This window comes from Lissotriton vulgaris, chromosome 1_1 (genome assembly GCF_964263255.1).
Source record: "Lissotriton vulgaris chromosome 1_1, aLisVul1.2, whole genome shotgun sequence".
Lineage (NCBI taxonomy): Eukaryota > Metazoa > Chordata > Amphibia > Caudata > Salamandridae > Lissotriton > Lissotriton vulgaris.
The window spans coordinates 1,381,235,890-1,381,812,605 of record NC_141685.1 but is presented as its reverse complement, the minus strand read 5'-3'; the positions used below and the strand labels follow the sequence as shown (position 1 = coordinate 1,381,812,605).

At 44.7% G+C, this 576,716-nt stretch overlaps 2 protein-coding genes across 3 annotated transcripts; one reads left to right on the top strand and one right to left on the bottom strand.

Moving 5' to 3' along the window:
- The first annotated feature begins 51,903 nt into the window (after window positions 1-51,903).
- Window positions 51,904-127,164, top strand: LMOD2 (leiomodin 2). The gene is made up of 3 exons (XM_086966806.1): window positions 51,904-52,334; window positions 76,849-78,210; window positions 126,745-127,164. The coding sequence occupies exons 1-3, from the start codon at window positions 52,044-52,046 to the stop codon at window positions 126,769-126,771; spliced, it is 1,680 nt and encodes a 559-aa protein (XP_086822932.1). The 5' UTR covers window positions 51,904-52,043; the 3' UTR covers window positions 126,772-127,164.
- Window positions 127,165-237,055: 109,891 nt separating this feature from the next.
- WASL (WASP like actin nucleation promoting factor) lies at window positions 237,056-511,224 on the bottom strand. 2 transcript variants are annotated; one of them, XM_086966791.1, is made up of 12 exons: window positions 510,929-511,182; window positions 403,429-403,563; window positions 378,093-378,179; window positions 344,853-344,949; window positions 305,346-305,369; window positions 288,139-288,310; window positions 287,246-287,288; window positions 264,220-264,373; window positions 263,648-263,665; window positions 254,010-254,551; window positions 243,502-243,610; window positions 237,056-239,562 (listed from the first exon to the last, which is right to left on the bottom strand). In XM_086966791.1, exons 1-12 carry the CDS (start codon window positions 511,037-511,039, stop codon window positions 239,501-239,503), a joined length of 1,554 nt encoding a protein of 517 aa, XP_086822917.1. In that variant the 5' UTR covers window positions 511,040-511,182; the 3' UTR covers window positions 237,056-239,500. The 2 variants fall into 2 exon arrangements, with proteins under 2 accessions (XP_086822917.1, XP_086822925.1); XM_086966799.1 differs by lacking the exon at window positions 263,648-263,665 and having other exon boundaries at window positions 510,929-511,224.
- Between the last annotated feature and the right edge of the window lie 65,492 nt (window positions 511,225-576,716).

Genomic DNA, 576,716 nt, shown 5'->3' with positions numbered 1-576,716 from the left:
GAGCTAGACTTAATACTTTGGAGAAGAGACAAAGATTCTTCTAACCGAATCTCAGGGAAAGTTAGAAGGAGTGGATGATCAGAGGTGTGGGAGATAGTTTGCATTATTGTAAAAATTCAACTGGTCCTCAGTTATGTTAGACACTGCAAGTTGGATCAGGGAAACTTTCCCATGAAATAATTCGGCAGTCTTCTTTGCTGATTCCTCTGTGCAAGGCCCTGGCGTAGCGCAGGCTTTTGGGGAAATAAAGGATTTAGCTAACCTAAAAATTTCTTTGCTCCTGTTTTGAGCATTGGCAATCTTAGATTTATAAACATCGGTCTTGGCCTTTTTAACCAGAGTGTGATAACTTTATACGCCTTCTTATCTTCTGGAAGGTACAATTTTCGCCACTTACGTTCCTTTCTTCTGCCGTTCCTTTTGCTGTCTCTGAGGAGATTACAGTACCAGGGAGCCGGGGGGGGGGGGAGGGGGTTGACCTTTTCGGGGAATGAGTAATGGCCGGAGCAGTGGCCTCCATGATGATTTGAAGCCAACAATCCACTTGGAGAGCATCCTGGTCATCCGTACCCATCAGCCTAGGTAAGAAGCAGTTTAGGGCATCTACTAATGCAGGAATACTAATCCTGTGAAATGCCCTGTAAATAGAGGGTATGAGCACCGAAGTTGCCGGGGGGCAACAGCGGCAAGAGGGATGTCAAAATTAAGCACAGCATGATTGGACCAGGTGACAGGAAGGGGAGAACTAGCCATTAGATCAAAATTATGAAAAATTTGGTCCAAGGTATGACCTTTCACATGAGTAGCCGTAGAAATAACTGGAAGCAATGTAAAGGTATACAACGTTTCCGGATCACTGAAAAAATTTCAAATACAAAAATATAGACGAAAAAAATATCGAAGTAAAAATATAGAAAGACAAAATATTGAAATCCTATCTACAAACAGGTAAGTACAAAAATATTGAATCAGAAATATCGAATAAATATATATGCTTAGTAAAAATATCGAATTTATTAAAATAACTTTAAAATAATTTAAAATTAAAGAAATAATAAATTAATTAAAACATACTTAAAAATACTTAAATAACTTAAAAAGTATTAACTATTTAATGTAAGTTAAAAAATAAAAATACAACTTGATTGGTGGTGTGAGTGAAGCAAGATGGTGATTGCGGGACTGTGTTGCCATTGAGAAAGGGAACTCCGATTCCTGAAACGCGTTTGGCCAAGTCATTGACTCCTGTTTGAGCTTACCAGTTATTCTGTATGCCATAGATGCTGCCAATAAATGTGCTGTTTCTACGTTCCTGTGGCCTCTCTCAAAAAGGTGTTCTGAGTGTTTTTGGATATATATATATATATATATATATATATATATAAACAAAATATTAATTACAAATATACAATATTTTTACTGTAGCATAGCAAGAGGTTAAAATGTACTATTACCACACCAGCAACTGCAACAGTAGGGAAAACATTGATTAGCGTAGGGGTAAAAAATACTATTCCCACTCCGGAGAGTGCAACAGTAGGGAAAGCGTTGGATAGCATAGGGGTAAAAATTACTATTCCCACTATAGAGGGTGAAACAGTAGGAAAAGCAGCGTTGGGGTAAAAATTACTATTCTCACTCCAGAGGGTGCAACAGTAGGGAAAGCGTTGGATAGGGTAGGGGTACAAATTACTATTCCCACTCCAGAGGGTGCAACAGTAGGGAAAGCGTTGGATAGCATAGGGGTACAAATTACTATTCCTGCTCCAGAGGGTGCAACAGTAGGGAAAGCGTTGGATAGCGTAGGGGTAAAAATTACTATTCCCGCTCCAGAGGGTGCAACAGTAGGGAAAGCATTGGATAGCGTAGGAGTAAAAATTACTATTCCCAGTCCAGAGGGTGCAACAGTAGGGAAAGCGTTGGATAGCGTAGGGGTAAAAATTACTATTCCCACCCCAGAGGGTGCAACAGTAGGGAAAGCGTTGGATAGCGTAGGGGTAAAAATACAACTTATTTACCAATTAACAATTAATTAAAAATAAATTAAAAATCAATACCAATAAATAAATAAAAATGATTAATTTAATAACAATTAAATTACATCCCACCCTATTCCCCAATAAAACACACAACCCACTACAGAATTTTTTTAAATTAAAATTAACATAATTCTCAATCAACCAATTAATAAAAATGAATTACCAATTAAAAATTAATTAACAATTAATTCTATAAGAATACCAATAAATAAATAAAACATTTAATTAATTACAATTAAATTACTTCCCACCCTATTCCCCTATAAACCCGCAACCCGCTACGGAAAATAAATTAATAAAATTAACATAATTATCAATTAATCAATTAAGAAAAATGAATTAATAATAAAAAATGTATTACCAATTAATAATTAATCACAAATGCATAATTAACAATTCAAAATAAATACCAATAATTAAATTAACACATTTAATTAATTACAATTAAATTACTTCCCACGCTATTCCCCTATAAACCCACAACCCGCTACAGAATTAAATTACACAAAAATTAAATAACAAAGAAATACACTTACATTTTTTACGATATTATTAAAAATTCGCTATATCTTAATTACTATATTATATACTTCGATATTTTAACTTTCTATATTTAAAAAAACAATATTAAATTACTTACCTTCAAAACGATATTTTTCACCAGTATATTCTGTCCATTCGATATTTTGTCCATTCTATATTTTTACTTCGATGTTTGTGACATTCTATATTTTTGAGTCGATATTATGTCTGTATACCAACGTTTCCATTAGAAGGTTAGCATGGGGTCCTTATCATGATCCATATGTATGTTAAGGCCAACAAAGAAGTGGCTGAATTAAGTGAGGCAATAAACTTACTAATGGCACCTGGGGGGCGATAAGTCAGAAATCCAGCAATGCTCTGGTGAGGGAAAATGATGCAGCAAAAGCCTAGAAACTCTGTGGACTCTATAGTTTCAGTCAAAATTTGGGAGCATTCTAAGTCATGCCTAAAAATTATTGCTACACCCTCCTTTCCCCAACAATCTGTCTTTCCTAAGAATCTTATAGCACGTAGGGACAGCCATCGTGATAGTGGGGTTGGAGACATCGGAGAGCCAAGTTTCAGTAAGAAACAGCAAGTCCAGTTTCTGATCAACAAGTAAATCATATATATGTGTGGCATGTTTTTGCAGGGAATGACAGTTAACCAGAGCAGCCCTGATATCCCGAGATTTTTTTAAATTACTGCCTGCTTTGTCATCGTCGAAGAACTTGAGAGCTGGTGATTTGGCAAGAGGAAGGGACCACCTGCAGTTCTTGCAGCAGAAGAAGAGGCTGTTGGCCCCATTTTTCCATTCTCGGGGTGCAGACGTTTTTTGGTTTGCCCTGTCTTTGTTACATCTACCAACCAGTCCTTTCGGGTGGCCACTACCAATGACCGATCTTGGTTTCAGCAATAAGGATCCTCAGCTGCAACTCCCCCTAAGGCCTGACATTGCCGCTCCTTCTGTGTCGGGCTGTTTGCTTTTCTTTCATCAAGAGTGGAGTCATTCAGTGACAGGCGCATGTGCTCTTCAGACAGTATTGGAGAGATATCACAACGACTTTTCCATCCATCCTCCCTCCAAACAGCTTTCATCAGACTTTCTCTCAAGGGATCCAGTGCATCACCAAGCATTTCTTTCCGGAGTCATGCTCTGGCGAAGGCAGTAATAACTATGGTTACCTCCAACGAATAGGAACTCTGCTTTTATTTCAGTCTCTTCTTGGCCATAAACGTTTTGGGAGATTATCACCCATTTCTGGAGGAGTGATCATTTCATCCCTCACAAATTGTTTAAGATGGTCACTGGTCAGGCCATTCGTCAACTGGTCATTCAAAGGGACTTTTTGGCATTCCTGGACATGGTGGATGCTTACCTACACATCCTTATGTTTCCTCCTCACCAGAAGTTCCTTGCTTTGCTGTTGAGGAAAACCATTACCAGTTCTAGGCCCTGCCATTTGGCCTTTCCTTAACTCTTGCTCTTGCCACCACTGGTATTTTACATTCTCAAGGTATTCAGTTATACCCATATCAGGATTACTGGTTGATTGTGACTTCGTCTCTTCCTCAGGCAAAGGACCATGTTCAACAGACCTACGAATTTCTGATGAAGCATGGGTTCTTCAACTACAGGGAGTCACATCTCCAGCTTTCTCAGACGCTGCAATTTATTGGAACTTTGTTTCAGACAGACGTGGGAAAAGTCTTCTTATCCGAGAACCGGTAGGGCAACTTAATGTCTCATCGGTCTTTTCTAATGTCACAGTCTTATGCACCAGAGAAACTTTGGTTAAGGAGCGAAAAACTTTGACATTGGCCATTCGTCTCTGGAGCCATTACCATCTGTAGTCCTGCGTCCACCACCTTTTGCAGTATTGGAACACCAGTCTCAGGATTAGAGGCTGTTGTCCCAATCTCTGGATCTCCATTGTTGGCTCTCATCGGAGAACCTAGACAGAGGCTGCTTTTCTAATTCCCCCTCTTTCTACGATCCATCCTCACCACGGAAGCCAGTGGGGTGGGTTGGGAGCAATGTGAGAGGGCCAGCAGGCACAGGGCAGGTGTAACTCTCTACAGAAGCGTCAATCTTCCAACAGGTAGGAGCTGGAAGCTGTTTGAAAAGCTCCCCTTTGGTTCTATCCATCTCTTCCTCCCACTCTGTATATCTACAGACAGACAATCAGGTGGCAAGGGTGTACGTCTATCGCCAGGGAGTATTAATCTCCAGCTCTATCTCCTTTTCATGAAGATAGGCCTTTGGGCCGAGAGAAATCTGTTTGTTTTATCTATCAGCAGTTTATCTTCCAGGGAAGTAGAAGCACCTGCCCACTGTCTGAGCTGGAGATTTCCATACTCAGTTCCTCTCTGTCTGTGCCCTGTCTTGTTTAATCAGATTGTGCAGGGGTTTGGTCGTCTATGGTTAGATATTTTTGCTATAGAGGAGAACTAACCTCTTCCTCAATTTTGCAGCTTGACTCCTTCAAGGAACGCTTGATGCCTTAGCCGTAACCTGGCCTTGGGGTCTTCTCTATGAGTTTCTTCCCATTCCCCTGATTCCCAGGGCATTGAGAAAGATCCAACACAATCATGCGTAGGTTCTCATGGTGGTCCCAAAGTGGCCCAGTAGATCCTGGCTTCCCCTCTTGCTGTACCTCCAAGTGCAGTCTCATTGGTGATTCCCAATCCATCCGTCTCAATTGCAGATTCCTTCTGCAGCCGGAGTCCCTCAGGTGTCTCAGTCTGGGGGACTGGCACTTGAAAGGCTATCAGGTTACTGCTAGACTGCATGATGCTGATTGTGTATGAGAAATTCAGATAGCTCGATATCTATGAAACACATGATTCTAAACTTTATTTCACATAGAACCTGATCCCACTTCTGGAGAGATGGAAGGGAATGTTTGACAGTTGCACACCCTGCCACTCACCCTGCTAGGCAGTGCTGCTCTGTTGAAAATGATGCCCCTACCCAGACTTTTATACACTATTATACTGTAGAATTCCCCTATGAGGTGCCAAAGGATTTTCTAGCGGTGTTGAGCCGGGGTACACCTGTTACTCTGGGATGGAGACCCAGTGAGAGTAGCAATGACCAAATTGACCAGGGGTTGGTATGACGAAAGGATTGCCCTACCAGAGATTCAGAAGTACTGCTGGGCCTCCCAGTTGGTGATGATAAATGACTGGGCTTCTGTGGTTCACCTCGTACTGGAAGTACAAATGGACAGACACATGATTGTACATGGTAACTCTATATCACCATGGCAATACAGTATCAGTGCCCAGCCACGAATGTGTGCTATACAACACTTTTAACATTATCTCTAATACATTAAGTATATTTAGAGTATAAACAGTGATCTGAAAACAGAAAGGATTCCAAACACAATAAACAAACATAGGTTAATCACACAGTGAATCCGGTATTTTCCCAATGAGAAAGTCAATTTGAAACAGGTAAACATATAAAGCAGATAGTAGCAACATTCTACAGCAAAGAATCCAAGGTGGAAACTTACCTATAATCTCTCCATAATGTTTGTGAATGCTTGTGTTCGTGGGGCTCAGAACACGCCTTAAAATGAAAAGGCACAGAAGCAATACAATAAAGTATTGAATCAGTAGTACAATGATAGTGTGTTCACAAAAAGCTAACGTTTGTGATGTGTGAGCAGATACTATGTACCATACTGGAGGACAAAACCTTCCCCCCCTAACACTAGTTACTTTGTATTACTCCATATGGTTTAAGGGTCATGAGCTCTATGGTTTCTGAACACCCAAATGAATAAGGAATAATGCAGCACCAAGTCAAGGCAACAACAGTATCAAGAGTACCTGTAAATAAAGGAGACCTTGGGGCCATTTTAGCTGGTGGCGTACAGTTTCCTCCCTACCAACACTGGTCCGCCTACCCGATTTATAGGCAGGCGACCATAAGTTTGGCCACATCTGTAACTGATCTGTCACCGCCAAAGCCAAACTCCTCTAAAGGCTCAACAGAGTAAGGGCCATCGGAGAATTGGCTATATATCTATCCGAGGATGAGCATACATATAGCCGTCAAGAGCCAAACCTTTGCAGTAAGTGACAGTAAAAAAAAAAATGACCCTTGCCATGGGAGTTGACTCCTATGGTGGTGAGGGGGGGGGGGGCGTTGTCTTTTTTAGTTTCAAAAAGAAAATCCTGCTTCACGGTTTTCTTTTTGAAAAAAAATATAGAAACCAGTTTGGTGCAGGGCTTCGTCATACTGATGGAACCCTGCAGCACACTGCGAAAACCATTGACAGCAAACTGCCATGACAGCAGTTCCTGGCAATGCTTTAGAAATGATCACCACTTGGCAGTCATTTCTAAATTCAGTCTGTGGCATCTCTGTCAGGGCGACGGAGTAACTTACTCTGCTGCTCTAGCAGAGAAATGGGTCTCCAACTGAAAATTAAATCAGCCCCTTAGTCTTAGAAATTACAAGTGTGCATTTCTAAGCAAAGTGACGGGCACAGCCTGGCCCACAATGCAATGAGCAAGTCCACAAGAACACAGAACTAGCTTCATGCCTAAAGGGTTTCTGGATGTGGCTGTCTAGCAAACTGTGTGCAGGCTGCCAAACTCAGCTGTTCAGGGAGCAACAAAAAATAATAATGAAAGGCGGTATAATAAGAGGTGTGCTTGCCAAACATAATCATCACCCATCTTACCGGTATTTGGCAGCTGTCAATCTCTTAGCATCTTGCCCCGACATCTGTTGAAGAATATGAGGGGGCTAGTGGACGTTTGAGAACAAGATCAGCCATAGAGTTAATTCTTAGGCAGCTCCTAGTGAGGTTTGAGTGCACTTTTGGGCATCCTTTGGAGGGTTTGGAGCTTCTATATGAAGCGAGGACAGAAGCTGCAGCAAGGCAGACCTCTCATACCACCGACCACTACTAATTTTCCTACATGGGAAATTTAAGAACCCAGAAACTACCCTGCACCATCTGAAAACCCCTGGATTCATCAGCTCCTCCATCATCATTATTCTCTACATCAGTGTTTTCCAAACTATGGGTTGCTTGCCGACTTTTGATGAGTTGCGAAAGTTCAAGCAATAAATTAAGATGCCTTTAAATTCTGTATTTATCTTGTAACATTTGCTGCACCTCAAAGATAAAGTCAAATGTGAGGCTATTTATCTCTCACTTTGCAGTCAGACAAAGAAAAGTAAAATAATTATGTGACAATCTTCCTGGAGCACAGGGAGTGTGAAAGGAAATGCAATAGGGTTTTTCTTTTTTTATAACACACAACAAAATGTAAATTAACTGTACATATCATATCCAGCTTTAGGGAAAGAAAAAATTAAGCACATTTTCTTTTAATTCTAAAGTGTGATGAAACAAAGATTTTAAAAGGGTTCAAAAATAATAAAGGTAATCTTACTTAATGATGCATAAACTATAAATATTCACTAAAACTACATTACAACACATTATCATTTGTGTGCCATATGGTTTTATCAGTAAAACATACTGTATGTCTGTGAAAATGTGGTAGTCATCTCAAAGGAAAATGTGCTGTCTGCAAATGACAGTGCGTTACCATACAAGGTTTTAGTTTCATTAAAAAAAACACACACCTGATGTCCATTAAAACTAGGAGGGTCATGAAAGTTTGTCATTCTAAAAATTGGGCTGTGGTTTTAAAAAGCTTGGGAAGAACTGTCCTACATGGAACCTCTGGGTACATAATTCACTGAAGTTAACATAAGGATATACCAGTACATCAATGGCACTCAAATTTACCTCAGAAGTTCCTCAGTGGATGACCCTCGGCAACTTAATACCTGCCTCCAAGCTAATTCAGAACCGACTGGTCAGCAGCAATCCTTTCTCTGCCAAAAGTACCAAGCAACCAATCAGTCAAGTCTGGCTAGTAAAAACAGACAACAAATAAGACATTAGTTCGAGTTATCCTCATCAGAGACTCAGCTTCAAGAAGCATATAGCAGTGTCTCCATCTCAATACGAGCCCCGATGTGGTTTCACAAGACGTGTTTTTGCAGTCTATGGGCCTTAGTGCCCACACCGCCATGCTCTCCCCCCGCTTGACATATCCACACTTACACTTCCCACCAAGGAAACTCAGGAGACATATTTGTGGGAAAGAACTGTTGCAGGTTTATTTCACACATCAAAAAACAACAAGGGCACCCAACGAGTCAGCACAGGACCTCGGGGAACATATTTTTTTTTAACAACAATGGTCCCATGCAAAGAAAGGTACAGGGGAAATAAATATAGACACAATGGAGCTATATTGAGTAGCGTGATTTGTCCAGCCAGACAGGTATCACACAATTTTACTATAGATTAAATTCAACAAGGAAAATACCTTACATTCACAAAGAGTGAGACACAAGCCTGTGCCCTCACGCTTACAAATTGGCAAAGTAAGAAGATAGGAAAGGCAGAAGAGATGTTTAGGCAGAAAGTGAGCAATTTCTGAGAAATGAAAAGTAGCAGAAATTCAATTACACCACTATATGCATATCACATTCGGTATACATTCACATATATGGTGTTACAACAAGTCGACGGCGTTTCGATCCCTTAACCATAATACATGGGATCATCATCAGGACAAAAGTATAATGCCTAAGGAGTAAATTACACAATAGCCTAAGGAAGAAAGGAAAAATTGGAATATATCAGCAAGAGAATATCACAGCAAAAAGTATTGGGTGACATCAAGTGAATAAGGTGAGTGAGAATTCCTTAAGGGAACAATTAATCTAAGCATGCGTAATCTTGTCAGTGAAGGTCATATGGAAGTACGGCGAGTGTCTAAGAGAGTGGCCAACCGCTGGCGTGTATAGCTGCTGAAGGAAGGGTAAGTCAAACGCCAAGACCCTATCATAAGTATATCCTTGGTTGGGTGGTACTGAATGGCTCTTCCTTCCTTCAGCAGTGCGACGTACCTGGCATTGAACCCTTTCCGGCCACCGGCTACGCTAAGCAAGCCACGATCCTCGGCTAATTCGCTTAGCTGCTCTGAACAGGTAGCCATCCCGTCCCTCACTTTTGTTCGTTCAATTTCACGGGTCAGTTATGCACAGACCCTTGGCAATCACCCGATCTTCTGCACTCACAATGACCACTATTATGCTGACGGTCACCAACACTGGATAATCCCTGTATACAAAAAAGTGTGGCATGTGTTGTTTTTGAATATGTTTCTTACTATGTTCTTTTGAGCGTCTGCACTTGCGATGACCACCATATAGGTCTACTCTCATTGATACTGTAAACCTTTACGCATCCTCGGTATGAGCTATACACGCCAGCGGTTGGCCACTCTCTTAGACACTCGCCGTACTTCCATATGACCTTCACTGACAAGATTACGCATGCTTAGATTAATTGTTCCCTTAAGGAATTCTCACTCACCTTATTCACTTGATGTCACTCAATACTTTTTGCTGTGATATTCTCTTGCTGATATATTCCAATGTTTCCTTTCTTCCTTAGGCTATTGTGTAATTTACTCCTTAGGCATTATACTTTTGTCCTGATGATGATCCCATGTATTATGGTTAAGGGATCGAAACGCTGTCGACTTGTTGTAACACCATATATGTGAATGTATACCGAATGTGATATGCATATAGTGGTGTAATTGAATTTCTGCTACTATTCATTTCTCAGAAATCGCTCACTTTCTGCCTAAACATCTCTCTTCTGCCTTTCCTATCTTCTTACTTTGCCAATTTGTAAGCGTGAGGGCACAGGCTTGTGTCTCACTCTTTGTGAATGTAAGGTATTTTCCTTGTTGAATTTAATCTATAGTAAAATTCTGTGATCCCTGTCCGGCTGGACAAATCACGCTACTCAATATAGCTCCATGGTTTATTTCACACAACACAGGTATGACGTTATGGTGGGTCATCTTACAGGCGATCCAAAGCAGGCAGCCCCTCGCTGTCCCGCATGCCTAAGGAGCCATCTTGCACGGCGAGTCGATGCTCTGACAGTGCAGCAGTTTACCATTTCGTTATACTCCCGCCCCCCCTGTCAGGGCGGAGCGGTGTGGCACACCCCCGGTCGGTTCAGGCCCCCAGACCGCCCGAAGGACTAACGGGGCGCCGTCGCGGTTTCCAGGAACCTCCTTCGGCTCCAGGTCCTTGGCTCAGGCACCCTTACTGTGCCAGGCAGAGGTACCCTTACTGTACCCTTCTGCCGCAGAGGTACCCTTACTGTCCGTCTGCTTCCAGATCGCCCTGTGACTCCGCCTGCAACACAAAACTAGACCATTATAACATTCAAAACTTGCACCGCCGCTCTGCTGCTGGGTCAGGGATCAGGGTGAGAACAGCACAGAGCCGCGGGAGAATCCGGAGAACGAGAGAGGCCGAGCTATGGTGCTGTAGTGCTAAATACTGTAGGGGCGCCCCTTCTCCCTGGTGAGCCCTCCCCTCTGACTCGTGATAGGGAGGTGGACACAGGGAGGGGCGCAAATCGGATGCTCTGCTCGCTAGTCGTGTGGGACTAAGGCGCTGCCCCACCCATGCTCCCCTGGGGGTCGCTCGGTCAGCGGCACATTTAGGGTTGAGTGGAGGAGGAGCCCTGCTGTAATCAGCGGGGGCCTCACTCTACTGAACCTGCAGCCCCCCCACATTCCTTAGCACCAGGGGAACAACCAGATTTTCCTTTCCGAAGCATCATCTGGCCCCACCATCAGAGGCCTATGACTCAGCGGCCCATCTGCCACAGGAAGGACAGGCTGGTGCATTTGAAGACCTGCCCTATTTAGAGTGGGCTTCCGACACATATTGTAGTTCCTGGGCCTGCTATAGAAATAGCCTCTTGACATGTTAATCTGCCCTCATGAGCAATTGAAATATAGAGAAATTGGACCACTAATATAATCAGAAAATAGTTGTTCAGTGAGATTTCTGTGTCAAATTGTCTCATAAAAGTAAGCAGTGCCTCTAGTGTAGGGAAATACTTTGATGGTTGTAGGAAAGTTTTTTCCACATTGGATATAGTGGGACAGTGATTGCAAAACAGAGCTCATACCTGCACGAGCAGTGGTGTCTTGAGGGTCCTTGTGGAATTTTGGCACTGTATATAACGCAGCTATGGATGGGAATGTTTTTGAATGACACATTTTATGTTTTCTTAATGCATTGACTCTCCACTGGTACTACTGGACGTTTGAGGTGCTGCCTGAACCTGCACGTGACTTTCACCCCTGAGATAATAAGCTGATAAGAATTGTAAGACCGTGATTAATAACTCTTTATTTCATTTGACGAGTCTGTTCTACGATATTTTCACAATACCATAGCAGTTTGTACACAACACTAATACTGCTCGTTTCCATAGCTTGTGGAAAGAGTTCCACAACCTTACAACGGCTTTCCTGATGTCCAGTCCAGGTGTGTGTAGGCACTGCAGCGAGAGAAGAATCTTCTGTAAGTGCCTGATAAAGTCAGACTCAGGTCACAAGGAGATTTTATGGGATTTCAGCAAATGAGGACAGGGCGCTCCAACCCGCCAGGCCCAGAAATGAAATCTGAAATGGTTGCCTTGTTTACACGCACCATTACCAAGGAAGACAATCTGAACAATCCTCTGGCGCGGGGACAAACAAACAGCTGACAGCCTGCCTTTCACACGTCTTTGACAAAACAGGGTTTATCTGCTCCGAGGGCGATACTGGTGGTAAATGCGGACCATGAGTCACGGTCTCAAGGGCACAACAGGCGGCGCAACATCCAACGGGCTCGAGGAGCGGGCGGGGGCGGGGCACAGAAAGATGTCCCATCTGTCAAACTTGTTTTCGTTTAACACTGGCTGCTTAAACTTTGTCCATTGCTTCCTGGAAGAGGGAATTTTGAAGGCACAACTTCTGAAACAACAACAACAACAAAACTTTATGGAGGAACCCGTAGTTAAAGCATGCATCTGCTAGTATTTGACCTGTGTTTCGCGCTTGCTCCGTTAACAGGACAAAAGGTTCTAAACAAGCAGTGGCAATGCTAATAGGTCTGGCTTTCAGGGACAGATTTATGGTAATGTGAAGTTTTAGAACGGTATAGCATTGGCAAGGATACATATTTATGTAGGAGCAAAGAACTATGGAATAATATTGGCGTAGGTGAAAGGTCAGGTGACAGTTGCACTATCAAGCCAGACCTAAAATTCCATGTAGGTTGATGACTGCCCTTCTCCTATCTGTGCTGCTGTCAGAGAAATATATCATAAATTATATAATTATCTAAGTCTCTTTAGTAGCATTACAACGCTAGTATGTACCCCTGGAAATTCAAGCTCAGCCAGCTGGATACAAAAACAAAGTGATCACAGCTGTGTGAAGGGCAAGCACTTTTTTGTCGCAGCACAACAACTTCTGCCCAATCAAAGCATGTATTCCTGACTCCCAAAATGTGGGTGGAGCATAAGCCCTCTTTCCTAGTGATTCTTACATAATTGTCTGGCGACAACTGTGCTGTCAAGCCAGACCATAAAAACTGTGTTTAAACTGCATTAGTGGTCTTCTGTTGTCATAAGTCAGCTTCAGATATTGCTCGCCGGTGCCATGCCCTGTTGTTAACCTCTCCTGAAGTGCCGAAGTACTTGTAGGTTTTATACACTGCTGACAGCCTCAACTTGACTGGCCCTGCAGAATCTGGGGATAATGCAACTCTTGATTCTTTTTTAATACTACCCACTGGAATTTTATGGAGATGTTAATGACTAACTTAACTCGAGCAACATTACATTTACTGCTGCAGTGTAATGGTATTGATAGACCTGTGAGCCTTAGGGTGGTCTTTCCCCAAACATTTGGCCTTCCTACTCCATTTTGGTGGATCTCATTTGGCTGGCCTTGGAACTCTTGGCACTTGAACACTACTATCCAGTGCTAAAGTGCATGCACTCCAGCCTTAAAACATGGTAACATTGGCTTATCCCTAATTGACATATTGAATTTACTAGTAAGTACCTAGTAAAGAGGTATTACATGCTCTCAGGGCCTATCAATTAAATGGTACTAGTCGGCTTGCAGCATTGGTTGTGACAGCCACTTATGTAGCCCTTTCGCTCAGTTCTCAGGCCTGCCATTTCAGCACTGGTTAGCAGTGGTAAAGTGCGCAGAGTCCTACGGCCAGGAAGAACAAGCTCAGGAAAATGGAGAGGGAAGCCAAAAAGTTTGGGGAAGAACCACTCTTAGGATGACCGGTCTAACACCCCCTCAGCGAGCAACCCAATGTCTTGCACTGTCGTTCAGCGGTGATGATTTGGACTTGTTTGTGCAGTGCCATACAGCAATTTTGTGTTATATTACCATCCCATATAAATAATTTGAGACCATTTCAACTTTTTGAAATTCTTTCTGATTGGATTCTTTTGTTTTTCCAAATCTACTTTCATTGCTATCTGACTGTCTGTAACCATAACTGCGGCAATAGAATTCCAACTGGTCAACTTGGAAAATTACACTGTGGTTGAGCTCAAGCATTTCTGCAAGGAAAGAAAACTCCCCGCAAGAAGGGTACCAAGAAGATGGAGCAGCAGAAAGCTCTGATCGCCTGGTGAGGCGTTTACCAGTATTTAATAGCAGCTGAGGAGCTGGATGATGAGGAGGATATGGATGGGCAGGATCAGGACCTGGATATCAGCCCTGAAACAGTGTTCAGGTGAGGAGGATGACCCATCGCCTGAGTTGGAGCGCTGTGCCAGAGCAGGAAGCAGTGTGTCCTCACATAGCCTGACCCAAGGGAACTGCAGGACAGGAAAGCATAGAGGGCGTTCCGTCTACAGTTGGCCAAGCTCAAGATGGAGAAAAAACTTGCTTTGGAGAGACTGGTATCACAAAAAGAACCTTAAAGAGCTGAAATTTAAGGCAAAAAAACAGATTCCAGCAGCAATGGTGGCAGAAAACACCCAGTGTCTGCAGAGGCAAGAAGATCTGCATCCTTAAAGATCTGGTGGCCAATTAGGTGGTGGGAGATGATGTAGATCAGTGATTTTCTGCTTATGAGGAGAGGTGCACAAGATCCCAAAGGAGCACTGGATGGGGGGAGCATATACCTCCAGTCGGGACGGACACACTTCTTACACTCGATGTAGAGGACCAAACCAGGTACACCCCATTGAAAGTCATACTTCTTGCTAAGAACAATATCCTCTGAGCACACCCACAGTTCACACATATAGTTCCACCGTATATATGGCAAGCAACTCCAATCCTCAGGAGTCGGATCAATCAATATAGTCTCCAAGGTCAATGCACAAAAGAGTCCACTTAATGTATTTGGAGTCCTTTTAATGAGTTTCAAAAGTTGATTACACCAGCCAACACGTGTTTCGTCGTGCATAAATTATACCTCGACTTCTTCAGGGCTCTGTATCTTTCCGTAATCTCTCATCTTTATATGATCCTCATAGTGTAAACCAATCTGTCAGTCTTTTGAATCTCCTCCCAATTCATCCAGCAATTAGTCAACCACCTCTATTTCTTTGTTCATCTATAATGTCAACCAGTAATTATCGTCTGGTGTATTCTATACGTGATCGTTAAGGCTTCACTTGTTCACTATATTCAACGGTAAGTATAAAATATAATGTGCACAGGGTCGTCGTCTTCTTTCGGTCAGTATACGGCTATCAATCGTCGGTTTCTTATAATATCTCGACTCCCTGTGTTCAGCTTATTAGCTCGTCAAATCATCCGGCCTCATCCAAGCATTGACGCCAATGCTTGGATGAGGCCGGATGATTTGACGAGCTAATAAGCTGAACACAGGGAGTCGAGATATTATAAGAAACCGACGATTGATAGCCGTATACTGACCGAAAGAAGACGACGACCCTGTGCACATTATATTTTATACTTACCGTTGAATATAGTGAACAAGTGAAGCCTTAACGATCACGTATAGAATACACCAGACGATAATTACTGGTTGACATTATAGATGAACAAAGAAATAGAGGTGGTTGACTAATTGCTGGATGAATTGGGAGGAGATTCAAAAGACTGACAGATTGGTTTACACTATGAGGATCATATAAAGATGAGAGATTACGGAAAGATACAGAGCCCTGAAGAAGTCGAGGTATAATTTATGCACGACGAAACACGTGTTGGCTGGTGTAATCAACTTTTGAAACTCATTAAAAGGACTCCAAATACATTAAGTGGACTCTTTTGTGCATTGACCTTGGAGACTATATTGATTGATCCGACTCCTGAGGATTGGAGTTGCTTGCCATATATACGGTGGAACTATATGTGTGAAGTGTGGGTGTGCTCAGAGGATATTGTTCTTATTGTTGCTTCACATGAAGCTGTTTGATGTAGGATACGCATCATTCCTCTAGAAGCACCTTATGATTATTGTTATTAGTTACAACTTAGTACCCTAAAGTCAAGGTAGTGCGCCCATAATAGGTTGGTATCCCCCACAGAATAGAATACTTCTTGCTAAATTCGGACTGACACCTGAGAAGTACCGCAAAAGGTTCAGGACTAGCCACAAGCTCCCAAATCAGTCTTGGATGGATTTCTTGAACTACTCCAGTAAGACACTGAATGGCTGGTTGAGGGGCAGCAAGGTTAAGGATTACAATGTGTTGTACAAATTGATTCTGGGGACCCACATAGTCAATATTAGTTTTACAGAGCTGCACCAGCCCCTAGTAGACAGCAAGTTGACTGACCCCAGGAAGCTTGCTGAGGAATCCTACTTCTGGGCCAGCACCAGTGTCTAAAAGGGCATCTGGGGTACTCTCAAAAGTGTAGTCAGGGGTCCCACCAGAAGGAAGAGGGGGAGAAAATATAAACAAATAAGGAATTCTTAAAAAGCCACCAAAAGCCATAACCAGTCTCAATTTGAGCCAAAGAACACTTTTTTTTAGTAAACAGACCAGGATGATTGTCCCCTATTGTACTGAGTGCTATAATTATGTGCACTCCAAGGGAGATACTAAATGTTCCAAGAGGACACAGCCCCCCTACCAGTGGTCATATAGCGGGGTTGGTCAGTGTAGTGCCTGGGGAGGAGGTGGTCACAGTTAGCTTTGAGGAGCAGACAGAGGTTACATAATTTCCCTGAGGGATAAGGAAATGGTGGCAAAAGCCAATATGACTGCGAATACTTCCAGGTATAGGCAGTGAGTCACCATCAATGGACAATGGGTGGAGGCTCTGAGGAACACAGGGACTACTGTAAGTTGTCAGCTGGTGTCCTCGGAGCAGGTCCTCCCTAACATATTCCACCAAGTCATAATCATATTCAACAGATAGTCTTCTACCAGTGGCTCTAGTTCCATCTAAGTGTGGGGGGTCCTCAAAATGTAGCTGTTACCCCTGCCATGCCTGAAGATTGTCTGTTGGGTAATGACCTGGAGCACGCTATCTGGAAAGAGGTATAGCTCCGGTCATACTTGGAGATGATGGGATTACCTGAATGGGTATGTATGACCACAAGGTCCACAGGGTATATGGTGCCTTGAAATATTGCCCAGGCAGATGACAAGAAGTGTAAGGGCAAGGGGTATTGGAAACCAGCCCGTGAAGTTCAGGTGGTCCAGGTTGACAGGACACATGAGGAGGATGCTGCTGAGCCTACCAAGGATGACATTCCCCCTGCCTGGGCTGCTGGATGGCAAGTTGAGAGTGAGCCCACCGGGGTGGAGTTCTGCAAAGTGCAGAAAGAGAGCCCCACACTAGAGAGCTTGAGGCGGCAAGCTGAGGCCTAGGCAGCAGGTGATATCTCCTTTACAGTGAGCCTAGGTTTCCTGGACCCTGGGCAGCCTGTGTGCTGGTGGTCCCTCAGGGTAACAGGGTCTCCTAATGGGGTTGGCGCATGATATCCCCCTGGCAGGACATTTGAGGTAGGGGTGATGTGAGTTTGTCAAATAAGGTGTGGTGTTCTGTATGGTCCGTAGTTGTCAGAGGCGGTGAGCTGCATTCCCACCATAGAGTGTTCCCGTATTCCAGTCGGCTGGAGATGAGGGCCTGGGTGATGGTGCGTCTTGAAGTTTGGGGTATCCATTTGAATATCTTATGAAGCAAACATATGATGAAGAAGTAGGAGGATGCAGAGTGGACCTAAGTTGTTATTTTTAGCATGTTGTCCAGAATGATTCTTAGGTTCCTAGTGTGGTCAGTAGGGTAAGAGTAGGTCCGAGTTCTAAGGACCACCAGGATGTGTCCCAAGGGGAGCTTTTTGTTTCCATAAATCAGTACATCTGTTATGTCTGTGTTAAGCTTTAGGCAGATGTTCTTCATCCAGTTGGCAACGTCTGTCATGCAGTTGTGGAACTTAATGTTGGTGATGTCTTCGGAGAGGATGAGTTGTTGGGGTAGGATATGATGTTGAGTCCATAGGTTTTGGCAATGCTGGCCAGAGGTGTCATATAATTGTTGAAGAGGGTGGGCTGAGCGAGTATCCTTGGGGTGCGCCACAGATGGTTTCCTTGAGCTGGGAGGTGAAGAGGAGAAGGCAGACTTTTTGCGTTCTTCCTGTGGGGAAAGAGGTGGCTCCTTGGATGCCTTTCTTGTGCCCCCTTGTGAGAAGTGTGTGGTGGGACCCATATCAAAGGCTACCAAGAGCTCTACGAGGATCAAAGCCACAACCTCTCCCTGGTGGAGTAGGGCTTGGATGTCATTGGTAGCCGCAACGAGGACTGTCTTGTGCTGTGGTTGCTGTGGAATCCGGATTGGGAGGAGTCAAGTAGGATGTTCCGTTCCAGATGTGAGGAGAGTTGTTGGTTGATGTTTTTTCCAATGCTTTGGTCTGGAACAAGAGTAGGAGATTTGTTGGTAGTTGTTGAGTTGGCTGGGGTCTGGGGCTGGTTTCTTTAGTGGAGAGTTGACTTCTGTGTGTTTCCAGTCCTTGGGGAAGTTGGCCGTGGCAACTGAGCTGTTAAACAAGGTGGTGAGTATGTGGCTGATTCTGACTTTTCTTAGGTGGAAGAAGAACAGGCGAGGGCATGGTTCAGTTGGTGCCCCTGAGTGACCCGAGTTCATTATGGAGACAGTGTCCTGTGGTCTAAGCTTTCTCCATTCAATTAGTCAGATGTCTGTGGTGATAGCGGGGTTGATGGTTTGTTTGAAGAAATTGTGGCCTGGGCTAGGGTGTTAAGGTTTCTGTAGATGCGGACAATCTTTTCATGGAAGAAGTTTGCAAGGTTGTCGCAGAGTTCCTGTGCGGGGGTAATGTTGTTTGTTGCAGCTGAGGGGTTGGGGAATTCTTTACCGATGTTGAAGAGTTCTTTGCTGTTATTGGAACTTCAGTCAATGTGTGAGGCTAAGGCCTTTTTCTTTGATTTTTTTCAGCTGTCTGTGGTAGAGGTTGAGGGCTGTCTTGAAGGAGGTGTTGTCGATAGTGTCCTTGGTGGTGCACCATCTCCTTTCCAAATGTTTACAGTAGCGGTTCTGAGGTCTTCAGTCTAACAGATTGTAACGACCGGATTCTCAGACCAAATTATTAGCTCATCACTTATAGCACACCCAGCCATCACGTAACCACACCCTTCTCAGGTCCTATAGAACATGAATATCTACCTGAGAATGGGGAAAAGGGCTATTTACAAGCCTTAATAGCCAAAGATACAACTAAAATCTAAGGAATTCCATATCATATCCTATGACTCACTGACGCCCTCCAACCTGTCGACGCCCGACGCCCTGCTAGCGCTTCTTCTCTTTATAGACTGTCGACTGTCTATAGTCTCCGGACTGTCTATTTATAGTCTCCCGACTGTCACTTTATAGTCTTCCGACTGTCACTTTGTAGTCTCCCGACCATCTATTTATAGTCTTCCGACTGTCACTTTATAGTCTCCCGACTGTCACTTTATAGTCTCCCGACTGTCACTTTATAGTCTCCCGACTGTCTATTTATAGTCTTACGACTGTCACTTTATAGTCTCACGACTGTCTATTTATAGTCTTCCGACTGTCACTTTATAGTCTCCCGATTGTCTATGCTATGTTGGGTTAATCTATCAAACTAAGGGCAAATTATATGTTCTGTCTTGCAACCATCTCTGATCCTGAGTAGTGTACCTAGTTATCAACAGTTACCCGCAAGTGGGGGTGTCTCCCAGCCCTCTATACATCAGCATCTGGTTAAAAAGGAACCCTTTACTCTCTCTCAGAGACCATAAACAAACAGGATTTGCTAACTGGGGTCTCTTTATATAAAATGACAAGGAACTAATAGAATAACAACTAGCAAGCAATCACCAACACATACATTTATATAAAGAACTGAAGAGTAAAGATGGTTAAACATGAATGCTCGTCACGACACAATGATAGCACCAGCACATATGAGGACCTAAAAGGAAAGTGATTAATTGTGGCATACAAATAGGTAGCTGAAAGAAAAGTGATTGATTATGATTATGAACAGATATAATGAAAATATTCTTAGAACACCCCACCCTTAGAAAGGGGATCCAATTCTCTCTGTCCCTCTCTGATTGAATCAGGACTCTCTGCTCACTGAGCCACCATCACCAACGGGCCAACTTCTGTTGTTCCTCATGGCCTCTGCACTTCACTGGCTCCAACTGCACTCCAGATATAACTCCACCAACTGTCCTTATCAACTCCAAAGAATCATCTCCAGGTGTAACTCCAACTGTCAGCTGTACTCCAAACTCCAAACTGACTTTATCCACTCTAAAAGTCCACCTCATCACTCCAACTGCCAGCTCCTCCTGATTTCTCCAACAGACAAATCCTTCTGACTCAAACTGTAGCTGGCTCCTTCTGACCACACTGCATGTTTCCTTCTGACCACTCTGCTCTCTTGCTCTCTGATAATATAGAATGCTCTCTCCTCATGGAAATTTCCAGCCAGCAGCCTGCCTCCCACCGAATTCCTGTACCAGTCCCCAGGCTCCCCGCGCACCCACAGTGGCCATCTGTGTGTTGCGTCTAGGACCCAAGAGACAAACACAGTCCTTCGATAAGAACCAGTCTTCACCGGCTCCTCACTAGCGAATAACAGGCTGAATTCTAAATATTACCCTTAAACTACAAGCGCCTCAGACAGCCGAGGCAAGAACAAAGATGGCTTCTCTCTAGGTTTAGGCCTTTAGGCCCGAAAAAGGATAAAGGAGGCACAAAATCATCTCAAAGCCAATAGGTAAACCCTACAAATAGGCACAAATAAGGGTGAAATAAAGGATTCATAGCAGTATACTGAGAAGGCAGTGGATCATAGTCACCATCAGTCCAAATAGGACACATTATTCTGTCGCTACACAGATAGCCTGCTTGGCTGAACTTCTGTAGGTGTTGTTGCCAACCAGAGCCACACTGTCAGCGCAACTGGTGAGCCAACTGTGGAATTTTCTAATGTTCCACATTTGAGTGTGTGGATCCATGTGTCCTTTGAGACTTTTCTCCAGCTCTGGTAGGGGCTCATTAGGCAAACTGGGGGCAGAAGCCCGTGAGCTCATGATGCTGAAGTGGATGATGGAGTGGTCAGTCTTGGTGAGTAATGTGGTGTGGCTATACATGATGTGGTCACTGGAGGTGAAGATGGGGTTTAGCATGTGGCCTGAGGTATGTGTGGGGACGTGGACGAGTTGGGTGAGCCCGATGTTGGGAAAACTGTCAACGAGGTTGGCAGTGTTGATGTTACTGTGGTCATTGAGATGTAAGTTGAAGTCACAGAGGAAAATGAAGCTGTTGGAGCCTATGGCGAGGGGGGCGATGAAGTCGGCGATGAGGTTGCAGAAGGCTGGACTTTGTCCTGGAGGGCACTTCTGATGGTGGTTTTGCTGTCTGTTTCGAGTCTAAAGTTGAGGTGTTCGTGGTGGGTGATCTTTTATACTTTGGGTTTTGCGGTGGTGATGTCTGGCACGGAAGTGAAGTTGAGCCAGGTATTAGTGAGAGAAGAAGACATGGGTGTGAGGGTGGAGATGAGGGCCCAAATCTAGGTGATGTGTTTGCCTACTGATTGTGTGTTGAGACAAGAGCATGTGAGTTGGTGTTTTTGTTCAGATGGTTTCTCTGGTGTGTTCAGGGTGAGGCTGTTGGAGCCTATGGCGAGGGGGGTGATGAAGTCAGCGATGAGGTTGCAGAAGGCTGGACTTTGTCCTGGAGGGCACTTCTGATGGTGGTTTTGCTGTCTGTTTGGAGTCAAAAGTTGAGGTGTTCGTGCTGAGTGATCTTTTATACTTAGGGTTTTGCGGTGGTGATGTTGGGCACGGAAGTGAGGTTGAGCCAGGTATTAGTGAGAGAAGAGGACATGGGTGTTAGGGTGGAGATGAGGGCCCAAATCTAGGTGATGTGCTTGCCTACTGATTGTGTGTTGAGACGCGAGCATGCGAGTTGGTGTTTTTGTTCAGATGGTTTCTCTGGTGTGTTCAGGGTGAGGCTGGTTAGTGGACTGGTGTTTCGGTCCTGTGGCAGGTGAAGTGGCAGTGGATGCAGGTGAAAGTGCCATGGAAAGTAGGTCAGTGCTGTGGCAGTATTTGTTGCAATGTCCGGGGTCTAGGGTGGACTGGGTTTTGACTGGTGATGTTTGTGCCTGGCGTTTGCATAGTGGGGTGTGTTAACTGGCGTTTGATTTTAGTTTGGCTGGCAGCTGGGGTAAGGGAAACTCCACTCTGGGGTGCCAATGCCTTGCGTTTGATTTGTGCCCTCCCTTGGTGGCAGATTGGACTTTTGTGATGTTCCTTGAGACCCTAACGGGTGAGTAGTGTGCTTATAATTCCCTTGATTGATTTATTGATCTGCCCTCAGCAAAAGCAAGGTGTTGGATGGAATGCTTAAATTCATCTCAGCCACTGGCAATCGCTCAGGTTGCATCCCACTCCATAATTTTCTGCCCACCATGCCACCTCAGTTTGGACCCAGCCATATGCAAATCAGTCCTGCCCTGTTTCTCAATGGAACAGTCCAGCCTAAACTGCCAGGCTAGGTCATTCCTGAAGCAGAACACAAGCAACCCAGGACCAGCTTTGCCCTTGTTATGGGCTCGTTAGTTGGGTATAGCTTGGTTCCATATGTACTGTGAGCCCGGGACTCACACCTGGGCATACCTGGCACAATTAGGGCGTCAAATGCGAAAACAACAAGGCGCTGGTAGATCTACAGTTTGAGTGGTTGCATGCATTAGGTAAAGAAACATTTTTGTAATGTTTACTTCAAATGAGTAATATTGCCTTGCTTGAATTTCTTTTTAACTATTGTAATAATTGTAGCACATTGAGCAAATCTTTTTTTTCAAATTTACGCTTGAATTTGCCCAAGTTTGTATTATGTTATCCTGTGTCTATTTTTTTTTTGTTTTTCATAGTTTCATAAGTAGGCATTAGGACTGCCCAGCAGGTTGTAAGTTTGCTTTTTGAATCTGCCTCTGAACATGGCTCTGAGACTGACCCTGCATCTGAGGCAGAGGGCCAAGTTGATGATTCTGGCAGTGAATTTTCTGTTCAAGAGGACTCATCTGATGATGAATCCTCTATTAATGCTGATGAAGTACCTCTTTTAGAGGAGGACAGTGATATATCGGAAGTGCAGTAAGAGCAATCTGGGTTGCAGGGAGGGTCTGGAAGACTTCCCATTGGAAGCACTGAATCCTGGGTTGCCCCTAACAAGGTGCATACTGTTTTGCCTGCCTTTAGTCGTGTTACAGGGTGTACAGTCAATGCAGAGAATGTTTTGATGATGTGTTTTTGGATGACATTGAAGAGCAGACCGATTTGTATGCAGAACAGTTTTTAAGAGACAACAGTGCCACACTTAAGACTCCAGAGCTATCCAATGGACTCCCACAAATCTCCAAGTAGTTCTAGGGGTTGGCTTACCTGATGGGATTGACAAGAAAGTCATCACTGTCTTTATATTGCTCTACTAGTCCCTTGATGGCAACTGCAATATTTCCAGCAAATATGAGTCAAAATCGCTATTTGCTTCTACAATAAATGCTGCACTTTGTGGATAATGCTGCAGCATTGCCACAAGATCACCATGATTGGGATTGTCTCTTCAAGATTTGGACTGTTGTTGACCATTTAGTAGATCGTTTGTCAGATACCTATGTCCCAGACAAAGATATATCTGTGAATGTGTCTATGCTCTTGTTCAAGGCTGTACACTTGTAAGGATTCTTCACTTGACCCCCATGGTTGTCTTTCCACTTTGCAACAACTGGTTGAGTCCAGAGGTTTTTCTTGGACCTCTACTGGATTTCACTACTTGGCATCACTGCACTAAATGCATTGTCCGTTGTGGGGCTGATAAGCATCTTGTGTAATGCACATTCGAAATACGGTATCCACATGCATTTCATCGCTGCTGGAGTGGAATGTTACTTTACCTACAATTACCAGTTTTTTATATTACATTTTCCACTGTGGATATATATAATTTTTCAGTTATATTATTGAGCGGACCCACATGGATCTTATAAAATGTTGATCATATAATATATGCCACTTCTATGCCATGAAGAAGTCCACTGTTGTTGGACGAAAGGAGTTGGCTGTTTTTTTGTCGAAGCTTATTTATGAAGAATCAATAAAGGAAGAGCACTTATGGATTTTTAGATGATTGTCCTTTGAAAATATTTTTGCTTGTATAAATGTTTGTAGAGAAAGAATTCTCTTATAGTACTTAAATCCATCTTTGCGGTGCAACTCTGGTTATACTGTTTGAAATAATTGTTTCCCTATGGTAGGGTTGCACCCTCTGGGCAGATGATATAGGTTTTGGGGATGTAGCGGTGTGGGTGCGGCAGGCTAAGGTCCACTGCCCTTTTCCTTTTGCATTTTAAACAGTACTACTTAATTTGTAGGAATCGTATGACAACATCTGTTCAGGATGTTTGCAAGACAGAATGGCCACTAGTCCAGTGGTGTGCTAAGGTTTGATCACATGGTGTACAGCATGAAGAGTGAGGTCTTATTTGCCAGATTCAAACTCTGCACATCTCTCAAGTGACCCTACCTTTTTGCTGTGCTGGGGAGGCTGGGGTTTTGCCCCAGTTTCCTCAGCTGGATATGGCTCCTACACACCGACCCGCTGGCGCAGGTAGTCGTGAATAACAACAAGTCAGAAATCTTTGCCCTTGGAATGGGAACAAGACAGGGATGTCCTCTGTCCCCATTGCTTTTTGCACTGAAGCTAGAGCCCCTGGTGGCATAGATCCATAGAGATTCCATTGTTAGGGGTTTGAGGTGGTTGGAGGGCTGGTAGGATCGTATCTCCCTGTACGCCGATGACATCTTGCTTTATTTGGTGTCACCTCAGACTTCGATACACAGAGTCCTAAATATATTCACTAATTTTGGTAAATATTCAGGATACACTATCAACTGGACCAAATTGTTGATCTTCGTGCTCAGAGTAAGGTTTCCGCTCCTGCCTAATAATTGTAGGGTGGCGGAAGCCATAGATGGCTTTAAGTGCCTTGGAATCTACATTACCATGGACCCTAGGCTGTATTACGTCCACAATCTCCTGCCACTGCTACAGCAGCTCAAAAACTATGTGGAGCATTGGAAGGCTCACCCAATATCCCTATTGGGTAGAGCAGCGCTTTTTAAGATAATGTCCCTACCCCGCTATTTATACATCCTGCACAACTCAACCAGTCCCACCCCGGCAACCTACTTTGTCGCCATAGAAAATGAACAGAGGGTGTTACTTTGGGAAAAGGGATCTCCTTGAATGTCATCCTCAAAATTGGTGAGAGGATGGTATGACGGTGGAATAGGGCTCCCAGATATCAAGAAATGTTATTGGGCTGCCCAGCTGGCAGCCATCAACCAGTGCATGTACCGGCCCCACGACGATCCTGGGTACCGAATGGATTGATGGCTTTTGCTGAGAGGATCCTAAGCCAGGGGACTCAATTCTAGACCTGCTAAACTGCAACTAACGGGACCCAAACAAAAGTTTGGGTTGGGCCAAGAAAATCACGCAGGCCACACACCCCTGTGGGATTCAGGCTAATTGAGAACTCTTCAGAATACTAAAGGATTTGACAAATGGGATATAATAGGACTGTCTCAGGTGGGTGACATGTGGAGATAAGGCAAGGTGATATCATTTTCGCTACTGCAACAAGAGTATGAACTGGCAACCACAAAAAGATTCAGATACTTGCAGGTGTGACATGCCCTGCAAACAAATATCCCAGAAGGGGAGACACTCCCTGAGGCTTCGCCATTGGAGGATAGACTCCTAGACAAATACATGCCTAATAAATCAAAGTTACTGACCTGTCAGAAGTTAATTAATCACACTCCCGACCCTCAGGAAATGGGAGGCTGACCTAATAGAACTAGAAGACAAAGACTCGTTGGAGGCATTGGCTTCACCCAAGGAGGTCGCGATCTCGTCCAGGCTCAAACTTGTACAATTAAAAATACTTCATAGACTTTATTTCTCGGGACCAGCGTTGGTCAGGATGGGCTATGGGGAGGACTCTTGATTTAGGCGACAGTGCGGACATGAAGTCCCTTTCCTGCACATACTTTGGGAGTGCACATACATTAGGAAATATTGGACAGACGTCCTCCACTGTATGGAAGAAGTATTGGGACTGAGCCTGGCCCTAGAGGCAAAAAGGTGTCTGTTAAATATTTGGAAACCATCTGACTTGAGTAGCAAAGAGAAAATATGGGCAGCCCTGGGTCAGATGGTTGCCAAGCGTAACATCGCTAGAATGTGGGGGGCGCAGGAGGCTCCAGCCATAAATGCATGGAAGAAAGATATGGACTGGTGCATGTTTCGGGGAAAACCGTGGATGTCTCCAGGGGATGTCCCAGAAAATGGATACAAATATGGGGTAAATGGAATACATACAGAGGGAATATTTGTGCTCCCCCTCTTCTTCCCCACCTCCCTCCCTTGACGAACTTGAATCTATCGAAAACTGTAATAATTAACCTGCTTGTTGTATGTAATAAGGGTGATAACCCATACTTTTCAAGAGAAGATAATTATATACTCCTTCTGCCCAAAAATGGTGTATTGGATACTATTAAACTGTCATCAATAAAAAGATTTATATAAAAAAACAAATCTGTGCACATCTCCTACTGTTGGATTCCTAAAAGTAATATGTGAAAAATGTCCTTCATCACCAGCAGCAAATGTAACTCCCAAGAGAGTAAAAAATGTATCAGAACCAAGACAAAGCACAAGTCCCTGTCCGGAAAAGACTCAAAAGAGATATCATGGGGCAACTTACTCTGTAAATGTAGTCTGCTTCTGTTGTCTGCAAGATATCATGTGACAATTTGAGCACAAGAAGTCTTGAAACCTAAGTACAAGCAATGCTCCAATACGGGCCTACTGGAAAACAGGAAGCTTTTTACACACAGAGAGGATAGGCCTACAGACTTTGTGAAGTGATTCACAATGTAAAAGGAGAGGGCTACTGCTTTTTCAGCACTTTTATTTTTTCCATAAACCACTTTTATTTTTTTCAGAATTACTAGCAAATGTCTTTTGCTGTGCATTTAACTACTAGAATATTATTTTCAAGCTCTGTTGGATATTCTGTTAATAAATATTCATAGGGTGTACAGATCAGTTGTATATTATGCTCATTATAATTTATATTTGCTGCAGCCTATTCCATATACTGGGACAATTTGCTTTATATTAAACTATAACTCCCAATTCTCCCTCCCACCATACACACCCATTGTGCTAACTTATCCAAGTGCCAGCGATCAACTATGATGTCCTTTATACATTAAAAACAAGACATATGTGTAAGAGGGTCTAGGGGATAGTATTTATAGACCAACTAGACTCCACACCCCTAATCACAGACATATATAACTATGGGGTGAAAGTCAGTCTAAACAGTGACAAGAAAACCTCGAATGCTCAGTATAAACTTCTCACCAGGTTGACATAGCTTGCCCAAACACTGGCATGAGAGAAAGTGTTTCCATCATTCCACCCATTTGGCGGAGCATCGTCATTTAGAAGACTCCGAGAGGAGGGTCAGATGTAGCCAATGTTGCTCCAAGGCTAACATGAAAGGAAACTTGACCTCATACTTTCAGGAATTCTTAGCCACAGTTTGTTCAAAATATGAAGCCACTCATGTTTATTAAGTATTGTCCTGATGCCATGAGTAAAAACCGCCTGATAGTATTGAAAAAATTAACTATCTCCTGGCAAAGGGTGAGTTCGACATGTTTCAGCCGTGCGGCCAACTTGCCCGGCTTTCTTCAGGACCTTAATGATATTAATTGCTACTGCAGGAAAAATAATGATAAGTGAACTATACTATACATCTAATTTTTCATAAAGAAGTAAACAGATCAGTGGTGTATTACCACCCTACCAGGTACAATTCCAATGTACACGTAGATGAGATCTATCTCCTTATTCCCAGCTTTCTGTGGGAGTAAGCCTCCCCTCACCCGGCAACTGCTCGGTGGTTGAGGCCCCGCTCTGTCCGTCGGTACCTCGTAGCAATCCGGAAGCAGTGTGGGAGGTCTCCGGATTGCTACGAGGTAACAATGGACAGAGCGGGGCCTCAACCACTGAGCAGTTGCCGGGTGAGGGGAGGCTTACTCCCACAGAAAGCTGGGAATGAGGAGATAGAGCGAATCTCGTAAAGATGTCAATCCTACCAAAGGTTTCTTTTTTATTTAACACTATCCCACTTTTTTTTTTACCCTTCTTTGCTGGCTAAGTTACAGGGAGAAATCTCTTCCTTTCTCTGGAAAAACAAAAATCCTAGGATAGCCTGGAAAAAGATCAGGCGCCGCAGGGAGAAGGGTGGACTGGCGGGCCCCAACATACAGATATATGCGTGGGCGTTTCAGCTCTCGAACTCACACATGCTTCTCAAAACACCAACAGAAGCGGTAATAGGCAACATGTTCTCGGCTCTTCTACGCTGTGAAGGAGTCGGTCTATCAGGTTACCTCTTCAAGTTTGGAGATCCCAAATTAAAAAAAAAAAAAATTTGAAGGTGCTTTATGGCCTGGCAGGAAGTTGGACAAAGATTAGATCTACAATTAATTTGGGGTATTATTCTAGTAGATCTCCAATTTGGGATCTACCCCTGGCTCCAAGCTGGGCGAGTGATGCACTAGCACTCCCATTAAGAGAAGCTGGAATATCTACCTGGGGAGATTTGTTTGGTGAAGGGATCTTGCTTCCTTGGGAATATCTTGTAAACAAGGTGGGGCCCAACATGTCTAGATTTAAATACCTACAAATATCGAGTTGTGCTCAAGCAGCTACCACCCAATCTGCACGTCGAACAAACTTGCCACTAGGAGGAGGCTGTGAACTTGAAACTCTTCTGGTAGATAAACCACTAGCAAAGAAAGAGATCTCTGTGTGGTACAATTTAATATTAGAGGAGATCAATGGCAACTTCCTTCTCCCAGAGTTACTGTGGGGAGAATCAATGCCAGGCGTGAATGTGAAAGATCTCTGGCCAATCTCCTGTAGGGTGCTAGGGGATTTAGTTAAACCAGCTTGGCTGCGTAGAAACCATCTTTTTACCCTACATAGGGCATATTACTCCCCACAGAGGTTGTCAAAGTTTTCTCAGGGAGGCCCTGTGTCTTGTGCAAGGAGTGGTTTAAAAGAGGCTTCGGATACTCATATGTTTTTTGACTGCCCCCAGCTGACGATCTTTTGGGACTCAATTAGCAGTAAACTTTCATCTTCTTTGGGCTCAAATGTAGTGATTAATCTCTGTATGGTTATCTTTGGAGTTATGGATCAGACCCGCAGTCCAACAAAGAACTTATTATTTTACTCCATCCTGGCGGCTCGAAGAGAAATCTGTAAACATTGGAAGGATGCTTCCCCCCCTACGTTCCACGACTGGTGCAATTCAATTTTACAGATCTCGCAATTAGACCTCGCCAGGGCTGGGAAGAAAGATAGAATAGCTTTTTGGCATCTGTTGGACTGGGCACATTGAACCTGGGTTTTTTTTTTCCCCAAGTCCGATGATTACACTGCCATGGTTTAATCACTTTGCTATGCCCAACTATCTGCCGGCATCAGCTATGATAACAACTGGCTTATTGGTGTCATCTGCAATTTGTGCAACATAGTTGGTTTGTCGGGTATGAGTCAGGTGATGCTGATGGGAACTGTTACCACCATCCGCTTGTCTTCCCAGCCAGTTTCGACTGAGTCAGCACGACTGTACTCTATGTGCCCCACTACCTTCTTTTGGTGTTTGGCAGCTAGAAACCATGAACGTGGATGAAGATACAAACATTTTTTTTTGTAAATAAAATAAACAATAGAAAGACTCATAGATGTTCTCTCCACAGTGTACATCATTTAATTTTTTTTAAACTGCTAATTTTACTGCATGTGTGGGTCAAATGAGAAAATATAGGCACATGATGATTATTATGAGACAGCAGCAGCTGTCTTTTCCAAGATCGAATTAAGGCCTAAATGAGCATATTAATATGTACAATTATTTATAATCAGAAAACAACTTCAACAGGTACGCCCTTTGTTGTATATTAAATTGTATATATTTGAAGCTGACCTTGTGGGAAATCTTGTGTGGGGTATCATAGCACCTTTTGCCACTCTTTGAAATTTAAGCCACATCCCAGCTCTGCTTTCCATCTGTCCCTTAAGGGCTGGAGTGTCATCCCTGCGTTTATAGCTTTATATAACCATGTGATCAGTTACCAGCCATTATCCATGTTGTGTAATATCTGTAACAATGCACCTGCTTGTAGTTCTGTCTGATCTTCATGATATTGTTCCTCCACCGAATGCAGTATGCCACCGTATAATAGGAACTGATATTTATGTAACTCATATTCCTCCACAAATGTTTGGAAGCTATGAAATGTGTATCCTTAAATAAGGTCTCCAAATGCACATATGCCCGCTTCTACTCAATCTGTCAAGTCCCTGGTGATGAGTGCAACTCTCCACATGGTCAGACCATTAATGGCCAACGTCTGCACGTAAGGCAGCACTAGGCATGTGTAAACAACACTACTTTTCAAACAACCTATTGCAATCCGGGCAAGCAGTAAGAGACCCTCCCAGGCATCCGGGTGTCAGGAAAGAAAATCCTTAGTACTATAACCTCACAAATTTGCACCTCAGTGCATATCATCTCAGGTAGATTGTATCCAGCCAGCCAATTGGCCACCAATAGTATTTTTGCTGCTGGGAAATAAGCCTGAAAGGCAGGAACCAATAGTCCACCTCGCTCACCTTTGGTTGGACAGCACCACCCAATGAGGGGCAGGCCTCAAATGAGATCTCCTAAAAGGGTGTCTCATTCTTGGAATACTTTCCCCGGGATCACTAGTGGCAAGTTAACAAAGAAGTATAGGAGCCAAGGAAGCATCAGCATTTTGACTATGGCAATGTGTCCGATTATAGACAAATGCAGAGTGGTCAAGAAGGGGATCTGGGATCTGAGGGAGCCTATAGCACTTCCATGATTGCCCTCCAGGAGATCCGCCTTTGTATGAGTCATGTTGAGCCCTAGGTAACAAAACGTGTGTGATTACAAGTGCAACACTCTCCCTTCCCAACTAGCAGTGAACTCTGGAAGGGGAAGACCAGGATTTGTCTCAGTTAACCTTTAGGCCTGACACACATATGTATCCTTCCAAGGCCTCCAAGATTGACGCCAGGTCTGCATTGACATCACACATATATAGTAGTATGCCATTTGCATAGTAGGTGATTAAATGTAGCCTCAGTCAAGTCCTGGGGCTCAAATCGTATTACTAGGGGTTTGATCGCTAGAGCAGACAACAGGGAGAGCAGGTACCCTTGTCTAGTGCTCATGGCCACTTGATACCAATATGTGTAAATCCAATCCAGACCTTACATGTCGGCTCAGGATATCTGACCATTGCCCACTTAATCAACCAGCGTCCCATGCCTAATCTTTCCAACACCTTTGTCACATATTTTCCTTTAAGCATGCCAAAAGCTTGTTCATGATCAAAGTCAGGCCTGAGGAGCCTCCTCTAGTACTTAATAACATCTTAGCACATATAAAGAGATGTTTCATCATGGGATGCATCTATTCTAGTCTTCATGTAGCAGTCCAAGGCCAAGCATGCTATCAGTCTTTTCGCTAGTATTTTACTCAGGATTTTATACTCTGGATTTAGAATTAAAACATTATAGGGGGACATATTTAGTAGATCACTCCTAAAATTGAGATGACCAGTGTCAAGTAGTAGGGAGACAGCCCAGATTCCCAGCTGTTTAATAAACCTGGTGAGTCTAGGAACCAGCTGAGGCTGCGTAGAATTCTATAGGAAGGCAGTTAGAGTGAGGTATTTTAGTTCTCAATAATGTGCAAATAGCGCTTCTGACCTCCTGCTCAGTATTTGGATAGTCCACCATTTCGACATGTTCCAGAGGTATCTGGCATCAGCATGACGCCATCTACAAAGTTTGCCAGAGCTTCATCACCAGGGTCAGCCAGATTCTTCTATAAAGTCTCCATAATACTCCCTGGATGCTCGGTTTATCCCACCTTGCGAGTGTACAAGGTTATCTGACCTATTTTGGACAGCTAGGATTGGGGTGTCCAGACGATTTCGTATAATCAGCCATGCTAGTAGCTTTCAAGCCTTATCACTTTCACGACCACATCTTACTCAAATCTCTGAAGGGAATCTTCCACACTTTTCAGGTCAGAATCAATCACTCTGCAAGCTCCTATTTTCGTTTTTATGCATGCTCCTCTGACCACAACAGTAAAATCCTACCATTTCTTGAGGGGCAAGGTCGCTTTGTTTTCATTCTCTTTAAAATAGTTAACTATCTTAAAATTTTCCTGAATGCCACATTCTCCAGCCAGTATAGCTCTAAGTACCATGAAGGCATGGGGCTAGTGATTTTACCCCACATCAAGTCTAACTCCAGTGGGCTATGGCCTGAGCATCTTTAAACTCTTGGATCTGTTTTGCCTTGTCCGTGGTTGCGGGAGTAACCCCCAGATGCATCAAGCATCCATTTTGCGATTCCTTATTAGCGAAAAATAAGGAATTGCTAATAAGGAATAGCAAAATGCTATGCAAGAAGAACTCGCTAAAAAAATAGCGATTTCTTAAAATTCCTTAATTGCGACTCACAAATTGCGAGTCGCAATTAAGGAATACCTCCCCATTCATTCCTATGGGCCTAGAGGCCCATAGGAATGAATGGGAAGACATTCTCAGTTTGCAAATCGCAAATTGAGAATGCGATTTCAAGGGTGCAGGGGTGTCCAAAGGACACCCTATTGCACCCCTGAAATTGATCTGTGCACTTATGTTGAGCACACACATGCCCTTAGGGCATGTGTGTGCGCAACATGAAACTTTGAAAAATGCACTTTAGTGCATTTTTCAAAGTTTTTGCAAATTACCATGAAGTTCAACTTCATGGTAACTTGCGAGCCCTATTAGCGAAATCGCTATTTTTTAAACTTTAATGCATTGCATTTAAGGAATCTCAATTTGAGATTCCTTAAATGCAAGTAATCGCAATTTTGTGATTTCTTAATTTGCGATTTTTGCATTTGGGATGATGCATCCCAAATGCAAAAATACCGGTCGCAAAGGGGTAGATTCTGAGAATCTGCCCCTTTGCGAGCGGATTTTACCTTGATTAATCTATGCCTAGGTCTTTTACTGTTGTTTCATTAAGTTAGACCTTTTCTCTGAGTTCATTTTGGTCTTTTCATACCACGTTCAGGTTTATTGCCACTGAATTAATAACCTCAGCACTGTCCTTATGTTGCTGATTGCTGCTAATATCTTCTGTAGCTTGTCCACTGCTTTGCCGATTCCAATTTGGATGTAATTCTCCATTGTGTATCACTTGAAGTCCCCACTTTGAGCCATGTCTTGTTTCTTCCTTCTCTCTCAGAGCAGTGTACCTCTATTGGCCATATTTCTGCCAATCTGAGTTCCAGTAAACCTTTTAAGGTAAGCCTATGTTGAACACTAGGTTCCTGACCCTGTACTGTCCGTTGTCACTGAAAGATTACTAAACACTTACTGGAGTGCTTCGAATGACCACTCCTCCCAGGGGCAGGCACGAGCAGCTGTCTGAGTGGGGTTATCTTCCCACTACATTCAACCCCTCTGGGATGTAGAGGTTAAAAAGTTAGTGGAGTGATCTTGTTTTATTCACTTTAGCATACAAGTATAGGGAATTTTCTCATCGAGGCCTTCACGCTTCCAATTCAGGCATGATCCCTTTAATGTTTCTTAGTGGTATTTCGCAGAACAGGGGATATAAAAAACGGATGGGGGTTCATGCCAAACTGCCTCAAACTGCAACAGGTTAACAGTTAGGCCTTTGAGTACTCAATCCAAGTTTCAACATTCTCTTATTCGGTGATCTTTGTGATCAGGAGTTTGCTTGCACCAGGGGAGAGGGCACACTGACCTGTCACTCCTAGTGAGGTGACCACTGACGTATATGTAAACTGTTGGGGTTGGTGCCACCTGTGGCAGTTTCGTATTCATGTCTGGCGAGTGCATCTCTGCAACCACCTGCTTTGCTACTGAATTATTTCGTGTCCATGGAGGGGTTTTGAATAGCACAGAAATGTCATGCGGGGAGGGGTTGTGGGAAGATCGGGCATGGATCAATTATAAAAAACTTTTTAAAAAAATAAGCTAACCTTGCCGGCGACCGGGTCCCGCGTCTCTGCTCCTGCTCTTCTCGAGCACATCGAGGAACAGAAAGCAGGCTCCACATTGTGATTGGTGAGCACCCAGGCTCCTCTGACCCACTGCTATGCAGCGTTGTGATTGAATTTGAGCATCCTGGTGTGACCCTCAACCAGGGAACGGCCTGGGCTTGTTCCCATGCAGGCTGTAATGCAGCCTGCATGGAGAACTGGGAATGCGCGCATGACTGGTTTGGGGGCCCGAGAGGGCCGACCAAACAGTCATTGCGCCCTTAGAAGTGGGCAAACCACTCTTCCCCTGCCATGCTCCAAGACCAAAGCAGCCCCGCCCACTCACCCACCCACAAAGCAGCAGGAAGCAGCCTACAATGATAATAACACAAAGGTATTATAATTTTATGTTTCTGCTTCCCACTGCTTAAAAGCAGTGGGCCGACGCTTCTCCGCCATGGTGGAGGAACCGCCACTGACTGGGTGCAGCTATCTCTGCGAGGGACTAAGGGAGGGGCGTGGTGCTCCGCAATCACTGCCTCCCCACTCGACCACAGCCAAGTCTTCTCTGTGTGTTCACCAGGAAGTGAGTCGGCTGCACACATTTTTAACTTGGACGCTTGCCACATCCAGGGCTTTCTTCCATGTATGATGGAGACATGCTTTCCGGGCTTAGTACTAGTCTTCCTGTGATCAGTCCAGCTCCCATGGCTCTGCTGCCCGCTCTCTACAAGGGCTAGCTGCCCCCAGTCCAAATCACGATGGCACCTGCTATTGCTCCACACATGTGGGGATCCAGCAACTGACAAGTGCCCACCTTTTAAAGCAGCTGTTCCAAGAAGCCTTCTCCTCAGCAACCCGTCAGCTCATTTTGCTCCTGAATCGAGTTTTCAGATCTCTATCAGAGGCATCCTCTGCCTCATGAAGTACATTCTGGAAGCTATCCCCACAGCTTAGGAAGGATTGTGAGGCAGTGGACGCAAGCTTGTTTTATTCATGCGTGCCATTTTAGACACCCGTCCACGCCCCCTGTCATTGTTTCCAAATAAATAAAGGCAAGCCTGGTGGCTTTAATGTGAAAAACGAAATATTCCACATGTTCTCTGCCTAGAGAAACCCATCAAATATTTGAGAGACTCGAGGCATACATTGACATGAACATTTAAGACACCTCTTTAATTTCCGCTGCACACTAATATAATGGAAATATACATTATACCAGTGCTTATTGTATTTATCAGAGAGTTCTTAATGTAAATCTCATTCCTATTATATTTTTCTGTGAATAGAATAATGCCCCTTCCGCTGGTCTTCGCCTTATAGCTAATGTTGCAAAACCTCTTTTTACAGTATTTGCCATCGTTCACAAAGAATACATTCGCTCAAAGAATACATTCACATAAACATTAAGGGGGTCATTAGGATGTAGGGGTGATCGCCACCGCCCTCATGACAGATCGACCTGGCGGAAAAGGGTTTAATATGGTGCAGGTGTCTGCCAGACACCGCCAGCCATATTAGTATGGGGGCTAATGCCTTTCAGTGGCAGCGTTGCCGCCATGGAAGGGCATGCAGAGTTCTCTTACGGGGGCCTGTTGCTGGCCCCCAGGTAATCTTCGGTGGGTGGGGGTGCATATGGGGGGTACCAATGGTACCCCCCTGCATTGTCATGGAGGCAGGCACCACGCGGTGTTTGTCACCTTGTGCATGACGATGCACGCAGTGCATTCCCAGCATTGTGGTGGGCTGTGCTGTGAGCACCGCCCGCCACAATGCTGGGAATGGAGGATGCCACCGCCACGGTGGCGGTGGCATCATAATCGTCGGGCGAGACTGCCGCACCACAGGTGGTTAGTCCCAGCACTGCTAGGATGTCCGCCCGCCATCCTAATGACCCCCTTAGTCTTGGTATTTTAGCATAAACACCAAGATTTGCTGTTGCCAGACCTAATCTTTATACGCTGTCCATGGTAAAGCACATGGCCGCCTTTGGGAAGTTTATCTATCAAGCACGGACAATGTTGATGACTTCCACTGGTCGGGTCATAGTCTTCTGCCTGCCCATGAACCTTTTCCTTGGCATTTCTGTACTCTCGGAGCAACCAGTTAACTTGATCTGTTTGAAATTCTTTTGATTTTAACTTTTGTAATGTTGAGACTTTTATATCTTTGGTTTTATGTAATGGTTTTCAGTAACCAACAATAAATATCATTCATTCATTCATTTATTCACCTAAAAATGGATATATGTACTAAGTCACTTTGTACTGAATTCGTCCATGGATTGACTGACAATGTAAAACCCATTTTGATTTTATTTGTCAAACTGTTCAAAATGTAAAGGCACTCCCCTCTGTGCCTGTCATGGACTTCACAATGTAAACTATCTTCATATTGCATTTGACATGTTTATAAAGTAAAACACCTTCTTGTTGCATTTGTAAGAATGTTCACAATGTAAAGTCTCTGTCTCTAGTGTTTGGGTAGGCATATGAGATGAGCCAGACCTGCTCCAAGATGCCCCCTATATCCAGCCACAGGATAGGCACAACAGGAAGTAGGAACAATGATAATGATGTGAACAAGGGCACAAGGCAACTATTCCTGCTAAACTTAGGCCCTCATTGTAACGGGCCAGGAAAATTGCATTGGCATTCCCATACTCTGGATTACTGCAAATGAGGCTCTCTGTAACTGTGAGATGGAGGAATACTACTGTAATCAGAGCGGGACTATGGAAATAGGAAATTGCTAACGGTGTTTCCACACCTGATTCTCACAATAATTCCCCATTTTAGCTGGTTTCCAATCCTGGAACTCACCAACTTTTAGCTGATGTAATTTCTAGGTGGGAAGCGCGAGAAGTGCAGTATTCACACATTTTTTTTATTTCTGAATCAGCGCCTAACTTTATTGCTGTTCGAATGCCAAAATTGCGTGACATTCATAAAGGGGATTTGTCTTGTCAATGAATTTAGATACCTCATCCCTCTGGTCTGCCACCGGTTGCTGTTTGCCCCTCCTGCCGCCTGGAGGACTTTTGCCGCCGCGCCGTCTATTCCGTGGAAAGATGGAAATGGACTGATCTGACTGTGCGCCTGCGAGCACCCCAGCCCGTGGACTTTAAACCTGAGTTTCCTCTGATCTTTAGCTACTATTTGCTGGAGCCTGAGGAGCCCGCTTATTTATCACTCCTTCATTTCCATTCTGATGTTGTTTGTTGAGCTGGTCTCAACCCTATCCGTATTTGTTCTGTTTATTGGTTTGGATGACCCTCACTTAGGTTGTTCCTCTCTTGTGTCCCACTTCTGTATCTGTTCGTCCTGATGAAGGTGTGACCCCTATTGGGTTAGACACCGAAACGAGCGTCGGCACTGGATAAGATTGTGCCTCTGGATCTATCTACAACCTCTCACAAAGAGAAAGCATGAGAGTCCTTTGGTCTACATCAATCTCTGGTATAGAACCCTCTAGTGTTGTGGAAACTTTGTTGATTTGTTCATTGATAAATTGCTTCTGAGTGATTTGGATGTATGAGTATGTATGTAGTAGCGGATGTGTGCTTGTTATGAGTGTATGAATGTGGGACCTTATGTATATGTGTATGTCGTGTTTGTAATATTATATTATGTCTTATGTCATTGTTTTGCTAATTTTTACAAAACTATATAAATGCTAATAATAATAATAAAATGTATATACTTTGTAAAATAAATTCTATCAATTTTTGTGTGGGGAAATCTTTTGATGTGATAGCTTAGCGCTGTTCTAATTATTTAGTGACCTTTATAGGCGCTGTTTATATTACCTTTAGACAGGTTGGGGTTTTTAAATTGTGTGTGGCACTAACAAAATTCCTCCTATGGCCCTCATTTTGAGTGCTTGTACCCTATTTTAGATTCTGAATTCACTGCATATGTGTGCTTGGATGAGCTCTGCTAGCCCCCAAAAATTAATCCATGTGTAACCTGAAGGAATTTTTGCATAGTACTGTTCAGTCTCATTCTGACGTTCGCGTACGGGTAAAGGGGGAATCACAGTATCAGCATACAGTAAAACCATAAAATCATATTATTACCCATTCCAAGTTTTAATACTTGGAAAGGGGAGATCTCACTGTCAAAAAGGAAAAACTGCTTTGTACGGTATTGGGGGTCTCCTCCTTGGCTCAATATAAAGGATCAAGCTCCCCCGCTGTACATTACAAGGATATTGCAAGTCAACGTGGAATACCATTCCATGTAGAGGAACGAGGCTGAAAGTCAAGTTCCTTTTTGAGGTTATCGAACTCCGAGGTGACTTACAATATCCTTCTCATGTACACCAGGGATTAATTTATCGAATTCAATTCATGGTCACACTATCACCTTTCCCACAATGGCAACAGAACGACAAAAAAAATTCCCACTCAAATTGGCCTCAAGCAGGGATGCGTATTAACTAGGCAATGGCAACAGAACAACAACAAAAATTCCCACTCAAATTGGCCTCAAGCAGGGATGCGTATTAGCTCCCACCCTTTTCAACATCTTCACCGCCGACCTCGATAACAGTATCTCGGAGATACAAAGTGACCCTCCAAAGTTAGCACATCACAAAATAAGGAGTCTACAGTATGTTGATGACATAGTTGTATGCATCCTGACCCCCTTGGATCTACAACGCTCCATCACAAGATTGCACGAATACATCAGTGCAAATGGGTTGCAATTTAACTACAACAAAACGAAGATTGTCTGTTTCGCATCACGGAAAGGGCGGCAATCTTTTAAATAGCACATTGCGGGCAACACCATGAATCGAAGCCCCTCCTATAAGTACCTGGGAGTCGTGGTCGACTCAAGATGGACACTAAAAATCCACCAACAGTACAGAAAAGACCAGTCTAATAAACTACGGTTCGCTCTAAACTTACTGAAAACAAAATTGAAATGTCCATCCAACTTACACCTCTTGAAGGTAATTGAGGCAAAGTTTGTACCATCTCTAACGTACGGTTCGGAACTATTCAGAGGCAAAGACGCAAACTTCCTGAATTTACAACAGTCAGAACTGTTTAAATACATGTTTCATATACCAAGGTTTGCATCACAAGCGCAAGTACGCCTTGAATTTGGGCTATCAAATCAGCACCAAGTCAGACAAGCCGCCATACTAAAAATGTGCTGGAAACTAAGAGCAGCACAAGAGGACACGTTGATGGGCCGCTGTTGGTTTGAAATAAACAACCGAACAAACGCAAAAAAAAAACTGGAAAACATCATTTGAAGAAGCACTGATACAACTTAACATGCAAGAGGCATGGAACACAAATTACACCTTCGCGGCCTTCAAAAAAAATAGCCAACAGTGTGGCAAAATGACAATCTTGGATCATCGACAAAGCAGAACCAGCAAAGAAAAAACATGGCTGGACGGTGCTAGCCACGTACGAGAGAAGTGCCCCGCAACCATACTTAGTCAACCACATAACCGCTCCTACACAACAAATGCTTCTACGAATACGTCTGGGAACCTACACTTCTAAAGATCAGACTCCCGCATGGAAGCAAACATGGTCGTCATCACTTTGCAGACCATGCGGCCGAACCGATGAAACACTGTTTCATATACTGTGCATTTGCCCATCATTGACCAGTCTGAGGTGTTACTATCTATCAAATATTTTTAGTTTTTATCAAATCAGAACATGTCGGCCTGCCGTCATGTTAGCACTGAATAGTCGTCAGCTGCAGACAGCTTGTAGGGCCGCCAAATTCCTGCAGAAGGCGAGCATTCTAATCCTGAAAACTGAAAAAATGGGGACCACCAGCCCCAAATCGAAGGACTGATGAGCAAGGAACGGCTCAAAACACTGACTAAGTAATATGACTTTTTAAACGATCAATGCTTTTTAAAGATTGTTGATGTATTTTTACTCAAGGCCAGTTCGAACACTTTTTTTCTTTTCTTTTATGTATTTAATATTGTAAAGCTTTTAATTAACCATACACAATAAATTACTTACTTTACTTTACTTTTCCCACAGATCATTTAACACTTTGGTGCGTAGCTCTTTTCCATGAAAGAGAGAGCATGTTTGTAAACATGAAGAATACAAATACAACCGTTATTGCAAAATGAAACACTTCAAAACCTGTTAGAAATTTGTTGCAAGCAGATATTAGAAACAGTTCAATACAAGTCAGTTAAATAAAAAGGTGCAGAAGATTGGAACGTGTAGAAACATGCAGAAAGATTCTAGATTTTCTGCATCCAAGTGCAAAAAATAAACAGATTCTCTCTGCAGTGTCGTTCCATAGGTTGCTTTAAACAGCTGCTTTAATTATGCTCCATGACCTGACCGACCTTTCACCCTGGCTGTTGGCAGCAGACTTTGTGATGTTACAACTTGACTGCAATAGCCTTGTAATAGTCAAGTTCTGACGTCTTTTCTTTATAATAGGAGACTGGGTGCATCACAAATCGCTGATTATGAAGAAATTAGTGACTGACGGTTATGCAGGGATTGCAGAATTCCATGTATTATAATGAGATAGTCTTCTGGGATGAAAAATTAGGCACTTTTCTAGACTCAATGGAAGTATCCTTGCTGTAGATTATTATGGCTGTACTCTTGCAAAGGGCTATTCTTCTGCATACGATGTATTTTGTTTCCTGCCTTGCTTTGGCCTTTTCTTTATGTTCACTTTGTTTCCTGCCTTGCTTAAGTCTTTTCTTTATGTTCACTTTGTTTTTCAACTCCGTGTTCTACATTCTCACGCTCTATGTAACAAACCGTGGGCGTGCACACCTCTAAACATGGTTATGTTTGAGGGTGCATCGCTCGAGGTTCTGTTCTTCAGTGAAGCATTCCAAATGTTGAATTGTCATTCGGCAGTTGTGCTTCAACCAGAACAGCAGTACTCCCACGATATGCTGATTTATTGGAATAAACTTTTATTGCAACTCACCTGTATTGTCAGCTTTGTTACTGGATAAACTCGCATTTCTTCCACTTTACATTTGGCGACGAGCGGGTCAGCATTTCACCAGTTTGAATTGATTTCCTTTGTTAAACAATTTGAGAGGCTCCCTCATCACCTGGATTTCCATTTATTTTTGTTACCACTATCCCGGCCCCGTCGCTCTTTCCTCACAGTGCTGTTTCCCTGTTCTTCGAACTGAATTCGACCTTCACTTCATTTATCACTGAATTTTTAAGTATTTGGTCAGTTTCATCAACGCATGTCACTCGTTTTGACCTTCCTACAATATTGTGATGTTGTAATCATGCAACACAAGCCGAGATCTTTAGAGTATAAGCAACATAAGTGGCCATCTTATTATCATTTAAAATTGTTTTTGCTCTAGTCTCTTTCCGACGTCACTATATTGCTGCACATTGGCGGCCATCTTTAATTTTTTTTTTCAAGTTTCAATAACGCGATCGTTTTCCTCATGTGATCGGGAAATCAGCTGTACTTCACCCAATTGTCAATTCAGTGGTGTGTCGATTTACATCATTACTTGATTCAAAGTTATCAAGAACATTAAAGGTATTTTTTTTAAATAATAAAATAACTTTTTGTGCCATTTTATATGCTTTATCATTACTTCATGCAAACTTTGAAGATTTTGCCTAACTTCCTGTGAACATCAAGTGACTAACAAACAAACAGCCACCATTATGACTCATTTTAATATGGCATCAAATCAACAGATTGTACATTTAAACCATTTCCTTCCAATTAATGGTAAACCTAATGAATCTTGGAAGATATGGTTTTGCAGCTCTGAGAGCTATTTACTTGCCATTGACGCGGATGAATACTCACCTAAATGCGAATTAGCGATATTATATAGCCATTTGGGAAGTGCTGGTCGTCAAGTTTTTTATACCTTACCAAACTCTATTCCTCCTCCTGGAAATGGTGATGGTTGGAACGTTTACACAGACGCTATCCAGAGACTCAATAAGAAGTTTTTCAAACAACCTAATGTAATGCTAGAACGATTGAATGTCATGACACAGAAACAAGATCCCAATGAGACAGTTGAGAAATCTATTTATGTATTCAGGAATTTAGCAGCAGTTTGCAACTTTGTTGTTTCCCCTCGACAGGTTTATCAGGGACCAGTTTGTTTACAGTTATTTTCATAAAAAGATTCACAAGCACATTCTGTGTTGAACAAATCCCACATTATCAGAAGTTATCCACAGGGCTAAGAGTATTGAAAGAGCCATCATCTCTTCAAAATGTATTTCAAATGAAAATGTTTCACCTGTCAATTTAGTGCAAAATGATTTGTCGATTAATGCTATTGCTGTTAAAAACAAATTCACCAAACCTTTCCAAAGAAAAACAAACACTGTTTGGTATAGGTGTGGATCAAAGACACATCTTGCCAATAATCCCATTTGCTTTGCTTTGCTTTTGGTAAGAGGTGTACACATTGTAACAAAATGGGACATTTTAACTCTGTTTGCAGGAGCAAACAACATGAACATCAACATCCCGATGTTAATGTTTCCTCTCTTGGTGTTTCTTCTCTTGATTCTTCATTACAGAGTCTTGACATTAATACCGTGGAATTAATTTCTAAACATCTTCCAAAAAAGATTTTTATCCATTGATTCTAGTGAGGATTTGTCTAACTATGAACGTACCCAAGATCCTACTTGTGAAATTTTAATTGTTGACAAGTCGCTTAACAGGATGGCAGACTCAGGCGCACCTGTAACCATCATTTCCAGCACTATGTTTGAAAACTATTGGTCTTCTGTCTCCTTACTAAGCTTGGACATCATCCCCGAAGCATGTGGAGATAGACATAGATATGTTAGGTTTCTTTTTTGCTGATCTGACTTGTCTTGGTAAAGGCATTATTACCAAAATCTATGTTGCCATCAAAGGATAAAACATTATGGGTGGCAGGATCTTGCTAAGATGGGTTTAAAGTTAGTTCCTGGCTCTGAGAATCCAGTCCAAATGAATGATGTCTCAATCTCCTCAATTTCAGAAGATTTTGAGTTGCTTATTAATGAAATTATCTCAGAATTTCCTGAAGTTTTTAGTACAAACGTAGGAAAAATCAAACAATTTGAGCATTTGATCAAACTCAAGCCAGGTGCAATACCCGTCACACACAAACTTAGATCCATTCCATTAATCATGAGAGAAGATCTCAGAACTTTACATAACAAAATGGTTTCTGAAGGTATTATTGAACCAACTGATTCATCCCAATGGGTTAGTCCCATTGTTATTGTAAGAAAAAAAGCCTGTGTGCTGATCTTCGCTCCCTCAATCAGAACATAGTTGTTGATAGTAAGTCTTGTATCCCGGGGAGAGGATGACAAACAGGCATTAATGGTTCCACATATTTTACTTTACTTGAACTCCGGAGTGCATATAATCAAATTCCCCTATCTCCACAATCCACTGATCTAACCACTTTCATTACTCCTTTTGGAGCCTTCTAATATTTAAGGTACCATTTGGCCTAGCCTCTACGGCCAGTGTTTTTAAAAAATGAATGGATTGTTTGCTGAAAAACATCAAGATTGTTCAAGCTTACCAGGACGATGCATTGATTTTCTCAAGAAACAAGAACAAACAGATTTACACTTTAAAAGAGGTTATTTCTTGTTTCAAAGATGCAGGTCTTACCTTAGTAAAGGATAAATGTAAACTTTTCAAAACAGAAGTTGATTATCTAGGACACTCTATATCTTCAAGTGGTATCAAACCCAAATTGTCCCTAACTCAAGCCATTTCCAATGTTCCAATTCCAAAAGACAAAGACACTTTGAAATCATTTTTAGGAATGACCGAATACTATTCGAGATTCATTCAAGGTTACTCTCAGATTGTTCAACCTTTACGCATTCTCTTAAAAAAAATTGACATTTGTTTGGTCTTCAGAAATTGATACCTCTTTTAATTTCATCAAAAGAGTAATCACTTAAGCTCCTGCATTGTCTGTTTTAACTCCAGGTGTCCAATGATCTATTTCTGTTGATGCAAATCAATCTGGTTTAGGCGCAGTATTTTGCCAGTGGTTTGGTGCAAAAGAGCATACCATAGGATTTGCTTCCAGATCTCTTTCTACTACTGAAATGAATTACAACACTATAGAGAAGCCCTTGCCTGCTCCTGGGTGAGTTGAAAAATGTTAACGTTTTATTTGGGGGTCCCATTTTATTATTTTAAGTGATCACAAACCCTTGTTACACTTACTTAATGGCAACAGCACTGGCAAAGCTTCTACAAGACTAGTATGTATCCTTTCCAGATTGCAAGAATACAATTTTACTATTCAGCATATTTCTGGAGGACACAAGGTCAGAGCAGATTGTCTTTCTAGATTACCGTTGGAAGACAATCTCTCTGACTCTAAATGTGATGAGATGTAATGTAATGTAATGTAATGTAAATTGATACTTGTATAGCGCACTGCTCACCCGCAAGGGTCTGAAGGCGCTTGTACGAATACCGCTGTGGAACCCATCCTGGCTTTCCCTGTGAGGCGTCCACTCCTGGGCACCCCCAAGGTGGAGGCCAGGCATCCTTAGCCTTGTGGGGGCCGTTGTGGAGATTAAGCAAGCTATTGCCCAGAGTTACAGAGTGGGACTCCATGATTGGAATAGGCACCGAGGCGAGAATTATCAGGTCCGTGGAATTTTGAGCCCAAGATCCGCCGAGGGGGGGAATTGAACCCTGGTCCCGGGCTAGACCTCTGCATCAGGGTCTGCCACTCTAACCATTGAGCCACACTTCTCTAAAATGTGTTGTTGCAGCCATTGATGACTCTTCTCTTACATCTCTCACTCTTTCACAATCTGATTGGTTTCAGACATATAATGATGATCACATACTTCAAACTGTCAAAAACATGATCATTTCTGGTTGGCCCAAGGAGCGTTCTCTTCCTGCTCCCTTAAAGTCCTATGCTCAAGTTTCAGATGATCTCTCTATTGTTAACAATGTCATTATGCGACGTGATCAATGTGTTCCTCCCACATCTCTTCGCATCAGAATTTTTCAGAATGCACATGAAGGACATTTAGGGGTAGGTGCCACTTCAAGAAAATTAAAGGAACATTTTTGATGGCCCGCTTTAGATAGAGATCTGACACAATGGATTGACATATGTGATGCCAGTTTACTCTCTGACAAACACTAGAAAACCAGCAAACTACCACTGCATCCTGTACCTGAAGAAGCCTGGTTTAAGCTCGCAATTGACTTTGCTGGTCCATTTGAATTGTTGTCAAACTTTACATCATTGCTCTCATTGATTATAATTCTAAGTGGGTCGATTTTGAGTTCTGTTTCTCTCCCAATACCCTGGCGGTCATAAACGTCCTTAGCACATTTTTTCAATCAGAAGGGTGACCTAGAGAAATTGTCACTGACAATGCCTCACATTTTTGTTCCACACTTATGCAAGACTATTTAAATGCACATTATATCAAGCATCTCAGAGTTGCTTTATACTCTCCATCCTCAAATGGGCTTACCAAAAGAATGAACAGATTTATAAAAGAGGGTATACAGTCAGCCTTAGCTTGCAATCTCCCTATTGAACCTTTCTTAAAAAAGAAAATCTGGTCTTACCTTGTCACCCCACATTCCGCCACGTGCATTTCACCCTATAGATTTCTAAAAAAAAGAGATCCCAATGGAAAAATATGTCTAAATTGGATTAAGCTTCTCAAGAAAAATTATAGCTCCTGTTTAGCTTGCCAAGACAAAGTTCTTCTTATGAAAAATGTTTTGGCGCAACAGAATGTACAGAAGAGATATTTTGATTATAATTATTTTTCTGGTACAGATGATTTCCAAATTGGAGACTGGGTTTTAATCAAAAATCCCAACAAGCTCAAGAAAAGTGCCTCTAAATTTTCATTGCCCACTCAGATTGTTAAAATTTCCAAAGGTTCGCTCTTTTTGGGTAGAAAGGGGTGATGGAATAAAAGAGCTGTAGTTAAGCTATTGCCTGAACAAGCCAACAGGATTCTTGCTTGCAAGCGTTCTCCTGCAAACAATTATGACTGGTCACATTTTTCTGTTGGTACTTCATCTGACAATTCCTCTTACTCTGAACAACCCACTTCCATGCTTCAAGTCGCTATACCGCCTCCTTCAACTTCTGTTTCAGAGTCACATAGATCATTTCGTAATTGTTCAATTCCTGTAAAGTTTAAAGATTTTTATATGTCTTATTGTTACAATTTGTTTTTCAGAGAGTTCCCTTTCATTTTTTATGGAAAGGGAGATGATCTAAAGGGCTATTCTTCTGCATATGATGTATTTTGTTTCCTGCCTCATTTTAGTCCAGGGTTCTCAAACTGTAGTGAGAGCTACTTCTGCTCAAGGAAACTCTTCCTGAGCTATTAGAAAACTTTATAACTATTAAATAGTGACAATACTATGACCACCCTAAGCAGGATTATCAGTAGTTACCACCCAAGTATTCTTGGTGCGGTTACCCTCAGAAATGCCAGGAAAACATTCATCAATATAAAATGCCTCCACCTGACTTATGAAGTAACATTCAAATCTAGACATGTCCTATGGCACAAAGTATATATCGGTCCTAACTGAGATGAAGACAGATTCCAGAAAATTAGACTTTGGCGATCTATCAGTAAAGGACCTCTGGAAGGTGGTGGTACATTGAAAGTACCCTAGTGATTGTGGCCCATACTGCAGCTGGTCCCACTATGATTGATGCCATTATAATTAAGTATGGTATTTCCTATTTTTTTAATATTATTTTTACACTTGAATAGCAGAGTGACAAGAAGTGGGTCCTGATGAATGCCATGAACCGACAGGTCATCTAAGGCAGAAACATTTTGACCTTACTCTCATAGGGAACATCCATGCCCCTATTCACTAAGCTTTTTAGTCCTAACCATTGGAGACACCAATTAAAGTAGATGTTGTCTCCCTTGAGCTCGTTTTAATACACTTTTCACGTAATTTGCACTCTGCCCCTCACTCTGTACTTCCAATGGATGATTTACGATCAAAACACCTCACGCTCCTCTTCTTGTAGGAGAGTTGTAGCCCATGTTGTGAACCTTGCGGTCACAGTGTGCAAGCATGTCACCTTTGGGTGAGTGAGGGTTCTCGTCTTTAAAAAAATGAAATACCAAATGAAATACCAGCATTTGTAAAGCGCACAGCTACCTCCAAAGTGGTGTCCCGGCTCTGGGGGCCCTCGGGAAGATTAAGCAAGCTATTACCTAGAGTCACATGGTGGTGGGCTAACCTGCCGCCGGGGATCGAACCGTGAACCCTGTGGTCGGGAGTCAGGCACCCTGGCTGCTGCGCCACACCTCTTCCACAAAGACACATGCCCTATCACTTCCACGCACCGACACCAGAAGTCAGTAATAGATAACATCCCATTATATTTTTTGTGAGATTACAAAGAATACAAGCACAGCAGTAGGTCTCCCCAACTCAGCTTGAATTATTATTCATCACTTTCTGAAAGTGCACATTTTTCTATCAAATACCGCTTTCCACTGTGGGCAAACAAACTTAATTTTCCAGAAGAAACCCCATTTTTGAAAACAAAAACTTCTGTTAAAATATCAATTTTCAGGTTTTATGAAATGCACGGTCCCAAAACATCAGCTTGTCATTTTTATCAAGTACTCCCATGTACAAATTCCTCATATGGACAGACTACTTTGAATGCCCAGGTATTACAGTCTTGTGCCATGCCATAGATGCTCACCCCAGCACCATGGATGCCTGTATTATGCCAATAATGGCCACCATTATACTAGGGCCACAGTTGGGCCAAGGCTTGAAACCATAAGAGGCAAAGCAGAGACCATATATCAGTCATGACCATTATTGTGCCAGGAATAGGTAAATGTAGACCAGTCATCTCCAGGTATGTACATGATGGCTGCCAGTATACCACTACTAGACCAAAAATACACTGAATAGTCATGGATAACCATTATTATGCCATTGGCACTATTATGCCAGGAATGGGCACAATTATGTCAGAGATAACACCCTTATGATGGGGACTAGCATAGACATATGGTGGTCTTTGACACCAGGCGTAGCTTTCAAGAATCAATAGTGTTTATTAGGGCCGCGCATACATGCTGATGAGTCTCTTCATTTTCTCTGGTCTGAATCATGCCCTGTACTCCTCAGGTCTTGAGCTGGTTATACACCCAACTGACACATTTTTACTCTGACTCCTGTAGCCCCAGTTTGGTGGATCAGCACTGATTACGGCTCAGGCTACTACTGTTGTACTTATTTTATGGTCCACCGGTCACACACATGTTGTGACTGATAAAACAGGGATACAAGATGGTCAACCTCCTTGTGGCTTAGTTATATTGAGATTAGATACAGACTGTCAAGTTGCAGGCCCTATAGGCCAATACTTTGTGTGTTTGAGTGTTTAGTATGAGTTACTGCCTTAGGTTTGGCTGGCTGTCACTCTTAGGATCTTGAGATCAGCAGTGCTGCATTTTTTAATAGGTGCATACTCTCAGAATTTGATACTGGGCGTGGCATCATCACTAAGAGCTACTTTGAAGGTACTGGCGAGCTACCAGTAGCTCCCGAGCTACTCGTTGGAGACGCCTGCTTTAGTCTTTTCTTTATGTTCACTTTGTTTCTCAACTCCGTGTTCTACACATACACAGGTATGTAACAAACCTCTGGCGTGAGCACCTCCAAACATGTTTGTGTTTGAAGGTGCATCGATCGAGGTTCTGTTCTTCCGTGAAGCATTACAATTGTTGAATTGTCATTCGGCAGTTGTGCTTCAGCAAGAACAGCAGTACTCCCGTGATATGCTGATTTATTGGAATAAACCTTTTATGGTAACTCACCTGTATCGTCCGCTTCATTACTGGATAAACCCGCATTTCTTCCACTTTACAACTCTCTAGGGATCAAGACAGTGGAACTCATATGGGCAATAGCCAGGAATATGCTAGTGTGCCTAAGAAGATGGTACTCTAATGGGCTGAACAAGAAGATAAAATATTCCATTAGGTTTAAGAAGGGGGTACTCTTATGGGCCGAATTTGGAGTTAATCCTTTGGAATCCATGGGAGTACTCTTCACTCAGGCCTGAAGAAGGAAATTAATTGAAGTAGAGGATATTCATCTGGGATCTAGAAAGGTTTACTACCGTTCGGGCTGAGAAATTGGATAATTTTTTGGGTTCAAGGGGGGTGTACATGTTCATGGTTGAAGGAGAGGGCTATTCTTCTAGCCTGACAGCGGAACACACGTCTGAGCTTTATGACATTATTCATTTAACATTGGTATCTGACTCAAGGTTTATGGAGTGTGCTAGCTGTTTCCAGTGAAAGCGTGAAGCAATCTGTTGTGGCAGTGAGCACACAGCACTGCCTAATGACCCACCGGGAAGTGCGTCACAGAATGTCAATGGAGCTAGCACGCTGCCTGCCTCAAGAATGCTGACTCACCCTCAGCAATGCAGGAACTGTGATGAGGAGGTAGAGGGTGGCCGTGCACACTGTTTCACTTAAAGTGAGTATGACGAAATGGCATGCTTTATTTAGAGTGACTGTTTTAATTAGCACAGGGTTCTCCAAGGTCGGTCTTGGAGGGCCAGATCCATACCAGATTTTGAGTATATCCCAATTTAGATAAATGTTATCTTAAAAATCTGGCATGGATCCGGTCCTCCGGCCCAGCTTTGGAGAATCCTGAACTAGTATGTTTTACTGAGAATAACTATGTCGAACTGGCATGATCTAGTAAGAGTGGCTATGCCGAACTGGTATGAGACTATGTCAAACCAGCATGTCTTTCTTAGAGGGAGCATGCCGAACATGCTCAGTGACATTGGGAATAAAGTTAAACAAGAAACATCATCAGTAGAGCACAGAATAAAAGATGCATGCCTCATGATAATCTGCACACTGCCACCCCTCAACCATCTTTAGGGGGTTTCCACTGGTAATCCGGCCATTAGCGGAAGCTATGTGAAATCACGGGCACGGTTCTCCTAGTAAGCCACACCTGTTTAACTTTAATCCCATTATCCAAAAGCATAGAATGTTATAAAAGGTATAGTTGTTTCTATATAGCTTCGTCAGCTAAAGACAGATATCTGTCAAAGATGGTCATCAATCACTGACACATTTTGCCCTCCTTGGGGGTTGTCAGAGTGATTTTTTCTGTAAAGGGTGGGGCTCAGCAGTGGCAGAGATAGTAAAGTATGTCACAAAGAAATGTATAGCTGTTCTATACCTGTGCTGCTAGGTAGAGATGAGTGGAATTTATAACATCTCTCTGCCTGTCCACTAAACCTGTGATCCAAAGGGGGTTTGCACATCTCATTGTAACTTAGAAGCAAATAACTGCCAATTAGGCACAAGCAGGAAAATTGATTTCTGGAAGCGCTAAGTGCAAATATAATTGTAGAAAATGTGACAACATGGCGGATTTTCCATCATTGTAGGTGTAATATAAGGTGCACAATTGGGAGTGAGGAAGCATGCAAACTTGTAGGTTTACAGGTATTTACAAACATTTAGGGCCAAAATTACCAGCACTTTGTGCCAGTGCAAAATCACCAAAAGTTACTCAAACTAGTGCAAAACATTGATTTTGAAATTACTTTCCAATGCAAAGTGCACATCCAAAAAGTGCACCAGCGGTTAAGAAAAGAGCTGCAGTGTTATATCTTAGTAAATATGGCGCTGTCCTGCTTGTCACCCTTTTACGCAAAGCAGCCCAACAACTTTGGTTGCTGCGCTATGTTACATGCAAAAATGGCCATTTGCCCCTTAAGACTTAGCTTCCTACCCTGAATCACACTTAAAAAAGTACTACTAAAATCCGCCCAGTGTGATAAAGTGTAGGGACACTGCCACATGTCTTGGAGTTTTAGACATGGATATTTCTATCAAGAGAAAAATGTTTTCCCTATGGAGAAAATGTTTTTAAAAGTGCAAACTTTTTTGCCTGATTTACTCAAGAAGTGGGAAAGAAGCATTGATACATTTTGGCAAATAAGAGTATCGTAGTGACCTCTTATATGTCTAAGTGTGTAATTCTCCTTGAACCGATTTCCAATATCTGTCAGCAGTGATTTGTGTCTAGGGACTCAAGAGATTTCAATAGTGGCATAATGCAAGCTGATGAGGCTCGGGCCTCGGCTATGCAGAATGTAGTTGTGTGGGGGCTCAGAACTCCCAAATCTCACAGATTTGAAATATCTTGAACTGACTAGCGTCGCCCCCTAAACGAAGAGACCCACCCTCCGCCACATAAGTGTCCTTTAAAAATTCCCCTATCCGCCATTTACGCTGCCAGTGTAACTCTTTCAAATCGTCCTTGGTGTGTGGAAACAGTTGCATTTTTTGGCTCCCTCGTGATGAACAAATGTAGAATTCTGTAACATGGTAAAAGGTTGAGAATCCCCATGGAAATCATTAGCCCAAGAGCATTCCTGTAGTCCAGTTGTGCCCTTTCTCTTTCCTTCATGGCCCCAGATGTAGGACCCTGGCAGCCCTGGGCTGAGCTTTATATGGTGAGAGGGAGTGTAGATAATCCCCCCCTCTCCGGGGCCCGCACACCCTGGGATTTCACGTTCTGTCTGCCAGTGTCCAGCTGACGTCTGAGGTTTAAATAGCTCATGGCTTCACCCCGGGCATTGTTCTCCCCAGTGGCGGACTCTTAAAAGCACCCCCTTCCCTCGAGGCGGCAGTGGCTGACCAGATGAGGCGCGAACCGCAAGCGACGCGACGCAGGCTTCGTCGTACCCTTTGACAGCGAGGCCTGTTTTTACATTTAATACCATTTTCTACCGAAATGGGGGATAAAGGGAACATGTCGACGTTCGGCTACCGTCGAGAAATAAGCAAGTATGAGGACATTGATGAAGACGAGCTGCTCGCCTCCTTGTCCCCCGAGGAGCTGAAGGAGCTCGAGCGCGAGCTGGAGGACATCGAGCCGGACAGGAACCTTCCGGTCGGGCAGAGGCAAAAGAGTCTGACGGAAAAATCTCCCACGGGGAACTTCAGTAGGGAAGCGTTGATGGCGTACTGGGAGAAAGAAACCAGGAAACTTATGGAAAAGGAGAGGCTGGGCGAGTGCGACAAGGTATGGCGGCCATGTGCAGTGTCAACATGTGTTGTGCTGGCCTTAGTGATAGGAAGAGCTACGTACCTCTTAGGTCGAGTGTACCGTCTTTTTTCGCTCATTGTCCTTCCCTTATTACCAGCTATGTACCTCACAATTTCCTTACATGTGAGCCTCCAAATGTCGGCCTTCTTACTGCCATTAAACAGCCTTCTACAGAACTTCCTTCAGCTAACACACTAAAAGAACAGGACCATATCATATCAGGCAAACCTTTCACCATTAACGTGGGTTGGGAATTGTTGAAGGTGCAAAAAGTTCAGCAGTCACACTTAACTTAAGTAAGTGCTTCAAAAGTAGAGGTGTTAGCATCTTGTGAAATGTCAATATTTTCTTAGGACTTCCCTTAGTTTTCTGGCAGGTTGTAGTGGGCAGCCTGATCAAAGAAGACCTTCCACAGTCAGGACTCGAGTCACTTATAGGAGTGTATTCTATGACGCGGTTTATAGCTCCAGGGTCATTGCAGATAAATATTAGATGATGTTGGATGACCCCAAAGTAATCGGGACACTTGGTTTAAGGGACCATCCAATGAGGATGTTACAATAGTTTTAGAAACCTAACAAGCCATTATCACACAAAGCAACATTCTGAGACACTTTTCATTGACGATTGTTGAGGTTTTCCTTTCCACTGGCTGGCCACTTTGAGGAGCAGACGGCACGATTACTATAGGGCTACAAACAGATAGGTACGGTTGAAGACTGAGGGTCACAAGAGAAACTCCATCGTAGAAGCACCCTGCATTTTGGGATAGAGTAGCACCAGACTTGATATATGTCTTTTTACTTAAGGTTTCTTCAAAGCGTAGGTGCACCATATGGTGTTAGCACGCTTTATGTTAAATAAAAGGTCACAACAGAACATGTGAAGAGTTAAGTATCAGATCACAAGAAACAATGAGTAACAAATGAGCACAGAACGAAGAAAGAAACACAAGGATTACAGTTGGGATAGCATGCAGTTCTTAGCTTAGGGATAACCTGAAGAGGAAGGTTTTTAGTCGCTTTCTGAAGGAGATGAACAACATCTGAGTTATAAAACTCCAAACAGCACTAATGGCCTTTTGAGAAAAAGCTATAGTGGCGAGTGCTGCAGATATCATGATTGTGTTGTTCTACGGTTGCTTCTGATCCAAGACAGCTGTTTCGATTTTGTAAAGCCTGTTTGAATATGTGCATGAACGTTTTGTGGTGTGTACCTCGTCAGGTTTTCAGGAGGTGGTTCTTTAACTCAAAATTGCCTAAGTTTGAGGAACAACGAGGAGTGAATGTGTAAACACTGTTAAAAACATCCTCCTCTTATTCAGCAAAACGTTTGCTGGCCAGAGTAATGCTGGTGTAAATGTATCCCAGTTTGCAACAGTTATAGCAGAAGTATCTAAATCCATAAACTGGTGTTAAGAGAAGATGGAGGAGCAGCCACTCCAGTACTTTCCAAATAGGAACACAACGTCCCATAACTTGTAACAAAAGATGCAAGCTCTCCAAAACAATCAGTCAGAGTTTTTGAAGGTACACAAAAATTGGATCTTCTTTATTGATAACGTTCAAGATCTTCAATAAGGTTCTAGCCAACGCGTTTCATCACATAGATATATTCAAAGACTTCATCAGGGCAAGAGTCAAGTCGAACAAGTTATCCTTCAGATCAAGTCGCTATTGCAGTTAAAAACAGTAGCAGATAAACTCAAACAGTTTCTGAAAGGAAACATCATTTTGCCCGCATTCAGAAAAAATGGCCTGCCTTTACAACGCAGTCACTACCCCAGCTGCGATGTTACCATGTGTTCCTTTAACCCACAAGTTGTTACAACGCAACTAGAACGTTTGGATATCACTGGGCCCTCTTATTGAGACCACATCAGCTTGTCCTCAGCACAAAGCTCACCTCAGCAGTAGCATAGATGGGCAGCTCACAGAACGAAGGTTTGGCTGTCTTCTGAGGGCAGTTAGAAGATTTCACAGTTTTGTGTGCTCTATGACGGAGTGCCTACCTCGTCTGCTGGTCACAGAGACCACAGAGGGCCCCCCTTCAGCAACCTATGCATGCTGAGGTAACTCAGGGCATATAAGTAATGAACCCCCAGTCAGCGCGGAAGTAGCATAGGTAATTCTGTACATCCATGCATGAATAGCAAGCACAGGCAATTAATATAATCCCAGTCACTCTGTATGTGGAATTCTGAACACATCTGTAAGATAGGAGTGTACATCTACCACTTAGTGCTCACATGTAGTTCTCATGTTGTCGATGCACTATTCAATGAAAGCAAAGACTACACACTGCTGTCACATACGTACCTAGTGTAGCATGCTCTTCACCTGTAAAAGCACATCAGCACCCCACATGGATGTTGTAAACACAATACAAATGGTGCAGTACAATATACCTGGTTAACAGATGTAGGACTATGTAAGAAATGTATTGGAAATTCCTATGTTTGTATTTGACAAACATCTGGAACAACATATGTGCTATGCAGAGTTCAACGAGGTGGTGCACAGCAAAATGTGCATAGTGAAAATAGGAGGCGTGGTGAGTTGAGAGGGAGCATCAATTGTGCAGCCCTGCAGGCTGAAGAGTATCCTAGCTAGCCATGGCACGTCAGAATGCCTGCGTACAAATCTGATAATTTTTATTGGTTTATAAAAACGTTACAACAAGGGCATCGCTGAATCACATTGGAAACAGTTCGGACTAAGCAAATGGGAAGAAAACCAGTGCAGTCAATCAGAAGAAAACAAAACCGATCAATAAAATAAAACCTCGTGCTCAAAGTACGTTGATTAACATGCATTAAAAATAAACAGTGTTCACTTTGGCTCACCCTGAAGGAATTCAAAATAGGAGATTCAACAATATTATGCATCTCTTTTTTAATTAGGATGGTAGTAAGGTGGCTGTCTCTGTTAAGGGTCTTCCCACAGCTATCCCAGGCGCCTAGAGGCAGGTTTGCAGATGTCTAATACTCATCAAGCAAACACCTGTGAATATATACAGTAAGCAATATTTCTGTCATGAGTCCAGAGTGTCGGGGACAGGAATACAGCGTGCTATCTCAACAATTTACAAAATACTTGGCAGCAACCTGCTTTGCACAGTGCTGTGGACCGTTTCATCCTTTCAGCAGCAAGTGTTTTCTTAATAATTGAATATGCAAAGGGACTATGCGCAGTAAAGCGGATATCAACATCCTAATTAATATTAACAGGGCGTGGATCCGCACTGCACCCTGTTGCGCACAGTGGCAAGTGCATGGACGGAGGCCTGAGGGGGACAGCAGACCCACGTCTCGTCATTCACATTTGCAATGTGCTAGCACTGAGACCCCTGCTTCTTAAAGTGATGTGGTTTTTCAAGCTGTAAAACAAGGGGTACGTTGTGAATGAGACATCACGGAGAGCCTGCATCTATGCAGGCAATTGGACCTACCCTCGGTGTCCTCTTCCTGCTGTGTCCTCGTTGACATTTACTTTGGGACAGTGAAAGCAGTACAGTTGTTACGTACACATCTTCAAATGCAATTGTTGACAATCAAATGCCAATGTTTAATTTATTTTTAAAAACATATGAGGTTGGCTAAGATGGCAACAAAGTAGGACGTGCCTTCTCGTCGCTCCGTTTTTGCTGACAGGGCCCATCCACCCACGCCTAGATATGCCGGACCAAAGGCCTATCACAATGACGCACTAGTTGCTTTCCAAGGTGGCCCCCCTCGCTGAGATTGAGATATGCTGCTTGGATAGCTGTGGCCTCCAGGAGCCGTGAAACTTTGCAGAGCACTCCGGAGCCAAACTGCTGGGAAGTCTGGTGCATTCGATGCCCGGGCCTGCGCCCTTGCTACCGCGCTCCCCGTGGGCACGGCGCCCATCACCCAGCTTGCGGCCCTGGCCTACTGGACCTTCCAGGTGCCTCTGCTAGCTGGATGGGGTGGCCCTTGCTGCCCTCCTACGTCTGCACCCCAGCTGGGCCCTGAGGATTCGCTGGACCGGAGGAAGCCATGCTGACTGAGAGGTGGAGATCAGATTGGACCGAGCTGGGCTAGGAGCTGTTGGCCCTTTGCCCCAAACAGCATAATTGCAGCCTCGGCATACTTGAATCTGCACCTGCTCCAATCTGGGGTCCCGACCTGCTTTGCTGGGGATCTTGACTTTGCACCCCTTGGAGGCGTCACTGCCTGGTCCCTGCAGCTTGCCTCGGATCTTGGAGCAGCAGGCCTGGTTGCTGTAATTCATGGAGTCCTCCCCCACAGCTGGTTCTCCACGCCTAGTTAAGTGTTTCTATGGAGCCATAGTGGGAAAGGGGTCTCCACCTGTTGGTGACGGCAGGCCAACGTGAGGTGCGGGATTAGAGTCGATTGCCCTTGGCTCCAGCGAGGTCTGCGAGGTCTGCTGAGCCCACGGACCTTCCATATATCCGACCGCTGGGATGTCATCCTAGGGGAAAGCGTTTCAGCACTCCCAGCACTGCCTCATGGCGACAAGCAAGGGGAACAGAGACCCCTCGACCAAGGACTTGCTTCTCAAACCCCCCAGCTCTCACACAAAGAGCTCCACGCCGGTTCCCGATCCGACTACATCTATGGAGAGTAGCGAAGCTGAGGCCCGCTCACCCTCTCCTTCATAGAAATGCTCTTCGCTTCCCCCTGGGATTACCAACAAACCATGAAGAAGGAACTCACTCAGGGAGATGAGACATGACGGGCATGCAATGGATGCAGGGTGGACACACTGGAGGTGCATGACGCAGGTAGGGAAGAGGAGATCGGACAAATCCAGCAGGAGGTAATCCGCCTTCAAGACCAGCACCTAGACCTTCAGGCGCATACTGAAGATTTGGAGAACTGCTCCAGACACAATAACATTTGCATTATGGGGATCCCAAACAGAGCAGAGGGCCTGAACATTGCCTCCTTTGCGAGCAACCTCTTCTAAAAGATTCTGGAAGCCCCTTCTAATCTGGAGATTGTGCTGGATCGCACACACCGTGTCGGTCCAAAGAGGCCTGCCCCGGCACCCTCTGCTGACATCCTCACTTGTGTCCACGATTTCCAATTGAAGGAGCGCATCCTCAAAAAGGCCAGAGACAGTAGCCCAATACAATTTCAGGGACGCCAACCCACCTTGTATCAGGACCTCTCCGCGCTTCAAAAACTGAGGGCATTCCGGCTGCTCACCTCCGCTCCATGGGAGTTCCAAAATCCTGGGGGCACTCCTTTCACTTGACTTTCTGCCTAGATGGAGAGATCCACCATCACTGTTCAATAAAGGAGGCCCGCCAGCTGTTGGACATTACAGCCCAGTCCCAGGAGAGGTCCCCTCCGACCGAGGGGGTAGGCGAGGACCGGGAGCCCGCAAATGGAAGACTGTGGGCTGCTCCCCGGCTCGTCTTCGCCCAGATCCATAGAGAATGGCTAGAGAGCGCCGGGCGGGCAGGCCTTCCTCCATGAAGATACCTCTAGCTCAGCATAGCTTGCTTCTTGGTGTATTCTCTGATTACTGGTCTTGAACATATATTGCTTTCCTCTGGTCCTCCTTTCTGTAATCTCTATATGGGTGGTGGGTCCGAGTGGGCTGGTGGCTGGGGTGGGATGTCGCTGACCTCTTTCACCTCTCTCTCATGGGGCTTATTGCCCAGGACATTAATACTATCTATCTTACAATGCTAACTGTTTGTTGGGTTTGTATAGAGTTGTTAGGCTTGCCTCAACTCTTGGGTTTATCTAGGGCAGATCACCCGATCGACAGACAGCTAGACCACTGGCTCCATATGGTTCACCTTCTGATCCCTGGTCACCATGCTCCCCTCCCTCCCACACTGTGAGCTCCATTAGATCTTCCTAGTAACCCCCACGATGATTCAAAATCTTAAAATAATCACACTAAATGTGAAGGGACTCAGCAACCCTGTCAAAAAGCGTGTCATCCTCTCCTACCTCGAGGATTCATGGGCACATATTTGCCTTCTCCAAGAGACCCATCTACTTGCTGGTGACACCTATAGGCTTTGCTCTAGGGCGTTCCCCCATCAACTCTTTTCATCCCAGTCCATTAAATCTGCAGGGGTGGTCATACTTGTCTGCTCCGCCTTCCCTGGGAAGATTGGTCCCAAGAAGGTAGAAATCAAGGGCAGGTTATTGGCTCACTTGTTTTTGCTGGGTCCTCACACCCTTACAGTAGGCTCAGTATATGCCTCAAACGATGATCAGGAGAGCTTTCTGCGCAGGGCAGTGACCAAGCTTACCAGGCCAATGGACTGGCTGCTGGCTGCTGCTGATTGGGCAGGGGGTGACTTTAACCTAGCCTTTGAGAGCGCAATCAATCACTGGGCCCAATCTTAGGGGCAGAGTGGGGCTCTTTCAGGGGGATGGGTTACAACTGCTAGAAGATAGACATCTGGAGCACTCTGCACCCCATGGCCCGGGACTATACCTTTTATTCCCACTCTCACAAGAAGTTTAATAGGATAGATTACTTCCTGGGCACCTCAGGTATTGTATCCCAAACCCAAAATGTCAACATACTGCCTTGCTAGCAGTCGGAACACTCAGTGGTGACATTTGAAGTCTCCTTCCCTTCCTCTCGCCCTCCACCCAGGACCTGGTGCCTCAGAGACATGCTTCTGCACTGTCCTGAGGTAGTCCAACAGATCTCCATGGCATTACAGGACTTCCTGGTCACGAATGATAAGCCCAAGACCTCTGTCACCACTCTATGGGACACCCTGAAGGCGGTGATCAGGGGGTAGCTTATCGCAATCACCTCATCGGACAACAAGATGTCCAGAAATAGGCGGGCCCAACCCACGTGACATGCCCAAGAGCTGGAGACCATACATCAATGGACTGGCGCCTTTCGGATCTGAAACAGCTCGAGGCCGTGTATACCCGACTGTCCGGCATAGATTTGGACAGAGCAGTATACCCCACACTTAGATTTTGACTCGCCTTCTATATCGGGGGTAACAGATGTGGGAGGCCGCTTGCCGAAAGGCTGCTGGCCCAATGACAGTTGTCCAGGGTCTCATCAGTGGTTGATTCAACGGAGGTGGAGCAGACGGAAGACCTGCACATTAGGGAAACATTTCACCAATATTATTCAGGACTCTACGAGGTGCAGGATCTCTCCCCATTCGCCCCTGTCTGTTACCTCCGGGAAGCCTCCACCACCAGATGAACGCAAATGAATACATACTTTTTTATTTCTAAACCTATTTATTGTCAAGACGAGGTCTTTGCAGGCTCTGTAAACAACACATGGCTGGCATTTTTCTTTTGGCAACCCTACTTTATATTCCTTTTCATGAAATGCATTCTCACACTAGTAACTGTAAAATACAAATGTAAGGATTGGCAGAGTCGAGGCCCAGGTGGTACAGGAACTAGTAAAAAACGAAGTCTCAGTAACCAGTCCATTTTCATTTATATGTACTTGCAGAGGCATTTGTGCCCCCCCCCCCAGGAACCCATCCACGCCCCGCCGGTCTTAACTTTGCCTGCCACCACTGTTATTATCATTATTATTATTAGTAGTAGTAGCAGCACTATTATCAGTATTATTCTCATTATTATGAATATGTCTACTACTAATATGAAGAGAAATAATACTATTAATTATGATAATGTTCTTATTATTTGCATTAGTCTAAATCTATTATGATTATTATTACTATTTCTATTATTATTGTTATTAATAACAATAATAGCAAGCATTAGCATAGCCAGTAGGTCTCACCTTTGGGACCTAATAAGTGTTTAGCCATGAAACAGTTGGTGTTGTTGAACCAAGGATATTGTGCTGCATAACTAAATACTTATAAGGTCCCAAAAGTGAGACCTATTGGCTATGCCAATGCCTGTTTACATGTTTCAACATGGCTTACAGTAATAAAATACTATGACGCAGCCCGCATAGATCGCATCATAACACTTATTTTATTTATGTAAACCATATTGCACAGCACCTCAACTATGCAACATGTAAAAAAAAATTACAGAGCAATAGCTATTGGATAGGTGAAACAAATTGACTTTACCTATGCTTATTACACAAATCAATCACTCCTCTCAGCCCTTAGTATCCTACACACATTCCGTTACAGTGCCGATCGCTTTGGCTCTGTAGATTTAAAAAGTATTCACCAAGTTTCACTACTATAAAACACTGGCACAGATTTGGCAGCAGCAGAGCAATGGAAAATGTATGAGTCCTCCTAAAGAAATGTAAGCTTCCTTACACTTCGAGAACAAGGACACGTAGAGCAGCAGAACATGATTGCCCATGTGTGAAACAAGCATTGGCTACTGCATCTCAAGTTTGTGAAAACCTTCTAAACATATCTTTTCCAATTTGGATGAAATGCACTTTCTACAAACGCCCTTTCTACATAGACAAATAGTTTGATACAGATTCATGCAGAACAAAAAGTCTTAAATAGCTAAACAAAAGAAAGAGAGAGGAAGGAGGGCGGAACAAAAGGGAGCAGAGGAGAGAACAAAGAAAAAAAGAAACAGAAAGAAATGCGAATAAAGACATTTAAAAACAAACTGAGAGGAAAGGAAATATAAATGAGAAAGAATCCTTAAGACTACAAAGGAAAGAGAGAGTGGAAGCCAATAATCATTAAGTTAATTGTTTTGGAACTATTTAATTTTGCTATTTTTAACCCTTATTATCTTGCTTTGCTAACAAGCACTCTTCCTCAGAAGATAGAAAAGAAGTCACCCTCACTAACCTAACTTATTTTAGTGAAAAATAAGGGTAGACACTTACCTGCTTCTTTGCTTCTATCGAGGGTGCTGGCGGAGAGGAATTCCTAAGGACCTGGAAAAGAGATTGAGCTATTAAACACAAGACTGGGACTTCTTTTCTTTCCTGACACAAACTTTTCTTTTCTTTGAAATAAAAACATAAATACATTTATACCATCCAGAGTGGTCAATTAGGTGTCAATACCTATGGATGGTCACGGAGAGCAAGACTTAAAAAACACCCAGACCAGCGACTGTCTGGGGTTGGCTGACTACAGACCTGCATTCAATCTCCCCAATCCAGGCAATCCTATGGAATCGATATTTACCTGTTTACTTTTTTTTCGAAGAAATGAACATCCTATAGGAGCACAGACCTAGTTACTACCCAGTTACAGCAAAATAATAATTATTTGCTGATTTGGCAGTCAATGACAAATGCAAGAAATCTTTGTTAGATCTATATATCGCTTCGCAACGTTGTTGCCCATATAATTATAAAGAACTGTTTATATGAGAGCAATTTCAAATTACTGTCCTTACACAGATTATATACTTATTGTAGGAGAGAACTTTGACCTTTTCCTTACCAACTTTTGAGTCTCCCCACCAAAATTTGAAACTTGGAGTTCCTTAAGGTACATCGCTTCCCTCTTTTCCAACTGATCAGACTGATAAAAATTGTTGGTGCTGAGTCCCCTTGTCCTGAACTGGCAGCTGCAACATTTCTCTTCAAGTTGCAACCAGCCAATCAGAGCGCTCTCTCCTGCGGGACTCGTGGGAGCCTCTCACTCCCACGCAAGACAGTCGACAGGAAAAAAGCTCTGTTAAGCAATTTACCTGGCTCCATTTTAAAATTTGCTCGACCTTGGAACTCTCGTAAGACTCTTGCACACCCATCCATCCAGATATACAACTCTTTTTTTAACCTTAATTTGTCGAAAACTACTGAACTGATATACACCAAATCACACAAAGTATGCTTTCTGGGACAAGATCTAGCCTACCGCCAAATTTGGTGCAGTTAACTTCAGCCATTTGGGGCACTAGCCCTTTTCAAAAAAGTCTGCGGAAAATGCATGGGAATATTTGGCTTTGGGACCCCCTTTTATTCTCAGCCCCTGCTTGATGAATCACCCCCAAAATTAACATGAAGGAGCTGAGTTGGATGAGCATTTCTTTCGTGAAGATTCATCAACCAGCGCCAATGTTATAATTAAACAATAAAATGCTCCTTCTATGGAAATGCAGACCTAACTATAACTGCCTACTGGCAACCACCAGTGGTATATATACATATATATATATATATATAAATTATCCAACAAAAGGAAGCATGGAACTCTGGGCAGTTCCCAAGTTTAGTGGAGATCAGCTCCTTTTGATGGAGCACCCTACAACACCACCAACATGCTGAGTCTGTTCACCGCAAATGTCTGCCGAGCTAGAGAGTGACAAAACTTTTTGCTATTTTTCAGCAAAGTCTTCAAGCATAGGATCAGCAATTGCCATCCATGCCAAGCTGAAAAATTACGAAAGCCTTTTACCACCCCAAGCACATTATTACAGCTCTGGATCAGTAAAGTACCATTTATGCCAACCTGAAATGAATAAAGGCAACTGTTGACACATGTTTCACTCTAGTTAGAGCTTTTATTAGATAGGTATAGCTTTGCGCAGATGCAAGGGAGCACCCAGCTTTAGTGTAGCTAATACCCTTACAGGCTTAGAGTGTCTCATAAATTTTGCAAAGAAGGAAGTAGGGAACTCTAGATAGTTCCCAAGTTGAGGTGCAGAGCGGCTCCTTTCTATTGAGCATCCTACAACAGCACTGATACTCTGAATCTGCTCACCTCAAATGTCTGTTTCTCTAGCAGCGCTTTCAAGCATAGGATTAGCACAATGCCATTTATGGCAAGTTTAAGAGTGACAAAGTCTTTTGTTCTCTGAAGCGAAGTGGATGGTACTGTGCTAATCCTATTCTTAAAAACTCTGCTAGAGAAACATACATTTGAGTTGAGGCTTGCCTTTTATACATTGATGTGATGACCCATTGATAAAGCCGAAAGACGTGCCCTATATATATTGACGTAGTGATTCCTTGACAAAGCCAATAGGTTTGCAATGTGTATTGGTGTGGTCACCAATAGGTTTGCCTTTACATAATGATGTGATGATCTCTAGACAAAGCAAACAGGCTTGCCTTGTATATTGATCTGGTCACCTCTTGCCAAAACCAATAGGCCTGTTTTTTATGTATTGATGTGGTGACTCCTTTAGAAAGCCAGTAGACCTTCATTATTTAAAATGAGATCCCTTTATGTAGTAATGAGCGCTATCATTGGGTGGTTGTGGGGTGGAGCCGGGGGGGTGGGGGGGGTGGGGGGGGGGCAAGTTGGTTGCCCCTTGTTGGGTTTGTGTGCAAAGCATGTCAGTCACAGGCTACTGACGTTCTAGTTAGGTATGGCAGTAAGATCATAACTTGCGTTAAAAAATCCTAGAAATTAACCGAAAAAAACAAAAGTTAAAGCGACGTTATAGGTAAATAGGCTAATAAGACATTACTTTATGTGAAATAAACTTCTGAAATCCACTGAAAAATATAAAGGCTAAAGTAATGTTATAAGTAGGTCTTGTAATGAAACCTTACTTTAATTTAAAAAAAACTTTATAATTTCACTGAAAAAAAAGTTTAAAGTGACGTTATTTGTAGGTAAAATTGTCACTTAGAATATTTTAAGCTAAAAAAACTACTGAACTTCACTAGTTATAGTTACCTCAGCTAACTAGAACTTGCCCATCGTCATTCACTGCTTATGTCCTCACATATTACATTACCCATCACATGTTCAGTGACATCACTGAAGACATCATCCACCATACTGCTGTTCAATTTACTGTACCAACCAGTACAGCTTTTTAAATATGTACTTCATGGTACAGAATAGTGAAAGCATAAACTAAATAAGCATATGTGCTCATATACAATAATTAGACTGTAGACCAATGCCTCTGGACACACAAGCCCTTTATGTGGCCAAGCCCCTTCTGTGCACATACTTTGCAATGTGCACACATTTTCATGGACAGTCCATCACCTCTAAAAATCCAAGACAATTTAGGTTCCCAAGTCCTAATACACACAGCCTTCACCATCGGTAAAACTCTTCATGGAGAGCCCACTCCCTCTAAATACCCAAGCCACATAAAGGTGGTCAAACTTCTACTATGCACAGCCTTCGCCATGTGCACAGCTCTTCACTGAAAGATTGCTTCCTTTAACCCCTTCGATGCGTGGGACAAGGTCAGCTCGTCATGGGCGTTACCTGCGCTGTGCGTGTGACGAGTTGACCTTGTCACGTAACGCGGGATTTTAGAAATCGCAGCGCTCAGCGGGAAAACCGCTAGCGCGCATGCGGTTAAGCACCCTAGCCTCATTAGGTGGGTAAGCACCTACTATGAACAGCCTCTATCTTGTGCACAACTTCTCATGGAGAGAGCACTCTCGCCTAAAGCCCAAACAGGATTAGGTTGCCAAGTCCATACTATGCACAGTCCTGGCCCTGTGCACAGTGTTTCACAGAGAGCCCCCAACCTACAGACTCCCAAAGCCTGTTAGATGTACAGCATTTATTCCTATGGCAAACGTTTCAAGAGAGCGCCCTCCCTCCCTCCACAGATGCAAGTCCCATTAGGAGGCTACTTATATTGCAAAGCTTACACTCTTTAACAGTGCAGAAGCTACAGAAAATGTGCTCTAGGTGTAGCTCACTAAATATGGTTTAGTGTCAATTGTCACATTTTTTGGCTGATGTCATCAGTGATGTCATCAATGATGTCATTTAGGATCCTTTTCCACTTGAAATGATACCTCTCACACTGTTGAGACGTTTGGTTGTTCGTAGCAGGGCCCTGATAATAAAATGTGTACTGGCTCATGCTGCAAGCGACCATACATTCATCAGCTTTTTTAAATATTTAGAATTGGGTAAATTGAGTAATGAGGCCTATTTGTAATACCTGGAACTTGGAATTACCTCTACAATAGAGAAGAACAACATGTGCCCCTTTTTAAAAGGCCATCAATTCCACATCTGCAGATTTTTGGGGACTGACTCGCATCTCAAAAAAAGCAAAAATGCTCAAACAAACCATGCTGTTTGAGCGTGCTTTGCACTTCCAAAGAATTCTGTCTGCTTAGCCTTTAAGACCTACTTGTAAGAATGATGTAGGCTTTCATGGGGATTCTGGTATGGTTTTGAAGGTCTCATTCTTGGCCTATTGGATCAGTGCACCATTTGGCTAACCGCAGAATTCAGCGCGACTCAAAGTCGCAAGCAGCAGCTGTCCCTTCAAGCTTGCCTTCATTAGTCAGATCACAGTACGTCATTGACAGCTGCATGCTGCATTCAATGTAGTCAGTAGGCTGAACATAGCAAAGACGTCTAGAGGCTTGCAGGAAAAGGAAATGGCATTTTTAATATCACAATTTTCATGTAGAGGAGAATATGAAATCCACTCAGGTGTTATGACGGCAACTAATGCAGATCTCAACTTGAACTGAGGGATCTACTTGCAAACACCCAACACACAGACTTCTAACACTATGTGGTATATTTACAAGGGGATAGCGCCACCCGAGCAACATTTTTATCGACGTTCTGGTGATGCTATGTCCTTCTCCACATTTATAAATGGGAGTTCAGCCATTTTGTGTGGCTTAATGCCACCTTGTAAATGCACCCCCTTTACATGCATTTATTTGTATAGCGCAGCTAATACCCTAGGGCAACTAGGCGCTTGTCATCCAACAGTATGCCATCACAGAGATAATGTGAAGGCTAGAGTCTGAATATAACGAAATTATGCAGTAAATAACCATGTCTTCAAACCTTTCCTAAAGGAAAGCAAGTCGAGGGAATTTTTAATCTTGTGAGGCAGACGATTCCAAAGTCTGGTTGTGATATTTAGAAAGCTTGTACCTCTCCAGTTTGAGAGTCGGGATTTAGAGACTTCCGCCAACATGTGTGAAGAGGACCAAAGATTTCTGGTCAGGGTATACCAGCGGAAACGGTCAATCAAATAAGCGGGTCCTGGTTGTGCAGGGCCTTAAAGGCGATGCAGAGGGCCAATGTAGAGCATTGAGGGCCAGCTTGGCGGAGGAGTATTTTGGAGAACCTGCAATTTAACAAGGAGTGCTGTGTTTATGCCAGTCAGAAGGGCGTTACATAGTAGTCCAGCATAGACAAGACTAATGAGAACCATTCATTCATCTCAAACATACTAGCTCTTATACTGTGCAAATAAATTCAGAAGGAAACGCATCTGACACAGTGATCTGTTTGTCCTAATAGATATACATTGAAATTGGCATTAGTCCATCATTTTAGTTTTGAAAAATCCTTTCCTTGGCATGGATCTTTGGATGGAATTCTCAGATGTGTATAGCAGGCCAGCTATACACATCTGAGAATTCCATCCAAAGATCCATGCCAAGGAACGGATTTTTCAAAACTAAAATGATGGACTGATGCCAATTTGAATGTATATCTATTAAGACAAACTGATGCGTTTCCTTGTGAATATATTTGCACAGTATGAGAGCTAGTAGGTTTGAGATGAATGAATGGTGAGATAGTCTGAATGAGGGAATGAGTTTAATTTCACTTTTGTTCTTTTTCTGTGGGGTTTATTAATTGATACAAATATTTATGAATAGAGAAATAATAAAGTGAATTCGCATCCTTATCTTTGAATGGTATTGTAAATAAATTTCATGTTTTGTACCCTTTGAAATAATATTTGTATATACAAAATTTTTTTTTATGTTTTTTGATAAATAAAACACAATAAAAATGAAAGTCAATTCTGGTTCTTTTTTCATGTATCTGTGCTGTATACTATAATATTAATAATAATAATAATAATAATATGAAATTTATAATGCGCTCAGCTTACCCGGGGGCATCCCGGCGCAACAGACCAGAAGGAGAGACTAAGCTAATCACTACTATGGAAACAAGTGGGTCTTAAGAAGTTTCCTGAATGGTAGGATCTTGGGCTCTGAGCGAATCTTGAGGGGCAGAGAGTTCCAAAGAGAGGCCACTTGTACAGAGAAACGCCTGCCCCCAGAACGAGCTCTTCTTACTCTCGCTAACTGCAAAAGGTGTTTTTGGTCCGAGCGCAGCAGACATGGGGGTTTGTAAGGACGGGCCATGTTAGCAAGGATGGGGGGGCCTTTGCCATGTAAAATTTTGTGGGCTGTACATAGCGCTTTAAATTTCACCCGCTCCTTCACGGGGAGCCAGTGAAGCGCTTTGAGGGCCGGAGCAGCAGACTGCCTTCTGGGAACATCCATAAGGACTCTCGCAGCTGCGTTTTGCACCTGTTGGAGGGTTTTGAAGGTCGTTTCGGGAGCACCGAGAAACAGCGCGTTCCCATAATCGAGCCTCGATAGAATCAGGCCACCTATCAACAGCTTCCTTGCTGGATCAGGAAGCAAAGGTAGCACCTTTCGAGCTGATCTCAGTAAACCAAAGCAAACCCCTGCGGTCTTCCTGGCATGAGTCCTGAAGGACAGGTCTTCTTCCAACCATACTCCCAAGGACTTGATCTCCTTCTTGGGGGATGGTGGGTCCCCAAGAGACCGGGGCCAGCAGCTCGCAATAATGGAGGGGCTGGAATTGCCCAGGAGCATCAGCTCGGTTTTACCTCCATTAAGCTTTAAAGCGGAGATAGACATCCAACGATAAACATTGGCAAGGCAGTCGTGTAACACCTCAGGTTGTTCCGTCAGCTGAGTGAGGCCCACCACCAGCTGAGTATCATCAGCGTAACTGATGATCTTCACCCCCGAAGGGGCGACCACTCTTTCAAGTGGAGTCATATATATATTAAATAGGGTAGGGCTCAGTGATGAGCCCTGCGGGACTCCACATTGAAGGGGGATTAGGGCAGATTGCTCTGACCCTTCCCAGACTTGGTAGAAACGGTCAGAGAGAAAAGATCCCAACCATTTCAGGGCCGTCCCTGAGACACCTACCTCTGACAGACGTTGGAGGAGCACCTGATGACTCACGGTGTCAAAGGCAGCACTCAAGTCCAGGAGGATCACTGCCACTGACCCTCCTGTATCTAGAGTGCTCCTTGCCTCCTCCACTACTGCCAGCAAGGCAGTGTCTGTTCCATGGCCGGGGCGGAAACCAGTCTGGGAATCTCCTAGCAGGTGGTTAGACTCAAGATGGTGAGAGAGCTGACGGTTGACCAACTTCTCTGCAATTTTAGAAAATCCAGGCAGAAGTGAAATTGGCCTGAAGTTGGTCAAATTGGATGAGTCCAGTCCTGGTTTTTTCAATAGGGCTTTCACCACAGCCTTTTTCCATCTCTGGGGCACTGTGCCCTGAGCGAGTGAAAGATTCAAGAGATCAGTCAGAGGAGTTGACAAGGTGTTAGCCACGAGCTTAAGATGTTTTATGGGAACTGGGTCACTCGGGGAGCCACTCTTCATCTCCAACAGGACTTTTATCACCTCCTCTTCCGAGAAGGGGCCCAAAGATGCTAGCTCAATCGAGCGACTTGTGAGTCTAGTAGCCGGTTCATGGCTTTGAGGAATAGTGGGTAAGGAGGATAAGATGTTCTCTATTTTTGAATGGAAGAAGCTGGCCAGTTCCTCACATTTTTCTTTGGGATTATCATGCAACATTGGAGGGACCGGGGCATTCAGAAGTTCCTTGAAGATTTTAAACGATTCTCCAGAAGAATTGCTTGCTCTCTCAATCCTGTCGCTAAAGAAAATCTTTTTTGCGTCCTTCAGTGCGCTTTTATATTTCCTCAACTCCCTTTTGTAATTGGCCCGGCTTTCTTCCGTCTGCTCTCTCCTCCAAGCACGTTCAAGCCTTTTACAAGAGGTTCTGATGCACCTAAGTTCGGGGGTATACCAGGGGGCAGAGCCAATTCTTCTCTCCCTGACAAGCCTCCTTTTATTCGGGATCAGTAAGTCCAGAGAGTTAGTCAGCCATTCGCCCAAGAGCTGATCAGCGATGTTGGGGTCATCTACGGGGTGAGGACAGGTTCTAGCTAGTTCTTCCGCCCAACTGTCCACCGGGAGCTTCGACCAGAGTCGTTCCACAATATGTTGTCTTGGTGCGGGGTCTCTCCGGTTCCCCATCAACCAGCTAAACGGAATGAGATGGTGATCGGTCCAGGGGAGAGCCAACATCTGGAGAGCCTGTAGGTTCGCAGAATTAGCAAAAACCGCATCAAGCTGATGACCTCTAATATGAGTAGCTCCCATATTAACGAGATGTAGGTCCAGTGCCCCGAGCGAACTTAAAAAATCCCTTGCTACTACGTCATTGGGGTCGTCAAAATGAAAGTTGAAGTCCCCAAGAATGACAAAGTTGGACGAGGCAGCAGCCAGTGGGATAACAGCCTCCATGAAAGAATCCACAAAGTTCCCTAGCGTAGCGGGAGGCCGATACACAAGGAGGCCAGAGATAGAGACAGTAGAGGAGACGCGAAGGGTAAACTGACAACTTTCAGCGTTGTTGATGCCGCAGTCTACTGCTTTGCATAGGAATGTGTCTCTGTAGACAATGGCCACTCCACCCCCTCTCCCATCCGGCCTATCAAGATGGAACATGAGGTATCCCGGGGGGAGAGCGTTGACAATGTCGGGGTCGGAGCCTGTGGTCAGCCACGTTTCCGTCAGGAATAAGACATCCAGACTATGGTCCAAAAGGAGGGAGTGAACCTCCGTGGCATGACAAGGCAGTGATCTGCAATTAAGCAGAGCCATAGTCCGTGAGTCAAGGTCCTTGCGAGTGTTATGCGGGTGACAGGCAAGACAATGTTTAAATGCGGAACCCTCAGTCCAGTAGTAGCAACAGCTGGGGTGTCTGGCCGTGCATAGAGCAAGCAGTGTATCCCGCGAATACCTGTGGAAGGGGGTCCGAGGGCTAGAAGAGTTAAGCAGAGTGGTATGCCCTAAGCCCGTCTGGGCCCGGACGGGCACAGACGGGCTAGTCTTTGGCGTGCTGAAGGTGTGCCCGCTGCGCTCGACCGCTGCGCTGTCGAGTTGTGAGCATGGTAATGAGGTGGAGGAGGAGTGGGCGTGGCTAAGAGCGATGGGTGTGGCCCCAAGTCATGTGGGAGTTTGACGCTGAAAGGGATATTGATCTTCCCTTTCAGGCGCTCGCTCTCTAAGCAATGAGCAGTTTTAAAATACCCCAGAACACGAGTGTGCAGTCACAAGAAATAAAAGTAAGCAATGAGCAGTTTTAAAATAACACAGAACACGAGTGTGCAGTCACAAGAAATAAAAGCAGTTTACACAAGAGTAAACCCCGGCTTCCGCCTCAGGGTCCTAACAGGTCAGCACCGGCTGCTTGCTCAGCCCGGCGTATTACAAGTAGAGTTATGACCAATGGTTAAATTAGATAGGTCTGACAAGAGGTTGCTTCAGTTTGTCCTTCCTGCACATAAACACTCATTAAATACCGACAATTTGCTACTTCTATGTGTGCTATTCTGCAGCACACATAGAAGTAACAAATCGCCATCATGAATTGTTTATGTACAGGAAGGTGTCCCTTTCTGCACATAAACAATCATTCCCTGCAAAGCAGACACCCTTGCACTCTTGTGCAAGGGTGCCTGCGTTGGCATTAGGCAGCTAATTTTAGTGAAAGTGCTAGGGAAAACACAGGGGTGTGCTGTATTGTTGTAAATACAGTTCATCCCTGTGTTTTGGAAATGTCTGAGCATGGCGCTGCCTAATGTGGCGCAGTTCTGCACTCCGACATTTGATTGTACATATGCCCCTACGTACATCATACTTGGAGGTACACTGGAACATGTTGACACAGACAAAGTACTACACTTTTGAAGATGCAACATCTATTTTACATCAATGCATAAATTGAGGCCACAAGTTGAGGGAATTAAGGGGCAGAGTTACTTAGTCTTTGTGTTGCCCTTGCTTCACGCAAAGTGACACTAAGCAACACAAAGGCTTATCTTAACTTTTCAAAGCCACACAAGTTCTAATTTTCTTTGTGGTAGGCGTTCCAAGGGGGGAGTATGGGAGTTCCTGTGGACCCACTAATGGATTACACATAATTACAGATTTACTAAGGTTTATGAAGCTAGAATTGTGTGAAATTGGTATGCCTACCACAGAGAGGCATATTAACCCCTTCGCTGCGGCGGCTATTCTGCCGCAGCTTTAAGGGGGAGGCGGGGCCGCGCGGCGCTCCCGCGCTTGTGACGGAACCGCTCCGTCACGGCCCACGGGTGAGCTGTGCTTGTGACGGAACAGTTCCGTCACGGCCCCGCCTGCTCTTTAGAACGTCAGCGCAGGAGTGGAATTCGCGCCGCGCAGGCGCGCTCTGACGGAACCGTTCCGTCACCAGCACAGCCCACCCGAGGCTCGTGTTGGAACGGTTCTGTCACGAGCATGGGAGGGGTTAAAGAGAAATATCTTTTTTTCTTCTTGTTATTTTCTCTTTCTTTGCATGATGCATTCTGCATTCCTATCTTAGTAGATATGGCGCTGTTCAGCTCTCTACATTCATGCAACATAGCGTAGCAACTTGCCTTGCTGCACTGTTGCATGATCTCTTAATAAATCTGCCTCTACATTATATTTAACAGTTCATATTCAACCGACTCTTCAGACAAGACCTGTGATAAGAATATTGCCAGGTCCGTCACATGGGGAGGATAGTAAAGACTGTGTACTGTGTTTTCCATTTCACCAGCTACAATAGGGCCATATGTATCAAGCCTTTTTCCTGTTCGCAAACAGGCCGATTCTCAGAATGGGAAAAAGCCTTTTGGGATGTATCATCCCAGAAAGCCATTGCAAAATAGAGAATTGCAAAATTTGCGATTCTCTATTTTGCAAATACACTTAAGGAATTGCAAATTGCGAATCCTTAAATGCAGTTCTGGAAGCACCACAAATTTGCTATTTGGCCTTAAGGATTTGCAAATTACCACCAACTTCAAGTTGGTGGTAATTTGCAATTTTCTTTAAAAAAGCACTTTTTGATTGTTTTAATGTGTCATATGTCGCACATATATGCCCTTAGGGCATGCATGTACACAAAATGTGCACACATGCATATTTCAGGGGTGCAACAGGGTGACCTTTTGGCAACCTTGCAACCCTGAAATTGCATTCTCAATTTGGTAATCGCAAATTGAGAATTTTTTCCCATTCATTCCTAAGGGCCTCCTAGCCCATAGGAATGAATGGGAAGGTATTCCTTATTTGAGAATCTCAATTTGCGATTCACAAATAAGGAGTATGTAGGATTTGTAAATTTGTAGCAAATCCTACATACATTGCATTTTGAGATTCTCTAATTGCGATTCGCTAAAAATCGCAATTTGAGAATCGCAAAACTCTTTTTTGATACATATGGCCCATCGTTTCTTAGTTATGCGCCTTCCCCTTTGATCAGAAACTGAAAAGCTTCTGACATGACTGTAGGTGGTGCCACTGGTCTAGACTTGATGATTAGTGAACATAAACAGTCTGTACATCTGATCCCATAGTACAAAGGCAGATCATCCAAATAAAGTGATTACAGACAGGAAACATGTGGTGGTTTCTGCAAGGATCAGAATGAATTTAATGAAGACTAAAATTGTCTCGAGCTATGCACATGTATTTCGTTATTTTATTGAGGCTATTAAGCACTAACCTAGCCCAGAACGGCAGTTGATGCTGTATATAGAAACACATGAGGGCAGAGAGACATGCTGGTATGTTTACAATGGTAGTGATCACACAAATTACCAAAAGGAAGACCACTATGATCAAAATTATTTGAAACAAAAACAACAAAGTCCAACACGTGTCAGAATTATTTAATAAAAGATAGAAATGCAGTCATTGACTTATCATGTGAACCCCTAAATTCTTACACCCAAAAAGCCCTTCATCCATTAACACAGTGAATGGATTGTAGTGGTGTCAAACCACAATTTCATGAGGTAATATGTCCCAAGATAAAGCACAACACTACACATACTACAAAATACAGTCAATGAAGTAAGGACAGACTCAATAAGCGAGTTATGGGGCAGGTTTGGGAAATTTTGAATTTTTTTTACAACAACTCAATAGGTATAATGTAGAAATTCTAAAATGGAGATACATACACTCATTGCAGTGAAGGTTCTCAGCAATAGGGCAATACAGAATTATGGGCAATATCAGAAATAATCTAAGTCCCATTCTAACTCCCATTGAACCGCAAAATCAGTAAGAAATTGGACAGCATCCCTAGTAGCATCAGAAAGTCATTAGGCTTATACCCAAATCTGGGGGTTTATATAGGAAATCCTTTTTATAGACTAACATTTAAAGTGCAGACTCATCATGGTATGAGCAAAAAAATACAATGTCCAGCAAATCAGGACACAGTAAATAGAGTGTCATACTGCCTTCCCACCTAAGCGCTATCTGATTACATGAATATTGATTCAAACCACTCTATGCTCATGTCATCTGCAGATGGCAGAACAAACTAGTTACAAGATAAATGCAAACTATTGTGAATTAATGTAACACAGCAAGCAGGGGAAGAAACCTTGAATGTTGTAACATTACTGAACCCATGTTAGAAAGACTTCAAGAACTGCGTGATCTGGAAATAAACAAACATAACTGCTTGACTGCGTGCAGAAGAAAAAATAAAGTGAACGTTCAGGGTGAGGCATTTGAAAACAATATGGCATTGAAGCCTAACCAAGCTCTAGTTAGCATAAAACAGGAAAGTGGACTTGAACAGGTCCCAGCAAAATCTTCATATAAGTGTAAACATGTAAATTTTAATGTAGATACATATTCTGAACTTTGTTAATAACACACAATTTAATAAATGCCCAAAAGCTCCCACAATACTTTATATAGACACATAGCATTCTGTGAACAAAGACCAAAAGGCCGACACTGATCTGAACTATGTGGCTGTAGATAGGCACATATGTAAGCATTTTGTGACTATAGACTAGGATCTGAATTAACCCCTTCGCTGTGCGGCAAATTCAGCCGCGGTGTGAGGGGGGGGGGGCGGGGCTGGGCGTGGCGTTCGGGTACCCAGGACAGCTCCCGGACGTCATGAGTCATAGTAGGCGTGTGCTCATGACGGCCGGGAGCCGTCCGAACCCCGCCCACTGATAAATTCTCCCGCACAGGCGGGGAATTAATCGCGCTTGGGCGGAGCTGCAACGTTCAGACAAATAATAAAAAAATATGGGAAGTTACACACACAATAATCATAACTAAGCAAATACAGACACACTGAATGATAGCAATTATGTAAATACAGATTACCAAGCATCAAACACATCTAAATATGCAGTAATGCTATAATATGTTTGCAAATGTAGCAGAACAGCTTCAAGATAATTTGAATGAAGATTTATGCCACCCAATGTACAGAAACGTATAGAACAACTCTAAAGAGGTTGGTAAATTTCATACCATATAGGAAAACGTGAAACTGGCACTGTTCTGTCAACTTTTCCCTTTTTTAGGTCGAGCCTAGCAGCGTGCATACGCTGCTCTGCGAGACTTCTTGTGAATACTCTGTGGGTCTGACTCCTCCCACGCATTGGGTTGGCTTTTGCATGGGTCTTCTTGGCCCAAGCCTGCAAATGGCTAAAGGTGGGTGCATGTCCCACTACTTCTAAAAGGTTTACTCCCACAGCGTTTTGCCTGCGGGATCAAGCAGCGGCGTGCTGGGAGGCAGCTGTAGTGCCTCCTCCCCGGCACCACTCCTGAGTATTTTCCTCGAGCTGGCATGTGCATTCTGCATTATGGTGGTTCTTTTTTTCTCTCTAGAACGGACTGGTGCAACTTGTATTCACAAAATGTAAAAATATCCCAATTTAAACTGCATCAAAAATAAAATAAATAAAGCTTAGTTCCACATTATATTGCAAAATTAAGTTAAATTGTATGTTTCTGAGTTCGTAATAGGTCAATTTTTTTGCATTTTTATATTGTTGCGCTTTACGCGAGGGGCCTGTTACACTCCCCTCTGACACATTCATTTTTTAAGCAAAGCATTTTTTAAGAGTAAGTGATTTGCCCAGGATCACAGGATGTTGTGTCGCCGCCGACACTCGATCCTGGTTCCCAAGTTCCAAAGTCGGCAGCAGCTTCAGGTCCCAAGACCGTGGTCAGAAGCTCTATGTAAAATAATTAATACATTACTGTTCTTCGCCCTTTCTTTCCTCATCATCAGACTTTTCTTTAATTGATATTATTTTCAGTTGTATTATTATTATTAGTCGTAGCAGTAGTACTAGCAGCTGTAGCAGTATTCTTTTTATTTTTAGTTTTATTGTGATTAGTTGTAGTAGCAGGACTAGCAGTAGTAGTATCCTTGCATTGTTATTATTTTTATTGTGGTAATCTCTGTTGTTTATATTTCAGCCTTCGTCATTTGTGTACCCCTGTTGTATTTTGTACGTGCTAAATAGGTATTATTGTGCTATCAATAAGAATTGGCTCGTAGAAGATGTTCAAGGTGCTGGATTGCATAGATCACAGTTTGCTGCTAAGAGGGCGCGTTACCTCATAGAAAGTGCTCAAGGCACTGGATTGTAGGGTTTGCCCTTTGCTGCTAAGAGGCGCGTGGTAGGTAGTCCAATCAGTGTGACAGGGGCCAGCGGGCTGCAGCCGTAGGCAACAGAGGTACTGCTACTAACGGCAGAATATTGATGGCGTCAGCGCATCATAGCGCTATAAATATTTTTTTCTCCATTTTGAGTGATTTCATTAATTTCGCAGTAGAAAGGAGAAACATAGTATAAAATATTCCGTAATGCCGACAGATTAATACAAGGTATAAACATAGACCACAATGCCACGTGCGCCCTCTGCATCCCAAGAAGAACCCACATTGTTATGGGAGCAGCGTCATCACGGGTACCAGGAGGCTGCGTGAAAGGGGGAACGGGTGAAGGGGGGTCAGATTCAGCCCAATGTCAGGGACCACCATGTGATTGGGGAACCGAGGACCCGTCATAGACTCTGCCAGAGACGGCACGTGCTGCGTTTCGAACATATATTGTGTTTGTGCTTGTAATATCAGCCACGCAGCATTTTCATTTCATTATTCATGTGCAATTGCTCTAGCTAAACACATGAAAGGTCCGAAAGGTGAGACCTATTGGCTATGCCAAAGCTTGTTTATTTTCTTGAAGCGAAACAACTCATCAACAGGGAAAAATAAAACTATTCTACCCGTGTTTTTCACAAAGTCTAAATATGATTAACCAGTGGCAGCCAGCACAGGTAGGAGCGGTGGGGCAGGGCGGGGTGGGGGAAGTGTCAACAGTCAATGGGAGAGTTAAAATGAAATAAATAAAACCACTTACCTTGGACTCGCAGCATCACTGACTCGGCCATGTGGCGAGCACAAGGTTAGTGGTTTCATTCATTTTTTTATGTTACCTCCCACCCGCCTTACCGCTCTTACCTGTGCTGGCCGCCACTGTTATTAAATTCCCATCTCTAGGTCAGATGACTCACTTCCTAATTGTTTTGTTTAATTTTCCGCTAAGAGCACATTTTCCTGCTTTTTATAGCAAAGGGAATTTGTGGTGTCCCTTTAGTAAAACTTGAATGGTGTATGACTGTATGTGGTCTTTTACTTTCACATACATACATACGTAACTAAGGTTTTCTTTTCTTTTTAGGAGACAAAGGGAGGAGACAGTAAGGAAGAAAGTGAGGATGAGGATTTTGCTGGGTGTCAAAGCGATGCTTCTGAGGAAGCCTACACTGAAGAAGAGGAGAGCGAGGAAGAGGACGAGGAAGAAGAAGAAGAGGAAGAAAGTGACGATGAAGAAAAGCAGACACAGCCAACTAAGGGACACACTGCCTCCGAGTTAGTTGAGATAGCAGGCAAAAGGGACCCTCAAAATGAGACAATAAAGTGCAACGGTGGTCTTCCCAATGAAGTCCTAGTCAACGGGAATCATCGGACTCCTACCAAAAATTGCAGACAAACGGAAGAGGAGCTCAGCCTTAAGGCAGCAACCTGCAGCCGGTCTGGTGGAAACCCAACTGTTATTGACGACACTCTGGAAAACATCAAAAACAATGACCCAGAGACCACTGATGTCAACCTAAACAACATTGACAATATCACCATAGACACGCTGGTGCGTTTCGCCCAAGCCTTAAAAGAGAACACTGTAGTTAAGTCATTCAGCATGGCCAATACTCATGCTGACGACAATGCAGCAATTGCTGTTGCTAATATGCTGACCATGAACCGTACCATCACTAGTCTAAATATCGAGTCAAATTTCATCACAGGAAAGGGAATACTGGCTATTATGAGAGCCTTGCAGCATAATAATATTTTAACAGAATTAAGATTCCACAACCAGAGACATATCATGGGAAGTCAGGTTGAGATGGAAATCGCTAAACTGCTGAAGGACAATACAACAGTGGTAAAACTTGGGTATCACTTTGAGCTTCCTGGTCCAAGGATGTCTATGACTGGTATTCTGACAAGAAACATGGATAGGCAAAGACAGAAGCGGATGCAAGAACAGAGAGAATCAGGCAATGACGGAGCAGCCAATCCAAGGACAAAAGTCTTGCAAATGGGAACTCCTATGTCCTCACCTTATGCTTCCCCAAGAAGCTCACCCTGGTCATCGCCAAAAGTGGCAAGAAAAATTCAACTCACAAACACTCCTCCATCGGCTCCACCAGCTCCACCACCTCCTCCACCACCGCCCCCACCACCTCCTCTGCCTCCATCAGCTGAAGCCTCTGAGAAAAAAGCACCCACCAGGAACATAGCAGAAGTCATAAAGCAAGCGGAGAGAGCCAAAAAGAAGATGCAAAACGGTCAACAGAAAAGAAAAGGCAAGAAAACCAAAAAGCGACAAGATAATATTTTGGAAGAAATAAAAAATTCACTCAGATCCATCTCTGATAAGAGAGCAGAGGAAATATCTAGGCCTTCCACTCCACAAAGATCTCTACATGATGATCTGATGTCAGCCATTCGTGACAGCAGCAAGAAACAGCTAAAGCGGGTAAGCATGCTAGGAACGCCAACACTGAAAATGTATGTTGGAAAAGACCTTTGTGGGAAGATAAACACATGTAAAATATCCAATTAAAATATTATCATATGTGCATATATGTATATGTTTACATATTTTAGGATGTGTACATCTGGCTATATGGTCGTTAATTTTAATCTTTTTAACTTCTATATTGTTTCTTATACTAATTACTATTCTTGATATACCAATGTACTTGTATAGCATACTTTTATGATTTTAAAATAATCGAATAAAGTGATTTTGACTCTGAGTAGCGTTTTAGGAATATGATTGGTAATATCAGAGGGCAATTTCATTGTGGAATTTATCTTTTCTAATTAATGCATAGGGTCAGATTTGCTAAATTTTCATGCAATGCGAGTGTTGCACAAGGTGTAAAGCACAGTACAGAGCCATATCTACCAAGAGTGGCCAGCTTCTGCTGCCATCCTGCTGGTGCAAAACCAGCCTGCCTTGTCCGATGCACAGCCTCGCATCATGGTACAGAGGTGAGAGTGCACTGTTTAGCATGGGATTTGCACTGGAAGCATGCATTTTCCTTTCCAATTCCTACACGTAGACAAACTTTGAAGAATCCCATTGATTGGGTGTGTGTTGTACACTGCAGCTCACATACAATTCATGGGATGCGTGATTTTTGTTTTTTTTTAATAAGTACATTTCTCCTTGTTAAGGCCTTCTTCAAGGAGGTGTTATCTAGGCCATAATCTGTGACGTCCTTTTGGAATTTGCGTCCTCAAGTGATAAACGGAAACCTACCTCTCCTGTTCTTCTTCGATTGCTAGGTGTTAAAGATCCAGCACCATCTCCTCACTCTTCACACTGCAGAGAAAAGAGACCATGTTGTTGTCCTTGCCTTGGGCCACTTGGGGGATAGAGGGTATGCCCACTGACTAGTATCTGTTTACTGACAATGCCAGTCTACTCAATGAGCTACAAAAGACGGACAAGACAACTCTACTCTCTGCCCTCTGCGGCTGATGCTTTGCTATCAGCTGAATACCTAGCGGCAGGCAAAATGGGGAATAATGTGCAGAAACAGTCTTTGCGACCGGTTTTGCAGCACATCCTTCCCCTAAATTCATTGTTGTGACTGCACTGCTTCATCCAGGTATTAACCAGGACTGGTAGAAATTGAAATTGGTCATGGAAAAAACAGGACCAAGAGCAATTTGTGCACCCCCCATAATATAATTTCTGATACAAACAGGGTTTGCACCTGGTTGCAAGCTGAGCACCACGCTTGACATGAAGCCACCAGTGTACTGCAGAGGGCAGAGGAGAAACAGTGGCCTTGTTGTCTCTCTGGGTGGCCTTTTCCTCTGCTGCCAACAGGAGCAATGAGGACAACTTCTTTCTGCCTCTGAAGGTCCTCCTAAAAACTGCAGCAGTGAGATTTCACACAACTAACCTCATTCAGAAGCTCCTTCACTTGTGCACGTACGAAAGGGGGGGTCGATCAATGCTGCTTTACTTACTGCACAGCAGAGAGAAGGCCATGTTGTCGCCTCTCTCTTCTTCAGGGATTGGAGGCCACTGTTTTCCTTTTGTATATGGAAGTCCTTGCTCCTAGTAATAGAAATGAGAAGACATGCAGGGGCTTCCACCTGTGCCTTCCAAGTCTGCAAGGAGCACAAGGGGGAGTCAAATCATCTCTTATACTTATATTATCTAACAGCAGAGAGGCAATAGATGCCATTCACTGACAGTCCCTTCTGCTTCCTGTGGAGTCTACATTCATCTGGCAGGAGTGGTGAGATGGCACTCACTGGCTTCCCCTTCTGCTGCCTGTGGAGACTACATTAATCTGGCAGGAGTGGTGAGATGCCAGGCACTGACAGTCCCTTCTGCTACCTGCAGAGTCTACATTCCTTCAGAAGGAGTGGTGAAATGCCAGGCACTGACAGTCCCTTCTGCTGCCTGCAGATTCGACATTCATCTGGCAGGAGTGGTGAGATGCCAGGCACTGACAGTCCCTTCTGCTACCTGCAGAGTCTACATTCATTCAGCAGGAGTGGCGAGATGCCATGCACTGACAGTCCCTTCTGCTGCCTGCAGATTCGACATTCATCTGGCAGGAGTGGTGAGATGCCATGCACTGACGGTCCCTTCTGCTGCCTGCAGTCTACATTTATCTAGCAGAAGTGGTGAGATGCCATGCACTGACGGTCCCTTCTGCTGCCTGCAGTCTACATTTATCTAGCAGAAGTGGTGAGATGCCATGCACTGACGGTCCCTTCTGCTGCCTGCAGTCTACATTAATCTAGCAGAAGTGGTGAGATGCCATGCACTGACGGTCCCTTCTGCTGCCTGCAGTCTACATTAATCTAGCAGAAGTGATGAGATGCCATGCACTGACGGTCCCTTCTGCTGCCTGCAGTCTACATTTATCTAGCAGAAGTGGTGTGATGCCATGCACTGACGGTCCCTTCTGCTGCCTGCAGTCTACATTTATCTAGCAGAAGTGGTGTGATGCCATGCACTGACGGTACCTTCTGCTGCCTGCAGTCTACATTAATCTAGCAGAAGTGGTGTGATGCCATGCACTGACGGTCCCTTCTGCTGCCTGCAGTCTACATTAATCTAGCAGAAGTGGTGTGATGCCATGCACTGACGGTCCCTTCTGCTGCCTGCAGTCTACATTAATCTAGCAGAAGTGGTGAGATGGCACTCACTGGCTTCCCCTTCTGCTGCCTGTGGAGACTACATTAATCTAGCAGAAGTGGTGAGATGCCATGCACTGACGGTCCCTTCTGCTGCCTGCAGTCTACATTTATCTAGCAGAAGTCGTGTGATGCCATGCACTGACGGTCCCTTCTGCTGCCTGCAGTCTACATTTATCTAGCAGAAGTGGTGTGATGCCATGCACTGACGGTCCCTTCTGCTGCCTGCAGTCTACATTAATCTAGCAGAAGTGGTGAGATGCCATGCACTGACAGTCCCTTCTGCTGCCTGCAGAGCCTACATTCATCTAGCAGAAGTGGTGAGATGCCATGCACTGACATTCTCTTCTGCTGCCTGCAGAGTCTACATTCATCTAGCAGGAGTGGTGAGATGCCATGCACTGACGGTCCCTTCTGCTGCCTGTGGAGACTACATTAATCTGGCAGGAGTGGTGGGATGCCAGGCACTGACAGTCCCTTCTGCTGCCTGTAGAGCCTACGTTAATCTAGCAGGTGTGGCGAGATGCAGTGCACTTCTGCTGCACGTGGAGTCTACATTTATCTGGCAGGAGTGGTGAGATGCTATGCACTGACTGGTCCGGCTGCTCCCCATTGGCGCTACCTTCATCTTACAGTAGGGGTGATGAGATACCTTGCTGTGGGTTTCTCTTCTCAGTGTCTAATTCGTGCTGGTGCCAAAAATGGTATTTAAGATGGTGAAGCCAACTTTCCCCACTGGCACTGCCTGCTTTCTCCACCAGTGTCATCCACTACCTGCACAAACAGAGGAAATGCTAGGTGTTAGTGAGTGAGTGAAGTGAGCAAAGCAGTTTTAAACATGGGGGATTTGGTGGGGATTGTTCTCCCTGGAAAGTTACTAATTATCTTATTTTGTTTAACCATTTTTTTATTTAGCATTTGATATTAAGGACATTTAAGCACAGACATATACAGTATACATCTTGGGCGATTGCCCGAGGTGTATAGAAGATCTGTGGTACGCATCATCACTCCCTAAGTACTTTACATAGGTTTTACATGTATAACATGTCAGGTGAATATATCATGTATAATACATAATACAAATTACATGTTAACATGGATAATCTCACCCATAAACAACCAAGAGCTTGTCTGTATTCACTATCCGAATAAACATTACTGTGTTTCAGACGTATTGCATTGACTCATGGTTCCAGTATCTATTTCTAACTTAAACAGAATAAAACTAGATTTTCGGCAAAAGTTTCTAAAATTTCTAAAAAAGTAGTCAAACAGTGCATATTACAGCACAATTTTTACTTACATTTGCTAAAAGCAACAGGCTCTGAAAGTGCACTCATGACATATTCTAATACTTTCATGACCCTGTTTGGGGTGAGGGAGAAGCAGAAGACCTGAAAGTCCGGATTAGTTGACACTGCCCAAGCCTGACCCACACATATGTTCAGTGAGCCTCTGTGAGCTGGGCTGAGTAAATGTGTGCTAGAAATTCGGTTGTTTGATTGGAGGTGTGACCCTAAGTCAAACAGCAGAAACAATGCCAGTCACTGTAAGCGTCAGCAACCCTAAATTAACCTTTGCTCACCCTCTGGTGGCTTGGCTCAGAGCAGCCAGGCTTAACTTAGAGGCAGTGTGTAAAGTATTTGTGCAACACTTCAAACATTAAAACAGTGAAAACCCACACAAAATGATACTACACCTGGTTAGAACAATACTACTTAAATTAAATAAAGAAAACAACAAAAATTCAATAGGTAGAACTTGAGTATGAATTTTCAAAGACTAAACTCTAATAAGGCTTTGAAGCAATAAGCGCTTACTTGAGATATCTGGTTGCTTCGTACTGGGACAAAGTCAAGAGTCCATGCCAACCTTGATGGAGCGTGGGCCAGATACAGGGACCCAGTAAGGCCTGCAGAACAAAAGTACCTCAATCCTGGTTGCGATGACAAAGATGAGCGATGCGTTGGTGTTCTCCACTGATGCATCAATTTTCTCCAGGCATGGCAGTTCCGAAGGCAATGCACCAGTTCCGGGATGGGCCGTTTCTGAATGCGATGCGCCGATCTGCTCCTGGCAGGGGCGGCGATACGTTGGTTCCGAAGTGGTGCTTCTGAAGGCAGTGCACTGCTTCTGAGGGAGATGACCCGGTCCTGTTACCACAACAGCAGTGATGCATCGATTCTGCTCTTGCAGCAGAGGATACATCAGTTCTGCTGGAGGAAACATCTTATGCCCACTTCCCAGGGTCCAGGACTGGGGTGGCACCACATGGCAGGGCAGACTCACAGATTGCAAAGTCCAAGTGTAGAAGCGGGTTGGTTGGAAGTCTATATTGTCCCCGAGACTTCAGGTCAGGAGGCCAGTCAGCTAGCCCTTGGAGTCACTCTGGATTTATGGGATGCAGGTCCAGTCTTTCTCACCCAGGTTAGAGAGAGCAGCAGACAGCAGGGCAACATGGCAAGGTAAGAGTCCAGCAAAAAGTAGTCAAGCAGAGTGGCGGGCCTCTACCAGCACAGCAGTTCTTCTTCCTGGAGTGGTGACAGGCCTATAAGTGTACTGACGTCATGGTGTCAGAGGTCCAGCACTTATACCTGGTTGGACCTTTGATTTGGGTGAAAGTTCAAAAAAAGATTTTTGAAGTGCATGGAGGTCCTCCCTTCTTGCCCTGACTCGACTCACAAAAGGGAGATATCCAGCCCTTTGTGTGGAGGCATGACACAGCCTTTTCATGTGTAAGTGAGGCTGTGTCCAGCTCCTCCCTCTCATCCTCCAAGTATGGCCCATCAAGTCACACACACAAGCTCCCATTGTGTGTGGCAGTCTAGGGAGTATACACAAAGCCCAGCTGTCACCCACTGCAGAAAAGTGATCAGAGATAGACAGCAGGCACCAGTGGGCTAAAGTCAGAAAATGCCAGCTTTCTAAAAGTTAAATAATACATCATGAGACCCCCGCTAAACCATAAATTCTTCAATTCTTTCAAAGGCCACATAATTACTCTGAGCCTAAACCTTCAGCAGTGCATTCTTTTATTCCTCAAAGAGTTATTTTAGTATTATCCAACACCTGTACACAGAACTAAAATGTATTAAAGACATTTATAAACACAACAAATTAACAGAGTTAAGAAGGAAACATCATTAACAATTATAGGGAGAAGACATCACAGAGTTGTTTAGAGACGTATAGCACATGCATAAGATACAAAGTACTAGCATGTTATGTTATCACAAAAGACTTTTTAACATCGCAAAGGGTTTATAATACAATCACATGGGTACTTAAGGTGATCAAAAGGATAACAACATTTACCATCAAACCACAGTACTGACATTTATCTCACAAACAAATGTCCAAACAACAAAAAAAGTGTCCAACATGGGAGTTACAACCTTGTCCTCCTTATCCTTGTGGAAATTCAAGAATAGCCTTATAGGTTGGGTACACCCTGTTCCACCTCTTTCATGACTGAAAAGTAGCTCCAATTTCAGCAGTGGCCTGTGCAGGTAAGACTGGTGGGCCCCGGTGTGGGGGGGGGGGATTTCGACGGACGATAACTAGGGAAAGTTAATTATTTATTTAATTTTCCTTCGTCATCGTCAACGTCCATCCAAATACCCCAACCCAGCCCCACCACTCTTACCTGCAGGGGCAGCGGCTGTCCAATTTTCATAGATCCAGTCAACAATTTTCTGGCCTCCATTTGCCTTTATGTGGGTATGCTCTCAACCTCTGTAATTTACACTGACAATTATTACCTTCTATTGGCCTAACAAATATTTACGGAGGTCTTCTTTAGGGCTCACAAAGTTCCTTAATGGGCACTATATGCAAACAAAAAATAAAACTATATTTCACTTCTCTGAGAACAGTAATTACTCCGAGACATATTTGAGTAGGGAGGAGCCCTAAAACCTAGTTTAACATACCAATCTTGCCATACCACAAAAAGTTTTTTTTTTTTTACTGTTGTGTGGCAACTGTCCTGTCTCCAAGTTTAATGTGGTAGACCTGCACAATTTGTGTATTTTGAGGCGAGGAAGAATCTCTGTCTAAGTAGGCAGCCGCTACAGTGGGGTACAGAAATGCAATTGTAAACTAACTCTAATGAAGCGCTACACAGTGTTAGCGCTATTTGTGAGTTCTCAGGTTCTGTGGCATAATTATTGTTGTGGCGAGTCACTGCGTTTTGTATGGCAGTCGTGAATGCAGGATAGAGCTCAGCCTGCAGCTTCAGTTTCAAGTGGCCTTTAGGGAAAGAAAAAAGTGTGACGATCAGTGTTTTTACTATGTTATGCAGCACAAAAAGTGTGCTAGCGCTCTATCAATATTTGCGTGCTCATTAAAGTACCATTCAAAGGCTCTGCGGCATATCAATTGTATGTGGCTAAGTCACTTGGCGCTTTTGCCACTACTTCAGTTTCAGACAGCCTTAAGGGAAAGGGAAAAACTTAATACTTATGGCTTGATTGCATCTTTGGTGGTGCAGCGTTGGGTCCGCCCTGCCGCCGAACCTCCAAAGCTATGGTCAGGGTGCCCACCAGATTAGGAGTTTCCTCCTGTCTGGCAGGTGTTTTTTTGGGCATTCCCTGAAAATGGGCATTGCCATTGGACGCCAGACCCAGTTACTGTACAGCATGGACTGTTAAGTCCATGCTGTGCAGGAACTGGGGTGCATTCCACAGTGGGGCACAGGTTGTGCCCCCCACATGCATCCCCAAGTGGGGGAGGCATAGGAGTCCCTGCAGGTCCCCCTTTATTTCCTCTCCACTACAGTGTTCATGGAGTAGGAACCTCCATGACACCGCCAGCTGAGAGGAAACTCTTCATATGCTTGGCCGGACCATGGCGGTCCCGTCAAGCATGTTGTGGCCTCCTTACTGCAGCAACACCACCTGGGAATGGCGGTTCCCTGTCGGTCGTGCTAGGGCTGTGGCAGTCCAACTGCCCAAAGCGTAATAGGATGGGGTGGTCTTGAGGCCGCCACCTCCGGGCCAGACTCGTAATCAAGCCTTTTGTGTTTATAAGTGGATCAAGCGCTATATTAACATGTGTGGGCTCACTAACATATCTTTCAATGTTAACTGTGTCATTTGGTATGTCATAGGGTCCAGTCGCTGTCAGATCAGCATTCACACCTTAGTTCATGCAGGGGATTATTAGTTGTAGCTGTATAAGCTTTATTTCGACAGCTCGTGTCATAAAAGCTATAAAAACACCATATCAAATATATATATATTTTTTAATGAGTAATACATACAACAGCACATTACAGTTAAATATGTGTGGACGATCCGTCCAGTGTCCGACAACAGCAAAGATACAGTATGCAAGTCGACACATAGGCAATAAAGCTATAAATACAATTGAAGGATAAAAACATGCTAAAAAGCAGGTTAAAATGGGGCGGAAAAAGCATAACAATGCGTCCTTATCTGGTGCTGTTTCATATAGAACCATGTTACAATCCCCAGCAAGCCTTAATTGACATTTCCAACCCTCCTCACAGCAGCCCTGTGACAAAACTAAAAGCTATAAAATGCAAGTGCATAACCTATTTATAAAGGACTTAAAAAAACAGCCAATGAGCCCTACAACAGCTACATGTAGACTTCAATCTTTCAGTATTGTATTGCTTGGATACCATTTAGCTGTTGCCTCACAGACGGGGAGTGTGCCAAACCTAAAAAGGGGATTATTACAGTGTGCCTCATGAGAGGGTTTTTAGTAAATGCTGACAGGTAACATGCTCGCTGCTTTCAGGCAGGTCACTAGAGATTCTGGAAGTTGTAGTTGAACACTCCGATTGGTCCGTACCATTAAAGAAGAAAAAGTGGGGTGCTCATCTGTAAATTACCTTTTTTGGAGGGTGCTGCCAGTTTGACGTTTTGTTACTTTTGCATACTTCTTTCATCACATCAGTCTGACAATATAGGCAAATGTGCGAGCACGCGTAAAACATTTTAGACCATCTCAGACCTTATGTTAATAAGCTCCATTTTAACGGTGGAGATATAACCGCATTTACACACATGCTAACATCAATATTTTTTGACTATACAGTATTAAGACCCATCAAGCTAATTGTTTTTTTTAATGTTGTACCATAGGGGCAAGCATTGTTTTACAGTGAATACGTGATTTATGCTGAATAATGAGCTTCCTTATTCCTTGGTTGGCTTTGCCTAGATAGGCTTTCTCTCATGGGCATAGTACACAATAGTACACAGTGTTTTCTGTATTACAGTTAGTGAATTCTGAGTGTTTTATCTTGAAACCCATATAGCTTAACTCATTGCCCTCAATTGTGTTTTCATATGGTGAACAATTACCACACTTGTGGTGTCCCATGATTGGGGGGGCATGAGAAAGGTATATTAGGAGTCTGAGGTTTTGATGAGGTGTTAGATCTAACAAGATTGTCTAGGATATTTTGGTTGCATTTAAGGGAAAATATTGGTAGTTCTTTGAATTGTTGTAGTCCTGTTACAATCTTCCTGTTCTTTCTGATTGAATTCTTTATTAGATTTGTTGCACCTGAGAAGGTTTTAACAGAAACCATTTATTTGGTTTGCTGTTTATTCACAGGCTGTAGCACATTTTCGCTTGGCGTGAACCAGGCACATTTCATAGCCATTTTTAACAGTTTTCTCGGGTCTCTCTCTCTGTCGAAGTTTCGTGAGGAGGTTCTCAGCATTCCTGAAGTAGTCTTCCTTCTTTGTGAAATTTTCCTTATGCGGAGAAACTGACTGTAAGGTAAATTGTCCCTCAGATTCCTCTGGTGGAAGCTGGAGTAGTGTAAAAAATTATTCCATTCAGTCTCATTGGTATATAAAGAAGTAAACACTCGGTTACCTTCATGGTGTATTGTGATATTCAAGAATTGAATCTGGTTTTTTTAGAGGCCATTGAGAATTATATATCTGGACTTCTTGAATTGAGCCAGTTGACAAAATCTGTGATCTTGTCTTCTAGGTCCTTCCAAATCATTAAAACATCATCAATGTAACGTTTCCAGACGATGATGTGATGTCCTATTTCTCATCATATAAATTCATAAACATAATGCCCATTTCCAGCATGAAGGGGCAGCCCATGTCTGTCCCTTTCGCTGTTCGGTTAGATTGTTTGTTGAAACAAAAGAAATTGTAATTTAGATATATCATGGCAACTTTCAATATGTACTCCTTGGGGACCTCACATGGCCTGTGTCAAGAAAATATTCCATAGCTTCTGGTGCACAATCTTGTATAACTTAGTATATAAACTTACGATGTCCAAAGTGATAAACGTATCATGAATTTCTTCAAAATCCATCCCCTTCAGGTCTTCAGGTATCGTGTGAAGTCAATAATTAAGGGTTTCAGGAATACATTCACATACTTAGCAGAAGGTTCCCCCCTGAAATATTTGGTCAACCTGGGAGGCTCATGGGATCTTTATGGATTTTTGGAAGAATGTATATGAGATGTGTGCATCCTTCTTCTTTTTAAATAGCCACCCTTCGCTTTTGCCTTTGCTGATTAGGTCATGATCTTCCTTGTAATAATAGGGGAGGGTTCCTCAGATATTTCTTTGTATTGGTCCTCTTTGTTAAGTTGCCTCAATTGTTCTTGCTCATATGCTGTTCTGTCCATGATAACTATAGCACTGTCTTTATAGGTTGCCTTGATTATTATTTCCTGGCTCAATCTTAATCTATGCAAGGATTAATATTACTCTTTAGGTACATTGTTTTTGATATCTTTTCCGTTTTGTTCAAACAAGTCTATGGGCCGGATGGACAGAGACTAGGAATAGCGATTTCCAAATAGTTATTCCAATCAAATCGCTGAGGAGCTTGACACTCTCTCTGGGCCTTAGAGCGATGATGAGCTTTTTGACCTGGCCAAGATAGAGGCTGCAATAGGCAGAGAAGTACCTTTCAAAGGAGCAGGACCAGACGGTTTGCCAGGTGATTTATTTCTTGCTGACACCCCGAACTGGGCATGTTATATTCTTCTTCTGGCAAACACAATAGCCAGCGGGGCTCCTGTCCCCGGGTCCTGGAAGGGGACAGAGGTGATCCCGATTTATAAACAATTCACCAGAGATGACCCTTCAAACTACAGGCCCATTAGTCTGATTGATGCTCTGCAGAAGGTCTTTGGCAAAGCCCTCCTGCAGAGGATCCAGCTATGGGCAGAGGATGTTGCCATCCTTTCACAGTATCAGGCTGGCTTTAGGCCAAGGACAGGAACAATTGACCAGGTGTTTCGCCTGTTGATTATCTACTGGAAGGTAGTGGTGATCTGTAAGGGCAGTCTTTATCTGGCATTTATCGACCTAAAGACTTCCTGGACCCCAGGAGCAAATTGTGGCTGTCAATTAAAGATATGGGCATTCACCAATTTATTCTCAATCTGCTGGTCCGGCTACATGAAGGAAATTATGCTCAGGTTAGATGGGGTGCGCAGGGACAATTGACAGAGCTCATCCCAGTCAACAGAGGAGTGCGAGAGGGTTGTGTCTTGGCTCCCACCCTATTCTTTCTTTATATGAACGGGGTGGTCAGCTTTCTGTAAGAAGATCCAGCAGACGCACCAACCCTGGGGGGTGACAAAGTACTGACCCTCTTGTTCACCGACGACACCTTGCTGATGTCCAAGACCCCAGCTGGGTTGCAGCGTCTACTCATTAGGTTCCATCTCTTTTGCGACAATCGGGGGTTGGTTATTAACATCCTAAAAACCAAATTCATGACCTTTAACCCCCCCTAAGTCCTACAAAAGCAACCCTTCACTAGGTGGGATACCGCTGGAAAGGGTGGGCACCTTCGACTATCTTGGTGTTGGACTCTCCGACAAACTTTCATGGAAGCCCCACGCAGCAAAAATGTTGATGGGGCTTAAAAGAGTAGCTGGAGCACTAGGGAGGGAACATCACTTCTCACACAGTAGACCAGTAGCCCCAGCCCTCCAGGTTTATGATGCCAAAGCAGTTAGCACAGCATTGTACGCAGCACAGCTATTGGGATTTGACAAGTCTCATGATCTCTGTAGATCTGAGCACAAGTTTTTCAGGGACCAGGTGACGTTTCTCCAATATGCCCCCCTCACCCCCTTAATGCTTTACATGAGAAGAAGATCTATTGGCGATATAGCAAGGACCCATCCACTCCTCTTTTGGGCTCGCATTAGGCGAACCCCAGAGCTCCTTCCCTACGCTGAAGCCCTTTCTGAGATGATATGAATAGACACTGGCTGTGAAATAGGCTGGATCTCCAATGTTAGGAAAAATAAATCAGCTTTGGGGCTCCAAGCACTCTGAGATAGCCAGGAACCACCCACAAAAGAAGAGTTAAAATGCCTTTATTGGGAATGGGTGGATCACCAAGAAACCTGCAAACAGAATCTAGGTAGATTAGCAGCAGAATGTTATCTTCACAAGCAGAATAGACACTTAGAGCCCTTTTTAGATATTATTCAGGCCCCACAGGACAGGATGCTTTATATCCAATTCAGTTTCGGTACACTCCCAGTCTGTGAGAACAGTGAAATGGCCCTTACGCAATCAAACACCAAAGGCCTGCCCCTGTTGCAGGGCCCCGTTTGAAAATGTTGCCCATGTTCTGTTTGCTTGCACAGCTTATAACATCCTGAGGGACAAGTGGCTAAAACCACTGCCAGCAACTGGGCACACAGGACTATTGGGTTGCCCTGCGCAACCTTAGTTCCAATACCAGACTGCTTTTTGTGTGTTGTGTGGCAAAGTTTCTAAATCACGCATGGCTCACCAGACAGAGACTCCTGACTCCTAGCACAGCACGCTGCTGAAACACGCTGACACGCAATCACTGTAGGGATCTTTGGCTGATCTTATTAATAAAAAAAAACATATACTATGCACATGCACTTTTTCCTTCTATTTTTAATCCTATGCATTCCTATCCGAAGGAGGTTAGGGACATCATTATTAGTAGATCTGCGGGGATGGAAACTTGTTACCAGATCCTATCCAAGATGAATTGTCATGTTGTCCCTCCCGCTCTATTTTTACTGCATCAATTGAATGTTCTTATTGATATGATGTGTATTAATGTTTTAAATAAGCTGAACACAGTGACTGCATCTCACAATGAGGACGCACCGGTGTACCTGGACGGTCTGCTTATATATATCATTTTTAGCGAGTTGCTGTATGACAAGTTTATCGTGTATTTTTCTTGTAAAATGTCTTTTTATTGCTTTTATGACACTTGATGTCGAAATAAAGCTTTATGATGATGATATTTAGAAATCGCTATTCGTTATGTATGATATGTTTTGTTTCATACTTGCGATTCCTAGTGAGTCACAAATCAACCTACCTCATGAATATTAATTAGGTAGGTCTCAGTTTGTGACCCATTAGGAACCGCAGCCATCACAGGGATGATGGCCTACTAAGGTCAGCAGATCACCATGTCTGTGATTGTGTTTTAATAAAGTATATTTTTTTATTGAAGTGCAGCCTGCTTTCCTAAAAGGAAAACAGGAGGCATTTCAGCAATGGAAAATGTAATGTTTTGGTTTATTTTCATAAGAGCAGGCAGTAGCCAGTGGGACTACTAATGCGTAATCTTAAAAATCTTTTTTCCAACATACACAAAGGGAAAGAGGTCTCATGGGGACCCCTTCCAATATGCAAATGCATTAGCAATAACTTTGAGTTGGTGGTAAAGTACGACCGGATTTTCTTCACAAAACATTTGTACATGTTAATGTGATTCGGTATTTGGAAGGGAAGCCCTAAACATGCCACTTCCAATTACCAAATTCCAAAACCCAAAAATGTCAATACGGCAACAAGTTACAGAATCCCAATTTGGGCTTTGTACATTCCAAACGCATTTTTCCAGTCGCAAACGGGTCGATTCTGCGATTCGGCCTGTTAGCAACCAGAAAATTGCTTCACACACATTGCCCTATGTCCCTTAGTACAGTTCTTTTAAAGGTCTTCAATTCTGTAGTCATGATGGGGTGTCGGTGGATAAAAGTTAGATGGTCCCTTTAGCCCGGATCATTTCTCTCTTGTGGTGTCGAATGGTTTGTAAAGAAAACTTTCAATCGCATTTTGTGAAAGAATTGTAATACTTCCATCCTCAGTTTTATGAAGTCAAGTCTTGTAGTTGGAATGAAGGACAATCTTTTACTTAAAATCTTTGTTTCTTTAGGGTCTGATGATTTTTTGGATAAATTGTACATGGGGATTCATTTTGATTCCCCATCTCTAGGTTTGTAAGTAAGAGTATTTATAGAGAGCACGAATGCCGATGCGTCTTGGTACTGAGTGTAGGATTGTTGTGTGCTGTTTCCAGGGACAGTAGCAAATTACTTTGGGGGGAATAGCCATGGAAATGAGAAAGTTCAGGGTGGATGAGTAGCCAATGAAGGGGCTTGTAACAGTGATACTCCATCTTTTGAGTTGCAGCCTACCTGTGCCCCAGATTGCAGTGAGCAGAGTCCAGGAAGTGGTACGGAGACAGACTAGTGCTGTCTCTTCCCCAAAACAAAAGTTTTTAAAAAAATACGATTTTCCCTTTCTGTGATTACTGTCTTTGCCTGTGGTTGTTACAGTTTAAAATTGTAGTTTTAATATGCCTGTGATTGCATATTTCATCGCCTATTTTGTGTTTTAAACTTGTAGTTTTCCCTGCCCATGATTGCTTCCATTTAATGTGTTGAATTGTGGGATTTGCAGTCCAAACTCTGTAGTTTATCCCTCTCATTCTTGGTGACAGTTCAGTTTTCCCTCCAAATTTCTCCTTTGCTCTGTGCTAAGACCTGTATGTTAAAACAGTGCACCCCCAGCCACCATTTTGTGTTCACAAGCCAGTGAAACCAGCTTCCCTGCCTCCCCCTCCCCAGCAACAGGGATATTCTACATCAGAGGGTGCTTCTGTGAGCTGTTTAAACTATGTTTTCTAGGGACTGTGGACTTCGTTTTTTGGCCAGGAGAGGGAGTAAAGATGTATTCAACAGCATTGTTAGATTTCAAGTTAGTGAGGCCTTTACCTGCAGAAGTCTAAAGTGTGGATTGAGTCTGTCTGTCTCCTGGAAGATTCTGAACAGAAGACGCTGCTTCCAACTCCCTGGCCAGCCACCCTTGTCTGAGGTTGCCCTGACCTTATATGGTCTGCTAGTGGTTGGTACACGTGTACACTGATTGGTGGTTTTATCTGGTGTTTCTATTGGATTAGGGTTAGTGTCCTCATTGGTTGGGTATTTGAGGGTTTTGATTGGTTTCTGGGTCTGTGATTCAATCAATGTAGGGTTGGGACTAGGGCTAGGATTTCTATTGGAAGTAGGGACTAGGGCTTCCTATGTTATTGGTTCTTGGGAATAGGGTGGGACTAGGGCTAGGGTTAGAACTTTAATTGGATGTAGCGATTAGGGATTCTGGTGTGATTGGTTGCTGGACTAGTTGTGGGACTAAGAGTAGGGTTAGGCTTTCTATTGGAAGTAGGGATAGGGCTTCCTGTGCCATTGGTTGCTTGGACTTGAGTTGGCACTACTGGTAGGGCTAGGGCCTCTATTGGACGTAGAGATCAGGGTTTTTGAACTGATTGGGTGCTTGGACTAGGGCTACGATTGGCTGTAATGTCCTGGTCTCTTATTGGTTCTAGATTTTAGGGCTAGTGATGTGATAGGATAGGGTTAGGGCTAGGGTTCCCATTGGCTGAAGAAGTCACCTGATTACTAGGGCTATAAAAGGCCAGGGTTAGGGCGTCACAGCCCGGGTGTCAAGGCTAAGGGCAGAGAGGACAAGGGCACTTGCCTGTTTGAGCCTGTTTGAGACTGACCAGGGCCTGGGCCAGAAATGCTGCCCATTAACCCATTTAGCAATACCCAGCCCACACCATCCACATCCACAAACTTATGGTACTTATGGATCTATATATTTATCACTTTCTTCTAATTTAGCATTTCCAATGCACTACCCTATTCCTCAGCCTATACTTCGCTCAATATATCTTCTAGCCCAACCATCTGACTTATCTCAAACATCTTTCTACTACTCTTTCCAATGCACTGCCCTATCTCTCACCCTATACCTCTACCAATATATCCACTACATCCACTCTCCCATTCATCCCAAACCCCATACCACTACGATGATCCCCAAAATAACCCTTTCTAGACTCTCTCCTACTCTACCCCTCCTTGCATCATCTGACACGTCTTTTTACTATACCGATCCTCTAAAATAAACCTTTCTAAACTCTTCCAGCTGACTCCTCCCCTCCAAAACTCCTTTTTACACACCCAAAAGCCTCCTCCTACTTCTAAAAACAAGAAACAAAAACCATATTTCACTCTTTTATCCCTCCACTATCATTTTCAATCAAAATTAACAGACTAACATGTTCCCTTATCAATTTCCATATTCAACTACACTAATTCACCACTAATCCTTTATGGATTCCGGAGTGGCGTGCTACTCGCCAGAGAAGCGCTTCAACACCCATCAGGGGTAACAAGTGCTATATGAATGTAAACATTTCTTCCCCTTTTATCCCTCCGCTATCCCTCTCACTCCAAATAACTGACTAACAGCCACCACTGAAATTACTTCATATTTCACCATATTTATTCACCATTAATCCTTTATGGGCTTCCTGAATAGCGTGCGTCAACACCCCATCAGTGGTAACAAGAGCTATATAAATACAAACCTTTTTCCTCCTCTATCCTTCAACTCTCATTCCAAATCCAAATAACTGACTAACATATCCACCACTTAAAATGTACTTGCGTGTTTCACTATACTCCTCTATCCTTCTGCTATCATTCCAAATCCAAATAACTGACTTACATATCCACCACTTAAAATGTACTTGCATGTTCCACTATACTAATTAAACCCTAATCCTCTATGGGTCCTAGAGTAGCTCGCTACTCGCCGAAAAAGTGCTTTGACGCCTCGTCAGGGGTAGTAAACGCTATATAAATGCAATTACAATACAATGTCTCCTTGTTGTGATTTCTCTTGGGTTCTGAATTGGTTGAACCATCTCCTTCCCCAACTTCTTTGGCCTCGCCCTAAAAAATACACAGGTTAGTGTAAGGCAACACTGGTGGATGGTTTGCAATCACTCGAACTATCAGAGAAGGATGAAGTGTCTGAGAAGGTGATAAAATTCCTTTTACGTCATCCTTGGAACTCTTGTGTTTTCTGGTTGTTTAAAGTGGTCCTTATCAAGATATGGGTATACCTTGCCAAATGTGAAATTTGTGATGTCCTCTGTATTCTTCTTGAAGATAGCTAGTACTTTCTATCTTATTCAAGAGAGCTCTAGCGCCTTCGAGAGAAACATTTTTCAATAAGAATTAGGGCTTCTTCTAATTCTCTTATCATTTCAAGTTCCTTTTTGCTTAGTCTTTCTGCTGCTTGAATGGACCAGAACATTCAATCTCTTGAACACTTTGTCCCAATGTGACTAAAGTCCCCAATATTTTCTGGAGCCTTCTTTAGTCATGTAATTTTTTTAACCTCAGATTTTTTGGCAATGTTCTGTGTACTAGCCCCTACATTTAGGGTGGATTAGGATAGCCTTTTCAACAATTCTTTAATTTCTTTCTCTCTAAAGCTAAGGGTTTTAGGCTCCGACAGGCTCTTGCATGACATTTACTTAAAACATACAACATGTAGAGGTAGTGTGCAGATGTAAGGGAAAATAGGTTTTAGGGCTCCTCCCTACTCAAATCTGTCTCTGACTAATGATTACTGCTCTCAGAGAAGTGAGATCTAGTTTCTTTTGCACATAGTGTCAGTTGAGGAACTTTGTGAGCCCTGAAGAAGACCTTTGTAAATATTTATTAGTACCAAAGAAGGTTGAAACGCTTCAGCATGATTCACAGTTGTTGAGGGCATAACCAAACAAAGGCTAATGAAGGCCAAACAATGGTTGACTGGATCTGTGAAAACTGGGACTACATCTCAGTGACGATAGAGGGTGAAACAGGGTGTTCCAACCCTTTAGGGCCATTCTTGGATTTCCACAAGGATGCGAAGGACAAAGTTGTAACTCCCATGTTGATGAAATGTATGCTGGATACATTTTTCATTAAATGGACATTTGTTTGTGACATAAATGTCAGTACTTTGGATTGATGTTAAATGATGCTATTCTTTTGACTTTGTTAAGTGCCCATGTGATTGTATTTTAAACCCTTTTGTGATGTTAAAAAGTCTTTCATGATAATGTGATAGTACTTGGTATCTTAAGCAAATGCTATGACTCTAAACAACACTCAGTGTTGTCTTCTCCCTATAATTGTTGTTGATGTTTCCATCTCAAATCTGTTCATTCTTTGTGTTTTATAAATAAATGTCGTTAATACATTTTGGTTCTAGGTACAGGTGTTGGATAGTAGTAAAATTACTATTTGAGGGATATAAAACGCACTGTTGCAGGTTTAGGCTCGGACTACTTATGTGGCATAGGAAAGGATTTATGTTTTAGAGGGTCCCTTACTGTATTGTTTATCTTGTATGGATCGCTCCCCCAGATTCCTTAACTAGATCACTACATATATGTATTTAACTTTCTAAAAGTGGCATTTTCAGAATTGCAATTTAAGTTCCGACTGCACCATAAGTTGTGATTTTAAATTGTGAAACCAGACTTGGAGGTTTACCTCTTCCCAATTGGAAATTACACTTATAATTAAATGTAATAAGGTAATCCTCATGTTGTCCAATGGGAAATATAGGCCTTTCAGAAGTGAACGACTTTGGGAGTTTTACACCACTAGGACATGTAAAACCTAAAAGTACATGTCATATCTTTTAAATACCAACATCATGAGAGACTTTATTTCGATCATACATAGATCTTAACAGTACATAGTACCACATAAAATGATACAATAAAAACATAAGACTCCTAAAATACAATATATACAATAAAAGTATACAAATATTTCATACAATGCATTTAGTGCGCTTTATCCAGACAGCATACCAGAATTTAGCCAGGGTGAAAACAATTAACCTGCCTGTGTCGGTGGACAAAATTCTTAGCACCTCCAAGTAATGGCCGGAGCCAAAAAGTCTGCACAGAGGAATGATCCACCTGGCCGTCAAATTCTGGTATAGAGGACAAAATAAGAGCAGATGGGCTAATGATTCTGCACTTGATTTGCAGGCTGGGCAGAGCGGGTCCGAAGAAACGTTACTGCTCCATGTACTGCAAAACAGTTTGGTTGGCAGAGTCTTATATCAAAATTGTACAAATAGTTTGTGAGCCAAAGAAGGCACAATTTCATCTATTGTTTCTTCAAAACTTGCAGTTGGCTTAAAAACTATAAAAACCCTGGCCAAGGAACCTACCATATTAGACGATTTCTTCTCCATGACTGTTTACCAGTAAATCGAGTTAACCCTTGCCTTGGATATTAACAAATAGCTTACCGGATTTAACCAATAAGACTCCAGCCCTAAGCGCCGGAGTAGACCTCTCAAATAATGGAGCCAGGGAATCGATTTGATCTGGAAATGGTGCAAAAGATCCAGCAATGCTACTCTGTATGGGACTAACTCATCAACAAACCACAGGTGATGCCAAAACCTAAACAGTTTGTAATCAAGCTTATGAGTCAATTTTCTCTGGGCAAAATCCAGCTATAAAGGAGTCAATGGGTGCTAGGCGGCGAATTTAAAAGAGACCTTAAAATATTTTCCACTGCAATTAGGCAGTTTGTATTACCATTACCCCATAGTTCTGCCCAATATAGAGCCCCCAAAGCCCCCCCCCCCAGGGTTTTGTTGTTATAAATCTCCAGGTCGGGAACCACTTTTCCTGACACCGTTTGTTTCTGTATTTTAGAGATGTGGGCAGTCTGCTGAATTAACATTAACTTTGCCTTGTCAAGGTGTGGACCTCAGTTTAACCTAAGTTTGAGGTGAGTACCTAGGTAATCAAAAGGGGGTGCTTCCTTTAAACAGACTTTTAATATTAGGTTTTACATTTCGCTTGGTTTTTGCCTCATTTAAAACCAAACCCAGTTAGTGGCAACATCTTACAAAGTCGTTTAACAGTAATTGGAGTCCTTGGGGGGGGTTTAGAAATTAATAGAGTATCATCTGCAAAGAGGAGCAGTAGGACTCTTTTCTACACTATTTTGGGAGGATCACACCCGTCCCTATCTAGAAAATTGACCACCCAATTTACAAAGAGTGAGAAGACCGTGGGTGCGAGGTCGGATGTTAATTGGTTGTTCGAGCCCCATCTCACTTGGGCTGCATTTGGAAAATGCAGTCTAAATAAGATGTCTACGAGTTGTTGAGATAAACCCATTTTTTCAGCACTCTCCAGAGGGTGGCTCGGTGGACTAGATCAAATTCGGATTGCAGATCAACAAAGGCCACATATAACTTGCCACCTTTGATGGTCACTTCCTTCCAGTTTAAGCAGAGGAAGCGGAAAGCCTGGTTCACCATACTAATATTTGCCCGGAACCCAGCTTGATAGTGTCTTAAAATACTGGACTCTGGAGTCCTGCATTTTTGCTAGGAGTCTAGGACCTATTTGCAAAAGACCTTCTGGAGAGAGTCAATGAGGCTTATGGGCCTATAGCTAGCAGGGTCCGCTCGATCACCCTTCTTGTAAATTGGCAATATTTCAGCCAATTTCCACAATGCTGGAAACTCCATGCTCAGTGTGATGGCATTCAATAGCATATTAATGTACAAACCCTAGACAATGTTATCCTCCCTGTACAAATCATTGGGGATTTTGTTCGGGCCAGGAGCTCTAGCAGGGACACACGAGTGAATTGCAACTAATGTTTCTTCCAGAGAGAAGACTAGAGCATCATCCGCTCCTGATGAGCCCATCCCCCTTTCTGTAAGAACATCTGTCTCTAAATTGTCCACTGCATAAAGACGTTCAAAATGGGACACCCATTCGTCAGGCTGTACAGGGAACTCCAATGTAGTTCTATTCCCATTAAGCCACTGGGCTGGCTTTTTCCAAAAGTTCTTAGCATCTCTATCTGTTAATGCCTTGTGCATTGAGGACCATAGGAAGTCTTCCCAATTTCTCTTGACTAGCTTAATAGCTTGTCTATACCTAGCTCTACAGGCAACTACCTCATGGCGCATATTAGATTTAACGGCCCGTACCATGTCCCCCTTTGTCTTCCTACATTCCTGATTATACCACATTGCATGTGGATCACAATACAGTTGTTGTTTTTTTTGCTGAATTATGATCTGAACACTGTTTGCCCAGCAGATGTGTATTTTCGGTGTACAGAAGTTTATGGCGAATACCCAATTTCCTTGAGAAAGCGTATGTGGGTTTTTGGGCCGGATCTTCCACACCAAGCAAACCTTGGCTTTAGCTGTTTCCAAGGCCCTTGGGTTGGCCTCTACCCAGTTCCATCTAATTGGCCGTTGGTTACTCGAGATAGATAGGGCACCCAAATCAGGCCTGCTCTTGGCACCAAGTTCTTGATCGCCCTGAATTTTAAGAATAAGAATAACAGCATTATGGTCACTGTCTGTTCTATGGACTACCGACATGTCATGGATGGTAGGTCAAAGTTTAATAGCCACCAGGCAATAATTGATTCTACTGGTGGCCAGGTCTATTAAAGGTGGGTTCGCCCATTAGGTCCGATTTTGTCCTTCCATTAGTGGCTCTCAAATCATGCTGAAGGGTGAGGGCCAGCAACTGGCCACCTCTCTATGTCCATCTCACTGCGGGAAGATCGAGCTGAGGTATTTGACACTTACAATCCCACTCCTCAGTCACATCTGACGGTGCAAAAGAGAGTGGCTTGAAAGTGCAGCTGAAATCGACGGCTACTATAGCTGGTATGTTAACAGGGAGTTCAGTTAGTGCAAGATCTAGGGTACGAAAAGCACTGGTTTCCTCAGAGCCATGAGCAACCCTATTTTATACATTAAAGATCCTGGATTTTCAGCCACAGTGGAGAGCCGGATCTATTGCCAAAATGTCTTGGGAATCTATGTGAACCCGTTTGACTCTAAAACCCAGAGAGCTTTTAACCCAGATAGCCATACCTCCTGAGGGTCTCCCCGTTCCTTTCTTGTGGCACTTAGATGATATGAGGAAAACCCTTTCTTATGGGGGAATGTAAGCTCCAGGTTTCTTGGAATAGGATCGCATCATGAAGATCCACAAAGAGACACTAATCGGGATCTACTAACAATTTGGCGATACCAACCACATTCCATAACAGGCTCTTCAAGAATCTATGAGGAGTAATGTTGTTGCCTCCAGTAATACCCGTGATACTCCGGCCTACCCCTGCCTCCCTCCAGGATAGATTAACCCTCCGTTTCCTCCCTGCGCTGGTATTTGGGAGTCCGTATATTACCTCTGAAGGTGTGACCTGCCTTAAAGGCGGGCATACTTCTGACTGGTATAAGGACTCGTTTTGCCCAGCAACCCCTGTGGCGTCAGCTAATTGTAACAGTCCACCTAACTGGGGTAGTCATCTTTGCCCTGCAGCATGGTCTGTATTTGTTGAAGTCCCCATTTGTAATGTACCCATGGCGGGGGGAGTAACCATCCCTTCTGGTGGTCTATATCTGATGGCAATCAAGGTATTGACAGTGGGCAATACATTGCGCCCTGCCCTCTGCATTATCCAGGACATACCTTAGGCGTGACTTATATGTATAAAAAGGGAAGGCTTGGGTCTGGTAAGTGGTTTATTTTGCCCGGTCGACACGACAGGGTAAACTGCACACACAGGCTGTGGAAAAGCAGGCCTGAGACTACTTAAAGGTGTGGCACAAACAGTGCTGCAGGTCCACTATTAGCATTTAACTTACAGGCTCAGGCACATGCAGTGCCACTTTACTAGGAGCATACATAAATTAAATATGCCAATTAGGTATGAGCCAAGGTTTCCATGTTTAGAGGAGAGAGGACATGCACTTTAGCACTAGATAGCAGTGGTAAAGTGCTCACAGCCCTAAAGCCAACAAAAACGGGGTTAGAAAATTGGAGGAGGAAGGTGAAAGGTTTGGGGATGAGCCTGCAGAGAGGGCCATTTTCCAACAATGTTGTAGAAGTCTCTGCACTGCAATGAAAGACAGCTCGTTAGAGTTGTTCAAAGGAGGGCAGCTCTCAGTGCACCCTTTACACAGCACTGATAGACTGTCGTTGATGAATTCCTGCCACCTAAAATGAGTGCTGATTTAACCACTGATCTCCTCTTTGGTGCTACTCTTAACAAACAGAATTGGTCCCATGCAGTGGCAGTCCCTTGTGCTTCTCAATAGTGCTACAATTGTCTGACAGCAGGGGGCAGATGTTACATAGTGGCTGCCATTTCTGCTTCCTGCTGTTGGTATTTTTATCTAGCAGAAGTGGGTGTAGAGATTTCCTAGTCTGCTCTTCGCGGGTGCTACACTTATCCAATAACAGTGGTGAGATGACATTCATTGGCTGTACATTCTGCTGCTTGATGGTGCTATTCTTGTCTGGTAGCAAGGGCAGATACCGGGCAGTGCTCGTCATTTCTGCTCTGTGCTCTTGCTATGTTTATTCAGCAGCAGTGGCGAGATACCATGCAGTGGGTTTCTAGTCTTCTCCTTGGTGCTGCTATATTTATCTAATAGCAGTGTAGCAGGGATTCCGTTCTCCTACAGAACTGTGCATAGAGATTTGGTACCTCAGTAAATTAGGATGGCCCAAAACTCACCTTAGTACCCAAAATCCCCTTACCGAGCTAGCTACAGTGTCTCATTGGTCATAACAAACTCCCAATGACCTTAGAATACCTTAGGTCGCGTGGAACACATGAACATTCTTTCGCTATATAATCATTTCAAACCAGAACGTGGAGTAAATGAGGACACGTGCATATTTGAAATATTTATTTACTAATGCAGGGTTCTCAAACGCAGTATCTTATATAATACAAGCAAACATATTATAAGAAACAAAGTTATCAGCATAGTTACTAGTCCATAGAAAGCGAACGGTGACAGCATACTAAGATGCTGAAATGAATAGGAATTAACAACACCTATTTCTCACCCTCCCTAACTAGCATAGTATATTATATCTACGAAGGTCTCTTTTGGGTTTTAGCAGGGCGGGCCAATACCTCAAAATCTCAGTGGCAGAGGATCACATCATCTTCCACCAGCTCTCTGCATGCGAAGCAACATCAAGTGTGTGTTTGTGCTCTAAGCAAAGCAATATAAAACCTGCGTAAAGCCAGATTTTGGCAGCAGCTGCATTTGTGTTATGTCTAGGAAGGTGCGAAGATCAGACCTCACAACAACACTGTGTCGAGTTATCCTTGGAACCTTCAGCACTCACTGTGGAGACAGTGTACCAAGCAAAGCTGATATCAGAGTAATAACATATTATTCTCAATTAAATCACAACGCTCTTCTAGGTTGAAAGCTAAAATAACAATTATGTGTCGTGTGCAAAAAGCAGCAAAAGGAAAAATGGCGTTTAAACATTTAATAAGCTCATGCTAACTTAACACAGTATATAGGAAAGCAGTAACTATATGACAGCAGAGTCGAGATGCCCAGTATTTGTAGTTGTTTCTGCAGCCGACTGGTGCTATATTTGACAAAAGTCAGACTGGCCTTTAAGGCAATGAGGCAGTGTCCGATGGGCTGGTCTGACAGGTCAGTGCATGGACCATTCTTATGGGTAAACAGCATTTGCAACGCATCATTTACTACGCATGCCATTACAACGCAAGTCGTTACAACTCCGTGTTGTTACATCATATGCCGTTACAACGCAAGTCGTTACAACGACTTGCTGTAGGGGGCCGTAGGTTTTGGATTTGTTGGATTTTCAATCCAACACCTTCCCTACTGTAGCACACGCTGAAGTTGGAACAGTAAATTATACTATTCCAGACTTGAGCGCCCCCCCTACAGCAAGTCATTGTAATGACTTGCGTTGTAATGGCATACGATGTAACAACGCATCGTTGTAACAACTCGCATTGTAATGGCATGTGTAGTAAACGCATGGTTTGTAAGGAGTGCTATTCATTCTTATGGCTGTTTGAGGGCCTGTTTTATCATCTTCTGGGCTGATTAATAATATTGATTTCCCTGAAATTAAAATATACATTGCCTGTAGAAAGCATGAATCCATCCAGTCTTACATACTTTGCAAAACACTTATCCAGTGTGTCTGTACAAATTCAAAGTTTGTAAACATGGACCACTGTTTAAGTTTCGCCTGAGCTGTTGGTGAAATCTTTTTTAATTTTGTTTTTTAAAGAAGCTTAAAACAGGTTTACTAATACTTACTATTGGTTGACTTCCACGTCATTCTTGTTTCCTTGCTTCTTATTGATCATATCTCCTGCTTCCTACCAGCTGCTTGCCTCCTCCTGCGTTCTCCCCGAGCTTCTGTCCCTGGCATGGAGCATGGACCTAGCATTGTGTGGTAAAGGAAGATGCACAGTCCACTGTGTATGTCAAGATCCTTTATTGTAAGTTCCTTCCAAGATAATAAGTACAGAAGTAAAACCCCACCAGGAGCCAGCTGTTAGCAGCTCAGCCTGAGATGACCAACTGCCACAGTAGGTTAGAGAGAGGCACTGTGAGCCAGAGGTACACCCAGGAATTCTATGATGTCACAGATATTATAGTACAGTCTATCCAGAGAAGAACAGTGGAGAGGTCATTTACTACACATTGCTTGCTGTTTGCAGCGGGTATCTTCTGCTGTGCACGCGCTCCTCCAGAAATTTTGTTTTATTATCTTTTGGCCACTATACGTTCCCCCCACCACCCTGCTCCTGCTGTCTCTTGCTGTTTAAACCTTCACTGCCACAGCTCTCTCGTCTTGCTTCCCCCCACACTCTCCTCCCACTGTCCATTGCTGCTCGTTCCCTGCTCACACGGTCCTTCCTGGTGTTGGTCCACTGTCCGTTATGTCTGTTCTCTCCACTTTACTCCTGTTGCCTGCTCCCTCTCCAAATTTTTTTAGACATACTGTACAGCTGTGCAGGCTGCTATGCAGCATAGCTTAAAGAAAAAAGGGTGATGGCGTGGTCAACACTGGCTGCGTCATAGCGATTTATTTTCTGTATTTTAAGCCACGTGGCACAATTTCCAATGCTGCTGTGCATTAGGTTTAAAAAAGATTGACAAAGACCACAGATATTGCATAGGCAAAACCTTTTGGCTTAGCCAATGCTTATTTAGCTATGTAATCTACTAATGGGAGGGATCTTTTATTTTGTTGCCCTGGCCTATTCTTTGTCCCAGCCCAACCATAGATGTCATGCACAGGGTGCCCTTAGTGCACTGAGGGGCAGAAGGGAGAGAAGATGTATAGCTTGTCTATTACAGCTAATATCTTACTTTTGTAAGTTACTTTGCATTGACGTAATTTAAGCAGTCTCCTTCCAAAGGCTTTCTCTGTCTCCTTCCTTTTTCTGTCTCTATCTCTATTTTTCTTCTTCTTTCTCTCTCTTTTAAACTCACATACACAACCATTTTGGTACATATGACTACAACTAAAATGTAAAGGAAGTTAAGTCTGACTCATAAGTTAACAAGGACTTTACCATAAAAACTAAAATTACATGAAAATCACGAGTTAAGACGTTACCTACGCTTTGTGCCTCGTCCCCGCCATACAATGTTTAAATTGACTACCACCCTTGTTGTTTCTTGAGGAACTTTGAAACGAGATGTGTTTGAGAGAATCATTAATTTTGTTGATAAACGCTCAAAGGGATGTAGGATGGTGTGACAGAGTTCCTGTAGAGATCTTCTAGACCATGGGTAAATGGTTGCTGTGTTAGTGAATAATGGTGGTTGTGTGGGTATTTAATGGTGGGTGTATGGGTGCATGTTGGTGGTTGTGGGTGTATAAACGTGGCTATACAGTTGTCTAAGTGGGCATATACTGTTGGTTGTGTGGAAATATAATTGTAGGAGTGCAGTCAGATATGATACTTTTTGGTGTGCGGCCCTATGACGGATTGTCCCTTAGTTATCTTCCAGGCTTTCTCTAATTAAGTCTTGCCCCACACGATGTAGATAACTGCTTATACCTTTATAAGTGAACATGTAGACCTTGTAATTGTCCCAATGTGTTAAGTGATCTTATTTTGTTCTGGGTATTTATACTGATTTGTGGTAACCTTCTAACAAATAGTTATCTCAACAGTCTTAACAATTATTCTGAGCAGTTGTGGGTATGGAATTTGCTCTATGCTGTAAGGAAGCACATTTTTTTCTTCAACTCAGCAATCTGCGAGGCATAAAGTTTACATTTCAGAAGTGCAATATTATGCATATTACTTTCATTCAGCACTGCCTCCTTTGTAAGACATTGTATGGCCTGATCCAGTAGATTCACACCTATGTCATAGAGCATTAATGTTTAAAGCAGGTGGAGAATACCTTAAACATTGTTTTGGATCCTTTATTCTGGAAAGCAATTACCCATCTTTTATTTAATTTTAATACCAGTGATGGAGACTTTTTATATATTGTATTGAAAGGCCAAGTATGTAAAATGCAAAAGTAGTTAGGATGTAAGAACGCCCGGACAACAACCCTTGGGTAATAATGTTTTTAGTTGATATTCCGTATTAATTACATCAATATAGAAATTGTATGTCATACAACATTCTAAAAATCCCATTTTAAATATTGTATGCAACAAAAACATTCTTCAGGTGAAATCAAATACTTTTTAACACTAAAGGAATGCAATTTGTTTTTGAATAAAGGATACATACTTAACAACTGATATCTTAAAATGTGTGTTTCCAAAAATACTTCTTCTAGGAACTATACTCATTTGACTCTCATGACCTCTGTAGTTATTTTTATTATAGTTTCATATATCCTCTCCAAATGAACACATGTATAAAAGACACTCATTCAACTGGGTGTTTATTATCTTTCATTAAAATGGTAATCATAGCTTATATAAAAGAGTTTGGAAGCCTGAATGCTTTTAAAACATACATAATTCAGGCAGCTTTAAGATTAATCAAGATGAAAGTTGTTTCCTGTTAAATTCACCTCTGAAGCAATATGGGACGGGTTTTAAATGAAATGTTATGGTGTAAAATTCTTCATGACAGTAGCCTGCATCATTCAACTCTTATCCTGAGACACAAGCACATTTTTTTTTTTTTTAGTTTCAAAGACCTTTATTGGTGCCAGATGATTCCATGCACAGCATGATGCCTACATCCCATGCGGGCCGGCAATGCAAGGTGACATATGATAGGGAAGCAGGGGCGGGAGAGAGGGTACACAGCAAGCCGCCTACAACCACACCGGTTCGGCCGCGTCAGGTGGGCAGTTGTAATAAATGGCCACAGAAAAAGGTCACAAACATTTATGATTGTAAGATATAATAACATAATAACAGTACCACTGTCCACCAATTGTAACAGAATTAAATGTCCACATTCGTTGATTCCTACCTCTTAGGTATGTTCATACATGGCTTGCCCTAACCCCCAGAGCTTCCTTTTGGTAATCTTAGTTCTTCTTGTGTGATGTCCCCCATGCGTCAGTTCCCATCCCTGCCTTGTGTGTCTTCCCTTTCAGTGTGGAAGTCGGTGGTTGTGTCTACGGTTGTGGCGTGTTCCAGAAGATAAGTCTAGAGAGGACCCCAGATATCGCGTGGGCAAGAGGATGGTGGTAATAGTACAGCGTAGGTGTGTAACTGTTCTTGGCAGTATATGAGGTCATGGAGCTAATCCTTAAATTTAGGAGCTCTTGCTCTGCCCCATTTACAGGCAATTGGTCGCTTAGCAAGGAGGTGTGCCAAGGAAACATATTGCTGTATCTTCGCATGTACCGGTTCAGTGTATCCCAGGAGTGCAGTGAGGGGGTCTTCCTGGACATGTATCCCTGTCATGTGACCCAAAGCTAGAATAACTTCCCCCCAGTATCGGTGAACAGGTGTGCAGTCCCAAGCCAGGTATTGGAAATCAGCTCCCTCTTCCCCACATCAATCGCAGTGATCGTTGTCCCGCAAGTGGAGGCGATGTAGACGTGCAGGCGAATAGTACAACTGATGTAAGTATTTGTAGTGTATAATGCGCAGTCTACTACTGGCGGAGATTTCCCCAGTTTGGTGACAACAAAAGGACCATTGCTCTTTAGTGAGGGGGTTTCCTAGTTCACCTTCCCATTTAATCTTTGCTGGGGGGATCTTGTTTGCTATCGCTTTGGTTGGTGCGGTACGAGTGACACCACATCCGTAGGGGTGATTTGTTGCAAAAGGGCGTGCAGGGGAGGCGTGATAGAAGTTTCTTGCAGGAAGCATGGGGTGAGGGTCCGCATATCTTGCCCAAGCCTAATGTAATAAAACCGAGACAGGACAGCTTGCGTAACAGCCTCCTTCTTGTGTGAGCGGAAGATCATGCCTCCCCTGGAGTGGAAGTAGGGGTGAATATAGTAGGGGACAGTGAGTTTGGCAGGCTACGTCCTTCAAGGCGCTAGTCATGCATTGAACAGTGATGGATGCCTGATGTCACGGAACCGTTGGGGTGCTCAAGTATGCTGAACATTGTGTGGGGGTCATGTATTGGTCCTCTATCGCAAGGTGAGGCATGTATGGGGGGGATTTATCCAGTAAGCTGCAAAATGGGCCTGAGCGCAGATGAAATATAGTTCTAAATCAGGTATCTCAAATCCTCTGGGCGCAAAGGGTCGTGTAATGGTATCCCAATTCAATCTGGCTCGTTTTCCACCCCATACAAGAAGATTCAGTTGGGTTCTGATGTCTTTAAAAAAATGTCGACTAGGGGCATAAGGGATATTTGTAAAGAGGTAAAGCAATTTAGACAGTACCACCATTTTGATCAGGGAAGCTCTGCCAGCCATGGAGAGGGGCAATGCAATCCATCTGGTGATATTTTCTGTGAGGAGGTCAAGCGCTCGCCCATAGTTGGATACCATAAGTTCATCACGGCTCTGAGAGATGACTATCCTGAGGTATGTAAGTGTATCTCCACACCAAGTGAATGGATAGTCCGGTTCAAAAGGCGTGGTAGCATTTGAAAGAGGGAATATCTGGGATTTCCCCCAGTTGATATTAACTCTGGGGAGGGGGCCAAATAGGATGAGAAGGTTGAGAATGGGGTTCAGGCTTTTGTCTGGATTGTGCAGGTATAATGTAAGATCTTCAGCGTATACGGAAATTAAAATCTGCCTCTCTGGATATATCAGCGCATGGATCCTGGAAATGTTGTTGGACCTTGGATGTCAAGGGTTCAATCGCTATTGCGAAAAGTAGGGGCGAGAGGGGACACCCCTGGTGGGTGCCTCTAGTGATTTTGAAAGGGGAGGATTGGACACCGTTGACCATGACTCTAGCCTGCAGGCCAGTGTATAATAAGTCCATCCAAGCCAGGAAAGGAGTGGGGAACCCCATGCATTGTAGGATGAAGCAAGGTAATTCCGTTGTAATGAATCGAACGCCTTGGTAGCATCGAGAAATACTGCTCGGCGTTCATGACGGGTTCAATGTCCTGGAGGACTGCAAACAAAGAGTGCAAGTTGTGAGATGTGCCTCTTTTGGGTACAAAGCCCGACTGGTCTAAGAGTACCAGGGCAGTCATGAGAGGGCTGATGCGGTTGGCGATCAATTTTGCTAAAATTTTGGCATTGACATTGATTAATGAGAGAGGTCTATATGAGTCACAGTACGAGGACGGCTTGCCTGGTTTGGGCAGGGAGATTATGCATGCCTCACGCATCGTTGGGGGTAATATGCCTGTTTCACGGGCCTCTTCGAAGACATGTCGTAGCACAGGAATAAGTAAGTGGCGGAACGTCTTATAAAATTTGACCGGGAGGCCCTCAACCCCCGGGGCCTTGCCTGATTGCAGCTGCATGATGGCTGATATGATTTCTTCATCCTCGTGGTGTGCCAGGAGAAATTCCCTTTGTCCATTTCCCAGCCAGGCTATTGCAGGGTCCTCAAAAAAGGGGGTGAAATCTACCGGGCGAGTTCTGTGTGTCTTATACAGTGTTCTGTAGAAGCTGCGTAAAGCTCCCACGATCTCATGAGTGTTCCTGTGTATTGGCCGTCTGCGTCTTGGATCTCCAATCAATCAATCAATCAATCAAGAAATTTGTATAGCGCGCTACTCACCCGGAGGGTCTCAAGGCGCTTGGGGGAGAGGGGTCCGCTACTGCTCGAACAGCCAGGTCTTGAGTTGCTTCCTGAAGGAGAGGTGGTCTTGGGTAAGGCGGAGGTGGATGGGGAGGGAGTTCCAGGTTTTGGCTACCAGGTAGGAGAAGGATCTTACTCCCATGGTGGCTCTTCGAATGCGTGGAAGGGCGGCAAGGCCGTGGTTGGTCGATCGTAGCTGGCGGGTGGGGGTGTGGAAGGTCAGGCGGTTGTTGAGGTACCTGGGGCCCGGGTCGTGGAGGGCCTTATGGCCATGGGTGAGGAGACGGAACATGATTCTCTTGCTGACGGGGAGCCAGTGCAGGTCTCTCAGGTGTCCGGAGATGTGGCTGTGTCGGGGGAGGTCCAGGATGAGTCGTGCGGAGGCGTTCTGGATGTGTTGGAGTCTTTTCTGCAGTTTGGCTGTGGTTCCGGTGTAGAGGGCGTTTCCGTAGTCCAGTCGGCTGGTGACGAGTGCCTGGGTGACCGTCTTCCTGGTTTCGGTGGGGATCCATCGGAAGATCTTTCGGAGCATGCGTAGGATGTTGAAACACGATGATGAGATGGCGTTGACTTGCTGGTCATCGAGAGGGAGGAGTCCAGGATGAAGCCCAGGTTGCGTGCATGGTCCGTTGGTTTGGGTCCGCTGCCCAGGGCAGGGGGCCACCAGGAGTCGTCCCAGGCAGAGGGTGATGATCCAAGGATGAGGACTTCCGTCTTGTCTGAGTTCAGTTTCAGGCGGCTGTTCTTCATCCACTCGGCTACGTCTTTCATCCCTTCGTGTAGGTTGGTTCTGGCGGTGGCGGGGTCGTTGGTGAGGGAGAGGATCAGCTGGGTGTCGTCGGCGTGGGAGATGATGTTGAGGTTGTGTTGGCGTGCAATGGCTGCGAGGGGGCTCATGTAGACGTTGAAGAGGGTGGGGCTGAGTGAAGATACTTTTGGTACGCCGCAGATGACTTCGGTGGCCTCGGATCTGAACGGGGGGAGGTGGACTCTCTGGGTTCTTCCGGCGAGGAATGAGATGATCCACTCCAGTGCCTTCTCGTGGATTCCGACGTTGCTGAGACGTTGTACTAGGGTGCGGTGGCAGACAGTATCGAACGCTGCGGAGAGGTCCAGGAGGATGAGGGCCGCTGTTTCCCAGTTGTCGAGCAGGGTTCCGATGTTGTCAGTGGCTGCGATGAGGGCGGTCTCGGTGCTGTGGTTGGCTCGGAAGCCGGACTGTGAGTGGTCGAGGGATCCGTTCGTCTCGAGGAAGGTGGCAAGCTGTCAGTTGACGGTCTTCTCGATGACTTTGGCAGGAAACGGGAGGAGCGAGATGGGCCGGTAGTTCTTGAGGTCAGTGGAGTCTGCTGATGGTTTCTTCAGGAGGGCGCTGAGTTCGGCATGCTTCCAGCTCTCCGGGAAGGTGGCGGTGTTGAAGGAGCAGTTGATGATGTCCCGGAGTTGGGGTGCGATGACGGAGTCGGCCTTGTTGAAGATTTGGTGGGGGCATGGGTCGGTTGGCGATCCAGAGTGGATGGTGTTCATTGTGTGGATAGTGTCTTCGGTGCTGACCGGGGTCCAGGCGCGGAGGGTGGTGGTGGGGGGCGTTGGTTCTGTGGTTGGGTGCGTGGTCTGTTCGCCGAAGCTGTTGTGTATTTCTGCGATCTTGCTGTGGAAGAACGAGGCGAGTGAGTCGCAGAGGTCTTGCGAGGGAGTGATGTTGTTTCCAGCGCTGGGGTTGGAGAGCTCTTTGACGATGCTGAAGAGTTCCTTGCTGTTGTGTGTGTTGTTGTCTAGTCGATCCTTGAATGCTGACTTCTTGGTGGTGTGGATCAGCTGGTGGTGTTTGCGGGTGGCGTGCTTGAGGGCGGTCATGTTGTCTGTATTCGTGTTTTTTCGCCAGGCTTTCTCGAGGGTACGGCAGTTCTTCTTGGAGTTCTTGAGGTCGTCGTTGAACCAGGAGGCTTTCTTGCTGCCGGGCCTGCTGGGATGGTTTTCAGGGGTGCGAGGTCGTCAGCGCAGTTGGTTATCCACTGTGTGAGGTTGATAACTGCTTGGTTGGGGTCCATTGACCTGGCGTTGACCTGCCGGGAGGTCCAGGACCATATTAGAGAATCGGGGGGCAAATCAGGGATGCAAGTGCTTTACCCGGTCTGTCGCCCTCCCCATATCGGCGCACTTGATGATACTTCCCTCTAAACTTACATTCTTTCTCAGCTGCTTCTTGATATTCAGAAAATGAAGCTTCTCAACCAAGCCTGCAATTCTGGAGTGGAGGCTGTTTTTATCATATTTTCCATTTGTTTGAGCTCAGTTTCCAGTTTATGGAGCGTAGAGCAGAGATCTCTCAGTATTCCCCCACTTTTTGCAATGCATTTTCCTCAGATGGTGACTTTAAAAGCCTCCCATATTGTGGAATATTGCTCGACCTAGTCCTCATTTCTAGGGAAGAAACTTGTTATTTCTTGTTCCAGTTCTTACTGGATCTAATAGATTTTGTGGGTTCAGGCGCCAGGACAGGAAGGGCGAGTCTGCCTGGGGGGGTGGAGGGTAAGAGTGATGAGCGCTGGGGAATGGTCAGAATATGTGTGGGTGAGATATGAAGCATGTGTCAGCCAGGGGGTGAGGCTCTTATTAATGAGCCATCTATGTATTTGTGATCAAGAGGAGCGGGTGGTTGTGTAACAAGATCTCTCCCGGAGCCGCAGGTGTAGATGGCGCCAGGCATCGATCAGTTTATGTTCTTCAACAATCGCTTTAACGGTGTAATGTGTATTAGTGTAGTGGTGTGGTTGTGGGTGCGAGCGGTCCATTGTGGGATCTAAGGTCACATTGAAGTCTCTGCCTCATAGCAAGTGTGTGGACCCAATGTCCAGGATCTTACCCCAGAGTACTCGGAAGAACTCTGGGTCATCAGTGTTTGGCCCATAGCAGGAGACAAGAGTTATGGATTGAGCTGTCAAACGGCCCTAAATGATAGTGTAGCGACCATGGCAGTCTTCGTGGGAACCTATGGGGTAGTAGGGGAGAGATTGTTTCACCAGTATGGCTGTGCCTCTGGCGTAGGAGGAGTATGAGGAGAAGTATGAAAAGGGTGCCCAACGGGATGCAAACGAGGTAGAGGCAGTGGAGCTGAAGTGTGTTTCCTGTAGTATCGCACAATGGATATTATGGCGGTCTAAGTACAAAAGGATGTGTCAGCGTTTGCAGGGGTCTCCCAGGCCTCGAACATTCCAAGTAAGGAATTTGTATGTAGTGTGTCTAGGGCGGTCGTCCATGTTGTTGATATAGAGTATAGGTTCTAGGGCAAGGGCGTTGTCTTCGTCGGTTCTGCAGTTGAGTCATATATTCACGTATCAATACAGTGGCATCAAGTTAAAAAACCCTGTTCCTAGTAGAACACGGTCCAGGGTTCCCTCTCCCTCCTCCCACATCAGCAGCACAATCCTGCCGTGGTCCATTCCCCACCCCCCTCCTAACTTGCCCTTTGCGCCAGATTCCCAACTGGGGAAGGTGGCCTAACCATTAATGTAATTATAAAGTAGAAATTCCTAGGGTTCACCTGTTGGGTGGAATCTAAAGGGCGAACAGTCTCTCCTCGCATGAGCGAGGGTGCTCGGGTAGTATTGTACAGTTTCATCTCGTCACAGTGTCTGTTACGATTCTTCATCTTGAGGATTCTGTCCAGTGAGGTGATGTGGAGCATTTTTGGTGTTTGGGGTACCAGGATTTAGCCTCAGGACAGCAAGTGTAAAAGCTGTTGTGAAGGTTGGATATCAATCTATGTTCTGTGCCGGGCACTGCTAAAGGGAAACAGAATTTCCTTGCAGGGTGGTAATGGTGATAAAGTTCAAGGAGCATGTTCTCCCCTATCTCTGTATGCGTAGGCTATCGTGACCATCCAAACCCCTCTATGAAGTGCATGTTCTGGACTCTGCATGCTTTACAGTCCGTATAGTATGGGCGGAGTTACGTGTAAATAAATAAATCGTAAATCATACGTTCTTATATAGCGCCTTCCACCGTAAGGTCTCAAGGCGCTTGCTTTGGGAACCCGTCCTGGCCTTTCCCTGCGAGATTACCCCAACTGGGCATCCCCAAGGTGAAGACCAGGCATCCCAGCGCGGTGGGGCTGTAGTGGAGATTAAGCAAGCTATTTCCCAGAGTTGCAGAGTGTGAACCCACGATTCGAGAAGGCACAGAGGAGAGAATTATCGAGTCCGTGGACATTTTGAGCTTGTGTGCCAGTTCAATATCCGCCGTGCCATTAGGAATTTGAGCATGTTTGCAGGGACTTAGTGTATATGTTTACCGTACCAGAATTAACCTCCCATGGGTTTACTCTATATCAGATGTGCTGCCATTTCCATCCGGACGGTGCACAGTGGATGACCGGCCTGTGGATTGTTTGGGTAGGGTCTTGAGGAAATCCTGGGCATGTTGTGAAATAGTGAAGAAATGCTGTTTTCCTTGATGTACTACTTTGAGGCGGGCTGGGAACAGCATAGCATAGGGCATGTTGAGTTGTTGCAGTTTTTTCTTGACTTGGAGGAACTTTCGTCTTTGCTAATGGACGGCCATAGTAAAGTCGGGATAGATTGATATCTCCGTCCCCTCATACCAGAGTTGTCCATTTTCTCTAGAGAGGCGGAGGGCAGTGTCCCGGTCCTGGTAGTTAAGTATTTTGGCTATTATGGGACGGGTCCAAGGAGCGGGTCGGTTTGCCAATGAGCGGTGCGCTCGTTCAACAACAAGGACTGGTAAAAAAACCTCTCTGCCAAACAGCGTTATGAGAACGCGCTCAACATATTCTTCCATCTTGCCGGTGGCTGTTGATTCGGGCACTCCAAGAATACGTAGGTTTTTTCTTCTTGAGCGAGATTCTAAATCATTCGTTTTTAGCAGCTATCACCTTCAGGACCTTCATCTCAATTGTGCGGTTTGTGGTGGCACTGGCGGCGTCCTTTAGGTCAGATATTCGCCATTCTGCTTCAGTTAATCAATCGTCAAGTTTATCCACTCTTTGAGTTAGGCCATCCAGGTAAGCGTTCATAGAGTCATTTTTGAATCAATGGATGTCAGGCTCGAATGCATCACCAGTAATAGTTCTTTCAGGTCTGCATTAGAAATGGTTGGAGCATCTGCTTGGTCTTCATCAGGCTCCGTCTGGGATCGAGCAGTCTTACGCGTGTCAAAGTTAAGTTTTGGTTGCCGCTCGTTTGGTTTCCCCATTGCGATAGAGCGGGTGGCACGGCAATGCAGTTGTGGTCGGAGAGCGTCTGTTCCCCGACCTTGTTATTTGCACCTATTGTCACGTGGTGCGGGTCTCAAGTTCGGCGCGTGATGAGCTAGTGGCAAGGGACGCAGGTTATTCTCAGTAAAGATTCCCTCCAGATAGCATCAATATTTGTGATTTTCTAGGGATAACACAGCTGCAGGGGGATCAGAAAGCAGCGCAAATCACTCACTGCCTTTTTCTGCTGTGCGTCTTCCGGGAGCCGCAGTGTCTCAGCGCCCACACCGGCCCGGCCTCCTCAGCCAGGCGCGGTAGGCCACAGCTTCCCATCAGAGGGCGGCGGGCTCAGCCTCAGCAAGAGAAGTTGGCGGATCAGCAGGCCAACGGCGGGTCAGTCCCAACGGGGTCCCCGGCAGTGCAGATCTAGCTGCAGGATCAGCGGCTACGTGTTTGAGAGCGGTGGGTCTGCATCGTTTAGCATGACAGCGTCTCGGTTCTTTCAACAGGAGGCCGCGGCCGCCACCTTGTACGTTCCCCCGGGGGGAATAAAAGAGCTCGCATTCCTCATGTTCAGGGCAGTTGTGCGGGCAGCAAAGTAGTCCTCCAGGTGCTCCGTGGCTTTGGTGGTTAGGTAGAACCATTTATCTGCTAATTAGGCGGGAGATGGAGGTTAATCATCGGAAGGACTCCCGAGCAGCAAGAGCCTGACGCAAGTGAAATCATCTTGCTTGGCGCCCTCTAGCACCCCCACACAAGCACAGTTTTGTATAATTTACTTACCTATTTACTCTAGAACACTTGTTTGTTCAATGAGAAATTATCCTGTTTAAGTGTTCCCAATCCAATGCCTTTATTTTAATTTATAATTTGCCTAGCTACCTTGCGATTTATTTTTCTGCTTCACAAACTCACAACTATTTAACATGTTTTACCCTTTAAGTGGTGCCTCTATCACAGATATTTAAAGTGAGCTTCAAGAGGAGGCCAAATTTAGAGTTGGGTGGTGAAGAAAAATTCTCAAACTTGTGTGAAAAGTTCTAAATCCTCCATCAGAGGATCCTGTTTGGGTGAGGAATCCACACCAGAAATACCTCGACCCGAACAAACCAATTATGATGGTATTTTGCATTGCCTGCTAACAATAAAGCAGACCCATGGTCTCCTTATGTTTAGTAGTTTCCGAATTTTGCAAATATAGCTGGTAAATCCCTAGTTTTGAGCAACCGCAACCCTTATGGTACAACAATTTTTTCTTTGGTATATTCTATTAATTCTCTGCCTGTATGTGCTTCTAGTTCTCCCCTTCCTGAGAACAAAAACATATCTACTATATGCTTATTGATTATTAAGGGATTTTGTTAAACTATTTTTGAAATGTTGATGTTTCCTCAATGACCTTTGTCTGCCTTAGCAGACAGACTTCAGATGTAATGCTAATAGGGAGTTGGAAAAGTATTATGACCAGTTTAATTGATTCGTCAAATACAGCCATTAACCTACATACAGAAATGAAATCAATATGCAGATTTATCAAACCCATTTTGTGATGGATATTGGCGAGAGGAAGCTGGCCCCTTCTTCATTGTGGCTGTCATTGATTCAGTGGCAATGGTGGATGTTTCATAGGACTCTAAATAGCAGGGCAATGTATTTTAACAAGAGCTCAGCCCCTTTATGACCTAAAGCCAATGGCACTTCCAAGAACTTATTTTGACTCTTAGGGTCTGATTAGGATGTCGGGTGGACTGCCACTGACAGGCTCCGCCTGTCAGGTGCATCCAACAGCCTCAAGGAGCCCATCGGGGCGTCGGGCATACTGTAATCCCTACAATGGGGGCAGGGCCTGTGCAGGCTTCGCCATAGGGATTACGATGTCCCTTTCTGACAGCCTTTTCAATGTGGTCCCACCAGTTTTGGAAAGTCTGTCAGAAAGGGAATTTGTAGCAGGGCCGTGCCATGTAGGCCTCCACGATGTGACCAGGAGGCACATGTGGTGCCCTCACAAACATCCAGGCACCACTTGGTGCCTGGCACATAGTGCATGGATGTTCAAAAAAAATCCCCTTTTCTATTGTGGTTTGTTCTGTGGCCCTTTTTCGTGCCTCAGCACAACACACAATGGAAAAAGAGAAGTTTCACATGTGCATATAGGATAAGCACTCCAATGTTCTTCCATGCTTCTTCAGGCTGAAAAAAGGATGTTAATCAGAAATCACCAGAGGACTGTAGTGGTTTTTCCCTATGTCAGACTGTGTAGAACCATGTTCCACAGATAAGTGCTGGAGATTGTGGTGCCAGAAGGAAGCATGGTGCCATAGTGCTGCCAAAAGGTGACCATGAAATGGAGCATTGTACTTGAAGCATTTTCTCTTTCAGAATGCTGTATATTTCTCCTTATCGTTTATCACATGGAAATAGAGATGAAATGTCTGAAGGAAAATGTCAGTATCCCAAGCTTCTCTTCATAGGTAATAAGCTAAACTAATACATGAAGAAAATAAACTGTATGTGCAAAAACACTTAAAATGTCAACCTATAAGAAGTTTAATAATCATTTAAGGAAGCACAATCACTAGTGACGCTTCCTGTGAACTATTTCAGAAAATATCCACCAAAACTGCAAATTAAACCAAAAAGCTCTGGACTAAATGCCCAATAACTGTCCACATACTGATACAATTGAGTCCCCTCAATTCTGCATCTATTACCAATTTCTGGAGTAGTAGCACCATAAACTTCCCACAAGCTAGTGTGACCAACATTAAACAAATCTCAAGATACATGGATACTGATAATATCAGTATTACTGTGACTCTCAGGATGATACTGGTCAAACCCTGTGTGTTGTAATTGCATATGCAGCTGAGGTCGTACCATCTGGCAACTTCAAACAGGACCCATCCACCCACGGTTCCCCATCTACATCTGGAAGGGGCGTATCTTGCAAATCAATGCAACCCTTTGTCTGTTCCTCAGTAAGGAATATACAATTGTGAGGCTCCTTTGACTGAGACTGAGTCGCAGGATATAGCAACAAAGTGGTTGGGTTCAGTGTCGCGCATCTCTTCAAGGTAATATGAGGTGCTAACAGTGTCAATTCATATCCTGTCAAGCGGACACTAGTTAAGTGTTGTGTCTTGGTCTGATTCAAAAGGGCATCTACTGCATGGGGTACTAGCACCAACAGTTTATGTGACAGAAATATCACTTCACTCTGACGTATGGACACAGCTGTTGCTGCAACTGAACGAAAACACCCAGGCAATTCACGAGCGACAGGATCAAGGACGGCTGAAAAGTATGCGCAGGGACGCTGCTTATCACCATGTGTCTGTACTAAAACTGACAATGCACATCCATCTTTCTCATGTACATAGAGTGTAAACACCTTTGTGTAATCTGGAGTGCATAACACTGGTGCAGAACAAAGAGCTTGACGTAACTGATGAAAAGCATTCTGACATTCATCTGTCCATGGAAGGGGCACTGGAGTGTCTTTACTCAAAAGTCGCTAGCAGAGGTTTAACAATGTGTGAAAATCATAATATCCATTGCCTACAAAACAAAGTCAGGCCAATGAATTCACGGACATCTTTCTGAGTGGAAGGTACTGGTGTGTTTAAAATTGCTTGAATGCGATCTGATGTAAGTGCATGGCCCTCCTTATACAGAAGGTGACCTAAGTAGGTTACCTTCGGTCTACAATATTGCAATTTCTTTCGTAACACTTTATGATGATTTGTAGAAAGAAAAGAAAGCAAAGACAATGTACACTCTTCACATAGTTCTGGCGTATCGGCTGCCAACAAGATGTCATCGACATATTGAATGAGAGCCACCCCTATAGGTAAAGCGAAAGAATCAAGTTGTCTTTCCAGTGCTTGGCTATAGATACTAGGACTCTGTGTACCTTTGAGGAATTCTACAAAATCTGTATGATCGATTATTTAAAGTGATACCAAACAAATATCTGCTATCAGGATGACTAGGGATCGAGAAGAAAGCATTCTTCAAATGAATCACGCTAAATGTAGTCGCTGTCGGGGTAACCTAAGTAAGTAGTGTTGTTATGTCAGAAACCACTGGGTATTGTGATACTACAATCTTATTAATTTCTCGCAAATCAATAATGAATCTGTAAATCCTAGTATCAGTATCCTTTTTCAAAATGGGTAGAATAGAACTGTTACAAACATTGTAAGGGACTTCCTCCACAACCCCCACTTTAATCAAATCATGGACAATGCGAATGAGTGCTTCATCACCTTCCTGAGAAATGTTATATTGAAGTAAGAGCGACAATGAAGCGCCCTCCTTGACACTAATATGCACTGGTGGAATAACCATTTGTCCTTCAAAATAACACGCACTCCTTCAGGAGAACATCGTATCGTAACCCTGAAATACTTGAGCATATCAAGGCCCACAATATTGTCTGGTGTGTTCGGAGAGAGCAAAAATGGACATGGAGCAGTAAACATATCAACATGGAATGCGAGTGGTTGTGACAAGGGCTAAGGGAAGGTGTTCCTTCGAACCCTATAGATGTAATGGTTGAGCTAGACAGAGGAGCCCTTGGAACCAATTGTTTAGATAAGGCGCTACGAGTAGCTCCTGTATCAACCAGAAACTGATCAGTAGAACCCAAAACATGTGCTGTAACACAGGGACCCCTCTGATCTACTGGAACTTCAACAGATTCCTTACCCCATCCTAGGCAATCATATGCATAAGCAGAATCTTGAAAATCAGACGGCACATAGTCGGACTTTTGATATTGGTTCCTTCTATCAAAAGTGTTAAACCCATCCTGCCCACGTGTATTAGCATCAAGCCTAGCACGATCATTCGTGCTTCCTCTAGGCCCTGAATATCCTGAATGACTTCTCATTTGTCCCCGACCACGTGGGCACTGCTGAGCACGCAGCACTGGACAATCAGAAATTCAATGTCCAAATTTCTTGCAGTACGCACACTGGTCAACAGACAAATTCGAACGAGTATAGGAAGGAAAGGACAAACCATAAGATCGACGTCCTCCTCTATCATTACCTCTAGAAGGCGGACCATAAGCCTGAGCCAACATAACCTTTGTTTTCATCTCTTTAGTCTTTTATCCTCATTACCATTCACTTCTAATTCCTGGTGTTCATAATACTGAGCCATATTCAATAGAGAAACCAGAGAAGAGGTAGTCCATGAACTCTCACTGGCCTTTAGGCGACTAGCAATTCCTGGCAAAAGTTTTGCAACATATTTATCGACAAACAGATGCCTACCCGTGACATCTGTCAATGACTGGCCACTAAAATCGTGGAATGCCTCCTCAAAGCGTGTCAAAAAATCTGAAACCGATTCATCTGCCTTTTGCTTACACGACAGTCCAATCTATCTTTTATGGGGAAATAATCGTCTTCAACTTAACTAATATAGCTGTAGGGAGATCTAAAATCAATTTACACGGTTTCTGTGCAGGCTCCGCTCTACATCCATTTGTTCTAACTCTTTCCATAATGCCCCAAAAGTTGCACGATGATCAACTTTACGCACAGTCTCCACATGTCAGGCGGCAATTTCAATCCGAAAAACAAATCCATATCAGGCAAAGTCATGGTACAAGAGCTAATAGCACCCTCAACTGCCTCATAAAAAGCTGCTGGATTTTTGCGCGGATCAGGCAATGCATTTTTAAGGGCCATAACACCCGCTCTATTCCAAGGAGTGTAAACCCAATTATAAATAAAGTAACCCTTTGCATCAATAGAAGTCTTATCACTCGTACCCGCTCCTTTAGGAGGAACATACAAAGGTGCGGCTTCCAGCATAGGTTTCACATGAACTATCATAGTCTTATCTGTTCCGAAGACAGAAGCTTGTGCCACATCGGTCTGAGATGTTTGTGCAGCTGTGCCTGCTGCCTTTTTGTCCTCTCGCAAACGGACTGCCTAAACACGTAATTTAACCAAATGCCTGATTGTATCCGCCACCTGAGAAAAGACAAAAAGACCATCACGCATTTGTTTACAATCCTGTGCTACATCATCAGGCTCCAATTCATCAGAATGTTTCCTAAACCGCTCAACGACCTCTGCGGCAAATACCTCGCTAAAATATATTTGCTCCCTTTCCTGACAATTTTTCATCTCCTCTAAAAGCTCAGAAGCAGGGGCGGTACTGCAAAGGGCTTTTCGGGCAGCAGATCTAAGCTCAGACGAACGCTGGGTGGGCAGCATAGAACGAGTTTCTCGCGCTTTCTTCTGCTCTGTAGGAGAATCCTCACCTGACTCATAAGGAGCAGAAGAAAAAATATACGGAGGTGGAGAACGATCTAATAACAAAAAATCATCTTTCGGTTGATTAAGGATAGGATAAAGGGGTTGCCTAACAGCATATTGGCCAGTTACCTGTAAATGGCGCTCCCTATCCTCTGTCTCTCTTTTAATTCTTTTATTTCCTTGTTTTTTAACTCTAATGCTTTCGCATAAATGTTCTTTTGCTGTTCTTTTTCAATCAAGGCTTGCTCACGCTTCATTCGTTCACCCACTTCTTTCTCCCACATTCGCACACAGTCAAACATATCTTGCCTAGTCTTTCGCTTAAACATACATTGTTCCACATACTGAATCTTTCACAAATCAACTGACGCATGCATAGGCCAACGCAACTCAGGATCCTTACGAGTGTATTTATTCCATAACGTGCTGTACATTATAGAAGAAATACCATACTTAATATACATGTCCCTATTAGGCGTCCCCTCCAGGGCGGCGGTTGTGCTTCATCGAGTCTCAAACTGGTACCTCTACAAAAGCAACACATCCTACAAAGTGTTCTAGAAACAGTCATGCCAAAAATAGTGCAAAATATGCAGTATTATAATCCAAGCAGCGCTTAAAGTACTCTTTGTACGTTGCGCAGTTTGAACAAATTCAAATAGAGAAAAATATCCTCATTACCTGCCTATATAAATTGCAATTTATATACACCTTACAAATATTTACCAATCCTTCAAATCAAAAGCCACAGTAAGTGTTACTATAATACCTTACCAATCCAAGGCATCAAAAACCAACAGCAAGTGCCGCAGAACGACTCTTACCAATCAAATGGTGTCCAGGTTCCAACTGCCAAGTTCTCAAATAGACCAAATGGTCACTGCATGGCGAATCAACAGAAGAGATCTCAGTAGATGGTCAGATCAGAAAGAAAGGAAAAACGCTGTGAATGCCAAAACTCGGGTCTCCTCAGGCAGCGATCGCGTCCAAAGAGAGATTCCAATCCTTCGTTTCGACCAGTCCTTCGGGCATCCGAGGCGCCAATTTGTAGTAGTGGGCCTCAGCAAGGCCTACCAGTGCTAGGGGTTCGCCCTTCTCTGCACAGAGTCCTCAGACAAATAGGAAGAAGTTGGCACAGAAGCTGGAATAGAAAATACAGAGTTTATTAAACCTCATGAGGTGGAACTACATTCACACAGCGGTACACAGACAAAATATCGAGTTTTAAATTTCGATATACAATAATATCGAAGTTTAAATATCGATGGGACAAAATATCGAATGTAAGTAATATCGAAAGTCTTAATATCGATATTAGTATGATATCAGTAATATCGAAGTTTTAAATATCGATGTCAATAATATCGAAATAAATAACTTCGATGTTACTAATATCAATTTTTAAATAAATTTAGTGTATATTATATTGTATTTATTATGTTTTATTATTTATTTTTAATGTAATTTAATAAAATATTGTATTTTACTACTGTAGCGGGTTGTGGGTTTATAGGGGAATAGGGTGGGAAGTAATTTAATTATGTTAAATTAATTATTAATTAGTAGGAATTATTAATTAATTAATTTTTAATTAATTTTAATTAATTGATTAATTGATAAATATGTTCTGTAGCGGGTTATGGGAATAGGGTGGGGAGTAATTTAATAATAATTAATTAATTAATATATGTTTGTACATATTTTAATTAATAATTAATTGGTAATTAATTTATATTAATTAGTTAATTAATTAATAACATTTTGTACATATTTTTAATTATTAATTAGTTGGTAATTAATTAATATTAATTAGTTAATTACATTAATTATAGTAATTTTTTTATATATAATTTTTTGTTATTCTTAATTAATTGGGAAAAATAATATTAATTATTAAATTAAATTAATTACAGCTAATGTGCTAATATATTTACTTTATTGTTATTGTTAATTAATAATTAATTGGTAATTAAATAATATTAATTAATTTTGGGTAAAGGAGTACTTTTAGGGTTCAGGGTCAGTTTTCAGTTTTTGGGTAAAGGGGTATTTTTAGGGTTCAGGGTCAGTTTTCAGTTCTTGGGTAAAGGGGTATTTTTAGGGTTCAGGGTCAGTTTTCAGTTTTTGGGTAAAGGGGTATTTTTAGGGTTCAGGGTCAGTTTTCAGTTTTTGGGTAAAGGGGTATTTTTAGGGATAAGGGTCAGTTTTCAGTTCTTGGGTAAAGGGGTATTTTTAGGGTTCAGGGTCAGTTTTCAGTTTTTGGGTAAAGGGGTATTTTTAGGGTTCAGGGTCAGTTTTCAGTTTTTGGGTAAAGGGGTATTTTTAGGGTTCAGGGTCAGTTTTGGGTTTTTGGGGTACAGGGAAATTTTTAGGGTTCAGGGTCAGTTTTGGGTTTTTGGGGTACAGGCGTACAGGGTAAAAACAAAAAATAATTACATTAAATCAATTTAATAACATTAAAAAAAATAAAATTACATTAAAGTATTAAGTGTTTTATTTATTTTAAATGTATATGTATTAGTTTTAATTTTGTTTTAATATTTTTATTTGTAAAATTATATGTATTTTAAAATTATTTTTACATTATTATTAATACATTTAAAAAAACGATATTTTTAATTCCGATATTTTTGTACTACGATATTATTTTTTCGATATTTTTGTACTTACCTTTATGAAGATATGATTCCGATATTTTTGATGTCGATATTTTTGTGCCGATATTTTTGTATTTCGATATTCTGTCTGTCGATATTATGTCAGACATTCTCACACAGCACCCTTCAGTAATGCATGAAGTAGTACACTGAATGGAAGGAGCTTGGTCCTTTTATACCCAGACAGGGGCTCAAATGAAGGCGGTACAAGTACAAAATGCTGGTTTTAGGTACATATAAGGTCATACAGAAAATGAACAAAAAAACAAGTGGGAGGAGCTAACAATTACTAATTCTGGTGAACACATCCTGACAGTTACAGACTGGGGACAGCTGCAAGCTCAACTGAGAATGTGCGAAGCAGAAAAGGCTAAATATATCTCGTCTCTAGGCAGATTTCAAGAGCGGTTAACAGGAAGGTAGGACAGAGCACATGGCGAGCACATGGTAGCACATGAAAAACAAAATGGCTGACAGAAATACAAAATGGATTCCACAAAACGGACAAGATAGTCTCTAAATACAGGATGGCTTCTGCTAATGCTAATCTAATCGCTGCCAAATTACAACATGTGGACCTGAGGAAAAAACAAACAAATCACATTCATTAAATATCTTCTCTGTAAGAGAAATCTCTCCAGGTGATGAAAACCCTTGTTGTACAGACAGATGACAAAACTCTCAAACTCAGGAGACTCTCATGTCAAATCTTTATAGACCAGGGCTAAAGTTATTCACTTATTGTGGGCTGACTGGGAGGCTTACCAGCTCACACTCCTCGATATAAAGTAGGGTAAATCAATTGTCATGTGCAAATAAACTGACAAACCCACACTTTGATTTTGTTTGCAGGTAACTTGCGGAACTAGTGATACATTGTGTAATTGTAAAAATCATAATCTATATTAAAATGGTACTCAATTAATTTTAATGAGGTAATAATTAAAAGAACACAGGATCTACCGGTCTCTATGCTCCAATGTCTATAAAAATGCGTGACCTGAAGACTTAGGGGCTCATTACCATGGCATCGTTTTGGGTTAGAGACCATCCGACAAGGAGGCGGCGGTCCCGATAGCCCAATTACAATACAACCTCATGCAGGCAGTTGTAAACATGCCTTTTTATATTGCGGCTTATGCTGCAGCCCGGAAAAGGCCTGTAGCACAAGTGGCATTAGAAAAAGGGATGTTTGGGGTAGCACCACATGTGTCTCCCTGGCCCCATAGCAGAGGCCCACGGGGGACGGGGCCCTGCTAGGGGCCCCCAAAGTCCTTTTACGTCTGCCTCTACATGGCAGTCTGACCGCTGTGACCTGAAGACTTAAGGCCTCACTACGATGGCATTGTTTTGGGCTTGAGACCGTCCGACAAGAAGTCAGTGGTCCCGATAGCCCAATTAGTCCATTCAGTATATCCTGCCAGTTGCAGTGCTAGCTTTACACAGGCTGAGACTACAGAACAGATACTACAGGCAAAATCTACAAAACGGGAATCAGCTGCAGAGCACCAGGGATCTCTGCTGAGACCCTCATTGAGTTGTAGCAAGCAGTTTCTTCTGCCAAATATGCTATTCACCCTGTGAGCAACTAGTGCTAAAGTTCTATGTAAATACTTCAGTTTCTTCGGAAGCTTTAATTCAAATTGTTATCAATTTGATACGTGTCACAATGAATTCAAAATGTTCCTTATGCTATATATACGTTCACCACAAGTTATCCAAAATCTCATTCTCTAATTTATCAGCTTTACATTTTGTCTCTCTGCTTAACCCCTTCCATGCTCATGGCGAGCTCAGCTCGTCATGAGGCACAGTTGAGCTGTGCTGATGACGAGCTGAGCTCGTCATGAATAGAGGAGAATAGCTATTTTCAGCACAGGGGAAAAATAACCACAGCAGCGATGTGGTTAAGGCCAATTAAATATATACACATACACTCAAATCTAAAATAAAAGGCTACTGGATATGTGTAGCAAGTAATATAGCATCCATTTCAAATGCCCTCATCAAGGGTTTTGTGCAACTATATTTCTCATTGATTTACTTCTTGTTGGCATTTTGTGACAATGGTTATTGCTCACTTATTCACAGAACTGAAGGCCCACCGTTTCCTTAAGGGCCTCTTTGTTTAGTCTTTTCACTATTCTTATTGTAGTTTTGCCTTTCATGTTAAAAAAAAACAGCATATGTCTTGATGTTTCTTCATTCCTCTTGGCTACAAACTGTCAAGCTTCTATCTAAAATCTTTTTTATCATATTTGCTTATGCTTCTGTCGCAGCCAGGTATCAATTCTTGCATTTTTTTCAAAAATTTGAAAACTCATTTGATGGATTTCATGTTTATATTGTATCATTTTAGAGCAACTGGACTCTCCTGGAGTCATACACAACTACAGTGCTCAATACATCTGAGTTTTGCTTTGGGTTTTGTTAAGCCAATGTAATATATTCTGCCTGGTCTTCTTATGCCATGAATGCAAAAACTTCTATAGCATGTTGTATACCATTGAACTGCAATGTATTTTGTGTCTTGGTAATGTACTTTGTCATGCTTAGGTATAACATTTCTGTTGAACTGTAGGTAATTTACAAACATTTATCAACACATTTCTCACTCCTGTATGTACGTCTATAATGCATATGACTAATTAGATGATGGTGCTGCAGTAAGAGTGGGAAAATGCAGTTCTTTCACATTCTTACCAGGGCTGAGAAGGATGTTCAGAAATACAATAGGATTTTTTAATTTTTGGGAGAGAAAAAAATATCTTTTACAATTATAGATTTTACAAATACAAACATGTCAACCCATGGCATACATAACCTGCCAAGCTGGATGCCACTTACAACCTATTAGACAACCAAAACACAGATATTTCTGTGAGTAGTGCACCTTTGCTGCATGATTAATCACACTTTTGAATTGAACACATATGCTTGGACGTTCTTGCAAATCTAGTGAGTGATTACTAATTTCTGGAATGAACAAGTGTTCACTTTGCATTCCCAACTCTGTATTTTTCCTTTTTGAATCAGGGCCTTAAAGTTAGATCTTTAACACCAATTTTCCTTTCCAGAGACTTGTGTTTCTTCTTCTAGAAGGCCAAAGCAAAAATGTGAAATCCTACCATTGATGATATTACCAGCCGCTGGTCTAAAAATTAGAGCTGCGATAAATTAGACCTAAGTATCCCTAATTTAATTTACCAATATTATCAATATGATTTAAATGTTTCTGACTCTGGCACTGCAGGCTTTGAGTATCATGATTCTAATGCTGTGAAAATAGAAGCTTGAGGCTCAACATCGAACTATAAGCTCATGGTTTTCTCTCAATTAGCAGGTAGTCCAAAAAGCGGAGCCACACAAATGAATGCCTTATAGATCATATTGTATGCAAAATACGAAATTCATTCAAGTATGTGGGCAATTTGGATGATTTCTTTTTAATTTATGAGCACAGTAGGAGTTTTCTTGGCTTCAAACATTATGTTAATATTATTTATTAATTAAAACTGTGTTACAGGTGGAGGTACCCAAATCTCTTCAATAAGGTTCCTGGTGTACAGAAGAAGAACAGTGAAATAGTGGTCAGAGGAGCTACGTTGAGCTGCTCAAATACATTTCATGGACTGGACAGTGAGATCCCACCAAGATGGCTACCGTGGTTCTAAATGTTCCTTTTCTTGTTAAAGTTTTTCGACATATAAATCCAGCCACAATACATTATGGGAGAAATCTGATTTTTATCTGTAAATATGGAAGTGAAGATATTTTTTATTTGTTCAAAAGTTTGTTTATTGACACCAAAAAGCCTGTATCTACTGTTGATTAAAATGTCATTGAATGCTGTCATTAGGTGCATCCATTGCACTCTGGAGGGATGACGCAGAAGCGTATTACTATGTTTAAAGCATTTCCAATAAATGAGTTTGACGTTTTTAAACAGCTTTTATGATATTTTTTATACTGCTTGATGGTGTAAATGAGGCTTGAACTTGGCCCTCAAAGTTGTCAAACAGTAATTGATTAATTTTATTTCATTACCCCCTTTCCTGGAGGAGGGAGCACTGAAATATGCTGTATTTCAAAGCACACTTTGTAGGGATGTATTTTAGGTGTAAAAAACATTCTGGAGAGATCAATTGTGGAGTGGCTGCAACTAAAACGATTCATTGTCTCTTAAGATGCAAAGGAATAAAAATACGGAAAAGATTTGTTTTATGGAGAGAGCAAAGGGAATATCCATTTAATTAATAGTTAAACAGGCTTCGAAACCAGAAGGCGATAGAACAAATTATTTTTCCTGAAACAAATTCTCAAGGCCCAAGTACACCGAGGTGATGATTCTCCCTGTCCAAAAACAGATTATTTTCAATGATGCGACCAAAGGGAACACCCATTTAATTAATTGTTAAACAGGTTTCAAGTCCAGAAGACGCATAACAAATCTGTTTTTCTGAAACACATTCACAATGACTTAAACTACTGAGGGCATGATTCCACCTGTTACGGTTAAGAGGAAACCAGCTAAATGGACAGTCCTGATTTCTGTGGCCTAATTGTCTGACAGACAAAACTTTTACAAGTGATATCATTCATATCTATTCAGTTGGAGTGCTCCAGATGTAAGTCAACTGCTTAATGTAAACAACTCTGCGGCCAGCTACGAAGACCTTCTGCCTCCCTACTTCGTCTGGCATCCCCTTTTCCACCCCACTCCCCATGTTGAATTATTTTAATTTCTTTAATTTATTTATTTATACAATGGCCTGTTAGAATTGTAAAGAAAAAATGCCCACCATGCATTAAGATGCATGCACAATCACCTGTTGTGACACACAGTGGCCATGCTTCAGGACATAAGTGTGCACATCAATAACTAACTGTTGTATTGTATTGTAGTTGAATTTATAGAGCACTAGCTACCCCGGACAAGGTATCAAAGTACTTTTCAGGGAGTAGCACTCTACTCCTGAACCCAAAAAGGATTAGTGGTGGCCTAGTATAGGGAAAATTTTAGTTAATTTGAGCGGTGGACATGTGAGTGTTAGCTGGATTGAATGGGGCAATGGGAGGATTGAAGAGAGAAGAGTCTAAAAAGTGTTTATTGGGAGTTCCTAGTAGTAAGATCTGGTTTGGGGTGAGTATAAGAAGAGAAGGAAGGGGGAAAAACCTCTAGAAATTGATTAGGGAGATCATACTAGTAAAATATGTTTTGGGATGTGTCAAAGGAGGGATAGGTGAGGGAAGAATTTAGAAGGGTTGTTTGGGAGATCATAGTATTAAAATGAGGTTTGGGGTGATCCAAGGAGGGATAGCGGCGGGAAGAGTCTAGAAAGTGGTTATTTTTAAGATCATAGTAGTAGGATGAGGTTTGGGATGAGTAGAGAGTGGTGGTAGAGGATATATTGAGAGAGGTACAGGGTGAAATATATAAATATATAGATACATAAGTACATATTATTAAACATATTTATATCAAGAAATACACATATCTAGATTTATACATATAATGCAGGAAAGGCCGAAATCTAAGCCACTTAATATACTGCTTTTCGCACACTTAAACAAATGATTTTTCTGGTAAAAAACGAGTGCCTCATACAATTTCCAATCACAGTTTAAACCGTAAAGAAGATGAAGTAGTCTTTTAAATACACTCTGCTTTGTCTTTGAGGGTGTAATTTGCCTTTTTAACTTTAAAAATAAAAAAGCAGGGGGAACACTGCATGCCTAAGCACAGGTACAGGTGAAACTAGGACACAAATTGAAACAGACACGGGTGGAAAAAAACGGCAGTTTTTACAACACAGTATATGTACATATATATAGTTATATGTGTATTTGTATGTTACCTACTGGCAGTGGCAGTCGCCAGTAGGTAGGTATAGTTAGGACCTAGTTGCGATCAGAAAAGTGTTTTTTGACTTACCTATTTCTTTGCCACTGGTTGACGAATCTTCACAAACGTATCCGAGAAAAATGAGCCTCTGATTCTACCTGTGCATGGAACTTTTCATGGTGATCTGTCAAGCATGGGCTGAGAAAGAAAGCGGGGGTTATAAATGAGTTTTTCCATGTTTATGTCCTTTGACCCTATCTGTATCTAAAGAACCCTGAAAGGCCATTTCACTGACTCAGAGTCTTAGACTCTACTTTACTCACAAATGCTTCCTCTGACTGTTTATACCACTTAGCGCCAGGATGCTCCCTTGGGAGCAACAGTGGTGCTTTATAAATTCCAAATTCAATTCAATTCCCATAGAGATTTTAGACACAACTACAGCCTGAACCGCTGGACAAAATTACACCCCATTTGGCAGAAAGATCGCTCTTAGTCCAGAAAGTGCCTTTTTTTTTATTGGGTGTAAATCCATTCAGTAGTTTTAGAGATATTAACAAAAAACCACATTTAAATTAGATTAGATTAAAGTTTATGAAGTGCTTGGTTACTCCAGATGGAGTGTCCCCGCACTAATACATCCCAGTCCCTACATAGAAGCCCTATCCAAAGACAGCAGAGAATAGCACCAGTCCCCCGAAGGTGACTGCAAGAACCATGTTTTAAGTTTTCTACGAAACCGCACTCTGAGCGCTGCATCCTCAGCTCCAACAGCAGTTGATTCCATGATTTAGCTGCTAAGAAACTAAAGGATCTGCATTTTAAACGTGCCTTTTGAATTTTTGGCACTGTCAACTCAGCAGTGCCCGCTGACCTAAGATTCCGGATAGGTCTGTAAGGGGTGAGTAAGGGGCGAAGATAGCTAGGTCCTTTCTCATTCAGAATCCTATGGCAGAAACATACAAACACATGCATCATTGTTGGCTTTTGTAATTCCTTAATTGCGATTTTTAAGGAATCGCAATTATGGAATTGCAAAAGCCTATGCATGTAGAAATTGCCTAAAAAATAGCGATTTCTAAACATTCCTTAATTGCGACTCGCAAATTGTGAGTCGTAATTAAGGAATACCTTTCCATTCATTCCTATGGGCCTAGAGGCCCTTAGGAATGAATGGGAAGATATTCTCAATTTGCGAATCTCAATTAGAGAATCGCAAATTGAGAATGCAATTTCAAGGATGCCAGGGTGTCAAAAGGACACCCTGTTGCACCCCTGAAATTGATCCGTGCACATATGTTGTGCACACACATGCCCTAAGGGCATGTGTGTGCGCTACATGAAACTTTGAAAAATGCACAAAAGTGTATTTTTCAAAGTTTTTGCAAATTACAATGAAGTTCAACTTCATGGTAATTTGCTCCCCCAAATAGCGAAATCGCTGAGTTTTTTACTTTCATGCATTGCATTTAAGGAATCCCAAAAGCTAATTTTGCGATTGCAAACTGAAATTTTTTGCGAATCGCACCATTTGCAATCGCAAAAGGCTTTGATGCATGTGCCTGATAGCTTTAAAAGTAACTCTGTTCTGCACCGGTAGCCAATGTAGTTTCCTCAGGGCCAATACCACCGGGGTTCGCCTTGGGATGTTCAATATCATCCGGGCAGCTGCATTCTGGACTTTCTGCAGCATTCTCATATTACTTTTAGTGACCCCTAGGTAAAAGATGTTGCAGTAATCCAATTAGGTTGTAATCAGAGCCTGCATAGTGGTCTTTTTAGCATTCAGAGGTAGAAGATCTAGAATTTTTCGGAGCATTCATAAAAGGCATGTGCCGGGCAAAGCGGATACATGTTCTATAAAAGATAGGGTATTGTCAAACCAAACTCCCAAATTTTTAATCTTCGGTTTGGAAATAGGAGTCGGCCCTAGTTCTTTCGCCCACCAGCTATGAGACCAGATGGACGGCTGTTTATCAATTACCATGATATCAGTTGTGCCTGCGTTTATTTGGTGGCAATTGAAATTCACCCAATTTGCCAAATCAATTAAGCAGGTTTTGAATATAGGCATGGCCTCTATATCCTTCTGGTCCAATGTGATAATCAGCTGAGTGTCATCATCATATAACACCAGCTTCACCCCATGTTTCAGTACAATGTCTTACAAGTGGGCGCATATACACATTAAATAACGTTGGACTAAGGGGGGAACTCTGTGGCACCCCTTGTGATAGAAGGCAGATCTCAGACTTAAAGGGGTGTTGCAGAACTTGAAAGGATCTGTCTTGTAGGAAGTGTTTGATCCATTCAGATGTGCTAACTCTGATACTGGCATCCCACTGCCGCTCCAAAAGAAGGCTGTGTGACACCATATCAAAAGCCACACTTAAATCGAACAAAATCAGTGATGCCGTCCTATCTTCATCAGCTGCTATTGTAAGCGCCTCGAAGGCCAAGAGTAAGGCAGATTAAGTTCTGTATAAAGCCCTAAAACCAGATTGAGTTTCATGAAGTGCCTGGTGTTCTTCTATAAACTTAGTCAGTTGAGAATTGAGAAATTTCTCTGCAATTTTTGCAAACAAAGGTGGCAATGATACTGGTCTCTGATTTTCAGGAAGTGCAGGATCTAAGAATGATTTCTTTTAAAAAAAAGTACGGACTCCAGCTCTATTATGAAAAAAACTAGGGCCAGGAGAGCAGCCCAAAACATTGTTTTGGTGTGGGGCAGCCCCCCTCCCCAAGCCTCAATAAGCCCCTGGCACCCTCCTAAGCCTTCCCCTCCTAAGCCTAATAGCCCCGGGGATCCCATCATGGGGTTGAACTTGCCTTCAAGGGGAGGGGGCGTACGGCTGCCTTACCTGAGCCTGTTAAGGCTGCTGGGACCCCATCCCTCTGGACTGGCTCAATTATTGTGTCCCCGGGAGCCCACACCCGAGAAATAGTGGTTGCAGCGGGCAGGGAAAGCTCCCCCATGGTGGGAGCATTTTTAAACATTCTGCTGGGTGGAACCATGCATGCCTTCCCTGTCCACAGAAATGTGGGCAGGGAGACGAGTCTGCTTTCACTGGGAGGGTGCTTAAAAAATGCTCCCACCAGGTAGGAGCAGACTTTTATTTACCTACCCATGCTCTTGCGGGCAGAGAAACACACATTGACCAAACCACCAGGCGGGAGCAATGCCGGCTTCTGCAGCACCCAGGATAGGTGAAAGCAGGGAGCCCACTGCAGCCACGGGTGCTCTGGGGCTTCCCCCGCCTCCCTAAACTTACTGTGTGGTGAATGCCCTAGTGGGCACTGGGGCACCTACCCAGTGCATCACAGGCCCTGGGAGATGGGGTCCCTGGGGCCACTACAAGCTCCGAGAGGGGGGTCATGCACCGCTCCGCGTCAAGTTATGTTTGGGCCAAGGGGATGGGGACCTTGAGCGTATTCAGACTGTGGAAAGAGGGCCACACTCCCATTAAAATACGTGTTGGCTCCAGGGGGGCCTTATGGCTTGGGAAGGGGGGCCTTGCACGCCCCTGCCATTACAAATATCTTTCGGCCCCGGGGATGAGGTCCCCGGGCTAATACTGGCTTGAGGAGGAGGACTGTGTACCCTTCCCTTAATTTAAAAAGGCACTGGGGAATAGGGTCCTGGGGCTCTTAGTGGCTTGGAGAGGGAGGCCACATGTCCCCTGCCCATAATAAAGTCTCAGGGAATGGGGTCAATGTGGCTCTGGGAGATGGGCCATGCACCCTCCTCCCCTTAAACGAAAGAAAGGCCCAGGGAAATGGGGGCCCCGGGCCTCAAAGTGGCTTAGGGAGGGGTTTTGTGCCAATGGGGTGGACACAAGGCCTGGCCCTGTACCCAACTCTTTGTTGCACAAGGACAAAGGCTGCCCACGGAGGTTGGATGTAGGGCCTGGCCACAGGAAGTGAAGTCAGCATGTGCTAGCCAAGTAGAAGGCAGCAAGTAAGAGTGACAGTGAAGCCAACGAATGTTAGACAATGAGGGGCTTCAAGACCCTTGTTGTATACAATATACCTCGCAAGCGAGAGTGCATTAAGCGCATGTGCTGTCACAGGTGAGACCTCAAAATGTACTTCAAGGAAAGAGAAAAGATGACATCTGGTGCCATCTAGTGGTTTGGCAAGCAAAGCAGCCTCCTTGTTGAGGAAGACAGCTAGCTTGCTTTTGTTATTCAAAAAAATCTATAAATAAATGCTGGTGAAGGGCAGCGTGACCCTGGCAAACACGGGACTTGTGGCACAGTGTTCATACTAGCACAACTACTTCCCTCTTGTGACCAAACTGCCTACTAGGTAGCTTCCAGTATAAACAACATTTGTTCATCTTCTAACTTGGCACAGATTAATTTAGGGGTGTGAAAGTAAGTGAACTAATTCTCATTTGGCAATGTTTCCACACACTATCTGGTGATCAGATTCCTTCTGAAAAAAGGTCAGGGCAGACTATCCTGTTGCTTAGTTGCTTAGTGTTGCTTCTATTCTGCATCCTCTGGGCAGATACTAAAGCCTTAGGGGGTGGGGGCTGTGGGTTTCATATACACTTTATTTGTCCTTCCTTCAGGCCAATTCTCTGTGGGCCTTGCTAATTTGGCTGACCGTCTTGCACTCGTCTCACCTTTCTTCTTACTCCAAGGCTCATTTCAGTTCCTCCAAATTGGTATTAGGGTCATACCAAGAGCAAAAAAATGCAAAATAAACTGCCAACAGTTATCTGCAGTTACTTTCTTTCTTTACCATTAAGTATTAATTCTACGTAATCGTATCTAAACATAGGTCACTGATGTAAGAAATTCACAAAGGAGGCTAAGAGAGAGAGAGAGGTCAAAGGTTCATTCCCGGCCAGACGCTAATCCAGATTTGGGTGCAAACCTCTCATTGTTTCCAAATCAGGATTAAAACCGAGATCCAAATTACTTATACGCCGGGTTTTTGCCTTCATGATTTTCACCAGGTAAAACCTGGTGCAAGTCATTCAGAAAAGCAGTACGCGCCAGAGTTTGAGCACAACACTTCAAAATCAGGAATAACTTGCTCCCATTATGAGTATGCAAAATCAGAATGAGTGCTAATTGAGAACCAGGTAATTGCCAAGCCCCATATTATTCCTATTTTCCTAGTGGACCAAGAATGCCTTGCCACATATGCCATACCATAAGCATGGAAGGCCTCAATCCTCTACCCAATACATAAAAAGGGAGATCCAACACTGCCGGAAAAATACAGGTTAATTGCCCTCCTCGACATAGATGCCAAATTATTTGCAAACATTCTCTTAAAAGAACTAGAGCAATGGATCACAGACAATAAAATCAAATCATACCACTCTATCAGACAGAACTCAGACCCAACGCATCAACTCTTGACAAAAGCATCGCTCTCGCCTACCTTGGCTCGAAGGCGCTTGAAAGAAACACTCTATTATATGCCTGCCTTGTCGACTACAGTGCGGACTTTGAATGCATTGACCGTAACATCCTGTGGAAAAAACTGTCCGGCTGGGGCACTTCAAAACAACTTGCAATAATTACAGCCTTATATATTGATCCGTAGGTGAGGATCAGGCTAATTCAATCACACGCCACCAGACTAATTTCCACAAACAAAGGCTTAAAGTAGGGGTGCGTACTAACCCCAACTTTATTTAACGTATATACAGTGGATCTAGGGGAAGAGCTATTAAAAGGCATAACCTTTCCACCACCGTTAGGGCGGAAAAAATTGCCAAAAATACAGTATGCGGATGACTTGGTCTTGATGGATCAGACACAAATAGGAATGAGGAGGGTCCTGGACATATTATTATCCCCTCTAAAACGTGAACTCAAGTGGAAACTCGGACCATTAAAAGTTGACACAGACTCCAAGTACAACTACCTTGGAGTTTGGTTTATGGACTCAGGGAAACGTACGCTTCAGACAAAGGTAATAGGAGCCAAGGCAGCAAGGACCATGTATGCTCTATCTCGTCTCAACCACCAGCTAAACCGCCACTCGGCTGAGGCAATACGAAGAGTATTCAGGGCCAAACTCATACTAGCACTAAGTTATTGGCACCTTGCCTACCCGGGAAGGCTAACAGAGGTACTAAAGCAAAACCACACATCATCAGACAAAAAGGTATTTGGCATGCCAAAGCACACACAGCGCACTATAATACGCCTAGAATTTAATCTCGTAAGCATGGACATAGCATGCAAGAAAGACATAATTAACTATTACTTCCAGGTGAGCAGGGCAGGCCCTGATTCTCTGCTGGGTGCCCTTTTGGCATTGTTCTTGGACAAGACAAGTGCCCGGGCAAAGTACCTTGAACTAGCCGCTTCAACATTAAGGACCAGATGTAGGTGGCTAAATACCGGTCGGTAACGCCGCAATTCGGTACATTTCAGCATTACCGACCGGTATTTAGCCATTCCTAATGTAGCTAAGGAATCGGTAAATAAGGAATCTGTAGATAAGGAATCGGTAAATACCGATTCCTTATTGCTCTTGCATTTAAGGAATCGGTAATCCGATTCCTTAACTGCAATGTAGGAAGCACATTAAAGAGTGCTTTTGAGCCTTAAGAAATCAGTAATTACCACCAACTTCAAGTTGGTGGTAATTACCGATTTCCTTTAAAAAAAATCACTTTATTATTTTTTGTTAAGCGCCATGTGGCACACATTCATGCCCTTAGGGCATGTATGTGTGCTAAATGTGCACACATGCACATTTCAGGGGAGCAACAGGGTGTTCTTTTGACACCCTGACACCCTTGATAGTGCTCCCGCTATTAGCGATTCGGTAATACCGAATCGCTAATAGTGAATGTCTTCACATTCATTCCTATGGGCCTCCAAGCCCTTAGAAATGAATAGGTAGGTATTCCTTATTACCGAATCTCAATTCCCGATTCGGTAATACGGAATATTAAGGATTCAGTATTTTTTAACGAATCTTTACCTACATACGAAATAACATTTCCTTAATAGCGAATCGGTAAAATTCTCTATCAAGAAATCAGTATTTCAGATTTACATACATCTTGCCCTAAATCTGGAACTAACATCATTAACGGCTCTCCAATTTAGCAAAGCACAGTAAAGACACAAGCTAAGAAGACCTCGAGGGATCTGGATTTAATCAAGGCAAGAAGCATTAGAGGTGCTGAGGAGCTTGTCATATCCCACAAAACCTTTCTTTGCCAACCAAACTTGAGAGCAGAAATTGGAAAGCATGCATTTCATTTAAGAACATTTTATCATTTAGATTACTGGCTACACCCATTAGATAGCTCAGATCACACTGGAACAACTGTGCACTGGCACAGGAAAATGTAGACTGTGCAATTACCACTCCGAATCAGCTGCCCACATCGTATGCTGCAGCGCAAGCTTATCACAACAGAGACATAGGTATTTGAGGACCATCCTTATGCAACATGAGATGAGATCATGCAAGGAAGCGCTACTATCCATATATACATCTGTCACTTCAAAAGACCTAGCACAGGTCAGTAAATTCTTTGCAAAAGCGGGCAGAATACTACGAGAGCCTGGATCACCATTAGGGGGAGCTGATAATTGCACAAAGTCCTCCATGGAGCTGCCCCAGTCCCACATGACAATACATAGTAGAACTGCATCACTTGTAGCAGACACTTTTACAAACCAGCCTGTTCGAACAAGCTTGCACATGCCGATAGCCAACCATTAAAAGACCTAGCTTCCATCCCGCTTTAAACACTGAGGAACTTGCACAGATTTTGCATCACTTTTTCTTGCAGTTGAGACTATTATTTCTTCTACACTAGCCATTCGGAGGGACAGAACAACTAAACTGGCTAATCAAATAACCATACCATCCTTCTCGTCACAAGGATCTGGAAGAGAGAACCTCAAAAAAGGAACCAATCTGAGATGACACTCTTAATTTCCTGTTTAAAGCTTTACTGATTGCTGATAATGAAGCCGTTAACCATTATCAGCTTCATGGATTTAACATTGTTAATCTTCTCTTGACAATTCATTATTTTGATAATGTTTTACATTTTATTGTGATAAATGATTGTTATGGTTTTAATTAACTAAACAATACATTTTGATGCTTCTCATTATTCCTATTTATACAGATACGCAATTTGCAACCTGGACAACCAGTGTGTGCCACCCCAGAGCAACCCTATCAGCATAATATAAAGATAACGAACTAGATTTATCATACTTCCACGCCACACAATGCAGCAAGCCACCTTGCTGCACTGTGTGAAAGGGTAAGGGCAGGAGTGCGCCGTATTTAACATCTTATGGAGGGTTCTTGTTGTTGTTTGCGTTGTACGCAGGATTATTTTTGTGCCGGGAGGGGCACCTTCCCGCAAAAAAGAAAATCCTGAGAGGCAGAATGCAGCACATGTAGAAAGAGGAAATAATGTGGAAAAATAAAAAAACTTCTTCTCAATACACCTCTCCTGGGGAGGCTTAGCATTTTGACATATATCCAAGTCTACCACCAATGGTAAATCTGGTAAAACGCCAAATCCATTGGTGAAGTCGTGGGAATATCCATGCTCCACTCATGGAATGCCTCCTCGGGGCAGATTAACGCAAGGCAGCAATTTGTGCTGCTTTGCATCACTCTAGATTTATCAAGCCACGCAGGGCTCGCAAGGCGGCCATACTTGGCTTGATAAATCTCGCTTAGATTTTGTGTCCCCTTTGAGCACTTTTGCGTGGCACAAGTTTGACCTTGAATAATCTGACCCAAACGGTCTAAATATCTGGTATATACATAATAGAAAGACTAACAAGTGCAATGCATAACATGGTCATTCTATCATCTCCATAGCATCAAAACATAGGCACAGAATTCCTATTTCTGCAGTACCCAGGCTGTTTTGGGGAGGGAAGAAACAGCATAAGTATAAGAAGAATATTTTGGGATCTACAGGGCCCAAAGAATATTTTGAGTCCTTCAATGGAGAATAAAAATATATTTAAAAAGACTGTGTTGTGTTGCAGACTTGGTCAAAATTGACTCTTGAATATTTTCAGTCCTCCATGAAGCTGGAAAGACCATGGCAAACATGTTCACATTTTTAATCAGATGTGAAGGCTAGTCCAAATGCTTGAAGAACAAAGTTGTTTCCTGTACTCTTTACAAATGATATTGTTTCAAGTGTGTCCCCAAAAGTCTCTGTATCACACTTGTGTGTTAATTTTATATTTAAGTGCTTATTCTTCATTGTGCCACGATATCCTAATAGAGGTACCTTGCTTGAATCTCATATTATCAGTATTTGTATTTATTTATTTATGAGACACTACAATTGCCAGTCACAGCACTGAAAACCCAGAGACACCACAAATACATCGAAAAATAAAAACAGTTAGAATTCCATAAAACAAGCATTGGCAAAGCCAATAGGCCTTGACTATAAAAGGCAACGCCATTGGGTTTTCCAATGATATTTGCTAATGACTTGAGAAAGTCTGCATCAAGACACACACATGGCCAGCAAACTTAAAATGGGTTTTCTTTAATAGTTAGAAACATCTTGTTAGATATCACCATTTGACAGCGCTTGAACTTTAGCAGGATCTGATATCATACTCCCATCAGAAAAGATATGGCCAAAGAATGTTTGCTTTGTCTTATAGAACTCAACCTTGTTTGCATTCAAAGTCAAACCTGCTTCGCCAAATAAATGACATACTTGTGCAAGAGGTTAACGTGTTTTTTTTGTGTGGCTCCGAAAACGAATATGTCATTGATGTAGTTGAGCGCGTTCATGACAGGCTGTATGATTCGAATGACGTCTTGAAACAGTTCTGCGACGGACGGCACACTAAAACTTAATCTTTTATATTGAAACAGACCAACATGTGTAGAAAAGGTTGTACTGTACCTGCAATCTTCTTCAGGTTCCAAGCGATGATAACCTCTAACAAACCCATGCAGTCAGGGTACCTCCACCCTGACCACTTTATTCACCAGCGGTACAAAAGGGGGTGGTAATGGACGGAGCATCTGAACCAATCAAACACTCACACCCAGTCAAAAGATCTTGGTTTAATCCATCACCGTTCTTTAGCCCACTCTGCCACCCCAGTGCAGACATGGCTATATGCAAATCAGTCTGACCCTGTGCCTCGTGGGAACAGTCCAGCCCGAACTGCCAAGCCATGCCTTTCCTGGACCGGAAACAAGCTTTACTTTATTCACTATGCACAGACATTTTCAGCCATGGGAACCGTTTCTCTATACATAAAATGGCGGCCGCAACTTCCCAGTCATGTTGTTGCCAACCAATCCTAGCATTGCACGCGTGGATCGGCAAATCCACTTCAGAGGATCGCGTCCCTAGATATACAAGTTTGAGTTTGTTACTCATCGGTAGAGATCTTGACTCTTAGGAAAGTAGCGGACAAAGAATGCCTCCATTCCAATGAAGTGGGTACAGGACTGAACGGATGTAAACATTTTAATTTTTCTTTTACTGCTGTTACAGAGGGAGGGAAGAGCGCTGGGGTCCTGGAGCCATCAACAACTCCTTACTTTACCTGTCATTAAACTGTAGGTCTTTAAGCAAACATAGCCTTGACATTTGTGAGCTACTAGTAGATCAAAAGCTAGCAGGGCTGTTATTACTTGAAATTTGGCTGCATGGACAATCAGCACCGGACATTCTGGAAGCACTACTAGAAGGATATGCTATATTGAGATTAGATAGACCTGAGCAGAGAGGTGGGGGGATAGCTGTGATTTTTAAAAAGGAATACCACATAAAAATGACCACATTGCTACTGTTGGTGTGTGAAGCAGCGTTCTTCGCCAAGTCTCTAAACAGCGATTGGTCAGTTGCTGGTCTCTTTATAAATAGACCCCGGGCCCAGCAACAGCATTTATTAATGAGTTGGCCGAAATTGTGCCTCCTTATGAATATGTGTCATTACAATGCATGCCATTACATCGCATGCCTTTCCAACGCCAATCTTTACCCCAACTTTCTGTCGGTGGAGCGCTGGAAGTTGGAATAGATTAATTTTCTATTCCAACTCCAGTGTGTGCAACAGTAGGGAAGGTGCTGGAGTTAAATCCAACACCTTCTACCCACTGCTGTACACCATTTTTGTTGCAACGGCATGCAATGTAATGGAATGCGTCGTTGTAACGGTTGCGTAGAAAAGGCCGTTTCCCCTCCCTATGCTATCCGCTAGTCAACATTTGTAATCCTAGGGGACCTGAATCAACATTTGGATAACAAGGAAAATCAAGAAATGTGTGACTTGACAACTGGATTACAGGCCTTGGGTCTGGAACAGTTAGTCCACACCTCTACCCACATTAGAGGCCATACACTAGATAATATTTTCGTTAATAGTGCTCAGGTGGAAGCTCTGCCCACCTGTGCCTATAGTATGGTCTGATCTTTTGATTCTTCCATTTAAGATCAAGAAATCTGGAACCACCATCAGAGTCAAAACTGACCCAGAAATGGTCCCTACTTACTCCTGACTCCTTCAGGGCCAAACTGTCTCTGAGCACGCCGGACTAATGGCCGGCACCCAGATAGCTGACAAACCAGTCTCTTCTTGGATTAAGGAGGCAGTGGATTCATTAACACCTCTGAAACCTTGTAAGAGTTTCCGCTCAAATCCGTCAGCGGAATGGTTTTCAGAGGAATTAGCAATGCTTAAAAAAGAATGTAAACGACTTAAACGTTGTTGGAGGATGGAGTATCAGCCAGTGAACAAGCTGAAATATCTAGAAGCACTAAAACACTACCAAAAATAAATGAGAACACAATGGAATTTCTATATTGATTAAATTAAATCTGCCAAGAACAACCCGTAAAATATATTTAGTATTGTTAAAGAACTTACTTCCTTGGAGCACGTTACATCAGTGTTGCCAGCATCTACGGAGTACTGTAATAAAGTAGCTACTTTCTTCTTGGCAAAAATGGAGAAGATATATGCTACCTTCCCAGAAACTAGTAGGAATTTTATTTTTGTTCCACCTAGGAGTGAAACATTGTATGAGGGAAGTTTCATTTTCCGACTACCAGTCGAAAGAGATCTACTTCAACTTATGTCAGTAGTCAAATCGGGTTCTCCCATGGATATTATCCCTCCAAATATGTTATTACGCTGGAAGGAAGCTATTGTACAATTGCTCAAAAACTTGCTGAATTAATCTCTCAGTTCAGGGCAGGTTCCAAACAATTGGAAACACGCAATGGTGGTTCCACTATTTCAAATTGTGTGGCCGATTTGCGAATCCTCCTCGAATTTGCGATAACATTCATAAAAAAATGTTTATGGCCCTAGGTGAGGTCTCTAGGTCTTGCTCACCATATCTAGGGTGCCAAGATATCCCCACCATGCCCCCTTATGTCTTTTTTTTAGCCTTTTGTTTAGAGCTCAGGACTAAGTCTAGAGTCCTAATGTGGCCACATCATTGTTGATGTGATGGCAGAGAATAAGATCTCAGCAGTGGTGCCTCCACTGCAATATATATTTAAAAAAGTTAGCCTTACTTACGCAAAAACTACTGCATGGAAATCACAAAGAGCATTCTTTCTGGATCAAGACCTAGCTTTCTGCAAACTTTGGTGTAAATCCTTTCAGCTGTTTTTGCTGTAGTTGGGTCTAAATTTCTTTTGGAAAATTGAATGGGAAAAACACTTTTTGGGACCTTCACTGTTTCTCAGCCCCAGATTGACGGATCATCCCAAGACTTTCCAAGAAAGAGCTGAGGCTAAAGAACATTTTTCTTGAAAAGTAGTTGGCTGTATTTAAAAAACATTAGAAATTGACTGGAAAAACAAAGGTTGCAAAGACGTTCTAGTTAAGTTCAGAATTTGCAGGCACCAAACCATAGAAATTCAGCAGTTATAGTTAGTTATCTCAAGAAACTATAACTTGTGCCCTAAGGTAACTGTAAATCACACCCTTTCCTTGCACTGCGAGTTACCCCACACATTGCATCACTGATGACATCGTCTATGAAATGATTAATAATATCACTGCAACTTTTGCAATAAAATTATTGATGAGAAATCTGTGCATGGTGAGGGCACAAATTATAGTATCTTAGGGCACGAGTTATGGTTTCTTGAGATAACTCTGACTATAAATGCTGAATTTCTGTGGTTTTGTGTTTGTAAATTCGGAACCTTACTATAATATCCTTGTAACCTTTATTTTTTTAGTGAATATATATATATAGATAGATAGATAGATAGCCAGACAGACAGACAGACAGACAGACAGACAGACAGACAGACAGACAGACAAATAGACAGATAGATAGATAGATAGATAGATAGATAGATAGATAGATAGATAGATAGATAGATAGATAGAACATTCTGCCTACTGGCCAGAAGGACCCAGTTTCCATAGGATAAGCATTTTTTGTTATGCCAATAACTTTGGTACCGTTTGATGAATCTTCACGAAACATTCAAAACTATTACACTCCTGAGTTCAGCTGCTGTCTGCGAAGTTTAAGGTTGAACCGTCAAGTTGGGAGCCGAGAAAAAGAGGGGGCCAAAACACGTTCTCCCATGCAATTTCCCACTGGGATTTTGGACACGACTACAGCCAGAACCACTGAACGGAATTACATCAAATTTGGCAGAAAGCTAGCCCTTGGTCCAGAAAGAGTTCTTTTTGTAATTTGGTGTAAATCCCTTTGGTAGTTTTGAAGGTATTAAGTAATAAAAATATAGATATCTAGGGCAGCGTACCCTCTGCAGAGCCGAGAGAACTCATGCTCTGATCTGATTGGCTGTCAACACTTCAATCAAGAAGTCCCTCAAAAAAAGTTTAAAAAAAGAGAAGGGGGCAGGGTAGGAATACCCTGGTCCCCTAGGCCTGGGGTTGGGCTTCCCCAGGGACCCCACCAGGGCCTAAAAGCATTTCTTTTTATTCCGCCCATGAAAACCACTGCAGATATGCAAATTTTGGCAAAAAGTTAAAACAACAAGCAAGGTCTCCATTGATTCTTTATAGTTGAGCCACCCGGTGGGCCAGGTCCCAGGGGCAAATTAAAATATTACATTTGAGGAAGGGGTACACATGGCCCCCCTCCCCATGGCTGATATCGGCCCTGGGGACTGCCACGTCCCTGCAGCAAGGCCAAAGTAATACAGGGGAGGAGGGCCGTGCAGACCCCTCTCCTGGGCCTCTTATGGCCTTGGAGACATCACCTCCCTGGAGCCAGCACAAACTAGAAATTGGGAAAGGGGCTTTGCAGCCCCCCTCACAGGCTATTTTCAGACTCTGGGACCACCACCTTCCGTGGGCATGGTCTAGTTGTCCATTGGGAGGCGGGTCTGCGTGGACTGCCTCCCAAAACGTTTTCAGCTCTGGGGATCACTATTATCCCCCCCAGGGCCGGCTCCCTCTGTCCTACAGTGCCACCCTCAGGACATAGTTCTGTGTGTTCCCTTGGTGGGAGCTTTGACAACTTCCGTCAAATTAGAGAAAAATTGCTCCCACCCGCTGTCAACCGGGCAGGAAAACTGATGAAAGATTTGCTCCTGCAAGCAGGGAGCAGCATTCTTTGAGTGCTGAAACAATGCCAGCTCCCGCTGGAGGCGGGGAGCTGGCAGGGACCACGGAGGCATTAGAGCTTCTCCCGCGGTCCCCAACATTGCACACTGGAATAAGTGGGTGGGCCCCAAGGGATGTGGTCCACAGAAGTAAAATCGGCCAGTGCAGGGGAGCCGTTTTGCCTCCCTCCTGTTGAACAAATTGGCCAGGCCCTGGGAGGCATTTGACTTTGGTGCTCTATTATCCGATAAAGCTAAAAAGAACATTACCCTTGCTCTAAAATGAAGATGAAATATGGCGCAACAACCAGGTTGTTGTAAAATAATAATATTGTAAAACAGATACTTCCCATATACTAACTGGAGCAGTACTGTCATGGACGTAGGAAGATGATAATATGAGCAATGTGACATTACTCTCCAGAGGTTGTGTTTTCGAACTGTGAAGTTACACTGTGTTTGATAGTAATCAAAGCCTCTTGTCACTGGAATAGGATATAGTGCCTTTTAAAGTCATTACTGAACACAATGATCCAGTGTACTTAAAAACAGTGAATGTGTAAACCAACAACATGCTCATGTGGATGTTGGTTTTCTCCAGGTTCAATGTTATCATTGACTTTTAACCTTACCACAAGAATACTAACAACAAAAAATACTTTTATTAAGACTTTAGTTACAGTTTTGAGGAGAGAGTATGCCACCAAAAATATGGTAGATTACCCTGTCCACCAAACCTACTGGTCCACTGCTTTATGTAGAGTCAGAGGAACCACCATATTTTCAATAGCGGAGCCTACTCTAGCTCCCTCGGCTGAAACCTTTGACCAACAGCCTGGTGGACATTAGCCCAAGGCCAATGGATGTCAGATCGTCCACCCTATTGAGAGTAGGCATCCCAACATCTCTTTTTGGCCTGTTTGGACTGCCATAGAAAGCCAAGCACCCCAAATAGGATCAATCATCCGCCATGCAGGGGGAACAAAGTCCAGTAAATAAGGGCCTTTAACCTTTTAGCTTTGCAAAAACAAACTTCCACTTTTGGAGTTTATGTAAGCAACAAGGAGATTTTTCGATTTAACCAGGGAAAAGGGGCGCGCACCAGTGTATCCGCACGGTAGAGAGCACTTTAAGGTGGTAGGTAAAGGCAAAAGGGCGGGCGGTAATCTCACTGAACCGCCCAAAGATGGACCAGGAGGATCCACACAAGTAACAATAACACAACAATGCCCCTGCGCTATACACGTATATGAAACAAAACAGAAATGATATATATAGCAAATGAGCATCAGTTGGTATACATCCACACGTTAGGAGATACTTTTTGAGAATCAATAAGTCCAGGTTCAGGTACAAAAGTTCCGAAAAAGAAAGAGAAATGTTCTGTCCTTGGTGTTAAATCATTGATTTATTGTTCCTTTGTTAATGCCAACACGTGTTTCATCGCAGGGAACATACTGCGAATCTTCAGGGCTGGACGAAAGACATAAAAAGGTGCATTTGCAAGAGGTACTAATTGTTAATGTCGAAAGTTGGTGACTAGCCAAAGTGGAAAGGTGGACATGCTTATGGTGACTAAGTGTAATCGTGACATGTTCAATTTCAGAGTAAATTTTGTGAGTAATACGGTGTGCGTGTGGTTGAGTGACTTTATAGTGACATGTCTATAATATCCTTTATTGCTTTTTGGTGCAATTGTCTAACTGAACACTGGATTGCGGATATGTGGTAGGTGAAGTGTAGTAAATCTAAACATTTGCCGTAGAGAGAGTGTATTGGTGTAGTGAAAAGAATGTGGCTGTGGTTGAAAAGGGCGGTAATCCCATGTGACATCGGTATACAAGCGCATAAACTCTAGGTTACATTGAGACCAAACACATATTCCTCTGTATGAAAACCTAGTCGGACGTATATCATATGCTATCCTAATGGAGTATAGCCTCATAGTTGCTTCACTATGTGGAAGTTACAGGTTAGATAACTAGGTGGTCTGACTGGCGTGTTATAAGGAACATTGTGATATATCGTTAAAATTGCTGCGCGCTATATTATGGGAGCTAAGATGAAAATTACAATATGTTTTTGGTAAGTTTTAAAAGAAATGACCTACATGTTGTGTGAAAAAGGGCAGCAAATGTCTAGCATTAGTGAGGAGATTGGATGTGTCTATAGGATTATAAAGGAGGACGAAAGAGGAAATAAAACTAATTCTACATTGGTATATTAATATAGAAACATCGTTGTTTCTGTCAGGCTCCAAAATACAGTTTATTCTGAAAACACTTGGACCAGTCAGTCACGCTTACCTTGGTGAGGGAAGTGTGACAATAAATGTCAGATTAGTCTGACAAGTCCGTGTGCGGACAAAAATTCCTGTGAGTGGATTCTAATGAATCGAGGTTTGTAGCACGCTGCCTGCGTGATTAAGGGATCTGGGTGGGAACAAGCTCAGATTAATTGTTTTATTGTTACCCACATGGCGAGAAATAGAAAAACAAAAGAACTCGTAATGTATATATGTACACTCATACCTTGTTCGGTTATGTGTAAATCGAAACCCGGGAGGAGTTTGATGATAGAGTACGGGGTGTCTCGGTTTGAGGCTAAAATTCCTTGAAAGGCGGGTGCACCTGGAAGAGAAGGATTGTGTAAAGGCGGGTGCGACCCGAAAAGCATTCTATTACGGTTGGACGCTAGGGTGTGAGATCCTCTTGGAGCGGGGGAGAGCTGGCTTACCTTAACAGTGCTGGACTCCCTCTTGAAGTTCCCGGTGCCGTTTGACGATGACGGTCACGTGACGGGAAGTACTCCCCGGCTATATGCCGGTAGTCCGTCTTTCAGAAAATAGACTAGAGCGTGTGTATTTTTTCCGGAGGGGAACAAACACCGTCCCAGAAAAGAAGAGTTACTGTAAATTACTTCAGATACGTGTGGAGAAAAGTGGGTAGTGATACAGGCAGCGTTAATACTGGGGAAGCTCAACGCATATAAATGCGAGAAGAGCTAAGTGGTGGCAGTGTTTCAACATCTTGTTTATTCAAATGTCGAGGAGCCATAAGTGACAATTCTTGAATTGTACACACTAACATCTGAGTAAGGGGGTTATGAACAGAGATTGAGCTGTAGTGAATTTGAACAGCTTTATTTTGTAAATTCTTTTATATGGGGCTGATGTGTCGAAAATGGATACTTTAAAGTGGGGCAAAGTGTGCCTATTGTTATACAAAATGAATCGCATTTATATGCGTTGAGCTTCCCCAGTATTAACGCTGCCTGTATCACTACCCACTTTTCTCCACACGTATCTGAAGTAATTTACAGTAACTCTTCTTTTCTGGGACGGTGTTTGTTCCCCTCCGGAAAAAATACACACGCTCTAGTCTATTTTCTGAAAGACGGACTACCGGCATATAGCCGGGGAGTACTTCCCGTCACGTGACCGTCATCGTCAAACGGCACCGGGAACTTCAAGAGGGAGTCCAGCACTGTTAAGGTAAGCCAGCTCTCCCCCGCTCCAAGAGGATCTCACACCCTAGCGTCCAACCGTAATAGAATGCTTTTCGGGTCGCACCCGCCTTTACACAATCCTTCTCTTCCAGGTGCACCCGCCTTTCAAGGAATTTTAGCCTCAAACCGAGACACCCCGTACTCTATCATCAAACTCCTCCCGGGTTTCGATTTACACATAACCGAACAAGGTATGAGTGTACATATATACATTACGAGTTCTTTTGTTTTTCTATTTCTCGCCATGTGGGTAACAATAAAACAATTAATCTGAGCTTGTTCCCACCCAGATCCCTTAATCACGCAGGCAGCGTGCTACAAACCTCGATTCATTAGAATCCACTCACAGGAATTTTTGTCCGCACACGGACTTGTCAGACTAATCTGACATTTATTGTCACACTTCCCTCACCAAGGTAAGCGTGACTGACTGGTCCAAGTGTTTTCAGAATAAACTGTATTTTGGAGCCTGACAGAAACAACGATGTTTCTATATTAATATACCAATGTAGAATTAGTTTTATTTCCTCTTTCGTCCTCCTTTATAATCCTATAGACACATCCAATCTCCTCACTAATGCTAGACATTTGCTGCCCTTTTTCACACAACATGTAGGTCATTTCTTTTAAAACTTACCAAAAACATATTGTAATTTTCATCTTAGCTCCCATAATATAGCGCGCAGCAATTTTAACGATATATCACAATGTTCCTTATAACACGCCAGTCAGACCACCTAGTTATCTAACCTGTAACTTCCACATAGTGAAGCAACTATGAGGCTATACTCCATTAGGATAGCATATGATATACGTCCGACTAGGTTTTCATACAGAGGAATATGTGTTTGGTCTCAATGTAACCTAGAGTTTATGCGCTTGTATACCGATGTCACATGGGATTACCGCCCTTTTCAACCACAGCCACATTCTTTTCACTACACCAATACACTCTCTCTACGGCAAATGTTTAGATTTACTACACTTCACCTACCACATATCCGCAATCCAGTGTTCAGTTAGACAATTGCACCAAAAAGCAATAAAGGATATTATAGACATGTCACTATAAAGTCACTCAACCACACGCACACCGTATTACTCACAAAATTTACTCTGAAATTGAACATGTCACGATTACACTTAGTCACCATAAGCATGTCCACCTTTCCACTTTGGCTAGTCACCAACTTTCGACATTAACAATTAGTACCTCTTGCAAATGCACCTTTTTATGTCTTTCGTCCAGCCCTGAAGATTCGCAGTATGTTCCCTGCGATGAAACACGTGTTGGCATTAACAAAGGAACAATAAATCAATGATTTAACACCAAGGACAGAACATTTCTCTTTCTTTTTCGGAACTTTTGTACCTGAACCTGGACTTATTGATTCTCAAAAAGTATCTCCTAACGTGTGGATGTATACCAACTGATGCTCATTTGCTATATATATCATTTCTGTTTTGTTTCATATACGTGTATAGCGCAGGGGCATTGTTGTGTTATTGTCACTTTTGGAGTTTGTTGTTGAAAAAAATTAAGAAAAAACTTTGCTATGTGGGTGAATTGAACATGGTATCTACCCAGGAAAGTTTCAGTGCCTTCGGTGGAGCAACCATGGGAGAGTTTTGGATGTCCAACACTGGGTCACAAACCTGTTTCTTCACTACCAGATTGTTTTGCAGATATGCTCAGGGCATGTTGAGTGGACAGAAGAAGATCACTAAAAGAGACAAATGTTGTGGTTCGCCAGCATGTCTAAACAATCTTGCCAGGCCCTCTTCATTTGCAGGTCCTCCTTGTCCCTTGGAAAGTCGCTTGAGTCCTCCTCAATGTAGGACCGTGCAAAAGCACCTAAGGTCTAAGAAGCTCTTCCCCTCGGCGAGCTGTCCACAAACCAATGTTTGCGGCAGGGCTCAGAAACATGACATCTCTATTTATTCCTAACTGCAGGAAGAATGGCAGCATGACTGTCCAAGTATACTGTGGACCCCTCATCTGCTGCTTCAGAGGAGTAAAGTCAAAGTGAATACAAATGTACAGGTTCTACATAGCCAACACTTATCCGAATCTGGTGGCACAGCTAATACTTCATAAACCAATCAGTAGGTGAGCGCCCTTCAAGTGCCATAGCCACGCCAACCAGACCATGGAACCCTAATTCAGACATTATTATGGGTTTTCTTCGCCTATGGGAGGGCGGAGCAACAAACCGCAAAGTGAATGTGTGTTAGGAAGTTATAGTCCATACATCTCAAGTGGAGTTCAGATGTTGCTGGGCAGATCAGGGCAAGTAGCTGCTTAGAGAGCCAACTGGTTTTATCTGGAAAGATCCTAGGCTGTATGTCGACTGCAATCCACAAATCGGACATGCCACGGGCTATCCCAGAGACTGCTCCAAGGGCAGGGAAACTCATTTGGCCTTAACTCTGATGCTGGGAACCTTCATATTATGTGGCATGGAATGCGTCCCTGCAGAGGACAGTATTCATCTGATATTGGCCTTGTATTATGATTTTAGAGCCTCCACCAACAATCTGTTTTCCGAAAACCTGCTGATGGGAAATCAGGCTCTCCCACCATCAGCAGTGAATGATCCCCATTCCTGCGAAGCCATTTGCACTGCATGGGAGTAGTCCAAATAAATATAAAGCACCTCTTGTGGGCTTGAAGAACACAGGAAAAAAATATACGGTCAAAAAATTGAAAAGCTGAAACGAGCCCGGTTTGAAGATCTTCACAAAAAGGGATAGGACTTTTGTCCTTACTTCCACTGTGATCAGTCCTACTGAGCTCCTTCTATGGCTGTCTGAAGGGTTAAAATACAGGCTCATGAAGGCAACACCGTATACCCTCTTCTCCGTGTCTTCAACATCAGAAAGGCCACCCGGAGTTTGTGTCTGGGACCATTTTGTACCTAAAGGAGGCACAGCAGAAGGTTTAGAAGAACAGCATGAGTGAACTCTAGTGAGGAGGAACACAAGAGGGCAGATTTAATAACATTTTGCACTGGTTTGCATCACGAAAGAGACACTAACCGGTGCAAAATGTTTATTTGGGATTTACTTTCCAGAGCAACCCTTTAATTGCACTGTAAAGTAGCCCTAAAGTAACGCAAAGAGGCTAGTGCTGCTTTGTGTAGCTGTGCATAAAGGGGACCTGCTAAGGGTGGTACATGGGCATTCACATACAACACCCCATGGTTTTTAAAGCCCTATCTCCCAACATTTTTAGTTAATACTTTGTTTAAGAGATAATGCCTTTTCGAGGCTGGCGTTAAAAAACAAAAAGTTTTTGGTTTCTCCTGTTTTTATAGTCATGACAACTAAGCACCGATCTGTGATGATATAGGAACGCATAAACATCATTGTACTTTTTAGGTCGAGCCAAGCAAATAAAAGTACTAACAAAATAAATGTAACAGACCAGTTAAATCAAGAAAAGGTAAACAGCTGTCAAAATAATTAATATAGTGTAAAAGCTAAGTTGCACACCATTTTAACAGGTACATTTGTGAAAAGAGCAATCAATTACATTACTTAAAGTCAAAATAAAACCACAGTACCAAAGTAGTCGACATACTAGCAGTTAGATTATGGCAGCAGCTCCAGGCTACTATAGATAAGAGGAGAGTTGTTCTCCTTAGAAGCCACATAGCGCCAAGAAACTTATCAACTGAGATGACTACAGGCTGTCGGTGTCCGTCCTAAGAATATGAAGGGCAACTAAGTGGCTGCGGACACCTAGGAGTCTGAATGCTGAGGCCAGGCCTTTCTATGAGCAGATTGCGTGTTAGCAATAACCAAATAGGCACTCAGCATAACTTAACTTTGTGCTGTCTACATCCTGTCACTCTTCTTCCCCCACATGCCGTTATTAGGTCGAGCTCAGTAGAGGCAAAAAACACACTTCTCGGTGCTCTGCGGAGATATGTGGCGCTAAATTATTTAAGGCTCGCAGTGTGTGGGCATGCCAGTCGGGGATAATGTACTGCATTGCACTGCACTTATAAGGTCCCAAAGGCGAGACCTATTGGCTATGCCTATGCTTGTTTTATTTTTTGCTGATGATGCTTAGAATTGGCAGACACATATTTTATTTCGTTTTTGCCATTGTTGACCAAAACTGGCATAAAGCACTGGCAAAGCAAATAGGTCTGCATTGCTTCCTGAAGGCGAGAATGATTGGCCATGCCCATGCTTGTTCTCTTTCTTATTGCCTGCATGACATTTTGTGTTTGTGGTAGCTTGTTTTTGTAACTCATTCTCATTGCCTTGTTACGGATTTTGTCTAATGAATAATTGTATTAAACTGTATATTCCCTAAGTGCTTTGTCTTAAAACATGAAACATGTTTACAAAAATGAGAATGCTGGATTGCATGCGTGTCGGGATTCTTGATCTTCTCTTATACCCCCAAACACGCTGGTTGCTCGGTAAAATCTGAAATTGTACTGTCAAAGGTAGTTAATGCTACACATCAAAATACTATTTTATTTACTAGATATTAGAAAAACAATATTTTGGACTTCCTCTGGATTACTGACCAACGTTTTGAGTGGGTGTGTGCTGCAATGACCAACAAAGTTGACCACATCACCTGTGAACAAGGTAGTTTTTTTAAGGTAGATGCATCAACATTTTGTTTCCTTTTCATTCAGAAAATATAAAAAGACATTAAAACTCTACCTTGAAAATGAATCAAAGACAAATGAAATGAGCTACATTATTAGACTATGACCCTCATGTCTGAAGGGTTTTAGCGTTCGCAAACCATTTGAATCAGTCAATCAAACCCCTTTTCCTACGCACTAAACACATTTAGCGATTCAGAAAAGTGTTTCTGAACTGCAAAATATTTTCAGAAATGAATAGCGATTCATTATTTGGAAGGAGCGTTTTGTAGGCATCCCTTCTAAATACTGAGGTCCTTATTTCAGAGGTTCTTACGCTGCCAGTGCGTCAGTTTCTGTGACGCTGCGGCAGCGTAAAAAATGTGCCACACTGCCCCGTATTTACAAAATGATGCATCTAGTCAGCTGCAACACTTTGTAAACCCCTGCATTACATTATACCTGCGACAGGTATAATGTATGCAGAGTGGGCATTTCGTCACAGCAAAGACACGTAGAAGTGACTCCGCGAAATCTGTGAGATTTCACTGCACCACTTCTAGGGCATCACTACGTCAAATCCTTACACCTGCTTGAAGCAGGGGTAAGGACTGATGCAGGGCTTTTCACATGTGAAAAGACACATTGCTGGAGTTGCGTCTATTTTCAGACACACTCCAGCAATGTTTCAATTTTGCGCCTAGAGATACGTCAGGAACACGGATGTATCTGTAAATCCTTGCGACATAGAGTGCCATACGGTAAATACGGCCATCCATAGTTTGGCAAGGATGACGTTTTGAAAGGTGTTGTATCGCTGTTTTCCCGCAGTGATGCAACACGTTTCATAAATTAGGCCATGAATTGGTATACTTTGTATCATTGTTTTGCGCCAAAAATACAGCTGCAAAACACTGGAAAATTAACTTCACTCCAAAGGTGGGGTGAGCCCATTTTTAAAAGAGAAAGGCGCCATTTCTATAAAGAATGTTAATATGTTAGTTGGGGAGTAGACATTTATCCAAAATAAAGTTCGATTTATTTAAAAGCGATCACTGACATGGGCTGCTGACTCAGTCAGGCCACCAGTCTTAATATTCATGAGATAGATTGGGTTTCAACCAAATCTGATTCCTTGTGAACTGACCTATTCGTACATAGGTCGGTTCCCAAAATAACTTAGTGGTCGCAAAAAGTCTTTACGTGAATGGTGACTTCTTTTTGTCACCCTTTTAATTGCACCAGGCCATATTCTTCCTAAGAGGGTTAAGGTGTGTTATCATGCTAAAAGAAACACCTGCCATTTTCTGAGCATCAGTTCATTTTCTGTGAGCAGACATACGTTTTTATTGGCTGCTAAGGAGAGTTCTGACAACATGTCTCACCATCTGTCTGTCTCTCTCTATTCTGAGCTACACAGTATCTGGAGGATTAAGAGTAAGAGGTTCTCTGCTCTGGAGGGCTCTGGGACAGCTGCCGTGAGAGAGGGACTGTTGTGGTTGTTATTGTGGCAATGGCTCCCATCCCAGTATCTCGCTAAAGGTTACCAAGGTCTGGTGGTATCATGTAACCAATTCTTTTCTGAACGCAAACCTGCAGCAGTCACACCAGTGAACATGGCTACTGTAGGTCAGACCACCTTCATTTGCATGTCGGCCTCTCCCTTTCAAAGCTGGTTCCAAACTCAGCGGCCGTAGTTAAGTGAGGAGTCGACTCGCTTACACTCTACTTGTTAAAAAGTGCTGCATTCAGCAGCCTGGCAGCTCCACTAAATAGGAAATCGCCTTTACAATGAGGTTTTTACTACGTTGTGCTTTCACAAGGCATTTTTGACCGCGTATGTTTTTAAACGTATATGCCTTTACATTGCATGCCTTTACCATGCTTTTAAGGCAAGTTCAGGAGGATGCGGGGGTCCCCCCCCATAAATACATTGGGGCAGATTTACAAGCCCCTTGCGCTTCTTTTACGCTGCCGTTGCATCACTTTTGTGACACAGTGGCGGCACAAAAGATGCGCCATGCTGCAGGGTATTTACAACGTGATGTATCTGGGAGATGCGTCACGTTGTAAAGCCCTACGCCAGAAGTAGGCGTTCCTGCGCAGGGGGGATGGGGAGGGGGGTTCCGGCGCAGGAACGCCTACTAAAAGTGCCTGAGTGAAATGTACAAGATTTCACTCCGTCACTTTTGAGCCCATGCTGCGTCAAAACCCTGCGACCTGCTTGAAGCAGGCGTAAGGATTGACGCAGCATTGTAAAGATAGGGCCCTCCAGAGCATTGCTGGAGCTATGTCGCGCTTGTGACGCAACTCCAGCAATGTGCCGCCTTTACGCCACAGATGTGTCACGCTTCTGTGCCGTTTTTGCCCCATGGTGCGCTGCATTGTAAATGCTGCGCATCCATGGTGGTGGAGCCATGGCGCATAATAACTGGCACATCCCTGCTGATATGCAGGGATGCGCCAGTTATTGTAAATCTACCCTATTGTGTGTATATATACATGTACATTCACTGAAAAAAACATAGGTTTCAGGGGCGTTATAGTTAGTTGGACATTTCACTCGTACAAAACCATAGAAATTCCCCCATTATAGTTAGTTCAGCTAACTATTACTCGGGCCCCCGCAATGTACTGCTGATGACGTCACATATTACATCACTCATGACATGGTCAGTGACATCACTGATGACATCTCACATGACATCACTGATAACATCACTGATGACATCATCCAGTGAATGTGTGTTTTTGTGAAATATAAATGTTTTTGTTGTTGTTTTTTTGTTATGTTTTTATTAATTATGCACGAAAAACAGTGGTGTACATCACAAGCAAACAGTGCAGGATTTACAGTTGTACCAGAAGGAAGGTCGAGGCATAGAACAGGAGGTCGTAGATCTTAAGCCTCACGAAATACATGACAACATCATACATTCAACAGTGCGAGTGGTTCGTCAACCCTGACAGATGAGGTGGGTTTGCAGATATGACCCCTGTATTCATTCCAGCTGTACCAAATACCAACCCATTTCTGTGGACAGCCCCTGGCAACGTAAACTGTCTTTTCATGGAGCATGCACCAGTCCATGTCTATTTTACATGAACCAATCTTTGGAGGCCCCACCGTCCTCCACAGTCTAGCAATATTCCTTTTTGCAATGACAAAACCCAGCGTGACCCAGGTTCTACCCCGAGGCGACAAATCAGTAAGCTCTGATATATTCAACAGACACCTTTTCGCCTCCACCCGTAGCTCCACCTCCCACACCTCCCGCATGCACTGGTGTATTTGCTGCTAGTAGACCTGTAGCAGTGGACATTCCCATACAATGTGAAAAAATGTCCCTATCTCACCACAGCCCCTCCGACAAAGCCCGTCAGAACTACGACCCATTAGTTGCAATCTCATCCCCGAGATGTAGACTCAGTGGAGTATGTTCAATTGAATCAGACGAAGTCTAGCTGATATGGCCGCTTCCTTAGGGGACGCTAGCGCACTTCTCCACTCTTCCTCGTCTATTTCCAACCTGTCCGACTCCCACTATCTTTTAAGGGTGTGCAGTAAGTCATGGGAGTTGTTAATAATTTTTTTGTACGTGAGGGAAATGGCGTGGTCGGGCAGGTGGCCATCCAGTAATCTGTCCTCCAGGGGGAGGGTTCCTGGGGGGATGTTGGATTGGAGGGAGTGCCGGATCTGTAGGTAGCAGTAGTATTCTTTTTGTGCGAGTTCGTATGTCTGCTGGAGGGAGGCGAATGGTACAACCCCCCCGGGGTCCCAGAGATCTTGAATACGAGAGATCCCAATCAAGTCCCACTTATGGAACCCCTTAAAATATGTTTTATATATGTATATGTCAAGGTCGATGGAAGAATAAGCGGGTAAATAAGTGTCTAAATGGATGATTTTGTTTGTGTGAAACTGATTGTATAACTGACTGATTAAGTGTATCTTAGTGAATACATGGGTTAGTGAGTAATCTTTAAATGTGTAAATATCAGTCTCTCACTTTGTGTATAAAAGGCAGCATGGGTTGGTGAGTAGCTACATGAGTGTCTATATGGGTTATTAGTTGTTTTTTTGAGTATCAATATGAGTGTCTGTGTGGTTCGTTGGAGGTATTACTTTGTGCTTAGATGCAGGAATGAGTTAGTCACTGTTTGTATGTGTTGAAGACAGCAAGTGTGCAGGACTGTATGGGTGGATGAGTGTGTGCATGGGTGTGTTGGTGAGTGAATTACATTCTCAGTAGTGTCTTTATGAGTAAGTACATATGTTTTAAACTAGTATATGTGAGTATTGGTGTATGTAAGTGAGTATATGTGAGAGTGAGAGATTGGAAGAGTACCTGTATACATGAGTATGTGTTTCTATAAGTGATTATTTAAGAGAGTAAGTATGTGTTAGTTTCTGTAGAAGTAAGTGCGGTGGTGTGTGTATAACTGTATATGCAAGTAAATGGATGTTCGATACTTTCTGTGCATGTGTGACTATGTGTGTGAATAACTCTATGGATGAGTGGCAGTGTGTAAGTGTATGTATAGGTGTATGAGTACATATGATGAGTCAGTGCATGTCTGAGTGACTGTATAGGACTTTTGGTGAATGAGTGGATGTGTGTGTACATCTTGGAATTAGTGAATGGGTATGTTGTAACTGGTATTGGTTTGTCCATTGTTTTGAAAATGGTATTTTGTATATTAGGGTGTGTGTATCAAAGGTTATATTAGGGTGAGAGGAGGTCTGTCACTCTATCACAAGGATGATGTCATCAGTGATGTCATTTGAGATGTCATCAGTGATGTCATGAGTGATGTCACTGACCAGGTCATGAGTGTGTAATATGTGACGTCATCAGCAGTGCATTAAGGGGGCGCGAGTTATAGTTAGCTGAGCTAACTATAATGGGGAAATTTCTATGGTTCTATGGTTTTGTACTAGTGAAATGTCCAACTAACTATAACGCCCCTGAAACCTATGTTTTTTTTGGTGAATTTCTAAAAGTTTTTTAAATGCTAATTTCTAACCATAACGTGCATGAAACCTATGGCTTTTTTTCAGTGACTTTCAAAGGTTTTTTAAATGCAAATTTCTAACTATAACGTGCCTGAAACCTATGGTTTTTTCAGTGAATTTCAAAGGTTTTTTAAGTGATTGTTTCTAACTATGCCTACAGAGGTAGGACATGTGAAGAAAGAAGAAAAAATGCACAGAAAGAAGCAAAAGAAATGCAGAAAGAAGCAACAGAAGTCCACAAAGATGAAGAAAAGTGCAGGAAGAAGCAAGCCATGCTCAGAAAGAACCAACAGAGGAGCAGAAAGAGGCCTTGTTGCAAAATCATCCTGTGCCCACAACTTTTTCTGACGGGTACTGGTGGTAACTGACTCTGACTAACCAGGCCTAGAGCCAGTGCTATGCTAAAATACACTTAGAATACAGTGAAAACACCTACATACATTAGGGAACACTATGCGTTGGGGTACCCCTGTGATTAGCATGACCTCCTCTGAAAGCCCCTAGTACATAATAGGGCAGGGGGATTAAAATTACCTCCAAGTCAGAGGAGCAGAAATATGCTACTTTAACTAGTAGTCACGTTTGCAGAGTGGTGGAGAAAGGCTTTGGCGCCCAACCAATGCTCTGGAATTCCGCTGCGTAGGACTTACAGGAGGTACCTGGATCGATTCTTGACCCCCAAAGTCCCTCAGGAATAAATTGGACTTCATCGCCCATCCCGTAGTCTGCCACGAGGCACGTTTGAATAGTGGTAGAGGCTATGGCCTCTGAAGACGTCTTTGCAAACCCTCTGTGTGGGACTTACAGTAGGTAACACGAGGGGTAGTTGCCCTCCAAGGACATCCTTGGGGGCCAACTTCCCAAACTATTACCTCCAGTCAGTCCCATACATTGTTAAGTACTCATACCAGGCCATGCCCACTTTGTCCACCACTCTACAAATGCACTCCTCGGCATGCTCTTGGATGGGGATTGAAGACCCCTTCACTGCTGAGGGTCATTTAGGGGCCAACTAGCCTACCTTTTACCTCCAGTAAGCCCCACACAATGGGATTGGTGAGAGGTAGACAAAGGCCATGCCCCCTTTCTCCACCACTCTGCAAACACGCCCCCTGGTGCGTTGTAAGTTGAGGGATTAAGGGGCATATTATCAAGCCTGTGCGCTAAAATGATCGCCGCTTTATCGGCCGAAAACGGCCGATAAAGCGGCGATAATGGGCTTGATAATATGCTCCGTGGAATTCCAATCGAAGCCCATTCTAGATGTCTTCACATCTAACATGTGCTTCGATTGGAATTCGATAGAGCATATTATCAAGCCCATTATCGCCGCTTTATCGGCCGTTTTCGGCCGATAAAGCGGCGATAATTTTAGCGCACAGGCTTGATAATATGCCCCTAAGTTCCCTTGAATCCTGAGGGTCCCTGGGGTCCAACTAGCCCTCCAGTAAGTGCCACAGAGCTGCTTTGCAGAGTGGTGTAAAAAGGGGCGTGGCCTGAGCCACCTCTCTGCAAGGCAGACCTTTGGCGCTTACTGGAGGTACCTGGTGGGCTAATTGGCCCCCAAGGACACTCAGGATTGAAGAGGAATTAATTCCCCAACTTAAAACGCGTCACAGAAAGTGTTCGCACACGTCACCTCAGGCCCCGCCCCTTCCTTTACCACTGTGCAAACGTGCCCCGTGGCGCGTTTTAAGTTGGTGGATTAACTCACCTTGAATCCTGAGGGTCTCTGGGGTACAGCTAGCCCACCAGGTACCTCCAGTATGCACCAGGGAGCTGCATTGCAGAGAGGTTTTCAGAGGCTACGCCCCTTTTTTCACTTCTCTGCAACACAGCTCTCTGGCGCTTACTGGAGGTACCTGTTGGCTAGTTGGACCCCAGGGACCCTCAGGATTCAAGGGGACTTAATCCCCCACCTTAAAACATGCCACAGGCCGTGTTTGCACAGGTCATCTCAGGCCCCGCCCCCTCCCTTCACCACTGTGCAAACGTGCCTGTTGCACGTCTTAAGTTGGGGGATAAAGTCTCCTTGAATCCTGAAGGTCCCTGGGGTCCAATTAGCCCACCAGGTACCTGCAGTAAGCACCACAGAGATGTGTTGCAGAGAGGTGTAAAAAGGGGGTGGCCTGGACCACCACTCTACAATGCAGCACTGTGGCGCTTACTGGAGGTACCTGGTGGGCTAGTTGGCCCCCAGGGACCCCCAGTATTGAAGGGGAATTAATTTCCCAACTTAAAATAAACCACAGGGCGTGCTTGCAGAGTGTTGCTGGGAGGGGGCGGGGCCTCCGTCACTATCCCGTATTTTATTTTATTTTTTAAGAGGGGGGGCTGTGTGGTCCCCCTTCCTTTGCTATTTTATGGGCCTAGGGGACCTCAACCCCCAGGGCCTGACCCTATTTTTCTAATTTTTTAAAAAATGGAAGGGGGCCACGTGGCCCCCCCTCCTGAGGTAATTTTTGGCCCCTGGGATCCCATCCCCCCTGGCATGGCCAGTGGTTTTTTAAAAATAAATTTATTTGGAGAGGGGCTGCGTGGCCCCCCTCCTCAGGCCCATAAATGACCCTGGGGAGCCCATCCCCCGGGGCCGGCCTTTGCATGTTTTTATTTTTATGTGTATTTTATTATGGGGAGGTGGGCTGCGTGGCCCCCCTTCCTGGCCTCTTTTGGCCCGGGGACCCCATCCCCCGGGGCCTGGCCTCTCGTTGGGGACCGTGGGATGAGCCCCAATTCCCCAGGTCCCTGCCGGCTCCCCTCGTCCTGCGGGAGCCGGCATTGCTTTTCCACATGGGGAGCTGCTGACATGCAGCTCCCCGTGTGGAAAAGCAATGTGGTTTGGATTTTGGACGAGAGAGCAGATTTCCTGCTCTCTCTTCCAAAACCCAAACCACAGTTTACTATGGCAGGGCGGGAGCCGCGAGGCTCCCACCCTGCCATAGCAAACAGCAGTGTCCCGGGGTGGGCACCCTGGGATACTGCAGGAGCCGGCCTTAGGGGTGGCGGTCCCCAGGGCCATCACAGGCTCCAGGATGGGGGCCGCACGGACCCCCTCCCACCATTGGCAAAGGCCCGGGGTGGTGGTGGTCCCCGGGTCTTGGGGGTCCATCACCACAGACCCCCAAATTTGAATATTTAGTGCCCTGGGGAGGTGGCGGTCCCCGGGGTGTGTGGGGGGGGCTCAAGCCCCCCACACAGGTGTTTTGTATTTTTTTTAAATCCCCAGGGTTAGGTGGTCTCCGGGGCTTGGGGGGGCCTTGGAGGCTCCCCACTCATTCAAACAGAAGCCCAGAGGGGTGGTGGTCCCTGGGGTGCGGGGGGGGATTGGGACCTCCCCACACTGTTTTTTCTCTATCCCCTGGACCTGGCCCACCCGGGGGCTAAATAATAACGAAACGCGGGAGTCCGCGCTTCGTTTTCTTTTTTTTTTGCAGCAGGATCCGCGGATCCTACGCAACATTTGCCAATTTAAAAAAAATGCTTTTTTAGGCCCTGGGGTCCTTGTGGGATCCCCTGAGCAGGACTAGGGGGTCACAGTGTTTCTACCCTGCCCCCCTTTCTTGTTGTACACCTTCGATTCCCCGTTTTCTTGTGCCTCGGTTACCCGTAGGCCTTCTCAGGGGGTCACACAGGGACCCCCAGGGCCAAAAAAGCATTTTTTTTAAAAAAGTTTCAGCGGTAAATTCGCCCTGGTTTCGTGAATCCCACCAACATTTTTTTTAAAAACAAAGTGCTGTCTCCCGCGCTTCGTTTTCTAGAAGCCCCCAGGTGGGCTAGGTCCCGAGGGCAATGCAGATTTATAATGCAGTGTGCCCCGGGGATCACCACCTCCCTGGGGCATCTGTTTAATTATGTGCAGGGGGCCTCGCGGCCCCCCAAACTCCGGGGACGCCACCTCTCTGGGGCTTTGCTGATAGGGCATGGAAGCATGTACTCCCCCTAGCCTCCCCGGGGCTTTATTATTGAAATGCATAGGGGCTCCTCCCCCCTATGCTGCCCCGGGGACCGCCACTTCTCCGGGTTTCAAATTAAACTGAGCGGGGCCCTCAGAGGCCCCTCAAGCCCCAGGGACCGCTATCTCCGCAGGGCTACTTTATAAAACTGTGTGCGGGGGGCTCGATCCTCCCCACTCTGCCCTAGGGACCATCACCTCCCCGGGGAAAACTTTATTCAAATATAGGACCACCACCTCCCCAAGGCTTTAAACTTGTTTGAGGGGAGCTGCGTGGCCCCCCTCGTGTAGCCCTAGATGGCCCTGAGGACCGCCACCCCCCTGGGCCAGCTCCAGCACTGTCCCAGGGTGCCCACCCCCAGAACATTGCAGATTGCAATGGCAGGGCAGTAGCACGGCTCCCGCCCTGTCAATGCAAACTTCACTTCACTTCATGGAAATGAGAGCAGGAAACCTGCGCTTGCTTCCATGAAGCGAAGCAGAAATGCTTTTGGGCAAAGGAAGCTGCATGGCAGCAGCTCCCTTTGCCCAAAAGTAATGCCGGCATTGGGACATGAGGCCAGGCCTTGGTGGATGGGGTGGCCGGGCCATAATTGGCCTCAAAAGGGGGTTATGCAGCCCCCCTCCAAAAAAATTAAAAGAAAGAGCTGGCCAGGCCCGGGGGATGGGGACCCCAGGGACAAAAGTTGCTCAGGGAAGGGGGGCCATGTGGCCCCCCTCAAGTAAACTTTAAAAAATAAATAAATAATTGGCAAAGCCCCAGGGGATGGGGTCCACGGGGCTGAAAAAGGGCTTGTGAGGGTGATCGCGAGGCCCCCTTCCCGTTTTCGTTTAAATTAAATAAATGGCTCAAGCCCTGGGGGTAGCATCTCACCCCTCCCTGCACCACTATGCAAACGCGTCTCCTGGCACTTTCTGGGTTGGGGGATTAAGTCCCCTTGAATCGTAAGTGTCCTTAGGGACCAACTAGCCCACCAGGTACCTCCCGTAAGCCCCACACAGTGGGATTGCTGAGAGGTGGTCTGAGGCCACACCCCTTTTGACAAGACTGCAAACGCACCTCTAGGCACACTGCTGGTGGGGTGATGAGGTCCCCACATTGTGTCCTGAGGACCTCAGGACTAAAGTGGACTTCATCCCCAGAGCAGCACTGCTGTTTCCAGAGTGGTGTAAAAAGGGGACATGGCCTCTGACCACTCTCAGCAATCCAGCTGTATGGGGCTTACTGGAGGTAACAGGAGGGCTAGTTGGCCCCTAGGGATCTTCAGGAGGCAAGTGAACTTCATCCCCCAAGCAAGAGCGCGCCAGGAAGCGCATTTGCAGAGTGGTGGAGAAAGGGGGCATGGCCTGTGTACTCCTCTCAGCAATCCTACTGTGTGGAGCTTACTGGAGGTAACAGGTAGGCCGATTGGCCCCTAGGGACCCCCAATAGCAAAGAGGACTTCAATCCCCATCCAAGAGCGTGCTAGGGAGTGCATTTGCAGAGTAGTGGACAAAGGGGGCAAGGCCTGCTATGAAAACGTAGCAATACTGCTGGGTGGGACTTACTGAAGGTAATAGGAGGTCCTTGGGAGCCAACTACCCCTCCTGTTACCTCCAGTAAGTCCCATACAGTGGGATTGTTAAATGGTCTTCGAAGGCCACGCCCCTCCCTTAGTCCACCACACTGCAAACGTGCCTCCTGGCACACCACTGGTTGAGGGATGAAGTCCACTTTACTCCTGAGGGACTTTGATGTCAAGTAGCCCTCCTGTAAGTCCTACGCAGCGAAATTCCTGAGCGCTGGTCAGAGACCCAGGCCCCTCTCAGCAGAACTCTGCTAATGTGAGTACTACATTTAATAATTAGCATTTAAAAACCTTAGAAATTCACCGAAAAAAACTATAGGTTTTAGGGACGTTATAGTTAGAAATTAGCATTTAAAAAGCCTTAGAAATTACTGAAAAACCATTGGTTTCAGGGACGCTATAGTTAGTTGGACATTTCACTCGAACAAAACCAGAGAAATGTGGTCGTTATAGTTAGCTAACTATAACTCGCGCCCCCGCAATGCACTGCTGATGAGGTCACATGTTACATCACTCATGACACGGTCAGTGACATCACTCATGACATCTCAAATGACATTATTGATGACATCACTGATGACATAATCAACTTAATCCATGCATGCATAGAGTCACACAGCCCCTCACCCACTGACACAGACACTCAGGCACCCATACAGGTACTCAGACAACTAATCAAAAACCCATATGAACACCCATTTACCTACTCACAAACCCATGCAGCCACTTACACACCAACTAACAGACTGAAACACACATTTACACAGATCAGTCACTCACCCATACATTCACTAACACGTTTAATCACTCACTCATACAGTCAGTCACGCACCCAACAAATCATCCATACAGACACTCATTACACCCACTCATTCTTCGAATACACCTTGGCGTATATATATATATATATATATATATATATATATATATATAACATTCTTAAACTTTTTAGAAACAGTCACAGGATGATGTAATCAGTGATGTCATTTGAGATGTCATCAGTGATGTCATCAGTGATGTCACTGACCATGTCATGAATGATGTAATATGTGAAGTCATCAGCAGTGCATTGCGGGGGCGCAAGTTATAGTTAGCTGAACTAACTGTAACGGCTGAATTTCTCAGGTTGTGTATGAGTGAAAAGTCCAGCTAACTATAACGTCCCTGAAACCTGTTTTTCAGTGAATTTCTAAGGTTTTGTAAATGTTAATTTCTAACTATAACGTCCCTGAAATCTATGGTTTTTCCAGTGAATTTTCAAGGTTTTTTAAATGATAATTTCTAACTATGCCTATAGAGGTAGGGCATGTGCAGAAAGAGGAAAAAAGGTGCAGAAAGAAGCAAGAGAAATGCAGAAAGAGGCAACAGAAGTCGAGAAAGGCGAAGAAAGGTGCAGAAAGAAGCAAGAGATGTGCACAAAGCATCAACAGAGGAGCAGAAAGAGGCCTTGTTGCAAAGTCATCCTGTGCCCCCAACATTTTGCTGACGGGTACTGGTGGTAACTGACTCTGACTAACCAGGCCTAGAGCCAGTGCTATGCTAAAAGACAATTTGAATACAGTGAAAACACCTACATACACTAGGGAACACTATGCATTGGGGTGTCCCTGTGATTGGCATGACCTCCTCTGTAAGGTCCTAGTACATAATAGGGCAGGAGGATTAAAACTACCTCTAAGTCACGTTTGCAGAGTGGTGGAGAAAGGGTGCTGGGCCTCCGACCAGCGCTCAGGAATTCCGCTGCATAGGACTTAGAGGAAGTACCAAGAGGGGTTCTTGGCCCCCAAAGTCCCTCAGGAGTAAATTGGACTTCATTCCCCATCCCGTAGTCTGCCAGGAGATGCTTTTGCAGAGTGGTAGAGAAACAGGACCTGTCCTCCTTAGACGTCCTACCAATCCCATTGTGAGAGACTTACTGGAGGTAACAAGAGGGGTAGTTGAGCCCCAAGGTCATCCTTGGGGTCAATTACCCCTCTTATTACCTCCAGTAAGTCCCACACAGCTGGATTGCCAAATTCTCATACCAGGCCACGCCCCCTTTGCCCACCACTCTGCAAACGCGCTCCCTGGCGCACTCATGGATGGGGATTGAATTCCCCTTCACTGCTGGGGGTCCTTTAGGGGCCAACTAGCCTACCTCTTACCTCCAGTAAGTCCCATACAGTGGGATTGCTGAGAGGTGGACAAAGGCCACGCCCCCTTTCCTCACCACTCGGCAAACGCACCTCCTGGCACGCTGTAGGTTAGGGCATTAAGTCCCCTTCATTCCTGGGGGTCCCTGGGAGCCAACTTGCCCACCAGGTACCTCCAGTAGGCACCACACACCTGGATTACTGAAAGTGGTCGTGCCCCCTTTTTACACCACTCTGCAAACGCAGCTGCTGGCGCACTGCTGCTCGGGGGATGAGGCCCACTTGTGTCCTGAGATCCTCAGGTCACAAGAGGACCTCATCACCCCACCACCAGTACGCCAAAAGGCGCGTTTGCAGAGTGGTGTAAAAAACGGCATGGCCTCAGACCACCTCTCAGCAACACAGCTCTGTGGCACATACTGGAGGTACCTGGTGGGCTAGTTGGCACCCAGGAACCCTCAGTATTCAAGATAAATTAATTTTTCCCAACTTACAACGCGCCAAGAACGCTTTTACAGAGTGGTGCAGGGAGGGGCAGGGCCTCCGGCGAGATGCTGGCTTTTTTTCTCTATTTTATTTTTTAAAAGGGGGGCTGTGTGGCCCCCCTTCTTTTACCATTTTTTGGGGCCCTGTTTTTTTTTATTTTAAGGAGGGGGCAGTGTGGCCACCCTTCTTAGGCCAATTATGGCCTCGGATACCCCATCCCCCGGGTCCGGCCTTTCTGTTAAAAAAAAAATCTTTACAGGGGAGGAGGGTCACGTGGCCCCCCTCCTGGGCCACTTCTGGCCCCAGGAACCCCGTCCCCCGGGGCCTGACCTGACCATTGGGGACCGTGGGGGAAGCCCCATTGCCCCCACAGTCCCACCAGCTCCCCGCCTCCTGCGGGAGCTGGCATTGCTTTTGAGAAAGGGGAGCTGCTGACATGCAGCTCACCTTGCTCAAAAGCAATCCTGCTTTGCTTCATTGAAGCAAAGCAGAGTTTGCTATGGCAGGGGCCGTCCTGCTCCGAGTCCTGCCATAGCAAACAGCAATGTCGCTGGGGTGGGCACCCCTGGACATTGCAGTAGCTGGCCATGGGGGGGTGGTCCCCAGAGCCATCAAGGGCTCCAGGAAGGGGGCCACACGGCCCCCTTCCCATTATTTCAAAGCCCCGGGGAATGCCCTCACATACTATTAAACAAGCCCTGGGGAGGTGGTGGTCCCTGGGGCAGCATGGGGGGGGGGGACCCCCCCACACATTTATTTTTGAAGCCCCGGGGAGGTGGCAGTCCCTTGAGCTGTGGTGTGGCGGCGAGCCCCCCGCATACAATTAAATTAGCCCCAGGGCGGTGGCTGCGGGTGCCACCACGGCCCCCACAAATTAATTATGCATTGCCCCCGGGACCTAGCCCACCCGGGGCCCTTTATAAAATAAAGCGCGGGAGTCCATGTTTCATTTTTTGTCTTTTTCTGTCCAGATTAGCGCACCAAGGGCGAATTCAGCGTTTTTTAAATACTTTTAAGGGCCCTGGGGGTCTTTGTAGGCCCCTCTGAGCGTGCCTTGGGGGTCAGGGTGTTTGTACCCTGCCCCCTTTTCTTGTTTTTCACCTATTTTTAACTCTTTTCTTGTTACTCAGTTACCGAGTCACAAGATGTCTGCTGACACTTCCAGGTTTGGGGTGTTGGCAGCCAATCAGCGTGAAGGTTCTGCCTGGGAGGAGTCGCGACTCCTCCTCGGTGCTCAGATATCAATATTTTTATTTTTTGAATTGCTCAGCATCTACTGAACGGATTTACACCATTTTAAAAAAAAGGACTCTTGCTGAACCAAGACCCACCTTTTTGCCAAATTTGGTGTAATTCCGGTCAGCAGTTCGGGCTCCAAAATGGTCCTATCCTCAACATTAAGTGTTGAAATAATGACAAATAACTCTGCTCTCTTTTTTTTAAGATTATGAAATGTTAATAAAAAAAATTTAAGATTTAATTTAATTTGGTCTGGTCACAACCCAGGCATGTACCTTTTATTATGGATTGAAGCATTGGGTGTTCACCAAAAGCTATGGAGCAGTGAAGTGAGCAACACATAGGAGCTGTAAGTAGCAAAATGGGGGTAATTTTTTGTTGCATTAAGATGAAACTTATTATTTGTTTGTTTTTAAATTGTCATGATTTTAAGTAATCGAACAATAAACAAACAATAATACCTGGGGTTGATGCAGCTTCCCAAAAATAACCATGTTGGCGTTCAGAAGGTGAATGAGTAATAAATAAACCTTTAGATTTTGTTTTTATCTTGTCACTCTTGCTGTGCATTCAAAGACAGATATCAAATGTCAGGCTATGTCGTCTGACAAACTGCTGCTTGTTCTTTGACCAACGAGATTGGTGGTAAGAGTCACCACTGCATGTTCCCAGGTATCTTGTCTGACACTGGAATGTCGAATTCAACCTCGGGAATTGTGGCATCTTCTGTGCCAAGTGTAAAACCAGTGAAACCTAGGGTGACAAAGTTTATTATCTTTTGTCATAGGACTTCCAAAATCAGCACATGTAGTACTTACAGACCTTCATATATCCGAATCAGTGCATATCATATGCCTCTGTGCTAAGAGCAGTTCTTAGCTAAAGCCCAGTCATTCTATCATAACCTGGACAAACACCCATGTAGATTGACCACTCTGGATTTAACATTGCCTCTGGTAAAAAGACCATGCCCGTCTGTGTCCTGAATCTTGCCCCATAGCTTCTTTCTTTGTAGGAAATGCAAAGCCATAAAACACTCTAAATTGTTTTATTCCTTTTTAGGTCTCGGTAGTATCCGGTCGGCAGACCGGAAGTCCGAGATTTATTGTCACTTAGTAGGCTGCTTTATCCCGCCTCTGTTTTCGTCTCTCCTCCATTGGCTGGCTTCCTAAACAGAGGCCAGCCATTGGAGGAGAGGGCCGTCCCTCCAAAGAAGCTCCGTCTTTTTCGAATTCGGGGGCGTAAGTTTTGCTGTTCTTTAGCTCGTGACGTCGTCCGTCACTCAGGACAGCAAAACACGCCCCCGAATTCGAAAAAATCCCGAAGCTTCAGGCCGCCATTTTTTTTTGTCCGTCGCCAAGTCTTCAAGTGCGGAGGAGAGGCTCCTCCTCACAGCACGGCAGTGAAGGTGAGCAAACAGCGCTTTATGAAGACCCCGGTTAACACCTGCTCCCCCCACCCCCTGCACCGACACACGGCGGCCTTTCTCGCGCCGAGCGCACCGGTGACCCGTAACTCAGTCAGCACCGGTGACCCGCCTCAGTAACACAAGGCACACAAAGGCAGCGTTAGACCATGCATTTTACAAACTCACCGGGTGTTTTAAGAGCAAAGCAGTCAACTGCAGCCGCGTTTGTGAGTGCACGAGCCGCTGCCATCACAGGAACTGCAACCAACCTACGAAACCGCAACCGAGCTTGTAAACAAATTACAAGTACAACCAAGTTTGTTATGAGTCATTAGAGCCCATCGTGAGCACACCAATTCCATTTGAGCTTCTGAGGACACGTCGCTGCACAGACACCGCAGCCGCGCGATTTATTACTGACAGGAACGAATGTGAACGAGGTTCCAAGGATGCCGCAGTGAAACCGCAAAAGTGGTCGGAGACACGCAACAAGTGGCAAGCTTCGGCCCACGCAAAGCTGTCTAGTCCGGAACAGGCGTTGCGCGCCTGATACTGGGTTACATCGCAGCGCACGACTCCCAGCCCAGACTCCGGGCTAATACGGGTCACAGTTAAAAGTGTCCATCGAACAAAAACCCAATCAGACTTTAAACATGCGAGCTGCAGCTAGGCGAAGCTTTACAGCTTTTGCGAGTCAAACTGCAGCCACCCGAAGGGCTGCCACGATTGCTCCGTTTTATCTTGCAGAGGCTACCGTGCCGGGAAGGTTCATTCACTCTTTCGCTTTGATCACAGGCGCTGATATTTGGGACCCATGTCGGGTGCTGGCTCTGGCAGCCTCGCTGCGTCAGACAGTGCATCTAATGCACTCTGGGAGATTGAGGAATGCTTATATCGTAGGGACCAAAGAGGTTAAGGTTTGCACATAATATCACCTGTTGATCATCAAGGAGGGCGGGAACACATTTAATGCAGAGCGAGAGACTTTTTGTAACAGCCCATTAGAACAAGGAAGATGGTGGCGATGGTACGCCAGACTAAACGAAAAGGAATGATGACTGGTTTGCGCCGAGATGGTTGAACGGGGATGCCCCCCTTTTTAATAACATGATTAAATTTCTATCACGGTAAGCGGAGGTCTTGAATATGTGTTCGCATTTTGAGATTAATTAGGATACAGTGTAATGTGGGATCTCTCATAAAGTATTGAGTGAAAGTTTGTAAGGGGAACCAGAATACTCATTGTTAAAAAAGTGAACCTAATATGTTAGTTTAATGCATTCTACCATGTAAGTGCAACAAATGTTAATTAATTACACGTTTTGAATAGAGATTCTTAGTAATGTTTAGATCGTAAACATGATGATGAAAAGTTATCTTGGCACACATTGTTTAAAATGATGTATTTGTTTACAATTGTAGATGTCCCTGACGAAGGGAGGTTTCCTCCCGAAATGCATTGGACCATTGTAATAAATCGTGACACGGAATTCACCCCATGCCTCTGAGTGCTTTTTAGAATGTGGAAACGACAGATTGAATAAAATGAATTGAACTCAAGAAAAGGGTTTAAACATAAGGAGAAAAACTCAAAAGAATTTAAAAATGAAGAATGCAAACAAACTTGATTCATTGGATTTAATCCAGAACTTGGCTGTGCGACTTTTGTGTATCCGTAAATTGGGTCCACCGTTCTTGTAGATATTGTTAGTAGCGCAATGAGACGAGCGCGGAAAAAGTACCGCACGCCGTTAATGTTGAAAATGACAAAACAAAGGGATAAACATAAATGTAGTAAAAAAGGTGTGCATCTCATACCCAACAAATCATAATCATGAACTTTTTTCGTCTCTCCTGAGATAGCACCCACGGAGTTAATCATTGTAGAAATTTTGTTTAAAATGGTAGTAAGTATTTAGAAGACATTCAGCAAACAACAAGGTTACTATAAACATGGGAATGACAACGTGCCACGTTAAAACATGATTTATTTAGTTAAATTTTGTAGGTATCACAGTGGTGTTTAAAGTTTTATTTTGAAGTAATTGTGCCAGATAACCAAAGGAATTATGTGCGAGTATATCAGCTGTTAATCACATGTTGTTGGGTTTAAATGTAACGGTCGTGGAAAATACGTCATTATGAAAGAATCTGGAAGTACACGAGTATAATGCACTCTGGGAGATTGATGAATCCTTATATCGTAGGGACCAAAGAGGTTAAGGTTTGCACATAATATCACCTGTTGATCATCAAGGAGGGCAGGAACACATTTAATGCAGAGCGAGAGACTTTTTGTAACCAGCCCATTAGAACAAGGAAGATGGTGGCGATGGTACGCCAGACTAAACGAAAAGGAATGATGACTGGTTTGCGCCGAGATGGTTGAACGGGGATGCCCCCCTTTTTAATAACATGATTCAATTTCTATCACGGTAAGCGGAGGTCTTGAATATGTGTCCGCATTTTGAGATTAATTAGGATACAGTGTAATGTGGGATCTCTCATAAAGTATTGAGTGAAAGTTTGTAAGGGGAACCAGAATACTCATTGTTAAAAAAGTGAACCTAATATGTTAGTTTAATGCATTCTACCATGTAAGTGCAAAAAATGTTAATTAATTACACGTTTTGAATAGAGATTCTTAGTAATGTTTAGATCGTAAACATGATGATGAAAAGTTATCTTGGCACACATTGTTTAAAATGATGTATTTGTTTACAATTGTAGATGTCCCTGACGAAGGGAGGTTTCCTCCCGAAATGCATTGGACCATTGTAATAAATCGTGACACGGAATTCACCCCATGCCTCTGAGTGCTTTTTAGAATGTGGAAACGACAGATTGAATAAAATGAATTGAACTCAAGAAAATGGTTTAAACATAAGGAGAAAAACTCAAAAGAATTTAAAAATGAAGAATGCAAACGAACTTGATTCATTGGATTTAATCCAGAACTTGGCGGTGCGACTTTTGTGTATCCGTAAATTGGGTCCACCGTTCTTGTAGATATTGTTAGTAGCGCAATGAGACGAGCGCGGAAAAAGTACCGCACGCCGTTAATGTTGAAAATGACAAAACAAAGGGATAAACATAAATGTAGTAAAAAAGGTGTGCATCTCATACCCAACAAATCATAATCTTGATGTTGTTAGATCATAGTGTATACAGCACAAAAAGTCCTCGGGCTATTTGCAAATGTTAACTGTGTTTGGAAATAAAAGTGTGACTGAAAAAAAAAAAGGAAATAAAAGTGTAGGAAAACGAAAGAAGTGTGATTATGTTAGATCAAAAAGAGTCTTTTTGATGTATTGGAACAAAGGTTGTGTCAAACTCAATCTCACCTTCTGATTTTAGATCCATTGGTTGTATTTTGGGGAAGGTAGGGGCTATGGAAAACCCTCTTTTGGAATAGAAGGCTGTAAGTAAACCGAGTTCCAGCTGCCTCGGCCACAGTATGACAAACACTTATCAGAACTCAGTTCAGCGGAGCAGAAACAATGTGATGCATGCTTTCATATCTGGTGTGATAAAGCTGTGGTACCAGAATACACTGTTATCTGTGAGCTTGTCACACGGGTACATTAGGAAGCAGAGCAGCATGGCATTCCAAGGCCTTGACCAAAGATTACATACAGGAGGCATAGGTGTTCTCTCCCTGGCGGTCTCTTTTCATTCAGGGCATATTATGAAAGTATAATATGTTTTTCACTACTGTAAAAGTGGGGCAGTCTTCTGCCACCGTTATTTAAAGATATAAAAAATACATTGAAATTGAATAAATTTTCAAAGCACCGCATCTACCCGGAGGCATCTCAGTTGGTGAAGAGCCAGGTTTTTAAGACTTTTCTAAAGGGTAGAAGAGTAGTTCTGGATTTTAATAATTGGGGGAGACTGTTACATTTCAGGGCACTATTTCTGATGAAGCTTCTGCCAACCTAGGACTTTTCGCTTATAAAGGAACTACCAGATTTTTTTGAAAGCTAGTTGGTAAGGACCTACCTGGAATGCACCCTTTTAGATTACTTTGTAGGTAATCTGGGCCATTTCCATGCAGCGCCCATTATGCAAGGCACAAAGCCGTAAAGGTGATACGCTTTTCAATAGGGAGCCAATGTAGTTGTTTCAGAGCTAAAGATACGTTTTCAGACCCAGGGATGGTAAAGAGCATCCTTGATGCTGTATTTTGCATTGTGTGAAGTTTTCTCAATGATCTTTTCTGAATGCTTTGGAAAAAAACATTATGGTGCTTATAAACTATTTTATCATACTAGTAGGTACCTTTAAAATGGATGTCAGACACAACTCTGGACAGGGTGAGGCGTAAACTCTTTTTATTAGGTTGGGGAGTCTCAGGTATTAATTACCAAAGAGGCATCAGAAGAACCAAAATTAATAAGATGTGCAGAAAGTCTGTTCTTCCAGCTCATAAGCGATAGTCCCATCAACTGCCCCGGGTCGTCTGGTCTTTGTGATGCTCTCCCTCGGGGGAATGGTCAAAAAAAATAACCAGAAAGAAAGGTCCTGAGTCATATGCTCAACTTAATCCAAATTGGTCCCATCACAAAAGACAGTGTATCAGCCTACTACATCTGTAAGTTGGATCGCAAGACTGAGCTTTCACCTTGCAGTGACCCAATATCAAGAGCATGAAAAGGGAAAAGTTCCCACGAAGTCCCCCACGTAGTAGACACCCGCTCTCAAGCTACCCACCACCCACTACCTACCCCTAAGGCAACCAAACACAGACAAAGTCAGTAGAAGCCGAGGCTACCAAGACCTCAGCGCACTTCTTCTTCAGTTGCTCCCACATCTCTGTTGGGCTCTCTCTCTGAACGCTCATGACACAGTCTCTGGCTTGCTGGCTGTTAGGCAGGGCTCTTCCGGCTTCACGGCTGTCACCATAAACAGACTCGAAGTCTCTGTAGGTGCGCTTCTCTGTCTGCATTCCTCATGGCCTCACTTTTCCGTACACCTTTCTGCGTCATTTTCAGCAGAGACGCCACGCTCCTTGACCCCTAGCCACATCGCCTAGCACCAACTAGCGCACTACTTGCATATGGTAATGGCCTTACCTCCCCGGCCATATTAGAGTTCTCAGCGGCCGGACACATGCCTACATTAAAGTACCTCCTTTCCAGGAGAGGCCATTGGGGGCCAATCTGAGGCAGCGTCCCAGGAAAGATAATCCACCTGGGACAGTATGTCTGGCCTGGTGCTCCACCTGAAATGAAAAGGATTGAAGGGATAAGAAATCAACACAGCACTCAAGGGTTGGTGTCTTTATGCCTGACCATCCAAACCAAAGGGGCATGATCAGTGTACAAGAGAAATCGTTGCTCCAATAAGTAGTATTGAAGTGCCTCTTATAGGGAAGCACTCCCTCTCAATAGGGGCATAGTGAGGTTCTCTGGGTAAAAGTTACCTTCTAATAAACAAAACAGGGTGTAAATGATCATGGGCATCCCCCTAGGACAGATCCACTCCCAGAACCCTGCAGAAAGTGTCCATTTGCAAAGCAAAGGTTCTGGAAAGGTCCGGGCATATCAAAACGGGATCCCCATATAATACACACTGCAGTACATCTAAACACTTCTGGTGGTTGAAGGCCCAATTTTTGATTGTAGCAGATTGGTACTTCTTCAAGAGATTTGTAAGGGGAGAGGCTACCTGCGAGAATTCAGGGATGAAACATCTGTAATACCCTACAAGCCCCCAAAATGAGTGTACTGCTTTCTTTGAAAGGAGACGAGGGATTTCTTTGATAGCCTATCTTGTCGATTTGTGGTCGCACATTGTCATTCTGGATGGAGGAATCCAAGTACTTGATGGAGTCAGTAGCGAGCACACATTTTTTGGGGTCGGCAGATGACAAAGTGTCCCAAAGTTTAGAGAAAACAGCTTTTAGGTGTTGTAGGCATAACAGCTTGGATGAACTAAAAATGACAATATCATTTAAGAAGGAGGCATTATACTGTTCATGTTGGCATAGGACTTTGTCCATAAGTCACTGAAAGATTGCCGGAACCCTGTGTAACCCAAATGGCAGGACTTTAAAATGATACAAAGCTGAAGGGGTGGAGAACGCAGTTTTTTGTGGGCGTCTTTGGTTACTGGTATTTGCCGATACCATATTGTGAAGTTTAAGGTTGACATACACACTGCCTTTCCTAGCTTCTCTATTAGCTCAGCAACATGTGGCATAGGGTGCGTGTCAAACTTCAAGTTGATATTTCGGAAGTTAATATAAAATCTGAGGCATCCATTTGGTTTGGACACTAGAAGATAAGGGAACACATGCACTATGTGAGGGGTCTATTATCTCTTCCGCCAACATGTTAGCTACACCTCAGTCTTTACCGCAGCTCGTTGAGCCTCGGGTATCCTCTACAGCCATTGTTGTATGACTTTACTGCCTTCAGTAATAATGCCATGCTTTATCAGGCGGGTCTTTCTGAGTTGTCTGAAAACACAGATGTAAACTGTTGTAAGACCCCCCTAAGTTGGCTCTTTTGTTCCATAGTTATTCGGACCTCCAATGGTATCCCATCTTTGGCTTCACCCTCATTTGTGGGGTAAAGGCAATATCTAGGGGTTGGGTAGTTGTGACCAGGAGACCAGGCCCATCGGGTAGACTAAGACAAACAGATCCTTCCCATCATTTCAATAGGTTTATGTGCTACCTTTGGCCCTCTTGTCCCTTATGGGGAACTACTATTTTGTAGGTAATAGGGGTTATCCGTTCTAGAACTTCAAAGGCTCCTGAAAGCGGGCCTGGAGTTTATTCTCAGGTGAAACACCAATGCCTTGTTCCTTCCCAATATTTCCTGTGCCATACTATGCTTATCGTATTCTCTCTTTTGTTTTTCTTTGGCTTTTTCTAAATTTATTCAGACCTCCTCCCACAAGAAATGGACATTACCCTGAGACTAGTTTCATACTGTGGTAACTCACGAATGTCATCCAACTCCTCCTCCCAGTGTTTAGCTGCCATGTCGAGCAGGGTTCAGCACTGTATGCCAAAACACAGGTTAGAAGCGTAAAAACCCGGTCGAACTCTGTGTTTGGCTGCGTACAGCAAAGAGAACCAGAGGTAACTTCATGGCCCAGTCCCTACCGGTATCTGAATTGAGTTTTCTCCACAAGGTCTGAATGGTTTGATTGTATATCCCTACTAACCCATCTGTTTGTGGATGGTAAACAGATGTCTAAGTTTGGTGTATGTTTAATATTTTACATACCTGGAATATAAGCCTTGGTGTGTCAAAGGTTCTTTGGGGAACCCTACTCTTGAAAAGAATCAATCATTGCTTGAGCCACTACTGGAGTGGACATGCTGGTCAAAGGCATAGTTTTGGAGTATCGGGTTGCGCATTCAACAAGAGCCTGTATGTAGTGGCATACTTTTCATGATGGGAGGAGAGGGCCTACCAGGTCCATGCCTACTCGGGCAAAGGGGACATCAATGATGGGGATTGGCCTCAAGGGAGTTTTTTTTCCCATAGGGGAATTAATTAACTGACATCGTTCACAATCAGCATAGAACTTCCTAATATCAGAATGGACCCCAGCTTAGTAAAAGTTCCGTAACAAGTACTCCTGTGTCTTCTCTGTGGCATTGTGACCACCCTCCACCTGACAATAGCCCAGATGCAATTCCTGTGTATGGAATAGAAGAGGAACGATCAGTTGCAATTTTATCTTCCATTTTTATTCACACCCGTGAATAACAACCCCTTTTTTATGACAAAAGCAGTCCTACCTGACCCAGGTTATCCGTAGCCGCATACGCCCAGGCCTGTGTTAAGTTGGGGTCCTCTCTCTGGGCAGTCCTGAAACTGGGTGGGTGATCTCCTTTGTCGTCTGTGGAAGGAAGAAACAAAGGTGGATTAGCATAGTTTAGAAATAGAGATGTCTGCTTATTTAAGCATTTGTCAGATCAGGACGGTTTCTACTTGTCCTTACCCCAACTTCCTTTTCTCCATAGAAGGGGGCCTCCTGTAGCACCTCCAAGCCCTCTGCCTCCTTTCTAAACTCCGATAATATTTGATGGAATTTATTGTAATCTGTCTCAATAATCACTTCTTCTATCAAATGGGGCACCACTCTATATTGTCATGACCCCCTCATGCACCCTCTGTGTAGTGGGCTTGGGCTCAGGGCTCAGGCTACACTACCCCTGTGACGCCTTATGGCACACTATTATTCCATGCCGAGTTTCCCCTGTCGCCCAGATTCCGCTACGCCTGAGCTTGCGAGCATTCACTGAACTTGTGAACCAATGGCTTGCCTTGCTCTCACTGTTACTAGGGTCTAGGAGTGTTTTCCCTTGTGCATGTTTAGACAAAATGAAACATTTATTTCCTTTTAAGTGATTCCATCCGTTAGTTTGCACCTGCTCTTTCTGTAAGGTTAAAGCCAGCGCACTTGTATATGTTTCATTCAGAAGTCTTGGAGAACTTTCAGATTACCATGTGCTCCGACTGCCTCATGGGATCCTGCTGTAATCATTGGACCCTGACCATGGTATATAACCCACACCCAAACGAAAGCCCCTTGCTTGGCCTACGCTCCCTGTGGAACAAGCTTCCTGCCTACCGCCTGATTTGAAGAATTGACCAGATCTGGACAGCACACTTCTCGGCTGCAGTACAAAGCTCCTCCGGTGATTCCCTTGGCTCCAGCTCCCTAATCGCATCCTTCATCTCTGCCTCCTGCTCAGTTACTCCAGTTCCTTGGAGACTTCCTGAGTCATGAACTCGAGACTTTATTTGAACTTAGGACAAGTTGAAATACTAGTCTAAGTACTTGATATCACAATAGCACACTATCCTTTAATAGTAGTAAGCAAGCCAGATTATCAGCTTCAACAAAATTATAGACTTGTCTTCAAGTTTCCTGTCAGTGACTTCCTCCAGTCAGGGCCGGACTGGGAACCAAAACCGGCCCTGGCAAAGTGCTTGGCCTCCCCCACCCGGGGATTGGGGGTGCCGCCGAGCTCATTGCCAGGACCAGTTTTCGTCCGATTTTGTTACAGGGTCATTTTTGCAGCTATGCTGCAAAAACAGCCCTGTAACAAAAACGGCGCCCAAGGGCTCAAAACCGGCCCCCACCCAAGCAGCGCACCGTGGGATTGCCCGGTCCCCGCTACGGCCAGTCCGGCCCTGCCTCCAGTTCACCTTGTTTGTTTTTGCTCCGGACCCTTCCTGCAACGTTGGCCTTTGAACTGTGTTTAAACAAAGGCTAGAGATTTTGTCCTGTGTTTCTCTGATGAAGAGTAGTGCCCAGAGAACTCTTCTCAGAGCACTTGATTCATGTCTGAACCTTGTACCGAGATCTATGTTTCACGTTTATCCTTGGGAGTGTCATTAACTTCAATCTATGTTCCGAGTGTTTCTTTGGGAGTGCCAGCAACACCAATTTTCATTTCATGTTATTCTTTGGGAGTGTATAGTTCCAATCCATGGTGCTGGTTATTTTGTTTCTGAAAGAGACTGTAAGTGCATAATACTGAAGTTAATGTTGTTTGTGAGGCCTGTAGTGTACTGATGGCAATAGCTTCTTCTAGTTACTTCTAGTGCATTGCTTCTTCGCAAAATCAGAGTTCTGATCCTGTGCACATCTACTCAGAGGGTCTCCACTAAATGATGTGCTACACAGTTGCTGACCGTAACCAGTACCACAAGTCTCTCTTTTCTTATTTTGTCCCAACTCCCTTCCCCCCCAAAGTCAGTGCTTTGTTTAGGGAGAAGTTATTTCTTGTGCTGGCCAGGGCTTGCAGGAATAGGAGATCCAGCATTAGTTTCAGTATCATCTCCGCGGTTGGAACCAGGTGAGTGTGTGACCTACATTGTCCCTCTACTGTATACATGTTCTCGGGCCACCAGATATATTTTGCTATCTCCATGGATACATGTGATGGAGACCAACCCCCGGGTTTTTAGTTGTTGTGGTTCCACCATGTCACTTCGGGTTACGGAATAGTGACATTCCGAATCAACTAAAGCCTTAATGGGACACCCATTGAGGCTGACTGACATTCGGTAGGCTCGTAGTGCCCCACCCTTAAAAAGGACACATCCTCTAGAAGGGTATAGGGTATGAGGTTGGGTATAGGGGTATGACGTTCTGGAATGGATCCCGAAACTCAGGATTGTAAGCACATGCTAGTTAAATTGCCAAAGAGACTGTAACAATGGGATGCTGACTGATTGTTCCATGTTCGTTAGGACCCTGGAGGTGTGTCGAGAAACTGTTCCAAATTAATTTTTTTCCACCACTTCCTCTGTGGTGGATATGTTAGGCTTCAACCACCGACTACCCAAGTCCTGGATATGATAAAATAATGTAGAAGGATTATGCTTCCAACCACCCCATTCATCCAATCGTAGTACTGATAAAGGGCTATGGACCAGAAAATCTTGCCTAAATGTCCCCTGCCAAATATATTGTGTCCTAAATATAAATGTCAAAAATATTGCTCCATTGAAGTTAATAACAGAAAATCCACACGCAAGGAAGCAGTATTTTTGTAAGTTATATTTAGATCACAATATTTCTGTCTGATATCTTTGCTAACAATGTTCTGACACATAATTTACTTTGTATGAGATAACTCAAGTCCTTATGAAAGCTTCATACACATCCCATAGTTTCAAAGAATTCAGCATATCTAATATTTTAGATACGCTCTTATGATTTGAGCACCTGCTGGTTGAAGAACATGTTGTCTTGCAACAGGAAATGCTTGAATAGTGTATTTTCCACTACTTGTAGGTGAAAAGCTAAGGTGATTTTATTGTAGATTGACTGTGGGCAAGCCTTCCTGAGCCAATGTTGGAGCCCCCTGTTGCAGGTAACACCATGCGGTTGTATACCATACACCAGGTTGCAAGACAGCATTGACTGGCATATCAGGAGTACCCAGGCACATGACAGAATTCGCTCACTATGGAGAAATACATGGGCGCATTGGTAGGCATGTGATAGTGGTTACCGGAGCACATGGTGCAATTGCCTGACATACATCACATATCTGACTACACTAGAGTATTGATTGCTCATTTATCGGTGGTACGTGGTGGCAGAAGAGAAGAGCTGTGTGGTGGGAATATCTGGCTATGTGGTAACATTTACTGCCAAGTACAGGTGGATTGATGTGAACATTCAGGTACCTAGTGGCCTTGACTGTTACTTAATTGTGGATACCTTGGCCTGCCATCAGCCGGCAGGATCTCCTAAAAAAGTACATCTTTTTTTCTGTGGTTTCCCTGCTAACCAGCCTCCCATGGCATGTGCTCTGACCTCTGAATATGGTAAATGAATGGCTTACCCTAATCAACATATCTGACTTTCAGGTAAAAACACAGTCACATGCCATAGAAATTGCACAAATGGTATAAAAGAGGGATGTCATAAATTACGCTACCCAAATGAGTGACTCTAAAAACATGGCTTCAACACTGCCGCTACAGCCCTGAACTGCGGTAGCAAGAAGCTGCAGTCAGCATATGCCAAAGTAGATGCTTTTTGAAACAAGGAAACCCCTACTTTTATCATTAGCTAAGTCCTTGATAGGGCATACTTTAGAATGGGCAAGGTTGGAGGACATAATGCATAAAAATAAGACACTTTAACTGTGGAATTAGCATGCTTCTACCAGATTCAGATTCAAAGTGGTGTTTCAAGTTCAAGTTCAGTAATTTGTATAGCGCACTACTCACCCAGAGGGTCTCAAGGCGCTTGGGGGAGGGGTGGGTGGGTGCATTACTTATCGAATAGCCAGGTTTTTAGCTGCTCTCTAAAGGAGAGGGGGTTCTGTGTAAGGCGGAGGTGAGTGGGGAGGGAATTCCAGGATTTGGGCGCTAAGTAGGAGAAACATCTTCCTCCCATGGTGGATATATTGATGCGCGGAATTGCGGCGAGGGCTTGATTAGATGAGCGTAGTTGGCGGGTGGGTGTGTAGAAGGACAGTCGTTTGTTAAGGCATTCTGGTCCTAGGTCGTAGAGGGCCTTGTGTGCGTGGGTGAGGAGACGGAACGTTACTCTCTTGTTGACGGGAAGCCAGTGGAGGTCTTTTAGGTGACTGGAAATGTGGGCTTGACGGGGGATGTCCAGTATGAGTCTGTCTGAGGCGTTTTGGATGCGTTAGAGTTTGGCTGTGGTTCCGGCGTAAAGGGTGTTTCCATAATCTAGTCGGCTAGTGACTAGTGCGTGGGTGACTGTTTTTCTTGTTTCGGTGGGGATCCAGCGGAAGAATTTTTTGAGCATGCGTAGGATGTTGAAGCATGATGATGAGACGGCGTTGACTTGTCTGGTCATCGAGAGGGAGGAGTCTAGGATGAAGCCCAGGTTACGTGCGTGGTCCGTTGGTATGGGTGCTGTGCCCAGGGCCGGTGGCCACCATGAGTCGTTCCATGCAGAGGGGGACGATCCTAAGATGAGGACTTCCGTTTTGTCAGAGTTTAGTTTTAAACAGCTGTTCTTCATCCATTCGGCTACTTCTTTCATTCCTTCATGTAGATTGGTTTTGGCGGTGTTGGGGTCTTTGGTGAGGGAGAGGATTAGTTGGGTGTCGTCAGCGTAGGAGATGATGTTGAGGTCGTGTTGTTGCGCGATGGTTGCGAGGGGACTCATGTACACGTTGAAGAGGGTGGGACTGAGTGATGATCCTTGTGGTACGCCGCAGATGACTTCGGTGGCCTCTGATTTGAATGGGGGGAGGCGGACTCTCTGAGTTCTTCCGGCGAGGAACGAGAAGATCCAGTCCAACGCTTTTCCTTGTATTCCGACGTTGCTGAGGCGTTGTATGAGGGTGTTATGACAGACTGTGTCGAAGGCGGCGGAGAGGTCAAGTAGGATGAGGGCAACTGATTCTCCGTTGTCCAGTAGCGTTCGAATGTCATCCGTAGCAGCGATGAGGGCGGTTTCGGTGCTGTGTTTGGCTCGCAAGCCGGACTGTGAGGGGTCGAGTGAATTGTTGGATTCAAGGAAGGCGGCGAGCTGGCTATTGACGGCTTTCTCGATGACTTTGGCCGGGAAGGGGAGGAGAGAGATGGGGCAGTAGTTCTTAAGCTCAGTGGGGTCCGCTGTGGGTTTCTTCAGAAGGGCGCTGAGTTCGGCATGTTTCCAGCTATCTGGGAAGGTAGCGAAATTGAGGGAGCAGTTGATGACACCGCGGAGATGGGGTGCGATGATGGAGTTTGCTTTGTTGAAGATGTGGTGGGGACATGGGTCAGTTGGTGAACCTGAGTGGATGGTGTTCATCAGACGGATGGTGTCTTCAGTAGTGATTGGGTTCCAGGCGCAAAGGTTGTGAGAGTGCTGTTTTGGTTCTGAGGTGGGTGGAGTGGGTTGTTCTTTGGACAGGTTTTTAAAGCTGTTATGAATGTCGGGGATTTTGTTGTGGAAGAAAGAGGATAGAGAGTCGCAGAGGTCTTGGGAGGGAGTGATGTCGTTGGTGCCGGCGGTGGGGTTGGAGAATTCTTTGACGATGTTGAATAGTTCCTTGCTGTTTTGGGCGTTGTTGTCGAGACAATCCTTGAATGCTGATTTCTTGGTGGATCGGATCAATTGGTGGTGTTTGCGGGTTGCGTCTTTGAAGGTGGTCAGGTTGTCAGTGGTTGGGTTTTTCTCCAGGTTTTCTTGAGGGTACGACATAACTTCTTGGATTTCTTAAGGTCATCGTTGAACCAGGGGGCCTTTTTGTTACCTTGTTTGATCTGGTGGTTTTTCAAGGGTGCTAATTCGTCAGCGCTGTGGGTGATCCATTGTGTGAATTTGGTGGTAGCTTGGTTTGGGTCCGATGATAAGGTGGGGGGGTTTTGGTTAAGTGATGTGAAGAGCTGGTCGGTGGTGATTTTGTTCCAGTTTCTTCGAGGAATAGGTTGTGGTGGGATGTAGGTCGTGGTCTTTTTGTAGCTGAAGTGAACGCAGCTGTCGTCCGTCCAATGGAGAGCTGTGGTGTGATCAAAGGAGATGTATTTGCTGGATGTGAAGATAGGGTCGAGCGTGTGTCCGGCTAAGTGGGTGGGGGTGTCAACAAGTTGTTTGAGTCCGAGATTGGCCAGGTTGTCCAGAAGGGTGGTGGTGTTGCTGTCGTTATTCTTTTCCAGGTGGAAGTTGAGGTCTCCCAGTAAAATGTAGTTCTCAGAGGTGAGGGCATGTGGGCTGATGAAGTCAGTGATGTCTTCGTTGAATTGTGTGCGGGTCCCTGGTGGTCTGTAGATGAGGGTGCCTGAAAGTGTGGTCCTGGGGTCGGTGTGGATCTGGAAGTGAAGGTGTTCGGCGGTCGCGAGGTTGTCGTCGGAGTTGGTCGAGATTCGGATGGTGTTCTTGTGGACGATGGCGATGCCTCCTCCTGTTTGGTTGATGCGGTCTTTTCGGATGATCTTGTAGGTGTCCGGGATGGCTAAGGCGATGTCGGGCGCTGATGAGGCGTTCATCCAGGTTTCTGTTAGGAAGACGACGTCGGGTGATGTAGTGTCGAGTAGGTCCCAGAGTTCAGTGGCATGTTTGTGGATCGGGTGTTCAGCAGGATACACTTCAGGTGGTTGGAGTCGGAGTTGTGTTTGGAGGGGGAGGATTTGGTATGGTCATTTCCTTAGGAAATTGCTAGCAAAACCTTCTTTGTACCATTGTAATTAAATTCATTGGTGAACACAGATTTTTTGTAAATATACTTGGAAGATGATTTTGGCAAACATTGTATACCTCTCCCTGATGCCTGTTCAGGCCTGAAAATATGTTTCCTCTCAAACTGCCAGTAATTTGTTTCCTCTAGCAGAGCCAAGTTGTGAGATGTTTCCTATAGGAAAGGATTTGATAGCAGATGGCCTACTATATAATCTCTGACGAGAGAGGGGGGATGGTTAATTACAGGACATCAATCCCTGTTTATCTTGGAAAGTGAGTGGGGAAGAACAGGTACACCCAGGGGGCACCTCAAAGGGCTAGCAGGAAGTAACAAATTAGCATATCTATAGTAAAAATGGCGAGAGTGTGAAGCTTGCCTCTGATAGGGAATTACACCCACTAAACTTAAGTTCACTCCCACCAGGGGGCGGCCGGCCTAGAACCAGTTTGCTCTTGTTTTCCAGGTGTAGGAAGGGGAGTTTTCTCATTTTATTACGACAGTCCATGGATGGGAACACAGAGCTCTACGCCTTGACTCAGGAGTTCTGCTGTTTTGTAATACCCCAAGAACAGTGCCTTCTGTGAAAATGTTACCTCATGTAAGAGAAAATGATGCAAATGTGGGATGGAGTGTGGAAACTTCTTAGGGACAGGTTTAAGGCACACCACCAACCACTGTTAACATAAATCTATTTCTTGAGATTGCAACCACCAACACCTCAGAACACAACTTTACTTGAAGAACAGAATAGCAAGAGTAGCGTCGCCCTACTGCTCTCAGAGCAGTGCAATATGGAAAAATAAAAGGATATTAACAAATAGTATCATTTTTTTCTGCACGATGTCAGGTTGAGGCGGGTGGGCTGGTTCACAGGAGGTGGAGTGGTATGGGTATTACTTAGGGCGCATTAATGTTTGGCCGGCCGTCTTGGTCCTTCCAAACTGTCATGCAGACTTAGCATTTCTCTACACAACTGTTTTGCACAGCCCTGTGGAGAATTGTCCCAAGGCTCCCAAGCACTGCTTGAGCGGCCAAACAGGCCACTCAGACCAAGCGCGACACTTGCCAATGTGCTTGTGACAGCAGCGTCATGATTGGCTTTGGGGAGCCTGGGAGCTTCTTGCTTCCAGGAGGCAGGAGGAAGAGAAGTGGGCAGAGGAGAGGCGGTGGCCGTAACCAGGTAAGTATTTATTTTTCAACCACCCCATTCCTTAGCATTTCCCACTGGTACCTATGCACTGGAAGTGCTCTCAAGAAGCAGACAAGTGACCTAAAAAGCATATAGTGCACAAAGGCAGAAGAATGAGCTGACCAATAAAGTGTACTGTGACTGGAATCTCGGTGAAGCGAGTGGTTGAGCTTATTCACACTACTTTCTTTGCCTTAGTACCCTGGAAGCTGATCCTTGTAATTTGTGAGCTTTAGGAGTGGCCAGGAGGAAGAATGTCAGTAACTAGGAAGGTGGGGCATGGAAAACATTTGACTTCTGAAAGACCGAGATAACGGGATGAGCTTACCTGAGAAAGATGTGATCCTGGTGGTAAAGATATTCTGGGCTGTCCTATTTGAAGGTTTTTGTGGTGAAGTTTCAAACCTCAGAGCAACTATAGAATCCATGCATTTGACTGAGTAGAGCCCTGTCTTACTAGGACACTCACCCTGGTCCTGCTGGACAATTGTGAGCTCTATGAAAGAAACAAAAGGCCTCATTACAATCTGGCCAATAATTGGAGAAATATGTATTGCGCAAGATAAAACACAACTACCTGGCTCCGAATTTATCAGGCGCAATAAATACTGCCGAAGTAAAAAGATTTCCTTGCTAATGAGGAATAGCATGCAAATGTTGGTGTTCCCAGCACCAAAATAGTATGTTTTGGGATTTACAAGGCATGTTTCCACCAAAAATATTTGACATGCTGAGATTTATCCAGGGGATGTGATTTTTATCCCAGTGTCGTAATTTAGGTGCGTTTAATCTTTCCACTACTGATGTCATAAACTTGTATTGTTGTGCATGGAGACTATTTTGTCTCCTTCTGTGTCTCTCTCCCTCCTCCTTCCCTTCTCCTTTTAGACCTTTACTCTCTTTAAAATGTATTAGATACGCCTGTGTCCACTTGCCCTCGAAATATCAACAAGAAATAACATTGTTACAATAATATCAATAATAAAAAATTGAAAGGTAAGTGCTCGGAGGGAAATAAGAATTTACTATTCTTAACTCCCCAGCTACGTACCTTGAAAATATATATATATATTTATTTATTTATTTTCCTCCTTCCCGCTCGGGTAACTGCCACCGCAACTCCAAATCAGAGGGTGCGTCGTCGGAAACGGACCACCCCAGCAAGGTCCTATAAAATATACAAAACTCCTTGTAGCAAGGGATGATGACGCCGTGCTCTGGCCAACAATACTTTTATTTAGGTCGACTGGTAGGACGCATTTCGCCTGTCCAGCAGGCTTGTTCACCAACAACGTAACCATTTTGAACATCCATTTTAAATACAGTGTTAATGTCATGTCACATGACCTGCCTACAAAAATAGTGTATTAAACAAAAGACTGGTAGTTTTTCCACAACATTGTAGCACAAGTCCATTCGCGTTTCAATTTCATAGTAAAACATGTCATGAACATTTTGATTATGCACAGTTCTTTACCATGATTAAAAACAACTTTATAGTTAAAAAAATCAATTTTTAACTTCATTGCGCAAATATCTGATTAAATATGAGAGCCATTCAAATAATTAATGACAACCCACACTTAAAGTAACAAAACCGCATTATAGCTGTCAGCGAAACACGGAGTGGCGTGCAACATATAAACATACTGATAGCATTGTTATTACTAAAGCATTTGTAATGGATTAAACCCAAGTGGGTAACCATATCATACCAGGATTTTATTCTTTTCCTTTGGATATATATACATATAGAAATGTAAAAACTTCACGCTATATATATATATTACCTACTGGCAGTCGCCAGTAGGTAGTTATAGTTAGGACCTACTTTCCATGGGAAATCCACAACATTCTATTTGGAATAACTTTGGCGCCGGTGGACGAATTTCTCCAAGAAAATGGCCTGCTCGGTTCCGCTCCTTCCCTGAAAGTTTGGGGGTGATTCGTCATGCGGGGGCCGAGAAAAAAGGGGGGTCCCAAAACGTGTTTTCCCCATGCAATTTTCCATAGAGACCATTAGCCAGGGCTACAGCCCGAACGGCTGAACGGAATTACACGAAATTTGGCAGAGAGGTAGAGTTCTGTTCGCAGAATGTGCTTTTGGTGTAAATCCGTTCAGTAGTTTCTGAGAACATGGCAGGTAAAATCATAGCGATATCTAGAGACGGAGTTCAGCACGTGTACAGAAATCTGATCAATTACGAGCGTGAGCTGTATGGATATATATACATATAGAAATGTAAAAACTTCACGCTATATATATATATTACCTACTGGCAGTCGCCAGTAGGTAGTTATAGTTAGGACCTACTTTCCATGGGAAATCCACAACATTCTATTTGGAATAACTTTGGCGCCGGTGGACGAATTTCTCCAAGAAAATGGCCTGCTCGGTTCCGCTCCTTCCCTGAAAGTTTGGGGGTGATTCGTCATGCGGGGGCCGAGAAAAAAGGGGGGTCCCAAAACGTGTTTTCCCCATGCAATTTTCCATAGAGACCATTAGCCAGGGCTACAGCCCGAACGGCTGAACGGAATTACACGAAATTTGGCAGAGAGGTAGAGTTCTGTTCGCAGAATGTGCTTTTGGTGTAAATCCGTTCAGTAGTTTCTGAGAACATGGCAGGTAAAATCATAGCGATATCTAGAGACGGAGTTCAGCACGTGTACAGAAATCTGATCAATTACGAGCGTGAGCTGTATGCTGATTGGCTGTGAACTGTCTGTCAACACTCAAAACCAGGAAGTGTTGGCGGCCATCTTGTGCCTCGCTAGAACCGAGTCACAAGAAAACAGTAAAGCAAAGTTGAGAAATAAGGGAAGGGGGTAGGCTAGAAACATTCTGACGCTATAGGCTTGCTCAGGGGGTCGTACATGGATGTTTAGGCTCTATTTTTTATTTTTATTTTATTAAAGGAAAATCGAGGCGTACGCGCTTGGAAAGACGTACAATTACAAGAGCTGCATGCTGATTGGTTGTCAATACTCCAAAACAGGAAATGTTGGCAGCCATCTTGTCACAAGAAAACAGTAAAACAAAGTTGAGATATAAGGAAAGGGGGCAGGGTAGAAACATTCTGACCCTATAGTCTTGGTCAGGGGGGTGGTACATGGATCTTTAGGCTCAATTTTTATTTTAAAAAAAAAATGGCGGGGTACTCGTGCAGTACTTGTACGCGGTGGAAAAGGTGAAAATAAAACTAGAAGTCCGTTTTGTTTATTAGGTCCCGGGGGCAAATTACGGGGGCAATTTTAGAGCTATATTTCTATGATAGTATGTAAAACTTTCCGAGTTTTTTTGCTGCATCAGTTGTACTGTCTACGCATGCGCAGCCTAGTTTGCAAGTGTACTTTTCTTTCTTTTTCTTCAAGTTCGCCAAGCAAACCTCTCCTGATTTTAGGTATTAAATTTGCCGCTTTGTTTTCCGGGGTCATGTGTGTTATCCGGTGCTATACTTTTGTAATATATTAATAAACATATTGTATGTATATTTATTTGAAATGTAGTGTCGAGGCGCCAAACGTTGATTACATACTCCGTCCAACCTCCATTTTTGTAGTTTTCCTTTGTTATTTTTATTATACCTGTTACTTTCATTTTACCTTGCGTATATTTTCTCTGTGATCGATGAGATTTGGTGCCACAGATACCACGGTGTTTGTCCTTGGCCTCCGATCTTATCAGAGCTGGTCACACGTATACCTAGAAACTAATTTGAAGGACATAAGGCACAGGCATTACAACACGTGTTGGTCAACAAAAAACATTATTAAGATTATGCATTTATTTTGTGTGGTAAATGCATATTGTAAAAGCATGTGTGGAAAAGCGATATGCGTGCTAATGGTTTTGTGGTGACGATCACGCTTGCTTATGAACCGGGTCTGGGCGTGGGGGAGTCTACGGTACCAGGCGGAGGGGCACGCAGCTGCACTCATACAATATAGAAGTAATATAGGATTTTTAAAACTTAAAAAAAATATTCCATAATTATCTTAGATTAAGTCTTCTGTTAGTATGTTCATTAAATACATGAATATATGTTTTTAAACAATTAAAAACATTTGCGTCTTTTTTGTAAGGGGCGCCGTACATGACATCACACGGAGGCTTTGATGCGACGCGTAACCTCGAAGTGTAATCGTAGAGTATGCTGAGAATGATTAGCAGTATAAACTATGGTGCGATCACTCTCTCACTGTCAAATCAGAGCACAGGGCGCGCTATGAGAATGGTTAGAAGTGGTCACTCATTGGAGATCCAATTCACGTGTGTGGCTTATCCACAGTATAATAATGTTATTTTTTAACCTGGTTGAGTTTGGGGTTTGCATGAAATACTATGCTATAGGCAGATATGGATGTTTTAGCAGCGCTTATGTCCATAAAGCTTGGTTATTACCATTTACATATAGGTGCCTGAGGGAGGGAAAAGAAGTCTATGTGAATGGCGAGGATTGCACAATAGTACCAGATCACTTCTTAATTTGTAGACACATACAATTGCATGGCTCTTGTGTACAAGATGCGCCTGATTTGGACTGAGTTTTGAAAGGTAGTCCGACACCTGCTATCATAACAACGTTCAGTTTACTGGAAACAGGAGTTATTTACTTTGAAATAATGGAGATTGTTTTGCAATGTTAGCAGGCATCGCTTACATGATTACGGTAACTGAGCGTGTGGTTTGATTAAAAAAAAGTTGTGTTAACTCCTCTGCATGGGAAGCTGGATGTTTCCATGTGGCGGTCGATTTCGACCTTGAAAGCAGAGTCAACCAAATGAGTCGTATAAGAGCGCCATTGTCTCAAAAAGAGGTCGCTCTTCTATCTGGTACAGAAACATTTGTCCTTTATGTAGCAAACACCCGCACAGAAGTGCATGATTTATTAAATACAGACGTGCTCTTGAATGTTGGGGAGTTAATTTAGAGTATCTTTAATGTGTCCTTGACTACGGGATTACCTTACTTTTTTAAAGTTAGAAGCAGTGGCCTTGTGACTTCTGTAGAAAGTATATTTGGTGTCTATTTGGGATTTTTTCATTCGATTTTTTCCAGGATATTTGGTGTATTGAGCTTAATACTCACATTAGTTGCCAGTGTGCTTTTATTAATTTGTTTACATAAATATAGATGCACATCCTGCAGCAGGCGATAATATGTCCAGGCTGTTGCTGCTCCGCAACCGAATGCTTAGTTACTATGGAGCGCTGCCTCTTGCAACATTGAGTGCAGTTTATGGATTATCGTTTCGATTTTCCTATTTCACATGCGTTCAACCTGTGTTCCATTGCCTGAGCTGCGATTTCGACTGGGCCCTGGATTTGTGTCTCTGCAGTACGGTGTCTCCCAATGCGGATTATGACCAGTTGATGAGCCCCTTAGTGGTTCATGACCTGCTGTGTTCTGGCGGCGGGATTATGGCCTTAGCAGCGACACATGGAATAATGGGACGTTGGAATATTTTTGCAGCGGCGCTTGAGTTCTTGGCACGCAGTTACATTGAAGATGACCCGAGTTTTCCTCCGATGGTGATAGAGGCTCCGGTTGTTGAGAAACATGTATGTTCATTCTCACTATTGAATTGGATGGCTGAAATGTTTTCAGATTAGAACAATGACTTCCTCTTGGAGGCTGTTGCTACATACTGTGCTTACCCACTGTTGGATTAAGACTGTTTGATTTTTCTACATATTCTTTAATATTTAGTTATTGTTTTCTATCAAAGAGCGAATAACTTTTTTTTGGAAATGTGAACTTGACTCTGCATTTTAGGCTTGAACTGTGCGTTCCTAATTCGCCCACGTTTATATCACGTGGTTTGATCAAGAAAGGGTGCCGTGGGTTGAGCGTTGCACTCACAGCCTGTTAAGTTAGCATGGGTTTATTAGAAGCTTACACGCTATTTTTGCTTTCCTGCTCTGCTTTGCACACAACACATACTTGTGATATTGTTTAGAGAAGGCTGAGTATTTTGCTTTATATGAGAATAATTTGATATGCTAGATTTGTAAACTGCCTCGCTAGTTTTGTGTGTATAGTGAGAGCATGGAACAGCAAGGTTATCTTAAATACTGTGTCTGTAATTCAGAATGATCCTCGCATGTTCGAGCCATAATACATATGGAGCTGTGGGCACCTCTGATACTTGTGCCATTGTGGAGGCAAAGTTACACACAGTTGGAGAACATTCGTATCTTGAGAGTTTGTGGAGCACTGAATGTGATTCACTACTGCTGAGTACCAGAGGTATGGGTGTGCCCATGTAATCCTATGAGACTTTCTGTAGTTATAAACTAATCTGCTAGGAAGGGAGGGTGAAATGTAGGTATATTTTAAATTTGTTTACCTTTAGCATTATAGGATGCTTTTTCCGTTTGTATTTCATAGAATAGTAACAATGCTGACAACCTTGTTTCTCATAATATGTTTGGTTGTATTTTCTACGGTAGTGTGCATGAGATTATGGCATTAGAAATAAACATTTCAAAGTTGCACGTGTCTTTATTTACATCTTGTTTTTGACTGGTGTAAGAGTATATTGAAAGAGTGTTTTTGTTATCCACTTTACTTCATGTAATCTAAGTCGCATGTTCTGGGTTGACTAGTCATTGGTGTTTTTGCTCTAGGGTGAAGAACCAATGAGTCACTGATTGCTAGTTTGGTAGGGAATTTGTGTAGTAAGGTGGGTTTTGGTACACCGTAAGTCTTTATGCACAGTTTTGTGTATGAGCAGAATTCCTGGAATAGTAGTTACAACAAAAAGGCTCGATAAAGGGCTTGCACTTTGAATATGAATATAAAATAGAAGAATAGTTGATAATCACGGCTAAGGAATGCAGCAATTAGATGTGTATATGTGTGGGTGATGTGTAGATTGAGTAGAAGATGAAAATCTTGAAAAATAAGAAAGGTTGGAGAGACGCAAACTACCCACTGCATTGTCAATGAAGTGGATCTTTGGATTTCCAGGTCATTACACAGATAGGGTGTTGGATTCCGCAGTGGGAGCAAGGGAAACTAGTACAACAACTAAGGAAGAAAGCTAGTGCATAAAGTACACACAGTTGGGTAGATTTACAAGGTCGTGTGAAAAAGGATGCAAAAGTGGCACAAGGGGCTTGTAAACCTGCCACAGTGTGTGGTAAAAAAGACGCAAGAAAGGACAGAGATCTCAGCAACCCACTGGGGATTTTATTTTTTAATTACAGTGAATTTGGCATGACGACTCACATGAGTAAAAATTGAAGGCACCACAAATACCAGAAGGCCACGGGGTGGCCATGCCCATTGGGGCAGAGTATTGAGATGTTTGTCACACCGGTGCTGGATTTAACAGCCATAGCCTGCATTCACCTTTTGCCCTGAGCCCATGAGGAAGTGCGTTGGCACGAAACGCGTTGGGCTGGACTGAAACTTTGCGAAGCACTGACCTGTGTTTCACGCTGCATCCTTCATTCATTAAATGGCAGAAAATGTACTCCTTGTGTGGGCTCTCTCATTCCAGGCAACTTTGTGTTTGAGATGTAGCTGCACCGCCGGAGCCGCGAGAGAAGCCCGGCTGCTCGTGAGCAGTCCTGCTGCAGCGCCCAAAAGACGAGGCAGGTGAAGGGACAAGGACGCTAATGGAGGATTAAAACGGATGTGTGAAAGCAGTTACAGTGATCTCAGCAACCTACTGGAGATTTTATTTTTTAATTACAGTGAATTTGGCATGACGACTCACATGAGTAAAAATCGAAGGCACCACAAATACCAGAAGGCCACGGGGTGGCCACGCCCATTGGGGTGGAGTATTGAGATGTTTGTCACACTGGTGCTGGATTTAACAGCCATAGCCTGCATTCACCTTTTGCCCTGAGCCCATGAGGAAGTGCGTTGGCACGAAACGCGTTGGGCTGGACTGGAACTTTGCGAAGCACTGACCTGTGTTTCACGCTGCATCCTTCATTCATTAAATGGCAGAAAATGTACTCCTTGTGTGGGCTCTCTCATTCCAGGCAACTTTGTGTTTGTGACGTATATATATATATATATATATATCCAAACCAAGCGACCCTTCCAGTCGGAAAGACGAGAGCCCCACACAGGTAAGCGGATCCAAACTCCTTTAATTGCAGTTTAAAAACGAGCAGCCTAATGCATTTCAGCACTCCGCGCCTTCCTCAGATGCATTTGCTCTTTTCAAAAATTCACTGTCCAGTTGAAGAAATGGAGCGTCTCACTGGGATTAGTGGAGACACTCCTTCCACCTTTTGAAGGGAAGATTTTCCGGAGTCGCTGCCCCGAGTCCACTTGCTGCAGAGACACACGTGGAAGTCCTTTCCCCAGTGGGCGGTGTCTGCAGCACCCTCTGCATTGTGGATCCAGTAGTGTAAGGGGCTGGAATGGCTGACCTTCACCCAACCGTTAATGCCCCCAGCATGCCAGAATGCCTTTGCCTGAGTTAGCAGAGGCATCTTTATGAAGTCATAACACAGTTTTGACCGGCCTGGCAATGTATATATATCCACCACACCTTTACTTCACGATTCCCTGCCACCGGAATCAGTAAGAAATGGACATGCGCAAATTTCTTTATTTTCGTGCGCTTGCCGCCATTATGCGTTTCAGCCCCTTGAGGCCTTGGTCACATGACATATATATCACAAACGTACATATATGTGGAGTTAGGCATCAAAACGTACCTTTTGATATTCTGTCCCTCAATATTATTTTAACAATATTTAGTGCTACCAATATTCGAAATTCAATATTCCCAGCCTCCACTTCCTGGAGCTTTCATTACTGCCTCCATGTATCACAAACCCTCTGAATAACTAAATCAGAGCGTTTGCAAATGAGGAAATCCATTTCCCTTAAAGTGAAATACATTTAACAATTAGGAAAAGTGTTTCCCAATGCTAAATGTGTTTAGAAATAGATACCAATTGGGTATTTGGAAATGGTGTGTTGTAGGCATCCCTTCCAAATACAAGAATTGTATGCTATAAAAATGCATATTTTACCAACACCTCAAGGCCAAAGGGAAGGAGTCCCACTGCAGCCCCTTACCATTTGTAAATGCATAAAAATGTTTGTTTAAGAGGAGGCAGTGGTCCAGACAAAAAAGAAACTCTTCTTTTTAAACGCAGCCCTGTTCCCTTCAAAGAAAATGAGCGCCATTTTTTAAAAGTTTCCTTTATTAAAAAGCATTCACAGACATGGTGGTCTACTGACCCCAGTATGCCACCATTCCTGTGATGGCAGCAAATCATACTGGGTCTCAATTTATGCCCTACCTCATTAATATTCATGAGGTAGGCTGAATTGTTACTTACTATGATTCGTTTTTTTGTGAACCAACCCATTAGTACATAGATCACTTTGCATAATACCACACTGGTAAAAAAATGCAACCAATATTTTGCAACCAGTGTTTAGTACATCTCTCTTTTTAATCTCTTAAATCACTTTATATAATTTAAAAACAAATTGTATTTGTTTTCTTATTACATTTTTCTTTTTATTACTAAATTGGCTTGGGAAGTTCACTGTTTAGTTTTCTTGACTTTTATGTTGTAGGTTATCACTTGAAAATGTTCCACTTCTTCTCTGAGGTAGGTCTTTCGCTTGATCCATCAGCTACCAGTGGTGACCCGAGGCTCCACAGAAAACCTGCTTTGACCTAACAAATCACTTCCTATCCCAAATTCATCTGCTGTATATGTTTTGAATATTACCCCCGCTTGATCCTTATATGTAATCTATTCTTTCATATCTTAATCTTTATTTCAATGCCAGTCTTTCCTTGCTGAGACTATGCTCACACATATGCTATTATCATTGCATTTCTATTGTGATGTAGGTAAGTATTGTCTCAACAACTGTAGACTGCATCAAAATCTTTTACTGTTTTTTGAGCACATCTCGAATATATTCTTATGGGACCAGAAATGATAACATGGAAAAATAATTTTCTTTCGCAGCATTTAAAATTAGAAGTTAACAGTAGCACTAAAAATTGTGGAAGACTATGTTTACAAATATATTAACTTTTTATCGCCGACCACTCATTTTTGAGGTTTTCTTTCCTTTTCTAATTGTAGTTCTACTTCAAGAGCTACCATTTGCTTGCTTGACAGTGCCATTCCATACTATCACAATTTTTATGTTAATACCCTTCTCTTCTGTTTATGTTCAGGCTGTTTTATTGGCTTTTGTTTGAAAGCATACACAAGGGCGTAGCTCCAGGGTGGGTGTTTGGGGTGTCATACCCAACCCACCCCCAAATAAACCTATTCTCTAATAAATAGTTGGGTACAAGTGTATTCAGTCGGTTATGGTGAGGAGTCTTTTGGATTTCACCTGGGATTTTTATATGCACACACAGAGAAGAACATACAGGCGCGCACACACTAGTGAAGTAGTGTGGCTCACTGGTTAGAGGCGGCAGACTCGAGAGCAGAGGACGGCCCGGGACCAGGGTTCGATTCCCGGCGTGGCAGGTTTCTGGACCAGGGTCAGCGGACTCGATAATTCTCTCGCCTCGGTGCCCACTCTGATCAGCGATCACACTCGGCAACTCTGGCCATTAGCTTGCCTCATCTTCACTAACGGCCCCACCAGACCGCCGGGGATGCCTGGTCTCACCCTGGAGATACCCATTAAGGGACCATCTCTCAGGGAAGCCAGGAAGGGTTTCGCAGCGGTCGAAGCGCCTTGGGACCCTACGGGTAAGTAGTGCGCTATATAAATGCCAATACATTTACATTTACACTCCGTCATCTCTGTTATACAAAGGTCTTAAAAATGTTGGTTATTTTACATAATATTATGTTTTAAGTACGCCTTACAGTCTGCACTCCTCTCCCTTTCCACTGCCCCTTAAAACTCCCCTTCTGCACTGCTTCTCTTATAATGTATTTTAACATGATATGCTGGAACCTGAAGTTCATACCGCCTAATCTTAACGACCAAGCTACGCCCCTGAGCACACAGGAAAAAATGCAATAAAACCCCAAACCTGACAAGATGATAATTGGAAACAAACTGAGACTATTTTCAGAAAATGCCAGATTGATAAGAGAAAAACAAGTTTTGCATTTTCAGGAATATAATGTAGGGACCATAAGAGGTTGACGTACTAAAAGTAAAAGCTAGCATTTGGGGGGAAAAAAATATATTTTCCGAAACTACCATTACTAACATTAGGGCACGTGAGAAATTCATTCACTTACTGTAATGAAAATCTTGTATTGTGTGGCAGAGAAATGGCAATTATATCATATTTCAAACTGCTATATATATCAATATGCATAGCTTTGACTGACAATATTAACTTTCATAACTGGTGTAAGAATCCTAGGACAGTATTATTGAGGTAACATATCTTTCCTTTCTAGGTCGAGCCTACCTTCATAAAGACATATTATGAGCGTAGTGAATGTAAGTATACTGGGCTGTTCCTAAGTAAAAGGAAAGAAGAAATGTACGTGTAGCTTAGGTGTGTAGGATGGTGTAGGGTCAAGAAAACTCCTACATGTGGGCATCCATTATGTTGGAGGAAATTCCCTCACACACCCTTTCAGGTGTCATGCATCATCATCTGGGCTTGCTCCTCTTTGGGTCGGAAGTGCAATACCTCAAAGAGGGGCACTTTGGCGGAGATCTTTTATCCAACTGCCGGAGAGATGAAGTGCAGGTTGGAAACATATCGACCAAATACAGCACATACTATACCGCTACTCACAATCTGGAAGCATAACATTCCAGCCAGTACCGGATAGTTTTCCTTTTAATTATAGCCGGGGACCCCCAGAATAAAGTTAATTCCCGGTACCCCCAGCTTTATTTTACATCACACCCACACGTCTACGCAATACTGGCCCCACACCCGCACTTCATCTATACGGCAGTTGGATAAAAGATCTCCGCCAAAATGCCCCTCTTTGAGGTGTTGCCCGTTGGATATTGCACCGCCGACCCAACGAGGAGCAAGCCCAGATGATGAAGCATGACACCTGAAAGGGTGTGTGAGGGTATTACATCCAACATAATGGATGCCCACATGTAGGAGTTTTCTTGACCCTACACACCTAAGCTACACATACTTTTACTTAGGAACAGCCCAGTATACTTGCATTCACTATTGTCCTGAGGGCACGACTGTGGCTGGACCTACCACTCTTTCAAAGTGGTGATTGCCCTTTTCCCAACCAGAACTCTACCCTCTTTTGTAAATGGATATTATGAGCGTACCCAGAACTTACAGGGGCTTAAAGCCCACCGATTGATTAAAACTGGTTGACTTTATTGTCACTCATTTGTTTGTTTCTTATGCCATATCTTGCATTGTCCATCATGTGTTTGTCCCTCCTCTGGAGCATATCCTCCTTACTTGAATCCTTCCACTGCTCAGTATGAGCGAAATACTTTTTTATTTTTGCTTAAGCACTCAATGAGAGTGCAAGTGTATTCCAGTTGTCTCCCTTGTGTGCTTACCATACTCCGTCCTATGTTTTTCTTTCTTGTGAGCTGCTTTTCCCCACTCCCCACCATCTCACTTGTTCACCTTCCACCCACTCCTCTATTGTCTCCCAGCACTCCCCCACACTCAGTGGTCTGTTTTTCAGCACTACAGGTGAGTGCATGTGTTATTTTGATTTCTCCCTCGTGTGCTGGACTCCCACTGAAATCTCCCTCCCAGCTGGTCTCTTGCTTCTTCTTTAGGTGCCCGTACTCATACCCAGCAACAAGTGACATCCATCTTAACAAGCAGCAAGGCCAACACCACTTATCTCCTGTAAGTGCCATCTAATTCTTTGACATGTACAAGAATAGCCATGAGATGTGTCAGTAGTATCTTCTCATCTATTATAATAGAGAGGGCAGCATGAGCATCTACCAGTAGGACTCTATTGGCAGACAGGACCAAGGCAAACGGAGGAATTTCGCGCTAGCCATTCCACATCTGGCATATAGATTGTCAAGTTTAAGACCAAATGTATGCAGTTTGACAGGGGCATAGTATGCCTTGTGAAGGAACTTGTGGTGGACAATTCTGACTCCAATACTGGATATCTGCGGTCTGTGTGCAGCAGAAGCGCCACTGCTCATCAGTCAAAGCCATGTCCAGCTCCTTTTCCAAATGTTGCCGAGCCCCACCCCAGTAGCCTGGAGATTCAGCTTGAGCAGAGTGGTAAAGTGAGGAGACCAGATGTTTAGTACTGGTGGCCTATAGCATGTTGTGTAGTGTGAAAAAGGTAGGCTCATCAGGTTCTCCTTGCCACCTCTTCTTTTGATATTTGATATTTATTAACTTGTAAAGCGCCCTAATCATCCCGTCCGGGGTATATCCACGCTGTGACTGCTGTCATCACCAAGACTCAGAACAGGGAGGTTTTTAGCAATTTTCTAAATTTTAGGTAGTTGGGCATTGGCGTGAGTGGTGAGTTGGTTCAAAAATAGGGGGGCAAGGTGGGAAAAGGCTCTGCCGCCCAAACGCACTTTGTTATATCGTGGAGTACAAAGAATTGATTTTGACCCTGACCGAAGGGACCTGGGCGGTAGGTACCTTGAGAGTTTATCTGAGAGATAGCTAGGACCCATGTCATGTAGAGATTTGTGAACCATACAGCAGATCTTGAATTTAGTCCGTTTTTGCACCGGAAGCCAGTGCAGCTGTTATAAAAGGGGTATAGAGGACGTTCTGGGAGGGCCTTGGCAACTAGGTGGGCCACCATGTTCTGGACTACCGGCAGTTTATTTAAGGAAGCTTCATTTGCTGAAATCAGCAAGGCGATGCAGTAGTCCAGGATGCCTAGCACTAGTGCCTGAATCAGGACTTTCCATGTTGAAGAGGGTAAAAAGAGGAAATCTCTTCATAGTAGACTAAGAGTGTGAAAGCATGACCCTGCAGTGGAGGTAACATGCTCTCCCAATGTTAGTTTCTGGTCTATACGGACGCCCAAGTTTTTGACCACCTTTTATGGAATAGGAGCTGGGCTCAATTACTCAGGACTCCAGCTAGGGGTCCATCTTTACATTGCTTCCCCGAACAGCATAAACTCCAATTTCCCAGCGTTAAGCTGGAGAAAGTTGTCTCCCATCCAATCAGCAAATGCTTTTATGCCCTCCGAAAAGGCGGTCTGAGTATTGGGGTTGTTTTTATCAAAGGAGAAAAGGAACTGAGTGTCGTCAGTGTAGGAGATTATGTAAATGTTAAATAATGTTGCGCTCAAGCATGAGCCCTAAGGAACTCCCTTGGTCACGCTAGTAGTCTTAGAATGGAAAGGTCCCAGATTAATCGTCTGGGTTCTGTTTGATAGAAAGTTTGACAACCATTTTAGTGTGTTCCCTTGGATTCCTATGTCACTGAGTCTTCCGAGAAGGATCCGATGAGAAATGGTGTTAAATGCTGTGGATAGGTCAAGCAACACCAAAAGTACCGCTTGACAATTGTCCAGAGACATTCTGATGTTATCCGTTACTGCTAACAAGGCAGATTCTGTACTGAATCTGGCCCGAAACCCCGATTGAGAGACATCAAGACAATTTGAGGCTTCAACAAATTCGGAGAGGTATTTGTTAATGTGCTTTTCCAAGAGCTTGCTCTGGAGGGGGGAGCAGAGAGATGGGGCGATAGTTTTAAACATCGTCCATGGGAGCTTTATTATTTTTCTGGATGGGAACGTCCTTGCTGCTTTCCATTCAAGGGGGAGCCTGCCATCCTTCATAGAGCTGTTAAGAATGGTACAAATAGGGGCGGCAAGCTGCTTGGAGAGCAGATAGGTAGTCCTAGCAGGGATAGCATCTGAAGGGGACCCAGATTTGACTTTCCTTAGAAGTGATTCTACTTCTTCAGGCGTAAGTAATGGAAAGTTCTCCAAGGGTGAAAGATTTGGAATAGGCACTGAAGAATCTTTCATAGTGCCTTTCTGCGAGCCACTGGCCTCCGTGATTTTATTATAAATCGTGTCAATTTTCAGGGTGAAGTGGTTCGCTATGTTATCACATAAGATTTGGGATGGGGCATCTTCTATGTGAGAGTTTGGCCATTTCTCAGGAGTACTGTGGAATAAAGAAGAGAACTCTGGTGATGATCCAATGTCCAATCGTGGTGGTGCCTCTGCGTTGAATCCGAACAGGAATCTGGGTGCAGGCTGGAGTGGCACTAGTGATGTGGATCCTTTCTGGATACCCCTGAAGAAGGTTTAAAATAAACTGAAATGCATTGGGTGTAGAGATCGTAAATAGAAGAACTCAGAAATCTGTACTTTTGTGCTCGGAAGAGATCATGTGACGTTGCCGGAGTCTCAGATCAGTTCAGCTCAGCTCAGCTCAGCTCAGCTCGAAAGGGAGACACCAGCCGCTCCCGGCCTCCCGGTTTCCCGGCGCACTTCAGCGGTCCTCGGGCCTCGACACAGTCTTCGACATAGTGTGGGGGGCTACAGCTATATCCTACATCGATCGACCAGCCTACCTTTCGTTCTGTTGTTGTTGGCAGGCGAGGTGAGACGCGAGGGGCAGCTCTTCACTACCCAGTGCCTCTGGGTTTGGAGGCCCAGGGTGAGCGAGCAGGGAGCGGTGGCCGGTGCGGGAGCGGACCAGACGAGAGAGACTGAGGAGACAGAGGAGCTTTGCGAGGGCGTTTGCAGTAAGTGGCAAGCGCTGCCATCGCTTAGCAGGCGGCCGCGGTAACAGTGAGCTCGGTGAGGGCAGCACGATTAGACCTTTCCTGCACGCAATCCCGCCTTGTGTGCCCCGCTTGCCTTCGCTATCGCTTCTCCACCATCTTACTCCTCTGTTGAAACTCTGCAGCTCTGGCACACACAAAGGTCACCAAAATAAAAGCAAGACGATACAGGACTCTAAAACTACTACTAGGAGAACCTAATAACTCCTAATAAACAAAATAATAATAAACAAAACAAAGTAAAGTAAAGTAAAGCAAAGTAAATAAGTGAGACCCTTAAGACCATCTTGCCCAGGACACAGAGGTGTAGGGGGCAGCAAGTAAACCACTGCTCCAGGTTTCCAGGTTAGGCGAAAATATCCTCTGAAAAACCCCAGTATGAGATCAGGAAAAGTCAGGGAGACAACAAGCAACCAACAACAAAAACCCAAAAGGGAGGAAGAGGACCAAGCAGAAATGGAAAACCTCAGCAAGCCACAGGAAATGGAACAGGAGCTTGATTTGGAATCAGACCAAGAAAAAGATAGGGAGAGTAAAACAAAGAACATCCAACAAGACAACCACACCCCTACTACTACTGTTACATGTTCCCCCATTAGAATAAGCACCAAATCTACAAGCTGGCTCTCATTACAGACTTCTTAAAAGTATGTCGCAGCTTATCCCCGGGGAAGCAAAAGGCCCACAAAGGAGTCAACAAACAAAAAGAAGCCAAGAAGATCAAGAGGGGCAGTCCAGGCAACGAGTCACATAAAGACATCGATATCAAAATAGCAAATAAGGAAGACACAGAACTAGTGGACCTTAAGACCAATACCCCAGAAGTCGTAAGTGGTTCTAGTCCTACACAGTGTGGCTCAAGTTCACTCACTGTCCATCAAGGATCCCACCAACAGTCCGTTCAGGCTGAAGTCCACAATAACTTAGGGCTAAACTGTGATTCCATGTCCAAACAATGGACCAGCCAGGTCCAATCAAACCAACCAACTCAACAACACCAGCAACAGCAAATTGCCCAGCAGGGTCCTGAAGTGCAGAGTACGGAGGACAACCCAGCCCTTTGGCAGGACAGTATCGATAGTTCCTGCACATTATTATACTCCCCGGCAGACCCTCAAATCCCTGACCGGTGTTGGGGTCAAACAGTCTATAGACAAGAACAATTTTCTATTACTTCTAAAAACACCAATAAACCAAACTCAAATCCAAACAGCATATCAGCTGGTGTGGGATTTAGTTCCACAAAAGAACAAGCATTTGCAATGCAATAGGTCTTGCATTAGGAAAGTTTGAGCTATTGGTATTGTAAATGACACATTTTTTATTTATGTGTTGGTTTTGAAAATAGCAAAATTAATAGCTTTGTCATTTACATGCCAATAGTTATATCTTTTGCAAATGTGACACCTATAGCATTTGTAATGCAACATGTTTTGTATTTACGTGACTTAGATGTATTGATATTACAAATAACAATGGCTTTTATTTATTTTTTTATAATCAATACTTAAATAAAAGTTATTGTAATTTTTAATGGCAATAGCTTAAACTTTTGTAAATAACTTTTGTGAAGATTATGTTCAGTGTATTTTATTGTGACGAAAATCCAAGAACAGAAGTGAAATATTAACATATTTTTGTGACATTTGTAATAAAGCTTGAAACATTGAGAGAACATATTTCAACCAGTTGTTGTTGAATGGTTGTGCAGCTGAGCCCCCCTCACCAAAAAAAACAAATAAGGCAACATCCCACCACAATTAATCAACAGTGGGAGAAGCTTAACAGCAGCAACCCAAACAATGGGAACAACTCAAGCCAAAATGAAGGACTGTGGAAAAAGCTAAACAGCTGGGGTGGCTATAGCGACAGATGGGGGATGGGGCAAAGCTCCCAACTAACACATATGGGAGGACCTAAGAACCAATAGTTGCCTGGGATGAGGTCACAGGCCAAAAGTCGATAGCCAGGCAGGGCTCAACTAGAGTAATAGAGGCTGAAGACAGACTACAGAGAGAAGAGAAGTGCCACTAAAATAATTTAAGCTGGGTTACATGCCCGGTAGTTTATTAGTGAGGCTGATGGTGGTCAAAGATGAGGTTAAAGCAGCCATCTCCTTGTAAACAGAAGCACCAACACGGAGGAAGCCTAGCAATCAAAATACTGTTTCTTTTGTAAACCTTTATTTCAGTTTTGGTGGGGTTTCTGTGTTCACACAGTGGGTCTTTCCTAGTAACTCTAAGGAGTATGTTACTGTTCATCTATATCACGTTCAAGTGTCTTATCAGGTGGCGTTTCTGTATTTAAAACAAACCCAAGAGACACAACATGTTTGGGATTCTTCGTGTGCCCTCTTGAAATAAGTACAGCTTTGAGAAGAAAGTCTGATATAGTTTCTGCTTTCACCAGTGTTTCTGTGAAACTAAAACAAACCATTTTCGTGTCAAAGGAGGACTCGTTTTCCCGCCTATTCCAGTTTCTTTAAGTATGCCAGGGTTTTGTTTCCTGATCCCGTGTTCATATGTGAAATGTAAACACTTTCTAGGACAAGTTCATATTATAGGGTGCGGCCGCGCTGCCCGCGGCGACCCGGAAGCTCTTGGCCGGCCGGCCAATCCGCTCGCGGCCGACCGGAAGTCCCGCCTCCCGAGGTCCGCGAGCTGCCGGCGCATGGAACGCCCTGCCGGTCCGGGGTAGCCCGGGTCCCCAGGAGGGGGCTGGGGAGAAGGAGGAGTGTGGCGCCTGTTGCGGGGCTCCTCTGACCTGAGGGAGCCCCGATTTAGAAGAGGAGACGCGAGGAGCGGAGCGCGAGAGGAGCCCCGCCGGAAGAGTGCAGTCGGTGAGTGGGGCCCAGGGCTGATGTGAAGTCCGTGCGTGCCTGTGTGTATGCCTGCGGGGGAGGGGAGGGAAGGGGGGGGGGGGGGGAGTGTGTGCGCGCGTGTGTGCGTGTGTGCGCGAGGGAATGTGTGTGCGCATGCGTGACTGTGTGTGATTGAGAGAGAATGCGAGGCGGGGGATAGTGTGCCGTGTGCCTGTATGTGTGCCGTGTGCCTGCGTGTGCATGCGCGCGCCTGTGTGTGTGTGTGTGCGTGCGCGCATGCAGAGGGGTGGGGGCTGCCTGTGTGTGTGAGAGCCAGGGCTTTGCACCGCGCATGCGCAGCTATCAGACGCGCGCTCCCGAGGTGAAATCTGATAATGGGAAAGCGCGCGTCTGATTGCTGTCCACTTTCCTAAATACGGGCAGCATAAGTTGTCGAGCTGATGCATTCATGCTTCGCATGAATGCCACATCAGCTCGACCTAAAAAGGGTCCAGTGCCCCACGACTCCTATTCCTTCAGGCGTAAGTAATGGAAAGTTCTCCAAGGGTGAAAGATTTGGAATAGGCACTGAAGAATTTTTCTTAGCGCCTTTCTGCGAGCCACTGGCCTCCGTGATTTTATTATAAATCGTGTCAATTTTCAGGGTGAAGTGGTTCGCTATGTTATCACATAAGATTTGGGATGGGACTTCTTCATTGTTACTTGCCTTGGGGTCTGTGAAAGATTTTAAGATCTGGTACAGGGTTCTGGAAGAGTTCCCTTCTTGGTTAAGTTGCTGCGTAACGTGGAGTTTGCGAGCATTTAAATAAAATGTGTTATTGAGTCAGGGCTGTTTTACCTTATCCTGAGGGTCAAGTGAAATGTTCCATTGTCTTTCAAATCTTTTGCAATGGCTTTTTTCTGTCCGGAGGCTAGGGGAGTACCAGGTGGTTGGGGGCGCCTGGTAGAGTGTGAACACTTCTTCAAGAGAGCGAATTGATCCACTGTGTTTTTTATGAAAGAGTTGAAGTGGACCACGTGATTCTCCACACTATCCCAGTCATGATTCCAGGATACTGGCAATAAATCCTGAAACTGGTCAGGTGTAACTTTGTGCCATTGTCTATACCACCTAGGGGGGTGGAAATTAGGGGCAGTATGATCCTTAGGGCTGCGAAATTGGAAATCAAACAGCGAGTGGTCTGATCATGTCAGGGGGTAAGTTGCTCCGCAGAGGATGTTCGGGGAGTTAGTTAGGATTAGATCTAACGTATATACCGCAGAGTGAGTCTTGATCTTGATGAGCTTGTGTGGCCAGATCTGCTACACATGTGGAAGCCTACAGATTGGTGGTTTTTTCACTGTGGATATTAAAGTCTCCTTGAAGCAAGAAGTTTCTGGTTGAGATGACATGAAAGGAAATGAGTTCCATCAGTTAGGATGAGAAATATGCCAGAGGGCCAGGGGGTCGGTATACAAGAGGTCCTTTCCAACTGTGTTTCGGGTGTAAATCTATTCTAAAGATTATAATTTTCAGTGTATCATTACACAGTTGATCCAAGATGGAGATTTTAATATAATCTTTATGGATGATGGCTATAACTCCACCCACCCTACACGGTTTATCAAGTTTTTGTATGAGGTAGCCTTCTGGAAGTGCCACCGCAATTGTAGGGTTTGAACTGGGTTTAATACAGGTTTCAGTTAGAAACCCAATGTGTGATTGTTTGGAGGAAAGCAGATCCCAAATGTTAATTGCATGTTTAGGCAATGTTCTTACATTGATCAGGAAGCAGTTCCAGCCTTCAATATCATGTGAGGTCTGAGAGGGACCCTTATTTCCATTAGTGCTGTGAGTTAGGTTATTTTTCTGGCCTAGCATAATATTCTTGGTTGGGGAATGATCGAATTCCATACTCTAGAATCTGCAGAGTCTGCATGAGAAAGGGCCTTCCAAAAATGTAGATTTGGTGGGTGTAGCAAGGGCTGAGTGTCTACAAGCATTAGAAAGCCTATGTGTAATATTTAGGAGTTCCTGGCATGTGCAGGAGCAAAAGTCACCAGACATATATCCAGGTTTTGAGGGAAAACCGGCAGGGGTTCTGGCTCCTGGCTACGTCCAGGCACGGATGGGCGCAGACGGGCTTGCCTTAGGCACACCTTCGGCGCGTCCACTGCGCGTTGAGCCAGCCATCCATTTTATGAGAGGAGGTGGGCAACTAGACTGCTAACCCCCCGGAAGTGCCTCTAGGTCACTTCCGCAAGCGCATCCTCCCTCCACTCAATCGGTAAAAGCCTGTGGTGGACCAGGGAGGAGCGCTGAAGGTGCACAATACAACTGGTGGCAACAAGTAAGCTAAAGTTTAAAAGTTAGAAACAATTTAAAACGAATTATAACGAAAATGCAGTGATCCTAAAACAATAAAAAAAATTGCAGTTTAGGCGAGATTGAGTGAAAGTTGACACACTAACTGGATGGGCCCTTAGCAAGGGCACGTTGTGAGCTGCAGTACCCCTAGTACTGTTTTTAGGTTGCTTGGAAGACTCTAGCGCGTCCACTGCACGTCGAGCCACGCATCTGTTTTATGTGAGGAGGTGGGTAGCTCTTTTGATTGTTTTTGTGTAGGACGTTCCTTCCTGCACAAAAAACAATCCTGCCTGTAACGCAGGCATTCTTGTAGCATGACACAAGGGTGCTGGAATTGTTGCTAAACAGCCACGAGTGCGTCAGTGCTAGGAGAGAACTGAACTGCGCCATATCTTTGAAAATATGGTCACTTCTGCTCTCTCCCATTCACACAATGTAGTGCAGCAACTTGGGTTGCTGCACTGCTTGTGCGAGTTCTTAGTAAACTTGCACCTTGATATCAATTTTGACTACGTCTTTTAAGTACATCTGAAATCAGCGCAGTGATTAAGGATGTAAACATGCCCTTCTCAATAGCTGATGGAATTCTCCCTGTTCAACAAACTAATCATCAGATTGAGCAATCGAGGGGTCTTGTTTTGGAGCATCCTGAATATTGCAAGGCGATTCCTACAGGTCTCATAAAAAATTATTAAATATTCCAAGACTCCTAGATCAGTCTGGTAAGGCGTTCCTTAACCTGCGAATATTGGCCTTAAAAGCCCGTCACTGGCTACTAGTTAGTGGTACAATAAAACTCCTATCTCTCTGCATTAGTTATCAGATCTACAGCAACAAAGGTCCTCCATGTTAGCAATAGCTGAGTCCTCAATGTATTCCCACCAAGGCCCAACAGTCAGCAGTGCTGTGTCTCATCCCCCAGTGGCCATTCAACTGGCAGTAGCACTGTGGCCATTTCATCCAAGTTTTGGACCCTAAATTGTGAAACAGCTTTGGTTATGAAGAGGTAAACCAAACTGCTTCTCTTTCAGGAGACTTCTTAAAACTCAGCTTTTCGGGAAATCGTGGTCTGAAGCCGCTAGCCAGAATCAAGGTTGTGCCTCATTTGCCCTAATAGACTCTTAACGACCCACTGGATTCCATCGTTGGCTATTTTTGCTTAATTTGTCTTCCCCAGTTCTGCTCAGAATTCCAAAGTTATCCCAGGATGATGACCATAATTTTTCCATAATTTGAAATAAATTAATAATGAACAACGGGGTTAAGAGTAGAAACACGTAATTAGAATGCTTGTGGGCTAATGGAATTTCTGTCTGGTAATATGTACCTACCAGGAGTGTTTAAGAAAGTTTAAACATGTTTAATAAGTTTGTTAAAGTTTAAATATGTAAATAATGAAGACTTTGGTGTATTTCTGTTTTAAAAATAAATAGCTTTTCCATTACTCCATCATTCAATTTAATGTAACAATCAGACATATTCAGTTATTTTACAATAGTCTTTCTTTAATTAGAAATGGTCCTCCCCTATCTGCTGCCTGGCTTGCAATATAACATTCTCTATATGTTCTAGGAAATTTCCAGAGGTTCACATTTTGTTCAGTGAAGGTGGGGTAAAAAATGTTAGGTGCTGAACGTAGGCATTTTGAGAAAATGGTACACTTCTCATAGTAGCTGGTGACTCCAAGGGTACATGTATAATGAATTTAAATAGAAAGGGGTGTCAAATGAGTTGCCGGACCACTTGCCAACAAAGTGAATCCTAGGTTTGGAAAGAATCAAGTCACACCAAAATGCGGGAAAAATTGTGTCAAAAAGTAACTGATGTTAATTCAGTGACTGCAACAACAAAGCACTTTGAATCTGAATGAGAATATGTTAACAGTGTTTTTCTTGAGGGTCGATAAAGTAGATCTCAAAAATATTTAATAGTGCTTGCATCGTACTCTGCAAGAGAATTGGCTAGTAGTATTAGAGAAATTGACATTGAGAATGTTAGATGTTTTCTTAGGCTAGTGTCCTTAGAATATTAAATGAAAGAATGTACTATGCTTCAGAACTCGCATCATAAGCATTTAAGGTGTTGAAACATATATTAAAGTCGTTTAATAAAGAAAAGGATCAATACAAAGACATTCGCACTGACAACTGTTTTACAGGGAATGAAGACTTAGTGCCTTGGAAGTTCTTTAATTAAACAACAATATTCGATCTTTACTACATGAATTCTAAACAATGGGCTTTAAGTAGAAGAGATGATTTATAATGCTATCTCAGTCTCAGTCCAAGAATTTGAGTGCTCTCTCCATTCAGCATACTAGAAATGCATCATAATGTGACTCATATACAGAAACATTTCTAACATAACATAACAGACACAACGCACTAAACTTTGTATTCAGAGCAAAAAGAAATAGGGTGGAAAAATGGGAAATGTCAGTATGTATTGTATCGGAATAATTATTAGGATTTGCATTGTTATTGGACAATAAGACTATATTTTCAAGCTCAAAAGAATGCAGTATCCTAGGAGGAACGTCTCTAATAGGTAAGTAAATTGATATAAACTCACAGTGTTATCTCAAAGTACTAAGTGCTGATTGACTGAACAGACAATTACTTAATTATATATAGTTTTAAAGAATGGATCATACTTAATTTGGCAAAGACATTCTGTTCTTTGAGACAGGGCATCAGCTATACAATATCTGCGAATGGCCAAACAAAATGCTGTGGATGTGTTACTACTACCACTACCACAAAAATAAACCATTCATTTAATGGCCTAAAACTAACAAGCTTGCATATGAAAATCTTGCAAGCTAGCAAGGGTAGTAGTTTCATTACTTCTGGTACAAGACACACAAATAACGTCAGCAGCGGGCGACTATACATCTCATGTAGCAGAGAGTAACCGTTACTACTAGAAGCTATCCACAAGCCTTTACACACATGCTAGATGTTACTTTTCATATTTCTAACACATCAGAGAGAGTTACACACTTGAACGTAGTTAGTGAGGTGTCTCTGTACGCATGACTATACATAGAATCAATGTCAAGAGAATTAGCATGCATCACTTTCTTTCCAGACTGGCTCTGATAATTTTGGTGGCAGTATGATATCACTGATGTTCATGAGAAAAGCACCTCAGGAATGATAGTATTGTGAAAGGGCGTCAACTAAGAAAAGGATGGAGACAAATTGGTTCAAATGCTGATCCAAGGAATGCATGAACTGGGTTTCTGAAGTGAGTTACCTGTACTGATTCAATTAAAACAGAAATATAATCATGCACATGAGAATTTGTCTGAGAGTTATCTTTTCAGAAAAAAATATGCAGGTCTCGGTCCAACACATAATTTGGTGCAAAAGGGTTCAGTGAAGATCACAAAAAACAGAAGTGATTGGATTTTCAGACGAGGTCACACGAATTTTCAATGCATACTGTGTCGAGGTTTTTCAGAGGAGCCACGTTTAGTTGAGTATTTTGAACTACTATTCGATCAGTGAACATTGACAGTGGGTTTGACAAATCTTACTTTGGATAATAGATGGGGCATACAAGTGGGCATGTGACACCAAGCAAATAAGAGGGGAGTGTAGCATGAACACACTTTCATAATATGTTTGTTAAAGTTGCATGTGATTGATGCATGTTAACTTAATTGTGGTTTGTGAAAGGATTCGGGTGCACCTTAGGGTGAACATAGACTTGCTAAACCTCATCCAAGCCTCTGTAGCCTTCTGTTAACAGGAGTTCCTTAGCTCCATTTCTTGTGCAAGTTAAGAGTTTGCATACACTCAGTTGTCACAGATGTTCTGCTTCTTACAAATCGATAGCCAGAGAAGGACGTTTCCGTTCTCTGCTACACAGTAGCTATAAATGTGCTTGGAGATTGGCCTTGCCCAAGTTTCATGCTGGCGGAATCCGCATCCAGCACCGGTACAGAAAGCAACATCCTTCTCTAAATAGGCTTGAAAGTCATTTCAAGATAGCCACCCCTGCATGCTTATTCAGTTTTGGCAGAATCAGAAATTCAAACCCAGTGGGTTTTATATGTTTCCTAATAAACTAATAGAAACATCTGAATTCTGTCCAGTGTAATAAATAAAGATCTGAGTGGAAAAGAGCCCCCACTTGCTCTACAGACTATAATGAATTCAATTGGTATAAAGACTAAAGCATTCGAGATGGGTTTAGCAGACCAACAGGTTGCTGGGAAGAGATGATGAAAATCGGGGCTCCAATTTGAGGACCGGCGATAAAACAGGTTGGTATGTAGGGGCTCACCAAAGACCCGGGAAATGTTATTCTAAACAAAACATCAAGTTGTGAGCCATCGCAATATAATACAATTAGAAAATGACATTAATATTTTAGGGTATCTGAAGAACAATGTTTTGGATGTGGTTAACTTTGATACATATTTTATTTGTTATCATTGCGATATGTATTGTAATAACACAAGAAATACAACTAATACATTCTAGAAAGTTATAAACTGCCATTTTTTTGCGAGTGCTAATTCTGACATTTGGGGAGGACTCTGCTCCATCACCTGTAGATTTCAGATATTTTCTGCTTGGATTGCCCGACACCACCACTCCATTGGGGAATAATTCAATGGGAATTGCAAGCGACACCTAACAGTTTTCTGCTTCCTAGAAAAGTTCTCACTTCTTCTTGGGCCTCGAGAAAACCTCGCAGCAACAGAGTCAAGCCTCTTTAGACAGAGCCTTTTCAAGAGAGGTATGGCAGGCAAGAGGAGGGCACAGAGGGTGGAAGTCACTAAGGCAGCCAACCATGTGATGTGGAGGATGTACCCGAGGTACCAAAGACAGTGGTAATGTTCAACTCATCAAATTTGTCTTTTATAACATCCAACCTGGACACTAGTGGTAGAATCCAGAAAACAAACGCCCTATAAAACATGAGCTAATTCTCATACGTAGGTCATGCTCTGACAGATCAGCAACAATATAAGAAATGGCTTTGGTGCAAGGCTCTTTGAGACAAAGAAATGCAAACAAGGAGCAGAAATGTTGTATGGACTCGACATCCCTTGCGTCTGGGCACTCCATTTTCAAAATGTAGTTTTTACTTAATAAAGCAAATGAAAGAGTAAAACTATTTTGAAAATTGGAATTTCAGAGGTCCCTGGAGTCTGTATTATCATCATAAGTGTAGGGAAAAAGACTGTTGGAAGGAATGCATTTTTTGGGGCTTTATATTTTTAGAAAATATCTCAAGAGCAGCAAAGCAAAGGAAGCAGGCTAGGGAATTTTTCAGGCAGTGCTGGGCGGTTGGTCAGTGGACCAGGTCAAATTGATTTGAGTTGTTATACATTCAGACGTGAATGTCTGAAACAAAATGTGTTCGGCCCAGATTTTTGGCATTTTGATTACCAGTTTTTTTTCTTTTGACTTTTTACTGTGGGTGAGCCTCACAGCTGGTGTCTCACTCAAAGTAAATAGGCTAGGCATGTGTACCACCAGAGTCAGGCTTTTCATGTAAGGCCACTTCGACACAGGCTGGTTACACGTGAACATGTCTGAGGGCTGCACACAAGAATACCATTGTGCGCAGCCAGGCTGGCACAGTGGGGATTTTACATGGTTAGATATTGACCTGGGGATGGCTTTCTAATATTGGTGGGCACTTATATGCTATGTTATGTTAGTTAGTTTTTGTATAGCGCTGGTTCACCATCCGGTCTCTTCGCGCTTCTAAAGGAAAGAATTACAACAGACAATGTGCAGGGCTGAAGTGAACAGTTTATTTCGTGGTCAGTGCCTCCAGGAACAAGATAGTCTTAAGTTTTTTCCTGAACGGAAGGAGGGCAGGTTCCTTACGCAGACTATCAGGTAAATTGTTCCAAAGCAGTGGAATCAAGGTGGAGAAGGCAATGCCGCCATTGCGGCCCAATTGGAACCGGGGGTTGAACAAACGGCAGGCTACAGAAGAGCGGAGGGTCCGAGCAGGAATGTAGCTCGTCACCCAGTCCAAAAAAATATGCTGGGGCTCGACCGTAGATGGCCTTGTGGCCTATGCAAAGGCCCTTGAATGAGGCTTGTTGCCTAATGGGTAGCCAGTGTAATTTAGCCAGCAGGGGGGAAGCATGAGTCAGTCTGGGTTGGTCAAAGATTAGACGTGCCGCGTCGTTCTGCACCACCTGCAATCGTCTCGTTAATTTCCAAGGGAGGCCAATGTAAAGGGCATTCCCATAGTCCAACCGGGACAAAATTGTGGCAGAGACAATGACCTTAAGGGAATTAGTTGTGAGGAGAGGAACAAGTTTTCGCAAACACCTCAATATCCCTGCACAGGTGCCAACCACCGCCGACACCTGAATGTTCATAGAGAGATCGGCATCGATTTTAATGCCCAGACTTCTAAACACTGGAACTAGATTGGGGATAACTCCCAGTTCCGGCGGCCAAAACAGGTCACACCAAGTACTATTGATGTAAGGAACGGCCAGGATCTTTGTCTTATCAGGATTTATTTTGAGAGAATTATCTGTCATCCAACTTGCTGTGAAACGCATCACCTCTTGTACGTGTGCCTGAGAGGCACTGGAGTTGTTGATCCGTACAAGTAGCTGGGTATCATCTGCATAGTTGAAGACCTGGCAGTCCAATTTGGCCAGAGTCTCCACCAATGGTTGAAGGTAGAGATTAAAGAGCAAGGGTGACAGCGCCGAGCCCTGCGGGACATCCCAGACCAGGGGGCCGGCGATCGAGACCAGATCCCCTAACTGTACCCTCTTAGTCCGGTTGGTCAAGAAGGATTCAAGCCATTGGTATGCAGATCCCACTATACCCACATTGGCAAGACGGAACAAGAGGGTTTTATGGTTGACCGTATCAAATGCCGCTGACAGATCTAATAAAATCAGGGCACTCGATACTTTGTCCGCCATGACCCTCATCTCATCCAGAACAGATAGCATCACCAGCTCCGTGCTATGATGGGCTCTGAAGCCAGCTTGTCTAGGATGTAGTAGACTATGTTCCTCAAGGAAGATGGAGAGTGTTTTGAGGACATGTTGTTCAAGCACTTTAGCTAAGTACGGGAGCTGGGAGATTGGCCTGTAGTTTTTGAGGGCAGAGGCATCCGCACCGGTAGGGGGATGACTCAAGCCTCTTTCAGCGTGGGCGGGAGGGAGCCTATTTCCAAGGAGGAATTCAATAGCGTAAGAATCGGGCCTTCCAAACTGGGGATAGCCAGTTGGAAAATTCTTGGGGGGCATGGATCTGCTGGTGAGCCTGATTTCACCCGACACACAAGAGGAAGGAGAGATTGAACATCCAGTGGGGGGAATTTCACAAGGCGGGCTTCCAGGGAGGATGGGACTACAGATTGCAGAGTAAAGCCGCGGCTAATTGAGGAGTTTTCTATTTCAAAAGAATTTTATCAACTTTATTAAGAAAGAACTCCTGAAAGGTGTCACAATCAATCGGGGGGGGGGGGGCAGGGCTGATGACTTTGCCCCCGTATTGTGGCTGAGCTATTTCAAGATTTTAAAGGTTTCTTTTTGCTTGTTTGTGGCCTGCTGAATTCTGCCATCATAGAATTCTGCCTTCCTTTCCATGATGGCAAATTTATAGAAGGAAAATAGAATTTTATATGAGTTATGGTCCTCTGGTTTATAATTTAACCGCCACCTCCTCTGGGCTTGGCGGATTATAGGGAAAGTTAGTGTTGTTTACTGTTTTATCTACAGTGATTACCATTATATGCATAGCGGGACAACTGCCTTAGAGTGCAGTTTTGCTTCCCTTAGGCCTACAAACTCCATCAACATATCAAAATTGGGTGAAACATGTGTGCCAAGATGGATTTTTCAAGTCCCAAGAAGCTATATGTATATCTTATGGGACATACAGAATTATCACATTTATCTGGCTCAGCTCAGCTGAGGATCAGAGCCCAGGACTTTTGTCACCCTGCTGGGCCAAGTGCATTACATTGCTATCCAGCAGAAGGAACAAAGACTATCTACACAAACTGAGTAATTAACAGTACTTCATTCTTGAGGAAGGGGTGTGGAAGAAAATCTGCATGCGTTAATTAGCTATCACACTGTACCAGGGACGGGACAGCACAGGCATATTGAACAAAGGAGGGAGTTCAGACCTCTGCAGTCAATACAGGAGGGGCTATTCTCTGAGGTTTTGGTATGAAAGGCCCTGGCAGTGCTTGTCAGCAAAGGGCATAACTGAAGCCCCGGACCAGTGACTCTTGAATAGCGCCATCTTGAATTGTACCAGCATGCTGTGCAGCAGTGTTGGTACAGGTGTGGAGAGGTGAAGTGGCACCCACGGATTTGTCTGGGGTGCCTGTCTTCTAGAACTTTCCAACCCCACTTAAAAAACTCTTTCACAAGGGAGAGACGGTGCTTTTCGTTGGGCATTGGGACAGGATGGTGGCAGCCATGGACAACTGGAAGGAGGAACCCCCTGATGCCCTATTAGAATAAGGACTCTGCCTACAGTTGGCCCCAAACCCAGTGGGTCTCTCTCCACGACTAGGGAAGCTGGCCCCCTTACGCTCCCCTAAGGACCAGTAAAGGGGGGGGACTGGACCTCTGCACCCAGGAGGAGAAAAACACCAGAGGACAAAAAAGGAGAGAGGGCTGGTGCAGGCAGTCAGTGGAACTGGCTCTCTGCAAAGTGTGCCACCTTAGATGCCAGGAGGCCTGAGGAAAAGGCTCCGGGTGGCTAGGGCTCACCACCAGGAGCACAATGATTCGAAGATTGACCCAACAGGATCGAGATATATATGGAAAAGGATTTGACCTTTGATCCCCAGCCTGGAACTGCAGCTCATGGAGCTCCTCTGAAAAACGAACTGGATATCCCCGGGTGTGCCAGTCGCAAGCAACATAAATGATTTTAGTGCTTGGAATGGGGCGAGCATGGGGACCTTCCCTAGAGCCCTCAAGGATCCCAAACCCTGGGTTAGTTTATGCACGAAGGCCCACCGGGACTCCACCATCAGGCCTCTGTGAAGAAACTAGAAAGGGGGGGGCACCTTTGCCTTCCCAATAAGCAAGAATTGTGCCAGGGACCCCATCTTCTGGCCCCTGATACAGTTGCAGGAGGCGGAGTACGGTTGCACCCCCCCAAAATAGTTTGCGGTCAGTACAATCTGGGAAAATACGATAACTAATGCATCGTTCAAAAAAATAATCAACAGAACTACAAACTAACTGTCCCTTGTAAATGACAAAGATAATCTGACAAAAAGAAAAAAATGCTTGGACAATAATAAATGGTGAAAAAAAAGGAAATACAACAATACTTGGAAACACCCTAGTCAGAAAAAAATAAACAAGTTCTTCTTAAAGCGAGATTTGGAATTTTGCTGGGACTTTGTCATCTTCCCCCGTGGAAAAACATTAAGAGTTGCACACTATGCAGACTCTGTAATAAGGGTGAGGAGAATATTGTCCACCTTTTATGTTTTTGTCCTGAACTCCAAAACGAAAGAAGATCCTTACTCAAATTACCGCTTAATGTATGAGGAATAAGGACATGTAGGCAGGCCTTGACACGCTGTCTCCATTCGAATGATATAAGCTTGAACGCTACCTTTGTAAGGTTCCTAATAATAGCTAAAAGAAAACTAGAAGATTAAACAGTTAAAATGTCATTTTTTAATGAAATCAAATGAATTTTATGGTGTAATGGTTTTTATTTATTGGTTTTAATTATTCTAGCAAATTTTATGAATTGTAATATTGTAATATTTTAAATAATCAAACAATAAAGAATACTTTTTACTTTACACTCCGCCAAAAAGAGGAGGGGCCAGGGACCCCATCTAGGGGCATCCAACTCAAAAGGATCCAGGGGGAGCACCGCCAGGCTCCCCTCTATGCTGTGGTGGACGTGTCCTCTGCTCCCCATGCCAGTGTCTGGAGGGAGCAGGGCTTCCACCACATGAAGTACACTCTGCCCGCAGGAGCGGGCAGGGCAGACGAGCACTGCTGGCTCTCACAGCAGCAAAGGAAAATGTTGGATGGGCAGGGAGCCAGCAGGAGCAGCTGTGAGTGGGTTCCCCAAGCTGCACACAAGAAGGGAAAACATGCAGGGTGCCTGGGTGGGACCGGACACCCCAATGTATAATAAACATTTATTAAAAAAGGACGCTGTGCGTCAACACAGCAACAGAATGCGGCTGGAACTACCTCATCAAAAAGCACATTCCCTTGAGCGAGTGCCCTATGGGTTTGAAATTGACTACATTTCTAGCTGTTGGTGGTGGCCTGGTGATGGCAGGGCCCCACTAACAAGAAAAGCAACTTTGGTGGAGCTACAGGAGTGCAGCAGCTCCCCCTCCCAAGGAGACATCATTTAAAAATTTTTTTTTTTTAAAGGTGACCCTAACTAAGAGGGACCTCAGAAAAGACAACCCTCCGTAGGCAAACAAGCAGCGATTGAGCCTCCGTACCGAAGGACCCTATTACGGTCCAGCGCTGCGATTCCCTCAGTCGCCTCCCTTTCACAACATCCGCCACCAGCACAATACGCGACTGGATCAACCCCTCGATAGCAGTCTAACAGTTGCCAGCTGCCAAGTCACCACAGCGGTAACACGAATCCCACCATCATCTTCTGCCTGCGTAAAATACTCATCTTAACTCCCTCGTAACTGCCAGCAGGCTCATGATTGCACAATCACCCCCAAATTAAAACGCTTTGATTGACTAGCACCTTGCTACTGTCTACACTAAGACAAGAATTATGTATTGTCTTGGGTTGAAAGTATACAGGCGTGAATTTTTAATGTCCTGAAGATAATCCCTTTATTCTGACGCAGGGATCGAAACGCCGTCGACGATTTGTACACCATATGCATGTTATTACACTGTGTAGCTTTGTTTGGCAATGGTGTCTTCATATTACCCAAGTCTACTACAAGTATATGTTTTTAGACTTTTTCCTGTTGCCTGAACCGTTTCCCCATTTATTCTTTGTTTGTCGTATTGTGGTAGTAGGACCCAGGTGGTGTCCCACTTGTATTGTGTATGAATGTTTCTGCTCTATATATTTGTTGACTATTACAATTCTGTCAGGCTGGACAAATTATATAGAAGCTATTCAGCCTATATTTATTATCTAGTAAATCCAGCAGCTGTCTAGGGACCACTGTCTTTAGCAATTATATACGTACCAAAAGTCCCTGACCAATCGCATATTAGGTTCCTTGTTCCTTAAAATAGGCCACACAACTAATGGCCCGTTTCCTTACAAAGACCACAATGCATCCTTTGCCTGCCGACGATCAGGTGCAACTTTGACGAGAATTTTGGTTTCATCAGCATACATATAGTACATCATGTTGAAGTTCCTGAGGATGCAAACAAGCAATGGTATGCAGACATAGAGAAGTGTAGGACAAAGTGACATGCCATGAGGAACATTGCAAAAAGAAGGTAGGAGGCAAGCTTAATGGGATTAGATTATTAGTCATAATGGAGTCGAATTAATAAAAAGGCTTGTCAGCCAAAGCAACTGTTTCAGCATGTTGTAATAGTCAACCCCCACAAAGAGATCAATTAGGATCAGAGCATCTGTGTGTCGCTGATTCAAGTAGCCAGCATGTTTTCCTTAATGTCTATGATGGAGGTTTGAGTGACTCAGTGGGCTGGGACTAGAAACGTAAGTTACTCAAAGGGCTATTCTTTATCAGGGAGCTTTTTGACTGAAGTATTTCACGTAGGCAAGGGACGCCAGATAGCAGACAGTAGTTGGCAAGTAAATCTAGGTCCAAAGTAGGACTTATCATTAGATAAGCAAATGGAACATGTTTGAGCTGCTGCAGTAATTTAAAATGAGGCATTGATAAATTTAGCAATACAGTAAGAGCAGGTTGACTGAGCTTGCTCCCCTTAGCATTGCAAATTTTATGGACTGAAGTTTTTGGCCATCTTAACTCGTTCATTGACCTCAACGCCTCGTTCACAGACTTCTTCGCATTGTTCAGTGAGGACTGTATGTAAGGAGTAGTTTCTGTCCTGTAACTCCAGTTCTGTAGTAGGGGTATCTCTGTTATAGTCATAATCTAGTGAATAGTCCCGCCCATGTGCGTGGACCCCGGCAATCAAAAATAATCTCTTAAGTTGTCAAAATAATGCAGAAACTGCAAAGACACTTAAGAGATAATTTAAAGACAAATAATGCAGCCTATATCCACAGGCTACACTGTCCAGTACTTCAACTAGAAATTCCACCAAAATTCACCACACACAGTACAGCCTGCTAGTTTCTACCATAGAGAAACCTGCCTCCCCCAGTCAAAGACTCAGGAATGATAGAGAGGAAGGCAGGGACAGACAAGCCCCATAGGCTGCCATTATGTGGCTTAAATAGGATACTGTGCCTTTAAGAGAACTGTCCAGAACTTCTCCCAGTATCCCAGAATGCATAGCAGGTCCCTCTTACTTCAGTTCTTTTTGAAGGCGAAGCACGCCAGACCTGTCGCATTCTTGTATGATGAAAAAATCTCCACCGGGGAGGAGGGCGGGCGCTTATGACTATAACAGAGATACCCCTACTACAGAACTGGAGTTACAGGACAGAAACTACTCCTTCTGTAGTAGGGGATCTCTGTGTATAGTCATAATCTAGTGAATAGAATGGCAAGCCCATCCCCACACCAAAGCGGCGGTGGAGAATAAATACATAACGCCACTACTGTGCGAACAAATTCCGCAGCGAAGCCTGGCCAACCTGAGCGTCTGCCCTGGCGTCAGTGTCCAGGCAGTAATGCTTAGCAAAGGTATGAACCGACTTCCAAGTGGCTGCCTTGCAGATTTCAGCAATCGGCACGTTACGGAGCAGAGCCGTCGTGGCAGCTTTGCCCCTGGTGGAATGAGCCTTAGGCTTACCTCCTAAGGTCTTATTAGCCTTTTGGTAACACAATTGTATGCAGGACACAATCCACCTAGAGATGGACTGCTTCGAGGTCACAAGACCCGTCCTGACCGACCCATAATTGATAAACAACTGGTCAGACCTACGAATATCCTTGGTTTTATCCAGATAAAATTTCAACACCCTCCTAACATCCAGGGAATGGAGAGACCTCTCCGCTGGGGATGAAGGGTTCTGAAAAAACGTAGGCAAAGTTATAGTCTGGTTGACATGAAAATCAGAAATAACCTTGGGAAGAAATTTAGGGTGAGTACGCATAACAACCTTAGCAGCATGAAATACAGTATAAGGTTCATTACAACACAACGCCTGAATTTCACTCACCCTGCGGGCCGATGTAATGGCCACGAGGAACGCCCCCTTCCAGGACAGGTGCTGCAACGAAGCCTTATGAATAGGTTCAAAAGGCTCCTTCATCAATCTGGACAGCACCACATTCAATTCCCATGAAGGCGAGGGAAGCCTGACAGGAGGGAATACTTTCTTCAAGCCTTCCAGAAAGTCTTTGATCACAGGAATCTGGAAAAAGGAAGTCTGTGAAGGGCATTTCCTGTAGGCAGTCAATGCAGCAAGATGAACCTTAATGGAATGGACATTAAGGCCAGACTGCGCCAAATGTAAAAGGTAAGGAAGGATGACATCTTCCTTGCAGGTTGTAGGATCATGGTTCTTAGACTGGCACCAGATACAAAACCTCTTCCACATGTAAGCATATGAAGTCCGAGTGGAAGGTCTCTTAGACTCCTTCAGTATGTCCATGCAATCATCGGGCAGATTCAGATGGCCATATTGCACTATCTCAGGAGCCATGCCGCCAAACTCAAAGACGAGAGGTTGGGGTGTAACATCCGTCCCCCGAACTTCGTGAGAAGGTCCGGCCTGCACGGCAACCGAGTGTGAGGAAGGAGAGACCGGTGAAGTAGGTCCGTGAACCACCACTGCCTGGGCCACTCCGGGGCGATGAGTATCATCCGAGCTCTGGACCGGGCCAGCTTGATGAGCACCGCCGGAATCAGGGGAATGGGAGGAAAGGCGTACAGAAAGTTGTTCGTCCAGTTGATCCATAACGCATTCCCCAGAGTCCCTTGTTGGAAGTATCTGGAGGCGAAGTCTCTGCACTTGCTGTTTTCGGCGGCGGCGAACAAATCTACGTCTGGAGTTCCCCACCTTGCGAAGACTTCGTCGTTTATGACCCATTCGTGGTTTTCCTGCAGCTGTCTGCTCAGTGCGTCTGCCTGAACATTCTGCACACCTGGTAGATGGGTGGCCGTTATAGTCAGTCCTCTGGCCAGGAGCCAGTGCCAGATCGTCTGCGCCTCCTGCGACAGGGTGCGCGATCTCGAGCCCCCCTGCTTGTTGAGGTAATACATCGTGGTGGTATTGTCCGTCTGTACAAGCAGAGAGTTGGTCTGGAAGGACGGAAGAAAGGCCTTCAGCGCCAAGTGAACAGCCCTGAGTTCCAGGAAATTGATGTGATACGTGGTCTCCATCGGTGACCACGTGCCCTGAATCTGTAGAGTCCCGGAGTGCGCTCCCCATCCCAGAAGAGACGCATCCGTCACGACAGTCTGCGTGGGAATGTCCTTGTGAAAGGGAACCCCTCTGAGGAGATTCTCCGCCTAACACCACCACTTCAGAGACTGAAGAGCATGCAGCGACAGTCGAATCTTGTCGTCCCAAGATCCTTTCCTCTGATCCCACTGGTCCTCCAAGCACTCCTGCAACGGTCTCATGTGCAGCCGTGCGTGTGGTGTCAGGAAGATACAAGAGGCCATCGATCCCAGTAGAGAAGACACCGTCCTCACTGTTGTAGATGGAGTCGTCATAAGAGCCTGAGCCTTCCGAAGGAGTGATAATCGTTGCTCTTCCGAAGGAGACACGCTTGCTGACAGCGTATTGATGGAGGCTCCCAAGTACTGTATGCATTGGACCGGAGTCGGGACAGACTTGGCCATGTTGATGTGCAGCCCCAGCTTGTTCAGGAGAACGCACGTCTTCTGGAAGTGTGCTCGTGCTTCCGAGAAGGAGGATGCCTTGATCAACCAATCGTCCAGGTAAGGGTAGACGAACACCTTGTTCTTCCTCAGGTGTGCTGCTACCACCGCCATGCACTTCGAGAATGTTCTCGGCGCAGACTTCAGTCCGAATGGGAGTACTGTGTATTGATAATGATTGGTGCCGACTTGGAACCGCAGGAACTTCCTGTGTTTGTGTGCAATGGGCACATGGAAGTAAGCATCCTGTAGGTCTATAGCGCAAAGCCAGTCTCCCTGTTGCAACTGAGGATAAATCTGATGCAACGACAGCATGCGGAACTTTTCTCTGCGAATCCATTTGTTTGCCTGTCGCAAATCCAGAATGGGCCTGAACTCGTTCTTGTCCTTCTTGCGAACCAGAAAGAACCGGGAGTACAGACCTCTTCCTCTCTGAGACAGAGGTACAACTTCTATCGCCCTTTTCCGTAACAGGACATCCGCTTCCGCCTGAAGCTCGCGCAGCTGAAACTGCGAGCCGACCGGGGGAATAGCCGGAGGAGGGCTGGTGAACCGAAGACTGTATCCATTGCAAACAATATTCAGCACCCACTTGTCCTGAGTAATTTTTCTCCACTCTGCCAGAAAAAGTTGTATGCTTCCCCCTACTGGAGTGGGTAACGGATCCGGGGGAAGTAAGTTCCTAGGGCTTAGACCCCGCCTGGCCCTTGGGCGCTGGAGCCGACTGCTGGCCTCCCCTGCCCTTCTGCCGCTTCTGGAACGGCTTACGGAATGGCTGCTGCTGTTGTGAGTGCCCCGAAGCCTGTCCTCGTCCACGGCCTTGTCCGCCGAACCGCCGTTGGAAGGGGCGGTACTGCTTCTTGGTCTCTTTGGGCTTCTCCAGGCCCACAGCCGTCAGCGTTTCTGCCTCCGCCTTCATGCGGGCCATTTCATCATCCGCATGCTTCCCGAAGAGGGTCTCACCGGAGAACGGTAGATTATCCACCCTCTGCTGTGCGTCCGGTTTCAGGGACGTAAGCCGGAGCCAAGCGTGGCGCCGTTGGTTGATCCCGTGGCAAAATCCGTGAGCCGCCAACAGGGAAGAGTCCGCAGCCGCGCTGATTATCTGGTTGGCCACCAGCATCCCCTCACTCAGGACTTGCATGAAGTCTTCACGCTGCTCCCGGGGCAAATGCTCCGCAAAGCGCTCAAGGGAGTCCCAGAGGGCGCGGTCGTAGCGTCCCAACAAAGCCGTGGCACTTGCCGCCTTCATGGAGGTAGCGGAAGTTCCACAGACTTTTCTCCCCGCCGAATCCATCCACCGAGATTCCTTGTCCGGGGGGACCGTGGAGGTCGGGGTGGTGGCATGCTGCTTGCGGGCCGCCGTGACGATGACGGAGTCAGGCGGGGGCTCAGCTCTCAAAAAGGCCGGATCCGAGTCGGGAGCCCGGTACTTCTTTAGTAATCTCGACGGAGCCGCCCTCGTCACCGCTGGGGTGAGAAACAGAGCCATAGCCGGTTCTTCCAGGCCCGGCACCAGGGGCAGGAGAGGACGAGACAGATGCTTCTGATGTAGAGTCTCGAAAATGACCGATGTCTTTGGCGTAGGCACTGTCAGGGATATGCCTAGCTTCGCCGCGCCCCTCAACAGGACGTCCTGAAAGGCAACCAGGTCATCTATCGGGGACACTCTGGTGTCCGGTGACCCCGATAGGGTAGGTGAATAATCCCTGGTCCCAGAGGACCTCGTGTGTGAGCGCGATTCGCGCCTCCTATGGCGGTGCCGCGATCGCGTGGATGATCTGTGCCGCGATCTCTCCTTCCGCCCAGAGCGAGAGCGAGACCTGCCAGCTCGTGGGCGCTCCTTTGGTTTACGTGGGGGGGTCTTCCGTGGTTCATCACTGGGTTTCTTCGGTTCCTCCCGGGGTTTTGGTTTCGGAGTCCCCTTAGGAGGAATAGGCAGGGACGGCAGGGAAGTGGACCTCGGCGGAGGAACCTTCGGCTGCGGTGTGGGCCCATGCGGAGGGATCGGAGGTTGGAGAGGGATCTCCTGAAGGCAGCGGTGGTTTGGGTGGAGGGTCCTCCTTAGGCACGGGGGGGAGGAGTAGGAGTCCTGGGCCGAGACGGAGTGTACCCTTCCTCGTACACCGAGCCCGGTGATCCCTTAGGCGAGGGGTGCGGAGAGCCATCCCCATCAGCAGGCGACCTCTTCCTCTTGCGACCTCCACTGGACGCAGCGTGACTCCTGGGACTAGAGTCCCTTTTCCGCCGTTTTGGAGAGGGTGACCTACTCCTCGACGCTGACCTCTGTCTGCTGGACGCAGAACGACGCTTCTCCGGCGTCGAATGACGTCTCCTGGACTCCGGCGTCGAACGCCGTCTCCTCGGCGTCGACCCTCTTCTCCTCGGCGTCGAACGCCGACTCCTCGACGTCGACCTCCTCTTTCGCGACCTCTCCCGTCGTCCTCTCGACGTCGGGCGGCCCGCCCTCGACGACGAGCGCCGCCGTCTTGATGATCCCGACGTCGAGGAGCCCCTCGACGTCGATCGGCGGTGTCGCCTCGACGTCGATCGGCGGTGTCGCCTCGACGACAACCGACGGTGTCGCCTCGACGGTGAGCGTCGGCGCCGCTTCGACGGCGAGCGTCGATACACGTCACTGTGCCTTCGTCGACGGTAGGAAGATCTCGACGTTGACGACGACGATGACGTCGACGGCGGCTTCGACGTCGGCTTCTCCTTCGCCGTCGAGCCATCACGCCGTCTCGACCCGGAGCCCCGGGGAGAAGGGGAGCACGCCGTCGTCATCCCTCTCGACGCCGTCGTCGATGCCATCGACGTCGACGGAGAATGGGACCGATTGCTGGACTTCCTGCCCCCGGGGAGCCCCCCGGGGGCCTCAGCAGAGGCAGAGGGAACCTTCCCAGGCTGCCTAGACCCACCTGCAGCCCGCAGACGCCTATCCTCCAGGCCAGCCAGCCTGATCTTCAATCTGTCCCTCAAGGTCCGAGCAGAAAGCTGCTGGCAGATTACACACTCCTCAGGGACATGATCTTCCGGAAGGCACACGATGCAGACCTCATGGGGATCACTCTTGGCCTTCTTCCTCTCACATGCTGGGCACTTCACAAAAAGGCCAGGCATCTTGGAGCCCCAAAACACCTAAAAACAGCACAAAAGGGAGAGGAGAGCACCAAGAAATAAACTGTAACACTTTTAAAATTCAAAAGTGCAAAAAACAATTCCAATAAACCCTTGAGAAAGGGAGAGCTCAATGCCAGGGTCCTGTAAGCAGGAGCCGGAAAAAAGAACTGAAGTAAGAGGGACCTGCTATGCATTCTGGGATACTGGGAGAAGTTCTGGAAAGTTCTCTTAAAGGCACAGTATCCTATTTAAGCCACATAATGGCAGCCTATGGGGCTTGTCTGTCCCTGCCTTCCTCTCTATCATTCCTGAGTCTTTGACTGGGGGAGGCAGGTTTCTCTATGGTAGAAACTAGCAGGCTGTACTGTGTGTGGTGAATTTTGGTGGAATTTCTAGTTGAAGTACTGGACAGTGTAGCCTGTGGATATAGGCTGCATTATTTGTCTTTAAATTATCTCTTAAGTGTCTTTGCAGTTTCTGCATTATTTTGACAACTTAAGAGATTATTTTTGATTGCCGGGGTCCACGCACATGGGCGGGACTATTCACTAGATTATGACTATACACAGAGATCCCCTACTACAGAACTAATGTTTCACCTCGCCCATTTTACTGGCTACAGTTTTTAGCTCATAATGGGTAATCGCAGCTCTTTCACATCATTACCCACCTTCTCTTACAATTCTTCAAGCTTCACTCAACAGTCATCTGACCTCATTCACCAGTCAGCCAGCACATTTCTCATGGCATTCTGACCCAACTTCTTGTCAGCCTGTTCAATTGACCTCCTAATTCACACAAACTTGGTTTTCAAATGGCCTCCTTTTCAGGCGAACATAAACCAGCCACTCTGTAACACATTCTTTAGACCATCACCTTGTATTTTGTTGGTCTTCATGAAAACATTGCTCATCACCAGAGTTTCATCTGTTTATATGGCCTCTCCACACTACAGGTTCATTTCTCAGATGGCTTTTCATATTTAATGATCACTCACTGCATACATTAGATACCATGCGATAAAGTTATGCGCCACGCTGAACACAAACTATTGGTCAACCTGTCCAGTGTCCTTCTCTCACTTTACTGTATTCCATTACATGCAACTGTACAAATAGGCATTTGTGCTATGACACACCCATTGTGGTCTCTGCTAATGCAACATTCTAAGAGTATTTAAAAAGGAAGAGACAAGAAACGATAAAAACAACTTTTTCAGAAGATCACTGAAAGAAGATGCAGTGCCTGGTTACCCTTTATTGTCCTCTTTTTAATCTTTTTTTTGTAACAAGAGGAGCCAGTGACGGGTAACCAAGTAGAGAGGTTGTACTTTTTCCCCATAATTTTTGGCCAGAAAAGCACTGGAAAAGGTGGCAGTCTTTGATTAACCAGTAGGCAGGTTGTTCTCTTTTCTATACATTTTTGTGTCAGAAGAGCAGTGGCAGAGGAGGCAGTGCCTGGTTACCCAGTAGACAGGTTGTCAATGTTTCCATCATTTTTGGTCAGCGGATCACTAGAAGATGTGGCCCTGCTTAATTACCCAGTAGAGAGATTAGTTCATCTTTTTGCCAAATGTCAAGCAAATGGTTCAAACCCCAAGAGGCCCAGAATTAACTGGAAGTCGGTGTACTTCATTTCAACCTCTAATCTTTTGGCTTCAACTTTGCATAAATCCCAGTGCCACTGCACATCCTTCATTGTATACACAAGATGGGGATAAGAAAAAGGCAAGACATTCACCTTGGTGCAGCAATGTTGCGTATTTATGCAATCCCAGAGGGTATAACGAAAACTAATCTGCGCAAGCCTGTCCTTAAGAGCATATATGTGAGCAATTATAGTAGAAAGTGCATCGCTCGCCAAACATATGATGGATTTCTTTGATGCAAGCTGCAGCCGACTGAGCTATCTCTTAGTCACCCGGCCCACTCTCCACATGAAGGTAACTTTACACCAACTTCTCATTCCGTATCCTTGAACTGGTGTCTCGGGTCAAGGTGCATGACCTTTTATGGATGTGTAATGATAGAAGCAACCGAGCAGTAACTAATTTCCTTCTGTTTTTTTACCAAGGAAAATGAGAAAAGTGCTCACTGGTTAGAGGCGGCAGACCCGAGAGCAGAGGGCGGCCCGGGACCAGGGTTCGATTCCCGGCGCGGCAGGTTTCTGGACCAGGGTCAGCGGACTCGATAATTCTCTCGCCTCGGTGACCACTCTGATCAGCGATCACACGCGGCAACTCTTGGCATTAGCTTGCCTCATCTTCACTAACGGCCCCACCAGACCGCCGGGGATGCCTGGTCTCACCCTGGAGATACCCATTAAGGGACCATCTCTCAGGGAAGCCAGGAAGGGTTTCGCAGCGGTCGAAGCGCCTTGGGACCCTCCGGGTAAGTAGTGCGCTATATAAATGCCTATACATACATACATACATACATTTGAGGCACCGGCGATTGCTAGTGAAAGAGATGCAAAGGTGCGCTTACCATCAACAAAAGACCATGCTGTTGTGTATGCTGTTTGCATGATGGCCAGCTCCCTCCAAATCAGTAGGGACACTTCTTACAGTGCTAGGCTTCTGTAGAACAGTCTAATGCTTCCTGTGTGTTTTGGTTTTGTACAGGTTCCATTTAACTAAATAGCCTAACTCACTGAAAATAATAATTTGTATGCAAACAGTTCAGTACTGGAGACAATGTCCTGAATGAGAGGGCCCCCTTTGCAGAAGTGTAATACGACATGAGGTCCTGGAAACAAAAAGCATGTTAAGTGGTACTTCAAGGGTAAGTGTGTGAACAGATTTGAAACCTGATCTTACTTAACTATGACTCGCCTCACACGTTTAAAGATCCAGTGGGTTGTGGCAAAAAGTGAGTAAATTTGCAGCTGTATTTTATTTTCCACTTTGTTCATTGTGAAGTTAAAACCGTGATTATCCTCTTCTCCAGCTCAGCCTGGTGGTAAGCCACGTTCGTGGGAGGTACTCCAACACATTACAGACACACATGGTCAGCAGGATGTCTGGCCCACCAGATACCCATCCGTACTTGGTTATACCTTTTAATCCGCCACTCACACTGCATGGACAAGGCTGGACTATTGGGTCCTTTCTGCCAATGCCTCGCTATGGACTAGAGTTCACATTATTGCCACGGACCCTATCTGACCATAGTCCTGTTCTTCTTACCCTACAGATCCCCTATCGGTGTGGCTTGGAGCACACCAGGAGGTTTCATGGCAAGGCCCTTCATGATTATATTTTCCGTAGCAAGCTCCGTGACTGCATTGTAGAATATTTTACACTGAATATGGGCACAGTCTCGACACAAGCCACCTGTGGGAGACCTTTAAGGTGAACATTTGTGGAGTGTGCATATCTAAACATGTTGGAATCCTCCAAGATATCTGCTCCCAAATACAACACATTGAAACAAACCTAAAGGGTATAGGCCGAGCTGCCTCTACTGGAGGCACCAACGCTCAGTCCTAATTTTTTTTTAAAACTCTTTATTAGTGGCTACATCGTACAAATTAGGTCTTATCCTTGCCTTTGGTTACATAATGCAGTCCATTTAGCTTTTTTTGTTATTCGTCTCCACCTCCTCCTAGCAGGCTGCATACTGGTGTCTAAACAAGTATCATTTCCTAAGCAGCAGGAAAGCCAACCGTAAGTACCTTCGTATAGTATATGCGGGAAAGCAGCAATTTGTTCATCAACACTATGCAACACAGCTTTTTATGTCCAAGCGTGCCTGGGCTGATCACAATTACTCAAGCCTTAAATCCGTCCCGCCTCCCTCAACCTTCCCACCCCCCACCCTCACGTCTCCTGGTGCGTCCAATCTGGAGGATTACATCTCATTATTGAGGTCTCAAGTAACTGAACAAAGAGCATATAGAGTCCATTTGGCTCCATCCTGCGTGGCTCTGGGGTCCTACAAAACGCAACACATTGGCCACACTCATAGCCCGGCCAGTCCTCTATGACCCCTCTGCTTGCGATGGTCCTAATTCCATCTCTTCTAGGTCTAACAACATACGCTCCTAATCCTGTGCAATTAGGTACTTCCGCTGCCCTCTTTGCTCCTCTCTGCGCAAGACTGCTCCCTCTGCCTTACCCCATTTCAGCAAATCAGAATGCCACACTATGAGTCCGGGGGTCTAGGAGATTTCAATCTCATTGTTAAAGCTCTGATTGCCAGCAGTAGAGCCATATCTAGGAATTTCAATTGGGCCTTATGGTGTTTGGGACGTTTACGATGCCCCACTAAACAATATAGTGCAGTCTCTAACACCGGCAGGGCGGTAACTGTACGCAGTGTGGTGCAGACCCCCCCCCCAATATCGTCGCAATCGTGGACACGCCCAGAGCATATGAAGAAAGTCAGCCTCATCCATCTTATAGCGGGGCAGTGATGAGATGAGTCCGGGAACATTCTATGTAACCTGTGTGGGGTGAGGTACGCCCTATGCAACACCATGACCTGGATACATTTAAATTTGACATTCCTGGATACTTTCCTGGGGTGTTCAAGAATGACTTTCCAGGCCCCATCCGATAAAACCTCCCCCGTGTCGAGTGACCAGGCGTCTCCAAGTGTGTCGAGTGAGGTGAATACATTTTCCCTGATCCCACTGTAAAGCCATTTGACCAAATGGCCCCCTGTCCCCATATAGTAAAGCAGGTGAACCAGTTCATGTTGTATAGGTTTATCCTGCTGTGTGGCCCATGTGTGTCTTATATAGTGTGATACAGAGGCATGGAGAAGGAATAAGCCTTGCGGGGCCCCGGTGGATTGTAGGAAGGAGTCGTGATCCAGCAATGTGGTGTCCCCGAAAAAGGCCCCTATGTCTACCACCCCAGCTTCCGTCCAGGGCAATAGCCTACGTTGGGTAAGTCGTCCATGCGGCGTTGGAATGCCTAACAGGGGAACATTCGTAGCAAAGGGCGCAGTCGTAGAAGTGTATGCCAATGCCTTCCTCCAGCACAGCAGGGCTGTGCGCAGGAGAGGGTGGCAATCCTGAGGAATCCTGGTCTTAGGAAGCAACAAATTGTGCAGCTCCCCGTACTCCAGTCTGTCCATTGTAAAGTTAATTTCGTGTAGATTTCTACCCGCTACCCATCGTGTCAGCCATTGGAGCGGACTGGCATAATAGTATCCCCGCAGGTCCGGTACTCCCAGACCCCCCCAGTCTAGTGCTTAGTTGAAGTTTCTGGAGGCTAATGCGTCTTCGTCCGGGCCCCCAAACGAGAGTTGTCAGAATCGTGTTCAGTGTGTTAAATACCTGGTGCGGTAGGATGACCGGCAGGTTAACAAAATAATAGAGTATGCGGGGAAGCTGGACCATCTTTGAGATGGCGATCCTACCCATGACGGACAGGGGCAGAGACGTCCAGAACCCCACACTACTGCGGAGGCTATTAATATCCCGTCTAATATTGCCCTCAATTTGATCTTCAGGCGTTCTATAGACGTGAATGCCCAAATATTTGAACGTAGTCTGGGAAATGGGGAACTGGTATCGTCCAAAATGGATGAGAGGGGGGTGCTGTGATTCCCTGAAATAAAAGCCGGTATACTTTTCGGGGTAAATAGCTAAGCCAGATATAGTCTCAAATCGTGCAAAGGTGTCGGCTATGGCAGAGTGATCCTCTTCCAGATCACGGAGGTACAGTAGGATGTTGTCTGCGTAAATTGATATAAGATTGTGTGCCCCACCAATAGTAATACCTATCCTATCTTCACGAGCCTGAAGGGCTATTGCCAGGGGTTCAAGCGTGAGCACAAATAAGATAAGCGATAGGGGGCAACCCTGCCGGGTTCCTCTGTATATCAGGTAGCTGTCGGAGATGTATCAACCAGTGCGTGCTCAGGCAGAAGGGTCCGTGTATAACAGACGCACCCATTTCAATAGGGACTCCGGAAAGGCAAAGCGTCGCAATACTTCGAACATGAACGGCCATGACAGAGTCGAATGCCTGCCTGAGGTCCAGCACAATACAGCTGACCTGTGGAAGATCATGCTGCGTGGCAGTCATAAGGGCGTGTAATCTCCGCGTATTCTGGGACGTACTCCTGCCCGGAAGGAAGCCACACTGGTCTGGTTGTATGAGGGCGGCTAGATGGGGCTGCACCCTCATAGCAATGATCTCACGGAGTACCTTGTACTTTGTAGATAGCATCGAGAGGGGTCTATAATTGGTCAATTCGAGCGTATCCCTGCCAGGTTTGGGTATGGATGTGACCAGAGCCTGCATCGTTGAGATGGGTAAATGACCCACCTCAAATGATGTTCTATATATCTTTTCGAGAACGGGCACCAGGGTGTCCGAGAATGTCTGGTAAACCTCTACTGGGAGCCCATCTAAGCCAGGCGTCTTATTGCAGTTGAGAGATCGAATCGCTATTCTAATCTCCTGTTGTGTGACAGGCCGTCGACTTCCCTCTGCACCTCTCGAGACAGGGTCGGGAAGGGTAAGTCCTGCAGAAACTTTGCGATTGCACCCGGATCCTCTGCGGGAATAGGAGTGTATAATGTTTGCAAATGGTCATGGAAGGCCTTATTAATCTCAGACTGCGTGGACACTATGACACCCGACCTGGTACGGATCTGCGTTATCACCGGGGGGTCAGGGGCATCGTGGACCAGGCGGGTTAGCAGTGCGCCCAACCTGTCCGCTTCAGCTTGTTGACGGCGTAGGTATTCTCTGTGGTCTATGGTCCTTAATGTTTCTAAGAGTTCCTTTTTGTCTATATTCCCAGCTTGTAGTTCCCCTTTCCTGCCCGGGTCTAGGCTCGCCTCCCTCTCTAACGTCTTCAGGCAGCTTTCTGCCTCACAGAGCCTCTTATGAATTTCCTGTCGTGCTCCCACCAGCTGTCCAATGGCAGCACCGCGTATTACAGCCTTCATGGCATCCCACACTATCAGATTGGACATCGCGGTGTCCCAGTTCACTCTAAAATAAGTATCCAAGGTATCAGAGAGGGATGCGCGGAAGGGGCATCCTCCAGCAGCATTGGATTAAGTCTCCAAGTGGGCCACGGAGATGGCACCCTACCCCAGAGAAGTTCAAGTGTCAGTGGTCTGTGGTCGGAGGTTTTCACCAAATATTTTGATTGGCCGGTCTTAGACAGCAGAGAGCTAGAGCACAGAAACATGTCAATGTGCGTGTGTAAGTCGTGTACTGGGGAATAATAAGAGTACTCTTGGTGAGTCGGGTTTAGTGCGCGCCAGGCATCCACTAGCCCCCATCCCGCAGCCTGTGTCTGAAATGTCTCAGCCAGTTTGGTGATCCCGGCCATCTGAAGAGGTGGGTGTGACCTATCCAAGCCTACGTCCAGCACCATGTTCCAGTCCCCCCCAGGACTCCGGGGATGTTCACCCAGTCAGACAATGCCAGCCCTACCTTAGTAAGGAATTCACCCTGGTCGAAGTTCGGGGCATAAATACTGCCAAGGACCAGAAGCGTGCCGTATGGTGTGCCTTTCACCAGGATATACCTCCCCTGGTCATCCACTTGTCTTTCTACTTCAATAAAGGGTGTCCCATGACGCACCCAAATAGTCGCCCCCCTGGAAAAAACGGAGTAAGAAGTAGAGTATATAGTGCCCCTCAACCTCTTTCTCAGTGTGTGTATTTCAGATACCGTTAAGTGGGATTCCTGCTGGAATGTGATCTGTGTATGGTGTCATAATAAAAAAGCATGGATCCTATGCCTCTTTTGTATGGCCCCGAGCCCACGCACATTCCAGGTAGCCAGTTTATATTTCCCAATGGTATCAGCCATAGCCGTTTCCAGAGTGTGTTCTAAGTGTTACCGTTTCCTTCCGGACGGATAATGTGAAAACTAGCCAGAAGACTTATTCCTCCCCACCCAAAAACAAAACTAACTTGGCGCAGCCGAAGAACATCACTGAGCCTAACAAAAGAATTCTAAACAAAACGAACCAAATATTGGTGCATACGCCTTTGGGGGGGGGGGCCAAGCACTGTCTTATGCATCGAAGCTGTCCATCCGGATGCAGCCGGCTCAACGGTTTGCCAGCCCAGGGGTATCCGTATCAGGACATTATCTACAGTCTTCTTCGGGGGGACCCCAGCAATGGAATGACTGAAACTAGCGGGCCCCGTCATTCAGGCGGGCCCACCCATCACAACTATTCCAGCCGCCGTCCACTACCCGATCCCATGTGATAGTCACTATTAACCACCATATATTATAAAAAGGATATCAAAGGGTCTCAGGGGAACCATCCAGCCTTCGCAGAATTGGATCTCCTTTCAATTGTCCAGCATGTCGTCCGCTGCCCTAGGTGTCTCGGTTGGGAATAAAACCACATTGTTCTACGAGTCTGAGTGGAGTGTGCTGTCGTCTGTGTCCGTGCTGATCTTCTCCCGATCTTCTCTGAAGTTGCACACCAAAGCAATGGCCTCCTGCTGATCGTCTTTCTGCTGCTCCCGCGATGGTCTGCGTTGTCCGGATCTCTGCCCCAGGCCAAGGGAATCTCCATCAGTGCGTCCCAAGTCGCTCCGAGAGCGGCCCTCAGACGTGTCCTGAGTGGCCTCCTGGCTACCCTCTATGCCCATCACCTCTAGCCACTCCTCCACATCAGTGGGGCTCTCAAAGTAGTGTGTCTTTTTGTCGTACACCACTTTAAGTCGGGCCGGAAACAGTAACTCATAACGCAGTTTAACCTTTTGGAGTCTTTTATTGACCTCTAGGTAGGAAGAACGTTGTTTTTGTACCACATTGGTGTAGTCCGGGTACAGAGAAACGCGGCGGTTCTCGAATTCTATAAGACTTCTCCCTCGCCTTTTGCAAGAGGACATTCATGTCCCAGCAATTGAGTATCCGGACAATCAGGGGGCGCGGCGGGCGTCCCGGTTTGGGCCTTCCAGTGGGGATGCGATGCGCTCTTTCCACACAGAAGAGTGGCGATAGGTCCTCTGTGGTGATGTGGTCGCGGAACCATTGTTCCATGAAGTCCGCCGCGTGGGGCCCCTCGCAGCTTTCCGGAAGGCCAATCACGCGTATGTTATTGCGTCGATTACAACCTTCTGCATCCTCCACGCGAGTCATCAAGGAGGCAACCTGTTGTTGCAGTTGCTGGATGGAATTAGAGTTATCCGCCACCATCGGGGTCACATCCGCTATCGCCACTCCCTGGTCCTTGACCTTGTCAGCCAATTTTGAATGATCTGCTTTAAGCAAGCAGAGGTTGGTTGTAAGGGCTCCCAATTGTGACTCCATTGCCGATCTGGAGTCCCTGATCTCCTTTAGAATCAAGTCCAGTTTGTCCACGTTGCTCCCTTCTGTGGGGTGCAGCTCCGCTGCTCCCAATAAGGCGTCGCCTGCATCAGTGACCTGATTGTGCTGCGTCGCAGACGGGACATCCCGGCCCTCCAATGCCCTCGCCCTCTTACGGACCAGTCAGGGCAGTACAAGGCACCCTGCACCCCGCTCGGGCAAGCTGTCCGGAGCCGGTCTTATGATCAGGGGTACTCCGTGTGAGCAGCGCCTCCCCGCAGCACTCCACAACCCCTTCTAGTATCAGCGCGCAGGCTAGCTCCACGTGGTCGTGCGGGCCCGCAGGTCCGCCCCGCGGTGGTGCCGTCCTCCAGTTGGCGGCGGTCCTCTCAGGGCAAGGCCACAGCCCACCTGGATGCATGTGCGTGTCGCGGCCATTCGGGCCTCAGGCTCCGGGACTTCTGGTTTAATCAGCCCGGGACGGTCCGGGCATACCCCGCACTCTAGTCCCCGGTCTCGGCCGGAAGGCCGCAATAGGCCCAACCGCGCCAGCGGTGCCTCGATGCTCCCAGAGTCTCCCAACTCCGTCGGGAGAGTCGGGGTTACGGCGGCACTGGGTCCCCCGCACTGGTATGGTCTGGGGCCCGCCAGAAGTGTTCTACAGGGTGTCAATCCCCAGGCGGCACCGGAGCTCTTGCAGCCTCCGTCCGCCATCGCTGCTGGCTAGCCACGCCCCCATCAACGCTCAGTCCTAATGACCGAATTTTGCGACCCTGCCGGAAGGGAGTAGCATACTTGGGGAAGCATGATAGGGATTGGCGCTATGGCGGGAGAGAGTGCCCCAGCCGCACTCCTGCACAGCTACTGCGTCCCAATTGATTGAATAGCTAGGTCACTAAATTGCGCATGGCCCTGGGTCCTCAGTGTTCGGTAGTGTGGATGTCCTGGCAGAATTCCAACACTATTATGAACATCTCTATACCTCTTGTATACCAAACGCCATGCAGATCTCATCACATCCGGTAGAGGTTGCACTGGATTAGCTTACTGATGGCCACCAACAGTTTCTTAGTGAACCGCTTACTTGCTAGGAGGTCTTCAGGTAATCAATGTTCTATATAGGTCTAAAGCCCCGGACCTTGACAGCCTAATGAGAACCTTCTACTAAGCCTTTCAAGAGCAACTCACCCCACATCTTTTAGAGCTCTAGAATGACTCTTTGGCTACTGGCATATTGCCACCCAGGCTGAGCAAAACGGTCCTTGCGCTACTGTTTAAACCCAGCAAGGAGCCCAATCTCTGCTCCTCCTATCAGCCCATTTCTCTTTTAAATCTGGACAATAAGATTCTAGTCAAAGTCCTCGCTACCAGATTGTCTCTCTTAATGGAACATTTCTTATACCCTGCCCAATCCGGCTTCATTCCCACAGATCTACTTCCCTTAACTTACGCACCATTTTAGCAGTCCTTAATAGGATCTCTCCTTCGGCACCCATGGTAGTTGCTTTATTAGATGCCGAAAAGGCGTTTGACTCCCTGGGGTTGCCCTTTCTGAAAGCAGTTCTGGTTTAATTGGGAATTCCCACCATTTTCATCTCCCTAATCATGCTCTTGTATTCCAACCCAGTAGCTCGCCTGCAAGTCAAAAGCTCATTAACGGATGTGCTTCCCATCATGAGGAGAACCAGGCATTATTGCAATGGACCCTCCGGTCCATTATATGAAGGAACGTCATTTACATTGAGGCCTTTAGGTCATGCATGGTCCCCTCCTTCTCTCCTTGTATGCCGATATTTTACTTTTTATCCATCAGACAACCTTCCCACACATCTGCAGGAAATTAATGCTTTAGCAACATCACTAGGCTCCAGGTCAATTGGACCAAATCTGATCTATTCTCACTTACAGAAGCAACTCATTCCGCCTCTGTGAACTATCATTTAACATGGGCCTCCGACAGCACCAATAACGATGGCATTCGGCACCACAGAGATCGAGATAAAGACCAGATACTACAGCTTAATTATGGTCCTGCTCTCACTTCCATTGCCACTCAGATAGTGTGCTGGATTAAGCTACCCCTCTCCATAGCGGCACGTGTGGCATTAATCAAAATGGAAGTCCTCTCCCGCTTTTTGTATTTCTTCATAAATATTCCTATCCCCCTTATACAGAACTTCTTCAGCACCCTGCACAGCCTCCTCACACACCTCATTTGGGCTAGGTGCCACTCTGCATTCGCTGGGACACACTAACCCTTCCCTACGACGGCAGCAGATTTGGGGTCCCAGATTTCCATCTCTATTATCTTGCAGCTCAATGCAAATATGCACTCTGTTGGTACCACCCAGATGCCCATACCCCATATCGGAGGCCCGAACGGGACCAGCTGGGAGACCTCTTCCACTCTTTGATTTTACGTAAGTGTGACTTAGACGAATACTAGGCAGTGCCCTCTATTTTCTCCCGCTCTTCCTCTACCGAACAACCCCTGGCTACCACTCACACGTGAAAAGCTAGAACAGCATTCTCTTAACCTCCTCACTCTAGGTGACCTTTTTCCCAATGTACATGTATTGACTCACTCGGAGGATACTCGCTTACAAAACTCCTGATACATGGACCACTTTGTGCTCCAATGTCTAAACAATACTTTACATTCTCTTCTCCCTTCCTAACCCCGGATGATTTCCCTCCTCTGACAATCGTCGTCTCAGACACCGACAGAGGCTAGCGGATCTCCAGGCTATACAGATTTGTTATGAAACCCAATACCACTACACACAACCAGAAGACAGGGGGAGGGGTCGGTGTCATGTCTGGCATCTCTCCTATGCCAGTCTAGTTGTCTTGTGGAATGTCATCATTGTTATGATGTCATGGAATGCTCGGACCTGGGGTTTCCTCTTACAGATAAAATATGGTCTTATTGTTGTTCGCAGACCCAATGTATTGCAGTCAACCACAGACACAAGTTATTGCATTTCAAATTCCTAGACCGTGCCTATCTCGCCCCTTTCAATACGGCCGGATTTGATCTCATACCATCCAATCATTGTCTCAAATGCTTGGCACCGAAAGTAGATCTCGCATATTTGACATGGACCCGTCTGAAAATTAGCTCATAATGGGCGTCTGTTTTTACTCAGATTTCAATCATGGCCAGTGTAGTGGTCGCGCCGGATCCCCTTTTAGCTCTCCTGGGGTACACTAGTGATATACCTAAACCCATACAGCGACTTGTGTCAATAGCACCTATGATGTCCAAGCATGAAAATGTGGTTCACTGAGGCAGCAAAAGGGTTCCCACCCCCTAAGCCTGGATTAAAAGCATGACATATTGTGATAGTGTCAGAGAAGACTATCCGCTACACCAACCCCTTACATCTCGCTCAAAAGATCTTTGGCAACCCCTGCGTGCCTATTGACGTACCCTTGAACATGTCCTTTCAGATTGATTCTGTTCTTCATCTCCACCCCTCCTCTCAGTCCCTCCCTCTACCACTACAACGTATGCCCCTCACCTAAGCTACGCCACTGTCCTTTTACTTACATGTGTGCATTGCCTGTGAAGATCTACGGTATTTTTGACTATGCTATTCCGTGATGGTGCCCTCTACCATTAAATGTATTTCCAACGTACACTACTATGATGTGCTTCTATGTTGTTGTCATATTGACTGTTATGTAAGGAAACTAATAAATACATATTCCCCCCGAAAAAATTACAAAAAAGTGTTTAAAAAATATACAGTGCACTACGACTACCTTACTTAAGCCTCTGGTACTGTACAACAACACCTGTGTCCAGTCACCACACAGGAATTTTGAGAAGGGTAACTGACAGATGAAATGGAAAAACTAAGCTGACAAGAAACCTCAGTGACTTAAGCCTGCTCCCACAAAACCAACTTAAATGTGGCACATTAAAACTACTGAGTGCTATTATTTACCAATTGAGTGGCACTTTCTGTGGTAAACAGAGCCGACGAGATGTTTCAGAAATGTTTTTTTAATCATCAGAAACATGGAGCTCTCCAACTGATATTTTGCACATGTCCACTACATTGTATGCTAATGTCCCTCAGATTTCTATACTGGGCAAAGCATAAATAGTAAATAACTGAACGGGCCTGCCATCTTTCTTCCTGTGGTGTTCTATGTGAGGTGCCATTTACAGTAGGGTGTTCACCTGACAAGGACTACGGTTCTGTTTCCAGTATTGGCCTTTTGTGTGAGAACGTAATGCAATCCGAATATTATGGTCTTGGGTTTGAGGCCACTGAACTAATTAGACTAAAACACCTAATACCAAATATTAGCAAATGAAATTACCTGGACTGGAAACTGTGTCCATAATATGAAGTGAAGTTATCACTTTATTTTCCAGGTGGCCTACCAACATTTGTATGTAAATTGAAGCCAACACCATAACGAGGCTTACCACTTGCTCTTAAGTAACTGACTTTGGTATTTTGGGGGGTGGGAAAGAACCGCCTTACACTAACTTGAGTTCCTCCACTACTAGGACACCTCAAACAGGATTGAGCATTGGGCTCGGCCAAGCAGCCAAATGCACCTTACAGACCAGTTGGCTCAATTCTGCTGAGGATTGAGTACAGCATAGCACTCTCCCTTCTCTAGCTGGCCAGAGCCTCCTCACAATCAGCTATCTAGAATTAGGAAGTCACCTATGCTTTCAGTGGAGTGTCTAGCTTTCTTGGCACCCTAGCACATATCATGCACTAGTTAATCTGCCTTGTGCACCCTACAACAGATTTCCTGCCCACACAACACAAATGTGTTATTCCTCTTTGTCGCTTTGACTTAACTGGTACAAATTTTCTGGTCTCCCCCACTTCACTTTGTAGTCAGCATTGTTTGTTGGCCTCAGTGAACTCGTTATCACCTTATAGTCGCAGTACCGTCCTATGCATTATAGTTTTGTTGTGCCTCTCATGTGCATTAAATTCAACGGATCGCTCATTTCAGTTCACTTTCCTCAAAGAATGCTTCAGTATCATGAAAACCTGAGCACAAATTCAGACCTATACCTTTGTGACACACTAAGTTCATTCTAGCGTACTTTTTATGCATGCGCACAATTGCCAGATAGCTTCAAAGTACAGGAAACTGCTCTCCAAGACCACTGCCAGTCATCGCACTTTGCAGAACACTGTGATCGGATATGGTCTCATAGCTTTTTTGGCAAGAGAAGGGCTCTTCAGTGGCATGACCTTGAAAAGTGAATGCCTCATTTACTTGCAACACCAGTTGCTGTGCAGGGAGCTCCAGCAGCGGAGGGATTTGCCAGTCTGTTATATTTTGGAACTTATTGTGTGTTGATTCGGTGGCATGTGCCAACTTTCCTAGACATGGCAGCAATACAGATTTATACTATTAATAACTGCTTTGTGATTGTAGGGTAATGTGCACAGAGCATTTAAAGCAGCATACGTGTTGAATTCTGTCCTTCCTATTTTTGTACAGAAGTTCTTTGAACATTGATGGCAGAAAGAGACGAACACTGTCTGGACCAAATACATTTTATTAAGCTCCATGATAAATTGCCACCAGTGCAACATTCTATTCACTGTACATTTAAAAAAATTACATACAAACCAAGTATGTTTGACGGGTGAAAACAACTGAATATTAAGCCCTTGCAGATTTCAGACAATAAGTGATTAGCAGATGCCGCCTATGCATTCGGTATAAAGATGCAAAAGCCTCATGCTAATAGGTTCAGTTAGTTAAATTCAAATACTGTGGGGAAAGAAGCAATTACAGGTGCATAAATGATTTTGTTTGGTTTTAAAAAACAGGAGTTTAAGTTATCTGATGGCCATGAAACAGTATCTTGTGCCCACAGTTTAAGTGCTGAAGTGCAAAAAAATGCAGAGGATCACACATTCCTTGAAAGGCATGGGGTTATCTGCTCTTATCTTTAACGGATACTATGTGTAGATGCTCTGCAGCAACACACCAGGCGTTAAATTAACTCACTCAATGAGTTACATTTTTTGTCACTTTTGCTCGTTTCTGTCTGGTGATACGTAGTGCTAAGAGGCCACAAGTTGGCAGATATAACACTTTATGGAAACTTAACATTAACGTAAGAAAGAGTTCTCCTGAATGCAAGTTTTTTCGAGTGGGGCTTAACTACTTTACGTGAATGTAAAATAAAACTAAATGTATTCCTGGAGCAGCAGAATAAAACACCCCTCATTGTCAATATTTCAGAGTTGAGATCATGGACTTGAAATTACACCATATTTTTGATAAATCTATGAAACATACAACCTAACCAAGAGAAGACCAAAAAAATCTGGATTCCAATTTTTGGGCACCAATTCGAAACCTGCAAGAGATTTTTTCCCCCAGCCCTGTACACATATTATAACGTTGATTACATTAAATGCAAATTTAGCTCAAAAGTGCATATTTTGAGCCTGTAGTATTAATTCGGGTAACATTGTGCATCATTAGTTTCACAACAGTATGCAGTTACAGTATATTTTTCATTTACTTAAGACAGACCACACAGGCTCAGCCTATTAGGATCAAGTGTACTTCAGCTCTGCTTCGAACTTGTCTTCTGATATCCCCGAACCGTTGGAACTAGGGGCATCATTTATTTGCATTTACACTTAATTACACAACTTCTATTTATTTTGAGCTATTAGGACTCTCCAATTTGAGATTCATGCGTTCAAACATTTTCTGTAAAGGCCTGCTAGTGGAAGTTAAAGCTTGAGCATTACATTTAGTGCTTTTTAAGGGTAAGTGTGCTCTCGCTTTAAAGCTAGTGTTCAACGTTCACTATGATTGTGCATCCTATAGGACGATACTAGGGTAAACTGCTCCTTTAACCGGACAGTAAACTGTATAGCGGTGTGCACAAATGTACATATATACCTCTCCTCACTGTACAGTTGAAAGAAATGACTATTACAGGTTTTAAGTATACATATACAACTGCGGTCTTTGAATGTTAACATTCTGTATGGTTACTGTGTGGTGTCTAATGCACACTATACAAAGGAAAATAAGGTTTCCGAGTTCTTGACACTTTTAAAATGAATTGAACATGATTGAAGGAAACATACCCCTACAGTGTCAATCACCAAAAAAGCATCCCCAAAGGAGGAAATTATAAACATTAACAATTAAAAGATACATTCATTTGGAAAATGGCTCGGTATCTGAATACACCTACCCTATACAGTAAAACTGTGATTTTAATTCAAATTAGAATAAAGAGCAAGTAGGGCACAATTAAATAAAGTATGCCAAATGGTTTAATTAATGCATGTTTTAAATATTGCTGCCATTCAACAGCGGATCTCGCTGCAGCATGGGTTAAGACACATTAACAGTTCATGCCAGTTTCTGCGCAGTCTCGTAGTATTTTAGTGAAATGCTGTTTTGCACAGAAATGTAGTGTGCTAAAAATCGTGCAAAAAGTTAGATTAGCCTCGCCTTCCAATGCAGCACTCCCTCTGCAACGAGGAGGCTAAATAAAAAGATCAGCATTATTTAAAAAATAGTGTAGTGCTCTTACTAAGTTTTAATACGAAAATCTAGATACAGAAAAGTAAGGTATGAAAATAGTGTTTTCTTTTAGCATTATAACTTACAATTAGAAGTGTTTTGTCGTTCTCATACGTTACATTGAAACTCCCTTATTTGATTCATGGAATGGAACATTTACATATCAACATAACGATGTAAACTTGCGCTCATCAAGAGGGAGTATCTTGGATGGTTATGACAAAACGTTACTGATCAGACTGAGGTATTGCACAGATTATTAAAAAAGCGAAAAGGCAACAAAAATATACAGCAAATTGGTAGAACATTTACATGATAATTTTACAGTATTCATAGACAGGAAGTAGTGTTTAGTATTCATTCACCTTAAAAAAAATATATAATATATATTCATATATATGTATGTATATATATATATTGATCAATCATCCCATTCATCATCATCTTCAAAATCTTCTTCGTCATCTTCATCCTCATCCTCATCTAAAAGGAGAAAACAAGTTGTAATATTTATTAGAGCTCAGGCATGTGTACATCAAACATCTCTAAATTGTATTTTCCCTCCACTCTCACTAGTCTACCTCCAAGTCACCAATAGGTTTCCTATTCTCCAGCGGTACCACAACCCAGGAAGACAGAATGGAAGGTTCAAAATGTTTATTCAACTTTTTGACACTGATACAGGAAATAGTTTTTACAGTGTAAAACCAAACTCCAAGAAAAAAATATTTAAGAAATTTAAATTTCAAGTGGATCCTGTCCAAATTCTCGCTACCAACATATTAGTAGATAAAGACATCTAATTCAAAACTACTTTATAGGGCGAGACACAAAACTGTCTGGTCCTCTATTGTCAAATTCACAGACCCTTCAGTATGTAGGTGTGAGTTAACATGAATGTATTCCTTATTGTAGAGTAGTAAGGCACACCTACTCAGGGATACAACGATTAGTGAATAGAGCCCCTAGAGAATACCTTTTTAAAGTCAACAGCCTAATCAACTATATAGTAATGATAGCAATGGCAAGAGCAACCAGTTTCAAGAGAAGTGGCTTGTTGATTGAAGATACCGGTCGGCTGAAGAGACCAAGAGGATACATTAATCCCAACCCACAGCCTCCAAGAGGAAGAAAACAGACAATTATTTTTCAAGACATTTAATACTGATAATTAATCCAGCGAAAACAAATCATCAAGGTTATTTCATGGTAACAATCAGAAGTTTTTTCGACTTTCCGAATATAAAATATTTTTGCAGGCAAAATGGGAAGTTTTAAATAAGGATGTATACTAAAATAAGATTTAGATATCCTACAGAGTAGTTAGGAAAAAGTGGACAGTAGCTCCTCCTGTGCAAGCAAGTGCAAACACAAACAAGCACTGGTAAAGCCAATCGGTCTTGCCTATGTGAGAGCTATTGTATTTGCCATTATCTTTGAGCCATGCTTTACAGTAGCGTGGCAGCAGTTCAGCATGGCTAAGAGTTAGTGGCGTGGAGTGGCGTAGAATAACAGAGCAGAGTTGGGTAGAGCAACATAAAGGAGCAGAGTACAGCGGAGAGAAGCAGAGCCGGTTGCTGTACTTGGGCTGTTTCAGCAAATCAAGCTAAAGAAACCTATTTAATGTTTACTCTCCAATGTCAAATACCTTCATATTTTCAGAGCTTTTCCCAATTTTTAGTTTTATATTTTCATCTTTATAAATGTATGCTTTAGAACTGTTAATATTAAAATAGCAGATTAATAAAGTTTAAGGTGTTGTAGACCCCAGGCAAGGAACCACTGCACCAGCATTGCCAAATATGTAGGATTTGGCTCATATTATCCGATAAATGGGTGGCTCTTCTTGCCCCCCCTTCTCCAGTAGTAGGTTGACGTTCTACTGTAACAGGTGCTTGAGCTTTGTTTAAAATGTGTAAGCCTCCTCACTCCATACCACTGATTTGTTCATATATTGTTCATAATAATCAAGGTAATTCTAAGACACATGGGTTGCATACTAATAGTGTATAACAAATATTCAAATATCAAATAACCAACACAGTGGATGCGTTCTGATTTCGGGGCCTGGGGTGGGGCTCTATACCCCTCCTGCAGAGGCGAAATTTTGACAGGTTTTTCATGACTCCTAAAACTCAATCCTACCTCAGCATATCTTAGTACTTAAGAAATGAGAGATGCTTGCCATTTGTCCTTTTCTCTGAAACGGTCCTAGTTTCCGTTTGTGGGTCAGAAAATCCGCAGGGTGTGGATAAATTTGGGTGGGAAAGGGGGTGGAGTGAGACGAGGGAGAGAACTAGCTCCTTTGTTTTCTGTGGGAAACCTACGCAGTAGAGGCGCTATTCTGATTTGTTGTATGATACATAAAGGCTGAGAGGGTGTGGGAGTCTTCTAAAACAGACAGGACGACAGGATGCAATCTAATCTGGTCATTTTAAAAGGCATATTGTTCAGAGGTAGCTTACTCCCACCATCTAAAGAAGTTTAACAGGCACACGACATGCTGTAGAAGTGAAATCAGAAATCCGGTCTCATGGCCAGTGACGTGAAAGTCTTAACGGTATAGTAGTCACTTCTCGCACCCCTAGAGAGGATGAAATACTGCTGTGGCTGCTAACAAAATATGCTACGTCTATATCACTGAAGCATATTTAAAGACAACCTGCTGGAAATTTTATTGCAAAGGTTTTCTTTTATGAGAATTAAGGTGCCTTTATATGAGCCTTGCTTAGTTGAACTTTCTCAACAAGCTCATCTGCTTTACTCCTAAAAGCCTATCCTTGAGAAAAGCTATTTCCATTGTCTACACTGCAAACTGGAAGAGATGGAGGTAGGATGCATCCAAGTAACCTGCATAAACACCTGTACCCATCGACCTCACTATGTCAAAAAAATTTATCAAGCCCCATAAGAGGTGTATGCTTGTACGGAATGCGCACTTTACCAGAATTTACTTCATCATCCATAGCTCAAAATCCGTTCAAAACATATTAGTAACAAGCATTATTTCAGGTAATTCTTTTGTGATAAAAGAAATTATAATTGGCTACCCGGAGGGTAGAGTTGAATACAATCTATATTTACCATGATCTAAGTCCTGCACAACTATATAAACTCCAAACATCAATTCAATGCGCTCAATTTAAAGCAGAGACTGTATGGTAGAGGCTGAACACTAGAATAGCACATAACTGGGGGCATCACACAAGACTCATGGCACAGGCCTTTTGTCCAATATATAAAGCTAAAGAATATTCTTATGATTAAAAAAGTGCACCATTAGAAATGGCTGCTCATTCAACCAGAGGCTTGCAGCCTTTCCTTGGCAAACGCAACCAACTTCTGGTATTGGTGGCCAGGAAGGCTGACATAGCAATTAAGTTGAACAGATTCTTTCAAAGAGTACGTCCATTATTATATATTTTTGATATGCAAGGAATGCTATTTTGAGTTTGCATAGATTCAGCACAATAAGGCAATATCATTTAATCTGATATATTAGTTTATCTTTTGGAAAACATGAAGACAATTAGTCTTCACATGACATATGTAAGCACTGGATTATTATTCAGACAATATGGCAGACAGTATGCTACAAGCCCACCCCCCACCCCCCCCTTTCAGTTTACTGCAAAGGCCGTTTAATCGTTTATGTTTTTAAAGATACAGTAACGAGTAATACATAACATATAAATGGCACAACCAAATTGGATGATGCTAACGGATTCTATAAATCGTAGCCTTAGTTACCAACGAGGCTGTGGGTGAAGTGTTTATCATCTAAAACTATTTAGATTAGTTAACTTCTTACCAGTTTTCACTAGAACACCCATGCTTTGCACAAGTTCTCTCAGTCGCTTGCGCACGCAAACACACATACACATTTCAGAACATGGTATGTAGTGCATAAATGTCAGCAATGCAACACACTGGTTGCAAATAAATACTCTCAGAGAATATCCGCAAGAGTGTACGAAGAGTTTACAATATTTTGTCACAGAATTATGAACGGAAATCAGTAGATTTCAGCAGCTATAACCTTTCAGTAATTACTGACTGTTGGTCAGACATATTAACTAAGTGGCAAATCTAGCTCTTCTTGATCAAACTTTTACTATTAAGAAAATCTGCAGACTGAGACCAAAATTAACCAGAGTTTATTCCTTTGAAAATACATCATACTTTCTGTTACAACAGAGCATGATCTAGCACTTAAATGGTTATTAAAGCACACTTTATTTGCTAACCTTTGCCTAAGAATTTCCTAAATTCTTACTTAGACCAATAGTTTCCGAAAATGTGTGGCCAACTGATTAGAGGCTACCTGAGCACTTCTCACTTACTTACCTTATATTGGAGGTAGAAAAACTATTTCAGAAAGTAGAAAAATGGGAAATGTAAAGAGGTGTTTAATGTTCATACCTGAAGAATGAATGGCTTTACTCCTTTTTTGCATCACTTCCATTAATGCACCCACAATTCCTGAGGTGGGTGCAGGTGAGGAGGGCACTCCATCCATCCCGTCGGGAAGCTAAAAATAGGAATTCACAGTCAGCATTAAATCTGCAAAACACCAACAAGTTCAAAGGACCATATATGCAAGTTAAAACAAACAAGCCTTGGCAATGCCAATAGCTGTGACTTTAAAGCAATGTTATATGGCAAAGTGAAACATTACGAGCAGGTACCATGGGAATGGATATGCATTTGTGTTGAAGCAAAGAACTGTAGAATAATATTGGTGTAGGTTGAAAGGTCAGGTGACAGTTGCAATGTCAAGCCAGGCCTAGAAATCATGTAGGTTAATAGCTGCCCTCCGCCCAACTATGCTGCTGCAAGAGAAATACATCATAAACCATCGTAAATCATCTAGGTATCGAAGATACTTTAATAGCCTTACAATGTCATTTTTGTGCTCCCGAAAGTTGCACCTTAGGCAGCAGCTCAAATAAACCTAAGGATCACAGTTGTTTGGAAGAAAATCACTTTTTTGTGTGGACGTGCACAACTTCTGCCCAATCAGAACATGTACTCGTGGCTCCGAACAAGTGGGCGGAGCAAAAGTCTCTTCTTTTGGTGATTTTCACATAATGGGCTACGCTGGCAACTTAGACCATAAAAAGCAAAGACTCCTTATTTGCTTTCCTGGTGTAAAAAGAATATTAAATGACCACGTTTTAAAGAAGGACGTAGCTTAACCCCTTCTGTGCTCATGACGAGCTGAGCTCGTCATGTAACGCAGGTTTTTCAAAAACCCAGCGCACAGCGGGAAAACCGCTAGCGCGCATGTGGTTAATTAAGGGGCAATTACCTTAATGAATTATCACAAAATAAATTTGCAGCTAGAAAGTTCCTTAAAATTATTGGATCCAAATTAGAGCATTTAACATTTTATTCAGAATATTGCTTTTTTTTCGGCCTCGATTATATGTCACGGTGGCTTTCTCAACAGCATCTACTTAGTTTGAATACCTGAACTTGCAGTTTCATTGGCCTGTCTCTCTGACTACAGTAAATGTTTCTCTCCTTAATTAAGGGGCAATTACCTGTATGAATTATCACAAAATAAAATTGCAGCAAGAAAGGTCCTTAAAACTATTGGATCCAAATGAGAGCATTTCATATTTTATTCAGAATATTGCTTTATTTTCTGCCTCGATTATATGTCACGGTGGCTTTCTCAAAAGCATCTACCAAGTTTGAATACCTGAACTTACAGTTTGTATGGCCTGTCTCTCTGACTACAGTAAATGTTTCTCTGCAGGGAGCTATAGCTAAAGTTAATTTAAACAAACAATAATGCCAGTCGTGCAGGCTTTTGCATAGTAAGGAAAATGTTACTTCCCCTATAAGCATCTGTTCATTGCATGTAGTGGTGTGGATTCACATGCTGTGCAATCAACTGTCATCTAGTGTTGGGGACGGACGCGTGCAAATTGTTTTTCTTCAAAGAAGTCTGAGTCACGAGGTATAGTGACTCCACCTATTGCTGGTAATGTGCATAGGCATAGGCTTCATATTTAGATTGTTTTTCCGCATGATGGGTGAGGAAGAAAAGGGAGCGTAGAGATACAGAAGATGACTATGCGTAGAAAGTAGAAAGAAAGGTATTCGCAACAACCAAAGGCTTCCAGGGAGGAGAGTAGGCACATGGGAATCTACATCACTACACGCCACAAACAGATGCTTACAGGTAACATTATTCAATCGTAGCATGTGCAGCTGTAGATACACATGCTTGCATAGACTGTAAAGCAATCCTCCCCTAAGCGGTGGCTAGCCAGAGGATGCTGAAGACTATAAAAGTGAACAAAGGACAACCTGGCCAAAGTTTGCTTGGTGGCAAGCTAAGACATCCACAAAGTAATGCTTGATGAATGTGTGGAGTAGACCAGGACGCTGCTTTGCAGAAGTCAGCTATAAGAATGTTACATAAGAAAGCCATAGAAGCCTCTTTATTTACATGTAGGGTAGGGCCTGGGAGGGACAGACAAAGGTTTTATGGTTTTGGAGTAACAGGGTTGGATACATTTGGGAAGCCAGCATACTATTCCCGCTTTAGAGAGAGAGCAGCCCTTGTATGGTTTGGAAAAACAGACAGTGCTGCTGTGTCTTAAGGAAGGCTTTTGCCCTGTCAGTGCAATAAATGAGGGTCCTTTTGACAACTAGCTTGTGAAGAGCCCTCTGTGCTGCGGACTGAATGAGGGAAGAGCACTGGGAGTTCAACTGTCTGAATGCGGTGGAAAGAAGAGACTACCTTCGGGAGAAATTTGGGGTTTGTTCCAAGGACTAGTCTTTTGTTATGCAATTGGAACAAAGGTTCTTCCAGGGTAAGACCCTGAAGCTCACCCACACTTTTTAGGGAGTTGATTGCCACTGGAAAGTTAACTTCCAGGAAAGGAACAGCAGAGGGTATAAATGTAATTCAAACGGTGAGCCCATAGGTCTGGCGAGAACTATGCTGAGATTCCAAGCGGAGGCGGGTGGCACCCTCGGTGGGTTGGCTCTTAAGTCCTTCCATAACGGCTTTAATGACTGGAACCCTGAAGTGTGAAATATGTTGCCTGTTCTTCAGGTAAGCAGCAACTGCAGCTTAATGAAGCCTAATGGAGGTAGAAGCGAGGCACGATATTAGCAAGTGAAGCAGATAACAGGCAGGGTCTTGGACTGCTGGTTGGAGGGGATGATGTGCCTCAGAATACAAAAGTGCGCAAATCTTCTCCATTTGGCTGCATAGCAGGCTCTTGTTGTAGGCCTGCGGACCTCCTTCAGGATGGTCATGCATCTAGAGATAGACTATCGTTTTTGATATTGCCACATTTGTAAGCTATGACAGCTGCCCCAAAAGCTGCCAAGCGGGCCGCAGCGGGTGCAAGACCACAGTGAGCCACAGCAACAACAGTTGATACAGCAAAAAGGACCACAGTAGAGTCAAAAGTTGCAACCACAGAAGAAAATAGTGTTCACAGCATCAACCACGGCTGCCAGCACTACACCAACAGCAGCAGTGACAATATCTTCTGCCATAGCTGGAACAACCAGTAGTGTCAATAGCTGCAACCACATCTGTAACCAGAGCAAAGAAAATGCCACAATTGTGGGAGCCAAACAACTTTGTCTCCATTCTCTTCAAGCCTTTATGGATCTTGACAGTAGCATCCCTGCAAAAGTATGCTCTCTTCACGTTCTGGATCGGTTGTGGAAATGTGCCTAAACTACATGATTGGATATGAGATGGGGTGAAAGTGGCGCACTCCCATTGATCGACCCAAACCAAGCGATAGTGAGGGTCTCATTAAAGTGGTAATTATCCAGAGGACGCAGCGAGAAATTGCAACATAGTGATGGTACTCATGCATAAGTGAGCTAGTTATGTAAACACCCTGCCTTCTGCCCGGATATATGACTGCTAACTGTGTTGCTGGCTTGTTGAGTATATTAGAAGCCTGTAAAATAGATGTGAAATACTAGTTGACTATAATAAAATATTGTAAATCATTTATTGGTAGGAGAATTTATTAATTGACTGCTCTGACAATCGTGCTGTCATATCAGGTCATATTACCTGGTGAACGTTTTGTACTTTTCATAGTAGTTTTAATGGATGAAAAAAATGAAATAAACTGTTTATTAGAACTGCATGATGATCAGAGATACTCTGTCATTGGGTTTGAAGTTGATCCAGGACTGACTATGATTTATACTTTGTATGCCTTTTACTCGATTCCCTGAATACCAGGTAATACGATTAATAATAACTTTTGTAGACCACTTTATTAACTGATGTTTGTAAGCAAATAATACTGTTGCTATAACTCAGTTTGTCCACTTCGAAAGGATGGCTGAAAACGATTTTTGGCACAGTGGGCGGGAATCACCTCGAATCAATGGGTCCTCAACATCATAGGCAAGGGTTATTGTTTGGAGCTCACAAACACATCAGCAAGCTTCCCCCCTGCAGACAAAGCCTCTCCCCCAGAACATCAGCACCTCTTTCAAGAGGAAGTAGACACACTCATTCACAAGAGGGTCATAGAGCTTGTGCCGCTCTCCCAACACGGCAAAGGAGTGTACTCACTGTACTTTGTCATTCCCAAGAAGGACGGGTCTCGGGCCCATACTCTACCTCAGGCCACTCCATAAATACATCCTGTCAGAACACTTCCATATGGTGACACTCTAGGATGTCATCCCGCTACTACAGCAAGGCAACTTCATGACCGCTCTCGACCTGAAGAAGGCCTACTTCCACATCCCGATACAACCTGCACGTTCCCAGTACCTCAGGTTTGTGGCAAGTGGCCAGCTTAATCAGTTAAATGTACTGCCCTTCGGGGTTACCGCGCCCCAAGCGTGTTCAGGAAGTGTCTTGCAATGGTAGATGCTCATCTCTGACAAAACAAAGTCCACTACTTCCCTTACTTGGACGACTGGATGATCAAAAGCGCAACTGAGCAGCAGTGTTTTGCTTACAGTCCACCATAGACCTGCAATACAGTTCCGGATTTACCATCAATCCTACATTGTGCCACCTCCAGCCCCTTCAAGTCCAGCCATTGGGCAGCAGTACTAAACTGTCACTGGGAAAGCCTATCCCAGCCCAACAAGGGCATGTGTGGCTATAGATACTCATGCTATGCATTCTCCTGCCATCTAGTGTTGGGAACAAATGTGTGCAACTTCTTTCTTCTTTTCGAAGAAGTCTATTTCAAGTCACGAGGTAGAGTGACTCTTCCTCTTGGTGATAATGAACATGGGCACTGACTCCATTGCTTGATTGTTTTCTTTCTGTCATTGGGTTCAGACCTGTGCTCCAGTTTGACACTGCTGTGGTGCTCTTTCAGTTCACACGGCATCTTCCCTCTGTCGGAATTCTACTTCGATTGCATTCCTCTTCTTTCCTGTGCTGGTCAATGTTTGCATACTTCAATCGAGCCGTGTTAGTGTCAACCGCAGCCCCTCCTGGGCTCGCCCTTCAGGCCTACTCCCGTCTCTCCACCATGCCTCGACAGACGCCTTTTCACTAATGTTCTCGATGCCACGTGAAATGCCCGCAGACTGATCTACAGAGGATCTGTAATTTGTATCTGTTGCTGAAACACAACGAGGCCGGCTGCGACGCCTGCCGCTCCCAAAAAACTCTTTGCAACCATTGCGCCTGTTGACTTGCGATGTCGCTGTGTAGCGTAAAAGACACACCAGACCTGTTCAATCCCTGCGATGACTAGGAGGAACAGCACCCACATCCATAAGCTGCAGATGAAGAGTCTTTCTCTCTTGAAGGCAGTTCCTGCTCTTACCTGGTGATAGAGGACCTTTCACTTACTCAGCGGTCCTGGAGTACGGCACCCCCTTCCCTGTGACACTATCCTGAGCAGCCTTCTGCTAAGAAGCATGCAGCTCCTCTGGAACATCAGACACAGGCTTTCGGACCGCCACTGCCTTTGAACCATGGTAGGCACTGAGCAACTGCTTCGGAAGCCCCACCCAACTCCGGCTTAGCGCCGAAGAAATCTTCCAGACGGAGTGCTTTGGGTCCGACCAGCCCGACACCAAGTCGGTCCTTGGCATCGAGCCGACCCTCTGCATCGAGCCGACCCTCTGCATTGACTTCATCCGCTTCGGCACCGAGCGGTATCGGCGGCAAAACAAGACCCTTTCGGAGCTGAAGTCTTTACATCGACCTCCAAGTCCAACACCAGCACACTAGTCAAGCCCATCCTCCATGAGGTCCAGGAACAGCTGTATTCAAGACAAAATCAGCAGTCATCTAGCCTCTCACAGGCCGCATCCTTGCCCTCCCCCTTCAGGACCTGCTGCTCTATCCTCTAAATGGCAGCTATCCTTCCTAGAAGCTTTGGATGCTCCAGTTCCTGCAAAACTATGCAGGAAGGCAGATAAGATTACTAGCCCCTTACCTTTTGCACCACCATCATTACCACTCATTTCTGCACCTTTGCCTTCACCCTTCCTACCTCCTTCTAGAGGGGACCCCTTAACAGTAGTAGAGCTGCTTCCTTCCACAAGATGGAAATCCACAGTGAGCCCATAGAGGACTTCCTTTTTTCTAAACCCTTTCCTCCACACATTGCTCCACCCAGTATCTACCAATGCCAAGGGCAAGCTTCATCACTTCACTGACATTTTTAAAGATCCCATCAGAGCTAGGGTTATACCATCTATTGTGGAAAAAAATTATAGGCCTCCCATCTAACCCAATATATACACATTCGTGGTCAGCTCCCACCCGACTCACTAGTCATCACCCCGGCCTGCAAACAAGTAAACTCCCAGGTCAGCAGAAATGCCCCGCTACTAGATAGAGAGCAAACGCATAGATGTGGCTGGGAAAAGAATGGCAGTTTAAACAGCCAACCATTTGCGTATAGCAAAATCCATGGGTCTCCTTGAAAGACATGACTATGCCCACTGGGACGAAATGGAGGAGCTTCTCCAATGTCTCCCTGAGGAGCATAGGAAGCTTGCCCAGGAAATAGTATCAGAGGGCAAGATCATTTCTAATACTTCAGTTCACTGCGCTCTACACTCAGCTGACACCGTGGCTAGGGGGACCTCTGCAGACATGCATGGCTACTTACTTCTGGCTTTAGCTGGAAGTAAAGCAAAATCTGCTGAACATGCCTTTTGACGGTATCACCTTTTTGGCCCACAGGTGGACCAAATTCTAGAATTTTTTAAAAAAAAGATACAGAGACAACAACAGCAATGGGGACATTTCAAACACCAGCTCCTCGAGGATCCTTTTGCCGCGCATCCTACGGTGGAGGTTCAAAGACCACCTCCTCTGAAGCCTCCACCTCTTACCAGCACACCCAGGGCCAGAAATCCTCTCTTAGGGGTTATTTTAAAAGGACCTATAGGGGAAACAACTGCAGAGGCAAGGGTAGCTCCCCAAAAGTAGTAACACCCGCCACCAAACCCTAACGTGCCTCCTCTTCCTCATAATACCCGTCAGGGGATGCATACAGGAGTTCTTTTCCACGTGGCAAACCATCATCTCAGAACAGTGGGTGTTGGATATTATCCAACATGGCTATTGTATGGAGCTCATTTCCACGTTACCTGTAAGCATCTGTTTGTGGCATGTAGTGCTGTAGATTTAACATTTTCATTTCCAGGTGCGGAACCCATTTTTAAGCCAGATCGTCACGTAACAGTCTGGACGATCATGCACTTCCCCGGCATGATGACCTATTGTAGTGCCATAATTCCCCATGGCAGTTTGGTGGAACAGCAACAACCTGCTGCAAGCTCGGACCCTTTTTGACCCAGTGCCCTTGGTGACCAGCACAACAGATGCATCCCTCACTAGGTCGGAGGCACACTTCCAGGATTTGACTGTTCAGGGCATGTGGCCACCTCATTAGCAGGATCTCCACATTAACTACCTGAAGCTGTTGGCCATCCGGCTAGCACTCCAGGTGTCGCTCTGTCACACCAGCACAAGGTAGTCCTTATTCACACAGACATTACCGCCATGTTCTACCTACAAAAACAGAGTGGCACTCACTCCACAATCGTCTGCGTTAGCCAGGCTATTTGGCAGTGGGCACTTCATCAAAGAGAAATTGGCGGAGTAGCTACTTTAAGTGTACAACGATTTTGTAGACGTTGCAGCAATAAGCCCACCAGTGGAAACTCCACCCACAAGTCCTGCTCTCATACTTCCACTGGTGGGGGTTCCTCCACATAGACTCCTTTGCCACCTCTGATAATGCAAAATGCCCAAACTTCATCTCCAAGTATGCACGCCCACAGTTCATGGCACTATGGATGAACTTGTCAGGGATATTTGCCTATGTTGGCAAACAGCCGTCACTCTAATCGTGGTGGCTCCCAACTGGGCCAGCCAGCCTTGGTTCACCACCTATCTCGAATTCCAAAGCTCCTTTCTGTACACCTAACTTTCTTTTTTTTTGTTCTGACGAGCTGAAAAAGCTAAAACCATGTCCGGTTACAACTAAATAATAAAGGTCTCACCGAATAGGTCCTTAAACAAACATGTTGCCTTTCCTACTACCAGGGGTATCCAAGTGTACTTCCTTCCAACTAGGAACTGTCAGGTAACAACCATATTTGACATTTAAACTTTAGGCTCACAACACATACTCTCAAGCACCACAGTTCTTCTATTACAAATCTCCTAGGCCAACACACAGGAAAAAAGTCATTCGGACAAAACTTTGAACTAAAAAACAGATGGATGGTAATGGTCACATGCTCTTCAGACGGGAAAACCAGGATAACAAGACAGACATGGGTACAGGGAAAAAAGTGGATAAGGTGCAGGGTCTCTTACTAGTACATTGATGCCCTAACTGACACCCTGAGCAAATCACAACAAGATTATACCGCTCATCAGACGAGTAGTCTGGCACCAAAATCCAACTTCAACGCAGCAACGCAACGAGTCCTATACAAGCAACACAGCCTATTGCACCAATACTTCACTAACACCTAGGGAAGTACAGTTAAAGTCCCAACAGCACAAAGTGTACCAAGACTTCGGTTGAATAGAAAATTTACCTCTTGAGCAGGAAAGAGAAATCAAAGCCTAAAAGTCAAATTTTTGGAGCTTCTTGTGTTTCTTTCTGGAGGACTTGTCATTGGTTGCCGTCACTTTGAGAATTGCTGGATTAATGGGAGCTATTGCAGGATGTGGAGTGGCAACAGGCCTCATGTGCTGGTACCTAAAGTTTAATCGGAAGACCACAGAGGTACAGACGATGGCCTGGGTTGTTTAATTACAATGCAACCTAGTCTTGATTCCAGTCATGTCTCTTTTATCCACTGCCATTCACTCCCTACCTCGTTATAACAATCTTTCAGGTCATTGTTCATCTCACTTATCTCCCTATGTCACTGTTAAACATCTTTCTCTCGCTCCTTATTCCCCCCTTGTATGTTTTTCTCTTTCTTAATTTGGGTCAAAGTCTGAAGAGGAAAGGTAAGTCCTGGTCCCCACAGAAAGGTGCAGATGGACCTCAGCTGGAACCACCAACTCGAATTAGGCACCACAGACATTTGTCTCAGATACACACCATGAATAGTTTAATTTTCGGCTCCTTAGCGTACTTGAGGCACACCTCTTGGACTTTGGGTCATGAGAGTGATATCTGCTGTGGGAGGGTAGACCAGACGTCAACATTTTCAGAGGCGTTATCCTGTTGAAAAACACTGCAAAAGACATTTTTGGTAAAACACTTTCTGAGGCTGATTCTACATAATCTGAGGATAGCAGTCAGGCCATGCCCTAAACATTGGCTGCTGGTAAAGAAACGTATCCTTTTCAAAACCTTGGTTCTGGCCCATCAAGCTTTCCATAAAACTTCTCCTAAATAGCTTAGCAACAGACTCCACCACAAGTCTGGAATGGCCTACCACTCCCACTGCGCCAACTTACAACTGAAAGCCAGTCCAAACATTAGCTTAAAACCTGGATCTTTAAAAGCTAATTTCTCACAACTTATGTACCTGCTAGGTAACTTCCAGCCCCAAGATGCCTAGTTTTGCAGCTGCACGCTTTATAAATCTAATTTGTTGTTGTAGTTGTGAGGTGTAAAAAAGGAGCAGACGTCAGTGTGCTAGGGTGGTGTCTTTTACTGCTCCATGATGAGATATTTGGGAGGGTTACTGGACGTGAAGCGCCACCTATTGGTACAGAACAGCTAATTCAACTTTCTGGATCCCGTTTGGTAACTGGAGGAGATTCAAGATGTGAAGAATATGCAGGTCGAAAAAACATAAAATAATGTTTTTTTCTACAAGAAAAGGTGTCCATTATCTCCGTGGGGCAAGAATTATTTAATTAATCTTTTTTCTTTTAAGTTATGTTTAAGTAGTTGGTATATCTGTATATATAAGCTGGGCTCCTTAGTTAAGTTATGCTCCCAATTTAGTTGTTTGGTTCAGACTATATTAGAAATTGTCTCAGAGTGACCACTGCCTAAGGAATTGTGCTTATCCAAGGATTCCTTTTTAAGGATCCTGAACACCAGGTCTGGTTTTGCTGGAATGCAGGCAGTTGCATGCTTTTTAATAAATATGTTGGCATTTACTACGGCTGCTTCAGCCACTCAAGTAAATGTGGTACAGTTAACTTTATGCCCACATTGTTTAAGTTGCTTTTTTCTCTTAAATAAGGCAAAGGCCAATATCTTCTGCAATAAGTCACATCATATTAGATTTAGTTTTAACCACCTTCTATGTATACACTCTAGTTTTAACTTCACGTTCACATTATATTTGGAACCCTGCATGCTTACAATTAGTGTTCACGGAGGGAAACAACATAACTTCATAAAGATTAAAACTTAGTTTCTATTGCAAATAAAGAAGTTACTCTTTGAATATATCTAGATATACCTTTTCTAAATGACCAAAATGAAAAGTATACAGTATTTACTTACAGACTTTAACTGTATGCCTTGTCTGATTTGATCTAATAGTGCATCTCTTCCAATGCCAGATACCGGTCTGTTTTCTTTCTGATCTTTCTGATCCACTTTCTTAAGTGCCGCTCCTTCTCTTATTTGCTCCAAGAGGGCAGACTTGCCTCCTGAAGAAACTGAAACTTGCATGTCACCATCGGAAGATGGTCCAGGTGGAGGAGGAGGTCCAGGAGGCGGCGGCGGAGGAGGTGGTGGAGGGGGAGGTGCCCCAGACCCGGGCATTGAGGGTGGTAGAGGAGGAGGTGGTGGTGGTGGGGCCCACTGTGAAGAAACGGCTGGAGCTTGAGGTGGTGGAGGGTGCACTCTGTTTGGAGGTGGAGGAGGCATGGAAGAGCCAGGCCTGAACGGAGGTGGAGGTGGGGGTGCTGCAGTTGGAGCTCTAGAAGGCGGTGGAGGCGGTGGAGGCACTCCTCTTCCTCTGACCGGAGGTGGCGGAGGACCCGAACTGTGTGGAGGTGGGGGTGGGGGTGGTCCTCCTCGGAAAGGTGGTGGCGGAGGAGCTAAAACAAAAACAGACATATTGAACGTTTTAGGAATATTTCACGTGTAATTAGTATTAATCTCTGAAAGAGAAAAAAGTTGCAAAGTAGAACACGCTGCAAGAGTAAAAATGCATAAACTGTGAGAAACAGACAGCAGGTTAATTTCTAATATTTAGTCCTATTCTAACGGGAATGAGTATTGTTACACTCAGGGCATCTTATTCCACAAATTTTTTCAATGGGTATTACCCCCCCATGCACAGCACTATTATTGGGGGTGGTTGAAGGTTAAAAAGTTGCATGCATTACTCTTATGTATCAGCGAGAACCACGGTTTCGGTTGTCATTTGTCAGCTCGCCACACAACACATACTCTGTCCTTATCACCTTTAGACTTCTCTTGTGTTTCTTAACTTTACCACATCTTTTAGCCTGGCCAATCCTCTTCCAGTCTCTGCTTTTTTGGCCAATCTCCCTTTTCTTCAACCAACTCTCCTTCTCTGGTCTTATCCCCACAGGTAAATTCCTTCCAACCACATCCCTAACTAATATCAGTTTACCCACCAAGTCTTCAAGTTTGTGCTCAATAATGTTCCTTCTGCCTACTCTTTTAACAGTTATATCCCATTTACATTGCCCCAGTCTTGTTTTCTCCCTCCTTTTCGCCCACCTCTTCCCACCAGACTGTGCTTTGCCAGCCTCCTTCCATTGGCCACATCTGAGCACGATCACTACCTGCCGTTTCTGAGTGCAGCCACTCTCTCCAAAGCCGTCCATACATTTTTACAGATCATAGGATGTCATGCGCTTTAAACACAATTCACATATATATGTAGGTGCATATTAAGGAAAGCTAACAGTTATGGCAAGAAAATCAGAATAGGAAGATGAATGGTAGAGACTGCTTTAGTAAACAGTTTAGGTTGTTTTGCAAAGTAAGTCTAACTGAAAATAACTCATCATAATTTATACGTCTGTGAGGCAGAAGCTGCAGCAAAATTAAAAAACTGATGAGAGGCAGACAGCTCGACCGACAGTCAACAAAACATTTAGATCATTAGCAGGCGGTTAACAATGCCAAATTCATGGACAGGCAATATTCAGTCGAGGGTTTGCAAATCTGTTAAGATATTAAGCAATGTACTAGTAACGTGGAATTTTAATACGCAATATATTAAAAGTTCACATTAAATGGTTGCAAATAACAGATTACCAGAGACAGGTCAAACGTAAACATCCAATTTTAAAATTCACCTGTCTACATGCTAATGGTGATGGAACTTAGTAAGGTTGCATCTACAACACAGTGTAGAACACTTGCAGATGAAAGTGTTCTGTTTAGGATTCAGTCTGTCTGGTTGAGTTCTTTGTTCCCAGAGGATGCTCCCTCAAAATTCCATTAGGCCGAATATGCCCATTTTGGAGATGAAGGCTCCCCTACTTACTAGTTCTGTTTGAGGAAATTCTGTTCCTGTTGCATTGAGGGGTGGCCCTCAGTGTGCATGTGGTCACTGATCTGCCAGGCATCTAGGCCTTTGGTGGATTCCCTGGGTAATTAGAATAGGCCAAGTCTGGGGGCATTTGCTTTAGTCTGGCCAGGCATGAACAAATGTTGCTAGTGACCGCTGGAATTCACTAGAACGAAGGAACATCATTTGTTATATTTGGCCATTTTTAGATAATGTATGACGACTCTTTCAAACAATAATTAGTTAAATGTGCTACTCAATGTCATGGAGTTCTTGGTGATATGGCCAAAGACTCAATTTCTCAGCATCCTTGTATGGCCCTCATACAGTGAATTTCTCTAATTCTCCTATAGCAATCATATAGGACACACGTATGTGAGCACTTACTTGGTACTGCATGTGTGTGACAGTCCAAATACACACATTTGTATGCCAGCCTACAGTTACCGTTGCAAAGGCGGAGACACATTCCTTCTTTGATCTCTTTTTTTATCAGCTCTGTAATAACAGAACCACTACACCTCAAACTGCCCCTTCTATTTCACGTACTTCCTCAAAAGAACACTTTGCATAAAAATCTTCAATGTATTGCCGTTCAAGACCGATTTTGGCACAGGTTGCTTTGTTGCGGTGTTCTTGTAGTGGAGAAGTGTGGCTCAATGATTAGAGCGGCAGCAACATTGTATGTGTGGGTAGAGAAGCAACTATCAGGTGGGCACCCACAACACGTTTATTGAGGGAGCAATCGGGGATTCCCAATGGTTAAACTTCCACAATTTGTTTACCATAACCCAAACACAAATCACTGCATCGAACACAAAATTGCAGAAAAAATATTTTACCTATATTCTCATAAGACCGCACCTGTAGTTGATTCCCAAAAACACACCAGAACTGAGACATTGAGGTTCGTTCTTCATCTTAGAGCCTCAATGAAGATCCTCAACACTTGTTAAAAGGAAAGTGCTCTGCAGGGTTTGGATAAGCTGTACAGTCTAGATTTGGCAATTTTTTCAATCAATCCCTGCATCCCCCTCCCAGTGAATTGACAACCATATAAGCCAATGGAATTGCCCTTTTTTCAATGGTGCCTTGTTGACTTGAGGATTAATCGTGGGTGGTGAACTCCGCTCGCTGAGTTTTCCGCCCTCTGAGTTACGCGGAGCTTGCAAAGTTTTATTCCTCACTCGCGATCGTCAAGTTGGTGAGCGCAAACGAGGAAAATCAACCTACCGGCGAGATTTTTCCTCGTTCGCAATCGCCAACATCAAGTTGGCGAGCGCGAGCATGGAAAATCAACATCCTGGCGAGATTTCTCAATGCGGGAGGGAGTCAGGTTTCTCACTGCAAGTGGTCATGTCTGCTCGCGACAGCTCACGTTGAGAAACTGACCGTTCGTGTTGAGAACGCTGCAGCTCGAGTAAAAATCTACTCCTGCAGCAGAAAAGGAAAGCAGGGACTTGCTTGCGCTGTGCATGGTGCCTTTCACAATGATTACAAGGTGCGGACAAGCATCTGGCACTGTGCAATCAACGTGAACTGCATTTTTCTATTGTACTCCGCCGCTTGGCAAGAAGAGGACATTAAGTATAGACCTGCTATAGACAGTATTCACAGTAGTGCCGGAAATAAAATCTCACTAAGAGTGGCATGTCTGCTAAGTTGTTCTTCTCCAGCAACTGTGGAGCGTCTGGGAATCCTACTTGAAGTCTTGCTGCTGTGACTAGGGCAGATCCAGAGAACATACTAGCCTGCACAAGGGGATGGACTGAATTTTAGTAGTCAACCTTTTTTTCTAAATATATTTATTTTAAACAACCGTTATTCGTTTTTTGCTTTTTTGTACATAGTAGGTACATCATTACATGCACTATATCACATGACAGGCAGTAGTACACTGGACCATTTTACACACCTGATGGTGTCCGGGGGGGTCACTAAAACACGCTGCCCCATCGGTTGAGTCAGAAGAGAGAAAATCAAACAAAAGGAACAATAACAAAACTGTGCTAAGCTGTAAGCATGTACCTGTGCAGCAACTGTGAATGAAATGTGTTATGGTGCAAATATAGCTGTGTACCAACAATAAGAGGCAGCAGATCGGCACTATGCTCTATGCATCCACATGGGACTGTAGAGCGGGGGAGGGGTCCAGTCAGATCTATGGATTGGGTCACATGTCAACGGTATATGGTGCAAGCCAGGGGTGTACACATCAGGTCTCATTCAGGTGTAGTCCGCTTCACCTTGCGGATCTCCTTGGAGTGTGGCGGTTAGTTCGCCCCATGTCATCACAATCGGCCATTTCCTCAGCCCTCATGTTGCTTCACGGGCGAGTGCAACCGATTCTGCCAAGGCCCAGGCTAGGCAAAGCTTTGGCCTTCCAATGGCCTTTGGGCTATCTTGAAGGATAGTTCAATGAAGCGGTTAATGGCACCCCCTTCTTGCTGGTGCCTGTACCGTCCCATTATGCAACTAGCAAGGCATAGCAGGTCTTGATGGCCAGTGGCGGAGAAGATCCTGGGCCAGAATGCACGGGCCAATGTGCAGTCTCAAAACAATTGAATCATGTCCACCACTATAGGAACATGGCAACAGGGGCATGAGGGCGACACAGTGGGGTGCATTTGATGTAAGATATGCTTTTTGTAACACATTAAATTGTATATCATGAAAGCGAGAGTTGCGCGAGACCTTAAGGGGTCGGCAATTGCTCTGCTCCATTCTTTACGAGTTTTTGGGCGATCAAGAGCATGTCCCCACGCCAGCTTAAGCGATTCTAAGGGATCCTGATTAGTGTGCGAGAGAGCCTTGGCAAGCCAGGAAATTAGTCGCTGCCCACTGTGTAAAGTGTTAGCAACAGGGAGAGGGGTTTGCTGGCTCTGAGGCAGTCCCTCCCCACAATACATAGATGCCTGCTACATTTGCGCTAGCAGGCAGCTTTATATTAGGAATTGCCCACTGGTAGGATCTTCTACTGCTCAGCAAGATGGACGGTTGGGATCAGTGCTCCATCCTGGAACAAATCTCCAAGGGTCTCTATTTCTGCAGAGTCCCAGAGTTTCAGACCGTCACTGCCTGCCACTTGCCTAAAGGCGGTCATTGAGCATAGCAAGATCTTTGATACTTAGGGAGAATTATTTGACTAGGTTCGTAGTGCCCTAAAATAGCATCTGTGCACTACATGCAGAAGGTTATTACTGTCAAAGGGTAATATCGATTCTGGGAGGAAAAGTTCTCTTGCAAATCTTGGGCCCGTCTCCTCCTAGTCCATGCAGCTCCTGTAAGCTACATCCAGCCCGCCATCTGGTTGGCCATTGAAGTTGCGCCGCTAGGTAATAATGTTCGAACACTGGAGGCTCTAGCCCCACTGTTGGGATTTGAGTTTAAGTAAAGCAACTCAACACCTGCCCTTATTCCATATTAAGTTGTCTAACCTCATGTACAGGGATCGAAACTCTATGGGGAATGAATACCGGCAGATTGCAAAATGATAGAACAGCCTTCGTAATATTAACATCTTGGAGAGGGCTATTTGGCCCTTACTGTGAAAGGGAGCGAACATCAGAAAGTGACTTGTGGCTAGAGTCGAGGTGTGGCTCTCATGAGGTTTCCCTCTATCAGGTCTTGAATGGAGTGGTATATATGGATTCCTAGGTAACGGAAAGTGTGTGGGGTTCCCACTTGAGATTGTTAGTGGCCATTGCTAGGGCATGTGTTGAACACACAGGGGATTTATGGGAACAGGAATGTTGTGCACCGGTTCACTCCCAGCCTGGAAGGCCTCCCGAAAGGCATCCAAGATGTCAGCTATCACCCAGACTCCCTCCAGTACATCCTTCATACAGATTAACACGTCGACCCCATACTGAGAGAGAACATGTGCCTTGCCGTTCAGTGATCTGCTCCAATGCCGTCCAGACTGCTGCAGGTGATCCACGAGGGGCTTCATCGCCAATACGAAAAGCAAAGGGGCTAGAGGGCACCCCTGGCGTGATCCCCTACCTATAGAGAAATCAGCTGAGATCAGACAACATGTCTTGACCCTCGCTACGGGTTCCGTACAGAGTAGCTGAATCATTCTCAACATCCTTGCCTCTATGCCCACTCTCTGCAGGACCGTAAACATATGCTCCCAATTTAATGTGTCAAATGTTTTTTTGAGATCCAAAACCATTTAGGCGGAATAAGGCCAGACTCTGGTGGCTTTCTCTAATATGCAATACAATCAGCAGGTATTAAGAGATTTTGGTCCAGGTGAACCAGCTTGATCAGGAGTGGCATCAAATGAATCGCCAGAATCTTGCTGAAAAATGTATTGTTGTTGCCCATCAGAGGCCTCCAGGGTCTCTCTGCCTGGTTTCAGTACCAAGACCAGCATTGCTTCGCTTATTGTAGGTAGGCAACAGGTCTCAATTGAGGCAGAGTACAACTCAGTTAATTTAGGAGTCAGTAGGGATTCATAGGCCTTGAGGATTCTATTGGCAGTCCGTCCAGGCCTTGGGACATAACAGTGGGTGAGTCCCCTATGGCCCCACGGATCTCTTGCATTAGGTTTGGACATTCAAGGCCTCCCCTTCAGGCTACTGGTACAGGGCACAATGTCACAATGAGGAGGAATTCTTCTGTTTTTGAGTGCCACCAGGAAGGGTCCAGTTGGTACAAGGTTTTGTTGTGAGTGCTAAATACCTTGTGAATTTCCGCTTGAGTATAAACAATGGAATCAGGTGATGTGCGGATGGCGATACTTGGCAGTGGGTTAGTGTCTTGTCATGCTAACAAACAGACTGGGTTGTCACCTTCCGAATGCATCTTGGCATGCCACATAGTCAACGCAACACAAAGAGTGAAGCAGTTGCGCCTGTCGGGCCTTAGCTTTTGCCAATGCCGAGTGGGCTGCCTCACCCTTCAATGCTGTCTGTTTCTGTTTCTCGACCTGATCCAACTCCAGACTGAGCATTTCCTATGCCTCAATACTAGCATGGATACAGTGGCCTCGTACTACAGATTTTAACGCATGAGAGGCAGTGTTGCTATTTTCAATTAAGTAATTGCTGATGGTTTTACAGGTCGTCTTGTGGAACACAGATTCTTCTAGGAATGTCAGCACCAAGCTCCAAGTAGGGACTGGTGGGACGGGCTGGCCCCATGTGAATCGCAACAAGTGTTAGGGTCAGACTAAGTCTTACCAAAGTATTCAGACTCCCTGACTATGGGGTGTGCAAATGTATAGCAGAGGATGTGGTCTAGCCTTAGGTGTAAATCACGTGGTGGAGAATAAAACGAGTATTCTGCGTTTGTTGGGTGCAAGGAAAGCCAGCTGTCTTCCAGTGACCATTGGGTAAGCCATTGTGAAAAAGTGACGGCACTCTGCAAGTAAGGTCAGAGGACGGCGGCTTTAGGGTGTGTATGGCAGATTCAGTCTGCACTCTTCCATCTGAGAGCTTGCACTGATCATCACGTATCAACCTAATTCGGTTGCCACTGCGTCCACCCTTCCTTCCAGATCTTGTCTAATGGCCGAAATGGCTGCAAAGATCATGCCTAACTTTGCCTCTGCAGGGCAGGGCATGTTCAAGCCTACGAGCCAGGGCCTATCTAATGTCCCTGGCGCACTCCCTGGACAGGGGCACCGTGGCAGAGGCCTTTCCATCCCCACACTGTCCCGTCTGCAGGTTGCCCCGTTTGGTCTGTAGTTGGTAGACAACATGTTCCCAAGAGCCTTGGCTGTATCCGGATCCACTATGGCTCAATGAGGGAGACCCACCATCTTGCTATACCAGCATGCAGCTGTAACCGGCCTAGGCAAGCACGTGCCACTTGAGCGGCGTTGGAGTCCAAATGGGTGTCAGGGCACAGAAATCACAGGAGGAGTTGACCTTATCATAATAATTCTTGTGTAACGCCTAGCTAATTGGAGAAACTGCATGCAAGATTCCTCAACTAACTAAGGGTGCTCCAGAGACAGGATCTCAAAGTAGCTTGGCAGAGAGAAGGAAAAACAAAGTACTGCCACATTTGGGTTGTAGAGCTGAAACATTGTCCTTTCTCAAAAGAACAGGTGACACTAAATTGTCCCTAACCCATCTCATTATCCAGAGACTGTCTGCATCACCCCACTCTTCAGGGTCAAGACCAGTAGGTAATACCATCTTGATAATCCACTCGCAAGTCAGATCAGTTGGCTTTGAGAAGAGATCCTGATTATGGAGTCAATTGATTAATTTTTTTTACCTTCCGAGGTTCCATTTATTTCAAATTCTTAACTGAAATTGGTAAGCCTAATAATCTAATTGGGAGTCCTCCTGCACCTAGGAAACTCTGTACTGCAACTGGTAATATTCAAGATACATATGAGCCCCTAAGTTTTAGGGGACCTCCCAAACTTTCCAACTGAGTCCATCTGAACACAGCTTTGTATGATAAAATTATGTGACAAGGCAGTGAGTAGGCAAGTGTCTAGAATGGAGGAGCCATGAACCTGGAAACCTATGTTTTATTATGGAGGGCCTAACTTTAACTGTTCTCTGACCTATCTGTAAACAAGTCTTAACCTTATTTGCAGTTGAAACACGGACTGGATATTGAGTGTCTTGTATGTTATTTGTTATATCACACTGCATCTGAGGTTCTATTCCCTACCATCTACTAGCGAAAATAATTAATTGCTTGCTCTTGCTACCTTGAATCACCTGTCCAAAGGAAGTAATTTGTTTCACAATGAGAATGCAATTGTATTGTTGCAGTTGGGCACCAGTGAAAAATGACAGCACATCAGACACAACAAATACTGCTGACTTCTCCAGAGCCTCAAGAAAAAGCCTCTTAAGCGTGGAAAAATATCGACAACCACCACCTACTGGATAACAAATGGATGCAAAAGCATTTAAATCCATTCTGAATCTATTCTTGCTACAGAATCACATTTAGGCCTAGAAACCATGACTAGTCGTTCACCCCTTTTTCCAAAAGCTAAACTCTAACACTTTAAAATGAGGTGTGACAGTGTTCTGGAAGGGAGGGAAAGGCCTGCATGTGGATTGGTCTGTAGGTCACCTTTGCAGAATAGGTAAGCAGTAACCAACCACTTGTTCCATAAGCAGATGTCTTAAGCGCTATGAGGCCTTATTATTTGGGGGGGGGGGGGGGGTGTCTGCCTTTTAAACCTGGAAATGATGTTTTGGGTTAAAAAAGCTCATTAAATGTAAGGAAAAACTGATGTCAGGAAAAGCATGCTGGGCAATATGCTAAAATAGAGGAGGATACTACAGCTTTGCCTCTGATGTAGACCATGGATTAACTGCGAATCAGGTTCCAGTCCTTACTGGTCCTCAACACAAGGAACAAATGGGGTGTCTGCATGCGGTGGGAATGCATCGGTGTGCCGCCAGCTTCGGTTTTCTTAAAGCAATTTCCTGTCCTTGCTGATCGGGAAGAGCTTGGCGAAGAAGTAGCAAAATTTGTAGCTCATTTTATGGTTTATTCTTCACTGAATACTCATAAGGGAATACAAGCAATGCACGTTTGAAATAGTTCATTCTACTTCAAATGCATCAGTTAGCTTTTGCAGTGTTTTGCAATTCCTACTTTGAGAAGAAACACACACTTCAAACCAGACCATGCATGTCAGTGCCTGCATACATACCACTCCAGCGGGGAGGACCTAGAGAACAAATGCAAACATTAGCTATATTTTGAAAAAGATCAACTGGCTCATACCACAAATATGTACATTTCTGTCATTTTCGTCATTACAAAATTATTGCTTTGCTCATCAGCATTAGTGCTTACATTAATAAGCTCATTTACTTCAGATTTATTTTAAGAGATGAAAATTCAACTAAGGTCTGTAAAGTCTGAAGTGAAGGGAGAAGGTACAGAATGTAAAAGTGAGTTTTTGGATTTCAATCGAAGGCAGATCCTTTGAGAGATCAAGTGCGGCATAAGAGTTAAGACAGTTCATCATTAGCTCAGCTCTAATAGGGGGTGCACTGGCACAAATCATTTAAATATTTTACGAACATTACTTACAGAATCTAGATCATCACCACAACTGAATGAGCAGACCTTGGACAAGTCTAGGCCTGTTCTTGGTTTTAAAAAAAGACTTCAACCTGAATCAAGGAGGCTACATCTGTACAGGAATATTTGATCTTGGAGAATAGATTTGGTTCATGACTACTTAGCTTGATAGCATGCACGGCACAGCACACTTACCCTGCCTGCGCAACTCGTTCTTTACAGCTTCCACACCACCAGTTTTTTCAATAAAGTCATAAATGGCTTTGGAAGTTTTCTTATCCTTCAGCTGATCTTCTGAGATTCCACACAAGTCGAACAATTTTTTTAACTCTGGGTCCAAGTTGTTAACCTGCAAATGAAACAGATTTACAAAAGATATGAAGGAATATATGTGCTGCATTTGATCATATTTATATTACAAAACAATAAGTCTGATATAGATGGAGAATGGTAAGGTTGTAACACTAAGGGCAGTCTTGATAATGTATTCACCTCCACCCCAGCCAACTGAGTTCCATACATTAGACAGCAGGGTTAACTGGGTGCTCAGGCACTGACGTAACATTACTGCAATTTACCCCAATGTAGTCCACACAACACATTCATGGAAGCGAAAAAATTACATTCAGATTTCTTCAATACCCAATTCACTTGTCTTATTCAGACAAATATGCAGTGTTATGCTTTAAGGTTTCTGTGAAAGTCTTGGAATTAATTTTGACAGGCTGCTTTAAAGGGCTGAGGTAAAGCATCTGCTTTCCACCCCAAAATTGTATTGTTTATTTTCCTTTGAGGGTTCAAGATTTTTCTCACCTGCCCATGCTCCTAGGAGAGTTATTCAAGCTCCATTTATTTACAGGTTCAACCAAAGTAATCTAAAATTATGGTTAGGGTGAATTAGGTACCTTTAGTCTTCGCAGAACCTTCGCCACTGAAGGTGAACTTGCTCCAAAAAAGGAAGCATTAAAGGAGGAGGGGGTGTGAGTTGGAGGGAAGCAGACAGAATTCAAGTTCTTATAGAAGTGTGTCATGCACATATGTAATACCTGCATTTATCCAGTAGAAGGCAGACGTCCATTACATTTTCTGAGGGGTCATGGTGGAGGACACAGGACTAAAAAAGATCTGTGTTGAAAACGTCCTCATTTTTACTCTATTCACTCCGCAAATATTCCCAAAATGCTGCCTTGCAGCGTAGATAAAATCATACATGAGAGAAAAAAATGCCACCCAAGTAAGGAGCTCAATGTACTGGACAACCCCTGTGAGAAAGTGAATCTTTCTGCATGGCCAGCCCAACTTCTGTGGATGGATTGGCTAATCTTCAAATGGCATATTTAACTTTCCATGAAGGCATAGTGTAGGCATCTGCATTTATTGCAAGGTCACCCACACATTTTCACCTCATTTTGGACCATATTTTAAAAAAATGTTTTACCTCTGTGTAATTACCCAGCTAAACAGGAGTAACAAGCCAGTGCTGCCCCTTTATTCATGGTTATATTGGCTAACCCCAAATTTACATATTTAATAGGTCTATGCACCCCTTCATTATGGTGTAGGGAATACACACAGGACCTGGAATTTAAATGCCACCTATAGACTGCAGCACCTATGTTGCCTCTGAATGGGTTGGCCTGTAAAACGTGGCTTTGATCTACGATGTGTAGCTTGACTGCAGCAGTCTAAACACTTGCCGTCAAATCTGTCAATAAAAACATAAGTACACCTTGTCACCCACAAGGTCGGGTGCCTGATAATTAAAAGTGGAACATGTGCAAAATTAAAGTTGGCATGTTCTTCCAGTACCAAGTCCCAAAAACTATTTCTCTGGCAGGGCTGCGGCTGGGCCCTACAAAGTGTAGAAAGAACAGATTATACATTTGAATCTGAAACTTTTGACAGGAAGCAACTAAAATAGTCAATTAGCAATGATTTTTCATATTAATTAAAAGTCCAATTAATTGATGAAGTTGCAGTTTTAATATACATTTAGGAAACATAATTTTTAGGAAGTTAACTTTTCCTTGCTTGAAGTTTCTGGAGGCTAATTTACATTGGCCTACTAGCAGCTGCCCAGCAAGTGCTTGACCGAAATGAAGTGCTACAAATGCTCCAAGATCAGAACAATGGCTTAGGCTTGGTAAAAGGATGGATAGGGCATTTAATCACTATCAGACTATGGACGACAGCTGGCGTGAACCCAGGAACTTCATTAACTTGAAAGGAACAGAGGTGAGGCTTGTCCATTCATAATTTAGTTTAACCCCTTCGATGCTCATGACGAGCTCAGCTCGTCATGAGGTACACCTCTTGTACACTCATGACGAGCTGAGCTCGTCATGAACAATGGGAATAAATCGTGGCCAGCACAGGAGGGGAAAACCATCAGCATTGATGGTGTTAAGCAACTTGAAGAAAGGAAGCCTAAGTCCCCCGAGGCCCACCTTAGACAGGCTTGCTTCAAACCCAGCTAATACCAGAACTGGTTTGGAGGGGATTGCTTATTTCCATGCCCAAACCTGTGGGTGGACACATGGACTCTGCATAAGGAGGAAAGGGCTTCCCCATCTTGGATTTTAGGAGTGAGGGGCACTGTGAAAATGTTGGTAGTAGGGCAAACAGAAACTGATGAACATATGATTAGGGTTGCCCTTGAAGCTTTTACACCATTGGTAAGGCAGGAGACAGGTGTCACCACCATCTACCAGCTAGTGCCAATTGAAACCCAAGGGACCCTCCTCAGAATATTTTCTGGACTCGCGGAAGAGTAGAAGTGACTGGAAATTATTTGCTATTATCGGAGAGGTGTCTCGAAGAAATATACCTGCGTCCTCTTTTACACAGGACAAAAGAAGTGGACTCCAAGGGTCAGACAGAGACAACAATCTGCAAGAGGCTTTTTATTTCCTCAGATGACCATATAACCAGGACCAACTGGTCCTTGCTGGTGGCCTCTGCTAAACTTTAGCGCTGCCGCCAACTACACTGTGTTAGGCGATCTTACTTTTCATTTTGATTCACCGCTGGATCCCACGGCTACTACACTAGCCGATGACCTGGCCGCGCTACAACTTATCCAACGAGTAAAAACATCAACTCATGTGAAAGGACACCTTTTAGATCCAGTGTTCAGTAACTGTGTGGATTTCGTGGTTGGGCCTCCACTCCCCCTCCCATGGACTGACCACTTTTTGGTGCCCTTCACCTGGTCTACCCAGAAACCCATCCCGGTAACACCTATGATAAGACATGCCAGATCCTGGGCGCGGATACCAGTGGACGAATGGAAAAATAAACTCATGAAAGAACTTCCCCTTAATAATGAAGATCCATGTCTGGCATACCAGGCTTATGAGAACTGGATCCTGCACTCCCTCGAAACCATCCTCCCCCTTAAGAAATCTATGGTAAAACGTTCCCACAAAACAGCACCTTGGTACTCGGAGGCCCTCAGGAACAAAAAGCGCCAATGCCAAAAAATTGAAAGAAAATGGCGCTCAGACTATTCCATGGAGGAAAAAACTCGATATCGAGAGGAAATAAAAGCATACAAAAAGGAAGTAAAAGCTGCTCAAGCGGCATACTTTTCTGACAAGATCCTAGCTGCAAAATCTAAACCCAGGGAAATCTTACAAACTCTGCAAAAACTTACAAAACCACCCCCCCCCCCCCTCCCCCCCGTTGTATATGAGGAATAATCTGTCTCCCAATGCAACGACCTGGCGGAATTTTTCTCGGCTAAACAAAATATACACTTCCTTCCCATGCACCACTACTCCTCTGATAGTTCAGGATAAAACCAGGGGGTCAGACCCCGTGCTAGCCTCTTCACCCACGCTTGACCACTTTCCCTGCATGGATCTCGAAGTGGTTGAGTCCATGGCTCGGAAAGTAAAATCCGGATCTCCAACTGACCCGGCACCCCCAGAAGCCATGTTGCTAGCATCTCAGACGGTCCTACCTATCATCAAGAACCTCCTGAATGCTTCCATCGCTTCTGGCATCGTCCCTCCTGCCTGGAAACAGGCGATGGTCCGAGCACTAATAAAAAAGCCAAACCTGGACCCATTGGACTTTGCCAACTATCGTCCTATTTCCCTGCTACCCTGGGTGAGTAAAATCGTGGAGAAGTATGTCAATCTCCACCTGAAGTGTGGAGTCCCCCAGGGCTCCTCTTTAAGCCCCGCGCTTTTTAATATCTACATGGGGCCACTGGCTGAGGTAGTTCGTCCGTATGGAGTTAAGATCATTTCCTATGCGGACGACACCCAACTGGTGGTCTCACTAGCGCAGGAGGCTCAACAGCCACTTTCAGGTGGACTAACAAAATGCTTGGAGGAGGTGAAGGCCTGGATGACTGTCATCACTAAAGCTCAATGGTGACAAAACGGAGCTTATGCTCCTGGGCCCGGCTGATCCGACCTTCTTCAACTCATTATGGCCCACCTGTCTAGGCCCCCCCCCCCCCCGGCTCCGAAAGAAAACATCAAAAGCCTAGGGGTATGGCTGGACAGGAGTCTTTCACTTAACACCCAGGTAACAAAGCTCTCAGCCACCTGCTTTGGACTGCTCAGGACACTGAAGAAAGTTCTCCCTTTGCTCCCAATGGAGGCAAAGCAGATAGCCATACAGGGCATGATACAGTCACAACTGGACTCTAACAACGCCCTCTATCTGGGTGCTCCAGAATACACACTAAAGAGACTACAGCTAGTACAAAACTGCGCTGCCCGCACTCTACTGCAGATCCCACGCAGAACGCCAGTCAGAGAGGCACTGACCAGCCTACACTGGCTCCCAGTGCGTAAGAGAGTCACTTTTAAGGCAATGTGTATTGCTCACCAGGCCTTCTGGGACTCGGGCCTCAAATTACTCGTAGCCTAGTAAGCCAGTATCGTCCAGGCAGAGACCTGCGATCTAGCCAGGCTTTTATGGCAACAGTCCCTAGAATTAAAAGGACAAGATCAGGTGGAAGGATGTTTGCCTTCAATGCCGCTAAGATCTGGAACTCCCTTCCTTTTCATTTGAGATCCAACCCTGACCTCGCCTCTTTCCGCAAACAACTAAAAACACACCTGTTCAAATCTCTTCAATAAACTCAGCTCTACTTCCCTCTTCCCGGTCTGCAACCTCACTCAGACTTCCAACAGGTTCCTCTAGCGCTTGGACGCCTCAGGGCAGCAATTCGCGCTCTAAAAATACACTAGAAAACTGAGTTCTGACCCCGAAGTGCTGTCTGAGGGCCTTGGAGACCTAGACAATTAGAAGTGACCCCATGAGTGCCTCCCCGAGAAACCCTGCTCCTGAAAAATTGGGGCTTTGTCATGTCAGGGGGACATTGCGGCAAAGGTCTCTAATTTCGATGCACCTTCCATGGATACTGCTTCAGGCTTGCCTTGATGGAGGATATTGAACTTCTTGAATGACTAAGACTGAAGGAAAACATTTTCACTAGGACAAACCAGCTTAGTGTATCCATTTGGCGTTCCATTGCTTTTTTCTGAAATTGTGCCTAGGTCCCGGTCTACTGCTATCTCAGACAACCATTTTGAGTTAGTGCTTTTTGGCACTATTTTTTTACTTAAAAGCTTTATTTCTGGTCCCCCTTATTGAAATGTTGTCTTGCAATGATACTGTTTAATACATTTTACTAGATTTTTCTCATTTTGTTTGGAATTTTTATTGTTTGGTGTTTTTACATTGTTCTAGTTTTGCATACATACTTTACACATTGTCCTAAATTAAGCTGTCTGTTCTGTGCCATAGATACCATTGGTTTTAGAGTCAATTATTCGTTGAGGTGGGCAGCTATCCACCCCAAATAATAATCCACTCTCTTACACATACTGTGTGGTGTAAGAAAATGCACCAATGGCACAGAAAATTAAATGTCACCCGTGGGCTGCGGCACATATTCTGCCATTCTAGGGATTGCAAGGAAAACATGACTGATTCCTGCAGCTGTATGCACACCGATCAAAATAGGCCAAAAACCAAGATTCACTCCTGGCAAAAGGTTTGACAACAAGCTATCCATGAGCCATCAGATCACCAAGGTTGCATTCATCCATTAATGGAATTCCAATATGGCTTAGGAAAATCCTTGGATGTCTTCCTGTCTCAGCCTAAAGAGCAGTGATTCAGGCCTTGATTATTTCCAGGCTGAACTATGGGTATATTCTTTACCTAGGCATCACAAACGTCTTGCTCAAGCGGCTTCAGAAAGTGCAAAATGTTGCTGCAAGACCTTTACTTCACCCCCCTAAATTCACGTCTACAGCCAGCCTTCCCCATGATCTTCAATGGCTGTCAAATTATTTTTATTTTTTTTAAAGTTTATTTAGCTTTTTAATGCGTTACAATAATAGAAGCATGGGATTTCACTGTCAATATTGCAGTTAACCAAAGTGTCTAGTAACATTGAGCAAATAAAAGGCAAAGTATCAAAGGCCTGATGATACGAGAAAACAGAACACATGATTAATTAATTCAGTTCCAGCGGAATACCCAAGTCCCTGAGGAGAGAATGTATGTCCCTGTCAACGCATTCAATAAAATCAATGCATAGCACTTATATCACATCACAATATTCCATCTTAATAGAGGGCATTGTAATATTCAAAGACTGATTGATGTGCATCATATATCTCTCATCCCACTCCGGTGGGGACTATGCCCATTTCAAGTTGTGAGGCTGAAAATTTATGTGTGGACTCGGTATAGGCCCTGAGCGGTCCCCAGATATCTTTGGGGGGCGAGGAGCGTGGTAATGTAGTGGAATAAGCTTTGCTGTGGGTGTTGTAATATGCAAAGCTAGCCAACCAGTGTTGTAGCGTGGGAACTGTTCTGCGGCCCCAGTGGAGAGCAATTTCCCTTTTGGCTAACAGTAAACTAAGGGAGGTAAATCTCCGTACTCCTTTAGGGAAGTTTACCACATATCCGAGGAGTGCGATCTCAGGCATTGGGGTTAGTGTCAGTTTTATCATGTTTCCCAGTGTTTTGTAAACTGCTTCCCAATTTGTGTGTATCTTGGTAAGGTGGGAAAAATCTGCGTATGGAGCATTACATTTGTGGCAATTGTGTGGTTTAGCAGGATCTAACCTATGTGACTTAGCCGGGGTGACATACATTCTGCGCAGAAATTTAAAATGAAGCAGTTTGTGGCGACTATTGAGGGATACGTCCTTTGTCACTGCGCAACACTTGAGCCATTGTTCATCTGTTATGACACGCCCTAAGTCGTCCTCCCAAGCTTTGCGAACCTTGTCATCTGTGACCGGGATAATTTCTGAACATGCCCTATATAGTTTAGAAACTAGATGATTCCCACTCTGGCTCTCAATGACCATGGATAGGGGAGAGAATGAGTCTGGTTCAATAGGAATATTGGGCAGGGTTGCCCGTAGCGCTGAGCAGATGCACCCTAGTACAAAGAGGTCCAAGAATGTGGCTTTGTTGAAGCAGTCTTCGTCCGTGGTGGACAAGACGTGTCTGTTAGGGAATAAGTCTCCCATTTCTGTGATATTAAATTTAGTCAGGGTGCGTTTTACTATCTTTTCCCCAGTGATCGGCAGCCAGGGGGAATTGTGAACGGGGAATGCCGATGAATATAGCATGGTAGTGCCAGTAAGGCGCCGTAATTTTTCCCATGCCCAGCTGGTAGAGGAAACCGTCTGAGCGTGATCTATAGGTACACCTTTAGGCAAGACTGTGGAGAGTTTCTCAGGTAGCACAAAGTCAGCCTCTGGACAGAGAAATTGGATCCGAGCGTCCGGGTGAAACATGTATAGGCAAAGCTGCATTGGGCAACCAAGTAATGCAATTGAAAGTCTGGAACATTAAATCCTCCTCTCTCATATGGAAGTGTCAGCACTTGCCAGCGTACACATGGCTGCTTGCCTCCCCAGATCAGCCTAATCAGATGTGAACGTATTATTGAAAAAAACTGTTTGGGAGGGGTAAATTAATTTATTTAAGGAGTTTTATATCGAGACTCTGGTGTATCAGAGCGCTTTACAGACAGAGATAAAGACCATGTAACGAAGGCCATGATTTAAGAGCAAAAATTACAATATACACTTTCATTGTGGGTCAGGTAACGGTAGCACATGGGCATGTAAGAACATGTAACAGAGGCCATGATTGGAGAGCAAACATTACAATATACATGTTCATTACGGGCCAGGTAACAGTAGTATGTGGGTGGGTTTGGAGCCTGGGGGCTGGAGAGGCCTGGAATTGAAGTAAAAACGTAGAGAGGAGGAATTAGGTGCTGGTGTCTGAAGGGTTAAAGTGTTGGTTGAGGAGAAGATCTTTTATCTGTCTTTTGATGCCCAGATAGGAGGGGTTCATCCTTATGTGCACAGGGAGGGAGCTCCAGATTTTTGGTGCATTGCCTGAGATAGAGCGGGTGAGGGCTATTTATTTGTGTTTTTTGGTGGGATGTGGAGCAGAGTGTTAATGCTTCTTAGGTTTCTTGACTGGTCAGCCTCAGAGAGTTTGGATGCAAGGTAAGCACATTTCCTGGTTTGAAGGAATTTGTGAGTGAGGCAGACCATTTTGAAAGAGCAGCAAGCTTTGATCTGGAGCCATTTCAGATTTTTTGGGGAGGTGGCGATGTGATCATGGCTTTTTGCTCCAGTGACCATTCTTGCTGCTGCATTAAGTGGGTCTCTTAGGGTGGGGGAGTGGAGTGTAGTCATCGAACGTCTTCTAGCGAGGGTATTTCTAGGTAGATCTGGGTGTGGTCTGCATAGATATGATTAAGAGTATGTTAGCTTGTTTGAGAATGGCAGTGAGAGGTTCCATGTATACATTGAAAAGTGTAGGAGAGAGGACTGTGTTTTGGGAATACCCCTGGTAATGGCAGACGTGTCTAAGGTCGAGTTGCTGATTTTTATTAGGTGGGAGTGGTTATGATGATAGGAGGTGAACCATTTCAGGACCAGGACATCTATTTCGATCAGATTTTGGAGTGATTCTAGAAGCAGTTTGTGATCGACAGTGTCGAAGGCAGCTGATAGGTCTAGAAGAAGGAGTAGGGAGCACCTGTCAAAAGTCCAGTGACTTATGAATATAATCCGTTATGTTCAGTAGGGCTGTTTCCGTGCTACATCTTTTTCTAAAACCTGATTGGAGTGAGTCGAGAAGATTATTGGTGTCAATGTGTTGAATGAGTTGAATGAGTTGGAATAAAACACCTTTTTAAAGAATTTTGGCTAGGAAAGGGAGGTTGGAGATGGACCTGAAGTTTTTCGGTCTTTTGGGTCTGCCCCTGTTTTTTTCAGCAGTGGAGTAACTTGCCATAGTTTGGGGAAGTCCGGCATCAACCCGTTACTTAGAGCAGTTTATTATTTTGGTCCACAGAGGGGTTTAGGCATGGTTGAGGCTTTTAGTCAAAAAGGCCAGAAGAGGGACTCAGAGGTGAGAGGGGGGCTCAGTATTTACGCTCATCTTTTTAGATGGCATTCTCCGAGAGTGTGTTAAATGAACTCCATCTCTTTTGTGTTGCGGGGGTCTCAGCTTTTTTGCACATTCGGAGCACTCAATGTAAGAGGCCGCCCTTGGTTAGTTCGTAGATGGCAGCGGTGTGTTAGGTTCCTCCTTTCTGAGGGGAGGGTTACTAAAGGATTGCAGAGTGTGATGTCAAAGGAGAGTTCGATGTTCGAGAATTTAAATTTGGATAGGTTGTCGCAATGTTTTTTGGAGACATGGGGATTTTGTTATACTGGTTTTAAGGTTTGTTGTTTAGTGATGGTGAACAGTTCTTAGGGGTGGTTTTTGGCATTATTTAGCGTTCTGTGAAAGAAAGCGGCTTTTTCTTTGACGACGATATGGTTTTTATATTTTCTGGGTTCAACTCTGAGCTGTTGAAGGTGGGAGGCGGAGCGTTCTGTGCTCCAGAGTCTTTCTGCAGCTCTCAGTATTCTTTATGAATTAAGGTCTTTATGGAATCGGACCTTGAAAAAGTATCTCTGATTTGTTTCAGTTTTTGGGGGCTAGTTGGTTTAGGAAGGATGACATTGTTGTGTTATAGTGGGAAGTAAGTTCCTTTGTAGAGAGGTTGTCTGTTTGCAGGGGTAGTAGGGATATCATTATTTCTTCTAGGGTCTCCAGGGGAATCTGATTTTTGACGCAGGATCATTGCATGATTTCTGGGTACGCATTGGGGGATATTCCGTTTGGTGATTTGAAAGAGCATGATGTGGTGGCCCAACCAGTCAACGGGAATGATTTTATAGTTATTTATAGCAAAGAGACTGCCAGCAAGGGCTCTGACCATGCGCCACACAGAGGTGCTGCACAGTCACTGCATCCCATGAGGGCGACCCTTGCAGGTGGGAAATGGAGCTTAAACTACCCACAGATATCACCTCCAAGGCAGCTGCAGTCACTCAAGGTTGAAAAGCGATCTTAACTACTGGCATCGGTGACTTACTCCACTGCTAAAGTATAACTTCACTGGAGGCAGGTACAAGAGCTCTAAGAAGGTGGAAGCGTGTTAGCGCTACTCTGCTCAGGCCTACTGACATCATTCAGGATCCTGACCAGCCTGATGTGATTATCACCACCCTGTGGATCTGGACAGCTGGGGAGGCAGTGCGCTGTGGCAGCAGAATGTAGGGATGAGATCAGAGGATGCAGCTCATGATCTGCTCCACCAGTCATTGCCAACGAATAGGAGCTGGAAATGGGTGGAGCTATGTCAGCAGCAGTTCAGACGCGTCAGGCCCACCATAGAGAAGGCGGTACGGGCCAGTGTCGGCCTTTGACCGGGTTGAAGCAACCACAGGGGTGAGAGCCCAAGTGCAAACCAACAGCCAGCCACATGCTGATCCTGCATCCCCCTGTCCCCACCTCCTTATCAGTAGACCAGTCTGGGGATGTCGGCCAGAGATTTGTAGGTGGAGGGTTCAATGGTATACACAGGAGGACTGCCGAGCAGGTGCTTGAAAGAAGGAGCTCCCATGTATAATAGCCTGCCCATGTGCAATGGCACCAGAAGACGAAGGGTCTTGGGCTAGCCTGGCCCGGGAGTGAGAGCCAATGGCTGTGGCAGTGTTGGTCCTCAGAGGGGTGGACTGTCTTCACTCCACCTCATCTACTGGCAAGTTCAAAGTTCTGCAGTAGCATGGTCATCACCCAGTCACAGCATCTATCGATGCACCAAATGTCCAGATGTAGTCCCTCTACAAGACCAGAAACTAATGATTTGAACAGTTTTTCCAACATATTAAGTGACATGAGCCTAAAGTTTTACTACTTCAAAAAACCCACTTGCTGGGCACCAACTATGTTAGCCAGAACTGATATGGATTTACACAAGCATTCCACAATGACTTTACATGAGGCTCGTGTGGGACAGCAATCCTTCTACAGACGTCATTCTCTGCAGAAGTCACTAGGACAGACAATGACAATCTGTGGAGATACATAGTACTGATCAGCCTCTTTAAGACTGTCTAACCTTGTGGAGGATACCCTTCAGACACTAAAGTACTGCTCCCCTTTCCCGCAAGCAACAATAAATAGGAAGAGCCTTTAACTCAGGCCTGGAACCCCTGCTTAAGGCCAATGCCCCACCCAGGTTCACGCAGATCTACACTATCTAGATGGGTGATGTCACTAGGACTCAGCGATTCATGGACAACATAGAATCCAACCCGAAGAGAATTCTCATTAGAATTCAACCCGAAGAGAATTCTCATACTATAATGGGTCCCACTGCTAGCTCTCCCAGTTAGACTATATGTTCATCCTAGCAGTTAACATGACGAGGTGAGCAGCGTGCGTATCCTATACAAATGCCCTTCTAATCACTTGTCCGTTGAGATAACCTGAATCATGCGGTCATGGGACCTAATGGAATATGGCATATGAATGCCTGGTGGATACTTGATGCAAAATTAACAGATTTCCTCAGAAAGACAACAAATGGCTGTTTTGAAGTCAATCATGATTTTGTCTCTTTGGCAGCCTCACTATGGAAGGCATTCAAAACGGTCATTGGAGGTCAAGCAATATCCTATACTACAAGGAAAACACAAGCAAAGGAGCAGAAAATAGAACCCTTAGAAGAAATCATTTATGATTTGGGACATAAGCTAAGGTATGCATGTGATGGGAGTACTCTCTGCCAATTTGAGGTTAAGCAACCAGCTACTTAACATGGCTAAGTTTGCTTGAGGCACTGCTAAGTAAAGGTTATATGATGCCCTTGTTCTGGCTTGCCAACACAGATAGGTAAGACAGGTACAGTTACTAACACTGAGACTCCCCAGGATGCCGTGACCAAGGATCCACTTGTGATTGCCAATTATTCTGCCTTCTACTATAAGTGATTATATGGTCAGTGTTAACTCCCTCTTGCCAAATAACAGAACCCATTATAGGCCACTTGCATTAGCTTTCTGCTCGAAGGCGCATTACATAGCACTTAACCTCCACTTAATGGGCAAAGAGATACAGGAAAAACCCGGTGGCATGCCACTTGAGTAAGGCTAGGTGTAGTGCGCAAAGTCACACTACATGGAATTCAGCGGAGTTGCTGAAAAACTGAGATTCCACGGAGTGAGCTCCGTGTTTTAGCAAAGGGAGCCGCCCCCTACCCAGTCATGTCCTGATTGATTTCCTGCGGCCAATGCATATGAAGCAGGCAGGGTGGTTAACTTTTATTTATCTTCACTCTTCACTGCAGCAATGTGGAACAAAGGCGAGCAAGAAGGAGGCCACACGCAGCTCAGTTATACCTCCTATTACTAATATAGTAGTGCAGTGATTTCAATAAAGTAACTGCTATAGTACTTGCTGCTAATCTGCGCCACTCTGTCTGGTGCTCGGGTGCACTAGCTGTATGTTTTTTTTAAAAACTGCCCTACGGCTGGACTGTTCTTATGAGGCACAGGGTCAGACTGATTGGCATATGGCCATGTCTTAACTGGGGTGGCAGAGTGGGCTAAAGAACGGTGATGGATTAAACCCAGATCTGTTGACTGGGTGTGAGTATTTGATTGGTTCAGATGCTCCGTCCATCACCACTCCCTTTTGTACCGCTATGTCTGAATATGCACATCTAACTGGAGAAAGGGAGATATGTGTTTTTTGACCCCTCCTTCCTTCTTGAGCAACAATGGCCCTATCGCACCCACATTCCCAGGCCGTCCTGGTTCCCCTTTTACCTGCAAGCGCCCCTGCAATCTGTCAAAGCACTCCTGTGCCAGCACCAACAGTTCTTTTTTCCCCAAACTGCAGGTGACTGTCAGAGGCCAGAAGGAATGCTTCCCCGGCTGGCTGCAAGCAGTTCTGTGGTTTCCTTCATGGTGCACTACAGGGCATGGTGCAGGCGCAACAGCACGATCCCAGAATCCTCCTGCCGTGAATTCTGGGATTGCCAAGGCAGCCTTACGCTCACAATGACCCAACCTTCAGCAGTCTGGGAAATGTATTCCCACGTCTGCTTTCTCATTTAACCACCGTAAGGGCTAAGGGGGGTGTCAGCAAACTCCACTACGCTGCAGTTTGCAGAGTTTTTCCAAACTCCGCGATCCAAGCAGAGTAGCAAAAACTCCACAAACTCTGCCGGCGGAGCGGAGTTTGCCACCCGCTCTTAAAACCGAGTACCGCACTGGTCTAACGGTCTTCCCTTAGACCTCTTCAAGATTAATCCTTTTATACTCACTCCTCACTTGCTGGACTCTATGAAGAAGCACTTGATACGGCTATATGACTTATAAGGCGCTAAGATCACTTTTATACTGAAGCACAACAAAGCTCTTAAAAGCTGTACCACATACGCTTATCAACGTTTAAAGTAAAATAAAGTCCTGCACAATAAACTCATTAAGGTGATCAGCTCCTTAATCCTTAACGGTCAAACTAGCGTTATGCCTAAAAGGAGTACTCTGCACTGTCTTAGTCGATTACAGGTGGCCTTTTTATTGGCTCACAATCATCAAGGAGTCCTAAAGAACCTTGAGAAGGCATTTGATTCTGTTTCAGCTCCTGGAGTAAATTAATGTTATCACTCAGATATGTCAAGGTACTGCATACTAACTCATGGGCATGAATAATTATAAACGAAGTGACCTACCCTTCCAGCGAGATACACTACAATGCTAACTGCGGTCTCTTCACCACTTTTCCCTGGACATCAATCTTCAAGCAGAGTGGTTCTGACAGGATGTGCAATTCCACGGCTTTCGTTGGCCAATTGCAAAAGAGGATCACGGCAACTTATTTGCGGACAACGTGCTCCTCTTTGATCAGCAACCAGAACCTACACTGAAAAGGTTAATACACATGCTTCAAATATATGCAGATCCATCAAACCTTCAAGTGAAATGGAACAAATCCACATATGTCCCCATCTCCTGCACACAAACAAGATCCCCTAACAACTCCATACTGGGGCGGTGGAGGATCATTTTAAATACTTGTGAATGCACATAGCCAGGGATGAAAAGAAGAGCTAGGAAGGTAATGCTATTTCGCTGATTCAACAAGTGCTGCAGGAAATGGACGTATGGCATACACTCCTTTCGATAATGGGCTGAGGAGTGCTATTTAAAATGATCTCACAGCGATAACTCCTGTATGTTTTTCAATACTTGGCATTTGCTATCCTCTGCAGTCTCTATGGAGCTTGCAGACTTGAATACTTAAATTCAGATGGGCTGGAAGCTGCCAGGGATTACCTTTAACAAAAGCACACAATCACTGTATGAGGGAAGCTGGAATGACATTCATTTGTACTATTGGGCCTCGCAAACACTCCTGATTAACAGTTGGTTTTTCGAGGACTGGAGAGATCCCAGTATCTGGCTTGAACTACAATTAACATAGAAACGAATAGTTTCTTACCCGTCGGTGTAGTTTTGCAGCTTGAAGATCTTTCTGGATTCACTATGCTGTGCATATTCCGCAATCTGGTGGTTGGGTCCGGAATCGTAGTCTTTTTTTTTTCGTAGCCCAGGCGGGCGTCGACGTCCCACCATTTGGTGTACCTTCGGTGACGTTGGCATGCTTCCGGCGGAAGCTCCCACCCTTGGGCGCCATCTTCGGATTCTTTTTTCTCTTTTATGTCCTTGTAGTGAATCAACGGCTAGGTTTGTTAATCCTTTTTCCAACGTAATTCTTTTCACGTATCTTGTAAGCTTCAATTTGCTTTCTATTCCATGTGTTTCCACCTTTTCTCCAGCCTCATCTTTCTGGCGGAGGCGGGTGGGTTCGCTAGTGAATCCAGAAAGATCTTCAAGCTACAAAACTACACCGACAGGAAAGAAACTATTCGTTTTGCAGCGTGAATCTTTCTGGATTCACTATGCTGTGCATAGATTTTGTAGCAGTTTTGTTACTTTGGTGGCGGCTGGGTGGAAGAGGAGTGTTGGTTGTTGAATATATGTTGAAGCACTCTTTGTCCTACTTGTGCTTCCTTGTTCATCTGTACATCCACGCAATAGTGCTTAGTGAACGTGTGCACTGAATCCCATGTCGCCACCAGGCATATGTCCTGAATTGGTGTGTTGGCCAGAAAGGCAATTGTTGCTCCTTTCTTTTTTGGTCGAGTGGGCCTGTGCCCCTCCTGTTAGCTCCTCCCCCGCTTGCTTGTGGCAGAATTGTACCGTTTGTTCGATCCATCGAGCTATGGTGTTCTTAGTCACTGGTTTACCCAGGTAACCGTTTGCGAAGGATACAAAGAACTGGTTTGTCTTCCTGTGTTCCTTTGTCCTTTCAATGTAGTGCATCACTGCCCTTCTTGCGTCTAGAGTGTGGAGCGCCCTCTCAGCGCTTGTCGTGGGGTTCTGGAAGAAGCTAGGAATATGAATACTCTGATTCATGTGGAACCTTGACACCACCTTTGGCATGAAATGCGGGTCTGTTCTCATCACCACCCTGTCACTGTGCATCTGGATGTAGGGTTCTTGCAGTGTTAGTGCCTGTAGTTCGCTCACCCTGCGTAGTGAGGTGAATGCTACCAGAAAGGCCGCTTTCATTGTCAGCATTTGCAGTGATGCCTTGTGGATGGGTTCAAAAGGTGCTTTCATGAGCTCGGTCAGTACCACATTCGGGTTCCAAGCCGGCGGCAGCATCCTTTTTGGTGGCGCTATTCTCTTAGCCCCTTCCAGGAATCTTTTTACTACCTTTGATGTGAAGAAGCTTCTCCCAGTCTCTCCCCTTGTGTATGCCACAATTGCTGCCAGGTGTACTCTCAGCGAGGATGAGCTTAGTTTGACTTTCAGTAGGTGCATGAGGTATCTTAGCACCGTTGATTCCTTGGTCAGCTTCCTCTGCAGCTTTTTCTTGCTGCACCATTGAGTGAATCTTTTCCATTTTGCCCTATAGCATTTGCGTGTGCTGGGCCTCCTTGCCTCTCGCAACACCTGCAGGGTGCTCTGTGGGAGCTTTAGGTGTGCGAACTCAGGAGCCAAACCGCTAGGCTGAGACCCTCTGGCTCTGGGTGTAGAATTTCTCCGTTCTGCATGGAGAGTAGGTCCTTTCTTTTTGAGAACTTGTGGGGTGGACCCTGCGTCAACTTCATAATCTGTGAATACCAGGTCTGTCTGGCCCATTGAGGTGTCACCAGGATCATGGTCATGTTGCTTATCATGCACTTGTTGAGCACCCTGGGGATCAATGGTATCGGGGGGGAAAAGAGTAGGCAAATATTTTTGACCAGCTTATCCATAGGGCATTCCCCTGGGATTGTTCCTTTGGTTGTCTGGATGGAAAGTATTGTCATGAATTTGAAGCTATAACACTAGAAAGTGACAATAGGTGTACTTCACAAAAACTAATAAGTGATATTAGTGTGTAGTCCTTTTCGTCACAAATTTGAAGTTAACTATCAGAAAGGAACCCCCTCTCTTTTTTACTTGCATTATACCCAGTCCTTTCTGTAACTCTGGGATACTCTCTCTTTTTTTAACCCTGTTCTGGTAGTGCCAGGTCTGCATCTGCTGGCCCTGCGGGCCCAGATTGTCACCCTGGTGACCCTGGTGGAACGTCTGGTGCGATGTTCCTGGCGGGTTACCACCTCTTCCGTTTGGGCTCCTTGCCGGAGTGCCTCTTCACATCCCTCTGAATTGGAGGGCCCCCATGGACCTTGCTGTTTCATTATCCTTCTTCAGTTGGACTAGCTTCTCATCAACCGGGGCGCCGAACAGCGATTCTCTGTTGAATGGAGTGTTCAGGATGTTGTTCTGAACCTCTGTCTTGAAGCTTGAGATCTTGAGCCAGGCTTGCCTTGTCTCTGTGATTCCTATAGCCATCAGTCTGCTGGAGGTTTCTGCTCCGTCCAAGGCGGTCTTCAGGCACGAGTTTGCGATGTTTTCCTTCTTCTACGAGGTGTGTGGCTCTCTGCTGGAATTGCTCTGGGAGGTGTTTGAGCAATTGCCCCACCTCGTCCCAATGTTGATATTGGTGCCTGCTCAGGAGGGCGTTGGAGTTTGCCATCCACCAGTGCATTGCAGCGTTTCTTTCGATTTTTCTGCCTGTCAGGTCCATCCCTCCTGCTCTCCTTGTCAGGTGGTAGCCCAGATGTTGTCGGGACGTTGGCCCTTCTCCTTGCCGATGCAGCGATAATTGAGTCTGCTGTGACGGACCCCTTGATGTAGGGAGGGTCCTAGGAGGAGAACTTGTACTTCTTCTCCGTCCTTGGCGTGACGGATCTGCAAGTGGCTGGTTCCTTGAAAGCTTCCTTCCCTTGGTCCATGACACTCTTCAGCATGGGCAGGAACTGGCTCCTTGTCTGCGTGGGGAGCAAGGTTTCAAGCAATAAATCTGCTTAAGGCTTTTCTTCCTCCAATTTAACCCCATAAGCTGCTGCTGCCTTCTTGATGACCTCATTGTTAAGCACCAATGTCATCTGGCGGCGAAGGCCTCGAGGGGTATGTCTCCACAGCCTCCTCTGGGTTTTCGGCATCGATGTCCTGCCAGTCCAGGTCTTGAGCCATCGAGGATCTCGAGTCGTAGCTCGAACGCTGATCCCTATATTCTCCCTCTGTGTAATAGAGGTCTTCCTCTTCTCCCTGATCCGAGGGTTCCGGAGTTTTCGGCAGCTCTTCGGCGTCAAACTCCTCCTGCTCTTCTACCTCGGCGATGGCCGTCGCTGGCTTAGAGGGAATCCTGTAGCTTCTCATCTTTTCTTCGAAGTCTTTCTTCCTTTGGAGGATGTTCTCCATCTCGGCCTCGAGCCTTTTCTTCCTCTCCATCTGCGTGGCATGCTCGGCGTCGAGCGTTTCGGCCGCCCTCTTCGATAGCGTTGTCGTCGAAGTGGTTTTTGACTCCTTCTCCCTCAAAGTCGAGGTTCCTTTTTCGGGGACCTGCTTCAACGACCATGGCTTTTCGCCGGTCTTCGCCTTCTGGGAGTCCTTTTTGCAGGATGCAGCTTTGGTCGTCGAGGTATTTGGCGTCGGTGCTCCTTTCGAGGCTCTAGACTCTGATTTTCGAGAGTCTGCCTCGGGCTTTCGAGGCCCTGTCGAGGGTTTCAGGGTCGTAGACTCTCCTACCTTGTCTGATGTTTTCTTATCGATCTCTGCGACCGTGCAGACATGTGGTCCTTCGGCGATGTTGTCCTCGTCGTCGGTGGAGAGACCCAGTTCGTACATCGACGGTGCCTGGCCCTTGCCCTGCATCGTGTGCTGAGCTATCCTCTGCTTCTCTCGAATTCGGAGTGTCTTCGGTGTGAAGACGGAGCAGGCGTTGCAGTCCTTGCTCCCATGGTCGACCGGCAGACAGGGGTGGCAGACCGGGTGCTGGTCCTTCTGCGCGTACTTGTGATGGCAGTTACGGCAGAATTTAAAGGGTGTATTGTCCATTACTGCGCTCAGGGGCCCCCCTGTGCGCGCATTTCCTGTCGGACGTCGAAGATCTCTAGTTACTTCTCCTCCTTTGTCGTCCTGGCTTTGATGGTCTTCTTTTCCTAGTCTTTTCAAGTCCTTTTCCGTAGAAATTCGGCGTTATCTTCTTCTTTTCTCCTTCAAAATTTCTGGAGCTTCACGCGACGATCCAGACCCAACGGCGGAAAAAATAATCATGGCGCCCAAGGGTGGGAGCTTCCGCCGGAAGCATGCCGACGTCACCGAAGGTACACCAAATGGTGGGACGTCGACGCCCACCTGGGCTACGAAAAAAAATAAAAATAAATAAAAGAGAAAAAAAAAAAGGACTACGATTCCGGACCCAACCACCAGATTGCGGAATATGCACAGCATAGTGAATCCAGAAAGATTCACGCTGCCAAACTAGGACTTTTGCACCTCCTATGCAACTCTGCTTCCCCACATGCTGCCACTAATCACAATGGCCCTGATAATATATAGGCATCGTGCCATTTGATGGATTCAAGTGGAGGGGACCACTACAGCTGAAACCACATTATGGTAGGGTAAACGACTGAAGGAGGAGACCGCCTTACCTGGATTTTGATACTGTGACCTGATAAGCATATCTAAGTTGAGGGATGTGTGGGAGGGTAGCCACATTGAGACATAGGAGTGTTGACAGCAGAATACTCGCTGAACAAGTCCCACTTTTACGAATATTTGAAATGTGACATGCACTTGAAGCTCACATCATCAGTTATCCACAGTAACTGAAAATAACCTGTTAGTGCCTAAAATCCAGATACACACAAGGGGGAGAAAGGGTACCTCTCGACTTTATAGATCTCTCATAATGAATACTCCTAACCTTCCTAAAAACCTCAGTGATAAGTGGGAGCAAGATGTGTGAGCCTTGGAGGAGACAAAATGGATAAAGTCCAGAATGGCCGCCCGTACATCGACTAGATTGTCCCATGTCTGATTAATGCAAATAAAATACTTTCATGGAATCTATTATACTTCCACAAGGCGGTGGGAGATGGAAAGTCATCAAGACCCCAGCAGCCTCTGCTTTTTTTGTGTGGAGTTTGCATATGGGAATGGGAGATTAGTCTTCCTTTTCTACTCGATTCAATATCAAAAGCAAGTTTACTTGATGTCTGCCTGTGTAAAATTTCTCCTACCAGGCAAACTGCATAACATTTTTAAACATAACTTCAGACATCCTGTATTGATGGAAAATATCTTGACAAATTTACAACAATATTCCTTTAAACCTAGAAACTGCCGTAGTTCATCCTTATTTTACTACGAATCCGCTTTTCAACTACCTCCACAAGGTCATGTTAAGGACTGATTTAGCCCATGGAAGTAAAGTGCCCCAGGTGGGTGACAGATCGCATTCAAATTTCACATTTACTCCTACTTAAAGCCAACCGGGCATCTTGTAACGGGGGAGCACTTTATTTTCCACAGTATGATGACAGACCATGCATCAGAATAAAGCCTTGTAAATATAAGACATTGGGAAGGTCTTCATACACTCTGGCAGCTGAAGCCAGTCGTAAAGGTATTCTGAAAAAACAAGCATGCCTCCCTACTGGAATGACGATGGATTATACCACTCTAAAACGGGTTGCAACTCAACCTGGTGGCATGCTTGTCAATGAAGCTAAAACAACTAGAATTACCTAACTAAGCTGAAGTAGCTTATTATATTGGGTAGGGGATGACGGTCTACCCATATTTTTTAGATGAGGTCTCTCAAATAAACACACAATCTGAAACCTAAATCACCAGATGCAAGAGCATTTCGTTGCTGAGCAGGATATTTCCTTACAGCCCCTTGCTGTAAGCAGCTCCAACCTTTAAAGTTGCTTAAGCAGGACGGAAAGCAAGGGCAGAGTAGGGGCTGTGAGGCAAGGTGCTCCTGTCAGGGAATAGCAATGTCCCTACGCAAGGGAACATACAAGTATGTCTTAGGAAAAAAAAAAAAAAGAAGTTGCCGCACAAAAGATGTAGTCCTTCTTCAGTATAGGCAGGAGAAAAACGTCTAACAGCACTAAAGTGAGCTCAATAGGGTTGGCAAAAAATCTGTGTAAAGAGTGAAGTGCCGCCAACATTCATCAAGTGTTTAGAACCAAAGACAATCATCACTTAGCAGCAATAAGACTGTGCCCCCAAAGGAAAGTGGCAAGTCTGGAGGAAAGCAGCAGAGCCCGCTCAAGGGCACTGCCATGGTACCAGAAGAGGAATTGGTATAGGTGGTACGAAAAGGTAAAGACCGGGAACTGGCAGAACAGTAGCACTCATGCCAAACGACTCCTAGGCTAGGCAGGTGGCAATCGTAGATGGTGCAGAGAAGGTCTGGTTGGAAGATTCCAGCAGCAAGATTAATCAAGGCGGGAAATTAACCAAATCAAAAACAGTGAAAAAGGAGCTGCAGGTGCATCAAATAAAGTAGTGCGTTCAATTACTTAACAATTAGGAGCCTCTATTTACACGCAATACTTAAAAGACTGGAACATCAACAAAAAGAGTGGCGATTTAGCAGCTGTCCCCTGAACAGCAACAGACAACCGTGACCAGTGCAGTAACAATGACTCCAAGGTAAGGAAAACCAAAATTAATTTATTTCTTTACACCGGAGGCCACGTTTCGTAATCTCCAACTATCATCTAAACTCTCCAGTATCGAATACCAAATGAGGGAATGTAATCTTTGCTATTTAGGGCACATGAGGAGGTAAGTTTAAAGAGGGCAAGGGAAGTACCAAGCGTGGTGTACCAAGAGAGAAAGAGGAGAAGATTGAGGACTATAACAATGCACCCAAACTCACTTAAATTTCCACTGCATCCATTAGTATTAAATTACTACAAACCTATGTCGAACAGGTAGTAAACACTAAATAATGTAAGGCTACCGGTTGGCAACAGATGTTTGTGTGTGTGTATGAGGGTGGGGAAAGGTTGGAGACCACAGAGTTCTTAATTTTGCATTTGGTAAAATTGATCAAAGATCCATTCTCTGGCAGAGATTCTTTGACTTTTCTAAGGTACCATCATAGAACCTTCAGGATATCAAATAAGTCATTTAAAAATAGCATATGGAAAAACAGAAGTGCTGCAATGTTTGAGGACACAACTTATGAGGAACTTGACTTGGTATACATAGCAAAACTGACAAGCATCACCTTGTTTATTTTGAATTAATTTTTGCTTTAACAAATTCCTCAAGTTCGGAAAGTTCACATGTAAGAAACATGAATGAGCTTTTCCATTTCTGGACGAATATAAGTTGAGCTCTGCTTTTTTTTGGCACTCAGGCAGCACTTTAACCTCATCCATGCTGGTGATGAGCTCAGCTCGTCATGGAGTACAGTTGAGCTGTACTCATGACGAGCTGAGCTCATCACGGCCGTTGGAACGTTCGCACGCGGGGGATAATTACCCCGCTTTGCTGAACGCTCTAAAAACGGGTGCGGCCGTGACGAGCTCAGCTCGTCAGGAGGGCAGCTCTGCTGTGCCTCATGACGAGCTCAGCTCGTCACCAGCATGGGGGCGCTGCGCCCCTGCACAGCGGGGGGAAAACACCCCGGAGCGAAGGGGTTAAGGATCACACCACCGCTTCACTGATGCATCGCTTTTTCTCTTGTACCGTTTTGTTTATGGTCTTATCCTAAACGAAACTTTACTTTTGTGTTGAAATGAATTCTCAGCATATGGGACGGCTGGTTAAAATTAGGTTGTTTATTATTGTAGAATCACAAAAATAAAACCCACGAGTTAAAAGCGTAGCACAGGACTAGCTCAGCTGTGGTCGCACAGCCAGCAACTGTAGTCCGACCACTGCATCATAGCATTCCACCCACAACAATCCATTTAGAACGTTCCTGCCTTAGGACGATAACATCACCCTACAACATTTTGCATCTTAGCTTATGGAATTCAATTTTTTTCGTTTTCTTACTATATTTTCATTCTTTTATATACAATCGCACGTCCGTAGCCCCCGCCCCCCCCCCCCCCCATTCCCTATTTTGGCTTCACAATTCGTGCCTTTGTAGTGTATTTATACAGTGCAGTGAACTACTGCTGGTTGCTCAGTCTGTCGAAATACAATAACAAGGGTGGATACCTGTACAGAATATTTGTTCACAAGTCATTTGTTTACAACGGCCTCTAAGTACTTTAAGAATGAATGACCAGAGTAGGCAGCACTTCATGTATCAATAAGCAGTTTCAAGCTCACTACAGACGGGGTACATGGACTTGCCATTAAACAAACTGAAAAACAGTAATTACTTATTTCTAACTGCCTTAAAAGCGTCCAAAGTTTTAACATTTGGGAGAGTGATGCAGCATTACTGATTATAGGCCTAAACAATACATACTTACATCAAACCCTGTGTTTGGATCCCAACCAACATGTCCAATATGCCTAAAACACACAAGGATGAAATCAGATACATTAGATAATGAGCACCATCAAAGGTGAAAAAACAACAAGTGATAGAGACATTGCAACAAAGAAAACAACCATTTGCAATGTAATAGGTCGAGAGTTTAAGCTATTAGCATTATGAATGACAATGCCTTTGATTTCTCTGTTTTGCTAACTAACACATAAATAAAAGGCCTTGTCATTTACAATGCTAATAGCTCAAACTCTTATAAATGCGAGACATATTCAAAGAAGCGGCCGCTATTGTCCCGAGCTGCTTGGATAGTGAAAACACGCTGAATTTTTCAGGAAAGCATAGGACGCCTGCAGTAGGAGAAACTAAAGAAAATAGTACTTACAAATTAAACTAAAAAAAGCTGTACCATGTAACAACTGAAGTAAAAGGAGGGACTAACATGCCTATTAACAAATCAGAAGCCAGCATTTACGAAGGACAATGACACAAGCCAGTGACAAATATGGTTGGGGCTTCTATTTCATACTCCAATACAGCATGCTGCAGAGCATTCGCTGCCCCAGGTTCAACCTAAAAAAGTTAGATGAGAGAAAACACGGACTCCAGGGCCAACCCATTAATTACCCGATTCAACAATCAAAACAGGATTTGCTCAACTGTCTCCAAAACTTACACTAAGACAATACATTAACTCAGACCACTGGTAACTTATAAAGTTTGGTGGTGGCACGTGACATTTGGGCGAGAGAGAGACTTGCTCAATAAGTTTACTCCCCTTTCACTCTGCAACTTCTGCATTTCTTCTGTAAGATGTAACAGAATAATTCAAAACACAGGTGCATCAAAACCTGCTTCGTAGAAGGGACTTACTGGAAATTACTCGGTGTGCCAATGTCTGCTTTTGTTATCCTTTTTTTCTTCTGTTTCCCTCGTTTCTTCTCTCGGTTGTTATATTGAGTGTTATTGACTTGTGCGGGTGAACTATAGAATCTGTTCATTTCTGGATTTCGAATGTCAACAGTTGCCATTGGCAGACTTGGCCCTGTTGTGGAAGGTAAAAAAAAGGACACAATTTGATTTCAGCTGAGAAATACATATTTCAACATGTATTTCAATTTGAAAGAAAAAGAGCATCAAAAGACAGTTGTGAAAAAGCATTGGTCAACATTCTTTAATTTACAAATTTCAAGTCTTCGCCACAACCCCTCCTGAGGAATGCTGGTGAGACAGAGAGAGAGCGAGACAGAGAGCGAGACAGAGAGCGAGACAGAGCGCGAGACAGAGCGCGAGACAGAGCGCGAGACAGAGCGCGAGACAGAGCGCGAGACAGAGCGCGAGACAGAGCGCGAGACAGAGCGCGAGACAGAGCGCGAGACAGAGAGCGAGACAGAGAGAAAGACAGAGAGAAAGAATGAGAGACAGAGAGACCGAGAGACAGACAGACACAGAGACAGAGAGAGACACAGAGAGAGAGAGGGAGAGAGAGAGAGAGAGAGAGGGAGAGCGAGAGAGAAAGACAGAGAGACAGCGAGAGCGACAGAGCGAGAGAGAGCGAGAGAACAAAACTCCAGCACTGCAGTACCACATGACAGTGGTGCTGTCAGTGAGCATCCTCAATAGCCTGCATTTGATGGATGGCAGGAAGGCTTTCAATGCAAAATCGATGGTCGGCAAGTCCTGGGGGTTGGTGTGGAGCAGGGTTTCCGCCAGAGACCAGATGCCTCTGATCTCCACCGGTCTCAGACAGCCTCCCCAGCCTAGAAGTGTTGCATCAGTCACCACGGTTTACTCTTTTTCCAGTAAAGAGAGGGCTCTAGTGCTGACCCATTATCGGGCCAGCAGCCACCACAGTAGGTAGTTTGCAGTCTCCTCCAACATCTGGACACTGTTGGAGAGATACTCCCAATGTTGTGTCCAGAAGGACTTCAGATAACACAGCAGGGCCCGTATATGCCACTTGGCATGCTCGACCAGCAGGAGGCCATCAGTCCTAGCTGCCTCAGTAATCCTTATAGCGATCCAGGACAGATACAGAAACATCAGGATCATAGCCCACTGCTCGTAGCAGGGGGAGGGGTGGGAAGGCTCAAAATCACACCATGTCCAGAATGACTGATGAAAGGAAGCGTCTTTAAAGGAGTGAGGTGTGACTTTGTCACAGTGATAGTGAACGTCAAAGATGTTAAGAGATTTGCCATGGTCTGAGGAGAGTGAAAACTGCCTTCAGCAGCTATTCTTCAAGGTAGGGGGAAGACTGGAGTTCTGTATATTCGAAAATATGCTGCGGCCACAGTCCTATTGTTGTATATTGATTCTTCTTGTAATATGGCTGACGGTAGTCTTTAGCCCTTCCTTAGTGTTCTTACCTCCTTAGCTTCCCAGAATACCTGTGAGTGTTCTAATCTGTACCAGAGTGTTCTACCAGTGTCAGTTGATGGTCTGGTCAGCTGGCGAGGTTTTTGTGTACTCAGCTGTGTCCTACAATAAATCTACATGTAATCAACTAGAAGTATCCTGTCATCTATCTTCAACGACCTACAACATCCCATCCTCGTCGCCAAAATGTTGTAAATAGGAGAAGATAGATGACAGGATACTTCTAGTTGATTACATGTAGATTTATTGTAGGACACAGCTGAGTACACAAAAACCTCGCCAGCTGACCAGACCATCAACTGACACTGGTAGAACACTCTGGTACAGATTAGAACACTCACAGGTATTCTGGGAAGCTAAGGAGGTAAGAACACTAAGGAAGGGCTAAAGACTTCTGTCAGCCATATTACAAGAAGAATCAATATACAACACCTATCTTTCGCAAACACCAGAGGAGCACTCATGAAGCCAAAGGGGAGAACCATGAACTGAAAGAGAATCTGTCCTGCCATTAACCGCATGTAGCGCCTGTGGGCCTGTAGCACGGGAATGTGGAAATTAAAGTCCTGCAGGTCCAACGGTACCCATCCAGTCCCAAGGGTCAAGGGCGCACAAGGCATAGGCTAGAGTGAATATATTGAATTTGTCCTTACGCAGGAAAATCTAAAATAGGATGAAGGCCTCTGTCCTTCAGCACAAGGATGTAGCGGAAGTAACACCCAGCTCCTACTTCCGAGATCTAAATTCTCTCTATGGCCCCTTTGGCCAAAATGGCCTGCACTTCCTGTGGCGAGAGGAACAGACATCTACTATGAGGGTGGTGGGAGGTGCAGCAGTGTGAAAAGAAAGGGCAGGGAATAACCACACTGGACAACTTGCAAGACCCACTTGTCCAAAGTGATGGCTTGCAACCCTGGGAGAAAATGTTAAATCCTGCCTCCGACAGGATGCACCTGAAAATGCACATTAAATAATTTTGCGGCTGCAGCAGCAGGTGGAGCAGGGGATCAAGCTGCTCACTGCTGCTGTAGTTCACAGAGCCTGTAGGTACCACATCCAAGAAAAGGCTTTGGGTACTGCCGATTTGGTTGTACTGAAAAAATGCAGAACTCCCATCATAGCCACGGAGGTGGCAAAAATGAACAGCTGGAGCAGAAGGGCCCAAGGAGCTTGGTCCTCCTGTCTTTTAGGCGCTCGAGGGCAGAGTCTGCTTTCTTGCCAAAATGGTGAAAGTATTTAAAGGGTATGTCCACTAGAGAAGATTTGACATCTTTGGCAACGCCTGTAGAGCTCATCCAGGTGTGTCTCCTAAGTGTCAAACAGGTGCCAAATGATCCACCAAGTAAGTTGGTAGTAACCAACCCACAGCCAATTGTGAATTTTACAGGATCAAAGCCATCTTGAATGCCTTGAATAAATCTGTGGTGCAAGTCCTCCAATACAGCAGGTAGTACCAAAGCAACAGATTCCTAAAGGTGGTATTGCCACGCTAGTGGAGGAGAACAAGGCTTGCATGAGATTTCGAGGAGCTTTGACTATTTAAACTGATGACAGGAGAGGTACTGGGCTTAACCCTACTCATGGATTCTTGAACCAACACACATTCTGGAGTTGAATGCAGAGTTAGGAAGCTCGGGACACTGGGGCAGGGGAGTAGCATCTCGCTATCTACCTAGTTACCGGCGGTTTGGTGCATGGCTTTACCCATGTCCGACGAAGGGTGTCATGATCGCCTCATTAAAAGGTAGCAGGAGCTCAGTTGTAGTTTGTCCATGTTGAAGGGCTTTGGTAAGAAAATTAGTTTTCGCCTCCTTAGTGGGCAACTGGAGGTCAAGAATCTCAGCTGCCCTTCACATCACCACTTCAAAGAAAACGCTTCCTTGAGTAGCCGGACCAGGTGGAGAGGGAAGATCAGTGGCTGGAGAATTATCCAGTCCACTGGCATCTTGTACTCCTCATACCAGTTATCTTCAGAATATGGTTGAGCCAGTTTGTCCCCTTCATCATAACAGTCGCTACCGGAATTTGAGCCAAAAAGATTGTGGAAGAACCCTTGAAGCAAAATCAAGGTATAAGTGTTCCATGGAATGCTGGAAGACTGCAGTCCAGTGGGATCAGTACCCGACCTCAGCCGACGTGTCATCAGCTCTGAGTCAGAGAGCACTGTTGATTGTGCTCCTTCGTATGGTCTCGCTCAATGGCCTTGTGTGGATTGTGGCACCAAACTGTTATCAGTTGGGGCTCTTAACAGGCTCAGAGGTTCCAGCTGTTGCCAAGGGAGAAACAGTCAACAGAGTTTCACTTGGAAATCCTTGCAGTTCCTTGGGGCCCAGCGGCATGCCAGAGGAATCTGTCAGCATGCTGGAGAGACGCAGCATGGGTTTGCGGAACTCGTGGGTTTACTGCTGTGTCGCCAAGGGACCCAAAGACTTGCGTTGCCCCAGAAAGAGTCAGAATCTGCTATGAAAGAGATTAAGGGCCTGATTTAGATCTTGGCTGACAGGCTACTTAGTCCCAACAGTGACGGATTTGGAGCAAGAATGGTACCCTGGAGGGACGCGTTTCTCCTTTAAAAATCAAATCCCCTTCCATTACTTACTTGCACTTCAGGAGTGACATATTTCTCTTTAGGCCATTCTTCCATCAAATATTTCTTGACCAGCTGCTACCCTCCATCCTCATCAGTTTCTTTTTTTCACACCTCCACCGACAACCCCGTAATCTCTGCACTTACAGAGTCCTTAACTGTTGCAATCATCTCCATTTCATGTTGGTCCATACTTTCATCATTCAGACAAGGTAGTCTGGACAGACAATCTGTTGTAATGTTATATTTGCCTGGTACGTACTCCACACTAAAATTGTATACTTGTAGGTTAGACGCTAGTCTAGCTATACTTGCAGTAGCATTACACCCCCTCCTGGTGATCGAATCCCCGCCAATGCCTTATGGTCTGTTCTCAGAATGAACCTGCATTTCCACACATAGTTACGGAAGTGTTCAACGGCCCACACACATGCCTACAGTTCTTTCTCAATTATTGCATATCTTATCTCCGTTTCATTTAGTGTCCTGGATGCAAAAGCCATACACCACTCATCTTGTCCACTCGTTTGTCCCAACACCCTTCCAACTCCATACACACTGGCATCAACAGTAACAATGCAAACTAAGATAAAATGGTTTATGTGTAGGTGCATTTGCAATCTCTTTATTGATCAGCCGGAAAGCATTATGTTGTCCAAGAGTCCATACAAATTCGGCTTTGTTCCTGGTCAGCTCTCCAAGAGGTTCTATTTTGGATGCAAACATTTGTATGAAATTGCAGTAATAATTGCACAGCCCTGCAAATAACAACAGTTTTTCCTTATTATCAGGAGCAGGTGCGTTAATAATCTCATCTACCAAGGATTTTTTAGGAACCACCCCATTACCTGACAAAGTGTGCTCCAGATACTCAACAGAATAACAGAAGAACCTATACTTCTCTCCTTTGAGTGTCAAACCATGACACTCCAAGCATTTGCTCACTTCCACCACATGCTCCATGTGTTTCTTCTCATTTTATGAAAAAATCTGAATGGTATCTTGACAACTTTTTACCAATTTGTCATCATCCTTAAAAATATTAAACGTTCGCTCTCTGAAACACAGATGCCACAGAGGCAAGGCCAAATGAACTGGAATAAACCTTAAGGGATAGAAAACGCATTGAAGTGTCTTGATTCCTCTGTTAGCTCAATCTGGTAGTATGTTGAACGGATGTCAAATGTGGAAAACACATTGACCTCTTCCCGCATACACACCACCTTGTTGATATTTGGCAGCAGATGGCAATCCAATCCACCACCAGATCAGCATTAAGAGCTCTCAAGTCCACACATAACCTGAGGCTCTTGTCAATCTTGTGGGACAAAACCACAGGAAGCACCCACTCTTATCAGTCTACTTCTTCAATTATTTTCTGCCTGATCAAACCTTCCAACATAACTTTCAATTCCTCTATAACATTCATGGACATACCTTGAAGCTTCTGTTTAACAGGAACTACATTAACCTTCACTTTGATTCTGTGACTAAAACTTACCACATTTCCCAATGTATCAATGAAAACTCTAGGGAACAGTTGGATCACACTATCCGTTTTCTTGCCATCCGACATTATCAAAACTGGATCTTTACTTCTCAGGTTGAGAATAATCCCAGCTTCCATTGGTCTTTCCAACACAAAACATTGACACCTTTAGTAGCCACATATAACTTTATTTGAGCTGCCCTGCCTTTAAACTCAATTCCCACTTCCTCATACCTCATGATATCTATTCTGGAACCATCACAGCTTTCAGCAATATTGTCAGACTTCTTTAGGAAGTCCAAACACACACGGTCTCCCAAACATTGCACCCAATTGTCTTTTGTAACTATAGTTAAATTGCAGTGTAATTATAGTATATAACATCTACAACAGCATGTATATCTAACACACCTCTCGATAAATCTGCAAAAACCTATGTAGGCAATGGCAAAACTGACTTGGGTTCGGAATGCCAATTAAGTGCAGATCCATGCTGGGGGAAGAAGTTAAAATGGGTAAAAATAAAAAATACATTATTCATTTTAGCTCTTGTAGGAATGTTTGCTCTTCGTTATAGCAAAAAACTCTGAGAGGAATAACACTAACTAATCATGATATGAAAGTAGACATTAGCTCGCAGGACTGGATTTGCTCTTTTTGGTTTGCTGTAATCTGTTCAGTAATTTTTAAGAAATCACCACTGAGTCAGGCAGGCATCGAAAAGTTACAATTTAGAGATTTCAATAGATAAAATGGTGTTTTCTTTATTACTTCAACGTTTGATGAATCTGCACCAAACTTGGCAAATGCTTAGCATATGAAGATTACTCTTTGCATTTTTTACTTTCTGCAAATTCATTAGGTGAGGGCATGGATGTTGGTTCACTAAAATGTCAGTCGTAGTGGAAGTGATATCCCACACCCTTTGACCATAATGACATCACAGCAAGTTACAGCATATGAATTTGGAGCCTGCATCTTCCAAGGAAGTAATGACACATTACCTTAACAGTGATTAAATCACGAAAATGGACATCAGTGAAGTTCCAAAATAATTGCATGGTTAATATAACACCACAACACAAATGTCTATGTCAGACACCACCTATTTTAGGGTGCTGACCTAATTTTTTTAAGTGCTGGGGCGTATTGCGTGCCGTGAACTGTAGCCAGTGAGTTAAGGTGTGGGTTGTTACACAAGAAAATATAAAAAATTACATAATATAGAGCAATTTAATGTACAATTATCACATATAGTTGCTAAAAATCATATTTAAAAAATCACATTGGCTCTGAAACTGCACTCATTAAATGTTAAACTTGTTTCATTGTATTCCTAGCCTATGAAACCTGAATGTATGCAGGAGTTGACATACTTTGTTTTTCCAAAATGTGCTTTGGGTACCCCTCATACTTCAAAAATGACCTATATTGTGTAAGAGACAGTTTTTTGTCATAGGTGGTCCGCCATGGGTTTCTCCTTTATGTCAAAAATGAAACACAATATGGCAGTGCCATGATTTTGCCCTTAATGCCATCAATATAACGAGTGACCTTTACATCAAAAATGATCTCTAATGTCTGAGGGCCAGTATTTTGTCATGGTTGCTCATCATTCTTTGACATCTCTTGGTTTTTTCCATGGGTGCACCAGATCTCAAGAATTACTTCTAGTGTGGTAGTGCCAGTATTTTATCTTGAGTACTCATTATACCATAAATTGCCCCAAGTATTTTGCTACAGGTGTCGGTCATGCTCAGAATTGCCTCCAGTATGCCAGTGCCAGCATTTTCTCATGGGTGTGTCTTATATGCCAAGTATTACCTACAATATGTCAGTGCCAGTATTGTGTAACAGGTACCAATTACACTAAGAAATGACTTTCTTATCCTAGAGGCAGCATGGGTGCCTCTAGAAGATAAGAATTATCTTCAGAATGCCAGGTCCAATGGCAGACTTGCAGGCATAATACCACATTTAACTCACGCTCATTTGTATTCACTCATTCATTCTCACTCATGCACATTCTTACTCTCACCCCAACTCATTCATTCAATTTCACATTCAATCATTCATACTTACTCATTCACAATCTTACTTAACTCACTCATTTCCACTCAAGTACAATCAATGTCACTCACACTCTCTAACACTCCCTCACACTAATTTTCAGTCATTTGCACTCTCACACATGTTGACAGTCTAATACATTACCTGTCACTGACTCCTATGTAATTTCACTCACATGTGCTTTCGCAAAGATGCAAGATTGTACATATACATGCTCTGACTCACAATCACATGCACAACATAAAATTTAAGGCACTTTTCTAACTTAACATAGGGCCAGCAAAGGTCCCGTTCCTAGTCAACTGTGCTCCAGTTATTAAGTACAAGAATAGGGACTAACCGTGTTAGTACAACCATAATGGACCGAAAACAAGGAAAAAGGTGGCACACAGTGGTTTCATGGAGCAAAAAACCCCTACATGCTGTTCAATTGGGGGTTAGTGCAGACAGTTAAGCAAGAGAGTGAAAAAAAGTGTTAATGTGATAATTGTGGCACTCAGATGATTTCACATGAAATTTGGCAACTATTTAGCAGGTTAGTGTTCTGTTGGTAGGTCAGCTTTTGTGCAGATCTATAATGTAGGTTATAAAGAACAACGGTCCTTAGCTTATTTAAGAATCAAAACAATACAGTATAGGAACACAATGGACAACTATACGAGTTACGATTTCCAAACCCAGCCGGGAAAGGAGTTTATTTTCTGGAGACAATGTCCAATCTTTCAATATACACGAAATAGCTTGACACAAGCCTGTGCCGTACAAAAAAGAGAGAAAGGAGGGATAGAATTAGGGTGAAAGGGGTGTCTTTCAGGCAAAGGAAGAGAGCAAGGACAGGGTACTGTAAACAAATCAAAAATTATTAATAACAGTATCGCCTGGAGTGGAGTGTACACAATCTCATTTACCAATATTATAAGTGTAAACCCACTCATAGGTGTCGACGTTTCGATCCCTATTGCTCAACTAGATACATGGGATCATCATGAGGATTGCCAACAGTGTGGCGTTACAAACGCAAGTCTGAGTAAAGACGCGTCTCTCCTGGGGCTGCTCGGTCAATGCACGGCCATCGTTGCCTGCATTGATAAAGCTACTCCCCGATCTCATTCAGAGTGGAGTCAGAGCTGCCATTATATGCAGTTGGAAACGGACCTCGAATTTCATCCATTTATCCTTAAATTAAGCAATTTTCTTCTGGACCCCCATAAAGACCTCCTTGACGTGTATCTACGTGCACCATCGCTGCATTCTGAAGAGAAGGACCACCCCCCTTTTGAGGTCTTTCACCTCGATTTACTGAGGCCTTATTTTACTCAGGCATGTTTTGTTTATATTAAAGTCCTGATGATGATCCCATGTATCTAGTTGAGCAATAGGGATCGAAACGTCGACACCTATGAGTGGGTTTACACTTATAATATTGGTAAATGAGATTGTGTACACTCCACTCCAGGCGATACTGTTATTAATAATTTTTGATTTGTTTACAGTACCCTGTCCTTGCTTTCTTCCTTTGCCTGAAAGACACCCCTTTCACCCTAATTCTATCCCTCCTTTCTCTCTTTTTTGTACGGCACAGGCTTGTGTCAAGCTATTTCGTGTATATTGAAAGATTGGACATTGTCTCCAGAAAATAAACTCCTTTCCCGGCTGGGTTTGGAAATCGTAACTCGTATAGTTGTCCATTGTGTTCCTATACTGTATTGTTTTGATTCTTAAATAAGCTAAGGACCGTTGTTCTTTATAACGTAGTTATACCCATGGTACTTAGCTATCCGTTGGGTCCCCCTTGTATTATAAAAAGCGATCTATAATGTAGGGCCAAAGGATAGGTGAACAGGCAAAAATGTATTCATGTGATAATAATTTTGGTGCAGTTGACTGAAACTGCATGAAATATACACGGCTGGAAGAAAGCCTAAAAACACAGTGCAGGAAGCGTAGCCTTCTTGCACACCCAACAGTGTGCTGAGGATGTAGAGGGTGGGGAGTGACAAAGTTAAAGGCGGACAGATCAAAAGAAATCGGACTGGCTAATAACTTTGACACAGTATAATGGATCTGTATAAAACTTCAGACACTTAGCAAATTTACCTTACTATTGATATTTTGAGTTTCATGCAAATCTCGCAAGGGATTACTGTTTAAGGGGGTGCCACAAAAGTGCTCATTTGTGAATATATTGGAAGCCCTTTAATGCACCTGAAAGAAACGCTGTACATGGTTAGCTCGTTTAGCACAGTGGAAGGATCTCAGGTTTTTAAAGAGATCTGACAAGAGTGCAAGTTAAAGAGGGGTAAAGGTCTTTATGAACCTCAGCGTCCCGCCCGGGTGTGGGAACCCGGTCCACTGTATCACAAACCCTGTGGCAAATTTAGTTTTTAAATTAATTTATTTTTTAAAGGTATGGGGTTCTCTTAGGGATTTAAACCCCTACACCCGCCCAAATCCAGCCACATGAGCCACTCAGTCAGGGGAATGCTCTCCCACTCCCTTTTTCGCTCTTCCAACCTGTTTAAAAAAAAAAACCCAAGGTCTTATAATGATAGTGGCAACTGAAAATTTGCAATCAATGCCTTTTGGCATGTAGGCCCAACGTTGTGACTGCTGACCCGAAATAGACAACAGGAGGAACGAATATGCTACTTACCAGAATGCATCTGTTCTTGGCATGTAGGGCTGCTGACATTCATATCTGTGCATAGATCGCCGCCTAGTGTTGGGTCCGGATGATCGCCCATTGTTGTCCTGGAAGAGTCTTCGAAGTATCACAAGATAGGTGGCTCCTCCCCTGGACTACAGTGCGCATGGGCATCGACTCCATCCTCAGATTGTTTTTAGCCATTGTGGCCAAGATGGAGTGAAACTACGTGAATGATGACCATGCCAGAAGTATGTGTGACTGCTGCACCCGCTACAGTCGCCGGGGAGGAGGGCGGGCGATATGAATGTCAGCAGCCCTACATGCCAAGAACAGATGCATACTGGTAAGTAGCATATTCGGTTCGAGGCATGTGGGCTGCTGAATTCATATCTGTGCATAGAATACACAGCAGTCCTCCATTAACGGCAGCCGCCCGTGCCAGCTGCAGCAGTTTGGAAAAGTGTTTTTATAACAGCCCGCCCTACAATTGCCTGCTGTTTGGAGTGCACATCAACACAGTAATGTTTTGTAAATGTGTGTGTGGTAGACCATGTGGCTGCTCTACATATGTCTTCCAAAGGAATATTTCCAAGGAAAGCCATGGAGGCCCCCAACTTTCGGGTGGAGTGGGCCCGCGGTGGAATGGTGAGAGTACGCTTGGCTTTCTGATAGCAGATCTGAATACATTTAACGATCCACCTGGCTATACCAGCCTTGGAAATGGGGTTACCTTTGTGTTGTGGCGCAAAGGCAACAAATAGTTGTTTAGTCTTCCGAAAATCTTTGGTCCTATCAATGTAGTACATTAGGGCCCGTTTGACGTCAAGTGTGTGGAGCATTCTCTCCGCAAGTGACTCTGGATTTTGGAAAAACACAGGTAGTTCTATAGTCTGGTTGATATGGAACTGAGAAACTACCTTAGGAAGGAATTTAGGGTTAGTGCGAAGCACTACCCTGTTGGAATGAATCTGAATAAATGGCTCTTGGATAGTTAGTGCCTGGAGTTCACTAACTTGTCGTAGCGACGTAATCGCTATAAGGAAAGACACTTTCCATGTCAAGAACTGAATCTTGCAGGAATGCAGTGGTTCAAAAGGGGGACCCATCAGCCTGGTGAGGACCACATTGAGGTTCCACTCGGGAGCTGGTGGCGTCCGCAGAGGAATGACTCGTTTGAGTCCTCCAGAAAGGTTTTAATGGCAGGCACCCTGAAAAGTGAGAGCTGCTGTCTGTTTTGGAGATAAGCAGCTATTGCGGACAAATGTATACGAATGGAAGCATAGGCCAGATTACATTTGTACAGATGTAAGAGATAACAAATGATGTTTTGAATAGATGCATCCAGCGGGTTAATGTTGTGGTCTGCACAATAAATGACAAACCGCTTCCACTTCGCCGCATAACATGCTCTGGTGGTGGGCTTCCTTGCCTTCCGGATGATGTCCATACAGTCTGGAGGTAAGTTGAGGTAGACAAACTCCAAGACCTCAGGAGCCAGATCGCCAGGTTGAGCTGTTGCGGATCTGGATGCTGAATGTCGCCATGGCTCTGCGTCAAAAGCTGGGTGTGAGGCGCAGCCTTTGATGCGGTATCACGGACAGTTCCAGAAACGTGGTGTACCATGGTTGGCGAGCCCACGTCGGAGCAACCAGGATGAGAGTCATCGAGTGCTGCTTCAGCTTGCGTGCCACCAGCGGTATTAGAGGTGCTGGGGGAAAAGCGTACGCAAATTTGCCTGACCAGTTCATCCATATCTCATTGCCTTGCGACTGTGGGTGTGGAACCCTGGCGGCAAAGCTTTGGCATTTTGTGTTCTCCTTTGTGGCGAACAGGTCTATCTCTTGATGACCCCACCTTTGGAAGTACGGGTGGAGTACTGATGGATGTATCTCCCACTCGTGCATTTGGTGGCTGTACCTGCTGAGCAGGTCCGCCATCTGATTGTCCTTGCCTGGGAGGTGTTCTGCCATGAGGAAGATGTTTCTCTGAATGGCCCACTTCCACATGCTCTGAGCCAGATGAGACAACTGTGGAGAGTGCGTTCCTCCCCGTTTCTGAATGTAGTACATGGCCGTCATGTTGTCCGTCCGGATCAACACGACATTGTTGCACAGATGTACTTTGAAGGCTTTCATTGCCATGAAGATCGCCATCAGTTCTAGAACATTGATGTGCATCTTCCTTTACTGTGGTGTCCATAGTCCCTGCACAGTGTAGTGGAGTACATGAGCTCCCCATCCCTGGAGAGAAGCGTCCGTCGTCAGAATGATCTGTGGCCTGTGGCACAGGCTCTTGGAACGGTCGTCCCTTACAACGGTTTTGTGGATTCCACCAATGCAGAGAGTTGTATGCCCGACCGCTCACCAACACTAGGTCTTTCAACTGTCCGTGAGCCTGAGTCCACTGACGTGCTAAGCACTCCTGAAGCGGACGCATATGTAGTCTCGCGTGCAGGACTATGGAGATGCAGGAGGCCATCATGCCTATCAACTGCATGAACTCTCGCGCTGGAAGCGAGTGTTGAGGTCTGAATTTTTGTATCAGCGATTGAATGCTGCTGACCCTCACTGAATTCGGCTGTGCTGTGGCTGCCAGAGTGTTTATTGTCGCACCCAGATACTGCCGTATGTGGGCGGGTTGCAGGTGGGACTTTGGGTAATTCAGTGAGAATCCCAGATCGTGAAGAAGGTGAATGGTGTGGGACATGTGGGCGGCACACTGCTGGGCCGACTTTGCCTGGATGAGCCAGTCGTCCAGATAAGGGTAGACGTGAAAGTTTTGTCTTCTTAGGTGTGCCGCCACCGTCGCCAGGCACTTTGTAAACACCCTGGGTGTCGTGGTGACCCCGAAAGGCAGAACCTTGAACTGGTAATGTTGGTTGTGGATGGTGAACCGGAGGTATTTTTTGTGTGACGGGTGTAGCGGAATATGAAAATACGCATCCTTCAGATCTAAAGTTGCGAGAAAATCCCCCTGACTGAGCAACGGTAGGATTTGCTGCAGGGTCAGTATGTGAAAGTGCTCCGACAGGATGTACTGATTGAGGGGTCTGAGGTCCATTATGGGTCTGAGGGACCCGTCCTTTTTTGGTATTAAGAACTACAGTGAGTAAACTCCTGTGCCTCTTTCTTTCACAGGCACGAGCTCGATTGCCCCTTTTTGCAGCATGACCAGGACCTCCTGCTGCAATAAGTGCAAATGCTCGGCGGACATAGGACGGTGTCTTGGGGGTATGTTGGGTGGAGTGGATGTTAACTCCAGACAATAACTGTAATGTATAAGCTGTGTGACCCAGCTGTCTGTGGTGATGGACTTCCAGACTGGCAGGAACTGCTGAAGTCTCCCCCCGACAGGTGTTGCGTGGTCGGGGGGCAGTGACAAGGCGTCACTGTTTGTTAGTGGCGGAGGATCTGGAGTTGTTGTTTTCACAACCTCTGCCTTTGGCGCTTTTTCCATGATATCCACCTCGACTCTGTTTGGTGTATGTGGTCTGCGTTCCGCCTTCATAGTACTGTGTGGTGTGGGAGAGCTGCCCTCTGGAAACACCTCTAGTGCTCGAGCGACGAAAAGAACCACCCCTGAACTGCTGAGACTGCAGAGCCCCCATGGACTTAGCAGTTTCAGTGTCCTTTTTGATTTTCTCCAAGGTGGTGTCCACCTCTGGGCCAAATAGATGATCAGGGTTTACTGTCTGATTGAGAATGGTGGTCTGTATCTCCGGCTTGAATCCTGAGATTCTGAGCCGGGCATGTCGTCTCAGCATGACACTAGCGTTAATAGCTCTGGCCGCGGTGTCTGCCACGTCCAGTGCACATTCAATAGAAGCATTTGATATAAGCTTCCCCTCTTGGATGAGCATCTCAGCTGCCTCTGTGTATTCCTCTGGCAGGTGCTGTAACAGGGTCTCTAGTGTGTCGCAATGTGCCCTGTCATACCTGGCTAGAAGTGCTTGTGTATTTGAAATGCGCCAGATATTGGCCGCTTGAGCTGCCACCCTTTTCCTGGATGCCTCAAACACCTTAGATTCCTTATCTGGGGGAGGAGCATCACCCGTTGTTTGTGAATTAGCCCTCTTCCGGGCATTAGAAACAACAAGAGAGTCCAACGGCAACTGTCCCTTGATGTAAGTAGGGTCACCAGGCGCCGGTTTATACTTCTTTTCAATTTTAGGGTTTATCACCCTGGCTCTCGTAGGCTCCTTAAAGATCTCCCCAGCATGCTTTAAGACACTCTTCAACATAGGCGGAGTCTTAACAGTCCTCTCTGAGACAGAAAAGGTGTCAAAAAGAAAGTCCACTTCAATGGGGTCAGCATGGAGCTGGACGTCATGATTCTTCGCTGCCCTTTCAATGAGGGCATTAAACGCAGCTGAATCCTCTGTAGGCGACGTTTTCACAGCATACATCTGAGTGTCTGGGGTAGAGTGAGGATCACCTGGGTCAGCAGCAGCTGCCCAGGGTTCATTGGTATCATCTGGCTCAGTGTAGACAGGATAGCTGTATTCATCCTCATCACCTTCCCCAGTGTCCACATCTGAATAGGTGGGTGAGACATCATGGCCATGTGGAGAAACCGGTTCCACAAGAACAGGGGTCGAAGTGGAATCCTTTTTCTTCTTTAGTGGAATTTTATAGGACTCCATTGGCTGTTCCGGGGCAATTTTCCGCTTACGAAGGGAAAGTCTGCCCGTTTCGGCATCGATAAATTGTTCTTGTTGTTCTTCCAACGAAGATTGCCGATGCTTTAAGGCCGGGACCGCAGTCGTCGACTTCGGCACCGAGGACACCTTCTCGGGCACGTTGGTGGCCATTCTAGGACCGAAAGCCTTCGGCGCCACTTTCGGCGGCAACGTGAAATGAATGGGCGTCTACGCCTTCTGAGGTATATCGACAGGCTTCGAAGGTGGAGGATCTTTCGGCCCGACACTCGAGGCCTTCTCCTTGATGCGCTTTAGCGAGTCCGCCACTGCTTGGAGAAAGCGGCGGACGGCTGCGTCGACTCGACGGAATCCTTCGAGGCACCACCGGACGTGGACTCGTGGGTCGGTCCGCTCTTGGCCTTGTCTTGTCGACGCGGAGTCTCGAGAACCTTCGGATCACTGAGCCCTTTGTCGGTGTCGACCGTCTTCGGCGCCGATTTGTTCTTCTCGACCGCCTTGACCTTTGTCTTCGGAGTGCCAGACTTCGTCTCGACGCCCTTGAGCGGTTTCTTCGGGTCGATAACGCCCTTTTGCTTCGTCGGCGCCGACAGGTCCGAGGGCTTTGAGCCGACTAAAGCAATACGCACTTTTGGTTTCAATGGGGGCACCAGTGCTTTCACTTGCGTCGAGACCGGTGTCTTCACTTTCGGTTTAGATTTCGCAGGGTGCGGCTCCTTAGTAATGTCCGTAGCCGAGCCCGAAGGCGGGCCCGTAGAACCCACTGGAAGATCTTGGGTAAGGCCTAGTGGCGATCCCTCGACCTGAGCCTTTTGTAGCGTTTCAGCCCCAATGTCAGTTTGAGTTAGCTCCTCGCTCGAGCTATCTTCCATGGCCCCAAAGGCCCCGTCGTCATCTCCTACCTCGTCGACGACTTCTTCCGTGTCGAGCATTTCAACATCCGCGTCGTAGTTGTAGTCGACCTCCGACGCGGGATTCGACAAGTTCCTACGAACTTCCCGGTCAGCTCCTTCATCATCCCCGGCATCGAATATGTTCACAGGCGCCGGTGCAGTCTGCTGGGCCTCCTGGCGCGCAGCGCGACGATGCAGAAGAGTCTTCTTAGATCGAAAACGGGAACAAGCCATGCAGCTGGCTTCGTCATGATCCGGCGAGAGACACTTGTTGCACACCGGGTGGACGTCGATGTGGGGATACTTTGAGTTGCACACAGGACATCTCTTGAACGGACTCCGTTCCATGATGGTCCATCAATAAGGTCTCTGGTGTCGACTGGGCCTTCAGCGTCGAAAGCACGCGGCTCTCTGGAATCCGGCTCGGAACTGAGCTGGAAGAATCGGGCACCGAACGCAAGACTATACCGACGAAAAGCTAAAGGCCTTTTGGCCTTAAGAAAGTTTTATATCGATTCCGACTAGAGTGAACCAATATACATCCGAACCCAATGGCGGAAAAAAACAATCTGAGGATGGAGTCGATGCCCATGCGCACTGTAGTCCAGGGGAGGAGCCACCTATCTCGTGATACTTCGAAGACTCTTCCAGTACAACAATGTGCGATCATCTGGACCCAACACTAGGCGGCGATCTATGCACAGATATGAATTCAGCTGCCCACATGCCTTGAACCAATTTCTCTAAATGGGGAGAGTGGAGATGTACTTTTTAAATGTTGGCTCTCCAACAGTCGGCAAACCCGGATATATGGACTGTCTGCCAATATACAGCTCAGATACCTAAATGTATACCCTTTCAAGCCAACCAGGTACATTTCTGAACTGACAATTTTTCAAAAACTAGTGAATGATTAACAGCAAACAGAGCGAAGGCATTAGCCGAGTGAAGTTCTGGTTACACACCAAGTTTGGTCTAGTATTTATTTCTGCAGCAGAGGGCAAATATTGCTAAGACAGCAAAAATTTGAAATGTTGCTATTTTGACATATGTGCTAAAAAAGATAAACAGAAAATACAAAGTACCTTTTGCCTTTATGAACATTAATGAAAATCCCATCACATAGAGAAGCCGATTTTTGGGAATGGGACACTGGGAAAGTAGAGTAATGATGATGAGAATGAGGCTGACCTTCCAAATCATGAATTGTATTTGCAAAAGGGCATCTGTGGTTGTAAAGAGCTATGCGTTCCCACAGTTTGAAAATAACAGAGACAGGTTTACTCCCACAAGCTTTTACCTTGTTTTTGCTTCTGACTAATGTATCATACAGTAGAGAGATTTCAGACGAAACTTACCATTCACTGGTGCTTTCCTGCGTTCTGTTAAAAGAAATACGAGATGATTATAATTATTAATTATAAAAACGTAATAACATAACTAACACTTTAATAAATCTAAAAATAATGCACTTCGCTTTAAATTGAAGCTTTGTGAAAAGTGTACAAAGCAAATACCAAACATTTAGATTATGGGAAAGGGAACATCGTATGCAACATTAATTAACTTTGAATATAAAAATAGGCTTTTCTTTTACTTATTTGGTGGAGGCATCCCCATATGCCCTTCATCCTGAGAGTCGCCAGATTGTGACAATAACAATGAAAAGGTAACTTCTCTTGACTGATGACACTGCTCTCAGCTACAGATAGGCAAGAATACCAAACAATTTTTCTAGAAGGCTGCTGTGTAACAATGACCCATGAATTCCGTTTTGTAACCCCATGCATTCGTCACCAGTTAGGACTTCATAATTTCTCAACATTCTCTGACGGCGCTAAGGAGCGCGGTCTGTTGCATTTCATTTTTCAGGTCTGGCATGGGCCAAATCCTTTGATTTTACTAAAATTATTTGTATAATATTTTTAAATAAAGGAGATTTCAACCACCCTTCTTAATCCAATAGTCTATCCTTGTGCTATTCACATTGTGCTTCTGCCCGCTACAGCATGAGACAATGGGGTCTGCCTACTTCAGCCACTGTGTATCTTTGAGTGACTGCCTCTAGCCCTACTCAAGGGGCACATCTGCACACAAGGTAGTTGCCTTCAGTGTTTGTTGTTTTTACTTCATTTTTGCTTTAATAGTGCTATTGTTTGAAGAGCCTCATGTAATAGCAGGATGCTTTCTACCAGACGAGAGTACAGGACACATTCCAGCTTTATCAGTTCGCTTCTCCTACGGTTGTGAATTCCTTTTGAAGTGGCCTTTGTTAATCCAACTCCTGCTTTTTCCACACCATAGCAGCAGCTCACTGAACTCTGAATATAAGATCTAGAGGGTGCTTTACTTTTGCAACCCTGTCTATCAATCCTCGAGTCCTTTCTTTCCTTTTTGTTCTTGGCTTCTTTTATATATTTATTTATGTATTTATTTACTTATTTATGCCTTTTCTTTCTTGGTTCTATCTTCTGCTTTCTTGCTTCTTTCAATCTTTTTTCTTCCTTGCTTCTATCTTTCCATTTAATTGCCCGTTTCTTTCTTGCTTTCATTTTTTAGGTTGAGCTTTCGACCTCTTGTATATACTTTAGTATATACCTCTGTGTAGGTTTCACCTACGCCCAATGCTTTTATTTGTTGGTTTCAGTGTCCTTTTACAATCCATGGTTGCTAGAGGTCAGCCCAGCCTCTTTGTCCCTCCTTTTCTCTTTCCTTCCTCCCACAGAGTAGGGACTAAGTACTGTTTTATTACACTATGCTTGTTTATCGGTTCTGTGGGGGATTCTTTTTTTAAATTTCTTCCCTGATCTGTTACTGTTTGCAAGCATGTGGCTGACTTCCCCTTAGTCGGAGGATTCCCAAAGCAATGGAGCTGGTAAAAAACTGGTTTGAGCACTCGTCCTTTGACTGAGAAGTTGCTGTGGCAACTCTCCACTTTCAGGTGACTGTTTCTGGCCAGGACAGTGGCTGGTTTTTAATCATCTCAAAAAACAGTTGATGGACAGAATGCAGAACAATGTCTTACATTCACCCCAGTACAAAGATCTGGGCCTAAATCCATCGTTTTTTTGCACTCCACACCACCCTAGGTCAGACAATGGCTATATGCAAATAAGCCTTGACCCTGTGCCTCATGGGAACAGTCCAGCCCGAACTACCAAGCCATGTCTTTCCTAGACCGGAATCAAGCATCCAAGGCCCGGTTTCTGGCTATCAGCCTTCTTCAGCCTGGATAGCTTGACTCCAGTGATGTGGAGAGCCTGGGACTCACGTCTGAGCAACTGTGTTTTTTGCAATTGTCACCCCGAGTGGGCTGGGTATGCTCAGACGCGAGTCCCAGGCTCTCCACATCACTGGAGTCAAGCTATCCAGGCTGAAGAAGGCTGATAGCCAGAAACCGGGCCTTGGATGCTTGATTCCGGTCTAGGAAAGACATGGCTTGGAAGTTCGGGCTGGACTGTTCCCATGAGGCACAGGGTCAAGGCTGACAGTCTCGCAGCCAGCAATAGATGTGTAGATGTTGGAAATATATAGTGGTACTAAGTTTACATGCAGCCTGGGTGGAAATATCCAACTTACTGTGCTTCTGTGTACCCGAGATGAACAGGAGGGAACCTCTTTTCACATTTGTGTACCCTTTCCACTGCTTCTTTTTTCAAACACTAGTAAGACGTATTTTTTGAGACATTTAATATCTATCAAGTTTACTTCCTCTGTTGCTGTGTTGGAGGTTTTCTTGAAAATTCTATAGTACGCCTCTTGGTCATTTTGTGTTGTGTACTTCTGTCTTAAGAAACTGGAAAGTTGTTCTTCCCATTTTGTGCAAAAGGTGGAAAGGTGTGAAGTCTCAGTAAAACATTATTTTAACTAGCATCATCTGACCTGAAGCCATTCTAGATTTTAGTTAAGTATGTTGTATCCTTACCTCTTGGCCTCGAAAGTGGAGTAGGTGGTTGCCCCAAGTCGTTGGAGATGGTTTGTGAAATTGGTAGGTGATTTTGCTACTGCCAGGTCCCAATGGTCTCTGACCTGAAAACTGTAGTATTATTTGCTTTGAGTTAGCAAACCTATTGTTTTGGAAGTACTACTATCTATCACCATGCTCTGGAAAGCCTCATCCATGTTTTCACTGCAAAACAATTTCTTTACTTTTTGTAGCAGGTTTAACACTCTAATAGTGCTTTCACGATGGAAAATCAGATACAAGCCATGAGTGTCCCTCGCTTGCTATAAGGCAGAGCTAGCACTCTTAATGTCAACAGTTTTGTTAACAGGGTGGCTTGAAGTCACAACTCAATACTTTGATTGCTTTCAAGTCTGTCATTTGGTTTTTTCGTTTGGAACCACATTTCCCAGTCACGTCTAGACTGGAGAGTCCAAGAATTAGCTACATTTACTGTTGCAGAGTCTGCCAATCTTGCTTTTTTGTGAAAATATTATGCCACCCGGAAATACAGAATTGTAGCAGAAAGCTGCAGGGCTAATGTAGCACTTGCAAGGTGCAATTATCACTCAGATAGTCAAAAACCTGTTTTGTAGGCTAGCAGAACTGCCCAGACAATAGTGTATCTTAAACGTCTGTCAAACTCTGGAAGAAAACAAGCATTTGCAATGCAATAGGTCTCGCATTTGCTAGGCTTTGAGCTACTGGCATTGCAAATGACAAACCTTTTATCTATGTGTTCGTTTTGAAAATAGAGAAATAAAAGGCATTGTCATTTACAATGCCAGTAGCTTAAAATTTCGTAAATGCGAGAACCTATTGCATTGCAAATGCTTGTCTAGTGACTGGGGGCTGATTTTGCAGCACTGCCGCAAACCAGTCCCCAGTTACAAAACCAGCCTCCCACCCCTCCAGCCTCTCGTCCCATGCCCGGTATCGCCAGTCTGACCTTGCTGCCGGACCTATTTTTTTTCACAGACAGACCTTAGATGGGGTCTGAAAGAGGCTCTGGTTTTGGGGTCACAGAACTTGTGCTGCTTATATGCACATTTTTTTTAAAGTCAACAGTATGGGGCAGATTTACAAGCCCCTTGGGCCTCTTTTATGCAGACGTTGCGCCACTTTTGTGACGCAGCGGCGGCGCAAAAGATGCGATATGGTGCAGGGTATTTACAACGTGACGCATCTGGGAGATTGCTACTCAGCTCCAACAATACACGCCTTTACGGCACAGATGAGTCAAGCATCTGTGCTGTTTTTGCCACATGGTGCGCCGCATTGTAAATGCGGCGCATCCTTGGTGGCAGAGCCGTGGCGCACAATAACTGGCGCATCCCTGCTGATATGCAGGGATGCGCCAGTTATTGTAAATCTGCTCCTATGTTTATAAAAGACCACATCCCTGAAAACTGACAGAGCAGCTGTACACATTAAATCTAATAACATAAGACACATTAAATAAAATATCTTAAGAAAAAAAGAAAAGTAAGACATTAAACGTTTGTAAAAAAAAAAAAAATGCACCAAGGTATTCTTTAATTTTCCCAACTTGCGTGATGTTTATTTATGAGCGAGCATGGAGTTCAGAGGCAGTCCAGGCTCCTCTTGCAGACCCCGGTGCGGAGAAAAGTGCAGAGCTGTAAAGGAGGGGCTGGGGACCGCTGGGCAGGCACGCAGAACAATATCCAGGAGAGGCTGGTGGGACTGGGTCAGCTGGGGGCCTGCCTTCCTCCTACTTTCCAGTTCTGGCTGGGTGGAGAGCAAGTTTGAAGCCAGCCAGCTGATTCCTCACTGAATCCCTTTTCTTTTTTTTCAGGAGGTGGTGTCCGTCAGCCTGGGTGAGGCCACCAAAGCTTCCTGATGGGACTATTGTTTTGGTCACTGTGGGGGCAGCCAGGTAGCGTCTGCAGTAAATGAGCTGTAAATCAATGCACCATTAGAGCCATCAGAGGTAGCAGTTTTCCAACGGACGGCCCTTTCAGTGTTATTTTTCAGGCCCCTGTCCCCAGATACAGCGGGGAAGTGGGGGGAGGTTGTGGGCGCTGCGGAGGCCTTCCTCGATATGCACCAAATAGGGGACACGGCTGAATGATTAAGGTAGCTATCATTTTAATATTGTCCATTCCTGGGACGCTTTTTTAATAAAAAGAAGTAGGGGAACGGACTGTAACAAATTGTAAAAGTAGGGGCACGCCGTGCCCTTCCGATCCCGCCCACTTCGACCACTGAGCTAGGGAGCCTCCACATCTCAAGCAGCCACCATGTTTTCTCTCCCCAAGGTCACTGCATCTTGCGCCCTTCCATCACATTGAACACAGTGATTTACTTTGACTGAGCTAATGTGGTGTAACGTGATGTGGAGACAGAGCTAAACGGAGGGGGGAGATTTTAGACATGATACGCACGATACAAATGCCACGGATACCTCTAATTGTATTCAAAAGCAGCGGTGTAGTGGTGTAAGGAAGGCGAGCACATAACTTTCGGCTGCTACGGGACTGCAGGGCACGGCCGGCTGGCGGTGAGAGGGCTGGCGGCAAAGAAAGACAGCAGCCGCTTGGACCTGCGGAGGCCCGTGGGGGCGTCTGATCGGGGCTCGGAACTCCTGCTGGTCGCGCGTGGCCAGAGAGGTAAGGTAGGCAGAGGAAGGAGGCGGCGGCACTGATCCCCATTCAGGGCAGTGTAAACAGAGGCAGAACAGGACCGATAAAGAGCGCCGTTTTACAAGAAGGCAGTAATGGGGTACTGAAGCCTTTGGTTAGTAGGAAATGGAAATCATGGTCGATTTTGGGCTCTAATAACATTGCAGAATACACGGTTTCACGAAGTAGCAGAGCTAGATCAGAACCAGGTCAGTGGTACACTAAAGTAGTAGACATAACAACTAAATATCGGTTAACAAAAGTAGAGGAAGCTAATGGTGAGGGTGAAGAAGGAGGACGATTTCAGATACAAACTCAAATACAAAATAGACAAGACAAGGAGGGTCCATCCTATAACTCCTAAAGGGAATAATATGTATATACAACCACTGCAATGCCTCCTTCCAGCAAGGAGAATGAGGTAACAATGACAGAAACCGCACGCACACAAAAAAAAAGGGGGTGGAAACAGCTACTGAATTCCTCCCCTCCAGGACTCCGTGACCGGCCTTGTGGTTGCCATAGCAATGTTTCAGGAAATCGGCTTGCGACACCAGAAGTCAGGTCACGGAGTCCTCAAAAGGAGGGAGTATAGCGGACAAATCATACAAACAGGGGCATTGTCCAATGGCAGGCCTCCATTTCGCGAGGCCAGTCAATGGCAGAAGGGGGGTGGTTTCATGCCCCTTCTTGCTTACAAGAACTCTCCCCTGCAACAGCGCATGCGCTGCAACGCAGGCTTCGACCTAAAAAGGACTTAAGTCCCGCTATTGTCCCAACTTTTTTGTTGAGAATGGAAATGATGTGCCTCTTTAAAAGCCACATTCTTCTTACTTATGGTTCCCACGTTTTGGTTGCACTCCTAACTCCTCTTTCAATTGGTTTTGGTACTAATTCTGAATACTCCTCTGGTCTGAGCAAATTAGGAGCAACCCTTTTGAGAGTGAACTGCCTTGGAGACCGAGACACAGGCTAGGCAGTGAATCATTGGATACGATTGCAAGTTTCTGAGCATGCAGTGCTCTCCCAAGGATAAGAATATTGTGCCCTGTTCCACTGTCATTAGTTAAAGGCAATAAGCCACTATCCGGAAAGCTGGATCCTCATTTGGCACCCATCCTTTCTGGCTAACTTCTTACTGAGTATAGGAGAGTCCACAAACAGCAAGCCATTCTCAAAGAGTGCTACCTCTACAAAATTACATCTGGGACCAATTCTAATGCAGTAGTTGGAGAAATGGCATGTAGAACTCTGCCACCAATGAGAGATCTGTCATTGATACACTCAGAAACAAATGGATCAATGGCAATGTTGTCATAGATCAAACTTTTTGAAATGTCATTGGCAATGGAGCCGGTATTCATAAAATCAACAGAACTCAGAGGTGGAGTGAAATGAGGACTACTCAGGTAAGCTGATGATTGCATTAAGGGTGAACAACACCAGTGAAAGGGAAAGAAAGACTGCTAGATCCACAACATATCGCAGGTCATTAAAGAAGACGCTTAAGAGGTCTGGATAACTGCCGTTATGACACCAGATGCACAAGTTACTACTTGTGTAACAATATATCTGTAAGAGACATTAGTTAGTGATAGATTCCTTACCTTAGAATATTCCCAGGCATCAGACTGGATCCAGAAACCTTTGCGTAGCAATACCCCTGCGCGTCGGTAGGAGTCGTCCGCGGCTCCGCGTCCGTCGTCGTTAACGCCGGAATGACGTCGCCGGAGTACTTAGACACCGCCCTCGCGCGCTGACGTCCGTTCTTATACACAGCTTTTCTGCGCCAGATACGCAGAGCCATGATAGAACCAACACTGGTGCCACAAAACTAGGGCCCTGAAAGGGGATGACCTTAACCCTAGATATCTGTTTGCAGAACGTGGAGGATGGGTGGGTTTGTAAGGAATCTATCACTAACTAATGTCTCTTACAGATATATCGTTACACAAGTAGTAACTTGTGCATCTGAAAGAGACAAGTTAGTGATAGATTCCTTACCTTAGAATAGATACCCCAGCAATACCAACCCCGGTGGTGGATCTGCGAACCAATAATCACACCAGAAAGTACTGGAGGACGGAACGGCCAAAGAAGCCATCCCTCCGGACTTGGCTGTCCAGGCAGTAGTGTCTTGCGAACGTGTGCAGCAAGGCCCACGTAGCTGCCTGACAAATGTCCTGCAAGGGGACTTCTTGGCCCAGGGCAGTAGTAGTCGCCTTGGCCAGGGTGAAGTGGGCCCTCAGCCCAACAGGAGGTTCCTTCTTATCCAAAGAGTAACACGCTTGGATGCACAACACGATCCACCGAGAGATGGTCCGCTTGTGCAACGCCAGTCCTTTCTTAGCGCCCACGTAACCAACAAAGAGTTGGTCATCCACCCGGAACTGGCGTGTGCGATCTAGATAGAATGACAGTGCACGTTTTGGGTCCAGACGGTGGAGCCTCTCTTCCTCTTTCGAGAGATGCGGAGGCGGAAAGAAGGTGGGCAAGGTGATGGACTGCCCGATGGGGAAGGCTGTGACTACCTTGGGCACGAAAGAGGGTTTTGTCCGCAACACAACCTTGTCCGGATGGACAGAAAGGAAAGGAGGTTTAGAGGAAAGAGCCTGGAGCTCACTCACTCTCCTTGCAGAGGTGATGGCAACCAGGAAAGCAGGCTTAAGTGTAAGAAGACGGAGAGAACAGTTATGAAGCGGCTCAAAGGGAGCGCACATCAAGTAAGTTAGAACCAGGTTCAAGTCCCACTGGGGCATCACGAAAAGAACAGGAGGGAACATATGAGTGATGCCCTTTAAGAATCGGTTTACAATGGGGGACTTGAACAAAGAAGGCTGATCAGGTAGCCTTAAGAAGGCTGAAAGGGCAGAAAGGTGGCCCTTGATAGTGCCCAGAGCAGAGCCCTGCTGGGCAAGAGAAAGAAGGAAGAGGAGAACCTCAGAAAGAGGGGCATTGAGAGGATCCATAGCCTTTGCTGTGCACCATGCCACAAATCTGTTCCACCTGCAGGCGTATACCGACTTTGTGGAGGGACGCCTGGCTGCCAGAATAACGTTACAGACTTCAGGAGGCAAGTCAAATGGCCTCAATTGTCGCCGCTCAATCTCCAAGCATGGAGGTGAAGACTGGACAGGTTCGGGTGGAGGACCGTCCCCTGCTGCTGCGACAGAAGGTCCTCTTGAAGAGGCAGACGAATCAGGGGATCGACTGACATACTGAGTAGCTCTGGATACCAGTACCTTTGCGCCCAGTCCGGAGCCACAAGGATGACTTGGGCCCGGTCTCGCTTGATTTTCTTCAGCACTCTGGGCAGAAGTGGTATAGGGGGAAAGGCGTACAACAGACCGCAACTCCACTCGCAACGAAAAGCATCCCCGAGCGAGTGCTACAGTGGAAATTCCAACGCGCAGAACTGATGACATCGCTCGTTCTCTTCGGTGGCGAATAGATATAACCAAGGCTCTCCCCACTGCAGAAAGAGGCCTTGCGCCACGTCCGAGTTCAGACGCCATTCATGATCCATCATGCACCTTCGGCTGAGCTCGTCCGCCCTGGAGTTCAGAGAACCTGCCTGGTGTTGAACCACCAGGGTCACGCCCTGATGTTCCAGCCACTGCCAGAGGCGCAGAGCCTCCTGGCAGAGGGTCCGCAACCCCACCCCGCCCTGTTTGTTGCAGTATCACATGGCGGTGGTGTTGTCCGTGAACACCTACACTACACTCCCCCGGACAGAGGGGAGGAATGCCTTCACTGCTAGACGAATTGCCCGCAGCTCCAGAAGGTTGATATGGAGCCGGGACTCCGCCGGAGACCAGAGGCCTCTGATCTCCGCCTCTCCCATGTGGCCTCCCCAGCCCTGGAGAGACGCGTCCGTCACAACTACGTGCTCCGGTTGGGGAAGGGAGAGGGATCTGCCGCTGACCCAATCGCGGTCCGTGAGCCACCACTGCAGCGGTTTCGCAGTGCCCTCCGAGATCATGACATGGTCGGACAGGTTGCCCTGATGCTGGGCCCACTGCAACTTCAGGTCCCACTGCAGAGCCCGCATGCACCAGAAGGATGTAGGAGACCATCAGCCCCAGAAGCCACAGCGTCAACCTGACCGAGACCCGGGATAAAGGCTGAAAGATTGGAATGAGAGCCTGAATATCCTGGACCCGCTGTTCAGGAGGATAAACCCGAAACTGCGCTGAGTCGAGGACCGCTTCGATGAAGAGGAGCTTCTGAGAGGGGCACAGGTGTGACTTCGGCACATTGATGGAAAACCTCAGCTGGTGCAGGAGGTCCGCCTTTGTCTGGAGGTGGCTGACGACTGTCTGGGGCGAGCCCGCCTTCAACAACCAGTCTAGGTAGGGGTAGACTGAAACCCCTAACCTGCGCAGATGAGCTGCGACCACCGCCATCACTTCCGTGAACACCCGTGGGGCACTGGTAAGGCCGAAGGGGAGCACGGTAAACTGAAAGTGCTCGTGGCCTACCGTGAACCGCAGGTATCGATGGTGGGCCGGCAGGACGGGGATGTGGAAATAAGCGTCCTGCAAGTCCAATGCTACCATCCAGTCTCCTGGGTTCAGGGCAGCTAAGACCTGAGCCAATGTCAGCATTTTGAACTTCTCCTTCCGGCGGAAGCCGTTCACGTTCCGTAGGTCCAAGATAGGGCGCAGGCCCCCTTTGCCCTTCTTGGGTACCAGGAAGTAGTTGGAGTAACAACCACACCGTACTTCTGGCCCAGGAACGCGCTCGATGGCCCCCTTGGCCAAGAGGGCCGTAACTTCCTCTTGCAGAAGTTGCAAGTGATCCCTCGACACGGTGTTATTGCTGTGGCATGGCTGGAGGGGTCGTCTCGAAGGGGAGGGAGTAGCCCCTTCTGACGATTTGCAGCACTCACATGTCCGACGTGACAGTGCGCCAGTGGAAGTGGTGATGGCGAACCCTGCCCCCCACTGGCATCACATGGGCCTCAAAGCACGGACTAGGAGGGTTTTGAGGCGGATGCTGCAGGGGAAGGTGTGGACTGGCCTCGCCGTTGTCCCCGACCGCCGTTACGGTGGTTTTCACGGCCGCCACTGCGCTGTGTATTAGTCTGCGGTGCGTGGCTGGCAGCACGTGTGGGAGCGCCCCTTCCTTGGCCACGAAAGGAGCAAAAGGCACCAGTTTGCTGGCTTGGGGCCGAGAGGCCCAAGGACTTGGCCGTAGCCCTGGAGTCCTTAAAACACTCAAGCGCATGGTCTGCCTTGTCGCCAAAGAGGCGACGGCATTCAAACGGCATGTCCAGAAGGGTGGCCTGGACATCAGCCGAAAAGTTGGCGGTCCTCAACCAGGCGTCACGTCGAACTGCCACTGTCGTTGCCATCGCTCTGCCCAGTGAGTCCGTGGTATACAGCCCCCATCGGATGGAATAGCGTGCCGCATCTCGACCCTCCGCAAGGGCCTGGGCGAGTTTAGTCCGGGCCTCCTCCGGACATTGTGGCAGCACGCCCGTGACCGTATCCCAGAGTGTGGGTGTAGCGGCCCAAGTGGCATGCAGTATTGACTGACCGCAGTCCCAAACTCAGGCACGAGAACACCTTCTTACCGAATTGTTCGTACCTCTTGCATTCCCGATCGGGCAGAGCCGTCGGGAATGCATTCTGGGAAGTAGAGGCCTGGATAACCAGGCTCTCGGAGGTGGGGTGGGTGGACAAGAAGCAAGGGTCGCCCGGAGCCGGGTGGTAGCGTCTGGCCACGTTCCAATCTACAGGCTGACCTGTAGCGGGCTTGGACCAAGTGCCCAAAAGAACGTCACACAAGGCCACATTAAACGTCAGTAGAGGCTCAGCCGAGCTTGCCTGCGGTTTAAGGACCTCAGTGAGGTGGTTAGTCCTCACGGCCGCGACGGGGAGCTCCAGGCTCAAGGCCTTGGCCGCCCGCGTCAACACTACACTGTAGGCAGCCCCCTCCTCCGTAGCAACGATTGGAGGGGAGACAAAACCAGTGTCTGGCGAAGTGTTCAGTCCACTGGCATCCCCAAGCTCACATGTCCAGTCCTGCTGAGACTGGCACTCCTGTGCCAGAGGGTCCACAGACCCCTCCCAATCTCCCTCTTCACCCATCACCTGAAATTCAGGTTCAAAGTATGGGGCCGGTTTGTGGAAATAAAGTCTCCATACGACGTCGAGAGCGGTGCCCAGCGGCGCCGCTCCTGCACCGGAACCAAATCAAGGGCAGGATCGGGGACGGCTTCGCCGGGGGTGACACTCTAGGGGCCGGCGTCAGTGAGGTCGACCGGCGATGACCCGGATCCGGAAGCGAATCCAGTGGGGGCCTGCAGCGCCAGGACCGAAGTCGCCGGCGGCACCGGGGCCAGAGCACCCGGCGGCATGGGAGCCTAAGCACCAGACCGGCTAGGCCCCCCAGCCTGGACCACTGGGCCCGAAGGCGCCATGGAGCCCGGCGGAAGAGGGAGAGACCTCATGGCCATGAGGTACCGCTCGACCTCCTCAGGCGTGCCCAGGGACCGGAGGGTGTGGGGTAGGTTGCGGCTCCCGCGACTCAGTCGGAGCCGCGTGGGTGGTGTCACCGGAACCACCAAAACCCCCGGCCGCATCGGGGTGGGTCGGGTCGGAAGAGCGATGACGCCTTTCCGACCTCTCATGCCTCTTACCTGAGGATCTTGATCCCGAAGACCGATGCCGACTCTCGGAGCTACGAGGGCTCCGGCCCCGCGACCGGTCCCTCGACCTCCTGTGGGACCGGGACCGGGAAAGGCGCGGGGCCGACTGCCGGAGCTCAAGTCGCTTGCGGGACCGCTCCCGCCTAGCCTTAGATGTCAGGGCCCGGCAGTCTGAGCGGGTTTGGTCGTCGTGGTCGAGGCCTAGACACTGAAGGCACCATCGATGGGGGTCGGTAACCAACATCAGTCGGCTGCACTTGGAGCAGGGCTTGAACCCGGGCATCCCTACTGGCACCGTAGGAGTCAAACGACTCGAGAAAAACCAGATCAAAAGATCAAAAAAGTTTAGTCAAAATGTGACAAAGGGGTAGAGCTTCTCCGGATCTGCGCTAGCTGGGGCGGAAAAAAGAAGAACTGACGTCAGCGCGTGAGGGCGGCGTCTAAGTACTCCGGCGATGACATTCCGTAGCTAATGACGCCGACGACAGACAAGAAGCCGCGGACGACGCCCACTGACGCACAGGGGGTATTGCTACGCAAAAGTTTCCAGATCCAGTCTGACGCCCTGGAGATATTTTAAGGTAAGGAATCTATCACTAACGTGTCCCTTTCAGATCACGTTATTAATGTCACAGCAACAAGACACGTGGATTTGACCCCACTCCTAAATGAGATTGTGACACCATGTTGCGTGTTTATCTAGATTCCTGATCGATACTGTGACCTTATGCCCCTATTCGGCTATAAATCCATTTATTCCCTATATTGGCATAACCGTTCAAGTGCGATTTTCTGAAAAGTCATCTCTGGCCTCACACGAACAGAGCCACATTCCAGCATAGTTCTCTCTGCCACTTCCTTTGCGACCAATTAGTGCAATGACAGAGCAGTAGTCACTATCTGATATTCCTAGATAACACTCCGAGTTCTTCAACAAGATAAAAACTCAGCAAACCTGGAAATCCCCGCTTGCTATGTTTTGATTAGTAATGGAACTCTAATGAGCAACTGATAACTATCACTTCCTAGTGACATCTTTAATTGACGTCTTATGTCCAGCAAACTTGCGTCAAACCCGGCACCTGTCAGGTATAAATATTACCAACGTTGCCTTAAGCAATGTGAGCTGCAAGCTACTGTTGCTGATGCTGGCTGCCTGCAAGACCCCGTGTTGGTAAATCTAGCACTCTGTCGCTGCAGCCTGCTATCCTGTGGTGGTGAAGCTGCTGATACCATTATCGCCGCTAAAGCGCGAACTATGGTGCAGTACGCTTAAGGAGCTGAACAGCCGTCCCTCTGCGAAGACATCCAGCAGATTCCAGCTGCCCGCGGACGCTGTCCCCCCTCCTTCCTCGACGCGCTGAAGAGACCCGCTGCCTTTCTCGTGCAGAGAAATCCAGCCACGGCGTTTCCAGTTTACCCTCGCGGGTGACTGGGATATCGAGAGAGACCCCTGAAGGAGATACCAATCCTCCATCATTCTATTCAGAGGTATGGTGTTGACTAAACCCTTAGACGAGAATTCTTGAAACAAACCTTGGCAAAACCAACTTAACTTAAAGCTACTTACTTACTCCCCTTTCACGTGTTAGGCTTAGGTCAGGCACACTGGGGTAGGCTTAGTTAGAAGCACCAGTTGAGTATGTTAGCCTAATGTATATATGACTGTATATATGTTTTATTACTTCTAAACCATTGTATGGCTAAGAAACCATATCAATGCTTTTACAGTTCTATTTCGCAATACTTATCTTACTGTACGTACTTTTTATAATAACAATTATTGCAATTGTGGCAATACATTTCTCTTGTACGAGAAGAAAGACTGTTCAATAAATGTTAACCCTTTATTGACAAACGCCCGTCTCTCTATTCTCTACATCTCGTGAAAGTAAACTGCACTAGACTGACTGAGTGAAATACATGTCTATTGTTTCACACGACCCTAGAGATTGACTCTTGATCTGAGGAGCAAAGTTGTCATGTTGCACGGTTGTTGGAAAGCTGAATCCCTTCTTGTCTGTGCCAGGGAAGCTGATCACTTCCTATGCAGAGAAGAAAGTTTCCAGTGACCTCTGAGCTAGTTGGTAACACAACCCAATTAAGTTTAGCATAGTCAGTGGAGGCCTGGAATATCCGCAGTTCCACGTCGATACTACTGTTTATGTTATTCCAATGCGCAGGGCCTAGTGGGAAACTAGGAACTACACTACATGGCGCCCTAACGTTTGGTAAGGCGATAAACTAACGCAAGACTTTTAGAGTAACTCAGTCGTGCATATTTCACACCCCTTTCTCCCGTAAGTACTCCAATAGACGTCTGGAGTGGGTGAAAGGTTAAAATCCGCCCGAACTCAGTAGGAAGAGATTCCTATGTAAAGCTCTGGTTTATTCAACGTTGAAGGATAGAGTGTTCCAAAATATTGTGCACCTAATCTTTGTCTCCTTGAAGACCTACTCTGCAAAGCCTGCATTTTTAAAATGTCAGACAGTGAAGAAGAAAGGGAAGCAGCTAGGCTGGCTTCCATACTAATAGAGGAGGACTCGAGTCTCCTACAGGCAGACCTGGATGCTATTATCATCCCGGTCCACTTAAGAAGATCTATAACTTTAAAACTTATAGAAAACGGACTGACACCTCAAGGTGGTACAGTAATTTTCGTGATAGAGGCTCACGAATATCGGCAAACAGAGGTATTCTATTCATGGATAAACTTTCCAGCGGTAAACGCTATAACAAAAGAGTTTCACTATTACAAAATAGAGGAACCTCCGGGAGAGTACGCTCCTTTCGAGGAGATTGAAATCCCACTTAAATTTCAAGAGCACCTGCTCTGGTTTAATGGCGCCCTAAAACATACTGATCACATTACCAGGCTCGGTCCACTAGGTAGACCAGGAGCCACGTGGCCGGTTCTAGCCAGCTACACACCACATCCTGACATTATAAAAATGTCTAGAGAAGAGCTGTTAGTACAGCTAAACACATTAATAAAAATACATAGGCAATTAGTCCAATATGTAATGCGGACTGCAACAGTCCAGCCAGCTGTTAATATACCACAGCTGACCCCTCATCAGGGGAACACAAATAAAATTACACCACAGAACATACAGTCATGTCTTGGTAAAACACCCGTAAAACGGGAACAGATTCCTTTCTGGTTAGCACAGAAAATCACTCAAATAGAGGCAGTATTTCCTGATACTACCCCTATTGAGAAACACAGAATCTTGACCATCTGCCTTCCTATGGGAATCGCACCACATGTGGAGGACTGTGACACTTGGGGTACAGTTTTTGCTTCCATTTACACAAAAACACACGGTGTTCCGTCTATGGCGGTAATACCAGAAGTACTAAAACAGATTCAAAATGAATTCGGTCCAGAGCCCGCTTTAAATCTAGGTATGAAATTACTGAAAGACTTCAAGCAGGTCACGGCTATATTATTAGCCAACATTAGAGGAGAAGCAGCATCTGTGGCGATTCGCCAGAAGTTGAAGGAAACAGATATAAAAGATCCTGTTGAGCTTGCAAAAATCATAGAAAAATGCTATGAAGAATTAGGTAGAGACAGCTTGGGTGGGAAACCAGTAAAGCCCCAACTGCTCGAAAATCCTGAAAAATTATTTATTAAAAATAATTTAAACACTCCTAAAAAGAGCTGGGATGGAAATAAACAATCCACTCCCAAGGAAATAGTTTTCCAGTCCAGAGGAAGGTCTCCTCGACGGAGGGAAAGAACTCCGACTCGAGAACGCCAGTCTCCCCAGAGGGAGCCCTCTGAGAAAAGATATAACCTTAGAAATAGGGATAATCTGAAAAAACCTGATAGATATCAAAGTATTGATACACGTCCTTCTCGATCTCTTCCACAGAATTCGGAAAGAAGAGGACGGTCAGACCCAGGAGAGCACACCAAGTCCAAAGACAAGGAACCTGCTCAGAGTAAAAAATCTCAATTTCAGAAAAAGAAGGTAGCCAGTATTAGAGTAATCAACCATGCCGAGAATACTGAGGACACAGTTGAAAAACGGGGAGTGGGCATTGACAATGTTGGACAGTGCAACAGAAATCAGTATAGCGCGCAAGATCTTGATGAGTCATCTGGAGACAGTGGACACGAATGAATACATTCAGGTTGAAACTGCCGACGCCAGACTTCGCGAGCCCCATAAAATATACGAAATAACATTGCGTATAGAGGGTGATAAGACTAGGAAAATTAAGGGTCTATTTTGGGATAAGCTCTCAAAAGGCTATGATATTCTGTTAGCTGAAAAAGATTGGCCCCCAGAGTTTGTCAGGGAGTGCCCTCGTGGCGAAGAAGTGATTATGCCTGCCTTCTCGAATCACATACCGATTCACAAAAAATATACATATGCAAGGAAATGGGCAGTGGCCCAGGCACCTGCATTATATAAAAATCATGTAGGATGGGATGAGGATTCACCTCCTCACAAAATCCAATTGAAAAGTGAACCAACTGCCCAACGGCAGTATCCCATAAAGCAAGAAGCTAAAAAACAAGTCAGGGACATCTTAGATCAACTTGAGTACCAGGGGGTGATTGAAACATGCACCTCTCAAATGAACAATCCTTTGTTTCCTGTCTCCAAGCCAGACAATTCATATCGTCTAGTTTTGGACTACAGACATCTTAATACATGTTGCAAAACTTTTGCAGTACAAAACTTGCATAGTGCAGCCCTATTGAATAACATAGTTAGGAAAAAATATAAAACGACATTAGACATTTCTAATGGTTTCTTTTGTCAAAACATTGCACCGGAAAGCAGATATTTGACCGCTTCCTCTGCATTTGGGTCGCAGAAAAAATTCTGTCGACTCCCACAGGGGTTCAAGAACAGCCCAGGACTATTCTCAGCTAGGGTAACAGAGTTACTACAAATCTATGATGATGAAGCATTATCTTACGTAGATGATATTTATCTCACAGACGACGACTTGGATACTCACTTGAAAAGAGTGAACACCATTATACTTGGGTTCGCAGCAGAGGGTTACAAATTCAACTTTAAAAAGTCCCGAATTGCCCATCTGACAGTACTATTTTTAGGGTACGAATTATCAAGTGAAGGGAAAAGCCTAGCGGACAACTTCTTAGAGAAGTGCGCTGTACTCCAAGCTCCAAAAACGCTGAAGAATTTACAATCCATACTAGGTTTTCTGAATTTCGGAAGAACTTACATTATAAATTACGCAGAGAGGGTTAAATCTCTCTACGAACTAATTAAACCTGATTTTAAACAAATCAATTGGACTCAAAAACACACAGAAATTTTGAGATCACTGCAAACAGACATGTTAGCAAAAACAAAATTAGATACACGTGACAACACGATCGATCTTGTAATCCGAGTCATCCCAGGAAGATGTGGATTCACGTACCTAACCTCTAATGAGGGAGAAAAGGTACCAATTTCAATTAAATCTCACTTGTACACACAAGCAGAAAAAGCATTTAGTCCCACAGAAAGAACTGTGAAAGCAGTGCAAATCGCATTGGCAAATGAACGAGAACTAGCACACAGCAAACGGATTAATATCCTTACAGCGGAATCCGCCTTTGAGGCGCTATTCAGCCCAGTAAACCTGCCTACAGTGTCACTGGATCCGAAATGGATACAGTGCATAGATTCTCTAGGAGCGGAAGACGTGAAATACTATTACGCCCCGCAATTTGAAGAACTGAATGATTTAGAATATGAAGAAGAATATCCACTGCCAATCGAAATTCTGCCTCTCCCACAATACGCCTGTATAATCTATACAGATAGCTTTGTACAGCATTTCAACGTAGAGAGAAAATCCTACGATGCAGCATGTGCAATCATTAAAGGTCGTTGGCTGTGCGGTAAATTCAGACCGAAAGTAACAAAAACTGAATCTGTAAGAAACTGTTCGGTTCAGAGAACTGAAATCAGATCTTTAAAGAAGCGCTCGAAAATACAGAACGTGAATTCCCGACACTTATAGTGTGCGATTCTCATTTTTGCGTCAACTCTTACAACAATAAACTGCAGAGTTGGATCGAAAACGACTACAAAGATGACACAGGTGCCACAATAAAGCATAAATTGCTCTGGAACGAGGTAGCTCTTTTACACAAAGAACTACAAAAGACTCACGTGATTCACGCACAGAGTCTTCAACGTGATGGCGTTCACGTTGCAGGGAATTCATTGGCTAATACAGCCAAAGCGGAAGCAACTAAACCGGCTTCCGTAGCCACAAAAAAGCGTACAGATAAATACATAGACGGGGAAACCATGCTGGCAGTAAAAACGACCGTAAAAGGCGACTGTGGAGCACTACCCGTAAACTATCCACTCAATTATGCATACATAATCGATGCAAACTCCGTTCCTTTTGCTCGAATCCCTGGAGTGGGGGACAGAGTAATTCCAAACATGAACAGGAGAATATTTTTAATAGCAGACGCACACATGGGTTTGGGTCTTAGGCACAGAGAGATCAAGGAATCACTGACTGAATTACAATCAGTATTCTGGTGGCCGGGAATGAGTGTAGAACACCAAATATATGCAAACAACTGTGAAAACTGTAATAGGGATCGCAGTAGCGAACCTTGCTACCGGCTACCAGTCAGAAAGAGCGTAACGCTGCCTACACCCCGTCCTGCGTCCTATTAACAGTTAAGACGAAAAGCACTTAAAAAATGAGGCCTCCAGCGCTCGGCTGACGCTAGAACGGTTATAAAAGATTTGCGAGTCAATATCGGCATATACGCAATTACCACGTTCCATTCTGATCAGGGTCCTGCTTTCAGCTCTCGAGCTTATAAGGAGGCCATGGCTAGCATGGGAATTGGGTTTCGGTATTCTTGCCCGTCGCACCCCGAAGGGAACAGTGTGGTAGAAAGAAAAAACCGTGACATAAAGCAATCTATAACAGCGAAGGTATTAGGTTCAGGCGCTGGGTGGGTCAAACATTTAATAAGTGTCCAGACTAGTCTTAACAACATGCCAAGAAATTCTCTAAAAGGTTTCAGCCCATACGAACTATTGTTCGGAATTAGAATGAGAGTTCAGGACCTCGATAGTCAGATGTCAGTGGTACAAGAAGAAACAACAGACTTTGACATCAAAGATCGTTTGGCTGTTTTACAGGAACTGAATGAAACAAGAAAATCATTAAGCAACATAAAGTTAAAGCAACAGCCAAGTACCACTGACGAGGCACCACCCGCAACAGCCCCAGCAAGGCCTGTCTGGATTCCAAAGATTGGGGATCTAGTCAGAGAAAAGATCGCGGTGAAGAAGGAATTTGGGCCTTCTTACAGAAAAGCAGTACCTGTCTTAGCAGTCACCGGAACAAGATCAGTTGTGCTACCGACCCTTGCTGGTAAAAAGGAGAACAGAGTTGTGTCTATCGATCTGGTAAAACCACAAGCATGTGGCCTATAATCAACAGTAGGCCCAGTGGACTCCCAAGAAACAACAGAATACCCAAACTTGCAACAATCCAAGAGGTTCAAACTGAAAGACTAATCACATTCGATCAGCCTGCAGTGCACAATGAAGGACTATGCAATAATGCCATGGAACTCGTGCCTCTTGAAACACAGATTGAAACAGTTCGTCAAGACACAACACCGGTCTACACTAATGTGGCATCAGAAAGTGCTACGGAGAGACAGATTGAAAGAACAATCCCATCAATTGACAGAACTGCCTCTGGTTATTTCATCAACTTCGACAACTTCTCTGAAGATCAAAATGACCCCGAAGTGATGCCAGAAACAAAAAAGTCTTTTAAAGAAAAAGCAACAGAACTCTTTCATCAACTGAAGGAAATCTACCTAATTTCCCCTTGGCTAGAGTTCTGGTTCGGTCTAGGTGTATTTTTCATCCTGCTTTGGCTCATCATGGTACTGTGTTTGGGAAAATTCATTGAAGGAAAATATATTACAATGGACACAGCAAGTCAGAACATCAACCTAGTCCTGAAACCACACAGATCGTCCCACGTGAAGAAAAGAGAACTGTCAACAGTAAATGTCACAGCAATTCCAATACCTGGTGGGGTAGTATGGGAGAAAACAGACTAGGAGATATATGGTCCGGTCGAAATCCTGAAGTATCCTCATCAACTAAAGGTTTCCTTAACCACATTGATGCTAGTGTTATTTTCCTGCTGTGCTGGCACTTGAGATATCCCATTGTTCATGACGAGCTCAGCTCGTCATGACTGTATGGAGGTGTACATCATGACGAGCTGAGCTCGTCATGAGCGTCCAAGGAGTTAAGTGACTTTGTGACACCTAGTACATTCTCTGATGATTGGGACTTTAACAGTATTAACGACATGATGTCTGATTTAGTAATGTCAGCTAGATTCACAGATCATGATTATTTACAAGGTTCATCTAGTTATGAGCAGTTATTCTGTTACACCCACTATGGGGATCATTACTTGCATAAATCTGCACAGCCTAGAAATGTTTTTATGTATAATCAATGGGAACATTGTTCTACACCACCTAAAAGCAGTTCTAAAGCATTTTTTGAGAAATTCAAATACTTCTCAGAGTTTAACACCAGTGATGCAGAAACGTTTTATTACAAACTGTTAGATAAAACAGGAATGAAAACAATGCTGACAAATTCTAAATTGATATATTCAGAAGCATTTTATGACAAAATTATGACATTTGGTTTTGATTATTGGAAAAATAATATTGAAACAAAAACAATTTGGGGTACAAAAGATTGGCAGGTGCAAGGCATTGAAGCACTATTTAGAACCTGCATGATACCTGAACAAATGTTATTTTTAAATGACACAATACACCAAACATCTTGTCTTGGCCTAGCTAAGAACAAAGACCTTAAAACACCGTCTATACCAAAGCCAATACCTGAAAATGCAACCACAGATATTGAGTTAGACGTGTCAGAAATTTTACATTTCAACAGAACAAATCCGGATTGGAAAAAGTGGTTAATCTGGCCTACAGACACAAACAGCTGTCAAGATAGATTCCTGAATAAAACACAGGGGTTAAAAATGACCAGATTAGACTCAAGATACTCCCAGAGACAACATCCAGGGATTATAACAACATACAGTGTAGGGAAACTCTGCCTTGAATGGCTAACTTCGTCCACACTGGCTGAAATTAAGCAACACTTGTCTTTACTAAAAGATGGTGCAGATTTGCGCGATTTCATTCTTGGACCACGCAAACAGCGTCAAAAGCGTTTCATAGTGACCAGTATCTATGCTGCTTACAACGAGGCTTGGAAAGTAAAGCAAATTGAAACTGCTGAAAAAATACGAGAAATTGATCGTATTAATTTGGAGAAATCACTTTCTGTGGTAGACAATGGGTTAACGACTCTGTCTTCCAGAATATATTCGTTGGACAATATTGTATCCTCTGCCTTTGATGTGATAGACAGAGATTTGCTAATGTTACAACATGGCCAGTCTCAACTACGCTCTATTATAGAATTAGGCTGGACGCTGCAAAATCTTCGTTCAGGCTATGTGCCTTGGCGTTTAATCAACACAACGTCATTATTTTCCAGTTTTAACCTTACTGATAAACAGATCAGTTTGGCAGAGAAAGGAGCAGACTATACAATCCTGAGCATCGAAAAACTCGAGAGATTACCATTGACAATGTCAGAGAGTCCTGTCATTGAATGGATAATGCACGGAATTATCACAATTCCGATAACAACTTTCCGATTCAAAAAGTGCCTTGAGTACATACCTGCTGGCCAGTATGAACAATTGGGTAAAGGATATGTAAAATCCGAATGGAAATTACCATACACTCATTCTTGCTATAGTGACAGTGACAAAAATGTATTTCTTAGTGGTGAAAATTGTAAACATTCACTAAGCGGTATACTTTTGTGTCAGGGTATTAATTTACACGGAGCATGTGATGGAAATTCAAACAACCTTTCATGCCACCAGCTAGTCACACCTGCAACTCAGATAGAGCCCTTCTTTATGCAACTCGCGAACGGGAGTTACATTCTTAGAACGGATCACAGATGTTGTGGCCTCGTGCCAGGGAAAAGTTATCTAGTAGAAGTAACATCCATGGTCAAATGCTGTATGCAAGCATTGTTTCCGAGTGGGCCTCCAGACATAGTGACTCCCATCTGGCCTCGTCTGAATCTCTATTCTATAAGAATTGATACATTAAGCAAAATTAAATCTGTACTTTTACAGACAACAGTGCCTATAACGTCATCTAAAGAGACGTATGATCTTCTAGTTGCAAGGACAGCTACTGAAGTTCATGACCTTTTATCAACAAATTGCCCCGTGCATTTCGTAGAAATGTTCAGCCAACTCCTTAACATGTCTAGTGCAACAAGCATCCCAGGCATATTTAAGACAGTCTTTACGGGACTGCTAACACCCTTCCAGGCAATTTTGGGAATCTTTCCTAATTTTGTGCACTCCATTTTTGGCGGCATACCACTATTTTTGGGACTCGTCGCAGGGATTCTATTTTTGACCCTCCTGCTACGTTATGGCAAGCCTCGGCTCAGACATAGCTCCCATGGGAATGGAAGAGACAATCCTAGCAATGCGCTACCGGGACAGGATAACTAACGTCCTTGGATTGGCCAGGCTGAGAGATCTAAACATGACCTGGTTCCTTTCATTCAGACCGATATGGCAAAATTGCATTTTACCTGTGCTACGGTGTATGCTTTGCGACGATGAATGCGTGTTGGACATCTGTCTTTCACTTCCATCAGCAGTACCAATGGACGTCGATACTTTGCTCAGTCCAATAACGGCTCACGCATTGTGTTGTCCCCAGCGGCTACCAATCCTGATGACGGCATTCGTGGAGACTCCTGTGCTACAACCAAGTGGTAACAGTGGAGCGAGTGACAAAAGCAACATCATCCAGGTACAACGTTCTGTTAGCATTGCTGGTCCTGCCTTCGATGACAGCAATCATTCTCACACCTGCCAAGTTACAGCGCTATCTAATTTGGTTGAACTATCACCTGAATTTGTAGACCAATTCTTTGAGAGCCTGTCTGATACGATGTTCTCACCCGTACAGAAACAATAACTTTTGAGAAGCTTTCCGACACACAGTGTTCCCATGAACTCTGAATTCGGCCTTCAGTTTTGATCAACAAAAACTGCCAAGAGCTTTGGAAATCTATTTTCTTTGAATTGGACAATTTTTCTAATATTGACCTTTTTTTGGCACGAACAATTCTTTGCTTAACGTAAAAACTATTCTTAGAGAACAGAAGCTTCACACTTCTATTTCTAAACACATCTAGAGACATAACAACATTACACCAGCCTCTAGCACACATGTTATTACAATGCATTTATATGTGATGATTTATCTCGCCCTTCTTCTGTTAGAGATACTTCATGTGTAATTCTTTTGCATAATCGTTCAATGATTTCATATGCAATAATTTTTTGAATGATTTCTATGCTTTAAAAAACGTACAGTACCTAAAATTCATGTATTACAAGTACGCCTCTTTCGAATGCATTTATGTATTTTGGGGTGGGCAATGTTACACATGCATCTAATTGCTTTAGTTTTAGTAATTTTGATGGACATTAACCCGTGGAGTGGGTGTTGCGTGTTTATCTAGGTTCCTGATCGATACTGTGACCTTATGCCCCTATTCGGCTATAAATCCATTTATTCCCTATATTGGCATAACCGTTCAAATGCGATTTTCTGAAGAGTCATCTCTGGCCTCACACAAACAGAGCCACATTCCAGCATAGTTCTCTCTGCCACTTCCTTTGCGACCAATTAGTGCAATGACAGAGCAGTAGTCACTATCTGATATTCCTAGATAACACTCCGAGTTCTTCAACAAGATAAAAACTCAGCAAACCTGGAAATCCCCGCTTGCTATGTTTTGATTAGTAATGGAACTCTAATGAGCAACTGATAACTATCACTTCCTAGTGACATCTTTAATTGACGTCTTATGTCCAGCAAACTTGCGTCAAACCCGGCACCTGTCAGGTATAAATATTACCAACGTTGCCTTAAGCAATGTGAGCTGCAAGCTACTGTTGCTGATGCTGGCTGCCTGCAAGACCCTGTGTTGGTAAATCTAGCACTCTGTCGCTGCAGCCTGCTATCCTGTGGTGGTGAAGCTGCTGATACCATTATCGCCGCTAAAGCGCGAACTATGGTGCAGTACGCTTAAGGAGCTGAACAGCCGTCCCTCTGCGAAGACATCCAGCAGATTCCAGCTGCCCGCGGACGCTGTCCCCCCTCCTTCCTCGACGCGCTGAAGAGACCCGTTGCCTTTCTCGTGCAGAGAAATCCAGCCACGGCGTTTCCAGTTTACCCTCGCGGGTGACTGGGATATCGAGAGAGACCCCTGAAGGAGATACCAATCCTCCATCATTCTATTCAGAGGTATGGTGTTGACTAAACCCTTAGACGAGAATTCTTGAAACAAACCTTGGCAAAACCAACTTAACTTAAAGCTACTTACTTACTCCCCTTTCACGTGTTAGGCTTAGGTCAGGCACACTGGGGTAGGCTTAGTTAGAAGCACCAGTTGAGTATGTTAGCCTAATGTATATATGACTGTATATATGTTTTATTACTTCTAAACCATTGTATGGCTAAGAAACCATATCAATGCTTTTACAGTTCTATTTCGCAATACTTATCTTACTGTACGTACTTTTTATAATAACAATTATTGCAATTGTGGCAATACATTTCTCTTGTACGAGAAGAAAGACTGTTCAATAAATGTTAACCCTTTATTGACAAACGCCCGTCTCTCTATTCTCTACATCTCGTGAAAGTAAACTGCACTAGACTGACTGAGTGAAATACATATCTATTGTTTCACACGACCCTAGAGATTGACTCTTGATCTGAGGAGCAAAGTTGTCATGTTGCACGGTTGTTGGAAAGCTGAATCCCTTCTTGTCTGTGCCAGGGAAGCTGATCACTTCCTATGCAGAGAAGAAAGTTTCCAGTGACCTCTGAGCTAGTTGGTAACACAACCCAATTAAGTTTAGCATAGTCAGTGGAGGCCTGGAATATCCGCAGTTCCACGTCGATACTACTGTTTATGTTATTCCAATGCGCAGGGCCTAGTGGGAAACTAGGAACTACACTACAACCAAGAGGAAGGTGTAACACTGCTTTTAACAGATCGACCCGATAAAGACCTTCAGAAGTCATTAACTCCCGCACAGAGAAAGCAGAAACATGCCGAGTCCACAGCAACAGCGCGATATAGTGAAATCTTATAGGACACTTTGAAGCCTTGATGACTCAAATCAAATCAAATCAAAATATCTTTATTCGGGTTCCATATATGAAAACCATAAAAGTACATAAAAACACAATAAATATTAAAAATCATTATTCATTCATTGTAGAAAAATTATTAAAACTATTACACATCATTACAGGTTCGTACGGTGCCTAATGCATAATTTTAGATATTGTGCCACAGATTTTGTCATCAAAGAATTTTCCAGAAGTTGCAGGGCTAAATAGGCAGGGCGACATCTACGGATGTTCATAACTTTTAGTAGTGGTAATATCCACCTCCTGCGTAGTTCCATATAAAATTTACAAAAAAATGTGACATGTATTGTAGACTGTGGGGACATAGAGTCACACGGACACACTGCAGTGTTATGAGTCCATACATTCTGAATGGGAAATAGAACCAAAAAATGATATATGTTAAGCCTGAAACGAGTGAGGAGTAACTTTTCATATTGCGACAAATGGTACTGTAAATAAGGTTGGATAGTTGGGACCAGCTGTATCATTAAGCATTGTTGTACTGAGGTTTTACCTATTTCACACAGCATTCGGAGTTCAGATAAATGTGACAGACAAAGTGTTTTTAGATCTTTTTTTGAAATGTCTGTTACAGATGGTGGGTCTTCAAAGAAGCTCGGACGGCCGATGTCAGTGAAAAAAGATTTTACATATGCCAACCATTTTATCTTATTCATATGGTCTAGTTTCATGCAGTCCTCTATTATTGTTCTTGTAAGGTGGCATTCTTCTCTGGCCCAAATTCTACGCCATAGCATGATAGGCTGAATCTTAATGATGTCCGATATATAGTGTACTCCGAGTTCAAGGTGACAACCAAATGTGGTGGTGCTTTTGGGAACAGCCAATAAAAACTTTAGGAAGGAGTTTTCGATTTTTTGGAGTTGCTCTACATTAGTTGTACCCCAGACTCCTGCTCCAAAAGTGGCTGTGCTGATAGATTTTGCATTGTATATCTTAATCATTTCGTTGGGTGGTCTTTTTCCCAAACGAAGTGAAAATGCTTTTAAAGCGCCGACTGTTCTTATGAGGGCTAACTTTCTGGAGTTAATTGCCTCTCTCCAATTAAACGCCTCATCAATAGTTATACCAAGATAAGGATAGATGTTAGTTCTTTCAAGAGGCAGGTTGTCCACAAAGATTTTTTTCTCTTTGTTCCCTCTGTTGCCGATGTGCATTACATAAGTTTTCCTTATGTTCACTTTTAGATCGAGACTGGTCATAAAGGTACAGTAATTATTTAGGGCCCTCTGAAGCTGGACAGGTGTTCTTGCCAGTATTACCGCGTCGTCGGCGTATAGTAACGCTGGAATCTGTCGACGACCGGCTTCCGGCAGATCTTTAACGCCCTTAAGCAGTGCAGCCTCTAAACCATTCGTATAAAGTGTAAATAGGAAAGGGGCCAGCACGCACCCTTGTCTGACCCCTTTCTGAATTGGAAAGCTGTTAGTTAGTTGTCCTGCTATTCCATATCTGACCTTTCCCGTAGCGCCAGAGTATAGCTCACGGAGGATATCTACTATAGGTGGTTCTATCCCCATTTGTAGCATTATTGTCCAGAGCTTCGAGTGTCCCACACAGTCGAAGGCTGCTGTAAGATCGACATACACCATGTGTAGGCACGATTTCTTCGCTGTTACATATTTTCCTACAAGTAATGTTAAATTTAGGACTTGATCCACGGTGCTTAGCCCGGCTCTGAAGCCGTATTGGAGGTCTGAGAGTACCCCTTGCTCTTTTGACCACTCCTGAAGTCGATTTAGAAGTATACGCCCTAGCATCTTTCCAGTTGAATCCAAGAGGGATATGGGGCGGTAGCAGGTTGGACTGTCTCTGTTGCCTTTTTTAAAAATGGGGACCAGGATCGAGGTTGACCAAGAGTCAGGAAGGCCAGTGTCTTTTGCTGCGTTTAACACTTTAGTCAGAAGGGGAGCCCATAGTTCAGGTAGAATTTTGTAGAGGTCCATAGGAATAGAGTCTGGTCCCGGTGCTTTGCCATTTTTTGCAGATTTTATAGCATTAGTTGTTTCTTTGAGTGTGAATTGTATCTCTATCGGGTATTGCACCAACGGGAGAGGATCTTGAGAAGTTAAGTCTTCGGGCCCAATCTCCCCAAAAACCCCTGAGAAGTGCTGTACCCAGTCTTCTGCAGTTATAGCAACATCCAAAGAGGGGCCAGCATTATTATCAGTTAAAAAAGGAGTTTTAACTGTTTCCCAGAAGGATGTGCTGTCTTTTAGGGTACTGCTTTTTAGGAGTTGTTTCCAGAGGTTTACTTGTAACTCCTTTTTCCTTTGTTTAATTGCCTGTGTAAAATTAGTAAACAGACTTTTTCATGGAATCATATACAGGTTATTATTTCCCACAAGGAGCATGACATGGTCATGAAACTATTAGAGTTTAAGAAGGAATTTTACACTATAAACTCTAAACCTGCATCATTTAGCTGTATTTAAATTCATGGAAGTATAGTAATAGGATGAGGTTCATAATAGTAGTGCACACTTAACACATGGTGGTGCCCTGCTGACTGGATAATGATTAATTTTCCTTATAAGTGGAACTATTCAGCAAAATACTTTTTTTAAACAAAATTATTATTAAACAAAATTACAAATGAGATTTTGGGGTTTGCATTCCGTAATTAAGGAATTATCCAACAAGCCATAAGCACAAACGTACAAAGAAAGTAGGGCAGCTGACTTAAATTATCTCATACCTGTTGGCAGATTGGAGACATTTCAGATATTAAATTAACCATACCCGAAGATACTTAAAACAACGCGTAGGAGAGGCACACGTGTCATGCTGACTGGATAATGATTAATTTTCCTTATAAGTGGAACTATTCAGCTAAATACTTTTTTTAAACAAAATTATTATTAAACAAAATTACAAATGAGATTTTGGGGTTTGCATTCCGTAATTAAGGAATTATCCAACAAGCCATAAGCACAAACGTACAAAGAAAGTAGGGCAGCTGACTTAAATTATCTCATACCTGTTGGCAGATTGGAGACATTTCAGATATTAAATTAACCATACCCGAAGATACTTAAAACAACGCGTAGGAGAGGCACACGTGTCATGCTGACTGGATAATGATTAATTTTCCTTATAAGTGGAACTATTCAGCAAAATACTTTTTTTAAACAAAATTATTATTAAACAAAATTACAAATGAGATTTTGGGGTTTGCATTCCGTAATTAAGGAATTATCCAACAAGCCATAAGCACAAACGTACAAAGAAAGTAGGGCAGCTGACTTAAATTATCTCATACCTGTTGGCAGATTGGAGACATTTCAGATATTAAATTAACCATACCCGAAGATACTTAAAACAACGCGTAGGAGAGGCACACGTGTCATCAAGGAACAGGTCTCTCTCCGTTCCAATTTTGTCTCTGGAGGGTGCTCCTTACTGAGAGATTGTGTACATGGTCAGGAGGCAGTTTATGCCCTCCTTCCTTAAAAAGCACTTACGTTCAAGAAATAAAGATGTGTACCCAGTCTTCAGCAAGCCGTTTTCTGCAGAGCTCAGGTTCTATCTCCACACACAGTTGTCAGGATCAGGAAAACAAGTAAACAAATAGCCTGGCAAGAATTTTACGGATTTGCTGGACACCATCCGAATCTTAAGAATGAAGGCTCACCATGGACTATTGAGACGGTGGGTTATATGGCTGAGCTTTACCACTTCGCTCATACCTTTTACGGCTTGGCTCTTGTTCTCTACTGAAGATAATACATGGTTATGAATAAAATGGAAGGGCAGAAGGAAGAGAGAAAAGGTCAACGTATCCCCAGACTCCAACCGTTCTTAGTTTCCATGATGCCTACAGCTATGTGGTTCAAAGTCCAGCAATTCTTGTCTGTTACACTCATGCAGTATCCTGCCAAAGTAGGGCGAATCAATGCATTCTCTAGCTTACCTGACTATGCTGCGTTCTGTTTTAAGCAGAAGAACCCGCTTACGAAACAATTAATTTATTCTAGAAAACAAAGGTCCTAAGGTTAGTGTAATTATACATGCAATGAAGTTATAGTCTTGAATCAGTACTATATCTGATTTTCCAGTACCCAGCCGGGTCAGGAAATTTTATTCAACGTATTTAACGATTTTTAGGTGACCACGAAGAGGGTCAAATACAAACATTTGATAGGGTACAAGCCTGTACCTATCCAAGAATAAGCAGTCACGCAGTTTAGAGGAAAGATAGAGGTCAAAGAAAACAAACAATATCAGGCAAAAAAAAAGACATGGGAGCCAACTGTCTCATGCTATTTGAGTAAATGGTGAAGCAAGTTTAGACACACAATCTCTGTAAAAAATAGTCTCAAAGGATATATTACAGAATTGTTTAGACGGTCGACGTTTCAGTCCCCTGGCTCCTAATGAACCGGGACCATCATCAGGACTTTACAATTAGTTGCCTGTTTTAGACATCAAAGCTCCTGGAAGGTTCCAAGATCATGCAAGAAGCGAATCTAGGTAATGGCGGGATTGTTTCTTGTAGCGCGACCGTGGTCTGCAGTGAATATACATCTCGTTGCCGTGCCTAGACACGGGTGAGGGTCGAGGGCATTTAGATCCTTAACCAGTTGCCCTCCTGGTCAGGGTAACGGAGTAGGGTGCTCACGTTCGGGGATTGCCAGAGTTGGGCGGTATTTCCTCAGGGGATGCTGGTATCGGTTTACATGCAACGGTAGTGCTCCACAGTCGGACGATGTACCGGATGTCGAGGGACTCAGTGGTCGCCGATATCGACAACACGAAAAACAATAAGAAACAATTAAAGCAGCAGTGAACCAATTTGTTTTCAAAAAGGTGAAATTCTGAAAATCTAAATATGGATTGCAAAGGTACAGCTCCCCGACTGAAACTGAAATGGCCCAAATTAGGTGGCAGTGCTACTGTATTCTTGTATTTTTAATCTTGCCATAGTAACCATGCAGTATAGATTTCCAGCCTGAAAACTCAAAATATTCGAGCATCTATCTACATTTATTCAAACACCAGTGCTGGAAAAAAACTATTTCATTGATGACCAGCCAAAAACCATACATTAACTTCCAGTACAATCCAAAAAATACACTAAATTCTTACGTCCACAGAATAACATCCTCACACATTACCTATTAAGAAATTTCCTATTTTTAGAAGATCAAATATCCACGGAGCAGCTATACCAAAGGAGCTACAAATATATATATTTACACCCAGGATCATCAACACTCAAAAAAAAAACAGTCACACGTTCATACAAAGAGAGATAGGAAAGCTACGTTATGCTGAAGTTACTCACAGTAATATGCTTATTTCACAATATGTATTACAAACTGCATTTATATTGAGCCAAACAGGCAGCCATGAGCTACTACTGTTTTTGCCTGATGATCCAATGTCGTAAGTACTGCAGCACTAGGCATGTAAGGTATCCCTATTCTATGAAGGGTGAGGGAAAACTGAAAAGAATTCCACAAATACACCCCCAGCCTCTATAACCAATGGTCACTTGACAAATGAATAAGGGAAGTCTGTCTTCCAGAGTCCGACCAATATAAGAGGCTGAGAAGATCACAGTTTACACTGCTTTACTGCCACTGTGTGGAGTTCAAAGTTTGCTTCTGAAAGAGAAATAAGAATTTGGAAATCCATAGTATGCAAGAGAATATTAGGAAGAGGCAGGGAGTATATAGTGGTTAAGGACCGATCACTAGAAGAATCTGTGCACACACAGTATTCCTACACTCATGCAATCCAGAAGGAATTCTGCCTATGGGAATTCCACATGCATGCACGAACATGAGGGAAAAGTCAGCTGATTGTAAAATTGTTTGCAAAACATGAGACATAGGTCTCAAGTGTCATCGCCAGACAATCAATATCTAGAATGGCAGATACTCACTGAGAACTTCTCACAATCGCAAGCAAGCAAATGCGAAGTCTACGAGCTGATTTCTAGTGCAACCGAGCTCCCCTGAAATAAATGTGGAGGTTCAAAGGAAAACACTTCGGAGAACGAAAGAGCTATATTCATACCTGCATTACTTTCTGATGTGCTGATCAGCACAACTGCTGTTGATTTACATGCCCAATCAAGTCCTGCCTAAAGGACATGCACAGAGATTAAATGAAAGAATTGGAGGCAGCACTGCGACCACAAATAATTGACTAATATTCAGAATTCAAAACAATGGGAAGAACTCCTATACATCAGTGATGAACTATTTGCAATGGTTTTGCCCGCCTCGATCAAGTTCCCAACCATTAGGATCAATAAAAACCAGCTTCACAAAGTGAGTTAAGATTTACGTATACAAGTGGCTTCATGCTAATACTACATGAAGAAGAATTCAACAAAGCATTTGAAAACTTCAGAGAGAGGACTTCAAAATAAAAAAAGGTTAACCTTTAAAGACTGTCAGACATATGGATATTATCAAAGAAAATACTAACTAGATAGTGACAAGACTAACGGAAATGAAGAGCCTTAACTTTCTTGTATCATGCTGGACACATGGTAAACAAACCAAATATAAACAAAAAACAAAGAAAGCCTGGTTGCCTGGAAATGGACCACAATTAATCAATAACTACTGTTGCTCACTTGCTTGCTTCAACAATAATGGACCAGCGACTGTGGCTCGGGCTCATAAAGACAGGCTGGGAAAAAACGTTATTGCACCACTGCTATTAGCAATCTGTAAACCATTCATGGCCACGAAGATGGTCAGATAGAGTTGCAAAGGTCTTCTGCGATTAAATGCAAAAGATAACAGTTTCAGAGCCATGTATGAATTCACAGAGGATTCTCCAACCTCGACAAAGCCAAGTGAAGATCTTGCTTTTCTCAAATCGGAGAGGAAATAAGAGGGATGAAATGCGTTACTTACCTGTAACTGCAGTTATCCAGTATTGGTATCTTTCATAGATTCACATGCCTGAACCATTCCCCGTCGTTGGGACGGGAGTCCCCGGTACATAAATAAAGTAATGTCACATATATATATATATATATATATATATATATATATATATATATATATATATATATATATATATATAGTAACTGCAGTTACAGGTAAGTAAAGCATTTCTTATTCAGTATTAGGCGTATCTTTCATAGATTCACATGCCTGAATCAGAGTAGCGAGCAATAACAAGCACATTTCGAATGGTACAACATGAAATCTCACTAGATAAAAACATATCAATTGTGAAATGCAAAAGGTACCAAAATGCAATATAAGAGAAATGTGCAAGTAGACGGTAGGAAGGTGGGATGAAAGAGAAGGCTCACCTCTAGTGAAATAGATGACGGAGCACAGCTTGTCCCACTGCTGCATCTTTCATAAATTCAGTATCCAAGCAGTAGTGCCTGGTGAACGTATGCGGCATCTTCCATGTCGCCGCTCTGCAGATGTCAATGATGGGCACTCCTGCAAAGAGCGCCATGGAGGTTGAGACTGCTCTAGTGGAATGAGCACGAACCTTGGAATGCAGAGGATGTCCTGCTTGTTGATGACAGAAAGCAATAGCAGCAGAGATCCAACGTGAAATGCTCTGCTTAGTCAATGGAAGACCTTTCCTAGGTCTGCTAAAGGCAACGAAGAGTTGGTTGGACTTCCGAAATGTCTCTGTTCTGTGGATGTAGAACTTAAGACAGCGTTTGAAATCAAGAGAGTGGAGCGACCTCTCTGCTGCGGAACTTGGATTCGGGAAGAAAGACCGCAGGACTATAGGCTCATTAAGGTGAAAGTCAGATGGGACTTTTGGAATGAATTTAGGATTAGTCTTCAGAATCCCTCTGTCTTGCCTGAATTGGAGGAAAGCGTCTTGAATTGAGAACGCTTGGAGTTCGCTTACTGGTCTCGCTGAGGTAAGCGCCAGTAGAAGAGCCGTTTTCCAGGAAAGATATTTGATATCAGCTTTGTGTATTGGCTCAAAGGGATGTTTCATTAATTGAGCAAGCACAATGTTTAGATTCTAGGCAGGCGGTAAAGACTTCACCGGAGGGAATGTCCTGAACAAGCCTTTAAGAAATTGTATTATGAGTCTACTGGACCAGAGGGAAGCACCAGTTGAGGAACGTCTGAAACGAGATATGGCGGCCAGGTGAACTTTTATTGAAGCATGAGCAAGACCTGAGTTTGCCAAATAAAGAAGGTAAGGCAAAATCTGTGCAGGTGACGAAGAAAAAGGATTTATTTACTTTGATTTACACCACATGCAGAAACTTTTCCATTTCAGGTAATACGTTTTGTTGGTACTGTCAGCGTGAGCCCGGGCTAGAACAGCTCTGCAATCTTGCGGGATGTCTAAGTTCTGGAATTCTCTGAACTCCGGAGCCAAGCAGATAATTTGAGAGATGCTGGATCCGGATGTTGGACTTGTCCGTGGTTCATTGTGAGGAGATTGGGGCACGGTTTTAATGGGATCGGCGGTTCCAGCGATAGGAGATGAACCTCCGTAAACCAGTGCTGACGCGGCCAAGCTGGAGCTATCAAGATCAGGGTACAATGTTCTGCCTTCAGCTTCAGGAGGACCCTGGGAATCAGGGGAAATGGAGGAAATGCGTACGCAAACACCTTGAACCATGCGATTGAAAATGCATTCCCTAGAGACCCCTTCTGGGGACGTCAGCTTGCGTCATGTTGGCATTTGGTGTTATGTCAGGTTGCGAACAGATCCAGGTGAGGCCTGCCCCATTGGGAGAAAATATGACTGAGATGTTGGGGGTCCAGCTCCCACTCGTGGCACACAGAGTGCTGTCTGCTCAGTGAGTCTGCAAGGACATTGTCCGTTCCAGGGATGTATTCTGCCTGAAAGGAAATGTTAAGAAGTAGCCAGTTCCACATTGGCTGAGATTCGTGAGACAACGTCAGAGAACAAATCCTCCCTTGTTTGTTTATATAGTGCATTGTGGTGGTGTTGTATGTTCTCACAAGCACTGGGGAATTTTTGATCCGAGGCAGGAACGCTCGAAGCGCCAGGTAAACTGCTCTTAACTCGAGAAGGTTTATGTGCAGTTGTCGTTCGGCAGGGGACCACTGTCCGTTGATTCTGAGTTCTTGGAGGAACGCACCCCAACCTTCCAGGAACGCATCTGTGGTTATAACATGCGGCGAAACTGGAAGCAGGAAAGGCATACCCTGCATAAGGTTCTGAGGGTGAATCCACCACTGTAGAGCTTTCACCATGGGAGGAGTCACTCGGATTACATCGTCGAATGATCCTGTACACTGGATCCATTGAGTGGATAGCGCTTCTTGAAGAGGGCGCATATGAAGACGGCAGTGTGGTACTAACAGGATGCAAGAAGACATCATCCCTAGCAGGGACTTGTAAAGGCGCACCGTGAGGGTTCTTTTGGTTTGTACACAGGCCTCCAAGGATGCCAGCTTGAATTGACAACCCTGCGAAGGGAATGCTTTCTTCTGAGCCGTATCGAGGACAGCGCCTAGGAAAGTGAGACGCTGGGAAGGCTGAAGGACAGATTTCTCTCGATTGAGAGGAAGGCCCAAGTCGTTGAAAAGATGAAGACAGGCGTTGGAGGACTTGGTCACGCCTGAAAAAGAAGGTGCCTTGACAAGCCAGTCGTCCAAGTATGGGAAGACTTGGTGATGTTGTTGCCGGAGGTACCCTGCTACTGGAGACAGGCATTTTGTAAAAATGTGTGGTGCCGACTTCAGGCCGAAAGACAACACCTAAAACTGGTAGTGTTTGCCAGCCACAGCGAACCTGAGGTATTGCTTCTGATTCCTGTGGATAGGCACGTGAAAATACGCGTCTTGAAGGTCTAGAGACACCATGAAGATGTTGGCATTGAGGAGTTGTAGCACCTCCTGAATGGACACCATACGGAATGACTTTTTTGAGATACTTGTTTAGGTCTCTTAAGTCCTATATAGGTCTCCATTTTTTCTCTTTCTTCCGAATTAAGAAGAATCTGGATTAGAACCCCTTGCCTCTCTGACTCTTTCTATAGCGCCTTTCTAGAGCATTGGTGAGTTCCAATTGCAGCAGATGCAAATTCTTGTGGAGCATTGGGCCAGGAGGAGTTTGAGGCGGAGTTTCTATGAACTCCAGAGAGTGTCCGAAACAAACTAGTTGGAGGACCCATGGATCCGTAGTAATCTTTCTCCAATTTTGTAGGAAAGATGAAATTCTTCCTCCAACTTTGCATAGTGGAGAAGAAGTGGAGACCTGTGGTAGAGAGAAGTCGTCTTCTGGCTGTGTCCTTCTTTCCTCCATTACCACGAAAGGAAGACTTCGTGTAAGACGACTGTTGTTGCGGTCTTTGCTGATATTGGGGTTTGTACTGCTGATTTGAGCTGTACGAGGACTGGTAACCTTGATAATCACCTCTTGAAGATTGACCTCTCCCTCTTGAGCCCCGAAAGGGAGGATTTTTAAACTGGAGGGTACCCAGTGCCTTTGCTTTATCAGTATCTTTTTTAATACCTTGAAGCGCCTCATCAATGTGTGCTCCAAACAGAAGTTGGCCGTCCTAAGGCATGTCGAGCACCTTAGTTTGCACTTTCGGTCAGAAAGTAGTTGCTTTGAGCCAGCCTTGTCGTCTCAGTACCGCAGCTCCAGCTAGTTGGCGGAACCCCGTTGATGAGATATCCATTGCACAATCAATCATCTCTGAGACGGAGCGTTCGCCTTTGAAGAGAATCTTTTTAGCCTCTTTTTCTTCCTCCGACAATGACGGCTGTAACGTCCTAACAGTGCCATAGAGTTTGAAGCGCGCACTGTCAATGCGGACATCGTAGAAAACCGCTTTCCAATATTGTCCAGTTTTCGTCCCTCCTTATTCGGGATGGCCAGTAAGGCAAGCTAAAGCCGTGTCTGGAGCCCTATATTTTTTGTCCAGCCTGGGCAGAACTGGGGGCAAGGAAGAAGGGTTTTACATGATTTTAACCCCTTGGTCTCAAATGTAGTCGATGATAGGGATGGACCTAACAGCCGTTTTGAATGGCTCCTTAAAATCATAAAGGAAACAGTCTTGTTGTGGAGTGGTTATTGGAATCTTGAAACGCAAAGCCGCCCTTTGCAGGATATTATGGAATCCCCCAATGTCCTCCGGGGCGAATCGGCCTCGCATTGGCACAGGAGATGCTGGACATGGAATGACGTAATCATCCCACTCATCATGTGAGTCCTTGAGTTCCCCTTCCTCCTGCTGTTGCTCCTCCTCTTCATCATCTGAGGATGGTGGAGGATGTGAAGGAGCAGGATCCGGCTGAAGCACTAAAGGTGGAGGCAGAGGTCTAGGCGGAGGAGAATCCACTGGAGGTGGTGGAGGTGTAGAGGGAAACCTTTGTTTATAGTCCGCAATCAGGAACTGCAGATCTGTGACTATATATGCGGGCAGACACCATAGATTGAGGAGGAGGGGGCTGGAATTCCTCCTGGTAATCCACTTGTTCGTCCTGTTCTTGGCTCTTCATAATCTGAACTCTCGGGATATTTTACATTCAATTCAGATGGGCTAGTAGCTGTCTGGAACATAGAGCCCTCATGCGAGTCTTCGTCGTCCAGAAGATGTGCAGGTGGTAAAGCGTGGACTCTGCTCAGAGAGGTTAAATCCGGTGTTAGAGTGTGCTTGGTAATTTTTAAGTGAACATACGCACTTTTTAAGGTAGGTGCCTGTGTCGTCGTCGAGCCCGTTGACGGGGTGGTCGTCGACGACTGATCCAGATGGCATCGTCGATTATGTCGTCAACGACATCGTCGACTGTTACGGCGTCAACGTGATTTCTTCGTCGACAGCCTCGTCGATGTTGGCGTCGACTGCGTTGGCATCAACGGAGCCTTCGTTGATGGAGCCTTCGTCGACATCGATGATGATGATTTCGTCGACGACAATGATGTGGACTTCGTCGTCGTGGAAGTGCTCTTCGACGATAGCGTCGACGACTAATTCTTTATTGTTATAATAGATGAAACAAACCTACCCATCGACGACGAGGATGTTGTAGACAGGCAGAGCGGATGTCGTGAAGGGTTTCTTGAAGGTGGAAGCAGAGCTCTGAGGAGAAACCTTCACAGGCAAGGCCTTAGAATGAACCTCTGAAGACTTCAGCGTCTTCTTCTGAGGTGGCTCCGAAGATGGTCCTAGGGATGTCACTGTAGGCCTTTTAGGAGAGGAATGTTGACTCCTGAAGGAACACTCACTCTCACCAGAAGACTCTGCCTGGTCTTTATCTTTCAGTCTCTGAAGCCATATCAACAGGCGCCCTCTCTGTCCTTGAGGGTCTTTGTTGAAAAAGTCCAGCAGACTTTACAATCCTTAGAAGAGTGGTCTGGGTAGAGACCATAAAGGCAATCCTTATGCTTGTCGTCTATATGAAGCCTCTTCTTGCCACAAGAGGCACACAGTCTAAAAAGTCCTTTTTTAGGATTATCAGCCACATTAAACTGAAAACCCCACACAAATAAAGAAGTTCTGTGAGAAAAGTACTGGAAAATCCAGAGAAATAAGGAAAACTGAGCAGAGCTCAGTGGAGACTCCCTAAGCACGACTTGCGGTAGAAAATCTGAGGGACTAGAGCTCCTTCCAGGAAGGTTCTAGAGGGTGGTGATAGCTGATTGGCTCTAGGCCAAAGTTTGGTCCTTTTCACAAAAGGACATGTATATGTTACTAATGAGAGGCCTCTGGCCCATTACTATATATATATGTCTATGTGACATTACTTTATTTATGTACCGGGGACTCCCACCCAGACGAATGGGAATGATTCAGGCATGTGAATCTATGAAAGATACCCCTAATACTGGATAAAAAAGTAACACATGGAGGAGAAACCATAGTGGAGCCAGCATGCTCCCCCCCCCTCTTAGCATTACACACTTCCAGACACATCTACTTCCAGGTCTCTTCCAAAACAATAAAGTAGTATTCATGAGAACACTACACTTCGAGCTGCAAACAACATGGAAATCCAGCTGTCTGCGGGGAGAAAAAGTGCCCAAATGACTGCAAGAACAACGAAACAGAGTGGTCAATGGTGAGAGTTGGCTACACACAGTGGGATAAATTATGTAAATCACACTGACACAGAATCAAGGAACTAGAAGCCTCTGATTACTTCCTGAGCAGCACTGTGTCAGTAGATCCTGCCTGCAAAGGGCAAATTAAATAACTTACTGGCTATCTAATTGCTAATTGTAATGGTACATGCTAGGGTAGGCAACAATGTTTTAAGTAAAACATATTTTGCCTTCCTTTAACAACTAGAACGGGAAACATCTCATTTGGATCAAGAAGATAGTGGAAAGTGTAAACAACAAAGTCTATTGGTTGCAACACAAATGACATAAGCAGTAGGAAAATGGTGGCTGTGCTAGATTATAGCAAGCATAATGAACGGTTTGAGAAGGAAATTCTAAAAATAAAAGCCAAAATGCAGGAAGATCACCTCAGATGAGATATCCATGACAATGTTGTAAATTACCCATGAATCGCATGGTTGGAAGCTCATGGAATGAATTATAGTGATCCAGATGGAGATATAACTAATACTAAAATTACTCAAAAAACACAAGATCGCATAGGTTATACATGTTCATAGACTTGTATAGCTTATACATATGATACTTTAGGAGTGGAGTACAGAAAACTGCTGGAATCCCTACTTGGTGGGGAATCTACGTGCAAAAAGTAAACTGCCTTTTTTAATTTCCTGACAAATACGATGCCTTTATAACATGCTCAGGAGACCAGACAAAAAAAAAGAGTATCAGAGGGCGGAAAGAAGGGTGATACAAAAGGGAAAATAGAATCTGGTGAAAGGAAACAAAGGACTTGCATGAATCATAATGCCTCTGGGTAAAATACTGAATTTATATGTATGAGGCTGATAGCACAGGCAGGCATTGAAAAAATAGTGGGTGGAGTTATCAAAAGGATGACTGGAACAAAGGGAAAGCTTATTAGGTCTTGTTTACTTTTAATTCCGATTGCATATAACACTCTCTGATATATCACATGGATTGCTCTTTTAAGTACTCAGTGAAAGTCAGCATAGGCAATTTTTAAACCGAAGAAACACAAAGATGGGCATAAGAAGCTGCCAATGTCAAAACGCATTTACTTTCCAAAATTCTTATTTAACAGTTACTACTTCTTTACTATGCACTTTGGTATTCAGCTTGTTTCCACATCAGGTCTGCTTTAGGTTTATCATGCAACAATGTAATCAAATAATGAAGCAATTTTTATAACAGGGTACGACATTCTACTTGTAGGTACTTTTTTTCCTACATACCAGATTTCCGTTTCTGTTTATCAAGTAATTCTGTTATGACTTTCCTGAATTTTCTAGCTTCTTCCTCATTTGCAAAATTAAGAGCAGCCTGATAGTTCTGAAAAGAAAAATGAAAAGAAAAAAAACGTTAGAAAGTTCTTGCAAGGACCATATACATAAATGAATTAAATAAGGCAGTTTGATACACACTTCTAATTGTTTATCCAGACTTTCTAAATAACAATTAACACCTTAGATGCGCGAAAACATCCCTCCCCAGTGCTGCGCTGTCCATTGGAACTAGTGCTGAATGGACGTCCAATGGTCGTGCGCATCACTGGGGAGGTAGTGCTGCCGTCGGCCAACGCCCCGACGCAGCACTTAAGAGGTTAAAGGAGAAATAAAATGTAGTTTTGTAAAGTCTTAAGTAACCAGCTGCTGTGACAGTATATCAATGGGATACTTGCGAGTACAGATTTTTGATCGTAATAAAGTTGCAAAATAGCTAAAACGTAAAAGTCAAACTAAACCCAACACGCTATTGAACTGAGTACTATAATGTAAGAGAGTAGGACAGTTAGGGAAGGTACTTTTCTACGCACAGGGAGAGAGAGGGGCAAATCAAGCTACAATATGCTCACAGCAACTCTGTTGTATTAATGAGAGGACATCCGGGTCTTCTTTTTTTTTTTGTGTTCAAAAGTTTTTTATTAGGAGCTTAAGAGATATACAGCTGTACAAAAGTTGTTTACAGAATAAAGAATTGAAGAAATAAACATATAGGGTAAGCAAAACAATAATAGATGTTGGCATGTATGGAAAATACACATGAGTCGTATCAACATTTTTTACAATAAATTAAGTAAATCATAAGTTATATATTAAATTATACATACAATTATACAGAGTTGCATCTATTTTTTCATGACGGTAGGCATACAGAGTCATAGAGTGATAACATTACCACTACAGCATGTTAAGTAGGAGAGTGGGAGTGCGGGATGGTCGCGAGGCCATCGTGTATCAAGGAGGCTTGTGTAGGTCAAAGTATTCATCTAGCGAGGACCAGAGTTTTCTGAGTGGGGGAAGCCACGGGGTAGAGGCGAGGGCTATATTGTCGGCTCCTCTTAAGTTGGTGACCCAGTTAAGCCAATGGGGGAAAGAAGCCTTGTTTGTATTTTTCCAATTATTGAGTATGATTTTAACCGCAGCCGTCAGCAATTGGTCAAGTAGGGCTTTATCATTATCATTGAGTGTGGCGGCTTTGGCGAATCCGAAGACGAGCGTTGAGAATTCCCTTGGTAGGGTGATATGTAGGGCTTTGGAAATGAGATCAAAGATTCTGTCCCAATAGGAGGTGACGCATGGGCATCTGAAAATTAAGTGTTCAAGGTCCCCTCCCTCTCCTTTGCAGTTCCAGCATGCGTCATCGTCCCTGATTTTATGCAGAAAGAGCCTCCTAGGTGTCCAGAAGGCCTTGTGGAGTAGCCAGAACTTGGTTTGTGAGAGTGTGGGGCTTATTTTGTGGCGAGTGGTGGACTCCCAGGTTCTGGCCCACTCTGCCTCGGAGGTAGGTGTGGTTGAGAAAGAGTCCCAATAGAGCTGGAGTGGTTGGGTTAGGGAGGACGATTGAGGGCAAATTAGTTTATATATTCTAGAGACTTGATGGCTAAGTTTGTTTAGTGAAGTGAGGAATCCAGGCAGGGAGGGGGTGACGTCCTTCAGGTCCGCTTTCGCTAGCGCTACTTTAATATGTAGAAAGTTATAGAATTCTATGTGATGAAGGTGGAATCTGTTTTGCAGATCACTGAAGGAGAGTGGTAATGTCTTTTCGGAGAGTTGGTGGGGGAAGAGTATACCTCTTTCTATCCAAGGAGAGTAGTTTAGAGGTTTCCCTTTGTATGTTAAGGCGTTATTGTGCCAGAGCGACTCCCAATTTGAATGCTGGAATTGATGTGGTAAGTGTTTGCTGACTTGGAGAAGAGCCATCTTGGTGTTTTTGAAGATAGGGCACGAGCCTAAGTTGGGACGGAGTTTAATGGTGAGCAAAGTGCAGGGGTCGAGGCCTTGTAATATGGACCTTCCCACAGCAAGCCATACCGGGGTATACTCCGTCTGTGAGGTTAGCCAGTATGATCCTTGTTTTGCCAAAAAAGCAATTTGATATAGCTTGAAGTCCGCCAAGATAACCCTAGGCTTTTATCTAATCGTAATTTCTTTAAACTGATTCTGGCTTTCTTGCCCTGCCAGAGAAAGGAAGAGATCAGCTTATCTAATTTACTATGGAACTCTTTGGAAAGTATAAGTGGAAGCATTGTGATGAGGTAGTTGACTAAGGGGGATATCATCATTTTTATGGTTTCTATACGGCCCCACCAAGTGATGAAACTGGGGGACCAACCGTCGAGCAGTCGTTTGATTTTGGCAAGGGTCGTGGTCTCATTGTGTTTAAGGGTACATCAGTAAATTCTATCCCCAAGTATTTAATCACGTCAGTGTGCCATGTTAGGCCAGAGTTGCCTAAAACTCCTCTAGAGGTGTGGACGTTTAGAGGTTTTACCTTGGATTTATCTCTATTTAATTTGTAGCCGGATAGGGAGTAGTATTTGTCAGTTGAGGACATAAGCCCAGCGATGGAGTTAGTAGGGTCTTCTGTTGTAATTAAGATGTCATAAGCATACGCTGCTAACTTAACTTGTGTGTCCCCGAAGGAAACACCTGCTATGTCTTTATTATTTTTGATGTTTGTAAGGAGGGGTTCAAGGGCTAGGAGGAAAAGCACTGGGGAGAGTGGACAGCCTTGTCTGGTTCCCTGGTGAAGTTGGAACGGGTTGGATAGGGTACCATTTATAGCTATACTGGGAGAAGGGGCTGAGTATAGGGCCATCACCATCTTGGCTAAGGAGTCGCCAAGGTTGAAGGTGTGCATACATTGCCGAAGGAAGGACCATGAAACCTTGTCAAAGGCTTTTTCCGCGTCCAAGGTTATCGCTACCATTGGGGAGGAAGAGGCCTTTGCTTTCTCCAGAGGTGGCACAGTAGTCTTGTATTGTCGTTTGACATCCGGTGTTTTAGGAAGCCAACCTGCGCGGGGCTAATTAGTTAGGTGAGTCTTATCTGTTTCTGAGAGTTTGGTGAGGTGAAGTGATTCAAGGTAGTCGGTGCAGGCTGATACATCTAGTGGTTTGTCATTTTTATATAGGTCTTCGTAAAATGATTTGAACGTGTCAAGGATATTAGATTGTTTTGTGTGAGTGTTGTCTCCAGAATCTTTTATGGATGTTATGGTGGACAATTTCTGTTTGTGCTTAAGGTAGGAGGCAAGGAGTTTCCCTGCTTTGTTGCCTTCACAGCGTATTAGGGCCTTGAAATGAGTGATCCATACCCCCGCTCGTTTACTGGTAATGGTGTTGTATTCGTACTTCTTTCTGGTTAGTATTTCTAGCGTTTTAGTGTCTAGTGGGTTGGACTTATGTTGGGATTCTAGTGTTCCAATTTGTTGCTCTAAAGATTCTAGCTCTTTATTTAGTGTCTTGTTCGTCTTGGCTCCGATATTGATGATGACCCCTCGGATTGTGGCTTTCAGAGCGTCCCACAAGGTGTTGGGTGTAGTGTCTTGGGTGTCATTTAAGGTTAGGTAATCATCAATGGCGTTAGCTATTAGTAATTTGTTTGAGGGATCTGACAAGGTTTCATCGTTGAAGCGCTATCTCTTGGGTGGGAGGATCGATTTGGAACCAGCAAGCTTGGTGCGAATACAGGCATGGTCAGAAATCAATTTAGGGGCTATTTCAGTTTCCTCTATCAGGTGTGTGAAGGGGCTTGAGATCAAGATAAAGTCGATGCGTGAATATGATTTGTGTGGGGCGGAGTAAAAAGTATAGTCCCTTCCGTCTGGATTTTGGAGGCGCCAAGAATCTTTCAGACAATATCGGTCACAGAGGCGAAGGAGGGCTTCGTGCGAACGGGATGGGTGGAAGGTGCATTTGGATTGTCTGTCTAGAATCGGGTCAAGGGGGAGATTGAAGTCGCCTCCCACTATCAGCAGGTCATCTGGAGGGATGGGTTCTAATAAGCAGGAAACCGAGTCCTAGAATTCCGGGTAATCAGCATTTGGGCCGTAAATATTTATTACATGAATGGGGTCATCCTCCCTTAGTAGGTGTGTAACGGATAGCCTTCCTTCTTTGTCATGAGAGTGCAAGACTAGTGTTAGATTGGCTTTTTTCGCTAGTAAGGTGATTACCCCTCCTTTTTTGTGAGACGCTGGCGAGTTCAATATGTGTGACGCCCAGTGGATGTTCAGGAACCGTAGATCTTCCTCAGACAGTTTGGTTTCCTGGAGTAAGATAATGTCCCCCTTCGATTTGGCGAGATATTCAAAAACTTTCCTCCTTTTTACCGGATGGTTGAGGCCCTTAACATTAAAAGAGATTATTGTAAGGTCATCGGCTAATGATTTTGTGTTAGACATCGGAGTGAGATTTTATCGCTGAGTAGTAACATGGCAATCGAATGATACCGGTGTATAGTGTCGTGTGCTGGTCACATTGGTGTGGGTCAGTGTGAGGAGATACAACTCTAAGGACAGGGTGTAAGATACAGCATTGAAATATGATTTGGGAATGCAGCAAGAGATGCATGTCATACCTGTAAGAAGTGTACGTAAGCAAAAGGCAGTACAAAACAAAGAAAAACTGTTATTCTCTGAACTCTTTTAGCTCCATTTTCTCCCTCCCCTGTCACAACTACCCTCGAGCCACCCCTCCCCCTCCCTCCCTCCCCTCCCCCTCCCTCCCTCCCCTCCCCCAAAATCGTACATAGGGAATACGACGGCAGTACCGTGCTAGGTGGAGTAGGAGTAATAAACTGGCAACTAGTAAATTCCCTAGACATCAAAATATCCTAGTATCAATAAACATGAAACTTGTCTTCTCCGACAAGCAGTTTTGTGGCTGAAAAAGTGCCACTATATATAGCAGAAGTAAGTGGTAGTGGAGTGAGAACATAAGCAATTTACGCTAAGGCATTAACGAATAACATTAGTGTGTCATTGTAGTGAAGCACGAGACCTGCATGTGTATGGTGGCATAGTCCTACAGTTGCAGAGTTGCAAACTTTATGGAAAACAAATGACACAATTTTAAGAGCATAAACTCACGATACAGGAGAGTGTTCAGGTGAGACGAAGGGCTTCGGTGTTGAAGCGGACGTTATCAGATTGAAGAGCATGGCACTAGAGCCATATCAAGCCCGTTTAGGACCAGGCAAAGGCATGTTGGCATGAATACCAGCAGACAATATGATGACTAATGAGCTGGATGAGTTCACGTTTTCCTTTTGTTTGAGAGGCCGGACGATAGATCAATTTCTTGTTCGCGACGATCTTCTAGTAGGTCTGCAAGGGCTCTGGGGTCCGTGAAGAATCTTGGGTGGCCGTTTACTACAATTCTGAATTTCGCCAGACCAGCAAAGGAGAATGTAATGTTTTTGGATCGTAGTTTGTCTCTGAGTTCCAGGAAACCTTTACGGATCGCCACCGTGTCTTTTGAGAAGTCCTGCGTAAAGATGATTCTATGACCTTCCCACGTGATGGAGTGGTTTTCCTTGCGAATTGAAGGATCATCTCTACGTGTTGAAATCTGAGTGGTTTGCATATCAACGGTCTGGGGCCTTTTGAGTTCCTGGTAGCGAAGGTGGGGATCCTGTGTGCCCTGTCCAGTTCAAGGCCGTGTGGGAATTCTAAGATGGTGATCATAGGCATCTATGATTTAAGGAAGGCCACGCAGGAATCTGCATCTTTTTCGGAGTTCTCCGGAACGCCAACAATTCTGATGTTCCCTCTTCTGTTCCCATCTTCCAACTCCGCGTTATGGCGTTTAAGTTCGTCCGTGGTGTTTTCTAGACGTTGGATCTTGGAAGCTGATTGTCGTGCCAGGTCTTCCACGTCGCTAATACGTTACTCGGCTGCTTCCAAACCTGTGTTTATTGCATTCATATCGGCTCTGATCGCTGTGAGTTCTAGTTGCATAGAGTCGGTATTAGATTTGGTAGATTTTGAAAGTTTGTGGAGGTCTGCCAGTTTTCTGAGAATCATTTCCATCGTGGTAGCCATGTCCGATTTGCTTTTAATGGGGGAGTCCGAGATAAGTGGGTCTGGCTTCACCTTTTTGATGGTGTTTCGGTCCTCCCTGTTCGCCATCGCAGCGTGTTGTGGGTTAACTGCTATAGGAAGCAGGGTGAGCCCGTGTAGAACCGGTTAGAAGACACTGTGGACTGCTGATGTTGGTTACCCACGGAAGTAGGACCGGGCTGCTGTTCGTCTGCTGTGTTTGGGGCTTCGTGAGCGGTTCGGACACAGGAACTAAGGGTGGTAGGGCAGTGGCACACAACCTTAATAAAGCGCAGAGAGATTACGGAAGCGCAGTACCTGTGATCGCTATAGCGATAGGTGGACTCCGTGGCACATTAGGCTGTGGTCTGTGTGTCTCCGACCATGAGGAGACGCTCGGTAGTGAGGCAGATCTTGGTCACGTGGCAGGCAGCACTGGGCAAGAGCAGTCGCTTCTAAACTTGGTAAGGTAAGGTGGGACCGTTCTGATGTATTAGAATCCCTCTAGGTCGGGGAGATTGGGCATTGAATAGGAGGCAGGAGCTCACCGTGTGTCCATGCAGTGTGCCTTCGAGGGAGTCGCCGCCGTCATTTTGGGGTCAGGCACGATGTGCGGATTAGCAGCTGTCGGGTCGTCTACTTGGCAACTCTCGCCTCATGTTGTCTTTCGGGGCTGGTTACAAGTGCCAGTATCGCTTCCTCTGCATGTGGTGGGCGGCGTTGGTTGTAGAAGCGTTGTTTCAGCGCTCTACGTCAGGCGTTGGAGGCGCGACCGGGCGCCGCCATTTTGATTTCAGCCCGGGTCGGAAAGTGCTCGGCTGACAAAGTCCGTAAGAAAATACGCAGGTGTCTGGAAGAGTGAGAGAATTCGTAATGCAGAGAAAAAACAAAGTCCTTGATTTCAAACGCACAGTGTGCCATGCAGAGGGATTTGGGCTGACTTATGAAGAAATAGAGTAGTAAAAGAAAAGTGGGAGGGCGATTTTTTTTTTTTAACAACTTAGGCAGGCTTCCTCTGAGCTTTTATTGCAATTCAGAAAAGGCCCAACCAAAACATTAATGGGCAGCTCAACTTCATGAAGCAACACCACCAAAGGACAGGTTAGAGGACTGGGCACATAAAGTGGGCAACCGGAACAAAAGCTAAGACACTAAATCACATGTGTGGAGGGGGGGGGGGGGGGGGGGTTGGGTTCATGGGTGGTGTGGGAAATAAAGGGGGGGGTGAAGAAAAGAAATGGGAAAATGAAGTCCTTGGTGTTATTTTGGTTAATTATTTTTTGGCTGATGTTTTTTATTTGGCTGTTTGCAAGTGACAAAAGAAAATGTGGATAGACAGAAAATGTGCAATGTTCATGCTAAAGTTTATATAATTTTGAATGTCTACTAGGGCGGGTCTGAAAATCTCTTTTAATGTCAACGGTTAAAACAATAAGAAAAAAATGCGAGCTATAGAAATGTGGATTAAGACTGAAAACCCCGCTGTAATACTGTTACAGGAGACACATATTCCGGCTACAAAAATCGAAGAGTTTTCAATGTTTAAATCATGGGCTTCATATTGAGGCTTTTCCTAGTTTACTGAGTCTCAGCAGGGGGTTGCGCTTTTCCTAAATAAGAACATATATGCTGAAATTATACAAACAGAAGAGGGTGGCTCGGGACGTTGGTAATGGGCTACTTGTAAAATCCAAAATAGACAAAGACCTATTACCTTTGTAAGTTTCTATGCCCCAGTAGATGACAACTCCCGAATCTATGAGGATCTGTTTCAATCTTTACTGATGGTGGGAGGGGATATTGCTATTGGAGGTGATTTCAACATTCTTATGAATTCAACACTGGATTCCACTACTCATTTAAGAAAGCAGCTCAAACCTAAATCATTGAAATCTATTTTTAATTATATAACAACACTTGACCTTTGTCACCCATGGCGTACGCAAAACCCATTAAAAAAAGAGTATACTTGCTGGTCAGGGAGATTTAAGTCCTCCTCCCGTATTGATTTTTTTCTTGTTTCTAGACAACTTAACTTTTGCCATCAGAGAACTCTGCATAATAGGTTCTCTAATCACGCAAGGCTAGTCATCGAGTTTGCTCTGGGGGAAAACTTGAAAACTCCCAAACGATTGGGTGTTTAACAAAACATTTGTATGATGAAACGTGAGTAGCATCATTAAAATTAGAGATTACAGATTTCATTGTCCGTAACATTGAAACAGCTCCTCTCAATATCGTCTGGGATTCTTTGAAGGCCTTTATTTGTGGTATAGTTATAGAGAAAGACGCAGCAGAATTGTCCGCCGCTAGATCTATTAAGAATTCGCTGCAACTGCAGCAGAACCCCTCTGGAAATATTCAAAATCAATTAAATGAAGCTAAGCGGGAACTCTTTTTGCTCAGAGTGAGGAGTTTTTTGTAGGCAATCGCAAAAAATTATGAAGAAAGTAATTTTACAGGGACATTTTTAGCCTGGCAGGCTAGAGAACAAGCCGCCGCAAATTTGATCCATAGTTTAAAATGCCTAGTGACTCATATTGAGACAGAGTCGGCTGAGATAGGGAAGATAATGCTTTCCCATTATAATAATATTTACAATCGGCAACAGAATATAAACCATCAAAAGTTACCTGATTTTTTAGAAAAATACGCATTGCCTACGCTCCCTCAAACAGAACAATTGATAATGGCGAGCCCATTTTCTATGGAAGAAATAGAGTTCGCGCTGAAAGACCTTCCAAATGGCAAGGCTTGTGGCCCTGACGGGCTGAATGCAGAGTTTTTTAAGGTTTTTTTTAGTGCCTTCTCCGATCTTTTTTTGCAATTATTAAATTCTATGTTGGATGGCTCTCCAATTACAGAATCCTTTCGGGAAGGAACCGTGGTGAGCTTTTTGAAGAAGGGGAAAGAAGCCAAAGATCCAAATTCGTACAGACCTATTACATTATTAAATTCAGATTACAAAATGACCACAAAACTACTATCAACGCGTTTTAATTTTATATCAACAGATTTGATCCATCCTGATCAAAATGGTTTTATTGCAGGTCGATAACTGATAACTAATACACATTATTTGATTGAGGCCTTAGATTATTTTGAGACACGGGGGGTTCCAGCGTTAATTTTATTAGATGCTGAAAAAGCTTTTGATTTGGTGGTTTGGGCGACACTTTTTAATATTTTGCAGTATTTTGGGATCCCAGAAAAAATAATAAATTTAATTCGGAATCTTTACACGGGTGACAAAGCTAATGTCATTATAAATACAGCCATGGTGGGATCAGTGTTAGTTAAGCGGGGTACGAGGCAAGGATGCCCACTATCACCAGTTCTTTTTGCATTTTTCATTGAACCATTAGCAGTTGCAATTCGGAATTGCATGATATTCTTCCTCCCGTTACTTCTATGGCCAAGATTAGGGTATATGCGGATGATATCATGTTGCTAATTAAACCCGACATGCACTCTCCAGTACGGGCTCTTCAGATCTTTGAAGAATTTGAGGCTTTGGGGGGATATCGGATCAATAAAAAGAAAACAGAAATTCTGGTATGTGGAGGTATGGGCCCAGAACTCCATCCTAATATAGGCTGCTGTACTAATAATAAACCTAAAAGATATCTTGGAGGTTTTTTTTCAGCTTCAGTCAAAGATCTATACATACTTAATTTTGATCCCCTTCTTCAAAAAATGTGTACAATGCTCGCACGGTGGAATTCATTGCCATTGTCCATTCTTGGTCAGGTCGCGTTGATAAAAATGTCTGTCCTTCCTTTATTTAATTTTTTGTTCTCCACCAGCTCTTGTTTTTTGCCCGGTGCTTTTTTTTCTAAGGTAGAATCCCTGTTTTCAGCTTTTGATTGGGCAAAAAAGACACCTCGAATCGCAATGGGAACCCTCTATGAGGATTTGGATCAAGGAGGCCTTTCCCTACCAAATCTCAGAGATTACTATAATGCATATTTTGCACAGTATTTGTCAAGATTTATAAACCAAACTCACGGCCAGAATTTATTAATAAATCTCTTTTTTGATTTAATTTGCCTTGAAATTCAGATACCCTCCCCCCTTCAGGTACTTAAATCACCCAGATTTGTTCGCTATAGGACATTGTCCTGGTTTTTTAGGAAATGCTGCCCTATGCTTAAAAGATATTCTCTTTCCCTTTTTAATTTAACAACTCCTTTGATTAGTGCATTTCCGTTCATAGGGATTAAAATAGGGCCAGAGATAGTTGAAAACTGGGTGCGGGCAGGGTTTATTAAAATAATGGATATTTTAAGAAATGGATCGTGGATAACCCCGACAGAGATGGCAGGTCTAATTCACGGAAATTTTCTGTTGATGGATTCCTATAATTTGATTTATAAAACTTTGGGGCAATTGGACCTCACACAGATTAGTCAGCCTACCCAATTGACTAATGACCTTTTTGTGGATGAAGGGTTAAGGAAACCCGGGGAATGGAAACGCTGTCTAGCGCAGAGTAGGGAGATGGACTTAAGTCTAAAAGCAATTAGAAAATGGCAGGAACAAGAAGATCATGTGTTATCTTTGAATACTTGGAAGACCATTAATAAACTTAATTTTAGTGTACTAAGAGGAGCCAATTGGCGCAGAATGCTATTCTTCAGTAAATGGTTACTGTATCGTACACCTGCGGTTATCGCTATAATTTATACTAATAATTCATCTAATTGTTTTAGATGCTTAAAATATGCTCCGGCCAATTGGTCCCATATAATGGTCCATTTTTCTAAAATTAAGGCATTCTGGGATGAAATTTTTGTTTTTCTTCAAACTTATTACAAGATTATGATTTCCTTGAATGTAAAATTAATGCTTTATGGTTTTGATCCGGATCTTAAGCTTTCAGACCAGTTGGTTACATTAGTGTACATCGCATTGGCAGTGGCTAGATATTTGCTATTGCAGAATTGGCAGTCAGAGCATATCCCATCTTTGCAGGAATGACTACAGAAAATAAAGAGAGTTAGGAAAAGCGAACAAATTTATGCTCTGAGGATAAGGTGGGTAAGACTTAATTGTATAAAAGATATCGTACATGAAAGTGAACGAATATGGAGGTTTGTATTTTCAGGCTGGCTATGTTATATGAAATGGTATATGATAACATTTGTTTGTGTATTATGATTATATTGTCACTAAAGGACCTCAATAAAAAACTTAAAAAACATGTGTATCTGGAAATGGATTATTATAAGTGGAGCTCTAGTCGATTACAGATGTAATGATGAGACTAGACATTTGAAGTAAGTCACCACATTGAGTGCAAGTAAGAAATAAATAAATGTAGTGCTGCTAAAGGGAGAAATTGGACACAGCTTTGAAAATATGAATTAACCACAAGAGTATTGTAGTCTTCCACTGTGAGGTGATAGTTTCAAAAGAGTATATGGGTCTAAAATACAAAAAGGACAGAATATAAAAGACCAAACTAAAAATTAGGATTTATGATTAAAAAGAAAGCCATATACTTGTGTCGTGCTGCATTTAACCATCACCAGAGTATAACCATGATATTGCCCAGCGAAAAACAAACCGTACCCATAGGATACACCATTTAGAAACACCTGTATTGTCAATTGTTATCCGTTATCCAACACTAAAACTCTATATGAATCCACTGTCCCCCCCATCTGATCCAAAGCACCCAAGTATAAGAAGCCACAAAGTCTACTGACATCAAAACTGTACTATATGTACAGACTCAAGCTGCTATCAGTTTCAAATGAACACAGCTGGGAAGTTCCAGTATGTTTGAATCAACTCTATATATAATGAAATTTGTGTAAGAACACCTAATCCCTGTATCAAATACTAATCATATTTAGGATTTAAAGAATACCAAGTCAAGACTCACAATATTACTGTTGAACAAGTTCTCATCAATGTGTGGAAAATTCTCCTCATAAGTAAGTGAGAGGGGGGCTATGGTGTGAGCCACACGTTAAAGCCAAAGCCTCAGTTAAAGTAATACTATGCCCAATAGTTAACCACTTTATCAATAGATGCAGAGTCACTGAAACAGGGCACAAAGCAACCTAGTACTTATCCTGTTATCATCATGGCATGTAGTGCTGTAGATTCACATGCTCTGCATACTCCTGCCATCTAGTGTTGGCAGTGGATGTGTGCAACTTGTTTTTCTTGTAAGACGCATTAAGTCATGAGGTTTATTAACTCTTCCTATGACTGGTAATGTGCATGGGCATTGGTTCTATTTTAAGATTGTTTTCTGCACCGTGGGTGTGAATAAAGATGGAGAACATAAAAGAAGATTACCATGCAAAAGAGAGAGAAAGGGAAATCTGTAACCACCAAAGGCTTTCGGGGAGGATGCTGGGTGCATGTGAATCTCCAGCATTACATGCCACGAAAAGATGCCTACTATAGGTTAAGTAACATATTTCGTTTGTGGCATGTGTAGATGTAAATACAAAGCTCTGCACAGACTGTAAAGCAGTTCTCCCGTAAGCAGGGGCTAGCCAGAGGAAGTTGCAGAAGACTGAAAAAGAGTATGCAAGACAGCATGGCCAACCTTTACATTTTTGTCTGCCAAGACATCCAGACAGTGCTGGATTAATGTGTACGGAGTATACCAAGTAGCTACGTTACACATGTCAGCTAGGGGGATGTTGCCAATCAAACCACTGAGGCTACCATTTTGCAGGCAGAAGGTGTATTGGGTGGTGCTGGCAACTGCAGTTTGGCTTTAGCATAGTAAGTTTCAATGGGCTTTACAAGCCATCTGCCTATGTCTATTTAGAAAGAGCACACCCTTCGTGTGATTTAGTGAATGCGACCAAGTTGTTGAGTTTTTCTAAACAGGCTTTGTCCAATCAATGTAAGACATGAGGGCCCCCTTGACATCAAGTGTGTGGAGGTCCCTTTCTGCTACGGAGTGTGGCTATGGAAAAAACACTGGAAGCTCAATGGTCTGATTAAGGTGAAAGAAACACCACTTTAGGCAGGATCTTTGGTTAAGTCCTAAGGACAACTCAGTCGTTGTGCACTTGGAAGAAAGGTTCTTCAAAGGTAGGAGCTTGAAGCTTGCTTACATACCTTAAAATGTAATGGCAATGAGCAAAGCAACCTTCTAAGAGGAAGTGGAGGGGCACAAAAGGAGGGCCCATGAGTTAAGTTAGGACTATGTTCAGGATCCAAACAGCGCCCGGGGCACACTGGGTGGAATAACTTGTTCGAATCCTTCCACTAAGACTTTGATGACAGGCACTCTAAATAAAGAAGAGTGTTCTCTGTTTTGTAAGTAAGCTGCCACTGAGCTAGTGGAGATGGATAAAAGCGTAGGCAAGGCCTGATATTTGAAGATAAAGTAGGTAACGGACTAGGTCTTGGACCATTGGTGTGAGTGAATCAATGTGTTTGGGAAAGCATTATTGAACAAACTCTTTCCACTTGGTCGTATAATTGGTTTGTGTAGTCGGCCTAAGGACCTCTTTTAGGATGGGCATGCACTCTGGAGGCAGTTTGAGATACTCGAAGTCTAGGACATTAGAAGCCAAATTACAAGATTGAGCTGCCAGGAGTTTGGGTGCCTGACTGTGCCTTAGTTCGGAGTTAAAAGGTCTGGTCAATTGAGAAGGTTCTAATGGGGAACTACAGATAGGTCGAGAAGGATGGTGAACCAGGGTTGTCTAGTCCAGGTGGTGGCCATAAAGATAAGGGTGATGAAGGTTTCCTGACGTTTCCAGGCTATGTACAGGAGGAGTGGGAGAGGCAGAGAAATATAGGCAAATATCCCTAACCAGTTCATCTATAGTACATGGACCATCAACTGTGGGAACTTTGCGGCAAAGCTTTGTTGCCGCATCCTGCTGAGCAGGTCTGCAAAGTCGTTGTCCACTCCCAGAAAGTACTGCGCTAGTAGGTGTATGTTGTGGTACAGTGCCTAATTCCAAACACACTAAGCTAAAGCTGCCAGTTGCTTGGAAAGCATGCCCTCTTGTTTCTGGAGGTAAAATAACGGTCCTGAAGAGGACTACCTTGCGTTGGACCTGGCAGGAAAAAAGGCCTTGAATACTAGCTGAATGATCAGCAACTCTAATGATTTATGTGAAAGCCCTGCTCATAAAGTGGCCAAGTGCCGTGAAGGGTCATGTCTGGCAGATGCGCCCAGCCATTCGCTAAGGGATGCCCCATCATGATAATCATGTGAGGAATTGGGGACATATTGCTGCTGTTCCACCACTGCAGAGCGTGAGTGATGGGTGCTGGCAGAGACCAACACTAGATCTTCCCAGAGACCTACTTGTGTGATTCTGCTGCTAGGTACTCTTGTAGCAGACGCATGTGTAACCTTGCCTGGGGAACAATGGCGATACAGAAGGCCATCATGCCAAGGAGGAACATGACGTGATCTGACTGAAAAAGAGGTAGTAACTGCTGGAATTCTTGGACCCTTGCTTGGCGGGAATAGGCTTTCCCAGTGACCGTTTTGAGAATGGACTACAGGAATGGCTGGATCTGAAGGGGTCAAAGATGGGATCCCATTGACGTTGAAGCCTAGATCGTGTAAGAGATCTATGGTGGCTAGAGTGCATGTGAGATTCTGTTGTCTGTCTGCGCTCTTGAACAGTAAGTCATCCCGTCAGCATGTATGCCGCTCTGTCTGAGGGGAGCAGCTACCCTGGCAAGGCATTTTGTAAACACTCTGTGTGACGTAGTTACCCCGTCAGCATTTTGAATTGAAAAGGCTGACCATGAATCGCAGGAAGCAGCATTGAGCAGGGTGGATTGGAATTTGGAAATAGGCATCCCTTAGATCGAGAGCTGCCAAAGTCGCCTTGTTGGATCTGAGGGATGACATCCTGTTGCGTGACCATTTACTGGCGGAGTAGCCTGAGAGACTATAGGTCTGACCATCCAGTCTATTTCGGGAATAAGAAAGTACAGTGAGTAGGCCCTTTTGCTGTGCTGGTCTGCTCTTAGAATGAGTGCCTGTCCAGTCTCTTGAAGGAGTTGGAGATGCTCCATGGAGAGTGTGTGTTTGCGAGGGTGGGGTGTAGGTTTGGTGGGGATACAGTGACCTCTAAGAAGTAACCCTGCCATATGATGTAGAAGATGCACTGGTCGCAAGTGATTTCTTCCCACTGGGGGAAAAACCCTGCAGTCTTCCCCCGACAGGTGTAGTGTGATCGGGGGGGGGGGGGGGGTGGAAGAAAAAGTCACTACTATGCAGGGGCAGCTCCCTTAACCTCACCTCATCTACCTTGGCCCTTGGAGTTGTTCCTTCTATAAGACCCAATGATGTGACGTCCTGAGGTTTTATGCAGATTCTGGTAAAAGACTGGTGCATCGAGGGTGGTGACATTGGAATTGGGTCCTGCGGAACGCACCCTGGAGAGAAGGTGTCTGGAGAGTACCATAGCAGTGTATTTTTTTAAAAATATTTTCCAGCATCTGACCCACCTGTGGTCCGAAGAGGAGTTTCCGTTGAACAGCAGGTTTAGCAGATGCTTCTGGACCTCTGGCTCGAAGCCCAAGAAATGCAATCAAGCGTGACCCCTAATGAGGATACTGGAGTTTTTTTATCCTGGCTGCAGTATCAAATGCATCAATGGTGCACCATACGGTTGCATTGGATATTATTCTGCCCTCGGAGACAAGCTTGTTGCCAAGTTGCCTATATTGCTCTGGGTGGTGCAGGAGAAGTTCCGCCTAGTCTGAGGGGGAACGGTCACAACAAAAAAGTAGGCCAATTGAATTGGCAATGCCTCAGTGAGTGGCAGATTGTGGGTGACCCTCTTGCCTGCTGCATCAATTTTCTTACTGTGTTTGGCCAAAAGACATTACCACCACCCTTGTCATTTACACGCTTGCACACAGTGTGGACCACCAAAGCGTCTACTAGAAGTTGGTTCCAGATGTAGGGCGGGTCGGTGGGAGAGGGTTTATGTTTTTTTAATATCTACTCTTGGTGTAACCACTCTGGCCTTTAGGGGCTCCCTGAAGGTGGTAGGTGCAGTTTTCAGCATGCCCTGGAGCATGGGCAGGAACTGCACAGTACACTGAATGGTGGACAACATTTCAATCAGGTAGTCTTCATCTTCCTGAATGCTAGGAAGGTCTACTTTGGGGATTATGGTGGACCTGTGGATGACCTCATGGTAAAGGGTAGTATTCATTGGATTTAAGGGACTACCCCCAATAAGAGGAGTGAGGAGAGTCCTCCGGGGAAAAAGGCAGAGGTGGCCTATGTGGTGGAAGTGAGGAGTGCGGGGGGAGCAGCAGTACGGAGAGGTAATGGCCTAGTGCCCCTGTTCGGTTTCTTCTGCTTAGAAGTAGGTAAAAGCTCCAATGCAAGCTTCACATTGAAAGTTAAGTTTTTCTTCCTGAGAAGAATGTCCAGCCCCTTGGAAGGCTGCATGGTTGTCAGGAATCTTACCGTGGCTGCGATGGGGGTTAAGTCCCCACCTTTGCCTCACAAGAAAAGGACCCGAGTCATTGTAAAACCAAGTCTGGTCAACACTTGGTTCGACCTTTAATGTTAAATCAACCGTATTAAGATGGCCGCCGCAGTGGCTTAGAGTTCTCGCTTGGCTAGTGTTTCTTGAGCGGTCTAGTCTTTAAGAGCATCGCGCGCAGACTTAACTACGCACTTCAATATAGCCTGGTTAGTGAATGCATGTTCGAACCGTTTCTCCGCATTTGTGAAGTGCGTGAGAATTCGGTTTTCCTCAGACTTCTCAGTTAGTGATTTGGTGACACTCAGTTTCCCTTAGAGAGTGTACCCGTCAGTTTCAGAGTACCATTTAGAGTCAGGAAATCTCCTGACTCTTCGGAGCGACAGGTCGAAGATTTAAGAAGTTCAACGTTTGCAGCGTTCAGTGAAGTCCGCCGAAATTTCAGTTGCCCCATCTTGAGAATATAATTCTTGGAAGCGGAGATAGCAAGTTCAGTCAAGCTGAGGGTTCGTGAGGTGGCGGAGTCGGACTCGGTTCAGCAGTTCAAGTAAGATTCCTCCATGGAAGCTATGCAGCGATTTATCCGTTAAAACCAGCTCTGTCCTTCCTTTGCGCTTTACCTTTCCTTTCCTTACCTCTCATACCTCCCTTGTTCCCCTTTTGCGCGTTTGCAAAGAAAGGAAGATTTATATAGACTAAGCCTGCAGTTCTCACGGAACCAACTAAGTAAAAACTTGCATATTGACTTACTACTGTATAGAAGGATAACGACCCAAAGACCCTCTTCGTGGTTAACAGGTATTAACAAGAGAAAGACTTCTGTGATAGTCCACTGACTAGAGTATAATTTGTAAAGTATTCTCTCTCTATTGCAGATAGTGATTAATACTACAATACACTGCAGAGGTTATACAATATTCAGAAGAGAGGCAATACTCCCACAAGAGCCTGGTAGGAAGAGTCTAATTTAGAGTATTCCAAGTAGCTGTATTGCAATGTTGTGGTGTTAAGGTTTCCTCCCTGTGTGCATTCGGCTTCCCCTTTGTGGCAGAAGAAGGACGCTACATAGAAAAGAGCTTCGCCAGCAGCAGAGGAAGCCAGTTTACAAGGAGTGTCTCTTCTTTTCTCTTCCAATTCCCCTTTCCCCCTGTTGGTGACGTTGCTCTGTCAGAAGGGCGGGGTCACCGGCGGGCAGGCGTTGGGATCAGCAGCCATTGCTCCTGCGAAGACAATTGGGTTCTGACATTGGTAGAGATTTACCAAGTCTACGGATAGATGAAGAGTCTCTTCTTTTGAGCATCAAGTTCATCCTAGAGACACTGCAGGGTGGGCCGATTGAGATCCTCAGACTCTGTAAATGAAGGTGCTTTGGGTGGCAGGTGACTCGCATCGAGGGAGTCTTTTGGCTTGTTGAAGCAGGAGTGACCATCGGCACTGAGTAATGTTTCAGAGCAAAGGGGACTTCAAATCAGATTTTGGTGCCAGTGTCAAGAAAATTGTCGGTGTTGAATAAGCCTGTGGCTTGTGCTGCAGTTTAAGTGGCAGTGGTTGGTTAAGTATCGACTCCAGGTGTTGGCTTGGTATCTGCTACGAGACCTTCTGTTGGTGCCGACCATCACCCGTAGGAAGTGGTCGAACAAAAGCCTGAAGCTGGGCTATGGGGCTCAATGCCAATCCCTGCTGAGGCAGTGCATGGTCTGTGTACGTTGTCTGTGTGCAACTGGTGGGAGGGATGGTGTACTCACGCTCGAAGACTTACCACCTTGAAGTGTGTCCAGGACTTTGCACCAATACCTTAAGGTCTTCTTCAAGCAGAACACGGGTCAGGCAGAACTGGCAGCCACCTCATTGTCATCCAGGGGAAGACAGAGGTTGCAGATCTGGTGGTGGTGGGTCCAAAGATACCTAACATGACACTGAGGACAATATTGAAAAGGAGTCCTTTTCATCGCAGAATCTTCATTCATAGAGAGGAAAAAAAGAGAAGACAAGGCCCCGTGAGGGGTAGGGCGTTGACTGGAAAAAAATGTTGCCATGCCCCATGAAGGTCGTGACAGGAGGAAACCGAAGCAGCTGTATACTGTTCATGCAAACAGGACAGGATACAACTGTAGGAGTCAAATGTCTTACGAGGCATCGATCCAGAGCCCAATCTGTATCATATACGAACCAGACAGCAGAAAGAAAACAATCCAACAATGGTGCCAGTGCCCATGCGTATTACCAGTCATAAGGGAGTCCCTATATCTTTTTACTCGAAAGACTTCTTCCATGAAAAACAAGTAGCATGGGTCGAGTCAAATACAAGAGAAATCAGAGAATCTGTATCTACAGCTACATATACCACACATAAAAAATTAATTACTCAACAGCAGTCAAATCAGCTCAGCCTTATGCATGTCCCTGGTGCCCTGTGTAATAGTCATTTTTTCAAAAGGAGTTGAAAAAACGGAACAAAAAAATATGCTGATATGTTTAGAGTGAACACTAACACCTTATGCTTCACTGATAGGGACTATACGTTTACTGATATACTGGCTAATTATTAGGTATTTTACTTGGCTTTTCACATGTAAGAGGAAGATCCATACTTACAATTTACGTTTCCGCTTGCAATTGGTTTGGAAATGTAGTATATTATTCTTTTTCTCCATTCAAGATGGCACTTATAATTTGATGAAATATAATTTTTTTTCTTTGTTTCAGTTTTTCAACCAGTTTGAAAAATTGTGCTTACAAAGGATGCCTGGTACACGCATAAGACTCAGATAATGTGATGGCAGGACAATATTAGAAGAAAGTAATAATTGTCCTTGCTTCTTTGGCAGTGGCCATGCGTCTAGTGATAAAGTTGATAACTATTATGCATGATGTTATTTTAAATGTGGCTCTGGGTATTCTATGTGGCTAACCATAGCGCACACATTTAGTTATGTGGAATAATTTCTACATGCAGACAAGAACTTGTTGAACAGTAATACTGAAGAGTCTTGGCTTTTTTTTAAATTTAAATTAGCAGTATGTTAAGTATTTGATTCACGGAATTTGGGTTCTTACACAAATATTATTATACATAGATTTGATACGTACATAGTAGGAACTCCTCAGCTGTGATCATTTGCAATAATTAGCAGCTTGGGTCCAATTATGTGAGTACATACAACCCCTGGTCAGTTTTGATGTTAGGAGACTCTGTGGCTTCTTACACTTAGGGAGTTTAGATCATGTGGGACGAGAACGGATTCATTTAGATTTTTTTGTTGGATAATGAATAGCAATTGAAGGCATGTGTTCCAACACTATGTGCACAATGGGTGAGGTTCAATTTTCACTGGGCTGTGGTGGTCACCATCATGGTTACACTCTGTGTTTGGTAACATATGGGCGCATGAGGATTTTTTTTTTGTCATATAAACTTATTAGTGTTGTCTTTTATATTGTGCTTTTGGTATTTTAGACATGTATACTGTTTTTGAACCATTAGTTTATAGTGAAAGACTACAATACTCCGGTGGTTAATTCGTATTTTCGAAGATGTGACCAATGTCTCTCTTTGGCAGCACTACAAGTATTTATTTCTTACTTCCGCTTATCTAGGTGACTTACTGAAAATGCCTAGCCTCATCACTATATTTGTAACCTACACGATGGGCCCTGAATACGGTTAAGAAATAGTTCAAAATATTGCATGAACTCTACTTTGGAATGGAGCTTACAACTGGTATGCTATAATATGGAATTATGTGCATGGACAGTAAATCTGGTCACTGGGTGGTGACACCGGCATACTTTAGTTTAGAGCCCAGCAGTTTATATTTGACATATCACATATTGAGGATTCGTTATACTTTGGTGTAGGAATTGGGCTAATGAATACCGCCATGTTATGGGCAGAAAATCAGTGTATATTTTCCAGCCCTGAGGAAGTCTAGGTGATGAGACAGAATGAAACACGCTGGCTAGAAGAGTTTTTACAGAGAAAAAGTAATAAAGAATACTACCTGGAAGAATGGTCTACAAATATGTGTCCATGTTCCTCTGTGTGCATGAAAGGATTGTAATTCCCGTTTTGGGTTCTGCCTGAACTTGTGGAGCACAGCTGTGGCTGCTCCCCTTCTTGCTTTAGAACCTTGGGAACATTCTGAGATCCTTTAGGAGGTTATTTGTGCTGACAATACTCTGGCCACTTGTAAAACTGCTCAACAATCTACTTTATACAACCATTAGACCAGACACCTCAGATTCAACACCAACAGATGCATACAAAACACCACCAAAGCAATTAATGCATATTCACACCTTCGCAAATAACACACAGCAGCAATGTAGCAAGGTGGCACCAATCCTGTACCTGGCACAGCTCTATCCACTCGGCTACCAGACTCTACATTGATCACTACACAGAGTGACAACCACACTCGAGTGCACGGACCGGTAGAGGAATGAGCAACACCCTCTTTGCATGGCACCTTTCTCACTTGGCACAGGCAGAGAAATTAACCCTTGAAAAGCAAAGTCCAACTATTATGCCTACTGCAGACTCCGGTTAGCATCAGCACTATGTATAATGAACCCATACACAAGCTCAGGCATGCCTTGGACAGCAATTGACACTTAGACAAACTGTTCACAAGGGGATCGTTGCAGACCTGGCAATACAATAAAAACAAAGAAATTACCAGCCATATGCTGAATTTAGAAAAGTACAAAGCATGGGCAAAGTAAATCGCTCCGGGTTAATATGCTAAAGCTTTCAGCATACTCAAATTAGAGCCAAACACAAAGGAGGAAGCCAGCAAGAGTAAACAGAGAGCTACATTTCTAAAGTAGTCCCACTTGTAGTTCAATTTAAGCACGTGAGTGGCTGCAGAAGGGATACACTCAAAGCACCAAAAACATTGGGGAAGAGATCAACAATAATCCACTTGACTGAACCAAGACGAGAATGACAGTCTCAGGACAATGCCTGATCATAAAAGGACAATAATTGATAAGGGTGGACCAACAGACCACTATATCTATATAGTTACCAGTAGGTCTGCTTGTCAGCTGTGCTTTCAAACCCCAGGCCTAAAAAGTACCACAATCATCAGGTTTCATAGCCTCCTAAGTAGACCCCCAAGAAGTGCGTGTCCACACATCACGACTGTCATTGAAATACCCATCAAAAATGAAGGTGCATCACAGGTCAGCGAGTAATGAGCAAACTCTCAATGTGTGCACCTCTCAAAGTATCTTTAGGAATAAAGGAAAGCAACAATGTACTTCAGACACTTTGTTATACTATGATTTATGTATCGCTTGATGCCTCTCACGACACTGAAACACCTTGGTTGATGGGTCGGACGCTAAACCCTAGGTGTGCTTGGTTGGAAACATGGTGTATTTGTGCCGTGTGTGATGATCAGAAAATACTGAAATCTGCATATGAATACGCACACATCATAAATAAGCTTTCGACTTATTTACAAATATCCTCACGCATGAAAACATGCAGCGAGACACGAGAACCATTAACTGTTTGCGATGCGACGTGTACAACAACAGAGGATTGGAATGAGGGATATCTTAAACAGATAACAGTGAGCGATAAGAATAAAAACTCTCGCTTTGGAGCATACACAACTCTTACTAACACGGCGATAGTTAACTTCACAGCTGCCTAACAGTTATCTTTCCTAATGCGGGCGCCCCTGTACACAGAGTAGTACAATGCACTACTCCGAGAAGTTTACTGAACTGAAAGCGGCATTTTTTTTAAAGTTACCACAATGAGTGTCCACTGTCGGAGAAACACACACAAATGTGCACAGAACATATTCTCAAAATATCGCCTACCACAAATGAATCAGAAGTTAGAAATTTCTAGTAAGTTCGGCACCACACCAGGATTCATTGACCACGCTGAAAACAAGAGCCTTTGGGTGACCCTCCAGGCACCAACTGTTCGCTAAGACTGAACCAGGTAGTTACTCGCAGAACAAGTATAATGGCGTTTACAGCGAAACCGAAAGTGTCCAGTGCACTCGCATTCCACAAGGGGCCGGATGTTGTCTATGGTTCAGTCTCCTGGTTACACACTCGTTCCACAACCGACACGAACGGAATACATGCCCTGAACTTAACATCTGAGGGCCAAGCACAGCATGGATGCAGAGAAAAGCATCAACAAACATGAAGCCAAGGTGAATGTGCAAAGGTGTGAATCCGAGCAAAGACGAATCAGGAGTATAATTTAATTAGTATAAACATCGATTATGGAAAGTACAAAACTCAGTTCATTCATCCTGGTGAAATGCAATAAAGCCACCTGCATTTAATACACATACGTCCTCATCAGGCGTTCAACCCCTGGAGCTATCTTACAGACTTCTTGGTTTAAAACTGTGTGGATACATTAGTGCGCAGGACTGCAGGTCCACTAGCTAGTAAAATGTATCCAGTTCTCACAAAAGTGGTATTTTCTCGAGCGAGGTGGTCATTTTTGCCCACTTTGGTGATCTTTTCATCCCTTTTTCATAGTGGAATGCCATTTTGGATATTTATTTTTCTTGTGTGATGGTATTTTTTTTTTTACATAGGTTTTCCCTTGTGGCATTTATTTAAATATGGAATATACTTACATCCGCAGTTTCATCTACCTCCACCACTGACAGAATGACGTTAGAATTCCACCATCACCCAACCCCATCCATCACACCCAAGATACTAAATAAAAGATGAACTCCAATAAAAAGTACAACTTACACACATAGCAACATCCACATGCAGTGCCTGGAAGAACAAGCTACTTACCTTAGGTAACACTCTTTCTGGTAGACTAACTCCAGATTTCTCAACTTATTAATGAATATGCCCCCTGTCCTCTAGATTGGATATGAAACATTTAAGCAGTACCTCTGCGCACAGTTAGGTGGCGCCGTGAGGCTCTGTTCCGCTCCTGCTGGGACCTGTAGAGCCAATATTGGCACCACTCCCACACGCTGATGTCAATTTTTTAACAAGCTGTCCGTGCCCCCAGACGCAGAACCATAATAGCAAATTAGCATGAACAACTGTGTGCAGATTCTTAGAGTTGGGATCGTTTTAGTAGACAGTCCAATTTACAGAGCAGAGAGGATGAGAGGATAGGTGAGGAATCTGCGGTTAGAGTCTCTAACACAAAGAATGTTACAGAAAAAGGGTAAGTAACTTGTTCTTCTGATAGACATATAGATACAGATTCTTCAATTTTTAAATAGTTATCAAAGCAATACCTATTCAGAGGAGGGTCTGTCAATTGGCCCAAACCAAAAAGTTCTGTAAGACAGAGTGGGCAAAAGTTTCCTTTTGGAGAACCTGGCACTCTAGATAGTAGTGCTTTTTGAATGTATGGAAGTACGCCCATGTAGCTGCTTGACAAATGTGCAGGACATGAACTCTGCGTGCCAATGCAGTGACCAGGGCCCTGGCACATTGAGCTTGAAGCCCTTCTTTGGGCTACTTCTTGGCCAATGCATAGCAGTTGTTGATAAACGAGATATTTACCTTCGGCAATGCCTTAGCTGATAGAGACTCCATCTAGATGCACGGAAAGTTTTTCAGAATCTGTTAGCAGGAAATCAAGGTGGTATGCAAGGTTAAGGTTTACAAGCTGGAGTACATGGTACTCAAGGAGGATATGGTGTTTTACAAGGTAGAGGTGCCCTGGTTGATCTGAACTCGGGTATGGATGTGGCAACACTAAAGAGAATGACTCCTTGTCATTTTTGAAACAGGATTGGGAAGAGGGAGTGTAAACTTATGACCAAATAAGTGCTATAGACTGTAATAAAAAAATGTTTGATTTCTTACATCCGCATTTTCCCCAGGTGTCAGACTGGATCAGGAAACTTTTCATGAGCAGTAGCCCTGTGCGCCGGTAGGTGGCGTGATTCGGCTATGTGTGGCATCGTCCGCCCCAGAAGTGACGTGTGTGGTGCCTATATAGCAGACGTCAGTTTCTTTTTGCAACTTTCCACAACAGGTGCACTGAGGCACAAAGAACACTGACCTCTAGTTTGGAATCTAGAACCCTGAAAGGGGAAAGCTCCGTGCCTCGAAATCAGTTTGCAGAGTGGGGTGGATGGGTAGGTCAGTAAGGAATCTGCAATAGAGTGTCTCTACCAGTTAAGGCGTTACCGAAGGTAAGTAACCTGTACATCTGATAGAGACTTATAGCTGCAAATTCCTTACTTTAGAATAGATACCCAAGCAATACCTCTCCAGAGGTGGGTCTGCAAAAATAATTCACACTAGGAAGTCCTGCAGGACCAAACGGGCAAAATGCCCATGCTCACAGACTTGTGTCCAGGCAGTAGTGCGTGGTAAATATGTGCAGAGCCCCCGACGCTGCTGCCTGGCAGAGGCCCAGGACGGAACTCTGCATGCTAACCTAGTGGTCGCATCCTTAGCTCTGGTGGAATGAGCATGAGGGTAGCTTTATGGCTAATTCATAGTAGATTTTAATGCAAAGCAAGATCCATCTGGAGATGGTCCACTTTTGCATGGCTTTTCACTGACATACCCCATGATGGGTTGGTCGTCCTCCTGGAACGCTTTCGTACAGTCAAGGTAGAACGAAGACGCTCTTTTGGGGTTCAGACGGTGAAGTTGCTCCTCTTTTTAGGAGGGAAGTGGTGGAGCATAAAAAGTATGGAGTGTGATTGACTGACCTACATAACAAGCATTTGCAATGCAATAGGTCTCGCATTATGAAAGTTTGAGCTATTGGTCTTGTAAATGAATTTTTTTTTATTTATGCGTTGGTTTTGAAAATAGCGAAATTAATAGCTTTGTCATTTACAATGCCAATACTTTTATCTTTTGCAAATGTGACACCTATAGCATTTGTAATGCAACATGTTTTGTATTTACGTGACTTGGATGTATTGATATTTCAAATAACAATGGCCTTTAATTTTTTTAAATAAATAATGCTTAAATAAAAGTTATTGTAATTTATAATGGCAATAGCTTAAACTTTTGTAAATACCTTTTGTGAAGATTATGTTCAGTGTATTTTATTGTGACGAAAATCCAAGAACAGAAGGGAAATATTAACATCTTTGTGACATTTGTAATAAAGCTTGAAAAATTGAGAGAAAATATTTGAACCAGTTATTGTTGAATGGTTGCACTGATTGATACTGTGGTGGTGCTGAGTGATGCTGTGGCCTTCAGTGATGCTGTGGCCTTCAGTGATGCTGTGGTAGCGCATATTTATGTTGTGGTGCCTCTGAGTGATGCTGTGGTACCCCTGAGTGATGCTGTGGTGGTGTGATAGATAGCTAGAGTGAGAGCGAAAGCTAGCTAGAGTGAGGGCGAAAGATAGCTAGAGTGAGGGCGAAAGATAGCTAGAGTGAGGGCGAAAAATAGCTAGAGTGAGGGTGAAAGATAGATAGATAGGAGGGCTATCGATATAGAGGGAGGGCGATAGATAGATAGATCGTGTGAGTGAGGGCGGTAGAGTGACTGAGGGCGGTAGACTGAGTGAGGGCGGTAGACTGAGTGAGGGCGGTAGACTGAGTGAGGGCGGTAGACTGAGTGAGGGCGGTAGAGTGGTGAGGGTGTGCGGGTGTGCTAGAGTGCGGGTGTGCTAGAGTGCGGGTGTGCTAGAGTGCGGGTGTGCTAGAGTGCGGGTGTGCTAGAGTGCGGGTGTGCTAGAGTGCGGGTGTGCTAGAGTGCGGGTGTGCTAGAGTGCGGGTGTGCTAGAGTGCGGGTGTGCTAGAGTGCGGGTGTGCTAGAGTGCGGGTGTGCTAGAGTGCGGGTGTGCTAGAGTGAGAGCGAAAGCTAGCTAGAGTGAGGGCGAAAGATAGCTAGAGTGAGGGCGAAAGATAGCTAGAGTGAGGGCGAAAAATAGCTAGAGTGAGGGTGAAAGATAGATAGATAGGAGGGCTATCGATATAGAGGGAGGGCGATAGATAGATAGATCGTGTGAGTGAGGGCGGTAGAGTGACTGAGGGCGGTAGACTGAGTGAGGGCGGTAGACTGAGTGAGGGCGGTAGACTGAGTGAGGGCGGTAGACTGAGTGAGGGCGGTAGACTGAGTGAGGGCGGTAGACTGAGTGAGGGCGGTAGAGTGGTGAGGGTGTGCGGGTGTGCTAGAGTGCGGGTGTGCTAGAGTGCGGGTGTGCTAGAGTGCGGGTGTGCTAGAGTGCGGGTGTGCTAGAGTGCGGGTGTGCTAGAGTGCGGGTGTGCTAGAGTGCGGGTGTGCTAGAGTGCGGGTGTGCTAGAGTGCGGGTGTGCTAGAGTGCGGGTGTGCTAGAGTGCGGGTGTGCTAGAGTGCGGGTGTGCTAGAGTGCGGGTGTGCTAGAGTGCGGGTGTGCTAGAGTGCGGGTGTGCTAGAGTGCGGGTGTGCTAGAGTGCGGGTGTGCTAGAGTGCGGGTGTGCTAGAGTGCGGGTGTGCTAGAGTGCGGGTGTGCGAGAGTGCGGGTGTGCGAGAGTGCGGGTGTGCGAGAGTGCGGGTGTGCGAGAGTGCGGGTGTGCGAGAGTGCGGGTGTGCGAGAGTGCGGGTGTGCGAGAGTGCGGGTGTGCGAGAGTGCGGGTGTGCGAGGGTGAGGGGATGTGAGAGTGAGGGGATGTGAGAGTGAGGGGATGTGAGAGTGAGGGGATGTGAGAGTGAGGGGATGTGAGAGTGAGGGGATGTGAGAGTGAGGGGATGTGAGAGTGAGGGGATGTGAGAGTGAGGGGATGTGAGAGTGAGGGGATGTGAGAGTGAGGGGATGTGAGAGTGAGGGGATGTGAGAGTGAGGGGATGTGAGAGTGAGGGGATGTGAGAGTGAGGGGATGTGAGAGTGAGGGGATGTGAGAGTGAGGGGATGTGAGAGTGAGGGGATGTGAGAGTGAGGGGATGTGAGAGTGAGGGGATGTGAGAGTGAGGGGATGTGAGAGTGAGGGTGTGTGTGAGGGTGAAGGGGTGGGTGAGGGTGAAGGGGTGGGTGAGGGTGAAGGGGTGGGTGAGGGTGAAGGGGTGGGTGAGGGTGAAAGGGTGGGCGAGGGTGAAAGGGTGGGCGAGGGTGAAAGGGTGGGCGAGGGTGAAAGGGTGGGTGAGGGTGAAAGGGTGGGTGAGGGTGAAAGGGTGGGTGAGGGTGAAAGGGTGGGTGAAGGTGAAAGGGTGGGTGAAGGTGAAAGGGTGGGTGAAGGTGAAAGGGTGGGTGAGCGTGGGTGAGGGTGAGTGAGGGTGAGTGAGGGTGCTGAAGGGACGTGAAATAGCGCGTCCCATCTGTAATGTATTGGACGGTGAAATAACGTGTTCTGCGAGTGCTGAAGGGGAAGAGATTGGTGAAATAACGGATTGAGTAATTTCTGAAGGGGTCGAGTACGGTGAAATAATGCGTCCGATGTACACAGAGGAGACGAGTACGGTGAAAAACTGAGCAATTGCTGGGACTTTTCTGTTAATTTACTTGATGAGAATCCAGGCAAGTATAATGCGGTCTTCTGCGTGCAAGTCTGTGCAATCATGGCGTATTCGGCAGTGGTGGGTAAAGTCAGCGGCTTTGGCTATTATGCCACATCCTCTACTTCAATTCCCATAACAGCAAATTGTAAACATATTTTAAAAATAAATAAATTAATTTATTAAATGCACCAAAGCAAGCAAAAAAGAAACATAAATCAACTCCATTTTGTCGAAAGAGGTTTTAGATTTTCACAAAGGGTAAAATTGCCTCAAAGCTAATTGTAATGTATTCACACTTTTTTATCAGAAAAAGAAGGGAGCCAAGCAGTCTGGGCGAATATGATAAGTTTGAATAGTTTCTCGAAGTGTTGGGAAAGTAGACAGCGAAGGGATAATAAAGTGCAAATTAGGCTCGTAGCAAAGATTGTTATCTTTACTGCAGTGGCATATGTGGAACACACAATTGCCATAAACACCAGGATCTCAAACTTCTCACAAAGACTATAACTTGCATCGTGAACTGGCAAGCTGTGTAAAGAGCACAGTGAACGTAATGAAGCCAAGGGGTAAAAAATGTCGTTTGTCTATTCAAGTCCACAGAAGTAGGAATGAAGAAGGCCAGTAAACAAAAAGTGCATGAAGCCACTAACCAGCAGAGGACACCTGCACGTGTGCTGGCAGCCACTTTGTTCGTCTTCCAGAGGGGCAGTGCTGCCAGCATCTACGGCACCCCGCTGCCAGCACAGAATCAGAAAAACTGTGAAAAGTGGAGGTGGAAGTGCCGCAGCACACATCGCGTGAGAGAAGGACCGGCTCACTGTAAGGGACAAGGGCCCCTACGCTCCGCAAGTGCCCACGCAGGCGAAGAGCCAACATCAAGAGCACAACGGCCACAGTGCCTACAGGCGAGCAGAGCATGGACCAGCATGGTGGCAAGCCGTAGCGGAGTCACCTTCTGCACCTATGCATCTAGCGCCGGAAAAGCAGAGTACAGCCCACAGCGCTAGGAAGGCCTATGCGGTACGCTTGTAAAGCAGCAGCCCCGGGAATTTCAAGGTCGACAAGCCGCCCTGCTGCTGTCTGCGAGCTATTCACCCCATATCACACCTGCTGCCAGCACGATTAGGGGAAGTCGGGGCATAAGACAACCGGACAAAGATTTTGACATCAAGCGATAAGGCCCCGCGTCTGTCCCTCTGCACATGCCCCCGCAGCAACCTACCCGTGACACCCCAAGCGCTGCAGAAAAATTGCTAACTACGAAACCCCCTTGTACACCTTCTCTTGGTGCCCTGCGAGGAGCGTCCTGCCAGCAGTGTCCTGAAGCAGCTAAATAAGGGAAACCCCTCTCCCTTCAGCGGGGGAAAGCGAGCCCGCAACGCCTCCTGGAGCAGCCCGCAGGACAAAGGCAATGCCTCCGACCACCTGTTTGCACCGCGAGCATTATTAGGCACAGCCCGCCGTACTGAAAAAGCGTCTGTGGCCTGTGTGTGCTCATGGAACGCTTACCGGAGTGAATTGTCCCGAATGAGGTCTAGAAGGGAGCCTCCCGGCACTGCGCACCTCAGTTTTCCCAAAAAAACTTCCAGGAACAGAGTGTGGCCTGCTGTTTTCGGCGGAGAGAATCGCGATATTCTCCGAGAGTATCGGCAGCGCCCTAGCTGTGGTCTCACGACACTGCATCCTCGCCAGCAACTGAAGGAAAGTGCTGGGTACTTTCAGTCAAAATTGCCGTGGTGGATATGCCTGCAGCATAAGCAATTACAGCACTCTCTTCACAGAGGATGCACCCGGGTGGTAAGAGAGGTCACTGCAAGCAGCTTGCGTCTCTCACCCCTCCCTGAAGACACCTGCCAAAACTCGCACTGGCTGCGGTGATACACACAAAGGTAAACTGCCAGCTGTCTATCTGCCCGTTCGCGTCGTGCAGATGGTCAAAAAGAAACTGAAACGTACGGAGCATGGCAGAGTCGGATTCCGACGCGCGCGACCCAATCCCAAGGCGCGCGTAGGAATCAGACTCTGCCATAGACAATGCTGCGCGCGTAGCCAGCTCTCGTCTCCCCTCGTTGTCGGCTGAGCCGACAGCTATAGTTCTCTCAGCGAGAGCGCACTTTTGCGCGCTTTTGGCAGCGAGCCCTAAAAAAAGGAGTAACAACTGCCAGCAGATTGTGATAGAAAGCATGTACAGGCTTTTTGTTATTTCACTTGAAAGACGACAAATGTTGAACACTCCAGACAATCTGCTGGCCAAATATCTGCACTTAAATTTTGAGCTATCATATGTTAGTTACTCGTGGAATACCAGAGGTCATTGAGAGGGTTCATTGTTACTCCGCTTTAGAACTGACATGATTAAATATTTGCTTTCCTTTACACTCGGATACCAGCACAGTCTTGATCTTAGAGTCTGCCCCTGCAACAATGTATCTAGACAGTCAACAATACATTTCCTTTTTTTGTGATTTTTATAGATTTTATACTAAAAATGTTGTCCCCCTTTTATAGGTCAGGAAACACCGGTACTGTATTCAGGCCTATCACTATCTTCAACAACTCACTGATGAAAAGACATGCACCACTGTAAGACTTTCTCCGGGCAGCCATACGGTCACAGAGCACTATTGCCACGTTCTAATCTAGGACCCTGATCGATACTGTGACCTTATGCCCCTATTCGGCTATAAATCCATTTATTCCCTATATTGGCATAACCGATCAAATGCAATATTCAGAAACTCGTCTCTGGCCTCACACGAACAGAGCCACATTTCAGAATCGCTTCCTCTGCCACTTCCTTTGCAGCCAATTAGTGCAATGACATAGCAGAAGTTACTATCTAAGATTCCTAGATTAACACTCCGAGTTCTTCAACAAGATAAAAACTCAGCAACCTGGGAAAGCCCCGCTTGCTATCTTTTGATTAGTAATAGAACTCTAATGAGCACTGATAGACGATCACTTCCTAGTGACATCTTTATTGACGTCTTATGTCCAAAAACTTACGTCAAACAAGGCACCTTTCAGGTATAAATATTACCAACGTTGCCTTAAGCAAACGCTGAAGTTGCTGCTGTTATGCTGATGATACCATCGCTGCTATCACTACTGCTATCGCTGCTAACGAGCGAACAATGGTGTGGTGAACTTAGGAGCTGAACAGCCGTCCCCCTGCAAGAGCCCAGCAGATGCAAGCTGCCCGCGGACGCTGCCCCTCCTCCTCCTCGACGCGCTGAAAGAGACGCTGTCTTTTCTCCTGCAGAGAAATCCAGCTCCAGCGTTTCCAGCCTACTCTTGCGAGTGACTGGGATATCGAGTTCCCTTAAGGAGATACCAGACCTCCAGCATTCTATCCCAGAGGTATGGTGTTGACTAAACCCTTAGAGAGAATTCTTGAAGCAAACCTTGGCAAAAACAACTTGACTTAAAGCTACTTACTTACTCCCCTCCCAAGTATTAGGCTTAGGTCAGGTACACTGGGGTAGGCGTAGTTAGAGGCACCAGTTGAGTATTTTAGCCTAATGTATATATGAATGTATATATGTTCTATTCATTTTAAACCATTGTATGGCTAAGAAACCATATCAATGCTTTTACAGTATTATTTCGCAATACTCATCTTACTGTACGTACTTTTTATAATAACAAGTCTTGCAATTGTGGCAATTCATCTCTCTTGTACGAGAAGAAAGACTGTTCAATAAATGTTACCCTTTATTGAAAACGCCCGTCTCTCTATTCTCTACATATTGTGAAAGTAATCTGCACAACAACTGACTGAGTAAAGTAACTGTCTATTGTTCACACGACTCTAGAGATTGACTCTTATCTGAGGAGCAAAGTTGTCATGTTGCACGGTTGTTGGAAAACTGAATCCCTTCTTGTCTGTACCAGGGAAGCTGATCACTTCCTATTCAGTCAAGAAAGTTTCCAGTGACCTCTGAGCTAGTTGGTAACAAACCCAATTAAGTTTAGCATAGTCAGTAGAGGCCTGGAAGATCCGCACTTCTACGTCGATACTACTGTTTATGTTATTCCAATGCGCAGGGCCTATTGGGAAACTACACTACACTATGTAGCCTGATTAAATGTTTTATCTACCCTTTAACTGCATTTTAAAAATATTTTTTTGCACTGAGTTTTAGTATGTGTCTTCTTCATATTTATGTACATACAATTTTATTTGACAGTATGATAAGCTTGCTCTCGGGGATTTTCTGTATGCGTTTACGGTTTATTCTATATGCCAAATAGACTTCTATTGAATTGAATTACTTCAATTACAGGTTAGTGTGATGGAGCTGCTTTTCAGAAGAAATATTGACTGCAACAGTGTTATGCCTTCCCTTGCTTTAGACAGTGTGTTTTCAGATCTAATTATTGAGGTTTGTTTTGAGTCTTCACATTTAATATGAAATCGTGAATAGTGTGCATGCTTTATGTGGGTAACACTTTAAGACCAGTCCAAAGCTGCAGATTGACTGACTGTTTAGGCTGGGGTTCATTTGAGTCTGTGAGTGTGGTAATTATTGAGCAGCTATTAATTAAGAAGAAGACTGGAAGAATCTGCACCCAAGTTCTAGGAGTATTCTATAGAGGTAGGCTCAGAGCGGAATATTCATTCTAGAAACCTACCCAAGACCGCACTCCTGTTCAGATCCTAGATGAGGTCAAAGGATCCCAAACCTTCAACTTAATTTGACTGAGCTACCTTGTTGCCACATTACGCTATGTGGTGAAAAGTGGGTCCTACTGTGGCAGATTAACTGGTGAGCTACAAGGATTCAGAGTTGAACCCTTTTGAAAGATTCACCCTAGACGGCCAGTATCGAGCAGCAAGAAGGTAAGGCTGAAGGAACAGGATGCAGTGGTGAGGTAGAATGTGTGTGCTGTGAATGTAGCATTTGTGTAAAACTAAAATGAAAGTTTAGTTACCAGATATTTAGGACCTTCGGTTTGATCCTCAAGGAGGATGGATCCAGGTGGGTTTACTGATATTAATAGAGCGACTTATGCTTAAAATAGGTTGCAGAGAAAGAAATTATAGAAGTAGTTTCCCTTAAGGAATTCTAAAGTGTCCTCAATCAGTCAGAGTCCACTTGGCAACCTTCATCCTCCTGTTGGCTAAAGAAGCAGGAGACTATAGGTGTCAATTGTTACAGCAACTAAAATACACATGTGAATCAAGCAGATGATAATTAGAAGTCCATTAATGCTTCTGGGTGCACAGAATAAATATTTGTACTCACTACATAAATAATTAGCAAGACTTACATCAGCAGCAAAGGTATGAAAATACACTCTAGGGCAATTGTAAGTGAAATTAACATACAGCTCCTGTTCAAACAATTGTCTTCCTTCCTGAAAAACAAAAAAATTACAAGCATAAAAATGTTAGCTCTATGCAAGTCAAATACATTTCTGATGCATGATACAAGAAATACTGACAACTTCACAAGGAATTGTTTCTTTTTCTTTTCATCAAAGAAACTTAGTTAGTCAAGAAACACAAGAAAGGAGTAAGGAAAATGTAAAAGTAAACTGACTAAACGTTTACTGTTGAATACAATACGACTGTGAGGAAGAATGACAAAGAAAAACCAGTTAAGATGATCAATGTCTAAATTTCCAGCCAATTAACATGGGTTTTGCTCTCAAACATTTATTGCAAGCGAACTCCAAAACTGTAGTTTGAGTCAATGAAGTTATTTACCTACAAATGGGGAGCGCAGAGCACTGGCATTGCAGGTTACCACTGTTATGACCAGTCACTTACCTCCAATTTGGGCATGGGACTCAGAAGTATAATTCGCTTGTGTGCTCTATCCACTATCAAGTCCCCTTTTATCCCCTAGTGGTCAATATGTCTCAAGGAGGGTGCATGCTTTTTAGTCCTCCTTAAGTCATGCTCTGTGCCAGAATATTGTGCTATGAACCATTTATTTCTCATTTCGCCTGCTCACTGCTGGAGGAGGGCCAATAGGACATCACCCTAAGAAGGCAGCCCACAGCCATTAACAATCAGAGCAGCCCATTCTAATTTAACACTACTAGAACTACTTGTTTGTTTTAGGTCAACAGGTTTTATCTCACATGTTCATAAGTGAGTAAAAGAAAATCACACATGGATCCGTAAAATATCAAACATTTAACAGGTTATTATGAAATATCTAAATATTTCACACAGCCCTTTGACACATGGGTTTCATCATGATAATGATAGTTTCTCAAAAACTTTGTACAGTCACCCATGCCTAAAGCCGTCCCAGATTCCATTAAAAACGAATTTCATCCAATGAGAAGCCTACAATTGGTCCTATTACCTACCTTTTAGCACCCTCATTATTACAGGTGCAATCAGTCTGCAAATTGTTTAATTAGTATTAGAACATTGTAATGTTGAGAGCTTTACTGAAGACAATGGAACAGTAGTGGTCTATAAGAACTGGTATAGGCCCACTGCTCTCAAAATTTCAATGTACTAATAATACACAGCCTCTGTCTTTTTCTTTCCCGTTTTTTGAAAATATATTAATTAGGCAGAGGAAAGCGAAAGGCAAAGGCCGTGCAGGAGAACACAAGCAGCCTTCACCCTTCCCTCCTGTTGTCACTCAGTGTTACTAGGGCTTCAGAAGGAGGGAAGGGTGAATGCTTCTCACCTCCTGCGTCTACCTGGCTTGGCTGAACTACCAAAAGCATTCAGCCAAGCCGGGGAGAACAAGGGCTGACTTCAGCCCCCTTCCACAGCTCTTGTTGTGAATGTTCAACAGCTAACAACTGTGGCCATGCGCGCAGATATTAAATGTAGAACATTAATAGCAAAAGCTGCGAACACAGGCTTCGGACCGAGGGGATTTCATTACAAGTCCGGAGGCTACCATTTTGCATTATTCCTTTAATGCAACTTGAAGCAGCCATTTTAAAGTTAATACATCACAAAGCAAAGCTCTAGAATACTCAAAAGTAACATAGGTAACAAGGCTAGAAAGATCTGCCTCTTTTAAATGCGGCTTCAAGCAGATAAGTTCTACTTTTATTACCCTCTATACACTTCTTGTTTGTAACTAACATTTTGAATATCTATATTGCTGTTAACCTTATATTTTCTATGGTATGCTGTGATCCTTACATAAAACTACCATTATATGCTGTCCGTTAATTTTTTTCTATTTTTTAAGAATTTATACACTTTTGAAAATGTACCTCGGCGCTTTTGGCGCATCGACTGGCACCTATGTGGGCTTTTTAAAGAAACAACCACTCCTTCTTGCCTGATTTTTTTCTTTTATTCGGCCTTCTGATTTCCTTTTGACCGCAAGAGTTATCTGTCCGCATGGCACCGGCGTGGCCCTACCGCGCACTTCAATTTACAGAGTGTGGGTCACGCCGAGTTAGCAATACCCTTGGGGAACCCTCAGTTTTTTTCTCAGTCTTCTTCCAGCCCATACATCGTTTCCACATGCCCCGGCCCTTACTGCCAAGGGGACTCTCCCGTTTTAGAGGAGAGACCCTTGGCAGGCACTGCATGAGGCACAACGCTTCCCCCCCAACATCTCTAGGAGGTCCCGTGAGGCCTCTAATTTCAACTCTTTCTCTGCGTTGCCTACGTTCCCTAGCAACACATATTCAACCAGCTGATAACCTGGGCTGTCTTTTCAATTATTATTATTATTATTATTTCATTTGTATAGCGCATAAATCAATCGAAGGTCTCAGAACGCTTGCAGAAGAATGTCCTATCAAAAACCCAAACAAAGCAGAAGCGGATCTAAAAGAGCCATGTTTTTAACGGTCTTCGGAATCTCAGGTAGTCTGGTTCCATCCTAATCTGGATGGGCAGGGAGTTCCATGCTTCCGGAGCTGTTTTACTGAAGGCTCTGTCACCGTTTCTAGCAGTGCGTACTCTGGGGACACTTAGGAGGAACTTGGTGGATGATCTAAGTTTTCTCACCGGGTGGTAGACCTTAAGTTTTTGTTCTAGGTAAGCTGGGCCATGCCCAGTGATGGATTTGTGGACCAGGCAGCATAGTTTGAATTGTATACGCTTTAATATTGGGAGCCAGTGCAAGGCTTTTAAGCAGGGTAATGAGGGGGTACGGGGAGGAAGATCAAGCACCAATCTGGCAGCAGTGTTTTGCAGGACCTGTAAACGGGCCAGCAAGGTGGTATTTGTTGACGCCAGGAGTGCGTTCCCGTAATCAATTCTACAAACAATAAGTCCTTGTACTAGAGGCATACGAGCTGAGAGGGGGAGCCATTTAAAACATTTTCTCAGACTACGCATGAGACCGGAGCTGGTGCCAACAACTTTATTAATATGTTCAGACATGGTCAGTTTATTGTCGATTGTTACCCCTAAATTTCTCACTGAGGATTTGGGCGTGGGGCAAGGGCCAAGGGAGGCTGGCCACCAATCCTCGGACAAATTTTATCTGCCTTTCCAAAGAGCAGAATCTCCGTCTTTCCTGCATTCATCATTAAGAAGTTTCTGGTAATCCAATCCTGGATGTCTACCATGCAGTTTTTGAAGCTCAGTTTGGTTACTGTAGTATTCTCTTTCATTCAATAATACCACTAGAAGAATGATTAAGTGGTAGCTTTAATCAAAGAAGAAAAGCATAACCTAGTACTTCAGTGTCAGGAGGTAGAGTGCCTAGGTAAATTCCAGCATTCTAACAGTGCACTGTAGAACACAGAACACCAGCATTTAAAAGGATACACAGGAAATGCAATAATGCAAGACGAAAAATTTAAAGGGAAACACAGTATACTACACATCCTCCCTTTTTCTAAAATATCAAAATACCTACTATCCTCCTTTTTCTAAAATAACAAGAACAATAAAAAAATATATAAATACATATAAATAACAAATTCCTAAATTATGTACCATAAAAACACAACAGCTACGTCCGGGTTCTGATTGATAGTAATCAGTATTTGCGTATCATCTGCGTAGGACACGGTTCCGAAGCAGTGTGCTCGGATGACCTTAGCAAGAGGGGATACATACAGGTTAAAGAGCGTAGGGCTCAGTATGGACCCCTGTGGGACGCCCTTATCGTTCTCATAGTAGTTAGAGGAGTGCGCACCGACTTGAACCTTGGACCGTCTGTTGGTCAAATAGCTTTTTAGCCAGCATAGTGCGGAGCCTTTGACACCAACCTCAGCAAGACGCTCTAAGAGAGTGTGATGCGAGATGGGGTTGAAGGCCGCAGACAGGTCGAGCAAGATTAGTATGGCTGACTGGTTGGAGTCTAGTGTCAATCTTATGTTATCCACAACTTCAAGGAGGGCAGTCTCGGTGCTGTGGAATGCCCTAAAGCCTGATTGTGACGGGTCCAGGAGCCTGTTTGTCTCTAGATGTAATTTGAGGTGTTTATTTATTAAGGATTCCATAATCTTACCAAACAGGGGAAGGAGTGAGATGGGCCGATAATTAGTGAGTGATTTAGGATCTGCAGAAGGTTTTTTTTTTTAAGATTGGTCTAATTACTGCTTCCTTCCAATGTAATGGAACAGAAGAGTAAAGTAAGGACTGATTTACATTTTCTTTAGGGCCGGGATCAATGCATGAGCAAGTTTAGATAAGATTTGTGGGGAGGCAGGGTCTCCAGGGGCTCTCGACTTCATGTTTAGCAAGGTTGCCTCAACCTGTACTTCAGTGAAAGATGGAAATTCCCTAAGTGTGAGAATGGAGTTGTTAGGGTCCTTGCAGTTGCGGGTGGGCAAGCCTGCCTGACAGGTAGGGGGTGACTGAGAAAAACGTTTATGAATTTCATTTATTTTGTCGTGAAAATATGCTGCCACAGACTCTACCCCTTCTTTGGATTCATAGAGTGGCTGCTGGCTGGCAGGGGGGTTGGTAAAGTCTTTCACTATATTATATAGCTCTCTCTGAGTTGGATGCCAGGGATATCCTGTTACCAAGATATGCCTTCTTCGCCTCAGCAATTCCTTTCATATATTGTCTGTGGGCGGTTTTATATTGCGCCCTGTCGTTTGAATTTTTTGTTTGGCGCCATTTCCTTTCAGCTACTCTGGTTGTATGTTTAATATCTTCCAAATCTGGCGTAAACCAAGGTGAGTTTTTAGTAGGAGGTTTTGATGCTCGGGCTGGGGCACTGAGATCTAATGCCAAGACTATTGCAGAATCCAGCTCTCTGGAAGCTGTGTTGGGGTCAGTCTTGTCGGTAATGACTGGAGGTAGACAATGTGCAGAGAAGGATTTTGGGGTGATTTGTTCCACGGTCTACTCAGTTTTACTTGGGTGGTTTTCCGGGATTGGAACTGAGGGCACACAATGTTAAATTTAATTACATAATGGTCAGTCCACAGGACTGGATCAATTTGTATAATTTTAACTTTAGGGGAATTTGCATATAAAGTCCAGTGCATGTCCCCCTATATGCGTAGGGCCTGTCGGGAGTATGCTTAGCTGTAAGGCATCAAGATTGGTGGTAAGATCAACAGTTTGGTCCAAATGATAATTTATGTCTCCCAACAAGAGAAAATTCTCTGTAGCCAAGGCATAGGGTGCAATAGCTTCAACGAGCTTCTCCACAAAGTGAGTTTTGGCGTTTGGGGGTCTATAAATAAGGGCCACTTTCCATGACCTATTGTAAAGGTAACAATACACATTTCACCCCAGCATTCTAAATAGGACTCATTGATATGAAGCTTAATATTTGACTTCTAGATTATTGCCGTTCCTCCACCCTGCTTGCCCAGGCAGTCAAGCCTGTATATTTTATAGGGGGGAGGTAGGGCAGCTGAGATATCTGGTGAGGAGGACTCCTGTAACCAGGTTTCTGTAATGAAAAGAACGTCAGGACTATCTGAGTCCAGGAGAGCCCATATTTCCAAGGCATGTTTAGGCATCGATCTAGCATTACAGTACATGCAAGATATGTGAGGCCGTGAAGAGGGGCGTTTCATTTCGGTCTTGGTTCTCCTATCTCTAGCATTGTTACTAGCAGTGTGGGCAGCGGTGGACGTTAGCCTGTCTGTATTTAAGGAGTGGAGCTCCTGATTTGTGTAACGGATAATGCCCATTGTGGGTAGCCAGTCCAGGGCATAAAGGGCTAGGAAGGGCTAGGAAGGAGAGTGACACACAATGGGGTGAAAAAAGTGCAGGGTAACTGGCGTCTGGAGTCCGCCGGGAGCGGACGGGCGCAGACGGGCTTGCCTTTGGCGCGCCGCTGTGCGCGTCCGCTCGGCGCACTTGCAGATGAAGGGAAAGTGGGCGGGACCGCTACAGTGGTCGGATGACCCTAGAGCGCTGACCCTACTGACTCCAGGAAGTGAGTCGCTCTTAGGGGTGGTGTTATCCCTCCACTCTACCGGCACAAGCCGGGACGGAACAGGGACACCAGGAGCAAGGTACCAACAATACAATTTAAATGTGGAAAAATAGCAACTTTAAAAGCAGTTAAAAACACGAGCAGAGCTGCTAGTGCCTGTAGCGTTTCTGGGGAGATTCCTACTCCTCTTCTTGTCGGTGATCAGCTGAGTTACCTTAGTTGTTTTGGTTTCCTTATTTAACCCCTTTTTTTATAATTAATTTTGAGGGTTAAATATAACCCCTATTAGAACTACAATAATTATTGCCTTTATTCCAGGGCAGTCTACACATTCTTATCAATCGTTTAAAGTGCTTGGGCATATATTTAGCTTAAGAATTTCCTTAATACCTCATTTTAAGGTTTTTGACCCTTTGTGGTTTACTCTTCAAGTATATCTGACGTTGAATAAGACAATTCACAAACCCAGGCCCCAAGCCCCTGCTCCCAACCCTAATGAGGAGCTTATTAAGAAAATAATTCAAAAAGAAATGCACTCCTCCATGAGGGAGGCTATAGGCAAAATTGTTGCCGGTAAAAGACCCCTACCCGAACCTACCAACCCCACTGCTCTCCATGGAAGGCACATTCAGGAGTTTAATAAATGAGGGGGTAAACAATTAAGAACATGCAACAATTTGGAAAGAGAGAGCACACTGGGAGGTCCAAGCACCTTGAACCTATTGGGAGGCTTACGCATCTCACAACCTAAAGGAGGCCTAAGCGCCTCAAATACTAAGGGAGCCCTACGCGCCCCAAAAAGATCAAGTGCCCATAACGGCACAATCTATTTGGATGCCCTAAGCGGCTCACTTTACCCAAGTGCTCTACCCGATCCCCTCTTTACCGACGACGATCAAGGAACAACTGAATCTTTGGATGAATATATCTTTGACCTGGACCAAGTCGAAAATGATTCAGACGTGGTCTCTCAGAGGAAGAACTCCCCTCCTCTTCAAAAGAAATAATCTTTGATCCCTTAGGCGGGGAAATGTTCTCCCCCTACGATATTCAACACCCTAGGAGTTCCCAATGGTGGCCTCTGAACCATGTGGCCAAGTCTATCAAGAAGTGGATAAGGAACCCCCTTGATATAGACACAAGGAATATACTAAAAGTTGAATGCCCAAGGCCCATGGTCCAAGATCAAATTTGTCTCACCCCAAATCTGGATCCAGAACTTATCAAGTTCCTAAACTGGGAAGGGGATGGAGCACTCCCTCAAAACATGCTAAGATCACATGCTATGTCCATTATGCAAAATGGTTGATTTAATCGAAGAGAGCTACACTAACGACTCTTCACCAAACCTCAAACATCGATTTATTGAGAGGATGGAGCCAGGGGACACTATTCTTACTTGGCAACGCTAATGCTACAATTAATACAGAGAGAAGGAAAGTAGTTTTATCCAAAATTGATCCTAAGCTCTGTGACATGCCAGAGAAGGAACCCTCTGACAACCCAATGGTCTTCTTTTTGGGGAGAACATAGGTAAATACGTGGCAACATTCACAGCACTGGATAAGGCGCAAGGCGCAAGCGAACATGCGCAGAGTCTTTAACCTGAGTGTTTTTGCTAAGGTCGGCAGAAGGTGTCACTGTGCCGGCCGCCCCTAACAAAATACCCTTCTTCAGGCAAGAAGGTTTTGGTCACCCTTACTAGACCAACCCCTCCTTCTATCCTCAACGAGGTCGACCCTTCTGCTTAAGAGGCTTCAGAGCCAGTCGCCAGAATTCCTCCAACACTTCAAGTAAGTACCTTTTCACTTCATTCTTCCTTTCCAACAGGGAAAGTGGGGGGTCGCCTAAAACCCTTCTTACACATCTGGAAACAAATTACACAGGATCCGTGGGTACTAGAAACTGTTCAGGGTTTCAAAATAGATTTTATAAAAAAACGCACACAAGTTATAACACCCAAAGTGCTAAATCTCACCGTAGAGCAACAGTCTATTGTGGCAGAGGAAGTAAACTCTCTGTTAACGAAGGGAGCAATTGTAGAGGTCCCCTGGGAACGCCTACATTTCCTGAGCAATATTTTCCTGGTGGAGAAGAAGGACAAAGGGTGTAGACCGGTAATATATCTACGTGATCTGAACAAATCTCTCACCTACAGACATTTCAAGATGGAAGGTATACATCTCCTCAGGGACATGCTTTTAGATAAAGACTGGTTAGTGAAACTAGACCCAAAGGACGCATATTTTACAATTTCAATGGCTCAAGAATCCCAGTTGTTCCTACAATTTGCCTGGAACAATCACCTATATCAGTTCCAAGCTATCATCTGCCTCCTGGTGCTTCACCAAAGTTATGAAGGCCATTACCACAGTTTTGAGGTAAAGAGGTATCCACCTTATAATCTATTTAGAAGACATTCTCATCATGTCTCCAGACCACTCAAATTCTGAAAGACTTGAATACTACCGTAGAATTAATAGAAAGTACTGTTTTTTTTATAATCAGGGAAAAATCGATAATGATTACCTCAAGGTCTCTAGATTTCCTGGGCTTCTCAGTGGACACTGAAGTCCATGCTGTTACTGCCCACAAAAAAAGATATCCAAGATATATATATTCAATAATCTTAATAAACCCCTTTGGTCCTCCCAACCTTTGTTTCCAACGACCTTGGAATTAGTTTACAAAATACCCTGCTTCACCGCGCCTCCTAGGAGACATAGGCGTTTTGGAACATCCCCTTCTTCAGATCGGGACTTTGAACCTTCTTGCCTGGAAAGTGTCAGGCGAGCCAATGAAATCTCAGACCTTTCGGCACAACCTACTTCTCTCCTCCAAGAATCATGGGCCCTTTGTACAAACTTTAGATACAACTGCATCTGGAAAAGATGGGTTTGTTGGTGCTTGGAAAGGAACTTGGATTCTCTGGAGGCAACTATTGTGCACGTAGCCAACTTTCTTGTTGGACAATTTGAAAGGAGGTCTTACCTACAGATCAATTAACTGCTATAGATCAGCTTTTTCTGCAGGTCATTCCCTTTTAAATGGGAAATCTATTGGAAAGAATTCTATAATATGTAGAATAATGAAAAGCATCAGGCTGAAAAGACCTCTTAAACCTAAATACGAAACACTATGGGAGGTAAAATTATTACTTGACCTTTTTTTTTTTTTAACTGGCCCAATAATAATCTGCTAGATTATAATAAACTTTCCATTAAACTAGCCTCTCTCCTATGTCTAAAATCCTGTCGTAGGGTTTTAGATATCAATGTACTAGAAATAACCAATAGATCATATGACGCCTTCGGTGTCAGATTTGAAATTATCAAAAGAACTAAAACAATTTTTTAACCTAGGTTTGCTGCTTGCCCAAAGTTATGCGTTGTTGCCTGTATGAAGAAGTATGATGCAAGGATGAACAAACATCGCGCTGCTGGTGTGAACCAGATTCTTATTTCCTTTGCCATACCCTTCAAACCAGTCTCCTCTACCCCTACAGCTTGATGGGTTAAATTAGCTATGCAAATGGCAGGAGTTGACCTCCAAAGATTTCAAGCACATTCTTTAAGAGGCGCTATGGCTTGCCAATCTGTTTGGAAAGGAGATAAATTAGATGATATTCTTAAGGTGGTCGACTGGTCCAGTGCCTATACCTTTGTAAAACATTACTACAAACCTGTAGAACATATATCTCATGTAGTTTTACTAGACTACCAACATGCATAATGGTAGCCTCCGGTCTTGTAATGAAATTGCAATTCTCTTATTACCATGACCAGAAAATCTAGTTTCATTAAAGACACAGAGGCTAACATTGTCCCAGCCCACCCCTCCTGGGAGTAGACTTATTATACCATGTTATTAATTTATCGTCATTTACTTTATTGCATTTGTTTGAACATTAGAATTTAAAAGTGAAAAAAAGGATGTATAACGAGAAATATCTCAGTTATTTAATACCCTTAATTTTCTCCCTTTTCATAGGGCTTATTAGTGCAATTTTGTAATAATTAATCCTTTTTCAGATAACTCAGCGTAATTTGTTCCTCCACAAGATGCAGGATCTCACCTGGAATTCTAAGATTTCCTCATCTTCCCTAACCCCTTCCGTGCTCATGACGAGCTGAGCTCGTCATGACACGTGCAGCACTCACACGAGGGGCTAATTCCCCGCTGTGCTGAGCGTTCTTAAAAAAGGGCATGGTCATGACTTGCTCAGCTCGTCATGAGCACAGCGCCACTGTGCAGATTGAAACCGAGCTCGTCACGAGCACCGTGGCGCCTGGCGTGCCACCACCCCCACCCCTTCCCTCCCAACGCCACGGGGGAATTAGCCCACCTGAAAGGTGTTAAAACAAGTCTTGGCATCGAACCTTTTGTCCCTTTGGATTTCATCAGTTCCTAAAGAAGAAGCTTATTTTTTCTCATAATACTTGAACTCTGACTTTCATTGCATTTAAAGAGGCAGATCTATCTTGCCCTATGACCTGTTTCCTTTGAGTATTCTAGAGCTTTGCTTTGGGATTTATTAACTTTAAAATGGCTCCTTGAAGTTGCATTAAAGGAATAATGCATAACGTGTCTTCGTGTCTTTAATGAAATCCAGATTCTCTGGTCATGGTAATAGGAGAATCGCATTTTCAACTCCCTCAGGGGGTAGAACATGCTGCCGTCATTGGGAGGAACGTTCTAAGAGCTTTATAGCCCGTCGTAGCAGGGCTTTACAGACCATTAAAGGCCCACACCCTTGTTAAAGGCCTCGCCTTCGGCTCACGCCTTTAACTCTGGAGCAAGCATTTACTCGCCGGTATAGCTCACTACAGTGGGCTATAAATCTGTATTAGAACACTGGAATGTTGAGAGTTCCATTGAAGACAATGGAGCAGCAGCTACCTATATGAACTAGTTTAGGCCCGCTGCTCTCAACAGGTCAATGTCCTAATACACATCCTCTGCATTTCTATTTCCTCTGCCCTGAAGCAGGCCTTTCATGGCCGATAAAGTCTGCTACATTGGGCTATAAAGCCACAATCTCTGTGTTAAAGCTAAACAAATCCTCAGAACTCGAATTTGAATCACTTACAGCTTAACATTGTAGACCCACTACCCTATTCAGGGACAGTAAAGCTCAATAAAACCAAAACATTCCAAGTACAATCCGCGCTCACTTTCAATTATACCTTGCTTGTAGCAGTGTCAAAACTCTATATCTTGTACAGGTAGAATGTGCTTTTTACAGCCAAATTTTAAGTAATTTAAAATTAAGTACTTTAACTACAATCTAAAATATAGTCCACGGTCTCACTTCCATTTTTTAGCAAGTGGTTCTGTTAAACGTTTCAGTTAAATGTACTAAAATAAACATGCAATGTAAAATATAGTGAATACTTGTGGGGATGATTGTACCCTGGGTGGAGATGGCGCGCACTATTTACGGTAATTATCTGGTAGCTCAATTATCACTTTAGGTGCCCAGGGAGGTGGTAATCATCCAACACCTCACCATTCAGATCAACAGATCTGTACAAAATTTGAATCAAGCCCTGGCACACATTCACAATGATTATGACAAGTCAATAACTTAATTTTCAAGGCAAAAACATAGAAATTATGAGTAATTTAATGATTTTCTTATTGTGACTCCAGCCAACACGTGCTTCATGTCGACTGCGGCCATACTGAGGTGCCGGGGATCGGATATAGGCTTGAACGCTGATAAATACAGCGCGTCAAGGGCTCATCTAATATGCAGCCCTTATACGAGTACGAGATCTACTTCACATCTTGCATCGTTGATATATGCTAGAATAAGGCTTTTCGTGGAATACTTGCAACTTGCCCAGCCATAGTCAGGCTGGGACAGAATTATAACCAGTCAGAAGGCACATAAGACTGTTTTATCTATTTGAAGCCCTGAGGAAGTCGCGGGTGTCTTGTCCCGAGTGACGAAACACGTGTTGGCTGGAGTCACAACAAGAAAATCATTAAATTACTCATATTTTCTATGTGTTTGCCTTGAAACTTAAGTTATTGACTTGTCATAATCATTGTGAATGTGTGCCAGGGCTTGATTCAAATGTAAAATATACTAAACCGGTAATACAAATATTGCCCTGTGTGGCCATCTATGTGTTCTGGTAACATTAATAAATCACAAAGTCTTCGGTCTCATGGTTTATAATGGCACCAGATCCTCTCCATGCTGATGGTTACCTGTGAGTATATACATATCACCGGAAAAAAAATGCTAAAGTGATGTTCACTCCCAATGTAATGTTTTAAACTAAAAAAAAAAATCTAGAATTCACCAACATAGTTATCTCAAGTAACTATAACTCATGCCCTAATGTAAATATAACTCGCTTCCATTTTATCTTTTTAACATGAAGTCCTATTTTATTACCAAATGTAAAGCCAACCCCTCACAGTCAAGCAACCACATGCCTGTAGCCAAGACCTGCCTCCAACAACCCCCCGCTGCCCCCCAACCGAGGGTGGGACCCAATCCACCAGGGTAAAATGGTTTACCATGGACCTGAATTTCGGGAGGGTTACCATAATTAAAACACTATTAGAATAGTGCTCCCCAGTGGCAGTAAGATGTAGCTGGCACCTTATCACCCATTCACGGTATGGGGCTTTGGCGCTGGTAACACCAAAGGGGAGCACTGTGATCTGGAATTGCTCTTGGCCTACCATGAACCACAGGTAACAGCAAAGGACAGGCAGTACGGAGATGTGAGAATAGGCATCCTGCAAGTCCAATGCTATCCTCCAGTCTCTGGGGTCTAGGGCAGACAGAGTGAGCTTTTTGAACTTTTTCTTTTTGAGGTAGGAGTTGAGGGCTCGCAGATCTAAAATAGGACAAAGGTCTTTGTCCTTTTTCAGGACCAGAAAGAACCAGGAATAGCAACCACAGCCTACTTCTGGCACCGGAGCCCTCCCACTCTATGGCTCTTTTGACCAAGAGAGTCCTGACTTCCCACTGAAGCAAGTTCAGGTGGTTCCCGTTCAGCCGGTCGCAAGTTGGATGCATGCAGAGCGGAATAGTCTTGAATGGGAGGGAGTAGCTCTTTTAGACTATCTGAAGAGCACATCTGTCAGATGGGATGTTTTGCCAGTGGTGGAGGTGATGGCTGATCCTGCCATTAGCTTGCCACCTATGATCATGAAGGGCCGGACTAGGAGTGTTCGGAGTCTGCAGGTGGAGGACCTCTGGCTGCCCATCTACGGGTCGAGAGAAACTGCGCCGATGTCCACGCAGAGGTTGCTGAACTTGAGAGGTCTTGTGGCTGGGTTAGAGCTGGCATGGCTTTTAGCTCCTTCCATGGCCACAAAAGGGGCCAAAAGCAGACGGGGACAGGTGGTCACTGAGAAGCCCAAGTACTTGGCCATAGCCCACGAGTCCTTAAAGCACTCCAAGGCCATGTCTGCCTGGTCTCCGAAGAGACGGGTGCCATCAAAGGGCATATCTATAAGAGACATCCCTCAAAAAATCAGAAGTTCTCAGCCAGGCGTGGCGGCGAACAGCCACCACTGATGCCCTCAATGAATGTTGAACTGCTTAGTAGAGAATGCCCCGGGCCCCCTCCAAGACCTGAGGCAGCACTTGCGCAACTTTTTCCCCACACATAGGGGGTTTACATGGCCCAATAGGCATGTGGTGTTCACTGACTGCAATGCAAGGCTGGAGGAAGAAAAAAATGTCTTGCTCAAACTATCAAGCATCTAGTAGTCTATCTCCCAGTCTGCTGAAGAAAACGTGCCTTGTGAAGTAGAGGCTTGAACCACTAAGCTCACGGGGTAGTGTGGTTGGTGAGGTGGCGGGCGATTGTCCTATTCACAGGAGCTCCTGTGATGGGCTTGGACCAGGTTCCCAGAAGGATATCAGTCAAGGCCTTGTTGAAAGGCAGGAGGGGTTCTGAAGAGGAGACACCCGGCTGCAGGACCTGTGTCAAGATGTTAGTCTTGACATCCAACAAAGGGAGCTGAAGGTCAAGGACCTCAGTTGCCCTTCTCCGCACTATAGCATATGAAGCGCCCTCCCCCATTCCTATGGTAGGGGAAGAAATGTGTCCAGAAGCTGGAGATGTATACCAGTCCATTTTGTGCTCAGGCTGGTCTTGTAAAAGGTCCAGCAACTCCTGCCAATCTTTCTTCATTCCTAGCCCTACAAAATAAGGCTGACCCAAGGGGTGCAGTCAGATTTGGTGTAGTTAGGCACTGATCCGGCTTGTCTGGGATAAGAAGGGGGCTGGCGCTGACAGTGGGGGGAGTGGTGCTGGCACCATCGCGAGTCTTAGCACGGAGGCGGGTGCCGGGGAAGGTCGCAGTGGCACGACCAGCGGTGGTCTGGATCCACCACCAGATCAATTGCAGAAAATTGGTGCAGTGGTCGAAGGTGCCGGGGCAGACTCCAATGGAGCCCCCTCTAAGCCTCCGTGGGCCAGAAGGCTCGACAAGATAGTCAGGTCACCCAAATACGAGGCATATGGCTTCATAGAATTCTTTAAGCTGGGCAGAGGTTGCTCCAGCTATTGAAAAGGCAGGTAAGCGCAGAGCAGACCCAGGTGCAGGTTCCGCAGAACGAGGCCTAGAGCACGGAGACTCATCCATCACGTCGGCCGAAGGACAGGGAGAATTTGGAGCATGCTTTGACTTCTTGTGTTTCTTAGGTCTCTTACCTGGCCTACCAGAGGGATTCATGTGGGAGGACATAGGATTCCCAGAACAGTACACGGAAATTCCTCTCGACTGGGAGCGAGAGCAAGACCTCCGGGGCGAACGACTTTAGGGACTTCTCCCTCACATCTTTCAGAGCCATGGCCTGGCAGTCAGAGCACGACTTCGAGTTGTGGTCCGCTCCAGGCACCAGAGACAAATTAAGTGTGGATCTGTCACAGACATGGCACGATGGCAGGCGCCGCACAGTTTGAATCCACAAGTCTTCTTCGACATTGTGGGAAAACCTACATACCAAAAATCGTCGACAAAACGTCGAAAAAAAGACTGTCAAAACGTGACAGAGGTAGCTCTGTTCACAGATCTCCACTAGCTGGCTCAGAAATAAAAGAACTGACGTAAGCGCACCAGGGTGGTGCCTATAAAGGTGACGTGGACGTCACCTACTGGCATGCAAGTGAATTACAAGGCAAGAGGCTTCCGAAAATTCTACGGTAAGGAATCTGTGTCTAGATGTCTCTATCAGATACAATTAATCAGTGTGGACAGGGTGGGACTACCTTATAGGTCAACCAGGCAGTGCCGGATGGTCTGGCTTCCAGATCAGTGTGTGGGTCGTTTTGGCTGTTTGTAGGCTTTTTTTGTGGTCTGCTCAGCTGGTTTTGAATATTGATTTTTCTGGTATTAAAAAAAAAAATTGCCTCAAGTAAGCTCAAATGCATGCAGTCTGCCATACCTCGCAAATCTCTTATAGAGCATGCCTTTACAAGTCCAAACTGCCCAACTTTGCAAACATGGGCCGCATTTTTTTAGTTTCCTAATTCACTAATAGAGGGTGCACTTTTGTTTTTGGTGCTCTGGCCTATTTTCTGTCCCAGTTCGACCCAAACAGTAGACAATCTACTATTCACGTCCGTCCAGCTTAGGCGTTTTTACTTTTGATCTCTCAAACCGAGAGTCTGGTCTTGTGGTTCTACAACAAGCACAGATTACAAAAGGCACAGATTACAAACCTTTTGCTTGCCCATCAACAGTACCATATTGTTTCAATAAATCCAAAACTTACAATGATTTTCAACTCCCTGAACTAATTTTATTTTGAGACCTTTATAAATATAGTAAATATTAAATGGCTGTACATGGCCTTACTCAAAGTCAAGGTAGAAAAAGTGGTAGATTAAAATTTAGACTGTGCCTCACTATTGTCTAAAGAAACCTAGCGCTTTTCTCTTGAGTAATAAACGAGATAGAGTAAAAGATTTCAAAAATAGCACCCACCGATGGTGCACCAGGGAGGACACACAGTGCTTAATTTGAGCAAGTGGTTTCCGGTGCACAACACCTGCACTCTTGTCAGCACCAGCACTTATGACAGTCTACGATAAGGACAACAGTTGTTTATTAATTCAATACACACACACAAAAAAAACGAATACGTAACACCACAGACATTTTTATAGCTTTCGGGCCTGGAACCATCACACTTTTAAGAGTGGGATGATTAGTATTGTATTTTATTGTATTGTATTGATTTGTAATTGCATTTATATAGTGCTTACTACCCCTGACGAGGCGTCAAATCGATTTTTCGGCGAGTAGGACGCTACTCCGGGACCCATAGAGGAGTAGTGTTGAATTAGTATAGCGAAGCATGCGAGTACATTTTAAGTGGTGGATAGGTTAGTCAGTTAATTGGATTTGGAATGATAGCAGAAGGATAGAGGAGGACAAAGGTTTGTATTCATATAGCGCTTGTTGGCACACTTTTCAGGAAGCCTACAAAGGATTAGTGGTGAATTAAAATGGTGAAATATGAAGTAATTTCAGTGGTGGATATTAGTCAGCTACTTGGAGTGAGAAGGTTAGCGGAGGGATAAAAGGGGAAAAAAGATTTGCATTCATATAGCACTTGTTACCCCTGATGGGTGTTGAAGCACTTTTCTGGCGAGTAGCAGGCCACTCCAGAACCCATACATGATTACTGTTGAAAATGAGTATAGTTAAAAAGAATATGAAGTAATTTGAGTAGTGGATATGTTATTCAGTTATTTGGGAGTATATTAGTATAGTTTAATATGGAATTTGGGAAGTGAACATGTTAGTCTGTTAATTTCGATTGAAAAGGATAGTGGAGGGATAAAGGAGTGAAGGATTTTTATTTTTTTTATTTTTAGGTCTTAGCAGTAGGAGGAGGCTTTTGGGTGAGTAAAAAGGAGTTTTTTGAGGGGAGGACTCAGATGGAAGAGTTTAGAAAGGTTTGTTTTAGGGGATCGGTATAGTAAAAGAGGGGTCAGATGACGCAAGGAGGGGTAGAGTAGGATAGAGTCTAGAAAGGGTTATTTTGGCAATCATAGTAGTGGTATGAGGTTTGGGATAAATGAAAGAGTGGATGTGGAGGATATATTGATAGATGTATAGGATGAGAGATAGGGTAGTGCATTGGAAGGAGTAGTAGAAGTTTGAGATGAATCAGAATATTGGCTAGAAGATGTATTGAGCGAAGTATAGGCTGAGAAATAGGGTAGTGCATTAGAAATGCTAAATTGGTAGAAAGTGATAAATATATAGATACATAATTACATTGAAAGTATATAGATACATAAAGGAGGTAAGTATATGTAGATTAAAGATATTTATAGAGGCACATGATGAGAAATAGGGTAGTGCATTGGATATGCTTTTTCAGGAGAAAAGTAACAGACACACAGATCCAAGTACATGGAAGGTACATAGATGCACAATGGAAGTATGTACATGTAGACAAAAGAGGATGTTTATTTATTTATTATTATTATTTTTTCTCTCAGCGTGACACTCTGCCCGAGAAGCCGTGCGCTCTATAAGACACCCAATAACGTAACATAACATAATTATTTTACATGTTTATACAAAATAATACACAAAGATAGGTACATATATATAGTGAAAACAAATGCTTGTAAACAGAGGGATATGCTGTAAATTTATGTTTGCGTATAGTGCTTATGTGGGGAAGAGCCAAATCTTAAGTAGTTTTCTAAAGATAAGGTGGTTGTCGGTGGACATTATGTTGGGGGTAAAGAGTTCCATAGTTTGGCTACTTGAACAGAGAAGGATGTGCCACCCATGTTTTTTTTCTTGTATGGTGGGATTTTGAGGCGAGATGCTTCTTTAGAGAGGAGGTTCCTTTGTTGAATGTGTTTGGTGATTTTATTCCTGATGAAGAGTGGGCCCATTCCATGTATTGCTTTGTGGATGATACAAAGCAGCTTGAATGTGGATCTTCTGGCAACCGCTGGGCTTTCAAGGCAGGGGAGATGTGGTCTCGCGGTTTGATAGCAAAAGTAGTCTGGCAGCCGAGTTTTGAATCCGTTGTAGCCTTTTCATGGTTGTTAAAGGTGGTCCGTGGTAAAGGCTATTGGCGTAATCGACTTTGGACAGAACAAGGGAGATGGTAGCTTGGACCTTATGTGGAAATCCCAAATGAGGGAAAATTTGTTGCAGCGTTTTTATAGTAGCAAAGCTTGATCTTGCTAGTATATCAACTTGGGCATTCATCGACAGCTTGGAGTCCATGGTCATGTCGAGGTTTCTTACTTCCTTTGATACTTTAGGCAGTGATCCCAGTTCATCAAGCCATGCGGCAAGCGGGTTGTAATGTTTCTAATCGCCAAACGTGAGTATTTCAGTGTGAGATGGCTCCAGGTCATCCACTGATCCACGGCACTGAGACAGCTGAAAATTGGGGATTTTCCAATGTCTTTGGAGCATTCCAGTTGAAGGAGCATTTGCGTGTCATCTGCATAGTTCTAGCACGTAAGGTGAAATTTATTGATCAGTACTGGTAAGGACTTCATGTAGATGTAGAAAAGCATGGGTGAAATGATAGAACCTTGAGGGACCCCTGCTTTCGTGGAGTACGGTTTGGACGAGAAAGGAGGGGTATGGATGACATTAGTTCTGTTTTGAAGGTAGGACGCGATCCAGTCTAGAGAAGTTCCCTCAATGCTGGCTTTATAGAGTCTTGGTTTCAAAGTATCATGGTCAACCATGTCAAAGGCAGCTGAGAGGTCCAAGAGGAGTAGCGCAGCAAGCCCCTTGCGGTCAACTGTATTCTTTAGGTCATCCCAGATGGCAAGGAGGGCAGATTCAGTGCCTCTTCCCGGACGGAATCCTGTTTGGAAGTCTTAAAGTATGTCATTCTCTTTCATTAATTGTGACATCTGGGCGAACGCTGCTCTTTCTATCAGTTTTCCCAGGAACGGTCCATTTGTAATGGGTCTGTAGTTGTCAAGGTTCAGTGGCTCCAAGTTTGTTTTCCTTAGTAAAGGGCGTATGTATGACTTTTTGAGTTCTTCTGGAAATATTCCATTAGTTAAGGAATCGCTGATGATTCTTCTTACTGGAGTGGCAGCAGAGGTTATTAAAAGAATTGTCTTGAAAGTTTGTGGTGGACAGGGTTCAGAAGGGCTGCCAGCAGGCCTGCTTGCTTTGACTAGATCCATAAATTAATTGTGTGAGATGTGTTGGATGGAACAGAGAGGCTTGATCAAAGCATTCTTGGAATGTTGTTTTGTACAAGTGGCATCTTTCCAGACACGCTGGGGCATGTAGGGAGCTGGCTCTGTATATGACACACCACCAAGTGGTCATACAGTGCACAGAGTCCAGATATTCCTCCAGAAGTGTACAGGGCCCAATGGAAACCCAAAGCGCTCTGTTTGTGGTAATGTGGGCGAGCAGCCCTAGGCCCAACACAGAGAAGTGCAAGACATTTGTTATGTACAGAGTGATTGATAAATGACACTACAAAAAAAGGAGATCCACACCAATTTTAGAAAAGGAAAATGCTACTTACCAGTATGCATCTATTCTTGGCATGTAGAGCTGCAGAGTTACACACCGTGCACAGAGAGCTACCCAGCGCCGAGCCCGGATGCCCACAGCCTGCCCCCGCTCCAGAAAGTCCCTGGAAGCCACAGGACCGGCGACTTTCTCCCCCCAAGCCTCCCCCCTCCCGCCCCGGACCACACCGTGCAAGGGCATCAGCTCCATCCCCAGACTGCTTCTCGCCCCTAGAGAAGTGATGGAGTTTTGCAAGAAAAGTAAGGATGTCCATGTAATTTGTATCTAATTAAGATAATAATAGGAACAGATAAAGGTAGCCGGGGAGGCGGGTGGGCGTGTGCAACTCTGTAGCTCTACATGCAAAGAACAGATGCATACTGGTAAGTAGCATTTTCCTTTCGAGGCATATGAGCTGCAGATTACACACTGTGCATAGATTATATAGCAGTACCCACATTTAGCGGCGAGCACCAGTATCTGTTGCAGTGGTTTGAAACCGGGTTTTTAGTACAGCTTGGCCCACAGTAGCTTGTTGTTTAGTTTGCATATCTACACAATAATGTTTTGTGAATGTGTGCGGTGTAGACCATGAAAGCTGCTTTGCAAATGTCGTCTAGAGGAATGTTCCCTAAAAATGCCATTGAAGACCCTATTTTTCTAGTAGAATGGGCTTTAGGAGGAACAGATAATGTACGTTTAGCCTTGTGGTACCAAATTTGTATGCATTTGACAATCCACCTAGCTATCCCAGATTTTGATATGGGGTTACCCTTCTGTGGTGGTGAAAAAGACACAAAACGTTGTTTTGTCTTATGAAAAGTTTGTGTCCTTTTAATGTAGTAAAGCAATGCTCTTTTGACATCTAAGGTGTGAAGAGCTCTTTCTGCGACTGCTTGTGGCTGCGAGAAAAATACGGGCAGTTCAACAGATTGACTTAGATGGAAGGTTGAAATGATTTTTGGAAGGAATTTAGGATTAGTACGGAGAACCACTTTATTATGGTGTATTTGCAGAAAAGGTTCTTGAATGGTGAATGCTTGTAGTTCACTAACTCTTCTGAGAGAAGTAATAGCTACTAGGAAAGCTACTTTCCAAGTTAGGAATTGCAATTCACATTTATGTAACTGTTCAAAGGGAGGTCCCATTAACCTTGTGAGAACAATGTTTAAGTTCCACACTGGTGAAGGTGGTGTTGTGGGAGGGATTATTCTTTTGAGTCCTTCCATAAAAGCCTTTATGGCACGCACTCTAAAGAGAGATAGAAGTTGTCTATTTTGTAGGTATGCTGCAATGGCAGCAAGGTGCAGTCTGATCAACGTGTATGCTAAATTACATTTTTTAATGTGTAATAGGTATCCTATGATGTGTTGAATAGACACATCTAAAGGATTGATGTGGTTGTTTTGACAGTATATTACAAACTGTTTCCACTTAGCTGCATAACATGCTTAGTGGTGGGACGTCTAGCTTCTTTAATAACGTTCATACAGTTTGGAGGGAGGTTAAGGTAACCAAATTGCATGACTTCAGGAGCCAGATCGCTAGGTTGAGCTGAGCTGAATCCGGGTGTCTGATCTCTCCATGGCTCTGCGTTTATAGGCGTGGAGATAGGCATGGTTTTTGGTGTGGTACCACAGAAAGTTGCAGCAGCATGGTGTACCACGGTTGTCTGGCCCAAGTTGGAGCAACTAGAATGAGTGTTAGGGAATGTTACTAAAGTTTGCGTACCACTAACGGAAGTAGTGGGAGAGGTGGAGAAGCGTACGCTAATTTGCCGGACCAGTTCTTCCATATCACATTGCCTTTGGACAGCAGGTGTGAATATCTGGCGGCAAAGCTTGGGCTTTTTGCGTTTTCGTGGGTAGCAAAGAGGTCTATCTGAGGATGTCCCCACAGTTGAAAGAACGGTTGAAGAACTTGTGGACGAAGTTCCCATTCGTGGATCTGCTGTGGCTGTCGACTTAGCAGATCTGCTATGGTGTTTTGTACTCCTGGAACATTTTGGGCTAAGAGAAAGATTTTTAGAGGTATAGCCCATCTCCATTTCTGCAGCTCTAACAGAGAGCTGTAGAGAGTGTGTTCCCCCTTGTTTGTTTATGTAGTACATGGCTGTCATATTGTCTGTGCAGACTAAGACAGCTTTGTCCGATACTTGCTTTTGGAATGCTTTTAGGGCTAGAAATACAGCTAGTAACTCCAGGTGGTTGATGTGGAGTGACTTTTGTTGTGGTGTCCACCTGCCTTGCATGGTGTGATGCAGTAGGTGAGCTCCCCAGCCGGAGAGCAATGCGCCCGCTGTTATGACTATTTGAGGAACTAGCTCTAGGAACGGTCGGCCTTTTGAAAGATTTTTGCTGCTCCACCATTGCAGAGAGCGATGAGTCCGACTGTCTACTAACACTAGGTCTGTTGGTTAACCGTGAGCTTGTTTCCATTGGCGTGCTAAGCACTCTTGAAGTGGATGCATTTGTAGTCTTGCGTGAGGTACTATGAATATGCAAGATGCCATCATTCCTATGAGCTGCATGAACACTCGAGCTGGAAGAGAGTGTTGCGGTTTGAATTCTGTAAGGAGAGCTTGTACACTTGTTGTCCTGGCTGGAGAGGGATAGGCTAGTGCTAATTTGGTGTTTATTGTGGCGCCGAGATATTGTTGTACATGGGACGGTTGCAGATGGGACTTAGTGTGATGTAATGTGAATCCCAAGTCGGTGAGTAGTGCTGGGTGATGCCCCGGCACCCAAGCACTTGGCCATAAATGTAGGCATCGCAATTGAGGATACACTATCCATGCAGGCCCACATTCGAGCCCTGTGTGGAAAAAGTTTTGCTACCCTAAAACTTCTGAGAAGACTTTTTACATGGATTCCCTTAGAAAGTAAGAAGTCAGTCACACAGGCCCTGCTGGTCAGCAGACTAGACTATGGGAATTCACTTTTGGTAGGCATGCCAGACTACCTATTCCAACGATTACAGGTAGTGCAGAACGCCGCAGCTAAGCTAGTATGCGGAAAAGGCAAAAACAGCTCTACCAAAGAATGTCTGAAACAACTTCACTGGCTGCCCATGCGCCACAGGGCCCGCTTCAAACTCTTAGGCCATGCCCACAAGACACTCAATAATAAAGGACCCACTATTCTTCAGAATAAGTTATACTTATATTCCCCTGCCAGACCACTAAGGTCACAATACCTCGCTCTTGCCAAAACAAAGAAAATAAAAAAGATCAATGCAGGAGGACGTACTTTTTCTTATCTGGCTGCACGACATTGGAATGAACTCCCAGTGGAACTTAGGCTAACTACTAATTACAACATCTTAAGGAAAAAACTCAAAACACACCTTTTCCCTAAAGACTGATCCAGGACATTTGGCCCATCCAGCTACCATCCGCTATCCTAGTCCTTAGCGCTGTGACATTCCTCGAGATAAATGTTGCGCTCTACAAATAAATAAAATAAAAAATAAAATAGTTGAATTGTGGTTTGAGTGTGTTGTACACACTGGCTGTATGAGCTGGCTTTTATGAGCCAGTCGTCTAGATATGGGAAGACGTGAATTTGCTGTCTTCTTAGATGTGCTGCTACTACTGCTAGGCATTTGGTAAACACCCTTGTTGCTGTTGTGACTCCGAATGGGAGTACTTTGAATTGGTAGTGCTGCCCGTCTAGTAGAAATCTGAGATATTTTCTGTGCGCTGTGTGGATAAGAATGTGGAAGTAGGCGTCTTTGAGATCTATAGTGGCAAGGAAGTCGTTTTGTAAAAGGAGTGATTGTATGTACAGGTTTAGGGGTCTGAGGTCTAGAATAGGCCTCAGAGATCCGTCCTTCTTTGGAATTAGAAAATAGACTGAGTATACTCCTTTGTTCTGTTGATGCAGTGGAACTATTTCTATAGCACTTTTCTGCAGGAGGGATATTACCCCCTGTCTGAGCAGTATCAAATGTTCTTGTGACATTGGACGCTGTTTAGGTGGTATGTTGGGGGGGGGGTAGATGTTAGTTCGAGACAGTAACCGGACTGAATTATTTGTTGCACCCACCTGTCTGACGTGATGTTTTTCCAGGCTGGCAGGTATTGTTGTATGTAGCCTTCCCCCCGACTGGAGTGGAATGCGGCGGGGAAGGGGAGGTAAGTCATTGGGCAGGGGTGGAGGCAGAGCGGAGTTGGGGGTGGGGCAAGTTGCAGTGGCCTCCTGAGGAGGGCCCTGGCACTTTTTTTTTTTTTTTTAGAAATTAAGCTCTGTGGACAAAACGCAGTCAGATGATTCACTTGAGACACTCTGAGCCCACAAGCACCAAAGAACTTTGAGAAAAATAAGTCTTCTCAAAACCAACCGCTAGATGGCAGTATATGCACAGCAATTGAATCTTAAATATTGCTGCAACGAAAATATTCGGAGGTACGATGTTAATTTTCAAATACGTGCTGCAGTACTGTATTCTCTTCCCCATCATACTCCGCCCAAAGCGTACTAATGTGGAAGTTCCAGTCCCACTGTCCTATTCCTGTGCGAGGGAACTAGAGAAGAAATACCCCTTTGTTGTACCAAATGCATAATTTCCGTGATAAACAGTCAAGAATGTATGTGCTATAGAGCAGCACAAAAAAGTACCAAGTAATATATATACATTCTTTAAATTACAAAGAAACCTTCACATTTGCCTTTATATCTTCCGTGAGCAAACAGACACTGACCCGATGTTTGAACCATTAAACAAGTATTGGAAAAGCCAATAAGGCTAGGTTTAATGCGCTATGCAGGAAGCATTAGCACTTTAAACACACACACAGAGACACACACAGAGACACACAGATTCATCCAAGCAAACAGACAATCACATAAGGTGACTGATGAATACTCCAGTGGGCTGAGCCAAGGCATGATTGAAAAGTCTCACACCAGTGACTGAAAGAGACCGACTTAAGGAAGACAATGTTTGATAAAGGCAGATACAAAACCTGTGCTAGGTATTTTGTTAGCAACAGGCCTATTTAGCAGATGCGCTTTCGAAACTCTGGCCTAAAAATTCTTCAATGTGCCAGAAATTAACTATTGTATTTGTATGAGTGCACCCATAAGCACATTTCGAAAAATGCACAGGAGTGAGTAAACAGTATGCAATAAAATGGTGCAGGCCACGTCTTGCAAACTTGTGAAAACACCACTTTAATATCTATGTATGCAAGTTTATAATATTTCTATAGCTCAAACCTAAGAAAAAGGCAGCAGAACGTTGTATATTGTCATAGACGAGCACAAAATCAACGAGTGATAGGAGCGGTAGCTCGATGGTGGACGATTAAGTGCACTGTGATGTCGTGTTCTTTAAAGAGGCGAGACTTCAACTCTTTCCTAAAATGGAGCAAAGTTGAGGGGTTTCAAATGGGGATGTCGTTCCAGGTCCTGGGGCATAGACACAAAAGGCCCGCTGCCTTCATTTTTTTTGCTTTTTTTTTTTAATTCACAGAGAAATATACCCAAGCTTAAATTATGGGCTTTTCCAGTATCTCACAACACACACATAAGAGAAGCTAACAAACTTTGTGCAAATAAAATCATAAGCAATTATTACTACCCTCAATACTCACTGGTGACCAGTGTCTGAGCCATTTGAAGGGCAGCGTTCAGCATAAAGTCGATATTGGCGAATAGACCTTAAGATTGGCTTCAGTGGGCAGTCGGTGAAGAACGACTACAGAGGTGAGTTGTTATGAACAATCAGTATTTGAACATGTTCCTAATCAATATGGGCAAATCCTCGGCGAGTAGCTGCAAAAGATGTCTTACCTTAATGTCGTATATTCTGATGAAATAGGACCGCTGCAGATTGTCTTTCACCAGGCAAGCTACCCCACAGTGTTTCTTTGACCACATGGAGTTTCTTTCTGCTGCATACAGCTGAACAACCGCTGAAGACATAGTCTAAAAATAAAAACAATAAGGTTTTAAATTCATTTGTGGAATCCGGCTGGGTACTAACAGGCTGCTACAGACCATTTTTCAATTCTCTACAGGCTTACTATTAGAACCATACTGAGGTGAGCAGTCACACAAATGGGAAAAGACCCTTTCATTCCAATTCAAACCTCCCTAAGTCTATTAGCACCTCTTGCAGAGTCGAAAATTCAGCTACATGTGAACCAGGAAGTGGCAGCACCATGATTCACTCAACACAGCTGCCTGACAGACAAAGTGAAAGACATTTGGTTGCAGCGGATACTTGTGACGCAGCTACGAACTTCCTAGACACCGCAATTGGGTCACACAGCATATTTTGTAGGACATCCTCTTTTGTAGGACAGTTTATTGAGAAAATGGTTAGGCAGACAGGCAAGCAGTCATGCTGACATAGACCCACCGTGACATCACTCAGGGAAACCGCAGTAGAGCTTTGGCTAACAGAAAGGACAAACATATACTGACAGGGGTACGCTATTTTAGAAATGCTACCGTTGGCACCAAGGCTTGGAATTGCGCTTCATTGCAAATTAGAAACCACAGTACGGAGCTTTTTTGCAATACATTACAAATATATATAACAATTTGTCAATAGGTTTTGCCTAAACGAGAGCTATTGGCTTTGCCAACATCTTTTAGCCATGTTGTAAAGCAGAGTAGTGTGGCATGGCGTAGTGTGGAGTAGGTGTGGCATGGCTATGAGTGAAGTGGCATAGATTAAATTGGAGTACAGTAGAGTGGAGAGGATTAGCATAGACTGGAGTGGAGCAGAGTAGTGTTAAGTGACATGGCCTAGAGATGGTACATGCTAACATTTTCCCAGGGCCACAAAGCTAAGGTCTGTGGTGTGCCCGAGGGACGCATTGATGCCAGCACGATGGCAGTAGGGCCTTTTTATTATGCTGTATCAGAGTCACAATCCTTCTACCGCGCCTTGGGGTAAGCCTTCGCTGCTTGCAATAACTACCTTGGGAGAGTCAAGTGTAAAAAGTAAGTAACTTAACCCCTTCGCTGCGGGGGATATTCCCCCGCTGTGCTGGGGGGGAGGGGGCACGCACAGTGCCCCCATGCTCATGACAAGCTGAGCTCGTCATGAGCTAAGGCGCTCCTGTCCTCATGACGAGCTCAGCTCGTCACAGGTGCATTGGCTCCTGTGGAACGCTCAGCACAGCAGGGGAATTCTCCACGCACCTGAGCTTTCCACGGGCCATGCCGAGCTGAGCTCGCCATGAGCACCGGAGCGCCGTGGCTCATGACGAGCTCAGCTGGTCATGAGCACCGAAAAGGTTAATTATTGAATTGGAATAAAATAGAATTGTACATTGTGAAACCATAAAAGCTGGGACTAACCATGGCTTCAGCACTTGACCAAAGTGTGAGATCCTAGGCAATTGTCTAATTTCACTGTGCCTCCATTTTCTTCATTTTGCCATATAAGAGCACCTTAAGATCCACATGAGCACGAAATACGCTGTGGAAAACTCTTGTTTTTGACTTATTAAACTATAATATTGTCCATCTATAATGACAACCCAGACCACGTGGGTGGTTCCTCGTGATAACGGACTTGCCTCTTAATTCAGTATTGGCATTGTTGCCAGATTAGGAGGAGGCATGACTGTTTCTATATTCATTTTGAAAACCTCATTTTTTTAAAATACACCTCTAAGTACTGCTATAATCTGATTTACTAAATGCATGTTAATAAAATACACTTAAAAAACATTTGAAAATACTTTTTACATGTTTGTTGAAAGAGGTCTTAAAAATGAATGTGTTCCTAAAGTTAAATGGTGCAGGACACCTTATTTGCGTCTTTTTGTTTATTTCATTTAGTGTAAGGAAACACTTACCCCGTTAATTAACATCTTTATAAACATAAGTGCTCTAAGCAGCTGAATGCAGACGTACTTTGAGTGGCACAGAGAAGAGAGTGGCAGAAAAGAATCGGCATTGCGTGGAGTGGGGTGGGGAGGGAAAGAGTGCCGTACAGTGGAGTACCTCAACCAAACTCCAAAAACGACTACAACGCATACAGAACGCCTCTGTACCAGGTGCAGAAGTGTGGCTCACTGGTTAGAGCGGCAGACCCTGATGCAGAGATCTGACCTGGGACCAGGGTTCAATTCCCATTGCGGCAGGGTCTTGGGCTCAATGTCCGCGGACCCGCTAATTCTCGCCACGGTGCCTACTCTAATCATGGGTCCCACTCTGCAACTCCGGGTAATAGCTTGCTTAATCTCCACACCGGCCCTAATCGCTAAGGATACCTGTCTTCACCTTGGGGTTGCCAGGAGTGGGCGCCTCACAGGAACAGGCCAGGATGGGTTCCTCAACGGTACAGCGCGGGGACACACTGGCTAGTGTAACCAGGCGCTTTATAAGCTCAGTTACTTACTTACTTACTCAACGCCTCATTCTGGACATCCCCCGCTACAGCCCACCTGAAAGACCTGCACGGGCTCCACGTCAACAAGAGGATCACCTTCAAAACCTTCACCCACGCTCACAAAGGTCTCCACAGCACTGGACCAGCGTACCTCAACGAACAACTAACCTTCAACACCCCGAAACGCCAGCTCTCGCCACCGTCCCCCGCATCCAACGAGCGACCGCCGGCAGCATATCATTCTCCCACCTCGCCGCAAAAACCTGGAACATCCTCCCCATTCGCCTGCGACAGACCCAGGACCTGCTCGCCTTCAGGAGACTCCTGAAGACCTGGCTGTTCGGGCAGTAGCAACACCCCCCCGTGCCATGAGACCCTCATGGGTGAGTAGTGCGCTATTCAAATGAATTGATACTGCAGTAATACATAATAGAGTGGCATAGTGTGGGGCAAGGTTGAGTGCAGTGGCGTAGAGCAGAATGGTGCAGAGTAGAGTTCAGTACTGTGTAGCGCAGTAAGGCAGAGTGCAGTGACAGAGTGGTGCAAAGCAGATAACGTGGTGTAGTGGCGCAGAGGAGAGTCGCATAGACTGCAGTGCCAGTAGAGTGGTGCAGAGTAGGGTACAGATTAGTAGAATTGCGTAGAGTGCAGTGACCGAGTAGAGTGGTGCAGAGTGCAATGCAGAGTACAGTGCAGTGTAAAGTGGTGCAAAGTAGAGTGTAGTGGCGCAGAGTAAAATGCAGTGGTACAGAGGGCAGTGGCATAAAGTAGAATGGTGTAGTGTAGAGTGGCATTAAGTGCAGGGTAGGGGCAAGGAGGGAAAAGAAGCAACATGGAAGGGGCACAGGTTGGAGGTTAAAGAAGCAACACGGAAGAGGGGCGGTGGGAGGTAATACATGAATGGGCATATGGAAGACAGATTGAAGAGACAAGCACTCATATGGAGTGCATGAACACAAAAAAATGTATCTCAAAAAACAGGAGCAGCGGATGGACATGAGTACTTGGTCCATGCTCCAGGAGAGAGCCAAACACTGGAAGAGAACATGACTCCTGCATGCTGTGACAATCTGGAGCAAAGCAAATGTGAGACACACTGAAGCTAACAAATGGTAATCTATGTGTGGGCTGTAAGCCCACTGTATTAAACAAAAATCCTTAGGAGACAGCCCTGTCTAGGCAAAATCTAAAAAGTAGTCGCCAGGCAGAAGAGGAGGGTGTATGCTGCAGCTTGCAGGTGCTCAAGTCTGGTCCGCTTAATGCATTACAAATAGATTATAGTGCATTTATGCGATAAAATTAGTTAGGAAATTGAAACTTACAAATGTAGTAGAGCCCTTAAGGATTATAAAAATTAGGAAACAGTTTTAGTAAAATAGTTTTTAGGAATTATTTACATGTATGGATGTTGAAAATTGTGGCAGCAGGCCTTGGCTAACGTTAATCAATTTTGTGTAATAATACATTGGTGAAACAAGTATTTTCCTTTTATTATGAAATTATAATACGATGCATTATATTTGATTCCAATTAAGTTAAATTCATTTAAAGATGATGTTTGCATTTTAGGCTGAAAAAATGTATTCTTTCTTGAGCTGTAATTTTCCCTATACAAGCATAATAATTCATTAACATTTCTGCAAATGCTTCTTTATTTGTTCTGCATACGTTTCATCTCAATGTTTAAAGGACATTTATTCAAATAATCACATAGAAATGGCTCAGTGGGAAAGTCAATTCCAACACAAAGCCATGGACTGTTACACTGTATATTTTTCACTGTTGACAACCCAGTGAGGCCCAGAAGCAAAGTGGTTCACGTAAAGTGCTTGAGAAAGAGTGCAAGAGTAACTAAATTGTATTTGGTGACTACATGCGTAAACTAATCATAGGATGGACTGACAAAATGGAGTGACATCACGTCATTAAGGTGTCACAAGGACTATATAAGAAGAAACCCCAAAAGAGGGGCAACGCCATTATTTTTCTTTCTATGGGAAACAACTTAATATGCTTTTAATTTTATTCTTTTATTGAACCACCATAATTTTGCCCATTTTGGACCGCCTTTTTGCCGATTCTGCTGCCTTCAATCAGTTCACCTGGAATCCTTCTTTGCAGAACTAATTGATTTTGCTTTATTTCCCCTTTTTACCCATGCTTATGGACTTGTCCTTACAGTATTATAAAACGATTCATTGTAATCCCTTTGCTTTAAATCATAGACGTGGTTAACAAGGACCAAACTATCCTTCTGCCTTTAATAGTGGTAGGAATCTGTCTGCTCTTATCTGATGTTTGTCATATCCTTTGGATATGAACTTCAGACTAAATGCTTAGACTTGCACTACATGCTTTAATATTCTTGACGGAGATACTTAAGAAATTGTTATCTATATCGATTTTGGAACATTAATGCAATAACAAATTATCTAAATTGCCAGAGTCAAATATTGTGTCCTGATTTCCTTTATTTGAAACAGAGCTAAATTACTCTTTTCATCTAAGTGCATTGTAGGGTAAATCAGCTAATCTTTTCAGAATATCAAGTTCTGCTTCTTTTATTCTGTGTTGCAATAGCAGACCTTCTAGTTTGTATCAGTCTGGTTAGACTACATTTCTTCATTGGGTCTCCCTATAGTGATACTTTATTTTTACAGTATGGTTCTGAGAGTAGTGTATTTGAACCTTTTTTCGAACCTGTGAGTTAGCCACTAATTAATGGTTCTCATTGGGAGGCTAATGTGTTTTTGGACATCCTAATTCCCACCCTCCTATTGGCGGAGAAAGATCCATCAGAGGACCATTTGCCTCTGTATTAATGGTGTGATCCGTCCAAATGTAGGGAGCCCAAAATAGGGACAAATGATTAAGTAGTGTTTTGAAAGTTAAACGTTAAATATTTATACCACTTGCGCTGCATCGGGGCATTCTCCAGGTAACAAAGTGAAACAATGGCGGTCAGCATATTTTAAATTAAAGAGTAAATAGGATAAGTAAACGTGCTAAGTGTGAGAGGCATGACTCAAAGACAGCAAAACTCAAAGTGATAACGTGCCCGATCATATAGAAAATTTAGGCTAACATATGAGATGGCAGTGATTTGTCAATATAAAGAACACAGTCATCAAAAACAATAATGAGGGGGCAAACATGACTTCGGCTGCAACACTGCTTTTAAATGGTCTTCCAAATGAGTGATAATCAATCCCCATTCCAGCAGTTTTCGTGGGCCGGCGAGGCTCGTTGCCGATAGAAAAAGGAGGACAGCAGTCTCTCAGTGGACAGTTATCCCCTGTGCAGGGGCATGGCCATCCCAGTGTGTAAAGCGGTGCCTCCCGATTAACAGTCACAAAGCATTATTTCCAGGATCCTTATGAAATCCAAGAATGCATGATTATAATTTTTAGTGGCTAGCAGGAGTGGCTCCTCCATAAGGGCGGAGGAGCGTCGCCCCACTGCTTTCTCTCAGTACGCGAAGCAGAAACATAAAATGGTAAAACTAGCATTTTATGTTTCTGCTTCTCATGCTGCAAGAAAGCAGAAGTGCCTGGTTGGGGGCCGGTGGGCGGGTCTGCTGGAAATCAGGGAGGAGCGACTAGCCCAATGCTGTGGGCCCTGACTGTTTGGTCAGCCCTCTGGAGCCGACCGAACCAGTCATGCGCACTCTACCTTTTCTCTATGTAGGCTGCATGCAGCCTACAGAGAGAAAATGGCCTCCCCATAGGCGCGCGGCTGGGCGCCGTCCACAACAGTGACAACGCGGCGATCTAGGCTGCGGTTGCGTGTTGTTGTGGATGCTGCTGTTAAACTTTTATTTCGCTGCTGATTTTAATAGCACGCTTGAAAAAGCATTTTAAATTGTGATTTTGCACATTGTCTTTGCAACAGCTCTGAGTTCTTCTCACCTGCATTTCCATTCGCTCGTGGCCCCGTTCCGCCCCGCTCCTCTGTGCCGTTTGTGCGGAGGGTCAGCTTGAGGAGCGTCACTTCCTGCTCGTGACACCACTTCCGCCCTGCACGCAATCTTCGCAGGTTAGCGGTCTAGTGCTCCCTCACCTTTAGTATTTAATGGCGGTATGGAGGAAGCGCAGCGGACGAGCGCAGCGGTAGCGCCGACTTCGCGCCGAAGTCGCGCACAAGTTAAGCCCGTCTGCGCCCATCCGCGGCCGACCAGGCCCAGGGCCCTGTCGTAATGCCCAATTTTATTCTTACTCCTCCACCGACCTCCTGGGACTTAAATCCTCAGGGCCTATTCCCGCCCGCACCGCTAGGGCGGCTCTGGAATGTGGTATTCTTGTTCCATCCGATATCCCTGCACTTGAATCCCTTCACGACCCCTCCCAAGCCCCTTCCGCTGCACTGTCGCCGATTTCCGCCTCCCTACTCATCTACTACCTTAATACCCGTTCCCTCATTCGCCATCAGCTTGAGATATTTCAACTGTTGCATCAGAGCACCATCGATATCCTTCTCCTAGCTGAAACCTGGACCACCGAGGACTCAGCCCCCGACATCCTCGCAGCAATCCCTACGGGATACTACATTATGCAAGCCAACCGGCCCGCTGGGAAGACGGGCGGCGGGGTGGCGGCTATCATCCGCTCTGAACATAAATTCTCTGAGGTCACCGTGACATCTATTCCTAAAACTGAATGCTTAGCTCTTAAATTTTCTTGTCCTTTTTTTGAGTTATCGTCTACAGGCCCCCTGAATACATGACTCTCTTCCCCCAACTTTTCAGCTATTCCATCGCTCAACTTGCGATCAATCATGCCAATATCTTGATTATTGGCGACTTCAATTATTGGCCTTCTGATGCCCATGAAAGCCAATCCTCGACGGAATTCACCGACCTCTTAACTAGCATGAACTTTTCCCAGCACGTCCACACCCCTACCCACCACAAAGGCCATATCCTTGACCAAGTCTGGACGTCCAATCTCGACATCTCTCCTCCCGATGTCCTCCCCTGCTCCTGGTCCGATCATAGCTTCATCTCCTTTCAACTGCATCTTCATTCTTTGTGCCCTCCCCCCCTTGCTAAGAATCTCTTGGCTCGCAACTGGAAAAGGGCAAATCTGCAAGACTTTCATGCCATACTGGCCTCCACTGCACCCTCGCCATCGAACTCGCTAGGGGACCAGGCTGATCATCTTGATGAATGGCTACGCCTCGCAAGCAACAAAGTTGCCCCTTTTAAAACAATCAAAGCTAAGCGCCCTCACGACGCTCAACGGTGGTTCACGGACCAACTCAAAGCGGACAAACTTGCTCTGCGGCAAGCTGAACGCCGTTGGAGGCGCAACTACGACCCACAGCTCAAACTCGTCTATGCTGACTCTCTAAAGTCCTACCAAAAAATCGATTTTGACAGCTAAAACGGCCTACTTTTCTCAAAAAATAATGGACTCTAACAACAAAACCAAGGAGATCTTCTCAATTGTCAACGAGCTTTCCCTGCCTGATAGGGTTACCCTCCAACCCCAGCCAACCCAAACCCTGTGCGACTCTTTAAACTCTTATTTTATCGATAAAATCAGAACCATAAAAAACAATATCCCGACCCCTGCATCCCCTCTTCCTCCTCCCCTTCCCCCCAGGAACACCAGCATCCTGACGGAGTTTCCTCCAATCTCCCTACAATAATTCTCCTCTCTTCTTCTCAAAGTTAGCTCAGGTTCTCCCAACGACTGCTGCCCCCCTCAGATCTTGAGGGAAGCCTTCCTAGCTTGTCCGGACCCCCCACTGGCATTTCTTAACAACTCTTTTGCTACTGGGGAGGTCCCTCGCTCTTTCAAACAAGCAGCCGTTCTACCCATCTTAAAAAAATCCAACGCGGACCCCACAATCCTAAGTAATTATCGACCCATCTCCCTCCTCCCTTACTTAGGAAAGATCTTGGAGAATTATGTCACCCGCTGCCTGAGTTCCTTTATAGAGAAATCCTTCTTCCTGGACCCCCAACAAGCTGGCTTCAGACCCCTCCATTCCACCGAGGCGGTCATAGTAGCAGTCATGGACGCCCTCAGGAAAGGTGCCGACAAAAACATCTCTCAGGCCCTTGTCCTTTTAGACCTCTCGGCTGCATTCGACACGGTCGATCATGCCATCCTGATCGACCGTGTCCACAATGCCGGCATCCAGGGGGTGGCCCTTGACTGGCTCAGATCATAACGTAACACAACTTTTAACGTAACACTGCAATTGCAGCGTTGTCATTGGCCTAGGGGAGAGGAGGGAGGCTGCTTGCTTCCTCTTTCCTAACCGCGGGACGGGGCCAAGAGCTTCGACGGCAGGGGACCGGGGAAGGTACTTTATTTTTTAATTAAGTCACCTCCACCCAGCGAGCCCCGCCAACTGCGAGTCATGCCGGCCACAATTGGTGGCTAGTGGTACTGTGAATTATTATTCATGTTCAATCTGATGTGCTCTTCACAAAATGCCTACAATTTGTAAAAAAAAACAAAAACGAAAAAAGACCCATAAAAATAGACCAAAATAAGTGTCTATATGCACACAGGAGCCCTCGAGAGTACCCTGCTCTCAAATGTTGAAGCCCTGTAGGATAATGGGAAGGTGAGGAAGCCTGATGTGTTTCGCATTGATGTCTTTATTCAGAGTTCATTGTGATATAAACAGGTACATCTGAGAATCTCTTCTTGAAAAGATAATGATCCCTTTTAGTCTACGTCTTTTCTTCCTCTTTGTCTTCATGTGTGGACGGTCTCCCTGGATTCTTGGTCAAAAGAAATGAGCAGTAAGTAACTATTCATGGGTCAAAAAACGTAATTTCCCTTCACCATCACCTCTGGTGTATAAGAGTGGATGGGGCGTGTCACATTGGAAAATCTTGGCAATATTTGGGAGATACCCTAGATTCTCCAGTAATTTGACCAAATCTCTTCTTTACGTCCTCAGAGGAGACCCACCCACCCCACCAAAAGGCTTCCCAATTCAAATTAACACAGTAGGCTTTACTTACCTAGGTATCTAGATCTGCCTAGATCGGACTCTTCGTTTTAACCGCAATCTTCTCCCACCACTGCAAAGGTTGAAACAGGATGTTGCCAGCTGGAAAATGCTTCCACTCTCACTACTGGGCAAAGAGGCCCTCTTTAAAATGATTTCCCTGACCCGCTTTTTGTAAGCTTTACAGAATTCCCTTGACCCAGTTCCCACATCATACTTTAAAGAAATTGAGGGACTGCAGAGGGGCTTGTTGTGGGACAGGAAACCCTGTATAGCCTTAGCTAAACTCACGCTGAATTGGTATGAGGAGGCATTAGCCTCCCAGACTTCCAAAAATACTACCGGGTGCCTCACCTCGCAGCTATTAACCATGGTACCAATGGTCACCCGGACGATCCGGGATATGCTATGGATAAGATGGCTCCAACCGGGTGGGTTCTACAACAGTGCCCTTCATTCGAAGCTTCAACACTACTCTCTTACCGGGCCAACCAAACACTCGGTCAAAGTGTGGCACCTGCAACCAGGGCACTGGGATGGGAGTGCACACTCACGTTGGCAACCCCTCTATGGGATTCCAAACATTAGGTCACATGTGGAGGACAAAAGGGTTCAATAACTAGGAACTCATTGAGATCCTGTAGATTAAGGATGTTTGGTAAAGGGAGAGGTGACAACATTCGCCTCTCTGCAGCAACACCACGACTTAGTGGACTCGGAGCGTTTCAGATACGCGCATATTCACCATGCATTACGATCACACCTCCTGACAGGCTCTTCCCCTCCCAGAATCCTCCCCATTGGAGGATCGACTGCTGGATGGCCATTTGCCCGAAAAAGCCATATCCTTAACCTATAAGAAATTAATCAATATTATGACAGACTCTTCGGCCAATATGAGAAAAATGGGAAAGAGAAAGATGGCCTTGAGCTAGATAAGGAATGGCAAGCAGCGGCGTCCTCCCCAAGGGTGGTGGCAAATTCACCTAGGCTTAGATTAGTGCAACTCTAAATTCTCCACAGAGTGTACATTATAGGGCATTGCTTGGTTCGCATGGGTAGAGCTGAGGGAGGGGATTGTAGACGACAATGTGGTCAAGTGGGCACATTCATGCATATAATTTGGGAATGCGACCACATACAAGCATACTGGCGTAAAATACATGACATCATTGGGGAAGTGCTCATACTGGTCCTACGCCCGGAGGCACGGCAATGCCTCCTCAATGTGTGGGAGCCTAAAGACCTGAAAAGCCATAACAAACAATGGCTAACACTGGGGTTAATGTTGGCAAAAAGAAATATCGCACAAAAGTGGGGTGCCTTTCAGCCACCCAAAATAGAGGACTGGAAAGCTGATCTAGATTGGTGCATGTATAGGGAAAAGACAGTATATGTTGAGCAGGGTTGCCCTGAAGAGTGGTCACGGATATGGGCCCCTGGAATGAGTACTTTGGGAATATTTGCAACCCACCACTCAGCATTGATCTGAATGATCTCCCCCCACCCATAACACGTCCTTAAAGTGTACTGTTGTGCAATTCTGTTTGACAATGTATCTGATAATCAGAAAGTATAATCCGCTTTCTCTGTGCTGTATCTCTGGTCGATGAATATATAATAAAAAGAACTATAAAAAAATGTTTTAAACTGGACTAGCAGTCAATATTCTCGCTCTGATTTTAATAAAACAAGAGCTTCTACGCTTGGATTCTCTTTTAGTATGCGAGAAATAAAGCAATACCCATTTGTATTGTGGGATTAATTAAGGGAGGTTCTAAATCAAAATACAAGGGGTTTCACAATTGTCCTAGCCCTTTAAAGATTGATATGGGAGGGGAATTGGCTAAGATGGCGGACGGCTAGGCCGTGCCTACACGTCGCTCTGAGCCACCATTAGCACTGAGCCCTCTGCCCTAGCCCCCAGGGTTGTCAGTGAATAGCGGAACAGAGTGGGCACAAACAGAACCCCCCCTGTGGCAAGTAAGACCCCTTGGCGCTGCGGCCAGATGAACTGATCAGCAGTGCCAGCTGAGGTGCATGGCTGAGGCCTGCAGGCCACGGCCTACCTGTCGGAAACGGAGGGGCATTCGGCGGCCCAGGAGGCAGAGCTCTCGGACCAGGAGTCCACGCGGATCACAGAATTCAGAGGAAAGGCCCCCCCTCCTGCATCTGCGACTGGCCGGGGCGGAGGATCCGTGGACCCGGTGGAGACAGTGGTGTGGTGCTGCTGGGCTCCCTCTGGCCTGCAAAGCTAGCGACAGGGAACGTAAAAGGTGAAGCCCCAGGTCAGGTTGCTGGACCGAGGAGCCTCCTGGCCCAAAGACAGATCTGCCACTGCAGCTCCTGAGACACACAGATAGGAAGGCAGGCCCCACCCAAGTTCCTCGGGCGGCCTACGGGGAAGCCACGGCCCGCTAAGGCAGTCTCTCCTCCCCCTCCCCTCCTGCATTCAACAACTGCGGGGAAATGCAATATAGGCGCGACTGCTGTGAGGGGGATGCAGAAGCACAGGGACAAGCCGAAATGCATCAGCAACGGCCGGGCACCTGGATCTCCTAACTGTAATTAGCGTGGGCTGTGCAAAACCAGTCACCCAGGGGGGCACCGGAGAAACAAAGCGAGATAGCCAGGCCCTTCTTCCTAAGATCAGTACAGTGCAGGATCTCAAAGCTGAAACAGGGCAGCAACAGGGACAAAGTGAGTGTCCCCTGCGCAACGAGCCAGCCTGGAAGGCATCAAGAGACATCAGTATGAAACCAGTCGCCCAACAGTAGCATTCAAAGGTGCAAGGACTGTATCTCTCAGAGGTTCATAAGGGTGTGACCGGAGGCATAAATGAGGCTACTGGGACTACCCAGTGATGCAGGGCTAACAGGAGGAGGCCGCTTTGGGGCATTGGCAGTGCTGGACTCCGGCAACATGGCGGGAACAGGGTGAAGAAAGAGCGCTCCTTTAAGGACATGTTCACCAAGCCAGGAGGCTCCTAGTAGAGGACAAACGTGCAAACCCAGGGCTGGACGTCAGGCCAGACATAGACGATGGCGAGGGGCCAGTAACTAAGACATTTCTGGAAGCTCTGTTCTCCCTGCGTGCAGGCTTCCAGACGATGAAAACAGAAATCCGGGAAATGAGACGCAATGTCAACCAGGTGGGAGAAAGAGTGGCCAAACTGGAAGATAGAGAATCTGGTAGGTTGGAGGAAGGCTCCTGGCTTCAACAAGAAGTCCTCATGCTCCAAGAAAAACAATTGGATCTCCAGGCACATAATGAAGACTTGGTGAACAGATCCAGGAGGAACAACATCAGGATAAGAGGAGTACCATCTAAAGAGGAAGGCTCCAGCATACGTGAATATGTCACAGACCTCTTTCGGCATGTTAGGCCTTGCAGAGGACTAGATCGGGTCCACAGATTGGGGCCTGAGAGGCCCAGAAAGGGCCCTCCGAAAGACATCCTTGCAGGTGTGCATACTTCCAGATGAAGGAGGACAGCCTTAATAAGCCAGATCCTCACACGCAGTTCAGTTCAAAGACCACTCCCCGACTTTCTTTCAAGATTGCTCAAGGATTTCCTTGTAAAAACGTAAAGATATTCGTCCAGTCACAGAGTTCCTACAGAAAGCCAACATACCCTATATGCATGGGGTCACCCGTTCTGTATAAGGTTTCGCTACGTAGATACATTTTACCAAATCAGCTCTCTCATCTCTCATGGAGGCTTGCTCTCTCCTACACATTAATGTACAGGAGGACGCTGGAGATCAGCCTAACCCACCTAAACAGTAGTGACCAGCGTGGTAGAAGGTGACAAGCAACCACCATAGGTCTCGCCCAGACCTTGATATCATCACCAAGGAAAGGCAAGCAGTCATATGGGCCCTGTCCGCAGAATCTACCCTCTTGACTACATCAGGATTTGATGGTGGCACCGCCGTGGGCAGTGCGGGGGGTGATCGGGGTGAACTTACTGGCGGCAATGGAGGGTCCAGAGGGCTGAAGACACTCAAGACATTCTGCCATCTGTCGGCCCAAGAGATACATCTATGGTCCTTTGAGAGACCCCTTGATGGAGCTATCATCCTTTGGGTGGTCACTACGCAACCTAACATGTTTGTTTTGACAGACTGCGGTCATCCGATGTGTTACCAGTTATATCCTTTTTGTTTGACGTGGGTATCAGTCTGTCTTCTCTAACCCCAGCACCAAAAATGGCTCTACGATGGGCGCAAGCGCACCAGAGTCTGCACAGTACAGCGCCCTCTCACTACCTTGTCACTCCGAAGGGGATATTACGATTCCGCGTCTATATGGCACTTCGAGAACATATGGCGCATAATCTTCACATGTCCTTAATGTACGCAGACTCAATAGCCCTGTGAAGCACAAAGCGATCCTATCCTATTTACAACACTGTGAAGCACAAAAGCGATCCTATCCTATTTACAACACTCAGAGGGGGACATTTGCTTATTACAGGAAGCACACCTATTAAACCGGGACACACACCGCATGCGCACCCCTAGATTCCCCAGACAGTACTTGTCTTCCGACACAACAAACAAAAACCGGGGTAGCTGTATTGCTTGCCTGGAAGTTCAGTGGTGAGGTCGTGGGTATGGTGGTTGAGCTTAGAGGCAGAACATTAGGGATCAGTTATTATTGGGGACAGGCACAGTTTACAGTGGCATTTGGTCTCTTTGCCTAACGAGCATCAGGAAGGTGTCCTAATTAACTATATCAAACAGTTTCTAGCCACGCCAGACCAAGTAGTGGTGATAGGGGCGACTTAAACCTCGTAATGAATACGGACTGGACCACTCTGGGCAATGCACTACAAAAACAGGGGCTCGTTCACAGACTGGCCAACAATGGCTTACGAGCAGTTCCCTTACAGATATATAGAGACAAACACACCCTTTCGAAACAGATTTTATTTTCTTCTCAACCGCACATAAGACCTCAACGCGTAGACCACTTTTTGATCACTGATGCCTTAAAGGGATGCGTAACTGAAGCAACAATTTAACCTCAGTCTCTCTTCGACCATGCCCTGATCACAGTAACGCTGAATCTAGGTGCCCTACAGCTGCACTCAATCAGCTAGTGCCTTAGGGATGCCATGCTGCAATGGGACCAGACAACAAAGGCAATTCATAAAGTGATTTCAGATTACCTTGCCATACAAGATAGTGGGAAGGTTTGTCTCGCCTTTGTATGGGAAGCCTTAAAATTAGTAATTTGCGGCTAATTCATAGCGACTTCTGCTGGGGAAAACAACCTTCGTAAGGAGCAGAGAAACAAGATTAAGTCGGCAGTAGCAGAAATGTAATCCATACACAATTGTACACATACTCCTCGCATATGGAGGGAGCTTGAAAAGAAATGCTTAATTTGACGTTGATTAGACCTTGATAGAGCAGAGTACGCCCTACTGTGACTACGGCACAGATTCTTTGTTAGTGGCGATAGATCAGGGAGCATGTTAGCCCATAGGTTGCGGCAGAAGGCGGTCTCAAGAACAATATCAGCGGTTAAAGCCCCCTCCGGGGCAATAGTTAATTCAGATTCAGAAATTGCAGATGTTTTCCGAGATTTTTATAGCAGGATCTACGTGGAGAAGACTATCCTACGGGAGATATAGATCCATATTTCAAAGACGTACGTCTGACCAGGCTCCCCCGGATATTGCATCCCATATCGACCATCCCATTCAAATTGATGAGGTGGTAATGGCAAAAACCCGTCTTAAAAACTCTCCGGGCCTGGATGGATTTACCCCGCTATATTATAAGATTCTAGCCCCTCTGCTGACACATTTTTTAACTTGCTTACAGAGACAGGGTGTTTGCCTGATTCCCTCTCAGAAGCCTCTATTTCGGTAATATTAAAACCATCAAAAGACCCCTTAGAGTGTGCCTCTTATCGTATGATCTCATTACTTAATGCTGATGCAAACATTTTCACAAGCATATTGGCCGCTCGCAATAACCCGTATATGGCTGGTCTGATTGACCCAGATCAAGTCAGGTTTATTCCCGGGAGACAATGTGGGGATAACACCAAACAGCTCATACACCAAACAGCTCATACACCTCACGGATCTTATCCGCTGCTCTTGAACTGAGGTCCTCCTTCTCTGTGTGGATGCGGAGAAGGCTTTTGATAGGGTCCCTTGGCAGTTTCTATTCAACACACACTGCAGTTTTGGGTTCGGGGAGGGATTCCTCGCCTGGATAAGATGCATCTACAATAAGCCCAGGGCCTCCATTAGAGTACATGGATTCTCCTCCTGTTCCTTCTCCATACATAGATGTACGAGATAAAGATGCGCCCAGTCACCATTATTATTTGCTCTATACATGGAGCTGATGGCACAAAGAATAAGGGAGCACCCACTGATAACAGGGATTTGCCTGGGGGCAGACATACATACCAGATGCTCATATGCCGACGACGTGGTCCTATCCTTGACGAAACCCGAGACGTCCTAATGGCTTTAGTGGACGAGTTCAGCGGTTTTAGCAGGGTGTCGGGGTTCAAAGTGAATCTCTCCAAGTTGCAAATACTGAATCTTTCAACATCCCTTGAAACAGTAGCGGCCTTAAGTCAACAATTTCCTTTCACCTGGGCTAAAGATCAAATAACGTATCTGGGTAATTTCCTGGAGCGCATCCCTGAGAAGACGCTATCAGCTAAATATAGCCCACCTCTGGAACAAACCACCAAGACTCTCGCTACCTGTGGTCTGACGGGCCTCTCGTGTGTAGGACATATTGCCCAGTCAAGATTACGAATATGCCACGTATATTTTGTATCTTTTAAACCATCCCCTCTCCCCACCCTCGGCTACACTACGTAAACTACAAAGATCCATCAATCGTTTCATATGGGCCGGAAAACAACCACAACTCCGCTATCAACAGATCACAAAATCCAACCTGGAAGGGGGTCTGGGGGTTCCGGTCGTATCATGATATTTCCAAGCGTCCAAACTAAATTTCATTCTGGAATGGAACCGCCCCCTTTCAGAGAAACATTGGTCATTTAAGGACCAAGCTATTGCAGGGGTAAACATATGGAGGGAGGTGTGGCTTCCATGTAACCATAGGGTGTGGAGACTCTACTACTCGCCAATAACGGCAACTACCCTAAGAATTTGGAACGCAACACTGACCAAACACGGTTCAACAATGTTCCCCTCACTGATGACTCCGTTGGTGGAAAACCCTGACTTCCCCCCGGGTTGTAAAACACAACCGTTTTAGCGCTGGCATGAGAAGTTTTGCAAGAGGGTAGGCTCGCTATTTGATCAGGATGGGATTATCCCAGTCGACCAGCTTCTGGAAGATTACGCAATCCCGGCATCTGATCTTTTTATTACAACCAGGCCCGTCACTGGGTGACCTTCCCGGAAATGATAGCGGGAGCCTCCCGCCACATGACGAAATTTGATAAGTGGCTAGTTACTAAAAAGGACGATAAACGTATCATATCGGCGCTGTACACTTTTCTTTCAGTGGAAAAAAACTTACATTAAATCTAAGGGGCAGCTGAGGTGGGAGGAGGAATTAGGCAGAACACTCACAGATAAAGAATGGCAGGTCATTCATTACAGAACCCATCATACAACACATGACATCCCAGGCACAGAATCAGCATACAAAGTTGCATCCTATTGGTACTTAACACCAGCCAGACTAAATTGCTGGAATAGAGACCGTCCAGCCTCCTGCTGGCACAGATGCGGACAGACAGGCTCACTGGTGCACTTACTCTGGCACTGTCCCAAATTAGTAAGATATTGGGACTTGATTATACAGGATATAAACGAAGCCTTCAACACCAATATCCTGCGCTTTACGGGTTATACACTGCTAGGTCTCCCCAAACCCCTAACCTTCCCCCTGTGGTCGCTTAGAGTGAGGCCGGCAGTCCTAGCCCTTAATGCTGATCGGCTGGAGTTACTTGCCCACTGGGACTCAGCGGTGGTCCCTGACCACACAGGATGGATGAGGTGGCTTTGGTCGGTGCTAGCTATGGAACGCTTTCCTATAATGGCGGATAACAAAGCTGACACATACACAGAGCTCTGGGCCCCATTCATTACAATATTAAGCAAATAATTTAGGGAAGTCACATGTCCCAGGTTCCTACAAATCCTTCGCTTCACTTACACCACCCTGGATGAGGACACACAGAGGGATGAAGGGCAACAGCCCTAGACGGTGATAAACGCTATTGGTGGGTCATGGGAGGGACGCCAGGTGCGGGGGGAGACTTGGGTGGGTGGGAGGGGTTTTCCTTTGGTATTAGTTGGATTTACTTTCATTATTGTATTCTAAGTCTTTTCATTGTGTTTACTTCTATTTTTCTCTCTTTCTATTGTTTTCTTTACACGATCAACAGGATGTAGCATTAACATGACAGTTTGGCCTTCACTGATATGGAACTGGTACACATACTACTGCTATCTCTGAAATCGCTGCCGGCCCCTGGGATTGTAGGCGCATAGCTGTGTCCTTCTCAATATGCATTTTATTGTGAATTACCCTGTGTCTAGGGGCATATCTGACATTATGATGTTGTGAAAACGAATAAAAGAAGTATTCCATAAAGAATTATATGGTGTCACTTTCCTTTTATATGTTTTATCCCAGTGCCTTCTGGGATTTGTTTTGTTTATGCATGCGCTTTTGGGGATTTTCTTTTCTAGATAGGTAGAAAATACTGGACAGAACACTCAACCCTTCATCACGTCCCGTGCCCCGTATTCCCTCCCACACTCTCCTCCCGTCTGGGTGAAAACAACAATTCTGGCCCCGGGTACTCAGTCGCTATGCCGCAACTCTGCAGAGTAGCGGCTGCTAACCAGCGTCCTCCAGGGTAATCCATCAATCCTCTGGACTGGATAAGTCTTCTGTCGCTCCCTGACTGGATCCTTATGGTTTCTACTGTTTGGCAGCTTCCCTGGCGGTCTTCCCTTGAGTTGTGCTCTTCCTCAACTACGCGAGACACCAAGTGGCGGTGCCTTCTTCTCCAGCGTCATCTGTTTTGCTTCCCAAAGCGTCCGCATTCCTTGTCTACTCTTCCAGTTTCTGTGATTCAGTTTTCTCCCGGTGGCTTCCATGTGATTGTTTCTTTAAACAGAATAGAGGAGTCAACCAGTCACCATTTACTGCCTGCATGAGTGTGGTGCGAGTTGGTGTGACCTTTCTTCCTTTGTCCTTCTCGGTCGCACAACGCCGAGGAAATCCGTTGGGAGGACAAGGCGAAGTACAGGTAAGTGAAGCCCCAAGGGTTACAATCCCTCACAAGCCCCCTTCCACACCACTGGGCGTGGTTCTAAAGCTGTAGGTCCTGCATAGTGAGCACACCCAATGATTTTCCACACAGTTGAGCCTACAAACAAGCTCCAAAGAAACATAGTGCAGCAATAATTTGGTGCAATACGATACCAGCATCAAGTGTGTTGGACATTTTGTGCGTGAAGCAGCTGTTGCTTATTCTCAAAGTCCAGGCTTGTAAACACAAAAATATGAACCGCCCACTTTACCACCGGAGCAAGCAAGAGAACAACTCAACACCCGGGTATCCTTCGAAAGAATAGGCGCTGGTAAAGTAAATAGGTTTGGATATGTTTAGGTGTGTTTGTTGATGCAATGGCCGTATGTCACTGTGTTATATGTTTGTATGCACTAACAACCCACACAAAGGAGCCCAATGTCCATTCAGACACTATTCAGACACAAACGTAACCACAACACAATATAATCCACACATATCTACATAGAGGCTGTAAGAGAACGCACACAGGCTTGGGCGGACAGATGGAAGTTTGCTGGAGGCATGAATAGAATCATGGTTGATTGGTTGTGACTGGGGAAGAACTAATAACTGTGCATCCATATAATAGTGGGTTAGTAAATAAATGGGCGTGGTCGCATTCATGGGAGGATGAATTTTGGGTGGTTGGATGACAGCTTATTTGCAGGCTAATGTATGAATGCAAAGGGGAGTGATGAGCTTATGATATGGATGGATTAAAATATGAAAAGAAGAAACTAGAATGCTGGGAGTAAGTTGATGCAAGTAGGAGTAAGCAGGACTAAGTAGGTTTAAGGAGAACTCTAATTGCAAGTACGAGTAGGGCTAAAAGGTAGGAGTATCTGTGATTAAAGCAAATTAGCAGAAGTAACCATAGGAGTAAAATGAGCATAAATAGGAGTAAATGAGGTTTGAAGAGTAGGAATATACATCAGTAAGTAGAAGTAAGAGAAGGAGTAAGTGGCTAGGAGTGAGATTACAAGGGACTAAAAGAAGGAGTAGAAATAAGAATAGGTGTAAAGTGGTGTAGGTGTATCTTTGTTACACACATTAAGCTACAGGATGAAATGAAAAACAAGCAGCCAAACAAGCAAAAAGGCGATTTCCATATGATATTTTCACACTAGAATATTCTATACAACTAGTAATCATGCACACAGTTTTTTGCATACAATATTTTAATCCTGCCCAAGACACCCTACAACACTCATCTAGAGGAAGCAGTACTTGGTACATGCTCCAGGGATGGGAGGAATACAAAAACAAAGTGAAGCCAGCACACGCTGATCAAACAGGAGCCAACAAATAAGACGGACAATAAAGCCAACCAATGGTAACCAATAGGTGGGCTCTAAGACTCTTGTAAGTAAACAAAAGCCTTGCAAGCATGAGTGAATGTGCTGTCTCAGGCGAGACCAACAAGCATCCAGTTATTTCAAGAGGGCTACGATGACTAATAAAATAATGTCACAAAGGTCCACTAAAGGGGAAGAGCTTTGTGGGACAATAAAGGCAATACCACCAGTTTGGGGTGAGACTGGAGGGCGAAAAGGTGCAGAGGTCCTGCAAAGATAATGCCACTTGAAGTCCATGAAAGATAACATCTCTGGGGGTCAGAAGAAAGACAAATATTCGGAAACACATCTACAGATACATAGCACTGGCTGCACCAACATTAGTGGATACTAAAGACTATCAACTACAAAGGAGTGTTATCATTCACTGTATTTACCACAATGCATATGGTTGAATTGTGTGCCGGTATGCTTGGCAGTGTGTTCTCCGTCCCCTTTCATGTATAAAACGCAGGAATTGCAAATGTAAGCCATGTGATTTGAAGACGGCCAACACCCAGTTGTTTGGCTTGATTTCTTCCCTCTCCAAAGAGGAAGATCCAATAACACCTGGTCATCTTAAACGTCAAAGGCTTAAAGGAGCTATCCAGTGAATTATGTCACACGAGATCTCAAAACCCCAGCTGACATTAATCAACACTCTAGAACGCCGAATGTGGGCGATTGTTAGAGACGCAAGGGGATGTTTTTATTTTTCCTACACTGCTCGGCCCCTTTAAATTGCATGCTGAAACTATTAAGTGATGCTCATGTTTGAATGAAATGAGCTGACGTCATCAATTCATATCGAGGGTAAGGGAGCTTTAACCTCCACCTGTGCTCACCTTGGCACCAGCAAGGTGCTCAGGGCTCGCAGGCTGAGCTGCAGCTCGTCTGTCACTCTAACACGGCAATTTCCTGGCTTGTGAGGCAAAAACACCGCTATTACTAGGGGTAAGTACACAGGCAGGCAAGCTTAAAGAGAAAGTTATTGAAAATGGGCGAAGCCACGGCAATGCTGAGTTAAGCAGAAAAATCACTTGCTTAGCTTTGTGCTGTGGTTGCGACTTTAAAAGCAACTTCAGTTCTCCTGCTCCAAGATAAACAAACCACATGCAACTTCTGAACACTATTACTGCTGTGTACGAAGTGGAAGTGGGCTCCAAAGTAACAAGCCGTGTCACCCAAGTGCATATTGCAAGTCATCGTTTCCACGGCACATCGCAGCTGGATTGCTGAGCCGTGTTCAATAGGCACAGAATATGAAGGACAACAAAGCCACCTCTGCTGGTAAAACAGAGGGCGGCATAGGTCAAAGAGCTGTACAACTGCAGCACTGTGCTGTCTGCCCTAGGAATGCAGGGAATGTCAGCTGGAGGAGCAAGTGCGTGGGGCACTCCAAGCGTCAAGTGTTTTCAACAGATTTAGGAAAAACATTTGAGCATGCAGAACAGTTGCTAATGCTGCCTCAGCAAAATCTGGGCTTCTCCAAAGGCAATAAAAAGGGAACTTTTCTTTCAGCAGCAACTGCCCAGTAAATAGTAAAACAAAGTATTTACCTTGAGCCTTCAAGAACAAAGGTAACAAAACAAATACATAGAACATGCAGTGGATGTGTTAAATGCACGTTCCCCTTACGTTGGCGCTGATCAACAGAGGCAGATTGTTATCTAACTCCAAGGTAATTTTACCATCCGTGTAAGGATGATGAGCTGAACGGAACCACTGAGATTTCAATCTGCCACTGTGGAGTTAAATACAGAATCCAGTCGTGGATAAAGTAATTCACTGCCGCCAGAACCAGCGTAGGCACTTCATTTGAAACCCATATAAAACTTACTGCACTTGGAGAATTATCTGAGCAAACTAGGTCCTAGTTATGAAGAAACCCAATCCAAGGGTATCCATTTCCCTGACAGATACTAGTGTGGCCAGTGCACACTGAGACGTGACTAGTCATATACATTTTATGCATTATAAATGTAGACCCTTTCTTTTTTAAAATATTTGTGACAGCTCGGGATTAAGCTTTCCCATATGTTTCTACAAATAATAACCATGTCAAATACGAGTCCATTTGAAAATGTTGAAGATGGTGGAGACACCCAGATTATGGGAATGAGTTTGAAGTATCTGAAAAACAGAGGCATAATGTGAAAACTCAGAATTTTTGTTCCTTTCAAAAAGTGAAAAAGTACTGGGAAGAAAATATTTTTAATAAATGGTATCAGCAATAGATTTGTAAGAGAATGTTACGACTTTCTAAAAACAGGTTGAGAGGAAAATAAGTTGTATATGGTATATTTCTATTTCACCGCTTTTGAAAATGAATAGTGGTCAATATGTCCCATATTTTTTGTTTCCACAACATACCAAAAAGTGGAGACAAAGGGGTAAAAAATAATAAGGATGAACCAGACACAGGTGTAAGACTCACAGAAATAGAATAAATAATGAATTCTGTAATGGTTAGTTGTCTAGGAAGTTGAAGGCTTCAACCTCACAAAATACAGACTGCATTGACCAAATAGTAAATATAATTTCTGGAAAGGTTTCCATTTATACATTTTTTAATAGGCTGATGTACAAAAGCAATGTATCAAAACGTCCTCCACATTGCTCTGGCCACAGACATATAACACTTTTAAGTTTGTTGAAACGTATGCAACATCCAGATGCCTACAACAATTTTTCCTTGTACAGTGATAAAGTATCACTGGTCTCGAAAAATAAACCATCATTGGCAAAGATAGCCTATCTTGTTTTGGCAACGTTGAGTGTGTGTGACGCGATTAGCCTTTAGGCCATGTTAAAAGTATACCTAGCAAAGACCACATTGGTTTTATAGCCGCCATGTTGCATAACACAAGGTGCCTTGTGTCCTCACATATCTTACATGTTTTACTGTGATGATGCAATAAACGTTGTGTAACACTAGGAGGCAGTCATCTAGAAAGTACATAAAACATTTGTTCTCTTGAGGGTACTCGAACAAGACAGGTTGCTGCTATTAGCTTTGCCTATACTGGCAGTTATAAGTCACTGGTTTATGCCACCACTTATGTCACCACTGAGAGGGGCAGCACTATATAATTTAACGGAACAATATCCAGGGCACCACAGCTACCATCTGGCAGACCACAAAGGAGCTCTAAAAGTGAGTACGAGGGGAGAGATAGGGTGAGTCGGGGAAGGATCACAGACAGAAAGGACCTCAAGCACGCTCTGAAAACCAACACATGTACTTTCTGGAAAGTTAAATGATAAAACGTATTTTTTTTTTAAACGCACAGAAAAAGTAGTTGCACAATGTCAACAGTAGAAGGCTGCACACACCCTTGTGTTCTTACTTGAATTTCTATTAGCAACTATGTATTCCATAGTATGTATTCCATTATAGAATACTGTATATGTAACGGAAAGCATTCAGGGCATTATTAAGAAGAAGACTGGCTTCAGGCTGGACGTGTTCTTCCTTTCTCAGCATTTTTAATATGGCAACCCAGAATTTTTCAATCCAAAATCCACACGCGTTTTTGGGTCATTGGTACAGAACCTCCACCCAAATGGAGCAAGTGGAAGGACTATTTTTTAAACCACATTGCAGCTATTGACGAATTTGAAAAAATGAGTGCTGCGCAAAAGAAGCGCATTTTGTTAGATTTCTTGGGTCCTTATGGGTTAAAAACTTAGATCAAATGTCTAAAAAAAACTATTGTAGGAGATGCTAACATTTTTCTTGCAGCTTTACAGGATCTCGATAGCTATTTTGCAACTTTTTAACAACCATCATATCAGGTCACATAAAGTACCAATGAAACTCCTGATGACACAGAGACCCCCTTGACTTGTTTTTGTGTTGCCCTGTTTATCTTGAAAGCAATCAAAATGAGAAAACTAGGAGTATTTAGCAAAAAGGAAATCACATGACCTATGGAATTTAAAATAAGAGTTTTAGATCCTTGTGTAAATTTTAAGATTTGCCTCTAAGGGGATGTATTATTATGAATATGGATGTTACGGTTTTAATATAAGGAAATAAATGATTTTATTAATTTGATTGTAGTCATATAACAAAATATGTTTTTTCTTACTATGAAGTACTTTTATGACTATCTTTTGATAGACGAATAAAGATTTAATGAACAAACGAACAACTATTTTTTAAACTACATTGCAGCTATTGACAAATTTGAAAAAATGAGTGCTGCGCAAAAGAAGAGCATTTTGTTACATTCCTTGGGTCCTTATGGGTTAAAAACTTACAATCCAATGTCTAAAAAACCTATTGTAGGAGATGCTAACATTTTTCTTGCAGCTTTACAGGATCTCGATAGCTATTTTGCCCCTAAAGTGTGTATTGGCATAATACTTTACAAATTCTTTCAACGTAAATAACTTGAAGGTGAAACCGTTGATCAATATGTAGCCGAACTGAAGAAACTTGCTCTTGATTGTAAATTCGTGAATTTTTATAAGAGATCATGTGGTTATGCGCTCTAATAACGAGGCTGTTCAAGAACGCTTATGGGTGAATGGTGATTCTCCTCATCTTGGTATTGCACGTAAAGGGGAAATGTCTGGCAGCTGTGCCAAAGAGTTGGATGAAAGTAAAAATTCTAATGTGATAGCCAAAGTTTATAACAAGTTTCAAAAGCCACCATATAAACCATCACCTCAGTTCAGAACTTAAAGTGTGAGTAAATGTAAGTGTTACTGGTGTGACAGCAAGGAGCAATTGGCTCATAGCAAATTGTGTCCTGCCCTTAAACAGAAATGTACCAACTGATGAATTATGGGCCATTATGCCAAAGTGTGCAAAAGGAAGAAATTTGGCGTTAAATGTGTACTTGAAGAAAGTTTCACAGAGGAGGATTACGAGAAGAGGTTTTGATGATTGTAATGTTGACATGAATTTAGCAGAGAAATTAATTCTCAACATTGATGATAGTAAACATTCTGGTTTGTTCATAATGGTATCAAGTATTAGTGGTGTAGAGATAAAAATATGTGCTGACTCCGTTTCACCATATACAATCATCAATGAAAATCTACGGCACAGTAAATTTGTAAATAAGTTGGACGATACTTTACTTGAGTCAGACATACATCCTCAAGGATATTCTGGTGAGACGATTGAAATGTTGGGGTACAAATGGTTTACCTTTAGATTCAAGGGTAGAAGCACTCGTGGCAAACTGACATTGCTAAAAGAGGTCCACCAGTTTTAGGTTGGTTGGACCAAGGGAAACTTCACATTGTACTGGATCCCAACAGTGAGGATCAGGTTAAGGTGATAGATGACGGTACATTTACTGCAAATACTACATCCACCTTGTTTCCTGAAGTGTTCAGCGAAACTTTAGGCAAGCTGAAGAATTTTGAGTACCGCATTGTTCTGAAAGATGGTGCTAATCCAAAAGTTCAGAAGTGGAGGAACGTACCAATTATTCTTAGGGATGAAGTAGCCACTGAACTGAACAAATTGATAGCGAGTGATGTAATAGAACCCATTGATGGTTCAGAGTGGATTTTCTCAATTAGTGGTAGCGCAGCAAAGTAATGGAAACATTTGCTTATGTGCGGATTTGCAACATCTAAATGATAATCTAATAATCGATTGTATTCCATTACCCAAAATGGTCAGTGATCTAAAGGGTGCTAAAGCTTTTTCAACAATTGATCTGTCAAAGGCATATCACCAGATTTCATTGACGCAAGAGTCGAAAAAACGAACAGTTTTCATTAAACCCATATTCTGCTTTCAGTTCAAATGGATGCCATTTGGACTAGCGTCCGCGGCTGCAGTTTTCCAGAGGTTAATGTTTAATCTATTCAACTAAATTGCTGGCACCAGGTTTTTTTAAGGATGACATCCTTGTTTTTGGAGAAAACAAAACAAGTCACAATGCTACACTTAACCTCTTAAGTGCTGCGCCTATACCAACGGCACCACTACCCCGGGAGTGCTGCCGTCGGCCGTTGGACGTTCCAGCTGCACCTGCGCAATGGAACGTTCAGCACTGGAGCTGGACGTTCCAAAGCAGCTAAGGTGTTAAAAATGTAATGAGTATCCTAAAGGAGAATGGTCTTACAGTGGAATTATCCAAATGCAAAATTGCTGCTGAAAAGGTTTAATATTTAGGACACAAAATTAGTTCTGACGGGGTGAGACCTAAAACTACCTTGGTTAATGCCATCAGAGAGGCACCCACCCCAAGCAATAAGGATGAGTTAAGATCCTTCTTAGGATTGGTGGAATAGTGCTCTAAATTCATTCCCCATTTTGCTGCAAAATGTTTCAATATGCGACAATTGTTGAAAAGTAGAGTCAAATTTGAATGGTCTAAGGCAGTGTTTCCCAAACTGGGGTCCGCGGACCCCCAGGGGTCCGTGACCCATTCCCTGGGGGTCCGTAGGCAGCAGTTTTAAAAGCACAGAAACGTTTCTTGTATAATTAGCAGCTTTCCAGCAACAATAAAAGTGTCAAGATCATGCCAGTGATTAATGTACCTGCTGGAGAGCGGAGAGTTTTTGTTAAGTGGCAGCTTTGACTTAACTAATGTAGCACAGAGGGTTAATGTGCCTACTGCAAAGAACATGTAGCAAGCCTTTTAAAACGCAGTATTTTATGTGCATAGGTTCGTGGTTACTGCTTTTGTCACAGATTCTTTCATTACTGTGCACTTCACAAGTGACAATCGTAATCTAGCAGAGGGACCTATAAACTGTCATCAAAGAGCTGCTTGCAAACTGTATGGTACCAGTTATTAACTTATGTTTTTCCCCAGTTATTCATTATCCTGATGCTGCTAAAAAGGTTTATTTGGGTGGAAATACATTTTTAATGTTAAAGTCAATGCTAGCCACCGTGTTATGTTCTGAATCCTGAGTTTGTGCTTTTCCAGACCAAGCACTCTTTAAACATGTTATATACACACTGATTTACATGTATGATTCAATGTCTCTATATGTGTGTGATGTCAAGTGCTCTGGCATCATACAATGGTATGAGAGAGGCTATAAAAAAATGAAATGCATGTGACAGAGGGGCTATTACTTCAATATAAAGTACTATGGCCAGATGTATAACCTGTTTGCGCATGCAAAAACCTATTGGGCCATGTACATTGCCTATTTCGCGAGTCGCAATTAGTTTGCAGAGCCCAGCAGGCCACCATACCTGGGAGGGCTGGCATTCCCAATGGGCTCGCAAATTTCGAGAGGCTCATTTATATTAATGAACCTCACAATTTGCGACCCCATTGGGAATCCCAAACAGTGTTAAACACACTGTTGTACATTTCATTTAGCGACTCGTAATTTGCCACTTGGCATATGTCGCCAATTGCGAGGCACTAATTGAAATGGTCGTACATCTGGCCCCAAAATCCTTAGTACTTTGAGTTTTTGTTTTGTATGCACACATGTGTATTTTTTTCTAACTACTGTTATAATATTTGAAATTTAACTCCTACAAATTGCTTGGGGGTCCCCGGCTTCCAGTGGTGACTAAATGGGGGTCCTCAGGAGTCAAAAGTTTGGGAACCACTGGTCTAAGGCATGTCGTGATGAATTCCTAATCCTCACCACTATCATTGATATGGTTCATACATTAGACGGCTTTGATACCAATCTTAACAGTTATATTACAATTGATGGCAGTAGAAAAGGGTTGGGGGCTGTATTGTCACAAAAGGATATCACTGGTAAAGAAGTTATTTCTTTTGCTTCTAGAGCCTAAACCCACACTGAGACGAAGTATCCAGCAATTGAAAGGAAAGCCTTAGCCTGTGCGTGGACCCTTAATAATTTTAGAGCCTTTGTGTGGGGTAAACCAGTCACAATACTTTGCGATCATAAACCTCTTGTTAAATTGCTAAGAACTGAAGGTATTTTTAATGCTTCTACCAGAATTGCCAGGTTGTCCATTCGAATGCAGGACTTTATTCACAAAGTAGTGTACTTACCTGGTAAGGACAATGTACTGGCAGAATGCTTATCAAGGTACCCTCTCAAGTTGGAAGATTGCGAAGCTGACATTTGTGACAGTTTGCAAAGTGCATTTGTTCATGCTGATGGAGGTTGTGCAGTGAGCAAGAAAAAGTGGGTACTTCAGTGTCATAAGGATGATGTGTTCAAACTTGTTATGGATTGCATTTGTAACAATTGGGAAAGAAAGTCCAAACTCAATGAAAAATTGAGACCCTTTTGGGACGTCAGATCTGAACTTAGTATTGAGAAGGACACCGTTCTCAGGGTTGAGAGAATAGTACCTCCCTCTGGATTGCGTAAAACTATTATTCAATTTTGCCATGATGGACATGTTGGTATAGTAAGGACTAAGAGTGTTGTAAGGGATTTATGTTGGTGGCCTGGAGTTGATGTAGAAGTAGAGAGGTATGTAAGGAATTGTATGAGTTGTCCCACTGCAGATAAAACCTTACAAACCCTGCGCCCTCCCAGGTTAGAATGCGTGCCGCCTCATTGCCCTTGGGATTCTGTTGCAACTGATCTGTTTGTACGTGTCGGGAATATGCCATTGTTTTACTTGATCTTTTCTCTAAGTGGCCTGTCGTGGAAGTGGTGGATGCAATTAATACTGCGGTTGTTCTGGAATTCCTTGAAAAAAACCTTTGCTTCTGAAGGTTTACCAAGAACTATTTTAAGTGACAATGGCGTTCAGTTTATGCCTAATGCTGCCAAAGATTGACTAAAGTAGGGATTTTTAATAAAACTACCTCCTTATACAATCCCAGTGGCAACGGCGTTGTAGAGAGATTTAACCATGTGATTAAGGGGGTTATCCAATCCGCATGCAATTCAAGGTCAAACTGGGCGCCACAATTACACAAGGATGTGTGGGTGTACAGAGTTACCAAGAATGATAGCACAGGTCTTGCACCTTTTGTGATGATCAGGGGACGGAGACCAATATCCAAGTATAACCCGGTTTGGTTATACAGTCCTACCCTCTTGCCATTGGTCTCCCTCTTCGGTCAGAAGTAAATTAATGGGAAATCATGCCAAAGTAAAAGGCTATTGTGATGAGAAACATGGAGCCAAAAATGTCAAGGTGGACGTTGGAAATTGGGTTCGCGTAAAGAAACCTGGGAAAGTAAAAAATGGAGAAAGCCAATTTTTTGCGCCAGAGGAAGTGGTGGAAGTTCTAAATAATGCCGCAAGAGTAAGAAGTGGAAAGGTGTGGAATATGGATAATGTTGCTTTGACTTCCAAGCTATTTGGATGTGGTGAATCTTCTGACCAATCTCTTCCAGGCGATTTCCACTGGTTTGATCCTGACCTAGCTGGAGAAAGTGAATGTTCCGAATAATGTTGATGATGTTTTGGAAAACATGGTGAATGTTGGTGCCAGTTTGTGTGTAACAGCCCAGAATTGCAGCAATATTGATCAATCATCTGCAAACTCAGAGGTGGTAACGTCGGAACAAGTTACTCCTTCTCAGAGTTGTGAAGAGTGTGTTACTGGAAGAACAAGGAGACCTCCTAAATGGCTGTCAGATTATGTTCATGTTGGAATTAAATCTCGGAATTCTAATAGTTCGGAGTGAACCATTTTATTGTAATGAATAACCTTTCTTTTCTTTTCAGCTTGTTAGATAGGATTTAGTTTATTTATTAGTTAGGTCATCGTTATTTATTATAAGAAAAGGGATTTGTTGTATTCTTACTTGAGTTTCTATTAACAACTATGTATTACATGGTATGTATTCCATGATAGAATACTCTATATGTAACGGAAGAATGTTCAGGGCATTATTAAGAAGAAAACTGGCTTCAGGCTGGAAGTGTACTACAAGTTCTTGGCAATAAACAAGTACTTTCACTTATTAACTCGTGTATTTTCCTTAACAACCCTAAGCAATCAAAATCCAATATAAACAAGTTTTTCTACAGGGGAGGGACAAACACAGAATAGGGAGGAAAGCCACCGTTAAAGAGCAGGGAACCGAGATTGAGAAAAGGCTAGGAGGGGCCAGGTTTTCTGGTCCAGCTTCTCTCACATGGAACACCCTCCCCTTGGATATTAGAACAGTATCCAACTACGGGAAAGTCAGGAGACTCATAAAAACGTGGTTGTTCCGACAATTCAATGTCTTAATTGGGGATTGATGCTTCCCTCTGCTACTAGCGCCATGAGACCTTATGGTGAATGTGTGCTCTACAAGTGACCCATAACAGAACATTGTCAAGAAAGTCATCCAATTAGGAGCAAAAGTTGACTCTTAGCAGTATTGAATATAATGCTCTCAGAGACAGACAGGCTCACTGGTCTGTAACAAGAAGGCCAATAGAAATGTGATTTTTAAAAAGCTTACTATTTTGTGTATCAGGAATAGGAGGTCAAGGGTAGAAGACAATGCTACCTACTAGAAATCCAAATTACTTAAATGCCATTGTCACACAGGTTTACAACTATGGCTGTGGGAAGAAAAGGTCCACAGAGAAGTTTCTAGAAATTCTCCAGTTATAAAAAAAATAAACAACATCTGGTGGTTAGTGAATGTATACCCCCTACAGACTATAAGCACAAGATACTACTTGTGTATTGATATATCTGTAAGAGACATTAGTTAGTGATAGATTCCTTACCTTAGAATATCCCCAGGCGTCAGACTGGATCCGGAAATATTTGCGTAGCAGTACCCTTGCGCGTCGGTAGATGTCTGCGGCTCCGCGTCCGGCGTCGGCGTCGTGGGTGCCGTGATGACGTCGCCTGAGTACTTAGACGCCGCCTCCGCGTGCTGACGTCAGTTCTTAGACACAGCTTTTCTGCACCAGAAACGCAGAGCTATGCTAAAAACCAACACTGGTGCCATTGAAACTAGGGCCCTGAAAGGGGATGACCTTAACCCTAGATATCGGTTCGCAGAACGGGGAGGATGAGTGGGTCGGTAAGGAATCTATCACAAACTAATGTCTCTTACAGATATATCGTTACACAAGTAGTAACTTGTGCATCTGAAAGAGACACGTTAGTGATAGATTCCTTACCTTAGAATAGATACCACAGCAATACCAACCCCGGTGGGGATTCTGCGAACCAATAATCAAACCAGAAAGTACTGGAGGACGGAACGGCCAAAGAAGCCATCCCTCCGGACTTGGCTGTCCAGGCAGTAGTGTCTTTCGAAAGTCTGCAGCGAGGCCCACGTAGCTGCCTGACATATGTCCTGCAAGGGGACTCCTCAGCCCAGGGCAGTAGTAGTTGCCGTGGCCCGAGTGGACCGGGTCCTCAGCCCAGCAGGAGGTTCCTTTTTAGCCAAGGAGTAGCACGCTTGGATGCACAACACAATCCACCGAGAGATGGTCCGTTTGTGCACCGCCCATTCCTTCTTAGCGCCCACGTAACCAACAAAGAGTTGGTCATCCACCCGGAACTGGCGTGTGCGATCCAAACAGAATGAAAGAGCACATTTTGGGTCCAGACGGTGGAGCCGCTCTTCCTCCTTTGAGGGATGCGGAGGCGGAAAGAAGGTGGGCAAAGTGATAGACTGCCCGAAGTGGAAGGCTGTGACTACCATAGGCAGGAAAGAGGGTTTTGTCCGCAACACAACCTTGTCCAGATGGACAGAAAGGAAAGGAGGTTTAGAAGAAGGAGCCTGGAGCTCACTCACTCTCCTGGCAGAGGTGATGGCAACCAGGAACGCAGTCTTCAGAGTAAGAAGAGGGATAGGACGGTTGTCAAGTGGCTCAAAGGGAGCGCACATCAGAAATGTAAGATCCAGGTTCAAGTCCCACTGAGGCATCACGAAGGGAACAGGTGGAAACGTGTGTGTGATGCCTTTCAGGAATAGATTAACAACAGGGGACTTGAACAAAGCAGGTTGATCAGGCAGCCTTAGAAAGGCTGACAGGGTAGAAAGGTAGCCCTTGATAGTGCCCAGAGCAGAGCCCTGCTGGGCAAGAGAAAGAAGGAAGAGAAGAACCTCAGAAAGAAGGGCAGAGCGAGGATCCACAGCCTTTGCTGTGCATCATGCCACAAATCTGTTCAACCTGCAGGCGTATACCGACTTTGTGGAGGGACGCCTGGCTGCCAGAATATTATTACAGACTTCAGGAGGCAAGTCAAATGGCCTTAACTGTCGCCGCTCAATCTCCAAGCATGGAGGTGGAGACTGGACAGGTTCGGGTGGAGGACCATCCCCTGCTGCTGCGACAGAAGGTTCTCCTGAAGAGGCAGACGAACCGGGGGATCGACTGACATACTGAGTAGCTCGGGATACCAGTACCTTCGTGCCCAGTTCGGAGTCACAAGGATGACTTGTGCCCTGTCGCGCTTCATCTTATTCAGGACTCTGGGCAGAAGTGGTATAGGCGGAAAGGCGTACAACAGACCGCAACTCCACTCGCGACGAAAAGCGTCTCCGAGCGAGTGCCGCCTTGGAAATTCCAATGCGCAGAACAGATGACATTGCGCGTTCTCTTCGGTGGCGAATAGATTTAGCCAAGGCTCTCCCCACTGCTGAAAGAGGCCTTGCGCCACGTCCGAGTTCAGACGCCATTCGTGATCCATCATGCACCAGCGGCTGAGTTTGTCCGCCCTGGCGTTCAGAGAACCTGCCAGGTGTTGAACCACCAGGGTCACACCCTGATGTTCCAGCCACTGCCAAAGGCGCAGAGCCTCCTGGCAGAGGGTCCACGACCCCACCCCGCCCTGTTTGTTGCAGTACCACATGGCAGTGATGTTGTCCTTGAACACCTGCACTACACTCCCCCAGACAGAGGGGAGGATTGCCTTCAGTGCTACACGAATCGCCCTCATATGGAGCCGGTCTCTGCCGGAGACCAGAGGCCTCTGATCTCCGCCTCTCCTATGTGGCCTCCCCAGCCCTAGAGGGACGCGTCGGTCACAACTACGTGCTCCAGTTGGGGAAGGGAGAGGAATCTGCCGCTGACCCAATCGCGGTCCATGCGCCATCCACTATTGCAGCTGTCTCACAGTGCCGTCCGAGATCAGGGCATGGTCGGACAGGTTGCCCCGAGGCTGGACCCACTGAAACTTCAGGTCCCACTGCAGAGCCCGCATCTGCCAACGGGCGTGATGCACCAGAAGGATGCAGGAAGCCATCAGCCCTAGAAGCCGCAGCGTCACCCTGACCAAAACTCGGGATAAAGGCTGTAAGATTTGAATCAGAGCCTGTATATCCCGAACCCGCTGTTCGGGTGGGTAAACCCGAAACTGCGCCGAATCGAGAACCGCTCCGATGCAAAGGAGCTTCTGAGAGGGGCACAGGTGTGACTTCGGCACATTGATGGAGAACCCCAGCTGGTGCAAGAGGTCTGCCGTTGTCTGGAGGTGGCTGACGACTGTCTGGGGCGAGCCCGCCTTCAACAACCCGTCGTCGAGGTAGGGGAAGACTGAAACCCCTAACCTGCGCAGATGAGTTGCGACCACCGCCATCACTTTCGTGAACACCCGTGGGGCGCTGGTAAGGCCGAAGGGGAGCACGGTAAACTGAAAGTGCTTGTGGCATACCGTGAACCGCAGGTAGCGCCGATGGGCCGGCAGGACGGGGATGTGGAAATAAGCGTCCTGCAAGTGCAACGCTACCATCCAGTCTCCTGGGTCCAGGGCAGCTACGACCTGAGCCAGAGTCAGCATTTTGAACTTCTCCTTCCGGAGGAAGCCGTTGACGTTCCATGGGTCCAAGATAGGGCGTAGGCCCCCTTTGCCCTTCTTGGGAACCATAAAGTAGTGGGAGTAGCAACCACATCCTACTTCTGGCCCAGGAACGCGCTCGATGGTCCCCTTGGCCAAGAGGGCCAAAACTTCCTCCTGCAGAAGCCGCAAATGATTCCCCGAAACGCGGTGGTGTTGCGGTGGCATGGCTTGAGGGGTCGTCTCGAAGGGGAATGAGTAGCACCTTCGGACGATTTGCAGCACCCACCTGTCCGATGTGACAGTGCGCCAGTGGGAGTGGTGATGGCGAACCCTGCCCCCCACTGGCGTCACATTGGCTGAAAAGCACGGACTAGGAGGGTTTTGAGGCGGATGCTGCGGGGGAGGGTGTGGACTGGCCTCGCAGTTGTCCCCGACCGCCTCCACGGTGATTTCCACGGCCACCACCACGTTGGATGGCAGCACGTGGTGGCGCCCCTTCCTTGGCCACGAAAGGCACCCGTTTGTTGGCACGGGCCGAGAGGCCCAAGGACTTGGCCGTAGTATGGAGTCCTTAAAGCGCTCAAGCGCATGGTCTGCCTTGTCGCCAAAAGGGCGACGGCCATCAAACGGCATGTCCATTAGTGTGTTCTGGACATCGGCCGAAAAGTTGGCGGACCTCAACCAGGCGTGGCGACGAATCGCCACCGTCGTTGCCATCGTTGCCATCGCTCTGCCTAGTGAGTCGGTGGTATCCAGCCCACACCGGATAGAATATTTTGCTGCATCCTGACCTTTCACAAGGGCTTGGCCGAGTTTGGCCCATACCTCCAACGGACACTCTGGCAGCAATTCTGCGACCGTGTCCCACAGAGGGGGGTGTAGCGGCCCAAGAGGTATGCGGTTTTGGAAGACCGCAGTCCCAGACTAAGGGATGAGAATACCTTTTTGCCGTACTGCTCATACCTCTTGGTTTCCCTGTGCGGCGGAGCCGACAGGAACGCGTCTGGGAATTGGACGCCTGGATGACCAGACTCTCGGGGTGGGGTGGGTGGACAGGAAACATGGGTCGCCTGGGGCCGGGCGGTGGCGTCTGGCCACGTTCCTATCTACGGGCGAACCCGTAGCGGGCCTGGACCAAGTGCCCAAAAGAACGTCGGTCAAGGCCTCATTAAACGGCAGCAGAGGCTCGGCCGAGCTTGACTGCGGTTTAAGGACCTAAGTGAGGAGGTTAGTCCTCACGGCCGCGACAGGGAGCTCAAGGCCCAGGGCCTTGGCCGCCCTCATCAACACCACACTGTAGGTTGCCCCCTCCTCCGTAGCCATGGTAGGAGGCAAGACAAAGCCAGTGTCTGGTGAGGTGTCCAGACCACTGGCATCCCCAAGTCCACCTGTCCAGTCCTCTTGAGACTGACACTCTCGGGTCAGAGGGTCCTCAGACCCCTCCCAATACTCCTCTTCACCCATCCCCTGATAATCAGGGTTGTCAACCGATGGGGCCGGTTAATAGAAGCTAAACTCCAAAGCGGCGTAGAAAGTGGTGCCGTTCCGATGCCGGAACTGCAGCGCGGGAGGCATCGGGGATGGCGCCGCCCGAGGACGGCGCCGGAGGTGACACCTGAGGGACCGGCGGCAGTGAGGTCGTTAAGTCAACCGGCGATGACCCGGATCCCGAAGCGGACCCAGTAGGGCCCTGCAGCATCAGGGCCGAAGCACCCGACCCGCTAGGGGCCCCAGATGGGTCCGCTGGGCCTGAAGGCGCCGCGGAACCTGTCGGGGAAGAGAGGGACCTCATGGCCATGAGGAAACGCTCGATCTCCCCCGACGTCGCGTCCTTCCCAGGGACCGGAGGGTGTGGAGCAGGCTACGATGCCCGCGACTCCGACGGAGCCGCGTGGGCGGTGTCACCCAAAACCCCCGGCCGCATCGCGCAAGCGTCGGGGGTAGTCAGAAGAGCGATGACGTCTCTTCGACTTCTTGTGCTTACCTGATGACGACTTAGACCCGGAGGAGTGATGTCGACTGTCAGAGCTGTGATGGCTCCGCCACGCAACCTGTCCCTCGACCTCCTATGGGACCGGGACCTCTCGCGGCGCGGGGCAGACTGCCGGAGTTAGAGTCGCTTGCGGGACTGCTCCCGCCTAGCTTTTGAAGTCAGGGCCCGGCAGTCGGGGCAGGTCTCGTCGTCGTGGTCGACGCAGAGACAGTGGAGACACCGATGGTGAGGGTCGGTGACAGACAGTCGGTCGCAATCCTCACAAGGCTTGAAACCTGGCATCCCTATCGGCACCGTCTGGAGTCGCAAGACTCAAGAAAAATTATCAAAAGGGATCAAAAAGTCTAGTCAAAAAGTTACTAAAGTACTGCTTTTTCCAGATCTGCGCTTGCTGGCACGGAAAAAAGAAGAACTGATGTCAGCACGCGGAGGCGGCATCCAAGTACTCCGACAACGTCATCACGGCACCGACGACGGACGCGGAGCCGCTGACGACGCAAAAATTTCCGGATCCAGTCTGACGCCTGGGGATATTCTAAGGTAAGGAATCTATCACTAATGCAGGGATGTGGAATTCCTATAGCCCGACGCCCAGGACATATTGTTTGGGGTCAAGGGCAACAAGTTTTAATGTGTATTTTGTCCTTGGGGCAAGTAGGCCCAACCCCCTGCAGCACAAACCCTTTGGCTGCCAGTTTGCAGTACCACATTAAGGATCAGGGAAGGGTACTGCCTGTAGTTAAGTTAATATTTGTGTGCATGTGTTAATGCTGTTCAAACTTGTATTTATGGTTCATTAATTGAAAGCCATTATTATTAGGGTGAGCGATCTAAGTAAATGTACGTTCTGACTGCACTACTGACAGTGGTTCCAGAATGAAAATGTGTATGCTCACAGAATGCTCTCTGATTAGATGCAAATATTTGCAGAAGCTTGAAAGCAAGATTAATGTTTCTTTGCTTTCAATATAAAATGTTCCTAAAAAATGAAAGTAGGGAAGAAAACATTCTGCTAAACTACTGTAAAATTTCAGGTACCATTTCATTGCAGCATCATTTTAGTAAAATGTGTTGATGCATGCTAGTACTTCTCAAAAATATTAATATTGGAAAATTCTTGTAACCAGTTTAAATAAGATTATGGGAAGCAAAAATAAACAAGCCTTGGCAAAGCCAGTAGGTCTGACATGGGTGCTCAGCTTTTTAGTTTTGGCAATACGTGACTTGTTTTGGTATGGCTTTTGTAAAACCTTATTGATGTGAGAGCTGCTGGGCCCTCACCATTATAACAAACATTGGCAAACGCAAAAATTGATTTTGGTCTCAAAAAAACACACACTGCCACATTAGTTTCTAGAACGGAACAAAAGTACTTTGTGTACTGATATGCTCCTTGCGAAAGAGCAGAATGCGGTCACTCACAGTGAAGCCAGCCAATACTGAGAGAGAGAGAAATTTAATAAACACAAAAGGTCATAGTTAACGCCAGACCAAATTTAGGGGCCCAATGTAAAAAAGAAAGTCTCAAAAGTGCACCTTTGGTATATGGCTTTGGTAAATTCACAAGAATTTACATTAGTAGGGCAAGAAATTGTACTTCTACAAAATGTTTGTGAACTGCATTTTAGCATGAGCAAATAAGCATGCGTAGATTTGCTCATGTGAAAACCTGGATGTTTGAAAGTTCCTTTTCCCTCCAACTACTTTTTTTTCCAACTCTGAAAGAAGATTTACGTCTGCCACTCAGGAGTAAATTTCCAACATTTCTCAGTATGAGAAAGATTAGAGAAGATTTGTTGAAAACCCTTAAAATATGCAAGTTAGTAGGTTTGCACAGACTCAAAAGGGCATTCCAACCCTGGAACTACTGCTTACCACCATCATAAGTCCCAGTATGAAGATCTGCGGAAACGTGGCAACATAAGATGATTACTAGTATTCAAACACTACTATGGTATATGCCCTGGCATAATCAGAGAGGTTATTTAAGAGCTCTTATATAATGAGATTGCTGCCATAATTTGTGGCAGCACTACATGGCACCAAAGGGACAAGTAGATTTTGTTACAGGACAAGAAGAGTTATGAAGCAACCTGCCCCATGGACAAGTAGATATTTTAATAAATTCCACACCCCTGCTAATGGGTCTCTTTCAGATAGGTTGATCAATAGTAAATCCCTAGATCAAAATCATGAGAAAGAGGAAAAGGAAACGACAAAAAAGTAGGGAGAAAAAGACAGGGGCACCTTGTAGCAAGGATGGGTAAAGAGGAATGATGGTTTAATGGACAGTAGAGTCCTTTTTGGGGCGCTGCTTCTCACACGGAGGGTTGCTTTTTGGGGTTTGCAATTAAGACCTCTATTTTGTTACTTTATTTAGTGCTTTGCCTGTAAAAGTATCCCTGGCATCTAGTGAGCTTTACTGTCCCTTTACTGCAGACCTTTCACCACTGAGTTTCACCCCAAGAGAGTTGGTGGCTGGGGCAATTATAAAATTGACCAAAACAATACATCACTCTAAACTGTAGTATTCCCCTTCTACCCAGACTATAATAAAAACATCCTAAAGTTTTTCTTTTTAGTAAATCACAAACATACCACTTTTTGAAAGAGGTAGCGATTTGGAATTTTTTATATATATATATATATCCTATACTTTTGCAACACAGCATTAACAGTGTCACTCAGTTTTATGTTGCCCAGTAGCTCTGCTGAAAAAAAGTGTTGAAATAATGTATTGGTTTTTGTTAGATCTGGGGGTCTCTAGTTGGCATAGGTAAGTACCTTAGACCAAGTAGGGACCCTTGCTTCTAGTCAGGGTGAAGGAATACACACAGTAGATAACCTCCGCTCTCCTCTAGGTAGCTTGGCACGAGCAGGCAGGCTTATCCCCAAGGCAATGTGTATAATATTTGCACTCAACACAACAGTAATCCCCAATCCACCACAAACTGAGACCACACAGGTAAGTATATTTTATAAAAATATATATAACTTTATCTAGTTTCAGGCAGTCAAAGGCAGTAATACGATAATCACTTTTTCAGGTAAAGGTTGCACTTAATCTTAGTGGTTGCAAGTAATTTCAGGAAGTTCTTATGTCATCACAAATAGTCTCAAGTCTCTTAACCAGTGTATATAAAAGAAATATAGTACCACCGATTATCTCTACTATTAAGCTCTTCAAATGAGGTAAATCAAGCAATGCCAGCCGGTAAATTAGCCCAACAGAATCAGCCCACAAAGCCAGGGGCCCTAGCGCTGCAAATGCGCCTCACCAGAATGCTGGGGACTCCTCTTCGGGCCGCTTCGCACAGCCTTGCACCCCCGATTACTTTAGGCGCACCGCGCTGATCAGAGCGCACTCGTCTCAGCCCCGGCCAGTCTCAGCAGCTCTCCGCCCGCTCTCGGTTCCTTGGGGAGCGGCGGGGAGCTAGCTCGGCGCTCCGAGCAGAGACAGGCAGGCCGGGGGCTGGGGCACCTCGCAAACTCCCACGGCGAGGTCGGGTCACTCTTCCCCGGGTCCGGCGGTGATGCGCAGCACTCCCAGAGGTCCCGAGGACGGGCACCAATCCTGTCGCGGCGTTCGGGGCGAGCCTCTCTCCACACCCGGGAGTCAGCCTATGGCAGTGCGGCTCCCGGGACAGATCGGCGATGACGCTTCAGTCCTCGGCCAACCACAGCACGGCAACAATGATGACGCCGCGGCGTACGGGCCAATCCCGTCGCGGCGTTAGCAAGGGGGCTCGGCTCCTTCAGCCAATGGGAGCGCGGCGGCTCCGATCTTCGCCGCTGCAGCTCCTGAACACCGAGGCAATTTACGGAGGGTGTTTCTGGCCCCGGGCCGCGTCGGTGATTTGGCGGCAATAGATTTTCGGGGCCCCAGGTCGCGGTTAGACCGTTTCTAACCAGCAGATCAACAGAGGGGATCCTGGGCGCAGGGAAACACCGCGGGCCTCGTTTCACTCCTGAATCTGTGCCGATGAGCACAGCGATCGCTCCTCACAGCTGGCAATTAGAAACACGCGTTGGGGCAAAACACCACACGATCTTCTCAGCAGTTCTTGGCAAAGCTTGGGAACCTTTTGATCCTGGGTTCCAAACAGGAGGCCAGCTCTTCTCAGGCCCTTGGAGATTCAGTAAAGACACAGCACACAGCAAAGTCTTGGCAGTTTCAAGCAGGCAGGGCCACAGCACACAGCAAAGTCCCTTTCTTCTCCTCTCCTTCAGTTGGACAGCAGGATAGGTCAGCCCTTAAAGCACACAGCAAGGCAATCTTCCATCAGCTCCTTCAGCAGTCCTTCTTCTGGCAGAGGTTCCTCTTGATTGTAGAATCTGATCTTCTGTAGTCAGGGGTCCTTCTCTTATACCCCAAAAAGGCTTTGAAGTCCTTTGAAGTCTTTTGAAGTCTTTGTGCAAAGGGGGCCCTGAGCCCGGTCCAAACCAGTTCTGGGGGTCTGGGGTGTTTCTGGTTTCCTTCTTCCTCCCTGTCCCAGGGACAGAGGTGACAGTCGCCCAGCAGGAGGTGGAGCCAGCTTTGTGGTTAGGCCGGCACAGCCCTTCACTATCAGGTGCTATCTCCTCCCACTTCCCTGGCAGCAGATGCTGCCTTTCATCCACGGGGCTGGCTCAGATAACCCCCTGGGGCTCTGCAGACCCTGTCATCCTCAACCCAGACAGTCAATCCACAAACAGTCCCAGGCACACAGAAAGGTTTAGACAAGAGAACAGCCACTTTCTAAAAGTGCCATTCTCAAACACAGAATTTAAAAACAACCCTTACTAAAAGATGTGTTATTAAATTCTGAGTTCAGGGATATCTTTCACTTATGTCCCATCTTGTTCCTATGGGAAGATAGGCTGGGATCCAATGGGACCAGCCTCCCCCATGTTACTCTATGGAGCAAGATAGCCTTACAGCAGTGAGCACACAAAATGGCTGCTGCTCACTACCAGAGCATGTTACCTGCACTAGTACATGCTCTACCTTATCCATGCACTGCACCCTGCCCAGGGGGGTACCTTGAGCCTTCCATAGGGGTGACTGGTGTGCACAGACAGGGAAGGGTTAGGCCCAGCCAGTGGGGACACTGGCCAGGCGGACATGGCAGTCCACTGACTGCACACAGGCCCTGTACTGGCAGGCCTGAGACATCATTTTAGGGCTACTCATGTGGGTGGCGCAATCTGCGCTGCAGGCCCACTAGTAGCATCTGTCATCACCAGCCCTGGCACACACAGTGCACTTTACTAGGGACTTCATGGTGACACAAATATGCCAATCAGGTATACCCAATCAATATGACAATTTACAGAGGGAGCACTTACCCTCTGACACTGATCAGCAGTGGCAGAGGGTCCAAAGCATCTAAACCAGCAAAAACGAAATCCAGCACAGCATCAAAAATACATGAGTCAGAGGCAAAAAGATGGGGGAAAAACCACGCCAAGGATGTCAGGTCTAACAGTTTTCGATTGAGTTTTTAGATTTGCACAGATTTTATAGATATATTATTTCTTGCATTTTAAATTGCTTCAGGATATTCTTAAAGTATATATTGTAGTTTAAGTTGTATTTTGTTTTTAATGGCTAGGCCACACAGAAACTTGATTTGACTTATCTTGTACCGTCCTCCCAGTTCATTTGAGATAACCCCTCTACAACTCAGCGTAGCTGTCCCTCAGCCAGTCAGACACCAACTGGCATTCCTGGAACACTGGGAAAAGAGCTGAAGCTTGGAACATGGAGGAGGTTCATTCCAGGTTCCAGACACATTACATTACAAGTCATTGCAACCTCCTTCCTTACAAACTCTGGGTAGGAAGAATTAACAGAGCACATGTACTTCAAAACATAAATAAACAAACGCAAACTTCCTCAAATAGATAATAAAACAAATCTGAGAAAATTCCCAGATTTCATTAACATACTCTTTAAGATAACCAGTTAGCCGACTAGCCCTCCTGACTCTTGTCCGATTTAGAAGGAGATTTGGGCCATTAGATTCACTATGAGTTCCCTCTCTCACATCACCTCTATCTTGGGCAATTATCACAGTATCATCTATGTTCCGAGAGGACTGGCATAACTCTTCATTTGACATCCACATTAAGGCACTGTTCCCATTATCACGGCCACCTCACATTGATCACCTCTTTGAGATAAGGCCACATGCCTATTGTTACACTTCTCACCATTGTCCAACACAACCGAAAAGCATGTGCCACCCTGAATGAGCCTTTGAACTTAGACACAACACCACCTTTCTGAAAACATCAAAGTTTCACACAGTCCCCCTCAAAAATAAGCTGGTTGTTTGTGCACATGATACTTTTCAAAACTGTCCCTTGGAACACGCCACACCACTTCCTTCATCCATTCAGGGACTAACTTAGTTCCTGGCCTTCTCCCCCGCATTATTTCAAATGGGGACTTACCAGTTACCCAGTGAGAACTTGTGTGATATGCCCAGACCATCTCCATAACCATCCTACAAACTTCTAGTTAACTGGCAACTGCCATCTGTATGGCCCCTTGAACATCCTGTTGGCCCTTTAAACAATATCATTACTCTGTGGGTAATATAATGGTGTGATTGTGCTTAACTCCCAAAAGACTCCAAGAAACTCTGCATTCGTGATGATTACAGGCGTAACTCCATCCTCGCACATAACCTCCTTCAATAAGGAATAAGTAGCTCTGGTGATGATCTCCTTTCTAAATTTAACCACTATCCACTTAGTATGCAAGTCTACCACCACGGAATACCTTAATTCCTCTGTCAATTCACTCACTGGACCAATGAAGTCTAAGCACACAGTATGCCATGCTTTTACCGGATCCCTTATGTGTACTAAATCTGCCTGCGATCCAACCTTCAAGCGTTTTTCTCCTTCCTTATGCACACATCAACCCACTTATCCACCTATTCATCCATACTTGGCTCCACCACTCAGCTTTCAATCTATTTTTTTTGTTTTGGATTGTCCAAGGTTCTCCTCATGCGCCATCGTTACAAGCCTCTGTTGTAACCCGTGAGGAGGAACGAACTGTTCCCCCTTCATGATCACAGTATCCTCACATACCGACAACTCATCCAATATCTTATGCTAAGGTCTGACCGAGAGCTCCACAGAACTCTCCCGCCTACCTCCAAACAAAATCAGGCATTTCACATTCTTGAAGGTTAAATCCAACTCCATTTCTTTCACCCATTCTTGCATGGAAATTACATGCGCACTAATAAGGTCCAGAACATCCAGCATCGATGCCACCACACCTTCACTCTACTTTGCTGAAACAGAAGGACCACCCACCACACCCCAATACAAAGATAACCTGGCCAAATAGTCAGCTTGACAATTCCTCCACCATTGAATGTGTGCTAGTGTGTAGCAATACCCTGAAAGCCAGCCGCCAGCCTGGTCAATTTCAGAGGCCTTACCTGCTCTACCTGACAACAATATCTTAACCAGGGGCTTGTGATCTGTGCATTGAATAAACTTTGAACCCCACAGGTAAGTACTAAAATACTCCGTACCCCAGGCTGCTGCAAGCACCTCACGCTCGATAAAGGAGTAGTCCCCCCTCAGAGGTGGTGAAGGATCTGTATGCAAATGTCACTCTTTTTTCCAGCTTACCGAGTATTTGTGAGAGAACAGCTCCCATACCTGTGGCCTTGCATCAACCGGGAGAATGGATTTCAACCTGGTGTCAAATGGTGTAAAACTTCCAGCACTGTAAATTTCTTCCTTAACCCTTTCCGTGCGCGCGTCGGCCAACGGCCGTTGCGAGCAGTACCTGGCAAGTGCTGCACACATCTGTTGGCCGACGCAGCCCCGCCCCCTCATTAAAACTCCCACACCCCGGCTGAATTTGCGGCACGGTTTAGGAGTTAATCCGCTCAAAACACTTCTGTTGCTCATCTCCACACTGGAAACTGACACCTTTTTTTAGTAAAAGTCTCATACATTCTGTCTTTTCTGAAAACCTTGGTACCAATTTGGCGCAATATTCAGTGAGGCCAAAGAAGGATCGTAAACGATCCTTACTACTGGTGAAAGCACCAATCTTATCGCATCCAACAATATTTCTTTTGGCTTCAACACATCGGCAGTGATTTTATACCCTATGTATTCCACTTGATCTATCAAAAATGTACAGTTGTCTCGCCTGAGGGATAAACCAGCCTCCTGTATCCCATGAGGAGCTTGCCTAAGGACCATGTTATGTTGTTCAATGGAGTTGCCAAATATCAGGAGGTCATCTTGAAAATAAAAAATGTTTGCCTTACCACAGAACAACTCACTCATCATGTGTTGAAAAACGCTCGCTGCCGAACATAACCCAAACAGCATTCTTGTAAACTGAAATGTACTCTCCATAGTAATGAAGGCTCTATGGGGCCCAGACTCGTTTATATTCGGCAACGGGTAAGTATCTACCACCACATTCTGGTTGAGGGAGTTCCATACAAAACCTGTATTTGCCATCAGCTTTCTCAGTGATCACACCCGGAGATTTCCACCTGCACTTCTCCACGGTTCAATTACTCCTATAGAAACCATCTCTTCCAACATTTCTTTCCCTACTGCCCATGCCACTAAAGGAATCTTATGTACTTTATGTTGGACCGGAACTGCGTCAGGCATCAATACAATCTTGTGTACATAATCCCTTTGAAAGCCCAACTTCTCTTTAAAGACCTCTTGCGCTTCCTCCAATATGTCAAGTAAAGTGATGCCATTACTACCATCACTTGACTGGGCACCCTAAGATTTACAACAATATTTGAGGTCGTACTGGTGCATCAAGCACCGAATCGGTGGCCCATCCTCCGCTACATAAACTTTGCCTTTAATCATTCTCCAACCAAACTCCACTGTCATGTCCAGGAACCCCACTGAAGCAATAATGGCACCCTGATACCCCACTGGGTTAATATTCTTCAGCTGGAGGTGCACTCCCGCCCATTGTTCAATTAACAAAGCCCTAGGAATAATGGTAAATATAGAGACCAAATCAAGCATGAGCTCTACTCTTTTCCTATTGAAAAATAACTAAGCTTTAGGTCTGCTACTCCTCCCCTGCGCTGTGTGCACACATCACCATGCATAGAATTCTTTCCTGCTGCTCTACACCTCAGCGCAGCTGTCCTTCAGCCGGTCAGATACCAACTGACATCCCTGGAACGCTAGAACAAGAGCTGGAGATTGGAACATGGAGGAGGTCTAAATTCCAGGTTCCAGGCACATTACATTTCAAGTCATAACAACTCAGTTAACAGGGATAGGCAGTGTTCTGGGGTTGCCGATGGCCCACCCCAGAACACTGCCTATCCCTGCTGACGAGGGGTGATACTCCGAAACACGTGTCCAGGGATGGCGAAGACAGCGAAGATAGCAGAAGATCGAAAGATGATGCATCGCGAACACGTTACTACATTGACCAGAGTCCTTAGGGGCGACACCGCCGGTGTGGGAGTAGTGTGCGACCCCACCCCCATTTGACACTTTGAACTTGTATGAAAAATATCTATGCAGGCAGTCATAAATTCTTTAAAGCAAGTTAAAGACCTAGCACTTCCCTTTGTCTAACGCAGGAAAGTAAACAAATTAGATGGCAGTTAGATGGTAGTTCCTTCAAACTGCAAGCTCAAATTGCGTATTGCTTCTAGCTTTCTCTTCCGTCCCTCTTGCATGCAACCACAAAGTCGAAAAGAGTATAAAGCAAGCCAAGGCTTGCGTTGAGAACGATACTGAACTTGGGATCATTCAGTCACATGAATATTCGAATGAAGGCACAAAAAATGACGCAATATATGTGTGTGTGTGTGTATATATATATATATATATATATATATATATATGTGTGTGTGTGTGTATATAAATATGTGTGTGTGTGTATATATATATATGTATTTGGAAGCTTTAAGGTGGCACATTTCTGAATTAAATATGTTGAAAATCCTCTGCTCTCGCTGGATAATTCATATAATAAAAGGAAAAATGTGTCATGGAAGACACAAGACCCTTTCTAATGTCTTCCACCAAGTGTGCATAATGTATGATCTCGATAACTAACCATCAAGTGCAACACCGATAAAAAAAAAAAGAGTTCATGCTCCTCGGAAAGTCCAACTCCTTCGACCCGGCCCTATGGTGGCCCAATGCTTCCCCACTCCCTCATCTCCCCCGGTCAAGGTTGTGAACAACCTTGGTATTAAAATTTGACACCCCTCTGTATTTCAACCACAAGCTATGGCAGTCGCTGGAACGTGTTTCAGCATCATGAAAGCACAGAAAAAATTATTTGAATACCTCTCACTAACAACCAACCAGAAAATTAGTAGCTTTTGCATCTAGGCTGGACTAGTGCAATAGTCTGTATCCAAGTTCATCAAAACAAACTCTGCAGGAACTCCAGATGGTGCAACACTCTGTGGCCAGACGGGTACTAAAACTCCCTCGTTGCTCCTCAGTATTAACAGCCCTGAAAGTACTACATGGGCTGCCAGTGCATAAAGGGGTTCTTTTAAAATTATTTTATTCGCCTTCAGTTCCTTCAGAGGACAGGAACCGAAATACTTGACTTCCAGAGTCACCCACAATATGCCAACATGGCCTCTGAGGTCCTCACAAGCTAACCTTCTCAAACTCCCGCATACAGACTCAAACCTCGAGGAGGAAAATCCTTCACATTAATGGGTACAAGGGCTTGGAACCAGCTCCCATGGGAGTCACGATTCATTAAATCAGAAAGGATCGAAAAGCAGCATAGGACATGGCTTTTTGGTATCCCTGATGCTTTATGCTATTCACTCATTCTCATATGCATTTCCCCACCACCAAGATTGACTGAGTTTATACAGCCACATTCACTGCCGCTTTGCACCAGGATGCTCCTTTGGGAGTGGCAATGCACTTTACAAGTATACCGTTCATTCAATAACACTTTATTTGAGCTTGTAAAACCATAAAAGCATTTACAACAATAAAATGATAAAACTGTTTAGAATACTACACTATAATACTGCATTTCCATCTGAGGAAGCAAACAACATGTATATTATCAAATCGCAGCATAAAAAGGTAAAGTGCAATTGTGATGTAAAACGAAAGGCTTTCACAGATTGTACATCAGTACAGCAGCCCCTAGGGTTATTCCTCAAATCCCTTGATCATTTTTTATAAACTAGTGTTCATACATCTCATTCGTAAGAGGCAAGAGTAGTACATGTTATAAGATTGCAGCAAAATGGGAGAATATAATAGTTCTGAAATGTAACCTAGTGCACGCATGTTAACCCTAGATTGCGTTCCTGGGATCATTCTTTAAATTTTTTAGGTATTGCATTCCTTCTAATTCTCTATGCCCAACAAAGATACCCAGAGACTGCAAACATTATCTATTCCCTTGTATCACATCTAAACAAACTATGTGCTTCCTAAAAGTGAGTCATGCCCATAAGTTTGCACACTGCCATCAACCACCTTCTTCGTGGAATAACATAAGCAGGGTAAAAGAACAAAAAATGTTCCTCAGTCTCTCGATAAAAGTGGGCAATAGGGACACTGGGTCGGTCTTGTTTTATCCTATTTGCAAGTGAACGTCCTTAGCGGCCGACAGCAAACACGGAATTTAATATACAAGTTTTTGGCTTGGGGTGATCTAATCATATCCACGTATGGCTCAAAATTCGGAATGCATTCATGCAAAAAAAAAAAATTATAATAATTAAGTGGGGCTTCACAATTTTTGATAATTCCAAATCTAATACAAAATGACATCCAAAAATGTTCTTTCCAAGTTAGTAACAATTGCTTTGTTCATTTTGTTGGGGCAGAGCCACACCTCCTCCATTTTAATAAATCCACACAGACATTGAACCTTCTTCAGCCAAGGGGTCCGTAAGCTTTTATCAATGCTAACTAGCTACGCAAGACCCATTCTATAGGGCATCAATTCAGGAGTCGTACAGAAGCGCACCCAACAGAGTAAAAGCTTTAAAAGCACCAGAGGGTCTATTTTATTCAAACACAATTCAAAGCGTAAAAGGGATACGAGGAAAGCTTGGAGGTGATCTAAACAAGGACTTAATAAATGTGTTCTCAGCTTGTGCAAGTAGAGACATTTAAACATCTCCATATTTCCGCCCTGTACGTAGGCTACTCCCGTGCCGTTGCCTTATAACCCTTGAGAGCTTGTGATATTGCCCTTCTTGAGGTTTCCTTGTGTTTTGTAGCGGTTACGGCTACTCTATATGACAAAATGACTATGTTTCACAATCTTTGGAGCAAAGGAAAGATTATCAGCCAGCCTTACGTTAAGATATTCAAAACTTTTCACCCCCTCCATCCACATCCTGCTGCTAAAGAAACAATGGGGATTTAGAGTCATAAACTTGGACTTACAGGGATTTATCTCTAAGCCCCTAGCAATGCAGAACATAGTTAAGCCGTCCAGGAGGGACTGAAAGCCCTGTGGGGTTCTAGAGAGCAAGAGTGTGTCATCTGCAAACCTAAGGGTCAATGTGCTGTATCCTGCCAATTTAGGTAAATCATGCTTGCAGGTTGCAAGCCCCTCCACTGCTTCATTGACAGCATGGGGACAATCATCATCCCACTCTCCCCCCCCCCCCCCCCTGGCCCCCCCCCCACCCCGGCCGGGATGATGGCAGGATAGCCCCTCCCCTCAAGAGGGCATTTGTCAGCGTTTTCAAATATGGAACCCACATTTCTAGACGGGGCTAAAAATAAAAATCTTCAGGAATGCCATCCATGCCAGGAGCTTTTTCTCGGTTTATCAAAAGCAGAGCAGGTCCCATCTCCTCCATGCCATACTCTAAAGTATATCATTCATTCATTCATACATACTGTGCAGGAATTTGTATGGGCTTATATGTAACAAATGCCTAGTTTGTGTAAATATTTCAAAACTAAACTAAAATGTGTTTATTCGTGTGGCAGGGAACCCTTGCCCAGTAAAATATTAACCGATGTCAAACATTTGGTCTTATTTGTAGAGTCTCATCTGCTAATTTAACACAGATTCAGACTATGATCCAAAACTGAATTTACTAACTGAGAGATAATTTTAATACTGAAGCTTAACAACTCCTTCAGCAGTATAGGATTGGCCTACCTGGACTGAGGAGTAAAGCAATAGTACCATGTTTTTTTTCCATATTTGTAATAATTGATAACAACTGGAGTGTGCCACCAGGAGTAACCATGCATCCAGCCTATGATAGGTTTTAAAAAATACCCTTGTAATCAGGGTGTGGTAGATTCTCCTTGGCCCTCAGACAAGCACAGGTTTGAACTTAACAAAAAGGAGCAGGAGAAACAGGCTGGCTGTAGCCGACACATATCCCAAAACTTACTTGGAGATAATGCGTATTAGGCAATTATTATATCTTGCCAGAGACTGTGGGGAATATTTTTTATTTTCATGGGTTGCTGAAACATTTGTTCTCAGAGGATACACACACAGACACACACGTAACCCACACTATTAGTTAACAATCAGTAGCAAAGCAACACATGCACACGCCTAGAAAATGACATGGACACATTGTGTATTAAATGAGCCAAGATGGCGGATGCCTCCCAAAATAATTATACAAAAAAAATTATACAGGCCGCAAGGGTTCAGGGAGAAACAGAAGAGTGGATTGGGGGAGCAAAATGGAGAAGCAATGGGGAGTGCACAGAGGGGGTAAGAGAGCAACATAGGTGCTTAAGACTGGGCAGGGGAAGGCCCCAAAAAATGCCAGAGATGGGTAAATCAATCAACACATTGAGTGGGGTGGCAGGGTAAGGGAGTAATATGGAGCCCACAGGTGTTTGTTAGAACTAAGCAGCACACATGCACTCCCATAGAGTGCTAAAAGAAAAAGAAAACAATAGTTTCCTAAATGTGAGCAGTGGAAAGATAGAAGAAGGCTAATGAAAAATGATAGTAAAAAAGAGGCTCGGCTCCAGGGGAGGAGCAAAATACTACAAGAGCAAGGTAAGCCATCAAATATGAAATGTGTGGCAATAAATCTGAACTATGTCAGCAATGGGCGGGGTGTGAGCTCAATGTACATTAATAATATGGTCCACAGAGGTTATGAAAAAGAGTAACAGCGGAGAAGTATTTTGGTAAGCACAATTACTGTGTAAAAATTGGGATATATGAAAATCTATGCGAAATCAAATAATTGTAACTGAATATTGAACGTGACTGCACATTCCTAACATTGCTCCTGGCCTTTCTAACTTCTCCCTTTGGAATACTCTGTTTTGTTGGTCTTTGCCCATTCTCTTATCTTCAGTTGAAGATAAACTGACTGTTTAAATGAGCCCATGGCTGGTTTTCTCTATTTTGTATGGTTGAACTGCTGGCAGGCTTGTTGTTTTTGGCTGATGTGAAAGCAGTCATTTTAGGTGGACCAGTTTGCTCAGGTATCTGGCTGGTGACCGTACTTTGGAGAGGAAGCTTGGTCAGGGGTGTAAAATATTGTAGATGTCTACTTTTTGAAGAGATGATTAAAAAAATCTACTTGTCCCGCAAATAATTTTTTTTTTTTTTAACTTGTCCCTTTTTAGACCATGTAGCGTGGTGACACATTTTGGGAGTGTTCTTATTATATTAGACTTCTAATAATAGCCCTCTGATCTATTACATCAAGGTGTGGTTTCAAGCAAGGCTCTGATTTTGCCAGTTTTCAGCAAATCTCCATACAGGGGCTAGAAGTAGGTGGGCAGGGGTGTGGAATTTATTAAAATATCTACTTGTCCATGGGGCAGGTTGCTTCATAAATCTACTTGTCCTGTAACAAAATCCTCTTGTCCCTTTGGTGCCATGTAGTGCACGACAAATCATGGCATCAATCTCATTATATAAGAGCTCTGATATAGCCTCTCTGATTAAGCCTGGGCTCATACCATAGAAGTGTTTGAATACTTGAAATCCCCTTATGTTGCCACGTTTCCGCAGATCTACATACTGGGGCTGAAGGTAGTGGTAAGCAATAGTTCCAGGGTTAGAATGACCTTTTCAGTCTGTGCAAAACTACCAGAGTAGGGAAAAATGGCTGGAGAGAAAGGGAACTTGCGAATACTCAAAATTTCGCATGAGCAAATCTACACATGCATATTTGCTCATGCTAAAATGCAATTCACCCTAAATTTTCTAGTAGTACCATTTCTTGACCTACTTCTGTAACTTCTTGGGAATTCACGAAAGCAGTATAGCTGGACTTAATGCAAGGACATATACCATTGGTGCACTTTTGAGACTTTCTTTAATAATTGGGCCCCTACTTTGGTCTGATGTTGACCATGACATTTTGCGATTATTAAAATTCTGACTCTCTCCCTCTGTATTGGCTGGCTTCACTGCGAGTGACAGCATTCTGCTCTTTCAAAAGGAGCATATCAGCACACAAAGTAGCTTTGTTCAGTGCCAGTATCTACTGTGGCAGTGGGAGCGTTTTGAGACCAAAACCTATTTTTGCACTTGTCAATGTTTGTTATAATGCTGAGGGTCCGGCAGCTTCTAAACCAGTAAGGTTTTACAGAAACCACACCAAAACATGTCACATTGACAAATCTAAAATGCTGACCACCAATTTCAGACCTACTGGCTTTGCCTATGCTTGTTCATTTTTATTTCCCATAATACAATTGAAACTGGTTACACTGATTTTCCATTATGAATATTTTTAGTAAATACTAGCATGCATCAACACGTTACTAAATGATGCTGCAAATAAATGGTACCTGATATTTTAAGTAGTTTAGATAAATGTTTTTTTTTCCTGCTTTCATTTTTTTAATTAACATTATATTTTGAAAGCTAAGAATCATCAATCTTGCTTTCAAGCTTCTGCAAATATTTGCATCAAATTGGAGAGCATTCTGGGAGCATTATCCATAGCCTCATATTGCTAAACTTTGAAAACGTGTGTACACATTTTTATACTGGAACTATTGTCAGTAGTGCAGTCAGCCCGTACAACATTTACTTAGAGTGCTCACCCTAATAATAAAGGTTTTCAATTAATGAACCATGGATACAAGTTTGAACAGCATTCACATGTGGAGAAAAATATTTCCTTAACTGCAGACAGTGCCCTTCCCTAATCCATAATGTGGTACTGCAAACAGGCAGCCAAAGGGTGTGTGATTCAGAGGGTTGGGCCTACTTGTCCAAGGGGAAAACAATACACTTGAAAACTTGTCGCCCTTGACCCCTAACAATATGTTCTGGATGTCGGAAGCGGTTTCAGGGTTGGTATTCCCAGTGGAATACCCACTAACTAACATTTTTAGGGATATGCCCCTCCTTCTTTCCAACGTCTTCCCACATGGAAAAGGTTGATAACCTAATGCTGAGAAAAGCATGAGTAAGTCATTTTCCAGAGTGAGGGGAAAAAAGGTGGTGTAGGAAAAGTGAATTTTATCAGGACCATCAGACAAACACAAAAATGTAATTCACAAGAAGTGGTAGGTGCATTTTTCTGCTTTCTATCAGAACATGCCTTTAATTTATGTTCATGTAGCCTTTTAACAAAGTCTTCTTTAGGATTTTTAGGTTTCATCTGCACAGCAATTGTGCTGTGCTTGAGAAATCAACTATTTAGTATAAACTTTAAAAGGGGCTTACATCCCGCCCTCTTGATTTTCATTGGTTCCTAAGCTTGCCACTTACTTATCCCCCACTTTTATTGGCTGTAGCATACTATTTCCTGTTGTTCCTCTTATCAGTGTCCTGGGGGCCAAGTACTGTTTCCATCTGCTTTTGTGGAGCTTATTCAATGTTTTTTTTCATATTTTGTCTTTGCTCCCCACCCCTTCCTTTCACTCAACATCGGAGGCCCATACTCTTGTCCGCAGGGGCCTGCAGGAGTGATTAAAACACATTTTAAGTTGCTCTGACCTCCGACTTCAAAACAGGGCTGGAATTTTGCTTTCCCTCAGCTCCCAGCAGATTGGCGATCTAGTAGGCTCATGCGCACTGAGACGCCGCTTTTTGTTTACACTCGCCCTCTTCGGCTGAGTGCTTAAACATATTTTTGGTCTGGTTCAACTGCGGTATGGGTGTCTGGGTGCCAAGGTTTTGGTGCAAATGTCACTGAAAACAGGCTTCAAGTCTTTACAAATGGCAAGCTTCAGGTCTTTACAAATGCCATGACTTTGTGAGGGGACTGACTTTTATGCAATGTCCTTTCTTGGAAAAAATGTTTTACCTGACGGTAATGTATTACTTTATGCGCATGATTTTGGCGCATTGTGGGTCACGCTCTAGTTTGCTATGGGAGGCATGGCCGGCGACCACTTCTAGCATGAACGACTTGAAGTCAGGTGCTTTTTATTACTGTATAACAAACTTCATTGCCTCTGATGTAATGTACTCTGCCGAACACAGGTAATAGCCCCACTGTGTTTACTTACGTTTTGTGGAGAACACGCATTTGGGATAGCTTTCATTTGATTGGTACGCGGTGTTTGTCACTGGCTCTCAGTGTTTATGCGGTGAGCGTTACACATCTGCCTAACATGTTAGTGTACTTACTCACATAACCAATTTGGTCACATAACTGCAGTAGATATAGATGTGACCAATATCCAGTAAGGTGCTGTGCACATCTCGGGGAAGATTTTGAAAACATGACTAGAAGCAGTACCTAGTTGGCATACAAGTCACAGCCGCACACGACAACTGATGAGGCCCTTCTATTTCAAAAAGTTTAAAAAAATTTAAAAAACAAATATGCTCACTGGCTTGTGATGCATACTGGGGTAATACGAGCATTTCATCTTGTAATGTCTAACTCTGTTTTATTAAAATATCGCTCACAGCCTAATCAGCAGCTGAGACTTCGGTGTCTTTCTCAGAGGCAGGTTGGCGAAGTCATGCAAGCGTGAGTGCAAACATGTAAAGCTTTTTGCAACCTCCTCCTGCTGGCCTTTTTTGCGCTTTAGCCCAGTGTTACATTTGAGCAGGCTGCCAACCATGAAAGTGCTAAATGTAACTGCACTGCCCTGTCCTTACTCGCCTGCCCGCTCCCTTTGTCCGTTATGTGTCCTGACCCAGACTTGTGAAGACCACTGTCACCACTACCACCATTCAGCTCCCCAGCATCTTGTGCTTATGCCAGCCCCTTAGTTAGTTAATGCAATCCGGAGACAGCAGGCGGGAGGAGTCAATAATTAAGGTCAGAAGTAGATGGGAAACTGGTGACACTGTAGTTACTGAGGCACCCAGCCTGGGGATTGTACTTAAAATACATAACGTTGGCACACACCGAAATGGAGGTTGTGAGCTTTTATATAATACAGTCATCTAAGTGCAATCAGTTGTTGCACACAAGGAATGAAGCACTGTGTCAAAAAGCAGCTGGTCAAAAATGGCACCATATCCGATGTAGAGAAGCTGCATTTACGTTTTCCTGGGAACACCATAGTTTGAGTTACACACAAAGCTGCTTTTTAATCGTATATACCTGTTTGCCTATGAAAACGCTAAGATATACAAGTCCCGGCCCAAAACATAAGTCTACCCTATCTTGACCTGCCTACAAGAACACATATTGGCACACTGCTTTTCTTTTGATTTCTTGGCCATTGCCTAAGATACTCTCAATGTGGTGCGATGGAATTCGCAACTTTGAATCGCAGTCCAATCCCCTTTATATTCCAGACAGTGGATAAATCTGGCTTTCACAAACTAAATCGGTTTCTGCCAATTTGTGTCAGCTGGGTTTCTAATTGTCCAGCAACTGGAACAGCTTTCTAATCATGGCCTTGTACACTTTTCAAAATGCGAGTAGTTCTTTGCAATGATATAGAACACAATATTCTCACATAAGTAGTTCAGTTTGTGAGATTGTGAAATAGATGATATAACTCACACTCATACACATATAAAAACCTACCAGCCCAGTGATCCGTACACCTATGATTAGCCTTACAATCAACAATGGTTTCACTACAAAGATCACCTAAATGTACGACTCACCCTGCAACTAGTGTAAATAGACAATCCCCACATCCCAAAAACCTTTATTATGCCATAATCAGCTACTAAAAAGTACCTTTCACACAACAATATTGTGCTCAAACAGAACACCGTAGACAAAGTCACTGACACAACTGCATAGATCCCCTACACCCCCCAAATCGCCTCCGCATTCAAACCTGCTTTTCATCATTTTATTTTCGGGTCAGTTTTATATAGCGCCAAAATCACACAAAGTTACAGGAGTGCTTTACATTATGAACAGTTACTTCATAGAAGCACACAGGTAACTAATCGCCTACGCGTTTAAACCGGTTTATCAAAATGTTATTTCGGGTCCATTTTATATAGCACAAAATCATCTGAAGGTACCCGGCTGCTTTAAATAACCACCAGATACAGCACAATATATTGCCTCTCTCAAAAAACAAGTCATAACACTTTTACGGACTTTCTTTAACATACATTGCACAACTGCTCATCAGCCTAAAACGTATAAAAAATATATATATTAATCACATTGGCGCAATCTATTGTATTTGCCAATGCTTGTTTTCAATACTGGCCCACATTAAACTCACTTTACTAAATTAATATTCTAATAAAATGATAATTAGAGTTGCACAGTCGTTGAGCAGAATGTTATTTTAAGCTGAAAATGTACTTTGAAAACAACAACCACCAATGTCACTTCCATGCTTGAGCGTGTAATGCAAACAATTTGAGAGCATTATAAATAGCCTTGAACGGTTATATTTTGGGAACGTGTGCAATTTATTTTTATTTAAATACTAAAATCACAATCAGTAATGCAGGCAGAGCTCACATCCCACTTAATTTCCCGAGATCGCCCGCCCCGATAGTAAAGGTTTTGCACTAATGAATCATATCCACTAGTTTGAGCAACTTATATATTTGGATACAGACCATGCCTAAGTACAAACAATCCTTTTTCACAGATCCATACTTTGGTATTGTAAACTGGCACCCAAAGACACTGTGATGTAGAGAGCTGGGCTTATGTTGTAAATGAAGCCAGTAGACAGATGTATAGCTTAATAGGTGTTTATTAAGCACCACAGAGAAACAGAGACTCAAAGCAGTCCTATAAACAAATAATTTCAATTTGTAAATTACTCTCTCACCCTTTAATTCTCCTGCAGACACTCGTTTCCGTTTTTTAGAAGCTCTTTCCAGTCACTCGATATGCCATTGGAAGCGTCTGTATCCACTTGGTGCGATGGTTTGTTGCTTGCAATGTTTTATTTTACGGAAGCGGTGTCGGTTGCTTAGATACCTATCAAGCTTTAAGATGGCCGCCACGTACGTTACGTTGCGTAGTCGCGTCACTGCCGGTACACGTCACCTCCGTCTATGACGCTTGTTTCTTTCTTGTCCAAGTGCTTCCTTCTTGACACTGGCGTCGATGGCTCCGTTGAAAGAAAACAATGGCAGTAGAATCGAACGGTGAGTCTGCTCGTGTGTCTCTCCGCTCGAGGAGTCTGCTCGTGTGTCTCTCGGCTCGAGGAGGCTTCTTTTAAAAGATGCAGCCTGTAAATTGTCTCCGTTTGTGCCGGTGATACCAGTTCACTCGAGGGAAAAGCTAAATGTTTACTGAGACGCAGGAATGTCACAGATACAACATAAATCGCTCCGTTTCCTTTGCACAAGCTGCGCTCTCGCTCTCCTTAATTTTAAAACGTGCACAAAAGTTTCATTTAACTCCAGAGTTTCCGAAATATAGCACAGAATATAATTCCTTTAGCAGGATGCGCCTCTTTACAATCCCAACACGAACAAAGTCACAATTAGATGCAAGGTATAAACAGGCAAATGTTCTCCCAAACTCACCAGTTGTTTTGGGAACCTTGCAGGCGCAGGCTTCTGCTCAAAGCGTAAGATTTCTTCTCTTCAAAGTTGCAAAGATATTTCTATTACAGTACTTTTGACATGAAATAAAAGGTTCTTCTTTTCTTCAAAACTTGCGTGGTTCTTGAAATGGGAGGACTTTTTTTTTTTCCTTTTCCACAAAATCTGCGTGGTTCTTTTCACCAGTGGAGTTCTCCTCCCTCTATGGTTGTTCAGCTCCTTCTGCTCATCGTCGCCATGTGTTGTAAATGAAGCCAGTAGACAGATGTATAGCTTAATAGGTGTTTATTAAGCACCACAGAGAAACATAAGTGCAGAGAATACAACAGCTTACTTGCACAATGGGCAAAATAAACATGAAAACAGTTCATCAAGGAATTCAACAATCCTGTTGGTGTACGGCTAAGGGATGCCTACGGAGTAAGAAAGTATCTTAAAATGATTTCTTTCCATTACAGAAGAGTAGTGTAGAGCCTTCAGAGCCAGCAAGAGATGATCATGCATTTCAGAAAAACGAAGAGCCCAACAACAGACTTCTCACCTCTTACGAGTTAAGGAAAACCTGTCTGTAGTTTTACATTACTCAAGTCTGAAAACCACCACGGCAGCGTGGCAATGCCAACCCTCCCTCCACTGTTACACCCTCAGGAGCAGGTCAAAGTCGTGGTATGCATTTTTCTTGGCTGCACAGACTTGGAAAGGGGTTAAATCAGGAAAGAAGAAGAGAGACTAGCATGATCGCATGTACTTTCTAGACTGGCATAGTTGTAGGCCTTAACTTGCCCGGCAGGTCAAATGGACTGTTTCAGGCAAAATCAGCTTAGTTACATCCAGTAGTGAACAATCTCCCCCGTTGCAAATGCATTAACTATTTAAATTAATGTAAACAGCAAAATGCCTGCTTAACGTAAAAAAAGCACATTTTAAAACTTCTTTAACCATGCTTTCCGCCAATCACTTTAAAGGGACTCTCCAGAATGAGAATGGACGGCGAGCTCTCTAGCCAAGTAGCAAGCAGTGTACGTATCTAGGGTAGGATGTCAATGGCACTCTGAAGAACATTTCAGTTTCTTGGGCATTTGGTGATTATCTCGAAGTTGAAGATTATGCAGTTAAAATCAAGGTATTAAGTGAAGGTAATGAGATCTGCAACTGCAGGTGCCGACAAAGAAGCTTAGTACCAACTAAACCGGGATAATAACGTTGGGTACAACAGAACACGCACGGTTTCTTCGTCAACCATTTTATAGAGGATCGAGAAAAGCATTGTTCCTTTAATTTCTAGACTCTTATTGCTTGTATAAATGGCTACAGTATTGTAAAGGAGCCTAGGGGTTTAATTTCAGAGAAGTGAAATATAGATCTCAAACGTACCCTCTCCAAAAATGCTCTCTCTCAAGGAAGGGAACTTCAAACATTCCAAAAGGCTCTGCCTTTGATCTTCTCCTTTAGTCATGCTACACCATCTACCTTTGCGATACTGTTTCCAAATTTGGGTTCTCAGAGCTTTTGGACTAACACTAGCCACATCTCTTTCTCCTTTCTCTCTTCTACACCTAACTTCCAGTGACGCACTTCAGACTACACAAGCATTGGAAATGCAATAGGTCTCGCATGTGTTTAATTTAGAGCTACTGGCGAAGTAAATGGCGTTGTAAATGACAATGTCTTTTACCCACTGTTGACCCCCGCAAAGCGCATCAGCATGTGCCCGTCAAAAAAAGGAATATCTGACAATCGCATCTTAAACATTTTGCAACAATTCAATAGTTTCACCGCGTTTGTAAAGTAAAATAAAGTTTATATTCTCATTGACACAAACTTAAAACTGGGGCCATGCAAATGATGTGCAAGGCCTTACCCGAATCTGATTCTTTTAAGCGTTAGGTATCGTATGGTACTATATTTAAATAAATCAATTTGTCACAGTGGCTGCTGTCATGAGCAGGCAAGTCCAAGCCTGACTGATCATTTTCGATGTGGCATACATAATGTGCGTAGGTGGGAGTGTAGCAGCTGCTTCTCAAGTGCTAGTTGAAGCATAAAATAATGATCCTCTAAAGTTGTATTGTGTTAACTTAAATATTTACATTTTAGCACATTAAAACAAAGTCAGTAAACTTCTGTTTGGATATTTGACAGCTGCACTGCACCACTGCTCCCTGGTTCTCTGTTGTGTTGTCTGCAACTTAGGCACTAACTGAGAATTTTGGAGTTGCATGTGTGCCTTTGCGCAATGTCATACTATCAGGCGCCACGCTCTGCACCTGTGCACCCAAACAAGTATGTTTTAATAGATTATTAAGAGGTATTTCTTACTGTGGAGGAAACCTTTGACAGGCACCCCCCCCCCTTTATAAATTTTAAAAACACACATGCACAAAAATATATGGAACAGTTTGAGAGAGTTAGGGTGGGAGCAAAAAGTTGTTACTCAGAGACCCTAAGAGACAACGTCGATCAAAGTGTTTGCAGCGTGAGAAAGGGATCCAAAAGCCTGTGAAGCCCAAAGCGTGTATAGGAGTCGGGACAGGGGAGGCCTGGGATGAAGGAATGAGAGAAACTCAAGTGATGGAGAGCGAAAGGGACAGCGTGAGAATGAGTACGAGCCTGCTCGAGCGCGCTTCCATTTTAGCGAGAGGGAGTATGACAGGGGAGCAGAGGTGGTGAGCTCTGCATGAAGTCAAGAGGCATGGAACGTGAAAAATACCAGGAAAGAGGCTGAGATTGACAGGGAGACGGGGACAGATAGAGAGAAAGTGGTTGAACAAAACAGAGGAGCTTGCCACAGTGACACAGGGAGACTTGGTGGGTCACAGTAGCACTCAGCAGGACACTGTAAGAAAGAGATAGGGTGTTAAGAACCCAGAGACGCACACAGTGACACCGAGAAACAGGTTAATGCTGATGGGAAGACAGAGTTGAAGAGACATGCAGAGAGTCCGGGTACCTGTGAGAACGGCGGCAGAGAAAGAGACAGCACAACCCTGAGGTATGGAAAGGACAGGGGGCCACGGCTGCACAATGTGGCGTGCAGAGTATGGCATGCGATGAGAAACAAGAGGGTCACGAGAAACATTAAAAAACACTGAAGGAGGAACGCCCGGTGTTCGTAGCACGAGGCTGCCCTAAGAAACATTTCAAAATCTGGAAGAGGTGGGCGGACTATAGGGGACTGTGGCTGGAGCCGCCGGCACAACAGGATGCTGTCAGTGAGCAGCTGTTTGATGGACCTGGGCGAGGGTAGGAGGGTACTGCCAAATGTATATAGACTGTATTATCGAATATGGACCGACATCGTGTTTGGGGTTAGGGGGGACCCGGGTGGAGGGTAGTTTCTGTGGAAGGGTGGGATTGGGGGGGGGGGTTCTTCGGCAAAACTGATTTCCGTTGTATTCTACATTGATTGCTAATCTCTGTACCTAGATTTTCTGCTCATGGCTCCTCCGGGGTTCGGAGTACCGTGGAATGTTTATGCAATCTTTCCTGATATGACAATAAAGCTTGTTCCGAAAAAGAAAAAAAACACTGAAGGAAGAGTCGGGGTTGGCCAGCGAGACACTGCGAGGAAGGAACATATCAGTGGATATCAAGAGAGGTAGATGAAGAGAGGATGAAAAGAAACAGAGATGGACCCTCAGATAAAAGAGACAGGCACTGGAAGAAAGACACCGTTTGGCACAGAGAGAGCGTAAAGAGAAATCATTGGGGAAAAGATGAGCAGAGTGACAAAGACGAACAAGCTGCTGCCATTACGCACACAGCAGTGTGTTTATTTTTGCATCGCGCTTTCACTTCAAGTGAAAGCACAATGCAAAAAATGATTGCGCTGCTGCCTCAGCGAAAAAGCAATCTGAGTGTGCCGGGATCCTCCTGTCCTCCCTGTGACCCCCTGCGCCTCGGAGCTCCATGTCTGCCGGGAGTAAACATGATCCGTCCCTCCACGCCTCCAAAGATAAGAAATATTGTCACGACAGCCAGCTAGCAGATAATCCAGTCCGGATGAGCCGGACGAAAAGGAGACAGGGCGGTAACAAATAATCCTCATTTCCAACAAGAGGCCAGCGTTTTGCATAAAGGATGACGCCAGCCAATGGGATTGATGGGCCGGGCTTCAAGTCCCCTTCTGAAATCTCCTTGTTCACAAGAGGTCTTGCAGAGCGCATGCGCTGTAACGCTAGGCGAGCCCTAAAAATAAGATGAAGCATGGAATACTTGAAACAATCTCAGCCACTGGCAACAGCTTGGGCTGCATCCCAATCTATTGTATATCGCCCACCATGCTACCTCAGTATGGACCCAGCCATATGCAAATCGGTCTTGACTCTGCTCCTCATGGGAACAGTCCAGCCTGGACTGCCAGGCCTGGCCAGGCCTTCCCTGAACAAAAACACAAGCAACCCAGGACCGGTTTCGCCTTTGTTATGGGCTCTTCAGCTACGTATAGCTTGGTTCCAATGGTACAATGAGCCCGGGACCCACGTCTGGGCATACCTGGCATACTTGAGGCATCAAATTGAAAAACAAGGTGATTGATGGAATTCATGGATTAATCTAAGCCAGTGGCAATAGCTCGGACTGCATTTCAATCCATCCTTGCTTGTATCCTGGTTCAGGGAGGACCTGTCGTGGCAGTTCTGGCTGGACTGTTCCTATTAGTGCAGGGTCAAGACTGATTTGCATACAGAAGGGTCCAAACTGAGGTGGTATTGTGTGAAAAATAACAACAGATTGGAATGCGACCCCAAGTGATTACCAGTGGCTGGGATCAATTCCAATATTCCACCTATAACAGTTTTGTATATTTATTGGGTCTAAAAGGGAATGTGGGAGAGAATTTAGCCTTACGGCTATAGAGCGGTCAACCTCGAAGCTGGAGAACCAGGTTAGAGTCTCGGCAACGCCAATCAACTTCCTGTGATTCTGGGCGAATCACAATCTCCCTGTGCCTAACAAAATGAATGTGTCCTTGTGTCACAAAACTGGTGCTCATGTAAAGTGGTCTGATACCCAATATGTTTGAGTCAAGTTTGTGCTATATAAGACTAAAAAAAACTAAATGGAATAACCAAACATGGGTTTTGTGTACTATCAATGTAACCCAGTTGTACTGTAGCGTAGTTCCTATATTCAATAGGCTCTGCGCATTGGAATAATATATCCTATAGATTTGACGTAGGACTTAGATCGACTAGATCTCTATCAAATATATTAGACTTAATTGTGAGTGCCAGCTAGCTCAGAGGTCACTAGAAACTTTCTCGAATGCACACGAAGGGATTAGTTTCTGACAACCACATAAACATGACAACTTTGTTTCCCTAAGATAAAACTGATCTTCTGAGTCGTGGAAACAATAGATAGATATTTCACTCGGTCAATCGTCCATGCTTCGTTTCATCACAGGTGCAGAGAAATAGAGAGACAGGCGTTTTCAATAAAAGTATTTATTGAACAGTCATCTTTCTCATGTAGAAGAAATGAACTCCTACATTCGCAATAATGGCTGTAAAGTAGAATGCGTACATCAAGAAGAGTATTATAAAATAATACTGTAAAAGCATGGTATGGTTTCTAAGCCATAAAATACATAGATAAATAACACTAAAAGTACTCAACTGGTGCTTCTAAAATACGCCTACCCCGATGTACCTAACCTAAGTCTAGTACGAGGGAAAAAGTAAGTATGTGTTTAGTTTCTTTACCAAGAATCCATTAAAGATCTCTCTTAGGGTCTAATCAGCTCCGTACCTTGGTTTAGAATGGAGTAGTTCTGGTATCTCTGTCTCGGGACTCGATTTCCCAACACCCCGCAAGGGGAGCTTGGAAACACTGGAGCTGGATTCTCAGCGAGAGAAAGGCAGCCTCTCTGCCAGTGAGTCAGCTGGAGGATCATCTTCCTTCGGCACTTGCTGTAGCGAGCTGTGTCAGGCAAGTAGATAGTCGAACTTCTTCAAACCACTGTGTGTTTGCTAGGGCAAGTGTGGGCATATTTATACCTTTAGGGGTGCCTGGTTTGACATAAAGTCGGACATAATAACTTCACCAAAGAACGGTAATTCTTTGAAAATGCCATGATTTCTAGGGCAAATCAATACTCAAGAAAGGGGATGTCCCGGACTGCAGAAGCAGAGTTTTCCAAGAAATCGTTGTGGCTTTTTGGAACTAGTGGGAGCAGCCATGCCTGTATTAGGACTGCATAGGCTTCGTCTAAATATGGGTATGATTTCTATGCCTATATAAGGGTAATGTGAATTATACCTATATAAGGGCATGAATCTGGAATATTACACTAGGGTCCTAAAACGCTATACAACAGTACCTGGCAGATGAGCCCATGACTAAGGCAAAACCAGTCATGGGTTGCTTGAGTTGTGGTTCAGGGACGACCTGGCTTGGCAATTTGGGCTAGACTGTTCCTACTAAAGCAGGGTCAAAATGGATTTGCATACAGCAGAGTCCAAACTGAGGTGGCATTCTGTGCAAAATAACGATGGATTGGGATGTAGACCAAGTAATTACATGTTGCTGAGATTGATGCAAACATTCCCCCCATCAAACTGTTTTGTATGCCTATTTCATCTCAGACTACATCACTGCCATTCACTCATGCTTAACGCCTCCAAAGGTTAGGTAACATTCATTCTCTCATTAGCATGGATCTCTCCTTTTCATCCTTTCTATATTTGTCTCCGATGGTCCATTCCTTGAAATGCTTCCTTCGGCCACATACCCTTGAGTTTCCTTCACCTCTTCCAGGGAACTGTAAAACTTCTTAAACAACACAACCACCAGAGTACAGTTCAGATGATGAAATAATCTCTAAAGAGCTCAATTTCCCAGGAAAAGAGCGCACCCAAACTGGGAAGGAAGCACAATAAGCGATACAACTGTATCAAAGGCTAAAAAGACACTATCTCAGCAGCTTCTTGAATATGAGAAGACAAATCAGTGGAGTGAAAATAGGCAGGATGAGTTTCATGCCTTGCTGATTATTGTTAATAATATCTGTCCACCTGTGCGAGTTTTTCAAAATATAAAAACAACCAACGTTTGGCTGAGCTCAAATGAAAGGCTCCTGAAGGAATATAGCTGTTATTGGAGAGGTTCAGATAGTTGGGGAAAGTAGAATGAAGAGCGGTGTGACAAAGGGAGACTGCCTTGAACAAGCATCGTTGTTTCACAGAAGTCAATGTAGGGACTGCAGGTGCAATGAGATTTCGGACATCTGTTTACGACTAAGATGACCCAGGAGGCAGCCTTTCAACACGTTGAAGATGGACAACCTCATTTGTAAGAAGGCCAACAATGAGTTACTACATTCGAACCAGGAAAGGATAACAGTTCTCTGGTGATTAGCAGATATAGCGCAATGGTATTTCAGATCCCTATTAGAATGAAGTATCAGGTCGAGGTTAGTTGAGTGTGCAGATGAAAAAGATGGGATTAAAAAAGAATTCCCAAGTTACAGGCAAAGGTGCAGAGCTGAGGCCAGCTTTAAATGGAACAGGCTAAAGGGTTGCTTGAAGCACTACTTCAGTCTTATCCATGTTAACTCGGAGAGAAATGCAATTCATCTGTTCTGCCATTGCATACATGCAATCCTTGAGCTCAGAATGGAGACAAGCTAAATCTCCATCATGAGGAAAGACGAGTTATGCATCATGCACAAATAATAAGAACTGTTGTATTTCAAAGTGCCCAAACTAAGGACCGCGGAGGTTGGGACTTTCCCTAACTCTATTGCGGGGTAACGGACAGCATGATTTCCACCAGCAAAGACGTCCAGAGGCCCACTAAAGGCAAATACGACAATGACAAAAAATTAAAACAACATAACAAAACCCACTGGAGGGTGTGACTCAAGCCTGGGAACACCATGTTCCATAATGCAACAAATTCGAACTTACCCGAGTAATCCAATCATCAAGCAGGACACTAGTTAAATGCACAGAAAATCGAGGGTGTTTGCTTTGCTGCTAGTCAATCCTGTGAACAAGTGCAATGTAGCACGAAACGCGTCGGGTAAAAGTAATGTATTTCTGGATGTTAAAATGCTGGTGTGCTGCAATTAAATGAACTTTGAAAAGTTTGTCTGCTACCGAGTGCATTTACGAAGCTTTTTGGGCACCTTGAAATACAAAAATTAAACGGCAGTCCTGTTGTGGAAGTGGCACCGCCTAAACTGAGGACCGCGGAGGTTGGGACTTTCCTTAACACTATTGCGGGGTAACGGACAGCAGGATTTCCACCAGGAAAGACGTCCAGAGGCCCACTAAAGGCAATTACGACAATGACAAAAATTAAAACAACAAAACAAGGCCCACTGGAGGGTGTGACTCAAGCCTGGGAACACCATGTTCCATAATGCAACAAATTCGAACTTACCCGAGTTATCCAATCATCAAGCAGGACACTATTTAAATGCACAGAAAATCGAGGCTGTTTGCTTTGCTGTTAGTCAATGTGAACAAGTGCAATGTAGCACTAAACGCGTCAGGAAAAAGGGATTTATTTCTGGATGCTAAAATGCTGGTGTGCTGCAATTAAATGAACTTTGAAAAGTTGTCTGCTACCGAGTGCATTTCCGAAGCTTTTGGGCACTTTGAAATACAAATGCTTAGAACTTTAGACCGAACGAGCTACAGGGATACCAAAGGAGCAACATAAATATTGAGCAGCATGGGGATTAAGGAGGACACCACAAAAAAGCCCCTTATAGCAAAAGGAGATGAGGAAGACAGCTTAGGAATTGCCTCCAAGAAAGTAAGAAAATATTGGATCACAGACTTTAGAGTTCTCTTCAGTTCTTCCATAAGAACTGAAGACCTCTTAAGCAACACAGCTACTGAAACATTTTTCCACCTTCATAACATAGGCAATATTTTCTTACATATAAAATTCGAAACACGTTAAATCATTTAAGAAGTCATTAGTATTCAGTAGACCAGAATACTTCAACAGTCAGTTAACGAGCCCCCCCACTACTCCGTCACACCACTAGACATGCTACTAAATTTTGATAACTGCACTCTATAATTTACTGAGGCATACCCCTGCGTAATGATACCTTCACCTTCATGAAGGTATCATGTCCAACTTTCATAAACAGAGCCATATACAAGATACCAAAACTGGTATACAATGAAGTTAAGGTATTGGCTCCTAACTACCTGACACCATGTAACATTACACACCAGGTCAAACTTCGAGTTCCATCAAACAGAACACCTTCCAGTCACAATCACGTTTCTGTCTGTGAAACCCAAGTTTCAGTCTTTCTACCTGCTAGAGCTAGACCCACAAGCATTGCACCACCCAACTACCATACATCTGTGGCACCCCTCTTCTCAAAGTTCAAAATAGCATTATTAGTACATTTAATTCTATTCAAAAGAAATGATTACTAGTCCCTTCCTTTCTGAATCGTACAGTAGGTATTTGCTGCATTAGCTAGAGAAATAATTGTGTTATATATGGGTCTTCGCCAACCATTGTCAAACAGTCAGCACGATTTCTCTACACCTCAACAGTTATTTCTTCAATCCATGTTAACCACCTCACGATCATTGATTTTTGGTTGCCATCTTAAACGTTTCTAAAGAAAATTTTATTGCAGCTTAATAAATCAGAAAAATCACTCATGTTAAGTGGGGCGTTGCCAGTGTATCATACTGTGAATTTTGTATTACCTTGAGACAAAATACAGTAACGCACTGCTGGCAAATGTGACAAACTAGACTAAAAATAAAGGAGTGCATACCTCATCTATTAGAAAATTAAAGTTTTAAGTCGCACAATGTAATGCATTGAAATGTCACAAATTAAGTGACTGAGAGTTTTTACTTTTGTTAAGTATGTGCAATTGTTTGAAAAATACCAACACATGAAGCTTTGGACTGAAGGGATGTAGGCTCGCTTAGGCTCGACAACTGGAAGACCGTATGGCATTGTAAGTGCATTTAAATTGCACACCATCTTGTAACCAGGAACAAAGAACACTGTACCAGGAACTGGAGAAAAATAAGAATTATACTAGCAAAAAAGTGTCGAAGAAAAAAAAAAAGTGATGGTGATTTCCGGGCATAGTGCACAATTAACAACAGAACGGAGAAAGAACTCGTCGGGAGCAATGTGAGAACAACTCGATGATATCAGACGCACGCCACTCCATACTGTCTCTGTGGGGGAAGAATTATAAGAACTCAAGACAAGCATTTGCAATGCAATAGGTCTCGCATTAGGAAAGTTTGAGCTATTGGTATTGTAAAAGACTTTTTTTATTTATGTGTTGGTTTTGAAAATAGCGAAATTAATAGGTTTGTCATTTACAATGCCAATAGTTTTAACTTTCGCAAATGTGACACATATAGCATTTGTAATGCAATATAAACATTACAAACAGTTAAAATACATTTTATTTTTTTAAAGTAGGACATCATTTTTCAAACTTGTTCCTCTATTCATTGACGTTCATAGCAATCTGAGTGACACAGAGAGTAACAAGTTGGCATGCCTTATTCATCACCATGCTATTTACTTGTAATGTTTCATATTATCATACAACATTTCTTTAAAGCCAGACCTATTGGCATCGTTAATGTTTGTTATGCAATCTTATTGATGCTTTCTTGCGGACTACTATCTCCATATTGCCATTGCTCCCCTTAAGTATTTGTTGCATTCTAAAAATTCTAACATAACATGATTTCACTGTGACGCTATGGTTTCAACACAAAACCTAAAAACTTTTGAAATGTACTGGTTAAAGTTCCCTACACAAACCATAATTTGTGCCTTTGTGATCAAAACCATACCTCACACTGGACAACTTCCACATGTAAAACTAGTAAACAACTGGACTTAACACAATAGAATAATGATACATATCCATACAAACTATATTATACCCATGTCAATGGTAAGATGATATACATCACCAGTTATGTCAGATCTAATGGATTCTGCTGCATCATGTATGTTATGAGCAGTTTATTTTAAAGTGATTAATAGTTTGTGTAGCAGATCATTTGTAGTGAATTTGAGGGGCTATTAGGTTTTCTTTAGTGTAATTGTTGGAGTATTCATGTTAAACTGTTGCTGCTTTTTGAAGAATGGAAAACTATTCAGTGCTTTTATTAAGAAAGCACTAGTTGGTACCCTTGTAGACATTAATGACCAATTGTCGTGTAGTTGACTCTCAGCCACTTTTTTTTAGCTAACAGGTCTTAAGCATGCTGGGACTTGCAGTTTTCAACGTCCTAACGCGACTAGCTCAACTAGTGTAGGTTTTCCTAGTGCTTGAGGTCCTTTTCGTTCCATTATTGAGGAATGACTAAAAGTACTAGAAAGCAAAGAAAAAGATATCTACTCATCCTTTGAAAACAATAAACCACTTTATATTTTTCATATTTTAAATACACAAAAGTACAGCCAAAAAAACTGTGGGTGGGTTCTACACCTCTCTACTGCATCATTCATCGGTAACCTGAAAGACGTATTAACAGAAAAGCATAATGCCAAAGATGAGAAGGCAATCTTCTTAAACAGCAGACAGGTAAAAATCGAGGGTGTCTGAACATGATACATGTCATTAATAACACTGACATCTGTAAATACTTGAGTGAATATGCAACTTGTATACATATATCTCTAACCACTAGCGTTTGTAGTAGACCTTTGTACTTACTACTACTCCTATGTGAATGTAACGTTTTACTGTTTTTTATCTTCCTTGTGCGAACGTGCAACTTGTTTATATGCAACTTTTGCTGTATGTACCTTTTATGTAACTCATATAATTCAAATTCCTTATGTAATGCAACTGGATCTTATGTAAAGCGTTCTGACACCTTCGGGTAATGTTTGCGGTATATAAATTCGCAAAATAAATAAATAAATAGCTAGATAGGACTGAGGGTCTCACACATGGACTGACTCTTAGAAGCACGTGCAGGCTTGATGGGAGCACATCTGCCAAGTCTCCCAGGTCCATGTGTTACTTGCATTTAATTTCCGGATATTGTGATTGGATAAACAGAAGTGGTAAATAAACTACTCAGGCTGGGTGGCCTACTCACATGCGGGCATGAAGGGTGGAGACTCTTACAATCCTCACCAAGGCGCCTCGTTAATCTACCACAGCTGCAGTTCGAGGAGCTGCTCAAAGCGCTAGGCTTGTAGCGTGGAGTATAGTTTAGAATTACACAGCTAGCTAACGAGCAGCCACTAGTAAGGTTTACTAGTTAGCTCCTAATCTTGGAAAACCAGGATTGTACTTTGTTGATTATATTGCCGAATAAGTTTTACCTTTCTTTTAACTAGTGTTATAAAAAGGAACATGTTGGGCCAAAATTCTGGCAGTTTATAGGGGAAATACGGTTCTTTCTTTTAAATCACAATTTATTGAACCGGAAGTTCGGCAGCGTGAAGTCGGTCGTGGGGCGGGACTTCCGCCTTCTGCGTGAAGCCCGCATCCACAGACTGCCAGAAAGCAGCATTGGTGACGCGGGCGGGGCTCCCATGCCTGAGGTAGAGCCCTGCGGTGGCTGCCGAAGTCAGGAGTGGCGGCGATGCGGTGAGTGGGGCTTAGTTGTAAGGGGGGGCGGGGTGTGTGTGTGTGTGTGTGTGTAAGCAGGGGGGGTAGGGGGCTGCGGCGGGTGTATGCATACGTGTCTGTGTATGCATGCGTGTGTGTGTGTGCGTGTCTGTGTGTGTGTGTGCAGGGGCTGGCTGTGTGTGCGTGTGCGCCGTGTTTGCATGCAAGTCAAGCGAAAGCAGGGGCTGTGTGTGTGTCTGCGCAAGCGCGTCTCAGAGGCACGCTCCCGCGGTCAAAACTGAGACTGCAAAAGCGAGCGTCTGACTCGTGTCTTCATTCCTAGAAACGGCTGACAATAGGCTCCGAGCAGACAGCAATCAATGCTTCGCATTGAATGCAGGTCGAGCTCGACCTAAAAAACGAGACCTAAAGAGGGTTGTCCAGCCTCCATGTTTTTTGAAGCTGTTTAATGAGCCCTATGCCAAGTTCTTTCTCCTCTGTTAAACCAGTGTTGAATCCGTTACCCATGCTCCACCTTTCTAGGCGAGTTCATTACATATATCAAAGAGGAAGTTGGCCTTGAAAGGGCAACACAACCTATACGTGTCGCATGAAAATTCAAAATGTGGCTTCGGTCACTGTTACAGGTAATCTTCCTTTCAGATCAGTACGGTTTATTGCTAAAACTCATAGAATGATCTTAAATGAGCAAACATAAACGACTCACATAGAAAGTTAAAGCGATAAATTTACAGGGGTCAACTGGAGGTCAATGATTAACCTGCTCTTAAACGTGACTGAAGATAGATCTCTTTAGCCAGTGCTTTAAATGGGAAAAAATAAGTGCAGGTACTCTTACAATGAGCTACGAGTGTAGCAAGTGGGCTGGGCTAGGGGCGGGGCTAAGGACAAGACACTTCTACTATGTGGCCGATTACTTATATATTCTTAAGTGCGCAATCACAGAACAAATCAGCAATGCTCACACAAGCATTCCCGTAATGTCTTTTTAAATACCTCCCTTGTGTCTGGAATCTCTCCCTCTTTCACTCGCTTTTCTCTCTCACACACACAAACATGCGCAAACAAGCACGCAAACACCCATTCAAAAGTAGGCAGACTCTCATTCAAAAGACTTTGGTGGGATAAAGGCCATTTCACACCCCTTATCTCCCGCGGCTTTCTTTAATTGCTGCTGTCAGCAGGATGCTTGGATTCGAGTGTGTTCACACATACACACCATGGCGTGAATGTGATTGACAGCACAAGGCCTGAAAGGTCCCTGCTCTGTCAAACACAGCGTGGTGGGGAACACCGGACATTATGCGAAATGAGCCCTGTCGAATAGTTTAGAGGTGGCTCTGTGTTGTAAAGTAAAATAGTAGTCACAAAGTAGTTTCATGTAGGGGTTTATTTATCAAGATCCAAAATGGTAGTTACAGGCTCATAGCTAATTCAAGTCCAATTCAGAGCTGGTTCAGAGTCCCACCAGGAGCTGCATCTTCGCTGCTCAGCCCACTCTCACCAACTGACATTCTTCCAATCAACCAGGCACACCAACATTCCACACAGTCATCAAGCATTCCAAGGTTCTATACATACACACTGGCTGAGCAGCATAAATGTAAGTCCTACACTCTGCTTTGGTTACAGAGGTGCTTTGGCTGTCTGACAGCCTCGGTCGTGCTTGTGCGCCAAAGCATCAATAAGCCTACCTTTGATGAGTACCGGTACTCTCCTTGGCCGCAGAGAAGTGCCGGTACTCGAAGTGATAAAAATGAGAAGTGCCAGTACTCAGTACCGGTGAGTACCGGCCCATTTAAAAGCACTGTCTTTACCGAATAGTAAGACTGCATGTAATAGCCCCATTGCTCATTAAGCTTCTTAGCACTAACGCATGCAGCCCTAACCTGCACTGGAATGTGTACTTCAGAAGCAGTTGATTGGTTTGAGGACCAAGAAAAGAAAAGGGTCTAATGGAGAACAGTGAAAGGGATTTTTTACATATATTTTTTAAAACTTTTATATAGCACAAACTGGACAGAAAAATATGGAGCACTTTACATGAGCACCAGTTACATTGCACAAAGTCACATTGATATATGTTTAAGGTACAGGAGATTAAGGGATGTGCCCAGAATCACAGGATGTTAGGCAGACACCAACACTCAAACCTGGTTCCCAAGTTTTTAAGTCAGCAGCTCTGACGCAACTTCACAGCCTTTTCAATATAGTTATAAAAGTATGCCCCAACAAAACTTTGTAAATCACGCATGAAAATGCTCTTACACTTGTAAAGTGTCCTTGTTCTTTACTCTGTACTTAGCTAGACTTTACACTTGTCCTATAAAATGGCGATGGCTTTAAACACTAATCCTTCAGATTAAGCCTTTCCCCTTCCCTCCCCTAGGTATGTGCTATCCTTAGACCTGCTAATTTATTACAGATAATGGTGACCTGCCACTCTGTATTGCTATACGGGGTTATTTTATCATATATAATCTATAGGGTGAAACTCCATAGGCTACAAGTTCAGTTTTACACATCTCGCAAATTCATTAAATCCATCTTATATTTTAGGAATCAGACAAGTCATGTGCAGTTAAATTTCGAATTATGAGCCATTGACAAAGGTATGATTTACAGACGATTAGTTAGAAGTCGGAATAGGCGTACCTTGCTCTCAACTTGGGTGTGACTTACTCTTGTCATAACTACTCAAAGAAAAAAACGTTGTGAATGATGCCACATGAGCGCACGTCTCTGATCTGGTGATTCAGACATACCGGAGCGTGCGCATTGGACTGTATGCAACTTGTAATTTTTTTTAAGTGTGCACTGATGCCTTCACGTCGGCCCTTGCGCGTATGTGCACTTTTTTTCTCTAGATTTACTTTTTTTTTCTCTCCAAACGATTTTTTTTAGACTTCTATGAAATAAGGGTGTATTACATCCTCTCTTATCCTGGAAAAGTGTGCACTGCTATTTTTAGAGTAGTTTTGGATGGCAAAGCGATGGAAAATCGTTCTGAATACTTGAGAACTAACGACTCAGAGGATGCCCCATGCATATGTATGCCCACCACATTTTCTTCCCGCGAAGAGCCCGTTAATTTAATGCTGCAATCAGCCATACTAGAGAGTGTCGTCTGGAGGACTGAATTCCTTCTGCACAAGCATATGCCTATAGATCGTGATCAACGGATATGCTACAAGAGGACTTTGGTGAAGGAACATGGATTACAGGAATGTATGGGTGAAAAGAAACATTTTCTGCAGGAATAAAAAGAATACCCGTTAGCAGGCACTACAGCAATTTGCATGCCTCTTGGAATTACATCTAATGCAACATTCTCTATGAAGAGAGCGCAAGACGTACAAAAACAACTCGATCACTTAGGAAGCAGTGATCCGATTAGCGGTTGTTCCAGTAGCCCAATGAGGTGGAATACTACACAGTCTGCTTTACCACGAGGTTGTAAAGGCAATTGCTACTTTAACACACAGGTTCCTTACTGATCTAGAGCACTGTTTTTTGAACTATTTAAACAAGTATTGGCAAAGCCAATAAATCTCACCTATGCAAGAGCTTCTGGCTTTGCCAATGTGTTTTAGCAATGTTGTACACCAGCGTGGTAGATGCTATCCAGCATGGCTAAAGGTTAGTGGCACTGAACGGAGTAAGGGGCGCAGAGCGAAGGGATTAGAGTGGTGAAGGGTACAGGGGCGAAGAGGGTTGTACAGTGGAGTGTTGTACAGTGGAATAGAATAGTGTACTGACCGAGTCATGGGGGAATACATGGTCGTAGCCTACAGAGGCATAGAGTTGTGGAGGGAGTAGATTGTCGTAGAGTGGAATGCCACAATTTCATGAAGTTTTGTGGAGAGGTTGTAGAGTGTAGTGGCATAAAGTTTTGGAGGGAGTAAAGGGGCACAGAATTTACTGCCACAGAGTCGTAGAGAGGGGCGAAGAGTGTGGTTCCATAGAGTTATTGGAGGGAGTAAAGGGGCACAGAATGTACTGTGTCAGGGTCGTGGAGAGGGGCGAAGAGTGTGGTGGCATAGAATTGTGGAGGGAGTAAAGGGGCACAGAATGTACTGCCGCAGAATGGTGGAGAGGGGCTTAGAATGTAGTGGAATTGAGTTGTGGAGGGAGTAAGGTGCATGGAATAGTAGAGGGAGTAGAGGGGCGTAGAGTGTAGTAGACTAGAAGGGAGTGGTGTAGAGTGTCGTGGAGGGAGTAGAGTGGCATTGAGTGGAAGGGCGTAGACTGGAGTGGAGTGTCGTGGAGGGAGTGCACTAAGGGGAGGGGTATAGACTGGAGTAGAGTGTCGTGAGTAGTGTCATAGAGTGTAGTGGTATAGAGACATGGAGGGAGTAGAGAGGCATATAATGTAGTGGCATACAGTCGTGGAGAGGCAAAGAATGAACTGCAACAGAGTTGTGAAGGAAGAAGAAGGGCTAAGAGTCATGGAAGGAGTAGAGGGGCATATAGTGGAGAAGCGCAGCATGGAGAGGAGTGGCGTGTAACAGACTAGAGTGGCATGGCGTAGAGGGGAGTGGAGTGAGTAGTGTGGCAGAGTGCAGTGTTGTGGAGGGAGCAGTGTGGCGTTAAGTGGAGGGGCGAAGACTGGAGTACATTGCTGTGGAGGGAGTGGAGTGTCATGGAGGGAGTGGAGTTGAGTGCGGTCCATAGACTGGAGTGTTGAGTCATGGAGGAATTAAAGTGGTGTAGAGTGACGAAGAGTAGCGTGGAGTGTCAGACTCATGGAGGAAGAAGAGTGTTGTAAAGTGGAGTGGCATAGAATCATGGAGGGAGGAGATTGGCATAGAATGTACTGCCATAGAGTTGTAGAGGGAAAAGAGGGGCATAGAATGTACTGCCATAGGTTAATGTCAGGAGTAGGGGGGCATAGAATGTACTGCCACAGAGTTGTGGAAGGAGTAGAGGGGCATAGCATGTACTACCATAGAGTTGTGGAAGGAAGAGAGGGGCATAGAATGTACTGCCATAGAGTTGTGGAGTGTCTTGGAGGGATGTAGAGGGGAGGGATATGGCACAGAGGGAAGGGGCGTAGCACGACACAGAAAGAATGGGCACTAAGGGGAATGTTGTGGATGGATTACAGAGTCGTGGAGGGAGGAGTTTGGGATAGAGTGAAGTAGAGTGGGATAGAGTAGAGTGTAGTTGCATAAAGTCTTGGAAGAAGTAGAGTGTATTTGCATAGAGTCATGGAGGGAGAAAAGGGGCATGAATGTACAGCCATAGAGTCATGGAGGTAGTAGAAGGCCATAGAGTGAGCTGAGGAGCGCAGCGTGTAGTAGACTAGAGGGGAGGGGGCGTGAAGGGTCACAGATGGAAGTGGTGTGGCAAAGTGGCAGGGCAGGCTGTAGAGTGGAGTGGTGGGGCAGGCTTTAGAGTAGAATAGCATGTAATAAAGTGGAGTATGCATGGTGTGGTAGAGCACTGCCATTAAAGATAACCCATTTTCAATTGAAATGACCATTACATTTGCAGAGAAATAGTTTATTGATAACAGTATATTATTAATAACAGTATACAACACACAAACAATAATATGAGGAAAGGTCATCGCCCAGTTCATCGATTTATTTTGACTGTATTAAAATATTTGTTTCCACCATACTTCAGAAATACAAAAATGCATTGCTTCATTTGTCCTTGCCTTATTCTCAAATATCGGTACAAAAGGGGTTGGTGATGGACAGAGCCTCTGAATCAATCAGACACCCACACCCACACCCAGTCAAGAGATCTGGGTTTAATCCATCACCGTTCTTTAGCCCACTCTGCCACCCCAGTTCAGACATGGCTATATGCAAATCAGTCTAACCCAGATCTCTTGACTGGGTGTGAGTGTCTGATTGATTCAGAAGCTTAGTCCATCACCAACCCTTTTGTACCACTTTTGGCCACCATAAGTGTGGCAGGGTATACTCAGACGTGAGTCCCTTGCTCACTTTGCCACTGGATTCAAGCAAGCCGGGCTGAAGAAGGCTGGAATGCCAGAAACCGGTCCTCGGAAGCTTGTTTCCGGTCCAGGGAAGACATGGCTTGGCAGTTCGGGCTGCACTGTTCCCATGAGGCACAGGGTCAGACTGATTTGCACATAGCCATGTCTGAACTGGGGTGGCAGAGTGGGCTAAAGAACGGTGATGGATTAAACCCAGATCTCTTGACTGGGTGTGAGTGTCTGATTGATTCAGAAGCTCCGTCCATCACCAACCCCTTTTGTACCGTTATTCTCAAATATCTACACCGTTCATTTACAGACATTTACATTTTGTTGTGTGCTAGAAAAAAGCCTTTGCTTTCCAGCGAGATGGTCACATAATTCCTCTCACTTTGAAGTCAGAGAAAGGAAAGTAAACATCAAGCTCCCTCAGAAGACAGAGCCTGACATTTGACATCTGTCTTTGAATGCACAGCAAATATGACAAGATAAGAACAAGATTTAAAGGTCCGTTTACAGAAAGCGAGCGCATGCAGAAGAAAACAGTAACTAAAGGCTATGCTCCATGGTAGGGACGAATTCAAGCTGGACAGCCTAAAACAAATAAAGTCAGCAAATAGAAAGAAAGCAAACAGGAGATATAAGACACATAGCCAATAGTAAGCAATGGGCGGAATGCATTCTCAGGGAGGCTTTCAGAATATACCCAAGATGTCGTTGGCAAACCAGACAGCTGCGCGATCTTGTAGGCATCAACCTAAAAAGTGTTATGCCACACCCATAATCTACTTTAAGGAAAATAATTAAAGTACCTCTGCCGCCATGACACCAGTTAAAATATTTAACTGGGGGTCATCAAATGAGGCAGGAAAAGCAAATTAGAAGCTAATGGAGGGGAGCGAGCATTTGGGAGCCAATTCGAGGACTGCAGATTAAAGATTATATTCACTGGTGCATGCCCATACAGACACTGTACAAACATTAATGAACTATGTGCTCCACCAATGTTTAGAGCATTCGGAAAAGCAATGCTAGTTTCCCTTGCCCCAATCTACCAGCAGAAAGAAACCCTAAGATCTCCTTTGCTGACTCTTAAAGATTCTCACACAGCATCTAAGAGGAATTCAGCACCATTCAGACCACCTCTGCTGACTATCACACATCCTCAAAGCACTTGTGCCATCCACAGGGCCCTCAATTTTAGGTTTTTGAGACACTTCGTCCATCATCTGGGATCTCTAAATAGCCCATAGCCACAACTCCTTTCCCCATCTTTACAACCCACACGTCTGCTCTGCCATAGCTCCTCCAGTCCACCGAGTGCACAGGCACTTGCAGCTCATAGAGTACCAACTTTGCTGCATGCACAGGCAGGACATAAGAACTGGTGACAGGAAAGCAACGTGTTCATCTACAGCAAGATTTACAAAACAATGCATAATGGATAAGGTGCACCCACATTTACATTTGTTTTTACATGTCACGTGTTACTAGTGTTGCATTTAAATATGAGCCTTCTGCACAACATGGACTCCAGGGGTTCAAATTCTGGCATACCAGCTGACTGGAATCATGTGCCATTCTGTAATCTGCACGACACATGTTCTTATCTTCGGAAATAGTTAACTGTGTCACTCATCTGTGGCAAACCACTGCATATGACCTACTTGGCATACATTTGAATTCTTGCATGGTTAAGTACATTTTAATTCCTGAGACATTAATAAAAACGAATGCCACCGAAATGACTAATATAATTAAATGCCAAAATAATGTAGGTTTGTCTTGTATGGGATGCATAGGTCTTGATACATATACAACGACCTGCATCATACTTTATATATTACTGAATGGATATGTGATTACCATTCATATAATTGAGACCGGATGCAACAACTGCTCTCCCAGTGATCTTCCGGTATAAAACATTTCCTTCACTTTTCTTTTTTGTAAATCTTCATAAGAAGCATAATAAAGCGAAAGGCATTCAAATTTACACCGAGCTCTTGAGAAGCATGTGAATTGACAAGGAATGCTGCATCGGATGGTCAGATGAATCTAGAAGCGGCGTGCAACACAACCATGGCAAAGGGCACCACAGACTACGATTATAGGGGGTCGAGGGTCTCATTTGTTCGACACCTCAGCTGATTTACAGCATGAAGTAAAATCTATAAAGCACAGAGTATAGGCGAGGGTGTGCAGCACTACAAGAATTAAGCTTCGGTTTTTAATGTCTTGGCGACAACCCTCTAAAGGGGAAAGAGCTCCACTGTCTGAAGACCACTGGCATATAAGGTTAATGTATAGCAGATTTATAATATCAGGAGCCACTATACAGGTAGAGTGCACGTGACAAAGAGGTATGAATGTAGGTATGCTTAAAGCGGTCTTTGATTCATGTGACAACCAACAGGCATGACAGCAGTTAGGGTTAGCTTAGGGTTCAATATGGGGTTGGTCTACGAAAAAAAAAAAAAAAAAAAGTAAGGTCATTTGATCACATGGGGAGGTGTTTTAAGGTAGATTTAAGAAAGGCAAAGTAAGCGCCAAGCATAATGACATGTACACAGTGGAAGTTATCAAGCATGCCAAGGGTACAGATGGCCATAACGGTGCCACAAAGTTTTGGATTGAACTGATTATTTTCAGTCCCCAGGGAACTTCAAAGGAACATATTTGACTTATGGCCCTGCCTCTACATTATATTATTATAGTGACCCATTCTTGACATCGCCGATAGTACTAATTTATTAAATAAAGTGAGTGTCTTCACATTTTTTATCATCTCATTTGGCTATGATAACTTCATATAAGACTTACTCTCTAGATAATGCATGGTTTATGGCAATCTGAATGGAGTTAATCAAATTCGACAAATACGTTTTGAGTTAGAAAACTGGAGCCTCTCTTTTTGAAGCATAACATTTAGTTCCGGGGGGGGGGGCGTTCTTTAATTCATGCCAACCGTTACACTTCAAAACGATAAGTTGAGGTTTCTATCTATCGACATAAGGGCAAGAAATGTGAAAGGAGGGTCTGTGACGCACAAAGTATTTATGAAAAACAATCCTGCAGACTTACAGTCGCGGTAATTTAAAGCAATTAATCAATTAATGACATCTAATGTGGCCGATTATTGTTTGAACAAATATGTGCCATTAAAATAGCATTCCAAACAGCAGCTGAAATGTGGTTTATTAATGTCTACTGGGAAGGTTACCATTTCTATTTCCCGACTGCAAATAGTAGTGCTACGACTGTAGGTGGCAGTGAATACAGCACAGGAACCATTCCTACTTGAATGAAGCATGGCAGAGAAGTATAAAATCATCTTCACTAGCAAGGCAATAGGTTCCCATCTACTTTCAAAATGCAGGTGTCATTTGCTCTCACGGTGCAGGCAAGCGAGGAGGAGAGTCGCATGTTTGATGAGCAAAGTGACTCAACACGAGAGAAAGAGGAACTCTAATCTAATCTTTTAATTTGAGGGTGCAAAACAAACACATAAAAAGATGCACAGGAGGCAAGAAACTGACTAGCAAAGGAAAGGCTCAAAGCTCGCCAGCAACAATTGCCTCTTGAGCCAGTGGTCAAGCAACCTACGGACTGCACCAGGTACAGAAATACAGGACATGGCCTTACCATGTCCTCCAACTGATCCTGGACAGCCTAAAACCTGTTAAGGACATTCTAGGACTCAAGAAGTTCTGAACTGTCAACGCAGTTGAAGGAGTGATGATCATATTCTGAATTGGTGGGAGGAGGCCCTAACCCATATGAGTTCAAATGGAACACAAATGTTTTAATTTAACTTTGTGTCTTCATGTAGTTCCCCGGTGGCTCAGACTCGTTTTCCTGATTCAGGGGTCATTTGAAGCACCTTTCTAGTCACTGCGGTTCTGGAGCTGTTGGGGCTTTAAGATGGGACTGGACAAAAAGCCTAAATTCCAGTTCCCCAGTTACATTCAATAGCGAGTAGGATAGGTAGGTGCTCCCACTTTTTCGGAATAGGTTAACTGTGACAAGTGGTCACAAGATATGGTATCCAAGGTTCGATTCCCAATTAACCCCATTATGGCAGTTGGCCTATTTTGAGCACCAGTAATACATGATCTGCAGCGTTTGCCTTCACATAGACTACTGGAGCTCGGTGGCACTGTAAGCAAGCATTGGCATAGCCAATAGGTCTCGCCTTTGGGACCTTATAAGTGTTTCGCTATCCAGCACAATATCCTTGTCCAACAACATCAAGTGTAGCATGGCTAAACACTTATAAGGTCCCAAAGGCAAGACCTATAGGCTATGCCAATGCTTGTTCTATCTGTCACTACCGCTCTTACTCTATATCTCAGTCTGTCTGTTTGTCCCTATACCTACATATGTCTGTGTTTGTCGCTCTGTCCAGATCTCTCCCTTCCACTCTCCGCTTGCCACTCCCAGTCACTAAAGAGGGTTACAGGTTTTAGACACAGAACTTATCGCCATAAATCTAGGACCACAGTCATCCCGTCTGAAACACATGTAGGCCGCTCTCATTAATAAAACGCAAGTACAGAAACTGTCATCTTCCCAGCAAGAGACACAGCGAGAGGGGAGGCTGCAGCAGGCGGGCGCAGCCACATGAATCAAAGCAATGATGCCTAATGAATTTTAAGACCCCTCTAAAACACCTTGCGGCTCTCGTCGCATGTATTGCAGGAATGAAGCCTTCACTTCGGCGGGAGACGCATGAAAAATACATCAGATCACCCAGACATGGAGGACGGCGCAAAGATCCTAATTGCTTTCAAGAGCAGCAGAAACATTGATCCGGTTCCTGCACTGCAGCCGAATTGTGAGGCGAAGAGATTTGCATTCTCCCTGTCTTCTCACCTGGATTCTGTTTGCCATGAATAAATCAGCAAAACAGATGGCTGAAGGCTATCAATAAAATGCATTGTTGGGCTCAGTGTGGAACGGCTAGAGCTAGTCAACACGCTTTGTAGGGCCCCCTGCTCATTTATTAATCACCAAGATCAATCTTTTGAAAATTATCTTGCATTTAAGCTATAACACTGCAAAAAAGGGCTTTGTGTTCCTATTGTTTCCTGGCCTATTAGCTCTGGCTGAGTCTACAGTGCTGTGACAAAGAGCAGCTGATTGGCTGTACGAAGCAATCATAGCTGCTGCGTCCCCAAAGACCTCATGGTACAGTAAAAAGACAAACGAACTGCATGCAGCGACTGCATACCACACACTTATGGCCCACGGTTTACACAAATGAGCGAGTTTTCTAAAAATACAAACATCAAAGTTGTATGCATTAGGGCCACACTCTGTCTCCCCAGCTCTAAGATAACACGAGTACAACAGGTGAGCTTCAGTTCATCAAAACAAGTTCTGAGAGCACTAATTGCACATCAAAATGAGGAGAACAGCCAAACTCAATATAAAATTGCAAATAAAGCACAGCTGTATAGTCTTCCATATTGCAGTATCATGCCCAACCAACCTGTGTTTCGTCAGGCAACACAGTGGACTTTTTCAAGGCACAAATCAATCACCTATGCCAGTAAATCAAAACAAGTAATGGACGACTGCAAGCCTCAGAAGTAACAAAACATCAGCGCGCGCCTCGCGCTGAAAGTAAAAAGCAGCAGAGGGAGGGGATCGAGAAGGAAGCCTGGGCCGGTTTCCCTTGCGGGAGCAAGCGAGTTATTTACAAACATATGGTTTGAAATCTCGCTCCCGCAAGGGAATCTCCAAACGTGGACGTGTTGCCATTCAAAACAATGCAACGCGTGCGTGTTTTTGCCCGCAAAGCTGTGCTGATGACTAAAGGTCTTTTTCGTATGCAGCCCATGCGCGCTGAGTAGGCGAGACCTAAAAAGCCACCATTTTCTGTAAACAGGAATCTTAACTCACTTTTGGTTAGCGGGATTTTAAGCATTTAAAGTATTTTTGCACTTTGTGAAGTTTTTGGCAGATTTGCCCCAACTTCGGAGCAAATCCACTGAGTTGCCCTTCCACAATCCCACCACGACTATAGAGTAAGTAGAAGAAAAGGCAGACAAATTGCCAAGAGGTGTGAGGACAGATGGACAACGCGGAGCCGATTCATTTGTGTGAGGTCAAGACAGCAACATACCAGGATTTCATCTCTCACACATGCAGGGTTGTCTCTCTCGGTATCAATCAATCACAGGTGTAGGGACTAGGGATTTACGGGTCTGTCTCATTCCCCAGGGAAAGTACAAGGTTTATCAAAGGAGAAACAGACACTTGTAACACTAAGCCATTGGTTTAGTAAATTTTAGAGTAACCTCATAAACCCTATGCAAATTGGAATATAGCGGTATATGTGGTTCATCCGCCCCGCATATGGGTTAACGGCCGTTATCATCGGTTACTCTAAATGTGTGATTTAGCCCGCCTCAACCGGAGGCACCTCTGGCATATAGTGCAGTGTCCAGAGAGAAAAAAGTGGTGTGTCAAAAGAAAAAGGGAAGAAGGGAAAAAATGTTTAAAAAAACTGGAAACTCACCCCCAGTAGGTTTATTAGGTGGAGTGGTTACCAATTGGTTAAAAATAGTTGGTACTACTGAATTGATCGGGTTACTGGATCATAGTAGTAGAAAAAACACTTAATACATAAACGTCGACATGTTTTTGCTCTGTCGGCCCATAGGGGTCTATAGAGCATTCGTCAGGACTAACAAAGGACTAACAATATTTAAATTTACTCACACCTTTTTGTGTTGTAATGCTTAAATAACCTGTATTATTTGCAGGGTATTGACTCCTCTGGTTTCTGAAAAGTAATCGGGAGACAACATCGAGAGAAGACACACTCTATTATTGACAAAACCTTATTTAGGCTAGTACAATGCATATGAAATAACATTGTTTTTCATTTAGTACTCGAAAATGCAAGACATATCGTCTCAAAGATGGGGAGGGTAGTGTTACTGGGAAGAGCTTATCGCGCTATAGACTAGGTGATGAAAAGAAATCGCATTCCGCTGTGGTGCAATGCTTACAGTGCGCATTAGTCTGGTAGCTAACAAGCTAAATAGGAAAAAAGCGCGTGAAATAAACTGAGCGCACTCCCTTCAGGGCTGAGGGTGCGCGGCTGGCAAGTTCGGCTAAGTTGCATTGTAACTTTTTTTACACACATGAACCTCTTATCTAGCGAGTCTTGCATGCGCACTAAGGTAAATAATGTTGGGTCAAGTAACATTAAAGCGCAATACGCTTCTAAAGCAGAGTTGGCGAGTTTCTAGTACCTTATAACCAGGAGTACTTGCTTGCGTCGGGGGGCCCTCGGGACTCAGAGCTATATTAAGAGAATATCGTGTTGATTAGTATCTTGTTGTGTCACCTTACCGGGATTCAGTTGGCTGTATTGTTTGGTTCCGCCATTACCCGCATGCGTCTACACATTCGTCTAGTGCTGACTCTGCCCCCGGAAGCTAGGGAGGCCGGCTGTGCAGATATTTTTAAAGGGGCAGGCGCTGATGACTCACGTGTTACCTGCAACGTAGGCTGATGTGTTTTTTTCTTTCTCGAACTCAGCTTTATTAGTCTCATTAGAAGCAGAGTTTTGGATGCTCATATCTGCATCCTGGGCTGATGTATTTTTTTATTATTAAACTCGCCTTTATTGATCTCATCAGAAGCGGAGTTTTGAATCGAAATCACTTGTATTGAAGATTGTAATTCATTGTGTAGTTTTGTCAGGGGCACTGGATCAACAGTCTCTTGTGTTAGAGCTGATAGTACATTGGGAGGTATTTGCAATGGCACTGAAATAGCGGTCGATCATTTAGAGAATTGGTGCCAACAGCTCGTTCAATAGTTCAGATGGTTATTTCCCCAAACGAGGAAGGGGCAATTATAGACAAAATCGCCCAAGGAGAGGTAATAGATGGCAGAGACCATTCTTTCACGGATACAACATGCCATACTACCAACCGTTCGTCCCACCATATGGGGGCTGGATGGACCCATACAACCCAGGCGGGCAACAAATGCCAAATTTGGGAGACCAACAAATGGGTCATAATCAGTACACTACACAAAAGGAACCTCATTTTTTATCGAGAGGCCAAAATCAGCCAAGAGGCAAGAAAAAATCCCTCAGATGGCAAGACCAACAGAGGAACGTCCAGACACGCAGCATGGCAGCTTCGCACCCCTCCACCAGCAAAACCAATCCCTCGTAGTAAACCTTTCAGGCATTGAACTACCGGAAGAACAGATAGAAATCCTTAACAAGGGACTAGGTTTTGTTCCAACTCCCAGGCTCGACACTTTTAAATTGAAGAGTGAATTAGCCGAATTCTGCAGAACTTTGAAGTTGAAAGCCTTCTTCTCTGACCACAATTCCAATGCTGGGACTACGAAACAGGGTGATACAACCTTGAGAAACAAGTCAACTTTCAACCCACCAGCCACAACCGTTCACCCTGAACTACAGACTTTTGAGCAGGCACTCCTTAATGGCGTAGATAAACTGCAATATAAAAAACCATACCAAAACTTAAGCAAAGATGAACGCATGGCTTTAGAAGCATTGAAAACCAACGAAAAAATAGTGATCAAGCCAGCAGACAAGGGGGGTGGAACTGTGATCTTAAGCAAAGAAGGATATGAGACACAATGCCTAGCCCTGTTATCAGATGCGAGGTTTTACCAAAAGATAGACTTGGATCCCTCTGAGAGACTCAGAAACACCATCTCAATTATGGTCAATGAAGCTGAAACTAAAGGATGGATCACACCGAAAGAAGCAGATTTCCTAATGGCAAAAGAACCTATCACCCCGTATTTTTATTCTTTGCCAAAAACCCATAAAAACAGGAGCCCACCACCAGGCCGTCCGATAGTTTCGGGCATTGGTTCTATCCTAGAACCCCTCTCCAAATTTGCCGACGAATTCCTGAAGCCTCTCGTCCAAGAAACACCGGCGTATTTAAAGGACACACGAGATCTCCTGGTCCAAATAGATAAAAAACCTTTCAATCCAGAAACCATGCTCCTTGTGGGCCTTGATGTTGAAGCTCTATTTACCAGTCTGCCTCAAAACGAGACTCTACAGGTTCTGGAAGATGTCTTATTCTCAAAAGACTGGGAATTCCAAACACCAAGACATTTTATCCTAGAATGTTGCAAGTTAGCATTGAAGGAGAATTTCTTTGCTTTTGAAGAAGACCTATACCTCCAAATCCATGGTACATCCATGGGGAGCGCCTTCGCTCCCTCGGTAGCGGGGCTCTATGTCAGTCACTTCGAAGAACTCAACATAATCAATGCAGATAACACCTTCACTTCCAGTATTTTATACTGGAAGCGATATATTGATGATATCATCATGATCTGGGACAAAAAATTGGACCTACAAGCCTTTATGAATTGGCTCAACAGCCTTGACCCATGGCTTAAGTTCACATATACAGCTACAAGCTGCAACCTTGACTTCCTTGACATAACAATCTTTGTCAAGAATAATGAGCTACATACCAAAACATACAGGAAACCCACGGCCAAGAACAGCATTCTGTCCTACAACAGCTTCCACCCTAAACCTTTAAGGGACAACCTCCCTTACAGCCAGTTCCTGCGTTTGAAGAGGAATTGCAGTAACAACTCTGATTTTGTAGCACAAGCCAATGAACTAAGTGACAGACTAAGACAAAGAAATTACACAGAGAAAACCATCAAACTCTGCAAAAAGAGAGCCTCTAACCAGCCAAGGGAATGCCTTCTGCTAACTTTTGAAAAAGAAATAGTACCTGACCTAACCACCTGTGTCACAACATTCAGCCAGGCGTCTTACGCAGTAAAAAAACTTGTAAACAAGAATTGGCATATCCTCCAGACCGGACAATTTGACTGGCCCAGACCGAGATTTGCCAATAGGAGGTCTAAAAATATCAAGGATGTCCTTGTACACACCCGACCAGTACGTAAAAAATTGCAAGCGATCCCTCTGAGAGACATAACCATGGCACCAGTAATGGGACATTACCCATGTGGGTCTTGTGTGGCATGTAAAACCACAACGGCCACGAAAACATTGCAACTATCCGACACCTTTGTTTGGCAACAACGACAGCATACGAACTGTAACTCGACCCACGTCATCTACACTGTCACCTGCCCATGTGGCAAACGTTACATCGGGATGACATGTAGAAAAATAAAAACAAGGATTGGCGAACATCGCAGTAACATTAGATTAAAAAAGAACACCACCAAACTCTGTACCCACTTTGTGCAAGCAGGCCACTCCTGCGACGACATCCAATGGTCAGTAATCGAAATGCTTACCGATAAATCACAAAGATGTGAAAGAACATTGTTTGAAAAAGAACAAAGATGGGTGGAACGCCTCAGAACCCATGAAAACGGCCTTAATGACTCCATACCGTGGCACCAATTCTCTAAATGATCGACCGCTATTTCAGTGCCATTGCAAATACCTCCCAATGTACTATCAGCTCTAACACAAGAGACTGTTGATCCAGTGCCCCTGACAAAACTACACAATGAATTACAATCTTCAATACAAGTGATTTCGATTCAAAACTCCGCTTCTGATGAGATCAATAAAGGCGAGTTTAATAATAAAAAAATACATCAGCCCAGGATGCAGATATGAGCATCCAAAACTCTGCTTCTAATGAGACTAATAAAGCTGAGTTCGAGAAAGAAAAAAACACATCAGCCTACGTTGCAGGTAACACGTGAGTCATCAGCGCCTGCCCCTTTAAAAATATCTGCACAGCCGGCCTCCCTAGCTTCCGGGGGCAGAGTCAGCACTAGACGAATGTGTAGACGCATGCGGGTAATGGCGGAACCAAACAATACAGCCAACTGAATCCCGGTAAGGTGACACAACAAGATACTAATCAACACGATATTCTCTTAATATAGCTCTGAGTCCCGAGGGCCCCCCGACGCAAGCAAGTACTCCTGGTTATAAGGTACTAGAAACTCGCCAACTCTGCTTTAGAAGCGTATTGCGCTTTAATGTTACTTGACCCAACATTATTTACCTTAGTGCGCATGCAAGACTCGCTAGATAAGAGGTTCATGTGTGTAAAAAAAGTTACAATGCAACTTAGCCGAACTTGCCAGCCGCGCACCCTCAGCCCTGAAGGGAGTGCGCTCAGTTTATTTCACGCGCTTTTTTCCTATTTAGCTTGTTAGCTACCAGACTAATGCGCACTGTAAGCATTGCACCACAGCGGAATGCGATTTCTTTTCATCACCTAGTCTATAGCGCGATAAGCTCTTCCCAGTAACACTACCCTCCCCATCTTTGAGACGATATGTCTTGCATTTTCGAGTACTAAATGAAAAACAATGTTATTTCATATGCATTGTACTAGCCTAAATAAGGTTTTGTCAATAATAGAGTGTGTCTTCTCTCGATGTTGTCTCCCGATTACTTTTCAGAAACCAGAGGAGTCAATACTCTGCAAATAATACAGGTTATTTAAGCATTACAACACAAAAAGGTGTGAGTAAATTTAAATATTGTTAGTCCTTTGTTAGTCCTGACGAATGCTCTATAGACCCCTATGGGCCGACAGAGCAGAAACATGTCGACGTTTATGTATTAAGTGTTTTTTCTACTACTATGATCCAGTAACCCGATCAATTCAGTAGTACCAACTATTTTTAACCAATTGGTAACCACTCCACCTAATAAACCTACTGGGGGTGAGTTTCCAGTTTTTCCCTTCTTCCCTTTTTCTTTTGACACACCACTTTTTTCTCTCTGGACACTGCACTATATGCCAGAGGTGCCTCCGGTTGAGGCGGGCTAAATCACACATTTAGAGTAACCGATGATAACGGCCGTTAACCCATATGCGGGGCGGATGAACCACATATACCGCTATATTCCAATTTGCATAGGGTTTATGAGGTTACTCTAAAATTTACTAAACCAATGGCTTAGTGTTACAAGTGTCTGTTTCTCCTTTGATAAACCTTGTCTCTCTCGGTGTCAGCCATAACCGGAGTTAGGTTTGCACAACTGATGCTCAGCTGCCGTTGGGAGCCTTCGGGCATGAACCCCTGCTCAAAAGGGTTGGCTTCCTACAGTCAAGCAGGAGTATGTGAAATCTTAGTCTTTTGCTCTTCCATTTTTTACTGCCAATAAGGTGTATTTGCCCAGCAGTGTCCCCCGCCTTTCAAATGGCACATGGCCACTGCTCATATTAGAGACTTCCATTCTTGCCAATTTTGGCACCATTTTATTAATCTCACATCATCTCTGCTTAGGGCACGCTGCCCCCATGGGTTACTGGGCCCAACCTGATTAACCTTGTTGTCTGGTGTAGATTTCAACAACTACCCACTGCCTCTCTGGCCAAGTGGGTGCTGTGTAGCACCTGCATGTTTAGTCCCTACCTCCCACCCCACCCCACCCACCCACCTCATTGGACTACCTATAACACAGACCATCTAGGTATATCCCCGCCCGGTTCCCCTCTTTTTAGCATGATAGAGTCTATGAAACTTAACACAGGACCTGCAAAGTAAATCATCACTTCCAGCTAATTACAATTTTATTTTAGGCATTTCGCTATCATATTTCCTCCATCACACTGCTATGTGCTGTGTCCCAAAACAACAGGAGGCTTAAACGGGTCTGGGATTGCTTCCTTTCCCACCTAAAAGGGAACTTGCCGGGAAGTTTAGACTGAACCGTTCCTATTGCAGCTGTACAATTGCGGATTTACTAATGGGTGGTCTATGTTTCAAATGTCAGAGAAGGGAAAAAACAATGGAATGGGGAGTGGCCTGAACGATCGCCAGCGGCTAGCAAGCATTCAATTCATCACTCTGTTATTTGTTGCAGTAGAGGCCGTTCCTATTTGCAATGGGTATGCCTAGCTGTGGTTATGGTGCTCACTTTGCCACAGCTCACTTTGCCACAGGACTCAAGCTATTCCTCACTGACAAGGCCTAAGTGGGTCGAAAGCAAGTCTGTGTGTGCTTGCATTCCCATTTGGAAGGGACTTATGCAATTTGGACTGGACTGTTGCTGTTTGAGAAAGGCCAGGACTCATTTGCATATGATAGGTATTTGCCTAAAGATGCTAGAGTTGTCTAATAGGCAAAAAAGATTACCTGGAATGCAGCATGAGCCAATGCCTGGCTGAGACAAATTCAAGTATTCCTTCCATCACTTTGTTGATTGTTGCACAAAGATAAGAGCCTACATATAAATCACCAAAAGCTTTCCAACATAGATCACAAAAAATACAACACTGCCAACCATGCACTCCTCCACAGTGATGTGCCCTACGACGAGGTATGAATTACTCTATAAACGCTGCAATATAATATTGTATACTTGAAAAACTGTAACATTCTGTCGGTGTGGTTGACTAAACACTGTGAAAAAAGAAATAGCTAGACAGCCGAGCCCTTGGTTTTGTGAGGACAGGAGAACTTGCAAACATGTCCTCTTAAGATAACATTGTCCACAGAGGCCAATTGTAAGTGCAGTGGAGCACCTTGCAGTGTGAAACCTATACAACTGCCAACTATCCAACATTTCCAATATATAAACGAAGTACACATTAAAGTCTCTGATGGGATAAAGTGGCATTGCAGTGCCAACCTGTATCTGAGGTCCAATCAAGTCTTGAGCAGGCCTAACCTGCTTCACTTGCTAACCTTGGAGAGTGATGTATACAAAAGTAGTAACAATGTTATTCAACTGGAACGCAACTTTACCTGTGTAACGGGTGTTAACAATTAGAGTGTAATGTTATGCCATTGAAGTACAATAGTACCCAAGTTCCTACAATGCTAGTGTTAATTGATATAATACTTCCAACTTCTTCCCAGCAACCACTGACTCCCCCATAAATGAGGAATTAAGACATCTTGGTATGGCCTGCACTGAAGCACTTTAAAAAAAATATCTCACTGAAAAAATAAATGGTCTAAAAAATAAATTAGGGTCACATTTATAGAAAAATTTAGCCGTTTTTCAAAACCTAAAGTTGGACTTTATGTTTAAGAAATTTGAATTAGCCCGGCTGGATTATGTCTTCCTGCCGGCCTTGGACTGTCGAACAATTCAGGCCATCACCATCCTTCCCAGGGGTTTATCGGACCACTCCAGAGTGATGATACCGATAGGCAACCTCCCAGCATCTTCGCGCCCGACCTGGTTGTGAAACGCCTGGTTCCTTCAGGACAAGGAACTCAGGGAGCAGATAGGGGACGAGCTTCGTCATTACTTCTCCACTAATCAGGGATCGGTTTCCTCTCCTGGCACCCTATGGGAGGCCTGTAAGTCTACCATTCGGGGCTTTGCCAAAGGCAAACTCAAACTGCAGTGTGCAAAGCAGGACTCCCGGCTCACGCTTCTGGAGGCCCAGGCTGTTCTTATCGAGGCCCAATCTCCTGAGGAGAGAACTGAAGCCCAGGATAAGAGACTAGCGTTTCTGAGGGACGAGATTAAGCAGATTCCCTGAAGTCCCCTAAGCTGTTGTGGAGGTCCTTTGTAGCACAAGTTTATGGGTATGGGGACGAAAATGGGAAGATCCTGCATCGTTTGGCCACCTATCCTATGGCCAACCGTATCATCCCGGAGGTGAATGACTCAGATGGGTCGATCCAGCGGACCCCCGTGGTGGTGGCCCAGAGCTTCGCCACATATTACGCAACTCTCTACTCTGAACAGCCTCCCAATCTCGGACTCCCGGAACTCCTCCAGAGCGAACAGCTCCCCCTTCTGCAACTCAGTGAATCCGAGGCAGAGGAGTTAGACCTTCATGTCGCCCCAGAAGAGCTCGATGACACGATTTCATGCATGCCGCGGGTAAGACACCAGGGCCAGATGGACTCCCGCAGGAGTTCTATACGTCCTATCGAGACACGCTGGTTCCCCACCTTTTAGAGGTTTATCATGAAGCAGCGGACAGTGGCTTTTTCTGTCCAAAGACAGACCTGGCCACCATTGTGGTGATTCCTAAGTCTCAGCCTCCCTCAAAGCATTGCTCTAACTACTGTCCCATCTCTCTCATCAATTCGGAGCTCAAAATATTCTCCTCGGTCCTACTAACCACATACGTCCATATCTGGACAAGCTGGTCCACCCCGACCAGTGCGGATTCATGCCCTCGTGGGGAACCAGACACTGCCTCAAACGTCTCCACCTCGCTCTCACGAATCGGCAACAATTGACCCCCTATTTATCCCTTCTTGTGAATTTCGAGAAAGCATTCGATTCGGTGGACTGGCGATACTTAGAGGCAGTGTTTACGGAAATGGGTTTTGGAACCCCCTTCCGCAACCTGGTCCAGACGCTATATTGTAAACCATGGGCACAGGTACTGGTCAGTGCAGCTCCGTCAAAACTCCTTCTCCATCATGCCCCCTTTCGCCCCGCATTTTTCACGTTAGCGATGGAGCCCTTTACATGTCTAGTCCGAACTGATCATCTTCTCACGGGATGGAGATGGCCCAGCTAGGAAGAGGACAAGATCGCCCTCAACGCTGATGATGTTCTGATATTCTTGTCAGATCCAGCTTGATCGGGACCTCGGTGCCTACGGGCCCTGCATTTCTTTGAACTAATCTCTGGCCTCACATTGATCTCGGACAAATCTGTTCTGGTCCCCCTCCACCTTTCGAGAGAGTGCTTTGATTGGAAGTCATTGATACCCCTTCGGCGACAGTCATTCAAATACCTGGGGGGCCCTCCTCCCTGACCTAGCTTGGTCACTCAACATAACCCCACTAGTGAAACGGTTTCGTGCAGACCTCCTCAAATGGCAAACGCTGCCATTGAACCCTATGGGCAGAATAGCTCTCTTTAAAATGAGGATTCTGCCCAGATTCCTTTATATGCTTCAGAATACGCCCATCTCCTTCTCATGGTCACGGTTCCGGGATATGGACAGCTTAGCCACCAAGTTCTTATGGGGAGGTCGGAGGCGGAGGCTGGCCCGCACCCAGTGCTTGATGCCACCCTTTGATGGCGGCCTGAGAATGACAAATCTATACCTTTATTATTTAGCGACTCGGCTCCTTACCGTACATGATTGGTTTAAAGGAGACTGGTCAGAACCGGCATACCGCTTGGAGCAACATAACTTGGGTCTATCTAACATTCAGAGGATGCTGTACGAGAACACCATCTCCCGAACCTTTTTCTGCAGTAACGCGCAGGGAGCTTCTGGCCTGGGGAGCCTTTCTACGTCACACCCACTGGTCGGATAAACTGATCCCGTAAACCCCACTGTGGTGCAGTACATGGCTCCGGTAAGCCGCTAATCTCTCAGGCTTTAGAGCATGGGATCTCATTGGGATTTCATAACTGGGGGCTGTCTGGGGCAGGAACTATATAAGTACCTTTCAGGACTTGCAGACCCGGTACTCCCTCCACATCTCCCAGTTTTACCGATACCTGCAGTTGCGTCATGCCCTCCACTCTCGTATCTCAGAGGACACCTCCCTGCCCGAATATAGTCCACCGGAAGCCCAGGTCATTACCTGTAACCTGGGGAAGGGTGGGATCTTCCGCATCTATCGTTCCCTCACAAATAACACCCCCAACTCCCTATTCCAAATCATGGGCAAATGTTAGGGTAGGCTTGGGTCCCTGGATGACACGGATTGGAGAGACGCATTGATGGCTCCTAAAACAGTCACAGCCTCAGCAAGGCTTCGACTAGTTCAAATATACTATCTGCACGCTGCCTACCTCACGCCACTGCGTCTTCATTGCGCTGGGTTCTGACCTGATGCATCTTGTCCCCGCTGCAAATACCCCCATGCTGACTTTTATCACATGGTATGGCTTTGTCTCGCAATTACGCTCTATTGGGAGTCAATAATGGGGGAGCGCACCGAGGTCCTGGACTGGGAGGTCCCCCTTAGCCCAATGAATGTGCTCCTGGGTATTACCGAGGGAATGGACGGTTCCAGAGCTAAAATACTCTTTCTAAACACGGTTATGATGGTTGCCAAAAGACAATGCGGCCAACTGGCTGAATTCGGCTGCACCCACCATGTCGCGTTGGGGCAGCAGGGTGGAATGGTGTGCTGCACAGGAGGCCAGAGGCTGCCCGAAGAAGTTTCTTAGAATGTGGGACAAATGAGTCGGGTGGTAGAGGATTGATAATCTCAGATGATCACTTATGGACTGGGACGAGTGTGATGCTATCTTCTTCTTGCCTGTCGGGTTCTGTAGGCTGGTGTAGTATTCTCCAGTCTTTGTTTTGCATTGATAAATTGTACTAATGGCTGGAATTGTTTTTCTTTTGTTGGTCTTCATAAAATCAATTAAAATTATCACCAAAAGAAAGAAACAAATTAAATTCAGGACGTGAATGCAAGTGAGACGGTAATTCATGTTGTAAATGTCATCTATAGACTACACTTCAAAATTAGAGCAGGCAGTGTCAGAGTACTGCAGGAAAGTGATGCCCACAGCCCCGGCCAGACCGCCTAGCTGTTCTATGTTCAGATTAAATACCAAGGGCCATATGTAGGTAATTTCTATTTACTGATTCCTAAATACTGAATTTTACCTATTCTGTATTTAAGAATCGGTAAATAGTATGTAGGTAAAAAAATAAAAAAAAACATTTAAAAAAGTAATTTTTACTGATTCAGTAATATTCGTTATTAGCGATTCGGTATTTATCGAATCGAAAATAAGGAATACCTTCCCATTCATTCATATGGGTCTGGAGGCCCATAGGAATGAATAGGAAGCCATTTACTATTAACGATTTGGTAAATACCGAATCGGTAATAGGGGGAGCATATTCAAGGGTGGCAGGGTGTCACATTGACACCCTGTTGCACCCCTAATTTTGCATGTGTGCTTTTTAAATGTATTCGATATTTACCACCAACTTGTAGTAGGTGGTAAATAACGAATCCTTAAATCAAAAATGCACTCACTTGAGTGCTTCCTACATAGGATTTAAGGATTCGGTAATTTATCGATTCTGTATTTTAAGGATTCGGTAATTTACCGATTCCTTAAATTACCGAATCGGTAAATTAGTGAATCCTTAAATCCAGCCACCTACATAAGAAAAAGCTAAATACTGGTCTGTAACAGGAAATTTAACGATTTTCGGCCGTTACTGACCGGTATTAAGCTACCTACATATGGCCCCAAGTGAAATATTCTAAAATTCAATATATTTTTTTTAACTTAAAAAAACACTGTATAAGAATAAATAATAAAAAAATAAAAATAAAAAAATAAATCAGTCGCCTGCTCGAGAATATGAAAAAACTGCCATTTACATTAAAAACAGCTGCTTGAGGAATCATGGATGTTCAGAGCAAGAAGTGCATGTTAAAAGCAAGAACATCCCTCTCGAACTCACTCTATGCCAGCCTCTGCCATCTGGTACTATTGGGTCTTGCTCTGCTTAACGAACCATTGCACTGAGACAGATCAAATAGGGCCATATGTATCAAGCAAATTTGCATTCGCAAAGGCCAAAATTAGCGAATTTGCTAAATGGTATGTATGAAGAAAAATCTGGTGCAAAACAAGAAATTGCAAATTTTGCGATTCCTTAAATGCAATGTGTGAACCAAAAAAAATTGCAAATTGTCCTTAAGGAATCGCAAATTACCACCAACTTCAAGTTGGTGGTAAGTTGCGAATTCCTTGAAAAATGCACTTTTTTCCCTTAGGGCATGTATGTTCCCCACATGTGCACCCATGCTTGTTTCAGGGGTGGAACAGGGTGTCCTGTGGACACTCCTGCACCCTTGAAATATTCTCAATTTGCGATTCTCAAATTACGAATCGCAAATTGAGAATAGCTTCCCATTCATTCCTATTTAGCAGCGACTTGTCAAACAGGAAAAGCGTTTTTACCTTCTTAAAATTGTACTAGATCATTTTAATTCGGAATTGATTTTAATGATTGTGTTTCTCTTGGGGGCCCATATGAGTTAAGGGGAATAACTTTAATAGGCACTCTGACACCGCTGACACACCCCACAAGCCTTTTTTCGGCACTGCCGCCTCGCCGATTCTCGAAGACGGCGGGCGCCATCTTGAGGGAGGCAGGGAGAGCGCTCTAGTCGCGCCATACTCCCACCCCCTTTTCTCCCTACATTATGTGTAGACCAGCCAGACGGCGCAGCGGGCTGGCGCAGCGGGCGCGCCGGTCGCTCGCCGAAGCCGCGCCTAAGCCAAGCCCGTCTGCGCCCGTCCGCGCCAAGACCGCGCCGAGCGCGGGCCATGCTGCTCCGGCACTCCCTGTCCTCAGGTACGACTCGCCTGCATTGCTTCCCTTGCGTTCTACCTCCTTACGTCCTTCTTGCCATGTCTTTGCCTTCTCAGACGATCTCAAGGGCCCCTTCTCCTGTCAATCATGTGGTTGGTCATCCGCTTGTTCCGTCAGCCCTAATGTCACCCCTCCTCCCCAAACCTGCCTTAAGACTATCTGTTTCAATAGTGGCCTCGTTAACGCTAGATCCTTAGCATGTCACGCACAAGACATCCACGACCTTATCGTATCAGCTGATCTTGATGCATTATTCATTACCGAATCTTGGCTGCATGATGCCTCCAACCCTGATCTTGCAATCGCCCTTCCTCCTGATTTCACCATCATCAGGCAGGACAGACCCATTGGTCGGGAGGTGGGCTGGCCATTATTATAAAGAATACATTCAAGTGTCATACATTTGATTTGGCCGCCTTTAAGGATTGTGAGTCCCTCGGATTTGTCATCCAAATTAGTTCTTCCTCTGCTTTCTCCGGAGGACTTGTTTACCGCCCCCCCGGTAACGCCACTTCATTCTTGGATTCCCTGGATGAGACTTTAGCAGCCCTCCTCACCCACTACCCCTCCTTTACCCTCCTAGGGGATTTCAATCTTCATTTGGAATCCCGTACCGAGTCACACTCCCTTAATTTCCACCACTCCCTCGAGATTTTTGGTCTCTCCCAATTAGTCTCCCTTCCCACACATCGTGCCGGGCACACCCTGGACGGCATTTGTACAAATCTGGCCTTCTTAGAAGTCTCTCCCCCCCCTACCACAAATATGGACAGATCACTGTCTCATTCCTTTCTCTATCCAATCCAAAACTCTGCCTCATCCCCCCACTAAAAACTCCCATACCCCCTTTCCAGTGAATTGGAAAAAGGTAGCTGAGTGCATCAAACTCAACCCCCTACCGACTGTCCCTCCCCCTCCTACAACAGGTGATGTAACAGTAGACTCCACAAATTTTCATCAGTGGATTGACAGAATGGTCTCTGCTAACTCTACACCCTCCACTCATAAACTAGCTCGTGATAAGAAGAAGCCTAGCGCCCCCTGGTATACTCCAGCCCTCACTGACTGCCATCTCAAGTGTAGGCGTATGGAGAGAAAATGGAGAAAGACCTATGATCCTACTGCCAGAATCGTATACATCCTTCAGAGAAAACAATACCTTTCCGATATAAAAAGGGCAAAAACTGTTTTTTTTACTCATGAAATAAACTCAGCCAACCAGAAACAGCAAACGATCTTCAACATCGTAAAATCTTTCACTCATCCTAAGGCTTTGGCACGTGAAATTCCCCCCTCACAAACTCTCTGCGACCAAATGGCCGATTTCTTCGAGGAGAAAATTCAGAATATCCATAAGGACTTCCCCCCCCCACCCACTCCAACTTTAGAATCCGACCCAACCACGCCCCTACTCAGTCAATTCTCACCAGTCTCCCTACAACAAACGCAAAAAGCCATTTTGGCGTGTAAATCAGGTGCCCCCACGGACTCTTGTCCTCCAGTCATCCTTCATCACCTCATCGATGCTGTCAATCCTCTAATTAATGCCATCGTGAATCAATCTCTCCACTACGGTACTGTTCCCTCTGACTGGAAGAAGGCCATAGTCAAGCCCCTTATGAAAAAGCAAAATAAATCCCCCACCGACTTGACTAATATGCGCCCAATTTCCCTCCTTCCAGTACTAGGCAAAATCACCGAGCAATTAGTCCACGAGGAACTAAAACACTTTGTGGAAAACCTACAGATCTTGCACCCACAGCAATCCGGCTTCCGCCCCGGCCATTCCACAGAAACCGCTCTGATTGAGTTATCTGACACCATCAAGTTCTTGCAAGATGAGGGCAAACAGGCTGTCCTCATCTTGCTTGACCTTACCGCGGCCTTCGACACCATCTCTCATGCTATCCTTATCAGCAGGATGCGTGGGATTGGTGTCTCGGGCTCCGCGCTTGCCTGGATAATTTCATTTCTGTCCAACCGCTCTCAAACGGTTTCCTTAGGCCCTTACCTCTCTGGTGAACGCCCCATTATCTCAGGTGTGCCTCAGGGCTCCATCCTGAGCCCTCTCTTTTTTAATATATACATGGCCCCCCTCCTTACGTTGATTGAGTCACATGGGATTCTAGTGACATCCTATGCTGACGACACTCAACTTGTCGTCACCATTGACAAAAGAATCCCTAACGCTGCCATCAGACTCCAAAATTGCCTATCAGAAGTCTTTTCCTGGCTCAACCTAAATCATCTGAAATGTAACAGCGCCAAAACCGAAATAATACCCCTCGGTAAAGGCACACTCTTTTCCCCTAAAGAGTGGTGGCCCCCTAATTCTGAAGCACCACCAAGTGCAGTTGTGTCAGCCCGCAATTTGGGAGTTCAATTCGATGCTTCTCTCAGCTTCGATGAACATGTGCGTATCACCGCAGGACGCTGTTTCAGCTTAATCAGCCAGCTAAAGAAGTTTTTTAATTTCTTGCCAATTTCAGCCAGGAAATCAGTCGCGGTTGCTCTCATTCTTTCCCGGCTGGATTATTGTAACGGTCTCCTTGCAGGCATTAAGAAGTCCTCACTAAAAAAACTGCAGACCGTTCAACATGCAGCTGCCAGACTCGTCCTGAAACTCCCTCGTAGGTCCTCGGCCACTGCAGCCCTCAACGCACTCCATTGGCTGCCCCTCCACAAGAGAATCTTGTTTAAGCTTTTAGTCACTGTTTTTAAAGCTAACAAGCGCACAGGCCCAGCTTACCTGATCAAGCGATTTCAGCATTATACTCCAACTCGCTGCTTGAGGTCATCAGGCGCTAATTTTATCTCTGAACCCCGAATCAAGTTAAAATCAAAAGGTGGAAAGACCTTTTCATTCCTTGCAGTCAGGGCATGGAATCGCCTCCCCCCTAATCTTAGGCTTGCCCCCTCAGAAAGCCTTTTCAGGAAAGCCCTGAAGACGTGGATCTACTCTCAATCTGACTCCTCTGTTCTCGCAGCTATCTGATTCATGCTATTCAATTAGATCTGCTGTAGGTGCAGCGCCAAGATGCTCCTTCCGGAGCGATAGTAGCGCTTTACAAAAAAACCACAAATATCAAATATCAAATATGGGCCTCCTAGCCCATAGAAATGAATGTCAAAGTATTCCTTAATTGCGATTCGCAATTTGCTAATCGCAATTAAGGAATACTAAAAATTCACACAAAAAATGCGAATTGTACATACATCCCAATTTGCGATTCTGAAATAGTGATTTCTAAAAAATAAATAAAAAATAAATAAATAAAAATCGCTATTTCAGAATCGCAAATCCGCTTGATGATACATATGGCCCATAGTCCTTTTACTCGTCTCTCCCGGAAGCATTCCGTCTCAGGTCTCTTTCCTACTAAATCCACTCTAATACCCATCCGTCGAAAACTTGGGAGGGATTTCTCAGGGGCATACGATTCCGAATTGTATAGCCTCAAAGGCCATCTGCTCTTTCCGGAGTAAAGAATTTTTTTGAAAAATATGGTTGAAAATGTTATTCCTTTAGAGATCAGAGGTCACTACTCGACATGAAATGCTTAGCAACTATAATTAATGCTAAACGTTTTGAAAAATTGAAAATATATTTTGCCAACAAAACGTTTCATGTCCAAGCCCTAGTTTTAGAACATTTTAACTGTGCAACACTCACTCAGTTGTGAAACCACCACGGTTGTGGAGCTTAGGCCACATTAGTTCGATATTCCTTTGTGCAGTTCACATGGGTTGCTAGTTTGCAGCGAGAAACAATACAAAGTAACCTCTTTCGCCATGGTATGAATCAGGGTAAGGTTTCCGAGTAGTGTTATGTGTAGTGCGGGCTGTTGATCTGGACTTTTCTTGCTCTTTTCTACCTGGCCCGATATTAGTTCGTACAACAAAAAATAAATAAACTAAAACAAAAAAACAGAGGCACTTGTGAAGGTAGCATGAGAGCACTGGGGGTGTACAAGACAGGAGGGAGAAGGGAGACCCACTAAATGCTATTTGCCCTTTATAATCCATATTAAAGGATTTGTGGCTTTTTAATAATACTTTATGTACGTTATAATAATTTTAATTCACAATGTCCTTCATAATTCAGCTTTATTTCTGCAACGGTTGTAAATAACCAGAGTTCCTATTTAACAATTAGATAATACTCAATGTTTACCTCAGAGGATAGGAAACCTCAGGAAACATTTTCTGAATTAGAACGTATGACTTACCGATGATGACTGATGTCAGTCACGAACTTTTAACTCACTGACTCATTTTGTAAGCTTTACATTCTTAAATTACCCATTTTATGGGTTGTATGCAATGTTTATTTCTTTTAATAAAATGTGGTGCAATTGATACAATATCCATCAATCATTGTGCTTTGAAATAATATTTTCCAGCAAGTGTGTGTACTAACAAATGGTCCCCTATAACCAGCACCAACAAATATTACAAAAGTTGCTCATCACTAGGCCAAGACTTGGCCGAATGAACTTTCCTTCATCTTGGACTGTAGTCACCGTTTCTTCCCAGGTCTCTCCCCTACTCACACAACCACTACAAAAGGTGTCCAGCTCTTCGTCCAGTATACTATTTAAACTAGATGGAATACACCGCAGTTCCACCTTGTGAGAGGAGAGTCTGGCTCACAGGATAGAAGTTACTGACTCTAGTGCTAAAATCCACCAATGACCTAGCCTCTCACTCAGATCATCTCGTCTACACCACTGGGGCTCCAAGAGCTCGCAGAACCACTACAGCGTAACTAGTCACAAATCTTTTTCAAGTTTTGTTAACTTTCCTTCTGGTTTCTTTTCAATGTCACACCTTCTAACGACGTAACAAGTAATCTTACACCACGTTTCTGTGGAAGAAGCTAGACAAATGAATAAAAATGCTGAAAGAAACCATGAACCTCACACAGGTGTAGGTGAGGGTGAACATGTTCTGACAAGAGGCGTGCCAGAGGCTGCATTTTTAAGTCATAGTTAAAAGAGAATTTGAGATTGCATTCCAGGATAAAAATAAATCTGTGCGCTCCTCGCTGCACTACTTTATTGGGATGATACTGTGATGAGACCCCACACTCACAAAGCCCTGAGATTATTAGTTGATTCTTTCGTACATTTCATGGCTCATCTTGATTTATCAACAAACTATGCTACATCTTTCATAATGTCCTGTGGTACGAAAAGAGCACCTTTCTTTTTGATCACAGTTGGGTCAAACTCCGTATTAAGTATCTGCACTTTTCTTTTTTGGTGTGGGGGTCACATTTAGTTCAACCGGTTCTTAGACCCCCCCCCCAACCCATATCTCAGAGGGCAGGATGAAGCGATATAGAGCAGTGGGTACAACTTTGCGTCTTCAAACTCCACCGGCAGTGTGGCACTCAATCCTTGGGTACAAATATATTCTGCCCAATGTGTGCCGATAGCAAGCTATGGGGCTGGAATCTGGGGTGATCGCAGAACCAATAGCCCTGCAGAGGGAGGAAAAACGATTCTGAAGGAAAATGTCTGTGGTTCCCGTATCGACCGCCTCATTTCATTTGCCACAAGGAGTTGGGCTTAACATATATGAGCGACCTTATTCGTATACTTATTACTTCCACCTCTTATTTGGAAAACGGAGGAAGCCTCAATCAAATGGGGCATGGTCACTGACTGTCTGGCCTGTGATAGAGGACTTTCCATTCCCTGGTTAGCTTATGTAACAGGGACTGGTCTAAATAATGCTCTCAGTGACTCAACACTGCAAACTCATCCTGGCAGAAAGCAAGTGCAAGTACTGTTACTTGCGCAGTTGTAAGCAGAAAGGGCAAACACTGAATCCTTGAAACCAACAGTAGGGAGTTATTTTAATCTCAATCTTGAGGAATTCCACCCAGCTAAATGTGGAACATCTGTGGGAGTTGGAAACGTTCACTGTTATTTTGTTTTAGAGCTGACACAATCAAATGCCCCCTCTGTTTTCCTACAGGGTACCAGTGTAAGCTCGAACCTAAGTTATACAATGAGGTGTCTCAGGATCGATGCTTCACTTTCATTTTTTCTGTGATTTTTACAAAATCTACACCAAACAGTTTTAAGTATCCCTTTTGCATAGTAGGAACTTTCAACACTGTTACCTAGCTTAACGTTATTTGCAGCAATACCAGATGATAAGACCTGTATCTGTGCCAGCTCATTTCTTAATACGGATGTGCGCTCTTGGGGCAGTATGTGACTAGACTAAATTGGATTTCTTATTTTTAAAGGATTTTATCTCTTTTACTTAGTTAATTTGACGTATCCCATGTACCTTGCTTTTAAACTGTGTCTATTCTATTTTAATGGTAGAACAGCACTCTGGACAACGCTTTATGCACTTGCACATAACCGGATGGATTTGTGTTTTATCAACTGTGCAATTTTACTTTTTGTTAATATGGAGTGATGGATTCGTTTTAACTTATTTTATATTGATATTGACTTAAATAGCTGTGTTTTAGCCAAATAAAGTATTTCTGGGACATTCTCTAACCACGCAACAAGATTAGCTTTTAGCCAAGTGCATCACAAAATTGCCCATAACTAACTCAAAAACACCATCGTCCCTGCAGGCCATCACGATCTATATTGCATGTACTGGAAGCAGTATTTTTGCACCCATGAGAAACACATGCCTTCTCTCTTGGTGTGTAGTGTATCACTAACCACATATCTCTCATTTGTTTTCTACCATAAATTACAAAGCCTTTATATACGGGTAAGTAACAATTACACAACCTTTCTGTTTTAGAAGTTAGACAAATGAACAGAAATGCTGAAAGAAACCATGAACCTCACACAGAACATGTTCTGACAACAATCAGTACCAGAGGCTGCATTTTTGAAGCATAGTTAAAAGGGAATCTGGGATTGCATACTTTTGAAATTGGCTGAAGGAATGAGTGGGGAAGCCCGATCTTTCCTTAAACGTCATAGAGCTTAACAGGTCATCCTCTTTTTTTTCTGTCTCAAAGATGTGCAATTCCTTCGTTCTAAAACCTTAACTTCTGCATTCAAGTGGCTTCAGTCAGGCCTTAGACGGGCCTGAAATTGATATGTCTGACTTAATAAAACAGAGTTATAAACAAAAGCAGCACCAGCTATTATAGTTTGAGAAATTAAAGAAATCAAAAATGAAGAGTACAAAGTGAGATCCAAAAATAAAGTAAAACAATATTTTTACATAAAGAAAAAAATAGCAGTGTGGCAGCCTTCTTTGTTACTAGTTAAACGACGAAATTATGTTAAACGTTATTAACAGAGTACAATTCAGGGCAGTGTTTCCCCAAATGTCGGTAGGGACCCACTGGGGGGCCATAAAAGTCCTAGTCTATGTGTAATATTTAGCCCCGTTTGTGCACCAGCGCAAATGTGTTGAATAATGTCCCTATGTCCATTTTTAAAAACAAACCCTCGCAAGTATTCTCAAGGAAGACTCCAGGTGAACTTTCCTACATTTGCTGCTGCTGTTTTACCATACAAAGCCATTTCAACAGAGATCGTGCTCATTATACGTGATCATACACAACCATACCACTGTGTATGACTGTCACACATAAATTGAGAAATATGGATGCTGCCTAACACCCAGAAATGATTAGTTTGGATCTGGGGAGCCAGGCTTGAATCCTGGTGTTGGCTCAAAATCCTTTGACGCTAGACAAATCACTTAATCTACTGTGCTTTTAATCAAATGGATCTGACCTTGTATCATGTAAGTTGGTAAACATGCAAAGTGCACCAAGCCCTGAAGTGGTGATCCTGCTATATAAAGCTTCAACAAATATATATTGAGTCCACAATGCACCACTGGGCCTTGTTTTAACACAAAGATGAACTTGAGGCCTTACCCCATACTCTGCCGCAGAAGGGATTTCTCAAATTTGAAAAAATCACGTGTATCAATAAGATTTTTCAGGCGTTTTGTGATTTTAGTGAACGAATGCCATAGGCCAGTCCCCACTCTGAAAAGAGTTCTAGTGCTTTTTCAAATCTGCCACTTTATGGGAAGATCAATATCTTCGGCGCAGTGCGTTCAAGGGCGTTGTCAAGGTTGTGACGTAAACAATTGTTGTTACTACATTTAAAAGGTTATCCCTGCCTCATATCCATTAAAGCTAGGTGAGTCACGAAAGTTTTTCGGTCTAAAAGTTGGGTTCTGGTTTTTCAAAGCTTTGGAAGCACTGCTTCAGGGTGAAGTTTATTGGCATTTATTTTTTATTTTTTATTAAGGATTGGTAACGGTCAACTTAAAGTAACATTTAAAAAACTCACTATGAATTCTTAACTTTGGATTTATCACTGATGTACATCTTTGTTCTTGCCTTCCCGTTTCCTCATAGAAATTATTAACACTGCAGGCTTATGGATGTCCTCTGTCAACAGGAGTGGCACAGTACATGAAACGGTGACTGGTACCCAGGCATCGTACTGAAAGGCACAGTTTTCCATTTGAAGTTTTTGTACACGACTACCATATGTAGAGATTAGTCTCAGGACACACACTTACACAAGTGTGAACACATAAGTAGATTACGCTACAAAGCAGGAGGATGGCAGTACAAAAACATTTGACTTAAGTATGTTTGGCTAAAAACAAAGAGGCATGCGCTATGCGGATTATAAGTAAATTGGCTTTCAATTAAAAATAAAAAAAGGTCTCTCTTAAGTGGTGGCATGACATTTCAGAGTTCTACAATACCTGCAAGCGAAAATATTTTAACAAAGACAAAAATGGCAAAAACAAAATAGAGGTAAACTGCAGACACTCAACGAAAGCTTAATACCCGTTGTGCTTGTTATCCCAAATCTCCTGTGCATTGTTACGGACAAACTCAGGAAACTATTCCTCAAAGAAAGACTTCAGAACATGCATCATCCAATGTTGATTCACACTGTGAAACAGTAACACAGAGGAAGGAAAATAAAAGCGAAGAGGTCATAAAGTTATCAGAAAAAGAGTGTCAGAAGAAGGTTATCTGCAATCTCATGCAACAGCAATCTTTTCTCAGAAGCACGCGACTTCACAGTTTAAAGTTCAATGGATGACCCTACACATTTGCGACGCCCAACAACTATCAACTCGCCAATCTGAACAGAGGGCTCTAAGATGCATAGGAGATAGTTTGTGCCCCTGAATGATCGACATAAGGCCAGTGCATTATATGAGCAACTGCCATTAGTAGCGAGTATTACTAAAAACAAAACATGGACAGGAACGAACAAGCATGTGCGTTAAGAGAGGGTTGAGGGTAAAAGCAAGTTAGCTATGTTTCCAAAAACGAAGGTTATGTACATCACTGGCAGGCCAGAGTCCTCCTTGAAGTACAACTAGCGCATGAAAACAGTTCAGAATTAACGGAAGTTAAATCTCTCTAAGTGGTACAAGAAGATGCAGGAATTAACAAACCTCTGCATGTAAGAATCTCCAGTACAAGCAGCAATATTTACACACACTTAAATATACATACAATATATATCTCCATACACACACTTATTAAGTATTAGCTACAGACATGTTGGCAGACCTGCTATTTCCACTAGTTTACATATTTAGAGAGGAATTTGGGTCAGATATTTGCTCTTTATCTTTGCTGCCTGTTATTTTCTTGTGTTGTTTCAGCACAGGAACATTTTGGTCTCACTGTACTGAGATTGGATTATTTGTATCCTTTCGTCGTTGACTTGAGGGAACACTTACTTTCGCAGTGAGCACTCCAAAGAATGCATGTTTACTCTTTTCCAAATGTTCCTTGAGAGGCAGGGGAGGGGAGAATGAGAGTGATTAGAAAGAGACAAGGCAGAGCCGGGTGGTGGACATAAGCAAGAAAGGCGAAGGATTTGGCATGGGGAGCAATGAGAAATGGAGAGAGAAAGAGCAACGAGGAAAGAAATGCCATGTAAGAGGGGTGAGATTGGGACAGGCTACTGTGAATGACATGTAGGGCTGGGACAGTCAGTGGTGTGACATTGACTGCCTACACTATAGGCCTATTTGGACAGCCGCCTGTCACAGAATATCCACATTCAAAATAAGGATTGGTCTGACATTTCAAGTGATCCCAAACAATGAATGGAACTAACACCGAGTTGGCTTATCAAGGATTCAGAGTAGCAAAAAGATGCAATTTTTGATGTGTGTTGTGTCGGTAGCAGCTACTGATTTCGGTGGGCGTGCCTGATCGTGTAAGTGCACCGTGTCTATCGGAAAAGGGAATTTTAGTGACCTCTGGGAGTTTGCTGCTGGTCACCCAAAAGGTTATTTGTTAAAAAGAAGCATTTTAAAATATGTGTACAACCTACTGAGATGTGACTGAGAAGTTATTATAAATGCTTCTCACCCACTTCGGTCTTACTATGTCGGACGTAATCCGTAGCATCACATACGTGGCACAAACTATCTACTCAAAATGCTCTGGACCCTGCTGAGTAGTTTTACTTGACTAAACACAAGGGAATTAAATCACTTGATATTTTCAAATACACGTGGTTCAATGCTCCATCACTTGCTTTTTAAGCCACGGTCTTCAATGAAACGTATTTAAAAAACAATCTACGTAAGAAACACTTTGTGTTAAGTGATGGCACGGCATTCCGAAAGCAGGTATCGAGTGCCCCACCCGATCGTATCTCCCAAAGGTACCTTGTCTAGACGTGCAACGTGCCAGCTCGGAGTGGAGGAGCCTGCCCTCGGCCACCGAGCAGCAACATCCAATCATATGGAAACGCTGAAGGCAGCTAAGACTGAAGTGACCAGGAAATGAATCTTAAATTACCTGAAACCCAGCAGGGCTACTTGTCAAAAGCACACCACCTCACTTCCTGTTTCTAAACAAGCAAAGGTACAAAGTCTACCACTTCATAGTTTAAATGTAGGCGCATCTAGCAATGTAAACTCACTTATCACTGGAGACATTAACCCAGGCACGAAACTGTCCAATATTGCGTGCAATGCTGTACTCTGCAGCTTCATAACATCTCTGCTCAGGTATTCCATGCATATCACCATCGAGTCGAAAATTACACCAATTTCGGATGTAATCCCTGCACCAATTTCGGATGTAATCCCTGGAGTGCTTGGATCGTGTGCACTGGTCAAATAATTATGAATGGTCGCATTCTGTGTCGCTGGTTTTGTTTTGGGTATGAAAGCTTCGTCATTCATATTGCGCCAAGTCGGAATTTGTATCGCAGATCACAGTTCTCGCCTTTCCTGGCGATCGCCAGAATTCGACTTTGGGGAAAAAAGTGACAACTTCACAATTTAGGGAGGGGGGTGTTAAAACTACAAAAATCACGTCAATTTTTACCTGCCAAACACGGTGTCCGACTCAAAGAATGATGGTGCTGTGACCTGCTATGCGTTTAAGCAAGAAAAGGGGGCAAGTGATAGTTCCTGTCTTTTTCCCATGGATGCCATTATTGCTGGGAACATCTGCATGTCCGGGTCGGTTCTTCTTGCGTTCTGAAGCGGTCAGATTGGGAGCTCGTTGTGAGGACGATCACGTTAGGGGAGAGCGTTACGAAGTTAAAGTGGTCAAGGGGGGCGGGGGGTCTCTGAACTCATCAGATATCTTGGTCAGAGTTTTCCATTCACCAACCAACACCAATTTACCTGAATTAAAGAGTTTCAATTCGGGGGAGGGGGGGGGGGGTTTAAAAAAACATACTGGACAAAATGTGTATACAGAAAATTAGTGCTGAGTGGAACTGAGAATATTCAATTTTTGCTTAATGTTGCGAAGAACTTTCTTAAATCTGGCTTAATAGCAAGGAAAAGAATACATGTAGTCTACGTTATGAGGTGCTAAAAGACCGACTACAAAAGTTTTTAAGGTACCAATGAGTTAAGATGTCATAGTTCTAAAACTCTAATGCGAGACTTAAAGAACAACATGTTCAAGTTCTTAAAGGACTAGACAATATGCCAAAGACACAACCACAGATACAGACTAAGTTAAAAGGTGACAAATCTCCAGCCCAAACACTTACTTTACATAATACGGAAACAGAACCAAAAACCCAGTACAGAAGCAGCACCTCACCAAATAAAAGACTGCAACACTAGGGGCTTGAAATAGAAATCGCAGATCAAATTAAAAGAAAACTAGAGGGCAGAATCTTCCATTGTGTCCCTAAAATGTAACATGGTGTCCCTTATTTTGCTGGAACACGGGGGACTTTGCTGGTAAATTCGTTGAAGAAAACTGCCTCATACCCCACTCTCCTTGACCACCTGGCTAAGATATGGTTTTAAAAATTGATCAGCGCCAGAAAGGATGGCTAGCCGAGGTGGCGTAGGGCGCGAGGGCTCCTGTAGTGGAGGGAGGGGGCTGTGCATCCATCACACTTTTCTTGCCCAGCAGGTTGAAGAGGCCCCGGTACTCTAGCTGGGTCAATATAAAGAAAGTGCAACAGGCACCGGAAGCAGGTGTTCTAAAGGCTCATTTGAGATGAACTAGGATCTCTACACTCACAGATTAAATAGACACAACGCGTGTTCTTTGAGCCACACTAGAGGTGACAGTTTGGTCAGGTTAAGTGAAAATAAAAGTTGGTGAAATTCACACCCACGGTTCATTTTTCTCAGCATGTACAAAAGGTTCTGGGATCAACACTAAGAAAGGGTGGCTAGATACGGGTTCCCTGTGGGAATGGTAGTCTGAATTACGCATTGCTTGCCCAGCAGGTTAAAGAGGATTTAATTCTCCGGACGTGTGAGCAGCAGCATGGACTCTCTTTGGGAGAACGAAACGAGGAAGGATTCCTTGGTGGGATTGAGAGTGGCACTTACATTACTTCCGTGGTGGTGACAGTGGCACTTTGGTGGTTTCAGCACTCACCACACATTACCAGCCCAGCAGGTTGAATAGGCTCAGATTGCCCTGCTGGGTCACCTGCAGGGTGGTTGCTAGGGGTGGAAGGGTGAGAAAGGGATGCTGAGGTGGTAGTTCGGGGGGTTCGGCACTCACCACGCATTTCTTGCTCAGCAGGTTGAAGAGGCTCTGGTTCTCTTGCAGTGTCAGGACCAGGGAGGGCTCGTTGTTTACCCTCTTGCTCTGCTGGTTGTTGTTGTTGCTCATGGTGCTGCCTTGGGGTGCCACACGGGCTCCCTGGCTCTTCACGGGTCACAGGCAGGGCACAGTGGCAGTGTACCGGAGATGATTACCAAGGCCCCAAGTCAGCGGTACGCATGCGCGCTGGAGGAGGACTGACCCACCGCGGCTTCCGTCCCGCCCCTCCCAGACTCCTAGTTCCGGTGTTGTGTAATATTCGGTGTCCCATGGAATATTTGCCTACCCGGCACCTACGCTGTAGCCGGGGCTCCTCCCTCTTCGTGGGAGATTGGCTGCGCTTTCCTCAGCACCGCCTCTTGCAGGATAGCAGGCTTGCGCCCTGAGTCAGCTTAAACAGCGAGACGCAGCCGAGCACCGAGCTGAGGAGGACTACCGAGGCGCCGGCAGACCAAGGCAACCCATTACCTATCTGAAACATCAGCTGGCAAGCAGGATCATTGACCGATGTCGGTGAACGCAAAACGGACATAAGAGGACTTAGGAACAGCGTGAACCAAACATTTGGCACCGACCTGACGTGGTCATAACGGCGACTCAAGCAATATATACACTAATCGTAGCAGTGGCGGCATGTTTTTCTGTTTACCAGCCCCAAAGTTCAGACTTACTAAATCCCATCTATGCTTCACTAATTGTGTAGTTTAGGGATGTCAAGGGTCGCCACTATACCAACAAACCCAGAAAAGCAAGCATTAGCAAAACCAGTAGGCCTGACTTTAAAGTGCTACTTCATGTAATTACAATCCATGAACGTTTGCATGCAGGGCACAAGTCCTATAAAAGAAGTGGGGTGACTAACCCAGTTAGGCAGTTTGCAAGTAGCATCAGGGTGCGTGACATCACATCGCGTGACATGTCGCGTGATATCATGTACATGACATCACTGCGCATGGTATAACACTTGGCATCACAAAAATTGACATCACCGGAAGTGGCATCACAAGGCACGACTTTACAGAAAGTGGCATCACAAGAAGTGGCATCAGATCTTAGGCCCTCACATATATGTTTAGAGGATTACAGCATAGTGAGCTACAGAAGATATGTGACTTCTACACCTTGTAATGCCCCAGTTTTATGTAACACTTCCTGTACACTCATTTACAAATGTATATCATTTATTGTATATGTAATATGCATGTCTGATGTAAAGTGCTCTGACACCCAGCATTGGGAGGTACTTAAATTATTTCAACGCCTCGTCAGGAAAAGTAAGCTCTATATAACGGCAATTTGTTTTGTGTAAATGCTGGGAAAGACCAACACATCTGACATTCTGAAAGTGGATACATATCTCCGAAACAGGAATTGAACAAAGTGAAAAGCTGCCTTTCTTAAGTATGTGTGAAGTGCCAACAAGGTGGGAGCCTTTGTTTCCCCTCTGCTGCATTTGCATCTAGGTGCGAGGCTCCTGACTGCTCCCAGCCAAGAAACTAGAACAAAAGGAGGCCTGATGACCCCTTGTTAGATTTGGGGGTCTCTAGTTGGCAGAGGTAGGTACCTTTGACCAAATAGGGACCCTTGCATCTAGTCAGGTAAGGGGGTACACTCTTAAAATAACCCCTGCTCACCCTCTTGGTAGCTTGGCACGAGCAGGCAGGCTTAACTCAGAGGCAGTGTGTAAAGCATTTGTGAACACGTACAGTAACCCAGTGACAACACTATAGAGGGACACCACACAAGTTGTAGTATAAAAATAAGTACTTTTATATAGACCTAACACAAGACCACAAACAACAAAAATCCGCAATACTGTACTTAAAAATGGTAGAAATAGCTTAGTTCTCTTTAGATGTAAAATGCAACACTTTGAATTCAATGTACCTTTGATGTGTAACGCTATACACGAAAGTGTTGCAAGGAAAGGGGTGCGTTGGTTCCTTACATGCAAGAACAGTGATGCGTCCGGTCCCTACTGCTGAGTAGGGGATGCGTTGGTTCTTCTCCACGTGGGGAGGTGATGCATCGGTTTCTTACTATGTTTCCGTGGCAATGCAACTTTTCTAGGTGACCTTCTTGGGTAATGGCTGCTTTACAGTCCCATCTGCCTTCATTTTTTTTTTTTAAATATGACTTTTATTCAGTGCAAAGGAGAAAAAAAGAATACAAGCATATTCCATACAGAGTCTCGATGTATGAAGATTCAATAGTCAAGTTAATGCATACATAGATCATGGAGTAGTCCGCAGAGTATATCACAACATTTCGCCGAGAATGTCAGCGTTCAAACAGTGCATGATCATGCTGTCTTAGTTATCGGAACCTGCCAATCGAGCAACTTCAATAAAATCGTAACGGGATAGGGGTGTCAAACTTGGGGTCGTGGGGCGTGCGGTGCAACAGCTGGTGGGGCCTACGGTAGGGGGGGGCGAGGAGAGAGGGGGGGGGGGCCCGGTAGTAATGTTTCAGCAGGCTCGTGTCTGATCTTGCATGTGTGGGAATTACGCTGGCGATGCAGGAGGGTGGCAGCAATCCTGGCGTGTCAGCTGAGCCGGGGGGGGAAGAAGAGGGGGGGTGCCTAGGGGTCAGGTGTATGGGCGTTGTGTCTATCGTCTGCGGCACCTGGAGTGTGTTGGCCATCGCTATGTTCCTCATCCGGGGGTGTCTGTCTCTCAGGAGTGTCTGGTGCCTGGGGTCCATTGTGGAAGGAGCGGATCATATCGTCCCAGTGCGCCGCTATGGGGTATTTACGCAATCCCGCAGTCTCCTCATTATGTAATGATATGCTTTCCGCTTTCGCCCAGTTGTCTAGCGAAGCGCGCCAGTGTTCCGCCGCTGGTGGTGCCGCCCGCTTCCAATGCTTCGTGATGAGTCTTTTGGCCGTGATGAGGCCAAGGTCCCAGAAGCGGGAGGGCACCCTGTTCAGTTTGGTCCTATGGAAGAGGCCCAGGAGGCACGCCTCCCACGAGAACGGGATCGGCATTGCCGTGCTTCGTTTCAGTAGTGTGAGTATCGAGTGCCAGTATGCCCGAAGCTGGGGACATTGCCACAGCATGTGGAGGAGATCTGCTCCCTCCGTGCCACACCTCGGGCATTTGGCTCCCGTGCCCGGGAAGTACAAGTTTATCTTGTCCGGGGATAGATATGCGCGGTGTAGAACATAAAATTGAATCTGTTTGAAGCGTGCATTACGGGGAATGTTGCGGGGGCCTGAGAGTATCGCCGCCCACTCCTTGTCCGTCCATGCCTTCCCTCTGTCCACCGCCCATTTGTCCCGGAGAGGTTGCAATGTGTGTTGAGTGTGCGAGAGTAGCGCCTGTGTCAGCCAGTGCACCACATGCGTCCCGTTGCCCATCACGTGCATGCACTGTACTAGCTGGTGTGTGGGCGGTTCGTCAGCGATGTTCCCTCATTTCCGCGTGAGTGTCCGCAGTATTGAGGCATGTTGCAGGAATTGTCCCGCGGGCAGTCCCGTGTCAGCAGTCAGTGCCTCGAAGGAAAGTAAAGCGCCATCTGCGTACAAATCTGCCATGGTTTCTATGCCTGCGTGGGTCCACTGTGCCAGTGCCGCCTCTGTCACGACTGACGTGGCCTTGGGGGTGCCCAGGAGTGGTAACGCTGGCGCGTACGGTACGGTGGTTCTAGTGAGGCGTAAGCATCTGTCGTAACATTTCGTGGCCACAGCCACATGTAGTTGCGAGTGCTTCCTAGGGCTCGTCAGCGGGTGAAATAGGGTAAGTACCTGCAGTTGGGAAAGGACGTCTGTGGCCGTAGCCGTGTCCTCGAGATTCCTGCCCGAAATCCAGGCTACCGCCCATTGCACCTGTGCTGCTAGGTAATAGAGCTCTAGGTTCGGGACCGCTGCGCCGCCTTCAGTGACCGGGTTGTAGAGTTTCGTCAGTGCTACTCTTGGCCTGTCCGTGTTCCAGATCAGATCTCTAAGCATGAATTCCAGCTCCCTGAATATGCGGACAGGGATATAGAGTGGGAGGTTGGCAAAGTAGTACAGGAGCCTGGGGAGTATTATCATTTTCGTTAAGGTTACCCTGCTTGGCACATTTATGGGGAGAGTTTTCCAGAAGGCGACCTGTGTTCGAACAGACGTTATGGCCCGTGTCAGGTTGCCGTCTAAAATGTCTGGGGGCGTCCTGTATATATGAATGCCCAGGTACTTAAACGTGGTTTGGTACCATGGCAGTCGCTCATTATTAATGTGAAGTGCCGGGTCCGGAGCGTCGGGGGTGAACGAATATGCCCCCGACTTGGCCCAGTTAACTTTGAGGCCTGACATCGATTCGAACATGCGGAATATGTCCGACAGTTCCGACGGCACATTCTCAAGGTCTTTGATATACAAGAGTAAGTCTTCTGCGTATAGTGACACTGCATGCGTGCCATCTGCTAGCGGGATACCCCATCGTGCTCCGCTGGTGCGCAGCCGTTCAGCCAGTGGTTCGATCGCCAGGGAGAATAGTAATGGGGAAAGTGGGCAACCTTGTCTGGTGCCTCTTCTGACCTTTATGGACTCTGAGACCAGCTTCCCAGTGCGTACCCTCACCTCAGGTTTCCCATATAGCAGGCCGACCAGTTCTAGAAAGTCATCACCCAGGTCAAACTTACGTAGCACTGCCGATAAATAGGGCCATTCGACAGAGTCGAACGCTTTCTCCAGGTCCAACACCAGGCAACCCGATCTTGGCCACGTCTGGGCTGCGTATTCCTGCACCCGGAACAGCCTCCGGATATTCTGGGAGGTGCATCTCGTTGGGACAAACCCGTTCTGGTCCTTGTGTGCCAGGGCCGGTACCAGGGCCGCTAGTCTACGAGCCAGAGCTGATGCCAGGATTTTGTAGTCCGTATTGAGCAGGGCTAACGGCCTATATGACCCGAGGAGCGTCCCTTCCCTGTTTGGTTTGAGAAGCGATACCAGTATGGCTTCGTTCATGGATGTTGGTAAGGATGAGTCGTCTAGAGCTGCCGAGTACGTTCTGAGCAGCTCGGGAATTAGGATGTCAGAATATGCTTTGTAGTATTCTGCAGGCAGTCCGTCCGGACCAGGGGTCTTCCCGTTAGAGAGGGCGAATATGGCCTCGCGTAATTCCTCCGCTACCAACGGTGCTCCGAGCTCATCTCGTTGGTCATCAGTCGGGGCGGGAAGTGTGAGTTCCTCCAGGTATGCCTGGATGTCCGGTTGCGGATTGGCCATTTGTGACTGGTATAGTGTCTTGTAATGCGCCACGAAGGCTGCATGTATGCCCGCCTGGGTGTATACCACGGTGTCCGCAGTAGGGCTTATGGCCGTTACTGGGGCGGAGCGGTCTTCTCGCCTTATCAGCCAGGCCAGTAATTTGCCCGGCTTGTCGCCGTAGCGGTGTGTGCGTGCTGAGTGTGCAGTGAAATTGACTTGTTTTAGTCTGCCTATCAGTCTGTCGTGTTCCGCCCTAGCCTCAAGCAGCTCAGTATCATCCCCTCCCGTCGCCTCTTGTTCTTTGTGCAGCAATTCCCTTTCTAGCCGTTTCAGGTCTGCTTCCAGTTGTCGGCGGGTGTGTGCCTGGGTTCCGAGGCATAGCCCCCTCAGGACCACTTTGAACGCGTCCCACTCTATCTGGGGTGTGGAGGCAGTGTTGTTGTTATCCTCGAAGTGTTGTGCTGTTTGTGCCCCTATCGAGGTTCTGAATGTGCCGTCAAGCAAGAGGTCAGGTTGTAGTCGCCAGGTGGGGATTGGTGGTCGCGGCTGTTCCCAGGTGAGCGTCATGAAGTGTGGATTATGGTCCGAGTGCGTGCGGCCCATGTATTGCGTGTCTCGTATCGCCGGTAGTAGGTCTCTGGATACCATGTACCTATCTAGGCGTACATGCAGATTGTGTGCCCCTGAGTGGAAGGAGTAGGCCCTGGTGTCTGGGTTGTGGCTGCGCCATGCGTCTAGTAGGTCCCATTGCACGGACCAATCAAGTAGGGCTCGCGCTGCGTGAAGAGCTGGGGAATTAGGGAGTGGGGGACGGGAGCGGTCTAGGGAAGGGTCCAGCGTGCAGTTATAGTCCCCGCCCAGTATCCACTGTATGCCATGCCACGGCGCCAGGGTGTTGGACAGCTGTGTTAAGAAATCCTGTATCCCTGTGTTGGGTGCATATATCGAGGCTAGTACTATCGGGTTCCCGTCTATCTTGCCCCTGACCACTACATGTCTCCCCCCGGGGTCCACCAAGGCGTCCTGCATTATCCATGGGGTGCCCGGACGTATCCATACCAGCGCCCCCTTAGCGTAGGAAGAGTGGTGCGTGGCATATAGGTGGCCACGCCATCTGCGGCGTAAGGTAGTGACTTCCTTTGCACAGAGGTGCGTCTCTTGTAAGAGAGCAATATGAACGTTGTGGCGTTTGAGGTATGAGAATATTTGATACCGTCTGGACGGTGTGTGCATCCCTCTCACATTCCATGTGCATATGTTGATCACAGACATTGCTTTGTATTGACGGTCTCCCCAGAGCGGCCTCCCCGTCCCACCCCCCGCCCGCCCGCAGTTCGTAAGGAATATTGATTGGCCCGCACGCCATTGCAGTATTGTGAAGGGGGAAAACAGGCAGTTAACGTGGCCAATAGAACAGTTAGCCAATGAACATCGCAAACATGCGAAATACCAAAAGGTCGGTGGGCAAACGTGCTCCCGTCCATGTTCTCAAGGAGAGTAACAAAGTTTAGTTCAGTTCTGGGGGCGGCCGTGCAGTGCTAGCAGTAGCAGCTGGCCAAGTGTTTGTAGAATCATCGTATAGGGGTTGTTCCCCTTCCCGGGGGGTATGTGAAGGCCCGAGTCAGCCTCAACTTTAAAAGTTATAGGTGCAAAACCAACATTTAATGCCATACATTACGTGTCTTGATTAGCGTGTAGCAGGATGGCTGGCCATAGGAGTGGGGGGCCGGCCGCTCAGCGTCCGCCGGGTCATCGCCAGGGAAAAAAAACGTGGCTCTCAGCTTTCCGGAGGTCTCGTCGGGCCAGGCGTATTCAGTCTGAGTCCGCGATCTCCACGCGGATGGCCCTTCGAGTGTTCTTGTGGGAGGCTTGGTGGATATGTTCTGGGAGACAGTTAGCCGATGTATTCCGAGGTTTGGGGGGTGACATCCGGTCCAGGATCTGTCACAGGAGAGTCCGACATTCCGTAGATTGCTTCGTCGTCGCTTGGGGGGTCTTGTGTGCCGCTGCCAGTTGGGTCGCTAGGCGTTGGGGAGTGGCTGAGTTCCCGCACAAGGCGGAGGGCTTCTTGTTTTTCCTGCTGCGTAGCGTCGGCAGGGGGAGACATCTTCCTTGGCCCGTTCGTGCGCCCCTGCGCCCGCTGCTTCGGGCGCCGTCGTCTTCTATTCCCGCCGGATTGGTGTCCATTCGCGTGGGCTGCCGGGGTCCTGGGGGCTGTGTCTGTGCCACTGTCCAGCCATGCTTCCACTTCATCTGGGTCTGTAAAGAAATGGGTTTTCTCCCCGGCTATCACTCTGAGTTTCGCGGGGAATAGTAAGGAGTACTGTAGGCCCTGCTGGCGCAGGCGTTTCTTCGCCGCTAGAAAGGATTGTCTCTGCCTCTGTACATGTATGGTGTAATCCGGGAAGAACATTACTTTGGTGTTTTCGATTCTCACCTCCTCAAGTTTGCGCGTTTCTCTCAGTATGGAGTCCCGGTCTCTATAATTCAGGATGCGGAGGAGCATGGGTCTTGGGTTGGAGCCCGTAGCCAGGGGTGTGGTCGGGACTCTGTGGGCGCGCTCCACCACGAATTGAGGCGAGAGTGAGCCCTCAGGCAGGATGGATGTCAGCCATTTTTCCATGTGTTCCTCCGGTTTTCTCCCTTCCCATTTCTCCGGAACGCCGACCAAGCGTACGTTGTTCCTCCGCGCCCTGCCTTCTGCATCCTCGGCCCGGTCTTCAAGGAACTCCACTCGGTTCAGCAAGTCCTGTATTTGGGTATGCGTCTGGCTGGCTTGGGGTTGGAGCTCTTTCACGGTTCCCTCCAGCGTCGAGGTGCGGTCAGCAAGCTTTTTGTGGTCTTCGCGGAGATGCGTGAGGTCTATGGCCACGCTGTCGATCTTAGTGGCCAGGGAAGTGCGTGTGAGTTGAATTGATTCTTCCAGCCGCTCCATGGCTGCTAGCATGATGTCGAGCTTCGCTGCCGTCTGGTCCTGGTCCGTAGTTTTGCCAGTTTTGTTCATTTCGCCTTTAGGCCTCGCGCCCCCAGTGCCGGTCCGCGCCCTGGTCCCGCCAGACATCGGCGTCCGATGGGGAGTCTGCTTTCCGTGTCCCGGCTCGGTTCAGTCTAGCCTGGCCAATGGCGGGTGGGTGGATGAGGGTCGTCGGCTACCGGTTGGGGCTCGACTGCTGTTATCGGTAGGCTCTGCCTGTGTGGTGTTCGCGTGGCACTCGTTCGCTCCTGGGAGGGTGGACAGCTGTTGGGCGCCTCGCACCTCGGCGCTGCGTGGTGTATCTGGGCGTCGCCGGGTGTATGGCGCGGTTCCGCGATGTGCCCCTTGTGAGTCACGAGTCTGTTTGTGGCAAGGAGCTCAGGGTCTGTGTGGATCCATGCGGGCTGTATGCTGTGCCGGCGTGGTGACTGGTTCCGCTCGTGTGGCAGCCGCTCGGTGTCGAGCTTCTCTCGGATCGCAGGTGGCGCAGGTCTCCGTCCCCTCAGGCCGTCGCCATTTCCACGGTGTGTGCCTGGGGTAGCGCCAGTGGATCGCAGGCCGTGCTGCGTTGTGGAGCCAGTGGGTGCTGCCTGTGACCGGGGTCCCGTGTGTCGTGGTTCGTGTGGCTGCCGGCGGGTGCCGAGTCGCGTGCCCTAACCTCCACTGACCCCCAGCTCCCCAGGCGTCCGAGGCCCAGCCGCTCACCTCTCCGCACCGCTGTGCGTTTGGGTCAGTGTAGCTCCCGATGCAGGGGAGACGCGTCCAGGCCTAGCGGCCACCGCCAGTTCCAGGGCACTCCCGCCGATCCGCCTTAGTGTGTGCGCGGGATGTCCAGCCGGGTTTGTGCGGTCATCTCACCCCAGTTCCTCACCGTCGTGGGGGGTGGGCGGCCTCCGGTGCATTGGTGCGTGGTCCGCTGGTGTTTGGCGTCGGCCTCGTTTTGGGCCTACCGCGACCGCCGGATCCCCGGTGTCTCCTGGGTCCGCGCCCGGGCTGGTGGCAACTTTCGCGGCCGCGGGCGGCCGGCACCTCCCGGTGCGGTTTCGGAAGTCCGATCCGCGCCAAAGTTGGACAGGCGCCGCGTCGGGTCTAGTGGGGCACTCGCCGGTGGTTTTCGGCAGTTTCAGGGCAGAACTGTCCCGGATAACAGCGCCGGGAAGGGGAACTCGGCACGGAGCTCTACCCGCAGGCGACCATTTGCTTCGCGTGCTAAGCCACGCCCCCGTCCCATCTGCCTTCATGAGGAGTGATTTGGTTAGCTCCCTTAAATATAATTCCATCTATGGATAACTCATTTCTAACATTCTAGTACAGTTGGACACAATCCTAAGGGACCTCAGGGAGGCACTTAGAGTCTCACAGATTGGTAGTCCAGGCCAGTCTAGGTCCATTTACCACTGATCAGCTGGGCAGTTGCAGAAAAGGCATCTTGGAGCTTGTTGTATCCCTGTGGCTTTACCAGGAAGTCACTCTTAGGACTTTTGGAGTCCACTTCTTTAAGATAGAGCAGGTCCAGTCTTTCACACTCGTGTCAGGTCTCAGACAGGAGGTTTAGTCCTTTTCTGATCTTCCACAAGTTCAGGAAGGTTTGGAAGTGGGTGTCTAGAAATGCCAGATTTGTGCCTGGCATAAGCTTGTGGGTGGTAATGACCATAGGCACTCCCTAGCCAAACGGGTAAAGGTTCCTGTGGCTAGCTCTATCCACTTTGGGCATTTTCAAAATACCCGAACTCTTTGGCCGCTCTGAACTTGAAATCTAAGGGTTGAGGATGTGTGTGTAGGGAGAGAGTACTATAGCAATCCTAGTGCCCTCCCATATCTAACACTAAAATCAAGTTTTAATTAGTCCTTGTACCTTCAACAAATTTAGAGATAGAAGTCTGGTAGAACAAAAGCTGAGTTATTAATCAACCATGCAGTGGTAACCCATGTATTGTTTGCCATTCTGTTTACCTGCTTTGTAATGTGCCCCAAATATCGTATGAAAACTCCCAGCAGACTTATCATGGAGGTCGTGATGCTCCAGAAGGCTCTTATAGTGTGATATCAACAGAAGTCCCGCTGTGATGGAGGCCAGTCTGGCTGGGGGGGGGGGGGTTTGCGGGGGGGTGTAAAGAAGAGTGCAGGTCTGGTTGTTTGCTACATCTGCTTGTGAAATGGTAGGTCTCTTTGAAGTTAATCAAGTCCTTGAGCCCAGCCCACAGTCCATCCTGTTAAGGGCACAGCAACACCTCCCTGCACACCGCTTTTGCCCCTGTCTTGGGAGCAAATTTACACCTCATTCACACCTATTGAAATGCAAATTATTGTCTAGCAGAAGAGAACAGCCAAATGTAGATTTCACTTCTATGGACTTCAGGCAGGGCAAACGTACATTTTTAAAAGTCAATTTTCCAAAATATTTATTACCAATCCTACTTCACTAGTGAATTGGGCTTGTAATAAATATTTTGAAAAGTCCAACATGTAATTTGTAATCATTTCCTAGGCAGAGAAATCATTTATTAAACTTAATATTGTATCCCAATGCTTTCATATGTAGTGGCCAACCTCCTACAGTGGAAATAGCTTTGAGGTACTAGTCAGTGTAAGGACATGTTTAACATTTACTTTTACATGTCCTACTTTTGAATGCCATGCGCCCTGCCATCATGGGCAGTAAGGCTTACTAAGATGGTGAATTATAAATATTTAAAAGATGGGTGATTTTATGCCTGTCCGAAGAGGTTATTTTAACAGGTCAAGTTGTCAGATTAAACCTGCACAGCCAGGCTACTGTTGGCAGGCCTGCAGTCATGTTTGGATTGTCACTGCAGAGGGTAGCACAATGAATGCTGCAGTCCACTGGTGGCATTTAACTTATAGGTCTTCTGGATTGCTGCTGTCATAAATTGAAAACCAGCATGTTGTGAAATGAAAATGTCACATAGTTATTAACATGAGTTCATTATTTTAATTGTGGCTTTAAAAGGCTTTTGGGCCTCAGATCATCCCTATGAGGTTTAGGTTGTTGTATATCTTCCTAGGCCTTCATCGTGAGGGGCCACTTAATTCAGACGGGGCTAGCAACAAATGTTACCCGCTCCACCGGAATGATGAGATGTTTACATTCATCAGACGTTTTGAGTTTCTAAAGGCTTCCAAATTTGCAGATGAAAGTCTGTGCCTAATTTAGGAATTACACAGGAATTGGACCTGGAATTACTGATTCCCCACTAACTCCTCATTTTTTAGTGGATTCTCAGTTTCCAATTTATAATGAATTGGATTATCTCCACCCAGAGAGTCAATGGTACCCCCCTGTATTGGTAACTCAGGGTAAGGGGAAATAATAGCATTTCCCAGGCCACTTGAAAAGAAGGCCTTGGTGTGAAAATAACAAATGAAACCATTTAATGTAAATATATAAATATATTAGCACTAATTTATTGTTTATTTATTACAATGTATTGGTTTGTGGCACATTTTTTTCACTAACTTTATTCACTGCCAGTCGAACGTTATCCATGGTTGTCCAAACCTATTTGCAAATTGAGCCACGTTAAACATTTAATTGATAGTATCTAATAATCACTTTTAAGCTGGGTTAGGTTTACCTTTTATTCCGTAAGTCATTTCCCAGATAGGTCGGAGCCATTAAAGGCCAGTTCTGAAATCCCAGTAACGCTCTTGGTGTCTCTGTCACTTTTCACATCTCCCTGGGGTTAATTACAGCAGACACAGGGTGGCTTCATAACAGAGCGAGAAACAGAAAGAGGGATGGCGGGAACAAAGAGACAATATCAGAGAAGAACAAGAGAGATGAGAGCAGGAGAGAGGATGGGTAGATGGATAGATGGATGGATGGGCGGACAGACGGATGGAGCGATAGACTGACGAGAGAAAGGGAGCAGGGCTGGTTTGAGCATTTTTACCAGGGCTGCTTTTGGTTACCCTGCTTTTAAGTGTCAGAATAATAAAAATGTAAACTCTCTCCCGTTTCCATTAATGCTTCACACAAATGTATTATCCACACACACACTGTATACTCTTACCAGCACCAAAGTGCACTCTCAGCATGATTCATTTATCATTGATGTGCATTTTCTCTGTTTGGTTGGGTGCCCAATAGAAAAACAAAAAATAAATGGTTCTTGGCCCAGTTTTAGATTACCATTTTTAGCTTTTTTTGTAAATGCAGGGTGTTATAGAGCCTTCTTTTGAGAACTCCCAGATTGCAGCCTAATACTTGAAAGAATGCACATGCCTTAACAATGACAGATCGTATGCTATATAAAGGTCAATTATTAATCTTAACCCTATATATGGAAGGTATGAATTATGTTCTCCATCTTTCACCATGGATGTCAATTATGAGCAGCAAGGCAGAGCTTAAAATGTGCCAGTTGTTGCACTGGTGGGCACTGGCACAATTTTTTTAATCAATCAGTAGATGAGGGTTTCCAAGTGCTGGCAGGCTCCAGTTGATTTGATTAGCTGGGGTGCTGCTCGTAGTCGTGGAACTTGCTTTTATTTTAACTGGTGCCTTTTAAAGTCTTCGCTCCTATACTGACTGGGACTGTTGCTGAATTACAAGCCAAACCTCACCTTGACTTTTGGAGCTGCTGCTGGTTTTCCTACTCTTTGATTTCCATCTGGGCGATAACGGGGGTGCGGGACTGCGAGGCCAAGAGGTCTTTGCACTCTGTCAACTTCGCGCACCTGGTGCCTATTCCCGCCCCTCCTCCTACTACTTAAGGAACGCCCTTTACGCTACCGCAGGACGCGCGGGGGACGAAGCACGGGGCTAAGCCCGGGCAAAGGGCAGGCCGTCTGTGGCCTTCTGAGGACGGTCGAGGCCGGGCTGGGCCATACCATTTGACTCCTGGTTTTGTGCCTATACTGTGATAGTATAGATTATATATTTAGTGAGCCTTTGCCATTTCTAGTGCTCATTGGTAACTGCTGATTCGGTGTCATAGCTTTACGATCAGGGAAAAGTAGAACTGTTACCTTGAACACTAATGCAGGAATGGTTTCGGGCACATTGGACCAGTTTTTTAAACGGGCTACTGGTATCTTAGAGAAAGAAATAGCTTTTGCAGAAAAACGCTTGTCGATAGATATTTTAACGGGCAAACGGTCCTCTCTGGGTGCGATTGGGTCTGCTGTAACACCGGCTCATTGTAATGACCCGGTAGTTCTGGCAGATACTAGCATAACCTATTGTCCTCTGGAGGAGGGGCCAGGTGGTTCTGTTACCGGCTCTATGCTGGGCTCAATCTCCATTAGTCAGCTTTCCAGTGACTTGAGCCATAGAACATCCACACCAACGCCTCCACCCCCTGCTCCCCGGATAGAACAAGATCAGATTTCGAGGGAAATAAACAAGACATGTATTGTAACTCCTAAGCAGGGGAAAAATAAGAAAGGGGGAGGAAAGAGGATGGGCGGCGGTAAAAGATCCACAAAAACCCAAAACTCCAGGGATGTTCCACAGGTTTTACCTCAGTCTCCTATCCTAATTGATACACTAACTAATATTGTTCCATTATCGATTCAACAAAATCCTAATGAGGATCTTTTTGCTAAAATGGAAATATTAGTAAGGTCTTTAATACTACCCTTGATTAACCGAACAATATTAATTAAAGAAAAATTAGACCAGATAGAGCTAATGACGAAAGGGAACACTTCAAAACTTGATGCTATAATTAAGAGCACAAAAAGTAATGAAGCTAGAGCCATCCCAACCATATCCTCAGGAATTGTTAAGCCACCTAAAGCTGTTCAACTTGCCACAAATGTAACTCCTGCGCTCAGAATATTCAATTAGCCACAGGGGAAAAAGGCGCAGCAAGTAAAAAGACCCAAGCTACTGAGGCAGATATGGTGGCTCTCTCTAAAGAGGGCTCAGATCTAGGACAAGGGGTTAAACAGCCTTTGAGTAATGCACCGCAGGGCAAAGAAGTGCCAAGAAAAAGGCTCCCGCGTGTAAATCTTCCCCCGAAATCCATGCCTCTGACTATTATCCTAACAGGGGTACCAGAAACGAACCCAGAACATCAAGAATCAGATAGAGAACTAAAGAATAAAGTTATTTTCTGGCTTAGTAGGAACAGGAGATTACCCCCAGATTTAACTTCAGAGATTCTAGGCGTGAGGCGAGTGGCATGGCTGGGGCATAGCACTAAGGACCTCGAGGGAGATTGTATAATTGTTAATCTCAGAGACCTATGGGTTGTGGCCAACATACACAGGGAACCAAGGTTTGCTAGATTAGGCGACATTCAATCATTAGGTTTAGATTATTTCTACCCCCATGTGATTCCCAGCTTGCCACAACAAACACAGAATTTTGGTAGGGGTGGATATATGGGTTTTAATAGCTTGGATTGGCTACCTCTAAGAAATAGGTTTGATCCACTCATGGGATTGGAGGGGTTGGCTGACTTCGGAATATTGGCTTCCTTAATAGCGGGGCAGAAGATATGGATAGGGATAGGACTGGTAGCCCAATGTGGTCAAACCCAGTTAAAGCAGCTGGAACTGTGGTAGAGACGGTTAGTAATATACTTTTACATCCTAACCCGTTGATTGTTCCTTTAATAGCGACCAGGGGAGGGAGAGATGCGGCCGAACAAACAGTAAAGGTATCTCTGGATCCAGATGATACCGATATTGTACTAAATCAGGGTGGGAGAGCTAATACCAGACAGGTAGAATCGGTTCCCTTGGTTGCAGATACTAGCTCAATAGCAGCAATATTGAGCGAGAGTGACGCGACTCAGTTGAAAGTAACAATACCCCTGGAGAAAGCAGATAGTCTGGCCGAGGGTTGCCTTTTCCGCCTGATTTCATGGAACATAGCTGGTTTTCCCGGAGGCTTGAGGACCCGGCATGGTTAAAATTTGTCGAATCCTTTGACATAATCTGCCTCCAGGAGATTTGGAGCAAAGGGGACCTTAGCCTGGATGGATACCAAATGTTTAATGTTCGTGCCGAACCCTCACATGCTGGAAGAGCTAAGGGGGGGTCTTATGACAGCTATCTCTGTGAAGCACAACATGATAAAAACTGTTACACTGGTGGAATCCTCCTGGTACCAAATGCTTATGATTATGGACTTATTTCTAGTGCCTTTGCTTTTAATTAACTGGTACTACAATATATTTGATACCCATGTCACATCGGTCATTGAAAAATTACAGGATGAGATTGTTAAAGTAACCAATACTATATTTCCTCTTTTTATTATGTGGGTAGGAGATTTTAACTATAGTTTGTGTAAATTTAGTGGCTCCAGAGTCTGTGGTGTGGTAGATCTAAATGACCAGCCATTGCCACATTTAAAGCACTCAAAACAAGCGGATGCCTTAAATAATATCATAATGATTAATGACCTTTGTGTCCTGGACATGCCCAATTTTTCTAGATCTTTGGGTATACCTACCTACCAGGGTATAGGGGGTCAGATGAGTGTAATTGATTTTGCTTTGGTCTCTAGAAGTTACATTCATCTTGTCAATGATTTTCAGATTGAGGCAAATCCAGTTAGTGACCATAACCTTCTAATTTTGAGCCTGAGTCCCGTTTTTAAGAGAGCTCAGACCCGGGACCACCCAATCAAATTTAGCCAGAACCAGGGGGTCACCTTAAAGTGGGATAAGGTAGATGCAAGCCAACTAGAGGTGGAGATCTTTAAAGCAAACAAAGAAAGGATAGATGCTTGCTTAACCCCCCTCTAACGAGCCGGATGTAATAATTAAGAACTTTGGAGCTCTTCTAGGCAATGTGGCTTCTCACCTTTTAAAAACTGTGGGTGGGAAAAAAGGAAATGTTTGCAAATGGTTTGATGCAGAATGTTCCAGAGCACAAACTAGATTAACGAAGGCACTACACCAAGTCCCACGGGATAGGGAGCTAGTTAGAAGGTCAAGGAAAATGTACAGAGATGCCATTATTAAGCGCAAATCAGATTTAAAGAAAAAGGTATGGGACGACTTCGGAAAAGCCTCAGAACTTAAGGATAGCCAGCTCTTTTGGGAGGTAATAAACCGCCCTTTCTTGAGAAGTGATGAAAAGGACAACATGCTGGTCCATATCCCAGGGGACACCTGGGAAGTACATTATGGTAAAATTTTTAACCCAGAAGGGGCGACCCAGCCAACTGTTAGTGAGGCGAATAGCGATTTTAATCTGGAGTCAGCTCTAACACTTAGCCTTTCATTGACCCTTCCAGAGGCAGAGGCCGCACTAAGAAAAGGTACCCCATTAAAGGCCCCAGGGCCGGATTCAGTCCCTTTGGATCTTTTTAAATACAACATTGAGGTGTGGGCATCACTCCTATTACTTTTGTTTAGAGCAGTTGTAGTAGGGCGTATTCCGACTTCCTGGCAACAGGCGGTATTGGTACCGATATTTAAAAAGGGCAACAAATGCGATCCTGGTTGCTACAGACCAATATCGCTAATCGATGCGTCTTGTAAACTGATGGGTAGGGTGATACTGGCCCGCCTGGAAACCTGGGCATAGTAAGCAGGTATTATTGTGGATTCCCAGTACGGGTTTAGGCGGGGAAAAGGAACCACTGAGCAGCGCCTTAATTTGGCTTTAATCATGGGTAAGTACATGAGGGCTAAGCGTGGTTGTATCCACTTGGGCTTCATGGACTTATCCAGTGCCTTTGACACTGTATGCAGAAACAAACTGTGGCAAATGATGGAGTCCATGGGGTTTGAAGAACCGTTGGTCACTCTTCTCGGTAGACTGCATGCTGCTACAACAGTGAGGATCAGATTCGGCCCTGGCGGGGAGAAGACAAAGTCCATTCCATCGACTGAAGGTCTCCGCCAGGGGTGTATCTTGGCCCCTTTTCTGTTCCTGTGTACACAAATGGTCTGGAAGGTTTTTTGTTGGAAAGTTGTGTAGATTTTCCCCAGGCGAATGGTAAACGGATACCGATGTTATCTTATGCAGATGACACAGTGCTGATGACCCTAACTGCCAATGGCATGCAAACTTGTTTGAATGCTTTTGAAACTTTTATGCAAGGATTAGACCTAAGGGTCAACTTCACAAAGTCCTTTGCCATGGTCTGCAGCGCAAAAGGGGTGAAATCTCGCAGGCTTATGGTGAAAGACTCAATTATTGTGAAAGTTGATAGTTTTAACTATCAATAAACCCTTGAATTGGGATACTCTAATATCAGCTTGCGTTCAAAAGGCTACGCAATCAATAGAGGCTCTTTTCCGCTTCTCCAGTAAATTGGGTCAGAAACCGGTTGCAGAATTAAAAATCTTATATAAAGCAAAATGCCTCCCTGTTGCAACGTACGTCGTGGGCGTGTGGGGGATACAAAATTGTAATAAAATCTAAATTATGGAAAATTTATAAAGCGCCTCCTATCTGTCCCATCCGGTACCTCAAACATTTTCTGTCATACTGAGGTGGGTCTTGAATTTGTGAGTGACACTATCCATGTCTCCCCCTTGCTGCTATGGAGCAAGGTTTGGAGTTCTGAAGAACTGAAACTCACAAATGTAATTTTGCAAGATTGCCTTAAGCTTGATTATTCTGCGAAGATCCCATGTTTAATATATGCCAGGGAAACCTTTCACAAGATAGGTTTGAGTCATATTTATCTAAACCCCGAAACTGTTGGTAGGGAGACCAAGCTAACAATTAAAGAGGCCTATCGCACCAGGTTAGGCATGTTGAGAAATAGTGAGAGTGTGGTATATGATAGGGGGAGGTTGCAGCAGCAGCCTTACCTTTCATATATTGCGCATACCCAATGGAGCTTTTATTTGACTAGGTTTCGCCTCAACACACTGCATTTTCTTTTTGCTTTTCCAAAGCAGGTGGGGTGGTGTGAGAGACTACCCCTTGCCCCTGTAATAACAAAGTTCCACAAAATACTATGCATCTTATTCTTTTCTGTACCCTGTATAAAGAGCCAAGAAATCGATTTATTAGGCCTGTTTTGTTAACTCTTGGATCTCGTTACTACAAAGAGGGATACGAATATTTATTGTCCTTATCAACTCCAGCTATATGTAGTGCTGTGTTTAGCTTTATTAGACTGGCGCTCACTATCAGAAATCGATATTGACTACCATTATTGGAAATCATCGATTATTCTTTGATTTACATCTATGAGATCAGCGCGTACATTGCCATCCTTACGGATTGCACATGCACTTTACAATAATCCCTGTTTACATATATGTGATCTTTTAACTTAAATGTATCCCAAATGTACTGTAAATTTAATTCTGGATATATATAATATGTTTTATGGATGTCAATATAACTGTATGGTCTTTTTAAATTATTTGTTTAATGTGTAATGTTCTTTTTAATCTGTTTATACTTTTATGATTCCATTTCTGAATCGAAATAAAGTTTATTGAACTGAACTGATTAGCTGAATAGCCATGTCTTCAGGGACTTTGGGAGCTCTGGAAGAGATGGTGAGGTCCTTAGATTAAAGGGTAGCTCGTTCCATGGCTTTGCTCCTAGGTAGGAGAAGGAACGACTTCCGCATCTGCTACATTGGATGCAGGGGGCAAAGGTTAGAGAAAGAGCCCTGAAGCAGAGGTGTCTGGTGGGTTGATCGAAGTTCAGGCAGTAGTTCAGGTAGGTCCGCAGTTGTGTAGGGCCTTGTATGCATGGGTCAGGAGCATGTACTAACGTCTTTTCTGTACAGGGAGCTGGTTTCGTTTCCTTAGGTACGGGGGTGATGTGGGTTCATCTAGGGAGATCCAGGACAAGTCTGTCTGCGGCGCTCTGTATGGACTGTAGTCGTCTAACTTTTTGAGACCCAGGTTAAATTTTTCTCAGCAGTCTTTGGCCCAAAGCAAGAGAAACAAAAACAGAAAGAGGAGAAAGAGGGAGTAAGATACTTATAGGAAATGAGTGACACAGGTTTATGGGTGGATGAGAAAGAACATGCAAGAGTGAGGTAGAGACTAGGGTGCGGGATGGTTGAAAAAAGTGAAATCAAAAATAAGAAACTTTGGTATTTAGCAGGCCAGGCATCAAGCAGCAAAGGCAGCTGGCTTAAAAAAAAAGAATTTGGGCCTGTACTTTTGTTTAACAAATCAAGCAGAGTAGACAGGGCAGCAGCTGTTCACTCAACCTCTTGCTACCTCTAGCCTCAGTAATCAGGAAGGCAATGGCCAGAATGGTAAGCAAAGAAGGCTCTAATTAAAGGTAATCATTGCCTTACTTAGGGTCCTATTATGACTTTGGCAGTGGAGGAGCGGGCTGCCACACCAGCACCCCTCTCCCGCACCGCCAAAGCCATAATTAGACCACCCACCGGATTCTGACTGGAATACAGGTCGGGCAGTTTAAATCTTTTTATTAAGTAAGCTGCATTCATAAACAGTACTACTACCTACAACTACCATCCGGTGGAGAACGAATTTATGCAGAAATACACTTCATTCAAGAGTAAGATAAAGAAGCAAAGAGAAGGTAAAAGAAAGAAAGAAAGGACTTAGAAAACTAGGGAAGATAAAGGACAGGAAGCCGCCCACAGCTGAGGGTATGACGCAGATGTGTCTAGGGCTAGGTAACCGCAGGGGTTGCTGGCAGGTCCATTATGTGAGTTGTAGGGAATCTCAAGACATGGAGATAGCGAGGGCAAGTGAGTTCTATGAACTCAGAAGATAAGTAGGCCACCTTGGACCCCCATGTCTTATCAAATTTGGGTAGTGTATGGTTGATTCCTGCTATAATCTGCTCCATCCCCACAACCTTCCATAATTTATGTAGTCAATCTAACCTGGTTGGGATGTCAGTCGTGCCCCACCTTGCCAGGAGGACCTGTTTGGCTGTCCCTAGTGCTAAAGTGATCGCCCTGCCCCTACAGGACCGAAGAGGGTATGTGAGAGAGGGTTAGGTAGCCACAGCAGGATGTAACTAGGTAAGCAGGTGAGTTCCGTCTGGTATATCTGATCGACTAAAGGCAATATAGTGTCCCAAAATGCCCGTATCTTAGGGCAATGCCATAAGATGTGGGGCAGTGTACCCTCCTCTCCACAGTTGAGCCAACAGAGATTGCTCCTACGGGTCTTCCATTTGGCGACCCTCACGGAGGTGTTATACCAATAGTGTGCAATTTTGAGGAGCATCCCCTTCCCTGAAGTGCTGCATGAGGATGCCCGGGCCCTGTGAAGGATATCCGCCCACTCCTTAGGGGAGAACTCCCGGCTCAATTCCGCCTCTCACCTATGTTGCGCCGGGTATTTGGCCTGAGTTCCCGCCTTGTTGAGGAAGCTGGAGATATCAGACAGAAGGCGTTTATTGGAAGTGCGTGTGATGTACCAAATCTGAAATTTTGTAAGGCGCTATCCAGTGTGCGGACAGACCTGGGGCTGTGTGACCTAATGGAGCAGTGCCAGATACTGCCATTGTGCATCCTTTGGAATCCCATAATGAGCCACAAGTCTGGGGAAATTCAGTATTTCTCGCTCGTTGAAGAGGTCGCCTATAAGTTTACAGTTTTCCTCTTGCCATTTAAGGTAGGTAGTGCCCACTAGGGCCAGGGGTGAAATCCGGGTTCCCAATAAAAGGGGGCAAGGGCGAAACGGCTGAGGACTGCTGACACCTCTCCTGGACCCTATCTCACACCTGCATAGTGACTCGCAAGACTGGGGAGAGATATGTACCCAGCGGGCGGTGACACATGGGTAGCCAGGGAACTTTCCAAATGTGGATCCTGGCAACCCCTCTATCTATGAAACACCAATGTCTTTCCGACTCCCACTGGTACTACTCCACCATCCATCATAGTTGCACCGCTTCCTAGTAGTGCCTGAGGTGTGGGATACCGAGGCCGCCTTCGTGTTGCTTCAGATAGGTGAAATGTTGCGCCATCTGTGGCTACTTACCCCCCAGATAAAACTGTTAATAAGTTTCTGCATACAAGCTGATGTCGTGGGTGGCGGACTTAGGGGGAGCGTTTGCATTATGTAAAGCAGGCAGGGTAAAATCGTCATTTTGATGGCGGCAACCTTGCCCAACCAAGAGAGGGCATGCTTATCCAACTGTTCAATTCGAGGCACATTTTGTTCAGAGGCTCCGTGAAAATTACCTGTGCCGTCTTCGCGGTGGTAGAGTAAACCCTTATCCCCAGATAGGTGATATCGGTAGCTGCCCATGAAAATGGGAAGTGAAGTGATTGCCGGAGCCAAACCACCGCTGGAAGAGTGAGGCTCAGGGCCTGGGTCTTTTTCAAAGTCATTTTAAAGCCTGACGCCACACTAAAAGCCCCGACCTCTGCCAGCAGAGGGAAAAGGGAGCACAACGGGTGAGTTATGAAAAGGAGCACGTTGTCTGCGTATAAGGAGATCTTATGTTCCATGCTTCCCCTCCATATCCTAGTGATCGAGGGGAGCTGGCGGACCCTTTCAGAGAATGGCTCCATATTGAGCGCGAAAAGAAGGGGGAGAGGCGGCACCCCTGCCGCGTGCCACGCCTGTTCTGGAAGGGAAGCAAAACCACCACATTAACCTGGATGTGAGCCTGTAGGCCGTGATAGGCGCAATTCACCCATCTCCGAAACCTGTCACCGAGTCCAAATCGACAGAGGACCTGTTGCAGATAAGTCCAATGGACTCGATCAAATGTTTTTTCGGCATCCACTGAAAGAAGTAACACCAGGGTCTGGGTTCACTGTGTCTTGTCTAATAAATGGCAGAGTCTGCGAGTCCCATCCCCGCAGTTATGATCCGGGATAAAACCTGACTGGTCGAGATCCACCATGCCTTGCATATGGGGAGCGAGTCTGGAAGCCAAGATACTAGTGAAAATTTTCAGATCCATGTTGAGCAGAGAAATAGGGCAGTATGAAGCACACTCGCGTGGGTCCTTTCCCGGATTAGGATTGACCACTACCTCTGCCATTGACATCGAGGGAGTGAGATCCCCAGAGGTACTAAAGGTGTTAAACAGCCTCGCTAGCAGAGGAGCAAGGTCTGGCGCAAAGATTTTATAGAAGTCTACAGGAAAGCCATCCTCTCCCGGCGCCTTGCCGTCCAAAAGGCCCTGGATGGCTCGTACAACTTTGTCGGGGCCAATGTCCGCGTCTAAGCTAGTAGCAACCAGGGCCACCAGCGGGGTCACCGATGCCTCTTGCACATAGTCCCTGGCCGCAGCAGGATCCAGGCTAACGGCTGAGTGGAGAGCTTTATAGAAGGCTTCAAATTCGGACGCTATGTCCCGTCAGCGCATAAGATCTCGCCCCATTCGGTCATGATTTCGGCGACCTGACTTGTCGCCGTCTCAGCCCGCAAAGCGTGTTTGAGGAGTCGCCCCGCCTTGTTCCCCCCCTCATATTAGCGCTGTTTGGTATGGAGTAGGGCGTATTCCGCGCGGTCGAGGTCCAAAGCCCAAGCTGCTTTCTCGCCTCTGTGAGCAAGCACAGGGTTTGGACCGCCCCCGTGCGGTGGTGTACCCCCTCAAGCTACCAGATTTGGTCCTCCAAGTCCCCCCTATTGTCCTTGCGATCTTTGTTCAAGCCCGCTGCGATAGCGATACAGCCCTCACGGATGATCGCCTTCAAGGCATCCCAAAGCGTAGTAATCCCCACCGAGCCCACATTGTTCACCTCCTGGTACGCCCTGATAGTGCCACGTAGGTCAGCGATATTAGCGTCATACGTGAGTAGCTTGCGGTCTTGGCACCACGAGGACTGCCACGGAGCGTCACCCTGGAGAAGCAGCATCAAAACCACCGGGGAGTGATCCGAGAGTGCTACTACCCCAATAGATACGTCCTCGGTGGCTGCTGTGACCCTGGGAGAAGTCCAAAAAAGGTCAATATGAGCATACGTTTGATGGGCTACGGAGAAGAAGGTATACTCCTGTGCTGTCGGGAAGCGATGGCTCCAGGCGTCTGTGAGAACCGCTTCCCTCATTCTCTCTGAAGCATCATGTCAGAGATCGAGCCCGGGTGCCCCATCCTTAATGTCGACATATCCTGCTCTGGGGACTAAGGTAAAGTCCCCTCCGATTACGAGATCCTCGTCAGGTGACTCCAGGAGCAAGCTTATAGCGCCTCATAGGAAGGCCTCCTGGTGGTCGTTGGGACTATAGACTGAAGCTATTGTATGTACTCTCTCACCCAGTAACACCCTCAAAACCAGGAGGCGACCTGTAATCTCCGCGAGAGTTCCCACCACCTTCCCCCGAAACTGTGTGGCCAAAAGAATCTCAACACCAGCTCTCTTTCCTGCCCCCGATGAGCAATATTGTCTATCGGATCAAGGGGATCGAAGCCGCTTCCAGTCAGCCCGCATGAGATGGGTCTCCTGTAGGAGGCAAATATCGCACTTAGCATCCCTCAACAAGGCCAGGAGCGCACGCCTTTTTGCTGGTGAGTTAAGGCCCCGCACATTGAAGTTCATAATGACTACTTTAAGACGTGTCATGGAAACAGGGAAGGGGGCTCCATCGTGCAGTGGGTGCATCTGTTACGGAGAGGACCACCAACCCAGGGCACCCACTCCATCCCCAATTGTCCCGCCCCAAGGACCCAGCGCCAGTCACCCCCCCATCCGCATAGTCTCTACAGAATGGACGTCTAATCCAGTAGGACAGCCTCATCATGTGCCAGGGGAAGTCGGGTAGTGCCTCGAAATAGGCAACCTGCACAGCCCAGCAAATAAGAAGCAAATAAAGCACATCAACCACCTCCCCAATGCACACAACAGCACCGCTCCCCCTCCCAAAGAGGCATCATCTTCCTCATCACCACCTGCTGCCCCCACTGCAGAAGGCGAAGACTCACCCTACCTGCCCGTGGAATGGCATAATTTCGCCCAAACTGCATAAGACCTGCAGCTCTCATGTGGGCGTCGAAGAGGGAAAGAAGAAAGCAAGAAAAAGAGAGAAGGTGGTAAAAGGAAAGTGAACAAAAGGAAACTTCTAAGTCTTCTTCCAACGATAATGTAGTCCACCAGTGTGCAGGGGTCCATGAGTTTGACAGTCGGTCATCACCTCTCCGGTGGTGGGGCTCCCCCCAATACCGATGTCACAGGATACTAGGCTTGGACCATTTTCTCCAACTCCTGCATTCAGGCCAACAACTGGACGAGTCAGTCACTGGCTGGCGCAGCGGAGTCCCCTTTGGTCCATCATTTGTTGCAGTAGGGCTTCTCTCTCCGCTCGACGTTCCTCCTCAGTGGGCTTCGCCTGGGCTCCCCTCCTGGGGCCCCGTCTCCTGCTTTGCCATAGCAGCCTCCCCGATGTCGGATCCCCATCCGCCGTGTCCGGGTCCTAAGATGCTGGCAGGGCTGATTCAAGAACGGCCTTCGCCGCCTGCAAATTATGCACCCTGTGGGTTTCTTTGTTCCAAACAAAGGAAAGTCAGAACGGTTGCCCCCATCTGTATTTTATTCCCTGCTCACGGATGTAAGTTGTGGCTTGTCGCAGCTCCTTACACCTCTGGAGGGTGAGGGGCGAGAGGTCCTGGTACACCCCCACCTGGAGGCCCTCGAACTCCACCATTAGGCGATCACGTGTTGCAGCCATAATGACCTTTTTCTGACTGTAGGAGTGTAGGCAGGTCAGGATATCCTGCGGCTGGCTGGGACCCGAGGCAGGGCATCCAGCCCGATGAGTGCGATCCAGCGTGATCCCTTGGTCCTTCAGGGCCGGGGCCATATGCTTAAAGAGCCGGAGAACCCAATCTTCGAGTGTACCATTCATCTGCCTGGAGTGGTACACCTTTAATGCGAATGTTGGATCGCCTCCAGTGGTTCTCCAAGTCCTCCAACTTATAGTAGTGTTCTTCCTGCTACTCCCGGAGGGCGATAAGTTCTCGGATTTGTTCAGCAAGCTCCTCCTCCCGCCTGTCGCCATTACGCTCCAGAGTGTCCACTCTATCTCCTACTTCACCGAGGTCTGCTCTGAGCTGCTTAATATCGGTGGCCAGGTCATGTCGCAGCGCAGCGAAGTCAACACGCAGCACGCCAAAGAGCTGCTCCATGAATTCCTTTGTGACGGGCTCGACAGAGTGCTCAGCGGCCGGGTCCGTGAGAGTCAGTGCTGAGGCTCCCCGTCTTCTTCCCACCCGGCTTCTGAAGGAGATCCTTAATGGAAGTTTCCTTACTTGGGAGGTCCTTTTTGCCTCATTGGCAGTGGCGGTTTCTCACTATGGGCGTCGGGGCTCCGCCCCTGTTACATACAGCAATAATAGTGCTGAAGCAGCTGAATGCTCTTTTTGTTTCCATTTAAAAATTAAAAACGCCCCCTTGTTGTAATTTAATTTATCTCGTTGAACACCGAGCACTATCTTCCCTACTCACCAACTGCACCTGAGTTGTCCAATAAGCATTATGGACACAGTCATCATGTGATTGCTTATTTCTCTCCGGGCGGGCGAAAGAAGTCCAAGGGCTAGATGTAGGTAAATCAGATTTACTGATTCATAAATACCGATTTTACCGATTTGGTATTCATGTATCGGTTAATCTGATGTAGGTAATTATTCGGTAACAAATACCGAATCGGTAGGATCCGGTAATTACCGAATCGGTATTTGCCATTGATTCCTATGGGCCTTGAAGTCCATAGGAATCAATAGCAAATACAGATTTGGTAATTACCGAATCAGTAAAAATACCAAATTGCCAAGGGGGACAGGGTGTCACTTTGACACCCTGTTGTACCTCTGTTTCTGGCTTGTGTGCCATGTGACACACATACATGCCCTTAGGGCATGTCTGTGTGCCACATGGCACAGGTGTACATGCACAGATGTGCATGTACACAGGAATTCGTTATTTACCATTCAATAGTATTACATGGTAAATAACGAATTCTTAGGGGGCTTTGGCACTGTTTGCAGTGCCACCTACATATAGATTTACAGAATCGGTAAATTTACTGATTCAGTATTTTAAAGATTCGGTAAAGTTACCGAATCGGTAAATTTACCGATTCTGTAAAATTCAGACACCCTACATCTCAATCACCAAATACCGGTCGGTAACTGCCGAAATCGGCCGTTACCAACCGGTATTTGGTGACCTACTTCTGGCCCTAAGTGTTTGCCCGGCCAGCAACCTCACATCCCTGAAGCCTGTGACGTCATCAGCTAGGCAAAGACTTGGTTTCAAAGCCCAGTCTCCACCCCCTGATGGCTTGGAGGTAAAGTTTGCCCCAGGTGTTTTAAAGGCAAGCCCTGGATAATATAACCTCCACGTCAATCACAGAGTGAGGAGCCTTGTCACCCCACCCTTTCCCAACTCGTTACAGGTCATGGGTGGGACCCCCCTGTGATGAGTTGGGAAAGGGTGTGTTAGTCAGGAAGCAGAGGATCGAGTCTGCACAGACTCGACCTGTAATGAGTGAGGCTGCCTCCCGTGCGTCCGTTATTCCTGGTCATTGTGGACGGCACTGGACGCCATTTCTTGAAGAATACTGTTGCGCAGTGTGACTGGATGCATGTTTGTTGGTTTAGGCAGCAGTCTTAATTACTGCTGGGAGGCTGCAGCAGCTAGTCCATGGGCACAACAGGTTGCTGTCGGGAGTGGGACTTGTACACGTCGTGACGGTGTGCGGTCTGTTTTATGTGAACTTGAGCAGTTCACCACCAGCTGGTCAGGCACAGCCCATTTTTTCACTTCATTTTACAAAGGGAAGAGAAGCCATAGATGTCTAAGCAGGTCAGGCCTACAGCATTCTTGCGTAGGTGCAGTTTTACGATTTCCTGCAAGTTGCAGAAAGAACTTTACAGAGTTAGCCAGTTTCACACTTTTTGCATTGTGAATTCCTGGCCCTGGCTGAGCAATGACATTCCTGCTTGTGATAGTGTGTAATAATTATACCCACGTTGTTGTGTTGCAGGTTCCTTAGTGCAAAAGCACAGTATTTTTCAGAATCAGAAATAAACCTCTGCTAGTTTAACTCCTTCGGTGCTCAACAATGGAGCTGTGCTCATAACGGCAGCGCGACGCCCACGTGCGAATGATTCCCCACCTGTGTGGGCGAATTAATCCGTGGGCGGGGTCGTGACAAGCCCAGCTCGTCATGAGCACAGCTCCACTGTGACTCGTGAGAAGCTAGGCTCGTCATCAGCACCGCGGAGCCACGCTCACCACCCACCCCCCCTCCCCGCACTGTAGGGGAATTACCCCCGCAGCTAAGGGGAAACCTACCATGCAACCACTTTTCCCCACCAAGGGAATAGCCAGAAAAATGATCCATAATGAACCTCATGGTACTGAGCGAGTAAGCAGAGTGATCCCAACCCTTTCTATGAAGGACCTTGGAAATGATGCATTTTAAAGCACAAATGTAAATGAATTTGTTCAAAAATGTATATGTTTATCAGTGACACCTTCTTTCCTTCCTTTCCTAATTCAATCTTTTATACTTTTGTCATTCTTTTCCTTGTCCTTCCCAACTTTTTTTTTCTACATTATATTGTATTTGTTTCTCCTTTTATTTTTCGCCCTTTCTACTTCCAATCTATATTGCCTTCCTTTCATCTTTTATCTTCCTCTTCATATTCTTTTTTCCTTCTCATTTTGTCTTTCTTTTCTTCTTTGGACTTATCACCTTCCTGTGTTTCACTTGTGCTTTCTTTCCATCACTCTTTCTTTTGGTATGCCTTCCCTTATTCAAATCTTTCTTTCTCTTCTTTCAATGCCCTACTCCCCTTCCTGTCTTCCTTTGTTGTTTTCTTTCTTCTTTGCATCCCCATTGCTTTCTCCATATGTATTTCTTTAACACATAATTTGAGACTCTTTTCCTGATTTTCCTTTGTCTTTCCATCTTTCTTTTTTCTTCCTTATTTGTTTGCTCATTCCCTGTTTTAATCTAGCCGCCTTTTCTTTCCAGCCTAACTTCTTTATGCCCTCTATTCTCTTTCTTTGTTCCTTTTCTTTCATCATTTCCATCTTTCTTACTTTTCTACATTCTCAGTTTGTTCTCTCTTTCAGGGGCACACTATATTTGCCTCTCACATATATATTAATTGTCAGTTTCTCACTTCTCTTTTTAGGTCAAGCCCATAGCAGCGTGCCTGTGCTACAATAGGAAAACGACCTCTTGGAGCAGACCACAACTTTTCACACGCTTGTGCGCTTGTTTTCTTTTGGCTAACAGCCTGTTGGCCTTTGCGTGTGTCTTTCTAAGAAACACAGCACGCAATTGGGCAAAGGCCGGTGCATGTCCCGCCTTTGCTCCGCCCACAGCCTATTGCTTGCGGTTACCCGCACAGGCACCATCTGTTTTGAATTATCATGCCAAGACGCATGCGTGTTAATTCAAAACATGTCTCGCTGTGGCGCGCACGCACGCACCACTCGCATGCTTGTTCTCTCTCTCCTCGAAATGCGCACACACCACTCCCCTCGAAATTGGGATGATTTTGTTTCTTCATCACTAGCGCTGACTCCCTCAGTTTTATCTCACTCCCTGGTTGTCCTTCTCACACCCTCTTTCTCCCACACCGCCTCCCTCTCTATGTCTGCCTCCCATTCTCAGATGGCGCCTTTACCGTACCTCCCAGGACTCGTGGACAAGGCACACCTCCCATTGGCTGCCGCCTGGTGTGGACTGCACTACAAGTCCCGTGATGCCCCGCTCTGCCTCACCTACTGTCATCTCCTCTGCCCCTTGCAGTCTGTGCTCGGGCTTGGATCGATGGAAGTCTGCTGGGCTTTGCTGCTTGCTTCGTTCCTCCTATCAGGTCAGTGCTGCTGCTTTTAAGCTCACTCCGTTTCTGAGCCTGCCCAGTGATGCGCATTGTACACACTGAGTGCAGAGCACTTCATTCATTCACTGTGCGTGCTCCCAGCAGTCACCACCGAGCAGAGAGGGTACATAGCCTCCACAGGGCCATAGCATGCATCCATGGGCGTCCGCAGAAATTTTTCCAGGGGGGGGCAAAATGTTAACGTCATCACCATCCTCCGACATGATGTGTGCCAGGTGGGGCACACGAAACACTGGGGCGAAGAACTAGGATAGACTTAATTAAATGCCAGGAATCCAGGACATGTGACTGACCCTGCCATGGGCCAACAAACACCACCTGTAGGGAAAACACTAAACTTTCTGACAAGGTGCTTTATCTCTCTGTCTGCTAGGTGTGCAGACTTCTGGGTCCTCGATCCAACACCAATCAAGGCTGTCTTCAGCACGATTCGATTTTTATCAGAATATTTTAAAACAGCCTATGATTAAAGCACCAGATTAAATATACTGTATGCACAGTGTGTGTAAGGGATTATTTGTAGCACACATATATACTAGTATTGGCTTCTTGGTGCTAGAATTCATAATAACTTTTATCCAAAGTTACAGCACAACTTCAAAGTTAGTAATAAATAATGCAGCAATCACACACGCTAGTGATTTGACAGTGGGTGCTCCCTTTACTAGAATTCCCCAGGCATTGCTAAATTTTACACACATTCAATTAATTTATACAAAATAAAATGTATAGTCCAAATGTTAGCTATATTTGTTAAAAGAAACTTAGAGTCCCTCTACGTGTAGTCAATGTCAAAGTGACATCTTGCGCACATTTAGGGATACAATAATGGCCAGCTCCCTTAAGCGGAAGCCCGGCACCGTAAATGTGTGGCACATGCGGCGCCCACAGCTGCGCCTCATCACAGGTTCAGGGATGCTGAGTCTTACACAGTGGTCAAAGTGGGGGAAAAAAAGTAGGGGAACAGTGGGCCGAGAATCAGAGTTGGGGAATAACCCAAGGATTGGATCTGTGGGTGGAGCCAGAGGTGTGGCTAGAATGCGCAGACATCCCAATTTTTAGTATTTGTTTGACATTTCACTGCCCAGTTTAATCAATCAATAGATACACATGATTATTTAAGGTTATAATGAGTTATTGACATTAAAATATATTCACAAAGTGGGATATGCTTCTAATCACAGAATGTACTAAATATGATAAACTGTGGAAACACAAGCACTTTGTCTCCGAGCCATGGAGTTTCTGTCATCAGCACTTCACCCTTTTTCAACAACAGCAGTTCAAACATGAATGGCAAAATATCCTAGTTTGCAAATGTTTTCACTAAAATTATGCCTCTGACATATTTGCCTCATAATGCAAGATCTGCTGCATGATCTGACCATTTAAACTAATAAACTGTTTGTAGTTCAAACATATCAAAAGTTAATATAAAATGTTACTTGTGTTACTGCGGAGTGGATGGCCTATTGTTAAGGTTGACTGGTCACCTTTCGCACTGCTGCATTTGTATGTTACACTGGTACTAATAAGGCAAAATCTTTCCAGAGACTGTTAGCATTACGCTGCAGCCTTTTTTTTAATGCATAATTTAGTCAACACTTCGGCATAATGTTGTCATCCTTTGCTGCATAATTAATTCCAGTGGCCCCACAGCAGGCAGTACATGTTAAAAGTGCTTGTGAATGAAGCAGTGAGACTCTGAAGTTTGCGAACTTAGTTTGGTGTGCCTGCAAATCCTGCATTGCCAATCCCTGGTGAAATGCAGCTACTGCTGCTGAAACAAGGCCAATGGAGGTACCTTTGGGTGAGGCAGACTGGCCTCAAGGGCAGGGCCAGCCATAGCACTGGTGGTGTCCTGTGCATTAATGTTTGTTAGTGCCTCCCAATGACCACCTCTGCCCATGGATTCCCTCACTACCACCCTTTAACTGTGCCCCCCAAGTCTCCATAACCACTCTCTCAGATGCATTTAATTTGATTTACAGCGCCACTCATACCATTGTAGGGTGTCAGAGCACTTTACATCACACACATTACACAGAGACAATCAATATGTGTGTAAATCACTGTATAGAAAATGTTACATAAGACTAAGGACTACAAGGTGTAGGAGTCACATGACAACCATACTAGTAGCCCGTATAGTTTTATAGTGATTGGTCTGGAGAAACCCGGAATTTAAAACGTAATACCATGGTTGGGGGTTCTCCTTAATAATCAGAATTGATTTCTGTCCAAAAGAACACTTTTTGGGACATTAGGATAATCAAAGACTGGGGGTTGGGGGGGGGGACATAACGCTCGAATTTATACCTTGCAGTTTCTATGCAGCTCTTAGATGACAGTTAATAGCTCACTGTTCTAAGTTAGGATTTTAACTTATAAACTGCAAGTAACAAAAGGATCTCTGACAAAAGCAGTAGCCCACTGACCTATTTACATTATGTGCACTTTGTGATCTGCATGGCGCATGTTCTTTGCAGCGGGTACATTAACCATCCGAGCTACCATTCCATGAGTCAAAACTTCCACTAGACAAAATTCTGATCTCTCTCTAGGAAGAACATTAATCACCAGAGTCATCATGACATTTTTATTGTTGCTGAAAATTGCTGGAAGCCAGGAAAAAGGCAGCAAGCATTTCTAAAACCATAATATACTTACAAACATGATGCCTTCACTAAAAGCCAGCACCCGGTGTGGTCACACTGGTTGCACCGCCCTAGAGCTGGCCCTTCTCAAGGGTCCTGTGACCTCAGTGACAGTTGTTCTAGGGTGTGCTGCTTCCAGGCTTGCCCGCAAGACTGGAGGTGAACTTCAGTATGGATAGTGGTGGAAAAGCCTTGAAGGTTAACCTACACTTGTCCTGCTAGGGTCCACCTGCTGGAAGACACCAGGACTTCTAAGGTGTTGCGAAGCCTTCTAAGGTCTAGCATGTGATTGCGCTCTCACAGGAGAGTGGTCTGGTGGGCTGGTTATTAAGGCTGAACCTGGTTACCCGTTCCAAATTCAGCAGCTCTGACCATAGTGCCACATCCTCTCCCCCACTGAACACCGTACTGCCCCACTCAGAAAAACTCCAACTGTTTTCAACTACAACCCAATAGTTGTCAACTATAAATACCTGGATGCGCAATTTAAATTACGCACTAGACAAGATCAATATGCGGCCTACAAAAAAAAAAGGAATAACATCCTGGAAGAAGCAAACATTTATAGGGAATGCAAAATTTAGCAAACCATGGGAAATGTAAGCAGGAACAACATGGTTACCTTAATGCTTTTACACTCACTATTCAGAAAAACAGTGAGTGCTTTTGCCTGAAAAGTTAAGGACACAACTACAGGGCCCTGAATGGACCCATTTTAATGGCCATTGCTTATATCCTTACAAAACGTAAGCAGTATGGTAAAAAGACCACATCCCTGGACGCAGAGCCGCAGCACACATTTTGTTTTCCAATCCACACATTTTGGTACCTCCAGGATTGGTGCACTAGTTCCAAGTCCAGGGAAAACAAAGACAAGAAAACAAAAATAGCACTTCACTGGCAAAATCTGTAAAAGTGGCGCTAATGTGTTTCGGTGTAAATAAAATCAGTTTGGCCAGTTTGCTACCAGTCTGTCTTACTTTATTTAGTTATTTATCTATTTTTCATATTTTTAGGCTTTTATTCCCAATGCTGCATTTTGGATTTAAAATGTCAGAAAAATACATTTCCAGCAAAAGCGTCTTTCTTTTTTGGATCCATTTCACAGGGAAGCAAATAAAAGAAAGGAGAGGAAAGAGAGTGAGAACCCTGTCTTGAAGTCACGGTTTTCATGGCGTCCGCAGAGGGGGCAAGGAGGGTCACTCCAGGGGGGGGCACAAGGACCGCTTCTTCGACGCGTCTGCACACCGCACAGCATAGCATGATTCATTGCCATGCAACAGACGGGAAGCATTGCATGCGTAACTCACCACCGTAGATCGAGTGCACCGCACAGCAGAGCACCATACCTTACCATGCACGGGACGAGGAAGCACTACATGCATAACTCTCTCCAATAGATAGAATGAACCACACACTACATGCATAACCCCGCACAACAGATACAGAGTGCTTAAAATATGTTTTTATTATAACTTTACAACGTGTTGCACAGCACCCACGCTGCTCAACAACATAGCTTAAAGACACTGACAAAGCCAATAGCTCTGCTTAAACACTTACAAAACCCCAAAGGCAAGACCCATTGGCTATGCCAATGCTTGTTTTGCTTTGTCACAGTTAAATCCTTGGACTCCCTTTTGCGGTCACCTCAAAGGTGGTTAACTTCTGGTAGTATTTATTAACATCTACTTCTGCCTTGTGATATTCGGATCATATATTAAATTTAGAGAAGAAGATCCATAAAGAACATTATATTCTGCCAGCTGAAGCTGGCATCCAGGGCGCTTCATTAACCTTTTGCTCTTCATTCTCAAGGCCACTTCACATAAGGTGAGCATGGTAAGTGCGAATTTAAGGCATGTTTCGGCCATGGGTTTGGGTAGATTGGTGTCTTACATAGTGGAAGTGGTAAAGCCAGATTATGACACCACCTTCAAACAGCAGGAATTGGTTTCTTTGCAATTGAACTTTAATGGAAAAGGCTGTCCTTCCCTATGGGAACTTTACAGGACATTTTTTAATGTCTGGAAAAGAACTGTATAAAACAGCAGCACACATTAACATCGTAATAAAGCAACGCAACAAAAACAAGAAAGAGTGCAATGGAGCAGCCATGACCCAACGCAGCACAATATTAGGACAGCACAGTTTACACGGAACTGGGAACCAGGTTCGAATCTCGGCATCGGCTCAACATTCTGTGATTCTGGGCAAATCAAATATCATCTCCGTGCCTAAAAAAATGAATGTGACTTTGTGTGATATAACTGGCGCTTCTGTAAAGCGCTCTAGCACCTTCAAGTCTAGTTAGTGCTACATAAAACTGCACAGAATTTAACACAACAGCAATTTTGATTTGCTATTGCGGGGCTGCTGTATTGTTGTTCATCAGATGCAGTACATCGTTTTAAAAGTGAATAACTTCCTACACACATTACCCCTTCCACTAACATAGTGACAGCGCAGTCGAGGTTGGCAGATGGGCAGGCAGGGGGTGTAACAGTTCCTCATGCGGCCCGGATTTCCCATTTGCTGACAGTAGTTTTCAGAAGTGCTAATCCACCAGTCTGCCTTCCAGGGTCCATAGCGTGGGTTGCACCAGTTAAAATGAAAGAATATGCAAGGGAGAGTTTTGTGATGTCTTTGACCTTATCAATGCAGGAGTACTGCCACAGAAGGGAAGGCAAGGTTGGCATGGAGATTTTCACCCCCCAAAAAAATGTGGGTGAAGAGATCACTAAGGAATCAAAAATTAGCTAGCATTCACGCCAAGAATTTTCAATTCTATTAAGGACACGGAGGCGAGGATTATGCTTCTCTTTCTTTACTGTAATTTTCACAACAGCCAATAAACATACAGTTTAGTAAAAATAAACTACAAAGGCCATGATGCTTAGCCTAAGCCACGCCTCCATGAGCCCTATAAGAGTCCTGGTAACATTCCCAGCGTCCTCTTTCTTTGCATGAACTTGCAGAATAAGTCCAACAACCAAAAGTCTATAATATTCTCCAACAGGGAATAACAGGGAACACCGCTCCAACTTCATTCTTCAACGGAAGATTCTTCATTCGGACTTCTTGTCTTTGCCTAGAGGAAAGGAAAAATATAACAACCCGTAATGCCTGTATTAAACAGCCTTAAGCATACCAAAAACGGGTGGGTAAGCATGATCATACATTTGAACATAGCCGGGTGGAATAATCCTTGCCTCCGTGTCCTTAATAGAATTGAAAATTCTTGGCGCGAATGCTAGCGAATTTTTGATTCTATTACAGGACCGGAGGCTTCAGATTATGCTAGTTTAACGCTGTATCAAAAACAACAGATGTAATGTATCCCACCGGCTTATAATAAAACTGTTTGAATGTCGATTCAGACGACCAATCAGCACAATGCATGATATCCTGAATGATAGCTCCCAACAAATATGACTTTTAAACCAAGGCACCACGGACATAGTGCATCCCAAACAGTTGAACATTAACACCAGTTTCCTTCATGATAAACTTAAGCCATCTTGCAATAGTAGCGGAGGACACAGGTTTAAATGGCTTTTGAACAGTAATCAAAAGTTGCGTGACACCAGTCAAACAACGGGTACACTCCTCGTAAGCTTTCAAGCATTGGACCGCACATAATTTGGAATTGGTAGGGAAAGCATTATATTCAACCTGTCTAGAAAGGGTCTTTGTACGACCTGTAATGGTAAAAGAAACTCCCTCTGGAGTAAATACTCTACCTGTAACGTCCACGGCGTGTACATCTGACGATCTTCTGCAAGCTGACAAACATAATAGCATGGCTAGTTTCGCAGATAGCTGTTTTCTGGAAAGCGAGTCATTTGCAGGCCAACTATTGAGGAACTTGATGACCAATGAAACGCCCCATAGCCCAGAGTACTTGGGTTTGGGAGGATTCGCTACCCATATGCCCTTGAGGAGTTTGCATACCAAAGGGTGCATACCCACCGGTTTACTGTCAATGTGGGTGTGTCCTGCATAAATGGCCAACCTTAAGTTGTTCACCGATCTATAGGCCAAACCACTAGCTGCCTTGTCCGATAAAAAGTTTACAATATGTGAAAGTCCTGCCCCCACGGGATCCAAATCCCGTTCCACGCACCAACATAACCAACCCTTCCAGGCTGAAGAATACCTTTTTCTCGTGGAAGGGGCCCAGGCTTGTTTGATAAAGTCGCTAGCCGTTCCTGAAACTCCAGGCAAACTCCATTGTTGCCTGAAAGCCTCCATGCCATCAGCGATATTCGTTGAGACAGGATCAACGGATGCTGTTCCCGAAGAGGTCCTAGGAGGAGATTCTCCGACCACAGGAGCATCCTGGGAAGGTCGCAGCACATCCCCAATAACATCGGGAACCAGGGCTGCGATCTCTACAAAGGCATCACCAAGACCACCTCCGCCTTCTGTTTGACAATGTGAGAGGCTACTCGTGGAATCAGGAGAAAGGGGGAAATGCATAGTTCATCGCCCCCGACCAGTCTTGTAGAAAAGCATCCGTCGCTTCCGCTACTGGATCCGGTCTCCAGCTGAAAAACCTGGGAAGTTGATGGTTCAGCCTGGATGCGAATAAGTCGATCTGGCATGGACCCCAAAGATCCTGAATCGCTGTAATCCCGAAGATGCCTCGAGTTCCAGTCCGCTATCACGTTGGGCTGACCCAGAAAATACTCTGCTATAATCGTGATCTGATGACTGAGACAATAATGCCAAAAATCTTTGGCTATCTCCACCAACATGGATGATCTCGTCCCTCCTAGTTTGTTTATGTAACGCACCGCCGAGACGTTGTCCATCCGAAGGAGGATGCAACAAGAGGTCCGTTGCGGTGAGAGGGTTTTGATGGCGAAGGAGCCCGCGAGGATCTCCAGGCAATTTATATGGAGTTCTAGCTCTTGCGGAGACCACCTTCTGCCTGTGGAAACATCTCCACAGCGTGCCCCCCAGCCCCAACAGCTGGCGTCGGACTCGATGACTATCTCGGGCAGCGAGCCAAAGATGGCTCTGCCGTTCCACGCTTCCACGTGGCTCAACCACCAGCGCATCTCGTCTCTCACCTCCTGAGAAAGAGGGACCAGGTCTGAATAAGCCAGACCTCTCTGGAGATGCTGAATTTTGAGTCTCTGTAACGCCCTGTAGTGTAGAGGGCCCGGAAATATCGCCTGAACGGATGATGCCAGTAAACCCACTACTCTGGCAATCTTCCTGAGCGAGATCATCTGTTTGCTGAGAAGGGATACATTCTCCTTCTTCAGGTCCTTCAATTTGGACTGCGGCAGACTGAGTTGCGCCGTCTGCGAGTTGATCACGAACCCCAGAAAATCCATTGACTGAGATGGTATCAGGGCTGACTTGGTTTGATTGATCACAAACCCCAGATTTTGGAGCAGTGAAATGGTCATCTGAAGATGTTGTGATGCTAGATCCGGGCTTTGAGCCATGATCAGGATGTCGTTGAGATATATTATTATGCGCACTTCCTGCTCCCGCAGGTGCGCGACCACCGGCTTCATTACCTTGGTGAAGCACCAAGGAGCTGAGGAAAGCCCGAAAGGAAGGACCGAGTACTCGAAACACCATCCGTTCCACTGAAATTGGAGGAAACAGCGATGAGGAGGGTAGATGGGAATCAAAAGATAGGCGTCTTTCAGATCCAAGCGCACCATCCAATCGTTTGGTTGCAAAAGATCCGTCAATAGATGGATCCCCTCCATCTTGAAATGATTGTAGACTAGAAAACAATTGAAGTCCCTTAAATTCAACACTAGTCTGTGGCCACCACCTCTTTTCTGTACTAGGAAGATATTGCTGCAAAACCCGAGTGGACTGTACTCGCATATTGTTATGGCCTGTTTGCGAAGCAATTCTTCTATCTCTTTGTCTATACAAATCCTCTCTGATTGGGAAAAATGGAGAACCCTCGGGTGGTGCACCTGTCTTGGAGTCTGGTAAAACTCCAGTCGAAACCCCTAAATAGTTTGTAAGACCCATGAGTCCTGAGTCAGAAGACTCCAATTGAGAAGGAAGTGAGTGGTGCGACCCCGCAGTGGTATATGGAAACAATCTATTGCGCTCACCTGATGAATTCTGAGCATGGAACCCTGCTCTGTTGCCTCCTCCTTGGTATCTGCCTTTGGAGTATGGACGTTGTGTGGGGTAGAATGTGCCACCTCTGGTCGAGTCCCAGTCTCCTCGACCTCGTCTGAAGTCACCTCTGGGGGGACCTTGATTGGCGAAACGGCCTGGCGAGAGTCCCCGACCTCGTCCGGCCCTGTTACAAAGGTGTTGCTGAAGGACACGTTTAATGCCGGATTGAGCCTTATCCAGCAAAGTGAAGGTGCCCACATATTTGGAAACATCCTTCACGAAACGGTCGCCAAAAAGATTGCCCTCCGCTAGGGGACCAGGTTCCGCCGTTGCAAGCTCCGTGAGATTAGAGTCCATTCTCATCAAGAGGGACTTGCGTCGCTCTGTGGACACCGCACAATTAGCATTGCCTAATAAACAAATGGCACGTTGGGTCCAGCCTGCCAAGATGTCGGGGTCGACTGGAACATTGGACTCCTTTGCCTGTAAGGCCATCTCCAGGATTTTCGCCAGCGGACCTACAACATCAAGCATCTTGTCCTGGCATCGGTCTAACCCTTTCTTAGGGTCCTTAGCAAACTTCTTCAAGAAGGTAAGTAGGCTAGGATCTATTTCAGGAGTCTCCGCCACCTTGTGGAGAAGGTCAGGACGAGGGCATTCTGATCTAAGCCGGTTACGCACCTCCTTATCAAACCCCTTACTAATATTTTGGTACTCCGCCACCGCCGGGGCTGGAACCCAATCTTGCGATCGGGGATGAACAATGTCAGAGGGATTAAAAGTAAAGGGGGTGAGGAAATATAAATTTTATGGTCAAGTAATGTTCCCTAACGAGTACCCCACCGTCTCCATGTACCAGCTTAAAGTGCATGTAACTTCCCTCCTGTGCCAGCTATGAAGACGCAAATACATTTGCGTCCAACGTTAACATGTCCTCTTTCAGACCCACCCTGAATGGGTTGAATATTCCGTTTCTGAGTATGCTATGCCAACGTCTTTTTGTGGTGTACCTTACACGTTTTTCAGCTCTGGCGAAGTAGGCCCTGAATTCTGCCATCGAGCCTTTTTCCTGCCTTCTGACTCTGAAAGCCTCAGCGCAGGCTGTCTCTGTACCCGTGACCTCTGCCTTACTCCTTGTGCGGCTCATGGCGCTTAGCTCAGCCTGCTGCCTGCCAAGACTGACTTCAACCTTCGAATTATCTGTTCCGCTCCTCGAAAATGCATTCCTGCCTACTAGTTTAAGTAAACATCCCCCCAGCTGCAGAGCAAAGGGCCCGGCCTCACTGTCTCCGTGCAAGTAATTCATAGCCTCTGTTACCATGGTAGGCCCATGCCCCTCGCATTCTCATGTAGACACTTAGGCGCTTATACACACACTCACAGTCAGTATAGAATAGCTTCTGCCCCAGAGACCTTTTCCGTTTAGATAATATAGTTCCTAAACATCAGATATCAGATATGATAGAGTACGAGTTGATCTGACATGCCAGACTTCTGTCTCTTTCCACCAGTGTAAATGTCAAGTCCCCTGCACCCTCTGGTTTCACGTCAATCACACGTCATGCAGCTGCGCGCGCATCCAGGCCTCAGATTTCTGCTGACATTGCAACATTCTGCTTTGTGCCACCCACTTGTGACACCTACCTGTGACGTTTCTAGCACACACCTCTATGTTCACGCCTAGTTCACACCTTCTAATTACGTATCACTACCACGTGTGTGCTCTTATCTTGCTTCTCTCAGCTGTTACGCCTACTGTATTGGTTTCTACTGCACGATTTAAGTATATAAGCTATGTATTGTCAATAAAATATTGCTCTATCCCTTCCTGCACCCCAGTGGTGGCAGGAACAAGATATCCGGTCTTGACCATTCCTTTTTAAGGAATAAAACCCCTAAGAACTCTAACACCACGGACTCTGCCTTTTTCTTTCCGATTGAGTTATTATTGATTAAGTACTTACCTGCATAGAAATTAGGACGGTAAATCAAATATTTACCACAGGGGTATTAGGAGGAGGGTTTAACGCAGAAGCGACGTCCTTCTTAGCCTTCTTCTTCGGTGGCTGCTCCTCATCTGTATCCGTGGTGTCCATGCCAGTGGTAGTAGTGGTGTCTGTGTCTGCATAGTGCTGTTTACTTTTAGACTTGGCACCGGTCTGATAGGCATGATCTTGCCCAGATGCAGAAGGGAGGGAATCTAGAGCGCCCGAGTGTGGCCATTGATCAGTAGCACCTGTCGTGGGAGCTGGTGGAGTCTTTTTAGGATGCTAGTCCTTAGTAAAGCCATGGCGCTTAGCAAAGTTCTCCAGCTGCTTGGTAATTGGTTTAAGTGCAGCCGCCAATGCTTGTTGCACAGTCGCAGGAACTGCTCTTTCCACTGCCTTGCTGACTGAGAATTGGACCGATGCATTCAAGGCCTCTACAATTTTGTCCTCCACAGCCCCAGTAGGCTGTTCCTCATAAGTCTCTTCCCCCCGCCTCCTCATCAAAATGCACCCACTCCTCCATATACAACAACAGTGGGGTAAATATTAAAGTAAATTGTTTACGAGAGGTAGGCACTAGGGGAGTCAGGGGGGGTCAGCCCAATGCACAAAGTCCAATACTCGAGTAACCAGTACCAGACCCCCTCAGCAGATGCTGTAGTCAAATTCTTGCAGCCCAGCAGGGCGTAGGAGCCAAGAAAAATAGATATAGGGAGCGTGCACTCACTCCACAAGGCATAAACTATTATTCCAACCAGTTCAGGTGTCACTATCCACCAGCTCGAAGAAACGCGGTCAAAAACGTGGGAAAAACGGCAAAACGACGTGTGCAGCCCAACGCGCGCCCAAATCCTACCAAAACATAGTCCAATGGGCGCGCGTCACGCTGCACGCGTCGGCCGTGGGGTTTGCAGCTCCCAAGCACGTTTGGGCGATGAGGGGAGCCCTTGCGCTTACTGCCGGTGATCAAAGGAGCCACCAGAGACGAGGTAAGACCGCAACGCGGTCCGGTACTGGCGCGCACTGCGGCGCTCGCTCAGCGGTGTGCACAGATGCCCTCGGAGCGGAGCTCCGTTTCAGCGCGCTGAAGCGCTGCTACCAATGCCGCGTAGAGCGGTCCCTGCAACGCGGGAGGCGCCCGCGATTTACAATACAAAGCACAAATAATACTGCCAAACAAAATATAGCGCTCACAGCGCGCACAGTTGCATAAATATGCTTTAAGCGTTGCACTAACTGCGCATAAATAATCCTGGAAGAAAAATTAATAGAATAAGGAGCATGGCACTTATCTCTTGCTGTGTGAGTAGCAAAGAAAGAGGATGCTGGGAATGTTACCAGGACTCTTATAGGACTCATGGAGGCGTGGCTTAGGCTAAGCATCATGGCCTTTGTAGTTTATTTTTACTAAACTGTATGTTTATTGGCTGCTGTGAAAATTACAGTAAAGAAAGAGAAGCATAATCTGAAGCCTCCGGTCCTGTAATAGAATTGGGTGACAGGTTTTGCCACTTATGCAGTGATCCTTACGGAGACGTTTCCCTCCTTGGTTCCACAAATCATGGATTATATTTCCGTCATTCATAATGCAGCAACAGACTTACCTGGGACAGCTTGGATGCATTAGGACATGAAGTTTAGGCAGATGAAGGCTTTATGCCCAGAAAATGCATGGGATCATAGGGAAATTAATCTGTGGCATGCAGAATTCGAAGTTCCACATACTGCAGCGCATATGAACCATTTAAACAAGGGGCGAAAAGAGAAACGCATGTCAGCAATTCAACCAGAAAGAAAGTGCAAAAGGGGCTGCTTGTAAATTTAAGCACATCTGCTCCTTCTGCAGCCGGCAAGGTCACGCCAAAGCTACATGCTTCAAGAAATTCGGTAAACCCAGGGACCTGGCAGCTAAACCACTTTAGTTTAACTCAAGCAGCACACACAGCTTCTCCTCCCAATCATGGTCTGACACTGAACACCCAGACAAAGACTTCAGGAGACAGGCTTCTCCCTGGAAATAATCACAACAAGCATTTACAATGCAACGGTTTCGCCTTTGCAAAAGTTAGAGCTATTGGCATTGTAAATGACAAACGTTTTATTTATGTGTTGCTTTTGAAAACAGATAAATAAATGGCATTGTCATTTACAATGCCAATAGCTTAATCTCTCGCAAATGCGTGACCTATTGCATTTGCACCCACACACACACAGAACCACACATATTTTATTAAATGATTTAAAACATATGTACTTTTACTTCTAAATGGAAGAGTGTTTACAATTGTTACTCCACCGAATATGCATTTGGTGGAGTAACGAGACAAGTACGAGACGAGCCTTAAGCCACATTGGGTGTGAAATAAAATGACAATTCCGCCATACCGCAATATCACTCCTGCTCCTCATAGTCTTATCAGGTGGTCGCCAGCTTAGGTCACATTATCATTGGCTGCCCTTGAGTCGCCTGTCCTTTACCCCTTTCCAATAACAAATAAACCTGTCCGGGCCAGTGCCAGGTTAGTGGGGGTCCTCAAATGTGCTTAATCTCCCCCTCCAGAGCCTCCAGCACCGGGCCAGTGCCAGGTTAGTGGGTGCGGGGGTGCGAGAGGATCCAGGTCCCATCAAAGGTGCTCCATCTCCCCGTCCAGAGCCCAGAGCCCCCAGCCCCGGGGCCAGAGGCGCAGAGCTCCAAGCCAGGCCCAAAGGTCACCGGCTCTAATTGATAGAAGCGCCTGGAGGGGCCCCTGGGGGCCGGAAGATCAAGGACGGGAGAAGATTACCTGTTAGGGACGCCTGGCTGCCCCCGCCCGCGTCCCTAATTAATAAAGGCGCTCCCCCTCTGTGGATGCGCTGGAGCCCTGGGGGAGAGGAGGCAACTGGCTGGGGGGGAGGGGGGCAGGTGAGGCACTCTGAGGAGCAGAGGGAATACGTGTGTGAACTCCACCGGTCTGTGAGCGCGCTGTGCATTCTAGGTGCAGACCTGAGTGAGTGTCCTGTGGGTGGCCTCTTCTGTCTCCAGCCTCTCTCTTCTCTCTGTGCGTGCTCCGGTGTGAACATGTCTAGGTGTCTGGCTGTGTACATGCGCTGTTTGTTACACATATGTGTGCGGGTGGCGCATTCTGGGTGACCCCTTCCACTGCCCCACTGAGGCAGGACAGTGCCACTCCAGCGGCCTGAACCAAAGAACAAAGATTTGGGGGGGTATTATAAGTTTTTTGTGAATCATTTCCTTGTCTCACGCTGTGAATATATGGGGGTCAGCCCTGGCTCTCGCAATTTAAGGTACTGGGAAATAATTTACATTTATGAGCGAATTCCGATCCGTGCAGAAAGAAGTGCACATCCCAAACTTCATATTATCAAGGACTCTGCTGCCAATGCCGGTCTGCCCTCACACAACCTGGTGCATTCTGGGTCTTGAAGTCAGAGTTTCCGTTCATTGAACAAGAGTAAAACACCGGATAACACATTGCACGTTTCAAGCCCCAGCCTTGCAATGGCACCACGGATGCCGCGGGGGGAGTCGGGCACTTGGTAGAGTTCAGATTTTGCCATCAAAGCTCCTGACAAAACGAGGAGAGGGCGGAAGGGCTGAGAAGGCAAAAACGTGAAGTAAACGATATGTAAAATGGTTTGGACATTTATACCTCATTTGTGGCAGGAGCTCGGGGCTGTCAACACAGGTACGACAACCGGGTCTGCGAGGGATTTACCAGCAGCGCCGACCTCTCAAGGACGCAACAAGCGCTGCACGGCGGATGGCCCCGTTCCAAGCGCTATCTGGAAGCCCTGCTCTTGGGAATGGGGCCCTCCGGCCTCCCCCGAGGCGCCTAAAGAGGGTTAGAGGCGTGTCGAGGCGCACTCATCATCCCACCATTTAAATCATGTTAATCTCGCAAGTCCTCACGAAATCTGGTTACACGGGCAGCGTGACCAAACCCCAAGAAGCTGCCCCCCTCTGGGGAGACCATGTACGCGCGAGGTACCCACACAATCTGTGTAAGTGGCCTGATGGCCGCCCCCACTCCATCCCACACTGAACAGGGCCAGGGTTTCTGTGGTACCCGCGGCAGATTGTGAGCTGTTCACATTCAAATACCATCATGACACCGGGAGGGGGGGGGGCGGAAACGGGCACACGAACAGCGGGAGGGGGGGCGGGAACGGGCACACGGACAGCGGGAGGGGGGGCGGGAAGGGGCACACGGACAGCGGGAGGGGAGGGGAGCACTCACCAGGACTTCTTCTGGCGGCGGTCGGCCTGGAGGAATGACCCAAAAAAAAAAATCAATAAACCACCGCCCACCGCCGCAATGACGTTCTAAAAGGGGCGGAGAGGGAAAAAATGTACGGAACGCCCACGAATCGCCTCAGACTATGACGGACGCCTCTCTCTTCCAATGGCTAGCCTCCATTTATGGAGCTAGCCAATGGAACAGAGAGGCTTGACAAAGCCCCATACTGGTAAACAAAAGTTTTTGCCTGCGCGAACGCTGCTGCTCAGCGGATCACCAGGCGAAACCTAAAAAACAGATTATGGTGCTGCCTTCGTTGCAACCAAAACAGCATCCCCCTCCGTTTGCATATCCTGGCTAACCTGCTGGGTAGATATAACAAGATGAATGAGGCTTGTACCCTTTACTAGGGGTTCAGATATAGGTTCTGTATATCTGCCAACGTAATTCACAATCCTCTCACCCCAACAAATTTAAAAGGCTGTCTTAGTGCAGCCCGATATTGCCAAGGAAATATTCTGAAAGTGTTGCAGGCAGGTAGGGTGGCTGGCTCCTTCCTCAAGCCACCATTAGACAATCTAATCTGCTCCCCACTGGGTCTGGTACCCAAGCAAATGTTTGGCAAATAGAGATTCATTCACAACCTTTCCTCTCCATCAGGACAGTCAGTCAATGATGGGCTAGATGCTAGCATGTGTGCGTTCCAGTACACATTATTTGATGAGGCTCTTAAGAAGCTGTGTACATTTGGTAGAGTGGCCCTTATGGCCAAGTCTAACATCCAGTTGGCGTTCAGACTGAGGCCAGTGAATCCACAAGATTTCCACCTCCTAGGTTTTCCATTTGAGGGCAAGTTCTACATCGGCAAGTGCATGCCAATGTGCTGGGCAGTCGCGTGTGCACATTTCAAGACTTTTAGTCATTTGTTGGAGTGGGCAGCGTGAGATCTGGTTGGGTCAGAAGACATTTTTCATCACCTGGATTACTTTCTATTCCTGGGACCACAAGGGTCCCAGTCTTGCAAGTGCGCTGTGCACAGTTGCTAAGAACCAGCTAAAGTAGTAGGGGTCCCACTAGCCACAGAGAAAAGAGAGGGCCTCAGCACTAGGCTGACCTTTTTAGGCATTGAGATTGATTCGGAAAGGGGAGTTTGCAGACTCCCACAGACTAAAGTTGAAAAATTTCAAACAACCTTATTGGATTGCCTGTGTTCTACTTAGGTGACCCTCCATCAGTTACAGAGGTTGGAGGGGCAGGTTAACTTTGCACTCAGGATCATACCCATGAGGAGGGCCTTTTCCAGGAACATCGCCAGGCCATGTCAGACTTGAAAGCAAAGCACCACCACACCCACCTCTCAAGAGAGGTTAGAGAGGATCTGCATATCTGGGTAGAGTGCATGCAATATTTTAAGGAGTCAGAGATCTGGCCACTTATGGCATCGAGTAATGCTGAACTAGACCTGTAGCAAAATTACAAAAATAAGACAAGGGAATGAGCCTTCTCTGACTCCCCTTCCAAGACTGCTAACTCACTCAGAGAGAAGGACTAATTAAGAAAAATTAAAAATCAGGGCCAATAGTATGAACCTAGTCTGGAATCCTCAGGTTCCAACTCCCTGTTCTACCTACAGAGTATGTTTAACTTGTGCCACGAGAGACAAAGAAAGAGGGAAAAAAATAAATTCTTCTTAATACTGCCCTCGCCCACTATGCAGTGGCATGATTCATCATTGGGCCGCTGCAGACGTCCAGGTGCAGACCAACACACTGGACGGAGTGCAATTAAAAAAAAAAAAGTAAAGTGGTGAGAAGATTTTAGAAAGATGAAAGTACTGGGAAAGAATATTCCCTCAAGAAGGGGTCATAAAGTGCTGAAAAAGAGAATAAAACTGTCTAAGGAGATACCATGTGATTAGCTTTATTCTTGATTCCCCTTGGTAGGGTTCAAAATACGTGTTGGGATAAGTAGGAGATGTAAATGCCCCTATATGCCAGCTGCAAAAACCAACATATTTCGGCCTCTAGCAATACCCCCCTTGGGTCCACAAGGCCTTCTTCAGGGTATGGATCCCTTGATTTAAACGGTCTTGACCCTCACTGTAGTATGCCAACGATAAAAAGGAAGTTTCTGGTTCACCTTTCTAACGTTACAGAGAGGTGGACATTTACGGAGTTTCAAAGGAATACTCTAAACCCGGGACCGTTGTGGGATCCTGGTCTTGTAGCCTGACAACATCTGTTGTTGCTGCCATTAATAACCAAAGAGCACACTGCCCTCTCATCCTGCAACTTCTCAAATCTATGATTCACATCTGCCTTGCAGAGAATGTGCACTTCATGGCGAAACATGTTGCAGGAGTTAAGAACAATGTAGCTGATGCCCTGTCTGATTTTAAGTTGGCTGATTTCTTAAATTAAATACCAGAAGCAGACAAGGAGATGTCTCCTTTTCCTGTGAGCCTATGGTAGATTGCCCTGTCTCATTTTAAGTAGGCAGATTTCTTTCTTTTTTTTTTTTTAAACAAAAAAACAGGAAAATCTGGTGTTTGTATTGATACTGCTAGCAAGGAGAGAGATATGCATAAACTGGGTTAAACCAGTACCACCATTACACTGGGACTGGCTGAATTCCATAATAAAAATAAATAAAATTGACAGGAAAGGAAAACACAGTAAAAAGCTCAGTTTCTGGGAAATTTGGGAAAATCACTATCAATCAGGCACTTAACGCACTTATGTGGTCTCGGAAAACAGAATCCAATGATTAAAGCGGTGACAATAATTCAGACGGGAAACATTCCCGCCCAGTAGCCAGGAGGGCTAGCTCCCCCAAAAGTAAACGGAATTAAATACCAGAAGCGGACAAGGAGATTTCGCCTTTTCCTGTGACCCTATGGAAGATTGGTGTCCCTGTGTCCCAGAACTGATAACAGCAGCATTGGCACCTGGAACAAAGCAAGCATATGAGGTCACATGGCAAACTTACCAGGCCTCCATGCCAGAGTGTACTAAGGAGGCTCTCTTTCAGATGGCCAGCGTATTGTCTTTCGTGGGGGTGCAACCAGTGGCGGCTCCTCAGCTAAGGTGGAGGAGCATCACCCCACTGCTCAAAAGGAAAAATAGAATGATAATAACATATTATCATTATATTTTTCCAATTGCAGTCAGTGGCGGGGCTGGCCAGAGCAGGGGGAGGAATGGTGTGTACTCCCTAGGTGTGCATGAACTGTTTGGCCGGCCCTCATGCGCACTTTTCATGTTCCCACCCGGCTGCATAGACAGCCTGGTGAGGAACATGCACAGGCTCCCTATTCCCGTCAGAGAGCCAAACCACAGTGCTCAGACCAATCATAACTCTGCATTGCAGCATTGTGATTGGCTCAGGGGAGCCTGTGTGCCCGGGTGTTTTCCGCTGCCGGCCCAGACAGGAAGAAAGAAGAGAAGACGGAGTAGAGGCGGCGGCAGACCGTTTCAGGTAAGTCTTTTTTTTATTACATTCCCCTCTTCACCCCCCGTCTCACCACCCCGTCTGGTAGCAGCCGCTACTAGGTTCAGCGGGAGGCAGGAAGTCAGTGGCAGCAGTGAGGCACCAGCTGTTAGCAATTGCCTTCTTTGCTGGTGTATGTTGGGTGACAGAACCTACCAAGGACTTTAGAGTAAAAAAGGCACTAAGGATTGTGAGCGGCTAGCGCCTGCCACTCAGGAGGGCAGGAGACTAGCTAAATTATACAAGCTTTTATGCTTCTTACCTGATGTATTTTCTTCACCCTTTGAGGTCATGCTGTTCAGCTTGGCTTATTCTCTGGCCTTCTTTGGTGCATTCTGAATTTCAGAATTAGTAGCTAGGTTACGGGCTGACACACAAGCAGGAATTAAGCGAGAGGATGTGATACTTGGTCTGCATTCACTGAGCCTGTTATTCAGGAGATACAAAACAGACTCTGGCGTTAAGGGCACATGGACACAGCTAAGTGAGGCACCACTCTGCCATGGCTGTCCAGTTTCTCTGGCCAGATATTACCTGCATGTCAGACCACCAGCAGGACACCCCAATTTCCTGGTGCAATCAAATGGGGCCCCAATGGCTAAGACACAATTCACACAGGTCTGCCAGAAGGCTTTGGGAGTGTTAGGGGTACCCGCAGTAGGTTTTTACTTCACACTCGTTTAGGATTGGTGCAGCTACAACTGCCACAGGTATGTGTATGGGAATATCGCTGGAGGGGATTAAGGCTATTGGAAGATGGAAATCTAGTTGCCTTGAATGCTATGTCAGGCCTCATTTGGCATAAGCAACAAAAGAGGTCCACCTCCTGAGGGCGAGGGAGGAGGGTGTCACCTGCAGAGGATAAACTGAAAGAGCGTAATAATGTCTCAAATGGATAAGAAAGGGCAAGTCACTGGGTTCAGGGGAGAACCAAATACCTGAAATAAACAGAACCAAACAAGAATACAAAAAACAAAGATATATATATATATATATATATATATATATATATTATATATATATATTTATTTTATTTTTATTTACGGTTTTTGTAAAGCGCGGCACTCATCCCATGGGATATCACGGCGCTGAAAACCAGGGAAGCTGTTGGGGCGTGTACTGAGAGATTTACGGTTTAGGGAACAGATGCGTTTTGAGATGTATATATATATATATAAGAAGACCATCAGGCGTATCATATACTCCGAATGGCCGATTGTCTTGACTGACAACATTTTAGGCCCCATCATGCCCAGTCAGCCCGCTATTACTTTTAGAAGGGCGCCCTCTATGAGGGATGCACTTGACAGATCCATGCCTGAAAATGCACCCAAACGTACCTGGCTATCTAAAATGGGCTTTTTTAAATGCGCTTACTGTCGTGCTTGCACGTTTGCTAAAAATGGCACGTACTATCAATCTGCTTTTAGTGAAAAACAGATTGCCATACAGGAGTATCTGACCTGTCGGTCGGAATATGTAATATACAAACTTAAATGCACCTGCAACTTGGAGTACATAGGAAGTACGAAGCTCCCAGTTAATAAGCGCATCCTGCAACACGTACCGGGCCATCGTTAATTCGGATATTAATTATCCCGTGGCTAGGCATTTTAACCCCTTCCATGCTCATGACAAGCTCAGCTCGTCATGAGACACAGTTGAGCTGTGCTGATGACGAGCTGAGCTCGTCATGACACCAGCAAAATGGCAATTTCCAGCACAGGGGAAAAATAACCACAGCAGCGATGTGGTTAAGTCCATCCATGATTATAAACTAAAAGATTTTGAGTTCACTGTTCTAGGCTCAGTTCCCAATCCCGGACGGGTGGGGGGAACCGTGACAAATTGCTTAGACAGAGGGAAACCCATTTCATCTTGCTATTAGATACCAGGGTTCTGAATGGGTTAAACACCAATGAAGATTTGCATAATTTTCTGTAAATCTCTAGGCTATTAATTTGTTGGTACAGGGGCAGATTGCTCCAGTTATATATTAATTGTGTTGGTTCATTTTCATTTCTATGAGCATTTATATAAGCATCGCTGTAATGTAACTAAATTTCATCTATTCATTTTAGGTTCCTAACATTGAGCCTCTGTTTTGCTGCTAGTGTTTTTTAACATATTTGATGCTTTATCTGCATATCACTATTTTGCACTTTAATCGACTTATGTGGCCTGATTTTGCTTGATTTGGCATTGTAATGCATTATTATTCTGGCATTATCATTTTTAGAGGTTCAGGTTATGAGTATATGCACTTAAGTATTGTGCACTTGCACTTTATTTGATAAAGTGGCTGTCACACAATAATACTCCATTTATGGGGCTAGAGGATTTTTTGCACATGCACTTTAGTTCTTGACAGACCGAAAATAGTTTTTTATTTGTAGCTATTCCTTATGGTCATTTTTGATGTAAATGATCATTGTGATTTTAGGGGCACTTGCCAACATTATCATAATTGAGGAGTAATAATATTTATCAACTGTGCATTAATCGTTTACTATATTCTGTGAACCTCTTGTAAATATATAATCTTTTTTGCCACTCTTTGTCGTTATCCCATATACTTTGCACTTTGTTGCCCTTCAGCCGATTCTTTATGGTTTGTTGGGCTTTTTACAAGCACTTTAAATTTGCACAGCCTGTTGGGGCGCGTCATGTGATCAAGCTCCTTTTACGGGGCGAAAAGCGGCATGGGGGACATTCGTCCCAAGAAAATGCATAAATTAATACTGCTCACACAATTTAGTGTGTTGGTGGCCCGTAATATATTCCAACAAAGCAGGTTGGCCCCAAAAAGAAGCGAAGCCACATAAAGTTACTCGGCACTCATATTTGAATCCATTTCATTGCCAGCAGACAGCTCACAAATGCAGTCTTCAATGGTTCATATCTGCCTGACGCGTTTCAGGTGGAAAAGCACTACACAGGGTGCTGCCTACCCTGCTTTGCAGCAATGTAGTGCTTTTCCACTGGGAATTTTAATTATGTTCAAATTCGAAGGGATTGGAAGCTGCCCCGGGAGGGGAGGGGGGCGGGGGAAGAAGGTTGGTGCACTGCAAAGCCCAGAAAGCTTTGCGAAGGGACACGCCACCCGTGGCAGGTGTTTGAAAACTCAACTAAAGTGCGCTATTAAACTGCTCCCAAATCCTTTCTGAACATTGCCTCTGAAGAAAGGATGAGATTCCTGAAACGCGTCAGGCAGATATTAACCATTGAAGACTGCATTTGTGAGCTGTCTGCTGGCAATGAAATGGATTCAAATATGAGTGCCGAGTAACTATATGTGTCTTCCCTTCTTTTTGGGGCCAACCTGCTTTATTGGAATTGATTGCGGCTGTGGCCCAGCCGTGGAGAGTTGCCCACCGCCTGGAGGCGGGTCCTTGCAGGCTCTAAGAGGTTGCTTGCAGTTACGGAATAAAGGAGTACAGCGCCAGAGCAGGATGGTGCTGTCTCGTGGCACGTTTTCATTGCTGCAAAGCAGGGCAGGCAGCACCCTGTGTAGTGCTTTTCCACTTGGAATTTTAATTATGTTCAAATTTGAAGGGATTGGAAGCTGCCTCCCGGGGGGAAGAAGGTTGGTGCACTGCAAAGCCCAGAAAGCTTTGCGAAAGGACACGCCCACTGTGGCAGGTGTTTGAAATCTCAACTAAAGTCGCAATAAAACTGCTCCCAAATCCTTTCTGAACATTGCCTCTGAAGAAAGGATGAGATTCCTGAAACACGTCAGGCAGATATTAACCATTGAAGACTGCATTTGTGAGCTGTCTGCTGGCAATGAAATGGATTCAAATATGAGTGCCGAGTAACTTTATGTGGCTTCGCTTCTTTTTGGGGCCAACCTACTTTGTAGGAATATATATATATATATACATATATAAATATATATATATGTATATATACTGGCTACTACGAGGTGATACAAGACTGCGAGGTCTGAAGCGTGGATGAGTGCCCCTTTAATGCTTCAGGGCGATTGTTTGTAATAATGAAATTCAACACGGCAAACTGGCCGCGGAAGTGAGCACTATTCGTTAACACGAAGGCTGTGGAGCGGTATGAGCCGACTTTGTGCAGCACCACGCCTCAAATGCAAAATTAAGCTTTTTCTGTCGTTGCAGATCCTACTGAGGAATGAAAACATTGCATCAAAATCCAAGGCATTGAACCTACTAAGGATGTCACTAATACTGACCTTGAGGGCCTACAATTCCCAAGATGCTTCAAAGAACATTGCACTAAACTCCGCCCATTGAAGGCGATTTGCATAAAGGTTGAAAATGAACAAGGTGAGCCATCAATGCTTGATATCTGCCCTGAAAGAAGAGGCGTGAAATGCCTCGAAACGCGTCAGCTTTTTAAAAGACAATTATTGCAACGGAGAAACAGGCTACTACGAGGTGATGCAAGACCGCGAGGTCTAAAGCGTGGTTGAGTGCCCCTTTAATGCTTCAGGGTGATTGTTTGTAATATATATATATATATATATATATATATATATATATATATATATATATATATATATATATATATATATTCAATTTATGTACAACAATTTATTTAAATTTCAAGTAATAATCTACCGAGCAAACAACATGTACAGCAACAAATCAATGTTAAACAAACAAAACAAATATGTTAATCTAATAAAGATATCTAAATAGACAAATTGATTCTCTCTATCCCCACTCAAGAGCTCTAAACAAAAATAGGAACCTGGAAAACGAAAACATAGACATCAATTTCCTCCAATCTTACCATTCATACAATCCACACTACATACAGACAATATATACAAAAGGCAGAAACCCGCATAATGTTTCTGGGTGTGAGTGGGTGTGGTCGGCCTTAAGTTACTACGTTTGAGTGAGGCTCTTGAGCTTGGCCGACTTCTCAAGCCAGACATTCAGCTCGTTCATGTTGGGGGTAATGACATACTCCCAATGGGAAGGTGGGGAGTCTGTGAAGGGCTCATATCAATGTTTTCTAAACTTCGCCATTTGCTCCCAATCTGGGGTCATACCGCGGGGGCGAAGTTCTGACAACATGAACCCTGACAGTATTAACAAATCAGTGAAAAAACAACGATTTGGTGAAGGCTATTCTGAGGATGGCATCCATAGACATCGTCAGGCAACGGCTGCTGCTCCTGGGTAATTTTGAATGCACCTGTCAGTGGCTGGGTTGGAGGCTTTCCTACAAACAGGATTTGGGGCAGTTGATAGGAAAAGGAAACTCTTGGGTGGAGGAAGGGCAGATTTGCCACTGACCTCTCTTCCCAGTGGCCCAATGTACCTGAATACCTGTACTTATTCTTGAGGACACTAGGTTGCCCAGTCGCTGCCTCCTTCAAGAGAAACCTTTCAGGGGAAGGCTGGTTGGGAGGGGGGCTGACCTGCTGGTGGCCCTACACTTCTAGCTCAACCTCAGGTACCCCAGAGTTTATGTGGGGTGTGACTAAGAGTCTTGGGAGGCCCCGGCAGAGACCAAAGCACTATGCAGTCTCTGAAGCTGCCAGAAATGTTTGATGTGCCACTTTATCCCACCTGGCCTCAGAGCCTTTATGTGGGACGAAAAAACTGGGTTGTCTCTCAAAGTGGCGGGGCTAATGTAATTAAGGGCGTGGCTTATAAACACATAAACTAAAAATCTGTGCTTAGCATAGTGTGCCATCTGACTTGCATTTTGCCTTTTCTGTCAATACATCCAGATATACAATACAACAAGTAACATCATACCTACAACAAGTCAGGACTATTAGCTTTGTCAATTTATTTTATTTTAAAGGTTTTGTATAGCGCTGGCTAGACCCGGAGGTATCAGAGCACTTTACATGAGCATCAGATCATAGTTACAGGTTACATTGTTACAAAGGTTACACAGTTATTAGAGCATGTCAACATAGTTAATTGTAAGGTCGAGATAAAACAATAAGCACAAATACGTGAGGGGAAAAGCAGGCAAAGGGAAAGATTCAGGGGAGGGGAGTAGTAGCTGGGGAAGTAGACAGCTAATGAAGGCGGGAAAGAGAAGGGGGGGGTGAAGGAGACAGCATAGAAAGAGGAGGGAAAGGGTGACAGGGACAAAAACCGGTAGACGAGTCAAAGCAACGTCCAAAGTCCAGTAAGCTGTGATCCCAGGGGAAGTGGTATCACTTCTCAATCTCTGTTGTGGGAGGCTCCCTGTAGGCAGTGGACTCTCTCAGAGGGGTCTCTGAGACTCCAAGGCCTACATACTGGATCCTTCCCCAAAAAGGGGAGAGCGAGTGCTTTGGCAAGGGGTGCCATATCATACCTCAGCTGTGAGTGGCTCCCTTGGCTCAGTGGACTCTCTCAGTGGGTTTGCTGAGACTCCAAAGTATAAATATTGGATCTTTCCCCAACAAGGGGAAAAGGAGTGCATAGTCAAAGGGCAAAAAGGACAGGGGGCTAGGCAGACTAGCAGGCAAGGTGAGAGATTTAGGGGAGAGAGGAATGGGAGCTAGGGAAGTAGACAAAGAGAGGAAGAGTACTAAATGGGAACATATTTAATTAATGAGTTATTATATAGCGCTGGCTAGACCCGAAAGAAACAGAGTGCTTTACATGACGAACAATAATGTTGCAATTTACATCAGTTAAAAGTTACATAAGTATCAAGCAAAGCATTTAAAGAACATAGGGGACAAGGTGAATGGCACAAGGAAGGGTAAGGGGATAGGGTAAAGGGGTAGGAGGAGGGGAAAATCTGCCCAATGTCTGGCTGGGTAGGTGATGGCAAGGGGGGGAGTCCACAATGCATCTCCTCTTTAGCTTTATGGTAGCTCCACCGGGCATCAGCCAAATCGCTTGGTCTCTACAGTCTGGGATAAGTTCTGCAGGTTCCATGTCCTGATGTGTTAGCAGGTTAGGGGATAGGTTCAAGGTCGGTCAATGTCCAATTGTTGTCCCAGGGAAGTAAAACAACATGGAGGGGACCACTATGGAAGCCATCTTGGGGTCAGGTAGGGGACTGTACTGTACACTGGTGGCCAACTTAAGGTCAGGCATCTGACAGTTAGAGTCAATATCCATGACAGTGATTGCCAGAGAATAAGAAATCCAGCGTGTACACACCATCACACGCACAGACATGCAGAAACACATACAAATGTGAGCACACACTCTCATATGAGCACATACGCACACACACAAGCACATATACAGAAACATCCAAAAACACAAGCACACTTAAAATCCCATGCTCTAGTACAAAAACTCCCACGTACAAGCACAGACAAACACCATCACATGCACAGACATGCACAAGCACACACAAATGCGCTCACACTCTCATACATGCACAGATGCACACACAAGAACACATACAGAAACTACCAAAAACACAAGCACACATACAATCACATGCTCCAGAACAAAAATACCCAAGGACGCACACACGGGCACATGCACACACACACACCATCACACGCACAGACATGCACAATCACACACAAATATGGGCACACACTCTCATACGCGAACAGAGGGCGCACACAAGCACGCATACAGAAACATCCACACGCACAAGCACACATACAATCCCATGCTCTAGTACAAAAACACTCAAGTACATGCACACACCATCACACGCACAGACATAAGCACACATACAGAAACATCTGTGCCCACCAACACAAGCACACATAGAATCACATGCTCTAGTACAAAAACACCCAAGTACATGTCAACACCATCACACGCACAGTCATGCACAAGTACACAATGCCCATGGGTCACTTGTGCACCAGGATGCCTTAGAGCATACAGGGGTTCTGTGCAGTTTGTCTTTGCTTTTAGTCTGCTCACCCGCACTGCCTTCAACTTAGGAGTTGAGGGAGTTTTCGCTGCTGGATTGAGCGTCTCGATGTGGGGCGGCTTCAAGACCTCCTCTTAGGCCTCCATGCAAGGCAATCACAGCATCTGCCTCACAGGTCCCGCAGCATGTGATCTGTTGTATGGGGGCAGAACTTCAGTAGAGCCGCATGAACGCCAACCGCCGGCTGCACCACATGTCGCCTCCCAGCTCACTCCACCTCTGCAAGTTTTCTCCCCAGCAGACGCTATCTGTTGATGCATGGCCCAGAGCAGTGATTGCGGCCCCCCACGCAGAGAGTCCCCGCAGACCGGCGCGCTCACAGAGCATCACAGAGGATGCCGTATGCTCTTGTCCAATCCAGACAGATAAATAAGCAGCAACTATGGCTTGCATATAATATTGATAAAGCTTTGATTTAAAGCCCTGGTGACACCATGACAATGTTGCTGCTCCTGAGTTTCAAAAAGGGAAGGGAAATCCAGAGAGAAAATGACTCTTTTTGAATGATTTCCCTTCCCCTACAAGGCTCACCTGGCATGACGTCATGCCGTAACTTCTCCACTAGTGAGAAGTACCAGTGTGAGCACGGGCACATTGATGTGCCTGCCGTCACTGCAGTCCAGAAAAAAAACGGACCGCCTGTGCCAGGGCACAAAACAGAGCCCAATAGAGACCCGCTTCGAGCTTCCCTTTAAAAAACTGCTGGTGCTCAGCACCAGTGAGACCCGGCCCACTTACAGCCCTGCCTGGCCTTCCTGTGCTCTGCTGCCTCCAAATGGGAATGTAAATAGGATATGTGCAATTATGCAATTTCGTGTACAGGTTTGCTGTGTATTTAGCTATATTTGCTGTGTAATTTTATTGGGTGCAGTGGTTGTTATACCACCTTGGGCCATATGTAGGTAAATGGCATTTACCGAATCGTAAATACCGAATTTTACCGATTCGGTATTTAAAATTCGGTAAATGCCATGTAGGTAATTATTCTTTCAATATTACCGAATCGGTAATATTCGGTAATTACCGAATCGGGATTTACCGATTCGGTAATTGCCATTGATTCCTATGGGCCTTGAGGCCCATAGGAATCAATGGCAATTACCGAATCGGTAAATACCGATTCAGTAATTTTACCGATTTTTCAAGGGGGACAGGGTGTCACTTTGACACCCTGTTGCACCCCTGATTCTGGCTTGTGTGCAATGTGACACACATACATGTCCTTAGGGCATGTATGTGTGCCACATGGCACAGGTGTACATGCACAGATGTGCATGTACACAGAAATTCGTTATTTACCATGCCATTGTATTTCATGGTAAATAACGAATTTCTAAGGGCCTGTGGCACTGTTTCCAGTGCCACCTACATCCCAAATTTCCGATTCTGTACAATTACCGATTCGGTAATTTACCGATTCGGTAAAATTACCGATTCGGTAAATATACAGAATCGGTAATTTTCAGGCCCCCTACATCTGGAATTACAAATACCGGTCGGTAACGGCCGAAATCGGCCGTTACCGACCGGTATTTTGCCACCTACATATGGCCCCTTGTCTCATGTGATGTAAATTTACTACGACCTAACCCAAGAACTTGAGTCTGTTGCCTTTTTGGGGAAGAGAGGAATGCACCTTTATAAAGGATGGGGGGGTGGAGTGGGTGACTCCAACACCATTGCAGGACTGAGAGAACTATAAAATGAAAATCATCTTACACATACTACCCACGTGACAAATCTACTTTCATGACAGTGATAAAATGTATTTAAAACAAGCCCTGATCTGTTTTGTCTCAAGGGGCTATATTAACACCAACAAAAAATTACTTAAGATCTGGGGCCTGATGTAGGTAAATCTGATTTACCGACTCTAGAAAACCAAATTTTACCGATTTGGTATTCTAGATTCGGTAAATCAGATGTAGGTAAAAAAATCGGTAATTTTTACCGAATCTGTATGATTCGGTAATTACCAAATCGGTATTTTCCGATTTGGTAATTGCCATTGATTCCTATCAATGTCAATTACCGAATCGGTAAATACCGATTTGGTAAAATTACCGATTTTGCAAGGGGGACAGGGTGTTACTTTGACATCCTGTTGCACCCCTGATTCAGGCTTGTGTGCCATGTGACACACATACATGCCCTTAGGGCATGTCTGTGTGCCACATGGCACAGGTGTACATGCACAGATGTGCATGTACACAGGTATTCGTTATTTACCATCAAATAGTATTTGGTGGTAAATAACGAATCGGTAAGGGCCTGTGGCACTGTTTAAAGTGCCACCTACATCTATATTTACTGATTCGGTAAATTTACCGATTCGGTATTTTACAGAATCGGTAAATGTATCGAATCGGTAAATATACCGATTCTGTAACTATAAGGCCCCCTACATGTCAAACAGCGAATACCGGTCGGTAACGGCCAAAATAGGCCGTTATCGACCGGTATTTGCCGTCCTACATCTGGCCCCTGGTCTTGTATGCCCCTTTCTATGCTGTGGCCAATGGGCAACAAGGGATTAGGTTGACATGTAAAAAAACATACTACTTTCCTTCCTTTGAACGCGTTCCTTATGAATACCGAAGGCTCGAAACCTTGCTTCTGAAAAGATTTTACGCTCGCCACAATACTCTGTCTCACAGCTTGGGCTATTTATAGCGGTTCCTCAGCCAAACACAAATTACACGATTTCTAAATTTGCAGATGACAAAAAATGCTTGGCACTGTAATTAACACAGAAGAGAGAAGCAGCTAACCACAGGGCGAGAATACGCACCAAAAATATGCTGAGAAACGGCAAACATGATACATTGGGCAGAGCCTTGTGTGGGAATGACGGTAAACTGGAAGGATCAGCACACGCACGACGAAATGTACTGCACAGCCTCTGTGAGGAGGAAAGCGAGCACCGCCTGCACAAAAACGTATGCAGAAGGAATGCCGTTTTTCCAGCTCAGTGTGAGAAATTATGGGCCAGGCGTTGCTAAGGGGTGGCCGGGCACCACATATATAGCGCCCACTGAGCAGCGAAATATTTGTTCCTAAAAGGCACTACTAAAATGTGTAACCCCAAAGGTCTAGTTTATCCCGTTGCACGTCAGCTGATTTTCTTGTCAGGTGCGCACACTAGTAGAATAGTGCATCAACCGGCTTCACCAATCCATTGCACGGTCACCAACTGACGCTAGTGTTGGCCAGTGTCCTTTAAGGCCACCACCTGTGGACCGGTGACTGCTATGGAAAGCATTTTCCAGCCACTGCTGAGTGCACCAGAGCTGCTAGGAAAGACGTTCTACCTCATTTTCTAAGCACGCGGACTGCGTGCCTCCCACGCCTTTGTTTTTGTAGCGAGCTGGGACTGCGTGTGCAGTGCAGATCAGGGAGGACAAGGAGAACAGAAATGTTTGCGGGTCCGGGCTGGCGGGGGGGGGGGGGGAGAGGATGGGGGTCAAGAGTGGGAAAGAAGCTGAACAGATAGAATGAATGAGAGAATACTTGCCGACACCGGGCCAGGTTATAAGGGCGCATCCAAAAAGGGTTGCGACCGACTGTGTCCATTTGAGAAAATACATTTGTGTTATAGAAAGCGATACCCCGGCTCGGTCTTTCATAGGGCGAAGTAAGGCAGCAGCCTTAGGGCACCACCGCTCACTGGCATAAAATGAGAAGGAAAGGACAGAAAAAATCAATTTGTATTAAGGGAAGGGGAGTGCTCCAACGGCAAAATACTATTCTGCATGGCCTCCCATAATCTTTGCGCTGTACCTGCGGATACACAAGGAGAAAAAACCTGCAGTATATGACCTTTGGGTACCACATAGGTCCCTTGTTGATACACATCAGGATCTATAGATAATGGTGTGTTTCTGCTGATGCTTGGGAGGCCACCCTGAAGGAAGTTCGGACTGGTAATGCTATAATTTTTCCATCGCTGGAACTCTGTGACCCCATGTCATCAATATACATATATAAGGGAATAACCTACAGCTTCAAAATCCACCCAGCGCGCGTTCACAACGAATGTCTACTCGTGTTACCGGCCACAAGTGTTTGACCATCGCTCATTTTTTACTCTGCAAAATCTTTTACAACGCAGGCCTTTACCACGCAATTCATTACAACTCATTGTCCATTACAACACAATATACTAACACCAGGGCATTGCAATGGAGAACGCGTTGTAATGGTTTGCGTTGGAAAGCCCTGCGTTGTAAAAGATTTCACTGAGTAAAAAATGCAGGGTAATGGACTGCGTTGTAACGCAGTCGTTGTAAAGGATATTTATCGTCTTGGACTGAAGGACCCCATGCCACAGCTGCTCTAGAAACAGACTCATTGGCCAATTCCCGAAAATTCAGCCACCATTGCCAATACATGCAGAAGTTGTGGCATTTTCCATGACAAGCAGCATTCTCTGAGCAATACCTGCTATATGACTAAGACAACCCAGAATGCAACTAAGGAGCCTTGGGTAATTGATTGTAGCATAAACAGACACACAGGCTCATTGTGGATTTGTTTATCATAATTTAAGCAAATAACTAATCATCGGGTTAGGCCAGTTCTGCAATTAACAGAGCATACGTCTAATTGAAATACCAGCCACTCCCATCTTAGCAAAGTGCATTAGGTGTTTGTTTATTTACAGACTTCCGGCTTAATTGGCCTTAACCGATGAGCAGAAGAGTATTTAAATGACTAAACACGAGGCCAGAGTGCATCTGTTTATACAGTCATTGAACGGGTAAATCGTTGGCCTGTCACCACCACACACTCATGAACTTTTAGCAGTGGTCCTTGGCACGATGCAGACTGGTCATTGGCGCAAAAAAAGCCAGCCAAAATTTTTTTACCAATTCAGTGTCATCTTAAAGATTTTTGGAGACCCAGGCAAGGCATATTTTGGGAATCTCTGTTCGGAACAACTTTGAATATTATTACCCATTTTCTGCTAATTGAAGCCTGCATGATGCCTGCTACACGAACTTCCAGAAACAGGGTGACACGAAACAAGTAGAAATATGTCTACCTGGGCGTGCCCAAAATCCTTAAGCTTACACTGGGCAAAGAGATACCAAGTCAAAGCAGAGATTGGCAGGGAGAAGGAAATAGGCTGCGATAGTGCCCCCACTGCTTTGACAACTGTTGGATGCCACTCTGTATACTACCACAGGGGGTCTGAGAGCACACAGTGCCCCTCCTGGAATATTGTTCTTCTAGAACCGCACGAGCAACAGGATGAAGCAATAATTAAGCCCCCTTTACCACTATTGGAATCCATTTGGACAACTTTGACTAGGTCATACACAAGATAATCTTTTTTCTTAGTCCTGAGGAAGACCCCTGTTTGATGCTCTTAAATAGCACTTATATAAGGGTCAAAACGTTGAAGCATAACTAGAAGTATTACAATCCAATATGACCAATGCAAAAATAATGCAATTCTAGGTCACTTTGAGATCTGCTTTATGTTTCCACTCTACCTTTGAATGTACTGTTGTAAATATCTCCTTGTACCTAAATGTAATTTGTTGTGATTTATGTACCACACACCTCACATCCCTTATATCACTTTGACCTTGTGTATATGTCCTGTTTCTTAACCATGCATGATTTTTTCATATACATTTTGAATATATTGAAAATAACACAATTGGATTGTTCTTTTCAATTGAGAGGTGTTTATACATATGTTTTCTACATTAAGTGTATAGGAATTTGAAGAAATCCAAATTATAAGTGTATTGTGGTAGAACCACTGTTCGTTTAACGCTATAGTTCCCAGGTTCTGCACATTACTGGGTATCCCCATTGATGAATATTGACCTTGGAAAGTGGGGGCCAGGGCAATTGCCCACTTTGCCCACGCTGTAAGATGTCTCTGTGTACTATATTTGATGCATCTGTGTGTATCCGTCATCTTTCCACACCTATATGTATCGGTTTGCATGCAAACACGCCGTGGAGCACTGGGCCCTACTCGACACCGCATCACCAGACGTCGCCTTCCTGACCGAGACCTGGATGAACAAAGCCTCCTCTCCAGACATCGCCATAGCCATCCCCAACGGATACAAGATCGCCTGCAGAGACCGCACCAACGGAGTCGGAGAAGGAATCGCCATCGTCCACAAGAAGACCATCAGGGTCTCTACAAACTCCGACGACACTCTCAGCACCACCAAACACATGCACTTCCAGATCCAAACAGACCCCAATACCACCCTAAAAGGCACCCTCATCTACAGACCACCTGGACCCTGACCACTATTCTGCGACGCAATCACCGACTTCGTCAGCACGCACGCACTGACCTCCAACGACTACATCCTCCTCGGAGACCTGAACTTCCATCTGGAGAACAACAAAGACAGCAACTCCTCCACCCTGATAGACAACCTCGCCAACCTCATACTGGAACAGCTCGTCACGATGCCGACCCACATCACCGGACACACGCTCAACGCCATCTTCTCCTCAAGCCCCCACATCTCCTTCAGCCACGTCTCCGAACCCACCTGGACCGACCACCACTGCATCCACTTCACCTTCCGGAAACCCGTCGAACATCACCGCACCATGCAGACCCCCCGCCGCTACTGGGGCAAAATAACCGAAGCACAACTACAGACAAACCTTGCACTCAACCCACGACCAACCCCTCCAACCCCGACGATGGTGCGCGCACCCGCAGGCGATGGATGGATGACTGCACCAACACCTTAGCCCCACTGAAAAAGCAAACCCTCAATGACATCAGCAAGAGAGCCAACTGGTTCACCCGGGAACTCCTGGCATCAAAGCGCACCTGCCGGAAGTTGGAGAACATATTGCACAGTGAAAAGTCTCCGGCAGCCCCGCAGCCCACAAATACACCATCCACAACCACCACCACCTCAACAGGGCTGCCAAGAGGACCTCCTTCAAAGACCACCTTGACAACAATGCACACAACAGCAAGGAGCTCTTCAACATCGTGAAGGAACTCGCCAACCCTACCTCCAACGCCAACGACATCCCACCGTCGCAAGCCCTGTGCAACTCCCTCGCCCCTTTCTTCCACTGCAAGATTACCGACATCCACAACAGCTTCAACCCCCGGACTACCCTAACAGGCTCCAACACGCTGGACCCACCAGACCCCACCGACCATGACCCCCTGACAACCTGGACCAATGTGAGCATCGAAGACACAATCAAGACCATGGGCATAATCCACTCCGGCTCACTGTCTGACCCTCTTCCACACCACATCTTCAACAAAGCCGGCAGCTCCATCGCACCCCCACCTGTGCAACATCATCAACCTCTCCCTCGAGACCGCGACCTTCCCTGAGAGCTGGAAACAAGCCAAGATCAATGCCCTACTGAAGAAACCCAAGGTGGACCCAAGCGAATTCAAAAACTTCCGGCCCATCTCCCTGCTTCCGTTCCCAGCTAAGGTCATCGAGAAGATAGTTAACATCCAGCTCACCCGCTACCTCGAAGACAACAGCATCCTGGACCCCTCCCAGTCAGGATTCCGCAGCAACCACAACACCGAGACCACCCTCATCGCTGCCACAGACGACATCAGGATCCTACTGGACAAGGGCGATATGGCGACCCTCATCTTTCTGGACCTCTCCGCCGCCTTCGACACCGTCTGTTACCGCAAACTATGCTTGTGACTCCACGACGCAGGGATCCGAGACAAGGCCCTGGACTGGACCTCCTCCTTCCTCTCCGGCAGAACCCAGAGAGTCCGTCTCCCCCCGTTCCGACCCGAAGCCTCCGAGATCATCTGTGGCTTCCCGCAAGGATCCTCCCTCAGCCCTTCGCTCTTCACCGTTTACATGGCGCCTCTCGCACGCATCGCCCGACATCACAACCTCAACATAATCTCCTACGCCGACGACACAGAACTGATCCTCTTCCTCACCAAGGACCTCCTCACCGCCAAAGCCAACCTCCACCAGGGAATGAAGGCTGTCGCCGACTGGATGGAGGATAGCTGCCTTAAGCTGAATACAGACAAGACGGAGAAAACCCCCTCAGCTTGGGATGACTCCTGGTGGCCCGCATCGCTGGGGACACACCCCACACCTACCAACCACGCACGCAACCTGGGAGTCATCCTCGACTCGAAACTCACCATGACCAAACAAGTCAATGCTGTCTCTTGCACCTGCTTCAACACCCTCTGTATGCTCTGCAGGATCTATAGATGGATCCCGACAGACACAAGGAAAACAGTCTCCCAGGCCCTAGTCAGCAGCAGACTCGACTACGGAAACGCCCTCTATGCCGGAGCCCAACCAAGCTCATCAACAGACTTCAAAGAATCCAGAATGCCTCGGCACGCCTGATCCTCGACGTCCAGCGCCATGACCACATCACCCCCCACCTAAGGAACCTGCACTGGCTCCCCGTCGACAAAAGAATGTCCTTCAAGCTCCTGGTCCATGCACACAAGGCACTCCACAAGACCGGCCCAGCCTATCTCAACAGTCGACTCTCCTTCTACAAACCCAACAGGTATCTCTGCTCCGCAGACCTCTCACTGGCCACCGTCCCACACATCTGTAGAACCACAGCCGGAGGCAGATCCTTCTCCCACCATGCCGCCAAGACCTGGAACCTACGACAAACCGAAGACCTTCTAACCTTCAGGAGACGACTCAAGACTTGGCTGTTCGACCAGTAGCAACAGCATCCTCCCCCACTCTCAGCGCCTTGAAACCCTTGCGGGTAAGTAGTGCGCTGTACAAATTATTTGATTGATTGATTGATTTGTACATGAATATGAAAAAGCTGTACCAAGTGCTTTGTATGTTGAGCACTAGGCGTGTCATGTTGAAGGCCTGTGAGGAAGCTAAGAGGGTTTCTGCTTCAGGAAAGAAACATAAGGCAAGAGGTGGTGTTGTAATAGATTTTTAGACTGGGACAGAAGTGATGTCTGATGGATGACTGCTTGTGCACGTGAGGGTATAAGCAGAACATTCAAGTAGGAACAGTCAGACAGGAGTTAGTGTCTGGACTGCATGGAAAGATGGTCAAGGGGTGCTGCTCATGAGAAAACCCTGCGGGCCTCTGCCAATCTTTGTCCTGGGTGACAGTGACCTGTGATAATTCTGGGCTGTGAAAGTGGAGACTCTCAGTCTGAAAAGAAGAACCTGATCTAAGAGGACCCAAGAGCTGAATCGCCTGAAATTTGGAGTAGAGTCATCAGCAGGCAGATTCGACAAGGCTCTCCTAGTATGGATTCGCTGTTCATGGTTTTTGGTAAAAAATATTGAGTTTAAAATATTGTGATGCAGGATATTGTCAGAAAAATATATCTGCTACAGAAATATTGTGATGCGGAATGTTGTTGTCAAGAATATCTTTTTTTGGTAAGAAATATTATTTTCAAAATTATTATTGTTTTTAATATCGTTTTCATTACCATAGTTGGGGAAAATGAATTTTTCAAATCATCTAATGTGTTTTAGTTAATATATTCCCAAGGGACCCCTAACCTTTGAGAATAAAAATAAAATGTTTTTAAGAGCAGGCAGTGTTCCCACAGACCACTGCCTACTCTTAGATTTAGTTAGATTTTCTTTTTTTTAAAAAAACATCCGGTTTCTCTTTAAGAAAAACGGGCAGCATTTTAAAAAATGGCTTTATTTCAAATAATCACAGACATCGTGTTCTGCTGACCACTGTAGGCCACAATCCCTGTGATAGCAGTGATTCCTAACGGGTCACAAATTATGACGTACTCCATTAATATTCACAAAGGTAGGTCGATTTGTGACTCCATAAGGAATTGCTGTTTTTTAGATTTTTTTAGTGCATTAGAAATTTTGATTTTCTAATTACGATTTAGTAAGAATCGCAATCTGGAAATCGTAATTCCTAATTTTTGTACACGAGGGCCCAATTCTTTAAACGTTTTCTGAACTAAAGTTCATTGCTGATGATACGTACGGATAGGGGAGCTCACTTAATGCTCTGCTGCTAAAAAAAAGAAGGATTTACCTAAAATCTTTTCAATGTAAAAGTTAGCAGCTTAAAAAGCATGCCCCCATTCGATCTGAGCTCCCTGCTCAGATTAAAATGTTGAAAATCTTATTCTTCAATACCTCAGCCCAGTCTCATGATATGTTCTGCGTACGCCAGGACAAGAGTATTAAACTAAATTTGCTTATGGACAGGCAATTAACGGAAATATTTAAGATGATGGGAAATAGTAGACTGCACGGGAAGTTAAAAAACCAATCAAGTGGCAGCATTTTGTACCCCCTTAAGCATAATAATCAAGGCTTTAGGAAAACCTAAATAAAAGCTGTTTGTTTAGTTGATTCCGGAAGTAATTAGTGTATGCACCACTGCCTTCCAGGCATCCAATGGAAGTAGTTCCAAAACATTCTTCAAGTTGTGAAGTAAAGAGAAACTCATTCGTGTGGTACTGAGAATTTGCTGCGGAAACTGAGTTTGTTGTCAAATTTTATTCCCAGATTTCTAACTACCAAAGCTGCAGGAGGAGGGATTTGCAA

Coding starts and splice junctions, on each gene's coding strand:
- LMOD2 (XM_086966806.1), top strand. CDS start 52,044: ATGGGGGATAAAGGGAACATGTCGACGTTCGGCTACCGTCGAGAAATA. Junction 52,335..76,848: donor GGCTGGGCGAGTGCGACAAG/GTATGGCGGCCA, acceptor TTTTCTTTTTAG/GAGACAAAGGGAGGAGACAG. Junction 78,211..126,744: donor GCAAGAAACAGCTAAAGCGG/GTAAGCATGCTA, acceptor ACTGTGTTACAG/GTGGAGGTACCCAAATCTCT.
- WASL (XM_086966791.1), bottom strand. CDS start 511,039: ATGAGCAACAACAACAACCAGCAGAGCAAGAGGGTAAACAACGAGCCC. Junction 264,374..287,245: donor ATCCAAACACAGGGTTTGAT/GTAAGTATGTAT, acceptor TTTCATTTGCAG/GTTAACAACTTGGACCCAGA. Junction 243,611..254,009: donor AAGGCATACAGTTAAAGTCT/GTAAGTAAATAC, acceptor TCCTATTTTTAG/CTTCCCGACGGGATGGATGG.